We start from the raw sequence: 576,716 nt of genomic DNA, 5'->3' as shown, positions 1-576,716 counted from the left end.
TCACGTCCCACTGTCGCCCAAAGAACTCATATTTTAATTGAACTCTTATTAGGTCCACCGCCGAAACGCCGCGAAAATGAGTGTCTCCTCCCAGATGTGCTGTCAGCTGCCACCAGCCGATCAACTCGAGTCAACCCCCCCTCCCCCAAAGACAGCACAGAAACGGGGACTCGCTCTGGAACGGGAAAGCTGGGCCCCCGTGATTGGGCGTAATCGTGCGTTTTTACCTCTTCATAGACGTTGCCAGAGGAAGACGAGCTCCTTTATCTTTCCTGCCTGTCTTTGTTTTCACGGCGCGCGTTTGATTCTGCGCTTCTTTAATTATCGGCGAAACAGCCTGGATGGGGAAGATGAGGGGGAATCCTTGCTTCTTTGTAATAACTAACAGCCTCAGCCCTAACAATTGCACCTAACAAGCAGAACAATTACAGCGGCATTAAGTTAGCTTTGTGCCTCAGTCTGGAGAGAGGAAACCAGAGAAACCAGAGAGTGCAGAGAGAGAGTTTTTTTTTAGGGGTGGGGGAGTGGGAGGAAGAAAAGATCAAATGAAAGGGAATTTATTAGAATAGATATAAATAAGATTTCAGGCCCAAAAGTTCCTGAAATATGAGCTAATTAGAAGGGCGTTAAAATCACAAAGGAGACGGAAAAGGGATATCTTGAACAATTAATGAGCTGAAAGATAGAGATCTCATATAATCTCTCGTTGGCTATCGCGTTTCATCCCCTCATTGTTCCCTTTGCATGCATTCCCTTTTGCATGCATTTTCGTTGCATGCATTCCCTTTGCTCTCCTTCTATCTGTCTCTCTCTTTTTCTGTCTATCTCTCTTTCTCTCTCTCTCTCTCTCTCTCTCTCTTTTGCTTCCTCTTGTTGATGCCAGGTTTCCATTAAGTGTTTTTTTATGCTGGCTGGCTGGCTTCAGTCTCCACCTGGCATTATGCCAAACTGACAGTGCGTGCATGTGTGTGTGTGTGTGTGTGTGTGTGTGTGTGTGTGTGTGTGTGTCCCTCTGTGATGGCCACGGGGCCATCAGACCTCAAACACTTTCATGAGTGATGCTGCCAGGGCCAATTAGCTGTCCGTAATTAAACAGGGACCTGGGCTAGAGGCCTGTATGTGTGACAGTATGCGCCTTTGTGTGTGTGTGTGTGTCTCTCTGTGTCTGTGTGTGTGTGTGTGTGTGTGTGTGTGTGTGTGTCTGTGTGATTGGGGGGTGGGTAGGTGCTTCTGTGAGTGACACACACTCCTCTTCCTCCTCATCAAAACATCAAGGTTTTTTGTTTGGGAGCTAAATAGAATAAAGGCCTGGCCCCGGTAGTTGTCAGTGTGACCGGGGTGTAGCGCAGAGGCAGCGTGAGATGCTACATAACCTCTGCTGTCACTATGAATTAGACAGCAGACGCAGCAGAAGGACAGATAGAAAGAGAAAGACGGAGAGGAAGAGATCGTGTTGCAGTAGCTGGAGTCTGGGCGTACAGAAGCTGTAGCTGTGGGGGTGGGATATATATGATGATATGTTATAGCTGTTGTGATGAATTACTTCACGATATGCTTTTTTTTGAGTGCTCTGTAACAACATGACAATTACAATACAGCAGAGGTGAAAAAAGTACTGAAAAATTGTATTTTAACCCTTGTGTGGTGTTCGTGTCTGTGGGACCCGTTTTCATTTTTCATCAAATGATTCTAAAAAAATATTTTTTCTAACTCAAACTCATTGGCATTGGCTCATTTTTTGTGAAAAACATATATCAAAACACATTTTCGATAAACACACACTGTACACCCCCCCCCCCCCCCAACCATTTATATTACATACAGTATGTTTGGCCAAGGGCTAATAAACATTGCTTCATTTGTAAATTTGAAACTAAACAAATTTTCTACTCATATCTTGAGTTTAATTCATTTTCTTTTACATTTTATTAAAAAACTAATAAAAAAAGAGTAGCACTTTTTGAAAGAAATGTAACATAAGAAAGGTAAAGGGCAAATATTAACCATGTAAGCTGTTTATATTGCTTGCAATTTAGGTGAAGCGAGCATGTGTAAAGCATTTTAATGTAAAATTGCTTAATTTTGCTGAATTAAATACAAGTAACAAAATAAATGAGTAACAAAAATATGAACACCACACAAGGGTTAAGTAAAAGTACCTTTACTCTGCTAAATTTCTACTCAAGTAAAAGTAAAAGTACCCATCTAAAAATCTCCTTGAGTAAAAGTAAAAAGTACTCAATTTAAATGTACTTTGAGTAAAATTTACATAGTTACTTTTAATTATTTAATGTAAAAAAGTAAAAACAAATCATAAATTAAATTGTTTTTAATGAACTATTATTTCACATAATAATTTGGACCTTTCAGGCAGTGTTTGTTCAGACCAGCCCATAAAACAAGTGGCATAGATTTCTATGATCCATTTTTTTCTTTGCTGTTAAAAGGTTATGGTCATATATGTGACCAAAAACTGTAGTATGTTTATAGTTTTACAATTCATTATTATTTTTTAACTTACCATTTTTTTTTTTATTCAGACAATTGTTTTTTACCCCAGCATTTTTTTACTCAGTAATGCAGAGTTTTCCAATGTAGCGAAGTAAATTACTTGTGTCAAAATGTACTTAAGTAAAAGTAAAAGTACCTATTTAAAAAACTACTTTAAAAATTACAAATTTCTCATAGAATCTTCTCAATTACAGTAACTTGAGTAAATGTAATTCATTACTTTCCACCTCTGCAATACAGTTTATTGTATCACAGTTAATATCATGTTGTATTGTATTGTACTACTCTATCTAGCAGTGACTAGTATGTACTAGTTTTATTTAACATCATTGTTTTCGATAAACCCCTGTGTCACTTTGAGGGTCCTATTATCCTATTATACACCCTGAGCAAGGCACCCTGTCACAATGCTCATTCCTATCTTACACCCCATCAACATCATTAAACACACACACACACAAACGCACTGCAGAGAATATTATAGTATAATAAAAACGTAAAAAAAAAAATGTATTACATACATGTGTTGAGACAGAGAGAATTGGTCTGTTTACAATATTGTAGAAATAAAGTAATTGTAATTGAGTAATATTGTATGCAGAAATTAAGTAAAGTTTTGGAACCGAGTTGAAGTTACTTAAATGTGTCTGAAATGAAATTTACTTCCCCTCCTTCACTCCTCTATCCCATTATTTCCCTTTGACCTCCTTTAGACCCTGTCTAAAGATGTTTTTACCTTTAACTTCTATTACTTTTGTACTTCACTATTGTAAGTCTCTTTGGAAAAAAGCGTCTGCCAAATGTAATGTAATGTAAAAAAGCAAAAAAAAGCAAATGCAGAAAGTTGCAAAACTTTTTTAGAGTAAATTTTACTCATCACTTTTTTTTTCAGTGTGGGTGCGGTCCTGAGCCAAGGTGGGTGAGGCCATGAAGTCACTGGTTGACGTAGACACCCTAACATCTCTCTTATCTACTCATATTTCTAAGGCTTTTCTTTTACTAGCTACAGCAGACAAGGGAGGTTGAGGAAAAGTTTCATGTGCAGCATCATAAACAACTCAGAGGGAGCTTCTGTATTTCACAAAGAACAAGAAAAAGTAGATTTTAGCGGAGGGAGACCTTTAAAATAAAGGCTGTGATCTGTGCTCCAGTTACCAGAAGAATTCAGCTCATCCCTGATGGAGCTATGCGACTGCATGAGACTGCAGAGAGAGCAGAGAAGAGCAGAGAAGAGCGGAAGGGGAAGGAAGCTGACTGGGTTTGGTGGTGGAAGATCCTGGAGATCCTTGGAGAGAAGGCAGAGAGAGGTAGAGAGGAAGGACAGCACTCAGTTCATCGCGTCCAAAATCGTTCAAAATCGTCCAGGATTTAGTTTGATTGCCCACAGTACAGTGCATTGTGATTAGAATTGCCACGCCGTTCCATTCTACTCCATTCCAGGTTTCTCTGTATCGCAAATTAATCACGTCTTTCTCCACAAATCTATCTATTTTGCATTTTGTGTGTGTGTGTGAAGAAGAAAGTGTGGGCTTGCCAGTGTATACCCAAATGTTTACAAGCGAAAGCCCGGACGCTCAGCTTCTGCATGATGATTGGATGATCTGTCTGAGGCGGAGTCCCTTTTTGATTGACAGCGAAATGAGCGAATCAGCGATCTTTTAGTTTCTGTCGCGCCAGTGCAAGCTGCACATAATGTCAGACAGTTTTAATGTTGTGGACGGATTTTGGAGAAGCCATTTGATAGTCTTCCTTACGAAGAAAAACTTAAGAGTTAAACAGCAGGGCAGATCAACTGCTCAGATTAATTTGGTGTAAAAAGGTGGGAAAAGTAACAGGTATTTTCAGCTGTTCTGGTGTGATAATGTGAGCTGGCTGACTGGAAGTGCTGTAACAAATAAAATGTACTGATGGCCATTCCTCTTGATGAAACTATCTCAGGACATAAATGAACAGGGGCCAGTAGTAAGTATTGTGTTATTATAATCATTTAAATAATTTAAATTAATAAAGGGATTATTTAAGGAAATTAAATCTGTCCAAAAAGGAAATAAATTAACCTGCATTTTTTTTTTACTGATCATTTTATGTTTATTCATGTCATAGCGTCTTTTTTATGCAATTGTTCAATGTAAAGAATTGGTACCTTTTTGTTGTGTAGTGAAAACTTGAAAACAATGCCTTTTGTTTACAAAAAAAAATCTCAGGGAGAGTAGAATTTACGTATAAATAAAACTACATATGTTAAGATGTAGGCCGAAATTGAGCTTCCCCTCCTTGAAAGACCAGCATCCGCCACTGGTAGTAACGTTAGTAAAGTTAGGATTACACAGGGACTTTGAGGTGATGGAGGTAAAGTTAGCTCTATTACATGAGAATGATGAGCAATGGCTGATAAAACAGCAAACGGTTAAGAATGAGAAGTGTTGGATGAGCAGCAAGTGTATATGTTAGGCTACATCATTTTATTTTAGATATTTTGGTTAAAGGTGTGTTGAAAGGCTGCATAGTTTGAGTTTTGTATTTTGTCATTTTAAAACTGATTAATGATCAGTTAACTTAAAAATATAAAAGTAATATTAGCAAAAGGTTCGCCTACACTGAATAAGAGTAAAACAGTGTGAAATGCTTTTTAGACAGAGTTGCGTTGCATGAATCCATTAAGCATCCCTGTTTGTAGCCTGATACAAATACATGTTATAGCTGTTTAAAGGAGGAAGAAGCACCTTTAACCTAAAGAATTAGAATTGAGCTGTTATAAAGGTGTCCTCCTTTTCAGAAACCCAAATCTGGTCACCCTAGCCCAGCTCTAGGTGGTGTGGAGAGGCTGGAGTCTCTTCAATGGAAGAGCGCAGTTGTGATAGAATATTGATAAGTGGATCTGGTGTGAACGGGAAGCATCTGTGACAAAGTACTTCATCACTTGTATGTGCATTGTGTGTGTGTGTGTGTGTTTGTGTGTGTGTGTGTGTGTGTATGTGTGTGTGTTAGTGTTAGTGCGCGTGTGAGTGCGGCGTTAACACATCAGTCATTAGCCCAAGCAGCTGTTCACAGAGACACACCACTGCTCCTCTGTAACAACCTACCACATCAAAAAAGGTGCTGTCACACAAAGGGCTGCGTCTGCAGTGTTTGCAGTGTTTCAGTGTTTGTGCAGAGAAAAAAGAACCGCTAAAAGAAAAGAAGTCGTACGTGAGTCTGAATGGCTGTGTGTCTGCGGCTGTATTGCAGATGAGCTGGTGCCAGCAAAAAGTAATAAAAGCGAATGAAGAGAAAGTAGCGAGGGATTTGACGAGTGAGAAAATAAAGGGGAGACATACATATAGATTTACATATGCCAAAAGTAGAAGAGTCCAAAAGAGGAGAACAGAGAAAGTGGGAGAGAAAAAAAAGCAGGAGAAAAAAGCTGGAGAGCTTCTCAGAGGAGCTAATTTGCGATCTGATTTAATTCAATAAATTCCTCAATTTCATTATGAGGAAAAACAAAACAACCTACTTAATTTCTGGAATGTATGCAAAGCAAATACGCAGGACGAGTTCTTTTAAACCTCCTGTGCTTTGTAGCTTCCTCAGACTGACACAGATAAACAAAATCGAAACACTGTCGAAAATTGTGACTGTCGACTCAAGTCATGCAGGAAAGATCCTCAAATGAGAACGCAATTTCAGGAAAATGCTTTGTCAAATGGTTTGTGCTTCTACACAGCATTTACAGAGCCTTCACTCTGTCTTGTATTATTATTATTATTATTATTATAAACTTGTTCACTTCAGTTTCTGAATCAGTTCCTCTGATTTTGCTATTTATAGGTTTATGTTTGAGTAAAATGAACATTGTTGTTTTATTCTACAGACAACATTTCTCCCAAAATTCCTAATAAAATATTGTCATTTAGAGCATTTATTTGCAGAAAATGAGAAATGGCTGAAATAACAAAAAAGATGCAGAGCTTTCAGACCTCAAATAATGCAAAGAAAACAAGTTCATATTGATATATTTAAGTTTTAAGAGTTAAAAAATCAATATTTGGTGGAATAACCCTGGATTTCAATCACAGTTTTCATGCATCTTGGCATCATGTTCTCCCCCACCAGTCTTACACACTGCTTTTGGATAACTTTAAGCAGTTCAGCTCGATTTAATGGCTTGTGATCATCCATCTTACTCTTGATTATATTCCAGAGGTTTTTAATTTGGTAAAATCATAGAAACTCATCATTTTAGGTGGTCTCTTATTTCTTCCAGACACATAGTTTGAGATTAAGAGGTTAAAAAGTTATTTAGGTCTAAAATTGCTTTTTGTTTAGGCCCTAATTCTCAAGGTTTTAATGTCTGTGCGGTTACAAAAAAAATAATTGTATATAAAAAGTTTCTGTTTTCTGGAGGGCTGTGTTGCTTTCTAGTTTTAAACAGGTGGAACATGAAGTGGAAAAGGTTGAGAAACCCTGACTTAGTAGATACTTTAGTGTTGTAACCTGATATGGATAAACTGTACAGCACAGCAGGGGCAATAATAAGATAATTATAAGATGTGTGTTTTCTTGTGGAGGTGAAAATTACTGTGTAATTTTATGTTCATTCGACTGAACCACCACAGTATAAATCCCTTGTTACTGCAGATTGTTATTTACTGTAATTCTGTTATATTGATATACCTGAGGGTATTAACTTGCTTGATTAACTGAGTTATATGGTGATGTTTGTATGTGTCTCTATATAATGAGATGTTTACTTGTATGGAATATAATCAAGAGGAAGATGGATGATCACAAGCCATCAAACCAAACTGAACTGCTTGAATTTTTGCACCAGGAGTAAAGCAGCACAAAGTTATCCAAAAGCAGTGTGTAAGACTGGTGGAGGAGAACATGATGCCAAGATGCACAAAATAACTGTGATTAAAAACCAGGATTATTCCACCAAGTATTGATTTCTCTTTGACTCTTTGATTGAACTCTTATAACTTTATAAATATGAAATTGTTTTCTTTGCATTATTTGAGGTCTGAAAGCTCTGCATCTTTTTTTGTTATTTCAGCCATTTCTTATTTTCTGCAAATAAATGCTCTGAATGACAATATTTTTATTTGGAATTTGGGAGAAATGTTGTCTGTAGTTTATAGAATAAAACAATAATGTTTATTTTACTCAAACATAAACCTATAAAAAGCAAAATCAGAGAATCTGATTCAAAAACTGAAGTGGTCTCTTAATTTTTTCCAGAGCTGTGCATTCATTTACAGTTGAATCATGTAGCTTCATTAATGAATGCTCCCATTTATACCTTTATAAAAACACAGTAATTATTGTTAAACTTATTTAGAAGTTCTCTAGAAATGCTTGGATTGTACGTAATCAACTAAAATGTCATTAGCACTTTTTTAACGTTGTAAGATGTGTGTGGTGCTAATGGTTGGCCTGTGGGAAAGATTAGTGATGTTAAGATTATACGGTCATACTGCTCAGTCATCAGTAATTAAAAAGTAATCAGTAAGGGTGTAACGGTATGCGTATTCCTGTGCCAAACAGTCAGGGTAGGGGTTCACAGTTCAGTTCACACAGTCATACAGAGAATACACAGAACGTGCTATTAGAGTAAAGAAAAAAAGTTATTTCAGAAATGTGGATGCCACCTAAAAACCGTAAACTGTAAGATATTGTATTTGTTTTGGAATTGTGGGAACTGTAGCAGGTTTACAGCATTTGCTAGGGTTAGTCCTCCCCACACTTTTCCACTAATTCAGTTGAAATTGTGTAACTCATATATTATATACAGGGGTTGGACAATGAAACTGAAACACCTGTCATCATTTTAGTGTGGGAGGTTTCATGGCTAAATTGGAGCAGCCTGGTGGCCAATCTTCATTAATTGCACATTATTGCACCAGTAAGAGCATAAAGAGTGTGAAGGTTCAACTAGCAGGGTAAGAGCACAGTTCTGCTTAAAATATTGCAATGCACACAACATTATGGGTGACAACATTATGAGTTCAAAAGAGGACAAATTGTTGGTGCACGTCTTGCTGGAGCATCTGTGACCAAGACAGCAAGTCTTTGTGATGTATCAAGAGCCACGGTATCCAGGGTAATGTCAGCATACCACCAAGAAGGACCAACCACATCCAACAGGATTAACTGTGGACGCTGTAAGAGGAAGCTGTCTGAAAGGGATGTTCGGGTGCTAACCCGGATTGTATCTAAAAAAAACATAATACCACGGCTGATCAAATCTGCCGTGAATTCAATGTGCACCTCAACTCTCCTGTTTCCACCAGAACTGTCCGTCACCACAATAAATTATTGTGGTCTAAAACCAGGTGTTTCAGTTTCATTGTCCAACCCCTGTGTGTAGAGACCTATGTATGGATGTCTCTGTTGAGCTGATATAAACTGATATAAAAAAGCCAGATGAGAAGAAACTAGAATCATATCCCAGTGCCCCAGTGTAAAGAAGAAGAAAAAAACACATGCAAAAATAACCTTGCTAACAATTAGCCTGTATCTTTTTTCGCTTTTCTTTTTGCTGCAACGTCTCAGCTACGTTTGTGCCGATGTAGGTTAATGACTGAATTGCGGGATTGAGTTATTATCACTCCCTGCGAGCCCTGGGAGCAAGGTTGCCAACATAAGGTTTCCTATTAAGACTTTACCGGGCCCAGCCGGGGCCTAGCAATCGGGTCCCAGTGCAATTGCCCCGTTTACACTGCTGATAGTGAGCTAGCTTACCTGCCTGATTAGAAAGAGCCTGTTTAAAGTTCAAGTGTAATTCCACGGGAACTTAACAGGGGAATATTATGTGTAATATGTGTTGTCAGTTACGGTGAGGTCACTCTTGGGACGTGGAGGCTTCTAACCTTGACGCACAGCGTGCAGTAAGTAAACCGTGATTCCTTACACACGTGTATACAGACAGGTACACACACAGACACACACACTTACACACACACTTACACACTTACACACCTATTTTAGTCATGCATAATCAAAGCACAGTCTCCTATGGAGTGCCCTACATCCTGAAAGGCACTAATCCATTGTGGCTAGTCCCCTAAGAGTCAGACAGAGTGGGTCTTATAATAGAGCGCATAGCTTTTCATTAGCACATAGCTTGTGTGTGTACGCTGCTAATGGCAGAGTCTGGGCTTTTAACACTAGCGCATTCACAGAGGACTCGGGCAGATGGCTGTTCTGGCACTGACTGAGTCCTCTCCTCCATTCAGTAATGCGCCCGCACTGACAAGACAATGCATTAACTCATATTTTACTGTTGTACCTGCAGTCAAAGTGCCTCTGCCTTCAGACGCTCTCTCTCTCTCTCTCTCTCTTTCCGTCTCTCTCTCTTTCTATCTCTCTATTTTCCCCCTCTGCCTTCCCCTCTCTCTCTTCCGCTAGCCCCTGCAATTATTTGCATAAGCGTTCCTTTCACGTGCACTGCAACCGCTTGCCTTTTAAATAATTGATCAGTCAAAAAAAAAGAGAGGGAAAGAAAAAAGACAGTGAAGCACTCAGCCCTCAATCTTCTGTTTGAGAGTGCAGAACAGATGAGACGTAAAGAAAAAAAAGAGAAAAAAAAACAAGTTACAAAAAAAAAAGATGCCACCGGCACCTCACTCCCAGAAGCACAAAGAGACTGGAATAAGAGACATCAAAATGTCAGAAGAATAGCAGCTGTTTGTGTGAGAACACGGGGCCTCGCCTGTAAAGTAAACTTTTCCCCAACTCCCCCAGTCCGTCCGCACGTCTGCGCGGAGGCAGGGCTGAGATTGCGGAGGACATCACTACGGAGAGACAGACTGAGGCGAGCAGTCAAACTGTCAGATGGAGGCAGCCAGACGGAACAAAGACGAACAGAAAGACAATTACGACCGTGCAGCAGAGTGGCAGAGAAATCATACACACAGGCACGGGCTCACACACACACACACACATAAACGTACACGCTCACACGAGGCCTGACACGCAGGAGAGCTCTCCACGCCCCACTCAGCAGGACGCTCACACTCACACAGGACAACTCATAGTAATAGTAATAGTAATAGTACAGATCAGAGCAGTTTTAAGCAATTTTAAATACAAAAAAATAAAAGTGCATCATGTATTGTGGAATGTGCATCATGCATCATGCATTATGGAGTGTGCATGGTGCAGAACAATGCAGCACAATCATGCATATAGAAACAGATGTAAATACATATGTTGCACGCTGTCTGTAAGTGCAGCATGCACTTTCCTGACAATATAAAAAAAATATACTGTAGCCTAACCACAGTCATGGTGGATTTCGTAAAGTGCACTGCACACTTTAGTAACACAGTAATCACACTTGCACTACGGGAAGTGCAGGGTGAATATACTGTATTTATTTTTTTTATCCATCACCTTTGACAAACTATACAAATTAGTTTAATTAGTAAATATTTAATGTTGAATAAAATTTAAACAGAACAAACCAAAAAAAGCATTTTATAAAGAGGTTATAGCAACTTTCTGTCCTAGAAAAAGTATTCGGTCTTGAGACAGCTGGACTCTGGGCACAGAGGTGGGGAGAATGAGCCGTCAGCGTCTGAAAGGCAGCAGAGGTACTGAATAAGTGTTTTTGTTGTTATTTAAAGATTTATACGTTTTTGAAGAGATGCAAAGCAATTTTTTTTTTTTTTTGCTTGTTTTTTTAAATGTACAGACATTGCATTGCTTTATTATTTATTGCTCATTATAACTCAAACCTTAAGCATATGTGAAATATGTGAAAGGGCCTCAAAAAAGATCTAGACCTGCTGTTTGTGATCATTTCCAACTTGAAGACAAAGAAGTAGCTAAAGCGTCTAATTTTATGATTTTTCTTCAGTATATTTTGGCCCAGTACCCTTGCTTTCAAGTGTAACCCTTGTGATATCTTCCCTCTAAGAATTGGGAAACCCTTCATGAACTCGACACAGTTATAGCACTATAGCAGTGGAGTGCCAAAGTTTAGCAACCTAACTGCTGCAGGTTAACCAGTTAACATTAGGGCTTTATCGTATATCTTCAGAAAGGGGGCAGTTAATCCAGCAAATAATTATTATAGCCCATTTAACTTAATTCCTCTGTGATGAGTAGCTTTCGCTAGCTTTCATTACCTTTTTTTTAGTTATTTGTTTGTAGGTGTGACGCAGTGGATAACACCCTCACCTGCCAGTGAGCTACCATATCATGTGGGAGACTGGGGTTCAATTCAATACAGTCTGGGTGACTGAATGCTGAGCTACACCAGTAAGAGTCTTTGGGCAAGACTTCAAATACTTGTCGCTCTGGATAAGAGCGTCAGCTAAATGCGGTAAATGTAAATGTAAGATGTACAGTAATTTATTTTTCTGTTCCACTTAAATGCTGCAGCCTCTTCCATCTATTGCACCGTTTAAGGTGGAATGGGAAAATTATTTAGCTACTTAGATGAACTGCTAGTGATTTTTTAATGATTGTTATGAAGTAAATAGGCATAAAACATTAAAACTACATATTAAACTATGGTAATATAGAAGTTATCATGCTATCTGTTGCACCATTTAAGGTGGAATGGGGAAATTAGATAGCTACTAAGATGAACTGCTAGCGGATTTTTAATTATTATGAAGTAAATGGGCATAAAACATTAAAACTACATATTAAACTATGGTAATATAGAGGTTATCATAATTTTTACCAAGGAAAAATCTTATGTTGAAGGGTCATGTAGCCCCAACACTTCCCCTAACCTACCCCTCCAACCTAACAAGTATCAGGACACTCTATCCCTAGTCATGGGATGTAGCATGGGCTGTAGTCTTAACTAAAGGCCTATCTATGCCTGATACTCACAGCTCATCACATAAATAAGCTGCTATAGCTAAAAGATGTACGCAGCACTGGTGTGCTCTCCAGAAAGGAGGATAGATATGGGCCTATGGAAAAGCTTTCTGAATCAGAATCACATTCCACAGGGGAAAAAATCCTGGAATGACTATTTTGCATCCCACACATCCACATCCGTCAGTCAGTCTGCAGCGGCCCGGCGGGAACACTGAGAGACTCTGAGTGAAATTACAAAGCAGTCCTGCTGCAGCATGGAAATGAAATGAGCGAGAGCCATGGGAAGGGAATACCTTTCAAACTCATTGCAGAAAGTGTGTGAGTGTGTGTGTGTGTGTGTGTGTGGAGTTTGAGTATGGGCTGGAGTTTTGTTTAACCCTGGCACGTTCGCCTCCCAGCACTGGGGTCTTGGGTTCAAGTCCCTATCTGGGTGGAGTTTCCATGTTCTCCCCGTGTCTGCATGGGTTTACTACCACAGTCCAAAAACAAGGAGATGAGATAAAATTGCCCAAAAACAATTAAATACTCTAAATTGATTTGGTATGCTGGGTAAATGATGTAGTGCCCGATGCAGTCCTCCAGTAGAGCTTTTCCACCGACCTGGAACTGGCACACTTCTGGTTCACGAACCTAATTTTTAACCGGTTCGCCGTGTTTTCACCAACAAAAGTAGGTTCCGAAACCAAGAACGTTTGTTCGGAGTGGGAACCAAAGAATACAACTGTGATGACATCTTGAAGATACATATATATTTTTTATTGTATTTATATGCATCATTATATCTTATCTTTTTGTAACTTTGTGTACAATGCATATCTATCTATGGGCTACATCACAGTGGGTCACAGTATTTACTCTGCATTTGATGTTTCTCTGAAGTTTCAGGATGAACCTGAAGGGAGAATTGAGAGGGAGAAACTCTATGGTGAACTAAAAGAGGATTTATCTCGGGCAGGATATGTTCGCATGAAAGAGCAAGTGATAAACGAGCTGAAAAAGCTTAAACATGGAATGGAAATGGCATTTTATGATGTGATGGACAGCATGCCGGGCAGTAGGTCAGCTAACCAGATGACTGGGGCGCTGATTTTGGCCACAGAAGCGGACCAGTGCAAAACTGGCTCTCTGACTCTGCCCACATCAGCCAATAATGGCGATATGTTTACTGATGTGACGTTTTGACGGTTTAACTAACACTAATGGACCAGAGTTCTTTTGGTGGAAAGCACTACAGGTTGACGGTGGTTTCCGGTTGAGAGTAAGCTGTGGGCTATTGGCTGCTGCTTCTCACTGGAATGTGGATGAGTGCTGAGTATAAATGGTTGTGTGTACAAAAATGTGAAAATTTTAAAGCGTCCTTGGGTTTCTAGAAAAGCGCTATATAAGTTAAACTTCATTCATTAATTAATTTATTCATTATAGTTCGGTATGAAAAGAATAAAATACACAGATCAGATCAAAGATGCCATGTATAGTGATTTCAGTGATGTGTCATCATTCAGTGTGTCATTACCCGTGTTGCCCTTCACCTTATGAATTATGACCAGAAATTATAGCTGTCCAGGGAGAAGAAGTGAGAACGACAGATCCATAAAAATGCTCATCATATTTTTTTTTATTTTAGCTTAAACTCTACTGCCCTCTAGTGAAGCAAAGAGAAACTTGAGCACATTAGAAACAGGATAACTGTGCATTTGACTGATTCTAAGTGAAAGTGACTTAAGTAGAAGGTAAAGTGTGCTTTAAGCTCCACACTAAGTGGAAGTATTCTACATTTTTGGTTCTAAAGTATTGCAGCAGTAGTTTATACTAAAATGTAGTAGTGAAGTACTGAAAGTAAAGCACAGTACTGTACTGTTATTAGTGTAGTTATTACAGAAAGCAGTGGAAAGTTCGGCTTGGTGAGATAGTACAGATCATCTACCGCTCTGATTTTAGTGATAATGTGGATTTTTTGGATAATGTGTTTCTCTGAAAAATCTCAGTTTGAAGGGTCATGTAGCCCAAATACTTCACCTAACCTCCCCCTCCAGCCTAACAAGAGTCGGGATACCCTACCCCTGGAAGTAAAAATGGAGATACTTGTTTTTCATTGGACAGCGATGATATATTCTTTGACCACTTTAGTAGGTGAGATACTTATTATAGGTTACAGTATTTTTTTTTTACTTTTACTTATATCTTATAAGGTATAGTTAATTTTCCAAGCCTCTTAAAACAATGAGTTTCTTTGATTTTGCCAAGTTGAAAACCTCTACAATATAATCAAGAGGAAGATGGATGATCACAAGCCATCAAACCACCAAACTGAACTGCCTGAATTTTTGCTCCAGGAGTAAAGCAGCATAAAGTTATCCAAAAGCAGTGTGTAAGACTGGTGGAGGAGAACATGATGCCAAGATGCATGAAAACTGTGATGAAAAAACTAGGGTTATTCCATCAAATATTGATTTCTGAACTCTTAAAACTTTATGAATATGAACCGAAAAGCTCTGCACCTTTTTTGTTATTTTCAGCCATTTCTCATTTTCTGCAAATAAATGCTCTAAATGACAATATTTTATTTGGAATTTGGGAGAAATGTTGTTCGTAGTTTATAGAATAATACAGCAATTTCCTATAAATAGCCAAATCAGAGAAACTGATTCAGAAACCGAAGTGGTCTACTAAAACTACATCACTTTTAATACTAGAAACAGGCTGCACTGTGTTTCAATCTGATTTACTGATGTTTTAATTGCCTGTTTAACGGCACTGTGGTGCACTGAAGTGCATAAACACAGACAACCAGAGCCACAAGGCCTGAAGACATGACTTTATTAATAAACCAACAAGCAAGCGTGAAAAGAACAGTGCGATACAGTGCCCCCCACCCAGAGTCTGAAAGGCAACCCAGCGGCACTAGGGAGTGTAGCTACTGGAGGGAATGTGTCAGCCAGAGAGAGAAAGAGAGAAAAAGAGAAAGAGAAAGAGAGAGCAGATAGCTGAAGTAGTAGTGGCATTAATATATTCCAGTGGAACAGTGGAATAGTGGATCTGAAGGGAACTCTGTAGGTGTAGTACATCCACAATGTTAAAAACATTCAAAAGAGCCAGAAGCTGTGCCAAGTTTGAGCCTGGGAGGGTTGTGACTGTGCATGTGGGCATATATATAAATGGTTTATGATGAAGATGTGAGGTCTGGCATCTACTAACGGAACATATTTAGAGTCTGCACAAGTATGAGAACTCTAGTGGCTCAGTTGAGGAGGGCACTGATACGACTGGTGATGCCAGAGCCTAGTTTCTGTCAAAATTCTGTGAAAGGAATTGAAGTCTAATATTGCAAAGTTTGAATATTGGCATGTGTAAAGGTTCCTCAAAGGTCCTAAAATGGTTGTAAAATGGTCAACGCAAGTGCTGTGGTGGAATGAGTGCTGGTTTTGTTGTTTAAGTAAAGCTGGCAAAACTTTACCATGGGAATGATTTGGTGCATTATTATTGGTTCATTATTATTATCTTGAAATAATATAGGTAAATGAGTGATTACAACACCAGACCAAAGCACTCCTCATGCATCAATTCTTCTCTGATATTTGGTCATACATCTCCTTATATTAATAATTACATTAATACAGTCGCCAGTCCTGTCAAGGAAATGATTCAACCAATTACTTTAGAGCATTATTGTATTTTTTAGAGCATGCTTTATGGCTACATTCACATTACAAGCCACATGGCTCAAATCCGATTTTTTTTGCTCAGATCAGATTGGCTATCTTGACTGTTCACATTCACAAATGTAAGTGATCTGAATCTGTGTGTAATGTGAACAAATTTGTCCCTGAAACGCCTCCTTCTTCACCAACAACCAAAAAAAATATTTGACAGACAAGAGACTTTAGCTTTATAAAGGGAAATATATATAAAGGGAAGGTCAAGGAGGTGAAAAAGACCAGGTGGTTTGCTTTTGCTGTTTTTTTGCAGCTATAGCTGCACCAAGAGATGTGTTGTGGGTACAAGAGAGAAGCACGTAGCGCTAATGCTAATGCTAATGCGTAAATGTTTAAAAAAAAAGACGCATGAATTCCGATATGACCGTTCACATTCATGTCACATATCCATGGATCGGATCTGATTTAGGACCACATATGAACACAGCCATGAAAAAAATCAGATCTGAGCCACACTGAGCAAAAAATCCGATTTAACTCACTTCAGCCTGCTAACGTGAATGTAGCTTTTGTGAGAATTGGTATTGCCCTCTTGGGCTCCCCCTACAGTTGGAGAGTGTAATAAACTCCACTGAAATTTTACTTCACTGCCATTAATACAAATCTCGCTTCTAATTTCCCTCTTAAAGATAGTTGTACACATGCATTTGTTGACAATTTGATAAAAACAGCTCAGTGCAGCTTAATTTAAGGCAAGCCCATGTGTACGGTGGCCCAAAAAGGCACATCACAACAACATTCACAAAGACATTTACCACTCCAGAAATGCTCCCGGACTCTAGAGGGCGCTGTTTAGCTGTTGACGTTGTACCAAAACGTCTGTTTCTATAATTTTTACAGATTGAGGACATGAATAATCGGCAGAAATAATCGTTGATTAATCGACTAATCGAAAAAATAAGCATCAGATTAGTTGACTACCAAAATAATCATTAGTTGCAGCCCTACAGCACAGCAAAGGAAGCCTGTTGTGCATGCTTTTGGTACAACGTCAACAGCTAAACAGCACCATCTAGCGTCCAGGAGCATTTCGGGTGTGGCAAATATATTTGCTTTTCCTTAAAGCCCCACTAGGTAGGATTTCCTTGATTTTTGATTTTTTTTTTTTTGAGTAAAATTACAGCTTGAAAGCGCTGCATTGAGGTGTAATAGGAGGAATAGCGGTGCTCTCGTGTCTGTGCCGGAGCTCCTCTGAGCTCAAACCAGACTCTGTAAGTTTCCCAAGGCGCGAGAACTGCGACCTGCTTTTTCGACCTTTAGTCCTAATGAAACATTTATTACACACTGCATCTGTAGGGGGAGCCCAGGAGCACAAAATCTCAAAAGCTTTAATACAGCTTTTCTGAAATGTTGCGTTTTTGTGATGTAGTTGCGTTGTCATATTTTTCTTTGCTTTGTAAATGTTGTTGTGATGTGACCAAGACCTTTCTGGGCCACCGTACACATGTGACCAAGTATCAGACATTAAGTGACCCATTATTGTTTTTTAGATGCTATGTATGTATGACCCACTGCAGTGTATCTTTATGTAAAATGTTACCAGGAGAAGATCACTCTGCTCTGGCTTATAAATTTCTAGTTAAACGGAAGGACTGGAGTGGGGGTGCTGAGCTGAGAGCTGAAAGCAGAAGGCTTTATGCTGACCACATCAACACCGAGCGTACACTAATGCCAGGCTGCTCGTAAAAGATGAGATATTGCTTATCAGTAAAATTGAGATGAGACACCCACACATAGACATACACTCACACACACACATACACATATATGCACACACACTCACACATACTGTACACTGACAAGTATCCATGCACAAGTGCACAAACATAATTGAAAATACTGTTCACTGCAGCAGATAAAACAATGTGTACGAGAACATCGGTCAATTTTCTCAGGATGGATCTAAAAGCATATCATAGAAAGAAAGGCGATGAGTCACACACTGCACGAGTACAAGTATTCAAACCTGTCATCTCTAAACCAATCATCTCTCAGCATGGGGACGAGTATGCAAATGTACTTTCAGTGATTGGACAGCTGCGTATATACAATATAGCAACTAGCCAATCGTTTCTGTAAAAGACCCAAACATCAACCAAGCAATCATCTCAGAATTCCTCTCAGACTTTGGAATGAGGTTTTGGCGTCGAGAATATAAATAATTTTTTTCCCATATTCAGATAAATACACATTTTATGAATGTATACTGTATGAATAGCTCTATACAATGTGCAATGCACCAAGCATTAGACTCACACTTTTCACCAGGCTAAAGCACTGCTTTTATGCACTGTTTACACACAAACACGCCGCAAATCACGCAAAGATGAAGCTCTGTACTGAAAAAAACAAACAAACAAAAAAAAAAAACGCCCCTACGCACTGATCTTGAATCAGTATAAATATGTACATATATATCTTTCTGGCATTACCCGTGCTGATTCAAGACCTGTGCCCAGGAGCATCTTCTTACAGCACAGCTTAAAGCCAAGTCAAGCCAGAGACGGAACGAACGAAAGAAATGAGAAATGGAGGAATGTGACATGGAGATTGAGTTTAGCAGATGGCGCCATTCTAGGAGACTCTAGCGAATTGTGTCAAGCAGAACAGGTGGTCTGATTGGTCGATCAGCTGATTGGCCGGTCCAGTCCAGTGGCCGTTGGGCTCTTCCTTCACAGACCAAAGTCAAAGGTCAGGTCAGACTTGCCCATCTTCTGTCGGTACACAGCATCGAACTTGTCGTTCATGGACACAGTGAAGATGTCCTTCCACAAGCCCACGCGACCTGAAGCAACACACAGACACACAATCAACAACAGAGCCTTTAAACTCATACACACACCAATACAGAAGACCTATTAACTATTAAAGGCTAAAAGCATGGAGCTGATAAGCAGATTCTAAACTTTTGATTAAGTTTAAAATCAGAAGAGGAGATTTTGTTATAACTTGTTCTTGTTTTTCATGTTTTGCATCAATCTTTCTATTTCTATTTACAGTCTTAAATACTGTATATTAATGCAGAATGAAAGACAATTCTGGTAATTCATTACATAGAGATACATAGCGTATTTTAAGTACTATAGGGTGCACTTAAAATCCTTTAATTTTCCCCAAAATCGAGTTTCAGTTTATATATCCAATATCCGATGCTGGAACAGTTTAGGATTAGCTGCTAACCGCACTAACCATGCTAAGTGCTAGCTTTTTCGCCGTTCAGAGGTAAGTATTATCGGCCTGTAGCCGTTTGCTAACCCCAGCTAGCACTGCTGGAGCAGCATTAGCATTAGCCACTAACCACGCTAAGCGATAGATCTTTCACCGTTCAGATGTGACCATTATCGGCCTGTAGCCTGCTGCTAACCCCGGCTGGCACTCCTGAAGCAGCATTAGCATTAGCTGCTTAGCACAGTTAATGCTAGCTCTTTTGCCATTCAGAGGTGAGTATTATTGGCCTGTAGCCTGCGTGTTTACTGCATGTTAAAACAAGCTATGTGGGACACCGTGGCTTACCGAAACATTCAGGGTTCTACAGTGTAGCGCTGTCGGGTGGCAGTTAGCCACTAATGCTAATGCTGCTGCAGCCAGCCTTACTGTAAATAAACAGAAGCGCTTTACTCACCCAAATAAAGAGTTTTCAGGAGTTTTGTTTACTTAGCTTTGCTCAATTAAAAGAAAAAAAAATGGCGACACCCCTGTTCCTTACTAGTGTCTTATTATCTGATACGCCTTATGTATGAAAATAGACCAGAAAATAGGTGTTTATTAATAGAGCACTTTATAATCCAGTGCACCTTATAGTTCAAAAAATACGGTAATACATTACTTTCACTTTAATTAGTACATTAAAAGGACAAAACACACACACAACCTACAGCCTTCTACAGGTTAACATGTTCCTTCAAACACAAAGATTCTCTTCATCACGACAAGCAGTTTCCTCCTCCTCCGCACTCACCTTTTCTCTACCACTGCCTTTTGTTTATCTAAGACCCTACAGCATGCTCATCACTTCTCACCATCAAGTCAAGCAAAGAATCCATGCACTAAAGAAAAACAAAATAATGAGACACAAGAATCATGAAAGCACCAGAAAAAAGAGAAAATGATAAATCAATGCAATAAACAATGCAAACAATACAGTAAACAATGCAAACAATACAGTAAACAATGCAATTAAAACAAAATAAATTCACATCCAACATGATTTTTCTTATAAACAAAACAGAAACGTAAAAATTGTAGAAAATTAAATAACATAAAATCGTTTAAAATGATTAAAACCTCAGTCTGGATTCACTGTCTATGTACAGTAAAATATATGTAAAAGTTTTGATGAAGACAATTTTGTTCCAAAAGATTACACAAAAATTTAAAATATGCAATCAAAAATGCATATTAAATACATATAGAAACACAAAAATGGGTCAAATCAAAATGCAAAAAATACAAAATAATAAATAATTCCGCAAACTGCAAATATAACAAATTTCCTTTAGTTTCTTAAACTTTTGATTGCAGATTTTATTTTTTTGTACAACTTTTGTCACAAAATTTGCTCCATAGATTTTACTGTGTACGCGTTTTTTTATATATATTGTGACACCATGCCTAATTACATGCCACACTGAGAATATAATATGTTTTCAAAAGCACAAAAATAAAGGGTGAGTCATTTCCACCAAGCAGTACACTTCTCCACCACCTGACGGCAGTAAAGGACCAGAGGTGCTCATTTATACAGCTCTGGATAAAATTAAGAGACCACATTGTCATTTAGAGCATTTATTTGCAGAAAATGAGAAATGGCTAAAATATTAAAAAAAAAAGATGCAGAGCTTTCAGACCTCAAATAATGCAAAGAAAACAAGTTGCTATTGTTAAAGTTTTAAGAGTTCAGAAATCAATATTTGGTGGAATAACTCTGGTTTTTAACCACAGTTTTTTTTCATGCATCTTGGCATCACGTTCTCCTCCACCAGTCTTACACAATGCTTTTGGATAAGTTTATGCCACTTCTGGTGCAAAAATTGATTGATTCCTCTTGATTATATTCTAGAGGTTTTCAATTTGGTAAAATCAAAGAAACTCATAATTTTTAAGTGGTCTCTTATTTTTTGCCAGAGCTGTATATACCAAAACACTCTCAATCACATACACAAACATACATATACTGTACATACTGCAGTGTAGAGACTGCAGTAACTCCTCCCCTTACTCAGCTTATATAATCACCCTCTACACTGAGTCATACAGTGAATTTATAGCACATGCACACGACATCAACCTGCCTATACAGAGAGCTGCACATTCAGCTCGTTCAGCCAAAGGCCAAGCTGCTTTCTTTAATATGAAAAGAGTACAAATTAGCGCTGGGTGCTATACCAGTTCATATGGTATATATGGTATGCATTTTCCCATACCGCCATACCACTAGAGGCACTGTGGAGCGCTCCTGTCAAGCGTCACCAAAGAAGCACACAGAGCTCTAGATAACGCTAGCCAACAAGCTAACATACTGAAGTTTATTTATTTAATCAGCACATAAGATTAAACTCTATAAACCTTTATATATGAGGAAGTAACTATAGCCATTTTAAATGTAAATGTAAATGTAAATACTGTAGCTTGAAGGATCATTTTAATGCACACTGAACTGAATGTATTTATTAACTGTAGGAAGAAGAGAATTGTGGCTGATTTTAATACTGTAATGCCTTTAATGTCTTCAGAAAAAACATTATAAATTGATATTAAACTTGTGTCTAACTTGTGTGATAGAGCTTTTAAAATGTTTGAATATTTAAACATAAAAAAGCTCTATTTTAGTTCCATTTATAGTAATTATATTTTGGAAAAGAAGCCATGTTAAAGTTGTTGGCGTATCTTTTTTTTGTTTTAAAGGTCTCTTACTTACATTCTTTAGCTGTTTTTCTGCTAATAAAGTCTGATTTCTTGATATATTATGTAATTTTGTGGGACAAATTAAACCCAATAGTAATTAATGCCTTAATTTAAACTTAGACTTAGTCTTTGATATTATATGTACTCCTAACAGAACAGTAAATCTATATTAAACCTATATTAAAGCCCATTCATGCAAAAAAAAAAATATATATATAAAATAAAATAAAATAAAATAAAATTACCGTGATATATCGTGCAAGTACAAATGTGTGCAACCTCTGCTCTGAAAGCCTGAATTCTACTCAGACATGCACAGCAGGATGAATTGAGGCTAAGGTTCCAGACAGACTCTAATCATTGGGAAATGGTACGAACTGCAGACATGCACCTCTGTCCCCTGCCACTACTCCTTCCCACAATGTATATGACGTGAACAAGCAGCGGAAAGAATGTGGCGTGAGAGCCTCAGGGTCACGTCAGTTCACGTAGCACTGAGCCAGGGTCACAGTGTTCATGAAAACATTGCAGCAGAGCAAACCCTGTGCCTTCTGTTACAACAACCTGCCAAATCTACACGCTTCTCAATCAGTACAGTTTATTATACACTATTTCATTCACTATTGAGCCATTCCACCGAACCGGTGCCATTGGCTTGTTGTAATTCTTCCAAATTAAACTTATTTTTTTGTATCTGAATCTAATAACACATCTATTTAACCATTCAAAACATGTACTGGTCAATCTCAGTCAGCTTTACTTAATTTTTTACAAGGTTTCTAATCTGAAAATGGTTACAAAACTCATGTGGCATTTAAAAGGCTGTTTAAAAGCACGTCCACTAATTCCTAGGATTTTCTCCCAAGGAAGTCCAAAGAAATTTAAAGAAGTTGTGACTGCATATTGAAATAATTAATATATTTATGACAGAAATGTACTCCTGTTAATGTCACTCATTCCTGTTACTGGAACTCACTCACTCCTGTTAATGTCATTCACTCCTATTCCCTTTTTTATGTTTTAAGTAATAGGAATGAAAGTTACAGAAATTAGTTATTCGCATAGAATTAGCAAAACCATGAAATACAGCTAAATGGCATAGTACAGCTTCTCAGTCATAGTTAGAATAAGATCAAATATACATATACAAATGAGCGAACTTAATCTTGGTCTTTCCAAAAGTAGTTAAGTAGTTTTTAGTTAAGTAGTTTTTTAAGTAGTTTTGAATCTAGTACTTTTTTTGTACCCTTTTACTTAAAGAGTTAAAAGCTAGAGTTGATACTTCAACATTCACAAAAGTATTTTATTAAACCCTAGTATCTATACTTCTACCTGAGTGTGCTCAGCACAAGTATGTGGTGTATATCATCGCTGTGCAATGAAAAACACTTATCTCCAAAACAGCAACTTTACAGGAAAAAGAAAAAACCTTGTAAATTTTTAATGGAAGTCAATGTAAAAAGAGCTTATTTTAGGTCATCTTGAAGTATTTCTATTGGTCCATTCATCAAAAAATTGGCACAGTGTTAAGGACAGCTTATCTGTTAAAATTATGTAGTAAACTAAAAATCGACAAAAATGGAGGTTTTCATAGGACAGCGACAATATGGTTTCAGCTCAGTAAGTATTCATAATTAAACTGAGATGCAGAACTAAAAACTTGTAGGATGTAGAAATGTTGACTAAACTCTGCTGATTTAGCTCAAACGATGTTATGTAAGATGTTACTTAATTAATTAAGCTTTGGCCTGTTTTCGGGTTCTTTATGGTGTGCTGTGATTTGCCAAGCGAGGAATCGAACCCCTGTCTGGCAGCTACATTACCAATTACTTTAATCTGTCTTTTTTTTTTCTTTATCTATCTTTCTGTTTATGTCTCTCACCCCTGCAGATGGACAGAGCCTCTGAGTTGCAGCACTGCTCAATCAGCTGATTACAGCTCTCCACCATGCTCTCCAGTTGGGCCTTATCACAGGAGACGCCAAGAAACCGCGCCAGCTGCTCCACCAGCGTACCCAGGTCCTATAGAGATAGAGAGATAGAGAGAGAGAGAGAGAGAGAGAGAGAGAGTATGAGAAGAGAGAGAAGGAGAAAGAGAATGAAAGAAAATGAGAGAGAGAGCGAGAGAGAGAGAGCGAGAGAGAGAGAGAGAAAGAGAGAATAAAAGAATGAGAGGGAGAGAGATGCAGAATAAAAAAGGAAGAAAGAGGGAAAGAGATAGGGGAGAGAGAGATCAAAAGAAATAATGAGATAGAGAAAGAGAGAGAGAGAGAGAGAGAGAGAGAGAGAAAGAGAGAAAGGGGGGGAGAAAGAGTGTGAGAGAGAATGAAAGAAAAGGGGAGAGAGAGAGAAAGAAGGAGAGAAAGAATGTGAGAGAATGAAAGAGAGAGGAGAGAGAGAATGAAAGAAAGGAGAGAGAGAATGTGTGAGAGAGAGAATGAAAGAAAGAGAAGGAGAGAGAATGAAAGAGAAAAGAGAGAGAATGAAAGAAAAGGAGAGAGGAGAGAGGAAGAGAGAGAGGGAGAGAGGGAGGTAGCGATAGAGAACAAGAGAGAGAAAGAGAGAGAGAGAGAAGGAGAGAGAGAATGTGAGAGAGAGAATGAAAGAGAGAGAAGGAGAGAGAGAATGAAAGAAAAGGAGAGAGAGAGAGAGAGAGAGAGAGAAGGAAAGAGAGAATGTGAGAGAGAGAATGAAAGAAAAGGAGAGAGAGAGAGAGAGAGAGAGAGAGAGAGATAATTTAATAATTATGACTCACATATGGATTATTTATGCACAGACACTGAGATATAAGCAGCTTGCATAATTAAAGGGCTTCATTCCAAAAAATGGAATAAAAATGTGGGCCCACTGGTCAGATTTTTTGCAACTCTGAAGAGCTAATTTAATTAAATCAGGCATGTATTCTTTTTAACATTTTATGCAATTTTTTTTTTTATATTTTATTTTATTTTTTTTAATTGTATGCCAATTTTCTCCCCAATTTAGCTATGCCAGTTACTTCATACATGATACTGACGGGCATCCCCTTGGGAGTGACGTGGGAAGAGAGCGCCATCTACCCACCCAGAGACAGCAAGGCCAATTATGCTCTCTCAGACTCCAGCTGCTGATGGCGAGCAGCATGAATGGGATTCGAAACTGCAGTCTCCTGATAATAGTGGCAGCACTTTAGTCCACTGAACCACTCCAAGCCCACCAATTTAATTGTTATTTATACAATATTTTTGTCTTTTTTTGGGTTAAAAAAAACGGAACAGAGCACCATGCAAAATTGCCTGAAAAATGTGTGGATAGGCCATAAAATAAGCTGCTTACTTCTGATGACATGTATAATCTAAATAAATGGATCAAAAATGCATTGGAACTAAATCAATGTACAGAAAGGGAATGGAATACCTAAAAGAGAATGTTTTTGGTATGTACTCTTTTTGTTTAAATGTCAAATTTTAATGGAAATTATATATTATACACAGTTATATACAGTTTCTTTGATTTTACCAAACTAAAAAATCTCTAGAATATAATCAAGAGGAAGATGGATGATCACAAGCCATCAAACCAAACTGAACTGCTTGAATTTTTGCACCAGGAGTAAAGGCATAAAGTTATCCAAAAGCAGTGTGTAAGACTGGTGGAGGAAAACATGCCAAGATGCATGAAAAAACTGTGATTAAAAACCAGGGTTAACTTTATGAATATGAAATAGTTTTCTTTGCATTATTTGAGATCTGAAAGATCTTAATCTTTTTTGAGAGTTTGGTATGGAAGATGACATTTAACAAGCCTTCTATAGACAGAAGATCAGCATCGGCAGTTTCATTCTGAGGCAAAATAACAGGGTTTTTCACCCAAGCAAAGTCAGATAGTTACTTATTTCAACATCAAACAACAACATAAACTACTGAATTGGCTCCTTTACTGACAGCATGCACTTGAGCTGACATGGACAAGTTTGTGCAATGTATGGATTCAGGGATCCGGGGTGGTCAGACAGGCGCAAAAGTCCAACACAGTTATCTGCTTTCCCAGACCTACTAAACCTTGCACACATCAGGTGAGCTAAATCAGGTGTGCTTAAACAGGATGAGCGCAAAACTGTGCAGAAACAAAAATATCCAATGTTAGTTAACAAATGATGCATTAGAGCCTGCTGCTTACAGGAACTAACCCTTCACCTAACTTTATTAAATAACATTAAGCTTATTTAACTATTTAAATTAAATATATCTGTGTTGGCAACTACTCTGCACTACTGCATGTGCTTAGTTTAACTAAGAACGGGGTCTACTGAGAAAGTCTGCAGGGGTTTTAACCTGATGTTGGTCATGTTATTTACATATTGGGTGTTTCCTTCCACTTATCACTCACCATCAGTGTGTAGTCATTCCCCACAGGCTGCTTTATATACTGTGTGTGTTATATAATACATAATATTTGCTTGGATTTATTGTTATAGGCTATAAGAGCAAGTTACTATGTTTTGTGTTGCTGAGTGTATATAGACAATATGCTGACTGGGTCCAGCTGGTCACATATGTGTTACTGCCAGCTTACATGACTGACAATAAGACAGATATTTTAAATGAACAAAAATGCCCACTAAATGAATTTGACTACTGTCTTTGACACAACTTAATATTTTAAAGGAGAACTCTGGTGTAAAATTAACTTTGGGTGTGGTAAAACATGATAAAAAGTACTAATCTTTGTTGAATAGCCCACCTCTGCTCTCCTACAGCATTCGGAGATCCAGTAATTTTGTACTTTTTACCCATCACTTTGTACAACAGTCCTCCTTACTAGAATCTGGAGAGCCCTGACATTTAAAATGAGGCATTATTAACTTAAAAAGAGCACAAGAAGTTTATTTAAAAACACTGTGTACATCCCATAGCGCTTCTTTGTAGCTCTGGGCGCCGCCATCACTGTACTAATAATGACAGACATATATATATATATATATATATATATATATATACATATACACATAGACTCTGCATAGCCAAGCTCCTGTCATAGCAGGTGTCTGTCATTATCAGTACAATGATGGCGGCACACAGAGCTGAAATCTAGCAGCACAGGATGTAAACAGTGTTTTTAATAAGCTTCTTGTGCACTTTTTAAACTTATTAATGCCTCGTTTTAAATGTCAGAGCTCTTTATTAGGGGCAAAATATGCCCCGATACGGCCGTTGTATAGAGTGTGTGGAAGATTATAAAATAATAAGCTTAGCTTTTAAAATAATCATGCTAGCCAAAGCCTTAATCTATAATTAAAACACATATTACACAAATATATCTATGTAAGCTATAAATCTGTATTGTACTAATCATTAATCATTGAATCACGTAGTTACTAAAACCACACGTACACACATGTATTATTTTGATTCATATTAGCAGCAGTGACCTTTCCATGGGCCGACTGAGAAAACCGGCTTCCTCTTTTTACTGGTAAACATCTTGAGGTTACAGAGGTAAGCAGACTAAAAGAGTTCCTCTTTTACTCCTAGGCTCTAGGAAGAGTTCCTCTTTTACTCCTACGCTCTAGGAAAAGGTCAACATAGGAGAGCTAGATTAAAAGCCACTAAATAACATACATTTTCTAACCTTGCATTTAAAGATTGCGTCTACAAAATTATACATGCAGCTTCAAGCCTTGTTAAAGATATACTAACTAATTAATCTTACTGTAGGTGTAGTAGAACTAATTAATCCTACTGTAGATGTAGTACAATTATTATCAATAAAAGAGAGTATGAATTAAGAGGAACCGTGCCTTGTTGACCTTAAGACATGTCGCAAAGGGGAAAAATGATTCTCCCTTGTCACCTTGGCAAGGGAAGTTGACCACCTACGATCTCTCAGAAGCAAAGGTCAAGACAGCTTTCGGGTTCCTAAAGAAAGTCTGGAAAACTGAAGTATACCATATTTGGAAAGATAAGCATAAAAATGAGAAGCCACCTAGCAACCAGGTACGTCACAAAAGGGTATACGTCACAAAAGGGTATAAGAGATGGAGTCAGAAATGCCGAGGTTCAGAAGAACTCGGGGCGACATGCCTGTAATGTTCTTCCCAGATCTGAAATGTTCTTCCCAGATATCTGAAATAAATCATACTTGTTCACTCTCAATCTCCGTGTCGTCTGAATCCTTGGATCAACGAACATGCAACACAAAAGCTAAGACAGCTTATTCTACAAGTGCTGGGCAAAAAGCACAAAATTACTGTATCTCAGAAAGCTGTAGGAAAGCGGAGGTGGGCTATTTAACTAAAGGAAGTACTTTTTATCATGTTTTACTACAACAAAAGTCAATTTTACATCGGAGTTCTCCTTTAATTTGATCCTAAAGGACAGTTAGCAGAACTTATAATACACATTTCATAGAACTACCATAAGGCCAGCTAAAAATATGAAGCGAACTTTTAAGTTTGGTGAGGATTAATATTAGATTTTTCTATACACATGAATAATGAATGATCTGAACTAAAGATTTAGATTTGGCACAACTAATGGTGGGTTTCTTAAAAAATCTAAAGTTTGAGTTTGAGCCCCAAAGTTTATTTAGAGTTTTCTCAACTTTTTCTCTTTTCTACCATTTCTACTATTTTTCCAGTTAAGATTGCTGCTTAAGTTGCACTCTGTCTCCTGGTTCTATGTGTCCTGCTTTCTTTTAATACATTACTAAATGAATGAAAGTCATATAAATACTTTTCGTCAATATATTTTTCCACTTGTAAGGCTATGAAACAATGCACTATTTTTAACATTTTTTAAATAAAATGTAATTTACATAAGTAGACCATTTTAACCTTTTAGACAGTTCCATATATAATGCATATTGTCACAACAGCAAAACAGACAACAGAGGAACAGCCTGTTCTTTTTCAGCTGTTTATACTGACCTATAGGAACTGTCCATTAGAGTCTGTCATTTGAGCTGGGCTACCACATGTGAGTTGAGTATCTGTGTGTGTGTATATGTGAGGGGGGGGGGGGTGTCTGTACTGAACTTTGTACCTTTTTTGCTATAGATACATCTCAATAGATAGAGTATATATCTCAATAGATAGAAACTCCAACTTAACAGATATCATAATTACACATTGAACAATTTCACACCAAACCCCAGCTTTTAGCAACCCACTGTACTTAAGATTGCTATAATATTAATCTAGAATTTAAATTGCATTTTTGCATTTACTGCATTTATCTGACGCTCTTATCCAGAGCGACTTACAAAGTTTTTATTTATTTATTTATTATTTTTTCTTATATTACAGGAGGTGGGCCAATGTAGTGTTAGGACTCTTGCCCAATGACTCTAATGTGTACTGGAATCGAACCACAGTCTCCCACACAATGTGGTGGTTAGCTCACTGGAAATTAGTGGTGTTATCCACTCCGCCACACCAACCACCAAGCTCACAACATACTTATGTCCTTCTGAACGCATTTTTGGTTGCGTTCAGAAGGATATAAGTATGTTGTGAGCTTGTGGAGGTCATACATTTGGCCTGTAAGTGTCTGGAAGGGATTTACAGCCTTAATACAGTATATAGAGTTTGAGCTCTGGTCTTTGTGAAGTCTGAGCAGATATGGGTTATTATACATTCTAAAGAAGAAGCTGCAGGAAGAAAAAAAAGGTATCAGTACCTTGTACATATCTTCATGTTTCAGAAAGAGAACGTTGGAGTCCATGCGATGCTCCCAGAACTCCTGAACATGCTCAAACCAGGAGCCGTATCCTACTGCAGACACAAAAGAGACAAAGAGAGAATAGGAGATAAAAGGTCTTGGTCAGTACTGTCTTCATTTTGGTACTTAGGCAATTGTTTTAAGTTAAAGTAGCAGCATTATGAAACATTTTGCAAAATATTTACCTTAAAATAACATAATATTAATATTTTTCTGCATTTAAAATGTAAAAGCAGATCAGAACTCCTCATATGAATTACCCAAATAAGTCATATTTTGTTTTATTACTCTTTTTATTACTCATTTTTTAGTGACGATTAAGTATCTCTCAGCTTGTCCAAGAATGCATGTGTAAAATGTGTCCTTAGTGCAAATTACACTTCCCAACTGCAGGGAGAGCCCACACTGTAAACCCCCAATTAATTTGAACTTAAACAAATTAAGTCGGTTTATGTAAAATTGGATATATCCAAACATTACTCAACTATTATAAATTAAGTAAACATTTGTGGGCATGTATACATTCAAGTGGAGACCTTTGAGTTGAGTCAACTTTTCAAGTTTAGTCTGTTGGGACAACTATTTACATTCTGACACTCACTATCAGTGTGTAGTCATTTCCCCCTGAAGCCACAAGTGTGAATATTTATAAAATAAATATTTAAGTAAAATGGACTTTTTTTTACAAAGTAGAAAGAAAGCAAAAATCAATTATTTATTTGGAACACAAGATACTAAGTAGAATTTGTATAATAATGAATTGGTATAGCAAAAATAAAAAAGTACCATTTAGTTGTAATAACTTGATTTTAGTTTGAGGTTTTATTTATACAAACTCAAGTTTTCATTTGCCATTACTTTGGCAATAAATTGAGCCTTAAAAAGTTAATTACTCAGTAAAAGTGAAGTTTCCTTTCCCTCTGCATATATTATATTTAAATGCATACTGTCTACTCACACTTCTCATTCATAAAGCGCCGACAGAACTCCTGGAAGGTCCCGCGGTAGCTCATGGTTCTTAAAGAACGGTGAAACTGGTAGTAGGACACTACCAGGTCTTTAGGATTCCTGGCCATGTAGATTACCTGCAGAACAAAAGAAAAAAGTCACTAGTACCGTAGTATCTTACTGGTAAAACACTAAGGGTCCTATCCTATCCCCTGCACACGGCATGTCGCAATGCTCTTGGCCAACTTAGACCCCGTCAACAGTCTATTTTCACGCCTTTTGCCTAGGGTGATGTCGATTAGCATAAGGCATCTGTGAGCTGATGTATCGGAACCGAGTCGCTGCGCTTTCCTCCGAGTGTTGTGATGCTACTCTGCAATGCTGCATCAGCAGCAGTTGGAAAAGAGTCTGACTTCACATGAGTCGGAGGAGGTGTGTGCTAGTCTTCACCCTCCTGGTGTTGGGGCATCACTACTAATGGGAGATATGCAGCTGACTAACTGCTGAATGGGTGGGACAATTGGCTAATTGGCTAATCTAAATTGGGAGAAAATGGAAAAAATATATTATTTATTATTAATAAATTATAATTTATTTAATATACAGTGGTATTACCCAATATAAATATTATATATGACCATTTAAAGAACAAATCATATAAACAGATTAACAGTTAATAGATAGATAAATAAATAATTAAATACATTAGTTAAGAGAAAAAGGTAATTGTTTCATTTATATACATTTCCTAGATTTAAAAAAATGGTTTGAAATGAAATTTAAAATGGGTGTCTTTTTTTCTGAAAGGTGAAAACTCTTCAACTTCAATTATTCTTTGATGTTCAATCTTGCTGTGACAAGATGTTACAGAATATCTATATTATTCATTAAGATTATACATATTTAATATCTAATGTAAAATGAAAGCAGATCAGACTGTCAATAATAACTACAGTAGATTATAGTTTATGGGTTAATCTCCAGGCTTCAGTGCTCACCTTGCCCTCTCCGTTGTGCATGGCCGTGGGGAGGAAGCGGTAGGGTAAGTGACTTTTGATCAGGCGAGGGGATGTCAGCTCCTGCAGCGTCAAACAAAAATAAAAACCGCAATATTAGTTCAGCTCAGTTTGTTATTAGTTCACCCTCAGTTTGCATAAGCTCAAGGTTGAGCTCTCTGACCTGCTGTTACTCAGTCTCTGGTGTTGTGAGTAGAGTGTTTGCTCTTCTGTATCAATAAGAATGCGTGTCTGTATGTGTATATAAGCAAATATTGATATACATACCTGGATAATTTCTAAACCTGGCTGAGGATACTCCAACACTGGAAGCTGCTCATCAATATTCATGAGTCCGATCTCATCTGGGTCCGCCCCCTGGCTCACTAGATACACTACCTCCTGCAGCAAACTTGTGCCTTTGTAAACATGAAAGAGAAAAAGACAAAAGTATGCAGTAAAATGGGTTAAATTGCATAAACTCAGGAGGACTTCGGTGAAAAATATTTCACACTTCTACTCAGTGATAAAACTCATTAGTTAAAAAAAACAGGAGGACCAGTGAGTTTTTTTGGCTTTCACGGTCACATGACATTGTGTTCAGTAGCTCCTCCGTTTCCACTCGCTGAGGTGTTTACATGGATCTCCGTAGAAATGCGTGCCCAAAGTGTAACTATGGTGCGCAGCAGTGGACAAAAAGCTATTTTATTAAATGTGAGGTGATTTAACTCAGAGATGTGGATCCGACTGGACTAAAATTACCAGAGGACCACCACAAATTTTAGCGGAACATAATTCTTCAGATAATTTTCTCAGAGGACGTCTGAGGAAAAACACACACATGGTCGTTCCGGACGGAAGTAAAATTACAGAGAATCCCCATAAAAGAGAAAATTAACCCAGAACCCCCTGATAACGGCGTTACACCATTACTTTTTTTTAGTAACGATTAATCTAACTAATTACTCTGACTGTCACTATAGCGCCGTTACCATTTCCGACAGCCCATTACTGCGCATTACTTTAGCCGCTCAATTACCTTTTTTTTTTACTTCGTGCATACAGACAAAGGTGCAAGTGTGTGTGTGTGCGTTGTGTGTGTGAGTCACAAGGGAGAGGTGCTGAGAGGATGCTGTCGTGCACTCTATTTATCTGGCTTATCAGAGAAGGTGTGTTACAGGGGTGATTAGCACAAAAGTAAAGCAATAGTTACTTTTACTGGTAACTAGTTACTTTTATAGTGTAGTAACTCAGTTACTTTTTTGGAGAAGTAACTAGTAACTATAACTAATGACTTTTTCAAAGTAACGTGCCCAACACTGTTCATAGAGGACTCACTTATTGGCTGTAGAATTTAACAGTCATTCTCGGACTGACGTTGAAGACAGAATGAGTCAATAATAATAAGAGTTTTAGCGTCATGCAGCGTTATATCTTCACACATTTAGACACAAAGTCAAGCACCCAACATACCCAGCACAAACAAACCCACACAAGCAGAAGAAAGTGGACGGTACAGGCTGGAACAGACAGTTTGGAAAAAGAGCTTGCGTGCTGAGGCCTTCCTAGAACGCTTCATTCCTGGATGTCCCTACTCAATGACGCTCTTTCATGAAATGAAGCAGAAACCTGTTACTAAATCGTTACTGAGAAACAGTTCAGGCATTCTTGGAAAAAGCTGAAAGAAATACAATTGGAAGTTCACTGACACAAAGACCCTGCAACTAATTGTGCTACAGTGCTTTAATAAACATATGAGACAGTTTTAAGTGTTTAAATGTTCAGATATTTACTTTAAAAAGCTTTAAGAATAGCGTAATAGTAAATACTTACAGATAAGAACACTGTGAAGAATTGAATCCCTAGAATTAAATTACTGGAATCTGGTCTACCCTCCAGACACTCGTAAAACAATGGTTTACAAGATTAAGCCTTGTCCCATGATAATAATGCTCTGTTTTTACGATTAAACTAATAAACAATTTAACCTATTTTCCCCTGCATGTTGGTATCAGGTGACAAAAACAAATAAATAATGTTTTATAAGCCACCGACAGTCATTATATTTGGATGGAAGATAAAAAAAGAAAAACAAACATTTTCTCATTTCCATAGCCCACATTTTTTTGGCTTATAATGTGCACTTAAAAAAACTTTAATTTTCCAAAAAATCATCGTCAGTGAGCCTTATAATTTGTTGCCTTATGTTTGAATTCTATCAGTCAGGTTAAGATTAAGAAGCAGTAAAGCTACTTTGCTAAAGTACAGTCTTATAAAGGTGAGTTTTTAGCTAAGTTTCTCCAGCACTTAGGCTGGGTGCAGCAGCATTAGCGTTAGCCGCTAACCACAGAGCTAGCTCTTTCTCTATTTAGAGGTTAATGCTAATGCTGCTGCACCCAGCCCTAGTGCTGGAGAAACTTCACTGAAAACTCTCCCTTAGACAAAATATTGGAAATCTGAGCTTACTGTAAATAAACTAAAGCATTTTTCTCAAACAAAAAAACAGTTTTTTAGGAAAAAAAATATGTGTAGAGTAACATCCAGCGCTTGTTTTTCGAGAATTACAGTAAAACATGGCGACACACTTGCTCACTTTGATGAAGGCTACTTACTAGTGTTGCTTAATGCGCTGTATAATCAAGGGCACTTTATGTATGAAAACAGACCAGAAAATAGACATTCATTTATTGTCTATAAAATACAGCACATAGTATGATATGGGTCATGTTTAATAGGCACATAAAACAGGCACATAAAATGGAAAAAAAAGGTTGATTTACTAAAGACTTGAGTATAAAGAAAAAAATTATTTGCTATATGTAAACTGCATTGTTGTCTACAACGACTTTATTTGCCCTCTGTTCTTCTCCCTGCCCTCTCTGCCCTGCACTTTCTGTCTTATCTGTCTGCCTTTGTCTCTGACTCTTCTGGTTCATTTATAAACTCTGCTGTGTCTATTCACTCAGGCTGTGGTTGGACTGGACTGTGTGGAGAGCAGACTCGGGGGAGTCGGGCTATTTTCCTTCCTCTACTCTACTCATATTAAATGTGCAGGTGATGGAAGAAATGCTGAGAGCACACGTTAATGTATCTGCAGTTTTTGCTCGGCCTATAAATCTAATCACACGTTTTCAGCCGTGTCAGCTGTGCCTTTACTGCACGGCTTTGCACCAACACTCTGTGATGTAAGAGGACATGGAAAAAAGGATGTTGTTGTTGCTGTGTGTAAACAAAACAAAGACAAGTGTATGATAAACAGCAGGTTCTTTTAAAAAGAAATTATCTATGCGACATTCAGACCTCTAAAGTCTAGTGTTATTCTCTATTTTCCCAATTTTTTCCTCTATTACACTGTGTTGGGTGGAGACCTTCTGTTTTGTATTATGTCCACTGGTCGCCACAGTGACACCAGAACACTTAATTAACCACCTTGACAAAAATGCATCTTTGTTTTAAGGTATTTTGACAACATTTACAATAGTATAATGTCAGTTGAACCAGCTGGGACACAACCAACCTTTAACGTTGAAACGTGGTTAAAATATGACCAAAGAAATTTAACATTTAATGTTCAATGGTTGTGCTAACGTTGAAATTTTTATGCTGAATCAACGTTATGTCCTCAACCTCCTGCCTTTTGAATAAACATTTTACATTTCATCACCATATAATTTCTAAAAACAGTTGGATGGAGGAATGAAACAGTGTTTTACTTCTATTTGAAGTAATTGCTTTTTAATTTAACATAATTTTCATGTTCTGTTAGTTTTACTGTTTGAGTGTTTTTGAGATCAGATGTTGAATCAGATTGGTAGTGGCGGGTAACTTTCGTTATACTCAGCTTTACTACAGTGATGTAATTTTATTGTTAACACTTTGTTAACCATAGGATTTCCTAATTTTAGTGAGCTATGGTTTATTAAAGGTTAAACATATGACGTTGAAACAATGTTGCTATATCAACGTTCATTCACTTTTCTCAATCAACAGTTGATTCATTTATTCAACGTTGAAATGCCAGCTAGGGATGTTAATAAGGAGCTAGATGTACTATCACGGCTAGTTTCCATATTTTTCATCACGAGTTTTATCATTTTTACATGTCTATTTGCACCCCTCCTTTGCGAAGTATTGCCAACCTTTCTGTTGCATACTAAGTTGCATTCTCCTGTGGATTCTCATTTGGATTGATTGGTGATCACAAGCCATCAAACCAAGCTGAACTGCTTGAATTTCTGCACCAAGGGTAAAGGCATAAAGTTATCCAAAAGCAGTGTGTAAGACTGGTGGAGGAGAACATGATGCCAAGATGCATGAAAACTGTGATTAAAAAACAGGGTTATTCTACCAAATATTGATTTCCGAACTCTTAAAACTTTATGAATATGAACTTGTTTTCTTTGCATTATTTGAGGTATAGTTTATAGAATAAAACAACAGAAACTGATTCAGAAACTGAAGTAGTCTCTTCATTTTTTCCAGAGCTGCATGTATGATAAAAAGGGCAAAAACAAAATACATCTGTAGGGGGAGCAAATACTTTTCACAACACTGTATTTTCATAAGGCACTGTAACATTCACATTCAGTATATGTAACTGGATTTAAATCATGATATGGACATTGAATTCAAGCGATAATAATAATAATTTCTCCAATTTAAAATATGAATTTGTTCTATAAGCAAAAAGTTTTTTTATATATAAACATGAAGGTGATGTCAAAATAAAGCAAATCTTTAGAGGTCTTTTAGATCACTAATCACTAATATCTCAATCTTAGCTCCAGGTCTGGGTGTTATGAAGTGTTAGCGCAGAGGGCGGGGTTTGGCGGAAAACGGGTGTGAAACAAAATCAGAATTACGCCTCATTTCGCCGTTTGTCAACACTGCCTCTCTGCAGCAGGCCTTCACCATTCTTTCCATTTTTTCATATAGTTTCCATGTTAAAGCTTACAATAATGCACATATAAATTATTGTCTGACCTCAGAATTAAATAATAAACTTATTTCTATTCTCCAGCTTTAAAAACGCATTATTATTGTTAATATCTGTTCGTTTCCAGTCACACTGTACCCATAGGCCTGGATCCAGGAGACTCAATCACCCAAAATAATCCACTGATTAATGAATTAATGTGCGTTTTTCAGACATATATTTGTGTGCGTTGCGTGTGTGTGTTTTAAGGAGTTTATATTCCACCAACAGAGAAATAAATATGAATGAATAAAGATATTATTTTTTCACCATATAGCTTAAAAGCACTGCGTCAGAACCAAACCAAAACAAAACAAAATTCTGCATTAAATTATCCAATTCAATTCAACAGGGATGATCAAATGAATAATAATACATCTAGGAAGCTGATGTTTTCTGACAGGTGATGGGTTTAGTTTGAATTATGGAGTTATATTATGGTTCTATAGATATAAATACGTATTTTAACAGCACGAAGCAAAAGAGTGGCGCCGATATGAATGCATACATAAAGTACGAGTGCGTTTTATAATGATATAAAGGAAAACAGAGCAGAGTTTTACCTGATTTGGGGTAAGTAACGATCCATATGTCGCTACTTCGCAGGGAGAAGTTGGCGATCTCGTCCATCTTCCCTCTGCAGAAAGGAGGCAGGCGAACTCCATGATGCTCGAAGTATTTGCTCTCGTACTCTATCGGCGTGCTCGGTGTGTCCACCTCGCTCTCTGCCATCTTCAGAGCCGCAGAGATCGAACAACACAATTTTTAGGGTTTTTTGCCGCGTTTAAAGAAAAATAGGCATTTAATTTCGGCTGGTCTCGACGCGTTGGCGCAGACGTGCAGCTCTGAGAAGCGCCTGGACCTTCAGCCAATCAGGTTGGCCCGTGGTGATGTAATTCGGTGGGGTTTCCACCAGCAGCAGCATCAGCATCAGCATCAGCAGCATCAGAGGGCGGATCCTCTCACTAATAGTGTTTCTGCACGGTTAGATAACACGAGAGCACCACCAGACCTTCAGCTGGTATCTGTTTACTGTATATCACACATACAGTACTGTGCAAAAAAAATTAGGCACTAAAGAAATTTCAACTAATCGATGGAAGCCCATTTTCGCTGTTCTGTCGAGTTATGCTACCCTGTCAAATCGTGCTACCCTAGTCTATATTTAAACGAAAAAATGCCAGAAAAAGACCCATATATAAAAATGCTTTCGGTAGGATATTTGAAAAGCCTGAATCCATATATCAGCAGACAGTTTAGAGTTATAAAGGGTGATCATAACCCATATTTTTTTCATTGCTCACTTATTATTACTTTTATTATTATCAACTGTCATTTACGCATTTGTAATACTCAGGCAGATGATGGCAATGGGTTTCCATTTGTTTAATGCACCCAAGAAGAACAGAATTACCATAAAAAAATAAAATAAAAAATGTTTCCGCGCATGTGCACTGGTGTTGAGAAGCACATTTCGATGGGTAGCACAACTCGACAGAACACCGCCACCTAAAAAAAATAAATATTAAAATAATCCAGCACATATTTTTTATTATTAGGTAAACTGCTATTTCAATATTTTGACATAATAATCATTATTCTGACATAGTAAGTCATTATTCTGACATAGCAAGTGAGATAGCATGTGATCCAAGCTGAAGAACAAAGTGTAGTTCCAGATTTCTCCTGGATGCTTTCAGCCAGCATGTGTATAACAATATGTTCAGTTCCAGCAGCAGCTCACCTGATTTACCGAATTTACCAACTTACCAAACAAGTTGTTGATATGATAAGAACTATAAATAATTCCTGCAGGTCTTTATAAAGTCTTAAAATGTCTTAAATTAAAATTCGGTCTTTTATTATATGTATTATCTTAAATTATATGTATTTTGATCTAAAAAAGGTCTTAAAAAGCATTAACTTTGACTTTTAAAATGGTTCAAGAACCCTGTAATAAACCCAGATAAGGGGAGATTAGAAGATGCTTTAAGAAAAACAGTGCTGTAAAAGTACTGCTTTTTGTAAAATTGCTGTTTGCATTTATTGCAATGCAACTGTTTTACTGTGCAGTACTGTATGGCCCTGCTTTTTCATTATCTCATCTTAACACTGACTTTATTACTAAATTTCACATATCAGACCTCTAGTTCTCTTCCCTACTGAAACTGAGACTGAAACTGAGGGTTATTACACCAAATGTTGATTTCTGAACTTTATAATTATAAACTTGTTTTCATTATTTGCATTATTTAGGGTATGAAAGCTTTGCATTTTTGTGTTTTTTTTTTCAGCCATTTCCCATTTTCTGCAAATAAATACTCTAAATGACAGTATGGAATTTGGGAGAAATGTTGTCTGTAGTTTATAGAATAAAACAACAATGTTCATTTTACTCAAACATATATCTATAAATAACAAAATCAGAGAAACTGGTTTAGAAACTGAAGTGGTCTCTGAATTTCTGCCAGAGCTGTATATAGGTGTGTGTGTTTTGAAAAACAATTCAGGATTGTTGAGGCTTTTCTATATGAAATATTTGAAGTATTTCTGCTCTGCTTATCTGTCAGTGTTCAGATAAGATTTGCACATGATGGGCGGGGCTTAAGCTGTGAGTTTCTAAAGGGGGCGTGGCTTGTGTAAGAGGAGATCTCTGCTCCGTGTTTCCAATTGGCTGCGCGGTCTCAGCCGCGATAGGCAGCAGGAAGAAAAACACAGCCAAGCGGTTTGTCTGCCCAACCGGCGGAGAAACAGCCGGACTGTAGCGGTTAACCTGCTCCATTACCCAGGTCCTGTCTGCTCCATTCCCCAGGTCCTGTCTGCTCCATTCCCCAGGTCCTGTCTGCTCCATTCCCCAGGTCCTGTCTGCTCCATTCCCCAGCTCCTACCTGTTCCATTCCCCAGCTACTGACTGCCTTTCTGCGGGAGATGTTTGACCTAAAGGGCGGCTGGAACATCTCGTTCGCCGGTTGCGGTTTTTTAGGGGTTTATCACATCGGGGTGGCGAGCTGTCTGCTGGAGCAGGCACCCTACCTCATCAAAGGAGCCAACAAGATCTTCGGAGCTTCTGCAGGAGCCCTGACTGCCTCTGTCCTCACCACCCAGGCCTGCTTAGGTACTTTCTGAACTCTATATACACTGTATTTTACTGTATCTCTACTGCTTAGGTACCTACTGAACTCCATATACACTGCATTACACTGTATCTACTATAGACCAACCATGTGGACTGCTTATGTACCTACTTAACTCTATATACACATTGCATTACACTGTATCTACTATAGACCAAACATATGGACTGCTTAGGTACCTACTGAACTCTATATACACTGTGTTTCACTGTATATTTACTGCTTAGATACCCATTGAACTCTATATACACTGCATTACACTGTATCTACTATAGACCAAACATATGGACTGCTTAGATACCCACTGAACTCTATATACACATTGCATTACACTGCATCTACTGCTTAGATACCTACTGAACTCTATATACACTGCATTTTACTGTATCTACTGCTTAGATACCTACTGAACTCTATATACACTGCATTACAGTGTATCTCTACTGCGTAGGTACCTACTGAACTCTATATACACTGCATTACACTGTATCTACTGCTTAGGTACCTACTGAACTCTATATACACTGCATTACACTGTATCTGTACTGCTTAGATACCCACTAAACTCTATATGAATTACACTATACCTACTACAGACCAAACATATGGACTGCTTAGGTACCTACTGAACTCTATATACACTGCATTACACTGTATCTACACTGCTTAGATACCCACTAAACTCTATATACACTGCATTACACTGTATCTACTATAGACCAAACATATGGACTGCTTAGGTACCTACTGAACTCCATATACACTGCATTACACTGTATCTACTATAGACCAACCATGTGGACTGCTTATGTACCTACTTAACTCTATATACACATTGCATTACACTGTATCTACTATAGACCAAACATATGGACTGCTTAGGTATCTACTGGACTCTATATACACTGCAGTTCACTGTATCTCTACTGCTTAGATACCCACTGAACTATATATACACTGCATTACACTGTATCCATACAAACTAAACACAGGAACTGCTTAAGATACATACTGAACTCTATATAGACTGCATTACACTGTATTTATACAGACTAAACATAGGGACTGTTTAGGTACCTACTGAACTCTATATAGACTGCATTACACTGTATCCTTACAGACTAAACATAGGGCCTGTTTAAGATACATACTGAACTCTATATACACTACATTACACTGTGTCTACTACAGACTAAACTTAGGGACTGCTTAGGTACCTGCTGAACTCTGTGTACACTGCATTACACTGTATCTACTGCTTAGGTACCTATTGAACTCCATATACACTGCATTACACTGTATCTACTGCTTAGGTACCTACTAAACTCTATATACACTGCATTACACTGCCTGTCAGAATACAAGATTTTTGTGCATGATATATCGTCCCAGAAATTATTGTGATAAATAAGACATATGATTATTGTCGTTTTTAGAACATCAAATGCCATGAAAATAATGACCATTGGGATAGCATGACGAAGCAATCAGCGCAAGAAAGCAAAGTCTGTTGTCTGCCTGGGGTCTCTAATCTTAATGTGGGCCAATAATAGGCTTGCCAAAAGATAAAGAGCAGAGAGTTGGCAAACTTGCATGTGTTTAATTTCCTTTTCTATTGTGAAATCAATTATTAGAAACCAGTAATGGCTTTCTAAGAAGTAGCAACATCCCAAATCAGTTATTTTACATCCCTGATCTGATAGTGATTCTTTAATACTTCAATTAAGTTCTGTACTGTTTTTTTGAGGGACTCTCTCTAAAATAATAAAATAGGTCAACTTAAATTATTTTACATGTGATGTGTTAACTAAATTGTTGCTTTGCTGGCCTGCATACGATTGTCAATGGCATTTAAACAACAGGGAGTTTGGGACCAAAATATAATATATGCTCTTTGTTTTAAAAAGGAACTTCGGCAAAAAAATGGTAGGCTGTCTGGAAAAAGACCCAAAGCCCACAATTTTGCGACTTTCCAATATTTGAGCAATTTTAACTTATCAGCACATTACAAAGCCCTTTCAGAGTAGAGGTGGGTGTGTTAAATCAATTAAACCTCTAAAAAGTGTACATACTTACTATTTTTTGGGTATAAAGAACTCCTCATTAACATGGCTTGTGACTAACACTGGGGTAGTGATAGTACTAAGCGAGGTGATGAGCTACAGCTGGTACAGTAATGATTCTCTTAGTGCAGTGGAGATGTTAACAGCATTGTAATGTTGATAAAGGAGGGGTAGCCAGTATGCTAAAAACCCTGAAAGCAATGCTGGGTGAGGCTTACACTAATAGAATAGGATTTATTGATCCCTACTTTAGTGAAACAATTAAACTAGGTGGTTTTGGCAGTGAGGATAAAGACTGCATTGTATCCTCTATAACTCTGCAGAACTACCAATGATCACCTCAATGGTACCATTAAGGAATATCTCAGTAATGTTGCATGAAAAGGTTACTGAAAATTAGAGCACAGGAACACATATACCATGTAAAAAAAAAACGTCACTGTAAAACCAATCCACTTTGAAGACTCTAAACTGCTTTGTTTAATTCTGAGAATGTTCCTCACGGCTGTGGACTGTGAATAATGTCCATTAATAAAGCCTAGATTAAATTAAATGAGGCACAGAGTAATAAAAATCAAAGGATCATTAAAAAGACCAATGCCTGATTCAATAAATAAAATAGTCCTGGATTGGCTTTGTGCTTGATTCACTGGCTCTGATCAGGACATCCCTGTTACAAAAAGCTGCTGAGGAAATCCATCCTTAGTTTATTCTCGTCTCCAGGCTTTTTTGAATGCATTTTTTGTTTTAAACTGTGTCGTAACTAATGTGAAACGAATGTGTATTTTATGTAGAAAGTGAGGAAATAAAGTCTCTGCCCACATAGGAACCGTTATATCTTAAGGGTAATATTTTCTTTGAACTTGTTTGAGCAATACAAGATGGAACACTTAGATTCCCCCTCTGGACCGTGAGCAACTGGAGCAAGAATTATTTGTCCTGTAACAGAAATATCACACTTGATTCACAGCCCAGTACACTGTGTCTAATATGTACATAGTTTGCAGTTTTGATAGCAGATTTTAAATTTGTGTAAAACTTACTTAAAATCTCCTTACCAATTTTACATGCATTTTTACTGCACCTAGTTTTTCTGCTGAGCTCAGGAGTTTCTCTTTCTCTGTATTTAGTTGTTTTTGTCTTGGTAAAGTGTGTAAGTGCTTCTTGTTGCTGTTTTGTAGAAAAGTGCTGTGAGGATGTGATCGATGTGGCTAAAGAGGCTCGGAAGCGCAACCTGGGTCCATTACACCCCACCTTCAACCTGGTGAAGGTGGTGCGCTCGGGCCTGCAGCGTGACCTACCTGAAGACGCACACATTCGTGCCTCCGGTAAACTGTTCATCTCTCTCACGCGCGTCAGTGACGGAGCGAATGTGCTGGTATCAGACTTCTCTTCTAAAGATGAGCTCATCCAGGTGAGGTTATTCAGGTCTCATCACTGTAGAAACATACTGATTGTTAGTCTCTAATAATACAGCTCTGAATAAAATTAAGAGACCACTTCAGTTTCTGAATTAGTTTCTCTGATTTTGCTTTTTATAGGTTTATGTTTGAGTAAAACGTAAAATGAACATTGTTGTTCTATTCTATAAAGTAATTCAAAATAAAAATATTGTCATTTAGAACATTTATTTACAGAAAATGAGAAATGGCTGAAATAACAAAAAAGTAGATTTATATATTTTGTCTATTTTGCTTGATTTAAAATAAATCCAAAGAATTCCACTCTTCCAATAATTTTAAGAAAATGGTTATTATGTATTCAATTAGGTTGATTTTAGAGCATTTTTCTTTCTTTCCTATTAAATCCTGACTATTTAAACCTACTCGATAACTTTGTAGTTAGCTAATCTGACTGATTAAAGAAAAATAAAGAGATCCAGGAGTAAAGGCGTAAAGTTATCCAAAAGCAGTGTGTAAGACTGGTGGAGGAGAACATGATGCCAAGATGCATGAAAACTGTGATTAAAAACCAGGGTTATTCCACCAAATATTGATTTCTGAAATCTTACAACTTTCTGAACATGAACTTAGTTTTCTTTGCATTATTTGAGGTCTGAAAGCTCTGCATCTTTTTTCTTTCATACATTTTTTATTTTCTGTAAATAAATGCTCTAAATTACAATATGGAATTTGGGAGAAATTTTGTCTGTAGTTTATAGAATAAAACCTATAAATAGAAAATAAATAGATTGCTCAGACATGACGTAATGCCATGCTGGCTGTTTTATACCCGTTTATAATATGAGTGCCACATAATGAACAGGTGATTTATCACACTCTCTTTCACTTCTGTCTTGTCTAGGCACTTATCTGTAGCTGTTTTATCCCTGTGTATTGTGGGCTGATCCCTCCTGCCTTCCGCGGAGTTGTAAGTGTCAATGTTCACTTTTTTAGAGTGAGGTCATTTCAGAGCTGAGGTCATTTAACACGCTGCATATTCTTCTTCATATCCTACTCGTCTACGTGATTCTTTAGGACGTTGATAGCAGAGTCCACGGTGCTGCTGTCTTCTGGAGAATTGAGTCACTGGGGACCACTGGACAAACGTGAACCCTAAATCAGACCATATTAACATGCCACTATGTTTTCACTGGCAGATTAGAAGGAGCTTTAGCTGCTAATCAGGATTTACGGGGTTTGTTTGTGGGTTGTTCTTCAGATTACAAGTGTAATAAATGCAGCGTAAAATGGACTAGTCAGTTTTTTGCTGACTATAACAAACTATCTCTCAGCAATACCCTAGTATTGTAGCCTTTTCTTTAGTTTGTCTGTTTCTGTACATTGTGTAATACACTCTTAGAAAGTCCTGGGACACATCCAAGCTAAAGTCTATGTCTTGGGGGAGGAGGAGTTTTTTTTTTTATTTCTTTCCTTCTTTCTTTCTTTAGCAAAAGTCATAAAACATCTGTCATCTGGCACAGATGCCAAAGAGCATTACACAATCTCCTTATTAATCAGCTACTGTAAAGGAGAATAAGATGTATCAGTTGTGTCTGGACTTTGTTTATGGCTCTTGAACTTGATGGCACTGGCATACTGACATCCCGCCAGCAGAAAGACTGATATGCCCTAATTACAATTTGCATCGATGAAATAAAAAAGAGATTTATTATTCTCTCTGCCAGAACTTAAAAGCACATTACATGATCAGGAGGGGCCCACTGAAAGAAATTAAATTAAGTTAAATGTCTTGAAGTGCCGTAGCCTTGCAGAATAAGCATGAATGAGACCCGATGGTGCGATTATGTAAGGCTGAGGGAGGGATTTTCTCATTCATATTAGTGTCAGCCAGCCCGGGCATTCACACAGCTGACCTAGATTGGAGATTGGATATTTGCACCTGGCCGCTGGGCTATCAAATGTTTTGCCCTGAGAAACGCTGCTCTGTGGCAGGATGACATGTCAGATAATCAGATTTTAGCGTAAACACATGTGGGCAGAGTGGAAAATAGCTGTTTTTACCCTTTTTATTTAGTGTAGTATATAGGGCAACTAATAACTACTAGTTTTTTCTGATAGATTAACATATCTATAGTTAGAAAAAAGTATGTTTTTTTTAACTTATTCAAAGGAGATACCTCCCTCAATTTATTGTTTGTCCAAGAAAATAGTTTTTTTTTTTAAATTAAAGTTTGTAGTTATTATAACTCATAAAACAATTGTAAGGAGGAAGACAAAGATATGAAATCAGTTTTGACTTGATGTATGTAAAACAGACAATATACACGTGTGATAAACTAATGACTCCAGCAGATCTAAATAAAACAGCCTAACTAAAGGGAGAGAGCCAGAAGGTAACATAGACACGGAGGCACCCTGAAATACCAGCATCCACCCACTCCACCCTCCACAAACCAGTGACTGGCGAACAACAGCACCAACATCTCAGTTTTCCACCATTTTAGTATTCTAGGGGCCCTATTTTAGCGACCTATAGGCAAACCATCAACCGTGCACCACACACCATGGGAACATTACACCTTGTGGGCTCGAAAAGCACAAAGATATTTACTAATTCTCTTAATAAACATGGGTGTTTTTTTTTTTTTTTTTTGGGCGTAATGTTCAATAAACCAAACAGTGTGTCTCTTGCCATTCCCTTTAAGAGCCAGGTGTGCTCTGACTTTGGAGGATTGGTTTTGAAATCACTCACAAACCTGCACGAGTGATCACATATAGGGGGTTGTAGTGGACAATAGCAACAGCATCTCATTTTTACCATAAATTCCTATGTCCACAAACTCCTTAATCTGCAGTTTTATCTAAGGGAAAGCATTAATTACCAAAAGCTAAACAAAACAAATCAGTCTTTAGTCCTTTTAGACCTAAAATAGTACTATAGAACATCTGTCTGATTTTCTTCAAGACCAATATCATTACTTTCATAACAAAGTGGTGTGTTGAAAAATGTATGATGTTTTAAGTGAAACTATTAGCTACTTCTTAAACATAATTTACCCTTTAACCCCTTAACAGGCAAGGATTGTTGTCAATTGTCTGCCAGACATTACACCACTAAATCTTGAGTATTTCTATTCAAGCATTATATAAAAAACTTCCATGTTTGATAAGAAACATTACTGACAATTATTTTACTGCAGAAAAAAAGGGTTTTGTATCACCTACACTTGTAGCCTGTATACGGCACAAGACTAATTAGGGGGTTTTAACAGAATTTCTCTCTCTCTCTCTCTGCAGAGGTATGTGGACGGTGGGATGAGTGATAATATGCCCCAGTCAGAGTTTAAGAACACCATCACCATTTCTCCTTTCTCTGGAGAGAACGACATCTGTCCCAAAGATAACTCCAGCAGCTTCCATGAGCTGCGGGTCACCAACACCAGCATTCAGGTCAACTGGGGAAACGTGTACAGGCTCAGCAAGGCCCTCTTCCCTCCAGAGCCCAAGGTAAGAGCACTGGAGGAGCTGCCCTGCTGTTGTCGTGCCTCCTTTTCCTTCGCCCATCACGTGCACGTGTGAGCAGCGCAGTTCTGACAGCATTCCAATTACATAAATCTGATCAGAGTACACACGCGTAGGGTCCTGACCTAAAGTAGCTCAGAACACTGGTGGTTCTATGGGCGGGGCCACCAGGGCATTGGGCCCAGCTGAAATCTGATTGGTCCTCTGAATTCCCTCTGTTCTGTCACATTTTGCCATTGTACACTAAAATGCAGGTAAAATTGGTAAGGAGATTTTTATGTTAAGTTAACTTTGTGAATTTACACTAAGTATAAAATCTGCTGTCAAAATCTGCAGATTAAATACATATAGAAGCAAATGAGAGATTCTATAAACAAAAGACAAATGCAAAAAAATAGCTTTTCCTTTTGGTATTTAAAATTTTTTATTAAAATTTGATTTTATTTTTAGTGTAAAACTCTAGATACAAAATTGACTCCTTAATAAAAAAAAAATCTCTTTAATAATTTTGCATGCTTTTTTTGTACTGTACATGGACAATAGCTTTTACTGTGTAAGATTCTTAAGGTAACTTTTTTGGGTTTGGACTAGGGCTGTCGTATCGTATCATATGCAATAATATTGCCATAATTTTGAATATTGTGAATACCCCTAATTATCACATCAGCACACAAAAGAGACAAAAGAGAGCAAAAAAATATAGAAAACAGAACAATAAAAATATATAATAAATGTAGGGGTAGGCAATATGGCCCTAATGTAATATCCAGATATTTCATAGTATAAAACACTGAATTAAAAAAAGATTATTATTGCATATATGATATGATATGGCACACCCCTAACTGAGATATTAAAAATTATAAGAATTTTATCAGATTTGGAACAGAAGTCAATGATCCAGAATGTTATAATACTAATAATACTAATAATGCACTTCAAATGTTTCAATAAATCCAGGATTAAAGTAAAATAAATGATACTGGACAGATATAATCTGTCTGTAGTAGATATATAATGGGAAATGAGAACAGTGTGAAACAGCAAAAAAATAGTACCCTGATGTGTGGTATAATATAGTTTATGAAATTAAATAACGTTGGTGATATTATTAAGTATGATACGATATGGCACACCCCTAAATTAAAGAATATAATAAATTGTCACCTCATCTCCTAGCTCTTTCCTGCTCATCTTAACTGTTCAGGTCTCAGCTGATCTTTAGTATTAGTTAGGTAGTGTCTTTTTACACACTGTTGCTAAGCACCTTATCATGAACACTTTACATATACTCCTTCATGTTTTTATCTTATCAGCCAGCAGTTCAATGCATAAATCCTGCAGATATGGAACAGCAGCTCCGGCCAATGTTCACATCAATAATCTTAATGGAGAAAAAAAAACCTGATCAGTGATTTTGAGCCAGAGAGACAGGTCTGAGTATTTGCATCTGTTGATGTCCTGGGATTTTTCACACAACAGTTTCTTAGAGAAAATTGTGAAATAAAGAACAATAGATAGTGTCTGCATGGTGTCAGCAGTCTAGGCTGGTGGAGGTGGTGTAATGGAGGAAGAATTTTATTTTCTTAGCACAGAGAGTTCAGTGTTCTTCAGTGGCATTCCCTGTCACCAGATCTGAACCCAAAATAAGACCTTTGGGATTTGGTAGAACAGAAGATTCCCAGCATAAAAGTTCTTCGGAGAAATTACGTCAGCATGTACCAGAAGCTCATAGTTTCCAACATCAGAAAACACCACCCTCTACAGTATTAATATAGTCTTTTTAATAAAGTGCTGTGTGAGTCACCAGCACATTGGAATAAAGAATACTTTACAAAAAATAAAAATAAATAACTAAATAACATGCTTTTTATTAGTTTATTAGCTAATATTAGTTAAGTTATTAATTATTTTCACAGTGTTTATGTGTAGCTCCACCCCCTCATTATCTGTTCCCAGATGTTTCCTCTTTCCTGTTCCCTTCATGTGTATTTAAGCCCCTGTGTTTTCAGTTTTAGGTTGTCTAGTCTTGTGCTATTTCTTTGTTTTCTGTTTTGTTAGTTTACTCTTTTTTACTTTGTTAGTTTTGGGTTTAGGTTGATTTGTTGTTTGTTTTCTTGTAAATAAATTACCCTGTGTTTACATCTGTCCCACTTCCTCCCTGCTGCAAGTCCTGAAAACTTCCCATTTTTTTACTTAATTTTTTTCCCCAATTTACAAGGCCAATTACCCAACCCCAGGGTTGCCAGGTCCAATAAAAATACCCAGCCCAATGTCAGTCTAAAACCTGCCTTTCAGAAGCTTAAACTAGCCCAAAATATATGTCTTGTCACAAGTTTGAAGCAAATGTCACTTATTTTGTTTATAAGGGATTTATTATCAGTATTGCCATTTAGCTTAAAGTAATTAACAATAAACAATATTGTAAAATTAGAGTTTTATTACTTTTATAACAGTTTTTATCCATTTATATTTATATTTTGTTTTAAAACGTACCCCTAATTTTTTACCAGCGATATTTTTTTTTTTACCAAACTCCCCCTTTCACTAGTGATGCTCCAACACCAGGATGGTGAAGACTAGCACATACCTCCTCAGATACATGTAAAGTCAGACGCCGCCTCTTTTCCAACTGCTGCTGATGCAGCATTACCGAGTAGCATCACAGCACAGTCGGAAGAAAAGCACAGCGATTTAGTTTCAATATATCAGCTAACAGATGCCTTGTGCTGATCGACATCACCCTAGGAATGATGAGAGGAAAGAGCGCCATCCAATGTACCCACCCAGAAAAAGCAAGATCAATTGTGCTCTCTCAGGGCTCCGGCAGTTGATGGTAAGCTGCATGACTGGGATTCGAACCAGTGATCTTCTGATCGTGGTGGCAGCGCTAAGCTCCCTGGACTCACAATAAGCTTGATGAGTTATATTTAAGGAAGCATAGGTGGTTCCAGAGGTCCATTAATTTCAAAGAAAGGTTTACTGCAAAGCAAGAGATTATCAGTGGCAAAGGACTTTAATATAAAATACACAATATTAGTCTTTAAATAATGTGTTTAAACCCTTTTACATGTACTAGCTTACTTATTCCTTGTGTGAACAATCTGGTCAATTTCCTTCTTGTGTAGTTGATAATAATGTGTGTTCTTATATTCAGTAAATGTGTATATGTGATTGTATGTAATGGTGAAGTGTTTTCTGTTGTACGTGTGACAGGTATTGGCTGAGATGTGTCAGAGCGGGTACAGAGATGCCTTCAGGTTCCTCAAAACCAACAGTGAGTTCTCTTTTGTTTTCTTAAAAAGGAAACTTTTTATATATTGTAAACAGCAATGTGGGTTATTAAAATGTATACTTAAAGTTGTTAAGGCTGATTTTAGTTTAGTTTATATACAGAGTTTCTTTGATTTTCCCAAATTGAAAACCTCTACAATATAACCAAGAGAAAGATGGATGATCACAAGCCATCAAACCAAACTGAAATGCTTGAATGTTTGCTTCAGGAGTAAAGGCATACAGTTATCCAAAAGCAGTGTGTAAAACTGGTGGAGGAGAACATGACAAGATTCATTTTTAAAATCTGTGATTAAAAACCAGGGTTATTCAACCAAATATTGATTTCTGAACTCTTAAAACTTGAACTATGAATATGAACGTGTTTTCTTCCCATTATTTTCGGTCTTAAAGCTCTGCATCTTTTTTATTATTTCAGCCATTTCTCATTTTCTGCAAATAAATGCTCTAAATGACAATATTTTTATTTGGAATTTGGAAGAAATGTTGTCTGTAGTTTATAAAAAAAATCAACACTGTTCATTTTACTCAAACACAAACCTATAAATAGCAAAATCAGATAAACTTATTCAAAAACTAAAGTGGTCTCTTAACTTTTGTTAAGAGTTGTATAATTGCACTAATGTCAGCACTACTTTTTTCTGTTCCTATTCATTAAAGGAAATGTAATAAAACTAATCTGCCGCAATCAAAGCTAAAGGCGGTCCAACCAAATATTGCAGTGTATAAATCATATTAAACACATCTTATCACCTCAATGATTTCTAATTTGTGACCCTCAGATCTGCTGGGAACTGCGTGCCCAACCACAGACCTGGTCCTGATGCAGGACACGCCCACCTGCTGCTGCACCAGTATAAAAAACACTGACGTCTCAGAATCCACAAAGAACTGGCTACTGCGGAGACTCCGCCTCCTGAGAACACACCACTGGTGGCTGGATGAGCAGCTTGTTAATAACCTTCCCACACCCATTAAAAAAGGTAGATTTATGGTTTCCAAGGTAGATTATTTTGTAATTGATTACTTTAGATTTCACATAAAGCAGTGAATTAGTAAAATGTAAAATATTTATTAAGGTAATTAAGAATAACAAGAAGCTTAGTGTAGGAATCATGTAGTAACTTAAAAGTGTTAAACAAACCAAAATACTCTTCTTACTAACTTATGCTGTACAACAGAGCTAACTCTCGCTCTTCCTTTCCTGGAGCGGTCCTGATGAGTGCCAGTTCCATCAGCATAACATTTTTGATGGTCTTTACGATGACTGCACTTGAGGACGCTTTTAAAGTTCTTGAAACATTTCTGATTGGCCAACCAAGTCATTTTTTCTTTACTTAGTTGAGTATTTTTTGCCATAATCAGGATTAGATAAATACTCAAATAGCACTATTCATTGTATACCTGTAACTCTACCTCTTCACTACTTTACTTTAACTGATGCTCTCAAACACTTTATTAAGAGACAAGAAATTCAAGTAATTAACTCTTGACGAGTTCAGCACAGCTGTTAACTGAAAGTCTGGATTCCAGGTGGCTCTACAAAGATCTTTGAGTTGAATCAACTTATAAATACTGAGTTTAGTCTGTTGCCATTGGCAGCTTCTTTTTCATTGGCTTCTGGCACAATCTGTTCGCATACTGGGTGTGTCCAACAGTTTCTGACTAACACTCACCATCAGTGTATAGTGATTCCCCCGGGCTACCTTAAGTAAACTTGTATATCATATATTGTGATTAACTGCTTGGCCTTTGTGTTGTAGGCTGTAAGAACAAGCATCATTTTCTGAGATGCAGTAACTACAGTAACTGTGTTGGCTGTGCTCTCAGTACTGTTCACTCTATAGAATTTTCTTTTTTTATCTATTTTTATATGAATACTTACAAAAAAAAGACAAATGAAATCCAAGAGAAGACTAAATACAAATCTAAAAATTCTATTTACCAGATTAATCAGTTTCAAAGTGATAATATAACCAAAAATAATATACTATCATATGTTTTGTGTTTTGGTTAAGGTGGTGAAAATATATTAATTATCTAATTCTTACTAAAATCAGTGTAGTATATAGTACTTTAGATGATACGTTTTGTACATAAAATATATAATTTAATATATATTTTGTACATAAAAAATATAATTTAAATCCTATAAGGATTTTACAGTGCAGAGATGTGCAAATCTGTCATCCAAGCAAGAGGTTCTACTTTGTAGAATCGTATTCTGGTTCATTTGATACTTTTTTGTTTAGATCGAAATAAATCCAGATGTTTTTCTTCATACTTTTGATGACTTTAGTATTAATCTACAATGCAGACATTTTTTTACTAATAAAAAAAAACAAGCTTTTAAGTGTTACTGTCCATGCTGTGGTGTAATCTGTGTTATCTGTGTGTGTTTGTAGTGTTCTGTGAAGCATGTAGAGAGAAGCAGGGCCTGTTTTCTCAGATCACTGATCTGTTGCCAGTACGCGTGGCCTCGTACCTGCTAATGCCCTGCACTCTTCCAGTGGAGTCTGCGTACTCTGTGGTTCAGAGGTATCTGCTCCTTCTTTCTCTCTTATATTCACCTCAACATATTTACTCACTGATATATTACACTGAACCCTCACACGTTCCTCCTCACTAATCCACCTGCTGTTTTGTACAGTGTCGCCACCTGGTGACGACGTATCTCTCTATTCATACACATTATTAGCATTACAGTGCAGCATTACATACATAGCACTACACAGCAATCCATCTGTTTGATGTTTAGTCAAAATAGCTATTACAATTATTTTTTATTTGTTTTTCTGTAATGTTTTATTGGCTTTAATGAAATTGCAATGCTATTTTTATGTTTGAGTGAAATAAACAATGTTGTTTTATTCTATAAACTACAAACTACATTTCTCCCAAATTCCAAATAAAAATATTATCATGCATGCAAATGAGAAATGTCTGAAATAACAAAAAGATATAGAGCCTTCAGACCTCAAATAATGCAAAGAAAAAAGGTTCATATTCATAAAGTTTTAAGAGTTCAGAAATCAGTATTTGGTGGAATAACCCTGTTTTTTAATCACAGTTTTTATGCATCTTTGCATCATGTTCTCCTCCACCAGTCTTACACACTGCTTTTGAGTAACTTTATGCTGCTTTACTCCTGGTGCAAGAATTCAATTCCTCTTGATTACATTACAGATGTTTTTGATTTGGTTAAATCAAAGAAACTCATACTTTTTTAAGGTTTAGCCATTTTTGGATTTACACAAGTCATTCTTTGCAGGTTTATGGAGTGGATTCCAGAAATGCCGACAGACGCACGCTGTCTTTACAAGGTGGTAGGAAGTGTTTACCGACACTCGTGGAAAAATGCTCCAAAATCGGGAAGGTAAGAATTAAAACTTGTCCTGAGAACTATCATTAACACAAACAATGAAATATTAAATAAAATCATTCCTAAAATCCCCATCCAGATAAATCTCTCCATACAGATAGAGTGAATCTGATTGTGATTGATGGATGTAGAGAAGTATAAACATATACCATTCCGACTCCCTATTGGTTTATACTGTGATTCATCACACCTGCACGCCTGCTTTAAAGTTTAATGTATTTACATTGTAGCTACTAAAATACATTCATTTTTATATATGGGAACATATATACAGCTGAAACAGACAGAGAGCCTAATGCATCCCTAATTTAACCTTATAGTCATTATGGCTTTTAGAAAAATGTGTTTTAGGGAGGGGATAGGGTAGTGCACTATAAGACTCTGTGGGCGTGGCCTAAGCTTTTGTCCTTAATGGCTTTATTTTTTCCTCTTACATTACTTTTATTTTTATACTTCAGTAGTAGTTTTGAAACCAGTACTTTTTTTTAACACTTTTACTTCATACTTCAACTTCTATATAAGTATTTTAAACCCTAGTATCTATACTTCTACCTACAGAGTAATGAATGAATACTTTTAACACCTTTGTTTTTTTATGGTACAGTGGAATTCCTGTGAGACGGTGTGTGAGTGGGCCGCCTGCATTATCCATGAAGCCACCTACATTGGAGCATGAAGGATTCCTGCCATTTTCAGCCATTGATCTCCATCGTTTAAACTGGGATTTACCAAACACCCCTGAGGAGCCTCTGACTCCTGACACATCCAGCCCCACCCATAAAGAGATCTGCTTTTTTGTTGACTCAGAGGACGACTCTGAATGAACTCTGAACTCTGTGCAGGGACATGAATGGACAATCTTTACCAAAGTACCAAAGACACATGTTTTCTATTTCTTTATGTACTGTAAGTAACATAAGCTAACATAGGGCTACCTTCACATTAGAAGTCTGAAAAAAAAAAAACAGTATTGGTTCTCCATTAGGGGTGGGCAAACATTATTTCAAGAATACACTACTGCAACAAAATGAAAATTAAATTGTATTATTGCATACAATATGATATGGCACACCCCTAACTGAGATTTAAAAAAAATACACAAATTTGATCAGATATGTAACAGAAGTCAATGATCCAGAATGTCATGATACTAATAATAATAATGCACTCCAAATATCTCCATATATCCAGGATTAAAGTAAAATAAATGATACTGGACAGATATAATCTGTCTCTAGTAGATATATAATGGGAAATGAGAACAGTGTGAATTTTTCTTTTGCTAAAAACAGCAAAAAAGTAGTACCCTGATGTGATAATTAGGGTTGGGTGATATGGCACCATATTTCAGAGTATAATATTGTTCACAATTCAGAAATTTTGGTGATATTATTGCGTACGATACGATATGGCACACCCCTATACACCATCATAAATCTAAGGGCCATGTCCACACAGCCCTGGAAATGTCAGATCTGGGTCACATTAAGGCAAAAAAATCAGATTTACATAAATTATTTCAGCCTGGTAATGTGAACGTAGCCTATGTTCCCAAGTGTCCTTAAAAAAAACAATAAATAAAACTTGATATTGATATTAAAGCTTTAAAAAGCAATAAAGGTGCCATAGAATGGATGTTTTATTTGTTAATCGTTCAGTGATGTCTACATAGAATATGCAGCTCTGGAAAAAATTAAGAGGCGACTTCAGTTTCTGAATCAGTTTCTCTGATTATGCTATTTATAGTTTTATGTTTGAGTAAAATGAACATTGTTGTTTTATTTTATAAACTACAGACAACATTTCTCCCAAATTCCAAATAAAAATATTGTCATTTAGAGCATTTATTTGCAGAAAATGAGAAATGGCTGAAACAACAAAAAATTTGGTGGAATAATTCTGGTTTTTAATCAGTTTTGATGCATCTTGGAATCATGTTCTCCTCCACCAGTCTTACACACTGCTTTTGGATAACTTTATGCTGCTTTACTCCCAGTGCAAAAAATCAAGCAGTTCAGTTTGGTTTGATGGCTTGTGATCATCCATCTTCCTCTTGATTATATTCCAGAGGTTTTCAATTTGGTAAAATCAAAGAAACTCATCGTTTTTAAATGATCTCTTATTTTTTTCCAGAACTGTATGTATTTTCAGATGTGCTTTTACCTGCCCATTTACCACACTATGAGTTGTGAGGTCTTGTATAATTTAATGAACTCTGCTCTGATTAACTGGTTTACAGCAAGATGCTAAAATGGTTCACAGAATCAACATTTCAAAATAAACCTTTTTTGTGATTATTGTTTAAATAATAATACTAATCAGAACAATTCCTATAGAGCTCCACAGCACTGCTTTAACAGGGGCAATATTTATGCTCACCAATGTTACTGACTCACATCCTGACCATTATTGAAATGTGACTACAAAATAATGGCTAAAAGTATCAGCAAAGAATATTTTGTGCATAAATGTCATATTGTGTACTTTTATGCAAAAAATCTGCTTTTTTTTGGTGTTCGTTTTCGATTTTGTTGCTCTGATGTTTTGTTCTTCAATAGCAATATTGAACTATGTACATTTTAGAGATGTAAATGTTAATGATGTTCTGCAATAGTTTTTTTCCAAAAAGATTTTGGAATTGCCTTGTTTTTACCATCGTGTTTTGGTTTACAAAATATGCTTTAAAAAAAAATCATTGTCTATGGTTCTTAGTATTTTAATTCCACATACACATTTAGTTCCAGTTTTCCATTCTATGGCACTTTAAAAGTACATAATGTATGTTATATGTATGAAATGTTACATCATGTTACTAACTACAACATACTGTATATTAGAACACATTTATTTAATAACCCATACATTCTTCCTCATTATCTGAATAGTCTTAATTGTCATTTTTAAATTAGGATCTTAAAGGTACTACTAAGTTATTAACTATTGAAAATGCTCATGTGCAGGGAGAATATTGCAATATTTTGACAATCTACTTCTGGTTGTGCGTTTATTTCAGTGATGCCTGAAGTTGTGAATTATTTGGTTTTAAATTAAAACTAATTTTTAAAAAAAGTGCATTAAAACAATTTTTACAATACAATATAGATTTCTGTGTTTTTTTTACTTTCTGCTGATTCTGTGGTTTTAATATTGGTCATAACCCCAATTAAGCTTATTAATATATTTACATTGTACTAAAATACATTAGCTTAGTGCATCCCAACATTAGCATTTTTATATAACATTATGGTTTTAAGGAAAGAATGTATGTTCACAGATTTTTACACCTTTTTTCTGAATTATTATTCTCATTAGCAGAGGATCATTAAAGTATTTAAACAGGTAAAAACTCTATCAGTATGGTGATGTTAAACAGTGTAACCTCTGTGTTAGAGCTTTTAAACAATAGATAAGAGAAAGTGAGCTTTAGCTGCTCAGGGGTTTTAATTATGGTCATTAGTTTGTAATAATTGCAGCACACCTGATCCAAATAAACAACTAAATAATCAACTGTCTGCTCTGGCTGAGGCGAGTAATACAGCAGGAAAACTAGCAGGACAGAGCTAACCAAAGAGCCATAGTCTAAAACACTTAATGTAAAAATACTTAATGTGGGTTTTTTTCTCATAAAACCTATTTTAAGGACAAATCTTAATGTGGTTTAATGAACTAAAACAACGAGCCAGAAAAAATGGCGTCTAATTAACGTAATAAACCACCAAACATCTCTAATTTTTTTCACTGTGTAATAAAGATTGTAAATGGTAAAACGTGTTACAGCATTAAAAGCTGGTTCTGGTGTAACTGATTTTGCTTAATTGCTCCATATGAACGCATTTATTTTGGACTCAGGCCCCGTCCACACGAAGCCGGGTATTTTTAAAAACGGAGGGTTTTTGTCTCAGTTTTTAAAAATATTTGTCCACACGAAAGCGCTGAAATAAACAGGGATTCTCTAGACATTTTTGGACGTTTTATCGTCACTCCTCAGCAACAACTACTTAATTTTCAAAATTGTCCCACCAATTATTTTTACTGTTCGTGGCAAGGTGTGTACCTCCGGTCAGGAGGATCAAATTTTAGTAACGTTACGTCCATCAAATTAAGCTATGAACATGTAATTAATCCACACATTGCAGAGAGAACAGAAGCAATGATCCACACCTGATCCAACTAATCAACTAACAACTAACTATCTGCCCTTGCTCAGGCGAGATGAGTGATACAGCAGGACAAAGTTACTCCAAAACCACAGAGCTCACCAAAAGAGCCATAGTCTAAAATACTGTAGAAAAGCTGTCTCTTAGCCTTTCTGTTGCATGTTTGTTGATCCAAGGAGTTCAGACGACACAGAGATTGAGAGTGAACAAGTAAGATTTATTTTCAGAATTCTGGGAAGAACATTTACAGGCATGCATCCAAGTGTAAGCTAGAAATCGCCCCAAGTTCTTCTGACCCTCGTGCTTCTTCTGACTCCAATTATATACCCCTTTCTGACGTATCTCGGTTGCTGGGCAAGAATGAATAATGAAGATTTATTTTATGCTTATTCTTCCAAATATGGTATCGTTATGCATATGTTTTTAGTTTTAATTAGCCCTTCTCGGAACCCATGAAATGTATTCATTGACCTTTGTCCAGTAAGCCTTCTGGGGAATCGTGGGTTGCTAAAAACACTGCTCGGGAAGTTTCACTTCCCCTTCAGTAGCGGGACAAGGTTCTATTATTGATTATTGATTTTCCCCTGCTCGGTAGCCAGGGAAGACTCACTTCCCCTTTTAGACAGGCTTCGGCTAATTAACATTCACATTCTCTCTTGATCATGCTTTTTACATTTCTAGTAGCCAAGTTCGTACTCTCTGTTGATAATGGTTTTGCTACATCTACCGTAAGATTAGTTAGTTAATATATCTTAAACAAAGCTTGAAGCAGTATGTATAATCTTTGCAGAGCAATCTTTTTAATGTAAGGTTACAAAATGTACTTTATTCAATCCAACTGTCCCATGCTTGACCACAGGAGCAAAAGAGGAACCCTGTAGTCTGCTAACCTTTGTACCCCCAAGACGTCTACCATTAAAAAGAGGAAGTATGCTTTCTGCAGTTGATGAGAGATCCATTTAAGCAAGTTTATAATGTGTCTAGTGCGGATTATTGACTAACTCTTAATTCAGTGATTAATGATTACTGGAATATAGATGATAGCTTACGATTACTGGAATATAGATGATAGCTTACATAGATATATTTGTGTAATATGTATTTTAATCATAAGTTAAGGCTTTGGCAAGCATGATTATTTTAAGCTAAGCTTGTTATCTTAAGGCCAATCTACCAGAATACTTAATGTAAAAAGGCTTAATGTGGGTTTTTTCTTAACGTGGCCTAAAGAACTAAAAAAACGAGCCAGAAGTATGGCGTCAAATAAGCACCAAACATCTCTAATTTATTTGACGGTAATTGGTAAAACATGTTACACCATTTAAAGCTTGTTCTGGGGTCACTGATTTAGCTTTATTGCTCCATATGAACCCATTTATTTTTTACTCTCAGGCCCCGTCCACACGAAGCCGGGTATTTTTAAAAACTGAGGTTTTTGTCTCCGTTTTTAAACATATCTTTGTCCACAGGAGCAACGTTTTCAGAAATCCATTTCAGAAGTCCACACGAAAACGCTAAAATAAACAGGGATTCTCTAGACATTTTTGGACGTTTTATCGTCACTCCTCAGCAACAACTACCAAATTTTCACAATTGTCCCACCAATTCTTTTTACTGTTCGTAAAAAACGTTCCTTTAAAATTTCAGTAACGTTACGTCCATTAAATTAAGCTATGTACATGTTATTAATCCACACATTGCAGAGAGAACAGAAGCAATGATTCACACCTGATCCAACTAATCAACTAACAACTAAATATCTGCCCTCGCTGAGGCGAGATGAGTGATACAGCAGGAAAACATTACATTACATTACAGTGTTCCACCAAAACCACAGAGCTAACTTTCCACTGAAGCCTGTACTAAAACAACGAGCCACAAACACCAACATTTTTACTTTTTTCTATAAACAATCACTATAATCCACATTACTGACCCACTGTAAAATCCAGAGAGGCTGTGGAGAAACAGGCTGGATGAGGAGCCCCAGTAACAGTAAATGATGTATCTTGAGTTTGCTGGTGTAGCTGGTTTGTCAGTATATCCAGGGTGGTTGTTTTACCAGTATAGTTAAAGCTCATACCGACAGAGCAGCGTGTAGAACAGGCCACTATCTCGGCTGGAGTTCGCTGTTGTTGCGACATCTAAGCTAATGCTAATCAAAAAGCAGGCATGCGCAGACTCGCTGTGTGACGTCAGCGTTTACAGAAAACTCCGTTTTTCCGTCCACACGGCTCCGCTGGAGCGGAGTTTTCAAAAACCTTAGAAGCTTAGAAAGCTCATTTTCTTTAGTGACCGAAAACGCCGTTTTCGTGTGGACGGAAGGCGAAAACGGAAACCAAAAGCTCCGTTTTTAAAAATACCCGGCTTCGTGTAGTCGGGGCCTCAGACTAGTGCGCTCTGGCGGTGGGTGGTCTCCACTGCAGTGATTGGGTGAATGCAGGATTGTATCTTTCATTCAATGTGGAGGAAGGTATATATGGATATTTTGTAATGTGAATATTGTTTGCAGAAAAAAAACTATTGTAAATATTTAATAAAAAATTATTTAAAAATCATTAATTCCAAAAGTATATAGCTGCAGCCCCGGAGAGCAGTTTCAGGACCGCAGTTCTAGAACCCTATGTTTTCGAAACACTGCCACCTAGCGAAATGAATGACTACTATTCCTTAATATAATATCAAAACTTTAGCTAACTACTTACAGATTTAAAGGCTTATTTCACCCAAATATTACCAATTCAGCTAACTACTTACACTTACTAATATGTATTTCACCCAAATATTACTTTCTGTCGTACTTACTGTCTTAGAACTCCCAACAACATATATCATATATATATATATATATATATATATATATATATATATATATATATATATATATATATATATATATATATATAGACACAAGGAAGACTATAATTGGGGCTATAATATGTATTTGATATCTGAAATGAATTTGAACTACTTTTTTGAACTACTAAGATTGAAATATTTTTGGAACTTTAAACTAAATATATGAGCAATTTTCAATTATGATTACGATTTATGATTTTCAGTTCTTATATTTTTACAATTTTTAAACAGACAGCACCATTTAAAATGAGACATAACTATTGTTCCCTTGAAATCTAATTAGAAACTTTGTTTTTATTTTTACGAATAGTATGCAGCCCCCTTCAAACTTATATGCAGCTTTTATATTAAAGATGGTACAAATATAACCTAAATCCAGGGATACAATCAGACTCTACCCATTCATTCAGACTCAGACGGGTGCGCCCCCTGACGGTGGCTGTTCTCCTCTGCTGCAGTGATTTGGTGAATGCAGTGCTTCAGAGAGTGTTACCGTCCCTTTAACGCGAGTTCCCATGATGCACCGGATCCCCGGGCTGTGCACGTGTGTAATATGGAGATGCAGAGCGGCTATATGAATGGAGAGGAAGATCAGGAATACAGAGCTTTTCTGGATTTACTCTCTCCTGTTCTTAAAGCGGCCGGAATCCCTCCGCTCTACTGGAGGAGCCTCCACTATAAACTCAGCCATGAGGTACAGCGAGCATGCGCAGTACACACGCTCTGATCCTCAGCTCAGACTGATCTGACAGCAGCGTAAATAATACACATTATCTTCATCAGCTTTAACATACAGTTTATATTAACATCTTATTTAACCTGTCTGTATCATCATCACATCAGCTGACCTGTGTGTGAAACATACGGAAGCGTACTGCTGCCACGTATAATAATAATAATAATATATATATATATATATATATATATTTTTTTGTAGCATGTCACTATAACAAGAAACAAGCTCGTTTTTATGAGTTATGTCTTTAAAACAACATACTATGTCGTAATTATGAAAAAGTATCTTGTTTTGTGAGTTATGTCGTTAAAACAACATACTATGTATTAATTAGATAGATAGACAGACAGACAGACAGACAGTTTTGTTGATCCTAGAGGGCAATTCTGGAAATAAACATTTCGTAATTATCAGAAAGTATCTAATTTTTGAGTTTTTATGTCGTCACAACCACAAAGCATAATTATGAAAGCGTAAAAGCATAACTAGGAAATAAACGTTTCATAGTTATGATAAAGTATCTCTTTTTTAATGAGTTATTATGTCGTTAAAACGACATAGTATGTCGTAATTCTGAAATAAACATTTCGTAGTTATGAGAAATTGTCTCGTTTTTATAAGTTAGGTCATTAAAATGACATAATATTTTGTAATTATTAAATAAACATTTTATAGTTATGTGAAAGTATCTCCTTTCATGAGTGATTATCATTAAAATGACATAATATGTCGTAATTCTGAAATAAACATTTCATAGTTATAAGAAAGTACCTCGTTGTTTCGTTAGTTGTCGTTAAAACACCATACTATGTAGTAATTAGACAGACAGACAGACAGACAGACAGACAGACAGATAGATATATACTTTATTGGTCCCAGAGGGAAATTCTGGAAATAAACATTTCGTAATTATCAGAAAGTATCTAATTTTTGAGTTATTATGTCGTTAAAACAAAATAGTATGTCATTATTATGAAATAAACATTTTCTAAATATAAAAAAAAATCTCTTTTTAATTTAGTTGTCATTAAAACGTCATAGTATGGCATTATTATGAAATAAACATTTTGTAATTATGAGAAAGAATCGCGTTTTTAATTAGTTATGTTGTTAAAATGACATAGTATGTCGTAATTAAGAAATAAATATTTCGTAAATATGAGAAAGTATCTCGTTTTTGTGAGTTAGTATGTTGTTAAAGCGACAAAGTGTTTAGTAATTGTTAAATAAACATTTCATAGTTATGGTAAAGTGTCTCGTTTTTATAAAAAAGTATGTCGTAATTATGAAATAAACATGTCGTAAATATAAGAAAGTATTTAGTTTTTATAAGTTATGTCGTTAAAACGCTATAGCATGCCGTAATTATTAAATAAACATCTCGTAATTATGAGAAAGCTCTGCTCTTTCCTATCTTAAACCCCATCAACAGTCTATTTTCACATTTGCGCACGCGCCATAAAAAAAGCGTCAGAGTTTAGGAATAAATCTACATTTATTGTTGTGGTGTAGAAGTAATGCGTGTTCAGATACATTTCTGGCGTGTTTCTATCTTGACGATGGGAAATACATGATCTTCACTGACTGATTAAAACCCTGACAACAGTCAACAGTCAGCCGCTTAATTAGCCATGCATGATAAAAAAGCACCTTGCCCAGATCCTACAAGGAACCAACTATAAAGTAAAATATACTTTAAAAATGTGCGATTTCTGACATTTGTAAGCATTTAAATGACTTAATAATAAGTGCTTAATATAAGCAGATATACGCATTCTGCTGTTTGAGAATTGGATCCATGATATATCATTTCAGCAGCTTCATCACAATGAGTTCATATAAGTGTCTTTCCTAATTGAAGAAATAATCCATACGCTGTAGGAACATAAAGCCACCCAATCGCATATATGTATGTGTGTTTTTTTAGGTTTTTGATGCAGGGGAAGTGTTTGGGATCATGCGGGTGGAACAAGATGGCGATGATGGAGAAGAGGGTGAGGAAGATGCTGATGTAAACAGCAGGACCAATCCAGGAGCTGAAGTTTCCCACAAGGTGATCGTGACCAGGGAGAGCGGCCTGCAGGCCTGTGATGCATCCAGGTGAGGGCAGCAGAAGTCTGTCTGCTAACAGTGCAGTGCGGTGTAGTGTGTGTGTGTGTGTGTGTGTGTGTGTGTGTGTGTGTGAGTTTGAGTGAGTGAGTAGAGTATAGAGTTTAGATCAGGCCCAATAAATCCAGTGTAAAAAAAGTAAAAAAAATACATACAAGTATCCTAAACTCTCCTGAAGATAACATCCAGCCTGTTTAAATGTTTCCTACAATATACTTTTTATTTTCAGTCATTTTTAGTTTAATATAGATATTTTAAAGCTATTAAAATGTCTTGCAAGTCTGGTCTTGGGGCCTATATGTTTAGCTTTCCTCACCAATAAGAAGTACAAATGGAGAGCATGACAAAAAATAATCGCAACTTATCAACTAATCGAACAAATAATCAACAGATTTGTCGACTACTAAAATAGTCACTTGTTGCAGCCCTAGGTGGGATATTTAACTTTTATGTTATTTTATTAGATATATTAACGCTCACTGACCCTTGTAACAGAACAGTGCATTTAAAAGTATTCTTCATAAAGTATAGTTAACATGGAAATGTACATACTTTCAACATTAAAAATAATATGTACTTAAATACATACTAAATGAACTATTTTGGAACAACTTATGGCAAGTATATTTTAAATACAACACGAAAGCATTAGATTGTGCTTTTGAGAGTTTTTTTTCACACAACTTCTGCAAACTTAAGTAGATTTAAGTATGTTTTTTTTTAAACATAATTTTCAGTACACTTGAAGTATATTGTAAATGTACTACTTTATGTATTGACGCACATATTGTGTACACCTTAATGCTACTGGAAAAAACTATATAATAAAGTGCACTTTACACAGTATTTAATAAAACTGTGTATATTTTCTATCATCGATCAAAAAATTGTCAAAACCAGCAGCACTTGTTGACTGGAGAATTTCAGATTTATTGACAATACAAGAATAACCAACGCGTTTCGGCGCTCAGGCCTTCATCAGGGTTAAAAGACAAAAGTTAATAGCATTCCTGCTTTTAAAACACATAAGATTACAAAACAACCAATGAGAACACTCCAAATACTAAAGGTCACATGATCAGCCAATGAGAGCTCAAAGAGGAACCACTTCCACCCAAAACTTCTTAAAAGTCCTTCTGAAATTCATAAACACAGTTAATCATCCATTTTAGGGAAAAATACTTTTGCTCAAGAACACACATACAGAGGTAAAAAGGTAAAAACAACCAAACTGACGATACAGGCACATTTCCCCAAATTACCTAAAGAAACTCTTTTATTGTAAAATCCTCATTCATACCTTCAGGAAATAGACTTTTAAGATAAAAAAAGTCCAGAAGGCTTCCCTCTTTATATTTTCTATCATCATAATATATATATTATTTAAAGCATATTGCTTAAAAAATAATATAAATTATAGTAATACAGACAACATGTATTTAATGTGTATTTTCATATTGTATGTTAAATAGAAAATTAACTTTTAGTTTCCTTTACTTAATTTGAACATACTTTTAATGCTCTAAAGTATACTTCCTTTTCACAAAGGTGATGGAAAAGATAAAATCATATACACATCCAAAAAGATCTGAGGTTTGTACAAATCATTGTACAAATGAATGCAAAGAATGTAGAATATGTTTTTGTGAGTATTTGAGTATTAGTGTATTTTAACTGCTTGTTAATGGTATTAGTATGGTATTAGTATTTGAAACCTAATTAATCATTAGCATATTTTTCCTCTACAGTGCATAATATTATAAAAGATTTGAGCAATTATGAGAAACTCACAATTTTTTTCTTTTTTTTATTAAGGTTGGTAAAAGGTTGATAAAGATGAGAAAAAAAAGAAATAACACAAATCACAAATGTGTGTGTGTGTGTGGCTGTGTGTGTGTGTGTGGCTGTGTGTGTGTGTGTTGTGGGGCCCTAAATTAGGATATTGAAGATCAATATGTGTAAATCTTCATATATTAAGTACATTCGGCCTACATGAACAAGTTCATTGAGTTTGTTCATCCTCTATCTGCTCTCTCTCAAACAGGCCCTAACCTGGGGGGAGACAGCATATAGATAATAGCCGACAGTAATTTGGACAGCGCCCAGGAAAACGCTCCATAATGGCTAGGAAATGTTATCTGTAACTTTATTAGTCAGACCAGATGTCCACAATTAAATCCAATTATGGGCATGTGGCATGACGCCCAAAAGATGTGACCGGAAGAACCTCCCTAAAGTTGACCATGTTTGGTAACAATTATGTTCAATTGACGTATGGTTATATAACAATAAAAGGTGGAGCCTAAATCCCCCACCTTTGTTCACCCAAATACTGTATACAAGTGTGTGTAATCCTTTGTGATGTTAGAAGACTGAATCCTTCTGACTGAACCTGGCTGACTTCAAGACAATAAAAGATTAACTTAGAACTTCGAAGAGCTTCGTCTTCTCCTTTCTTTAAACTCGAGGCACTCGTCTGTTGTTTTTATCTTCTTTCTTTTTAACTTAAAGCTTTTTGTAGTGATGCATGACTAGATAAGTTTTAAGAGCTCATTTTTAGCTAGCCCAGGCTTCCCTTTAAGGGAGGCCTAAGAGTCGTCAAATAACGAACGACAGTGTGTGTGTGTGGCTGTGTGTGTGTGTGGTAAGAAGGTAAGAAAGTAATTCTCTGAAAAGATCACATCTATAGTGTAAATGAGATCATAGGTGCTCAGTAAGTTTTCACACCTAGCACACACACACACTGTAAGAGTTTTCACTGAACATAAAAACATGTTTAAAACATATTTTAAACATAAAATAGACAAATAATAATAATAAAAATATTATATCTGCTCTAGCTTCATGGCATCAGGGAGCAAAACAGCTCAAGCAGTTGTCCTTGATTATAATAAGCACTTTGTGATGTCTACCATATATCTCTGAACTTGATAGTGGCTACTCCTCTTAATTTATTTTGAGTATTTTATCTCTTTATTTCAACTAAGCAAGGTCATTGTTGGATTTGGTCCAATCAAAACCTTCCACACACCCTGATTTCTCTGTGCTTGGAGGAAAGAATCAGTTGTTTTTCTTTCAAATGAAACGTTTTGTGCTTAAATGTGCATAAAAGTCTTAAATAATTATTATGTTTAGTCTTAAATCATCTATATAGAGTCAGTTAATGGAAATTAACTGAGCCCTGTCTGTGTCTGCTGACCTTTGTGTGTTTGACTAGAGCAATCCCTGTGCTGTGTGTGTGTGTGTGTGTGTGTGTGTGTGTGTGTGTGTGTGTGTGTGTGTGTGTGTGTGTGTGTGTGTGTTATAATGTGTGTCTGTGTGTGTGTGTGTGTGTGTGTGTGTGTGTGTGTGTGTGTGTGTGTGTGGTAAAAAGGTGAGAAAGTAATTCTCTGAAAAGATCACATCTATAGTGTAAATGAGATCATAGGCGCTCAGTAAGTTTTTACACCTAGCACACACACACACAAAAACACACACTGTCTAAGATTTTTCACTGATAGGGAAATCAAAAGAACAATCTTCATATTTTTTAAAGCATAATATACCCATACTACTTTTCTGCCACCACACAAATCAGTCTAATTAATCAAACAATCTATTTAATAAAGGAAAGTGAGATGAAAAGTATAATTTTGCACAGATTAAATCTTACAAGAGGCCTAATTATTTTTTACAAATCAGATCCAGATAAAGATATGAAGATAAGAAGATAAGATGTTGTAAGAGTAAAATAAGGATTATCATGCTGTATTTCTTTTTCTGTTTCTGTAACATTCATGTGACACAAGTCAAGTCAAGAGTCAAGTCAAGAGGCTTTTATTGTCTATAGTACAGGTAGACAGTGTAGTGAAATTACGTTCCTCAGGAACCATGGTGCAACATAGAACAACAAGCAATAGACAACATAAAGTGCAGGAGTGACGACAGTGCAACATAAAACTATAACACTAAATAAAAATAAATACAATAAATACAAAAGACGAGACAGGACAGTGCAGTACCGATACGGTATAATAATGTGTATAGTGAGGATAAGGTGCAGAGATGTGTAACATACTGTAACATATAGAACATATATAATCACAGTTACTGAGGTAGAGAGTTTATAGTTTTTTAGAGTGGCAGCAAATATTGCTGATAGGAATAAAGACATGTCAGCCTCTGTGTGCGGAGTGGGTGAAGTTCAGTCTTGTGTGTGTAAGGGGGGGTTCAGTTCAGTTTTGTGTGAGTGTGTTGGGTGTGTGTTGGGTGGGGTGGGGTGGGGTTCAGCTCTGTCTCTGTGCGTTGAGGAGTCTGACTGCCTGGTGGATGAAGCTGTTGCAGAGTCTAGTAGTGGAGACAATTAAGACATCCCATGAAAACCTTCTTCTTTTGAGCTTATCATTAGAACAGTATTAAGATGTGGCTTATACTTATAACTATAACTTATAACTTGTACTTTTAAACAAACAAATTAAGAGACATAAGTTTAATAAGTGTGTAATGGACAAAAATGTTATTTCTTCTAACGCATGAATGTGACACCCTCACATTTATTGCCACATTAAAATGCTTAAAAAACAACCAGGTTTGCTCTCAATCATAGAATCCACTATGACCTCTTCACTTTTTTAGAGGGTGCTTGATGAACAAGTGAGACCTTCTGTCCAAAATCAGTAGCTGAACTTGAGGTGGACCATGCAACATGACAATGACCCAAAATATTCCAGTAAATCAGCTAAGGAGTGGCTCAAATAAAATGGAGAATTCTGGAGTGGCCGAATTAAAGCCTAGAATAGATCTTAATCGTATTGAGATGCTGTGAGATGGTTCAAAATAGGCACAGCTGAAAGAATTCTGCATGGAGGAGTGGGGTTGAGATGTCTAATTTAATTAAGGCATAGTGTTTCCTAACTTTTTACCATGTTACGTTGCAGTGTGTACTTGGTGGACCATGCATGGACGTATCGGGTGGAAAACGCCAGGCAGCAGCTGATGGAAATTCCAGGGCTTTTGGGACGCATGGCGAGCTTAATGGGCCTGTCTTTCCATGGCGAAGCCCCTGACCCAGACATTGTGGATCTTGTGCTGGAGAACATGTGGAAATTTAATCAGACCTATCAGCTGGCCCAGGGGGTAATGAAATCCACTTTTTCTTGTTCTTCGTGAAATACTATAGGTCTCTCTATATGAGTTGTATATGCATAGTGTTCTTTAACTCTCTTGTCTGCAGTAGCTAGTAAAAGAAAATCCTCAGAAATATGAGTTGATCAGAGAGACGTTCTGGTGTCTACATCAACCAGTGAGTTCATGGCCTCGCCCACCTCGGCTCAGGACTGCCCACAGGCAGCGCTAAACCCGGGCTACAGCATTAGGAGCTATAGTTAAGGAGGAGCTGACATTAAGTGTTTAAGTTTAAGGGTTAAATTTACCTATCATTCAGTGCTATATCTTTATAACTAAGGCTGCATCTCTGAAAACATTTTGTCCTTTGAGTTTTAGAGCTGTAAAATTGACTCTGGGGGGGGAAGGCAGCTAGATATTCTCTGCTGCAGTGCTGTTAGCCAATCAGAGATGATATATTTGCATGTATAAATATTCATGAGCAAGAGCCAAAACCTGTCTTTCTTCAGAGAGCACTAATTCAGTGATCTAAAGCAGGGCTAAATAGAAATATGGCTCACATGGCATTCATTCATACTAGAGACTATAACTAGACTATTTAAAAATGAATGGAAAAACAATGGAATAAGACATTTAGGAGTAAAAAAAATCATACTGTTTTTAAAAACCCATTAACCCTTGTGTGGTGTTCGGGTCTGTGGGACCCGTTTTCATTTTTCATCAAATGATACTAAAAATATATTTTTTCTAACTCAAGCTCATTGGCATTGCCCCCCCTACACATTTATTTTACATACAGTATGTTTGGCCAAGGGCTAATAAACATTGCTTCATTTGTAAATTTGAATCTAAACAAATTTTCTACTCATATCTTGAGTTAAATTCATTTTCTTTTACATTTTATTAAAAAACTAATAAAAAAAGAGTAGCACTTTTTGAAAGAAATGTAACATAAGAAAGGTAAAGGGTAAATATTAACCATGTAAGCTGTTTATATTGCTTGCAATTTAGGTGAAGCAAGCATGTGTAAAGCATTTTAATGTAAAATTGCTTAATTTTGCTGAATTAAATACAAGTAACAAAGTAAACGAGTAACAAAAATATGAACACCACACAAGGGTTAATGATTGTGATTTGAGTTGATGTGTGATTGTGATTGTATGGCTCCAGTGGTCAGTTCTGAGTAATGGTGGATGTGTGTGTTGTTTGTTGCAGTCTGCGGAGGAGAAAGTGCCTGTCTGGTACATAATGGATGAATTTGGCTCTCAGGTGCAGCACTCCTCTCAGCCAACCTGCTGTATGGCTCCTTTGTTCTACGCTCCTCAGCAGATAGCATATACCGTGCTCTGGCCTCTTCAGGACCTGGAGAATGGAGGTACAGTATTTACACTTCTGGTTCAGATGGTTGTGAAGTTTTTTTTGGGGTTTTTTTTGCACCATTAGTTCATGCAGTTTACTTTTTTTAGTTTAGTTTATTTCGGTTCATCAAAGTTAAACACTTTTGTGAAGAGTGACAATAATAACAGTAATGAAAAATATTAAGTGCACACATACTTTCACACACAAAAAAAAGAAAAGAAAGAAGAAAAAAACAATGATAATAATAATGAGTTTTAAAACTGATAATGACTGTGTGGTGTCTTCTCTTGAAGGATGATTCTTGAAGAAATGAGACTTAACACACTGTCTTCTATTTTTATCAATCAGGTTAGGTTTTATTATAACAGGTTTTCCAGAAATTACAGTGGAGAGAGAAAAAATTTCCCTATTCAAGGTGTCCAAAAATCTCTCTCTCTCTCTCTCTCTTTGTGCTCCAGGGTTTTATACATCAGACCAAGGCATATCACATATCTCTTTACCATAAAAGGACATATGTGTTCCAGGCATAAGTCCAGAAGTTTAAAGTACAAACAGATGAGGGGTGTTTTTTGGCCCTTGGCCCACATTCCAACATCTACCCCAGGACTCCAACAAACCGAATGACCCAGTATTCTTCTTGTACAGACAGACTCCTTATAGATAGATTTTCATATGGAATACAGTGTTTTACCATTTTAATACACCACAACTGAAAAGGTGTAGCTAATGCCTATTTTGACTACCCTTTTTAAATCATATATATATAGCCATCTTATATAGTCATATCATACACGTAAATAATACAGAAGTATGTTAATCAACATTTCAGAGCCTCCCATCATTAATAGTTGTTTATTCCTCATACATCTATTTGTCTGTAGATTTTATTTTTTTTTATCGTGAATACATGTACAAAAAAGTTTTCATTTCAAACTTTGCACTTGTGGTGGAAGTCTTTTACTTCCCTGATAGAAACAAAGATATAAAAATATAAATATTTCTAGTATCATGGCTAGCATCTGCGCTCGGAGGAAAGCGCAGCGACTCGGTTCTGATACATCAGCTCACAGATGCAGCCTTGTGCTGATCGACATCACTCTTTGGAATGATGAGGGGATAAAGGGAAAGTGCGCCGTCTACCCACCCAGAGAGAGCAAGGACAATTGTGCTCTCTCAGGGCTCTGGCAGTTGATCGCAAGCTACATAAACGGGATTCAAACCAGCGATCTCCTGATCATAGTGGCAGCGCTTTATTCTGCTGGACCACTCAGGGCCCCACATGTTCAATTTTAAAGAAGGTTTGATTAGAAGTGTTTCATGCTCTCTCTTGATCTCCTCCAGATGAAGTAACGAGGGATTACACCTACGGGGAGGCGGACTCGTTGATAAGGACGTGTAGACTTGTGCCATGGATACCAGCTGACCTGGAATCAGTAAGCGATGATACTGCGGAGCCTGCTGACCTTTATTATGAGGTTTGTTTCTTTAGTGTGTTTTTGTTGTTTTTAAACAAATCTTATAAAGCATATTAGTAAACTTTTTTTATTATTTCTAATTTTTTTATTATTTTTTTCTCCAATTTACAAGGCCAGTGTTTCAGTCTGAAACTGTGGTATGTGTACCACTGGTGGTACATTAAGCACACCAAGGTGGTACGCCACCATATAAATGTTTTTAATGTATGAAAAACAAAAGATTTTGTCAATGCATGTGAGTACCAGGTTTAACTGGAGATAATGACATATTGTCACAGATAAAAAACATAATTTTCTCTCATGTCAATAGTATTAATTGATTATTACATATTGCATATATATTTCTGTATTTCTGTGGATGACTTTTAGGAGGGACTGTTACTTTTTAGTTTGATTGTGGGTGGTTCATGGTCTAAAATGTTTAAGAACCACTGTACAAGCCAATTACCCAACCTACTCATTAGGACTCCCCTTGTTACTAGTGATGCCCCAACACCAGGAGGGTGAAAACTAGCACATGCCTCCTCCGATACATGTGAAGCCAGACTGTGCCTCTTTTCAAACTGCTACTAATGCAGCATTAACGAGTAGGATCACAGTGCACTCATCTGCGTGGTTAAATAGGTGAAGTAAACAAAACTGTAATTTCCATGTATTCTACATGGATTTCTCTCCTGAAAAATATTTTTTTGGGGTGAATAAAGTGCTTCCGTTTACTTAGAGTAAGCTTAGATTTCTCGATTTTTAGCATGCGTTTAGCAGCAGCACTAGCCACGGTTAGCAGTGCTTAGCGCTAGTAAACACCGCCCGACAGCGCTAGAGTAAGCAACCCAGGGCTTTATCAGCTAGAGGTTCATCCCACGTAGCTTGACATGAAGATTACAGTCTGATATAGTCATCTCTGAACGGCGAAAGAGCTAGCACTTAGCACGGTTAGCAGCTAATGCTAATATTGCTCCAGCCTCTGTGCTAAAGAGAACCTTTACTGAAACTGAAACTCCTGTATAACGCTGTACTTCAGCGGAGTGGCTTCACTGCTCTTTAATACCTTACTGAATAAATTCATACATAAGGAGCACCGGATTATAAGGCGCACTCTCTATTTTTGGGAAAATAAAGGATTTTATAGTGAGAAAAATACAATACTGATTACTGAACACCACTGTGAGGCAGGCAGCCAGGCACAGTGTTGGAGAAAAACTAGTATCATGTTATAATCAAGATATAAATGCGTATGATTGAACTTTTGCTCTGCTGAGGTAAGGATGACTTGCTTTGCCAAACACATAAAAGGGAAGTAAAAAAAAAACCCAGACTGTAAATGAGTAAAATTTAGCAATCGAGAATTGGAAATCAGTAGATTCATGCTTACACTGCAACTAATCTTTCGGGAGAGTCTGCAACAAGGCCATGAACTGAAAGAACTTCTCCTTTTTGTATCTGTAACTTCTTCATTTTGATGTATAAAGAACTGTTGAAATCTTTGTGCAGTCAGAGCAATTATCGGGTTGATTGTTCTCCACATAGAATGTATCTTCAATTATCAGAACGGCGAGCCGATCTGATTTCTGTGGCTCATTGAGAAGAATTCTTCTAACACACAAGGGGGCGGAGCGAAGCTGGGGGAGGGGCTTCTGATCATTATAGTTAGGTTTAGTGTTGATGTGTGTTTTTAATATTTGGACGTTTTTAAAACACTGAACACACACTGTGTCTTGTATTTTTTCAATACAGGGCACAGCAGTTAAAGCTCTATTAGGTAGGATTGAAATTTTGTGTTTGCAGGCTCCCCCTACAGTTGTAGAGTGTAATAAATGTTTCAGGCGGATTTTAGTTTCTCTTTCTCATTTTCTGGCTTTCACAGACATATTCGGTCTCTTTCCAGTTTTTGCCACAGTGTCTGTATGTTAGTTTGTAAAGAATGAACCAGTAGTCCTTGTAGAACTGTTGGAACTAAAGGTCGGAAAGCAGGTCGCAGTTCTCAGGTCGCGAGCGCCTCGGAAAACTTACAGAGTCTGGTTTGAGCTCAGAGGACCTCCGGCACAGACACAAGAGCACCGCTATTCCTCCTATTACACCTCAATGCAGCGCTGCAGTGAGTTTCAAGCTGTAATTTAACTTTTTAAAAAGATCAAAAAGCAAGGAAATCCTACCTAGTGCTGCTTTAACTGGCAAAGAAAGGAAGATTGAAAACCCCAGTGCTAACAAACAGGCAGTGTTATTTATGACTTGTGTACTTTAAAGTCCATTAGCAACTGACTTTAAAAAAGGGGGTTAAGTAAGAGTGTCTGGTGGAGTTTTGGAGGAAGAGCCATTAGCGTCTGCATTCCTTTGAATCCAATGACCCTCCTCCAGTGAATGGAGGTGGAAGTGAAATGCAGTTTTTAGAAAACATTTAATCCACTTTGTCCACAACAGTTCAGCTGCTTTAAGCTGCACCCATTACTGATGTATGCAAATGCACACACAGATTGTCTAGCCAGAAAAACACTGCCAATACAATAGGACTCTCCATAGCAAATAAACAAATGTGAACCAGCTGTGATCCTACACACCTAATGACAGGCGTGAAGCTGCTTACTGAAGGTCTTGTGTTGCCAGATATTTAGATGTTATTTAGACAATGGCTTTCTATTGGTGTATTGAGGCTGTAAACTAGCTACCCTAAATTATAACCAAGTTTTATTTCTAGTTTTATTTCTATACTGTTGTCACATGAAAAGTCATATACAGCTCTGAAAAAAAATTAAGAGACCACTTCAGTTTCTGAATCAGTTTCTCTGATTTTGCTATTTATAGGTTTATGTTTGAGTAAAATGAACATTGTTGTTTTATTCTATAAACTGCAGTAAACATTTCTCCCTAAAGTGGTACAAAAAAGATGCAGAGTAAAGAAAACAAGTTCATATTCATAAAGTTTTAAGTAGAGTTCGGAAATCATCATTTAGTGGAATAACCCTGGATTTTAATCACAGTTTTTTTTCATGCATCTTGGCATCATGTTCTCCTCCACCAGTCTTACACACTGCTTTTGGATAACTTTATGATTTTACTCCTGCTGCTAAAATTCAAGCAGTTCAGCTTGGTTTGATGATGATGATCCATCTTCCTCTTGATTATATTCCAGAGGTTTGCGTTTTTTTTTCCCCCAGAGTGTGTGTGTGTGTGTGTGTGTGTCTGTGTGTCTGTCTGTGTGTAAGGGGAAGTTACTTCATATTAATATCACAAGCTCACACCCTGCCCACAGCCAACAGTCTTGCAGGACATGGTTAAAGGAAGGCTTAAGACTTCATAATATTCAAGCATAAAATCCTTAACCTGCTTTTGTTCCACCACAACGTTTAATAAAAGTATGCATCTTTTTTGTTATTTCAGTCATGTCTCATTTTCTGCAAAAAAATGCTCTAAATTACAATATTTTATTTGGAATTTGGGAGAAAAGTTGTCTGTAGTTTATAGAATAAACCAAAAATGTTCATTTTACTTAAACATAAACCTATAAATAGCAAAATCAGAAAAAGAATTATAAACTAAAATGTTCTATAATTTTTTTTCTAAAGCTTAGAATTTATCAAATTTAAAATAAAGAAAAAATAATAATAGTAAAAGTAAATGATAAAATAAAATATACCACTTTAAAATAAGACTACCTTTATAAAGGGTTAATAAATGGTTTACAATTAGTTAATTAATGGTTGCTAATTAGGTTGTAAATGCCTTATGTGTTATGTAAATGTGTTATAACTGATTATTAATGATTTTTAAAGCAAGCAAATTATTAACCACTAATAAACTAATTGTAAACCATTCATAAACCCTTTATAAAGGTAGTCTTATTTTAAAGTGGTACCAAATAAAATGATGAGTGATAAGAAATGGTAAAATGATTAATAATTAACTAAGATCAAAAAATAAAATTAATTAAAAAAATAAACAAATATAAAAAGTAAAAACAATTAAAATGATAAAATAATGAAAAAATATAAACTAATTTAAAGCAGAAAACATGTTTTCTAATGATGATTAAAAACGAAAAGTTTAAAATGGTTCAGTGATCCCAGTGATTGTCTCCGTATTTAGTTGCCATTCATTTCTTATTTTTCTGTAGACTATTCTACAGGAGAACAAGGAGAAGCTCCCACTGGAGATCCCAGCCCACAGCGTGCCAGAGGGGAAGGTTCTGAAGTGAGTATAAATGTATTGAGACATCTGCTTATTTGATGTTTCTTCAGAAATCAATTGTGTATTAAGAGTTTATCCATCTTTTATTTATATACTGTCCAACAATGACATTACACCACTTGGCACGGATATCTCTGACTGAGTTGTTCTTCAGTTTTAATTATAAATTTCCATTTACAGCAGAGGTGTACAAACTTTTTTTGCTGGGGGCCAGAAGGAGAAATATATTTGAAGTCACGGGCCACAGACTCTATAATAAAATAAATAATGAAATATTCCACTTTAAATAATACATTTTCCTGATTATTTTCATTTACACACCATTTTACCTGACTGACTATCTTTACTGTCTTTGACAGTGTTGTGTAAACTAAGATTTTTCAAATTGATGTTTCATTTCATGATGTCTCTTAATATTAAACTCCTTAATTTTGGCAACGTTTAGACTCTTTAACCCGGTTTTAAGAGCTACAACTGCGCACCCTCTCCGTTTTTAGACTCTTTGGCCCGTTTTTCTGCACTTCAACTTCACTCTCGCCCCTTTTAGACTCTTTGGCCCGTTTTTCTGCGCTACAACTGAGCACTCTCTCCGCTTTTAGACTCTTTGACCCGTTTTTCTGCGCTAGAACTGCGCACTCTCTCCGCTTTTAGACTCTTTGGCTTGTTTTTTGCGCTACAACTGCACACTCTCTTCGCTTTTAGACTCGTTGGCCCGTTTTTTGCGCTACAAGTGAGTACCCTCTCCGCTTTTAGACTCTTTGACCCGTTTTTCTGCGCTTCAACTTCACTCTCGCCCCTTTTAGACTCTTTGGCCCGTTTTTTGCGCTACAACTGAACACCCTCTCCGCTTTTAGACTCTTTGACCCGTTTTTCTGCGCTAGAACTGCACACTCTCTTCGCTTTTAGACTCGTTGGCCCGTTTTTTGCGCTACAAGTGAGTACCCTCTCCGCTTTTAGACTCTTTGACCCGTTTTTCTGCGCTTCAACTTCACTCTCGCCCCTTTTAGACTCTTTGGCCCGTTTTTTGCGCTACAAGTGAGTACCCTCTCCGCTTTTAGACTCTTTGGCCCGTTTCTGACACCTAGCGTTCAAACTTTGAATCTCACATTATAAAAAAATGCTTTCTAAAATACCTTGTGGGCCGTAGTTTGGACACCCCTGCTTTACAGTCACTGAAACCAGTGTGGTTTCAGTGTTGGATTGCAGCGCAACTGAAAGACGGTGATTTAGTGAACACAAACAAATTACATCTCCGCAATACTCTAGTCTGGATATGGTGAAATAATGACAGCTCTGCTCACTGCACAGTTTAATCACTGACTTCTATTTTACTTGTGGTGGTTAAACTACTGCAGAAAGCTTGATAAGGCTTAGGTTTAAACAGGATTAACTCCTTCATTAACATTACTAACGCTAGATAGAGTAGCCATTGGGGAGTGTTAAGTGTTAGGGAAATACTGTATTCTGTAGACTATATATTAAAATTGTTATAGTAACTATATAATATACAGCTCTTGAAAAAAATAAGAGACCGTGATTAGTTTCTTTGATTGGTTCTTTGAATATCTCTGGAATATCCTCTTGAGACCCTGTGTCCTCAAATAGGGACATTACAGTTCTGCCTCTCTGCATCATGATACCTAATTTTTTTCAACTTTGACACTTTGGCTTCATATGGAGGACACTGCCTATACCAACAATACTAGTGATCACATGACAACCCTTGATTCAATTGATTAAGATTAAGAAAGATGGTGGGAATCCCAGGCGAACGTTTCTACAGCCAGCCCAAAAATAAACATTGGCCAGGTAAAATTTCTCATTGAATTTTATGTTTTATCTTCATTTAGAATGTCTTTTGGACACACTTTAGCAAATAATAGAAAGCTACAAAAATACTGTCTCCATATGAGGACATGTTTGTTAAGTCCTACTAATGACAAGTAGCTAGGAGAAATTAAAAACAGATATAACATTTAAAAGTCCGGGTTTTAGGAGGATATAGTCAAGAGGAAGATGGATGATCACAAGCCATTAAATCAAGGTGAACTGTTCAAAATTTTGCACCAGGAGTAAAGGCATAAAGTTATCCAAAATTTACTGCACAAATGTGAATGTGCAGTAAAATATGCATTGAATGGAAAGGAGCCTTACCACTAGAAAGTGCAAATAGAGGGCATGGCAAAAAATAATCGTGACTAATCGACTAATTGAAAAAATTATTGGCTGATTAGTCGACTACTAAAATAGTGGTTAGATGCAGCTCTATTAGTTTCATCTTTGAGGTATCTGTACTGTACTGTACTATATTAGATGCTAATGTAAGTCTATTTACATCACTATCTGTGCTGTGTAGGGTTTACTCAGAGATGAAGCAAGTTCTGGACCATTTAAAACATCCACGTTTCCAGTTCACTGAAGATGAAGACGAGGCTGATGTGCTCTGGAAGTATTCTCACATTCGAGACTATAGGCAAGTATATGTTAAACTATTTATCTTTTCCAGTGGAGGTGGGCGATATGGCACTAAAATAATATCTCAATATATTTTAGGATATTGGCGATATGACAAAACACTGAATACCTAAAAATATTTCAATTTCAATACACTACTGCAACAAAATTAAAATTCCATTTCTTTTATTGCATACAATATGATATGGCACACCCCTAAATGAGATATTAGCCTGAGCTAACCCCGGATAGCACTGCTGGAGCAGCATTAGCATAAGATGCTACTGCTTGCTAATATTGCCCTGACGTCCCAGAACATTCAAGGTTTCTCAGTGTATTGCTGTCCAGCGGCATTTGCTAGCGGTTAGCCCCTTATGCTAATGCTGCTGCACCCAGCCTTAGTGGAAATCTGGAAACCTTTAAAGCTTACTGTAAATAAACAGAAATGCTTTACTCACCCAAATAAACAGCCACCATGGCAACACCCTTGTTTCTTACTAGTGTCACATAATGTACCTTATAATCCAGTGGTACAAATGTTCACTGAAAATGCGCCTTATTGTCCGCTGCACCTTATAGTGCGAAAAATATGATTACATCATTCAAAACAGATTTCACTATGTTTCATTCTGAAAATATTTTTTAAAAGTTTAAAGCTCTACTTACTAAAAATGTGGGGTTTAAATCAGGCTCGGACTCGTAATGACAGTTTATGGGGCGGATCAGGTTGGGTCGTGCTCTACTTTGATTAAAATTTCACCACTGCATTATGGGTAAATAATTCATAATGAATCATGAGACATTATTCATGGTTTACAATAGACTTGGTCCATTCATTCAGAAAGACCAATGAAAATCCTTCCTTCATCCGAGGAGGTCAGGAATTAATAAATTATACACTATATATATATTTTTTTTTTCAAATTTTCACCTTGTAACTGTAGGTTAATTGACATGGTAACTTACAAAAAATATGTTTACTCTAGCTGTAGAAAATTGAAGTTGTCAAAAAAAAAAGTGGAGTTGGAATTTTTTAAAGTAGAGATCAGCAATAATGCATATATTTCACCATGTGTTATTAGTATCCATTTTTTTTATTTTGTATCTATAGACCATAAGGGTATCATGGTAACACTTTCTATGAATGTCATCTTTATAAGTCTCTATAAACATATTCATAACACATTATAATGCATTTATAAGGCATTATAAACATGGCTATTGTGGGGCCTAAATTAGGATATTGAAGATCGTATGTGTAAATCTTCATATACTGAAGCACACTCGGCCTTATATGAGCAAGTTCATTAAGTTCGCTCATCCTCTGTTTGCCCTCTCCCGTAACAAGTTTAAACCTGTACCTAGCATATCTCAAAGGGAGACAGCTGTTACAGATAACAGGTCATAATTGGCCAACTTCCTGGAAAATGCTACATAATGACTGAGGAGCGTATCTTTAAATTCATTAGACAGAGACCAGATGTTGTGGGGCCTAAATTAGGATATTGAAGATCATATGTGTACTTCTTTATACACTGAAGCACACTCGGCCTTATATGAGCAAGTTTATTAAGTTCGCTTATCCTCTGTTTGCCCTGTACCTAACATATCTCAAAGGGAGACAGCTGCTATAAGATAACAGGGCATAATTGGCTAGCTTCCCGGGAAAAGCTATATGATGACTGAGGAGCGTATCTCTAAACTCATTAGATAGAGGCCAGATGGCCACATAGACTCCAGCTCCATGGGAACATCAAACAAAGTGAAGGTCAACATTAAAAAAAAAAACCATACCATGTTGATTTGATCACAATTAAATCCAATTATGGGACTAATGGCATAATGCCCATAGCCTTGACCGGAAAAACCTCCCTAAAGATGATCATGTTTGGGAACAATTATGTTCAACCAACATATGGTTATATAACGGTAAAAGGTGGAGCCTAAAGCCCCCACCTTTGTTCACCCAAAGACTGTATAAAAATGTGTGTAAACCATTGTCTCATCAGAAGACTGGATCCTTCTGACTGAATCTGGCTGACTTCAAGACAATAAAGAACATCTTAAGAACTTCGAAGAACTCCGTCTTCTCCTTTCTTTAACTTAAGGCACTCGTCTGTTGATTATCTTCTTTCCTTTGAATTTAACGCTGTGTAGTGGTGCATGACTAGATAACTTTTAAAGAGTCTATTTTAAGCTAGCCCAAGGCTTCCCTTTAAGGGAGGCCTAAGAGTCGTCAGATTACGAACGACATTATACATATTTATAAAACTCTATAATTCATCATAGCCATGTTTATTATGCATCATGAACTGTGATTATAATGCATTAATAGCTGTGTTTATAACATGTTATACATCAATACCTAGAAACTCAGTCCCAGCTTGTAGACTTGAATTATGACTAAAACAGCTTCCAACTTATAAACACACCCTAAATAATTCTATAAATATATTTTAACCACTCATAAATTGTACTTGTCTTGAATATAATATTAGTTATAGTCAATTATAATGTATTATAACAGGTCTTTGTGCGCTCTAAGTAAAGTGACATACTATTTCATTGCAGGACTGGATTATCAACGATAGATATAAACTATTTTAACATGTATATCATAAGCATAGCTTATAATGTATTATAATCACAAGCCATAATGCTTAATAAACATGGCTATAGTGGGTTATACATTTTTATAAATATTTATAGCCATGTTTATAATGCATTATGAATGCATTATAATATATTATGAATGTAGTTATAGAGTCTAATAAAGATGACATTCATAGAAAGAGTTACCGGTATCATTAGCAAAACTTAAATGCTAGTAGTAAATTATTAAAAACGTTTCAGTGCATGATGCATGCATTTGAATACATACACTGGCTTGCAAAAGTATTCATACCCCTTGAACCCTTGAATTTTGTCACCTTACAACTACAAACTTGTAAAAATGTGTTTTATATTGTTCATACAGACGCTCGCCATCCAACCTGGCTGACCTGGCTTGAGCTGTTTTGTAAAGAAGAATGAGCAAAAATCTCAGTCTCTAAATGGGGCTGAATACTTTTACACATCACAATTTTCAGATTTTTTTTTTTTTAATTAAATTTCTTAAATCTATGTATCATTTTCGTTCTACTTCACAATGATCTGCTATTTTGTGTTGTAAGTTTGTGGTTGTAAAATGACAAAATAGGAAAAAGTTTAAGGGATATGAATATGTTTGGAAGCCACTGTATGTTTCAGTTGACTTCATTTGGTATGGGAGTGTTCCTTCTTCTAGGAAGAATGTGTTCATAATTGTGAAAGTTGAGCCTGAGAGAGTTTCTTGTTCATGTGGTTACTCGAGCAGGTCAAAAATCAATGTCACCGGGACCAAGCAGGAAGTATGTTACAGAAAAAACAAAGCCAAAAGCTTAATGGCTGAATGCCAGTGAGTTAAGACGAGTTGAAATGTTGTAGGACCTGAACTGAGAAGACCAAGCCTCAGAAAGTTTTGGACCAAAGAAAACGTTAACGGTCCTTCTGCAGCACCGAGCTTGGCTAAACTAAGTTGTTCCTTTTTAATAGTTTATATTTTCTTGCACCAAAACTGTTTTTTTTTTCTGAATCTGGTGTGTAATTCAGGCCAGGGTACAAAATTAGATTTTCTTGTATTTTTTTCCACTATAATTCAGTATAGAATATGACCTATATCATAAGATACAAGGACAGGGCATGTGCCTCCAACTGTATACATGCTTTTTTTTGTCAGAAATAAATGGGGCAAATATTTCTCCACATTGGTCTCTCCCAAACAGAAATGTATAGTAACGAATACTATACTACTGTACTTAAGTACTAAAATGCTGTATCTGTATCTACTGGAGTTTTTTTTTCCTTCACTACCGTACTACTTAATTACTATAATGCTGTATCTTTATCTACTGGAGTATTATTTTTTATTTCGCTACTGTACTTAAGTACTAAAATACTGTATCTGTATCTACTAGAGTATTATTTTTATTCCACTACTGTACTATTTTCCATAAGTTTAATTATTTTACTCCAATACATTTTTTACTTGTGACAATTATACAAATCTTAGGAATCATTCTAAACCCACATTATCACTATAGTCAGGGGATCAATCTAATCTTATAAGAAGATCTCGCTGCTCCCGTTCTACCTCTAGCTCTGCTAACTTTCCACTGCTTTCTGTAATAAATACACTAATAACACAGTACTGTACTTTAATCTAAGTACTTCACCACTACATTTAATATAAGTACAAAATTGTTGAATACTTCAGTACTTCTATTTAGGTATGGAGTCACAGGGGTCTGATTGTCTTGTTGTGGAGTAACAAGACAATGACTCTATTTCATTTAGCAGTTAATACACTTTCCATTTGCCACTTTTAAAGGAGAACTCTGGTGTAAAATTGACTTTTGGGTGTAATAAAACATGATAAAGAGTACTTACCTTTGTAGAATGGCACACCTCCGCTCTCCCACAGCTTTAAGAGATCCTGTCATTTTTTTTGCAGTTTCTCCAAACATGCTTTAGAATGGGTGATATGGGGCATATTTTTTCCCCTGCAGTTAAATTGTTTTTACACCGTTATTCAGGCTCAAACGAGCTCCACAATTTATTGTTAGAATCTGAAGAGCTCTGCCTATTAAAAAACACTTTTTACAACCCATAGCGTAGCTTAATATCCGGGCACCGCTATCTTTACCTTTATCTTAAGATGGAGGGATCTCTGGATTATACCAATGAGCTACTTTGAAACTGGATAAAAATACTGAATCTTAGAAAGCTGCGAGAGAACAGAGCTGTGCTATTCAACAAAGGTTAGTACTTTATCATGTTTAGTACTCTTTATCATGTTTTATCATGTTTTATTACACTCAAAGTCAGTTTTACACTGGAGTTCTCCTTTAATCCCGTTTTAATATGTTGGCCAGCCTGTCATTAACCAACTTTTTCATCTGCCAGCAGAAAGCTGAGTGAGGAGCGACCTCATGTCCTGCTGAACCAATTCCCCTGTGAGACGGTTTTGACTACAAAGGACTGTTTATCAGCGGTGGCGTGGAGAGCCGGTCAAGGACAGGGAGCAGCGTGGCTCCCCAGAACATTTAACCTCCAGACTGAGCTGCCTCAGTTCATCAGACACTACAAACAGCGGCAGGAGAGGTGAGCTGTCTGCGTTTATTACTGATACAAACACTGACACTGATAGGAAATAGCTGAGCGTTTAAGTGCCCAGAAGAAGGGCGGTATAAAAGCTATACAAAGCTTTTTTTACAGCGTTGCGCAGGACTTAACTGGGAAATAAATTCAACATTGGACTTTTTCCTAGACCGACCCACTACAGTCACAGCTTAAAACATCTACAGTACCTCCCCATCAACCCCATGTTTACAGCTCTGGAAAAAAAATAAGAGAGCTCTTCAGTTTCGAAATCAGTTTCTCTGATTTCGCTATTTATAGGTTTATGTTTGAGTAAAATAAACATTGTTGTTTTATTCTATAAACTACAGACAACATTTCTCCCAAATTCCAACTGAAAATATTGTCATTAAACTAAAATTAAAATTAAAATTAAAATACCCTATATAAACTGGAGAATATATATATATATATATATATATATATATATATATATATATATATATATGTTGTGAGGGAAAATCAACATTTACTTCATGTATTACACTATATTCTTGTATTTTATCATTGAGTGTTATGTGAATTTATATTCTCTGCTTCTGTGATAAGGCTAAAAGAGAACCCAGGTTTTGCCTGGAGATAAGCGGGTCATAGCAAATGGAGTTTTCTGATTTATGAATTATTCTTGACTTTTGCTTATACGTGCGTTTTCGGTTCCTCTTTTCAAGAGAACATCTGTTCAGCATCCTTCCTCCTCTGTGTCCCAATCTTTTGTTCCAAAACAAGTCACGGGGAAGATTACCTCATGCAATGCACGGGGATTGTATAAAAACGCCCGCCGAGACAGATCGGGGGCTCTCCGATTTTTCTGACTACCTCATCTGCTATTGCTTGCTTGCTGTATTTTTCCTTTTGCAACTTTAAAATAAAAAACTTCTCTTTTGGCATCCCGGGTCTTTGACTGTCATTCGTCGATTTCCACGACAATGTATATAAATATACATATATATATATATATACAGTTAAGGACGATATTATTAGCCCCCCTATGAAATTTTAAGTCTCCTCAAGATTCTGGCAAGATCCTTTTTAGCAGAGCAAGGCAGTTCTAACAGAGCATTTCTGAACATACAATTTTTCATTAGAAGGACCAAAATATTTATATTTGTGCACCAAAATATTATTATGTAAGAATAAGCTAAAATGACCAGGGACGTTATTATTAGCCCCCTTTAAGAAATTAACATTTATTAAGTCATCACACAAGCCACTTTTGTGCAGTGATGTGCTTTACCTTCTCAGGTGATGTGCATAAAGGTGATCAGGTGAAACAGATGATTGCACTCAATTAATTTAAGTTAATTAACTCATTTAAGTTAAAACATGGTATAAAAGCCTCATTATGGAGCTGGCAGTTGAGGAAGCAACATGCCAAAAACAAAGGAAATCAGTTTGGACCTGAGAAAAAGAATTACTGATGCACACAAAGCAGGAGAGGCATATACAAAGATATCAAAGCGTTTCCAAGTGTCAAGAACTGGAGTGAGAGGCATCATTCAGAGATTCAAAGACAGCAACACAGTGCAGAACAAGCCTGGCAGAGGTAGAAAGAGAAAGATTTCAGAGAGACTGGAAAGAATACTAGTGAGAAATGTGTCTAGAGACCCCAGATTAACTTCCAAGGCACTGGCAAATGACTTGGCCACATCAGGAATCATAGTCTCTAAGAAGACCATCACTAGAGCTCTGTACAGGAATGACCTGCGAGCGTGCAGACCAAGAAAAACTCCACTTTTGAGGAAGAGGCACCTTCAAGCAAGACTTAAGTATGCTCGGGACAACCTGGAGAAAAATTATTCATACTGGAAGCGTGTCTTATGGTCTGATGAGACTAAACTAGAGCTCTTTGGCCACAGGGACACTGCTTATGTTTGGAGAAAAAAAGGACAGGCATTCAACCCAAAGAACACCATCCCCACAGTGAAGCATGGTGGTGGGAGTATTATGCTATGGGGATGCTTCAGTGCATCTGGAACTGGAAATCTTGTCAAGGTGGATGGAATCATGAATAAAGAAAAATATGTGACTATTTTGAAAGAGAACCTTAAGCAGTCAGCTGTGAAACTGGGTCTGAGACGTCACTTCATTTTCCAACGTGACAATGATCCTAAACACACATCCCTCCTGGTGAAGAACTATCTCCAGATGACCAAAGTGAATGTCATTGAATGGCCTGCACAAAGCCCTGACTTAAATCCAATAGAAAATCTGTGGGGTGACCTAAAGAAAAATGTCCATGCAAGACAACCATCGAATCTAGAGGAACTTGAGAGATTTGCTAAAGAACAATGGGCCAGGATTCCTCAAATGAAGTGTGAGAGAAACGTCTACAGGCAGTAATCCAGCAAAAAGGATACACAATTAACTATTAGGATGTGGGGGGCTAATAATTTTGACCCTGATAGTTTTTCTGTTTTGTGTAATATCTTCATTTCTGAGTGGAATATAATATAGTGTAAGCATCCAAAATAAAACTACGATGTCTAAAAAAGCTGTGTTTAGTTTATTTTGCTCTGGTTAATATCACTTGGAAAATCCTTAGAAAACAAGGACTATTTTGTAAGGGGGCTAATAATATCGTCCTCAACTGTATATATATATATATATATATATATATATATATATATACTTAAGCTTTTATAATGGTGGCTGATAATGTGTGTGATAATGCATATTTTTTTATGAATCGCTGGGCTTATTTATTTATTTGTGGGACCGCGTCTTTGCCTGCGCTGCCTATTGGAGACATGGCTTAGCGTTTCTGCACTGTGCCTTTATGGGATCCAGCGCCTTCCAGTGGTATTTAATGATATCGCATTTGATTTGTATTTGGTTTGTAAGTGCTGCATCGTTGCTAGGTTGTCTGTATGTGGCGGAGTAATACATGGAGAGCTTCAGTTACAGTGCATTACCGGCTGATAATGCCACTCATAAAACGCCTCCCAGCCAATCACATTGCAGGGTCGGAGGTACTGTGGTATAATATTGTATATAGAATATATTTATTAAGTACTGTCGCACAATCATAAATATGTCTTATTTATTCACAAATACCCCCATGTATCAGTGTTTCCTGTAGATATATTCACTTTGTACTCAGCTTGTTTGTTAGTCTCTGTTCTCAGACAGGAAATTGTAAATGTCAGAAAATGTCGGTTTGCAGAGGAGAAGATAACCACTGGATCTGTAAGCCCTGGAACCTGGCCAGGGGGTTGGACACACACATCACAGACAACCTGGACTACATTATTCGACAAAGAGAGAGCACTCCGAAGGTACATACACATTTATACACACTGTTGTAGAAATGAGAATGAACCGTGGGTCCGCACCCACCTCTCGCCTGGGGTACAACTCCCCTACGTGTTCGTTAAATGGAGAGTCAAGACAGGTGGAGTGAAGTTGAAAAGCAAGCCAAGTATTTATTACAAAGGACTGGATCCAGGAGAACATACAAAGTACGGTCATCAACCGTCCCAGCATACGCTCTGACCCCCCTGTTGATCTGACTCCATGTATATACCCAAAATGACGTGAAATCGGCCGATGAGGCGTTGCTAAAATCATCTCATGTCAGCATGCATGGTGTTACGTGTTAGTGCTCAAGATTTCACTGTCTGACTGGACCGCTGGTATTTGGCCTTGGCTGTGTTCAGCCAGACAGTAGATATTGTTTCAGTAATTAGACAGTGTTGCACTCCCATGCGCGCATGTCCTCCTTAATTTGACAGGTGAAGGACTTTACGTGCACAGAGAGAGAAAGACCGTATTGTTTGTCCAAAAGTCTCCTTTGTATTAAGTCAGGTCATGCAGAATGCACTATCTGATGATTTGTAGCTGTTAGTTAGAAAACATGCAATCACATAATGAGTTTCAGTGAGGTGTTAGTGGCGCGTGATCCGTCCGCCATACAATAGGTCTATACGTTAGTAAACCCCTTATGTATCATGTGGGTTAGTTTGTCAGACTAAGGTCTGTGTTAGTCACATGCTCGTACAAAACAATGTTTCACTATGTACGTGAGGAATATATGGTGGTTAATGGTTAGTCTTCTATATAAATGTGTGTAAGATATACTGTGAGTAATAAAATGATCAAATATGGTGTGAGTATTGGTTAACGCATATAAAATACAAGGTTTCACAGATGATTATGTAATTTTAGATACCAAGATAAGTAATCATGATTGTGAGATACTTGTCAATATACTCAAGGTAAAACAAGGTTTCTTCGTAAGTTTTCCCACAACACTTATAAACATTATTGTAGAAGATTCTTTTTTTATCTTTTAAAACACAAGGATGCTAAGACCATTTAAGAAGCATGTGGATGCTATCTATCTCCAGTTCTGAAAAATCTAAGTCACAACTTCCCTCTCCAAAGAGACACATGTTGAAAATAAATTTGAAATTATTATGCAGCCAGGAGCATCTCCTTGAAAAGCTTCCCGATGTAAGGTATTCGTGGGTGCACTGTAATCATGGGTGTGTTTTGTTTGTTACACAAAATAAACCAAAACCCAAAAAAAAGCCAGGCTTTCTTTTACTTTGGCGGTTTGCTATTTTTACAGTGCAGTGCTTCTGCACTTCTCAGCAGAATTTTTAAAACATTTTACGTTTTAAATGTCAGGGCCTTCAGAATGCTTCCAATGAAATGTGAAGCTACTTTGAGCTTGTTGTTAATGATGTAAAAATAGAGATTTTTTTGCATGGGCAACACACACACACATGCCCCTATTTACTATCATTGTAATGATGCCTGTCAGGAGCATCGGCTAAAATTGATGTTATTTAAAGTCAAGTCAAGTCAAATTTATGTCTAAAGCACATTTAAAAACCACAAGGGCCAACCAAAGTGCTGTACAATACAGACAGAAATATGAACAATAACATGTATAAGACTAAACAACAATAAGATAAAAGATAAGTAAATAAAAGCAGCATCCGCAAACAAGATTTAGATTAACCCCGGACATACAGATAAATCATTTGAACTTACTAAAAACATTGAAAGGCCTGAGAATACAAGTAGGTTTTTAGATTAGACTTAAAAACCGTAATGGTGGGAGATGCTTTAATAAAAAAAGGCAGACTATTCCAAAGTTTGGGTGCTGCAACGGAAAAAGCTGGGAGTGAACAGAGGTGAGCTATATGATAATATTTTGTACTCATTATCAAGTTTTACTATACCCTAAGTCTATTTCACACAGGAGTTCTCCTTTAAGGAATGGTAAAATCCCATTATAAAGATCTGATGTAATTTGCCTGGTATGTGTCCTCTATTTTCTGCTTGAATTTTCTTGCATGTTATTATTGATGCTCACAGTTATGCTCCCTCTTTTCCTGTGTGTGTGTTATAGGTGGTCTGTAAATATCTGGAGGACCCCGTGTTGTTTGATCGAGAGGAGGTCGGGCTGGTGAAATTCGATATCCGCTATATGGTGATGCTGAGGTCCGTGCAGCCTCTGCAGCTCTACGCTTATAATGTCTTCTGGCTCCGCTTTGCAAATAGGTTAGTCATGCTATCTCTCCCTCCTTCTCTCTCACACTCACACACACACAGACTTGTCTTTTTTGAGTGGAAACACTTGTTGACCAGTAAATCAAAAGTGGCAGGAAGTATTACTGCAGGGTTATTCAGTTCCTCCCATTTTAAGGCCTGAAATCCAGCACAGCTCCTTTTACAGGAGTTGCGTCCTTGAAATTAGTTTTTTTGCAGGGTTGGATGTCTGCTACGTCTCAAGTAAGCCCAGTTATTAAAGGAGAACTACGGTGTAAAATTGACTTTTGGTGTAGTAAAACATAATAAAGAAAATTTTAGTTTTCAGTTTAGAATGGGTTTTAATGGGGCATATTTTGCCTCTGCAGATAAATCACTTTTTACACCATTACACTAATTGATAGAATCCAGAGAGCCCTGACATTTAAAAAGCACCTACTCTCACTGGAACCAATCCAAATAGTAAATATGTATTTGTGTATGTTCTTGTAATTATGTTTATTGAGTAACTACATATTAATATTATTATTATTATTATTATTTGTTTATTTAATTTAATTTTTTTATTTATTTATTTTTCTCAATTTTTTTTCTGTGTTTCTCTTATGATTTCCTTGGAGGGAAAGTACTTTGACCAAGCCCCTTTTAGGCTATTTTTTACTTTCCCTGCACATTCATCTTGTTTGTTTGTTTGTTCATTTGATTACTTGATGTTACATTCTATTTGTGCAAATAAAAAAATAAAAATAAAATAAAATGTAAAAGAATGGGAGACACTATATGTACAATACACAAATACTGTAGACATACGTGAGACAGAAGACATTAGTGCAATAGTTCAATAGTGATGGGGGGGTTAAGATGGAATGACAGTACAAGTATAAACAGAACCCGAATAAAACAGTAGTGCAAATATGATACAATAATAGCTTAAAGCTGGCAAATGGAATGAGTGCGTAAAGTTCTTAAAGTTCACAGTTTTATGGGGAGTTAAGGTGAGTAATGCAGTGCGAGTGTAGCAGTAGTGCAGGTATGGGGTGTGTACTGCATGTCCGTTTTGAAAAGTTCCAGTACTGTGTGTAAAAATATGCGCCTTATAATCCAGTTCGCCTTATGTATGAAAATAGACCAGAAAATAGATGTTTTCTGATAGTTGCCCCTTATAATTCAGTGTGTCTTACTGTGCGAAAAATACTAAATAATACTGTAAATGCTGTGTGCAATAAGAAGTGCAGTTTTAATTAGCAGAATTAGCGTGTTTAGTGTCTTTCTTGTGCCACTTCGCCCCACTCTGACTCATCAAGTCTGTCTGTGCCGTGCTTCAGGCCTTTCTCGCTGGATCATTTTGATGATTACCAAAAGCACTACACTGTGATGAACTACGCTGAAGGTGTTCAGCTGAAACAGGTGAGTGTGTTAATCCACAGTTTAGTAGTTTTTTCTAAATGATTATGAAATGTGTGGATGCTCAAGATCTCAAGTTCTGAAAAGGACAAAGTCACAACTTCACAATACAGAAAAAAAAATCATATGTACAGCTTTGGAAAAAATGTAAACCACTCCAGTTTCTGAATCAGTTTTTCTGATTTTGCTATTTATAGGTTTATGTTTGAGTAAAATGAACATTGTTGTTTTATTCTATAAACTACAGACAACATTTCTCCCAAATTTCCCAAAAAAGTATTGTCATTTAGAGCTGTGGGGGAAAATCAACATTTACTTCATGTATTCATATTCAATTACACTGATTATTCCTGTTAATCATTCAATCAGTATTATTACTCCCTGTAACAGAGTTACACTATATTCTTGTATTTTATCATTGAGTGTTATGTGAACTTATATTCTCTGCTCCTGTGACAAGGCTATTCATTCAGACTTCAGGGCAAAGAAAAGAAAACCGAGGTCTGCCTGGAGACGAGCTTGTCATAGCAAATGGAGTTTTCTGATTTGTGAATTATTCTTGACTTTTGCTCTCCTAAAAGCTCATCATCTTTTATACGTGCATTTTCTGTTCCTCTTTTTAAGAGAACAAGACATCCAGTGTTGTTCAGCATCCTTCCTCCTCTGTGTCCCAATCTTTTATTCCATGTATGTTAGTGACTGGTTCCAAAACAAGTCACGGTGAGATTACTATAGAGTCAAATTGGGGTCTTTAATGCTGACGAGAAAATAAAACTGTCACGAAAAAAATCTCCACGAATTGCAAAAAAAATCTAATTTTGCAAACAAAGAAGAGAACATAAGTTACCTTTTTTCAATTGTAATATTTTTTTTAGAATTAATCTTTTGCAAAAACACTTTTTCTTTGCGTTTTGCACTTTGCGTTCCTTTTTTCTCTTTGCAATACTTTCCCTCCTTTGCGTTCCTCCGTTTTGTTTGCGAGTCTGTTTTGACCCCTTTTTGACGTGGGGGCGTGGGGAGAGGAGAGGGGCGTGGCTATGGAGGAACGCGTCATCAGCTGGAGCCTCTGCTCAGCCTAGACGCTAACCAGGCTGAACAACAGCTATTTAACAGTTATAATTCATAAGTTAATTCTAATCATTTATTTTACATATACCTAACTACTGAATTGTATAATATTGTTGTTTTCAGTTAAATTAAGCAAAACGCTGAATTTTAGCTTCTTTTTTATCCAGCGTTCTTGCTGCAGTTACACGCGGCCGCCTGTAGATGGTGGATTTTAACAGTGAAAAACGCCATTAAAACACAACGCTGCAAAAACTAAATCTAAATAAAAAGAAAACACAGAACGTTTAATTTGGACTTCAAAATAATATAGATAAAATAAGATAATAAAACCGAACATAGCATAAAAAATAATGTATTAATCTCCCTGTGGAAATTAGTCTGTTCCAGGAACTTTTATACAGATACACACAAACACATGACAGAAAAATAAAAAAGAGGAGACTGTGAGATAAGGTTAGACACACATGTGCAGTGTGCCCATATGAAGTTATCCTAAAAGCAAAAATATATTAATTATTAAAATAATAATAGAAAACAGGAAAACATTTAAATGTCAGATGTAAGATACAGTACCTCACACTAAAGAGCAAATATTACTTTTGATATTTTGTATAATCACACTGTAAATTGAACATTAATATTCTTTTTTGTTATGTTCTGTTTTATTATTTTATTTTATCTATATTACATTGAAGTTTAAATAAACTTGGAGGTCTTTCTGTGTTTTACTCTGTTTACAGAGTATATGGTTCCATCAAGAAAATAGTAAGTTTCCCGGCCGTGGTACAAATTAAACGTTCTGGGTTTTTCCTTTTTATTTAGTTTTTGCAGCGTTGTGTTTTAATGGCGTTTTTCACTGTTAAAATCCACCATCTACAGGCGGCCGCGTGTAACTGCAGCAAGAACGCTGGATAAAAAAGAAGCTAAAATTCAGCGTTTTGCTTAATTTAACTGAAAACAACAATATTATATAATTCAGTAGTTAGGTATATGTAAAATAAATGATTAGAATTAACTTATGAATTATAACTGTTAAATAGCTGTTGTTCAGCCTGGTTAGCGTCTAGGCTGAGCAGAGGCTCCAGCTGATGATGCGTTCCTCCATAGCCACGCCCCTCTCCTCTCCCCACGCCCCCACGTCAAAAAGGGGTCAAAATAGACTCGCAAACAAAACGGAGGAACGCAAGGGAGGGAAAGTATTGCAAAGAGAAAAAAGGAACGCAAAGTGCAAAACGCAAAGAAAAAGTGTTTTTGCAAAAGATTAATTCTAAAAAAAATATTACAATTGAAAAAAGGTAACTTATGTTCTCTTCTTTGTTTGCAAAATTAGATTTTTTTTGCAATTCGTGGAGATTTTTTTTGTGACAGTTTTATTTTCTCGTCAGCATTAAAGACCCCAATTTGACTCCATAGATTACCTCATGCATGCACGGGTGACATGTATAAAAACGCCCGGCCGAGACAGATTGGGGGGCTCCAATTTTTCTGACTACTTCATCTTTATTGCCTGCTTGCTGTTTTTTTTCTTTTGCAACTTTTAAATAAAGAACTTCTCTTTTTGGCATCTCTGGGTCTTTGACTGTCATTTGTCGATTTCCACGACAGAGCATTTATTTGCAGAAAATGAGAAATGGCTGAAATAGCAAAAAAAGATGCAGAGCTTTCAGACCTCAAATAATGCAAAGAAAACAAGTTCATATTCATAAAATTTTAAGAGTTCAGAAATCAATATTTGGTGGTATAACCCTGTTTTTTAATCACAGTTTTTATGAATCTTGGCATCATGTTCTCCTCCACCAGTCTTACACACTGCTTTTGGATAACTTTATGCTGCTTTACTCCTGATGCAAAAATTTTTAAACAGTTCAGTTTGGTGGTTTGATGGCTTGTGATCATCCATCTTCCTCTTGATTATATTCCAGAGGTTTTCAAATTCGGTAAAATCAAAGAAACTCATCATTTTTAAGTGATCTCTTATTTTTTTCCAGAGCAAAATGTCCAATTATATATTTCAGTTAATAAGAATTCTTAACTTTTATCTCACCCTGTCATGTTAAAATATCATAGTTAATAAAACAATTTTACAAATACAAAATGTATCTTTAAATCAGTACAGACATTGTAATCATGAACCTTTCAGCATGTCTACAAATCAGCATGTCTCTGCATGTATTGTGTGGCACTACTTTTCCGCAGGTCTAATAGATGTATTTCTGTCTTATTTCTGTTAAAGGTTCACTATGATGAGTTTATACCCATGTTTGAAAAGCAGTATCCACAGTATCCCTGGAAACAAGTAGAGGTAAGACTTTCAGTGTTTTTATTGGTCTAACATTATCACCGTAATGATCCTGATTATTTTAACCCTCCTGTTACGGTCAAATTGACCCATTTTAAAGTTTGAAGATCTAGGAAAAATAGTTCAAAGTATTTTTTCAGTATGAAACTTCTTCTGCTTGCCTTAATTACTGTAATATAAAATATAAAAATGGTTTATCTCACATATTTGCAACCAGATCCTGCAAAAACGAAACTAAAAACTAAACAGTATTGTGTATGTAGTGGTATGTAAAACTATTGTGTTTTATATGTTGGCTCTTTAAAAGTAATAAAGTAGTGAAACATTAAAACAATGAAAAACGAGTGAATTATCCTAATTGAACGATTACCTGTTAGAAGTGAGGAACACTATTGCACTAAATATCGATAGAATAATTAAAGATGGAGTTAGTAATAAAATATTTACTCTGCTTGTTAGGATTTTTTTGGTTTCAGACATAAGACAGATTTAATCATGCACCGTGCCAAACTGACCCTAGAACACCATTGCTGTTCCTGACAAATGAACAGAACAGGAGGGTTAGGCTTAATTATTTACATTTTGTTCTAGTGAAGCTTGTAAAACTCTTTTCAAAATTTTCTTATTGTTTAAGACTGTTTAAAAAAATGTGCTCTATGTCTAGAATAACAGAAAGAACAGGAAATATTTTGTATTTACAAAACAAAATGTATAAATATACAGCACTGGAACAAAATAAGAGACCACTTAAGTTTCTGAATCATTTTTGTTTCTATTCAGTTTCTATTCAGTTTTGCAATTTATAGGTTTATGTTTGAGTAAAATGAACATTGTTGTTTTATTCTATAAACTACAGACAACATTTCTCCCAAATTCAAAATAAACATATTGTCATTTAGTGCATTTATTTGCAGAGAAATGCAAGAGAAATGGCTGGAAAAAAAAATGTTTTAAGAGTTCAGAAATCAATATTTGGTGGAATAACCCTGGTTTTTATTTACAGTTTTCATGCATCATGTTCTCCTCCACCAGTCTTACACACTGCTTTTGGATAACTTTATGCTGCTTTACTCCTGGTGCAAAAATTCAAGCAGTTCAGCTTGGCTCTAATGTCTGTGCCTCTTTTTTCTCCAGGGAGAAATCTTTAAGGCCTTTGCGGAGCTTTTTCAGGCGGCTTCATCCCGCCCTGCACCATATGGAATCTGCGCGTATCCCTCCTCAAGAGCGATATACGCCATCGACCTCATGCTGAAATGGGAGCAGACAGAAGGAGGTAAAGTGCTGCCGGTGTAGACTTAAATATACTGTAGCTTAACCTATACAAAAAACTGAGACTGGAACAGTAACTGTTCTGTAATCTGAATATACTGTGGTTGCTGAAGCTGTGATTATTCTGTGATTAACTGCGATTAATCGCACTTGTTCTTCTTAAAACGTTTTTTTCTTAAAAAGTTTTTATAGTGGATATTTAAATGAAAATTAAAGAATAAATGTAAGAAATGTAAAATTCATTTATTTATATTTATATTAGTGGTGTTAATTAAGTTACTAGTATGTACTTATATGTTTGAGGGAAGATAAAACCAATGTGGGGAACTGGAATAAAGAAAGCATGATAAATTGGATTGGAGTTTTTAAACTTTATTATAAACATTTCAGCTTGGTTTTAAGGATTTCTGAATTAGAATTTAATTATCTGAGTATAAAAGAGCGTTTTCACACCTGTAGTTGTGAAAGTTTCTATGGTCTGGATCAGTTGATGAGTTTGTTTATTTAAAGCATTTTCTCCTTCTGTTTGGTTTGGTTTGGTTTCACACATGCATATAAACCTAAACGCACCAAAATAAACACCAATAAACCATCCAAGCACCATCGTCTCCTCTGATTGGTCATATATATATATATATATATATATATATATATATATATATATATATATATATATATATATATATATATATATATCTGCAGTGTGAAGCTGCTGTTGTAGAAAAGAAAATGAAAGGTGGGTCAACAACCACCTCTCGTCCGGGGTACAACTCCGCTGCGTGTTTGTTTGATAGAGAGAGTCAGACAGGTGGAGTGAAGTTGAAAGCAAACCAAGTATTTATTACTGAATTCAGGAGAACCAATACATACAAGACAGTTAACAGCCGTCCCAGTAGAAGTTCCGACCCCCCTCTGATCTGACTCCATGTTTATACCCCAAATGACGTGAAACCTGCTGATGAGGCGTTGCTAAAATCATCTCATGTTAGCATGCGTAATTTCATGTGTTAGTGCTCAAGTTTCACAGGTCTGACCGGACCACTAGTGTTTGTCCTTGATTGTGTCCAGCCGGACAGTGTGGTATTGTTTTAAGAATTGACTGGGTCCAGTCAGACAGTGTGACATTGTTTCAGTAATTAGACAGTGCCGCCCTCCCTATGTGCGCGTGTCCTCCTCCCGCTTTGGTAGGTGAAGAACTTTGCACGCACAGAGAGAAAGGCCGCACTGTTCGTCCCGAAGTCTCCTTTGTATCAATTCAGTTCGTACAGAGTGCACTAGCTGATGATTGATGGCCGTTAGTCAGAGACATGCAGTGAACGAAATGCTTCAAGCATGAGCTATATCAGTCTCACAATAGATCTCATATGTTATATGTTAATGTGTTAGTGGCGCGTGGTTAGACCGCCATACAATAGACTCTATGTGTTAGTAAACGCCTTATGTATCGTGTGGGTTAGTTTGCCATAATAAAGTCTGTGTTAGTCACATGCCTGATCAAACAATGTTTTACTATATATGTAAAGAATATATTGTGATTATTGGTTAATCTTCTATATAAATGCGTGTAAAATACACTGTGAGTAAAAATGATCAAATGTAAGGTGAGTATTGGTTAATGCATATAAAAAACCAGGTTTCACACAATGATTATGTAATTATAGATACTAAGATAAGTAATCATAACTGAAAGATATTTGTCAATACACCCAAAGTATAATAAACAGTTACTCTTCACTGCTTTAATACAGAATGCTGAATATGTGAACAGTGAACGCTGCACACACTGCATGTGTAAACAGCATGGAGCAGCAGAGACAGTGTTTGTTCATAGCAGTATATTAGTTAGCAGCTATTATATTAGATTAAACTGCACCTAATCAGCAGTTAAACTCAATTAGAAAGGAGTGCTATAGCACACTTGCACTCTGAACTCTGAAGGGGTATTTATCTTTATCTTTATCTATTTATCTTTATCTATTTTGTATATATAAATATTCTATTTTTACCGTATTATTTATTTGATCTATATATCTATTTTAATAACAACTCTTGGGTGTAAACTGGATCGTGAGATCACAATTTCGTTCCACCTCATGTACCACATGTGATGCGAATGACAATAAAATCTCCTTGAATCCTTGAATCTTTGAATATTTGATAGCTGGGTCTGATCGAGACCAGATCACGTTCTCACCACAAGCAAACCGCTCCAGATCTAAATCTGGATGCTAAATCTTATAAAACAAGGCATATCCTATTTGAATAGGCAATCTTGAACTCTAGGGGTAGTTAAATTTGTACATGATATCTCGACTATAGAGAAAACGGAAGATGGTATTGGAATACATGATAATAGTGCTTAAAAAAAGCAAAAATATTTAAAATACTTATTTTTTATATTACTTGGCAGATAACAGACGCTAAAAGTTGGTAGGACCATGCAGCTTTCTTGCACCTTTGCAGAATATGCACAACCCACTTTTGCAAACTAGTCCTAGGGTTTTTGCTCCACATTTGTTTTTCAAGCACAAATTTAAAACAAACTTGTTTTTTGTAATTATGATGTTTGTGCATGTTAGTGAATGTTTTTCTTCTGCTTTTTTATTATTTCTCTCAGGAGAGCGTGTGATGCAGCCTCAGCTCCTGGAGGTGAACTTCAGTCCGGACTGCCACAGAGCCTGCCTCTACCACCCCAGCTTCTATGACCACATGTTCCAGACACTGTTTCTGGATCAGGCAGACCAGTGTCCGGTGACCAAAATTGTATGATTGCTCAGCATTTTAGCATGGGCTGGATTTTAGCTCTGGGCTGTTGCTTTAAAGTCTAATAAATGTGCAGTTTATAAGTGAATGCCTCTGATTCAGCTTTTTTTGGAGGGCTTAATAACAATTTCTATCTAAATTCTCGAGAGAAATACAACGGAAAATGCTAAAAAGTTACAAATGCAGAAATTCGTATATATTTCTTGACTTACAAATAGTACAAATGCAAGATATTTTATGTTTATTATGTAGTTATACCATCTCACAATGGAAAATGCTGTAGATGCATAGGGCTGCAACGATTAGTTGATATAATCGACAATGTCGATTATTAAATTCAACTCAGGTTGTGTCTCCAAAAGTGCCCAAACACAACAGATTATATTTTTACTTACTAAATATCAGTACTTTCCACATTTAAACAACCTTTTAAATCTCAAGTTCCGCTGTTTTTATTGTTTTTAGAGATGGCGAACATGGCAGAAATAATCGTTGAATAATCTAAAAAATAATCGTCAGATTATTCGACTACCAAAATAATCATTAGTTGCAGCCTTAATAGATGCAGTCTCGTTTATTTAAATGAGACAACTTTAAGATCACAACTTCCTTTGTCTTTATTCTCCTCAGAGAGCTTTCTAAATGAGGGTAAACTGCAGTTTATACAGCCTCAATATATAATGCTGACATTGTACAGAGAAGAACAAAGAGAGGTCATTGATGGAGAGGTCCAAAGGGCTCTTAAAGGGGGGGGGGGGGGGTGGGGGGGGGTAATACACAGACGTTTTAGGAAGGATACACCATGGTCCTGTCAAACCATCGAGAGGAGCATCCATCATGTGATAATAACCCCTTCATACAGCTACATTAACTGCAGTGTTTCTCCATGCAAAATTAGTAGGAGTTAATTTACTCCTTATATGGTAAATGGGTATTCACTTATACAGTCATCCATTAGTCAATTTAGAGAGATAAAGGTAAAAGAAAGGTAAAATTAGTCATTTAATTCATTAATTGTTAGTCATAAGGAGGAAAGAGAAGACCAAAAAATATGGATATAACAGTATAACAGAATTTTACAGCGAGAACAACAGTGGCTTGCAAAAGTAATGAAACCTGTGGGGCCCTAAATTAGGATATTAGAGATCAATATGTGCTATAAATTTATATATTAGAATATCGGGCCATAAAGGAGTAGGAAGCCCAGGCTTCCCTTTAAGGGAGGCCTAAGAGTCGTCGAATAACGAACGACAAACCCCCTGAATTTTTCCAAATTTTGTCACTTTATAACCACAAACTTGGAAAAAAAAATGTATTTTATTGAGATTTAAAGTGATAGACAAACATTAAGTATACATAGTTTTCATTTTTTTTATCAGATAAATGACTTACAAAAGTATTCAGCCAATAAGTATATTATTACTTAGTAGAGACACCATTCGCTGCAATTACAGCTGTAGGTATTTTGAGGTTTGTCTGAGATTTTTGCTCATTCTTCTTTACAAAACAGCTCAAGTTCAGCCAGGTTAGATGGGACCAGCAGTTTTCATGTCTCTCCACAGATCATTCTAGCACATGAATATTCTTTGATCTAAACCTTAAACCATTCCACTGTAGCTCCGGCTGTATGTTTAGGGTCATTGTCTTGCTGGAAGGTGAATCTCCGTCCCAGCCTCAAGTCTTTTGCAGCCTCCAACAGGTTTTCTTCAAGGATTGTAGAAATCTATATTTACTGTATCTCCATTGATCTTTCATCCATCAACTCTGACCAGCTTCCCAACTCTGTCCCTGCTGAAGAAAAGCATCCACACAGCATGATGCTGCCACCACCATGTTTCACAGTGGGGTGTGATGTAGGGGTGGGCGATATGGCTCTAAAATAATATCACGATATTTCAGGGTATTTTTGCGATAACAATAAACTTGACGATATAGGAAAACAGAAAAATAATTCATTAATTTCAGGAATATAGTGTAATAGTATAACAGTATAATCATAATGTGGCAAAATAAATAATATAGCATAAAATAATATAATGCAGCAAATAATATTGCAGAATATTTTCATGCATATAAACTGCAAACAAAAACAATAAACTAAAACAATTATACAATAAATACACTTATGGCTTCACAGTAAATAATGGACTGCTTTTAAGAAAAACCATCCCTATTATCACAGTATAGATTTTTGAAATCATGATATTTCTGTGTCACGATATATTGTATACGATATAATATTGTCCACCCCTAGTGTGATGGTGTGTTCAGGGTGATGAGCAGTGTTACTTTTATAGTCCCCATTGTGGAAGATTGGCTTTAAGATAACAAGCTTAGCTTAAAATAATCATGCTAGCCAAAGCCTTAACCTATAATTAAAACACATAGTACACAAATATATCTATGAAAGCTATAAATCTATATTCTACTAATCATTAATCACTGAATCACGTATTCACTAATCCACACGTACACATTCTATACTTGATTAAATGAATCAAGTATGCCTCTCATATTAAGCAGCAATGACCTGTGTCCCAACCGACCCAAGAGATCTTTGAATGGGTCAACTGAGAAAACACACTTCCACTTGTTATGCTACAGATCCTGAGGTTACAGAGGTTAGCAGACTAAAGAGTTCCTCTTTTACTCCTACGCTCTAGGGACAGGTTAAGCAGGGGACGGCTGGATTGAGGCCAATGAATGAAGTACATTTTGTAACCTTGCATTAAAAGATTGCGTCTACAAAATTATACATACAGCTTCAAGCTTTGTTAGAGATATACTAACTAACTAATCTTACTGTAGATGTAGCAGAACTATTATCAATAAGAGAGTATGAACTGAACTGCTGTAAGAGTATGAACTGAACTGCTGTAAATGTAGGAAAATATGATCAGAGAGGAAGTGTGCCTTGTTGAACTCAAGACCTGTCACAAAAGGGAAATGAATCTTCCCCTTGTCACCGTTGGCAGGGGAAGTTAGCAACCCACGATTTCTCAGAGGACCTACTGGACAAAGGTCAAATCAATACATCTTCGAAGAAGGTCTAAAAACTGAAGTGTTATGCATAACTATACCATATTTGGAAGAATAAGCATAAAAACGAGAACTATTACTCATTCATGCCTAGCAACCACCTAGCAACCTAGATACGTCAGAGAAGGGTATAAAGGATGGAGTCAGAAAATGCCGAGGTAGAAGAACTTGGGGCGACGATGCGTGCCTGTAATGTTCTTCCCAGATCTGAAATAAATCATACTTGTTCACTCTCAATCTCCGTGTCGACTGAATTCCTTGGATCAACAAACATGCAACACAAAAGCTAACATAGCTTTTCTACACCATATAGCGCTTTGTATTTAGCCCAAAAAGTTCAACTGCAAAAAGCACTTCATACGTCTTTCTTTTAACAATGAATTTCTTCTTGACCCTTTATTATGTTATTAATATTATGATGGTTGTCCTGTATACAAAGTGGTAGTTTTTATTCTTATAAAGTTTCCAGTCCTTTGGAGAAAGAAAAGACCATTACTAGTTCAAATCACAATAATATTTAACCAGTGAAACGCAGCAGTTTATAATTTTATATGATGATTGTAAACACATTATAGCAAAATATAGAGCTGCCAAAACCCTTGTTCCATATAAATAGTTCATTTTATGTGTCTAAAAATAAATAAATAAAATAGAAAATCTGAAAAGCGCCTAAAAAATTTCCTGGTTTTTACCATATTTTGGCCATTACATGTTCAATTGAATTGTGAAAGTGTCTTAAATGAATTGTGTAAAGGCTTCTAAGTAATATTAATTCATAGAATTGACTCTGAATTATTTAATATTAGAGTGATAAGCCTTCAAATTTGAGGATGTAATTTTAGGCGGAAAATGGTAAAAATAGGCTTGGAGCTTAAGAGGTTAAAGAAAATTTATTACAGAAAAGACTAATTAGTACAAAAAAACAGCATTGTGGGAGAGCGTTGTCGCTGATCTGATCCTGAGCTCACTGACTTGAATTTTGAAAGTCTCGCCTTATATACTCAAAAACATCTCACATCTGGAAATACTTAACATGAGCTCATATGGCGCACTTACATAGAATACACACAGGTCGTCTGTCTCTATGTGTGTGAGGGGGAAAAAGAGGAAAGGGTGAAAATGGGAAAAACAGAAGGAGTCCCTAGAAAATACACAAGCTGTTCTGTGTGGAATGTATATACAGAAAGGATTAAAGAATCTCCTAAAGACCTACATGGTATAGACACTGATATGGGAAATGTAACCAATTAACCTATCACCATTATAATCATTCTATTATGAGAAATGTAATCACTTCATGCATATTCATCATTTCACTAAATGTAATCATTTCCGGGACATTCCAGGATTTTGGTACATTTCCTGTCCCACCACTTAAATTTCAAATGTACATATCCAAAATATCTAAATGACTATTTTTTTGTAAAAAATGTACTTGTTATAAGACAAACTGTAAAATTTGGTGAAAAAATAAACTCCTTAGATATTATTCAAAAGACCGAATACCTTTGGACCACACATTGGGTGACCAACTCCTTTGGCAAATTTAACAATTAAAATAAGCTCTAAATAAATGACTTCCTCTTGTATATTGTTGATCTGCATCTCCTTTACTTATGAAAACAACTTCTTTGGTCTACATTGTTTTGCATGTTACAGTTTTTATGCTATTAAGTTATTTAGTCCCACAACATGCGCGCAACCCTGTTACCATAAGGAATTTTACCTGCAGAGAAAGAGTTAAAAATATTTAAATATTTGTCTACTGGCACAAAGGAAGTGACATCACAAGGACATTTTCTGCCCACATTGCAAGACCAAGAATAAGTGCTCCAAATATTTTCCAAATATGTTTTTGTCCAGGTTGTGTGTGTCACTCAGTGAACTCAACCCTGTTACTCATATTGTAAGACTAATAATGAGTAGAGTCAAAATTTACTTTATATACTTATACAAACATATTTGTCCTTGATCTTGTATACATAGTGAAGAGTTAACCGTTTATTATACCTTGGGTGTGTTGACAAATATCCTTCAATAATGATTACTTAACTTTAGCATCTACAATCACATAATCATTGTGTGAAACCTTGTATTTTATATGCATTTATATAGAAGATTAACTAATACTCACAATATATATTCTTTACACATATAGTTAAACATTGCTTGATCAGGCATGTAACTAACACAGACTCTATTATATGACAAACTAACCCACATGATACATAAGGCACACATTAACTAACACATAGGATCTATTGTATGGCGTACTAACCACGTGTTACTGACATATTAGCATATAACAAATGAAATCTATTGTGTGACTTGTTTAGCTCACGCTAAAGGCATTTTGGTCACTGCATGATCCTAACTAACGGCCATCAATCATCGACTGGTGCACTCTGTGCGAACTAAATTGATACAAAGGAGACTTCGGGATGAACAGGGCGGCCTTTCTCTCTGTGCGTGCAAAGTCCTTCACCTATCACAGCGGGAGGAGGACACGCGCACATGGGGAGGGCGGCACCGTCCAATTCCTGAAACAATGCCACACTGTCTGGCTGGACACAGTCACTAGTGGTCCGGCCAGACATGTGAAACTTGAGTACCAACACGTGAAATTATGCATATTAACATGAGCTAATCATTAGCAACGCATCATCAGCAGGTTTCACGTCCTTTGGGGTATAAACATGGAGTCAGATCAGAGGGGGGTCAGAACTTTTACTGGGACGGCTGTTAACTGTCTTGTATGTATTGGTTCTCCTGAATTCAGTATTTTGTAATAAATACTTGATTTGCTTTCAACTTCACTCCACCTGTCTGCGACTCTCTCCATCAAAACGAACACGTAGGGGAGTTGTACCCCGGATGAGGGGTGGGGGGAAACCCATCTTTCATTTTCTTTTTACAACAATTGCTAAATTTTACAGTTAACATCTGTTCCTGGGGTAAACCACAACTTAGCCTAGATTTGCTGCCCTGTTACTCGCAACCCTGTTACTGTAAATTACCAAATATATTGCATAATCTAATTTAAAAAACTGCTTTGATACCTGAGCTTGAAGAATCAAACTTTTTTATAGTCTATTACCTGTATTTAATAAATATATGACTAAAAATGATCAAATTGAAGATTACATTTTCAGAAGTGACCACCCCTGAAATGTACCAAAATCCTGGAATGTCCCTTCCACTCATTATTCATAGTGGTAACCAGTGATGTCAGTAACGCATTACTCTAATCTGACCCTTTTTTTCAGTAAAGAGTAATCTAACGCGTTACTATTTCCAATCCAGTAATCAGATTAAAGTTACTTATTTAAGTCACTGTGCGTTACTCTCTCTCTCTCTCTCCACCTCATCTCCTCCACACACACACACACACACACACACACACACACACACACACACACACCGCTCCCTTACCCATTCCCCCTCCGCTCTTCCCCAATCACACGCGTCTCGCTTTCTCCCCTGTCTCTCTCTCTCGCGCTCGGCGTGTCTTTAGTTTCCGCCCGTTTTCGTTTTCCGCCAGTTCTCGGCGCCCTATCTCTTTATTAAAGCGTTTTTTTTTTGCGGCCGCGTCCCAATTCACTAGCCAGGGCAGAGGAGAGCATTTAAAGATTTTACACCTCACGTGATTGACTGCGGTCAAGCCAGCCCCCACTTCAAAACGCTTGGTCAAACTAGCCCCCACGCTGTTTCTTAGAGCGCGCATACACTGAACATTGCGGCAAGCGTGAGAAGGAACACATTTCAAAATAAAAGTCCCCCCATTAATATCACGACATTATGCTGTGGAGTGGTATTAAAAGGAATCCACATGATATCACATGTTATGTCTGATATCACATGTCAATTTCATGCAGTCCTGGTAGTACACAAAATAAAAGCCCTGTAAATTATAACAATTATGTTAATTAAATGATAATAAGACTAATAATAATAATACTAACAATACTACTACTACTAATAATAATACTTGTATGTGTCACTCACTTAATAGCAGGGCATTATAATGTGTCATTTCAAAATAAAGGCCCTTTAAATTGAAACATTTATGTAATTTTACACAATGTTTAGACTGTTATTAAAAGAAATCTGTCTGATATCACAGTTCAATTTCAGATAGTCCTGATAGTACACTACTTGTATGTTTCACTCACTTAATATCAGAAGATTTTGATGTGTCATTTCAAAATAAAGGCCCTTTAAATTATAACATTTATGTAATTTTACACAATGTTTAGACTGTTATTAAAAGGAATCTGTCTGATATCACAGGTCAATTTCATATAGCCCTGATAGTACACTACTTGTATGTTTCACTCACTTAAAATCAGAACATTTTGATGTGTCATTTTAAAATAAAAGCCCTTTAAATTGTAACATTTATGTAATTTTACATAATGTTTAGACTGTTATTAAAAGGAATCTGTCTGATATCACAGCTCAATTTTATATAGCCCTGATAGTACACCACTTGTATGTTTCACTCACTTAAAATCAGAACATTTTGATGTGTCATTTCAAAATAAGGGCCATTTAAATTGTAACATTTATGTAATTTTACACAATATTTAGACTGTTCTTAAAATAAATCTGTCTGATATCACAGCTCAATTTTATATAGCCCTGATAGTACACCACTTGTATGTTTCACTCACTTAAAATCAGAACATTTTGATGTGTCATTTCAAAATAAGGGCCATTTAAATTGTAACATTTATGTAATTTTACACAATATTTAGACTGTTCTTAAAATAAATCTGTCTGATATCACAGTTCAATTTCATATAGTCCTGATAGTACACTACTTGTATGTGTCACTCACTTAATAACAGGACATTTTGATGTGTCATTTCAAAATAAAGGCCCTTTAAATTGTAACATTTATGTAATTTTACACAATATTTAGAATGTTATTAAAAGAAATCTGTCTGATATCACAGTTCAATTTCATATAGTCCTGATAGTACACTACTTGTATGTTTCACTCAATTACTATCAGAACATTTTGATGTGTCATTTTAAAATAAATGCCCTTTAAATTATAACATTTATGTAATTTTACACAATATTTAGACAGTTTTTAAAAGAAATCTGTCTGATATCACAGGTCAATTTCAGATAGTCCTGATAGTACACTACTTGTATGTTTCACTCAATTACTATCAGAACATTTTGATGTGTCATTTCAAAATAAGGGCCATTTAAATTGTAACATTTATGTAATTTTACACAATGTTTAGACTGTTATTAAAAGAAATCTGTCTGATATCACAGTTCAATTTCAGATAGTCCTGATAGTACACTACTTGTATGTGTCACTCACTTAAAATCAGAACATTTTGATGTGTCATTTCAAAATAAAGGCCCTTTAAATTATAACAATATTTTATTTCAACAATATTTAGACAGTTCTTAAAAGAAATCTGTCTGATATCACAGGTCAATTTCAGATAGCCCTGATAGTACACCACTTGTATGTTTCACTCACTTAAAATCAGAACATTTTGATGTGTCATTTCAAAATAAGGGCCATTTAAATTGTAACATTTATGTAATTTTACACAATGTTTAGACTGTTATTAAAAGAAATCTGTCTGATATCACAATTCAATTTCATATAGTCCTGATAGTACACTACTTGTATGTGTCACTCACTTAAAATCAGAACATTTTGATGCGTCATTTCAAAATAAAGGCCCTTTAAATTATAACAATATTTTATTTCAACAATGTTTAGACTGTTATTAAAAGGAATCTGTCTGATATCACAGCTCAATTTTATATAGCCCTGATAGTACACCACTTGTATGTTTCACTCACTTAAAATCAGAACATTTTGATGTGTCATTTCAAAATAAGGGCCATTTAAATTGTAACATTTATGTAATTTTACACAATGTTTAGACTGTTATTAAAAGAAATCTGTCTGATATCACAGGTCAATTTCATATAGTCCTGATAGTACACCAATTGTATGTTTCACTCAATTACTATCAGAACATTTTGATGTGTCATTTTAAAATAAAAGCCCTTTAAATTGTAACATTTATGTAATTTTACATAATGTTTAGACTGTTATTAAAAGAAATCTGTCTGATATCACAGCTCAATTTTATATAGCCCTGATAGTACACCACTTGTATGTTTCACTCACTTAAAATCAGAACATTTTGATGTGTCATTTCAAAATAAGGGCCATTTAAATTGTAACATTTATGTAATTTTACACAATGTTTAGACTGTTATTAAAAGAAATCTGTCTGATATCACAGTTCAATTTCATATAGTCCTGATAGTACACCAATTGTATGTTTCACTCAATTACTATCAGAACATTTTGATGTGTCATTTTAAAATAAAAGCCCTTTAAATTATAAAAATATTTTATTTCAACACAATGTTTAGACTGTTATTAAAAAAACCTGTCTGATATCACAGCTCAATTTTATATAGGCCTGATAGTACACCACTTGTATGTTTCACTCACTTAAAATCAGAACATTTTGATGTGTCATTTCAAAATAAAGGCCCTTTAAATTGTAACATTTATGTAATTTTACACAATGTTTAGACTGTTATTAAAAGAAATCTGTCTGATATCACAGTTCAATTTCAGATAGTCCTGATAGTACACTGCTTGTATGTGTCACTCACTTAAAATCAGAACATTTTGATGTGTCATTTCAAAATAAAGGCCCTTTAAATTATAACAATATTTTATTTCAACACAATGTTTAGACTGTTATTAAAAGGAATCTGTCTGATATCACAGGTCAATTTCATATAGTCCTGATAGTACACTACTTGTATGTTTCACTCACTTAAAATCAGAACATTTTGATGTGTCATTTCAAAATAAAGGCCATTTAAATTATAACATTTATGTAATTTTACACAATGTTTAGACTGTTATTAAAAGAAATCTGTCTGATATCACAGTTCAATTTCATATAGTCCTGATAGTACACTACTTGTATGTGTCACTCACTTAAAATCAGAACATTTTGATGTGTCATTTCAAAATAAAGGCCCTTTAAATTATAACAATATTTTATTTCAACACAATGTTTAGACTGTTATTAAAAGGAATCTGTCTGATATCACAGGTCAATTTCAGATAGCCCTGATAGTACACTACTTGTATGTTTCACTCACTTAAAATCAGAACATTTTGATGTGTCATTTCAAAATAAAGGCCCTTTAAATTATAACATTTATTTAATTTTACACAATGTTTAGACTGTTATTAAAAGAAATCTGTCTGATATCACAGTTCAATTTCAGATAGTCCTGATAGTACACTACTTGTATGTGTCACTCACTTAATATCAGAACATTTTGATGTGTCATTTCAAAATAAAGGCCCTTCAAATTATAAAAATATTTTATTTCAACACAATGTTTAGACTGTTATTAAAAAAAATCTGTCTGATATCACAGGTCAATTTTATATAGCCCTGATAGTACACCACTTGTATGTTTCACTCACTTAAAATCAGAACATTTTGATGTGTCATTTCAAAATAAAGGCCCTTTAAATTATAACAATATTTTATTTCAACACAATGTTTAGACTGTTATTAAAAGGAATCTGTCTGATATAGCAGTTCAATTTCATATAGTCCTGATAGTACACTACTTGTATGTTTCACTCAATTACTATCAGAACATTTTGATGTGTCATTTCAAAATAAAGGCCCTTTAAATTGTAACATTTATGTAATTTGACACAATGTTTAGACTGTTCTTAAAAGAAATCTGTCTGATATCACAGGTCAATTTCAGATAGTCCTGATAGTACACCACTTGTATGTTTCACTCACTTAATATCAGAACATTTTGATGTGTCATTTCAAAATAAAGGCCCTTTAAATCATGAAATGAAATATGAAATTGACCTGTGATATCACACAGATTCATTTTAATAACAGTCAAAACTTGTGTTAAAATAAAAATATTGTTATAATTGAAAAGGCCTTTATTTTGAAATGACACATCAAAATGTTCTGTTATTAAGTGAGTGACACATACAAGTAGTGTACTATCAGGACTATATGATATTGACCTGTGATATCAGACAGATTCCTTTTAATAACAGTCTAAACATTGTGTAAAATTACATAAACGTTACAATTTAAAGAGCCTTTATTTTGAAATGACACATCAAAATGTTCTGATATTAAGTGAGTGACACATACAAGTAGTGTACTATCAGGACTATAGGAAATTGAACTGTGATATCACACAGATTTTTTTTAATAACTGTCTAAACCTAGTGGTAAAATAAAAGATTGTTATAATTTAAAGGGCCCTTATTTTGAAATGACACATCAAAATGTTCTGATATTAAGTGAGTGACACATACAAGTGGTGTACTATCAGGACTATCTGAAATTGACCTGTGATATCAGACAGATTTATTTTAATAACAGTCTAAACATTGTGTTGAAATAAAATATTGTTATGATTTAAAGGGCCTTTATTTTGAAATGACACATCAAATTGCTCTGATTTTAAGTGAGTGACACATACAAGTAGTGTACTATCAGGACTATATGAAATTGAACTGTGATATCAGACAGATTTCTTTTAATAACAGTCTAAACATTGTGTTGAAATAAAATATTGTTATAATTTAAAGGGCCTTTATTTTGAAATGACACATCAAAATGTTCTGATTTTAAGTGAGTGACACATACAAGTAGTGTACTATCAGGACTATCTGAAATTGAACTGTGATATCAGACAGATTTCTTTTAATAACAGTCTAAACATTGTGTAAAATTACATAAATGTTACAATTTAAATGGCCCTTATTTTGAAATGACACATCAAAATGTTCTGATATTAGTTGAGTGAAACATACAAGTTGTGTACTATCAGAACTATATGAAATTGACCTGTGATATCAGACAGATTTATTTTAATAACAGTCTAAACATTGTGTTGAAATAAAATATTTTTATAATTTAAAGGGCCTTTATTTTGAAATGACACATCAAAATGTTCTGATTTTAAGTGAGTGACACATACAAGTAGTGTACTATCAGGACTATCTGAAATTGAACTGTGATATCAGACAGATTTCTTTTAATAACAGTCTAAACATTGTGTAAAATTACATAAATGTTACAATTTAAAGGGCTTTTATTTTGAAATGACACATTATAATGCCCTGCTATTAAGTGAGTGACACATACAAGTATTATTATTAGTAGTAGTATTATTAGTATTATTATTATTTAATTAACATAATTGTTATAATTTACAGGGCTTTTATTTTGTGTACTACCAGGACTACATGAAATTGACATGTGATATCAGACATAACATGTGATATCATGTGGATTCCTTTTAATACCACTCCATAGCATAATGTCGTGATATTAAGGGGGGGACTTTTATTTTGAAATGTGTTCTTTCTCACGCTTGCCGAAATGTTCAGTGTATGCGCGCTCTAAGAAACAGCGTGGGGGCTAGTTTGACCAAGCGTTTTGAAGTGGGGGCTGGCTTGACCGCAGTCGTGATTGGAAGTTCACTGTGGCGCAGAGTAAAGATAAGAAAAGTTCCGGTGCTTTAAATGAACACTGTCAGAATTAAATCCTTCTCAGTAGTTGGGTCCGGTATGGGTCCTTATTGGACAACGTCCGGACCCGGACCGCAGTGTGCAAATATGTGATTCCTGGCCTCGACCATATACACGGTTCTGTTTTATAAAACCACTCCTTGCTGCCCTGCAGAGAACAACAGGTTCAATGTTCAGTTTAACAGTGTTAAATATGTCAGGTCAAGAAAGACTTTCTATATTTTATAAGTATTTATGTTTAGTAAAATCAAGAAAGACCCTATTTTATTTTTTATAAAAAAAATTATGTTAAGTGTTATGTTATTTTTATAAAAATATATATATATATATATTTAGGAAATAGTTCAACTTAATAGAGATAAATTATTGCTGTTAAAATGCATTTGTGAGGTGGTGTCTGCAGCTGCTGAAAGTAACTAATAAAGTAACTTGTAAAGTAACTTAGTTAGTTTTAAAATCAAGTAATCCATAAAGTAACTAACTTACTTTTTAAAGGAGTAATCAGTAATCTGTAATCGGATTACTTTTTCAAAGTAACTATACCATCACTGCACGTAGGGGAGTTGTACCCCGGATGAGGGGTGGGGGGAAACCCATCTTTCATTTTCTTTTTACAACAATTGCTAAATTTTACAGTTAACATCTGTTCCTGGGGTAAACCACAACTTAGATTTGCTGCCCTGTTACTCACAACCCTGTTACTGTAAGTTACCAAATATATTGAATAATCTAATTTAAAAAACTGCTTTGATACCTGAGCTTTGTGGTAGATTGGCCTTAAGATAACAAGCTTAGCTTAAAATAATCATGCTTGCTAAAGCCTTAACTTATGATTAAAATACATATTACACAAATATATCTATGTAAGCTATCATCTATATTCCAGTAATCATTAATCACTGAATTAAGAGTTAGTCAATAATCCGCACTAAACACATTATATACTTGCTTAAATGAATCTCTCATTAACTGCAGAAAGCATACTTCCTCTTTTTAATGGTAGACGTCTTGGGGGTACAATGGTTAGCAGACTACAGGGTTCCTCTTTTGCTCCTGTATTCAATCCAACTGTCCCATGCTTGACCAAAGTACATTTTGTAACCTTACATTAAAAAGATTGCTCTGCAAAGATTATACATACTGCTTCAAGCTTTGTTTAAGATATATTAACTAACTAATCTTACGGTAGATGTAGCAAAACCATTATCAACAGAGAGTACGAACTTGGCTACTAGAAATGTAAAAAGCATGATCAAGAGAGAATGTGAATGTTAATTAGCCGAAGCCTGTCTAAAAGGGGAAGTGAGTCTTCCCTGGCTACCGAGCAGGGGAAAATCAATAATCAATAATAGAACCTTGTGCCGCTACTGAAGGGGAAGTGAAACTTCCCGAGCAGTGTTTTTAGCGACCCACGATTCCCCAGAAGGCTTACTGGACAAAGGTCAATGAATACATTTCATGGGTTCCGAGAAGGGCTAATTAAAACTAAAAACATATGCATAACGATACCATATTTGGAAGAATAAGCATAAAATAAATCTTCATTATTCATTCTTGCCCAGCAACCGAGATACGTCAGAAAGGGGTATATAATTGGAGTCAGAAGAAGCACGAGGGTCAGAAGAACTTGGGGCGATTTCTAGCTTACACTAGGATGCATGCCTGTAACTGTTCTTCCCAGAATTCTGAAAATAAATCTTACTTGTTCACTCTCAATCTCTGTGTCGTCTGAACTCCTTGGATCAACAAACATGCAACAGAAAGGCTAAGAGACAGCTTTTCTACAGCTTGAAGAATCAAACTTTTTGATAGTCTATTACCTGTATTTAATAAATATATGACTAAAAATGATCAAATTGAAGATTACATTTTCAGAAGTGACCACCCCTGAAATGTACCAAAATCCTGGAATGTCCCTTCCACTCATTATTCATAGTGGTAACTCACTCATATTGCTCCGTTTGCAAAGTTACTCTTAGGTTATGCTGTGAAAGAGTGATTCTAAAATGCTAACAGTGTGTACGTGCTGACTAGCAGGAAAATAGTTTTTATCTGAGAACGCTTTTGTGTAAACTACAGGACATGGATGTGAAGGGAAAGAGGTTATTCTGACATTTGGACGAAAAAAGCAACTCAGTCTGGGAATAGAAGGGAGTTTCAGAAGGATGCAGCTGTATGAGGGAGTCCTATGCCCATGTGTGGTCAGTGTTTAGATTAAGGCTGAGCGAAGGATAAATAACGCTCTGGGAAGCTGTTAGAGTCCCAGAGCACCTTCAGAGCGAACTGATTATGCTCTCACTACTTTCTTCAATAAAAACTCATTTTTCTTACTCATTTGATATGACTCAGAACTTAATGTTTGTTTTATTAATTGTCACAGGTATTTCCACCACAACACTTTCTTGCGCTTTCTTGCTGAATAGGCACAACCTACTTTTGCAAACTAGTCTTAGGGTTTTAACTCTAGAATTTTTTTTTAAGTAAAAATGTATAATAAAAAAACAAACTTGTGTTTGTAATGTCTGTCTGCCTAGTTAACCAAAAAAATGATGTTTGTGCATGTTAGTGAATGTTTTTCCTTTGCTTTTTTCTCTAGAGAGCATGTGATGCAGCCTCAGCTCCTGGAGGTGACAGAAAGTTAAATAGGAAAATATATTTTTCTATTTTAAGCATGACGTATATTTTCGGCATATGTATTTTCTTTTGAGGTATATTTTGTACTATGGATGTCTGTCCCTTCTTGTTTGTGAAGAACAATGACCTTTAGCCTAGATGGGTTCATGTGTCCAGGTGAACTATTCTGAGAGGTCCATGTTCATATATTATTGGAATGTCACATGAGGGGTCAATTCCACTTCTTAAAAAGGTCATGTCTCCATATATGGTGAAGCTATACATGGGGTGGTTGGAACATAGGGTGGTTTTGGTATGAGAGCTATGGGAGTGACTCTGGGAAAGCTATATATACTGTTTAGACCACAAGACTAGAGAGAGAGGAGGGACAATCAGATCGGGAAACATCTCTCTCCAAGGCTGGCCTAGGAAGCCTTGAAGATACTGTCTTAGTCTTTGTAATAAATAATTGTATTACACTTAAGGCAATGTCTGCGCTGTCTTCTTCCTCATCTTCAAGCATCTTCACAGCAAAAAGACAGCGGTAAACGACAAGCACAAATACATATTTTAATTTTTATATTTTACATAAAAAAACATTTTAACTCTTGTGTGGTGTTCATATTTTTGTTACTCGTTTACTTTGTTACTTGTATTTAATTCAGCAAAATTAAGCAATTTTACATTAAAATGCTTTACACATGCTTGCTTCACCTAAATTGCAAGCAATATAAACAGCTTACATGGTTAATATTTGCCCTTTACCTTCTTATGTTACATTTCTTTCAAAAAGTGCTACACTTTTTTTTATTAGTTTTGTAATAAAATGTAAAAGAAAATGAATTAAACTCAAGATATGAGTAGAAAATTTGTTTAGTTTCAAATTTACAAATGAAGCAATGTTTATTAGCCCTTGGCCAAACATAATATAAATGTATGTGTACAAAAAATGAGCCAATGCCAATGAGTTTGAGTTAGAAAAAATATTTTTTTAGTATCATTTGATGAAAAATGAAAACGGGTGCCACAGACCCGAACACCACACAAGGGTTAAACAAAACATGGTTAGTATCAAGTAGCATTCCCTTTGGCAAGTGTCTCAGCTAAACTCTTTGTGTAGCCAAACAAGAGTCTTTCAATTCTTGACTAAAGGATTTTCATCCAGAAAAAAACAGCTTTTGATTTTTTGATTTTGTGGTAGTATATTGTGAATTTGAGGTGTGTTTAGGATCATTATCTATTTATAGAAACCATCATCTTTTCAATATGTTTGCTTTCAAAATTAGCTGGAATTTAATATAACTTAATCTTATTCTCTCTATGGTAAATCAAGAGATCAGAGTCTGGAGGAAGAGTGGAGAGACACATAGTCCAAACTGCTCGAGGTCTAGTGTGAAGTTTCCACCAATCAGTGCTGGTTTGGAGAGACATGTCATCTGCTGGTGTTGATCCACTGTGTTTTATTATCAAGTCTAAAGTCAGTGCAGTTTTGTTTTTCCACAAAATCTTACAGCACTTCATGCTTCCCTCTGCTACTGACAACTTTTATGGAGATGCAGATTTCATTTTTCAGCAGGACTTGGCACACTGCCCACTCTAACAAAAGTACAAATTGGTCTTATATATTATTCAAATTTTCTGAGACACTGATTTTTGGGTTTTGTGGGGCCTAATTTAGGATATTGAAGATCATATGTGTACATTTCATATACTGAAGCACACTTGGCCTCATATGAGCAAGTTTATTAAGTTTGCTCATCCTCTGTTTGCCCTTTCCCGTAACAAATTTAGACCTGTACCTAACATATCTCAAAGGGAGACAGCTGTTATAAGATAACAGGACATAATTGGCTAGCTCCCCGGGAAATGCTATATGATGACTGAGGAGCATATCTCTAAACTCATTAGATAGAGGCCAGATGGCCACATAGACTCCAGCTCCATGGGAACATCAAACAAAGTGAAGGTCAACATTTAAAAAAAAAACCATACCATGTTGATTTGATCACAATTAAATCCAATTATGGGACTAATGGCATAATGCCCATAGCCTTGACCGGAAAAAACCTCCCTAAAGATGATCATGTTTGGGAACAATTATGTTCAACCAACATATGGTTATATAACAGTAAAAGGTGGAGCCTAAAGCCCCCACCTTTTGTTCACCCAACTACTGTATAAAAGAGTGTGTAATTCTTTGTCTCATCCGAAGACTGGATCTTTCTGACTGAACCTGGCTGATTTTCAAGACAATAAAAGAGCATCTTAGAACTTCGAAGAACTCCGTCTTCTCCTTTTTTTAACTCAAGGCACTCGTCTGTTTTTCCCTTCTTTCTGTTGAATTTAAAGCTTTGTAGTGGTGCATGACTAGATAACTTTTAAAGAGTCTATTTTAAGCTAGCCCAAGGCTTCCCTTTAAGGGAGGCCTTAAGAGTCGTCAGTTTTTGCACGACAGTTTTCATTGACTATTAACCATAATTTGAATTGAATACAAATGCATGCCAGATTTTTTATTTTATAAAATCCCAATAAAATACATTTTAGTTTGCGGGGCTAAATTAAGGAGTGTGAATACTTTTTGTAAGACCCTGTATACTGGATTGTAGGAGTTTATACAATAGACCACGTGTGCCAGGATAACCAGCACTAAGTGCTGGCACTTCTTACATGTCTTTGATATGCAAGATATCACTTATTTACACTGTTAAAGTGTGAAAACGCTGTCTGCACCCCTAGATAGTGCAATTAAAGTGGAGAGACAAAGAGGATCAGTTATCAGTGATCAGCATTCTTTAGAATGCTTTAGTTAATGGCCCTTAAATCTGTCCACCCTGTTTGTAACTAGCCTGTAAGGCCTTTAACCTTTAAAGGAAAATTGGAAGCACACTTGTAGTATACTACAGAAAAGACAGATTCTAGAGGGCTGGAAGTTTTTTTTTTTTTATAAAGCACTTTATTTATAGTATTTCCAGCAAAAGCAACACATTTTATAACTTAACATAACTTTTATTGAGTTCTTCCATTGTTCTCTACTACTCTACACATTCTTCTATTTTTGACACAAAGTCTGAATTAAAAAATAAGACATGTCACATTCTTATTGTAGACACATGGTGCAACAGTGGAAAATTGTGGAGTCATTGTTGCACTTTTGGTTTCAAAAGAAGAGACCAGTTTCTGAATCAGTTTCTCTGATTTTGCTATTTATAGGTATACAAAATAAAAGACCACTTAAAAATGTTGAGTTTCTTTTAATTTTACCAAATTGAAAACCTCTGGAATATAATCAAGAGGAAGATGAATGGTCACAAGCCATCGAACCATCAAGCTGAACTGCTAGATTTTTTTTGCACCAGAAGTAAAGCAGCATAAAGTTATCCAAAAGCAGTGTGTAAGACTGGTGGAGGAGAAGAGAACATGTCAAGATGCATGAAAACTGTGATTAAAAACCAGGGTTATTCCACCAAATATTGATTTCTGAACTCTTAAAACTTACTTGAATGAATATGAACTTGTTTTCTTTGCATTCGTTTGTTATTTCAGCCATTTCTCATGATGAGGTGGTCCGTTCATTTTTTTTTCCAGAGATGTATTTGCTGGAGCTGTGATTGGCTGGGCTGAAAACGAGGAAAGGAGGAGGAGCAGTAAGAAAGGAGGAGGGGCAAAGAAAAGGAGGAGGGGCAAAAGTTTCTAGGCTCAGCCTCTGTGTGTTTTAGAGAGAAGCTTCAGAAAGGCGTGGGAAACGAGAGAGGAGGCTGTATTGTGTGGAGGAGAGACAGGACTGCGTGGAAATGAAGCGTTTATGGATTAAATAAAGAGCCGCACTGCGTCTTTAAGCTGGTAAGTTGCAGCTCTGTGTAATTTTTTTAAACGGAAATGGTCGTTATTTGCGTTTTTTGTAGGATTGTGCTACTGTTTGATACTGTAGCCCAGGGTCGGCAGTTAGTTTTGGCCGCGGGCCAGTTGTTTTCCAAGCCATTACTTGGCGGGCCACAAAAAAATGAACCCAGGAAAGCAAAAAATAAATAAACAAACACACTGCTCCTCACGCGGTGCATTTATAGTATCGCTGCTCCGGCTACTGCAGGGAAAAAACGCCTTTTAAGGAGATAGGAGCCTGAGAACGGGTGGAAACGCCCAGCGCGAGAGAGAGACGGGAAGGAGTAAAAAACTAAAGTTCGCCAGAGAAGCGGTTTTTTTGTCATTTTAGTTCAAACAACCTCACGGGCCAGATGTTTCACTCTTGCGGGCCACATCTAGCCCGCGGGCCGCCTATTGCCGACCTCTGCTGTAGCCTAACGTTAGCTTACCTGTTTATCTGGTTTTATTGATGTACAATAATTTTAAATCACCTTTACCGGATGCAGTTTGTAGTTTGTTGGCTTTTTTAACGATTTAAAGGTTGTGGCAACTAGTTTTTGATGTTTTTAAAGAGTTTAAGTAGTTATAGCTAAGCCATGTGTGCCCCCTCCCCCAAAAACAACACACAAACTGAAACAAATCTAGGGATAAAACCGCAGGCTGAAGAGAAACTGCCAGAATCATTTTTACTAGGTTTTCCTGAGGAAAAAAATAGAATAAATAAAAAAAAAACATTATTATTTTTTGTTGTTCTTGTTTTTATTATTAATATTGTCATTATTGTTGTTCCAGGGTCTGTCGTAATTTATATTTAATTTTATATATTAATTCATTTATATACGCCACCAAATGCTACAACCCTTGTAAAAAAAAAAAAAAGGTAGTATACTTAAGAGCATTAAAATTATGTTTAAATTAGGTAAAAAATAATACTAAAAATAAGTTTTCGATGTAATACCTTTTTAAAATTTAAAATACACATTAAATATACTTTCTCTGTATTTTCTTAAAATGTATATTTAAGCCATGCTTTAATTTAAACGCCGTGTTAAAAGAAAAAAAAAATATATATATATATATATATATATATGTAGGGATATTAAATACTGCTTAAAGTGTACTTTAGTGTAGATATTTTTTTCCCCAGTGTCATTAAGGTGTACACTATGTGCAGCGATACGCAAAGTAGTACATTTACAAAACACTTCAAGTGTATTAAAAATATGTTTAAAAAACACATACTTAAATCTACTTAAATTATAATAATCTACAGAAATTATACGGAAAAGCACTCAAAAGCGCAACATAATGATTTTATGTTGTGTTAAATTGTAACTTAATTACATTTGAAATATACTTAAGGTGCTATAAGTTGTTCCAAAATAGTATTTTTAGTATGTATTCAAGTAAGTATTTAAAATTTTGTATAGTTTTTCAAGGGCATGAAGAACTGAGATAACAGCATTCCAAGGGGGTGAAGTCATATAAATTGTATGAAAGAAAGAGGAGCATACAGAGCCCTGCAGACTCTCTCTAGACACTGCCTTAATTTAACCCTTGTGAAAAGAAAGTATACTTAAGAGCATTAAAAGTATGTTTAAATAAGTGAAAAAAAAATACTAAAAGTACATTTTCAATTTAATATACTTTTTTTAAAATACACATTAAATATACTCTCTCTGTTTCTCCTTAAGATTTTTTTTAAAGCAATATGCTTTAAAAAAAACGTGTTGATGATAAACAAACATATATATATATATATATATATATATATACAGTACGTCTTGGCATTAAATACTGCTTAAATACACAAAGTACTAAATTTACAATACACTTTAAATGTATTAAAAAAGGTGTTTAAATAAAAATATACTAAATCTACTTAAGTTTGAAGTTTGAAGCATTCAAAAGCACAACCTAATGATTTTATGTTGTATTTATATATAGCTTAATTACAATTGTATACTTAAAAAATATTAAATATATTTAAGTTGCCATAATTTTTTTTTAAGTATGTATCAAGTCTAATGTTAAAAGTATATACTTTTCAATATTAAGTATACTTTTAAAATATATACTTAAATGCACTTTTCTTTTACAAGGGGTGGTGCACTGAAATAATGAAATAATGATTCCGAAGAGATTAAGTCATTTTCTCAACTTAACAACATTTTCTCAAGAACTCATCTGACGATGGCTCCAGAGTTATCTGGAGATCATGATTGCTTTAAAGATTGAAACTTAGATACAGTAACTGAATCAACCTATTGTCCTTAAAAACTGTCTGTCCTTAAACACTGCCTCAGGTTAATGCTTAATACCTTAGTTTTAAATAAAGAGCTGGGCCAACATTTCATTAAATTTTTACTCAACCACAGGGTGGCCACGGGTCCTTAAAAAGTCTTCGAGAGAGAGATACTGAGAGAGATACTGAGAGTGAGAGTGAGAGTGAGAGTGAGAGTGAGAGTGAGTTAAAAAAAATATTTGGAAAAGGGTATTAAAAAGTCTTAAAATGTCTTAATTTTCACTTGGTCAAACCTGTAGACACCCTGAACCAAGCATTTGGATCTTTTATTTAATTTAAAACAGAGTTTTATGTTAAAGAATCCAGAGCCGAAAAAGATTTGGACCCAGCAATTACTTAAAGTGACACAAATGCTCTTCTGCTGGCAGAATAAACAGTTTCAGATGAATCATTACCTCCTCTGTGGGAGTGCGAGGGATGCCATCATAAATAGATGGGCTGTAAAAATTGCTGCAGTCCTCTTAGAGCTCTTAAAAATGATGAGTTTCTTTGATTTTACCAAATTGAAAACCTCTGGAATATAATCAAGAGGAAGATGGATGATCACAAGCCATCAAACCACCAAACTGAACTGCTTAAATTTTTGCACCAGGAGTAAAGCAGCATAAAGTTATCCAAAAGCAGTGTGTAAGACTGGTGGAGGAGAACATGATGCCAAGATGCATGAAAACTGTGATTAAAAACCAGAGTTATTCCACCAAATATTGATTTCTGAACTCTTAAAAACTCTTTATGAATATGAACTTGTTTTCTTTCTATTATTTGAGGTCTGAAAGCTCTGCATATTTTTTGTTATTTCAGCCATTTCTCATTTTCTGCAAATAAATGCTCTAAATGACAATATTTTTATTTGGAATTTGGGAGAAATGTTGTCTGTAGTTTATAGAACAAAACAACAATGTAAGTTTTTTTACTCAAACATAAATCTATATGTTGCATGTTTTGGTAGCTATAGGATAATTAGTTTTTAACTTTTTGTGTTGATCCTTCTCCCCAGCTTGTGTTCACAGCAAAACAATGAGGGGAAGAAGAACGTCAGGCCTTTCTCCAACCAGCCCATAAAAAGTAAGAATTACACTGTTATATACCTTTTTTAATGTACCATTAAATATGTTAATAATGTTGATGCAGCAGATTTAAAAATACACCAGTTTAATATAATTTTGGTTTATATTTTACAGCCTTCTTACTTTCTGTCGTAACTGTAGGTCATATTAGGTGGTCATATTAGTTTTCAGTATTCGTGGTTAGCTTTTAGAAAATTATTAATAACCCTCTATAAGCACTTGAGATGGTGAAGTTGCTATGCAAACAACCTGCTTAGGAATTAGGCTACGTTCACATTACTAGCCACATTGCTCAAATCCGATTTTTTGCTCAGATCGGATTTGGATCTTGACGGTTCACATTCGCAAATGTAAGTGATCTGTATCTGTGTGTAATGTGAACGAATCTTTCCCTGAAACTCCTCACATGCTGCACATTGATACCTGTATAAACGTCTCTTTCTTCACCAACAAAAAAAAAAACTCAGATTAGAGAGGCGAGAGGCTTTATAAAGAGAAATGGATGCGTTTTTAGCAGCTCATATGTGGAGCATCTTTTGCTGGAGTGGAGAAACAGTAAACAGCTGCTCTGAAGTACTGAAGCTCAGGTCGAGGAGGTTTAAAAAAAGGCTGTTTGCTTTTCCTGTTTCTGCAGCTATAGCTGCACAGCTGCACCAAGAGATGCAGTTTGATGTGTACGAGAGAGAAGCACGTAGCGCATGCAAAAAAAGCGTAAAAAAGACGCATGACTTCTGCATAATTTGACCGTGCGCATTCATGTCGTATGTCCATGGATCGGATACGTATCCGATTTAGGACCATATGTGAAAGTGACTTTAAATCTGATTTGAAAAAATCTGATTTGGCACATTCACACAGCCATGAAAAAAAATCAGATCTGAGCCACATTGAGCAAAAAAATCTGATTTGAGTCACTTCAGCCTGGTAATGTGAACATAGCCTAAATGATGTAATGATGAAAAGAAATGTTGCAATTTCTTTTAGTGTCTCTACTTACACAGTAAACCCAATAGGGCTTTCTTTTGGCTAGAGACCTAATCAGCAATCTCTTAAACTAGGGGCCGAAGTAGCTTTATGTTTCTATTCTATTTTTTTCATTGATTAGTCAGTCTTCAAACTGCTGATATGTTTCTGCTTAATTGCAATGAAAACCTGAATCCACATCGACTCACTGAGTTATTTTTGTAAAAGTAACAATAAGAGATTTTGTCATGCTGATACCATATTGAGTTTCTCGAGACCTTTGTGAAGAGCTATCACTCATAAACGCCATCATATATGAATTTCATATGATTCTCTCATGCATCTGATTTTTCTTCATGGTCTCCAGTTATTTTCTGAGCTGTTTGGATGGCCCCCTTACACTTAGCGTGGCCAACTTTAGCTTATTTGCAAAAGAGTGACAGAGCCCTTCAATGGCTCCTTTTAAAAAGGGACTGTAATTGGCAAGTATAGAGCTGGTGAGATATCTTGGAAGATTAATAAGTGATAATATTGCATAGACCTTTTTTTAACTTGTTTAAAAGGGTATTATAAAGTATAATATGTCCAATTTAACATTTGTCTCTTCAGAAATGCAAAGAATGTGATCCCTTTGTCTCCTGAGTGGTGTGAGGCGATTCAATTGGGCTTCTCACCTTGGACATTAGCATTTGTTAACAGACAGGAATCAACCTGAAATTGATTTGATTTGATTGTTGATTTGATTGATTTGATATTTCATGGTATTTTCGCGATAACGATACTCTTGCCAATATGACTGAACACTGAATTTAAATATTTCAAGAATACACACACTACTGTAACAAAATAAAAATTAAATTTTATTTGGCACCACCCCATCCTAACTAAGATATTAAAAAATACAAGAATTTTATCAGATTTGTAACAGAAGTCAATTATCCAGAATATCAAGATACTAATAATAATGCACTCCAAATATCTCCATATATCCAGGATTAAAGTAAAATAAATGATACTGGACAGAGACGATCTGTTTCTAGTAGGTATATAATGGGAAATGAGAACAGTGTGAATTTTTCTTTTGCTAAAAACAGCAAAAAAGTATATTGTAGTACCCTGATGTGATCATTAGGGGTGGGTGATATGGCACCATATTTCAGGGTATAATATCATTCAAAATATTCAACTTTTTTGGCTATACTATTGCGTACGGTACGATATGGCACACCCCTAGCTGATTGTATCATTTGTTGATTAAATTAAGTCTAAATCCTGGCCAAAGGGCAGTTGATACCTCTTGCTTGGAGAGGATCTGAAATCTGAGTTTCTTGTTCATATGAAATGTGAACGTGTTCATGTTTTGTATCATTTTAATGGTCTCAGTGAAGAAGTGCTAAAGATAACCTAAATATAATATTTCTGAAGATATTCCATTCTGGAGAGACTCTCCCCTTCCTACTCCTGATGTGTTTAGGATTGCACGTGATGATCAATGGTCATGATGATCAAAGGGTATCTTATTGTAAATATTGTGGCAAATTCTTAATTGTCTTTGCACACCCCCGCTTCTCATCTTGGACATTATCATTTCTTAACAGACACAAATCAGCCTGACCTGTGATTGTTGGGGGTTTATTTAATGAAAATTAAATATTATTTTTGCATACAATGTGATACAGCACACCCCTAACTGAGATATAAAAAAAATACAAAAGAATTTGATCAGATTTGTAACAGAAGTCAGTGATCCAGAATATCATGATACTAATAATAATGCACTTCAAATATCTCTATATATCCAGGATTAAAGTAAAATTAATGATACTGGACTGATAAAATCTGTCTCTAGTAGATATATAATGGGAAATGAGAACAGTTTGATTTTTTTTTCTGTTGCTAAAAAACCCCAGAAAAAATTAGTACTTTGATGTGATAATTAGGGGTGGGTGATATGGCACAATATTTTAAGATATATTATCGTTCACTTAAGGCAGTTAAATCAAACACGTCATGTTGCAATGTTTTAATTCTTGACACGAGAAATAGATACACAGCTCTGTCTCTGTGTCTGTGTGAGTGACAGGCTACTGCTGCCTGAGAAGCACAAGGGGGGGGAGGGTGCAGGAGTAAACACGAGGTAACCACACGCATGACCTCCATCCACATGGTTGGGCACGTGCTTGTAAAGGTGCACGTGTGGAAATCTGTCCAGCGCAGTTTTGCAGTGCAGATATTTTCAGTTACAGCTGAATTCATGCTTTTAATCTCAGAAAAACATACGCTCTTATTTACCTTATAAAAAGCCATTTAAATGTCTGATTAAAGGGCTGATTACTGTTGTTTTGCTGTTTTCCTTTGGTTTTAAGTGCTCAGCGCTGACTCACCTCTTGATTGGTCGGGACGCAAAACAGCGCGCAGGTGGGGGCGGGGCTAGTGACGTCATGGGCCCTGTATTGTTTAATATTGCGATATATATCGTCGAAAAAAAAGAACATTTGCAATGTAAGATTTCTCCAATATCATGCAGCCCTAGTCAGAGATCACATGTGGTTTTGCTTAGTGACCAAATCTTACCACAGGTCCCACGGCTCTAAGTTTAGAGGTCACAAGTAGTATTGTTTAGACACCAAATCTTTCCATTTGTCCTATGGGTCTAAGGTCAGAGGTCACAGGTGGTAATGATAAGGTAATTACAGGATGTACGAACACTCTTTATTCAATGATTGTCATCTGTTTTAACCTTTTCCTTGAAGAGGGGGGTTGAAACTTGTATTTAAAACTCAAAGTCCTGAGTCTCCATTTGATCATATTAAATAAAGAAGCTTCCTCTGCACTCTGCACAAGAAAGAAACTCTACAATATATCGTTAACTGTTAATCTGTAGTAATTGCTTTGTTAAGTATTTTTTAAAGGAGGCTTTTTTCTGTGGGTTTCTTGACCTTCATAGTTCTATAGTGAGTTTCACTGGGCGCTATATCTCACTCTTAGGCCCAATCCCATCTCACTCCTTACCTTTTCCTTGTTAGGTTGGCGGGGTAGGTTAGGGGAAGGGATGGGGCTTGTTGGCCCTTCATATGGAGATTTTTCAGAGGCACACTTCAAACCGTGGGTAGGCTGTCGTAACAAACGACCATAAAAAAATCCACAAATGTTAATATTTTTCTTGTTAAAAGTGGTGATTAGCTCTATATTATCATAGTTTAATGTGTAGTCTCAATGTTGTATGGCAGAATGTTTCATAACAAGCATACAAAGATCGCTAGTAGTTTGTTAGCTAGCTAACTTTCCCATTCAACCAAAGACATATTGGCTACCCCTTTTTTTTATTTTTTTTTATGTGTTTTTCCTTTTTTTTTAATGCTGTGACCTCTGACCTAGACTAGAATACAACCCTGGGGCAATGCTTAATCCATGTAATCCTTAAAGACCACCAGGTGTGACCTTTGACCTGAAACTGGTGGGAAAGGAATGTGGTCAGTGCCACTCTGGCAGCCAATCGTGCACAGCCTACTCTCAACCAGAAACACTTGACCACCTAGAGGAATGCTTCAGGCATTGAGGAGGTAACCGAAGGAGCTGAGTGCCAATCCATCAATCCATACCTGGGAATACTATCGTACACACGTTCTCAGACACACACACTCATACTTACGCCCACACACACACACGAGCACACCAGCTTCCAGTTTACCTCTGACCTACATGTTTTTAGACTGTGGGAGGAAACCGGGATTCAGAAGGAAACCCCCTGCAGACACGAGAAGATCAAAGAAACTCCGCCCAGATAGGGAATTGAACCAGAGACCCTAGAGCTAAGGAGTAAGGGGTTAGTTTATTGGACATCAGTACAGTGTGGGAAGTATTCTTAATAAAAGAAATAGAAAGTTCTAATGTGAGACACCTAGCCATATTGTTAGAGGCCATTTTCCATAAACAGACACACAAACACACACAAGAGGGCCTTTCCTATTTTTGTCCAAACAAAGCCAGCTGAAATGAGCGGACGCATGCAGAAGACCTGAGCACTAAGCAAATCAGACACATATTCAGAAAGTTTATACACGATGCAAATTAAAACTAGAGTTACAACTCAACTTAATAAGGAAGAAAGCACAAACTGCAGACACTCAATTTAGAAACGGACAGGCCGATGATAAACTGGGGTACATGGAATGCAAAAGTATATATGATATAGGGACAAACTGACGTGGCACTTGACCCTAGTAGAATAAATCTCCAGGCACCCGGCCACAGCTGACAGCTCCATGCGTGGGAGAGGCAACAGGTGAAGAGGGTACCGGGGTCTTAAAAAAAAAAAAAAAAAAAAAGCACGAAACGTACCTTGTTGGATACGATTGTGTTTCATTTTTCATGCTTCTTTGTCATTGCTGTATTACACAGAGCTCTGCAGCGCCTCTAGTGGTATGGAGGTATGTGAAAATTGCATACCGGTTCTAATTTCCCCTCTGGTATAGATGCTCTCAGGAATAACACCTGTCCTCTCATAACAATGAGCCTTGTTTATGCAGTTTGTTCATTTGCTGTTTCTTTTTCTTTTAGAACCATCACTATCTGAAAGAAGGTAGCCGACTAAGATCAACCATCAAAATGCAAGCTTTCACTCGGACCCCGATGCAAGTGAGGGGGAGTGATCGGATTAGTCCACAGCAGATTAGTCCATCCAGTCTGCAACCTGCCTCGACATCACAGAGTGGATATTACGTTGGACAGCATGCGCCATTTAATGCGTATAATACTGCGCATCCTAATGGAAACTCCTTCATGTCATCCTCCCATCCTAATTCAACTTCATCTAATTTTCAGTCAAGTGCTTGCAGTAGGAATAACTTGCCAGGCCCACAACAGATGTTCAGCAGCCAGAGGCCTGGTCCTTCATCACAGCCTGCAGCCTACCACAGTTTGCAACAACAGCAACAGATGCAGTTCAGTAATCAGGTGGCTCCTGGATTGCATAATGGATGGTATTCCTGCTCTTCATCTCAGCCCAATTCAGACATTGCAAATTCACAGCCAAGCCACGGACAGTTCCCTGTGCAGAATCAGGTGCATTACAGACCTTCAGGTTCTTCCCAAGCTCCTTGTCCAAATGTTACTGCTCATGTTCAACAAGTACCAATTAATCATCAGAATGTCCCCTCTGCAAACGTAAACTATTACTCCCAGTCGTCGCATATGCCCCACGGTCAAAATGGCCAAGTCATGTATACTTCTACCTCATTCCCATCTGCTCCGAACAATGGCGTCCCTGTGTTGAAGACCAATCAGACGCATGTTTTGGTTCCATTAAGGTATCAGAATCATAGCAGAATGCAAACCATGCACCAACCTGCACCTCAGCCTCAGCCACAACAACAAATGGCAACAAATGCCAATCAGGCAGTTCCGACAATCAACATTAATCAAGGTCAAATGGCCGCAGTACGAAATGCTGCTTCGTATGGCTCTACTGCACAGCAGCAGCAGCATTCTGTAACACAAGTTCCCACGGTGCCTTCCATGCCCCCACCCTACACAGGTCAACATGTTTTGGTTAATCAAGACCAGTTGCCAAATAGTGTAAATCCAGTTCAGAACAGCACAACAGAGACTATAAACCAAAGTCTCTTGCTTGAAAGCGTGCTGCAATGGTATGCTCAGAACAGTGCAAAGCAGAACGCAAGTCAAAGCTCATCAGCAGGCTCTCCTGTGCACAACCCCCATCCACAGGGTTTTAACAATGTATCTCAAGGAGTGCAAACAAGGCAAGCCACACAGCACTGCAATTCTGTCCCTTTTTCTGACCGTTCCAACAAGATAAGCCTGCCTTCGTTTCCTGCCAATCAGTACAACACAGAGCCTCAAGGCCTTCAACCTCAAGCAAACAGAACAATGGGTGTATTGTCTACACACTCCCAGAACACAAGGTCTAGCACATCTCCCTCTGGGGAAGCATCACATTCTCCCCAGTCTGGAAACTATACTAAAGTCACACTCTTGGGTTTACTGCTAGACCAGAATGGTCAAGTTGGTCAAGTTGGACAAGTTGTCAGGCACGATGGACATCCTGTATCTACCTCAGTTAGGGGACAGCAGCGAACAATAGCAAACAGAACAATGGGTGTATTGTCTACACACTCCCAGAACACAAGGTCTAGCACATCTCCCTCTGGGGAAGCATCACATTCTCCCCAGTCTGGAAACTATACTAAAGTCACACTCTTGGGTTTACTGCTAGACCAGAATGGTCAAGTTGGACAAGTTGTCAGGCACAATGGACATCCTGTATCTACCTCAGTTAGTGGACAGCAGCGAACAATAGCAGGTCACCCTGCAGCTGTGGCAGAATGCACTCAGGCACAAGCACCTCCCACTGCAGCGTTACACTGTGCTGTTCCACCTAATGCAAATGAAAGGGAAGTCCTGAAGGTCAATCCATCGACCACCAAGGATCAAAGCAGTCCAGTCAATGCCGGTGAACATGGAAGTCAATCGAACGCGGCGAGATTAGAAGGTGCAGAGTTCAACAGATCGCAGCTGAACTCCAACATGAGGAGAAGTGAACGGAAGATGAGCAGGAAGAGGCAAAGGGAGGTGGAGCTCTGCACAAACCCGGCTGACTGTGTAGAGCTAGTAGTAGCACTGCAGAAAGCAGCTCGTCAAGTCCAGAGAGCAGTAGCTGTTGTTCCACCCATTTCTCAGCAGGCCAACTCTGGGAAAACAACGGATTATTCTGAGGAAATTGAGAGCAAGCAGTCTGAAACAATTGCACCCAGCTTACCCAAAGAGACCAGCGAGGAGTTGCTTCAGACACAGAACAGTATTAAACCTGTAAATGAATCTACAGTCAGCATCAGAAACATTGAAGAACCACTACCTGAAAACCCTACAGCAACTGACGTTCAAAATGTTGACGGTGCTCAAACTGCTGAAAATGGACCTATAGCCAAGTCCCAAAGCCCTAACCAGGTTCAAGCTCATATCTCTTCAACTGACTTGACGGCCAAGAGTCCGGAACAACCAAATGACAATCAGAGCAATGTCAGTCCTTGTTCAGATGATGCTATGTATGATTTTTCCACTGTTCCAGTACATGATTGTACACTCACACTATTACGCTACTATATAGAGTGGCTGTCTAGCACGCAACCTGTAGATACAGAGAAAGAAAAGGACCTGGCGACAGATGTTAGTAAGCGTATTGTCGATCTCTATTGGAATGGGAATATAAACAACATGGGGAAGCAAGTAAGAGAAGCAACGTGGGCAAAGAGTTTACCAATATTTGCCTTAAGAAACAATGAGGATGTGGTATTTCTACATGTTGAACCTCAAAACTTAAAAAGACTGGCATGCCATCACATCATGGAAGAACATGAACTTGTCTTGCCAGCTGAGAAGTTCAGGTCCTCATGGTTGAATGTTGAAGAAGTTCCACCTGATATAGGTAAGGTCCTTGCAGAACCAATGTCAGACTACGACTTCACATGGTGCACCGATTCTTCAGTGTCCATGTCTGATGGTACTGAGCTTCCTGTGAACAGTCATGTCCAGGATAATGCTGCTCAAGGCCTGGTGGTGTCCACCCAAGACATTTCAGATGTGTTGAACAGTGCCGTGAATCCTCAACAAGGTGTAGTCCAGGTTGCGTCCCCCGAAGAAGGAATATCTAAGATTACATCCTCGGATGGCACTGGTTTGAGTCCACCAGACAGTCTTTTCCAAGATGGCCGAAATGATGTTGCAGACCAGGTTAAGTCCATTAAAAAGGAATTATCTGAGACTCCATCAATGGACATTACTGAGAGTCCTGTATCTGAAACTGAATCATCTAAGACAACCTTAGAGATTTTTGAGCAGAAGGTTTTATCAGATCTGTTCTCCTCATTCCACATCCCAGTATTAGAATTAGAATCAAATGAAGAAATTGAACCAAAAATGCGAATTGAAAACAAGCAAACCCCTACAGAAGTGCCTACCTTTGCATCACATTTAAGCAATACTGATCAACCAGTTAAAAGTGATGATGCCAATTATGAGAAAGAAGATCTTTCAAGTGCAGATTCCACCAATGACGACCTATCAATGGATGTCGTACTTCTTTCAACTGACGATGCAACAGCAATCTTCAACGTGCATGAAGAACCCCCAGAGTTGTTCCCAGAGGAAACTATCATCTCTATCAGTCATGTAGACAACTTGACACATGACACGACAGAGATTCGGCCCTCTAGACCACCCAAATTCGCTTGTCCGCATGTGACCGACACAATACATGATGGTGACCATTTCTGCTCCAAGTGTTTGGAGGAAACACCACTGCTCGATATAGACCTTGATGAGTCTCTCTCTGATGGACCCAATGTCTCAAATAGCCCTCTTAAACCAGGCAATGGGAGCTGTAGTCCAAATTCTGTGCAGCAAACTGAAGAAATAATAAATCTATCAAGTCCAGATTCTAATGGGTTGATAAGCCCAATGTCTGATTCGTCAGAAGACCCTTTTACAACAGATGATCAGACCCAAATCTCCAGCCCAGAATCTTGTGAACCACTACTTCTAGAACCATTCCAGTCTGTATCCCTAGAAAGTACCAAGCCAGTTTTAGAGGAAATCAATGAAATTGAGAGTTCAGCTGTACTGAAGGTGCACAAAAGTCTTGGACAAACCAAAAAGGCTGAGAAGGTAAAACCTTCTCAGGCCAATTTTGTTCCTTTACTAAAATATAAACAGTTAAAAAAGAACAATCTTTCCAGAACTAAGCCAATGCCTACACAAGATCACCTTTTCACTCCAGATATTGTGATTAAAAAGCATAGCTCCCATAAAAAGCATTCAGACATTCACAGACCTGCTTCTAGTGGTGAAGACAAGAGTTCCAGAGAGAAAAGCAATAAAGGAAAAAGAGAAGAAAAGTCTATTAAACAATCTGCTCAAACTGATGCAACAACATCTTCTGCAAAACCTGAAACGTCAAGTGACCTTAAAGCAGTTCAGAATAAAAACCTAATGTCTCAAAAAACAAAGGGGCCAGAATCGTTTAAAAGGTCAAATTCTTATGCAGGTCAAGATCAGCAGAACAGACAGACCAAACAAACTGTACGAAGACTTTCACTGTATGGTGCTCGCGATCGGAGCAGTGGTTTTGTTCACCAGTGCCACGACAGAGAGAGGTCTTCTTCAGCCCCCGTTTACGTCAAAGTATCTTCTGAAAAGAAGGAGACTGAAATTAGCAAGAATTACACTGATGTGCCTTCAGCAAAGCAAAAGGTCTATACGCAGTGGTCTAGCTCGTTTGTGCAAAAACAGAAAACCTCTTCACACAAACGCAAAAGGCAGAGCAAAAACGAGCTCAAGAAGGTCATTGAAATCCAGAAGATTGTTATGAGGGAAAGATTTATGTCCAAATCTGACAATGAGAAGTCACCAGAAGCCAAGAAGTTGAAATCCACAGTAATAGAAGATTACTTTGGCTGCTGATTTACTTCCTGGACAGTATATGGTTCTGATACAAAGTGAGAAGCCTATACTTATCAATGCTTATATTGTGTATATATATATATATATATATATATATATATATATATATATATATATATATATATATATATATATATATATATATATATATATATATATATATAGTGACTTCAGTGTCATTCTAAGTACTGTAATTTACTAGATATTTTCGTTGGTCATATGTTCAAAAAGTCAATGTTAAATCTATATTTTACTTTGTGTTTTCTGAATCCAGCTGGATTGGTTTTATTCAGTATTAAAGTTCTTCTCTTACTCTATTTTTCTCTACTGTACTTCAGAAGGCAGCTGTTTGTTTGTTGGTTGTTTTTTTTTTCTTTTTTTCATGTAATATATTGTATTTTGCATGTGAATTAGCATTAAATACATGTTTTTTTTTTTGTTGTTTTTAAAGCTATGGGAGAATCGGGACGGGTTGCCGAGTTTCCTCTGTCTCCTTTTTGCTGCCATGTTGTTAATAGTGTTATTGATCTCTGTATGTGAATCACTTTTGTTTTTGTATTGTTTTTGTCAGATTTGTAACAATATATTTTATACTTTTTTATAAAATCATACTGTTGTGCTGTGTTGTTTGTTTAGGCCTTTTTATGAGCCCTTTCTCACCTCTCAGCAGGTTGAATGTGCTGTAGTGGCTTCATTAATACAAATAAGTACAAAATATGTATTTTTTTTTTTCCGTAGCATTTTTGTACTTTATATTAAAGGAGAACTCTGGTGTAAAATGGACTTTTGTTGTAGTAAAACATGATAAAAAGTACTTACACTTGATGAGTAGTACACCTCCGTTCTCCCACAGCGTTCTGAGATCCAGACATTTTAACAGTTTCTCCAAACACCCTTCAGACTGGGTGACACGGGGCATAATTTACCCTGATAAATCACTTTTTATACCGTTATCCAGCTCAAAGTAGCTCCACACCTCCTTGCTAGAATCTGGAGAGCCCTGTCATTTAAAACAAGGCATTAATAACTTAAAAAGTGCACAAGAAGCTTATTAAAAAAACTCTGTTTACATCCTATAATGCTAGCTTTAGCCAAGCACCGCCATCACTAAACTGAAAATAACATAGACATATATAGATATATATATATATATATACATAGACTCGGCATAGCCTGCCTCCTGGCCCCGGCTGCTAAGCGGCGTCTATGTATAAATATGTCTATATTATTATCAGTTCAGTAATGGCGGCGCTCGGAGCTGAAGCTAGCGCTAAAGGATGTAAACATAGCTTTTTAATAAGCTTCTTGTGCACTTTTTAAGTTCTTAATGCCTCGTTTTTAATGCCTGGGCTCTCCAGATTCTGACAAGGATGTGTTTTAGCTACTTTGAGCTGGATAACTGGTGTAAAAAGCGATTTATCAGGGCACATTATGCCCCGTGTCACCCAGTCTGAAGGGTGTTTGGACAAACCTGTTAAAATTTCTGGATCTCAGAACGCTGTGGGAGAACGGAGGTGTGCTATTCATCAGGTAAGAGCTCTTTTTATCATGTTTTACTACAAATGTCTATTTTACACTCCTTTAAGCACCAACACATTACAGTCATAGCCAGTCATAGTCATTATTTCTGCTGAACCAAATTGCTGGTCCAGATGTATATATATTTGGAGCCTTTGGTCCAGAGGAATATATTTTCTGGGGGCCTTTCCCCCAGATGTTTTGATTGGGGCCTCTGGTCCAGATGAATATATTTTTGGGGCCTTTCTCCCAGATGTTTTGAATTAACTGGGGCCTCTGAAATGCCATGTAAGAATGTATGGATACAACGGCAAAAGTCTGTAACTGGTTCCACTATTCTCTACAAACCCGCACAGAAATGCAATATTCATACTAATTAGAAACTATATATTAAGAAAAAAATCATGGGTTTATAATTCATATACGTCAATACATATATGTTATACACTGCCCCGCCACCTGGATTTAAGTAAGTAAATGATGTGGGGTTGATGCTGCAGTTGGTCTGCAGGTTTAGGTTCAGCAACAGTATGTGCTGAAAGAATGAGGTCAGCTGACTACCTGAATATACTGAATATAGACCAGATTATTCCATCAATGGATTTATTCTTACTTGATGAACACGACCATATTCCAAGAATATGACGAGACCAGGATTCATGGTGCTGGAATTGTGAAAGAGAGCATGGAGGTTCAGGGAGCATGAGATCATTATTTATCATTTTCACACATGGATTGAGATTAAGAGAGTTCACCACAGAATCCAGATCTTAACCTCATTGAGAATCTTTGGGATGTGCTGGATGGAGAAGAGCTGCTTTGTGCAGTGGTCAGACTCTACCATCATCAATGCAACACTGGATTGAAATACAGTAAATCTTGTGACGTTGCAGACGATTATTGAAACAATGCCACAGTGAATGTGTGCCACAATTAAAGCTAAAGGCAGTCCAACCAAATATTAGAGTATGTGACTCTTTACTTTTTTGGTGGCTTTGTGATTATATGGGATAAATAGCCTAAAAACCTTAATATTAATAAAAAACATTACACATAGTCTAACATTGAAAGGTCAGAAAGTTTAAGGCCTGGCTCTGCAGACTTGCAGTATGGAGAAGCCAGAACACCTGACACAAGCATATCAACCTAAGCCCCACCCACCTAAAACTGACCCACCTGTCCTGAGCTGAGTTAAAGATAAAGATAGATACTGATGGTATGAGGAATACACTGAGAACGTTCTCTACTAAAGATAAAACGAAGACCGTTGGACATGGTATCTCAAAAGCATATCTCTAAACTTGTGACCTGTGTGGGAGTACCCACCAGGAACTGACTGGTAGCTTTTAAAAAAAGACAAGCAATGTAAATTGGATACAATTATGTTCTGATAAAATTAAAAGTTATATAATAAAAAAACAGGGCGCTGAGTGGTCCAGCGCTCTAAAGCGCTGCCACTATGAGCAGGAGGTCACAGGGTCGAACCCCCCACTCATGCAGCTTTGCCATAAGCTGCCGGCGCTCAGAGGGAGCACAATTGGCCCTGCTCCCTCCGGATGGGTAGATGGCGCTCTCTCCCCAAATCACTCCTAGGGTGATGTCCACAGTACAGGGCATCTGTGAGCTGATGTACCAGCGCTTTCCTCCGAGCGTTAGCGCTGTAATGCTGCATCAGCAGCAGCTTGAAAAGAAGCGGTGGCTGACTTCACATGTATCGGAGGAGGCATGTGCTAGTGAGGTGTACTATGTATGTTTGTCCCTTCTTGGAGATGAGAACAATAGCCTTTAGCCCATATGGTTTCATGTGTCCAGCTGAACTATTTCTGAGTAGTCCATTTCTATACATGATTGGAATGTCACCTATGGTGTCAGGTTAAAAATGTACCGCTTCTCAAGAGGTCATTTCTACATATATGGGGAAGCTGTAAATAGGGTGGTTGGAATTCTTTAGGTATGCAGAGCACCATATAAGTATAAGTATAAGCTGTTCCAAAACAAAATACTGGGAGAGAGAGGACTGGGACACCGAGAATTGACAAGCTCTCTCCCACACTGTGCTTCTGATTGAAATAAAATATTTTGTTCAGATTGAGAAGGCAGTGTGTACTGAGTATTATTTCAAGAACGACGACCTCCCAAGAACACCCAAAGAGAAGTCCTTTAAAGACAAGAAGACACCACACTAGTCCTCCCCCTCCTGGTGTGTTGGGGCGTTACTAGTGATAGGGGGAGTCTTACTGAGTGGGTTGGATAATTGGCCTTGTAAATTGGGGAGAAAATGGGAAAAAATTTGAAATAAAATTATTAAGAAAAAAGACAGGGCTAGAAAGCCCCCTCCCAAAATTGCCTTGTACTTTATGTATTGTAGAAAAGTGCTGTCTTTAGCTTCTCTGTTGAATGTTCGTTGATCCAGGAATTCAGTCGACACGGAGATTGAGAGTGAACAAGTATGATTTATTTCAGATATCTGGGAAGAACAAATACAGGCAAAGCATCCTAGCCTAAGCTAGTAAGTCGCCCCCAAGTTCTTCTGAACCTCGGCATTTCTGACTCCATCTTTTATACCCTTTTGTGACGTACCTCGGTTGCTAGGTGGTTGCTAGGCATGAATGAGTAATACTTCTGTTTTTCTAATTATTAGTCCATTTTTAGTTTTATTCAGTCTTTCTCAGAACTCGTTTTATTTAGACCTTCTCGGAACTTCTGTTTGACCTTTGCCCAGTAGGCTTTCTGGGGAATCGTGAGTTGCCAAAAACACTGCTCGGGAAGTTTCAATTCCCCTAAGTGGCGGGCCTTTGGTTAAACGAGGTTCTATTATGGGTTATTGATTCCCCTGCTCAATGAAGAAGGGAAGATTCAGTTCCCCTTTGTGGCAGGCCCTATGGGTTATTAATTCCCCTGCTCAATGAACTTCCCCTATTTGTGGCGGGCCATGGTTAATTAACATTCACATTGTCTCACTGTGTATCTGCAGTAAGTTTTAGTTCATACTCTCCGTTTTATAATGGTATCGTTATATCTACCGTAAGATTAGTTAGTTAGTATATCTTAAACAAAGCTTGAAGTTGTATGTATAACTTTTCAGAGTAATCTTTTAATGTAAGGTTACAAAATGTACTTTATTCACTAGTTTCAATCCAGCTAAAAAGAGGAACCCTGTAGTCTGTACTTTATTCATTAGTTTCAATCTAGCTAAAAAGAGGAACCCTGTAGTCTGTGTTTTATTCATTAGTTTCAATCTAGCTGAAAAGAGGAACCCTGCAGTCTGCCACGCTCTGGGACCGCAAGATGTTTTTACCATTAAAAAGAGGAAGCATGTTTTCTACAGTTGACCCGGTCAAGGGTCTCTTGGGTCAGTGCTGCTGAGATGAGAGATTCTTTTAAGCAAGTATATGATGTGTCTACGTGTGGAATACGATGTGTCTACGTGTGGATTAGTAACTAAGTATTAATGTTTACGAGAAGATGACGAGAATATAGAGTATAGCTTACATAGATATATTTGTGTAATATGTGCTTTAATTATCTAAGCTAAGGCTTTAGCAAGCATGATTATTGTAAGGTAAGCTCTAGCATGATTATTATAAGGTAAGCTTGTTATTTTAAGGCCAATCTTCCACAGTATATAAACAAGAATGTATTGTCTGTATTAGTTGGGAGATCTTTAGGAAGACGTAATTAATTCAGTTACTTTTTGTTTGTTTTATACTGCACACAAATTTGAAAACTTAGCTAGTGTTACACTTTGCCCAACTTCCTTCTTGGGAGTTTGCATGTTTAGCCCTATCCTCAGGGGGACGTCTGTGAAAAATATTTTACACTTCTACTCAGTGATAAAACTCTTGAAATAAAAAAAAACAGGAGGACTAGTGAGTTTTTAGGCTTTCTCGGTCACATGACATCACGTTCAGTAGCTCCTCCAGTTCCACTCGCTGTTGTGTTTAAATGGATCTCCGTGGAAGTGTAACTACGGTGCTCGGCAGTGGACAAATAGCTATTTTATTAAACACGAGGAGACGAAACTAAGATATGAGTCTTACTGTGATCGCTTTGACTCGTCTCTTCTTTGCACAAGAAACTCTAAAACACAAGTGAGGACTGCAGTTCTTTGAATCTTTTTGTGAGGTCTTTTTTGACCTCTTGGATGAGTCATCGCTGCACTCTTGGGGCAACCAGTCACTCCTGGGAAGCACTATCTAAGCACTGTTTCACACAGGGCCATGCAGGTTTGGATTTTTTACTTTATTAATAATAAAAACCTTCATTTAAAACTGCATGCTGTGTTTACTTGTGTTTTCTTTGACTAATATTTAAATTAGTTTGATGATCTGCAATGTTTAAAAGTGATATATATATATATATACACCACTATCTATGCACAGTATGTATGTATGTATAAATTTATGAGCCCATCACTCTCTAAAAATCTATAACCATTACCAAAGAAAACAAGACTCTGACTTCTAGTAATGTACAAATTGGTCAAATTTATTGCAGGTTCATGGCACAGCCAACTTGACATGTACAGAGTCTTTAAATAGTTACTACAATGCATCACATGACTCTTCTCATTGTCTATTTTACCAGAGGAAGTGTGTTTAAGCTTAAAGATCCTAAAGATCCTGTTTTTCAATTTAACTTTGGTTTGAAGATAGAGGTCAAGCCATAGTTCAACTGCCATCTGGTCACCCACATAAGTGCCGCATGAGGTAATGCTTACCTTACCTTTTTTTAACCAAAGAGCTGGATATGGTTCCCCTTTTGAAAATTCTTGCAAAATAGTGACCCTGTAAGATCCCCAGTCTTTGCAAAATCTTAGTCTGTGACTAAAAAGTCTGCTACTTGTCTTCAGATAGATGAGAAGGTGTCAGCCTTTAGTCTTTTTTCAGAGTCATTTCAAAGTCGTCTAGTGTATGATGAGCGTAAGTGAAATTCCAATCACGGTAGTTAATTCCGCTTTATGTTGCTGACATATTTCATGCAGCTGTGAAAAGCAAAGGTAAAGACACTGGGGCATAATATATCACAGGAGGGGAAGTCCTTAGATGAAGACAGGAAACTGTTTTTTTTGCATGCACAGAAGCCTTTATTAAAGCAACATATGATGGTATTTATTGGCACAATACATTTTTGCAGAAGCTGCATTTTCAGTTACGCTAAACGCCCTCCAGCACTGACTAATATGACCTATGATAAACCTTCAGCTGTGTGCAAGAATAAAACATAAGAAAGCACCTAAAATGATAAGTTTTGTTGATTTTACCTAAATAAAAACCTCTAAAATATAATCAAGAGGAAGATGGATGATCACAAGCCATCAAACCAAACTGAACTGCTTGAATTTTTGCACTAGGAGTAAAGCAGCATAAAGTTATCCAAAAGCAGTGTGTAAAACTGGTGGAGGAGAACATGATGCCAAGATGCTTGAAAACTGTAATTAAAAACCAGGGTTATTCCACCAAATATTAATTTCTTTTTTTGGTGCATTATTTGAGGTCTGAAAGCTCTGCATCTTTTTTGTTATTTCAGTCATTTCTCATTTTCTGCAATTAAATGCTCTAAATGACAATATTTTTATATGGAATTTGGGAGAAATGTTCATAGTTTATAGAAAACTTTGGACTTGGACTAAAAGCCCAAGGTTGTTTTTCTGCAAAATCATGGTGTTTTTCAAAATATACAAACATATACTGCCGTTCGTAATCTGACGACTCTTGGCCTCCCTTAGAGGGAAGCCTTGGGCTAGCGTAAAATAGACTCTTAAAAACTATCTAGTCATACATCACTACAAAACTTTTAGATTCTACAGAAAGAAGAGAAAAACAGACGAGTGCCTTGAGTTAAAAAAAGGAGAAGACGGAGTTCTTCAAAGTTCTAAAATGCTCTTTTATTGTCTTAAAAAATCAGCCAAGTTCAGTCGGAAGGATCCAATCTTCTGATGAGACAAAGAATTACATGCTCTTTTATACAGTATTTGGGTGAACCAAAGGTGGGGGCTTTAGGCTCCACCTTTTACCGTTATATAACCATATATCGGTTGAACATAATTGTTCCCAAACACGATCACCTTTAGGGGGGTTTTTTCCGGTCAAGGTTATGGGCATTATGCCATCAGTCCCATAATTGAATTTAATTGTGACCAAATCAACATGGTATAGTTTTTTTTAAAAATGCTGACCTTCACTTTGTTTGATGTTCCCATGGAGTGGGAGTCTATGTGGCCATCTGGTCTATCTAATGAATTTAGAGATATGCTGGCCTCTACCTAATGAGTTTAGAGATAAGCTCCTCAGTCATCATATAGCATTTCCCGGGGAGCTAGCCAATTATGTCCTGTTATCTTATAACAGCTGTCTCTCTTTGAGATATATTAGGTACAGGCCTAAACCTGTTACGGGAGAGAGCAAACAGAGGATGAGCGAACTTAATGAACTTGCTCATATGGGGCCAAGTGTGCTTCAGTATATGAAATGTACACATTTGTTCTTCAATATCCTAAATTAGGCCCCACATTCCCCCCTTCCGTGGGATTTAGTCCCACGGAACAATGATGGGATAATTTGGTATCTCAGGCTATTTTCCAGAGCATAAAGATTTTTAGTGTAATTAAAGTTATTTTATTATATATGTGAGTTTCGTGCTCGTAAATAGTTTAAGTCCCAAGTCCATTTTTAAACCACATTGGTTTAGCACAATCTTATGCATATAGGTGAGTAAACATGACAGAATAGTAAGAAATACATGGTTATATGTTCTGCTACATGACACCAAAACAAATGAGTAAAGGTGGTGTAACTACTACAAAAGGTATGAAAATGCACACTTTCAAATGGATTACATAATAGATAACATGATTGGATTAATATGATAGATATGTTGAACACATGGTTAAGTTCCATATTAATATATTGTCCACAAGGAGGGTCAAACAGGTCCGAATTACGCATCTCAAGTATTGAAATGCTTTTGTCAAAAGTGACATAAGTATCTGATTAAAGAACCCCACATTCCCCTTTAGCTCCTCGCTGGTAAATGGCGACTTATGAGCATAGAAAGGCACGTCAAACATGGCACCTGGCAAAGCAACCCGACAAGGCCCCACATACAGTCGCATACCTCAAGAACCAAGGGTTAAGGCATACCACCCCAGCACAAAGAGTTCTGTTAACTTTTTTGAGATAAGTGAGGTGGTGTGAGAGGCGAGATGGCCTTGGAAGACCCTCTCTCTCACAGGATTGGATAGCAGGGTGGGCCGGGGTCTGATAAGACACATTTGATTTAGGTATAATTGCTGGCCCAACACCAGCAAGAGAGTTAGGTCAGAAGGGTGAGTCAGAAGTCGTCTGGCAACCCTGGAGGGGAGACGAGGGGTCTCCGAAATTGGCTCAGAGGTTCGGGGACAGTTGCAATATGCACAGCCAGAACTCTGGAAACTCTGTATTATATTAAATGTTCTATATATTTAATACATTATGATCAGGAGATCGCCGATTCGAATCCTTTTCATGCAGCTTGCCATCAGCTGCCGGAGACCTGAGAGAGCACAAGTGGCCTTGCTCTCTTTGGGTGGGAACAGTAGGTGGAGCTCTTTCCCCTCATCACTCCCAGGGTGATGTTGATCAGCACAAGACTGCATCTGTGAGCTGTTGTATCAGAACCGAGTCACTGCGCTTTCCTCCGAGTGTTAGCGCTGTGATGCTACTTGTGCTATTTTTGCTAATTCATAGCCACTTGTACTATTTTCTTGAATAATGTTTGTTTGATTAGTCATACTATGCTAGATGTGACAGGCTCGTAAAAGCAGTCCTGTGACACCTAATATAAAACAGGCACTTGAAATGTATTTATACCGCTTTCTGTTTCTATATGAGACCTATATGCATCTTTTATTTCCCTATGAGGTCATTTACCAGCAGTAATATTTTTGTGATCTATTAAAGAGACTGCCCCTTTTGCTGCTGACAAATATATAAACCCTGCTTGTATTCAATAAACCAATGAACCTCAGGTTCACCCTCCTGTTGTCGGGGCATTACTAATGAATGGGTTGGGTAATTGGCCTTGTAAATTGGGGAGAAAATGGGATAAATAAATAAAAAAAAACAATGGAAAAACTGGAGTAAGGTCAACTCCAGTGGGAAACCTATAAATCATAAGCACTTACTAGATGCCATAGTCACTTGCCTAATCGAAATGTGCAGCACACACACAACCAGAACTGACTCAGACTCAGTGTGGTAAACAGGAAAACAGACAAAGCTGCAAAGACCGCTGCACAAAAACCACATGGCAAACCTGAAATATTAGTTTTGCATGAGTGAAAAAAAAACAGAAAAACATGCAGTCGGTTTCACCAAACCACCAAACCACAGAAAAGAGTCATGGAAAAATAACAGACTTCCCAAGTGTTCCGGAAGTTGCGGAAGTCTACCTCATATCAATGTAGAATGTAGAACGAGTGGCCCAAGAGTCTGCACATTCATGAAGCGCATGCAAAACAGAGAGGGTTCTGATTGGCCTGTTCTCTTCATAGAGTCTGTGAGTCAGCCAATCAGTTTTAATGTGGGCGAGCAGTGTTTTTTTTTCCCTCCTGGATGGAATGCATTCAAGAGCATCATGGCTCCCATCAAAACTCATTTCACCTCATTTCACTACTCTAAAGTATATCCACTCTGGTAAAAAATAAAAAACAACGAAAGTCTTGCTGTACAGAAAGCTGCTGTACAGTTTGTAATAGTGGTTTTAGCATTGTCAATGGGGGACTAAACGAATGAAAAAAAGCATGTTTTTTTTTGGCAGGGGATGGGGGTCCAAGTCCACGTACAAGGGGACCTCCCTGAAATTAATTTTTGCAACTTGGGATATCTGTTTTTATAGACACAAGAGCACATGTAGTCATGCTAACAACGACTCACAGAACCAAGAACCTTCTGGCTTAATCTGCCCATGCAATAAGTTAATGACTTCTGCATAAACGAGATTAGAAAAGATTAAATGATAATTTAGAAAAACAAGAACACCAGGGCAACTGAAGTTTAGTCGTGCATCTGGAGTGAGGTGTTAGTTTCACTTCAGCTTTAAACGCTGAAACAGGAAGTGGTCTGGGTCTCTCTATCCCCGCTATGGGTTTATATGCACAGGCAGAAAGCCAATGTTACTTTTGAGTGTTTTTTATGGTTATAATTTAATGTGCAACCATATTGTTCTATTTTTATAATTCTCCTTTTTCTGCTGTTTATTATGTAGTGTAACAAGTAACTATCAGTTTTCAAGAAATCTGCACTTTCGAACTTGTGTGCTTGTGTATGTATTTTTGATCACATGCACGTTTTTTTATATAAACTTGGTAAATGTTTGATTTTCTCCTCATTAAAAATAAAAGAAGAGCAAAAGTTTACTGTATCTCTTCTGCTCAATTGTTTCTCACTTCAATTCAGATACACTATCTCAGGGCAGGCTTCAAAATTCACAAATTCACTGTTGTTCTGACCCGCACTCATTTATTTGTCTTTTTATCTTCATCCCTCATTCCTCCCATTGACTCCCTTTCATTTTCTCCCTTTCATCTCTCATACCAAATACCAGTTTTCCTTTTGCCAGACAGCAACCAAACTATAATGATAACTACGCTATGATCCACAGCCATACTGACCTGCACTCGTTTATTTATTATATTTTTCTATTTGTCTATTTTTTTATCCCTCGTTCCCCTATCCACCCCTACTCATTTTAAACATCTTCTAGCATCCTGTTTTTGGAACACTTCAGGTAACACCTGGTACACAATGGCAACCTTCTAGCAACACCATAGCAACACACCCTTTCAAAAGAAACATCTTGTAAACTAACAAGACAAGTATACCATAGCAACACTCTAGCAACAAAATAGAAACACATTAACAACCACCTTACAACCAATTAGCAACACTAAACCAACCTCCACAGATACCCTAACAACACCTTAGCAACCACACCTTTTCTCAGTATTCTCATTTGTTGGTATTTGAATGTAAAGGATAACACATGTGTGAACATTGACATGTTAAGCAAAAACTGCATGTTTTTTTTTTTGACTAATTTTTTATTAGTTTTGATACCGTTATTAGTTTTACAATGAGTCAGCAACACAAAAAAAAAACAGACAGCAAACAAAAAACTGCATGTTTTTATATATTTTTAAAGGTTTAAATATATTTTTGCTCAGTAAATGTGTGTGCCATCCACAGATTGTATATATTTTTTAGATTGCACGATCTCAGTTAGGTCAATTTAGTCAGTTACAAGCATTGTATAGATGTCTGCACACAGCAAGTGTGTGTGTGTGTTTATGTAAGCCATACTCCTGGGGAATGGCTAGCCTCTGACCTCATACTAATGCAGTCATTGCAGTGGTTTGTTTTGGTTTCATAATAAATCTCTGGCTCCGCCTGATTGCAGACGTCAGGAGGTCTCAGGTTTCCCAGATGAAGTAAGTGTATCCACATGTTTTCAGTTTCTGGCTGGGGCTTTGCTTACCCCTTTTTAGGTGGGCTTAAACACCCCTAAAAAGTGTTGTCTGACTGTTTAAACTGGATTATGTCGCTAAAAAACTAAACTATGTAAATCTAAGAAGGTACATCATTAGCAGAATTTAGCTTTTAGCTATTTAAATTAGACCATATGATGATAAAAAAAATACATTTATTTGAAGAATTTGTATTTGTATTTGAGTGTAATTTGAATTGCTACGGCGCCTCCTGCTGGGCTTCATCAATTGCCTTTCATTTATTAATGACTTAAAATGCTGCTAGAACTACTAGGCTACTCTAATATAAATTATATGTAACTGAATGATAAAAGAAAGTGCCTGTGTAAAATTTGTAACATGTTTTATTTTCTCAGAAGTGTATTTTTGTTATTACCTTATGGAATTTTGAGTATAAAAAATGTTAAGATATATATATTGTATTTTGCCATTCATAAGGTATGGATTTTGATTAATTAGTGGCAACGAGTATTATTTTTTAAAAAATAAATATTTTAAATAATAAGAAAACAGGAATTCCAGTCTAACATCGCATTACACATACAAACTCATCATACAGCTTACACACATCATATTACACATAGGGTTTTGGGGGGCAGGTGCTCCCTGCTCCTCAATTTTATTTCGCATTTTAGACATTGAGGGCCTTTGGGGGGGCAGTGTGGTTGGGTGCTGTTATTCAGTTCTCATATTACAGCTGTCCCTCCAATTTTAATAGCACTGTAGCTTTCATTCATTCTTCTCATTATACACATTCATATCACTGCAACATGCTGGGTGGGGGGAGGAGGGGGGTCAGGTCTTCTCACACCCTGGTTTCGTGCACCCTGCCTGGGGCGTGGGTCGGGTGGTTGTTCGGGGCCGGGTTGGCTGCTTCCCTAGGTTGCCGCTGGCTCGGTACTGGTGCCCGCATGCCCGCATTAGGTGTTTATGTATGTTCTGTGTGTGTGACTGGTCTGTGAGTGAATGTGCACGTGTGCGACGGGTGTATGTGTGACGGATGTGTGTGTGACGGGTGTGTGAATGTGCAAGTGTGCGTGAACAGTTGGTCCTGGGTTTGGGGCTGACTGAGCATGGACACCTGTGGGACATGGTTGCGGAGGGCGGGTTTTTGCCCTCCCTACCGCTCCACGCTGCTCTCCGCCGATCGTCACTGGCGTTCCTGGGGGGGTGGGCGTCCGTGGGTCCCTGGGTGCGTGGCCGGATGCCCTAATGTGGTCTCTGGCCCGCCCCCTTGGTGGCCGTGGCCTGGGGGTGGCTTGGGCCCCCTTGGCGTGGGGGGTGGGGGTGGGGGTGGTTGCCGGGTGTCGGGCTGTTCCCGGGTGCTGGGAATCTCGGGGGCCGCATGCTCGGCTCGTGCAGGGGGTGCTGGCCTGCCGGGGGGGGGGGGGGGGGGGGTGGGGGGGGCTCTCCTTTGGCTCTCTGGACTCTTGCTCTTTGCCATGGGGGCTTCGTCTGGAGTCTCCCCCGTCCTCATCTGGGGTGTGCGCATGGTTACCATCGGGATGTGTGGCCGCGGGTCTTCTGGGCTCCTAATGGGCTGTGGATGGTCTGGGTCCACTGGGTTCTTCCCTATCTGCCTCTGGATCGCAGGGGCATGGTGGCGGTTTCTTGCCTCCATTGTGGTAGGCATTTCATGACATAATCCGTAACACATGACATATTTTTGACATAATCCGTAACACATGACATATTTTATATATATATAAAAAAAATATATAATAAAATATATATATATATAAAAAAAAATTAATAATAATAAAATAAAATAAATAAATAAATAAAAATAAAGTATTAATTGTCCTCCGAAGAGGAAAACAGGAATTCCAAACTGGGGAGAAAATGGGAGAAATTTTTAAACAATTATTTAATAAAAGTAAGAAAAGGAAGGAAATCTGTTAAAGTAAAGGCCCGACCTGCATTCTTAAAAATAATAATAAAGATAGTTTATTTTAAAGACGTATTAGTTGTTATTACATCCTCATACACTAGATGGAGACATCGCCTGCATTTTCTGTAAATGGATACAGCACCAGTCAATAGTTTGGACACATCCCTTTTCATTTAATACATTTTTCTTTATTTTTATCATTTTTAACATTGTGGATTAATATCAAAGGTATTAAAACTATTGCATTATATACAATTATGATGTAAACAAAAAAGTGTTAGGTTTGAGTTGTGAAGGTGAAGGCCAAACACTTTTTTATAAATATATAATAATATAATATTATATGTATATTTAAAAACTATTAGTTTGTCTACTACCTAATATGTGATTGCAATATAGCCTGTAGATTAGTGTATGATCTTAGTTAAACTTTCACACTTTGCTGTTAACATCATAGCAACCAACCATGGACATATCACAGCATTAGCAACTACCTAGCACCACTTTAGGAACCACTTAGCAACCAACACTGATACCACATCAGCACCTTACCAATCATCAATACATAACAACACCTTAGCATCCATATGAGAACACCATAGCAACTATCTTAGATACATTAGAAACCATTTAGCAACACCTGGCAGAAGCTATACCATATCAACAAATAGCAAACACCTAGCAAAACCTTAGTAACCACCTAACAACACCTTAGCAACTGCCTAGCAACCACTTGGACACAATAACCAACTGCTTTGCATTACTATAGCAATGACTAACAACATCTGAGTGACCAGCAGCAATACTATAGCAACACCTTTGCACCCACCTAGCAACCACTTAGCAACATCTTAGCATCTAACAGTTATACTTAGTTATTTTGCTCCTGCACCTAATGGTGCTCCACCAAAAAAAAAGGTCACACACTCTAATATTTGGTTGGATCGCCTTTAGCATTGATTGCTGCACACATTCACTGTGGTATTGTTTCCATAATCATCTGCAATGTCACAAGATTTATATCAATCCAGTGTGCTGGATTAATTTTTCACAAAGCTCTTGCAGCAGCATTGATGATGGTAGAGTCTGACCACTGCACAAAGCAGCTCTTCTCCATCCAGCACATCCCAAAGATTCTCAATGAGGTTAAGATCTGGAATTTGTGGGGAACTCTCTCAATCCATGTGTGAAAATGATGATCTCATGCTCCCTGAACCCTGAACTCTTTCTCAATTCCAGCACCATGAATCCGGACATTTTCACCTTGGAATATGGTTGTGTTCATCAGGGAAGAATAAATAAATCCATTGATGGAATAACCTGGTCTATATTCAGTATATTCAGGTAGTTAGCTGACCTCATTCTTTCAGCACATACTGTTGCTGAACCTAAACCTGCAGACCAACTGCAGCATCAACCAACCCCACATAATGTACCTGTACTTGTGTGTCTCTGTGATCTGGAAGGAGAGAAAGAGAAATACAGAGAGTTCAGTCACACATGAAAACCATCGTGAAGAGGTGGGGGTGGGGTGTAGTGGCATGTGGAGGTGACATGCTCTCTCAAATCAAAGAGGCTGGATTTGCTGACTCAGCTGGCAGAGAGAGAGAGAGAGAGAGAGGAAGGAGCAATAGATTTTCCTGAGCTGAGAAACTGCAGTAGGTTGCAGCCAGAATACTCATGAGCACAGTAGACTACAGCAGTGGTGCACTCTCACACACTTTCTTGCTCTCTCTTACACACACACACCCTCTCTCTCTTTCTCTTTCTCTCTCTCTCTTTCTCATACACACACAAACACATTCTGACACTGGCTGGCTGGTCTGATCAAGGAGCATTCTATAGCATGTGACAGCAACTGCAGGCATGCAGGTGGCAGCAATGCAATTTAAGCTGCGCAAGCTTAAATAGTTATTTACATGCAACGCCATACATTTTTAACATTTTTAGTTTCATTAAGGACTAGGATTGTAATAAATGATGTGTAAGTGTGTAAAGAAGCTTTAATGTTGCATTAAACCAGCAGAATCTTAGACCAAAACAAATGCGCCAGAGAGAATTAAGAAGAAGCAATAGTTTTTTTTTTTTTCTAAGAAACCGATAAACTGCAGTAGGTTCATCCAGTTCGTCTGCTCTAACCATGTGGATGGAGGATGGCTGCTGTGTCTGTTAGCATCTCATCTCTAATCCTGCTGAGGCTGGCTGTTAGCATTGTGGCCAGTGGCGGCTTCTTCGTTATTGGGGCAATCAGGGAAAAAAATGTCATCAAAAATCACATTCAACCAGTGTTAAACTAGCTGTGACTGTTCTGGACAGCCAGTCCTACCTCTGAATATCTTAGACCAATCAGTGGCGAATTGGCTTTCCCCAGAGTACTGCCTTTTTTGGGCCTCAGGATTGCTCTAATTGCACTTTTACACCAAAAAAACCTCTGGATCTTACACCAATTCCATTTAGGCATATGAGAACCGTGGTGCTTTTCAACAAACTAGCCTGCATTTCCATCAGTTTTAGTGGAATTGTCAAAACCTCACATCAAAGTTCATCAACAGAGGGCGTTGCACAGCGGCATTGCTCTTGATACAGACGTATCAAGCTGAATAACCTATTATTCTTCTGTTCCTGCTGCGAACGAACAAATGTTCCTGGTTCTGCAACCTACTTTTGTTGGTGAAAACACTGAGAATTGCTTCGAAATTAGGTTTGTTCTATGTCGGTGGACAAGCACTATATTTGACTTCCATGTTAACAGTGTTTTTTTGCATTAAATTCAGCTAACCCACTCCAAATTTGCTCAGCCTAGCTGCTGTGTCTGTTAGCATCACAGTGCTAACTATGCCAAATTTCAATGTCTCTAATAGCAACACAGCTATCCTGCTCCAAACGTCTAACTTGTGAATGAATGATGTATTGTTTCAACATACTGGTGCAAATTATTGATTTTCTTTCTTTTTTTTGTGAAGGATTATTTGCTAGCTAGTAAACAAGCTAGCCAAAACATACCCTAAAATATAGGGTGTGTTTTTGTTTTTAGCTGGATCTTTAGCGTGGATCCTACTGCTATAACAGTGCTGACACCAGCTGTTAGCATTGCGGCTAAACAGGCCCAAACCTGCTGAATTTGGCATTATCGTTAAAGCTACTTTTCTGAGCCTGGGTTGATGTGTCTCTTAGTATCGCAACTCTAACTCTGTTAACGTTTTTAGCATTGCAGCTAAACCACCCCAACCCTTTTGATTCCAACTTTTAGGATTGTAGCTAAATCTTCCCAACCCTGCTAAGTCTGGTTGTTAGCATCCCAGCTAACCTACTCCAACTTTGTGTCTAAGCATTATGGCTCTAATCCTTTACTCCACTAAATCTTTACACACAAATAAGATGCTTTTCACTTTCAAAACGATTGTTTAAAATGTTGATGTGCACCTGACAAGATACAGAAGTGCTTGTTTTATGGAAACACTCAAAAAAACATTTGAAATTTATTCATTTTTACTTTGGCCTATTGATAGGCGCAACCCATCCCATCGCTTCTCAGATAGGTGGACTACTCCAACACTCCACCAGATGTAGCCAAACTCTTCTATTCAGCCTTCATTAAAAATGTGCTTCAAAACGTGCTGTGGCTCATTTCCTCTTGTCCTTGGATTCAAAGTTAGTCCTACTTTTCAAGCTTGCTCTTTAATAAATCAATTAATAAAAACTAAGTGCTATCATTATTATTCCCATAAATTTTATTAAGTGTTTCAGATTTTGGGAGACTTCTCTGCTTTTTCTGCAGAGTAAGTGAGTGAATTGGTGGATGTGTATGAAGCCACTTATGTGACATCTAATATAAAAAATAACAATGCATGGCCTTATGCATAACTTATTAAGGCATGGGAATTAGATAATTTAGGACCATTTAGATTATATTTTCTGTAGTAATTCATAACATGATCAGAATGTATTATCAGATGGCAGCTCTTGTCAGAAGCTTTAGACAGTATTTTCTTATTTGAACTGTGTTATGTCACGAAAATCTGTATATGATGTCGCCTCCAAATCTGACCATGCACCGCTATTATCTAGTCCCATTTCCACACTCAGAGTTGTCAGGTATAGAACGTAACAGCATGCAAACATGTTTGAGCTGGCTGTTTTGTGCTGAACTGGTAATGACTGAGCTTCAGTATGGTTGCTAACCATAGCTAGGTATTTTTTATAACCACCACTAGAGCATTTTGGACACTGAAACGTATATATTCACTGATCAGCTACAGAGTTATGTCATCGCTGGCCTCTGTGTGTCCATCTGGCAATCTGCGTAAGCAGGGAACTCTATCCAGTGTTTGGAAATTGGACTCCTGTTCAGCATTCATAACGAATTGTTGCTTTACATCGTGGGGACGACTTATTAAGGCGTGGGAATGAGATAATTAAGTCGTGGCCATGCATTATTTATTTTTTTTACATGATGTCACCTTAAGGGCTCCGTAGATGTGTGATGGTTGGGAAGCTTTGTATTGATTAAATCCGAGAGAGTGCACGCTTTCATTGGTGTGTCCGTTTGGCGCAGTGCGCGCCGTTCACTCGCACGTGCTCTCTTCTTTCTCCTCTCCTCCACTCTCGCAAGTAGGCGCAGTGAGCATCTTCTCTCTCTCTCTCTCTCTCTCTCTCTCTCTCTCCTCCACACACTCTCTCTACCTTTACCTATCTATCTATCTCTATTACCGCACACATTCTCTCTCTCTCAATTTCTCTATCTCTCTCTCTCTCGCATACACATTCTCTCTCTCTTACACATTCTCCTTCTCTCACACTCTCTACCCCTCTCTCTATTTCTCTCTCTCTCTCTTTACCTCTCTCTGTATCTCTCTCTCTCTGTATCCCCCTCCCTCCTCCCCTCCCTCTCTATCTCTCTCTCTCTTTCACTCGGTGCCACAACAACAACAACAACAGGCGATGGCCGGGATCACGAGCGCGGTTCGGTGATCGAACGGTGCTCGAGCCGCCCTCCGTTTCCGTTCGCTCAATCGCTCGCTCTCTCAGTCGTGCGCGCGGTCTGTGCGCGTGCGCTCCTCCCGCGGACAGACAAAAGCGGCGCGTGCGCCCGCACCCCCACCTCGGGTAGGAGTTTACGTCAAAGCGTTTAAAGCCTCTGCAGGTGCGCGGCGGCGGAGAGGAGCGCGCGCCTCTCTCTCTATCTCTCTCTCTCTCTCTCTGGCTATCCCTCCCTCTTTATAGCTATCTATCCCCCTCTCCCCCGTTCCCTCTCTCTCTCTCTCTCTCTCTCTGTATGTTTAAGAGGAAAGCCCTTCTCCAGGTCGAGCAAATGAAAGACTGAAAGGAGGACGAGGAGGAGGAGAAAGAGAAGAGAGGGAATAGAAAGATAAGAAGGAGGAGGAGGAGGAGGAGAAGAAGGGAGGCGGTGGAGGTTTTCAGAGGTCGCTCCAGTTGGTCCGGTTTGTACTGCGCGCGCTCGGTTTCTCTCCGGCTGAAGGAAGTGTTGTTGAAGCTCTGTAATCTGGAGCGTGGGAAAGCGGCGTTTTCTCCCGGGAGTCCAGAAGAGCTGCAGCCTCCTCCGCGCTCCGTCCGCGGTCCTCCCGGTTCCGCCATGGCTCGGGAGAACGGAGAGTCGGGCAGAGACTCGTGGAAGAAGCAAGTTGACGACGTCAAGAAGATCTTTGAGTTCAAGGAGATCCTCGGGACGTGAGTGACTGTTTTTTTGTAGTGTCTTGTTGTTTCAACGTTGAAACAGCATTTAATGTTAAATGGTTGTGCAAACTTTGAAATTTTAACGTTGAATCAACATAATGTCCTTAACATTCTGCCTTTTGAATGAGCATTTTACATTTCATCACCATATAATTTCAAAAAATGATAGCATGGAGCGATGAAAAAGTAGTTTTATTCCATTTGCAGTAATTGCTCTATTTAAAATTTGCCACCAGTTCCTCACCATACCTGTGGGAATGATCATGAGATCATCAGATGTTCAGTAATCAGATTGGAAGTGGTGATAGGTAACTTTCTCTATACTCTGTAGCTTTACTACAATGATGTAAGTTTATTGTTAACACTCAACAACATACAGCGTTGAAACAAACATAGCGTAAAGGTTGATTCAGTGTTGATTTAACACTGAAATGCCAGCTGGGTTGTCTCTTCGGTGAGGTCAGATAATGGCTAGGATTAATGTTTAACGCAACACAGGGGTGATTCTTCCCCGTCCTGGAGCTCTATTTACCACCTTATAGATTTCAGAAATCCAGCTCAATACCCGCTATGCTGTTGTGCTGAATAGCCCATTCTCCTCTATTTACCCCTATTGATTTAGCCGATGCTCCCAAATGGCTGACATTGCTAGAGATAGGGTCATAGAGCTGCCCATACAAAGAAATCTTTTTTTCACCATTTAACAATCCATACCTGTCAAGTCATGTCAAGCCAGGTCAAAAGGCTTTTATTGTCATTACATCTGAGTACAGGTACACAGTGTAACGAAATTACGTTCCTCCGGAACCATGGTGCAACATGGAACAACAATACAATAGACAAACATAAAGTGCAAGGTGCAACATAAAAATATAACACCACAATAAATACAATAAATACAAAAGACAATTTAACAAACAGGACAGTGCAGTACCGATACTGTATAATGAAATGATATAGTGAGCAAAAGGTGCTGAGAATATTGCAGCAAATACTGCTGATAAGGATAGAGACATTTCAGTCTCTGTGTATCGAGGAGTCTGACTGCCTAGTGGAAGAAGCTGTTGTAGAGTCTGGTAGTGGAGGCTCTGTGTGTTGAGGTGTCTGACTGCCTGGTGGAAGAAGCTGTTGCAGAGTCTGATAGTGGAGGCTCTATTTAAAACGAAGTACTGAGAAGTGCAGTCTTGCAAATTAAGTCAAGATAAGCCTACTGACATGTGCAAATGAATAGGTAGGATAGAAACAAATATCTTTATAAAATTCCTGCATTTCAATTACTCTATCCTACCTATTCGCTGGTGCTCGTCAGTCAATTTATCGTAACTTAACTTAATTATTAACCGTCCCTCATAGAGGGTTTATAAACCCTTTATAAAGGTGCCTTATTTTAAAGTGGTACCAAACTGCATCTAGTAAACAGGCCACATCCATCAGTGCTATCTGCTCTGGTTATGTTGTCCCCCTCCTCAGCACATGCCCACCATCCACTGCTATCTAGAATAAACCACAACATGCTTATACTTACCGAACTAGGAGTTTTACCTAGGCTATGCTTAGGCTGGTGGTGAACTTGCTGCAGTTCACTTTGACTGGAGCATCCAGTAGAGGTGTGCCAAAAAATCGATTCACATAAGAATCTTGATTCTCATTTACTACGATTCAGAATCGATTTAAAATGTCCCAAAATCGATTCTGAGGGGCGGGTTTTAGACTGATTTTGGGCTGGGTATTTTTGTTGGACCTGGCAACCCTGGGGATAGCGCTTGTCCTTTCAAACGGAGATCTTCCAGACACACACAGAGCGTAGGTGTTTGAGAATCACCGGTAAGATGGCAGAACAAGCACTATATTACATTAGATTAACGTGTAGTTTCAATGTTTTATGGCAGAATGCTTCATAACAAGCATAAAAAAGATCGCTAGTAGTTAGTTTCAGTAACTGTTAGCTAGCTAACTAGCTAACTTTCCAGTTCCACCTTAAATAACGCTACAGGTGGCAGCGGGCTGCAGCATTTAAGGCGGAACGGAAAAATAACAATAAGCTAATCAGAGCTAATTTCAGCTCCTCATCACAGAGGAATTAAGGAATGGACCATATGAATTAATTTCTCCACCTCCTGCCCCCTTTCTGAAGAAATACAACGACCTTAAATTAACTAGTTAATCAGCAGCTGCTCCTGAACTTTAGCGCTCCACTGCTATCATCACATCAGCCCAGCAGCGTCACCTACACACCACCGCTAGTAGCCTGGTAATAAAGCAGTGTTATTTATTATTTATTTATTGTTCATTAACGTCATTGTGATATCCCAGTGATTCCTCTGTCACTGAGGACCCACATTCCTGCACATTTTATTGTTTTTGTAACACATTACCTGCTCCAGGACCAGTGTATATTATGGAGGGTTTTTTTTCAATAAGATTCATAAGCCAGAAGCAGAAATTTTTATAATTCAAATCGTTTTGAATCAAAAATCGATTTTGAATCGAATCGTGGCCCCCAAAATCGGAATCGAATCGAATCGTGAGATAGTAAACGATTCCCACCCCTAGCATCCAGTATCGCTCCCTTTATCCAATTTCGCTGCTTTTCTGCCACGTGTCTCTCTCTCTCTCTCACTGTTCATTGTTAGTGTCCCCACCACATGTCTACAGGCTGCAGAGGGGAGGCACCCTGCACCGCCACCCTATAAATACAAAGACCACCACCAGTGTGTCCGCAGGGGTCCGGTGCCTGTGTTTAATCCCTGCGTGCTCGAGGACAGTTGTACCGAGGCCTGGATTAACTAGGTCGGATTATGGAGCGAGAAGTCCTTGAACAGACAGCTCTCAGCCCAGGCAGCATTGCATAACGGCCAGCACCAGGGTTTATTATTAAACTATTAAGTGATGTGTGAGGTGTGAGCTTCCTCTTGATCTCCTCACTGCAGCAAGGTAGGCCAGTGCAGCAAAGGTGTGAAAAAAGTCTTCACGTTCATTACTCTGTAGGTAGAAGTATAGATACTTGCACTATATATCGTTTAGGCATCGTCAGAGCGATGTGCGCATGCGCAATAGTCAAATCGCAGGATGTACAGTGTCACTTAAATGGCAATGGCAATTAAATCAAACATGTGATGTTGCAATGTTTTGATTCTTGATGCAAGAAGTAGATACACAGCGCTGTCTCTGTGTCTGTGTGAGTGACAGGCTGATGCTGCCTAAGAAGCATGAGGAGGAGGGCAGGAGTAAACAGGAAGTAACCACATGGCCTTCATACACATGGTTGGGCACATGCTTGTAAACATGGGCACGTGTTGAAAGCTGTGCACGTCAGTCCAGCACAGTTATTTCTAGTTACAGCTGAATTCACGCTTTTAATCCCAGAAAAACGCTCTTTTTTACCTTTTAGAAAGCCATTTAAATGCCTGATTAAAGGGCCGATTACTGTTGTTTTGCTGTTTTCCTTGCTTTTTGAGAGCTTGGCGCTGACTCAGCTCTTGATTGGTCCGGACGCGAGCCAAAAATGTACAAAGTAAAATTTTCCAATATTGTGCAGCCGTAATCTGCATAGGATTTATTTTTATGAACTATGAGAAGCTGGAATGAAATATCAGTAGCAAGGCTATTTTTATTTTAATTTAATTTAAAATGTAAGGAGTAGAAAGGTCAGATTATTGAGTGAAAATGTAAGAAGTAGTACTTGACACTACTTTCAGAGTAGTTACAGTGAACGAGGTGTGTATAGTTAATATGCCATAGCAGGCAGTCCCTTAAAATGTGCTGGTCATGGGAGCACGAGGACCAAGATAGAAATACGCTGCCTTCACTTGAGTAACTGGCTACACTTTACTTATGACCACACATGGAAATCTCCTCCACTACTCTGAGGATGGTGAGGTGGATCTGAGCTTGGTGCTAGGACACTGCCGTCATGGCAACCTAACAGCCAGGAGTCATGGCAACTCGGACAGGCCTTCCCAAGCGATGTTTTTTTTTCCTCTTCTTAGAAATGTACTGTCCATCCTTCTTGGAGATACCATTACTCACACATACACATATACACACACATACAGTACACACAATCACTTACTTACTGTGCTGAGCTGTTCACACTGCAATGAAAGGTTCGTTTAGTATCTGAGGGGATATATATTGAGTTTTGGGGAAGAAATGAACTCTACTGAGGAGAGTGAGGAAGTGTTCACTATTTAATCTACTTCTACTCACTTCTACTTTCACACTTCAGTGATAAAACTCCTGCATCCGGACTGCAATTGAAAAAATAGGAGGACCAGTGAGTTTTTAGGCTTTCTTGGTCACATGACAGTAGCGTTCATGGCGTTCAGTAGCTCCTCCATTTCCACTCGCTGTTGTGTTTACATGGATATCCCTGGAAACCCAAAATGTAATTACAGGGCACAGCAGTGCACAAATAGTTATTTTTTTTAAACGTGAGGAGACGAAACTCAGAGATGTGCGTCCAGACGGGGTTAAAATTACCGAAGGACCACGTAAAAGAGTTCAGAGAAAAACAGTAGATAAGTAGGACCCCCTATAAAGGAGAAAATTACCTCACAACCCCCTGAGAAACTATAACATTATATACAATATCTACTAGAGACAGATTAAATCTGTCCAGTATCATTAATTGAGATATTAATCCTGGATATATGGAGATATTTGGAGTGCATTATTAGTATCATGACATTCTGGATCATTGACTTCTGTTACGAATCTGATAAAATGCTTGTATTTTTTAATATCTCATTTAGGGCTGTGCCACATCATATTGTATGCAATAATAAAATGTAATTTTCAATTTGTTGCAGTAGTGTTCAATAATTCTTTAAATTATTTTTTTTAATTCAGTGTTTTGTCCTATTACCAATAGTATCATTATCGTGAACATAAAATCCATAAACCTTGGTGTGAAAGCACCCATAATAGTCATTACTTCATTACTTCTTAAACTTTCTCACTTTACTCAAAGCCAAAGAGCCACAGCTCTCACCTTTTGCTCCTGACAGATCTTCTCTCACATGGAGGAGCAGCAGTGCTCTCTCAGCCCTGACCTCTGCTCCTTACGTTTGACCCATTTGATTTCAGGGCTCTGCCATTCGTTTGCTTTCCCGCATTGAGCCTCTCAACAGCCAAGCAGCCATCTGGACCTCCAGGCATACACACACACACACACACACACACTGACTACTTACCTGATTAACAAGCGGTTTGGCTTGCTTCCTTTTCTCCGGGCAGTCTCTGTCAGAGCTGTCTCTTCGAGATTTCTGGATCGGTCTGCAGATTCACTGTGCTGTCAGTTCTCTGTGTTACAGGTTTATGGTTCTGCACCAGGGCAATGCTGTGCCTGTTTCTTTTCACCATTTTTATTTTTACCATTGTTGTTTTAAAAGAATGAATCATTCTAAATTATCCTTGGTTTCGAATGCATGTTAAATCAGCTGCCCTTAAGGCTACGTTCACATTACAGATTTTTTGCATAGTGTGTCTCAGATCTGATTTTTTTCATGGCTGTGTGAATGTGCCAAATCCATTTTATTCAAATCAGATTTAAGTAATTTTCATATTTGGTCCTAAATTGAATACATATCCGATCCATGAACATGGATCCATGGCCAAATCAGAATTCATGCGTTGGGTTGGGTTTGTGCACTTGTGTGTATAAAAGCGGGGGGTCCTTGTGAGCATGTGTGTGATGCACCTCTGTTTCCAAGATAAAAATTGACTTCTGATGGTTGACTTGGCTTTTTTCAGACTGTGGCGCACCTGTGTTTTCCATTGCCAAGATAGCAATATGCCAGAAATATACCTGAACACACCTCACTTTAAGACTGCCACGCACTTCGGCATAGATATTTACGCAAGCTCTGTCGCTATTTAAATGATGGAGGCGGACAGTGCGAAAATAGACTTGGTGTGGTGTAAGATGGCAATGGACAGAAGCTGCAGCATTTAAAGCTGATGTCCATAAGTTTTACTAAATTTAGGTCCCTCTCTGGTGAGAATGGGTAATTGCACTGAGCATGCGGAAGAATCATTTTAAACTGGGTGGGTGTGATGCGGTCTCCTTTCAGAGTGGATGAATCCGATTCCAGGTTATGTTCAATCAGTGAGAGAGAGAGAGAGAGAGAGAGCTTAGTCAGAAACTTCACTTCTTCGTTTCTTTGGTTTTACTTTGAGTGAATGGAGGAGCTACTGAGCTCTGAGTTTCCTCTTCTGAAGTCCCCATTGCTCCACCAGCTGCTCACGTTCAGTAAAACTGAGCCGGATCCTCTTTTAGAGGCTGTACGTGTGACGTAAGTATGTAAAGATGCGTGACGTGGCCAGAAAAACTCCAGTATTTAGAATAAATATATTAGGTTTAGCAGGGATGGTCATAACAATATCAGTATCAGGTTCTTGAAGGGTTGTCCCAATTCTTATGAGGAGTATTACACTTTAAAACAAGTGGTAGTGTACAAAAGAGAAATGAGATTAGGCCCTAGTCTACAACTTGGCTTAATTCTTGTCTGGGAAACTTCACTTTCAGTTCTCCCCAAATATTTGTACAAATGTCGATCCATATCTGAGTTTAACTTGCCTGTGTGTGTGTGTGTGTGTGTGTGTGTTGATAAAAAGCTGAGCTTGGTTCTGAATTATTCAGCACACAGAGCAGCCACAAGCCAAACGAAGATCATGTGATCAGTCAACAGGTGTAGTCTGTCTGCTGGGTACGGACTGTCACTGCTAAAGAAAAACATCCTGAGACATTAACCATGCACACACACACACACACGGAAAGAAAAGACACCAGGAGAGACTATAGGAGACATACAGAGGCGAGCAGGCATCGGGGGCATGGAGCCCTTAATTGCCTGCTCTACTTTCACTTGTGCTCCTGGCCTTGTCCTCTTTTTCAGGATCTCTCTCTCTCACTCTCTCTCTCTCTCTCTTTCTCTTTTGTCACTGGTCACATGCACATTCTCTTCCGATTTCCAAACTGCTGCGCTACAGACTGTTTAATATGTATTTTGCAGAGTCAGCAGTAGTGTGTGTAATCTTTAGCAACGGCTCAGACTGCGATCAAGCACTCTGTGGAATACGCTTCTCATTTCTTAAGAAAAAATAGAAGGGTCAGAGTCAGTCAAGGAGAAACACACACACACACAAAACACACACACACACACACACACACACACATAGTGCTAATTTTACTCTGATAAAAAAAACAGGGAACTTGTGTAACCTAGATATTTTTATTTACTTACCTAGAAAACAGGCAGGAAATGACCTCAAGTTTCAGTGCTTCAGTGCTTAATGTGGAATTTGACCATTCAGATATTTTTGGCAGTCTGGGTAATTCCCTCTGATCTCTTACTTCTGTGTAGTTTGTGTTCAATGGCTTTTAATAGGTGCATCATCTAAAGGCTTTCTGTAACATTTACTGTAATATCTGTAATTTAATAACTGATCTGCAAGCTTTTTATTTATTTTCGTATTTGGCTTTAGCAGTAGTATATTTAGATGTACTCACATCAGTAAAGCTTGTTAGTGGAACAAATGAATAAAGAAAAATAAAATAAATTTAAGTAATTCAGTTTGAATATGCTTTAATATGGACTGTGCCTTCCGCCAAAAAGTAGCTCCACCACAACTGTAACAGAACTGAAACTTAACTACATACAGTGTATGGTTCATACAGACTAACACCATGAAAGTTAGCTTGAAATCAAAACTGGGAATAAGTGAAGATGGTAACGTTAGGAGCGTGAAATAACGCTAATACTCTCCTCTCCTGCTCCGTGGAGTCGTCTTCAGGTGAACGCTGCGCATTTTTTGAGCATTTCTGCTTGTTTTGCTGGGTGGTGTTGGTTTTAGCTAGCCGGCTGGACTGTGGTTAGGTTAGCGTAGCTAACTAATATAACATTGTAATAATGCCAGAACCGCTGATAATTTGTCAAATAGAAATTAAAGAAACTGGCAAGTAAACTTTTAGTAAAATGTTAATTGCTAACATGTTTAATTTTCTTTAATTATAATAATTTTCTGTATGTGTAAATTGCTGGAATCATATTAACGAAGAGAATAAAGGGTATTACTAAATTTGAGGATAGCAGGAACGTTAAAACAGCAATCTGGTTCTTAAAAGGAAATGGCAAGTGACATGCTGATTGGTTTGTTGCTTGTTATGCCCAAAAACACACCCATGATTTATTAACAGAGTTACTACATGATTTTTACATGGTTAAGAGGCACACAAGGTGTACTTTTCCAGTCGTTACGATAGCAAAGACACACTGACACGCCCTAAATCAAGCTGCATGGTGTACTTTTCCCGTTGTTACTATAGCAAAGACACACTGATATGCCCTAAATCAAGCTCAGCTGTGCAGTATTAATGGTTTACCTATAGTTTGCTCAAAATAAAGCCCCTAGAGTAGTTCCTTAGGCTGGCTATATCTGCAAAACAGCTTTTGTGGTGCTTTGTATGAATAGAGATTCATCATAAACTCTTTTCTCTTTGTTGGGGTTGTTTTGTGTATGGAGTCTTCATGTTACTGCATGTCAGTATGCACACGGTGGTGTTGTTTGTTGTCTGCACACCTTGTTCCAATAACAAGAGCAGGCAGCACCTTAATGAGATTATGACCCTAATCCCATCTGTTGCTGGAAACTCGGACCTTCATCTTTGGAATTTACTACATCCACGGGTACATTAACACATGCTCTCTCTCTCTCTCTCTCTCTCTCTCTCACTTTCTCTCACTCATTGTTGGGGATACACATTAACGCGGAGAAGCTTGCTGAAAAACGTCTCTGACTTGTTACGCTGGAACAGATGTCCTCTGTCAGCGTGTTTGCAGATATTTTTCAGCTCTTTTTAAAGGTGTTCTGACTGCGAGGAGCAGAGCCGTGTGAGCCGCAGTGAGACGTACAGTGCTGGATCACATTCGTTTGTTTATTACTAGTATTATTTATTACTAGGGGTGTAACAATACGCTCTGATTATGATTCGATTTGATTTGATTCAGGATACTGAGATCACAATTAAAATTTCTTACGATATTTTGAAAAAAATGGAAATACATTTTTGAAGTGTAAACATTTTAAAACAATTAATTTGTTTATTACTATTATTATTTATTGCTAGGGGTGTAACGATACACTCAGCTCACGATTTGATTCGATGCACAATATTATCACAATATTTAAAAAAAATGGAAATTAATTTAATTTATTTTTTCTGAAGTGTAAACAACATAAAACAATGCACATTTTCTTATAAAAAGAGTTTAGTCCCCTGCAGTTAAAGGTATTTACCAACAATAGGTTTAATATTGTAAACAAAATGCTCTATTTTGGGTTCAGCATCTTAAATAACCAACTGAAAACATTTTTCTTTTTTTTTTTAACAAATAAAACTACTTAGTTATCGGCTGTTGTTGCTTCTGCAAAAAAATATGCTACTGTAACAGATAATGTACAGAAATAATGTAATGTACATGGCTGGTTTACATCAATACAGTAGCCTACCAGAATAAGTCATGTGGGTAAAGTCGTAATATTACGAGAATAATATCGTAATATTAAAAGGGACAATTAGATTAATTACTTATATATATATAATCAGTTATCTACTGTATTAACCTGCTCATTAATACTCTATTGTTACAGTTAAATGATACAGTGTCCAGATTTTGCAAGGCGTCTCTACCGGTAGCCTAGCGTATATTGCGCTTCAGGATCAGCATCCCCGCCACGAGTGGCATAAAGTTATCCAAAAGCAGTGTGTAAGACTGGTGGAGGAGAACATAATGCCAAGATGCATGAAAAAAAACTGTGATTAAACCTGTGACCTGTGACTCTTAAAACTTTATGAATATGAACTTGTTTTCTTTGCATTATTTGGGGTCTGAAAGCTCTGAATCTTTTTTGTTATTTCAGCCATTTCTCATTTTCTGTAAATAAATGCTCTAAATGACGATATTTTTATTTGGAATTTGGGAGAAATGTTGTCTGTAGTTTATAGAATGAAACAACAATGTTCATTTTACTCAAACATAAACCTATCAAATATAAAACCTATAAAATCAGAAATCTGAACGCAATTGCAATTGTCAATCTCAACAATGCACCCATATTTATTACAGTTTCTCTCTGCGACAGCAAATCATCTGATTAATATTATTATTATTATTATTAGGTTCAATGCATTCATTTTATCTGATGTGCAAAATTGCTATTGCAATCTAATCTATCCCTTGCTGACACACACACACACACACACACACACTAATGAGTGTGAAGGGGTCTCTGACTGACAGTTTTCACTCATCACAAGTTTGCATCCATGACTAGTCAGACATAGTGGAGCAATAAAGGCCTTATGAGGGAAAACCAGTAATTGCTGGCAAAATGAATGTCACACTGGTGCGCTATCAGAAACTGAAGATGAAACAACATATTAAATTGTTCTCCTCTCCAGAGATTATTCTTCCTGCTATCATTTAATGGGGAACTGAGAGAATGACATGGCCGATTGCTGCGTATTTCTCCGGCGAGGAAGACTGGACGAGATTTATGCATATTATTCATGAATACAACAGCAATATGCATTAGCTGCTTGATTTATGGAGCTGTAAAGAATTTATTTCTGCCTGATTTTTGTGTGTATAAGAGTGTGTGTCTGTGTTTGCTGTAGGACTCTGAGATATATGTCCTGCTGCCTTTGTTGTGTTTAATGATTTTATTTTATAGCTGCTTTGTGATTCACAACCTCTCACTTAACAGTGTGAGACAGGAGGAAGAATAGAGCGTCTATCTCTTTTGCTATTCTCTCTTTCTCACGTTGGAGCAGAGGAGGAGTATCGGGTTTCGCTGTTTAATTGTATAAAGCTAGTTACAAACAGCAGCTGTGGTTTTAGGAGTTCCAGATGACTGCCATGGTGAACACATAGTGGAGACTGGACACTTCTTATGTGTTTAGGTTCGTTTTTATACACTGAAAGGAAAGTGGTTTAAAGGAAAGTTTAAGGTTAAGATTTTTATACCAAAGGGGATGTTTTTAGACTATGTATCTGTATTTGACATTGGCTGAACCTGTTTTTCCTTTTATTACACCATTATTACAGTATTATTGTTTTGTGTTGATACAAAATTTGAGTTTTTACAGATACAAAAGTTGAGTTTTTACAAAAAATGCATCATAAGAGCTGTGATAACATTGTGAATAACAGCAAACTCAAATCGCATGACTGTGTTAACCCTGCTGAAAGAAATATATACATAATTGTACTTAAGATATATTAAAAATGTCATCAAATGTTTGAACTTTGATCAAATTTGATTATACTTTAATTAAAAAAAATATATATGAATTACACTTTTAGTTTTAATGTAGTTCAATATACTGTACTTCTAAAATACTTATGTATTCCAAATATGCTTTTGTATATTTTTAGGAAAGTGTGTTAAAAACAACTTTTTAGAAAGTTAAGACACCTACAGGGTTTCCACTGCAAATATATCAGGATCACAGTGTTTCCAGAGAAAGAAGACTTTCTAGTGATTGTCTCTTTAATGGATGATTAACCCTTGTGTGGTGTTTTTATTTTTCATCAAATGATACTAAAAAATATTTTTTCTAACTCAAACTCATTGGCATTGGCTCATTTTTTTGTGATAAACATATATCAAAACACATTTTCGATAAACACACACTGTACACCTCCCCCCCCACACACACATTTATATTACATACAGTATGTTTGGTCAAGGGCTAATAAACATTGCTTCATTTGTACATTTGAAACTAAACAAATTTTCTACTCATATCTTGAGTTTAATTCATTTTCTTTTACATTTTATTAAAAAACTAATAAAAAAAGAGTAGCACTTTTTGAAAGAAATGTAACATAAGAAAGGTAAAGGGTAAATATTAACCATGTAAGCTGTTTATATTGCTTGCAATTTAGGTGAAGCAAGCATGTGTAAAGCATTTTAATGTAAAATTGCTTAATTTTGCTGAATTAAATACAAGTAACAAAGTAAACGAGTAACAAAAATATGAACACCACACAAGGGTTAATGGTAAATGATGCTAAATGTGGATGGAGAGGATCCACTGTAGTCACTGTAGTGTTATCAGAAGCTGCAGTACTACAGGTACTGAACACTTCTCCAGGCTATAGAGATAATCTGTGCATCAGAAAAAAAATTCTTCCACTGACCGACATACTGTACATGGAGAGCATCAGCACGGCTCTCACATACTGGATAGGCTCTAAGAATAATCTGGGAGTGAATCATACATTATAAGCTGTGACACTGGGCCTCCAGATACAGCATAACTGGGTAAGGGTGAAGCGTTTGACCCTTCAGCTGGAACCAGATGCCCGTCCTGAGTGGTAACTGCTGCTTTCTGACAGGCTGGAATGAGGTCACCAGTAGGACATGATGGTTATACTTATGAGATATATATATATATATATATATATATATATATATATATATATATATATATATATATATATATATATATATATATTTATAGGTTTATGTTTGAGTAAAATTAACATTTTTGCTTTTTTCTATAAACTACAGACAACATTTCTCCCAAATTCCAAATATTGTCATTTAGAGCATTTATTTGCAGAAAATGAGAAATAAATAAAAAATATTATATTAAATGTTGTAATAAAAAGATAAAAAAATATGCAGAGAAAACAAGTTCATATTCATAAAGTTTTAAGAGTCCAGAAATCAATATTTGGTAGAATAACCCTGGTTTTTAATCACAGTTTGTAATCATGCATCTTGGCGTCATGTTCTCCTCCACCAGTCTTACACACTGCTTTTGGATAATTTTATACCTTTACTCCTGGGGCAAAAATTCAAGCAGTTCAGTTTGGTGGCTTGTGATCATCCATCTTCCTCTTGATTATATTCCAGATTACTTTTCAATTTGGTAAAATCAAAGAAACTAATTTTTTAACAATTTTTAAGATAATTTTTATAAGATAATTTTTAAAACATTAATTAATCTGAAAGATAGTTAAGAATTTAGGTTAAGAGCTTTTTTTTAAAATGGTATTTAATTCCCAGATACAGTACATTAGTTAGTTAGGCTACTGTATCTGCGATAGATTCAGTCATACATGAAAATATAGAGAAAATATATGGTACACCACTTGTACACTGCATGCCCACAGGAGCTGGTAATTGTTCATAATCATAGGTGTGTAGTTGCTACTGTAAAGCTCCAACTACCCAGATACCCAGCATATGTGAGAATGACAATAATTGCAATAGCAGTGCCATTAATGTAATACTAGGCTTAGTTCTATAGTAAGAGCTGAGCATTTGATCTTTTATTACAGTGTGAAAGGTTCATATTGCATTACTATATCAATGTTCATATAGATTTGATTCAGAGTGATGCAGAACAAGGAGGATATGGATAATACCATAAAAGGGCTAAAATAAGATACAGCCTATAAGAATTTGATGAATGTTAGCTAACATTAATTAAGCTACTTTAGCCTATGTAGATATCTGTTGATTTAATCATATATAATAAGACAAATCAAGCGAAAAACTGATTTTGTAAAAGAAACAGAAAACTGAAGAATTAAACACATTTTCCATCTATGTGTCTAAAGGCACCACAACTGTAACATCTGCACTATGTTGTTTTATTGCGTGGCAGAAAGTTATCCAAAAGCAGTGTGTAAGACCGGTGGAGGAGAACATGATGCCAAGATGCATGAAAACTGCATGCATTAAAAACCAGGGTTATTCCACCAAATGTTGATTTTTGAACTCTTAAAACTCTTAAAACTTTATGAATATGAACTAAATTGTTTTCTTAGAATTATTTGAGGTCTGAAAGCCCTGCATCTTTTTTTTTGTAATTTCAGCCATTTCTCATTTTCTGCAAATAAATGCTCTAAATGACAATATTTTTATTTGGAATTTGAGAGAATGTTGTCTGTAGTTCATAGAATAAAACTAAATAAATAAATAAAATAAATTAGCATAAATATATAAATATAAAAAGGGCACACAACACATACAGTTACTCGGCTAGATACTTAAATCCATGTAAAATCCATGTAAAATCCATGTAAAATCTGTGGCTAATTTTTTTAAGAAGGTAAACAACTCATTTGTTTACTGCAGATCTGTGACTTTCCAGAAAATCATATTAAGTAAATCTGTATTACTGTAAATCACTAATGCAGTTAAGCTGTTTGTCTCCTGCATCAGCTGCATTAATCTACACTGAAGTCTGTCCATCTGCCTCCAGTGTCTCAGTTTACAGGTTTGATCAGTATCTCTGCCGCTAAGCGAGGCTGGTGTACTCTCTGCAGTTCATGCTGCATTGTGACCGACGGGGTGACATTTGGAGTGATGCCACCGGTAAGGAGGTCTCGAGGCTTTCATCAGAAGGCTCGACTTACGGCCGCCTTAATTCACCTCCGCTTGTTATTTCAGAAAGGCAGAGAGAAAGCCTGTTTGATTTTGAAAGAGATGAAAGGTGAGTCGGAAGGAAATTCTGTTACTATGCAGAATTGAATAACTGTAAGTCATTGCCTGGGATAACCTGAGTAGAGCTGTGCATTAGCCTGCCTGTTCCCTGCAGCAGCTGACTGTACGTTTCAAAGCACCAGAAGAAGAATAGAGCACCTTCTTTGTTGTGATCCAGCACATCAAAAAGGGGTTTCAAGGCTTCGTGCTCTCCTGGTGTTTCAGAACTTTAAAACATTCAAGCATGATTTTTATTTTTGGTACCACTTTAAAGGCTTTTTACAAAGGCTTCTTCATAAAGGGTTTATAAATAGTTTATAAAGGAGTTTATTAATGTTATTAATTAGGCTGTAAATACTTTAAATAAACCATTTATACGCAGTTACAACACATACATAGAAGGGAAACCGTGGCCTGTTGTTTGCCAAATAGTGATTCCACATTTATTTATAAACTGTTAAAGCTCAGATCTTTATGGATATTTGTCTGTTCTTTTAGTCAGAAGTCATTAACATATCGGTTAATAACATTTGATTGGCTGCTGATGCAGCATTGCCGAGTAGCATCACAGCACTTTTGAAGGAAAGCGCAGCACCTCGGTTCTGATACATCAGCTCACAGACGCAACCCTGTGCTGATCAACATCACCCTTTGGAGTGATGACGGGAAATAGCGCCATCTACTGTACCCACCCAGAGAGAGCAAGGCCAATTGTGCTCTCTCAGGGCTCCGGCAGCGATCTCCCAAACATAGTGGCAGCGCTTTAGCCTGCTGGACCACTCAGAGCTCAACATGGTGTATATGTGGGGGGGGGGGGGGGGGGGGGGGGTGAGAGTGAGATGCGTTTAAAATCGTCCGGGGGGTGGGCGTGGATACGTTTTAAAATCATCAGCGTCCTTTCATTACTTTCCCACCACGTCGCAAATTTATTTGGGGCTTTGATTTGGTGCCCCCTCTAGTGCAGCGCCCCTATGCGACGCATAGGCTGCATACCCCCTTTTTGCGCCTGTGAGGTTATTTGAACTATAATGAACGATAATGAAAAAAAATATATATATGACTTTAGTTTCCGTCTGTCCTAGTTTTTCCGCCTGTGTGCTTCCTATCTCCTTATAAGGGTGTTTTTTCCCAACCGTGTCTCAATTCACTAGCTGGGGCAGTGGTAGTGTATTGGGCCGCGACCCTGACGTCACAGGTTCGATCCTGCATGAGGAGCGCTGTGTTTTATTGATTTATTTATTTTTCCTTTCTTCTTGGATTTATCTGCTTTGAGATCAACTGTTCTGCAATTGGGTTCAACAACCCTCTGGGCTGGAGAGCTACTAGTCTGTAATGTTAGCACTCTACCTCATTACACTTCATTCTCTAAAACAGAATTTATTTTTGCTTGGAAAATATCTGGCCCACAAACCAAATTTAATTGCTGACCCCTGACCTACAGATCACTAAAATAGGGCTGTAGGTCTTGAATTGGCCCGATAAGCTTTATCGGGTAAAATCCTCGTGTGCAGGCATTGCGGTAGACAGAGGAGCAGAGGATGTGACTGGAATAGAGAGAGGTGGCCGGGCGGATGGGAGAAAATGTAGAAAAAGATTGAAGAGGGAGGAAAATAAATAAGGAATGTCAGAGAACTGATAAGTGCTGGCAGCCAGTGTGGACCTGCGATGTTCTACTCTTTCCTCAGCCCCATTGCTATTGCTCTCTGCCATTTTTCTTTCTCTCCCATTCTTTCTTCCCTTCTTCTCCTCTCTCACTTGGTCTCTCTGTCTTTCTCTCTCTCTCTCTATCTCTCTCACGCGGTATATTGCTGTCTTTCTCCACCTCTGTGTCATATTTAATCCCAGGTCCCTGTGTTCTGTGCTCTGATAGATCTCCAGCAGTGAGTATTTCGTTTAATCTGCGTCCCCAGCTCCAGAATCCCACTGTGAGCCCGTCTCATTCGCCTATGAAGCTCCGTGAACAAGCCAAACACCCATTACCTTTTCATATTACAGCCTCTTACATCACCACACAAATGTGCTTAATCCAGCGTGGAGCCAGTATACAGTATGCTCCTTTAATGTGACTCAGAAATGTATCTTTATTAGTTTTCTTAAAATTATATTTTTAGGCCCCACCTTAAAATGATTTTTGTTCGATTTATTGTTATTGTTCGTCCGTTGTTTTTTTGACCGATTGGATTTGTGTATAAGCTAATTACTAAAATAGCTCAAGGTGATCTAATAAAGGTTTTATTTTCCTTTTATTTTGCCATTTCATCACCATCATCCCTATCTCCATCAGCTCAGGGCTGGATTAATCTGTTTCATTTGTAGAAAGCAATTCTGGATTTGTGCAAACAGTTTATCAGTTTTATTGGTTTGTTATCTTCTTATCTGGTGTTTTATGAAAAGAGGTTGATCATCTGTTTGTTTGTTTATTTATTTATTTATTCACATGCTATCCTTATCTAGAGAATAGCTTCTGTGATGGCTGGAAAGCCTGATTTAATACTTTTACTTTTACAATTTCCTAGTCCTGATCAACACTAATTGACACCTACTGACCTTTGCATTTTATACACTGATGTGCCACATTTTGGGACAAGAAGTAGTTCTGCATCCCATGACTTTTGCCATGTCCAATGGAAGCTAAAGAATGCAACACTGTTGAATCTATTAGATCTTTGTACAATTCTAGCCAGATACCACTAGTTAATGATATATATTTTCCTGATTTATTTCCTTTTTTTCCTCCCATTTTCTCCCAATTTTGCTAAACCAATTGTCCCACCCATTCAGCTGCTACACAGCTGTTTGTCCCCTATCACTAGTGACGCTACAACACCAGGAGGGTGAAGACAAGCACATGCCTCCTCCGACAGATGTGAAATCTGCTGATGCAGCATTATCGAGTAGCATCACAGCGCTAACGCTCGGAGGAAAGCACAGCGACACAATTCTGATACATCAGCTCACAGACGCAGCCTAATGCTGATCAACATCACCCTAGGAGTGATGAGGGGAAAGAGCACCATCTACTGTACCCACCCAGAGAGAGAAAGGCCAATTGTGCTCTCTCAGAACTCCGGTTGCTGATGGCAAGCTGCAAAAACTGGGATTCGAGCAATCTCCTGGTCATAGTGGCAGTGCTTTAGATCTCTGGACTACTTGGTGTCCCACCCCTAATTATTACATCAGGGTACTACTTTTTTGCTGTTTTTTTCTCATTTCCCTTTATATATCTACTAGAGACAGATTATATCTGTCCAGTATCATTTATTTTACTTTAATCCTGGATATATGGAGATATTTGGAGTGCATTATTATTAGTATCATGACATTCTGGATCATTGACTTCTGTTACAAATTTGATGAAATTCTTTTATTGTTTAATATCTCATTTACAGTTTAAAGTTGCAGTAGAGTATGCTTGAAATATTTTTTTTGTCATATTGCCAAGAGTATCGTTATCACAAAAAATACCATGAAATATTGTGATATTATTTTTATTACATATCGCCCACCCCTAGTGCTAATGTTATGGCTGATTGATTGAGTTTACAATCAGTGTAATCGTGAAGTTTTACCACTTTATTTGGACTTTTTAAAATTTCATAACAGTTTCCTTCAGGTTTAAGTTTTTTGTCTTTTGTAATCTGTCATTTGTGAATACCCTTTCTTCTCCCTTCTACCCGATAACATCTCTTCCTGGCACTCGCCTTGTTTTCACACCTGTTGGACTAGAAAGCCTGCTGACTTCTCATTGTGCAACGGCAGAAATGGTGCAATTTCTTGCCTGAGGCTTCCTTCCTCAGAAATAGGTTGTGAGTAATAGTCGTGCCGTTGAAACTTTTAGTTAACGATTATCCTAATGATAGAAAAGCCTGCTGAGCTTGACTTACTTCGTTAAATCGACCGCTCTGTACCGATACTGTACTTCCTGTATGAGCAAATATTAGCTTAGAGCAGCATGATTTGCCTACACTCTAAAAAACAGAGGTACGATATGAGTACTTTTTTGTACTCAAAGGTACATTCTTTATAATTGTACCCTAAAAGGTACAATACTGGTCTTTACAGGGTCAGATTTGTTCCCTCTGAAGTACAAAGTGTTTTCTAACAGCTATAAGTACAAATTTGTACCATTTAACCAGCCAAAAGGTACATTCAGTATTCTGTACCACTGTACTTATAAACAATATATACTTTAATTGCACATTGTTTTTTATTTGAAAGCCAGACAATTTTGGATCATCAAGTTTTGACACATATTTAGTTGATGATAATGTTTATAATCTTTATAATCTTTACTGGCACAAAAACCATGGGTACAAAAAAGGACTTTCACTAAAAGGTACTTTTTTGTTCCTCAATATAAGGTACAGCCCCAGCGACAAGCTTTGTACCCTTTTAGGTACAAATCTGTACTTACTTTTCTTAGTGTGTATAGTGTTGCGTTGTACATTTGATTTGTGATAGTTTTCTCCATTTTCATAGATAACAAAAAAAAAAGTAAACTCTTTCAAACTCTTGATTAGAGAACATGCGTTTTTAGGATGGTGTTATTTTCTAAATGCATTTTTGTGAGATAAAATTCTTTTCAGGTTAGAGCTTAGATTCTCTGCCAGAAAACGACCCGACCCAAGGCCCGACCCGATCCTGAGATTTCCCACCACTTTCCTCAGGCCGGGTTGTGTTGGGCTCAAGAAATGGTCTGTGATGTAGGTGTCTGTTTTTAATGCTATTTTAATTTTATATAAAACTATGGTGTGATAATCAAAATATAATAAAGTAACAAATCAAACTGTGTTTCAGTAAAAGTTGTTCAAGTTCCTCCATTTGTCTGCATTACGCACTTGATTGCAGCGCTGTATATATTCTTAAATTATGGGTCTATGCTTCTTTAGTGTTGCAATGTTAATTCATTAACATAATTCTGAACAGATTTCGCTCATTCAAATAGCTGAAAAAAGTTTTTAAAATCTACTAGGGGTGGGCGATATGGCTCTAAAATAATATCACGATATTTCATGGTATTTTCACGATAACAATATTTTGGCGATATGACAAAATACTGAATTCGAAAAATGATTTAGAATTTTATTATTGCATGCAATATGATATGGCTAACTGAGATATTAAAAAAAGGTTTCATGATACTAATAATACATTTCAAATATATATATATATATATATATATATCCAGGATTAAAGTAAAATAAGTGATACTGAACAGATATAATCTCTCTCTAGCAGATAAATAATGGCAAATGAAATGGGAAATTATCCTCATGTGATAATTAGGGGTGAATGATATGGCACGATATTCTAAGGTATAATATCGTTCAGGATATGAAAATTTTTTGGCGATATTATCACTTACGATACAGATTTTTTGGGCCCGATCTAAGCTCTATTCCAGGTATCATCAGCTGTACTTACAATGCCCAAAACTTTTTTGAGTTTGTCGTATTTTTTGTAAGCCGTCACTTTCTTTGTCTCCCCTAATCTCTCTCACTCTGCTTCCCCACTCTTTCATGTTGATCCTTTGGAGACCTACTTTGAGAAAGTTCTCCTGCATAACTTTCTCTCAGAAGGGAGCTCTAAAGTGACTTTTAGTGTACCTGTCCTGTGCTTGAGTGTCCCAGTTGATGGGAAGTGTGTGCAGTGAGTTGTCCTTGAGTTGTGGAGGACTCACAGCAAGAGCCTCTAGAGAGATCAGGGGTCACAATTAAAGACACAGATGTGTGATCTCCTGTCCTGCTTGGTTGCTGGCCTTGTTCTTTCTTGTGTAATCTTATTATGATGTTTTATCTTTGTGAAAAAGTCCTGTCTGTGGGCATTTATGCTTTTAAAGTAACAAAACATGGATGAGGTTCAGGTAGATAGTATTTCTGTTTGAACATTAATAACATAAAATATATTTAATTCAATATATGCATATTTATCACATTATAAGGTGCACTATCAATAACTTTATCTATTTTCTGGTCTATTTTCATATATAACGCGCACTGGATTATAAGTCGCATTATGTGACACTAGTAAGGAACAGGGGTGTCGCCATGTTTTCCTTCTAATTCAGAATTAAAGCTAAGTTAACTTAAGTAAAAAACATTCACACTTAAAGTCAAATAAGCACTGGATGTTAATCTACACAGATTTTTCTCCTAAAACTGTTTATTCGGGTGAGTAAAGCGCTTCCGTTTATTTACAGTAAGCTTAGATTTTCAGATTTCCACTATTGCTGGGTGCAGCAACATTAGCATTAGCAGCTAACTCTTCCTGCTAGCCTTAGTAAGCAGCTAATGCCGCCCGACAGCACTACAGTGAGGAACCCTGAGTGTTCCGGTAAGCCAAGGCAATATTAGCTAGCGGTTTGTCCCAACGTAGCTTGTTTTAACGCTTAGCGTGGTTAGTGGATAATGCTAATGCTGCTCCAGCAGTGCTAGCCAAGGTTAGCAGCAGACTACAAGCTGATAATACTCACCCTTTGTACAGCAAAAGAGCTAGAGCTTAGCTTAGTACAGTTAGCAGCTAATGCTAATGCTGCTCCAGGCTCGAGTTTCGGTGATGGAGAACTAAACTAAAACTCCTGTATAACGCTGTACTTCTGCAGTGTGGCTTCACTGCTGCTTACAAAAAGACTGGTATAATTCATAAATGAGGTGCACCAGATTATATTGTGCACTGTTGATTTTTGGGAAAATAAAGGATTTTAAGTATGCATTATAGTGAGAAAAGTATGGTAGGTCGAAAAAGTATTTGCAAATCATCATATTCTGTTTTTATTTATATTATGGGAAAGGACAGGGGGCTGGACAGGGGACAGGAGAACCTGAGGGTCCAACATACCTTGGTATTGGGTCAGACAGGTGGGCATTCAGTAACTCAGAAGAAGACAGAAAGATGGAATAAGTTTGGACTGCATTTGGCACCCTGAATAAAAGTGAAAGTTATAAAGTGCAGGATGCATACAGTCTCTGAGCTGGTGGAACTCACTGTGTATGTAGTTCAGCCTCCATGCTTTCCACAGTGAATCTGTAGAAGTTGCAGAAGACCAGTTGTGGTTGGTTGACTTTTTCCAGCCGTTGGAGGAAGTGGAGGCGTTGTTGGGCTTATCATATGACTAACGACACAGTTCTGTGTGTGTTTTTTAATGTTGATCTAAGATATAATCTCCACACAAGATATAAAGCACACACAATGGCTATGTTCATGTTCATCTTGTATCATTTTTGACTATCTCAATTGTTCTCATTTATAAATGTACCATATTGTTCGCACTATAAGGTGCACCAGATTATAAGACCTGTAAAGCTAAGCCAAGTAAATAAAAATGTAATTCTTTAAAAAAATTCAGACAAGTGACAGACCAGTGCTGGATATGAATTTACACAGATTTCTGCCCTAAAAAAATGCTGATTTGGGTGAGTAAAGCACTTCCGTTTATTTACAGTAAGCTTAGATGGCTAGCATGGTTAGCGGGAAATGCTAATGCTGCTCCAGCAGTGCTAGCCGGGGTTAGAAGCAGGCTACAGGCCATTAATACTGACCTCTGAACAGGGAAAAAGCTAGCGCTTAGTGGACAGTGCTAATGCTGCTCCAGCAGTGCTAGCCAGGGTTAGAAGCAGGCTACAGGCCTATCTGTCTGTTATGGTGTTAGTTTACTGATACTGTGCTGCCCTTCAACTAAATAAGCCAATCAGTCCCTCACTAGCAAGTGTTATGGATTTCAAATGCAGATAAAAGATTTTGGAGCAGATAAAAGTCTTTGAATTCTTGTTTAGATGGATTTTTGCTGATTCTTCTTTGCAAAAATCTTCTAATTTAGTGAGATTATTGTGTACCATATCATATGGCACTCCCCTTAGTGATGAATGTGCATGCATGTGTAGTGTGTGCGCATGGTTGAATGGGGTGCTAGAGGCTTTTTTTTTGCATGGTATGTTCAGATCTATGCTCTTCCACCATGTTATCTGTGTGATCAAATGCATGCACGCAAATGTGACTTGCACAAGCACTCGCCCACAGTGATTCACGCTCAGCCCGGCTGGTCCTATCAGTTACATCTGGCTTCACCACTTTTGTTCTTGTCCATCAGATAAAGCTCTCATCTCACTCTCTCCCCATGAAATATGAGATATCCGACCAGGTCAGACTAAAATCTAGCATATATATCAGACACACACACACACACACCATGCACTTAAGTCACACTGAGAACATGTCTGCATGTATCTGCATATCCTCAGAGAGAGAAGGATGGAGCGTGAGTCAGTGTTCTGCTACTGTATGCCTTGCCTTCTCCCTTTAATGGTCTCTGTAATTGCAGCATTTGCATAATTGCCTGCAGTTGTTGTGTAGGCGCAGTGGTGTGGGTTTAATTGAAAGCTGTTTGTTGTAGTTTGTGGAGTAGAATGTTGGTGCCTTGCTTCTGCTTTTATGAAAATTCCCCGGTGGGATCACTTTACTTTCAAATCAAGAGAGTTGTCGGACTGAACCGAGGCTGTCGTGATTTAGTCTCGATAAATCATTAATAAATGAACGAATGCTCCTTACACGTAATGTTTGCACATTGAGGAAGCACAATGTTCACACAGGGTTGGAAAATATGACTTAAAAACTCATATCTCAGGGGCGCTGAATGGTCCAGTGTGGCTAAAGCACTCCCATTGTGATTGAGAGATCACTGGTTCCAATCCTGGTCATGCAGCTTGCCATCAGCTGCCGGAGCCCTGAGAGAGCACAGTTGGCCTTGCTCTCTCTAATCATTTAATGGTCTTAAAATGCCAATAGTATAGTTTGTTGCCATAATTTCTGTGCTAATATATAATAATTAAAAAATATATCTTATAATCACAGGCCTGTATACTGATAATAGAGATGTTGGAATGATTCACTGATTTTAGAGTTTTCATGTTGTCCATGTTATGTTAAAATCTCACCCCTGTGTGAACAGTGGGGTGCAGGGGGTGGACGTTGCTTGAGAATTAAAAATCTCTTTTCTCCGGGAGATCGCTGGTTCGAATCCCAGTCATGCAGCTTGCCATCAGCTTCCGGAGCCCTGAGAGAGCACAATTGGTCTTGCTCTCTCTGGGTGGGTACAGTAGATGGCGCTCTTTCCCCTCATCACTCCAAAGGGTGATGTGGATCAGCACAAGCCTGCGTCTGTGAGCTGATGTATCAGAACCAAATCTTGGTGTTAGCGCTTTGATGCTACCCGGCAGTGCTGCATCAGCAGCAGTTCGACTTCACATGTATTGGGGGAGGCATGTGCTAGTCTTCACCCTCCTAGTGTTGTGTCATTGCAGGTAATGTGGGAATTGGAAGAAAAATGGGAATAAAGGATGTACCAAAATGTTTAACTGAAACCATAAAATGAAAAAATTGAAACATTGAGGGCTGAATATATTGAGCACGTTTTTATTGGCTTTAAATATATTTTACATTTCATAGCCTGATTTAGCCTTTTATTTTTAAGTGCCTTCAACACTTAATCTTTTTTAACACTTAACCTTTAACCCCCTACTTTTTGGGAGGTTGTGCATCTCTGGTTCTTTTAACAGTCAAAACATTTGAGCGTACTTGCCTTGTCTTCTAATGGCATATTGTTGAGGAAACAAATAAAAAAATCACTGTTTTAGTAAATAAATGAAAGAATAGACACATATATGAAAAAGAATAATAAAATTAAAGAACATTATAAAAATCCAAAAAGTGATTTGTTGCCTGAGGGCAACACCAGGGTATAGAAGGTTAATATCTAAGCATATAAACCAAAAAAAAGCACAAAACTTTTCACTTACCTGTACACTTGTACAGGTGATTTGATTTGATTTTGATTTAATGCTGAAGAAAATCAATTTGTTTAAACAGCCACAGAAAATCAGGGCGCCACCAGACACATTCTAGGGGGTAAAAAATGATCTATTTGGAGAAAAATCTGTTTCTTTTCCTACTCTTTGATGATTTTGGCAGTGGCTTCTGTTAATTATATTAGAGCACCCCCACATCAGCGTAATGCTGTCCCTGTATATTCTAGAGTTATTTGAACAGACAGATCACTTTGCTTTATGAGTTGCGGTGTTTGTAGAGCCAGAGCAAGTTTTGCATGCGTGAATGTTCCCTCTGTTCTCATTTATCACGAGCACCATCTAGCTGTTCCGCTGCCGCAGCCTTACTTGGTGCTTTTCCTGCTTCCATAAGGGCATCTCGTGGATTTGCTTGTTGTATAATAGTGTCGTGCTTGTCTTGGCCTTATTCTAGCACAGTGGGCACTCGCCACATGAGTGCTGATGTGATTACTTTAGTCACATGTGCACTTAACATGGGATTGCACCATTTCGCCTGGTGTTATAGAAAGGCCATCAGCTTACCTTGACAGGAGGAGAGATTGGGCAGCCGCTGGTTTTGTGTCTCGCCTGTCAGCTTAAACTATGGAGGGAGACACAATTAGGATCAAACAGCATGGCTTCTTCTAGGGAAATGGATCTGATCAAACCCTAGGCAGTGAGAACCATCACAAACTCACTTACATTAAAAGATATAGGCTTCTACATTAATGAAGCTGGTCTCAATTTATATCTGCTTTATTTCTATTCTTACCCTCAACAGGTAGAGGTGTGTGTATGTGTATGTACTGCAATATAAGGGCAAACCAAAGACTTTAAGACTAGATCATGACATTGCAAAGACTGTTATTAGTGTAAAAATCTCTTTATTTTAAAACGTTTTTAACTGTTGTCCATCTCACCGTCTCACTGCCTTCTAGTGTCGGAGTGCTGTTAGCCAATCAGAGGTGCAATGTTTGCATGTATAAATATTCATGAGCAACAGCCAAAATCCTATCATTTCCCCACTCCACTCCTCAACCGGACTAAAGCACTGTTATACCGGATCACCGGAGCCCTTTTTTTCACATTCGTTCATATCAGAGACTAGACATTTTAAAATGAATGAAAAATGATAGAATGACACCTTTAAAATTAAAATAGTCTGCTTAAGCTGCTCATGTTCCCATATATGTAAATGAATGTATTTTAGTAGAATGTAAATATATTAAAGAATCTTAGTTGGAGATTTGTCTGGAGTTCTCTTGAGTCGGATCATCTTCATACTAGGCTACATACGTCTGCTATGTTCTTGCTGGAGTGATGAGTAAACTGTGTATAAACCAATAGGGTGTCGGAATGGTATATGTTTATACTTCTCTACATCAAATCACAATCAGATTCACTCTATCTGGATGAAGAGATTATTTTTTGGATACAGGTTTTATTTTTGAGAAGCTGTAATATAAACAAGCTGAAAAGAAATAGGAGTGACGAGACTGTTTTTAAAATGCAAGGAGTAGAAATAAAAGTATAGATGTGTATTTGTACTTCATAACTCAACACCCCTGTGCAGGATAGTCGTGATTTCCCTATTCAGTTAGAAGTCACTCTGCTGTATGTAAATCATGGCCTTTAACAATATAAATCAGCCAGACTGATAACATCATTGTTGCTGCTTGTGCAAAGTCATTGGATTTTTCTGTGCAGCCCTGAACAAACAACACCCGTTTTTTTATTCAGTTTTTGCAAAAATAATACTATTATACTATTTACCAACTGCCTCTGAACTTCTGAGACATCTGTATCAGCTTAAGTTTAATCAATCAATCAATGGATAAAAAAAACTGGTGTTGTGCCAAAATCTGACTTACCTTGGCGTACAGGTGCGTCATGCAGCAGAATAAATACAAACATATAGACTGGAAATTAATTTATTTACTGTAACAGTGAATTAACCCTTATTTATAAACATAAATATTCCGCCCACATAGCTGATGATAACAGGATTTAGTTTTAAAAAGTAAATTTTTTTAGTCCACTCACTAAACTAAACTGCAGTGTGAAACCAAAATTGAACGGGATTAAATACAGTTTATATACAATGCAATGAAGACACGAAACTTAATGTGGACTTTACAATAAGGATCGGATTGCAGTTAGGTTTAGTATGGTCAAGTGTAATGTAAGGGGTAGGTGGTGTGTGTGTGTGTGTGTGTGTGTGTGTGTGTGTGTGTGTGTGTGTGTCTTTGTGCGCGTGTGATGCTCAAAGCAGCAGGAACACTCAGGTCCGACTGTGGTGTTGATTTGATCAGATGTTAATAGAGTTACCATGGAGCTTCATCCTCTGTGTTCCCCCATGGCACCCCTGCACGCTCTCTCTCTCTCTCTCTCTCTCTCTCTCTCTCTCTGTCTCTCTACCTCTCTCTTTCTCTCTCTCTCTCTCTACCTATCTCTGTCTCTCTCTCTCTACCTCTCTCTGCCTTTCTCTCTCTCTCTGCCTCTCTCTGCCTTTCTCTCTCTCTCTGCCTCTCTCTACCCCTCTCTCTTTCTCTTCCCCTCTCTCTCCGTTTTCTCTCTACCTCTCTCTCTTTCTCTCACACTTTTTCTGCCTCCTTCTCTCTCTGCCTCTCTTTCTCTGCCTCTCTCTCTATTTCTCTTTTTCTCTTTCTCTGTCTCTCTGTCTCTCTCTCTCCGCCTCTCTTTCTCTGCCTCTCTCTCTTTCTTTCTCTCTCTCTCTGCCTCTGTCTCTCTGTTTTCTATCCACCTCTCTCTTTTTCTTTTACATTACATTACATTTCATTTGGCAGACACTTTTGTCCAAAGCAACTTACAATAATGAAGTACAAAAGTGATAGGAATGTAGATAACCCATTTTTAGATAGGACTTAAAGGAGGTCGAAGGGAAATAAAGGGATAGAGAAGTGAAGGAGGGGAAGAAGGAAATGAGGTTAGAAGTAGTTAGTGTGTTAGAGGTGTTAAGAGAGTAAGTGCTCTTTGAAGAGCTCTGTCTTCAGGAGTTTATTAAAGATAGTGAGAGATTCTCCTGATCTGGTAGTAGAAGGTAGTTTGTTCCACCATTGGGGAACTCTGTATGAGAACAGTCTGGATTGCTTTGTGTGAATGTTTGGCAAAGCGAGGCGACGTTCATTGGAGGAGCGCAGCGGCCGGGAGGTAGCGTAAGCCTTCAGGAGTGAGTGCAGGTAGGAAGGAGCCTGTTCTGTCATCACCTTGTAGGCGATTGTAAGAGTTTTGAATTTGATGCGAGCATCAACTGGTAGCCAGTGGAGCTCAATGAGCAGCGGGGTGACATGTGCCCGTTTTGGCTGGTTGAAGACCAGACGTGCTGCTGCGTTCTGGATCATCTGTAGTGGTTTTACTACACAGGCCGGGAGGCCAGTTAGCAGGGCATTGCAGTAGTCGGGGCTGAGATGACGACCGCTTGCACCAGGAGTTGGGTGGCCTGTTGCGTCAGAAACTGTCTAATTTTCCTGATGTTATAAAGCACGAAGCGGCATGATCGAGCAACTGAGGCCACATGGTGCGTGAAGGAGAGCTGGTCATCAACCAGAACACCCAGGTTCCTAGCAACTTTTGACGTTGAGAGAGAGAGAGAGTCGATGCTTATAGAGAATTTGTGTTGAAAAGATGGTTTTGCTGGTATAACCAGAAGTTCAGTCTTTGAGAGATTTAATTGAAGGTGATGCTCCTTCATCCAAGAGGATATGTCAGAGAGACACGACGATATCCGTGCAGAGATTGAGTTATCTTCAGGTGAGAATGACAGGTATAGCTGGGTGTCATCAGCAAAGCAATGGTAGGAAAAGCCTACACATTTTCTGCCTCCTTCTCTCTCTGCCTCTCTTTCTCTGCCTCTCTCTCTATCTCCCTCTCTCTCTCTCTTTCTTGATCAATTGCCTCCTCTCCAACCCTCTTGCTCTCTCTTTGCTGCAGGTGCAGTGTGTGTTGAGCAGACTTCCTGTGGTTTAACAGTGTGTGTGCTGTAACTGTATTGTGTGTGTGTGCTGTAACTGTATTGTTATTCAAGTGTGTCAATTTGTTAGAGGGTAGTAGATATGGCAGAATCTGCAGAATCTGTGTGAACTGGGGATTTTATTTACCATGAAAATGCTCCACTGACTGATTAACCCGAAAGATCCCATAGTGATAAATGTGAGTCACAGAGCCTTTAAAAGCTGTGTGAAGTTCCTCACAGCACCCTGTCTGTCCTTCACTTTAACTCATAAAGTTCTTAAAGTGACATACTGCTACTGAACATCCTGAAATCATCATCATGATGTCTTTGCTATCGTAACGATGGGAAAAGTATGCCATGCGCAGCTTTTGAAACACGCAAAAGGCATGTACTAATTCTCTTAATTAATCATGGGTGTGTTTGGGGTGTAACGTGCAATAAACCAATAAATCAGTGAGTCACTTACCATTTCCTTTAAGAGCCAGGTGCACTCTGACTTTGGCGGATTGGTATTTTAGTGGCGTATCACTTCTGCGCTTCTCAGCAGAGGAACCAGACATGCTTGTTTATGCTTTATTCATTTTCTGCAAATAAATGCTGTAAATTACAATATAGTTTATAGAATAAAACAACAATGTTCATTTTACTTAAACATAAACCTATAAATAGCAAAATCAGAGAAACTGATTCAGAAACTGAAGTGGTTTCTTAATTTATTCCATTGCTGTATATGTGGTTTCGCTCCTGCATTGCCTGGATTGATTAAACTCCAGCTCCCGCCAATAACAATTAAATTCTGTCTCGCTCAGCAAGATATTTTGACAGGTCCCCTGAGTCTTGCAGACCTCTAGTGAATTGCACTCTTCACCTGCAGTGGAGCCCCTGAGCAAAAAAGCAATTCTAACAATTTTCCCAATAACGCTGCTTTACAGCAACATATTTCAGAGTGAAGTCAGGTCTCAGCACAACAGCAGACAGAGCTCTGCGTGTGTGTGTGTGTGTGTGTGTGACTAAGTGTTTAGACCAGTGTCCTCATCTGCATATTTCAGTGTGAGCGAGCGCTGTGTGTGAGTTTGAGGAGCAGAGAGCTGAGTCACTGTAGATTCACCGGCTGCTGCTGCTGCTGCTGCTGCTCTGTGTTCACTCAGAACCAGCGACTCTAACACGCACTAATCTAACCACACACGTCCACGCTGGCTAATGCATTACTCACACCCAATCAGACACCGCTTTTCTGAGACTTGAGTTTTGCATTTCGCATATGTTGATTATGAATCATCAACAGCATCTGTAAATTTGTTTGGAAATGATTGTACTCTTCTTTAAATCAGAATGTCCAGTGCTGTACATGCACAATGTAAGAAATAAGCATTATTAGGCTCCATCCCATTTTTTCACGTAGCCCTACTCCTCCGTTCTGCTCAGTCTACAAAACTAAAACTTCAAATCCAAACACTCACTGTATAGCCGTAGAAAACCTTGCAGCCGGGTGTGATGCACATAAACTGCAGATTAACACAGGTAAGGCCGTAGAAATGTTGGTGGACCCTCTGTCAGTCGGTTATCTTCTAAAGGGAAGAAAACCTCCTGCATATAATCAAGAGGAAGATGGATGATCACAAGCCATCAAACCAAACTGAACTGCTTGAATTTTGCACCAGGAGTAAAGCAGCATAAAGTTATCCAAAAGCAGTGTGTAAGACTGGTGGAGGAGAACATGCCAAGATATTCCACCAAATATTGATTTCTGAACTCTTTCTGAAAATGTATTTATGAAAATGAACTTGTTTTCTTTGCATTTTTGAGGTCTGAAAGCTCTGCATCTTTTTTGTTATTTCAGACATTTCTTATTTTCTGCAAATAAATACTTTAAATGACAAAACAAATCCTGTTACAGGTCTAAATCTATGCTAGTCTAGACTTATTATTGTCTGTGTGTCATGTGACAAAAACAAGCCAATTAGAGCAGAGTTTATGATTTTTTACATGAGCCCGTTACTAAAGGATAAATGGGTTTTCTAGAGAGGCAAAAATGAGAAGTTTGTAAAAAATCAACTGATAAACATTCAATTTCACAAGCTTACATGAATACATCAAAGGAAATTTGGCCTCCAAACAATCAATATATTCTAAGTACGACTTTATTGACAATATGCAAAGCGTAATTCATCTAATAAGAAATGATTTGCTGCCTTTTTTAAAATGACAAAAATAAGAGCCTCACAGTGGCCATGAGCAAGCGTGGTGTGTGTGTGTGTGTGTGTGTGTGTGCACATTAGTCCATTTGTGCTGCCTGTATGTGTGCTTAATGGGTAATGAAGTACTTAACTGAGCTGCAGTCTGGTTTTGGCTGCCCTCCTCCTGCTCTAGCACCACTTCCATTATACCACTGGATTCAGCATAGCACCCAAACCCTTTCTAAAATATAATAAAACTATAGATGTAGGCAATAAGATTTATTGTTATAGTGATAATGTAGGATTATTAATTTATTTGCCCTGTGAGGATGGGATGCACACACTCACTACGGATACACAACGCTGTAAGAAATTAAGAGACCACTTCAGTTTCTGAATCAGTTTCTCTGATTTTGCTATTTATAGGTTTATGTTTGAGAAAAACATTGTTGTTTTATTCAATAAACTATAGACAACATTTCTCCCAAATCCCAAATAAAAATGTTGTCATTTAGAGCATTTATTTGCAGAAAATGAGAAATTACTGAAATAACAAAAAAAAAAATTAAGAGTTCAGAAATCAATATTTGGTGGAATTATCTTTTGATCTGTTTAATCACAGTTTTCATGCATCTTGGCATCATGTTCTCCTCCACCAGTCTTACGCACTGCTTTTAGGTAACCATATGCCGATTCTGGTATAAATATAACAGTATAAAAAAGCTGGTCCTTATTTTGTATAACATGATAACAGTGTGCCAAAACAAATGTAATAAATAATGAATAATGTAATATAACAACAAAAACCTACCATATAAAATTTGCAAACAATACATTTTTTAAACATAATTACTGGTTAATAAAATACTATTTTCAGGAATATTGTAATATCAGGATATGGAGTTTTTTTCATAGTGTCAGATTTTTGGCAATATTATTGTGTACGATATTACTGCGTACAATATCATTACGATATGGCACACCCCTAACGTTTTGTAATTGGTTAAAAAAAAGTGAAAATTTCTTCACATTGCCCACCCACTGATGGAAACGGCACCAATTTGGAGAGCGGAGGGATTGAGGCTGTGAAGCTGAGAGTAGGGAGATGGGGTTTAGTGGAGGTTGGTGGGGTTTAGTGGAGAGCGTGGAGCTTTTTGGGCTCGTCCCGGATTTTTATCTCGCGGGCGGGAAGAGGATGGACCGTCTCCCCCCCCGTTGCTCCTTGTCTGTCTGCGTATCTGTGGGCCTACGCGTGATCCTTGTCCCCTCACAAGCTTATTGGGTCCTTAATCTGTACCTCCTTGCCTCCTGGCGTTACCATGGTAACAATGAATGAGCGATGCTAAGGCCAGTAATCGGGGAGCGATGTTACGAGACCCAGCGGAATGACACCACAGCAGTAGTAATTACCCATGATCCTCTTTTGTCTCTGAAAGCCTTGTGCTACTTTTGACACCCAGTCCAATTAGCGCACGCACACACACACACACAGACACACACAGACCCAGACACACACACACACAGAAAGACACACATGGAGGAAGCTGTAACAGTGACAGTGTATCAGTGTGTGTTGTTGAGCATCTTCATGCCAAATATTTCCTAGAAGCCTGGGATCTTGTCAGAAAGCCACTTCTTTGACTGATTAGTGGCGACATGAAACACTGTAATGTTGCTGTGTGTGTGTGTGTGTGTGTGTGTGTGTGTGTTTAGAGGGGTCTGTGGGTCTATGACTCAGGGCTTTATTCCGGAATTACATGTTTGGGAAGCCTGCTGCTTGTCAACTCAGTCACGACCTTGGAGTGATGTGGACACACACACACACACACGTCTCTGAACACACGCCTCCTTAAAAGTGCACCCACACAGCTACCCATGCTAGCGGACAGCAGTGGGTGTTGATATGAATCACGCCATTATAAACTAGCGCTAAGTGTGCGCTCTCTCACTTCTGGGCAGTAAAATTGTTGTTATCCAGTGATGAATGAAGGGCACACACAAATATATACACACAAACACACACACACACACGTACACACACTCACACATATTGATTTGAAAGCCTGAGATGACACGCACTGCTCTCATTGTTCTAGGGAAAGCACTGTAATCACTCTGACTGAGATGTGACAGATGCTGGCGGGTGATCCGGACGCAGAGTGGCGGGAGTTTTGTGGGTTTGGTCATTACTAAAAGCAACGCAACACATTATTTCCACAGTCGGATCAATAAGCCAACTAAGAGCTACCGCTGCCAGGTTCCCTAGCAACAGCCATACATGGATGCTTTGATCAGATGGGGGTATGCAGGAGAAGGTAGTAATGTTTCCAGCTAAAAAAACAACAACACAGAAAGAGGAAGTGTGAGGTCATGTGTTGTGTGTGTTTTAATTAGAGGGCGCCATATTGTATCGTACTCAATAATATCGCCAACATTTCTGAATATCGTGAACTAGGGGTGTGCCATATAATATCGTACGTGATAATATCGCCAAAAATGTTGAATATCGTGAACGATATTATACCCCAAAATATGGTGCCATATCACCCACCCCTAATTATCACATCAGGGTACTACTTTTTTGCTGTTTTTAGCTAAAGAAAAATTCACACTGTTCTTATTTCCCATGATATATATACTAGAGACAGATTATATCTGTTCAGTATCATTTATTTTACTTTAATCCTGGATATATGGAGACATTTGGAGTGCATTATTATTATTAGTATCATGACATTCTGGATCATTGACTTCTGTTACAAATCTGATAGAATCCTTTTTTTAATATCTCAGTTAGCCATATCATATTGCATGCAACAATAAAATTCTAAATAATTTTTCGAATTTAGTGTTTTGTCATATCGTCAAAAGTATCGTTATCGTGAAAATACCATGAAATATCGTGATATTATTTTAGAGCCATATAGCCCACCCCTATCGTGAACAATATTATACCCTGAAATATGGCGCCATATCACCCAACCTTAATTATCACATCAGGGTACTTATTTTTGTTGTTTTTAGCAAAAGAAAAAATCACAACATTTCTCCCAAATTCCAAATAGAAATATTGTCATTTAGAGCATTTATGTGCAGACTAGATTAGGTTAGAAATGGCTGACAAAAATGCAGAGAAAAAAAGTTCATATTCAAAAAAGAGTTCAGAAATCAATATTTGGTGGAATAACCCTGTTTTTTTATGTATTCTTGATTATTTTATATTCAGTGTTTTGTCACATCCCCATGTGTATCATTATCGTAAAGAAAAAATCACATCATTTCTCCCAAATTCCAAATAGAAATATTGTCATTTAGAGCATTTATTTGCAGACTAGATTAGGTTAAAAATGGCTGAAATAAAAAAAAAATGCAGAGAAAAAAAGTTCATATTCAAAAAAGAGTTCAGAAATCAATATTTGGTGGAATAACCCTGTTTTTTTTATGTATTCTTGATTTTTTTTTATTCAGTGTTTTGTCACATCACCGAGTGTATCATTATCGTAAAAAAAAAAAACAACATGAAATATTGTGATATTATTTTAGGGCCATATCACCCACACCTAGTTTAAATACTAGATATGTATTTACACACACATGTAGATAAAGTAATATTCAGGTTCATCAATTTTACTGACACTTAAATGGATCTTATGACTTGTGCAGTTCAGACATTCATTCTTTCCTTACCAACCTTCTAATTAGGGCGTCAGGAGTATTTAGGGAGGGTGGGGTCACTTTTTGTCCTTTTTTAATATTTTTTCTTAATAAACTTTTTTTTATAGGCAATGCACAAGAGTGCATTTCCTGCACTCTTGTGCATTTCTAACATGTTGTTAAACACCACCTCATAGCAGTTGCTTGAGTCAGTAAAGAATAGGGGTGTCACGATTCTCTAAATCCTCGATTCGATTTCATTTTCGATTTGAGGGTCACGATTCGATTCGATTCTCGATTTTCTTGTTTTTTTTTTTCTTGTTATTATTTTATGCCTCATAAAATTTAAATAATATATTTATTATTATTATTATTATAAATATTATAAATATTATTATTATTATTTATTAAGATATATATGGTAATGCCATCTAGTGACTTTTTTTGGTAGCAACAGTGTGCACTATTAAAACAAGCAGTTTATCAGAGCTGTGTGTGGATGGCTGGTGAAACTGCTCATTACATGAAGCTGCAGTTCTTCATCCAACCACTAGCAGCAGCAGCACCCCGCTCTCTTCACTCAGTCACTACTTCAGTACAGCCCAGCCACGGGCTACAGAGCTCAGCCAGTCCGTTTTTACTGTTTCTGTAAACAAATAAAGGTTTTAACCCCACTAACCGGATAATACAGCTCACTACAGTTCATCTTTCAGCCCAAGCAGCTAACAGCAGCAGGTTAGAACAGCCGACACGGAGGCACTGCTCGGATTACATTATAAACAGGTCAGTTAGCGCGCTGCTAACCTCAGGATGTTTATAACTACGGAGTTTAGTGGACACACCACGGCCGCCAGGTAAGTCTTTTAAAGGCTACTGAAGACTATTAAAGGCTATTAGAGTGTAACCCCTGGCTCCCAGGGGTTACAAGAGGTTATTGAAAGCATTATTGGGGGGCAGAAATCAGTACAGGCTGGTTAGATAAGTGATGTGGGTATTGTCTTATAAATATTTACACATAACTTATATCTCTCCTGAAAAGCTTTTATTTTAGTCAGAAACACGCTTGTGTTTACTTTATCTGAGAGAAAGATGTTTTTTTAATTCAATGGAAAGCAACAGGTGTAGTCAATTATAAGTTTAAGATTTTTAATCCACCTCACTGTGATCTATAGTCAGTGTTCTCAAGTCACACTGACACACGCATTTCAGCGAGTTCACACGCTCTCACCTGCGCGCACCCACCCCTCCGTTAGATACAGATACAAAACCTGCGCGCCCAACCCCCGCCCCCCCTCCCCCGTTGGACAGATAAAAACCGTGATCACACTCCCGCCGACTGCGCTCATGCAGTGGCTATCTCTATTTAAATGAATAGGATGCGCTGTGTTGGTGCCGCGCCATTTGCGTAGCGCGCTGCGCTATTTGCGTAGCGCGCGCGGGAGGGATCGTCGATCCTCTTTTTGACTTCGATACTCGAGATCGTGACCTCATTTCGATTCGATTTCGATAAAATATCGAGATCGTGACACCCCTAGTAAAGAATATATGTATATTAGAATATTTGCATTTAGTTTTACGTTTTTAAAAAGGGTCCACTCTTTAAAGATGGTCCCTTGCTGCAGCGCTTTTGGCTATTTTGTTTAAATTCAGCATAATGTTAAATGGAAAAGTGAGCTATAACAATCATAATGATTGAATTTTTTAGTTTTGTAATGTTAGAGATTTTTGGATGTTGTTTGCAAACAAACAAAGAGTAAAAATTCCAATATTCATTTATAAGAATTCAGTGTGGTATGGCTGGTCTGATATTACTATGTGAACTGTTAGTATTTGCTTGAAGTATTTGCTGGAGATGTAAATGAATGAAAAATTATTCGCTAAACTCTCAGTTTATCTTAAAGATGTGTGACTTAATTAAAGAATAACAAACAAGTTATCTGATACAGCAGAGTAAATACAAACCCTTGAGCCTTTTAAACCTGGTTAATATTGGCAGTCGGGTTGATACATTGGCCCATTTACCTGGAAATTATTCAGTTAATTATTCAGCTTTATTGATTAACCAGAAAGATCGCTCCAGTCTGTAAGAAAAGGTTGCCAGGTTTAAACACTGGGGGTGTAATGAACGGTGAATGAAAGTAGGCTTTAAGTGTTGAGAGGATTTATTAAAGGCTTTCTAGGAAACTGGCCGGCAGGTACAACACAAGCAGCAAAGCAACAGGTTACTTAATCACAGGAAGGCAAACACCAAAACAAGACTTTAATTACTGTTTACACCTGGTCACTTCACCTGGTCTTGAGGGACATGATTATATCTTAATTATAATTATAAAATGTCACATAAAATGTGACTAAAAGTAAACGTACTTAAGATGCATTTAAAACGATACAAATCAGCTCTGAAATTCTTTTTATACACTGCCTAGCCCAAAAAAACTGGCCACCTGGATTTAACTAAGTAAAAAAACTCAAAAAGAAAATAGTGTGGGGTTGGTTGATGCTGCAGTTGGTCTGCAGGTTTAGGTTCGGCAACAGTATGTGCTGAAAGAATGAGGTCAGCTGACTACCTGAATATACTGAATATAGACCAGGTTATTCCATCAATGCATTTTTTCTTCATATTCCAAGATGAACAATATTAGGATTCATGAGGCTGGAATTGTGAAAGAGAGCATGGAGGTTCAGGGAGCATGAGATCATCATTTATCATTTTCACACATGGATTGAGATTGAGAGAGAGTTCACCACAGAGTCCAGATCTTAACCTCATTGAGAATCTTTGGGATGTGCTGGATGGAGAAGAGCTGCTTTGTGCAGTGGTCAGACTCTACCACCATCAATGCAAATATTGGTGAAAAGTAATGCAATAATGGCGGTCCAACCTAATATTAGAGTGTGTGACCTTTTTTTTGGCCAGGCAGTGTATTATTAATTAATTATAAGAATTAAATATAAGCATGTTGCTTATATGTTAACATTTGTCTGTGACAAACTACATTTTTGAGTTCTGTGCACCTAAGTATGTATGTGTGTGTGTGTGTGATGGAGAGAGAGAGAGAGAGAGACAGAGAGAGAGAGAGAGGGAGTACGGATTGTGTTAATGGAAGAAATATAAATAGGCTTTCTCCAATAGATAATACTCAGTCAGTCATTTTTTCACTTGTATCCAATTCCACAGGGGAGAAAAGAGTTTGAATGATGTAAATGTGCTTAAAGGATAGATATTTCTGGTTTGTGTGTGTGAGTGTGTGAGATAGAGAGAGAGAGAGAAAGAGAGAGAGAGAGTAAAGGAGAGAGTTTATATAGTAGCTGATGTTTTAAATGGAGCTGATGGACTGTAGATTTCATGTTCGGTTTCAGCTTCATCACTCCCAGACTTTAACTGGTATCTAATTGCTGCCGTGGCAACAGAGCTATTAAGGAGCTATTAAGACTAAATCGTGTTGCATGTACTCTCTCTGTAAGTGTGTGTGTGTGTGTGTGTGTGTGTGTGTAATTAAGTATTCATCGTCTACGTGCTGGTGCATTTGTATTTATTAACACACGACTTTAAATCTGGTCACGCATTTCAGGAAGTGTGTTCTCTATAGGCTCTCCTCTTAAGCATTTTCCTCTTTTTTCACATATGCTCTTAAAAATAAAGGTCATACAAAACATTTCTAAGATGATGTACCGTATTTTTCGGACTATAAGGCGCACCGTATTATAAGACGCACTATCAAAGAACGCCTATTTTCTGCTATTTTTCCATACATAGGGCGCATCGCATTATAAGGCGCGTTAAGTGACACTAGAAAGGGTGCCTATATCAAAGTGAACAGGGGTGGCGCCATGTTTCCCTTCCCCCACCGGGGGTGGTCGCTTGCCGGTGGAGCGTCTCAGTATACAAATCTAGCTCTTTCAAAGTCAAACGAGTGCTGGATATTAATCTACACAGATTCCTCTCCTGAAAACTGTTTATTTGGGTGAGTAACGTGCTTCAGTTTATTTACAGTAAGCTTAGATTTCCAGATGTCCACTAAGGCTTGCTGCACCAGCGTTAGCATAGCTATCCGCTAGCACGCTAGCTAGTCACCTAAACTAGTAAAGTTAACCCAAACTTAAACGACAGCGTTACACTGAGTAATCCTGCGTGTTCTGGTAAGACAGTGAGATATTAGCTAGCGATTCGTCCCCCGTAGCTTGTTTTAACACGGTAAACAAGCAGATTACAGGCTGATAAAACTCACCTCTGAGAGAGTTAGCGCTTAGCATCTAGCTAATGCTAGCCAGGCAAAGCAGCACAGACTTACAGGCCGATAACTCACCTCTGAACGGTGAACGCTTAGCGATTAGCATCTAACTCTAATAATACTGCTCCAGCAGTATTAAAAGTGCTAAATTTAGAAAATACTGATCTCTGAACAGTGAAAAAGCTAGCTAGCTAAGCAGTTAGCATCTAGCTAATGCTATTGCTGCTCCAGCCTCGGAGCGGCACGGCTCTGCACGGAGTGTGTGTTTACTGCTCCTTACACCTGACGGGTAAAATTTAGATAATACTGATCTCTGAACAGTGAATAAGCTAGCTAATGCTATTTGCTGCTCCAGCCTCGGAGCTGCACGGCTCTGGACTCTGTATAGCACTGAAACTCTGTATAACGCTGCACGGAGTGTGTGTTTACTGCTCCTTACAACCTGACGAGTAAAATTTAGATAGTACTGATCTCAGTGAATAAGCTAGCTAGCTTAGCGGTTAGCATCTAGCTAATGCTATTGCTGCTCAGCCTCGGAGCTGCACGGCTCTGGACTCTGTATAGCACTGAAACTCTCTATAACGCTGCACGGAGTGTGTGTTTACTGCTCCTTACAACCTGACGAGTAAAATCCATACAAAAGACGCACCGTATTATAAGACGCACTGTCAATTTTTGTGAAAATTAAAAGTTTTTAAGTGCGCCTTATAGTCCGAAAAATACGGTAATAAAAGAACGATTTGATATTTTTTATAAAGAATCGTTTTGGTAAAGGTTCTTCCTGTTTACATCTATTTTATAAAAATTACATTTCTTATCACTCAGCATAATTCCAAAAGAAGAGAAAAAACAGTATGGCAATTAAGTGGTTTTTTAATGCTAATCATACATTTTTGCATAATAATACACATTAAAGCAAGAGTCCCTAAGTATTCCTGAGTTGGGAGCGGACAAAATATTTAAATTAATGGTATCAGTGCCCTGGAATTAGCATCACTGCAACCTTGAATAAATTTATTCTAAAAAAACAGAGTGGTCTGGTAGTGTAAACAAAAAGAACTGTAGTAAGGGGGAGCTGTTATGTAAAGACAGCTAAATCTGCCCCATGCTGTACTGCAATACAGATGAAACTTTAGAACACTTTCTAATAGATTGCTACAGATCAAAGGAAACTTGGAAAAAAATTACAAAATATAAATATAAACATAAATTTTGATATGGGAACTATTGCTTATGAATTATTTAATGACTCCTTTTCAAAACAGGAAAAATATATATTATAGTTGATCATATCGTCGCTGTCCAATGAAAGACATGCATCTCCAAAACAGCAACTTTACAGGAGAGAGAAAAAAACTTGTAAACTTTGAATGGAAGTCCATGTAAAAAGAGTTTATTTCAGGTCATTTTGAAAAGTTTTTATTGGTCCGTTCATCAAGACGTTTTGGCACAGTGTAAGGGACAGTTTGTCTGTTCAAATTATGTAGTAAACTAAAAATCGACAAAAATTTAGATTTTTTTTTTATAGGACAGTGACGACATATATTGTAAAATGTCAATTATGGAAAACCAGAACTAGGATGACAATGGATCAAGTTTTTTCAGTTTTTAGTGACATTGTTGAGTCAATGAGATGAATCAAAAAGGACAAAAACGTTTTTAAATATATATATTTTGTGTGATATTATGTATATGTTTTTGGTCTGTATTGTGAATTATGTAGTGTAATATTAAAATTTCTTTTCTCAATAAAACTTCTTCTTAAAAAAAAAATGGCATGTCAGTTGACTTAAGGCAGCATATGTACACATGGTAAAGACTTCCATAATGCAGATGGTTTAAATACCATCCAACAAATAACAAATCTAATAATACTATAGATAATGCAGTAGGAGTAAAGTAGGAGAAAACTTGCCAGTGGGTCGGGATTCATTGGATTATTTTTTTTATGTATTTATTTATTTATTTATTTATCTTCAAACAGATGTGAAGCACATAATAGGCTTTTACTACGTTTACCTCCTGCACTCACAAAAGCTTTTAGTGCTTCACATCAGTGACACTGCGTGTGTGTCCTTGTAGCACAGAGCAGCTCAGCTAAAATGAACCGTGCAGGAATGCAGGAGCAATTTGGGTCTAATTTTTGTGGCCTGTATGAGCTGAGTTACGTTATCTTTATTCAGAGTTTCCAGAGAAAGCTGAAGCGAGCGGCCTGAACTTGCTAAAACTGTTACTGCTGATTTTATCTGAGAATATTCCTCTGCATTGACAGTCAGTTTGCAGTCAGGAATGTATTGTGTGTGTGTGTGTGTGTGTGTGTGAATAATAAGAGAGGGTATTCATTGGAAGGCTATTCATTACCGTGCTGCTTGACCAGGCAGACTCGTTTGGTTTGTTGTGATAACACATGTAACTTACCAAGTGCACAAAAATAGCAATCTGATTTTTTTAGGTTTTTAGTGTCTTGACCCTGATTTCTGCAGAAATGTTTGCTTTATTGATTTAGTACGAGATTTTACGCTTAACTACTAGAAGCACAAACTTAATTGAAATTGGCTTTTAAATTGCCTTGCATTCAGGCATGTAGGCATGTTGCAATGCTCTTACACCCTGTCAACAAACCTTATTTTCACACATTAACTGTTTTCGTATCTTTAATATGAATCTACAATGTAGAAAATAAATTACCGTATGTTTGGTACTATAAGGCACACTTAAAACCCTTTCATTTTCCCCAAAATCATCAGTGCTCCTTTTAATCCGGTGCTTCTTATGTATAAATTTTATCAGTCAGGTATTAAGGAGCAGTAAAGCCACTCCACTGAAGTACAGCGTTATACTGGAGTTTCAGTTTAGTTCTCCAGCAGTATTAGCATTAGTGCTAGCTCTTTCTCAATTCAAAGGTGAGTACATCGGACTGTAGCCTACATGTTTACCATGTTAAAACAAGCTACGTTGAATAAACCGCTAGCAAATATAGCCGTGGTTTACTTAAATCTAAGTTTACTGTAAATAGTGTTTTCAAGAGAGAAATCTGTGTAGATTAACATCCAATGCTCGTTTGATTTTAAAAGAAATTATTATTTTTTTAATTACAGTTTTGTTTATTTAACTTAGCTTAGCTTAGCTTTACAGGTCTGAAGTGCTAAATAAGAAGGAAAACATGGTGACATCCCTGTTCTTTACTGTTCTTTAGTGTTGCTCAATGCACTTTATTATCCAGTCTATAATCCAGTCTATGAAAATAGACTGGAAGATATATGTTCTTTGATAGTGCACATTACAATACGGTGCGCCTTATAATGCAAAACATACGATAAATGAAACTTTTGACTGGTACTGTATGTAAAATAAAATGCACCAAAATTACTTTAAATAAAATCTGTTTTTTTTGTCTTTTTGGAGCGTTTCTTTTCTTTTATTGTAAAGAAGAACTGTCAGATATATGTTACAATATTTTTGTGTGACTGCCATGGTAGGTTATATCGAGAACAAATGCTAATCTATGAGGAATCCCTGTTTATTTTTTATTTTTTGTGTGTTAAGAATAATTTATAATTGTAAAGAGGCTGGTTTTGTTGATATACAGACCTTATCTATCTTTCCCGAGAACTGTTTATCTACAGTGTGGTCGACTCACGGACTCACGCTCTTACAAGCTTTCACAGCTTCTTAACTCTTTAACATCCTGCTTAATGCTCTTATGTCTACTTGGAAATAGAAAGTTCAGTAAATTGTTTGTGTCACCTCTTGCCACTGGTGATCTGTTTGTTTGAGCAGAGGCCAAGCGGAGAATAAAGCCACGCTTTCGAATTCGGGGTCAGAGCAGCTTTTGAGACTCTGCTAATCTTCATCGGGATTTAATCTTTATTTTTAACCTGTAATGCAGAGCAAGTCCCTGCCGGTATTAGAGCATCTGATGTTCTGTGTGTGTGTGTGTGTGTGTCCGTGTGTGTCCGTGTGTGTCTGAGGTGGCTGAATTAATGTGCTTTTGAGGCTAATGGGTGCGCATCTCTGGTCAACAGTGTAGGCTTAGTTCACTCTCTCACAAAAATACTCGGGTTTTGTGCAAATCTGTTCACAGTTTGACTTGAAATATCAGACATTTACTGTGTCTCTCTAATATACTCCCATGTTTTTTATTATTTATCTATCATTACAGTGTCTTGATATAAAGTATGATATTACAGATCAACCAGAACATTACCACATTATACTGATATAAAGAGAATTCAATATTATTATTGGAAATTGTTTGGTTACAGTTGCATGTGTCATGGGATGGGATATACTGTACTTTACTGTATTATTTTACACTATACTGTATTTTTCACACCTAAAATCCTTTCATTTTCCCGAAAAAATAGCACTGCTGGAGCAACATTAGCATTAGCCACTAACCATGCTAATCGCTATCTCTTTCGCCTACCAGAGGTGAGTTTTATTGGCCTGTAGCCTGCTGCTAACCCCGGCTAGCACTGCTTTAAGCAGTATTAGCATTAGCCGCTAACCTTGCTAATCGCTAGCTCTTTCACTGTTCAGAGGAGTAACATGAAAAATGAAATGAAATGTTAGACAGTAAGGCTGTGTCCCAAACAGCACTCTCTGGAACATTACACAGTGCACTACTAACCCAAACCATCCTATTCTGTTAGCAGAACAAGAAATTATCCAGAAGCTGTTTTTAGTGTATTGTCATTGTTACGATTCACTGACACTGTGTGTAAAACTGTCGCAAACTGCCCGACGCCCAATGAGGCGAATGCTCAGTTCAGTGAAGCTCCTGACTGCAGGACATTTCTGCACAGGCATCTGAACTCAAGCCTAAGCAGTCATAGACAACATTACAACAACAAACTACAGCTGAAAACAACAAAAAGAGCATGTAAATGGCAATGGCTGCCAAACATGCTTTTTTAATAAAAGTTTATTTTAAAACAATTTCTGCTTTTTCGGCAGTATCAAATTTACCTATTTCTAATATTGGGTAACCCTACACCAATGTTTGTAGGTATCAGAAATGTATTTTTTTCATTCTATACATGGCTTGACATGTCCTCTAGTATTACATACTAGTACTGGTTCTTGTAAGTTGTTCTTCCCTACGTTAATGAATTGAATCCTCTTCCCCAGCATACTTTACCATAACAGACTGAGTCAGAGTGCAGCTGGTGTGTCATATAGAAACAGCTTTCTCTCTGTACTACTTGGCGTTAAGGTCGTCTTGGCTAATAATTATGTGTTTATTATTTCACTGGGGAAGTATAGGAGGTGTCTCTCATGTGATTTCATATTCAGATTTCTCACTTTGCTGAACTTCTACTGTGGCTTCCAAAGTTTATTCAGTACAAAAGATAACCTGCTGTGTTATACAGGCTGCCATGTTTGTTTTAAATTAAGTTTTTAGTTTGTTAAATTTGTTCTGATGAATGCATTCAGCTGCTTTTAAGTTGTCATCATTGGTGTATTAATGTATGCATAAATGTATTACACTTTTTTATTTATTTATTACTTTGTACTTCTACTGGGAATTCATTTGATTAATTGAATAAAATAAAATAATTGAATAAAATTGATTAATTAATGTTATACTATTTTATTTACTATAGTACTTATTTACTATACTATTTTTTAATATGGCATAATCAAGATTGTACATCTCTACATATACAGTATAACTAAGAAATCTGAGTAGATGCACTTATGCTTCTGTCAAGAAACCTGCAAATGACTCTTTTATGAGGAAGTGATTTTCATATTTTGGAATATCACTCAGCCCTAGGTCATATTAAAGATTAAAGCTAAAAGAAACACATTGACACTACTGGACAGAGCTTTTGGTCCAGTCAATAACTATAAATGATACAGAATCCAGTGTACAAAATTTAACAGTTAACTGCCAGAGCCTTTAAGGAAAACAAGTGAACTTAAAACTGAAAAAGTAATTTTAGTATTGTAAAAAAATATTTCCTACACCTTCAAAAGACAGGAAACATATAAAACAAATAAATACAAACAGCAACAGGAAACAGTTAAAAGAAGGGGCAAAAGAAGGCCTGGCTGACCCACATGGTAAAAGCGCCTTTAGTGCAGCCTTACATTGGACTGGGTCTCAGTTTTAGCAGTGAAGAGAATCATTTTTTGTTTATTTTTCCCCCTACTGTAGCAAAAAACACACCGACCCTTGAGGTTTGAGGTTGACTCAGTTTTGTGAAACTTTAATTGTGCATTGTGCAGCTTGATTTAGGGCGTGTAAGTGTGTCTTTGCTATCGTAACAACAGGAAAAGTACACCTTGCTCAGCTCGCAACACGTAAAAGGCATGTACTAATTTTCCTAATTGACTATGGGTGTGTTTTGGGCGTGTCACTTGCCATTTCCTTTAGGAATGACTTTGTCAGAATGACTCTGACTTTGGTGGATTGCTATTATTGCGGCGCAGGGCTTCTGCGCTTCTCAGCAGAGGAAACTGACCTGTCTGTTGTCAGGGTTTTATCAGTCAGTGGCACACTGTGTTGTCAGCTGCCAAGATAGCAACTTACCAGAAATGTACCTGAAATTCACTTCAACTTGCTATTCTAACTATTTACCTACTGCTAACTATTAGCTAGCTATTCACCTACCGCTAACTATTAGCTAGCTATTTACCTACCGACTGTTGTTGGGGTGTAAGATAGCAATGAGCATGACAGCATGCCTTGCGCAGTGTGTAATATAGGACCCGACCAGTGTAATGGGTGATGGAATTGTATTACACCGACACAGTTCTGCATTCTGCTGTGGAAATGTATTAGATATTAAATAGAACTGTTCATTTCTTCTTTCTTCAGATAGAGGACTCTATCTAGAGGTTTCACAGAGTCAGGGCTGGCCTTCAGAATACCTGCAAAAGCGTATTGGAGGTGCAGACTCTTCCCCTCGCTGTCTGGCAGTCTGGCTCTGGCTCTTTGCTGCAGTGGTTATCCTTGATTAAGTGCTGGGCCTAAATGTAGCAGCAGATTGGCTTGAGTTCAGTTCTGAATGAACTGCAAAACTGTTTAGACTTTCCCTCAGAAGCTCAACCACAGAAAAACTAAAATGTCATAAGTGCCCTCGAGTGCTCCCTACACACACTTCATTAACACTTCATCCAGGATCTCCCACAGAGGTCTGACGGCCCTGACGTACTGTTTCAAAGAGATCTTGGAACTGTGGGACCTTTAACACTCCCTTTGATAGAATATTAAATAAAAATAGATATATTTTAAAGTCAAAAGAGCACTGGATGGTAATCTACACAGGTTTCTCTCCTGAAAACAGTTTATTTGGGTGAGTAAAGTGCTTCTGTTTATTTACAGTAAGCTTAGATTCACAAAGGTGTTAGCATTAGCTGCTGAGTGCTAGCGCTAGCGGTTAGCAGCTAATGCCATTGGACAGGGCTACACTGAGAAACCCTGAGTTTTCTGGAAACCCAGAGCATTATTAGCTTGCGGTTTGTCCCATGTAGCATGTTTTACACAATAAACGCGCAGACTACAGTCCAATATACTCACCTTTGAACAGTGAAAGAGCTAACTCTGCGGTTAGCGGCTAATGCTAACACTAATGCTGCTCCAGCAGTGCTAGCCGAGGTTAGCAGCAGGCTACAGGCCGAAAATACTCACCTCTGAATGGTTTGATTAAGAGCTAGGCCTAAATGTAGCAGCAGATTGGCTTGAGTTCAGTTCTGAATGAACAACAAAACTGTTTAGACTTTCCCTCAGAAGCTCAACCATAGGAAAATAAAATGTCATAGATGCCCTCGAGTGCCCCCTTTTGATAGAAAATAAAATTTTAAATAATATATTTTAAAATCAAACGAGTGCTGGATGGTAATCTACACAGAAAACTGTTTATTTGGGTGAATAAAGTGCTTTTGTTTATTTACAGTAAGCTTAGATTACCAAATTTCTTCATCACTAAGGCTGGGGCGTTAGCATTAGCTGCTAAGTGCTAGCGCTAGCAGTTAGCAGCTAATGCCGTTGTAAGGAACCCTGAGTGTTTCAGAAACCCAGGATGCTATCAGCTAGTGGTTTGTCTCACGTAGCTTGTTTAAACACTGTAAACGTGCAGAATACAGTCGAATATACTCTCACGTCTGAACAAGGAAAGAGCTAGCTCTGCGGTTAGTGGCTAGTGCTAATGCTAATGCTGCTCCAGTAGTGCTAGTCAAGGTTAGCAGCAGGCTACAGGCCGATAATACTCACCTCTGAATGGCCTTGATTAAGTGCTGGGCCTAAATGTAGCAGCAGATTGGCTTGAGTTCAGTTCTGAATTAACTGCAAAACTGTTTAGACTTTCCCTCAGAAGCTCAACCACAGAAAAACTAAAAAGTCATAAGTGCCCTTGAGTTTTCGCCCTCAAGGCTGGGGCATAAGGATTAGCATTAGCCGCTAAGTGCTAGCACTAGCAGTTAGCGACTAATGCCGTTACACAGCGCTACACTGAGGAACCCTGAGTGTTTTGGAAACCCAGAGTTCTATCAGCTAGCGGTTTGTCTCACGTAGCTTGTTTTAACACGGTAAACACGCAGACTACAGTCCAATATACTTTCCTCTGAACGGTGAAAAAGCTAGATCTGCGGTTAGCGGCTAATGCTAATGCTAAAGCTGCTCGAGCAGTGCTTGATTAAGTGCTGGGCCTAAATGCAGCAGCAGATTGGCTTGAGTTCAGTCCTGAATGAATTGCAAAACTGTTTAGACTTTCCCTCAGAAGCTCAACCACAGAAAAACTAAAATGTCATAGGTGCCCTCGAGTGCTCCCTACACACACTTCATTAACACTTCATCCAGAATCTCCCACTGAGGTCTGACGGCCCTGACATACTGTTTCAAAGAGATCTTGGAACTGTGGGACCGCGGGCCTTTGACACTCCCTTTGATAGAATATTAAATCGACTGTATTATTTTAAAAGACTGCTGGATTTCCAACCGTGCACAATATGCCTGCACCAAGTATCACGTCCACGCACACACATGCCGCGCATTCGCACTTTGAAAATGCACGGTCTGTTCATTTAAACCTCACTCTGTTCTCCCCTGCAGCACAATCTCACAGCGCTCTGTCTATCTCTCTCTCTCTCTCTCTCTCTCTCTCTCTGTCTGTCTGTTGTGTCACATTATGTTGATAGTGTTGGTAAAAGCTCAGTCACTGCAGTGAACACTCCGTTAACTTTCCAGCGCTCGTCCCCAGTGTCCTTAAAGCCCCTCATCTCACTGACCTTTTCATCACAACCAGCTTCTGATGGCTTCAGTTCTGTGCATTAAATCAGCTCATTTAACAGACTGCACTTGTGCACACACATGCATTTTATACACACATTAGTAAAATATTCCCTTTAAAAGAAATTACAGAATTAAACATACATCAATTACTTTATGGTTAACGTCAAACATAATATAATATATATTAATTATAGATCAATCACTTTAAAGTTAATATAAAATGTTATACACTATTTAACATTTTTCTCGAGTTCCGGAGGCTGACTGATTTGGACTTTTTTCTTCATTTTATTTTAATCTTTAGTGTGTTTGAACTTACAGATTTTGCTAAGAAGCTTAAACAACATTGTAAAAAAATAAGCATTGAATTGAGATGATTTATTAAGTGAAACATGTTTCTGAGAGTGGCTGTTTAAAATTCACTGAATTGTATATGGCTTGTATATGGTACAGTGGCGTGCAATAATGTAAGATGTGATGGGAGAACAGGGCACTAAGTAAAGTGAAGTAAAACAAAACCGAGTTAAATTTTGGAATTAAATGTGCTTGAACACAATTAAACAACTGGCCTGTCTTCAATTTTATTAAATTTAACCTCACTTGTGAGGTAAATTATAAGAAGTGCTTAAATTTAATTTCTGATGATATAATTCGTAGACTTGTCTAGTTTAGTGCTGGATTAAAAGTTACATTCTCGTAATGTATTAGTGTGTAACATGCTCTAGTGTATAATACAGTAACTTGTAGTAACTTGTAACATGTTGCAGTAATGTTATGAACTATAATGAATGATAATGAAAAAATTAAGAATAAAATGCTTCTCTGGTAAACTTTTGTTTACATTCCTTCCCTGTCTCTCTGCACGCTTGGCACTTTAGTTTCCGCCCATTCTTGTTTTTCTGCCCATTTCTGGGCTCCCTATCTCCTTATAAGGCCGTTTTTTCCAGCTGTGTCCCAATTCAGTAGCTGGGGCAGCGATAGTGTATTGGACCGCAACCCTGACGACGAGTTTGATCCCGCGTGAGGAGCGCTGTGTTTATTCATTTATTTATTTATTTATTTATTTATTCTTGGTTTAATCTGCTTTGGGATCAGCTGTTCTGCAATTGGGTTCAACAACCCTCTGGGCTGGAGAGCTAATAGCCTGTAGCACTCCATCCCATTACACATAATGGCTTGAAAAATATCTGGCCCGCAGCCACACTTAATTGCCGACTCCTAGTCTAAACCATCCAGAAAATGGTTTCACACTACAGACGAAGCAGTCCATGGTTCAGTCACCCCAGACTGAGAACTCCTTTTTTGATTGGACTAAACTCTGGTGCTTTGGTTCGGATTGTGGTTTACACATGCTATTTTGGTTCAGACCCAAACAAGGTATGTGTGAATGCCCCCACTAAAAAAGTGAGTGTCCCTCTCTCCTATAGATTATACACTAACTTTAACTTTTGCAATGTAATGATTCTGTCTATCAGTTTGATCAGCTTTTGGCAACGGGCAAAAAAACATGCAACAAAAACGAAGCATCTGTTTTTTTTTAAACTGCTGGTCCTAAAATGACCTTAAACTGTGTTTGTATAAAGGGGCATGTGAAAACATATTTTGGATGTTTCAGATTGTGCCGGGATCCAGTCTGAGGCTGTTCTCATGCAGATAGGGTTTATTAACCTCCTCCGGTTTCCCCCTTTCTCCCTCACTTTCTCCTGTGAGGCGGTGTTAAGTGGAAGCCGATTGGGTAATTTGTCATTTGTTCCCAAGAGAGCAGATCAGGGTTACAGAGGAACACTTCCACTTCCCTTTCTGTAAAGTGTGTGTGTGTGTGTGTGCATGTATGCGATCATATGTGAGCGAGTGAGAAGGTGATTGAGTGTGACTCACCGAATGGCTCCCACTTCAGCTCCATTCAGCTTCATTCTCAAATTGAGTGTTAATAAAACGTACCTGTCAGTGTGTTTGCTGCTGTTTGAGAGCAGTTGTTTTGTGACTGTACCGTATTTTTCGCACTATAAAGTGCACTGTATTATAGGCGCATTATGTGATACTAGTAAGGAACAGGGGTGTTGCAACGTTTTCCTTCTAATTCAGCAGAGTGCTGGTGCTAAGCTATGTAAACAAAACTGTCATTCTTAATATTTTTAATATTATTTTAAAGTCAATCGAGTGCTGGATGTTAATCTTCACAAATTTCTCTCCTGAAAACTGTTTATTTGGGTGAGTAAAGCTCTTTCATTTATTTACAGGAAGCTTAGATTCCCAAATTTAGCATTAGCATTAGCCATTAGTGCCTAATGCTGCTGGACAGCTCTACAGTAAGAAATCCTTAGTGTTCTAGAAAACCAGGGCGATATTAGCTAGCGGTTAGTTCCATGTAGCTTGTTTTAACAAAGTAAACACACAGAATACAGTCTGATATACTCACCTCTGAATGTCAAAAGAGCTAGGACTTAGCATGGTTAGCGGGTAATGCTAATGCTGCTCCAGCAGTGCTCCAGCAGTGCTAGCTAAGGATAGCAGCAGGCTACTCTACGATATACGCACCTCTGAACGGTGAAAGAACTAGCACTTAGCATGGTTAGCGGGTAATGCTAATACTGCTCCAGCCTTAGTGCTGGAGAAACTTTACTGAAACTCGGAGTGGCTTTACATAAGGTGCATCGGATTATAAGGCAAACTAACAATTTTGAGGAAATGAAAGGATTTTAAGTGCTCCTTATAGTGGGAAAAAATATGGTATGTGTGTGTGTGTGTCTGGCACGCTCACTTTCAGAGTTTCCGGAGGCTACTAAGTGTTTCAGTACGAGCACACGTACAGCGTGGAGCGTGCTGCTAATATAACAGGCTTCCTGTCTTCTTGCACGAGGGAGAAAAATGTTTTGCACAGGGGAGGAAAATCCAGCAGCGACTTGCATGCTGCTGCATACACCTCTTCATACACCGTACACACACGTTACTACACTCACACACACACACACACACTCACACACACATACTGTTACACACTGTTGTCCTCCACCACCCCCTGTTGTGTGAATGACATGGATATTACATCAGCAGTGCAGCTGAGACCCATATCAGATCAGCAGCTGTGGTTCTAGAGAACTGAAATTATACGTATGACTGGAGTGTGTGTGTGTGTTTGTGTGTGTGTGTGTGTGTGTGTGTGTGTGTGTGTAGCTGTAGCCTCACTGGTCTACCCACGATCCGGTCTACGATTCGTTCTACCATGGCTTTGATATGGCTGTGAAATGTGAAAGTAGGTATGTCTGTCAGGTATAATGATCTACATACACAGGAGAACACTGAAACAGGTTTCGCTTCACAAATACAATACAGTGTCTTGCAAAAGTATTCATACCCCTGGAACTTTTCCACATTTTGTCATCTTACATCCAAAAGCTTAAATGTATTTTCTTGAGATTTTAACGGATATACAAACACAACGTTTTGCATAAGTGTGAAGTGGAAGAGAAATGATACATGGTTTTCAAAAAAAAAAAAAAAAAATCAAATAAAATGGGATTGAGCTTCAGTGACGAGACATGAAAATTGCTGTTAATGCAGACAGACACTCTCCTCCAACCTGACTGAGCTTGAGCTTGTTTTGTAAAGAAGAATGGGCAAAAATCTCAGTATGTCTCTAGATGCGCAAAGCTGGTAGAGACAAACCCCAAAGCACTTACAATTAAAATTGCAGCGAATGGTGGCTCTACTAAGTATTGATATAGGGGGGCTGAATACATTTGCACGTCACACTTTTTTTTAGATTTTTATTTGAGCATTTATGTTCCACTTAACACATATGCAATAGTTTGTGTTGTCTATCACTTAAAAAAATGGGGTAATATCTCATATGTCTCATATGTAGTAGTTATGCATGACAATAGGCTATTGTTGTACAGAGTAGCATGACATGTTACAATAATTTCTTTTTTGCCTGTAATGTAGTAGCATTAGTCATTACAATAGTGTAATGCTGAACAAGTTATTACATATGAAACAGAAATGTAATTTACCAGTAATCTAATGTCAATTACAAATAAACATTGCTGAACAAAGTAACTTGTTGTAACATGTTACAATATTTACCTTTTCTAGTAAAGTTGGAATGTAAGGCATTAGTAATAAAGTAGTGTAACCCGTTACTATCTATCTATCTATCTATCTATCTATCTATCTATCTATCTATCTATCTATCTATCTATCTATCTATCTATCTATCTATCTATCTATCTATCTATCTATCAGATTCTTAATTGTTTAGTCAAATAGGCTGAAGTGTGACTTTATTAGCTTTATTAAGCTGTATTAGCTTTATTTATCACTTAAATGGACCAAACATGCATTTTTTAAATTATTAAATGGAAAACATTTGTTTAAGTAAGCACTGCATTGAGGCAATTAGCTATACAGCACAATGGGAACGCTTAATTATGCAATGAGTGCACTTCATAAAATTGCTGTGTAGATCGGCCAAAATAAAAGTGATAAATTGGTTGATTGCCATTCAGCTTTGGAACAGAAATCTGCCTGTTCTGATCTCGGCCTGTATTCCAACTACATGATAAAAAATAGCTTTAGGGAGCTGCAGGATAAAGGCAGGATAATTTAAATACAGTTTTAGATACAGTTTCAGTTTTTTAGTTGTTTAACCAGGAGAGATCTGCTCGAACAGCAGCATCCTTGTAAATGTCACTCTCTCACTTATGACCTAAAACAGTGGGTGTTTTTTTTTAAGTGGTTGGAGGGGGTTCAGCTGTTTATCTACAGCATACAGTGTCTCATTCCTTCATACAGTATACTTCATTAATATACTCTCACTTCTCCTCTAGCTTTCTGTCTCTTTCTCTCTGAGTAATATGTATCCCACCCTGTCAGCCCCTTCTTAATTTGTGTTGGAATATTTGTTTGCTTCATATGCTAGATACAGTATGTTGGCAAGAACCTGAAGATATGATACTTTATGATTTAATAAATTGCAATGTATTGTAATAGTGTAAGCGTTGAAGTAAACTGACATGCCACAAGTCATGTCAAGGAGATTGCTGGTTCGAATCCCGGTCATGCAGCTTGCCATCAGCTGCTAGGGCCCTGAGACAGCACAATTGGCCTTGCTCTCTCTGGGTGGATACAGTAGATGGAGCTCTTTCCCCTTATCACTCCTAGGGTGATAAGCACAAGGCTGCATCTGTGAGCTGATGTATCAGAACCAAGTCGCTGCGCTTTCCTCCGAGCGTTAGCGCTGTGATGCTACTCAGCAATGCTGCATCAGCAGCAGTTCAAATATATAAGAGACAACTGAAAAATAATGAGTTTCTTTGATTTTATTAAATTGAAAACCTCTGGAATAAAATCAAGCTGAACTGTTTGAATTTTTGCACCAGGAGTGGCATAACGTTATCCAAAAGCAGTGTGTAAGACTGGTGGAGGAGATATATATGTATATATGTATAATTTAGTAAAAAAAAAAACGTGTGTTAAACAAACCGGAACATTTTGTATTATATTAGAATTCAGGCTTTCAGTTAACAGCTGTGCTGAACTCGTCAAGAGTTAATAACTTGAATTTCTTGCTTCTTAATTAAAGTTAAAGTTTGAGAGCATCAGTTGTAAAGTTGTGAAGAGGTAGAGTTGATATACAGTGAATAGCCCTATATTGGAGTAATTTTCTAATCCATATTATGGCAATCTGTGTCCAAATTTTGTGATAAATGAATAATGGATGAAAAGGAAAGTAAAAAAAATATACTTTTTATATTGACTATATTGAGTTTGTATCAAGTAACACATCTAGCTATCTAGCTGCTTGTGTTTAATCACAGCACAAAGAACAACAATAATATATCACAATACTTTGATATATTTATGAATAATTTCTTACACCCCAGGCCTTTTTGGCCTTGTTGAGTTGATTGTGAACAGATGTGCATATTTTTGTTTTATTTTATCACACATGCTATTGAATACAAACCTAAGATGTTTTGAGTTTGTGAGTGTGTGTGTGTGTGTGTGTGTGTGTATATGTGTGTGTGTGGAGATGTTGTTCACATGTTGTTATGATCTGGTGCACGGATGCTACAGGCTGCAGTGCAGACAGAGGGCAGACGGTCTTAATGAGGGTCAGTGTGTGTGAGCATGCTGTGTTTATCTCTGCAGACCTTTCAGATCCTGCGTCTGCTGCTGCTGCTGCTTTTTTGTTTTCTACTGAGGAACCAGTTTCAAAGCTGTGCCCACGCATGTGTGTGTATACACACACACACACACACACACATGCAGTGTAAGTCGTATGTGCATAAGATAGAGAAGAAACAGCGGAGACAGTTTTGAATTTCAGGGAAGGATTTGTCACTTGTCCAACAGTGTGTCTTTATATGACTCGTGTGTGTTTCTATGTGTGTGTGTTGCGTACAAATCTGTTTGAAGGAGCATTTATGCACCCAGCCGTGTTGGTGTGCTCTGTGTGTGTGGTGGTTTGTGTAGCGTAGCAACAAGCAGAGATTGCCTAGACAAATATACCCTTTAATTCCTGACTGAATGTTTTAAGGCTTTTACGTGTCGTGGCAGATGGTGGATGAGGCCGTGCCTTTTTTCCTTTTTTCTCTTTTTTTTTTCTCCGGAACTTCATCAGCAAATGAGTGTTTTCAAATGTCAGGCCAGCACAGCCTCAAACCAGCGCAATCTCAATCTGGCATCTTATCCCTGTCGTCTAGGTTCTGCCATCGCCAGAACAGGGAGGGTAGAGTGGAAAGAAGAAGCCCTGTGACGCAAAGAACAGCTGAGCAGCACAGCCTCACCATAGCACAGCCTTAAATATAATTTAAAAGAGTATTTCGGTGTAAAATTGACTTTTGTTGTAGTAAAACATGATAAAAAGTACTTACCCTTGATGAATAGTACACCTCCGCTTTCTTACAGCTTTCTGAGATACAGGCATTTTGTTCTTTTTTTTCCCAGTACCCTAAACAACTGTATTGGGGCATATTTTGCCCAGATAAATCGCCTTTTCCACCGTTATCCAGCTCAAAGTAGCTCCACACCTCCTTGCTAGAATCTGTAGATCTCTGACATTTAAAACAAGGCACTTTTAAGAACTTTAAAAGTGCACAAGAAGCTTATTAAAAACCACTGTTTACATCCCATAATGCTAGCTTTCAGCTCAGAGCGCCGCCATTACTACACCCAAAGTCAATTTTACACCTGAGTTCTCCTTTAAGTTAAATATAATTTTCTTTACCCATGCAGCAGACATGCTCTACTGTTCTACAGTTTTAGCCACCTTTCAAATTTAAATAAATAAATAAATAACTTTATTAGAATAAATATTAGCAACATTCAGGTTTACATTCAGTTTACGTTGCTGAGAAGTAGAAATAGAAGTGCTGCGCCGTTAAAATAGCAATGCACCAAAGTCAGAGCACACCTGGCTATTAAAAGGAATGGCATGTGACACGCGGATTGGCTCATTTTATGTTATGCCCTATACACACCTATAGTTAATTAGGAGAATTAGTACACTCCTTTTGTGCGTTTCGCAAGGAAAAATACTTTTCTTGTCGTTACGATAGCAAAGACACACTGGCATCACAGCAACCACATTGGACGCTATAACAAGCACCTAGAATACCATATCAACCACAGAGCAACACCATAGCAACTACTTGGGACGCCATAGCAATCAGCTGTCAACCACCTAGATACCATAGCAACCCAATAGCAACACCATAGAGACCAACAAACTAGTAATATCATAGAAAAAGCATAGCATATGTTGCATTTGGAACAAGAGATCAACTATTAGTTTACTTTTTATAATGTGATAAATTCTTGTTACTATGTATTGTATTTATTTATTTGCTTGTATTTGTTCTTAAATGATCTAGAGATGTTTTTTTTACAAACTTTTATTTACTAGTAATACATTGTTTTTAAAGATGTGCTCAGATCTCTAAAGTCTCCACACAGTATCATGTACAGTATCAGATACAGTTCTGTTCAGAGTCATGTGACTAAGATAGTTATGAGTTAGTGTATGAGTGTAATGTATTGAGGCCAAAAGTTCTCCTTTATATTAATTGAGTGCTGAAATTACCCTCTCTCTGCTGCGTTATGATGATCTTAGCACTCTCGTGCTTTCGGGCTAGCCGGCCCTGAGGAGTAATCCGGTAATGAGCTCCATCTGAGCTCCATTATGGCGGGGTGGAGCCGCGATTTGCACTCATGGGCATGATTAATCAGTCCCAATTCCCTTTGAGACTCATCAGCTCCAGGTAGGGATAGGCAATATTTCAGAAGTAAAGAATAATCTCATAATGTTTTCTCTCTCAATACTGATTTTGATATTGGGATAGCAATATTGAGTGGCATTCTAATAGAAGCCACTAATAACTCGTGCTTGTAAAATGTGTAAAACTAACATGCCTTAAAGATGAAGCAGAGTAAAGACTTTTTTAATGATAGTAACCAGATATCTCCCTCAAGAGTACATCATGCATCCTAGTCCACTGAGTATTGAACACAGCAGAGCGAGCAAAATTAGCTAACGAGCTCCACCATGCAGTTCTGTATGGGAAGTGATAGACTTTTTTAGCTAGTGCTCACAGTAGTCAGAGTTGAACAGCATTTTTCATGTGGTTGATTCCAAAATGTAAAGTAAAGAGAGCACACAAAAAATAAGTGTGTCAGCTTCTAAAGCACTGATTGGTCTATCTCTAATATGGCTATATGCTATATAGCATGATAAAAAGGCTCTATCAGGTGAATCATACCATTGTGAGAATCATTTCTTCCTGGCTAGATGACAGTATGGACCACACTCACTGTTTCAGAACCCATTAAAGGTAGTTTTGAAATCCCTGTACTGATTTTGATATTGGGATAGCAATATTAAGTGGCATTCAAATAGAAGCACACTTTCGTTATCAGACGATCTTTAGTCCAAATTTGCAGATAATGTAGTTGACTTTGACTCTACCTCGTGCTTGTAAAATGTGTAAAACTAACATGCCTTATCAATGAAGCAGAGTACAGACTTTCTTTTAATGATACTAACCAGATATCCCTCTCAAAAGTACATCACTCAACCTATAGTCCACTGAGTCTCGGACACATCAGAGCGGGCAAAATTAACTAACGAGTTCCACCATGCAGTTCTGTATGGGAATTGATAGATTTTCTCAGTTAATGCTCAGAGTAGTCAAAGTTTGACAGCATTTCTTTTTTATGTGATTGATTACTACTTAAAAGAATGAGTTTCTTTGAATTTACCGAATTGAAAACCTTTTGGAATATAATCAAGAGGAAGATGGATGATCACAAACCATCAAACCAAACTGAACTGCTTGAATTTTTGCACCAGGAGTATAAAGCATAAAGTTATCCAAAAGCAGTGTGTAAGGCTGGTGGAGGAGAACATGATGCCAAGATGCATGATTACAAACTGTGATTAAAAACCAGGGTTATTCCACCAAATATTGATTTCTGAACTCTTAAAACTTTGTGAATATGACCTTTTATTTGCATTATTTGCATTTATATGCATTTATTTGCATTTATTTCAGACATTTCTCATTTTATATTTGAAATTAAGGAAACATGTTGTCTGTAGTTTATAGAATAAAACAACAATGTTTATTTTATTTAAACATAAACCTATAAATAGCAAAATCAGAGAAACTGATGAAAAGATTTGTAAGACACAGTCGGTACAGCACAGTGCAGCACAAAGAGCAAAATCACAATGCTGTTTTTTTTCTGTATATCTGTGTAGTTCTGAGTGCTTCAGAATCATCCATTCGGGACACTGGCCTGCCAAAGACCCTGCCTCAGGGATCTCACCAAGAGAGTGTGTGTGTCTAAGCAAAAAAGGGAGAAGGCTGTGGTTTAAAGTGTGTGTGTGTGTTGTTGTGTACTTTCATGCATTTTCATGACAGAAATGTCCTAAAAAAACTTTGTAGGTAGGGATCTGGAAACTGTCCTATATTTTTGATGTATTTAATTGTTTCCCTTGAGTTCTGAGGTTGTGGCCTGTGTTATATGTTACTTTTACACTTTTTACTTTAAAATCTCTCTTTATTTCTACTAATAACATTTCTAAAGCAGATGTAAACTCAATAGGTGTAAGTGTGTAAAATTTTGCTATTTGCTATTTAGCATTTTTATATGAACTATATGGACTGGGAACATAATGACACACTCTAAAAAACAGAGGTACGATATGAGTACTTTTTTGTACTCAAAGGTACACTCTTCATAATTGTACCCTCAAAGGTACAATATTGGTCTTTACAGGGTCAGATTTGTTCCCTCTGAAGTACAAAGTAATTTCTAACAGAAATAAGTACAGATTTCTACCATTTAACCAGCCAAAAGGAACATTCAGTATTCTGTACCAATGTACCAATAAACAATATATATTTAAATTGCACATTTTTTATTTGAAAGCCAGACAATTTTGAATCATCAAGTTTTTGAGCCATATTCAGTTGATGATAATGTTTATAATCTTTATAATCTTTACTGGCACAAAAACCATGGGTATAAAAAAGGACTTTCACTGAAAGGTACTTTTTTGTACCTCAATATAAGGTACAGCCCCAGAGACAAGCTTTGTACCATTTTAAGTACAAATCTGTACCTATATTTCTTAGAGTGCACTATTGGAAACCAAGCTAAAATCATATTTTAAAAAGTAAAAATTTCCATGATTTTCCAAAACCTAGGTGAAGGTGAAAAGCTTACATTTATTTATGTCTAAATATGTGCTTATTGTTATTACCATCTTTTACAAAATACCATATACAAAAATACATTTACAAGTATTAACAAGAAAGGGGAATTATCTGAAACAACATATGGGCACAGTGTGTGATTTGCACTAGTCAGCAAAGAGTCGAAGGATGTTTTCACACCAGCACTATTTTGTCAATTTAAAACAGGCTCCGATTCATTTGTACCTTTAGTGAGTTTCGATTAAGCAGGTGTGAAAACAGTAATTGCACTCAATGTGGATCAGAACAACTGGAGCGGTTCGCTTGTGGTGAGAACGTGATCTGGTCTCAATCCGACCCAGCTATCAAATATACTCCTTTTATTAGAGCTAAACTGCTGATAAGGCACAGTTTAATCTGATTTTAAAATTAGCCAGATAACACCAATTATGACAGCTATGAACAAAAGCTGTCTCTGCTGCTGCTCCATGCTGTTTACACATGCGGTCTGTGCAGCGTCACTGTTCGCAGCCATGCGACAGCACAGCTTTCTGTGCTAAAGCAGCTTTAAATTGCACAGATATATGCACTGTAACACAGAAGCTTCTTGCTATATTTACTAGCTCTGACCAATCAGAGGAGACGATTTGCTCACGTGGTTTATTGGTTTTGCGTTTGGTGCGTTTAGGTTTAAGCCTGTGTGAAACCAAACCAAACAGAGGGAGAAACTCTCCAAGTAAACAGCTGTAAAAACGCCTGTAAAAGAGATTTTTCACCCATTATTTCTAGTAAAAGTCTTGTATTTTTGTAAGATTCTTGGGCTGTCTTGCAAGCATTTTTCAAAGGTATAAGCACTCATCTTGTGGTAGTCTGTTGTGGTTTATTATACTATTGCTTTTGATAGTAGAATTTGCCAGTGAAATGTTCCAATTGACACAGGCTGCAGCGCAAACCCTAAGCCTAAACAGTTGGCGAGTGATTCTTTACATTAAACTCTGCACTGTTATTTATGGTTATAATCCTTTAAAGCAGAGGTCGCTAATAGGCGGGCCGCGGTCCGGGTCTGGACCTAAACATTGTCCAATGTGGACCCAAACCGATAAACTACAGAGAAGTATTTAACTTTATATGCGCTTTTCTGCGTACTGTGCGCAGTAAACTCACAGACCAATCACGTGTGGAGTAAGATTACCAAACGCTCTTCTCTGCCAATCAGATCTGTGCAGACGCGGTAAGCAAAAAATATATAATAAACACACCGCTCCTCATGCGGGATCGAACCCGTGTTGTTAGGGTCGCGGGTCCCGCTGCTCCGGCTGTTGAATTGGGACGCAGCCGTGAAAAAACGCCTTTATAAGGAGATAGGGAGCCCGAGAACGGGCGGAAAAAAAGAGAACAGGTGAGGAATGTAAACAAAATTTGGCCAAAGAGGCATTTATTATTATTATTATTATAATTTTTTTTCGTTATAGTTAAAACAACCTTACAGGATATAGCACTGAATCATAACACATGTTAAAAATCTGTCCGGACCTTGGCCTGTTGAAATTTTCTCTAACTGGACCATACTGAATTCTAATTAAATACCCCTGCTTTAAAGGCATGAGGCTTGTTTGTGTGTGTGTGTGTGTGTCTATTTGAGTTAAGCAGGATGGGGCAGTTAAAGGATTTGGTGGGATTGGTGGAGACCAGAGGGCAGTGATATGGGCAATGACTTTTCTGTAAACAGCTCCATCTTGCTCATGTCTGTAGAGAGCGGTGTTGTGTTCATTAATCCTGTTGTCAGAGTGTGTGTGTGTGTGTGTGTGGTTAAGGGAAAAAGGGAATCTGTGTGTCGTCCATTCATCTTCTAGTAATGATTGCATTAGAACTACTCCATCACAACATGTGCTACTGCTTGACATTTCTGATATTTCATATACACTCACTTGCATACATAATTCAAACATGCACCCCGGAGAAATATGAAAGAAAATGGAAATAAATATCATATTTTTCACTCAGCATGTGTAATAAAGTAAGTATAACTATATAACTATATGTATTTTTTGCTCTTTCTCCTAGGGGTGCGTTTTCAGAGGTGGTTTTGGCTCAGGAGAGAGCTACAGGCAAGATGTTTGCCGTGAAGTGCATCCCGAAAAAGGCCCTGAAGGGGAAAGAGAGCAGCATTGAAAATGAGATTGCTGTGCTCCGCAAGTGAGTCTCTCCCTTAAACACACACACTCACACACACACACACACACTCGCAGACACGAGCACGTTGCATGTCACACTGTGTACCTCCGCTACATGGATTGGAGATTGCTTATCTGCTGTTTAACCCCCGTTGCTGTGGTTACTCTAGCATCCGTGTCCAGTTCAGCAAAGGAAACTGGAGCAAGGTGTGGGGCATGTCAGCAAACAGCAGAGCTTCCAGAGAGGAATCATTCATTTTATTTAATGCACAAGCCAAAATCCATTCTGATTTTGTGTTGTCATATATTAATGCATCTCAAATAATTAAAATATCATTTAAAAGTTACTTTATTCCAGTAATTTATTTAATGAAACATTTTAAACTCAAATTTTGAATATATAATATACAGTTCTGGAAAAACAAGAAAGCAAGAAAGAAAGAATTTCTATGACTTTACCAAATTAAAAACCTGGAGTGGCATAAAGTTATCCAAAAGCAGTGTGTAAGACTGGTGGAGGAGAACATGATACCAAGATGCATGAAAACTGTGATTAAAAACCAGGGTTATTCCACCAAATATTGATTTCTGAACTCTTAAAAGGTTATGAATATGAACTTGTTTTCTTTGCATTATTTGAAGTCTGAAAACTCTTTAAATATCTAAACATATTTTTATTTAGAATTTGGGAGAAATGTTTTACTTAGAGTAGAGTAAACAACAATGTTCATTTTACTCAAAAATATACTTATAAATAGCAAAACTGATTCAAAAACTGAAGTGGTCTTTTATTTTTTTTCAGAGCTGTAGATTTTATAAATAGATATTAAACACAGAGTGATCTATTTTCATCGTTTATTTATTTTATTGTGGATTATTGTGGCTTACAGCCAATAAAAACCCTAAACATCAGTCTCTAAGGAAATTTGAATATTATATAAGACCAATTGGTACTTTTGGCTATTTGGGCAGTGTATCAAGTCCTGCTGGAAAATGAAATCCGCATCTCCATAAAAGTCAAGATAAACGCTTTGTATTGATGGTTGTAACCAAATCTAATACTCAGCCAGGAGTGGGTGAAGTGCAAAGATGTATAAAATTTGGGTAACAGGTGAAATTAATACTCAGGTGATAGTACATGATGGGAGGCATCATGTGATCAGTCAGGTGTGTGCTGATGCACCAGTACTTTTGTGAATATAGTGTACTTTACACTCTCATCTTTTTCCCCTCTTTCCCAGGTCTTCTTTTTTTCTTAACCCTCTTTCTCCCTCCTCTTCTTCTTCTACTTCTTTAACCTCATTCTACTTTTCCTCGTATTTATCCTCTTCTTCTTCTTCTTCTTCTTCTTCTACTACTACTAAATATTTGTTTAGTGTATTTGTGTATGGTAATGATGGCACTCCAGCTCTGCACTGCTTGTGAAGGTGAACTTCTGCTACTGCCTCTCTGGAATACATATTATGGGCTTTTTGGGGGGAGGGGGGCACGTGTTTTCACCCCTCCATAAAGGCTCATCAGACATGGCTTCATGTTGTGTTTGATGTGAAATCACTGTTGTCACGGCGATCGTGCCCTGGAGACTGATGCTCCGCTTTGTCCTTCACTCTCTGTCTCCTGATCCTCATATCATAACAGCCGGATGGATGATGGACAGCTTGATGGACGTCTCCCGGGCAACGCTGTAGGCCTGTAATTAGACAGAGGGAGAGCATATAAACAGCGGACAGCGTGGACATATATATATGATTCATGGCTAGTTGATATGGTGTTGCTATGGTGTCCGTGGTGGTTACTGAGATGTCCAAACTTTTGACCTAATACTGCTTTATTTAATACTGACCTAGTACTGGAGCTTTGGGCACACACTGATCATCAGTAATTTTTACATTTCATTTGTAAATCAAGGGATCAGAGTCTGGAGGAAAAGTGGAGAGACACACAGTTTCCACCAATCAGTGAAGGTTTGGAGAGACATGTCTGTCATCTGCTGGTGTTGATCCACTGTGTTTTATTATCAAGACTAAAGAAAATCTTAGAGTGCTTCATGCTTCCCTCTGCTACTGACAACTTTTATGGAGATGGGAATTTTATTTTTCAGCAGGATTTGGCACACTGCCCACACTACCAAAAGTACCAATTGCTCTTATATAATTACCACATTTTCTGAGGCAGAGATTTTTGGGTTTTTATTGGCTGTAAGGCATAATCTTTAACAATAAAAGAAATAAACACATCTATATAAAACATCTATATAATATGAGTTTCACATTTTGAACTGAATTACTGAAGTCACTTTTCAATTAAATGTATATATTTTTTAGATGGACTAGTACAATCTGTGCAGTATATGTGCTTAAAAAAATACAGATAATCATGTGATGAATAGTGCTGCAGGCCCACTATCTAGCAATCAGTTTTCTGTACTGTTTCTGAGTAGATTACTCAATTTTTGTAGACTATTATGTTCCTATTGCACGTTTCCAAAACCCATTCACTGGTTTTCCTATCCTGAGTGTTTTGGCTGGTTGTTCCCCAACATTGTGTTAAAAAAGTCACCTCCCAGATCCACTTTCAACCACTGATTCATTTATTCATACATGCTTGATTTAAGACTGTGAAACAATATGACTGGAGCTGTGATTGTTGCGGTTTATTGATGCGCTATTGTGCCATAACTTCTTTCATAAGCTTTTTTTCTTCTTTCATAAGTTTTAATATGAATAAAGGGGTTTTTCTTTCTCTCTCTCTCTCTCTCTCTCTTTCTCTTTTCTCGGCTTCTCTCCCTGCAATTAACGGAGATGCTTTCAGAAGCAATGGATGAGTCATGCCACAGTTTTCTGCCCACTCATTGTTAAGGACTGGAAGAGACACTGTGAGAAAGAAAGAGAGAAAGCAGCTTAATGAAAGTGAGATATGCTTGTGATAATTAGGGTTGTGCCTAATCTTTTAACAGACAGAGTTTCTACCATTGCAAAAGATAAAAAGAGTGAATGACCATTGACGATGCTGCTGTTTGCTCTCTGTGTAAAGATGCTATAGGAGAATTTTTATGCTAATTTAAACAATTCGAAGAATTGGTGGAAGCAGAACATAAAGCTCCAGAAAAAAAAAATTAGACAACTTAAAAGTGATGAGTTGTAAATCAAAAATTTGATTTTACCAAATTGAAAACCTCTGGAATATAATCAAGAGGAAGATGGACAATCACAAGCCATCAAACCAAACTGAACTGCTTGAATTTTAACACCAGGATTAAAGCAGCATAAAGTTATCCAAAAGCAGTGTGTAAGACTGGTGGAGGAGAACATGATGCCAAGATGCATGAAAACTGTGATTTAAAAACTCTTATTTCACCAAATATTGATTCCTGTTTATTTAAATTAAGGGGTGTGCTATATCGTAGTTTATGTAATGATATCGCCAACATTTTTGTATATCGTGAACATCATAATATATATATATATATATATATATATATATATATATATATATATATATATATATATATATTATACCTGTAAATATTGTGCCATATCACCCACCCCTAAATATCACATCAGGGTACTAAATTTTTTGCTGTTTTTAGTAAAAGAAAAAAAATCACACTGTTCTCATTTTCCATTATATATCTACTACTAGAGACAGTTTATATCTGTCCAGTATCATTTATTTTACTTTAATGCTGGATATCGTCGCTGTCCAATGAAAAACATTTATCTCCATTTTTGTCGATTTTTAGTTTACTACATAATTTGAACAGACAAACTGTCCCTTATACTGTGCCAACATTTCTTGATGAACAGACCAATAAAAAAACCCTTCAAAATGAACTGAAAAAAACTCTTTTTACATTGACTTTTATTGAAAGTTTTTTTGAAGGTTTTTTCTCTCTCCTGTAAAGTTGCTGTTTTGGAGATAAGTGTTTTTTTTATTGGACAGTGACGATATATGGAGATATTTGAAATGCCTTATTCGTATCTTGACTGGTATCATTCTGGACCATTGACTTCTGTTACAAATCTGATAAAATTCTTGTATTTTTTTAATATCTCAGTTAGGGATGTCTCATATCATATTAAATGCAATAATAAAATGAAATTTTCATTTTTTGCAGTAGTGTATTCTTGAATTTTTTTTTTTTTAAATCAGTGTTTTGTCTTATCACCAAGAGTATCGTTATGGTGAATAAAATACCATGTAATATTGTAATATTATTTTAGGACCATATTGCTCACCCCTAATTCAAATAGAAGTAGATCTTCTATGATAATGATTATGATTATATTTAATAGTTTTAGGCTATGATCTGCCTTTGTGATTTGAGTCATTCTGATTCTCTTAAGACACAGATAGTATTGAACACAGATGAAAAGGCTGTGCATGCTTTTATAGGCTTCCAGTGCGCCGGCACCACAGGCCTCCAGCTGCAGCTCAATAACTCCATTGAGAGAGAGAGAAAAAGAGAGAAAGAGAGAGAGAGAGAGAGAGAGAGAGAAAGAGTTAATAGCCGGGTGGAGGAAAATGCAATATCTCCCTCTCTGCGTTCCACCTGTTGATGTTCTGCCCTGGTCCATTATCTGCATGAGCGTACGCCTGTCCCCTCGCGCCTGCGTCACCGGCCAACCTGTTATTCCATGCCGGTTGGACACTGATCAGAAATCACTTGAAATGCAGAGCTTATGTGTACACACACATCCACCATGAAACCGTTACCATGACGAGCTGCGAGAGAGCGCGAGAGAGATAGCAAGAGAGCGAGATAGCGAGTGGTGTTAACTGCAGGCTGTAGGAGAGAGAGAGAGACAGATAGAGATAGAGAGAGAGAAAGATAGAGAGAGAGTGTATGTGTGTTGATACAGATCTAGAAAGGCCACATTCTGAGATGTGGCTAGCAAACCACCTGAGCAATGTTGTGAGGCTAATAGCCAGCCAACCTTGCAGTGGGGTGCAGGGGGTGGACGTTGCTTGAGAATGAAAAAAAATCCAATCCCGGTCATGCAGCTTGCCATCAGCTGCCAGAGCCCTGAGAGAGCACAATTGGCCTTGCTCTCTCTCTGGGTGGGTACAGTAGATGGCACTCTTTCCCCTCATTACTCCTAGGGTGATGTGGATCAGCACAAGGCTGCGTCTGTGAGCTGACGTATCGTAACTGAGTCGTTGTGCTTTCCTCAGAGAACGTTGTGATACTACTCAGCAATGCTGCGTCAGCAGCAGTTCGAAAAAAGAGGTCGGAGGAGGCGTGTGCTAGTTTTCAACCTTTTTTTGAGTAACAGCTGATTGTGTGGGACAATTGGCCTTGCTAAATTGGCTTAAAAATGGGAGGAAACGAAAATTTAATTAAAAAGAAAAAATTAAATGATTGCGCACACAATATACTCATTTCAGAAATATTATCCAGAGCTGTATGTGACTGAGGAGAATTAAAATGTATTAAATTAAAACAGCAGCTCAAAGCTTGAGTCAGCAGGTTATTTAGTTTAAATAGTTAGCAAATAGTTAGGGATGCTCGATATAAACAATAATTGGGGACACAATGAGTAATATTTGCCTGAAAATGTTCTTTCAAAAAAGGAAGGGCATTTGTGTTTATACTGTTGGAAAGCCTGTTAATTCCAAACTAAAGCCAAATGGATATTAGTGTTAGCCACAAACAATCAGGGTGGCTCACTATAGTCACATGACAGTGGGCCTGTCATCAACCCAGTGAATAATCCAGCTTGAAAAAACAGTAAACCACTTGCTTTGTCATGCTAATATATTATCATTTTGTCTGTGTCATTTAATGGTCTTAAAATGACAATAATGTTGTTTATTGCAATCATTTTTGGGACGATATATCAGCTGCAAAAAATTTATTATTGTTACAGGCCTAGTCACTTTTGTAACAGAGCTGTTTGTGGTTCATGTAATCCATTTTAGAGTTTTCATGTTATCCATGTTATGTTGCAGGGGGTGGACGTTGCTGTGTTTTCCTCTCAGTGTGAAAAGACTACAAATCTTTATTAATTTATGTAAATGTGTGTTTTGTTGGATTTATAATGGTTCTGCTCAGCATGGTGTGTGATTTGCCATTTAGCCTCTTCATTTTCCTCCTACTTTGTCTCTATTGTTTTTTTTTTGTGATAAAATGCCAGTACACGCCTCAAGGCTTTTAAATGTCTTTAGTCTTATGGCAAAATGAACAAACCTTTCTTGTTACCCAGAAAATGTCATGGATTGTGTGTGTGTGTGTGTGTGTTTAACCATGTGATTAAACACGCATGAATACATTAAGTCTATGGTAATCATGTATGTAGTCTAATTATCCTGTTTTTCTCTGCTTTTTGTTTTTGCAGAATAAAACATGAGAACATTGTTGCTCTGGAAGATATCTACGAAAGCTCAGATCACCTTTACCTTATAATGCAACTGTAAGTATAGAAAAATGAATTACTGCATGTGTCCTGCTATTATCATCGACACACCTTCTCTTTTTCAATGCGTTTTCTTTATTTTCATGACTATTTACATTGTAGATTCTCACTGAAGCATCAAAACTATGAATGAACACATGTGGAGTTTTATGTACTTAACAAAAGAGGTGAAATAACTGAAAACATGTTTTATATTCTAGTTTCTTCAAAATAGCCACCCTTTGCTCTGATTACTGCTTTGCACACTCTTAGCATCATTCTCTCAATGAGCTTCAAGAGGTGGCCACCTGAAATGAAAAGTTTTCCAACAGTCTTGAAGGAAAGAAGGAGTTTCCAGAGGTGTTTATTAGCACTTGTTGCTCCTTTGCCTTCTTCACTCTGTGCTCCAGCTCACCCCAAACCATCTAGATTGGGTTCAGGTCCGGTGACTGTGGAGGTTCAGCTCATTTTTTGTTAAGTACATAAAACTCCACATGTGTTCATTCATAGTTTTGATGCTTCAGTGAGAATCTACAATGTAAATATTCATGAAAATAAAGAAAACGCATTGAATAAGAAGGTGTGTCCAAACTGTAATTGGGCTGCATGTGTGTGTGTTAAAGGACAGCTAACACTCCCACGCTCAGACAGGCCATTACATTAATTAGACCTTATTAACGACTCAGAATCACCAGCATTGGTCTGATGTTCTGCTAACATTGAGGATGTAATAACAGGCTAATGTTTCATAATGAGAGCAATCACAATCTCATTGCAGTTCGTGTATTCTCAAGAGAGTGGCCTAATTTCAGAAGCAAAACTTCATCTGCAAGCGAGAATCTGAAACATTAAAAATTAAGACAGCTGATTTCTGCACTTCCTTTGTTCTTGGAGGAGAAAAATCCCCAGTCAGGCCATGAAAATCCAGAATATTGCATCCAAGATGAGGCTAAATGATGTCGTTGAAAAAAAAAAAACAGTTTCTGGAGGTGCATTGTTAAATAAAATGTTTCATATCTTACTTGAGATTCAGTAAATCTGGCAAGATGTATTTAGTATCAGATATATTTTTCTTTTTGATCCAGAATTATTAACATACTGTGGCATTTGTTAAACATTTGCCATGCTAACATTTTTAGACTATCATTTTTTATTTTATTTCATCCAAATATAACCTGAGTAAATATAACAAAAAATATATATATTTTTTATATACATTTTAAATATGTAAAAAAGCCCCTCCCCCTTCATAAATTAACTGTAAATAATCACACTTTTTGGAAAAAAAACCCAAAAACAACCAGGCCTGATTACTGCCAGACCTGTAGAATCAAGAAATCACTTAAATAGAACCAGTTAAACTGGTTAAAACTGTATGTATTTTAAAAACATTTTCAGGTTTGTTTGAATGAGCGAAATCAGTTCAGAATAATGTTAATTAACAATGCAACACTGAAGAAGCACAGACCTATTATTTAAAAATGTATGTTCACAGATCAAGAACAGATCTCACTGATATCTGAGGCACACTGCTCAGCCCAATCAGCTTTCCCTTATGCCCTGCCCCTAAACCCATACATCACCCAGTGCCACTCCCAAACTACTCCCAAATCAAGGGGTTTAGTTACCCTTTAACAGTAATAGAGCTAAGATAGAAATAGAGATAAGAAATCTAGTATGTGATGAACTGTATGTGTATGTTTCCTCATACATATATGAATACAGTGCTTCTGATGGCTCATGTTAGATAACAGTCACAAAGAGCTGAGATTGTCACCGCAGGGAAGTGTGTGCATGTGTTTGTGGGAACAGTGCAACGTGTGCGATCTGTGATTTTGCTCTGCAAACAACACAGGATGCTTTCAGCTGCTGGTGTGAAGCTCGGCTCAAAGGCAGCGCTGCACTGAAGCTCTGTGGTGCAGCACCTTACAGACATTGCTTTGCTTTGGTTTAAATGCAATGGTTTATGGGTTACCATATTTTTCACACTATAAGGCGCACTATCATTACACGTCTATTTTCAGGTCCATTTTCATATATAAGGGACATTGGGTTATAAGGCGCATTTTAAGAGACACTATAAGGAACTTCTATAAGGAAATTCAGCAGGTAGGTTAACTAAATTAAGTAAAACTAAGCTAAGTAAACAAAACTGTAATAAAAAAGACTTTCTTTTAAAGTCAAACAAGTGCTGGATGTTAATCTACACAGATGTTTCTCCTGAAAACTGTTCATTTGGATGAGCAAAGTGCTTCTGTTTGTTTACAGTAAGCTTAGATTCCCAAATTTCTCTAGCACTAGAGCTGGAGCATTAGCATTAGCGGCTAACCGCTAGCAGCAGCTACAAGCCAGGGCAAAATTAACTAGCTGTTAATCCTATGTATCTTGTTTTAAGACAGTAAATGCGTAGACTACAGTCCAACCAATATACTTACCTCTGAATGACTAAAGAGCTAGCGCTCTGCACAGTTAGCGGCTAATGCTAATGCTGCTCTAGCAGTGCTAGGCTGGGTTAGCTGCTGGCAACAAGCCGATAAAATTCACCTCTGAACGAGGAAATAGCGGTTAGCAGCTAATGATAATGCTATCATTAGACCCTCTAGATCCAGACCTTTTAGCAGCTTTACTGCTCCTTAATAGCGGGTAAAATTCATACATAAGGGGTTCTGGATTAAAAGGTGGAATGTCGATTTTGGGGAAAATTAAAGGATTTTAAGTGCGCCTTATATTGCAAAAAATACGGTCATATAGAATAGTGAAAGTTACGAGAAAAATGAAAGGCCTTTAACCAGTCCATGAACCATTGAAAACCCTTATGTAAATGTGTCTTATTGCCATATTTAAGGATATTCAATATATTTATCTTGAACATTCAAGCTGTGTGACATGATTAGTAAACAGGTCATGTTAAGAGCTGTGTGACATTTATTTGAATTTCCTGTTAAATTGGCTTTTGACCCAGCTCTCATTCAGATTTAGCTTGTTTTATTTTTAAGTCATTCACTGCTTTAGTGACAGCCCTCTTCCTTTCTCTGGAGGCTGTGTGGTGATGACAACACTTCCACAGAATGTTCTTATTAACAGTAAATGAAAAAATAAAAAAATAAGTTTGCTGTTTTTATATATCTTTACCCTCCTCTAGTTATGATACTGTGTTTTTTCTAGTTGGTATACTAAATGCTCATTTATACTCCCTTCTTATTGGCTGATCAATCCTTCCATATCATTTATGTTGGCATGGATGTTAAGGAATATATCCACTAGAGGGCAGTTTAAAATCAAAGGTTTCAAAGGTGTGGAAAACATGAGACTCCAAACACAATCACATTTATCACATGTTTGTCTGCTTTATTCTTTGTTTGCAGAGAAACTCCCCATGGGTAACAGAAACAAATTGATGAGAAAAGGCAATAAACAAACGAAATATGTTGTAGAAGAACTAGATAAGTAGATTCAGTACTCAGCAGGGAACAGAGCAAACTGAGTGGTTTTTATACTAGACAGGACAGGTGGAAACAATCAGTAACTTGGGGAGTCGGAACGCTGTAGTGTCGCGTGATCAGGGAAGTCCGTGTCAGTGTGGTATTGGAGTCGTGAGTAGTTTTCACAATCCAGAGTAGGCAGACTGACAGCGTCAGGACTATAGAATAAAAGGGTAACACTTTCTATGAATGTCATCTTTATTAGACTCTATAACTACATTCATAATATATGATAATGCATTCATAAGGCATTATAAACATGGCTATAAATATTTATAAAAATGCATAACCCACTATAGCCATGTTTATTAAGCATTATTACTTGTGATCATAATACATTATAAGCTGTGCTTATGATATGCTTGTTAAAATAGTATATATCTATCTTTAAAAATCTAGTCCCACAATAAAACTCTGTCACTTTACTTAGAGCGCACAAAGACCTGTTATAATACATTATAATTGACTATAACTAACGTTATATTCAAGACAAGTATAATTCATGAGTGGTTAAATATATAAAATATATATTTATATGATTACTGAGGATGTGTTTATAAGTCAGAAGCTGTTTTAGTCATGATACAAGTCTACAAGCTGGGACTGAGTTCCTTGGTATTAGCGTATAACATGTTATAAACAGCAATAATGCATTATAATCACAGTTCATGATGCATAATAAACATGGCTATGATAAAATATAGAGTTTAATAAATATGTATAGCCATGTTTATAATGCCTTATGAATGCATTATAATGTGTTATGAATATGTTTATAGAGTCTTATAGAGATGACATTCATAGAAAGTGTTACCAATAAAAGTTTAATTGAAATTAATTGATCCATACTGACGGATTTGTGTTTATACAGTGCAGCAAATCTGTTTTTTTAACAGTTTTTATTGATGGTGACCCAAATCAGAAGGTTTTCTCTGTGTAGGCTGTTGATGACATTGGGAATGACCTGTAGGCGCTTCCTCTGGAACAGTGTCTGAGTGAAAGCACGGCCTACTAAAAGAGAGAGAGACGCGAGAGAGAGGCGCGAGAGAGCGGGTTTTCTGATTTAACAGAGACAAATACTATCTGACACACTCCCACATAAAAGGGCAGAAATGTGCTGATTGTAAATCAGATTCAGAGCAGAAAGAAAAATAAAAGTGATTGAGATCTTGGCCTTGAGCTTGATGGTGGTGCTTTGAGAGAGTGGGAATGGAAAGTAAGAGGTCAAGGGAAGGAGAATGAATGAGAGCGAGAGCGAGAGCAAAAGCGCGAGAGAGAGGATGATCACTGCTATATGCTTACGCAGGAGAATTGCATAACCTTGGTGATGGGTGGTAGATTGTCCCTGTCATTACTGCACTCTAATCATTAGTGTGTGTCTGTGTGCACAGGGACACACACACACATGTGTGCGTGTGATCTTTCTCACACACACACACACACAGATACAGGCCAGCAGGGACGTGTCAGTTCTTAAAGGAAGACTCCAGCAGTTTCTGTACCTTGTTTCGTTGCTGAAGCAGGCACCCATTGACATTCAGTGTTTGTTTTTTAATTTTTTAATAGTACATTTTTTAAGTTAAGTTTAGGTATACTTTCAGCTGTTAAAGCTGTTAAAGCTGACAATTATCCAACTCACTTATTAGGACTCCTTCTATCACTAGTGATGCCGCAACGCCAGAAGGGTGAAGACTAGCACACGCCTCCTTCAATACATGTGAAGTCAGACTCCGCCTCTTTTATTGCCGAGTAGCATCAGAGGAAAGTGCAGTGACTTGGTTCTGATACATCAGTTCACAGACGCAGCCTTGTGCTGATCGACATCACCCTAGGAGTAATAAGAGGAAAGAGCGCCATCTACTGTACCCACCCAGAGAGAGAGAGAGCAAGACCAATTGTGCTCTCTCAGGGCTCCGGCAGCTGATGGCAAGCAGCATTAACAGGATTTGAACCCACGGTCTTCTGATCATAGTGGGTTAGTCTGAACCGGAAATGACTATCCACCAAACTTGTCTTGACTCTGATTCTACATTTAAAAAGTCGTAGTTTTTTCTCAGATTCTACCTTTGTAAAGTCTAGGTTTTGTTTCAGATTCTACCTCTATAAACTCTATAAAAGTTTTGTCTAAAATTCTACATTTATAAAATCGTAGTCTTGACTCGAATTCTACGTCTTTATATTTTTGTTTTTGACTTTTTTACATCTGTAAAATCTAGGTATTGGCTCAGACTCTACCTCTATGAAGTCTTAGTCTTGACACAGATTCTACCTCTGTAAAGTCCTGATTTTGACTCAGAATCTACCTCTGTAAAGTTCAGGTTTGTCTCAGTTTATATATCTATACAGTCTTAGTCTTGCCACAGATTCCACATCTATAAAGTCTTAGTATTGTCTCAGTTTCCATATGTAAAAAGTCTTAGTCTTGTCTCAGATTAAACCTCTGTAAAGTCTATGTTTTATCTTAGATTCTACCTCTGTAAATTCTTAGTCGTGACTCAGATTTGAATACTTGTAAAGTCTAGGTCTTGACTCAGATTCTGCCTTTGTAAAGACTTGGTTTGAACCCAGATTCTACCTTTATCAAGTCTTGGTCTTGACTTAAACATAACCTTTCTAGTCTTTGCTTTGGCTCAGATTCGGTCTAGGTCTTGTCTCATCTTTGACTCCAGTGCTAAATTTAGATTTGCTGGTTTAAACACTGCAGTGGTCTTGTAAATGTAAATGGATTGTTCTGCTTGTGGGCATTATATTCAACATCAGTGCAGATTCACTGCTGTATTTCACTGAGGGTATTTTATTATATGTGATATAATACACTGTCTGCAGTTTTTGGAAGATGTACACAAATTCAGATTGAAGTTGTAGCTGCATGGCTGTCAGTGGTTGGCGGATGTTTAAGCTGAGGCAGCTGTTTTAGTCTGAGGAGAGTGTGAAAGAAGAGGGAGCCACTGGGTGAGATAAAACCCAATTCATTTCCTGTCCACCCCGTATCCCTCCACCCTCCCTCAGAAAACTCATTAGAACTTGAATTCCGGGGTGTTAATTTGATAGCTGGCTGTGAGCCTGCTCATCTTTTTGCTGTTAATGGTCTTTGGATGTGAGTGTGTGTGTGTGTGTGTGTGTGTGTGTGTGTGTGTGTGTGTGTGTGTGTGGTTGTGTGTGTTTGAGAGAGAGAGATTACTGAGAGGAATGGGGTCTGTCCTCAATGGGGGGGCTGAAGGTTTGACCCACCCCCTCAGGCTCGTACTGTACCATCTGTATAACAGAATAGATTTAGTACAGGCTCTCTCTCACACACACACACACACACACACACACACACACACACAAACCATGTAAATGCAGTATAAGCAAGTGTCAAGCAATAAAGTGTAAATATTCTACTTCTTACATTTTTATACAATTACATTTCTAGTTGTTCAATAAAACCCCTATACAGATAAATCTCTCCATCCAGATAGAGTGAATCTGATTGTGATTGGATGTAGAGAAGTACAAACATATACCATTCCGACTCCCTATTGGTTTATACTGTGATCCATCACACCTGCACATCATGCCACGCCCCCGCACACTCCAGCAAGAACATAGCAGACGTATGTAGTCTAGTATGAAGATGATCCGTGCAGAGACTCAAGAGAACTCCAGACAAACTCCAGTCTAACTAAACTTTAACTTTAATATATTTACATTGTAGCTACTAAAATACATTCATTTTTTCATATATAGAGAAACATATATGCAGCCAAAACAGACAGGGAGCAGCCTAGTGCATCCCAAATTATATGAACAACATTTTAATTTTAATATTTTAACATTATAGTCATTAAGGCTTTTAGAAAAATGTGTTTTGGGGGGGTGGATGGTAGTGCACTATAGGACTCTGTGGGCGTGGCCTAAGCTTTTGTTCTTAATGGCTTTATTTTTTTTCCCCCTTATATTACTCTTACTTTTATACTTTAAGTAGTTTTGAAAGCAGTGTTTTTTAAAACACTTTTACTTAAAGAGTAAAAAGCTTGAGTTAATACTTATTCAACTTCTACAGAAGTATTTTATTAAACCCTAGTATCTATACTTCTACCAACAGAGTAATAAATACAATGAGATATTTTGGTACCACTTTAAAATAAGACTACATTTATGATAATGATAATCATATTGTTATCATATTGTATGTTATAACACATACGTAGAAAGGGCAACAATATAGATGGCTGTACGTTCACTATTTGGCAAACAACAGGTCATTGTTGCCCTTTCTACGTATGTGTTATAACTGATTATTAATGATTTTTAAGACATTTACAATCTAATTAGTAACCATTAATAAACTAATTTTAAACCATTTATAAACCTGTTATAAAGGTAGTCTTATTTTAAAGTGGTACTGATATTTTTAACAAAAAATACTTAAATTACTGAGAGATAAAACTTGTAGGGCTCTTGAATTGAGCTAATGTTTAATTTTTTCAGGTATGTTTTATAACACTTAATATCTAATGTTCGTTGATTTGATAAAGAAAAAGAAAACCTGCGCTGGAATTATTCAGAGATCTAGTATTACATTAAATTACACATTATGGGGTTTTAATATTTAAGTGGACGTGTTTTAAGTGTTGCAGTTTAATGATTCTTCTTTAGATCAATTATGTTGTTATTATGAAGTGGGCTGTGAGCTTATAGGGCTGAATTGTGCTTTATTTAAGCTTTCTTAAACTCTGTACACCCCCTGCTGGTGGATTATTATAAAGGACTATTAAATACTTTTAAATGCCACACGCTGGTGAAAAAATATATATACTTAATTGTACTTAAAACATATTGAAAAATGTCTACATATGCTGTAAATATAGTAACAGATTTAAGTACCTACTTAAAATATATTAAAAGTACATTAATATTGTGCTTTCATCAAATGTTTGAAAGTAAACTTTGATCATACTTTTTTAAAAAGTACAAAATAGTGTATTTAAAAAAATAGATTACTATGAAGTACACCTTTAGTTTAATGTAATCCAATATACTTCTAAAATACTCCAAATTTCCAAATATACTTTTATACATTTTTAGCAAAGTGTATTAAAAACAACTGTTACAGTACTTCACTTAAAGTAAAACGTATCATGTAACTTTTTAGAAAATGTTAAAATGTTTTAAAAATATATTTAGGTCTTACATTAATATAACAATTAAAGTGTATTTCAATGCTCTGTAATTACAATTAGGAAAATATAAATATAAGTAAGTTATAGGATAGAGTGTTAAGTAACATTTAAGTAAATTTGTAACACGCTGAAAAAGTACAGTATATGTAAATATATTTTTTTACCCAGTAAAGTATACTAGAAGTGTACTACTTACAAAAGACAACAAGAAGCATATTTGTACTCTATTGTAAATAGATCACATATATTTAACATCTATTCTTAGTATATTCCTAACATACCTGGTGTATAATAATAGTGATACAGTTGTAATATTTATTAAATATATTATAATTTCACTGTAGGCATACTTAAAATATGGGGTTAAATACATGAAGTAGTTTATATATGTTTAAATGTTACTTAAGTATATTTAAAATAGTTCTATTTTAGTACAGTTAAGTACATTTATCACAATTTAAGTAAGATTTTTTTTACTATTTTTATACAAATAAAGTATAATAAGTACAAGTACAATATCAGCTTACAGACACATCAAACTACCCTAGTGAAAAAGTATATTTAAAGAGTTCTAAAATGGAACATCTTTTTTTGTACTTATTATACTTTAATTACAGTATAAAAAATATTACAAAAGTCTTACTTAAATTGTGCTACTAAAATGGAACTATTTTAAATATACTTAACATTTAAACATTTAAACTGCTTCATGTATGTAACACCATATTATAAGTATGTTTACAGTAAAATTATAATATATTTAATGATTATTACAACTGTACCACTATTATACACCGGGTTTATATTGACATTAAAATTTGTTATGTAACACTATATCCTATAATTTACTTATATTTATATTTTTCTAATTATAATTACAGAGCTATACATTGTTATATTATTCTAATACCTAAATATATATTTTAAACATTTTACCAATGTAGTAATTTAATTTACTTTCTAAAACGTTACAGGATACATTGTACTTTAAGTGAACTACTGTAACAGATGTTTTTAAAACACTTTGCTAAAAATGTGCAAAAGTATATTTGGAAATATAAAGTAGTCTTTTTTTTTTAAATACACTATATCGTACTTTTTTAAAAGTATGATCAAAGTTTGCTTCTGAACGTTTGATGAAAGCATAATATTAATGTACTTTTAATATATTTTAAGTAAGTACATAAATCTGTTACTATATTTACAGCATACTTAGACATTTCTCAATATGTTTTAAGTAGAATGAATTATATATTTTTTACCAGGGTATATCAGTGTATCAGTGGAACAGAGTGTGGACTATGCCTAAGCGTAATTAGGTTCTGTGTGGTGTGTGGTGTCTGTGTTGTGCCAGTGGTTAAAAAAAAAGGTCGGAAATGGGTGAGATGTATGGTGTGTCTGAATTCCCCCTCAGTCTCTCTCTGTTTCTTTCTCCAGGGTCTCGGGTGGGGAGCTGTTTGACCGGATTGTGGAGAAAGGTTTCTACACAGAGAAAGATGCCAGCACGCTCATCAGACAAGTCCTGGATGCAGTGAACTACCTACACAGCATGGGAATCGTACATAGAGACCTGAAGGTAGGACAGAAAACACACAATGTGTCACACTTCTACTCAGTGATTAAACTCTTGCATTCAGACTGCAACTGAAAAAAAACAGGAGGACCAGTGAGTTTTTTTTTTTTTTACTTTCTCGGTCACATGACATCGCGTTCAGTAGCTCCTCCATTTCCACTAGCTGTTGTGTTTACGTGGATCTCCATGGAAACACACACCCAAAGTGTACAGTAATCACGGTGTGCGGCAGTGGATAAATAGCTATTTTGTTTTATTTAGCGCGAGTAGACGAAACTCAGAGATGTGGATCCGGACGGGAATAAAATTACCGGAGGACCACGGAGTTCAGAGAAAAACAGTAGATAATTCAGCCTGTAATTTTCCCAGAGGACGTCTGGAAAAAACACACACAAGGACCCCCATAAAAGAAAAAATTATCCCAGAACCCCCTGAGAAACGAATCCCGTCTGGATAATGCTAATGTTCTATTATTTCTACGCTGATGTGCATGATTGATCTTCTGGAAGTGAGGTGTGTTCAGGTAAATGTCTGGCATATTGCTATCTTGGCAACGGAAAACACATACAGTCAGACGTTCTCAACAATAAACAGACTTCAAAATAAAATAGCATTGCTGTTCTCGTAAATTAGTCCAGTTTCTTCTGCTGAGAAGCGCAGAAGCGCTGCGCCATTTAAATAGAAATTCGCCAAAGTCAAAAAGTACACCTGACCTTTAAATGGAATGGCAAGTGACTTGCTGATTGATTTTATTGCACAATATGCCCAAAGCACACCCATGATTATTCCAGAGAATTAGTACATGCCTTTTGTTTGTTGAAAGCCGCACAAGGATTACTTTTCCCGTCGTTATGATAGCAAAGACACACTGACACGACCTAAATCAGACTTGCATACAGATCGCTAAAATAGGGCCCTTAGAGTCACAAGCACAAAAAGTCATATTTCTTTTTATGCAGACTAATTTGCTTGATTCTGATGTTGGTGTGCTTTTGTTTGTGTGTGGTTTCTTCCTCTTCAGCCAGAGAATCTTCTTTATTTTAACCCTCAAGACGGCTCAAAGATCATGATCAGTGACTTTGGTCTTTCGAAGATGGAGGGCACGGGTGATGTCATGTCCACTGCCTGTGGCACGCCTGGATATGTGGGTAAGGTCATATTATGTAATGTCATATAATATAGTGTAGTATAGTACAATACAATATAATAGAACACGGTACAGTATAATGTAAGCTATCATTTTATTTGGATGGTTTATTGTAGAAACTTCAAAGACGCTTAACTAACATTACCGAACACTACCAAATTTTTCGCACTATATTGTGCACTTAAAATCCTTTAATTTTCCCAAAAATCTTCATTTGCACTTTATAATCTAGTGCACCTTATATATTAATTCTACCAGTCAGGTATTAAGGAGCAGTAAAGCCACTCTTAACGCTGAAGTACAGAGTTACACAGGAGTTTCAGTTTAGTTCTCCAGCAGTATTAGCATTAGCTGTAAACCGCATGACCGCATGACCTCTTTGGCCATCCAGAGGTCAGTATTATCAGCCTGTAGCCTGCTGCTAACCCTGGCTAGCACTGCTGGAGCCGCATTAGCATTAACCGCTACCCACAGTAAGCGCTAGCTATTTGGCCATGCAGAGGCGAGTATATCCTGCTGTAGTCTGGGCGTTTACCACGTTAAAACAAGCTATGTGGGATAAACTGCTAGCTAATATCACCCTGGCTTACTGGAACACTTAGGGTTCCTCAGTGTAGCGCTGTCGGGTGGCCTTGCCACTAACCGCTAGTGGTTAGCCGCTAATGAAAATGCTCCAGCTTTAGTGGAAATCTGGAAATTTGAGCTTACTGTAAACAAACAGAAACAGACCTTACCTAAATAAACAGTTTTCAGGAGAGAATTCGGTGTAGATTAACATCCAGCACTCATTGAGTCTCGAAACTGGGTGCTGAATTTAGAAGGAAAACATGGCGACACCCCTGTTTCTACTATTTATACTAGTTACTAGTGTCGCATAAAATGCGCCTTATAATCCAGTGCACCTTATGTATGGAAGTAGACCAGAATATAGACATTTATTGATAGTGCTCCTTAAAATCTGGTGCACCTTATAGCGCGAAAAATACACTATTACTAATTTTAATCCTAACCATTAATCAGCCTTAAAATCAAACCCTACTGTTAGACTAAAACTTAAATTTAATCCTTGACTCATTCATGTTAACAGGCTCTTCTTGATAAATCAAATATATATGTATAAGGTACAATATTAATGATAGGAAAATGAATGAGGTTATGATTATCTCTTTATATTGGATGATAAGTCAATAATATAATTATTGTAACAGGACTTATAGATTATAGATCTGTAATGATCCCTGAAAATATAATAAAAGAAAAAGACAGCACTATTAATCCCATCAGGTTTTTTTTTTTTACTGTTTATATAAATTATACACTTTTAAACACATCTACCTGGATAGATACTCAACAAAATTTCCCACACCTGATGATCCATTCTGCTCACTGTTTAGTGCTGTGGTGCTGACACACATGCAGATGTGCACAGCTCTCTGTGTGAGTGTGTGTAGCAGCTGAGTAAAACAGCTCATCTGTGTGCATCCTGTATCCGACCCTGTAGCTCTTCCTTATCACACACTGACAGAGCCACCCTGCGGTCGTCTGCTTTACCCTTCAGATTAAAGACACCGGGTGACTCTGGCCCAGCATGGTCAGACATGGCATGACATGCCAAAGCCATGCTATTCTCTCTCTCATACACACACACACACACACATGACTGATCATAGCTTTTTCTTTCAGTGCTTGTGAATTTTTATATAAAAACACAACCTTTGCTTTCTTATCATGGAATTACGCAGAAAAAAAACACTGGGGCACAAAATGGCAATTTATGTAAATGCAAACAGAGTTTCTTGCCTGATTTGCTGCAGTTAATCGCGCTTTCATGCTTAATTTAACCATAATAGTTGCAGTTAATAGGCAATGGAAAAGGGTTGTATCATGTATTTTAATTAGAATTTTCATGGCAGTGTTTTAGAGAGGATTCTCTATACAAAATTATTACTGAAATTCTTTAATCACAGTGATGTTTTTCTTTGGCCAGCAGTGGTCAGTTATGTCAAAACAGATTTAAACATATACTAGTGCATCTAAAAAATATTAGAATATTATTGAAAAGTTACTTTATTTCAGTAATTCAGTTGAAAATGTGAAACTCAAATATTATATAGATGTATTAAACACAGAGAGTGATCTATTATAAGCGTTTATTTCTTTTATTGTTGATTATGATTGTGGATTACAGCCAATGAAAACCCAAAAATGTCCCAGAAAATTTAAATATTATATAAGACCAATTGGTACTTTTGGTATCAGTGTGGGCAGTGTGTCAAATCCTGCTGGAAAATGAAATCCGCATCTCCATAAAAGTAGTCAGCAGAGGTTCAGCATGAAGTGCTGTAAGATTTTGTGGGAAAACAAAACTGCACTGACTTTAGACTTAATATATGATACAACACAGTGGACCAACACCAGCAGATGACATGTCTCTCCATTAAACCATCACTGATTGGTGGAAACTTCACACTAGACCTCGAGCAGTTTGGACTGTGTGTCTCTCCACTCTTCCTCCAGACTCTGATCCCTTGATTTACAAATTAAACGTAAAATTTACTGATGATCAGTGATGTCATTTGTTGATGACACTTGAGCCAATTTAGGGCTGGGATTTATGGGTAAAAATAGTATTCTTATGTAACAGTATTTATTTAGAGTTTCATATTCATACTTAATAGCTTAATAGCATACTTAATTACCTTTAAGTAGATTCATCTTTGTGTGTGTGTGTGTGTGTGTGTGTGTCGGTATGCCATTGTGATTTATGGCATAATAGTTGATGACATTGTTCTCGGGTTTCCTTAAGGACAGTCTTTTTAGTGGCTGCAGTTAAATCCATAAACCAGCAGACAGTCAAGGACTCTGTGTGTATGTGTGTGTGTGTGTGTGTGTGTGTGTATCAGAGTCACTAAATGGTGCAAAGCTTGATGTTTTATTGAGTGCTATTAGCAAGCTTGTCCTGTTAGTTACTGTCTCGTTAGTTAGATAATTGTGTGTGTGTTTGTCTGTGTGTGTGTGTGTGTCTGTGTGTGTTTGAGGGGGACAGAGAGAAAGTGATGCATAGGGGGCAGTGTTTGGTGTTCATTTGTTGGAATGCAATGCTGCATAAGAATGCATAAAAATTAAAGCACTAGGTAGGCAGACATGCTCTGTGTGTGTGTGTGTGTGTGTGTATACGTGTGTGTGTGTGTGTGTGTGTGTGTGTGTGCGCGTGCATGTGTGTCTTCTAAATTGTCTGGCCTGTCTTCTCTTTGTCTTTAAATGGTAACAGGCTCATGCTCTCTCACTCCCTGCTCTGTATTATGAATTTGATTTGACTGCTGTCAACATCTGTTACTATCTGAACTCTGTCCTTGAAAAGATATAAAGACACCCCTCCTTCCCTTTTCCTCTCTCTCTCTGTCTCTCCCTCTCTGTCTCTCTCTGTCTCTCTCTCTCTGTCTCTCTCTCTCTCTGTCTCGTCCACTGGCACACCTCTTAGTAAACGTGATGTTAAATTGCTGCAGTCTATAAATAGGCCGTCTGGGAATAGACCCTCGTTCAGCATTCCTCGCTCAGTCTGAAAATATAAGCAGTTTATGATCATTAGAGAGAAAATAGATGTGTAGTGTATCTGGTGCCATGCGCAACGTACAGTGCTAACACAGACTTTAAGAAATCTTCTGTTTTAATCATAATAATCATAATAATACAGGAAAACTGAATCACACAACCATGCATGTAGTAATTAAGCTCACACATACAGTTTTTAGACAGAAATTAACCAAACTTGAAGGTACTTTTGGAGCAGTGCGGGCAGTGTGCCAAGTCCTGCTGGAAAATGAAATCCGCATCTTCATAAAAGTTGTCAGTAGCAGAGGGAAGCTGTAAGATATGAAGTGCTGTAAGATTTTGCGGGAAAACAAAACTGCACTGACTTTAGACTTGATAATAAAACACAGTGGATCAACACCAGCAGATGACATTTCTCTCCAAACCATCACTGATTGGTGGAAAATTTACTGATGATCAGTGATGGTTTAATGGAGAGACATGTCATCTGCTGGTGTTGATCCACTGTGTCTTATCATCAAGTCCAAAGTCTTACAGCACTTCATGCTTCCTTCTGCTGACAACTTATATTAAGATGTGGATTTCATTTTCCTGCAGGATTTGGCACACTGCCCACACTACCAAAAGTACCAGTTGGTCTTACATAATATTCTAATTTTCTGAGACACTGGTTTTCCATCTATATAATATATAAGTTTCACATTTTGATCTGAATTACTGAAATAAAGTAGCTTTTCAACGATATCCCAATTTTCTGAGATGCACCTGTATTTTTTAATGATAAGAATAGCACATATAGCTAGATTTTGGAGTGTTTCTGTGGAAGAATCTGAGCCCATTCAATCCAAACATTGCATTGTAGCTTTTGTAAGCTCTGGAACTGATGATGTTGGTTGAGAAAGCCTGGCCTGCAGTTGAAAATTCAGTTTATCCCAAAGGTGTTCTTCAGATCATGCCATTTTGGACCATGCTTTGTGTGCCCATGGGCCACTGACTGGCATACTGGAACATTTTCATAGCTGTTGCCACAAAGCTGGAAGCATATAATGGTGTAAACTGACTCATTTTGTATAGCGTAGCTTTAACAGTATCCTCAGTAAAAACTCAGTAAAACAGCTCCAGACTGCCATCCCTCCGCTACCAAATGATACTGTTGGAACCATACAGTCCAGTAGGCAGCGTTCACCTGGCATTCACCAAAGCCAGATTGGTCCTGCCAGTCAGTGAGGAATGATTCATCCATCAAGAGAACACGTTCCTCCAGCGCCCCTCAGAGTCCAGTGCCTGTACACTTGCACCACTTAAGCCAGGGGTGTCCAAACTTTTTTTGTTTGGGGGCCAGAAAGAAAAAATATATTTGAAGTCACGGGCCACAGACTCTACAATAAAACAAATAATGAAATATACCACTTTAAATAATACATTTTCCTGATTACTTTCATTTACACACCATTTTACTTGACTTACTATCTTTATCTGTCTTTGACAGTGTTGTGTAAACTAAGATTTTTCAAATTGATGTTTCATTTCATGATGTCTCTTAATATTAAACTCCTTAATTACGGCAACTTTTAGACTCTTTGGCTGTTTTTCTGCGCTAGAACTGCGCACTCTCTCCGCTTTTAGACTCTTTGGCCCGTTTTTCTGTGCTACAACTGCGCACTCTCTCCGCTTTTAGACTCTTTGGCCCGTTTTCTGCACTAAAACTGCGCACCCTCTCCCTTTTTTAGACTCTTTGGCCCGTTTTTTCTGTGCTAAAACTGCGCACCCTCTCTGCTTTTAGACTCTTTGGCCATTTTCCTGTGCTTCAACTTCACCCTCTCCGCTTTTAGACTCTTTGGCCCGTTTTTTCTGTGCTAAAACTGCGCACACTCTCCGCTTTTAGACTCTTTGGCCATTTTCCTGTGCTTCAACTTCACCCTCTCCGCTTTTAGACTCTTTGGCCATTTTCCTGTGCTTCAACTTCACCCTCTCCGCTTTTAGACTCTTTGGCCCGTTTCTGTCACCTAGTGTTCAAACTTTGAATCTCACATTATAAAAAACAGCTTAACAGCGGGCCAACTTTCATTCTATTTCTAAAATACCTCGCTCCAAAAAAGGAAACGGGCCGCAAATGGCCCGCGGGCCGTAGTTTGGGCACCCCTGACTTAAGCCAACACTCACAATTATACTAGTGACCTTAGGCTTGTGTGCAGCTGCTCAGCCATGGAATCTTATTTTGTGATCAGAGAAATTGTTAAAATGCAGATATTCGTTAGTCATAAAATTGTATATTTTGATTTTTAGTCCCCGTTATTTGATAGGAAAAGCAATAATGTGGAAAAACAGCATGGAGAGAACGTCTGTACCTGAACCAGGCTTCTCCCTCCTAGTTACCTCATAGTATATTTATATAAATATGGGTCATAGATGTGACCCCATGTCCTGATTTTTTAAAAAGACGAGTGTGTTCGCTGCTTAGCTCACCTTAGGAAGTTTCTTTTCTCCTCTGGGTTCTGATGACAGCATGCCTTTCATTTGGAGAGCCTGTTTCAGAACGGCTTTCATAAGCAGCAGTGTGCTCAAGCACACAATCACTCTCCCTCCTTCAAACACAATGGCCCAGCCTGGGATTAGATGGGTCTTTTTGAAGCATAGAATAAAGAGCTTTGTGGAGTGAGTGAAAGCTTGTTTCCTGATGGGAGGAAGAGAAAGGAGGAGAGGGGAGCAGAAAATAGAGAGAACTGTCAGAGATGACTTCAGAATGCCTTGAGAGTCCAGTCAGCTCTCCACCGCCTGCGGAGAAGCTGCGTGATTGACATTCGCACGGGTGTGGGTGGCTGACAGAGCCTGGGCGTTTTCATAAGTGTTTATGCATATCTGCCTCCTGAGCACAATGTATGGATGTGGGAATTAACCTCGGTCCAGATTTCTCAGCATCTTTAAACCTCAGCCATCATTGTGGCACAAATTGAGCGAGCAGGGCATGCAAACATTTGCACACTTCTGAAAAACATAAAGCAGCAATATTTAAACAATATTTGGCTTAACAATCATCAGAACAAACCAGAATATGTCTTATAATTTAGATTCTTATAAGTAGCATATTTACCTTTAAGGACAGATCTGCACAGTCTTGGTATTTAACCCTTTCAGACCCTTCAAGAAAGATGTGTCCAGACTTTTGAGTTTAAGTATTTATGTTATGGGTAGAAGATTCTTAAAACCATTTTAGATTACATATAATACACATGATGATCACTGTAATTATTCTAAATGCACTTCTGGTTGGTGAAATATATGAATATATATATATATATATATATATATATATATATATATATATATATATATATATATATATATATATATATATATATATATATATATATATATATATACATTAATTTTACTCCTCCCTCTTCTCTTTAGCTCCCGAGGTTCTGGCTCAGAAACCATACAGTAAAGCTGTTGACTGCTGGTCGATTGGAGTAATTGCCTACATACTGTGAGTACTGACTGCATCTGACTCCTCTGCTTCCTTTACATTTCATTATATAAAGTGCCATTAGTCCTGTTTAATTTAATGGAGTGCAGCAGATTTTTATTATATATCATTTTACTCAGAATGGGAGAGTGTCTAAATGGCAGATTTTAAGATACTGCTGGTATTGAAGTATTTTTATTCTTATTTTTATTATAAGATTGCAATAAATATTGTGTTAAGAAAGTGCATGTAATTTAACCAGCTGTCGATTTACAGGCCATTTTTTTCTTCTTAATATCGGGGATTTCTATTGATGCACTACATAAAAATGGGAATCCTAATTGTAAATGTAATAGAAAATATTAAAAAATTAAAGTAAATCTGCAACTGTCAAAATATGGGACTAATATAGGCCTATTTTTTTAAACTTCATTTTAAAATCAATATTTTCCTAAATACAAATTAAACACTTTATTTCATTTTGTTACAGTCTAGTTGTCTAGTTTTTATGTCTGTTTTCAACGATGCAAAATTTGGGTTTGATTCCTGTTACTAATCCGAAATTTTTAACGTGGAGTAGAGAGTGATCGGGCAGCTTCTCCTGTCGGTGTCCTTTAGGAGTCTCAGAATGAAAATAACTTATTTTACTGCAAAGAAAAAGAGTTTTGATGCATCATCTACACTTGTGGCCCGTATACAAGTCAAGATCTGTTAAGGGGTTAAATGTTGTGATACAATGCCCCCAGCATTACCTCATATTCATAATTTGTGTCCATTACATGAAACAGGAAAACCAAGTTTCAGTCCTGATATTGAAATTTCACCTATATATTACAATAAACTGAATAACTGAAAAGTTATTTTATTTTTGTAATTCCAGTGAAAATGTGAAACTCATATATTATATAGCTGTATTACACTTTTATTGTTGATTATGATTGACTTACAGCCAATGAAAACCCAAAAATCAGTGTCTCATAAAATAAGACCTATTGGTACTTTTGGCAGTGTGCCTGAAAAACGAAGTCCTGCTGGAAAATGAAATCCACATCTCCATAAAAGTTGTCAGCAGCAGAGGGAAGCATGAAGATTTTGTGGAAAAACAAAACTGCACTGACTTTAGTCTTGATAATAAAACACAGTGGATCAACACCAGCAGATGACATGTCTCTCCATCAAACCATCACTGATTGGTGGAAACTTCACACTAGACCTCATCAGTTTGGACTGTGTGTCTCTCCACTCTTCCTCCAGACTCTGATCCCTTGATTTACAAATGAAATGATGAAAATAAAATTTAGTGATGATCAGTGATGGTTTGCAGAGACCATAAAATAAATCACTCTGTGTTTAATACATCCATATAATATACGATTTTCACATTTTAAACTGAATTACTGGAGGTCTGTCTTCAACCATTTGGCGATCCAGGTTGGTATAAGTTTAAGACTAAGCATTTAAGGTTTGGTGGATTTCCAGGAGTGAGCACTGGGTCCTCCTGAATATTTCTATTCTTAGAAACCCTCACATATCTCTCCAGATCAGCTACAGATGTTGTTCTCCGTGTGGCCAAAATTCCGTATTTGGTTATTTGTGTTTTTATTCTGTTTCAGTGTGTCTGACTCATTAAAGAGGGATTTACTGTCCTCTGTCAGAGAGTTAGTGTGCGTATTTCACAGCTGTCTGAAGATGACAGCAGGATAAGGAATTATTTCATGTCAGTTCTCCTGCTACTTTTTTCCTGCTACTGCTTTAGTCTCAGTTCTTGCTGTCTTTAAGAAAGCATTGTGCAGATTTAATATTCATCTGTCGGATATTTCATGTAAAATGTGACCAAAGCAATCAAGCAGCAAAAAAATAAGCAATCTTTTAATCTTTTTTAATTTGCTTTAAATCCTGTTCTGTCTTCTTTTACAGTAAAGGCCAACAGTTTGGACACACTTTCTCTTTTTTACTGCGTTTTCTTTATTTTCATGACTATTTACATATATTGTAGATTCTCACTGAAGCATCAAAACTATGAATGAACACATGTGGAGTTTTATGTACTTAACAAAAAAGGTGAAATAAATAAAAAAAAAAAAATATATATATATATATATATATATTCTAGTTTCTTTAAAATAGCCCCCCTTTGCTCTGATTACTGCTTTGCACACTCTTGGTATCATTCTCTCAATGAGCTTCAAGAGGTGGCCACCTGAAATGAAAAGTTTTCCAACAGTCTTGATGGAAGGAGTTCCCAGAGGTGTTTATTAGCACTTGTTGCTCCTTTGCCTTCTTCACTCTGTGCTCCAGCTCACCCCAAACCATCTGGATTGGGTTCAGGTCCGGTGACTGTGGAGGTTCAGCTCATTTTTTGTTAAGTACATAAAACTCCACATGTGTTCATTCATAATTTTGATGCCTTCAGTGAGAATCTACAATGTAAATAGTCATGAAAATAATAAAGGAAACGAAATGTCAGTTCATCAATAGTATAGATATACAGCTCTATAAAAAAATAAAAGTTATATGTTTGAGTAAAATTAACATTGATGTTTTATTCTATAAACTACAGACAACATTTCTCCCAAATTTTAAATAAAAATATTGTCATTTAGAGCATTTATTTGCAGAAAATGAGAAATGGCTGAAGTTACAAAAAATACACAGAGCTTTCAGACCTCAAATAATGCAAATAAAACAAGTTCATACTAATAGTTCAAGTTTTAAGAGTTCAGAAATCAATATTTGGTGGAAAAACCCTGCTTTTTAATCACATAATGTTTTCATACATCTTGGCATCATGTTCTCCTCCACCAGTCTTACGCACTGCTTTTGGATAACTGTATGCTTTAATGCACTTCTGGTGCAAAAATTCAAGCAGTTCATCTTGGTTTGATGGCTTGTGATCATCTGTCTTCCTCTTGATTATATTCCAGAGGTTTTTAATTTGGTAAAATTAAAGAAACTCATCATTTTTAAGTGCTCTCTTATTTATTTCCAAAGCTGTATATATATATATATATATATAAAAAAAAGAAAGAATGACTAAGTAACTCGTCAGCCCCCTTAAGGAGGGTAGCTGTGTGTGTGTGTGTGTGGGTATGTGTGTGTGAGTTCCTGCTCATTGTTATCCCCAGAAACTTTCTGGGATAAATCATTCTACATGAGCCTCTTTTATCCAGTGTTTGTGCAGCTTCTGCAGCATGTTCTCAGCTCACTGGTGAATCAGCTGTCACTGGGTTAAGAGTGTTAGAGACAGGCCTGTTCTGACTCAGACATCTTTATGAGCTCAGTCTTCTCACTGCACTGCTTTCTTTTCCCTCTCCTTTAGTTTAGACTGATTATTTTTAAAGCTTTCACAAGTTAGAGATAAACATATTAACCCTAGAACCCATTTGCTGCTGCTGTCTGAGTTGTATAAGACTTTGGGGAGCTTTAGGGTGATGATAATTAATGTTATTAATGTTATGGTTACTTTCTTCCTCCAATCTATGTTTTTTTCAAGAAGTGTAAAGTTCAGGTAATTTTCATCTGACATTAGTTATAGAGAGTAATATATTTTATGGGTGTAATTTACCTGATGTATGTTAGTGTTTGTGTGTTTAAATCAGGTGCTCACATGCACTGAATGTGAAATGATGAGTAAAATTTACTTTAAAAAAAGTTTCGCAACTTTCTGCATTTGCTTTTTTTAAGTAATTTTTATTTCAGATCAATTTAAGTAACTTTTTTTTTATTTTAACTTTTAATTTAATTTTTAGATTTAACATCAACTCGGTTTCAAGACTTAAATGTTACATAGAGTAAATAAGTGAACTGAACTTCAGTCAATCCTTTCTTTTAGTAAACTTTACTTCATTTTTTTTACTGAATCAATCCTTTCTTTTAGTAAACTTTACTTCATTTATTTTTGCTGAATCAATCCTTTCTTTTAGTAAACTTTACTTTACATTTCTGATAAACACACGCTGTACACCCCCCACCCCCCAACCATTTATATTACATACAGTCTGTTTGGCCAAGGGCTAATAAACATTGCTTCATTTGTAAATTTGAAACTAAACAAATTTTCTACTCATATCTTGAGTTAAATTCATTTCCTTTTACATTTTATTAAAAAACTAATAAAAAAAGAGTAGCACTTTTTGAAAGAAATGTAACATAAGAAAGGTAAAGGGCAAATATTAACCATGTAAGCTGTTTATATTGCTCACAATTTAGGTGAAGCAAGCATGTGTAAAGCATTTTAATGTAAAATTACTTAATTTTGCTGAATTAAATACAAGTAACAAAGTAAACGAGTAACAAAAATATGAACACCACACAATCCTTTCTTTTAGTAAACTTTACTTCATTTATTTTTGCTGAATCAATCCTTTTTTTAGTAAACTTTACTTTATTTATTTTTGTTGAATCAATCCTTTTTTTAGTAAACTTTACTTTATTTATTTTTGCTGAATCAATCATTTCTTTTAGTAAACTTTACTTAAATTCTGCATACAATATTACATAATTACAATTACTTAATTTATACAATATTACTCAAATAATGTATGATACATAATCTATTATAATTCCTGAAATTTAAATATTTTTTGTTAAAACACACATATTACACTGTCTCAACTAGTGCTGGGCGATATGGGAAAAAATCATATATCAAAATATGGATTTTTTTATATCACCATAACGATATCATGATATACCACATTTGAGTATGTTTTCAGTTATTCTTTGAAAAATATGACAAAATAATATCATTGCTTACTTTTTTCCAACTTTATTTCAAAGTGACATTAAACCAAACTTTCACAAATGAGAATTACTACCTTTTAGTGCAGCAATATATATGTAATCAAATGAAAATAGATGAGGTAGATGCAGTAGCTAATTTTTTTTTTTAATTATACATAACATTTAAATTATGAAAGAGTTATGAAAATAAGTAACATTTTTAAAGTTTACGTCAAATAATGCAAAGCGGCGTCACGTCGCAAAACCACATTATGAAGATTTTTTGTGAAGTTTACTTTATTATCACTTATATAAACCGAGTTTATGCAAAGTGACAGCGCCAATACATTTCATCATAGCCAACTTTATATATTTGCATGAATAATTGATGAAATTACTGTAGAAACGATATTTAATGTCATATCACAAAGCACTAGTCTCAACACATGGATGGCATGTAATACATTCTAGAATGTATTACATAGAAAGGTAATGTATATAAAGTATATATAGATTCAAGCTCTGCTCTGTGTTTGTGTCTGTGTGTTTATGGGTCTGGTTCAGCACTCTAATTATATGTAGCTCAGTTAAACTGCATGGTGCCAGTGTTTCTCCCATTTACCACCGTCTCAGAATCGAGCCCCAGCCAGTCTGGCTCGCCCCGACCCCCGATCACACGGCTGATTGGCCTCCTCTCAGGTGTAAAGATTGCATTGGCACCCGGGCACAACCAGCGCTAATTCTCTTAGCGTCTGTGTGGCTAACCTGACGTTAAGAACGGAAAACACAAAGCTAATCGGACCCAAATCATGCAGAAAATTAGCAGCTCTCTCCTCCCCTACACCAGCGTTAGCATGCGTACCCATGGGGAAAGGCATTTTAATGACTTTGATGATTAGGAAGGGCAGCAAGAAACACATTCCACAAAATGTAATTCTGAAATGTGTTCAGGCACTTTACTCGCGCTTAATCAGTTTAATCAGCTGTCTTCTCTCCCAGCAGGCCGAGGCCTCCGCCGCTACTTAGACTTAGACACTGTTTATTTTAGATTATTTCTATGGGGCCCTATCGTACACCCTGTGCAAGGCGTGACCAAAGGTGGAAAGTAACTAATTACATTTACTCACATTACTGTAATTGAGTAGATTTTATGAGTAATTTGTCATTTTTAAAGTAGTTTTTAAAATAGGTAATTTTACTTTTACTCAAGTACATTTTGACACAAGTAATTAACTTCGCTACATTGGAAAACTCCCTGTTACTGAGAAAAAAATAAAACGCTGGAAAAAAAAACAATTAAATTTGAATTAAAAAATTAATAAAAATTGGCGCGAATGCACCGGCGCACAGATGTCAGCTCTCAAAACCTGAGAAAGCATGTGGTGGTAAGTTATATGTATATTCTAAATTCACTGGTTAGCAGTGGATTTCCTTTACAAAGACCAGTAAATTCTGGTGTTCCGGTGTTCTGTCGAGTTATGCTACCCATCAATATGTGCTTCTTTACGTTTTTTTTGAATGATTTCATGTTTTTAATGATAATTCCTCAAGTTTTTATAGGGAAAATTAAACAATCTACTTGAATGATAAAAAAAAAACTGTTTATAAAAAATGGTTTATAGTCACCTATATGACCATAACTTTTTAACAGTAAAGAAAAAAGGGATCATAGTAATAATAGTTAATTAAAAACGTTTTAATTTATGATTTGTTTTACTTTTTTACATTAAATAATTAAAAGTAACTATGCAACTTTTACTCAAAGTACATTTTAAATTGAGTACTTTTTTACTTTTACTCAAGTAGATTTTTAGATGGGTACTTTTACTTTTACTTGAGTAGAATTTTAGCAAATAAAGTTACTTTTATTTAATTAAAATTTTTTCAGTACTTTCCACCAAACCTTTTTCTCCTACACTGTTAAGTTAGCCACAGAGTTTAGGATTAAACCTACTCTGATGTGAAGTGCGTGGTGGTCTGGAAGTGATCAGGTACATTTTTGGCATGTTTCTATTTTGGTGGTGGGAAACACAGGAGCACCACTGACTGTTTAAAACCATGACAACAGTCAATCATCATTGATTGAGTTCATTCCTATAGGTGCAGAAGATGCACTGCAGAGCACAAACCCAACTTTTACATGAACAATAAACAGAATAAAGAATAAAATAACATTGCTGTTCTCTTAAATGAGTCGCTGGTGTATCTTCACAGTGTGAACGCTCAGGTCAGTATCTGTCTCTGCTGTGGTGCACAAAAGCACCGCACTGTTAAGATACAAACGTGCCAAAGTCAGAGCTCACTTGCCTTTTAAAAGGAATGGCAACTGGCACACTGATTGATTTATTTTGGTGTTGATGTGCTGCTGTCTAGTATCAACAACATGATATTCATCTGTTATTTGTCACACAGCAGATTGGACTATGGCTTTCAACTGCAGCCAGAATTTAACCCTTGTGTGGTGTTCGGGTCTGTGGGACCCATTTTCATTTTTCATCAAATGATACTAAAAAAATTAAAAAAAAAAATTTTCTAACTCAAACTCATTGGCATTGGCTCATTTTTTGTGAAAAACATAAATCAAAACACATTTCTGATAAACACACGCTGTACACCCCCCACCCCCCAACCATTTATATTACATACAGTATGTTTGGCCAAGGGCTAATAAACATTGCTTCATTTGTGAATTTGAAACTAAACTAATTTTCTACTCATATCTTGAGTTAAATTCATTTTCTTTTACATTTTATTAAAAAACTAATAAAAAAAAGTAGCACTTTTTGAAAGAAATGTAACATAAGAAAGGTAAAGGGCAAATATTAACCATGTAAGCTGTTTATATTGCTCACAATTTAGGTGAAGCGAGCATGTGTAAAGCATTTTAATGTAAAATTGCTTAATTTTGCTGAATTAAATACAAGTAACAAAGTAAATGAGTAACAAAAATGTGAACACCACACAAGGGTTAAGAATATTTTAAGGATGTACATATAATATGTCAAGATTGTTACATTGAATGTTTTGCAGCTCTGTTTTGGTTATACAGGATTATATTTTCTTGAGTATAGACTCAACAGTGTTTGGTGTTCCATGTTTTGACCTATCATTATTAAAATATGCCAAGGACAATACAGTTTCTGTTGATTTCTATGCAATTTTTGAAAAGATTGCTCTGGTATCATTCAGATATAATGCAGTTATTGTATTTTGTTTGAGCTTTAAAGATATGCAGCATTTTTCTTCACCGCTCTTATCGTTTGTACAGTATCCTCCCACTGTGGCAGATGTCTAGAGCTCTTGACTGAAGTATGTGAATATTCTGTAACCTTGTTCTGCATTGCTGTGATGCTGTGCATTGCTGAGAGCCTTCTCACAGACAAAACGAGATGCTTTCGAGGCATTCATATATAGGTAATAAGTATAAGTATGTGAAGAAATATGAGAATGTGAGAATCTGTGTGTGCTGTTGGTTTGTTTGTGAAGTGAGCTGGTGCAACACGCTGAAACGCACTGGCCGGGGACTTTGTTCAGCGCTCCCTCTTGATAAATGTCACCAATATAAACTCATTTAAATGCATGAAAGCAAAGCAAATTGCCGGCCATAAGAGATCATAAATGAGAGAAGTATTACTTAATTATATCATTTGTCTATTTGTTCCAGCCTCCACCACGTTTAGCAGTAAGAAAACTGATCTCTTCACTCGTTCTCTGTTTCAGGTTGTGTGGCTATCCCCCGTTCTATGATGAAAACGACTCCAAGCTGTTTGAGCAGATCCTAAAAGCTGACTATGAATTTGATGCACCTTACTGGGATGATATCTCTGATTCAGGTAATTTGTGCATGTGGTGTCCAAACTACGACCCACGGGCCATTTCATCCCGTTTCCTTTTGGAGTTATTTTAGAAATAGAATGAAAGTTGGCCCGCTGTTTAGCCAGACAGTCTAAAAGCGGAGAGAGTGCGCATTTCTAGCGCAAAAAATCGGGGCAAAGAGTCTAAAAGTTGCCATAATTAAGGAGTTTAATATTAAGAGACATCATTAAAAAAAAAAATCTTATTTTAGTTAGATAAAGATAGTAAGTCAAGTTAAATGGTGTGTAAATGAAAGTAATCAGGAAAATGTTTTATTTAAAGTGGTATATTTCATTGTTTGTTTTATTACAGAGTCTTTGGCCCGTGACTTCAAATATATTTCTCCTTCTGGCCCCCAACAAAAAAAGTTTGGACACCCCTGGGCTAGATTGATTCGGATAGTTTTTTTTCCCTTAATAAATGAAATCATCATTTAAAAACATCTTTTTATATTTATTAATTAATTAACTTAGGTTAATAGGTAAATAATAGAAATCTGTACGGGGCAAACACTTTTTCACGCTACTGTAGTTCACACTTCTTCACACTAGAGCGTAAACAGGTCTCCTAGACAAACTTTTCTCCCTAAACAAGTTCAGCTCTGATTGGCTAGACTGATTTTAGTGTATCAACATCTTAACAGGCTCTGATTTACTCAGATTTAATACTTTGCTCAGTTTGAAAGACACGTTTAATATAATCTGACCATGTAAATTTGACTTGTGGGAAAGGGCCTTAACTGTGTCAAAATTAGAGTTGTCCTCTGATGTTTTATACCAGTCTGTATCCAGTCACTCCACTGGAAACTATAGAGATCTGGAGACTGGGTTATAATGGTATCGATTTAATCTATAAATAGCTGGTAAATCTGCAGCTCAGGCAGACTTGTACGCACACACACACACACACACACACACACATACACACGTTCACAAACAAGCACTCTGAGTTATACGTGAGTAACCATGTGGTCTGCCAGTAAGTGTGGAAAAATGTAAGCAGGGTTTTTACAGGAAAGTGTCTGACCACTCATCCCGGCATTTAACGAATTTTAGCTCCAGGCTCTGGAGTTTCTCTGCTCTCACACCTGTTTTAAATTGTGGTTCTCAGTGTGTTTTAGTAAGTGAGTTTTTATTTTTCATTTATATTATCTTTCAACATTTAAAACAAAGTTGATTTTTTAAACTGTGGTGAAAAGGCCATGATCAAAAACAGATTTTTAAAAAATGCTACAGTCAAAACTAATACTAGACAAAGTCTTAAAAAGTTAAGTAATGAGTAATAAAAACTTAAGTTAGCATAACTTAAAACCTCAAGTTATTACAAATAAAGGGGAAGTTAATTTAACTTCTTGTTATACTGTACCGGATAAGTTTACTTAAATTTTTTAATTGATTTAAGGAAGAACAGTAAGAAAACTTGAGTTAGCATAAATTAAAACATAAAGTTATTACAACTGAAAGGGAAGTTGATTAACCTTTTTTATTTTTGTTATACCAAATAATTTGCCCAAAAAATCCAAATAAATTGTGGAATTGTGTTACAAATAAATAAATATGTTGATTTCTTCTTACTTTTCTTTTGGATTTCATTGTATTTAAATATTTACTTCAATATTTATTTCATAAATAAGCCTGGAAAAGTTGAATTTAGAGACCAGAAAGTTAATCATAATATATGATCAACAAGTTTACCAAAGGAAGCCCTGGAGGGAATGACTACACACTGACGGTGAGAGTCAGAAACTAGACGACACATTCAAAATGCAGATAGTTTGTCCCAACAGACTAAACTCAGTTATTATAAGTTAACTAAAATCTTCACCTAATCTAAAATAAAAATATCAGGTTTTACGTAAAACAGACTTAAATTGTTTGAGTTCAAACTAATTGTGGGTTTACAGTGTAGAAGTTAAAGTATCATCTCAAGCTTTTTACTCTTTAACCCTTGTGTGGTGTTCATATTTTTGTTACTCGTTTACTTTGTTACTTGTATTTAATTCAGCAAAATTAAGCAATTTTACATTAAAATGCTTTACACATGCTTGCTTCACCTAAATTGCAAGCAATATAAACAGCTTACATGGTTAATATTTGCCCTTTACCTTTCTTATGTTACATTTCTTTCAAAAAGTGCTACTCTTTTTTATTAGTTTCTTAATAAAATGTAAAAGAAAATGAATTAAACTCAAGATATGAGTAGAAAATTTGTTTAGTTTCAAATTTACAAATGAAGCAATGTTTATTAGCCCTTGGCCAAACAGACTGTATGTAATATAAATGGTTAGGGGGTGGGGGGTGTACAGTGTGTGTTTATCAGAAATGTGTTTTGATATATGTTTTTCACAAAAAATGAGCCAATGCCAATGAGTTTGAGTTAGAAAAAATATGTTTTAGTATCATTTGATGAAAACGGGTCCCACAGACCCGAACACCACACAAGGGTTAAGTAAAAGTGTGAAAAAGTACTGGTTTCAAAACTACTTAAAGTATAAAAGTAAAAGTAATTTAATGGGGGAAAATAAAGGAAAAAAACTACAGAATCCAAACCACAGAATCCTATAGTGCACTACTTTTTTTATTTTTAATTAAATGTAAGAAGTAAAAAGTTGTCTTACAAATAAAATAATTACTCCAGTAAAGTATAGATCACCAGAAGTACCACTTAAGTAAGGAAACTAAGTATTTGTACTTTGTATTCTGTATGAATGCACGCCTGCACTCACTTTCTCTCATTGCAGAAATATTAATCAGTGCTACTGTATTGATAAACGAGCCCTTCCGCTTGGTTTATTTAACTAAGGAGCTTACGAAGGGCTCTCAGGAGTCTCTCTGTAGTGTCTGAGCTGTGAAATAAAGTGTCACGCTCTCACAATCACGAGTTGTGGCTTGTTTTTGTTTGTTCTCTCCAGCTAAGCACTTCATCGGCTGTTTGATGGAGAAGGACTCCTCTAAACGCTACACCTGTGAGCAGGCCCTTCGTCATCCATGGTGAGTCTGATCATCAAATCATTCTTTCAACTCTAAATCCAATAGCACATACAGGGGTTGGACAATGAAACTGAAACACCTGGTTTTAGAGCACAGTAACTGATTGTGGTGACGGACAGTTCTGGTGGAAACAGGAGAGTTGAGGTGCACATTGAATTCTGACGAATTCTGACGTTAGCACCCGAACATCCCTTTCAGACAGCTTCCTCTTACAGCGTCCACAGTTAATCCTGTTGGATGTGGTTGGTCCTGCTTGGTGGTATGCTGACATTACCCTGGATCTTGATACATCACAAAGACTTGCTGTCTTGGTCACAGATGCGGCAGCAAGACGTGCACCAACAATTTGTCCTCTTTTGAACTCTGGTATTTCACCCATAATGTTGTGTGCATTGCAATATTTAGAGCAGAACTGTGCTCTTACCCTGCTAATTGAACCTTCACACTCTGCTCTTACTGGTGCAATGTGCAATTAATGAAGATTGACCACCAGGCTGCTCCAATTTAGCCATGAAACCTCCCACATTAAAATGATGACTGGTGTTTCAGTTTCATTGTCCAACCTCTCGGTCAATCTCAATGAGGCATCTCATTTTTAAATATTTGGAGTCACTTTAATAGGCACTTTAATAATGTAGTAGTTTTCTTTATTAGATTTACTTTATTTTGTTATTATTGTTTATACAAAATAAGAGTCTTGATAAGTTACTTTTGTATATAAAATAGGTCAAATGTTTGTTAAAATTTTGTTTCTACTGAATGTTAGAAGCTGTTTTGTTTTTACTAAATGAATCTTAAACATGTTCTTATACATTTTGTTGCACAAGTATATTCCTATAATTAACACAATATTTTTCAGCATTTTTCTTTTTTTGTTACAAATATCGGTACCACTTTAAAATAAGACTACCTTTATGAAGGGTTTATGAATGGTTTATTAATGAGTTTATTAATGGTTTTTAGTTAGGTTGCAAATACGTAAAAAACAGCAATAAGCAGTTAATAAATATATAACCATGCATAAATAAAAATGTCAACAACGGGCTAGAAATTTGCATTTACACTGTCAAACCTCAGATCTTCCTAAATACTGACCTTACTTTGTGTTTTCCATAAACATGTCATATTAATATATTTGTAAGTATGTTTAACTATTTGCTATAAATTAAATGACTAAGTTGAATTAAACAACAAATCACTGTTGCCTTTTCAATTGATATGTTGTAACTGTCTATCAATGGTTTTTAAAGCATTTAAATCATTTATAAACCCTTATAAAGGGTAGTCTTATTTTAAAGTGGTACCCAAATATCTTGATATTATTTTAGTCAGAAGAAATCTAAAGATTTTTTTTTGGAGTGAGAAATTTGTTAAAACTCTCTCTGTCTTCAAATCCTTAACATTCTTGCCAAACTCATCAGTTCATTCTCTTCTCGTATAAACTACATATAAAAAGCATTAGCCCTGTGCTAACAAGTCAGTCAGCACTTCATTCAGCTTGTTAGCGTAGCTCCTGTCACATTACAGCAGTGTTGTGTTTCTGTTGTAATTGTTAAGCAGTTATATAAGATGGAAGAAGCTAATTGAGGGCTGGCTGTTTGTTTCTACACTGATTTTCTTTTTTCCCCACGGCTAACCCATCTGAACACGCTGTGTCTGATTTTCCATTAGCTATTCTGAACCGTAATTGTCGATTAGCATGTTCTCTAGAGACTCACTTAAAGTGAGGGACTTAAAGGAGCCTGAAGGAGAGGAGAGGGTATTGTGCAGGTTCTCACAGTCCTGGAAAAATGTAAGAACCTAGAAGATTTTACCTGTTAAGGTTGAATATGAGAACAGGCAATTGCCAAAAGACAAAAACATGTAAAAGATTTGAGTAAAGAATAAAGTAAAATTTTGGAGAAAATGTGAATCGAGCAGCATCAATCATATTGTAACACAATTTATTAAAGGGGCTTTGAAAAATGGTGAAGAGTAGTGAAAGGCAGGCAGGGTCAGTAACCAAAAGGAAACTTAAACAAACAATACACCAGAAAAGTAGACAGACAATCCAGGGTCACACATGAAATAAACAATTAATGAGAAACAAAATAAGAGAACACACTTTAGACTAGCTAGATAACTAGATTCAATACTCGGTGACAACAGAAAGGAAGTGGGTGGTATATATACCCGGAGAGCAGGAACGCCATAGCGTCATGTGATCAGTAGTGTTAGAGTGTTCCAGGGAGAGTGCATGCTGGGAAGTGAGGGAAGTCTTGAGTGATGTTAATATTTTATGACAAATAGAACAACAAAAAAAAGATCCAAAATGACCTAGAATAAAATATTTAAAAATGTGTAATAAAAAGTAAGCTTTTTCTTTCTAGTTTAAAGTCAACATATTGGCTGTCTTTTTTTGTGCAAGAGCAGTGATGTATATAATTAATGTGTACATTAATAGTACACAACTTAGCATGTGGTCAACCCTTTTTTGTTTTTAGCAAGACTTGATTGTTTTGTATGTTATCTTATAAAAAGTCCTAGAAAATATGTTTTCTAAGGCCGTTTTCACACCTAAAAGTCAGAGTTTGGCTAATTGCTTTGTTTTTTCAGGTGTTTCCGTACATGCTTTCGCCACACAGTCGAATGAGTGTAAAAGATTCTTCTCAGATTCCTTTTATTTCTGTTTATAAATAAGGGTTAATCTAAGCATTTGTGTTCAAGCCTAACCTTAATAAAGACTTACTCAACTTCCTATAATTGGTTTGAAAGTCCGAATCATCTATAAAAGTGTTTCACACTGCAGAACCGTATGTGCTCCTCACACATTGTTCTTGTTCTCATTTGATGGACGTGTTTTTCAGGATTGCTGGAGACACCGCCCTCTGCAAGAACATCCACGAGTCTGTCAGTCGGCAAATGCGTAAAAACTTTGCGAAGAGCAAATGGAGGGTGAGTTTTGATGTAATTTGTAAATTTAATGTTTTATTAAACCGTTTTTTTTTTTTGTCTATTGTGCCTCCCATGCCAGTACTTACCAGTGTCCTTTTTTCCTTGTTTCTTGTTTCCTCGTGTGAAACAGCAAGCCTTCAACGCCACGGCGGTGGTGAGGCACATGCGGAGGCTGCAGCTGGGCAGCAGTATGGGGAACAGTATGGATGCAGGTCATGCGGGCGGCGCTCAGAGCCGAGGGCAGGCGGCGAAGCTGACGGCAACTCCATCACCAAACCAACCCCAACCCCAAAGCCCCGCCCCAACCGCAGCATCCGCCGTCAGCCAATCACAGAAACCTGCTCAGAGCCAGAACCAGTATCACATCAACAATATGTCTACAGAGTCTCCTCCTATACCGCGCAAAGACTGTGAGTGAGAGCTTTATTGCACTTTACTGAAGTAAAAATAAATCATTCTCAAAACGGCTCAAATTATGTATAAGCTTCTGTAAAATTGAGTCACATTTACAAGTGTAATGAAAACATAATTCATAAAAATAAAATATTCTTTACATGCCTCACTTACTTACTTACTTGACTTAATAATAATTCCAGATCAGTAACAGGAATTAAACCCAAATGGGTTTTGGTTTGGAGGACATGAACTGTTTGATTTGTGTTCTGGAAAATATTGATTTTAAAATGAAGTTCACGAAATTTATGATTTTATTCTTTATATTTTGACATTATAGCAGATTTGCTTAAATCTTTACATTATATTTATCTATCTATCTATCTATCTATCTATCTAGCTATCTATCTAGCTATCTAGCTATCCATGCGTCTATCTATCTATCTATCTATCTATCTATCTATCTATCTATCTATCTATCTATCTATCTATCTATCCAGCCATCCATCCATCCATCTAGCCATCCATCCATCCAGCCATCTAGACATCCATCTAGCCATCCAGCTGTCCATCCATCCAGCCATCCATCCAGCCATCCATCCATCCATCCATCCATCCAGCCATCCATCTAGCCATCCATCCAGCCATCTAGTCATCCATCTAGCCATCCATCCATCCATCTATCCAGCCATCCATCCAGTCATCCATCCAGCCATCTAGCCATCCATGCAGCCATCTAGCCATCCATCTAGCCATCCATCCATCCATCCAGCCATCCATCTAGCCATCCAGCCATCCATCCATCCATCCATCCATCCATACAGCCAGCCATCCATGCAGCCATTCATCCAGCCATCTAGCTATCCATCCATCCATCCTTTCATTTATCTAGCTTGCTAGCTAGCTATCCATCCATCCATGCTGGTTTGAAAACGCCCTTAATCATGCTCTAGGAACAAAGACATTCATAGGATGGGTCTTTCATAAGTGAGGACAAATATAATTAGAAAAAAATTATCTCACTACACCTTGTTCTGTTTTGCAGGTGCAGCTCCTCCCCTCGCTTCCTGCTCCCTGGCGTCCGCAGCTTCCGCTCAGGCTCCGGGGGTGGAGCCCTGCAGGCCACACCCCTCCTCCGTTGCCTCGGTGAGCACTGTGCTAACGGGGACTAAGTGACGCCAGGTCCTGCGGGGAGAGAGCTGGGAGGCCACTGCCCTGTAAGCCCCGCCCCTCAGCCCACTCCCCGCCCTGCCGCCAGAGGACCGGCAGAGGACTCGCCCACCCACCAAATCGCCATAAATAACCACCGAGAGACTCGACGCTGCTCGCCGCTCGCAGCACACCACAACACGTCCTGCCATTCGCCCTCCGGCGCCCCCTGGAGGAAGGAGGAGGAAGTGGAGGAGGAAGAGGAAGAGGAGGAGACGAAATGCATGTGGAGGCAGGACGAGTGGACACAGCTGGAGATGGAGACGTGGACAGTGCTGAGGACGGAGTGTGTTATGAATGTGCTACGAATCACAGCAGCCATTTTACCCTTCAGACAGAACTCAGAGAAAAAGGACTTCAGAGGAATGTTTGAGCTTGAGTGCATCTGCCTTTAGCACCAGACAGAACCAATGTCTAACTGATTCTTCTTCTTATTCTACTTCTATAGCTCTTCCCGCTTGTTTCCATTCCATCCTCACGATCTTTTCTTCTCACTCGGCACTTCCTGTTGGCTGTTGTGTGAATTGCTATAGAGAGGGTCTTTTTTTGTTTTTTTGTTTGTAGTTTTGTTTTAATTATTTCTAGAGGGGTTTTTTTTAGTCTTTCTTGGGTTCTCGTTGATTCAATGATTCAACGATTCGTCGTTCAATGATTGCTGACCTGCAGAAGTGCTTTATAAAACACATTAGACTGTTCAGAGCCGTTATCTGGGTCTGAGTTTAATCTGTTTGCACGTGGCGCGAGAGCTCCTCAGCCATTGGCTGAATAACTGTTGTCCTGGAGAGAAGATGGTAGAGAAGTCAGCTCATCTCTGTTTAGAGAATGCGCAATACTTAAAAAAACTAAAAGAGCATGACCATACAGTGCTGTATCTGTAATAAAAGATACTGTATTAGTCACATCCTGACGTATGAGGTACGCCTCAAATATGTCGCGTACATTTGTCATTACATATTTTTAAAATTTCACCCACAAGCAGTGATTAGTGAAAATGGTGGAACTGTTACAAACACTCTCTCTCTCTCTTTCTCTCTCTCACACACTTATACACAGATATACACTTATATACACTTACACAAGCACACATACAGTACAGGCCAAAAGTTTGGACACACCTTCTTCTCTTTTTCAATGAGTTTTCTTTAATTTCATGACTATTTACATTGTAGATTCTCACTGAAGGCATCAAAACTATGAACCCAATCCAGATGGTTTGGGGTGAGCTGGAGCACAGAGTGAAGAAGGCAAAGGGGCAACAAGTGCTAATAAACACCTCTGGGAACTCCTTCCTTCCTTCCAAGACTGTTGGAAAACTTTTCATTTCAGGTGGCCACCTCTTGAAGCTCATTGAGAGAATAATGCCAAGAGTGTGCAAAGCAGTAATCAGAGCAAAGGGTGGCTATTTTGAAGAAACTAGAATATATATATATATATATATATATATATATATATATATATTTTAGTTATTTCACCTCCATGTGTTCATTCGTAGTTTTGATGCCTTCAGTGAGAAACTACAATGTAAATAGTCCAGAAAATAAAGGAAACGCATTGAAAAAGAGAAGGTGTGTCCAAACTTTTGGCCTTTTTTACACACAAACACACAGATTCTTTGAAAAAGCCATTGCAGCATCTCTTCAAGCCCAGTGTACGAGTTCTCAGGGAATTCCACAGCTGCACTGGGCTTGGGATGCGACAGTCTCATCCATCCCTATTGGCTACAGGACAGCCAGTCCTGAGCTATCCTTGATAGATAATAGAATAGGGACTACAGTGTACTCTGTACATACTCTGCTCTCCAATCAAAGGTCTTAGAGTCAGGCCAATGAAATGATGATTATTCTTATATAATGATTGTATTGCAACACGTTGCTCTGGCCAGGCACATACATGTGAACATGTGGGCACATATCATGTAAATAAGTCCAAAAAAAGCTTTGGACTATAATTAAAAAGCTAAGGGCTAAGTAATGGCTTAAGCACTTCCTTAGAGAAGGTTTTAAAGAGACCAGGGACTCTTTCTGCTCTGGACAGATACTATTTGTTAAAGCTGTAGCAACCGGGACTCGATACACTTGATTCGGTACACTGAAAAAAATTATGCATAAAATTTACTTAAGTTTCTGCATTTGCTTTTTTTAAGTAAATTTAATTTAAGATAAATTTAAGTAAATTTAACTCGGTTTCAAGACTTAAATGTTACACAGAGTAAATAAGTGAACTGAACTTCAGTCAATCCTTTCTTTTAGTAAACTTTACATCATTTATTTTTACTGAATCAATCCTTTCTTTTGGTAGCATTTACTTAAGTTCTGCATACAATATTACAATGTTTTACAATGACTTAATTTATACAATATTATAATATATACATAATTTTAGTTAAAACACACATTAAAATACTAAAAAGAATGCATGTCATGCCATTCATGTGTTGATACAGTGTAATATGTGTGTTTTAACTAAAATATAAAAATTTCAGGAATTACATATATAATATATTATGTATCATAAATTATTTGAGTAATATTGTATAAATTAAGTAATTGTAATTAGGTAATATTGTGCAGAAATTAAATAACGTTTACTAAAAGAAAGGATTGATTCAGCAAAATAAATTAAGTAAAGTTTAATTAAAAAAGGATTGATTTAGTAAAAATAAATTAAGTAAAGTTTACTAAAAGAAAGGATTGATTCAGTAAAAATAAATTAAGTAAAGTTTACTAAAAGAAACAATTGATTCAGCAAAACACAATTAAGTAAAGTTTATTACAAAAAAGGATTGACTGAAGTTCAGTTCTCTTATTTACTCTATGTAACATTTAAGTCTTGAAACTGAGTTAAAGTTACTTAAATTTATCTGAAATTAAATTGACTTAAAAAAGCAATTGAAGAAAGTTGTGAAACTTTTTAAAAGTAAATTTTATGCATTATTTTTTTCATTGTAGCCTAGCCTGGCTTAACCTAGCCTGGCTTAGCCTAGCCTAGCCTGGCTTAGCCTAGCCTAGCCTGGCTTAGCCTAGCCTAGCCTGGCTTAACCTAGCCTAGCCTGGCTTAACCTAGCCTAGCCTGGCTTAGCCTAGTCAAGCCTAGCCTAGTGTTTTGAGTCTCCTGCAGCCTTTAAGCCGTGTTGCTGTGGCAGGAGGTGGTATTACGTGCAGAGAAAGACTGAAGGGTGCGTCACGTTCTCCTAAGTGCCATCGGAATCTTCATGCAATTTCCATCCATGTGTTTTTTTTGTTTTTTTGTGTGAACGTATTGTCTTTTGTTTTTGTTTTTTTGCGTGAGCTGTTTCCATGCATAAAGTCTAATCTGTAAAGTCTAATCTTTTCCAGGATATCACTGTCAGCAACCAACCACCATGCACCAATGTTCAATGAGTTGTTCTCCTCATTCAGTGTGTGTCATTTAAAAAGGTTTTTGGAGCTTCTTTGTGGTTCCTGTCGTCGCTACGGTACATCTGCGCATTGTCAAACATGGGAAATGTTTTTTTCTTATTTGGTAGGACGTTATAATGCTTCAATGTGCGTTTTTCTGTGCATTACTGTTGCTGAATGTTTTTTTTTTTGTGTGTTTTTAATTTAATGTACTGTTGAAGATTAGCCAGAGACATGCTGTACATGGAACTCTTCATGTCTCAGTCTGTAACGTTTTTCTTGCTGTATTCGTGTATAGGTGTGAATGCCTCTAAATGTCTTTAAATGTGTATGTCTAAATGATTGATGGGGTGATTGATGTGTAATTAACACCTATCAGAAAGTGCAACTCCTAAAGACTATGGATAAAATACATACATGGATCCGAAATAAAATTAAATAAGGTGTTCGGCCAGATTTTTTTTAGCAGTCGCCCACATGAACACCCCTGTTTTAATTCAGAATTAATCATTATGATCTAACTCCACCACCACAACACCGCTCAGCGTGGATGATGAGATGAGTGTGATGTAGAGAAGTTAATGCCTGTATTATCTGTATTATTTCTGGTGTTTTTCTGCTTTTTTTCGTGCTCTTTTTGTGTGTTAAAATCCAGAGTTCTCACTCTGTTGGTCCAAAGGCTTTGTATATAGATTTATGTGTATAGTATAGGCTAATCATTTTGTTGTTTGTTGGGAGAACACACACATACACACACACACAGACACACACATTGACATCTGATGCTAATATACATTTTTTTGTCGATTACCCAAATCTGTATGTTTTATTGTTTATTAACTGTCTAGTATTTGTCTATTTATGTCTCTCTTTCTCTTCCTCGCTTCCTCACATATTTTTTAAAATTCAATTCAGTTTCACAGTTTCACATGTGCTCAAAATGCACATTCTCAGATTTTAATAAAGGGTGTTTTTGTAGATTCACTGAACAATTTATTAGGAACACTCATAAAAAAGGCTTATTTAGGCTTTTTTTATTTAGGCTTATTTTTTTGTAAAATGCTGATTTCTATGCCGTATCTCATTGTATCACATCCTAAATGTGTTCTGCTGGATTTAGATCCATTGGCAAAACAAAAACCCTTAAAAACCATTGGTTTTGTTAGTGGTTTTGTGCAATGTCTTACTGAAAGAAGCCATCTGAAGATGAGTAAATTGTTAGGCATAAAGGGAGGCACCTCCTATAGCCTCCTATAGCCTCTACAGTTTCGTTAAAAGCTTATATTAAAGGAAAACCAATCTAGTGTGAGAGAAAGAATAAAAAAAGTCAATATAGAATGACAAAACAGGTTGGAGTTGACAGAAAGGTTACAGTAGCTCAACAACATCTCAGAATGTACATTTTATCCAGCGTGTTTTGGACAGGCTACAACAGAACACCATGTCAGTTTCATGTCAGCCACTTCTTTCAGCCAAGAACAGAAAGCTGAGGCTGCAGTAGAGAATAAGCTTAGACTAGGTTCACATTACAAACCAGATTTTTTTTTGCTCAGATCAGATTTGGCTATCTTGATGGTTCACATTCACAAGTGTAAGTGATCTGTATCTGTCTGTAATGTGAACGAATCTGTCCCTGAAACACCTCACATGCTGCACATTGATAAGTGTGTAGCCTTATAAGGGATTTCAGTGGCAGAAAAATTAAGTATTTTGATATTTTACATTACATTACATTACATTACATTTGGCAGACGCTTTTGTCCAAAGTGACTTACAATAGTGAAGTACAAAAGTAATAGAAGTAAAAGGTAAAAACATCTTTAGATAGGGCCTAAAGGGGGTCAAAGGGAAATAAAGGGATAGAGGAGTGAAGGAGGGGAAGAAGGAAATGAGGTTAGAAGTAGTTAGTGTGTTAGAGGTGTTAACCATATTTCTGATTCAATAATATTGCAAGACTCATATTGCAGCCGTGTAATGTTCCTAATGATTTGTCTGAAGGCGGCTATAGCGTCAAGAAAAAAAAAAACTGAGTGGGCAAATAAATGCTTAATAATCCTTTTTATAACAAAAGCTGTAGCACATTCTTGATAATAAGCTCAGCTAAAGCCTGAAGTTATTCATTGCTCTGGAGATTCTGGCTGGGATTAAAGTGAAACTTAACGTGAAGCGCTAACCTTTCATACAGATATTAGATATCTGATGCCATATTAAAAAAAATGTTTGTCTAAACAGCCTGAACTGTATCAGATTTGGACACAAAATGTGATTTTATTCACTTTTACCTACAGTGTGAATGAAGATTTTGGTGCTTTTGGTTGTGTGAGCTACTGTAGCCTTTTTGTCAGCTCCAACCTGTCCTGTCTATTAACATCTCCTATCAGATTTATTTTCTTTTTTACATCCTTCTAAGTGAATCTTTAGAAATATTTAGACCAGCCCATCTGACATCAACCAATCATGTCATATGGATCATTGATATCATGGCTTTTGAGATCGCATTTATTTCTATTTTGCTGGATGCTGAATAAATGACTTGAATAAAATTATTTTTTTTTTACCACATGATTGAAATGGACGAATTGAAGACTGCATTGAAGAGGAAGAGTAGGGGTGCTTGTGTTCCTAATAAAGTGCTCTGTGAGTTTATATATATATAAGACACATAAACAGACATATGCCAAAGTTTGGGTACCCTACAAAGAACATACTCCTGAATATTTTGAAATATAATTACTGTTCATAAGTATATAACTTTTATGGCATTTTAATGCAATTTGGATAGGGGTTCCTAAACATTTGCATATAAAAAAAAATAATCATGCTATTATTGGCCAAAACCAAACCATGTGCATTCCACAGTCAACATCCATATAAAAAGTCCATATAAATTAAAAACAGAGGGCGTTTTATATCTAGGACTTAAAATGCCCTTGTATGGAATTTGCATCCCACCTCATCATCTTCTCGTGTTTCTACCTACTCAGGCGTCGCGTTTGCCTCTTTAAATGAAAAGCTGTGATTGACAAGTGTCTGTGCCACCCTCAAAACTGTGCAGGTTACTTTTTATTAAATTTTTTTTTTCAGACTTGTCCCTATGAATGCTGACAATTCTACAAAATTACAGCATGGTATCCCTATACACAGGCAAGCAGCATCTCCGATATTAACAACACGTGTATGAAATTCTTCTTATTCTTCTTATTACTACGAAGGAAGCATGTTTGAAGCGCTTATTAATTCAACCTCAGAAGTGTTAGCATATTTTGGAAAGCCCTCACATGCCCTTACTATGTAACACTCTCTACTCTACTCTATGTATGATGAAATAAACACATGCTTTGACAATGCAGGTCTTGTGATCACCGCATCTCCATGGCAACCCTCTCCAAACGAAAGTCGCCCAGTGTAATGTGAACTATATTACTCTATATGCATGTGAGAAAAAAAGACGTTCCATATTTTGGAGTGGCATATGAATACTAACGTTACTGTGATGTGATGAAACTTAATTCTGTTAATATGGGGCTTGTATATCCAATGCCTTTGACAATCATCTGCACATATCAGAGTTTATATAATACCATGCTGTAAAGAAATGGGGAATGAATGTTTTTTTTTCTCCTCTAATAAATCCTGAATGACCATAAATAATGTCTCCATGGTTCAGATGAGATATATTGGTAGGCTATGTACTGTGTGTGCAGATACAGATGAGTACTGAAGTCTTAAGTCATAGTAGTGTTACTTAGAAATTCCCTTAAGCTGGATTGCAAAAATATATATGAAAAAAAATCATTAAAAAATCAGAAAATGTTAGAACAGTATTGCTTACACTGACTTAGAATATTTTATCTTATTGCAAAAATTATAAATCCAGAATATGTCATGTTTTTCTGTTTGTCATTTGTTAAAATACATATATTTCGGTCAAAAAGATATTTTTGATAATCGGTCTATATATATTTTTTTATCTGATTAAATGGAAATATACAGCTCTGAATCAATTTCTATTAGGTTGCTATTTATAGGTTTATGTTTGAGTAAAATTAACATTGTTGTTTTATTCTATAAACTTCGGACAACATTTCTCCCAAATTTCAAATAGACATATTGTCATTTAGAGCATTTATTTGCAGAAAATGAGAAATGGCTGAAATAACAAGAAAAAAGATGCAGAGCTTTCAGACCTCAAATAATGCAAAAAAACCCCAAAAGTTCACATTCATAAAGTTTTAAGAGTTCAGAAATCAATATTTGGTGGAATAACCCTGGTTTTTAATCACTTTAATCATAGTTTTCATGCATCTTCTTGGCATCATGTTCTCCTCCACCAGACTTACACACTGCTTTTGGATAACTTTATGCCACAGGAATTGTAATATATTATGTATCATATGTATCATGTAATTAGGTAATATTGTATGCAGACATTAATTGATTTAGCAAAAATAAATTAAGTAAAGTTTATCTGAAATTTATCTGAAATAAGATTTTAATTAAAAAAAAAAGCAAATGCAAAAAGTTGCAAAACTTTTTTTAAAGTAAATTTTACTCATCATTTTTTTCAGTGTAGGCATAAGCTTCTATTTTATTGTTACTGTGCAGTAGCTGTGCTGGGATATACTGGGACTGTGATAGACACAGTTAGTAATCCTCTTTGCCGTCAGGCCCAGTTGACCACTGTGTCCAGCTCTAGGCTGTGTCTCATTAACATGTGTCTCATGGTCAGTTTGCCGTTCTGCCCCTTCTGCTGGCTACTCTTCCCAATTCATTTTCACAGCTGGCTGCCTGAGGACAGGGACCATGTGAACACTGCAAGGTATGTGATGAACAGGGATGACACACAGCCCTTCACACACTCATACTGTATTTACAACACAGAAAAATGTGCATACTGTGTGTGTAAGATGCTCATATATGGCGAAATGTAAAGACCAGTCAGAAATTCAGTGTTATTCATTTTCAGCATTAACTGTTTACATTTACATGTACAGCATTTAGCTGACGCTCTAATCCAGAGTGACTTATAAGGTTATTCCTGTTTCAGAGGATAGCCAGTGTTGTGTTAAGGGTGGGTGATATGGCCCTAAATTGACAAAACACTGAATTAAAAAAAAATCAAGAATACACTACCGCAACAAAAGGAAAATTACATTTTATTATCACAACCAATATGATATGGCACACCCCTAACTAAGATATTAAAAAATACAATAATTTTATCAGATTTGTTACAGAAGTCAATGATCCACAATGTCATGATACTAATAATAATGCACTTCAAATATTTATCTATATATATGTGCTTTAATTTTTGCAAAAGGAGTGGCATAAAGTTATCCAAAAGCAGTGTGTAAGACTGGTGGAGGAGAACATAATGCCAAGATGCATAAAACTGTGATTAAAAATAATTTTATATTTATTTCTGAATTCTTAAAACTTTATGAATATGAACTTGTTTTCTTTGCATTATTTGAGGTCTGAATCTTTGAGTTCTGCATCTTTTTTGTTATTTCAGCCATTTCTCATTTCTCTTAATAAATGCTCTAAATTACAATATTTTTATTTGAAATTTGTGAGAAATGTTGTCTGTAGTTTATAGAATAAAACAACAATGTTCATTTTACTCAAACATATACCTATAAATAGCCAAATCAGAGAAACTAATTCAGAAACTGAAGTGGTCTCTTCATTTTTTTTTTCAGAGCTGTGTATCCAGCCAGCATCTTCAGGTAATGATCTTATAGCTCTGCCGAGCATCTCTGCAGTCTGAGGGCAGCTCTGAGGCTCACACAGGTGATTCACATGACTGGAGATGCTCATTTGGATGGTATGTTGCATAGCAACAGTGGAGAATAGCCGTCCTTTTCTTTGCCATGTTTTTATGGCCAGTTGTCAGGAGCAGACAGCCCAGCTGAGCGCTGTTTTCACTGGGTGAGGCCTCTCAGCTTATTAAATCAATAAATCTGCAGCCCTGCAGAACTCGGGCCTTCCTAAAACATGCCTGTGTCAGTGTTAAAAAGTTATATTAAACTTTATAAAGAACATGTTTATTAAAACATTATGTCATGTCTGTTGCACTGTTGGTGTTCCAGCTGTAGTTGTGTAGTAACACACACACACACACACAGGTGAAGTGAAACACATTGATTATATTTGTCTACAGTGGCATCTGTCCTCCAGTGGGATATATTTGGCACAGCCGCACATGTTGATGTGTTGGAAGCAGAAAAAAAAGGGCAACCAGAGGAATCTGAGATATTTTGATAAAGATCCAATTTGTGATGGGTGTACAACTAGATCATTACATCCCCGAAACATCAGGCAGGGTTTTGGAGTCTGCAGTGGTCAGAACCTATAACCAATAAACTTAAAACTGGGCAACTATGGGCCCTATATTTTAGTGATCTATAGTGCACAGGTCAATTGCGGATCACGCAGCTAAATTTAGTGCGTGTCGGTATGTCTTTGGTATTGTGAGGGCGCATAAAATATACCTTACATGGCTCACAGGTGCGCCACTGTCTTATTTAAACCCTGACTATAGTTAACAGTGAAACGCTGTTTGCTATATTTGCAACACAGGTATTAGGCACATAAAAAGAGAATTAGAACATGCATTTTGCATATTTTTTGCAATTGTTTGCAAATTTGTAGCTCTGCCCACTCTTTACCTGTTTTTAGGTGTTTCCTTTTTCCTGTCCTCTTCTGTGTGTATAAATAGTTACCTTCGTTCCTGTCTCACTCGTCCGTGGCTGTATGTCCTAGCGACAGTCAGGTCCCATGTTATTTAATATTTTCTATGTTTCTTTTGTCTCAGTTTTTGTTTATTTGTTTCTTTATAATTTATTTAGTTTTAAATAAATATTTGCACTTGCGTCCGCGTTCCACATCTCGTTCCTGGATGCGTGAAACATGAACAAAGGGAACTATTTATACTCACAGAAGGGGGCAAGAACTGAGCTTTTCTTATATAAAATAGTGTATAATGTTTCAGCAGATTACAAGAAACTACGTTATTTGCAGTTCTACTTAATATAATCAGCCTTTAAAAGTAATGGGCCAGTCAGCAGGAATAGCCTGAGCCAAGAGTGACCTATCTCATACAGTATGTGCCTCAGGTCTCTGCATTCTTAAATACGAAAGCTGGCCAAGAGCTAACGGTGGGTAATCCTTAGTAAATGTTGCAGTTTGTTTGTTTGCTGTTTCACCCATGAGTGTGTTTGTGAGTGTGTGTGCTGTAGACGTAACTGGACTGGGTACAGTTTTACCAGTGTTTTTCCATCTGCATTATGAGGATCTTCTTAAATTCTAATTACTGTGCAAGTACTGTGCATGCATAACCCACAGAATGCTTTGTTTTTTATTAGTTTTCTTGTTTGTTTGTTTTACAACATACATCACCACATAGCTTTACCTCATGTCACAATGCTCATTGCTATCTTACATGCAGAATACAGCCTATTATCATGCCTTCTGTCTGCTCCTTTTTAATAGCAAGGGGGATTGTGGATAAATCTACAGTGATGGGTGTGGTGGTCTGGAAGTAAACTGTGTTTAGGTAACTTTTTGGCTTATTGCTTTTTTATTGCAGAAAACACAGGTGCGCCACTGTCTTGTTTGAGCCCTGACTACAGTTAACAGTTAAACGTTCATTGCGATCTTTGCAACACAGGTGTGCCGCACATACGCATGCACAGAATTAGCTCCAGTCCAGATAGGGCTTAATTTATTCCAGTTGATTTTCTGCACATTCTAAAGAAAAACTTTATGATGTGCAACATAAGTGCAACATAAGTGCTCTCTTTCTCTCTCGTCCAGCCTCCCTCACAACTTTGTTCATCATCCTTTCATCAGAATAAAGCTTGATTGCAAATTTACTCCTGATCATCATCAGTATGTGTGTGTGTGTGTGAGTGAGAGAGAGTGAGTGTGTGAAGCTGTTTAATAATTCACACACAGAATTATTATTAATTCAAGAAGGCTTTAGGCACTAAGCAAAAAGCATATGCTTTTGTACATTTTTTAAGCAGAGAACACCCGTTTGCAGCATGGATTGAAAGAAACCTGTTTATCCAATGTTTCCTAAAAAGTGAAAGGACAGTCAGGAAAAGTCAGAGTAAGCAATGTGTCAGAAAAAAAATTTGAATGATGGTGATTAGTGATCACTTAAATATTTGGTGAAATCAAATTATTTCAAATGAAGGTCACCACAGAGTCCAGATCTTAACCTCATTGAGAATCTTTGGGATGTGCTGGATGGAGAAGAGCTGCTTTGTGCAGAGGTCAGACTCTACCATCATCAATGCTGCTGCAAGATCTTGGTCAAAAATTAATCCAGCAGCACTGGATTGAAATAAATCTTGTGTTGTTGCAGAAGCTTATTGAAACAATGCCACAGAGAGAATAGACTAAAGAATAAGCTAAAGTCGGTCTGTCCACATTTTAGAGTGTCTGACCCTTTTTGTCCAGGCAGTTTATGTAGGCATGGATGCTAATTTAGAGCATTTATGTGATGGTTACAGATAATGGATGATATCAGATTATCAGTATGTACTGGATCAGCATACCCTTAGTAACTATTTTCCATAAAGCTTTACATTATGTTCAGCATTTTACAGTTAAAACATTTCTTTCCCTAATGCAGTTAAATTCACTAATAAAAAGTATATATAGTATAATATTATATACAGTGCCATTAAATGACCCAGGGCATTTCCTACATTCCATTCAGCTGCATGACGCTGGCTGAGCCACACTTTCGGAAGAGCTGGGGGCATACTCAAATGAAGATTCCTGGTGTGAATTGCTTTTAAACTTTTCTCCAAGGCATACTTCACTTGTAAAGGATGCTACCAACTCAACAGCATGAGACATTTACATTCATGGCATTTAGCTGATGCTCTTATCCAGTAGTGTGACAGAGGTGTGTCGATGTAGTTTAGGAGTCTGGCCCAAGGATATTGGGTGTAGCGCCCTAATTGAACTTTAGTCTCCCACATGCACTGCAAAAAATCCATTAATTAATACTATTAAGTTAAATTACGTAAAATAAGGTGAAAATTTAAAGTAAGACTGAATAAAACCATTATTCCTAATATAAGTAAAACAATATTATACTTACAATGCTTAGGAAGACAAAAAATAGGAATTATTGCTTTGAAATTACTGGCAGGGGTGTGGTGTTATCCACTGTGCCACACCAACCACCAACCAGTCAGAATGGAAAGCACACCCACCAAGATTCATTTCTGCCTAACGATTCCTTCTGCAACTATTTGTTTTTTTAAGCAGTGTATTTTCGTGTGTGTTTATACACATATTCAAGTACCAAACAAACACCATCTCTCCACTTTTCAAACCCCCGTCCTTTTTTACACTTGTTCTCTTTTTCACCAGCAAAAAAATTAAAGGACAGAAGTCAACCAAGCAAGGCTTCAGCTGTTCAAACACTTTATATAATCCCTGAAAAAAAAGTGTGTGTGTGTGTGTGTGTGTGTGTGTGTGCATTCGGGCTGAAGTCCCTGTTGTACCTCTTTGTTTCTTGTTTCAGGAACACTGTCTGATTTAATGAAGATCATCCAGCTCCTCTTCTTTCTCATCCATCTAAACCCACTGTCCACCACTCCACCAGCATCCTCCTACAAACTCAGCAGCATGCCCATGCTTTCTGCTTTTCAGTGCTCCCGAAAGGGCATAAAGTTAACTTTAGTAAGCTAAAACACTTTTTTAAACATTTTCAAAAAGTTTTGGACACTTTTAGAATGATTAAAAAGAGAAATTGCAGCAGGCAAATGTTTGGCACCCCAATAAATTAGAATACTTTTATCAAAGTATCATTAATTATAGCTATGGCTTCATAAATAAGCTTTATACTGTAAATACTATAAGAAGATCGCTGTTTTCAAGTGCCTGTTACCTCAGGCCATAATGTAAATATTTAATTACCATATTTTCCGCACTATAAAGCGCACTGGATTCTAAGGCGCACTATCATTAAACATTTATTTTCTGGTCTATTTTCATACATAAGGCGCACTGGATTATAAAGCTCATTTTAAATGACACTATAGTCCAATATACTTACCTCTGAACAACAAAAGAGCTAGCGCTTAGCCCGGTTAGCGGGTAATGCTAATGCTGCTCCAGCAGTGCTAGCCAGGGTTAGCAGCAGGCTACAGGCTGATAATACTCACCTCTGAATGGCTAAAGAGGTAGCACTTAGTGTGGTTAGCGGATAATGCTAATGCTGCTATAGCAGTGCTAGCCAATATTATCAACAGACTATAATAATACTCACTTTTGAATGGGGAAATAGCGGTTAGCAGCTAATGCTAATGCTACTTTACCCCCAGTGCTGGAGAACTAATCTGAAACTCCTGTAAAATGCTGTACTTCAGCAGAGTGGCTTTACTGCTCCTTAATACCTGACTGGTAAAAATAATATATAAGGTGCACTGGATTAAAAGGCACTCTGGCCATTGTTGGGAAAATTAAAGGATTTTAAATGTGCCTCATATTATGAAAAATACTGTATGCACTATCCTTAACTTTCAGTGGCAACATACCCAAAGAAGTAGCCAAGACTGTTCAAGAAAGTATAGTAAACCTAATGTAGGTGTCCCTAAGGTATTATACTTATAATGCTAAATAATTTTAATCTTATTTATTCAATATTTTTTTAAATAATCCTACAGCAAAACATTTTCACTGTTTCTCTAAAAAATTGTAAGCATCCAATACTGCCTGTAGTTACAAAAACACCCACCAGCACTGAGGTCCTCAGTGGAGTTTTGTCAAACTTGGTAGAATGTGGAGGTCTTTGGCCTTCCAGCCTTTGTTAGAAGTATGCTTCTACTTCTATATTGCAACACACAGAGACCCACACACACACACTCCCTCACACACACTGTCCTCCCACACAGCTTTAAATGGGTGTAAAGTATCTGAGCCAATCTCCGTCCAAACCTGTGTCCAAGCAATCCTACCAAGCAGATTTAGTATAATTGAGTGGATACTTGTATAAAACTCACCATTGGCTATCTGGCTAATCACTTCTATATCAGACTTACCAATTATTTATCCTCCAATTAAAATATTATAAAAGAAAATGGAGGATTTTTAAAATATCTTTTTCAGCTCTGAATCTAATAACTGAATCTATATTTAACTATTCAAAACATGTACTGGTCAAACTAAGGCAGCTTTATTTAATTTTTTACAAGGTTTCTAATCTGAAGATGGTTACAAAACTAAAATGTGACATTTTAAAAGCAGGTCCACTAATTACTTTGATTTTCTCTCAAGAAAGTCTTTATTTTAAAGAACTGTTTGACTCCATGTTCAAATAATTGTTATTTATGACAAAAAAATTCACTTCTGTTACTGGAACACACTCCTGTTACTGGCACTCATTCCTGTTACATTTATGTTTTGAGTAACAGAAATAAGGTTTTAGCACAGAATTAGAAAAACATGAAAAATAGCTGAACGACAGCTATTCAGTTAACATGATTTCAGATGATTTTCCGGGCAGATAAGGCAGGGGGCTCGAGACACTTTGCAACAGCCAAAACTCTGAATCTTCACTTTAAAACTTTGAGTTTTTGACCATTTTTAACTTTTATTTATTTTTTCTTTTCTTATCCATTGCTTAACAAAAACTCAAAAGTTACTTTGAATAAACTGACAAAGCTATTTTTTGACTGGCACTCGAGCCAAAATACTCATAAATTGATCAGAGCAGACAATGATGACAAAATTATCTGATGTGCATTATAGATATTTATTTGAAAAATACAAGGATAAAAAATGCATATAGTCATTTATTTACATTCTCCAGAACATGTTTAGGTAGTACTGCCCTCAGTGTGTTTATCTATCTATAATCTATAAATGTGTCTATTATAAACACATTATTACGAATACTATTAAAAGACTGGTTTAATTAAACTACACAGCTTCAGCTTTGAGATGTTGTATGAAGTATTTACATAATGTACATTAAGAATATGTACATTGACAAATGGACATACTGCTATCCCTTGACCTTAAGCATACACCAGGTCAGTGTATGCTCCTTACAATCAAGCAGGCAATCTTATGACTCACCACATGTCTGCTATGAACTTTGCATAGCATGGATATGGATATACAGGGGTTGGACAATAAAAACTGAAACACCTGGTTTTAGACCACAATAATTTATTGTGGTGACGGACAGTTCTGGTGGAAACAGGAGAGTTTTGGTGCACATTGAATTCTGCTGTGATTTGATCAGCCGTGGTTTTATGTTTTTTGGATACAATCCGGGTTAGCACCCGAACATCCCTTTCAGACAGCTTCCTCTTACAGCGTCCACAGTTAATCCCGTTGGATGTGGTTGGTCCTTCTTGGTGGTATGCTGACATTACTCTGGATACTGTGGCTCTTGATGCATCACAAAGACTTGCTGTCTTGGTCACAGATGCTCCAGCAAGACGTGCACCAACAATTTGTCCTTATTTGAACTCTGGTATGTCACCCATAATGTTATAGTGTGCATTGCAATATTTTGAGCAGTAAAACTGTGCTTTTACCCTGCTAATTGAACCTTCACACTCTTCACGCTCTTACTGGTGCAATAATGTGCAATTAATGAAGATTGGCCACCAGGCTGCTCCAATTTAGCCATGAAACCTCCCACACTAAAATGATGACAGGTGTTTCAGTTTCATTGTCCAACCCCTGTAGATATGAATATGACTGATTTTCGGTCTTCCATCAGTTAAAGCATCACGTGTACATCAGTATAAGAGACTGCCCAGCAGTCTGCAGGAGTCTGAGTCTTGTCCGTACATGTGTGTGGATGTTCTCACAGCCCGTGTGAGTGGTGTGAGGGTTTGTGTGGGGGGGCGATGTGGTTGAAGTGATGAGCTGAGGGTGTGTGTGTGGAGCTGTGGTGCTGCTGGAGCTCGAGGCGCTCATGCCGCTGCTGCTGCTTCTGCTGCTGTTTTCGGCGGCCGCTCCGGCGCGCTCTCCTCAGCGCACGCTTCAGCTTCCCCACGCGAGCCTTCAGCTGCTCGTTCTTCTGCTGCAGAGCCGCAACGTGTTCCTGCAGCCGGCCCACACGCTCCTCCTCCTCAAACAGCACCTGCTGCACAGACGAGCACAGCAACTGGAGGGACAGAAAAATAGAGAGAGAGAGATGAGGGGAATGCAGGTCAGATGATATGGTGGAGCATCATCATCCCTTAAGCTTCTATCAGCCCCATTACTTCCTCTTCACTACTGCTTTTCTTCTGTGGGCCTCTACACAGCTTCAGAATGAGGTGGTCATGAGAACAATAAACACTTTAAAAAGTGTTGGTTCATACAGCTTCCCTATAGGCTCCTTGCACCATATATTTGCATATTGGGTGTGGCCTCTCCGTTACCTACCATCTTTGTGTTGTCTTTAACCCAAAGCTACCTTATCCTAAGCATGCATTAGTGTAGAATGTTTTGGAGACTTGCCAGGACTCTCATAATATTACAACTTTATTCTCATAATATTACAACTTTATTCTCGTAATATTACAACTTTATTCTCATAATATTACAACTTTACTCTTGAATTATTACAACGTTCTTGAAATATTGCAACTTTCTCATGATATACACACTTGGTTCATGTGATATTCTGACTTCCATTCTCTAAATATTATGACTTTATTCTCTAAATATTATGACTTTATTCTGGTTATAATACAACAATATTCTCATAATATACCAACTTTATTCTTGTAATATTACAACTTTGTTCTTGAAATATTACAACTGTATTATTGTAATATACAAACTTGATTTTTGTAATGATACGACTTTCTTTTTTAAAAATGTTACAACTCTTAATAATTTTATTTCTAATTTTTCCGCCAATTTTTACAAGGCCAATTACCCAACCCCCTCATTTGGACCACTCAGAGCTCACAACTTTATCCTTAAAATATTACAACTTTATTCTTGTAATATTACTTTTTGTTTTTGAAATATCACAACTTTATTCTTGTAATATTACAACTTTATTCTTGTAACACTACAATTTTATCCTTGTAATATTTTAACTTTATTCTCTTAATACTACAACTTTATTCTCGTATTATTATAACTTTATTCTCATAATATTCCAACTTTACTTTCGTCTCTTTAGTCTCGTAATGTCACGATTTTGTTTTTGAAATATTACCGCTTTTTTCTTAAAATATTACAACTTTATTCTCGTAATATTCCAATTTCACCTCGTAATATTACAGCTTTATTCTGCCAATATTACTACTTTTTTCTCGAAATACTACAACTTTATTTTCAAAATTTTACAAATTTATTCTTGTAATATAATGAGTTTTTTCTTGAAATATTACAACTTTATTCACGTTATATTTAAACTTTATTCTCGTAATATTACGACTTTTCCTATTACAACTTTATCCTTGTAATATTACAACTTTATCCTTGTAATATTACAACTTTATCCTTGTAATATTACAACTTTATCCTTGTAATATTACAACTTTATCCTTGTAATACTACAACTTTATCCTTGTAATATTACAACTTTATCCTTGTAATATTACAACTTTATCCTTGTAATATTACAACTTTATCCTTGTAATATTACAACTTTATTCTCGTATTATTATAACTTTATTCTCATAATATTACAACTTTACTCTTGAAATATTACAACTTTAGTCTCGTAATGTCACGATTTTGTTCTTGAAATATTACAACTTTTTTCTCACAATATTATAACTTTATTTTCAAAATATTATGATAATATTCTCTGAATGCCATACCGTACATCTTTTTTCTCTAAACAAAATGAGTTTATTCTAGAAGTCAGCTGTTTTTTTTTCTTTCATTTTTTAAGAGTGGCCCTAAAACGCTGTTGTACAATAACCGTCAATAAGAGATATGTTTCACAGAAGTGAATCAAACACGGCAACAAAACTAAACACACAGAAAATCTTCGGCTGAATGAAACACAGAAGCAGGAGAGGTGAGAGGAGCGAGAACGAGGGAGAAAAAGAGGACAGGACTGAAAAGACCACCTGCTGGACTGATCTCCTACCACAGCCTAAACATAACAACCACAACCACTGCTGTAAAAACACCCGAAAAAAACACCCCCCTCTGCTAGAGTGTGCAGTTCAGTAACACACGCAGGTGCCTTATGTGAACAACACTCAGATAGACGTCACAGACTGACAACATAAATAAATATACACACACACACAGTCCGGACAGATGGTCCAGATACCTGCGTGTGTTCCCTCACCAACTGCCCCTGCTTTTAATACAGGGACACTCAATCAGTGTTAAATCAGTTCTATTCTCTTTGCGTAATAAAACAGTGTGTGTGTGTGTGTGTGTGTGTGTGTGTGTGTGGTTTTTTGGCGACCCACTATTTGCCGGTCCACTTCAAAAGCCAAACGCAGCCTGTTATGCTCAGTGGTCCAGGCTGTGATAAAAACATGGCTGACTCATCCTCGGCCGCAGTACAGGACCAGACCGGTGGACAGACGGAGAGGAAGAGCTGCAGATTACAACACAGGAAACAACGCAAATCCAGCCAGACCCACAAGGTGAGACACAGAAGGGACACACACCAGTATACTGTGCTGTGGAAGCTGTTAAATAATCTCTAGAGATGCACCTTACATTTGGCAATCAAAATATTTTAGGCGAAAATGTTAAAAAAGTCACTTTCGGTAAAATAATCTAATAATTTGTAACAATGACAGTTTCGTTTTTTAATTATACTGCATTGTTTTCACTAAAGTTAGAATTTTTTAAAAACACCTGTCATTTTAGTGTGGGAGGTTTCATGGCAAAATTGGAGCAGCCTGGTGGCCAATCTTTATTAATTGCACATTGCACCAGTAAGAGCGTGAAGAGTGTGAAGGTTCAATTAGCAGGGTAAGAGTACAGTTCTGCTCAAAAATATTGCAATGCACACTATAACATTATGGGTGACATACCAGAGTTCAAAAGAGGACAAATTGTTGGTGCACGTCTTGCTGGAGCATCTGTGACAAAGACAGCAAGTCTTGGTGAATCATTGTGTATAAAGAGCCACGGTATCCAGGGTAATGTCAGCATACTACCAAGAAGGACCAACCACATCCAACAGGATTAACTGTGGATGCTGTAAGAAGAAGCTGTCTGAAAGAGATGTTCGGGTGCTGACCCGGATTGTATTCAAAAAACGTAAAACCACAGCTGATTTCACGACAGAATTCAATGTGCACCTCAACAAAATAAATTATTGTGGTCTATTGTGGTCTACAACCCCTGTACATTTTTCTTAGACTAACACTGCTGAAGTAAATGCATCTTTAAAGTGGCACTGCTGAAATATACACATGTTTAAAATAAAATGGCACTGCTGAGGTAAATTCATGTTTTAAAATTGCACTGCTGAGGTAAAGTTATGTTTAAAATGGCACTGCTGAGGTAAATTCATGTTTAAAATAGCACTGCTGAGGTAAATTCATGTTAAAAATGGCACTGCTGAGGTAAATTAATGTTTAAAACGGCGCTGCTGAAGTAAATTCATGTTTAAAATAACTGCTGAATTAAATTAATGTTTAAAATGGAACGATTTATGTCTGTTTCAACAATTTTAACAATTTAAATGCTTTAATAAAATGTTTTACATTTCATATAACTAGTTCATACACAATTCCTATAAACAACATTTTAAAATACAAGTTATAAAACTGTTGTAGTATTTATGCTACATCTGGATTTTAACCCTAAAATAATGACGATTATGTGCCATCTTAAAGATAAAAAAGAAGAGCTGTTTAATTCATTAAACACATTTAATTGTATATATATATTTTTTTTATCAATATCAGGTCTGGACTTTATGAGTTAACTGAACTTTAGGGTTTTTACAAACAGGTTGCAGATAGAAAGACTGGAAACTGAAACTGAAATATATAAACACACAAAAATATAATCAAAGTGAATTTCTGGTAAATAAAGGAAAATATGAAATCCATGTGGTTAAAATGAAGAACTAAGGGCTGAGGCTATTCTGGGCAAAAAGATAAACAGAATTGTCCTCAAAAAATTCCTGCATCATTCAGCTGTTGATTACTGTTTATAAACACTTTAACGTGGTAAAATGGGGAAATACTGTGATCTGTCTCAGTTCAGGTAAAACAGAATAAGAATGTGCAGCTGTGTTTAGTGGATATGAAATTTATGCGTCCAATCTAACCTGTATTTGTGTGCATATTAAATTATAGTCTTTTTTCAGCACCGCAAACTCAAGAACATTCTGAGCTCCAGGCTACCAGTTACAAACGTCTTCATTTCCCTCTTATAATATTCCTACATGGGGAGAATTACTTTTTCATGTGATTTAATCTCAGGCTAATGCACATGAGATTTAACCAAACGGTACAAGGCTCAGCCCTTCATTTCAAATCCTATTAGGCATTTATTGCTCTGTAACTCTTCTGCTGGAAATGATGTTCAGGGTACTCAAATGTAGAGGAAGCTCTTACTGATCAAAACTGTAGCTTTAAAAATGTTTTTTTAAGCTATTTAAAAGTACTGCCTAAGATGTGTCACAATGCTCATTGCTATCTTACACCCTGCCAACTATTTCTACGTTGATGGGCATGGTGTTCTTGTCACGCCCTCGCTCTGTTTCCCTGTGTTTCTGCGTTTCCCAGTGTGTTTCCCCTGTAATTTTCCGTCACGTGTCTGTAATTTGTAGCTCTGCCCCTCGTTACCTGTCTCCCCACGTGTTCATTGTTACCTGTTAGTATAAATAGTACCCTTTAGTCTATGTTTGCTGTCGGTCTTGCCACGTTAACTTTAGTTTATTCACCCTGTTTATTTCTTGTTTATTTCTATTTCCTTGTATATATCCCTTTTCCTGTTTAGTTATTTCTCTGTCTAGTTTAGTTCCTTGTTGTTTTCCGTTTGTTTATGTTTATACATTTTCTCGTTATTTCCTTATTTGTTTGTTGATTTATTTGTTATTTATTCAAGTCTGTCTTACCCGCATATACGTCTGCCTCGTTACAGTTCTGGAAATTAGGTGTATTCAGGTAGGTAAATTTCTGGTGTATTGCTATCTTGACAATGGAAAATACAAGTGCACCACTGACTGATTTAAACCTAGACAACAGTCAGCAGTCAAATGTTCATTGCTATCTTGGCAACACAAGTGCGCCACACATGCTCAACACATGTACACCCCTGTGCTTTACATACACAAGGACAGTCAGCAGTGCACAAACCCAACTTTTAGATCAACAACAGATAGGATACAAAATAAAATTACATTGCTGTTCCCGTAAATTACCTGCTCACAAACCTTCACAGCATAAATGAGCAAGTCAGTTTCCTCTGCTGAGAAGCGCAGAAGTTCTGCGCTGTTAAAAAAGCAATCCGCCAAAGTCAGAGCACATCTGGGTCTTAAAGGAAATTGCAAGTGACTCGCTGATTGGTTTATTTCACATTACGCCCAAAATAAGAGACGCCTTTTGCGTGTTTCGAGCTATGTAAGGCATACTTTTCCAGTCGTTACGATAGCAAAGATGCACTGACATGCCCAAACTCAAGCTGCTCTATACACGTGGTTGATGGCTCGCCTATAGATCACTAAAATAGGGCTCATAATAATCAATAAAGGCTGTGAAATTAAAATTAAACCTTTTTTTTAAGACCTGCAGTCCTGTTTTTTTTTCAGGTATTCCAGATTTCCACTACATGCTAATTGTTATCTTATCAGTGCAGACTGCTGAAGCTCTTGTCCTCCCATGTCTATAAAGTCAGACATCTTTATTACAACACAGGAAGAGGCAGAACAGATAAATAATTGATTGTTAAGTATCAGTCAACCAGATTTCTCAATGTCTTTACCAGACACTGACTACAAAGTGTAAAAGGGTGTAGTTAAAATCTTCTGATGCAATCCAGATACTAGTCATATAAAAAGACCAGGTATAAACAGGGTCTTAAATGCCCCTGAATTGCCCCTTGACTGTGCTAAATTGCCCTTAGAATATGCTAAATTGCTCCTAAAAATGGACTGGTTTCTGCTGTTTGCAGTTCCAGACCAACCTTAACTATGACCAGGATAAGATGATGAAATCAAGATCTACTGCCCTTTCAGAAATGCACATGCTCTGCATTGTAGAGTAATACTAACGCCATCCAAACTATAAAGAAAAACAAAGTGAACAAAAAGTGTTAAACAAGAATATTTTTTTTTACATTTTAAGTTCTTCAAAGTAGCTCCTCTCGCTTACATAATCAGTTTTGCACATTTCTGCAATTCTCAGTCAGCTTTATGAGGAAGATTCACCTGAAATGTCAGGCTTTCAGTTAACAGCTGTGCTGAACTCGTCAAGAGTTAATTACTTGAATTTTTTGCCTTTTAATGTGTTTGAGAGCATCAACTAAGTAAAGGTCTATTTTGGTAACTTTGAAAGTATTCTCAGGTGCACTCACACAAAAAAAGACCATCAAAAGCATTATGATGATGAAACTGGCACTCATCAGGACTGCCCCAGGAAATGAAGAGCAATAGTTATCTCTGTTGTACAGGATAATCATCAGAGTTATCAGCCTCAGAAACCACAAGCTGACAGCTTATGTGTTTCTTCATGATACGTTTCCTTAATTTTACCAAACAGAAAACCTCTAGAATATAATTAAGAGGAAGATGGATGATCACAAGCCATCAAACCAAACTGAACTGCTTGAAGTTTTGCACTAGGAGTAAAGCAGCATAAAGTTATCCAAAAGCAGTGTGTAAGACTGGTGGAGGAAAACATGATGCCAAGATGCATGAAAAAAACTGTGATTAAAAACCAGGGTTTTTCCACCAAATATTGGCTTCTGAACTCTTAAAACTTTATATGAATATGAATATGAACTTGTTTTCTTTGCATTATTTGAGGTCTAAAAGCTCTGTATCTTTTTTTGTTGTTGTTGTAATTGCAGACATTTCTCATTTTCTGCAAATAAATGCTCTAAATGACAATATCTTTAATTGGAATTTGGTAGAAATTTTGTCCGTAGTTTATAGAATAAAACAACAATTTTCATTTTACTTTAAACATATACTAAACATTTTATACTAAGTGGATCAATAAAAAGGATTGCAAAATAATTAATATTTCATCCATCTTCTTGTTTACTGCTTTCTGGTCAGGGTTGTGGTTAATTTAGAGCCTACTGGGAATCACTGGGCACAAGGCAGGAACATCCCCTGTACAAAGATGGCTCCAGTCCATCCCAGGATACCACACACACCCCTTTACTCACACACACACTCAGACCTGCGGGTGATTTAGCACAGCAATTTACCCTACACGTCTATTTTAGTGAGGTGTGAGGAAGCAGCACAGAGGACCCAGAGAAGACAGAAACTCCTCACAGGTGTGAAGCTGAGGACGGGATTCTGCTCTGGTCCGTTTCTCAGGGACGGGGTTGGAGGGTTGAGGGTGTGAGAGCAGGATTGTTTAGAACCAATAGGTTTTCTGCACCGTGCAGATGGAGAGTCTCCCTCAGGCTGCGTCACACAGGACTTTTCCCACAGGAACTCTCATCTGCACAACAACTCTCATTATCTCTGTTTCCCCCAGCACTGCTAATCACCCCCACCTGTCCCTGACACACACACACACACACACACACACACACACACACACACACACACTCACACTGTTATACTCACTCTCACGCACACACTTACAGCTCTGTAAAAAAAAATAAGAGACCACTTAAAAATTATGAGTTTCTTTGATTTTACCAAATTGAAAACCTCTAGAATATAATCAAGAGGAAGATGGATGATCACAAGCCATCAAACCAAACTGAACTGCTTAAATTTTTGCACCAGGAGTAAAGCAGCATCAAGTTATCCAAAAGCAGTGTGTAAGACTGGTGGATGATAACAATATTGATTTCTGAATTACTTAAGTACAGTAGTGAAGTGAAAATACTACTTCAGTAGATACAGGTACAGTATTTTAGTACTTAAGTACTTAAGTAGTGAAGTAAAAATAATACTCCAGTAGATACAGATACAGTATTTTAGTACTTAAGTACATAAGTAGTGAAGTAAAAATAATACTCCAGTAGATACAGATACAGTATTTTAGTACTTAAGTACATAAGTAGTGAAGTAAAAATAATACTTCAGTAGATACAGCTTTCTATGACAGTGGGAGATAAGGCTACGTTCACATTACCAGGCTAAAGTGATTCAAATCTGATTTTTTGCTCAATGTGTCTCAGATCTGATTTTTTCATGACTATGTGAACGTGCCAAATCCAATTTTTCTAATCAGATAATCAGAGTCACTATTATATTCTACGTATCCGATCCACGGAAATGCGTCATAAAGGTGAACGGTCAATTTATGCGTCAGAATTCATGCATCTTTTTTACGCTTTAACGCATTAGCATTAGCGCTACGTGCTTCTCTCTCGTACCCACAACACAAACAGCAAAAGCAAACCACCTGTCCTTTTTTTCACCTCCTCGACCTGAGCTTCAGTACTTCAGACCAGCTGTTTACTGTTTCTCCACTCCAGCAAAAGATGCTCCACATATGAGCTGCTACCTCATCCATTTCCCTTTATAAAGCTAAGAGTCTCTCATCTCTCTAATATGAGGTTTTTTGTTGTTGGTGAAGGAGACGTTTATACAGGTATCAATGTGCAGCATGTGAGGAGGCGTTTCAGGAACAGATTTGTTCACATTACCCACAGATACAGATCACTTACATTTGTGAATGTGAACCGTCAAGATAGACAAATCAGATCTGAGCAAAAAATCGGATTTAAGAAATGTGGGTTGTAATGTGAATGTAGCACATTATACAGCAACTGTGTTGTAGTTGCTGTGTTTGCAACACTGAGGATCGGGTTCCTGCCTGTCCAACAGCAGTGCTGAACCCTCACACACACACACACACACACACACACTCAGACATCTGTTTAGAGAGGTGAACAGCTGTAAACACGACCTCATATCTCCTCAGGTCAGCGCCTCTGACCCTCACATGCCTGCACACATAAACACACACTTAAAGCCGTGGAGCTCTGCAGACTGCAGGGAAATCATCTATTGCTCAATGCTCTTATTGATCAGATCCTCTGTTTGCAAATAACCTTCCAGAAGACACTGCAGTGTTTTTTTGGAAATGTAAACTGAGGAGGATTAGAGCCGGGAGACGTTAGGATGCTCAGTTCTGTCATATAACATCCTCCTTTAACACCTCTCAGCACAGAGTATTATAATCCAGCTCTAAACCAGCTGTGTGTGATGGATTTGAATATACAGAGGCCTAATCTCATCAGAGCCACAGTCAGTCACCTGCATTTGATATTCTGGGTTTTTGATCTTGTGAGAGTGTGCAATCTAAAGCCAGATTTAACCCTTTCAGAGATCACTTCAGTTTCTGAATCAGTTTCTCTGATTTTGCTATTTATAGGTTTATGTTTGAGTAAAATGAACATTGTTGTTTTATTCTATAAACTACAGACAACATTTCTCTCAAATTAAAAATAAAAATATTGTCATTTAGAGCATTTATTTGCAGAAAATTAGAAATGGCTGAAATAACAAAAAAGATGCAGAGCTTTCAGACCTTAAATAATGCAAAAAAAAAACAAGTTTATATTCATAAAGTTTTAAGAGTTCAGAAATCAATATTTGGTGGAATAACCCTGTTTTTTAATCACAGTTTTCATGCATCTTGCCATCATGTTCTCCGTCACCAGATTTTTTTTTTACTGTTTAGGGATGGTTTATGAAATATAAAGGTCAATATAAAATAAAAAAGTATTACACACATGCTTGCCCAATGCAATGGAAATAATAAATACAATGGAAATAAAAAAATAAAATTTTATATTTTAGTTAATTAGATTAATTTCTTTATTTCCTTCTTGAGTATAAACCATATTCTGGTTTGTTTAACATTTTTTGTTTACAAAATAATTCAGCCTTTTTTTCTGTATAGCTTTAACATAGTCTTCAAAATTAAATGTGTAATATACAAAATCATAAAAAAATGTATAACACATTAAATGAGAAGAGGTGTGTCCAAACTTTAGACTGGTACTGCATACAGTTACTGTGTATTGTTGATCATTGTTGACTCGTAATAACGAGTGTAATTTACAGAATTACAAAGAATTAAGAGACTAATTCAGTTTCTGAATCAGTTTCTCTGATTTTGCTTTTTATAGGTATATATTTGAGTAAAATGAACATTGTTGTTTTATTCTATAAACTACAGACAACATTTCTCCCAAATTCCAAATAAAAATATTGTCATTTAGAGCATTTATTTGCAGAAAATTAGAAATGGCTGAAATAACAAAAAATATGCAGAACTTTCAGACCTCAAATAATGCAAAGAAAACAAGTTCATGTTCAAAAAAGTTTTAAGAGTTCAGAAATCAATATTTGGTGGAATAACCCTGGTTTTTAATCACAGTTTTTTTCATGCATCTTAGCATCATGTTCTCTCCTCCACCAGTCTTACACACTGCTTTTGGATACATTTATGCCACGATCTTCTTCTTGGTTTTCTCCAGAACTGTATATATATAATGATCCAAATTTATAATTATGACAACTGACTTCGATCATAAACTACGTGGTGTGTGTGTGTGTGTGTGTGTGTGTGTGTGCACTGTGCACATAGTCCAGGCCTGTACAGCAGTGTACACGTTTGCGCTGTGGCCCCTGCAGACCCCAGACATTCCAGCTGCTCAGCCCTGAGCCGTCCACATCAAACGCTTCATTTACTGCCCTCACCTCCTGCCGTCCAGACAGCCAGCTGATCTCTCACTTTCTCTCTGTCTTTCATCTTTCCTTCTCTGCTTCTGTCTCTCTCTCTCCTTCACTACTCTTTCTCCGTCATCCCTTCCTCACACTCTTATAGACTGTAGACTGTTACAGGCTGCTACAGATGCAGCACTGAGAGATCAGACTGCAAAATGCAGATGTATTTCTTATTAAACATAAAAGACTCTCTCTTTTTCTCTCTCTATCTGTCTGTGTGTGTGTGTGAGTGTGTGTGTAAGGTGGACCTCTAGGTGGGAGGTCTTTAATCTGGACTGTGGTGAGTCCAGTGAACCCTACAAGCGCCCCAATCTCCTGCAGTGATGTACAGACCGCTCTATACAAAGCACACAAAAGAAGTGAGTGCTGTGTGTATTTGGAGAGTGTGTGTTCGCAGCATGTCAGTGTGGGAAAATACAGAGGTTCTTATCAGCCTTGTGACTCTATTCTTCGTCCGTGAAGCAGTATGACCTGCTAGAATTTTCAATTAGTGCTGCAAAGTGAGTTAATAAACATGGTAAAAACACCATATTGCATGTATGCTACATGTACATTTGCAGTCTAAACATTTGATTTTACCTAATTGAAAACCTCTGGGATATAATCAAGAGGAAGTAAGAGGGAGTATAGGAATAAAGTTATCCAAAAGCAGTGTGTAAGACTGGTGGAGGAGAACATGATGCCAAGATGCATGAAAACTGTGATTAAAAACCAGGGTTATTCCACCAAATACTGATTTCTGAACTCTTAAAACTTGAATGACCTGAATATGAACTTGTTTTGTTTTGCATTATTAGAGGTCTAAAAGTGCTGCATCATTTTTGATATTTCAGTTTCTCTTTTTCTGCAAATAAAGGCTCTTAATGACAATATTTTTATTTGGAATTTGGAAGAAATGTTGTTCATAGTTTATAGAAAAAAAAACAATGTTCATTTTACTCAAACATAAACCTATAAATAGCAAAATCAGAGAAACTGATTCAGAAACTGAAGTGTTGTCTTAATATTTTCCAAAGCTGTATATTCTAAGACTCAGAGCTCTATCTTACACCCCGTCAACAGTCTATTTTCATGCTTAAATAGAGATTGTGTTCATTAATATATATTTTGCTGATGGGCGTGGTGGTCTCAAAACGAGGTGTGTTGAGGTACATTTCTGTTAGATTGTTCATTACTCTTGCCAACGGAAAACGCAGGTGCGCCACTGACTGAATACAACCTAGACAGATGTCAACAGCCAGACGTTCATTGCTATCTTGGCAGTGAACTGTCAGCTATGCATACACATGTTGTGTTTGAGGAGTCTGTCCTACCCTGCTGTCCTCCTGGTATTCCCACTCTGGGCTGAAGCTGTGAAAGGTGTTTCCGCTGGAGCAGTTGGAGAACTGGAAGAGGCTGGAGAAGATGCGACGGTTCTCCTGCGTGTCGGGGAAGATGGCATCCTGGTAGTTAATGGCATGAGGGAGGAAGTTATAGTCGTCATCCATCCTGCATGTGAAACACACACACACACACATACAGAGAGAGAGAGAGAGAGAGAGAAAAATAGCAGTATTTTAGATCAGAGGTCATTTAAACACCAGTGGAACACCCAAACATCAAAAAAGTCAGACTTCAAAGCATAAGAACTGTTTGAAAGGTAAGTATGATAAATATTAAATGTTGTAACTTACTCTCGGGTGTATTCTTTGAACCTGTGTGTGTGTGTGTGTGTGTGTGTGTGTGTGTGTGTGTGTGTGTGAGAAACATCAGTAGCATATCTAAGTCTGGACTGATCTCATTCTTCATGTCCCTTGACTCTCTTTCTATCCGTTCTATCCATCTACAGTTTATATGACCCTGTGACCCCAAAACTAGTGCTCTATTCTCTCTCATCTTGAATTTAAGTTTTTTCATATTTCTCTTCCACATGTTCCTCTTTGTTTTTTATGGCCAATTTGGTTCTCTCTATTTCTTTTTGCAAATAAGTGACCTGAATCAGATTTAGGATATGTAGAGATACTCTATTATGTTTTCACTTTCTTTCTCTCCCTTTTTCTTGCTGTTTTTCCCATATTTTGTCTGACTAACCCACCCTTCCTTTGTATTGTTCCTCACCTGCCTTTGTAGGTCTCTTATATTCTGCTTTCTATCTCTCTCTCCCTCTTTCTGTTACTTCCTCTCTCTTCTGAAGAAGTACATATTGTATATGTTGTAGTTCTTCATTTCACTCTCTCCCTCCTCTGAGGAAGAATATGTAAGACTAGTTCTCTCTCTCTCTCTCTCTCTCTCTCACCTGAGGAAGAATATGTAAGAGTAGTTCTATATTATTCTCTCTCTCTAACCCTCTCTTTCTCATCTGAGGAAGAATATGTAGGATTAGTTCTCCATCTCTCTCTCTCTCTTTCTATCCCTCTCTTTCTCACCAGAGGAAGCTGTAGGAGTAGTTCTCTCTTTCTTTCTCTCCCTCTCTCTCTCTGTCTCTCACCTGAGGGAGAAAGTGCAAGAGTAGTTCTGCATCTCTCTCTCTTTCTATCTCTCTCTCTTACTCACCAGAGGAAGCTGTAGGAGTAGTTCTCTATTACTCTCTCTCTCTCTTTCTCTCACCTGAGGAAGAATGTGTAAGACTAGCGCTCTCTCTCTCTCTCTCTCTCTTTCTCTCACCGGAGGAAGAATGTGTAAGAGAAGTTCTATATTACTCTCTCTCTCTCTCTCGGCCATATATAAAATACAGTATAGAGGTGTAAAAAGGGGGTTAACCTCTTAACACGCCCTGGCCTGCCGGCGGGCCAGAAAAATATCATATTTAATATCTGGCTGTGTTTATGAATACTTATAGGTTCAATATAGACACCCAATATGCAATTTTAAAGCTTTTCAGTTATCTAGCCTATTTAGCTGTATCTCCTTTCAGAAAATAAACATTTAGGGCGAAATATGCCTAGTTTATGAAAGTTATGAAATATTATTTTCATATTTGCGTTTTTCGTACGTCCATATTTGATCGAATGCGGGCAACGAAGTCCCAGCACAGTTGTAGGAAGATTTGAATAAGACAGAACACTTCAATTCATATTATTATTAATTCATGTTTAAGTTTTAATGACAATACCGATAGTGTACCTCATGAAGTAATTCTTATCTATTTATGTCAATAGTAGAGAGATAGACAATAAAGGACAGCAACATCAGAGACAGACAATGGAGGGCAGCAACAGAGACAATGGAACAAAGCAACAGACAACTGAGGTGAGCAACAGAGACAGACAATGAAGTCACATCACAGATGTAGGAAGTTTAAATAACACTTACATTTATATCAAATTTATGTTAACAGTGGGGAGCAACAGACGAACAAATAAGGACAGCAACAACAGATTCACAACAAACTTATAATAAATAAAATATGTCTAAATTAAAAGGTTTGAAGTGTGCTGGTGTATTTAGGGGGCATTGGAGTAGAGAGCCAAATGAAGTCCACTTTTGGGGGAAAAAGATCCCCCCCATCACAATGCTGGCTACGGGCCTGAATGTGTAAGACTAGAGCTCTCTCTCTCTCTCTCTCTCTCTCTCTCACCTGATCAAGAAGATGTAAGAGTAGTTCTCTATTACTCTCTCTCTCTCTTTCTCTCACCTGAGGAAGAATGTCTAAGACTAGCGCTCTCTCTCTCTCTTTCTCTCACCTGAGGAAGAATGTGTAAAACTAGTTCTCTCTTTCTCTCACTCTCTCACCTGAGGTAGAATGTGTAAGAATAGTTCTCAATCTCTCTCTCTCTCTCTTTCTCTCACCTGAGGAAGAAGATGTATGAGTAGTTCTCCATCACGGTGTGGGACTGGCAGTGGAGGTAGCCGAGGCCGGACACGTTGAGTCGGGACCCCGCGGGCACCTCCAGCATGCTGCCCCACGCCTGGTCGCACAGCACCTCCACCTCCGCCGCGTACAGAAGGCCGTGCTGCGCGTGCGGCTCCGCGTGCAGCGCGAGCACTCTGGCGTACAGGATGATGTGCGCGAGCTCGGCCCGGCAGCCCTCACTCAGCGGCCTCCACTCCGCGGGCAGCAGACAGCCCCACACACACACCACCGAGCACGAGAGCAGCGCGAGCACAGCGCCTACTGACATCTCTAACACACACACACACACACACACACACACACTAAAACACACAAACTAACTAACAAACTTACACAGTCACACACACTTACACACTCTCTCACACACAGACATACCAACACACTCTCTCACACACTAACAAACACACACTAACACCAATACACAAACATATAGTAACACACACACACACACACACTCACTCAAACACACACATTCTTACACTCTCGCAGAGACATACACTAACACACACACACACACACACACACACACACACACTTACATATACTTACACACACTAACACACACTCACAAACACTCACACAACACACACTTATATATTCTTACACACACACTCACACACAAGCATACACACTAGTTATCTCTCCCTTTCCTTATATTTCTCTTTGTTACTCCCTCTGTCTCAGTCTCTCTCTCTCTCTCTCTCTCTCTCTCTCTCTCACACACACACACACACACTTATAAACTAATAAATAACTGTCTAGTATTTTACTCTCTCTCTTTTTTCTCTCTCTTTTACTGTGTCTCTTTCTGTTACTCCCTCTCTCTTTCTCTCTATTTTACTCCCTCTCTCTTTCCGGCTCCCAGATCTCTGCTGCTGCTGCAGTTGAGCTGTTTTCTCTCAGTTCATCCATATCAGTCAGTCAGTCAGTCAGTGAGTCAGTGATGATCATCTCCAGCAGGTTCCAGCAGTGAGGTCTTCAGTCTGCTCTCCTCTAATGATCTACAGCAATCTCCCCCACAGCCCCTTCTGCCCATCTGTCCCACAGAACGACCTCAACCAATCAGAGCGCTCAAAAGTTTCACCAGCCAATCACTGCACGGCTCCCCCTGTAGCAGATCTGAGAAGTTCTGAATGTAGAAAAGTCCTCAAGTTTCCCATTCATTACATTGCCATTGATGAAGTCCCAGCAGCCCCCTTAACCTTTATTTAGGCTGCTATAAACATCTGTCTGTTAAATAAAAAAATAACCCCTTAAACCATTATAAACGTTGTGCTTTGTTAAGGTTTAAATAAATTAATAATAATAAAAGGAAAATATTTGTAATAAAGTTTGAAGGACGAAACATTGACTTAATCTTAGCTGGGCTTATTTAGTAATAAACTTGTACATGTAAACAGAAAATAATTAACTTATTGTGACTTTAAAAACTGATTTAGAGTTATCATATGTTAGTCATTATCTGTGAGGGGTGAGAATTTTTATTAGAACATTTTTGTTCAATATATAGTAAATATTCAACGATAATAATGAGATACAACATGTATATATAACATATAATAAGATTTTTTCCAGTTCCTGCAACCAGGACAAAACATGTTAATTTAAACCAAAGTATTATTAATTAAATTAAAAAAACTATATTTAAAGTTAGATGTAAATTAAAATAAGTTTTCTTTATTTCTTTATAATTTTTATTATTGTTAATGGAAGAATGGCCTATGATCTACTGCAGCAACAAAATAGAGATCAAACCTAAACAGCACCATCTAGTGCACTTATAAGAGCACTGCATGGATAAAACTGTAGCATGAAAATATGCATTGAAATATATAATATACATCAAGACATATATGTACAACGGGCGATAATGTATAGACCAATAGAAATGCTCTTAAATGACTTAATAAAATAAAATAAAATATTGTTACATTTACTTCCGCAATAAATGTTCTTTTTCTCCACCTGGAAAGATGCCTTTTGTGGAAATATGAGGTTTTTTTAATAACAGTACAATATGCTATATATGAGTGGTTTAGTATGATATAATTATATAATAAGTAATTAATAATTTATAATGAGAGGTTTAATATAATATAATTAATAATGAGTTTAATATAATATAAGGCTATAAATTCAACCATTTTTCCAAAACTGAAACTTAGTCTAATCATGTTAATCTGAGCAAAAGGCTAAATCTGTTTCCATGTGGGTCAGCCAGACGTGACTCTTCCTGTAGCAGTTTTCTCCAGTATCCAACAAAAACTGAACAAAACTCACACTCTCTGTCTTCATCTGGAATTTCTCTAAAGAAAAGACTTCTACTTTTAATAGTTAAAGAGTTCTCTGTGTTTCTGTGTCTTTTTCTAGTTATTATGTGAAAGGCTTTGGAAATTTAGATTTTTTAAATTTATTTATTATTCAGTTTTTTTTGTACAATGCTAATTTAAAATACTAATACTAATTTATTTGGCTTTTTACAATAATTTTCAGTATATAGTTAATTTGTTTCAGTCGTGTTGCCGGTATGTTTGTAGATGGGGGTGTTTTATATCTCCATGAATGTAGTGATGTTGGGAAAGCGCGCAGCTCGGCGGTGCGTCAGCGCGGCGCGTGACTCCGGTAGAGGTGACTGTGCGGAAAGCCGCGCTGATGGCGGAGGGAAATCCCGAGCCGGGACAAACTGGGGAGGAGCTCCAGCAGCCATGCCCGCAGTCCAGCGCATGCGTATAAGGAAAGTAGATCTATAACACATGCGGACTGCCGCTCCGCAAACTCCTCACCAGTATGGGCTGCACTGAACATGGAAATTATTTTTATGAAGGAATGTATGGAGAATATAAACAATGCCTAAGATAAAAATAAATAAATAAAATGCACATATGTATAAATAAAAACTATACTAACTAACTAAACCCTTGATTTATTATGTTTTATTATTTTAATAGATTTATTTATAGATTATTCATTAGAATTTTTTGAAGTTTCTTTCAATAATAGTCTACAAACTTTTTCATTGTCATTACTTTATATACTGACTGTTATGTTATGGGCTGTCCATGTAAAAAAAAAAATCATTTGTGGATCCTGGACCAAAAGAAACAGCTTTTGGCTTTTCTGGATGTGGAAAAACATTTGGGGTTTCTGGAGGCAAAAAAAAAAAAAAGGTAGTTAATCATTTATCAAAAAAAAAAATCTCTTTTTATATGAAGTGTGAATAAATATTGATGTTAATTGATGTTTGTGAATATGTTATATCATTAATTTCCTAAATAAAAACACAAAAAATTAGGGTTTCTGGACGCAAAAACAAAAAAATCTTTTGGGTATCTGGATGCACAATATAAAATGCATTCATTCTTCATAAAAACTCTTTTTATATGAGGTGTGAAAAAATATCTAATGTTAATTGTAATATAATGCTGATTGCGTTGTTGAATATATGTATATAAACACTGTTTTCTAAAAAAAATCTATTTTTATATGAGGTGTAAAAACATATCTAATGTTAATTGTATTATAATGCTGATTGCGTTGTTGTAAACACTCATTTCTAAGAAGAAATTAAGAAATACTGAACTAATGTTAATTACATTACAGAGCAGAGTTATATATGTTTGCTATTGTATATATAATCAATAATGTCTCAAAATACATTTCTGGACGAAAACAAAAAAAAAAAGTCCATTTAGTCCAGTCCGGGTGATGTGCAGATCTGCGCCTGCGCGGATCTCTCTTAGCGAGAGCCAGGCAACGAAACCTGAGAGAAACGTCAGAACCAGGAAACTGCTTTTCCCAAACAAGTGCGCAGAAAAAGAGAAAAGAGAAGAATAGAAGGAGAGAGAGACGCTGAATTAGAGAAGTGAAGGTTGGTGAGTAATCCTGAAGCACTACAACTGTTAGTTAGCGGGCTGTCTGTGTGCTGTATTCAGTAAAGCGAGTGTTTAACCCGGGTTTCTGATGGGGAGTTGAGGAGCGCAGCGATAATAATCTGCTGATACTGAAGAAACTGAAGATACTGAAAAAAGGGGCTGTGTGTTTAAAAGTTGTGTTATGTTGGGACCTGTGCTGCTTAATATTTAATTTATTACTGTTCTGGTTTAGACTGGGCACTCAGTGTGTTTTTACAGACACAAAACCTAACCTAACCTAACCTAACTTAGCTAGCTAACTAGCTAAGAGAACCGAAAGCAAAAGTAACCTAAAGTGTAAAAACAGGAGTATACCCATAATTAAATGTTTTCTTTAAACTGTAGAAAGGTATGGTAGTTGTTTTGTTGTCACTGAAACGAATAAAAGTTCTCATACAGTCCATAATCATGTTCAGGCCATCAGGATCATCAACCTCAGACCTCAGACAGCATTAACTGCACTGTTTAAAGGGTTACAGACAGTATGGCTGCTTGTCTAGTAGTAGTTAGCAAATCAATCTTCAGGTACAGTGGTGCTTAAAAATATGTGGATCTTTTAAAATGTTCTATATTTCTGCATAAATAGGACTTAAAACATTACCAGATTTTCCTAAAGTCCTAAAAGTAGAAAAAAGAACCCACATGGAGCTTAATCTCAATATATATATATATATATATATATATATATATATATATATATTATATATTGTATATAAAATACGATATATAAATGTAATATTGTATTTTTTTTCTCTGAATGACGATATTTATATATATTTATATATCAATAGTTTTGGTGAATGATGATATACAATATATATCTTAATATTTGTCATTCAGAGAAAAAAAATTGATATTATTTTTGTATATCGCCATTCATAAAAAAATATACTAAGATATATATCTTGTTTTTTGCATGATATCTCTCTCTATATATATACATATATATATGTATATATATATTTATATATATATATATATATATATATATATATATATATATATATATCGTTATTCACAAAAATTGTATATCTTCAGAGAATAAAAATGTTCAAATATATATTGTATATTGCCATTCAGCAAAAAATATTGTTTATATTTATGGCGATATATGAATATATATCTCAATATTTTTTCTGATGGCGATATACTACATAAATATATCAAAAATATTTAGCTGGAGCTATATGAGATGATATATGTGTATCTTAAAAGTTTTTCTCTGAATGGCGATATACAATATAATTATATATGTTTTTTTTTTAGCTGAATGGTGCTATACGATATGTATAGCAATATTTTTTTTCTGAATGGTGATAAACTACATATATACAGCTAGTGTGTGGGCCTCTGTTCCTCCTTAAAAACTCCTTATCCTGAAATATTGTCTCTTCTTCATTTAGAAACGCAAGCTGTAGTAAAATGGCATCGGGTTCGCCCATGGTGAATGGGGACCTCAGTTCACCCCGAGGGTCCCACAGTGCAGCCACGTCCCATGTGGAGGAGACTCTTCAACAAATGAACATCCTCATCAAGGAGAACAGGGAGCTGAAAGGTGAGCCTGTTGCTATGCTGTTCCGAACATCACAGCACCAATCAGAGGCTGCTAAAGTTTTTACAGCCAATAGCTGCTCACTTCTTTCTGACTGAGGCTGGATGTGGAAGGATGCTTTTTTTTCCCTTTATTATTATTTTAAAAACTCACATCTCTAAATGACTATCTTAAAGATAAAATAGAAGAACATTCAACTTTCAGTTTTTGGAGCATTTCTATTTTTTTTTTTATCAGCTATTTTATCATTTTTCAAGTTCCCATATATGGTCTGAACAGACTGGGGGACAATGTTAAACAATATGGATTTTTCTTGTCTTTTTCCTCACAGAGGCGCTTAAACAGACTAACCTGTCAATGAAGGAGAGGTTTGAGGGTCTGACTGTGTGGAAGGAAAAGCAGAAAGAGGAGAGAAGCTTCCTGGAGAGTCGCCTTGAGGAGGCCAGGCAAAGAGTGCATGCTCTAGACTCTGAAAATGAGCTACTGAAGAAACGAGTGCAGGAGCTGGAGAGCCATACTGGTGCAGGGGAGGTGAGACACTTCACATGCTTCTTTTGGGTTGTTTAGTATTAGATTATATATATATATATATAATAGTATATAGAGCTCTGGAAAGAATTAAGAGACCACTTCAGTTTCTGAATCAGTTTCTCTGATTTTGCTATTTATAGGTTTATGTTTGAGTAAAATCAACATTGTTGTTTTATTCTATAAACTACAGACAACATTTCTCCCAAATTCCAAATTAAAAATTGTAATTTAGAGCAATTATTTGCGAAAAATGGATAATAGAAATAGAAATGGCTGAAATAATAAAAAAGATGCAGAGCTTTCAGACCTTAAATAATGTAAAGAAAACAAGTTCATATTCATAAAGTTTGAATAGTTTTTGAGGGAATCAACCTGTTTTTTAATCACAGTTTTCATGTATCTTGACATCATGTTCTCCTCCACCAGTTTTACACACTGCTTTTGGATAACTTTATGCTTTAGACTCCTGGTGCAAAACAATCAAGCAGTTCAGTTTGGTTTGATGGCTTGTGATAAGCCATCTTCCTCTTGATTATATTCCAGAGGTATTCAATTTGGTAAAATCAAAGAAACTCATAATTTTTTATGGTCTCTTATTTTTTCCCCCCAGAACTGTATTTTAATATGTTCTAGAAAGCATGCAATGTCTAAAATATCAAGTTTATCAGCTGGAAAACTTAGATAGAGACTGTTAGCCTTCACGTTCTGTGTGGAATTTGATGAATGAAGATAAACATGTTGTGCTTCAGGGAGAAGGTGATATGCAGGCCCAGCTGGAGCTGCTGAAGGGTCAGATTGTGCGTCTGCAGGCGGAGAAGTGTGATTTGGTGGCTATGAACTCTGAACTCCAGCTGAAAATGGGTCAAGGATCACCAGAAGACTCCTTCATTGAGATTCGCATTGCGGTAATTACATGCCATTAAATTATTTAGCAAAATATCGCTGGATATTTTGCACAAATATATATATGTATATATATGTATACTGGATGTGATAACAAAAGCTATATTTGATTGGGAACTAAGGGGCCAAAGTCCAACACAGCTTAATGATAAACCTGGTAATTGCTGCATTATATCCATGTATTTATCAGGGAAATTGACAAAATTTGTAGGACACTGGTCCGGGTTTATTAACATTACAAACATTAGTCAACGTTTTGGACACACCTCTTGTCATTCAATGTGTTTTCTTTCTTTTTTTAGATTTTTACATTGTAAGTTTAATATTGGAGACATTAAAGCTATATAGGAACACATGCTAAATTATTAATTATTTAGTGTTAAACAAACCAGAATATGTTTTGTAGTTTTGATGCTTCTAAGTAACTTTGAATAAATTAGACATTATATATATTAACATATATAAAAAAATACATATATATATATATATATATATATATGCATGCATGTATGTATGTATGTATATATGTGCTGATTTCATTTTCCAGCAGGATTTGGCACACTGCCAAAAGTACCAATTGATCTTATTATATAATATTCTAATTTTCTGAGACACTGATTTCTGGGTTTTCATTGGCTGTGAGCCATAATCATTAATAATAAAAGAAATAAACCCTTAAAATAGATCACTCTGTGTGTTTAATAACTTTTCAGGTTTCAATATTTTTTTAACCTTATATATTTCTGCAGGAGGGTGAGATGAATGTAACCAAAGACTTGCCTGTTGCAGAGAAAGATCCCTTTTCTTCCAGCACGTATGTTAAGTTTATCTGTTAAAACATTGGTTCTCTCTCTAACTCTGTATAATTTGTTGTATTTATAGCTCTAATATGCTTGATTTGATTCATTTGATATGTAGAAATCTCTCCAGGTACTTAATCAGGGTTGTGACAGCAATAGGCACCTAAGGCTGGGATTAAAAAAAAATATTTGATAGCTGTTTTTCTTATATTAGATTGACAATATTAGCATTTTACACCATTTTATTATAATGATAACTCAACTAGATGGATGTACTGAACAGTGCTTGTAATATTATGCTATGCAGGGCTAAGAGTGATATGGCTGCATCTCGGCTGGATTCGGAGGAGCAGACAGTGAGCCAGCTCCTGCAGTCTCTGAGACAGGAGACCCAGCAGAAGGAGCAACTGCAGATCCAGCTTCAGGCTGCTATGAAGAGGTAGATACACACACTCTTAAAACAGGCTTCTTATGGTCATAAAAACCTGGAAAAGTCATGGAATTTAAAAAAATGGCAATTTCCAGGCCTGGATAAGTTTTGAAAAAATAAAAAAGTTCAAGTCATGGAAATTTGTTCTAAAATCTTAGTGTTTCAGTTTATCGATGGAAAAAAAATCTATTTTAAGTAGGGGTGTGACGAGATCTCGTGGCACGAGATATCGCGAGATTAAAACGTGACTATTTTTCTCGTCAGGCTTAACCCGGTCTCGCAGGAAAAAAACAGTTAATTGTGGACTTTTTAAGAGGGATCTGGCAACCCAGTAGCGATAGCGATAGAGTGTGGTGGCTGAGCAGTGAGAGCAGCTATCAGCAGAAGAGGAAAATTCAGGTATTTGTAGAGAAGAGGCTTCTGCTACTTTTAAGTTGTATGTCTGGCTGCATTTTGGCTCCAGTGGAAACAATAAACGATAACAGAGTGACCAACAAGACACAAACCATATATAAATACTGTAAGTAAATCCTACATGTGACTGTTTCATAGGCAGTTGTACTAATCCCTTAACTCTGTACTGTATTAAAAAAAATGTTCTGTCTCTGTTTGCACTTCAAGCATAGTCTTAATATGACTGGTTATGGTTCTGCATAGTTAAATTACAAGAGATGTAGGAGAAAAAAAAACACAAACCCTAGTCTTAATATGACTGGATGTGGTTTGCACTTATTGTTTGCACTATATAAGACCTAGAAAAGTTTTTTTTTTTTTTTTATTCTTATTTCTATTTCTTATAGAATCAATGTGTGAGAGAAAAAGTCTGTTAAGTGTGCGTTATATGATTTTTTCAAATAAAACTAGTTAAAAAATAGTATTAGTATTTTATATAGTAGTAAAATAGTATTTTTTATTTTTGACGTTTTCTTTAAAATTTTATTTTTAAATCTCGTCTCGTCTCGTTCTCGTGAAACCAGTATCGTGTCTCGTCTCGTCTCGTGATATTAGTGTCTTGTCACACCCCTAATTTTAAAGCGTATATGAACCCTATTTAAAAAAACACACCTTTTAGGTCGAGAAAACTTTAAAGAAACACTCTACACTTAAAAAAAAAGAAAGAAAAATGAAAGTGAAAGGGAAGCAGCGTGTCAAAGTTATTTAAGGGTACAGGAACAGGCTGTGGTTTGAGAATATGTGCTGTTGTTCTTACAGGTTATACATGGTTCACCTTTATGAATTTATGAAATGCTTAAAACACCATTAACTCATTCATGTTTAACAGGTTGAAAAATCCTCAAGAGGGTGCTGTTAGCTCTGAAACAACTTTTGGTGCTTTAAAAAAAAATAGTGCTTTACATCATCGACACTGCGTGTTCATGTTTTTTTTACATACAAGGATTACAAGGTTGAAATCAAGGATGACTTTAAATTTTATCTGTCTGATAAAGCAGGGTTAAGTGACAGGATTGCTTTGACTATTGCTCAGTGGATAAATCAACAACAGGCACTTGCAACACTAAAATGAAAAAAGAAGAGCAAGAGATTCTATTGTTTCCTCATTTTTTAATCTTTGAAGCTTGTTTGAAAGTGTGAGAATCCACCAGTGATTTATAACTGTTGAATTGCAACATCTATATCCAGTCTCTTCATGTTTGTAGTTTGATATAACTTCATAAAATCTGTTCTTTACATTGTTTTAAAATTCAGTGTAGTTTGATATAACTTCATAAAATCTGTTCTTTACATTGTTTTAAAATTCAGTGATGATTGAACAAGTAGAAATGCATCAAAATGACGTGGAATAAAATAATGTTTTTACATAAGCTCCGATTTAGAGTTAAAATTTATAGGTGTAATTTTTTTTACTGCATTATTTTACTGTAAAGTTGTTATTTTAGAGCATTCAGTGGATTTCAAACAGAATTTAACACTGGGCTACAGGTGTAGGTGATACAAAAACCTTTTTCACTGCAGTAAAATAATTTATTTACATCCTGAAAACTTTAAGGGCTTTGGAGACTCACTGTCTACTCCACTTAATAATTTCAGATCAGTAACAACCCAAAATCAACCCAAATTAATCCAAAATTCTGCATGTTTGGAAATGTACATAAAAAATAGAGAACTATAATAAAACAAAAGGTTTGGAGCACACAGACTGTTTGATTTGTATTTTGAAAGTTTAGGAAAGAGACAATTTCATGATTTTAATCATAATACTTTGAGAGTTGCAGATTTACTTAAATTTTTTTTTATAATTTCTATTACAATTACATTTAGCATTTTTAGTATCGTTTTTTATCAAGCATTACATTTTTGTATGTAATGCTTGAATAGACGTCCTAAATATATGGGTGTGAAATATTAGGCAGAAAATTGACAAAAATGCCTGCCTGAAAAAATATACTATATATATATATATATATATATATATATATATATATATATATATAGTTGGTGCAGTGAAACACTTCATGCTTCCCTGTGCTGACAACTTTTATGGAGATGTGGATTTCATTTTCCAGCAGGACTTGGCACACTGCCCACACTGCCAAAAGTACCAATTGGTCTTTATATAATATTCTAATTTTCTGAGATACTGATTTTTGGGTTTTTTCATTGTCTGTAATCCATAAACATGAACAATAAAATAAATAAACACTTAAAATAGATCACTCTGTGTGCAATACATCTATGTAATATATGAGTTTCACATTTTGAACTAAATTATTGAAAAAAGTAACTTTTCAAGATTCAAGAATTGACAAAAATGCCTGCCTGAAAGAACAGCTGATAAAGAATCAGATTTAAAGACACAAGGATTTTGTATGTAATAGTGCAATAGTCCTCGAATACACTTTAAGGGCTTTGATATATTTCCAACATTAATGTAAATGCCTATAATAAGCATGTTTATCTGTCATTAAGGATTGCAGAATTGGAGCTAAAGCTGCCCATCACTGAGAGCGAGACACAGACATCCCTGCCCTGCAGCACTGCAGCAGCTGCAGACGCTCAGAGCAAGAACCTTCAGGAGGACAAGGACAAGGTGAGGACACAGCTGAAATCAGGTTTTGAGGTAGTGTTTGAAGTGTTGCATCATTTATAAATACCCGTATCTGTATAACTGTGTGTGTGTGTGTGTTTCAGTCTGCCTCTGAGGTGGAGAATATGAAGACTCAGATGATGAACTTGTTTAAGGAGCTGCAGCAGGCTCAGAGTAAACTGGATGAGGCAGAGAACATGAAGAGGAACCTTCAGGACAGGTTCGCCATTTATAAGCACATCGAATCTGTTTTTATTACCATTAAATCACTAATCACTGAATCATTCATTCAGCAGATTATGTATTAATATTAATCAATGGTGTCAAGTAACAAATACTTTGTTACCTTACTTGAGTAGATATATTTGTTATGTATACTTTACTGGAATAATTATTTTATTTTCAGACGACTTTTTCCTTTACTTCTTACATTTTCACACTGAAAATGAACTTTGTACACTGAACTTTCTACTCATTACATTTTAAAAGTAGCCATATAAAATATATGCAGCTGAAACAGAGAGCCTGAAGCATCCCAAATTTATCAACATTAGCATTTTCCTTACATTACATTTACTTTTAGACATTTCTTTCTTTACATTTCTCCCAATTGTCTCACCTATTCAGCTGCTATTCAGCTGTATATCCCCCATCACTAGTGGTGCCACAACACAAGGATGTTTAAGACTATCACATACCTCCTCCGACACATGTTAAGCCAGACTCCTCCTCTTTTTGAACTGCTGCTGATGCAGTATTACCAAGTAGCATCACAGCGCTAACGCTCTGAGGAAAGCGCTGTGACTCAGTTCTGATACATGAGCTCACAGACGCAGCCTTGTGCTGATCAACATCACCCTAGGAGTGATGAAGGGAAAGAGCACCATCTACTGTACCCACTCAGAGAGAGAGAGCAAGGCCAATTGTGCTCTCTCAGGCTCTCTCTGGCAGCTGATGGCAAGCTGCATGACCAGGATTCGAATAATTAATCTCTCGATCATAGTGGCAGTGCTTTAGACCGCTGGAACTCTAGGTACACTACTTTTTTAGTTTGTCAAAAGCTTGAGTTAATCCTTCAACTTCTGTTTGCAGGTGTAAGGATCAGGAGCAGGACCTGGGCACACTGAGAACTCAGCTGGGCGAGAGACAGCAGATGCAAGCTGAGAATGACAGGCTGAAGGTACAGCTGGAGAGCATGCAGTCCGCCAACAAACTGGAACAAAGGAAAGCTCAGGATGAGAGGTCAGATCACTGCACTGGGCTTATTTTTTGCATTTTAAATCAGGATACAGGATGATATTGTCCAGCTTTGCTCTAAACCAGGGGTGTCCAAACTTTTTTTGTTGGGGGCCAGAAGGAGAAATATATTTGAAGTCACGGGCCACAGACTCTGTAATAAAATAAATAATGAAATATACCACTTTAAATAATACATTTTCCTGATTATTTTTTTTGTAAACACCATTTTACTTGACTCACTGTCTTTATTTATCTTTGACAGTGTTGTGTAAACTAAGATTTTTTAAATTGATGTTTCGTTTAATGATGTCTCTTAATATTAAACTCCTTAATTACGGCAACTTTTAAACTCTTTGGCCCAGTTTTCTGCGCTAGAAATGCGCACTCTCTCCGACTCTTTGGCCCGTTTCTGACACCTAGCGTTCATAAATTTGAATCTCACACTATAAAAACCTGCTTAAAAGCGGGCCAACTTTCATTCTATTTCTAAAATACCTTGCGGGCCGCTCCAAAAAGGAAACGGGCCGCAAATGACCCACGGGCCGTAGTTTGGACACCCCTGCTCTAAACTGCCCTGCTGCCCATTGAGATGTAGTCCTGCTTTATCAAACTCCATAGCTGAACATACAGAAGCTTAAACAGCCTGGAATTTAACATTAACACTGAGCATGTGTTCAGTACCTACTCACACTCGACCGCAGGAGGATGGGCTCCTTCTAAAGTTTTTTTTCTCTAATGAACGACATTCAACGAAAAGACTAGGATGTTAGAACTTTTTGTATTTTATCGCCTAGTTTGACACGCTGCTCCGCGACGCGCTCCCGGACTCTGACCAATAGGAAGACGGAAAACATGGAAAAAGAAAGCGGCACAGTGCTTCTGCAGTTCTCTGGACCAGCAAAACAGAAAAATAATCTAATAATCATCTAATAATCTACTTCATCCATGAAATATTCTGTTAACAGGCACTGAAACCTAAGTAGCTACATCTTTACCATACCTTAAGTTCTCTCTTGAGTACACAAAGCATGTAATGTCCATAATGTCCTGGCCACCCAGGAATGAGCCCACAGTCGCTTTTCCCTTCTTTTTTTTGTTTTTCTGAGCACAAAAGCACTTCCATCACTCAAAGGGCTTCTGTAGCCGTGATTCTCAGATTCTATGCTTCTTCCCCGCGATGACCTACGAACTCACGCGAGGACGTGGACGAGGATTGGTTGGTGACTAACGTGTAGTGTTGCCAGTCCCCCGAAAATGACACAAAACGAAAATATCTGCGTAATCTGACATAGTGAACATCGTGAGGGAAAAAAATTTTGTGTAGTCTGAGCTTGGCATTAGTGAAAGGGAGTTTTTGCCACTGTTTTCACCATCAACATGGTGCTTACTCATAAGATACTCTTAACCCCTATATATGTAAAGTTGTTCTGTGACGACATTTGTTGTAAAAAGCTCTATAAAAATAAATTTTAATCAAATTTAATATTGTATTTATCAGTATAGTCAGGTAACGGCATTGATATGTAGATTTCATATTATTGTCTTTTGGAACAGGTGTCAGTTGAGGTGCCAAGTTGTACATTATAGTAAATATTTTAACCATAAAATGATTTCTAGGCAAAATGTTAATCAGTTTCATTGGATGTCTGAATATTTAGCAAACAGGATTGGGTTAATATACCAACTAATGAGACAAGCAGTGAATTTTAATACTGAATGTAAAAAACAATAAATCTGACTTTTACTGCAGAGAAGTTTCACGTGTCTAGAATGAAAAATAACTATGACTCATCTTTCTCTGTTTATTTTCTCTTTACCCAACAGGAATAATCTGGCACAGCTGAAAGACGCTTACACCAAACTGTTTGAGGATTATAACGAACTCAAGGAAGATAATAAGAAAAAGGAGGTAATTGCTCACACTTCACTTATCATAAAACATCATAAAATGGTAATTTTGCAGTATTGTTCTTTGTTATTACCATGTCAAATTTGGTCTAGTTGTGGTTAGTGTTTTAGGGAGAGTTTTATATGTCTAATTTACGTTCAGTAGGCATGTACTAGTGCATCTCAAAAAATGAATGAATGAATATTATTGAAAAATTACTTTTTCAGTAATTCAGTTCAAAATGTGAAACTCATATATCATATAGCTTTTTTTCTTTATTAGCCAATAAAAACCTAAAAGTCAGTATCTCAGAAAATTAAAATATCATAAAAGACAAATTGGCAGTGTGTCAAATCCTGCTGGAAAATGAAATCCACATCTCCATAAAGTTGTTGTCAGCAGAGGGAAGCATGAAGTGCTGTAAGATTTTGAGGGAAAACAAAACTGCACTGACTTTAGACTTGATAATAAAACACAGTGGATCAACACCAGCAGGTGACATGTCTCTCCATTAAACCATCACTGATTGGTGGAAACTTCACACTAGACCTCGAGCAGTTTGGACTGTGTGTCTCTCCACTCTTCCTCCAGACTCTGATCCCTTGATTTACAAATGAAATGTAAAATTTACTGATGATCAGAGATGGTTTGGATAAAGAGACATGTCATCTGCTGGTGTTGATCCACTGTGTTTTATTATTAAGTCTAAAGTCAGCACAATGTTTTCCCAAATTTCATTTTCCAGCAGGACTTGACACACTGCCCACGCTGCCAAAAGTACCAATTGGTCTTATATTATATTCTAATTTTCATTGGTTTTAAGCCATAATCATCAACAATAAAAAAAACTATATAATATATTAGTTTCACATGTTCCTGTTTCTTTATTTATACTTACAGATATTGCTATATTTACCAACTGTAAAAAAGCAGATTTAAAATGTATTAAAACTTCTGACAGCCAAGTAATAGTAACTGATTGAGAGGCTTATAATGAAACTAAGCACAGGATTTAACAACAAATAGCTAATTTATTTTTGTATTCAGGCCAACATGATAATGTGTGTGTGTGTGTGCTGTTCAGGGCTGTGTATCCCGGGATGAGTATGCTGATCTTCAGGCCAGGCTGGCTGCAGCAGAGCAGGCTCTTGCAGATAAACAGGAGAGGATTGATGTGATGAAGCAGGAGATCTTCCAGAAGGAGAAAGAGCTGGAGACGATATCTGTGTTCCAGGCTCAGGTGTGAACTGTGGGAGGTTGTGATGTATTATTAGATGATGTATTTAGTGAGATATGGTGCTTTATTTGTATGTATGTATGATTGTGTGCTTTGCAGGCGGAAGTGTATTCCTCAGACTTCTATGCAGAGCGTGCAGCGCGGGAGAAGATCCATGAGGAGAAGGAGCGTCTGGCTGCACAGCTGGAGTTTGTGAAGAAACAGAACACCCAGCTACAGGAAGAGATGGACTCACTGGGCAGGTCAGTTTTTACATGAGTGACTGATCTACAGTACCAGTCTTCTCATTCATTGTTTTACTTTATTTCATTTATTTTATAAGATTAATATTGAAATTTAAAGATTTATATTAAAGACATTAAAATAATTAATGGACAGATACTGAATTACACTGCCTGGCTAAAAAAAATGTCTTGGACGAATTATGGTCCCGCTAATTTACATTGAACAAAAATATAAACACAACATTTCTGTTTTTGCTCCTATTTTTTATGAGCTAAACTCAAAGATCTAAGACTTTTTCTATGTACAGAAAAGCTAAATGTTTAAAGCCTTAAATTAAAACTGAAATTCTACTGTTCAGTTAGATCTTACTTGTTTCATTTTAAAACCACTTAACAAAAAACTTAAGGCCAAGTATTTATGGACCTAAATCTATAAAACATTTTTTTCTGCCTACTTAGAAACTTGTGTTTGCTAATCGTTTTTATTAAACACAGAACTGTTGTATTTTCCATCCAGGCAGTCCATGAGTGAGATGCAGAGGAGACATGTGTCTCGTGGAGCGAGTCCAGGAGGTTCCTCACCTCACCAGCTGCAGAGTGGCAGAGGTACCCTGTTACTGCTTCTCTCTGTTTTTTTACATCCACACATCCAGCGGTCTAAAGCGCTGCCACTATGATTGGGAGATCTCATGATCTCAGTCATGTAGCTTGCCATCAGCTGTCAGAGCCCTGAGAGAGCACAATTGAGAGTCTTGATCTCTCTGGTTGGGTACAGTACAGTAGATGGCGCTGTTTCCTCTCATCACTCCTAGGGTGATGTGGATCAGCACAAGGCTGCGTCTGTGAGCTGTTGTATCAGAAGCGGGTCGCTGCGTTTTCCTAAACTATTCCTAAGCTGTTTACAGCAGAATCCATATTGTTCCTTATATGGCTAAAACAACAAAACGATTATTTTAATAATCGATTGATCTGTTGTTCATTTTTATATATTATCTATAAAATACATAAATAAAAATATACTTATTAATATCATCTATTTAATGTATATTTAATATTTGACCAGATATTGTTTAGATATAAAAGATTTCAGAGAGCTAATGTTGTAACACACAGGAACACACAATAATTACCACTACCATTATTAAAATTATTAGTGTTTACAAGAAAAAATAACCTGAGATTTACTTTAATTTTATTATCATTATTTAATAATACAACAACAGGAGTGTATGTAATGTAAATATACACTTAGCTGTGATTCTCAAACACATTTTTACATAAATTTGGAGTCAGAAAACACCTTAAAAAAAGCTTTAAATTTATATTTAAAAAACATTTGGGTTGATTTTCTTTTAACTTTTCTTTACTTACACTGTGGAAGCTAAATTATAGGTGTTCATACTGATGCCACTGATATTTTAATAAGAATATTCTCAAATTTTTATGTTATATTCAGTGTTTAAATATATAAATGTTTTAACAGCTCTTATATGAAGGTTTTCTGTAGCTGCACAATGACGTCTGAATCTCTTCTCTTCAGTTGATTGGCAGCAGCAGGTGAACATCCCGGAGCATGCCTGTCCAAAGTGTCAGGAAGTCCTGCCGGATCTGGACTCTCTGCAGATCCACATCATGGACTGCATCATCTAAACCTGTTGCCTGGCAACCGCACCATCCGCCCAATCAGGATTATTCCTTCTGTGTGCTTCATTCAGCAGGACACGCTGGGTATAGGACGTGACGATGCTCCAAACCTCAAATTAGATGCTGAAATCTGATGTAATCTCCTTATAGAGGCTTCTTTCTCTATTATTTATTCTAACCATGTTCTGCAGGTCTAATCCGTGGCATTGGCATTAAAGCAGATGGTTTAAGGGTATAAGGAAACTGAAGAGGGCAGAGAACTGATCTATATTGTGTGGTGAAATAATAATAAAAAAATAGATATTATAGCTTTAAAACATGTCTTTTAATGACAGGATGAATGAAGGCTAATCTATTGTCTAAGCTTTGGGAGGCTGTTAGTGATTTCAGACTGTTTAATACATAAAATAAATATAATTAGAGGGGAAAATGAGTGATATAGCCCTGTATATGTCTGTATCTCAGGAGGAAGATGGTTTTGTTTTTGATCTATACTCAGATTGCCTTTACCGAAAAATGTTCTGAATAAGGTGTAGTTTATACCTAATGGGAAGGAAATCTAGTGGTAGCATATTTATGTTAACATTTATTAACCTGTTTATTTTATACTGGAGTGAATATACAGGCGCTTCAGTATAAACGGGTGGATTAAGCTTTAAAAAACTATTTTTTTTTGTAAACAAAGCACTTTAACAAGTTGTGTTTTCATACTGTTTTAGGCAGGGTAGTGTCTCCTCTTCGCTAACTGACTACTGCTGCAGAGAAGTAGAGGAAATATATATATAAGTATGGATGGACAGAACTGTGGCTGTACACATTCAGCTGTGATTATAAATCTGTACAAGCAAATAAAATAAATCTGAATCAGAATCATCAGTGAGTGCAATGTTTTTTTCAGCATTTCATTTGTAAATCAAGGGATCAGAGTCTGGAGGAAGAGTGGAGAGACACACAGTCCAAACTGCTCGAGGTCTAGTGTGAAGTTTCCACCAATCAGTGATGGTTTGGTGAGACGTGTCATCTGCTGGTGTTGATCCACTGTGTTTTATTATCAAGTCTAAAGTCAGTGCAGTTTTGTTTTCCCTCAAAATCTTACAGCACTTCACGCTTCCCTCTGCTGACAACTTTTATGGAGATGCAGATTTTATTTTCCAGCAGGACTTGGCACACTGCCCACACTGCCAACAGTACCAACTGGTCTTATAATATAATATTCTAATTTTCTAAAACACTGATTTTAGGGTTTTCATTGGCTGTAAACCATAATCATCAACAATAAAAGAAATAAACGCTTTTCAACTGAATTACTGAAATAAAGAAACTTTTCAATGATATTCTGTTTTTTTTAGATGCATTTGAGATGTATTTATCTGAATGAGGCCAGACAGAAGTAATCAGCATTTTTTTTTCTCTATCACTGGAGTTTTAGCTTCAACTATAACTAAATTCGCTCAGATTATTACCCAAACATTAAAAATATATATTTTAAAACCAACCAACCACCTTTTTCTCAGTCAATAAAAGGAAACATTAAGAATAATAAAGCAAATTTCCATACATTTTTCCAAGTCGTTTTGGGTATTTTTCTTTTTCCAAATTTCCATTTTTTTTATTTTATGACTTTTACAGTTTTTCCATGACCATACAAACCCTGCACCCAGTATCGTGCTGTTCCAACACATGGGGGCGCTAGTATCCACATGCACCTGAATGCTTTCTTGACTTATGCTTTCATCACTTATATCAGGTTGGTGTACCTTCAACACCCTCCTCAGCACACCCAACATACTCGCACTTATAAAGCCAAACATGATTTATTTAAAGGACTTTCGTTTATTAAGTTTACAAATACGGTAACAAATCTTGTTTTAATTGGAGCGCAAAGCGCAGTTTTATACCAAGCTTGAACATCCTATACTTAGTGCAAAACATACAGTTAAATGCTGCCAAAGATTCCCTACATGTTTTTTGATGGGTTTTCATTTTATTCAACTTTTTTTAAATTATTTTATTTGAACGTTTTGTACAATGTTAAATAGTATACGGAAAAAAAAACACTGAATTGAAAGTCACTAGATGACCTAGAGACACAACATGGCAAAAAAACAAAACAAAAAAAACAAACAGAAATTCAGATAGTAGTACAAAACAAAAATAACTTAATGACAGGTCAGTAGCATTAAGTAAACATATTGTTCTGTTGTATTTCTTTCCGCAGGAGATCAGATGGAAAATAAACCACATAACTGTTTCGTTCAGATTTATGCATGTGTGTGTCTGTGTGTGTGTGTGTGTGTGTGTGTGTCTGTGTGTGTTAAAAGTACTCTGTGGCAATATAACTTGAGACCTAAGTAGCATGCAAGGTCTTCTTCTGCAGAAAGACGAGCATGTTCACTATCTGAATTGTGTGGTCAGGTGGTGCATTGAATGGCATTTCCACATATCGGCACTTTTGCTACTATAAGCGTCTTTAATAGGAAGGCGAAAGGAGTAAACAGATGATGAAGAACTTATGATGATGAGGAGGAGGAGGAGGATGATATTAACAACAATAACGAACAATAATAAACAAAATAAAACAACACTGAACAACAGTAGAAGTATCTAAGTGTCTCCATTCCAAAAAAAAAAAAACAAAGGTGGTGCTGGAGAGTATTTGTGATGCATTTGCACTGAATTCAGTAACTTTTCTAACTCCCTACTGTTTGTTTGAGTAAACCAGGGACAAGGTCTCGAACAATCTCGAAACCATTAAACCCCTTTTATCAAATATTTATATATATGTATATATTTATATTCATTTAAATGTATATATGTTATATTTTATATGTATATGCTATAGATATAGCATGTTCTCTGCACTGCAGCTACTAAATCACTCCCTGTGGTAAACAACAAAAAGCTCGGTTTTACGGAATGAGAGCAAACGGACAAATTATTAGACGACTCTTAATCTGAAACGGGAGGAGAATGGCACTCGTTCGTCTGGGATGTACGTTTTTAGAATGGAAATCTTGAGAACTAAGAAGGAGGTGTTTTAAAGGAGAACTCCGGTGTAAAATGGACTTTTGTTTTAGTAAAACGTGTTAAAAAAAAAAAATAATAATAAGTACTTACCTTTGTTAAATATCCCACATTCACTCTCCTACAGCTTCCTGAGATTCAGTAATTTTGTGTGTTTTTTGCCTAGAACTCTGTACAACTGCAGTATTGGGGCATATTTTGCTTCTAATAAATCACTTTGTATTCTTTTTACACTTTTTACGTTATTGTTATCGAGGCTCAAAGTAGCTCCAGACCTCCTTGGTAGAATCCAGAGCTGAATCTGAATCTGCAGGCTATGCAGAGTCTATGTCTATGTATATATGTCTATGTCATTATCAGTACAGTGATGGCGGCGCCGAGAGCTACAAAGAAGCGCTATGGGATGTAAAGCGCAGTGTTTAAGAAGCTTCTTGTGCACTTTTTAAGCTATTAATGCCTTGTTTTAAATGTTTGGGCTTTCCCGATTCTACCAATGAGGTGTGGAGCTACTTTGAGCTGGGTAACGATGTAAAAAGTGATTTATCTGGGCAAAATATGCCCCAAAGAGGCCGTTGCCATTGCTGGTCAAAAAACACACAAAATGACTGGATCTCTGAAAGCTGCAGGAGAACAGAGGTGTGCTATATTTAACAAAAGGTAAGTATTTTCTTTTTTATCATGTTTTACTACACCCAAAGTCTGGCAATTTTACACCGAAGTTCTCCTTTAAGGTTTGTTAAGGTTTGATCTTGAGCTGATTAACAGAACTACGTAACTGAAACCGATTTCATTTCTCTAGTTTACCTAGTTCACAGGTTTAAAGCACTGAGCACACGGCGAATGAAACGGTATCTAAAAAAAAAAACTGTTATTATTGAACACTGAAAGTATGATATAGCCACCCACAGACAGTAAACAGTTGATAATCTATTCTGTAGAGAACTGGCGTAACGTGGACTTGTTTCTTGTACCAGACGTCGTTGCTTCGTTTGCTTAAACGGCGCTAAGTGCTAAGTAAAAAGGCTTGTAATCTAGCAGTCCTTATCAGCGCTAGGATCAGTAGTTAGGATGACCGGTGTGACTCCGTTAGTTTTTCACTGCTCTACGGTTTGAACTTTGAACTTTGAAGACGCTGACCTTTTCTTTGCCACACTGACCTTTCTATCTGCTCTGGATTTATATATATATGCTTCTTCTGATTCATCATAATCATCATTATCACAGGATCCTCTGCTCTACATGATGTATCTGACTGGTTGGTACTTGGCGACACGTCCAGCGGAGCACACAAGACATGAAGACACTGATAAAGCAGGTCTACTGCTGAGAGTCTAATACAGTAGTTTTCCAGGACTCACTCAGACTAACCTACATGCACATATTTATTATTATTATTATTATTTTTTTTTTAATCTTTACAGAGAATACAAAAAACTAAAACTAAAATAAAAAAAGAAATGTGGAGATTTACCAACTCCTTACTCCCTACGCTTTCTGTACATAGTGAGTGGCATCATGTTGTGCATCGTGAATGCTACTTTAAAAAAAAAAAAAATAGAGCTACTGATCTGCATGAAACGACGTAAAAATGCAACAAAAAAAAAGAAGAAAAAAAAAGAAAAAGGCAGTTATCTGTACAGCTAAATGAGAACTGGAAAAAGGGATGCAGGATGCAAGGTAAATAAAGAAAATGAAGAAAATAAAGAAAGAAAGAGGAAAGAGAAGCAAAAGGATGAGCCTGTAGAAGATCTGAAAAGACCTGGAGACCTTTTAAAACCACCAATGGTGAGTCCGTCTTGTGTTGGTCTAATGAAGAGCCTTCTTAAGAGGATACCTGCCCTAATCACGCCCTGATCATACAATGGACCACTAACTAACTGACTCACGGTCTTACTTACTTACCTTCTTTTGCACTGTTTTATCAATGGTGTCGCTCTACTGCAGTCTACTGGCCTCACTGGTTCAACGGTTCAGCACTCATTCATACACTACACCACATACACACACACACACTTAGGAGAAACAGAGCAAACCTTAACCCAAACCCAAACCCTGCACTGCACGTACCTTAAATAACTCGCCACTAAAGCCAGTTACAACCAGTGGGGCTTGCTTTCCTGGTTTGCTCTTTCCAAAAAAATCAGCTGGTTAACCATTTTTCTTTTACGTCACTTTTTCAGAACAGACAACCTGCTGTCTCACACACTTACAGCTTTCTTTCACTTTTCTCATCCTCGCAGCTCCATCTGACTGAGAACTTCTGAGAAGATCTACTGCTGGCTGAATGACCTCCTCTCATGAAACCAAGGGGCACTGTGGTTTTTCAACATCTAGATCAAGATCGAGATTGAATTATGATCTAATCTAAGCCAAATAGAGAGGAAAGCCTTGGTTATAGGCATGCCTATCAACTTGTTTTAACGTTTTAATACAGTCACCTTCAAACACAACCTTAACTCACTAATCCACGGTTATAACAACGGTTATAACCAGCTACGCTCGCTTATCTCCAGCTTTATCCACTGTCTGTTACCATCCCTGGACCAAGCCAATCCTGTAAAGTATGACTGCTGACCTAGAACTAATTTAGAACGCAGTCAGTCTGAGAAAACTAAACTGGCAAACATGGGGAAGGTAGCACTGCAGAATTTCTACATTTCGACTAATCTGACCTCAACGATTTTGCGATTTTGGTGCCAAAGCTGATTTCCTCGGCAGTTATGCTATGCTATGCTAACAGCCAACAGCTTAGGTTTGTGCACCTCATGTACAAAGCGTTTAAGCTCTTCCCTTAAAAGTTGCGCAACCCAATCAATTCAGCCTCCAACAACAGCTTCCAATATAAACAGCACGGAAACTACAATCTCCTCTCCTCTGCTTTTCCTCACAGTATCCTGTAACCAGTTTTGTCAACAGTTTAGTCAGTAATCCAACCAGGCAACAGACTTCAGGCATCCCTGCAGCCTCAACAACCAATCGCAAGGTCAAAAAAAAAGGAGGAAAGAAAGAATAAAATAGAATAGAATAAACAGAAAAAAATGAGCAAAAAAAATAAAAAAGAATGAATGCAAGGCACTAGAAACTCCAGCATGCTTTCTGGGCACTGGGTACTGGGTACAGGTGGGTAGGGGATGTTTAAGGGAGGAAAAAAAAAAAACAGACCGGTTATTCAAGTATGTTAATTGAAACCATTTTACATTCACATTTATCTAATACAAAGAAAGTACAAAGGGAAAAAAAAACAAACAAAAAAAAGTTTAAAGTGTCTCCAATAAGTTCTGTATAGAAGGTAATAGCTAGCCTTTCTTCTTCACCTTTACACTATAATATAGAGCAAGAACCCTCCGATTTCCACCCTTTTTCTGCCTTTGTTTTAAACTAATGTTGTCCAACAACATTTATAATAATAATAATAATAATCACAGTGTTTCAACATCAAAAACTGATGGGTAAATACAGGTCCGTACAGGACGCACTTACTTCTCTCATTTTCTCTTTTAAACAAACAACCTGTCCTAAGAGAGCCCTAATAACCTGGTCATGCCTGTTATTTATATATATATATATATATATATATATATATATATATATATATATATATATATATATATATATATATATATATAAAAGCTGTTTACATTAGTGATAGTAGATTGAAAGCTTCACAGGTCATGAGGCTGTATGTAGACAGATGTGAAGAAGAGTCTGACTGGCACCCCCGATTTAATCCAACCTCCCCCGTCAATACCGATTGAGAATACTACATAAAAACGTACAGGTAAACAGGAGTCAGAGACTTACAGAACATCCCAGAAAATCCCAGAACGTCCAGAACATCGTCTCGCTTAGCTTTTAAATTAACAGTAGCAAGACTGGGACTCATCTAACTCATCTGCCAGAATCGACATCGCAAAAATATTCACGCTTCAACCTATTCCTCCTACAGCCCTGATTTATAAAAACATACTCCAGGATTGATGATCATAAATTTCAGGGCCTTTATATTTTTTTAATAACATAGAGACAGGCAGGCGAATACAGTATGACAGCATGACGCCGCACCACAATGCAAGCTGGGATCTGACGCAGCTTTTTTTGGTTGGACATCTATCTGCACACGTGGAAATCCTTACTAAAACGTAACCAAATCTTTAAAATCATAACCTAATGAATAAAAAAGAGAAGCTGTACATGGATATTTTTTTAAGGTTTCTCTATTGTGAAGGCCACTTTCTGTTTTTCATTTTAAAACGGGCTTTGTCTTTCTATTACTAGAATTATTGCATTACTACATGGCATTAGAGGAGATACTGGGGTGGCAGCAGGGTTGCAATGGAGAGATGAATAGGGCATGTCCTCTCTCTCTCTCTCTCTATCGCTCTCTCCTTCTTCTCTCATCTTTTCTCATCTTTGACCAATAGTACTCACTCTCTAGTCTTTAGAGACAGACCTAAGCTGATTTAACAGCAGAAAAGCTTAAAGCTTGTAAATCAATCAGAGTCAATCAGAGAGGATGAATCCAGGGACTAGTTCTTAAAAATCTACACAGTTCAACCCAACACAGTTCAACACCCTAATTTGCCCTTCTACTCTCTACTCTGGAGCAAACACTTCTGCAAAGGCTGGTCTGCAAAGGAAGCCATCACTACACGCAGTAAAGAGATTTGGAAAAAGTGAAAAGAAAAAAAATATATATCACAACCCTCTTTGGCCACTTAACATTGCACTCATTGTGTTCTCGTGTTCACCGTTGTGTTTTCTTTCTTTCGTTTCCTTTTTTTTTCCCCTCTTTCTCTCTCTTTCTTTCTTTTCCTCCTCACGTTGTGCTGTGCGTTTGCCCCGCAGCATGTCCACGAGAGTGCAGGAGTGACGAGAACGAGAGACGAGACGTCCCCAGGCTGTGGGAGAGTATGGGATTGGATTGAGAGGTGTGATATTGTGTGTATGTGTTGCACAAACCCTGGCCTCTCTCTCCACACACACACACACTACTCCCCCTGCTGGACTCTCCTCTCTTTCTTTCCTGCCTCTCTACATCTACATCAGTCTCCTCCCAATTTTAAAAAATACTTTTGAAGGCAAACAGGCCAGAGGGCTCTCCCGCTAGCCCCCCTTTGGACAAGTCAAGAGTCTGCAAAGCTGCGATGCAACCCAATTCATGTACCCAAGTCCACGCAGACAGACAGACAGACAGAAAGACAGAAAGACACCACCACCGGTCCATGTTTCTCTGCCCCCACTGTTTTTCACTCTCTTCTCTTCTCTTCTTTTCTAGGCACCAGCCCTATGTGGTCCTCAGGTTGGGGCCTCCTGGATTGCTGACTGACTTTTGCAAAGTGCTAATGTGAAAGGCCTGCAGGGCGCCAGGGGCCTGGGAGAACTGGCCCAGGGGTTGGGAGCTGGCCAGCAGGCCCGCCGCCTGGGTGTGCGCGGCCGAGCCGCCGGCCCACGGGCCGCTGTAAGGTGCAGAGGGATAGCCGTACTGTGGTGTAGGGCAGAGGGAGCCCTTACGGGCCCCCATAGAGGTAGCAGGAGGGTTGGGCATGGGCGTGGTGTGGCCACTCAGAGATGAAGCAATGTTGGGGCACAACTGACCCGGAGCGGAGTACTTGCGTCCCATGTTGGCAGGAGGAATCGACTGAGGAGACAAAAAAAAAAAAAAAAAAAAATCACAAACTGTACGATTTTTAATGTTCTTTTTTGTTCTCCTCCAGCATACCTGATAGACCTAATCAACAAATTATCAAGCTTTTGAAGTAAAACTTGATTTAACTGCATAAATGAAGTAAAAGAGCCAAATTACATACACAGAAATATTGTACAACACAGATTAAGGCTCAATCCCATTTTTCTTTGGTTTACCTAGCCCTTGTTTTCGAGTGCAAACTTTTTACATAGAACAGAGTTACAAGAGGAAGGGTTGGTCATCAAGCTGAACTGCTTGAATTTTTGCAGCAGAAGTAAAAGCATAAAGTTAACCAAAAGCAGTGTGTAAGACTGGTGGAGGAGAACATGATGCCAAGATGCATGAAAACTGTGATTAAAAACCAGGATTATTTCACCAAATATTGATTTCTGTACTTTGCATTATTTGAGGTCTGAAAGCTCTGCAGCTTTTGTGTTTTTTCAGCCATTTCTCATTTTCTGCAAATATTTTTTTTCTTTTCCTATTCCACCTTAAATGCTACAGCATCTGCCATCTGTTGCACCATTTAAGGTGGAATGGGAAAGTTAGCTTGGCAGTTAGCTTACTAAGACAGACTACTACTAGCATTTTGCTTGTGCTTGTTATAAAGAAAGTGTCTATAAAACACTTAAACTACTTTGAAAAAAACTTATTTGTGGGTTTCTTTGGTTGCTTGTGCCAGTGCCATCTTGCCAGTGATTCTCATAGCCCTCTGTTTTGAGTGTGCTTCTAAAAAAACTCTGTTTAAGCTTAAATGTAGCCCTCTCACCATAACCCACCCCTTCAGTCTAACAAGAATTGGGACACCCTACCCCTAGACAAGCGGGTTTCAAGAGGGTCAGGGCTAAACGGGTGAGCCAAGGAGTGAATTGGGATTGGGCCTCCTCCACCTACAGTAGTAAGCAAAGCTTGATGTTGTGAAACTAAGGACAAGGTCTTACATCATAGCTGTGGCCCTGAGAAGGGGCCTGTGATTGGTGCTTTGAGCCCCTCTTGCCCTGGGACAGGTTCATGGCGTCCCTGGCCCAGTTGTCCACCAGTTTGTGCAGGTCGTCGGTGAACGTGCCCTTGCGGCTCTGGGGCACAGTGGTGGGCGGCTGAGTTTGATTCTGCCCGGGCCCACCCACTGTGTTGGTACTGCTCGTCCCTGTAAAAAAAAAAAAAAAAAAAAGGGGGAAAAAAAGGAAGAAAAGAAGAAGAAAAAATAAAGTTATTTATTAAAATTCCACTGCAAACATTCAGAAAAAATAACACAATCTATCCACAAAGATCTATCCACATGTCAATGTGTTCATGTATATTTGCATATACATAGTCAGTTTGTATGTGTATGGCAATTGTCATGGCAGTGAGAGACCCTATATAGAGCACCTGGGCGTCCGCTCTGAGGCTAAAGGGGCATTTTTATCTCTCTGACTCCAGCCTGAAAAACAGGGCATGGTGAAAGAGTTAGGACACCACTCACTGTCTGGGTTCACAATCAAGCTCTGTTAGGCTTCCAGCTCACGTTTTCCATGGCAGGGTGGTCGCAGTGAGCTTCAGCAGTATTTTAAGGACATTAGAGGGAGCCAAAGAGCAACAGATGGGATGGAATTGATCTCTGAGCTTCACTGCATTAACCGTAGATGAGCTAGGATGACTCAAATTCAAAAGGGAGGGTGCCATTAATGTGGAGGCTTCTTTTGTTTCAGCAAACAAGGTTTTCCTCCGACAAGTCTGTTTAATCACAAGCATTTAAGAAAGCAAGAAAGGTACTTTAAGAAATTACCTCTTGAGCAGAGTTTAAGAGCTGAATGTATTAAAGTGTAGATGGATACAATGTTTAAAAACAACATGGCAGAAAAAAGGAAATTTGTGTTTGGTAGATTTGATATTTCTTTATTGGCAATAAATCTCATATAGTTGGAAAGACCCACATCCACATTATTAACAAGCTGAGTATGTGCATGGTTCTACACTAACTTTTTTTTATTAGGTGCACAAGCACAAATGTTAGGTGCACCCAAATTTTCAACCGCATTGCCTTTAACACCACAGTTTTACAGGTTTACTTTTTTAATGCTGTCAATCTAGGCAATATTGACTTGTAAAACAATCTGGTCAGCATAAAGTTCTTTATTTGAAGCACAATTCTAGAAGAAAGGTAATATACAGAAAACGTGACCTTAAATTTAAGCTTAAATCTCTCAAGATTAAATAAAAATAAAAACGAACATCTAATAGCTCTATCTAATATCTTATGGATTATCCTCCATAACCAAAGACCAATTTTATATATTTTGATGCACCTTTATTCACTTAAATGACAAAGAATTTGTAGGAAAAAGTCACACATGCCTGTGGTTACTCAAATACATCTTAAAGAGTAACTACACTCCAAGACATTTTTACATTAATAGCTGAAATGTGTTGCACTGTAGTAAGAATCTAAACCAGCCCTGCTTAAAACGTTTAATTTATTTTGACCAGAAGTGTACTTAATAAAGTCAAAATAAAATAGATTTTCTTTATTGTTCTTGGTTTACACGTGTAGGTGTACAAGCAGATCTGATGACTTTTATTATGACACGTAGCGAATAGAGGATTAGCTGCAATGGCTAACGGCTATCTGTATTTCCGAGCTGAATTAATCACTGTTTTTAAATAACAGATTGATTTCTTAGTGCTGGTTAAAGTAAGTAGGATCTGTTGTTTGATATTTGATGTGGATTATGTGTTTATCTGTAGTTTACTTGACTTAGTTATCTTTTATCTTCACAACACCAAATTGCAGCTGACGACTCAATGCTAGCTAGGCTAACAGACTGCAGATTTTACTGAAGATGGCTAACGGCTAACTAGCGATGCTAACTGTATTTCCAAGCGACATTAATCACTGTTTTTTGATAACAGATGGGTGTGTTTGTGCTGGTTAGTGTTTGTAGATACTGTGGATTTATAGAATATGCAGATTATGACTATAGTTTACTCCAGTCTGTAGTTATAATACCTTTACAACAACGTAATGCTGCTGTCGCTCCAGTGCTAGCTAGGCTAACAGACTGCTGGTGTGAATGGGGATGGCTAATGGCTAACTAGCCATGCTAACTGTATTTCCGAGCTAAATTAATCAGTGTTTTCCTAATTAATTGAGTTGAAAACAGCCTCAGTCAGATTGTGAGTGATGTTGAAGTACAGTATAATTATATCACAGTGGGGTTCTGCCTTTCACTCTCTCTGACTGGTTTAGACAGGGATATGAGCCTTGAAAACAATAAAGTTCGCACTATTGAGAAACTAGGTTGCACTCTAGAGCTCTGATGTGGGCTTTGTCCATGAAAAATTTGCCAAATATTCACAGCTAATGTAAATTACAACAAAGAAATAATCTACTAAACACAATTCCTTACTTCCTGTGCTAGGATAAAGTCCATAAAATGGCTCTAAGATTTGTATTATTGCACTCACACTCCTAAACTCATATCTTTGTATGAAGAAGAGGCAATGCTTGTGAATTTAGTGTATTTTTTTTTGTTACATCATTAATCTTTAGAAGGAGTACCTTTAAAAGGAGGCTCCTTTAGACATGTCTGAGGATAACTATTAATTTAAACATGCAAGTCGACTGCCCGGATTAACTGTTCATGTTTATGATTGCATGAGGAGCCAATGTATTTGTGGAATATGGAAGAAGGGGAGGATGCGGAAGACTGAAGCTGAAAACAACAAAATGAAAGCCACTGGATTTTCAAAACACTGAACAAAACAGGTTGCATAGTTTCATAGATAAAAAAAAAAAATCACAGTTTATCATTAAATCATTTAATCATTTAAAATAAGAATGTGCACCAATGGCTCAGTTGTAAAAAGCCTCTGTGGCAGTAGAGCAGTAGCAGTAGAGTGCAGAGACATAAAAGCGCATACACAGCACCAAGCCTGAAGAAGAAGCACCAGTGGAATTCTGGGGGATGGAGTCCAGAGCAAAGCCATGCTTAGAGGGAATGCGGGAGGAAAGCTGGAAAGCTGAACGCACGCATTTGAAGCTCGACTTTAGCATTTTACTGGATGACGTCCATTCATTCGCTTCGCATTCACTTTCTTTTCACACTGCGCCGACGTTCCGACGTCTGGCCTTTGCACTTTACACGGGAACAACTGTTGTGAACGGTGAACATGGTGATTTGAGGGGTTTAATGGAAAGCACTTACCCAAATGTTAGTTGCTTGATTTAATGCTAGACTTGGTTGAAAGATTAAGCACAGAGCAACATGCCAGGAATCGTTAGATCAATTAAGATCATTATAGCTGTAATGAATGAGAGTTTACCGGAGGATGACAAATATATACGACAGATATACCTTTCATAAATGCTGGATGTCTAAGAAAATTCCCTCAAGTTTAGCCAAGACAAAACTGACGTTATTATCTTGGGAAATCCTGACTCAGTATGCATTATAATCAATGATCTACTGCAGGGGTCGGCAATAGTAGCCCCTGAAACATGAACATATCTGGCCTGTGAGATTGTTTGAACGATAATGAAAGAAATTCACTAGTCGGGGAAGCGGTAGTGTATTGGACTGCAACCCTGACAAAACTTTTTATAAAGGAATTATATTTTATATCTAACTTAAAGCTTAATCTATTCTCCCAGGCATTTAACTCCTGAGCGGATTAGGCTGTTAGTTGTGTTCTGTTTTTAGTTTTGCCTTGGTTTACTTTTTCAGATTTCTTTCACATGATTGTTTCAAGACTTTTAAGTCTAGCTTTTTGTGTTATTTTAAATTAGGTTTGTCTTATATCGGGGTCGGCAAAAGGCAGCCCGCGGGCCAGATGTGGTCCGCAAGCATGAAACATCTGGCCTGTGAGATATAATGATGTTTTTTCTTAAATAAATTAATCAAATGTTTTTTTGCTGAGCTTTTGTTTACATTCCTCCCCGGTCTCTCTGTCGCACACAATTTAAGTTTTCACCCATTCACCCATTGATTCTATTGTACAGCACTTTTTTGAGCACTTGTCTTTTAAAAATGATATATAAATAAAGGTGGCTTGACTTGACATCAAGTTTGTGTCTTATGGATGGTAATAACATAAATGTTGTTTAGTTGGAGAGAGATGGTGGAGTCAGGGGCAAAGTTTGCTATTGGCTAGGGTGTAATAGGATGAGGGTTCAGTAGTGCATCAGCCACACGACTCTGGCAAACAATGCTATGAACGGAGTGGCCTTGATAGCCTTCAAGTGATTCAAGAGGGGGGCAAAAGAAAAGAAAAGATGAAAACAAAAACTCAAACTCTGATCCAAATTTCTGGTGGGAAATCGTTATCAACTCACCCAAACAGTCCATCAAGGACAACATGTCTCACAACATACACTGCCTGGTCAAAAAAAAAAGGTCACACACTCGTAATATTTGATTGGTCCACCTTTAGCTTTGATTGCAGCACACATTGTTTCAAAAAGCTTCTGCAACGTCACAAGATTTACTGTATTTCAATCCAGTGTTTCTGGATTAATTTTTCACCAAGATCTTGCAGCAGCATTGATGATGGTAGAGTCTGACCACTGCACAAAGCAGCTCTTCTCCATCCAGCACATCCCAAAGATTCTCAATGAGGTTAAGGTCTGGACTCTGTGGTGAACTCTCTCTCAATCTCAATCCATGTGTGAAAATGATGATCTCATGCTCCCTGAACCCTGAACTCTTTCACAATTCCAGACCCATGAATCCTGACATTTTCTTATTTTGGAATATCAAAAAAATCCATTGATGGAATAACCTGGTCTATAATATTCAGTATATTCAGGTAGTCAGCTGATCTCATTCTTTCAGCACATACTGTTGCTGAACCTAAACCTGCAGACCAACTGCAGCATCAACCAACCCCACATCATTTACTTACTTAAATCCAGGTGGACTCTTTTTTTTTTTTTTTTTTTGACCAGGCAGTGTATTAATATTATTATCAATATTATGAATGTTTTTTGAGTAAAGGTCGGTTCAACTTGAGAACACTCTTCCTGCACATGAATGGGTCATCAGGACAGAGAAATGCTCAAGTCAGCCTGAAAGCTTAGCAGGACCCGGCGGTTCGAGCTTTAACAGGCCACAACGTGCACCAACGTTCACACTCACACTCTTGCACACACACTCATTCATTCATTCATTCATTCATTCACTTATTCATACATACATTCATTCACTCACTCACTTACACATACACATATAGAGCAAGAGAAGACGAGAATTATGGGAAGTGCGGGAGTGAAGGAAGAGAAGGAGGAGTAGGAATAGGAACAGTAGGAGAGGAGAAGAAAGGAGGAGGAGGAGGAGGAGAAGGAGGAGTTGGGGATTGAAAAAAGAGAGATAATTACTACAGAGTTGGTTGCAGGGGCACACTTTTTTCACCATCTTCCCTGAAGCATGGAGAGAAGCATGAGATTGAAGAGAGTCAGTGTTAAAGTCACTAAACCGCCAACACAGTACATAACAGGGAGCGCATCATTACATGCCACCCTAGAGCTAAAAACTATAAACTAAAAACTCCAGAAGTCCAGACTGCTGCTATAGCTCCACTGTGCTTTAAAAAGGAATAGTACAGGGTTTATACACTTTTCAACCAATTTTAATGACATTGCAGCCAATTTTAATAACCATATGATCTTTAAAACATCAAATACATTGGAACAAACATAAAACTAAAAATTAATCTCAAAACTGGTTGTAGTAGGCCTATGTAGTAGGCCTCACCTAAAATCAATTGAAACAAATTGAAATGTCTTGTTTTACTACTATTACTATAAATTTAGACATGCTAGACAACATTAAATCAGCATTTTTCTCTCACTGTTTGAATTTATAGTTAGAGTTGAAGCTGAAATTCTGAGCTAGCTAATGTGAAGAGATATGACAGATTTACCCAAAAATTAACTTCTTTTTTTTAACCAAAACAGACAGAAAACAGAAATATATATTTTTTCAAATTTCCATGACGTTTCCAAAACTTTCTGGGTATTTTTATTTTTCCAAAACGGATTCATGCCTGGAAAATGCTAATTTCAAACTATTTTCATGACTTTCCCAGGTTTTTCATGACCGTACAAACCCCGGGAGTAAAAACGCAAGGTGAAAAATCAAGGACAGAGGGGCTAAGCTGCAGCTGAACGTCCTCTCATCTCCTAAAACACTAAAAATAAACGTACACATTTCATAAGGAAGACAAGCCAGTGAGAAAAGGTACACAGAATGTGGTTCAATCCTTTTTCTTTGCTTCAGTCCTTCCTGCTTCTGTGTGATTGGTATAGTGTGTATAGTGTGTAAAGTGTGTATAGTGTGTATAGTGTAGTGGGCAACAACACAATGCTCTCTTTATGTGCCAGACTGAGGTGCAGTTTTCAATTTAACCAACTTAAAAGCACACTATGCAACATTTTTGGTTAATTATAGCATTTTATACTGTTTTAGATTATTAAATGGGTCGTCACTTACTCTCCTAACACCTCTAACTAACTAACTACTTCTAACTTCATTTCCTTCTTCCCCTCCTTTCTTCCTCTATCCCACTATTTCCATTTGACTTCCTTTGGGCTCTGCCTAATAATCTTTTTGCCTTGAACTTAAGTGTCTAGCATTAGCCGCTAACCGCGCTAAGCGCTTGCTTTTTGGCCGTTCAGAGGTGAGTGTTATTGGCCTGTACTCTGCTGCTAACCCTGGCTGACACTGCTGGAGCAGCATTAGCATTAGCCACTAACCACAGCGCTAGCACTTTTGCGTAAATCAGAAACCAGTAGCTGAAAGATCAAGACGTGTTTGATGACTCTAGAATGGTTAGATTTGTTTTATGATTGTATATTACTTTAAACCATGAACTGCACAAACAAAAATTCGTTGCATACACTAGTCTGCTGTACTAAAAAAACATATCGCAAGGCTAGCGAGAGGAACTTTTAACAACAGTGAATATTTATTCCTGGCCTGTAGGGGGAGCCTTGTAAGAAAACCTAGTGTGCCTTTAATATTTGCTCTACCACGCTATACCAATATGAGTGAACTGGTAAAATTCTCAACACTACATTTGCCTGCCTCTGGAAAATGATTACAATCAACAATTTTAACAGAAAAAACAGAGAACCTCCTGGAATCTCCTGTTTTATTAATTTTATAATAAGCACCAAATAGAGCTACTGAACTAAGAGCTACTAAACTAAGCTACTAAACACAATGTGATGATGGCAAAATGTCAAATCATCATCAATATTATGAAAAAATGATAAGATCAATGAAAGGCAAAAAGTCATTCAGACTCACTCAGAAAGATTTTTTGTGTTTGATGTGTGAAGAGATGTTCCTGAAGGATTTTTTAACATAGAGCATTAATGTTAAATGTTGCAGGGCAGGGGTCTCCAATCTGATCTGCAAAAGGCTGCTGTAGTTGCATATTTGCATATTTTCTTATTGTAATTTAATCAATTTCTAAAAGACTATAGATGCATTCCTATCAGTTACTACACATTAATAATCCTATCAAGCACAAATCCTCAAATCTGGACCTTAAATCCACATATTGTCCAGGATAAAAGGATAAAAGTCAAATTTAATGCTTTTTAAGACCTCAATAAATATAATTCAAGGCCCAAAAATATAGTCATAACATCTTAAATAGAAAATAGTTCATTGTATTGAAACTAAAACTTAACGTTTGCCATTTATCATCAATTTTCTTTACCAATTTTGTTCCATTGTGATGTTGAACAAGGTGCATGTTAGCAAGATCACCGCGGATGTCAGCTAGCTCTCTGCTAATCCAGGTTTTCTTCCCGGTAATGTAGCTAACTTGCCGCTAACATTAGTTTGCTAGCTAGCTTGCCGCTAATAGTAAATCCGCTAACCTTAGATCCCTTCAGTTATAGTTAGCTAGCTCTCCGCTAATGTTAGCTAGCTCTATGCTAACCTTAGTTCTCTCCCCAGTAAAGTTAGCTAGCTTACCATAGATGTTAGCTAGCTCCATGCTAACCTTAGTTCTCTCAACAGTAACGTTAGCTAGCTCACCGCTAATGTTAGCAAGCTCTTTGTTAACCTTAGTTCTCTCCCCAGTAACGTTAGCTAGCTCACCACTAATGTTAGATAGCTCTATGCTAACCTTAGTTCTCTCCCCAGTAAAGTTAGCTAGCTCACCATAGATGTTAGCTAGCTCTATGCTAACCTTAGTTCTCTCCCCAGTAATGTTAGCCAGCTGACCGCTAATTTTAGCTAGCTCTATGCTAACCTTAGTTCTCTCCCCAGTAATGTTCGCTAGCTCTACACTAACCTTAGTTCTCTCCCCAGTAATGTTAGCTAGCTCTCCGCTAATGTTAGCTAGCTCTACGCTAACCTGAGTTCTCTCCCCAGTAATGTTAGCTAGCTCTACGTTAATCTTAGTTCTCTCCCCAGTTACGTTAGCTAGCTCGCAGCTAATTTTAGTATGTGCTTTTTGGCTGGCATGAAATGCTTTATCTAAAAAATGTATACTTACAGCAAATTTACAGTTAATTTAAGACCTTAATTATCAAGAATGTAAGACTTTTTAAGTCTGTTTTAAAAATAGCCTCGTTACTCGTATTTCATTTTAGCTTGTTTTTCATTCTGGCTTCTCCTCGATTAATAAAACCCCAGTCCAAATAAATCTCTTCATCCAGATAGAGTGAATCTAATTAGATGTAGAGAAGTGTACTTAAAGAGTTGATACTTCAACTTCTACAGATGTATTTTAAACTCTAGCATCTATAATTCTACCTACAGAGTAATAAATGGAAACACTATTGACAACTTTCAGCCAGACAAGCCTTTTGATGAAAAGACGAGTGACCCCTGTTTTAATACATGTTAAAAGCTGTAGAGTTAAATAACTGTAATGCAGTAATGAATGTAGTGTGGCTGTAGTGTTTGAATGAGGTTCCCTGCACTGAAAGATGGTCGAGGGGGTAAATAAATATAATGGGTTTGGTGTTGGATTTAGGGGGCAGCCATTTTCGGAGCAGCAGTGGAAGGGAGTGTAGGGACATGTGTAGGGAAGATGCAGGGATGGAAAGGGCCAAAACTAGGTGAAGCAGTTTTTTTTTTGGAACATAAGCATGGAGATGCCGTGTTTAAAACAGTTTAGCTGTAAACTATATATATATATATATATATATATATATATCTCCATGATAAAGTAATCTAAAAACACATAGCAGGGAAAATAAATATAGTATTTACTATAGTAATCTTTTTTTAGATACTGGAGGTCAAAAAGCATGAGTACTATTATATACAGCTCTGGAAAAAATTAAGAAAGCACTTTAGTTTCTGAATCAGTTTCTCTGATTTTGCTATTTATAGATATATGAGTAAAATGAACATTTTTGTTTTATTCTATAAACTACGGACAATATTTCTTCTAAATTACAAATAAAATATTGTCATTTAGTGCATTTATTTGCTAAAATAATGAAAAAGATGCAGAGCTTTCAGACCTCAAATGATGCATAGACGTTTTAAGAGTTCAGAAATCAATATTTGGTGGAATAACCCTGGTTCTTAATCACAGTTTTCAAGCATCTTGGCATCATGTTCTCCTCCATCAGTCTTACGCACTGCTTTTGGATAACTTTAAGCAGTTCAGCTTGGTTTGATGGCTTGATTTCAAAGAAACATCACATTTTTAAGTGGTCTCTTATTTTTTTTCCAGAGCTGTATTATTTGTTATGTTTTTGTTAATCAGAATGAGCATTAAATCTGAACGTGACGCTGATTTTAGTCATGGATTTTGGAGATCACTCGGAGATCACTTTTGGAGATCACCTTGCGCCAGTCAGAATGGCTCCCAAACACAAGATCAGATCACAACCAGTCAGAGTATAGGAATAAGACAAAAGGAAAAGCGTTACACACAAAGAGCCAAGCAGGGCGTACTCAGAAAACGGGTCCTTCTGCCACCTGGTTTGAAGGTCACTCTCTCCGACCCACAGCTGAACTTTACACAGCCTGTGGCACAAAAAGAGAGGGAAGAGAGAAAAAGAGGTGTAGAGACAGAGAGGTGCAGAAGAGAAGTAGGGAGAAACAGAGGGAGACGTACACAAATACACAGTAAGAATGGAAACAGAGGTCAGTACGCCATGAGAGAAAGAACTCCAGAGAAAGAACGAAAGATAGAGATAGAGAGAGAAAGAGTGAGAAAAAGAGAGATAAAGATAGATAAAGAGAGATAGTGGAGGTTGTGGCATAAAAGAGAGGTGAGCATAGAGCTGTACTGCACAGTAGAGCGGAGGCAAGCGACATCACCTCCTGCAGAGAGTGGCATCTGCACTGCAGCTACGCCCACATCACGACGACATGCACTGATGAGTTTTAGAAAAGAGCAACAGGCTCACGCTAAACACAGAGCAGAGCTTTACAGAGCAGCCCTGTGCCAACTTTACCAAACTTTACCAAATATCAGACTGCAGGCAAATGTTACAGGCTTGCTATGCATTCATTTATGCGTCTCATTTATTACGCAGTTATAGGTGTACAGCTGGCAAAACGGACCAAAAACCCCTGAATATCAAAATATCAGGCAGGAATCAGTACATATACACACATGCTGTAAATATATTTTTCAGTTAACCTCCTCGGACCCGGCGTCCACATATGTGGACATCACATTTTGGGTTGTCTAGACCAAAACACTAAATTTTACTTTACAAGGACCTGCCGTCCACATGTGTGGACATCACATTTTGGGTTGTCTAGACCAAAACACTAAATTTTACTTTACAAGGACCTGCCGTCCACATGTGTGGACATCACATTTTGGGTTGTCTAGACCACAAACACTAAATTTTGCTTTACAAGGACCTGCCGTCCACATGTGTGGACATCACATTTTGGGTTGTCTAGACCACAACACTAAATTTTACTTTACAAGGGCCTGGTGTCCTCTTATGACAGGGTTCTTGCAGCATTTTAAAACTCAACTTTTGCTTTACAAGGACCTGGCATCCACATGTGTGGATATCACATTTTGGGTTGCTAGACCACAACACTACATTTTTACCTTACAAGGACCTGGCGTCCACATGTGTGGACATCACATTTGAGGTTGTCTAGACCACAGCACAAAATTTTGCTTTCTTTATTATATAATCATTAATAATTTTGTTTCATTGTGATGCTGATAACCCTGGTATGTTAGCTAGCTTGTCGCTAAGCTCAGTTTTCTCTCTGGTAAAGTTAGCTAGTTCGCTGCTAAAGTTCGCTAGCTCTCAGCTAACCTTATTTCTCTCCCCGGTAATGTTACCTTACTCAGCGCTAATGTTAGTATGTGGCATTAAAGACACCATCTAAAAAACATAATACCTACAGCATTTTTACAATTTACAGTAAATTGAAGAAAATTTAAGGCCTTAATTATCCACATTTTAATGTAAGATATTTTAAGACATTAATATAATTTTAAGAACCCACAGGAACCCTGTATAAGGCCAGTATACTGTCACCAAATATATGTTTTGCTCATCATTTTTAATTGCGACTTCATTGTATTTTGTTCTATCGAAATATAAAACTAACGTCCTCATATGTGGAAATAATTTTTTCTCAGAAACATCATCATGTAAAAAGATTTTTTTTTTAATCATCACTAATCAGGTGCCAATTAGCCCAAATAGCAAAGAGAAATAAAAAAATGCATGGCATGCAAGAGATCAGAAGGTCTTAGGAGGTTAAAAGATCAATAAATGTGGTAAATAAATGTGGTTATATACTGATATGTCTCTGTCCTCCGGGAAAACCTTGTCACGCTACTATATAAGAAAGGTGGGGTTACCTTGCGTGGCTATACACAGGCTGGGGGCAGACAGCGTGGCGTCGCTGGTGAAGGCGGAGTACATGTTCTCACTGGAGGGTGAAGGTTTATAAGGTTGGAGAAGGGGGCTGCTCCCAATATCGACCAAACCTCCAGGGGTCAGGAAGGTCTGCTGTTGTGGGAACACTGTGGGTGCGCTCTGCGCTGATAAAGTGCTGCTCGCTGAAACACAAACAAACATAAATCAATAATTAGTTGAGAAAAAATATTATTATTTGCTGGTGAAGAATACGGAAGTAATAAAGCTTATTTAAAAAAAAACGATGCAGCGCTTACAATCCAAATACAAATCAATCAAATGGAATGTCATTAAACAACACTGGGAGGTGCTGGATCCACAGTGAAGCACAGTGAAGAAACGCCATGTGTCCAATAGTAATTTTGAGTTTCTGAGTTTAACAGAGCTTTAATAGAGAAAATAAATGCTAGCGTATGTGAGCGAGTGTGTGTGACAGAGAGAGAAAGTAGAGAGAGAGGGAGAGAGAGAGAGAGAGAGAAAGGAGAAGGAGAGAGAGAGGAGAGAGAGAGAGAGAGAGCACCTTAGAGCCTTAAATATGAAGGAAAATAAAGTAGTGGATGGATCCAGGTAGCTTAATATATTAGCATTTTGTGCTAACCATACACATAATAAAAAGCACAACAGCGTTTTTAACAAACAAAATCATAATTCTCTTTATTAATAAGGTCTCTGACTGAAGTGTGAAGCTAGAGGCTTAGATAATTTTACATAAAATTACATAAAAATCACATCATACTGCAAAACCAGCAGTAGGACCTACCAGGTTGAAGTGGGCTCTTGCTGCCCTGTGAGCTTCCGCGGCTGGATTTGCTGCTTTTGCTCTTGGTGGGTCGCCGTCTACGACCAGCCAGGGTCACTGCGGGCGGGTTCACCGTGGCGGGAGGGACTTTACCCATTCTGGCAAAAAGGGAATCAATCTCCTCTTTCTGCCGGCTGTAGAGAGCCTGGCTCTCTATCATGTGCCTTCAGAACAATGATGAGAGATTAGAAACAATGAGAAAACTATATATTCATATATTACATATGAAGATAAGCATTTTATCAATTTCACATGGAATCCTTGCTCATAGGCCGGCCACATCATCTTACAATAAATCGACACAACCTCACTAATATTTGATGATGATGGTGATATGGTCTATTGTTTATATTTGGATATTTGTTCCCATATACTCTGGAAAAAAAGAGACCACTTCAGTTTCTCTGATTTTGCTATTTACAGGTATATGTTTGAGTTAAATGAACATTGATGTTTTATTCTATAATCTACAGACAACATTTCTCCCAAATTCCAAATAAAAATAGTAATTTTTAAAGCATTTATTTGAAGAAAATGAGAAATTGCTTTCAGACCTCAAATAATGCAAAGAAAACAAGTTCAAATTCATAAAGTTTAAATAGTTCAGAAATTAATCTTTGGTGGAATAACTCAGATCACAGTTAAAATCATGCATACTGGCATCATGTTCTCCCCCACCAGTCTTTCACACTGCTTTTGGATAACTTTATGCTGCTTTACTCCTGGTTCAAAAATTCAAGCAGTTCAGTTTGGTGGTTTGATGGCTTGTGATCATCAATCTTCCTCTTGATTATATTCCAGAGGTTTTCAATTAAAATCAATGGTAAAATCAAAGAAACTTATCATTTTTAAGGGGTCTCTTATTTTTTCACAGAGCTGTACCTTAAAATCATGTTACATTGGACTCATTTATAGATTCTCAAATGGTTTAAAACCCAAAAACCTACTTTTCTCTCAGCTTGCTGACTTCCCGCTTGAAGTCCTCGTCCTCGAACTCAGAGTCGTTGTCGCTACTGAAGTAGGAGTTGAAGGAGTTGTTCAGGCTGGCCAGGCTCTTGCCCTCAGGGCTGAGGGCTGGGCCGTTTCCCACCGCAGGATGAGCCTGAGGCTGAGGCTCTGGAGACAAAGGAGCTTCTGAAACTGAAGCAGGAGGATCATCCGCTGCCGGTCCCACAGAGAAACGGCCCACCTTGGTGTCGGCCCTGGTGGTGACCTGAAAGCGGCCGATGGTGGTGGGTTGCAGGGAGGGGGCCTTATGCCCAGGTAATGCTGTAGGAAGGCCATCCACAACATCGTCCCCTAGCTGATGGAGTGGAGACGAGGCCCTGTGCAGCGTGTTCTCAGGGCTGGAGAGAGAGGAGGGTGAGGATGAGGAAGAGGTGGAAGATGAAGTGGTAGAAGAGGATGAGTCACTGGAGGTGGTGGGAGCTTGCAGAGAAGACTCGTCAGCTGCCAGGGAGACCTGGAGGAGGAGAGGGAGTAAACAAAAATGAAGCTTATTAGTGATTACATGTCACAAATCAATCACAAATCAATGTATTCAATTATATTGGAGCATATTGCAGCATGGTATTTATATAATAAGTGAATAAAATATCAGTAATATCCACATTTTGAAATACGAAAGCAAAGTTTGTTATTTTACTTTTGTTATTAGGCTGCATAAGAACAGAATACACACACTATTTTACTGTTAGAACTGGTACTGAGTTTAAAAATGCTGGCTTAATAACAAAATATAGAAAAAACAGTTCTAGAAAAAAAAGAGACAACTCCAGTTTCTGAATCAGGTATAAGGTATATATTTGAGTAAAATAAACAATGCTCTTTTATTCTATAAACTATAGACAACATTTCTCCCAAATTCCAATTAAAAATATTGTCATTTAGAGCTTTTATTAGCAGAAAATGTGAAATTTAAGAGTTCAGAAATCAATATTTGGTGGAATAACCCTGGTTTTAATCACATTTTTCATGCATCTTGGCATCATGTTCTCCTCCACCAGTCTTACACACTGCTTTTGGATAACTTTATGCCACTCTTGGTACAAAAAATCAAGCAGTTCAGTTTGGGTTGATGGTTTGAGATCATCCATCTTCCTCTTGATTATATTCCAGAGGTTTTCAATTAGGTAAAATCAAAGAAACTCATAATTTTTAAGTGCTCTCCCTTTAAGTGGTCTTTTTTCCAGAGCTGTATGTTCTATTAGTATAAAATGTCACATTGGTTAGACACTTCTTTAAAATAATTATAATATGGCTTTATTATTTATAACAAAGTAAAGAACAAATATCCAGTCAGAACACTTTGTTTAAACTAAATAAAACATTGGTTGATAAATACCTGGAATCGGCCCAGTTTGAAGCCTCCACCTGGAGATGTGGGTGCTGCTTCATCATCCAAAGAGAATGGAACTAAAAGAGTAATAATTAAAATAAGCATGATGGGAACATTAATGGAATGCCTCTTAAAAAAGATTAGACAGTTGTCCTATGAAATATTTAAAATTTAACCAGTTTTATGTGGGTTTTTCTGTTTAAGAATATTAAGATAAAAGTGGCAGCACTCACCTGGCTGCCCTCCAACAGGCATTCCTGTAATGGAGGACTGCAGACGGAAGAGAGGTAAAGAAGAAGAAGAATTATATCACATTATATATCACTTTACATGTAGACAAGGTATAGACAGGCCCTGATAAAATGTTGTGTTGTGACTCTACAATCCGTCTCAATTTGCCCATTATAAACTATAGCGAGAATGTGTATCTACACTATGTCTTGGTGCATCTAAAAAAAACTTATGTATTATATAGATTATATAGATGCATTACACACAGAGTGATCTATTTTAAGCCAATAAAAACCCAAAAATCAGTGTCTCCGAAAATTTGAATATTATATAAGACCAATTGGTACTTTTGGCAGTGTTGGCAGTGTGCCAAGTCCTGCTGGAAAATGAAATCTGCATCTCTATAAAAGTTGGTAAACACTTCACTGACTTTGGACTTGATAATAAAACACAGTGGATTAACACCAGCAGATGACATGTCTCTCCATCAAACCATCATTGATTGGTGGAAACTTCACAGTAGACCTCAAGCAGTTTGGACTGTGTGTCTCTCCACTCTTCCTCCAGACTCTGCTCCCTTAATTTACAAATGAAATGTAAAATTTACTGATGATCAGTGATGGTTTGGAGAGACATGTCTGTCATCTGCTGGTGTTGATCCACTGTGTTTTATTAAGTCTATTAAGTCTAGTCAGTGCAGTTTTGTTTTCCCACAAAATCTTACAGCACTGCATGCAGATTTCATTTTCCAGCAGGACTTGGCACACTGCCCACACTGCCAAAAGTACTGATTGTTCTTATATAATATTCACATTTTCTGAGACAATGATTTTTGGGTTTTCATTGGCTGTAAGCCATAATCATAATCAACAATAAAATAAATAAACGCTTATAAATAGATCACTCTGTGTGTAATACATATATATAATATAAGTTCCAGGTGGTCCCCATGGTGCTGCTAGCTGGCAGCTATGGTGTTGATAATTGATTGCTATTAAGTTCCATAAGCATCTGAGCTACTTGCTATTGTGTTGCTAACTGGTCACTATGGCATGGTATCAAGTGATTGCTGATAGGAAGCTATGGTATCCGAGGTGGTTGCAATGGTGTCGCTAGCTGTTTGCTCTGGTATTCTTGTGTGGAAAGGTGGCTGGTGCAGCATTTCAATGCAGCTGCCATGAAGTTGCTGAGTAGTAGCTATTGTTGGTCGATGTTGGTCGGTGGTTTCTAAGGTGGTTGCTAAGGTATCCTAAGTATGGCATCTATAATAAAGAAGCAAACAATCTGGCGTGTGTACCTGGTGCGTGACACTGCTGACAGACAAGGTCTCTGGACTCAAAGCCCGTCTCAGCTGGGCGTCCAGATCTTCTAGAGGCTGCTGGGACTGAGGAACAATTTAGTTCACAATTTAGTCAAGTTCACTTAACCACAAAGCCACAGCTCACACACAAACACGAGCGCACACAAACGACTCACGACAGTGCACACAAACACAGCAGGAGGAACGGCTGTCCAATTAGCTTTTGCTTTTCTCTCTTTTTTTTTTTTGCTTTTAAACTGTGAGCTAAACTTTAGAATGGATCAAAGGGTTGAATTCTCTTTCCTTTCCTACCTTATAAATTGAATTAAATGACAGACTGCAAATTCGCTAATTGTCTAGCTGGGTAAACTTTACATAGAATCGGAGACAACTTGACTTTATTATCTAAAGAAAATTACTAGGAAAAAAGGTTAAAGTAATTGTGTGTAAAACATTAATGCATCCGGAAATAGAATAAAATCATGGTTAATATGGTAGCACGGTTCATCAAACCATTATAAAAGGAAAACACAGTTCTAAAACAGAACAAAATCCAAGCAATATATCCAATATTCTACATATTGCTGCTCTGGGCCCCTGACTTTCCTTTGCTCTTTAGGAAAAAAGAGAGAGAAAAAGAGAGAGAACCAGCAAGTAGCCAGTCAGAGTTAATGAGAATCACAGGTCATGCTCCTAATGGTATTCAGAGAAATATGATGCCATGCACTGATTTGATAATGATCGGATTAGAAATCGCTCCTCATGCCTCGCTAGTTTCCAGAAAGCAGGAAAATAAAGCAAATACAGAGAAAAGGGGGCTGTTTAGGGCAGGTTTTTAAAGGAGAACTCTGGTGTAAAATGGACTTTTGGTGTAGTAAAACATAATAAAAATTACTTACCTTTGATGAATAGCGCACCTCCGTTCTCCCACAGTGTTCCGAAATCCAGAAATTTTTACAATTTGTCCAAAAACACCCTTCAGACTGGGTGACACGGGGCATAATTTGCCCCGATAAATCACTTTTTACACCAGTTATCCAGCTCAAAGTAGCTAAAACACTTTCCTTGCTAGAATCTGGAGAGCCCTGACATTTAAAACGAGGCATTAATAACTTAAAAAGTGCACAAGAAGCTTATTAAAAACTACTGTTTACATCCCATAACACTACTAGCTTCAGCTCCGAGCGCCGCCATCACTGAACTGATAATAATATAGACGTATATATACATAGACTCCACATAGCGTAGCAGTCGGCACCAGGAGGCAGGCTATGTGGAATCTATGTATATATATGTCTGTCATTATCAGTTCAGTAATGGCGGCGCTCGGAGCTAAAGCTAGCATTATGGGATGTAAATAGTGTTTTTAATAAGGTTATTGTGCAAGTTATTAATGCCTCGTTTTAAATGTCAGGGCTCTCCGGATTCTAGCAAGGAGGTGTGGGGCTACTTTGAGCTGGATAACCGTGGAAAAAGTGATTTATCGGGGAAAATTATGCCCTGTGTCGCCCAGTCTGAAGGGTTTTTGGACAAACTGTTAAAATTTCTGGATCTCTGAACGCTGTGGGAGAATGCAGGTGTGCTATTCATCAAAGGTAAGTATTTTTCATCATGTTTTACTACAACAAAAGTCCATTTTACACCAGAGTTCTCCTTTAACAGAGCGAGATAGAGAGGACGTAAAAAAGACGAACAACAGAAGAAAGCAATGATGGACAGAAGCATTCCGAAAGAGAAGGGAAGAAAAATGCACCTGAGTTAGACAAGGTCCTGGGAAGGGTGGCGGGTGTTCGGTGGGTGGCGTGCCGGCTTGCTCTGAGCCGACAGGCAACACCTGATGAAACGAAGATGAAGATCAACCAACAGCACTACGGTGCCACCTACAGGCCACATGCAGCTGCTACTTAGCTACTTCCGTATATTATAGCATTGTGATTAAAGGAGAAATACACTGTGAAATGGACTATATACGATATGGTAAGTATGAATTTTGTCCTTTCTCCCTCAGCATTCTGAAATACAGCGCTTTTAACTCTTTGGCCATTCAGAATTCAGTATTATCGGCCTGTAATCTGCTGCTAACCCCAGCTAGCACTGCTGGAGCAGCATTAGCATTAGCTGCTAACCACACTAAGTGCTAGCTTTTTGGCCTATTCAGAGGTGACTATATTGGCCTAAAGTCTGCCGCTAACCCCTGCAAGCACTGCTGGAGCAGCATTGACATTAGCTGCTAACCACACTAAGCGCTAGCTTTTTGGCCTATTTAGAGATTACTATATTGGCCTAAAGCCTGCTGGTAACCCTGGCTAGCACTGCTGGTGCAGCATTAGCATTAGCTGCTAACTACACTAAGCGCTAGCTTTTTGGCCTATTTAGAGATGACTATATTGGCCTAAAGCCTGCTGCTAACCCCTGCAATCTGGAAATCTAAGCTAAGCTAAGTAACTCATCATTTTTAAGTGGTTTCATTTTTTTTCCAGGGCTGTATATATATTCATATATGGCTACGAATAATGACAGTAGATGATATCAACATTATCAAATTATATTTTTGAGGTCATGTCAATGTACCGTATGATAATTCGCTTATGCAATTATCGTGACAGGCCTAGATCACTGCATAATATTATCATAACACGTATTAATATTCATATACATATACACAGTGTGTACAGGCAAAAGTCTGTATGTTAAATTAGTTAAATGTATTAAAGCTGTTAAACATAGCAGAGATCTCAGTTCTCATTCCATAGGAATTAGTGTGTAGGTTAGTGTTAGTATATATATATTTTTTTTATGAATGTGGTTAGAAAAGAATAAAAGGTTAGAAAGAATAAAAAAAGATGTTCACTGTTCACTGCACTGTAACACTGAAAGTTACTGTAACACTATTATTATTATTATTATTTTTAGTTATATCTCAACACAGAACAACTGACTGAAAACCCATGGCAACCCCAAAACACTTCTTCACACTCATCCACGATCGATCACACTCACCGGTAGTCTTGATAAAGGTGTTTTAGAAGGTGTGGCAGCAGTGCCTGGCGTGGTCATGGGAGAGCCGGCTGTGGGCTGGCCTGAGAACGCTAAAGGCAGGCTGGATGGAGGGAGAGGAGGGCCGCCAGAGATGGTGGTGGAGCTGGTTGGGGAGGAGGTTCCAGGGATGCTGGGCTCCAGGGCTCCAGAGTCTGCCTGCGTCGAGGGAGGACCAGAGCCGAGGTCCATGAAGAGGGAGCGTAGTTTCTTGTCCAGGGCGTGAATGTCGTCGATTCCTGGGGTCTTGCTTTGGGCGTCTCCTTCACACTCAACACAGTGAGTGTGGCTCTGGTTGGGAAGGGTGGAGGGCTGAGGCTGGCTGTGGACTGGTGTAGGTTGGACTACAGGGATGCTAGAGGTGACCGGTTGAAGGCTTGGTACTTGAGAAAGAGGGACTTGAGGGCCAGAGGTGTTTGGGACGTTGGAAGGGGTGAGCTGGAGCGTTTGGATGGCTGTAGTTGGGACTACGGTTGGAGTAAGTTGAGCAACAACAGTGGAAGGGATGGGAAGCTGCTCGGCACTTCCTCCACCAAGAGAATTCACATTGCTGATGATAGCAGCTGGTTGAGGAGGTGGTGGAACTGCAGTACTGGGCACTGATGTGTTTATAATGGCATGGAGGGGGACTGTAGATGGAGGGTACGTGACTGACGGAGCCATAGAAGCGGTGCTCACCATCATCGGCGAGGAAACCGAGCAAGGAGGAACCATCATGCTGCTGCCAACCGTGGAGATTATTGGAGGCTGGCTGACGGGTGGAGGAGGAAGGGCTTGAGAAGGTAAGGCAGCAGATAAAGGAGGGAGTGAGGAGGAAGGGAGAGATGGTTCAGAGAGTTGGGAGGGAGGAGAAAGCACAGCAGCAGCAGCAGCAGCAGTGGAGGAGGAAGCAGCCAGTGGATTGGCTACTGGTAGAAGAGGAGGCATGGAGGTGTGGAGGGTAGGGGGCGCTGTGCTCGGTCCGGGGTCGTACTGGCCCTGGCGAAGTTCAGCGAAGGCTTGCTGAAGGCTCACTGCAGACGCAGACTGAGACAAACCCAGATTAGGTCCTCCTACTGATGCCACTGATGCAACTGATGCTGCTGATGCTGAGAAAAAGATAATAAAAAAAATAAATAAATAAAATAAATGAATAAATAAAAAACACCCAACTGAACTGGTCTGGTTATATTTGATTACATAAAATGCTTACAAAAGGGCAGACCCAGATTATTCATATTATTCACTATGGCATACATCACACAAAGTCGTAAACCATTACACATCAATAGGAGGTGGATTATAATGAGACAATGGCTGGTTTTATATTGTGTTATCAGTATATTATCATAAAAGAAAAAAAGTCATGAGTCCTCTTATTCTGCGAATATTACTTTGAATAAAATCCTGTATTTGATATTTGACCTCATGATTAAAGACGGCCTTTTAAAGGAAAAAAAAATTCTACAGCTTATGCTGGGAATATTCTCTGACAGTGAAATTTGTGGAAAAGATGGGAAAAAAGTGGAAAACACACACATACACACACACACACACACACACACACACACACACACACACACAAATGTGTCTGCTTACCTGGCATAGACTGTTCCAGGTGTTGAGCTGCAGGTTGGGCTGCATTAAAGAACTGGTCTTTCAGTCTGGACTCAGGTACAGGACTAACGATGAATCTGCGACCTGTTGAGTGCACCACTTGAGTAGTGGCACTCACGCCAACTCCTGTAAAATCAAAATCGTTTAACCAAAAGCGTTTAAACTTCAAAATCCTTTTAATAAAGGAGAGAAAAACAGAGAAAGGTACTGGGGCTCTACCTGGCTGAAGAGGTGCGCAGGTACTGGGTATCTGCTGTTCAGGTTTGCTCGCAGTCTGTGTGAAAGCAAGAAGGAAGAAGGCAGTGCGTGATTGGTTTAAGCACAATTAAGTTTGCTAAATGATAGCATGGGTTAAATTAATTATACTTTATAGCAGCTCCTGACTTTGGGCTTTCAACATTATAGGAGATCGACGATGTGAAAAAGACAAATGCATACAAATGTTTGTTGAATAGCCCACCTTCTTTCTTCCCCAATATTATGAAATAAAACGTTTTTAGCCGATGCTCTCAATGCCCATGCAAAGAAATTGCTACGTTTACACCATAAACAAGCCCAAAGTAGCTTGTTTGTTTGGGTTTTGTGCCATATCAGCAACATATTGGCTATTTTATGGCATCAACAGTGTTCATAACTTGAGCATCAGAGACTTAAATCAGTGTCTTCAAATGAAGGACTTCCAGAAAATTAAGGATTTTAGCTGGTGGAATTTTTTCAAAAAGTTCTTTCACATTTGTAACCCTACAAAATGTAGTTCTAGTGGTTAAAAGTGCAGGACAGTCTACAAAGATGTGTTTAATAGCAGGCTAGAGTCTGTTCACCAACCAGGAGGTGACGGTGGGTAAGAGCAGTATGTCCAATTCAGCACCTAGTCATGATTGTCTGATCTTGTCTATTAAGGAAGTCCATATTGCATTTAATATTAATGATTGGGGATATTTCATACAGTTTATTTTGTGGATTGCTGGACCATTCATCTTGCCATTTTCTTCTACAGTGAACTAGTAGGCATCCGTAATTGGGACACAGTTCCAAGTGAGTTCCTGGTGTCTTGCTTCAAATTAGCTTGTTAGTCTTAAAAACAGTCATACAGATTGCAAAATTAAGTCCGTTGAATGCATGAATTTGAGCTGTTGCTGAAAATATCTTTTAAAGTCTAATATTCAGGCATTTCCCTGAATTAAACCCTACCTGGACGGGATTAGTTTCTCAGGGGGATGTCCGTGAAAAATATTTTACACAGGAGGACCCCATCACTAGCATTGTAAGCCATTTGGGAGCATCAGCTAAAAGCTCTATATTTCAGAATGCTAGGGGTGAATAGAGGTGGGCTATTCAAGAAACGTTTGTACACGTTATCATGTTTTACTACAGCACAAGTCCATTTCACACCAGATTTCTCCTTTAACATAAGAAGGCAGAGACCAGAGACTACGTAAACTGTGATGATACTGTTACAAATAATATATTCCACATGTTCAGGGGAAATACCTGGATGCCTTCCCTCTCGAGACCTCTGCTTTCATCTGCTGTTTCAATGACCTCCCGAACCTGCTCGATAAAAGACTCGCGCTCACTTTCCAAAATGAACTCACTCTCAACCTGAGAACAAAAACAAAAGCATGTGTTAGAAAGACACACATATACACACACTTTATTATATATATATATATATATATATATATATATATATATATATATATATATATATATATATATATATATATATATGAATTATTATAAATTATTAAATACAGGAAATGCAAATTAATTTTTGAATTAGGTCTAAACAGTAGGAGTGGACAATATGACCTTAAAATAAAATAATATCAATATATATTTTAGGGTATTTTTGCGCTAATGATATACTTGGGGATATGATATTAAAACATGAAATAAAATCAAATAAAAAAATCAAGAATATATTACTGCAATAAAAAAAATAATGCTTTTTATTTGGTGATTTGATATGGCACGCCACTAATTGAAATATATTTTTTTTCCCAGATTGTAAAAGTCAAAGCCAATGATCCAACATGTTATGTTACTAATCATGCACTCCATATATCCAGGATTAAACTAAAATAAATAAAATAAGTAAAGTTAATATGGCCTTAAAATAATATCACCCAATTTTTAGGGTATTTTTGCGATAATCATCACTTTGCATGCATTTGTCTGTTTAAATGTAATTTTTTTAAAGCTATTATTAGCAATATTTGGTGGAAATAACCCTGGTTTTTAATCACAGTTTTCATGTATCTTGGCATCATGTTCTCCTCCACCAGTCTTACACACTGCTTTTGGATAACTTTATGCTGCTTTACTCCTGGTGCAAAAATTCAAGCAGTTCAGCTTGATGGTTTGATGGCTTGTGATCATCCATCTTTTCAATATGGTAAAATTAAAGAAACTCATCATTTTTAAGCGCCGTCTTATTTTTTTTGTCTCTGAAGAAAATGAAATTAGATCAATTTAAATTAACAAAGATTTTTTCTTTTTTTTTTTTACCATGATCTGAGCGATTTCCTCTGGATTATCTCCATCCAGATCAAACTTGAAAGTCACCATTTTCCTGTTGTGTGTTTCTAGCTGGCACTCGGCAACTCGGTCACCCATGCTGGAAATCTGTACAGCAAAAAAACATTCCCTACATTTCCATCAACCATAACTTTTCTATATAATGGCTAAATCTAAGGACATTGGCAAAATCACATACATTGAGCACGTTGAGCTTTGCTTTGGTGATCTTCTCGTGGCGGGAGCGGCTGCGCACCGATCGACGCTGGTGCCTTTTGGTTGCACGGCCCTCGTGCCTGCCGCCCGTCACACCCTCGTTTCCATCACTGAGGCCAGACGCCACATCAGAATGGCTGCTGAGGATAAAAGAGTGATGAGATGATGAAATGATGAGGGGATGATGATGTTCCACTTGTCATTGTAAGTTTTGTCACACAGCTAACGCTCAGTTAGATTAGCTAAATAGTTCCTGAAGAAAATGACAGGACTCTCTGTTACTCTAGACTCACCTTTCTATTGTGCAGGGCACAGTCGGAGCCTGCAGTTGTGACATATCCACCGTCTGGGATCCGGTTGATGTCTGGAACGGCAAACGACAAACTTTAAGAACGGCACAGGCTTCAAGAAGAACAGGACAGAAGCAATTAGCCTGACTGAGCGCAGGGACAGGGTGGAAAAACAGAGGCCTGAATAATGGGGTGAAACTGTGCCGCAGGTAGAGAATGAGCCTAAACACTTCTGACTTGTTTTTAGTCTCTACTAAACCCGAGTCTGCTTGGCTCATCACAATGACAAACACCTAAACACTTTTGATACTTCTGTTTACTTTAAGTGTCTAGAAGTCTATTCAGCTCACTGCAATGTCAACACATATTGCTTAAGCACGTACCTCACAGACACAAATATATACTATAAGGCGCACTGGATTATAAGGCACATTATGCAACACTAGTAAGGAACAAGGGTGTAGCCATGTTTCCCTTATAATTCAACAGTCCTCATCGCTGAGGGCGCTGGATGTTAATCTACACAGATTTCTCTCCTAAAAAAACATTTATTTGGGTGAGTAAAGGGATTTAGTTTATTTACATCAAGCTTAGAATTCCATTTTTTTGTCCAAGGGTTAGCAAATGTTTAGCCAGCCGTGGTTAGTGCTAATAAATGCCTCGAGGAACCCTGAGAGTTCCAGTAAGACAGGGGCGCTATCAGCTCTCAGCTTCTTCATTTAACCCCGGCAAACATGCAGATTACAGTCAAATATACTCACCTCTAAATAAAAGTGAAAGAGCTAGTGCTGCAGTTAGCAGCTAATGCTAATGCTGCTGCGCCTAGCCTTAGTGTTGGAGAAGCTTACTTCACTAAGACTCACCTTTTATATAACGCTGTACTCCAGCAAAGTGGCTTTACTGCTCCTTAATACCGGACTGGTCGATTTTGGGGAAATTTAAAGGATTTTAAGTGCGCCTTATAGTCCGAAAAATACGGTAAACTCAAAAGACATTGAAATGACTCGTTATAAAAGACAACACTCTTCAACAACTTCTCAAACAATCTTCACCGGATTTCTGCAAACACATCCCACTCAAAAAACGTAAAAGAAATTGATCGGATTAGTTTACTTATTAGGGATTTCCTGGTGGAATACAAAAAAATACATTCCAAAAAGTACCTGGGCTGGACTTTCTGAAGCTAGGCCCGACTGCTCAGTAGGGGTAGGAGGAGCAGCGGCCACAAGGATTGTCGGTACAGTGGCGGCTAGCGGCAGAGGAGAAGGAGGAGGAGGAGAAGGCTTCGCTTTGGGCTGCGATGGTGTGGAAGGTGATGTGGCTAAGGTGGCAGGCAGCACTGCAGGAGAGACAGCTGGCATAGTTCCTACTGCTGCCGCCGCCACCGCCACTGCCGCAGGAGGGGGGCTCAGCGCGGCCTTGGCTGCCACAGGGGCTGGCTGGTGCCCCTGGGCCTTGGTGACTGGGGGAATTGCCACTGGAGCCATGATGCTCAGGCCAGGCGAAGAGGGCTGGGGGAAATAGGAGAGGGGCAGCGAAGTCAGGCTGATGGCTGGAAGGATGGAGGGTGACTGAGGGAATGGGTCTGTCAGGACAGGCTGTGTCAGCGTGGACAATGGAGACTGGAAGGTCAAATTCAGTAAGGGGAGAACAACAGAACATCCCATTAACGCATTACCAAAATCAAAAGAAAAATTTAAAACGTGCGGCAAAGACCATAAAATGAAAACCATGCGGGACACCATGCCTTATAGAGAGTAGGGCCAGGCTCCACTGAGCTCCACTGTGAGGCTTGCTGCAGTCTCAGAGACTCACCTGCACTGTGTGGACGGAAATAATGCACACAATATATGAGCTCTTTTTTTTTAATAAAAATTTTATTTCTATATTTTTCCCATTTTCTCCCCAATTTCCAAGGCCAATTACCCAACCCACTCATTAGGACTCTTTTTGAACTGCTGCTGATGCATCACAGCGCTAACGCTCGGAGGAAAGCGCAGCGACTCAGTTCTGATACATCAGCTCACAGACGCAGCCTTGTGCTGATCCACATCACCACAGGAGTGATTAGGGGAAAGAACGCCATCTACTGTCCCCAACCTGTAAAAGCAAGGTTAATTATGCTCTCTCAGGGCTCTGGTAGCCGATGCTTTTTTAAAGCATTAGCAGATGCAAGGAAGTTGTTGGTGTTTACTGATTTGTTATTATATGATATTTTGAATAAGATTTCTAGGAAATAGTTTAACAGCTAATTACAAACAGTTTGGATAAAACCTAAACCATATTTTTTTTTCAGTAAGAGCTAAAATGTGTTGCTCTGAAGTAATAAAACATACCAGCCCTGCTAAAAAATGTATAAACATTTCCTAATCTTTAAAAATCGCTTTTATTGTGGTAATGTCTATATTGTGGTATAGGTGTGAATAAAGTTTTTTTTTTTTTTTTACTGGTTCTGTCCAGGTGCACTTCTGAGCATATTGGCAGTCAATCATGCTAATTCTAATTGATAGCGCCACAAAACTATACTCTATTAATTTACAACACTCTAGATTTATAATCGCAAGTTACAGCACAAGCCCACCAGTCATTTCTGTTCACACAGTGAAGTTAGGTTCCCGGCTGCTGCTAGCCACACAGTGGAGCTCTGAATCCAGACTCTACTGGGGGGCCTTGGGTGCAAGTTCCACCTCAAAATACACGCAAATAAAACCAACGTAGTCCTAATCGATGGATTAGATACTATAAGAAAAACGTGTCTCACAGAGTGCCAAGACAGGCCAACTAGTGCATCTCAAAAATTTTGAATATCATTGAAAAGTTTCAGTAATTTCAGTAATTCAGTTTAAAATGTGAAAATCATATATTATATAGATGTATTACAAACAGAGTGATCTATTTAGGGTGTTTATTTTATAGTTGAGTATGATTGTGGCTTACAGCCAATGAAAACCCAAAAATCAGTGTCTCTGAAAATTATATATTATATAAGACCAATTCGTACGTTTAGCAGTGTGGGCAGTGTGCCAAGTCCTGCTGGAAAATGAAATCTGCATAACTGATTGGTGGAAACTTCACACTAGACCTCAAGCAGTTTGGACTGTGTGTCTCTCCACTCTTCCTCCAGACTCTGATCCCTTGATTTACTATAAATGAAATGTAAAATTTACTGATGATCAGTGATGGTTTAATGGAGAGACATGTCTGTCATCTGCTGGTGTTGATCCACTGTGTTTTATTATCAAGTCTAAAGTCAGTGCAGCACTTCATGCTTCCCTCTGCTAATAACTTTTATGGAGATGCAGATTTCATTTTCCAGCAGGAATTGGCACACTGCCAAAATTGGTCTTATATAATATTCTATTTTGTTGAGACACTACTTTTTGGGTTTTCATTGGCTGTAAGCCATAATCATTAACAATAAAATAAATAAACGCTTAAAATAGATCACTCTGTGTGTAATAAATGTATTTAACATATAAATTTCACATTCTAAATGATATTCCAATTTTTTGAGATGCACTAGTATATATAGGCATACAGTAGGTTCACACACCAGTACTAGCATTGTGACCAGTTCAAAACTCCACAAAACCACACCAAACACATCACACACCAAGGTTGCAGGAACTGCTACACAAAGAGTTCAATCAAAAAAGCCCCATTGGCTTCAAGTCAAGTCCAGTGGCTGCGTGGGGGTGCGACACAGGCGTGGTGGGGTTAATATAACACATGGGCACACAGTGCTACAGGAGGAAGGGGAGGGCTGGGGGGAGAAGCACCTCCCCCCGGTACTGCTGCTCTGTACCTGCACCAGAGCGAGCTGGGCGGCCTGGTAGAGGAAGAAGAGGCGCTCGGCACAGGGCGTCGGGGACTGAACCGGAGGACTCAGCTCACTAGCACACTGCTGACAGCCATGCAAAACACACAGGCAGCATGCCAACGGGACGCATCGCACCAGACAGTGTGAGAGCGAGACAGAGAGAGAGAGACAGAGAGCCAGAACCCAAGATGCAGTTCCATTAAGACAACAGTAGTACATAAAGTGTACATGAAGTGGAGAGAAAAAAACCTACAGAAGAACCTGCTAAAGAGGATCACAGTCCTCCGAACAAGAAAGGTGCAAACTATGCCTAAAAAGCTGTGCTTTTAATCATTATACTCACTTAAACACTGACAAATGTAGTGATGAAGTACAGAAAAATAAAGCTTAAGCACACACATTCAGAAAAGCAACTAGTAATGGATTAATGCACAAAGCAATGAACACTGATTATTTTATACTATTCTTAAAAGAAATGCAGAAAAACAAAGTTTATGTAAAAAAAAAAAATAAGGTAACACTTTCTATGAATGCCATCTTTATTAGACGCTATAACCACATTCATAACATATTATAATGCATTCATTAGGCATTATAAACATGGCTATTAATGTTTATAACAATGCATAACCCATTATAGCCATGTTTGTTAAGCATTATGACCTGTGATCATAATACATTATAAGCTGTGCTTTTAATATATATATGTTAAAATAGAATATAGCCATCGTTAATAATCTAGTCCTACAATCAAAGTCTGGCACTTTACTTAGAGCGCAAAAAGACCTGTTATAATACATTATAATTGACTATAATTAATATTATATTCAAGACAAGAATAATTTATGAGTATATAAAATATATTTATAGGATTATTGAGGGTGTGTTTATAAGTTGGAAGCTTTTTTTAGTCATGATACTGCACTCTGCAAGCAGGGACTGAGTTTCTTGGTATTGATGTATAACGTTATAAACACAGCTATTAATGCATTATAATCACAGTTCATGACGCATAATAGACATGGCTATAATGAATTATACATTTTTATAAATATGTATAGCCATGTTTATAATGCCTTATGAATGCATTATTAGGCTATGTGTTATGAGTATGTTTATAGAGTCTTATAGAGATGACATTCAAAGAAAGTGTTACCAAAAAGAAATAAAGAATAAGGAATCTTATTGTGTGATTAGCTATTAAATAATCATTGAAAACAAATTAAACAACAAGAAAATGGGGATCTCGCAATGTTAGCACTAAATCTGAGCTTGTATAAAAGATACAGCTTCCCTAATTAATACGAGCTACTGGAATATAAACAACAATGACAGCAACAATGTGTATTGTGATGTTTACAGTGACTTATGTTCTTGTTTCTCATTTCTTACAATCAATAATGCTCAAATTATCAATTTACTGTATTTTTTTTTTACATTTTTTTGTATTATACAGTGCACTAACAATGAACACCTATTTTCTGGTCTATTTTCATACATAAGGCGCACTGGATTATAAGGCAAATTTTAAGCAAAAATAGTAAGGATCAAGTGTGTCGCCATGTTTTCCTTCTAAAAAAGACGCTAAATGTTATTCTACACAGTTTTCTCTTCTGAAAACCCTTTATTTGGGTGAGTAAAGCACCTCTGTTTATTTACAGTAAGCTTAGATTTCCAATATTTGCAACAGTGCGGTTAGCAGCACTTAGTGCTAGTAAATGCCGCCCAATAGCGCTACACTGAAGAACCCTAAGTGTTCCTGTAAGCCAGGGCGATATCAGCTAGGCCAATTTAAAGCAAAAATAGTAAGGATCAAGTGTGTCACCATGTTTTCCATCTAAAAAAGACACTAAATGTTATTCTACACAGATTTCTCTTCAAAAAAAGTGTGAGTAAAGCGCTTCCGTTTATTATCAGTAAGCTTAGATTTCCAATATTTTTATTAGTGCGCTTAGCAGCACTTAGCTCTAGTAAATGCTGCCTGACAGTGCTACACAGGAACCCTGAGTGTTCTTGTAAGCCAGAGCGATATCAGCTAGCGATTCATCCCACGTAGCTTTAGCTTGTTTTATTACAGTAAATATGCAGAGTACAGTCTGATATACTCGCCTCTGAACGGTGAGCGAAAGAGCTAGTGCTGCAGTTAGCGGCTAATGCTAATGCTGCTGCACCCAGCCTTAGTGCTGGAGAAACTTCACTGAAAACTCACCCTTATAACTCTGTGCTTCAGCGTTAGAGAGGCTTTACTGCTCCTTAATACCTGACTGGTATAATTTATACATAAGATGCACCAGATTATAAGGCTAACTGTCGATTTTTGGGAGAATTAAAGGATTTTAAGTGAGCCTTATAGTGCGAAAAATACTGTATCTATTTATCTATGTATGTATTAGTTGTGATAGAGAGACTGGAATGATCAGAGCATACTTCAGCCTCTTGGATGTGTCTACATTTGTGTGTGTGTGTATGTGTGTGTTTTACCTGTGTAGCCGGAGGCCCTGTCTGGATGTGAGTCTGGGCTATGCTCTGAAGGCCAGAGTTGGCAGGTTGCAGTGGAAGCTGCTGCTGCTGGGGCAGGGAAACACTGGGCTGAGAGGCAGGACCCAGAGAAACATGCTGTGGAACCGCCTGCTGGACAAAAACAAAGAGATTAACTTTAATATATAATAAATATAATAAACCATTGAGCTTTACAGTCAGTAGAGACAGCATTTGTGCATGCAGCAACCTTACCCAACTCATACTCTGTGAGCTCATCCACGATAAAAAAGCTAAAATAATTAAATAAATACACATACCAACATACAGCTCTGGAAAAAAAGAGACCACTTGCACTTGCAGGAATAAAGGCATAAACTTATCCAAAAGCAGTGTGTAAGACTGGTGGAGGAGAACATGATGCCAAGATTACTGTGATTAAAAAAAACAAGGTTATTCCACCAAATATTGATTTCTGAACTCCTAAAACTCTTTATGAATATGAACTTGGAGACCATACACACAATTTTTTGGGATTGCCCAAAGATTAAAACATTCTAGGAAGGAATCAGAGAGGATATTTTTATTGAATGGAACCTCATTGTCTTTCTCCTGGGAGTGCTCCCAAGCGAGCTGTTACGAGCAAATAATTATTGTATCTGCTTATAATTATGGTTTTGGTAGCAAAAAAAAAAAAAAAAAAAAAAAAATATATATATATATATATATATATATATATATATATATAAAGAGAGAGTGGTAAAGGGGTATATTATGGAGAAAAAACAGCAAAGCTAAACATAACCACTGATTTATTTAAGAAAAGGTGGATATAATTGATAAAATACCTGGAACTGACAATCTGACAGCTTGTTAAATTGTTTCAGTTTATAGAATAAAACAACAATGTTAATTTTACTTAAAGATATTTACCTATAAATAGGTAACTAAAGTGGTCTCTTTATTTATTTATTTATTTTTCCAGAGCTGTATATGCCTTAAATGACTTACCTTTACAGCACAGCATACATTGATATATCTATTTTCTTTCTTTTTTTTTATAATGAATAGTGCAAACATTTCACAAATTGAACACATTTTTTCACATATCTGGCCAAGCCAAACCATTCACAGTGCATTATGAGATGGACTGAAAACTGGAGAGGGCACGGCCAAAAGGGCATTAATAAGACAGAAAGAGAGAAAGAGAGAGAATAGAAAGAAAGAGTGTGTTTGGAAGGAATGGGGGAGTTTCTCTACCTGCGAAGGGAGCGCTGGGACGTAGTAACCTCCATACTATAAGAAACAAATACAGCACAGGGTGAGAGAGAGATGAGACACCTCTAGAGTCCACAGCTTTCACACGCAGGAGAGAATTTAGAGAGACCAAAATAATAAATATAATGTGGACAAATAAATAAATATATAAATAAAACTCAGAATGTGATACAAGGACAACACTGAGGGTATTTGGGTTGCCAGTTCCCAAACTTACAGCCCGTTTTCTGCCTGAATAAGAGAACGTAAGAACAGGAAGTTCGTAAAGTAAGTAAAGTGAGATGGTGTACCTGTGGGTTGACTGGGTTGTCGGTCCACTGGGTGGACTGGGCGGGGCCGGGGACCAGGGAAACTGCAGCACTGCTGGACTGTGGAGCAGATACCTGCTAAAGTATGGGTAGAAAGATGAAGAGAGAGATAGAGAGAGAGAGATACAGAGACAGAGATAGAATGATGGTAGCAATGATAGAAACAGATGCAAACAAACAAAAAAGAGACAAAAAAATTAATTAGAACAAGTCATCAAGTAAAACACACAAAAAAAACAAACGCATAAATATTAAATCTGACTCTGGATTGATTAATTGACGCATACACAAAGTGTGACCCCTCTGAGGAACTACAGTAGGCATATTCCTACGCCGAATCTGTGCCATTTCTGTCCACAGGAAATTACATGTAATAATAATAATAGCTTTTACTAATAAAATACATTTTATTATTAAGCATAGTGTCTTGCACATTGACCGAATTGGCAAAAGTAAGATATCTACTTATACTATATAACTTTATAACTAAACTATAAACTTTACCATGAAATATAATTAATTAAATCCTTCAGAGATTTTAGGAGGAATTTTTATCCATTTTTAAATCCATAATATTTAAGTTTAAATATTTTAATTCACACTTTAGTTGTGTCCCTAGGTTATTACTCAGTCCTGTTACCTCAGCACATTACCCCATCTAAAAGATCTGGAACATTCTACAAGTCACATCTACAACAGGAAGTGACATCAGCTGGTTCCTCTGAAGAAAAAAAATCCCAAAGTTCCTTCATTTGTTTTTTTGTATATTTGATCTTTTTGTAACTGTAATGACTGAGGAGCTCAATCTCAACACTCAGTCCTGTTACCTAAATTAATTCTTACATCTTATTTGTTTATTATTAAAATACAGTTATTTTGGAAAATCACTAGAATGTGCTCAGTTTCCTCATGCTATTTTTGCTAATTCTATGTAAAAACTCATTCCTGTTACTCAAAACATAACAATTAACAGGAATGAGTTCCAGTAACAGAAGTGAGTTCTGGTAAAAGGAGTGAGTTCCAAATCATTCTTTTGTCATCAATATCAATTATTTGAACATGCTCTCAACCATTACTTTAAAATAAAGGCTTTCTTGCTATCAGCATATCCACCATTAAGCTATTTGTTCGTGTTTTTGCTAATTCTATGCTAAAAACTCATTCCTGTTACTTTTATTCCTGTTAATCAAAACCTAAAGAGTAACAGGAGTGAGTGCCAGTAACAGGAGTAAGTTAAAAATGATGAGTTTTTTTTTTATTTGACCAAATTGAAAACCTCTAGAATATAATCAAAAGGAAGATGGATGATCACAAGCCATCAAAGCAGAAAAAACTTATCTAGAAACTAAAGTTGTCTCCTAATTTGTATAGCCGCCATTTAGCTATTTTTTGATGTTTTTGCTAATTCTATGCTAAAAACTCATTCCTGTTACTTTCAGTCCTGTTAATCAAAACCTAAAAAGTAACAGGAGTGAGTGCCAGTAACAGGAGTGATTTTTTTTGGTCATAAATATCAACTATTTGAACATGCAGTTAACCATTTCTTTAAAATAATGACTTTTCTTGAAAGAAAATCAAAGGAAATAGTGGACTTGCTTTTATAAACATTTTTAATGTCTTTTTAAATGTCACACAAGTTTTATAACCATCTTTGGCTTAGAAAACTTGTAAAAAAAACTTTAAATACATGTGTTAACATTAAAATAAGTTTAATTTGGGGTTTGAGTTACAACACGCAAATGGCACCTATTCGGTGGAATAGCCCAAATATACAGTATTGCTCAGATTAACCTTCACTCTTTGTGTATGGCTCAGGTTCACACACACGCACGAACATCCAAAACACAGTGTCATTCTGTTAGTCGGGGAGTGAATAGGCTGCATGCATATGGAACTCTATAGATGATTACGCAGCTTAGGTGGCTTGTTATCACTGAAAGTGCACAGGGAAGCGGGTTGCGTCTGGTGCTGCTGTGGATTTCGACATATATTTCTATATAAAATGCACCCGGGAAACACATTCGGATTGAACCTTCCTAGATTACACCCTTTTCCACCATGGACAATCATGACAGAAATCAACCCTTAGAAAGCTGCAGGCAAATATACTTGTCCTCCTGCCTCCCCTGTTGGAGCGAGCTATGCACAAGTATAGTTGCACCAGGCAGATCGCCACCTTACCTTATCCCTCAGCATCATATCAATAGAGGCATTCATTAGAAGCAAGAAACAGCAAGCAAAGAGGAGGATAGCTCAGCAGGTAAAATGAAAAAAAAAAAAATAATAAATGTAAAAATAAGTATGAATGGGAAGATAATGAAATAAAACAATGAAATAATGCAAAAGGATGAAGAAGAAGAAGACAGCTCAGAGCAGGAAATGGGATTGCAGGATAATGATGGTGTTCTCAGATTTCTAAGGGTTTACAAAAGGGTTAACTCTCACCCTGAAGTCAAACCCAAAACCATTTGGGCTTATATTATACTGGTATACTTTTAAAAATAAAAAAATAATAATTCAAAATTAAAAGGAGAATAAAATAGAGTAGTCATGATAGGTAAGGTCTTTGAGCAACACAGTAGGAATCACAGCAGGATCAAAATCATAATATAATACCGTTTTAACCATTTCCAGCCAACTATAATGTAGCTATGATACCAGCTCTATAAAAGCAGCAGTTATTTAAAAAAATAAGGGAACAAAAATAACAAAAATCATAAATAAAGTGAGTAAACCTGTTCAAATCCCCTATTTGTGTTGTATGTTTCTGTGTGTTTGAATATACACATCCTCAGTCTCGTTTGGACCCATTTCTTGAAAGTAAAAAAACTTCAAATATTCAGAAACCTTATCAGAAATCTTCACCAAATTAAATTGATATCAAAAATTATTAATATTAATAATTTTGTACACAGAGATTTTTATGTTTTTTTTTTGTAGTTCCTCGTCCACAGGGTCCATGTTCAACTTTGGATTTGTAGGTTAATGATGTCACAGATCAGATATACAGCAGCCTGAACCTGCGCCATATATCTCTATTCAAACACACAGGCACCAGATACATATATATATTTTTTTTCTCTATATATGAACATACACACAAAATACTACTTAGGTACTTACTTATTACTTACTTACAAAAAACTTCAGCAAAACAAAACCAAAAAAAAAAAAACACAAAAAGAAAAATACAACTCACAATTGTTGTAAGACAAAATAATAATTATAACAATAATAAAAAATATATATAAATAAAAAAACAATAATCAGTGTCTCAGTCAGGAGACAAGGGGATTGAATGGGCAGGTCTACACACGTGCTTTTCTATTAGCTATAAGCTATATGCTATGTGCTAAAAGCCCCTTCATAAGATGTATTTATTTAGATCTATCCTGAATTCATCTACAAGCTCTAAGCACAATAATAATAATAATACTAATAAAAAGGCTGGAGAGGGTTAAAACCACAACCACGGGACGACGAAAAAATCATGAAATCATGAAATCATGAAATCAGGTAACACAGAGAGAGGGCAGGAGTGTGTTTTTTCTTTCTTTTTTTTTCTTTTTTAAAAAAGGGGAGGGTAAGAAGAAGAGAAGAGCGGGTTTGTTTTGTAATTTGGATTTTGTAATCACCAAAGCAGAGCCCTGAAGAGCCAGGGCAGACTCGTGGTACGAGAGGTCCTGCTGGAGGGGCATTTGCCTGGCCCAGGCGCCGTGCAGCATGCTGATGCCGATGTGGGAGCTGCTGGCCGTCGCGGGAAGCTCTGAAGGTGGGACGAAGAGGAACGTCTGCTGGCTGGGTGGGTGACCCTCGCAGGTGCCGCTTCCTGCCTCCGGTCCGTAGTAAGACGTCTGTGGGATGGACTGAGCGGCCGAGGCGTCTGGATGGTGTGGGTGTCCAGCGTGAGGAGGTGGAGAGTTGAACTCTCCGGCGTCTGAAGACGCCAATGAGTCGCTAGACGGTTCTGGACTACGGTCTTTATGTCCATGGAGGAGCAGGCTGCCGGGAGGTAGGGGCAGCTCTGGGCTCACGTAGTTACTGTACTCCTCTGTGACGGGTTGAAGACGGGTGATCAGCCCAGAATTGGCGGCTGCTTCCTCAAGGTTGAGGTCCATTGAGCCACGGCGAGTTCGGTACAGTCTTGCGGCCAAAGTGTTCGGGTCCGCCTGAAGGCCGTGAACGTGGAACTCGAAGGCACTGGCAGGCTCGGCGGCATGGGCTAAGACTGGTGGAGCAGAGTGAGGGAATGAAGAGTGAGGCTGGTCATAAGTAGGCTGGGCTACAGAGGTAACCGGCTGGGCTATACTTATAGGAGTGAGCTGTGGTACAGGGCTGTGGGTGAGGCGCATGTGTGGAGGAATGTGTGGGTGTAAGTAGGCCGGACTTGGCGGTGGAGCCTCGAAAGCTAGGCTAGCAGCAGCGGCAGCTTGCATGTGCTGGTGGAAGCTAAGCTGGTTTAGCTGATGATGCGCCGCCAATGGGTAGCCGTGGCCATACGCGGCCATGCTTTCAAAATGGTCCAGTAAGGTGGCTTGGTTGAGACTCAGTCTGCGTACAGCTTCCTCCTGCTGCTCTTTATAGCCGTATAAGGGCTTGGGCGGGGCCTGCATGTGCAAGGGATCGGCCAGTCTTTGGGCAGCCATGCTGGGCAGCAAGTAGAGGGACGGATCCAGGCCCTCCACTCCAGAGAATGGGTGAAGGCTGCTGCCGTAGCTGCGGTAAGCCGGCTGGAAATGGCGGGTGTGGGCCTCCAGGATGGATGTGCTCTTGCGGCGCTGCACGTTGAAGCCTTTGGGCGGGCAGGAAGGCGGAGGCGAGAAGGAGACAGGTCGCTCGGGGATGGCAGCGAAAAAGAACGGGGGCTCAGGGGCCAGAGCTGAACCCCCTCCACCACCACCACTGCCGCCACCACCATACTGCTGACTCACTGACTGCGGCTGCAGTGACAATAACATACAGGCATCTTTGTGAGGGAGCAGAAAGAGGCAGCAGCATCATACAGTCACAAAAAATGCGAGAGAGAAAAAGAGAATAAGAGAGAGAGAGAGAGAGAGAGAGAGAGAGAGAGATATAGAGATAAAAACTGCAGCTTTTCATCATTTATCACAAAGCAGATAAAGAAGAACAAAAAAGTAATAATAATCAGCTCTGATCATCTCAACGTAGCTGAAAGCAACTAAACGGTTTCACAAAAAATATAAAACAAAAGAAAAGTGCAAATGAAAAGAGTGTAATGAGAGAGTGTACAGAAGCATGAAGGTTTGGGATTAAATACAGATTCGGTCAAGGCTGTGCAGCTCGAGCTCGACCGACTGCTGTAGCACCTGTGATACATTAGCAAAATACACCAGGTGAGCAGCAGTGAGTCAGGTCTAGTAATAGGAAGGCGAAGCACCTTGATTCTGTATTTAATGTGAAAACAGAGCTCCTGCTGAGTAGACCCAGTGAACACAATAAAGCGAACAAGCACCTGAAAAATACCAACATTATCTACTATATTACAGATAGACCATCAAAACCTAGCATTCTGCACAACTGTCTATTGGCTCTTGGGTACATTAAAGATTTCTAAGCTACGAGTGTACAAGTCTTTCTTGGACAAATGCGAACGTCTGGCTACTCAACTTTCTCAAAAGTTGTATTATAATAGAGGTTCTCAGGCAAAATGGGTCCAAACTACTAATACGACTTTTTTGCACAGAGATAATATTGTATAGAACTAAGAGAACTAAAAGGAAAAGACATCTTTAAGCAAATTACAGCTTAAATTTGAATTTAAGAGAGATATATTATGTAAAGCTTTTGTATTTTCATTTTCTGTGAGTCAGTTAAAAGATTTTGGTGTCAGGAATCATATACATCTATTCTGATGTCGGAATAAGACAATTTGCATAGAACCACCCTGGCGCTACGGCTACAGGCAAAGGAAAGTCAGTATACAGCAGGATAAGCCAGCAGACTTCGTCTGAGGGAGGGATCTGTACCTACTATCCATGGCAAATCAGCAGATGAGAGTTTTATGCTTCTATCGTAGTCAAGCATCAACTAGTGGTAAATGCTTAGCGTATACATGGGATTGATGTGGAATTGCCAACAACTGCTTGCTTATTTGCATAAAAGTCTCATTCTGAAAGAGACGGAAACTGTTTTATTTTTTATTTTTCAGGTACCAGTGGCCTTCTGTCTCACTGAGGGCTCTATCAGCAGGAGACCCTGTTTCACCCTGAGTTACTAACATACAGGGCTGGCAAAGAGTGCCGGGAGGCTGGCACGGCGGCGGGGCAGCACGCACTCCAGTGCTTTGGAGAGGCGGCCCGCAAACGTCTCGCCGTCTGGCTTCCCCGGCCGGGGTGAGAGCGGAGCCGACAGCACCGGAGGAGGAGTGGAGGGCGGCTTGGGAGGGCATGACTGAGGAGGAGCGGAGGAAAAGTAGGGCACGCAAACGGACATGCTACGACCGCGACGGGTGAGGGGAGGTGGAGGAGGCTGCAGGCGAAGGAGGGGGAACAGAAGTGTAAAAATACAGTGGAGCACAACTACGGTAATAACACAAGGGGCTAAAAAAAAAAAACAAACAAAAAAAAAATCATACATACATCATAAACATAATAAACATACAAACAAATGGAAAAAAGATATATTTATATATATATATATATACACAAAACAAAAAATCGGATTATTTGATTAAATACTGATAAATAATATCAAATAATAACAGAGGAACAGAAGAAACCTAAGAAATGAATGCTAATGTCTAAAAGATCAAGAAAGAACGAGAGAGTTAGAGTGAAGAGAGAGAGAGAAATGAACAAAGCATGACATCGCATTCACAGATCATTAACATCAACATCTAAAAAGGACTTGATAATATTTTATCAAGTTTCTATCATTTAATAATTTAATCCATTTCAAAGTTACATCAATTATTACTTAATGATTAAATAAAATAATTAAATTTACTGAAAGTACTAAGGTAATTACTTATTTACCGATATACTTATGATGAATACTTAGGGGTGGGCGATATGGCTCTAAAATAATATCACGATATTTCGCAATGGCGATACTTTTGCCGATATGACAAAACAATGAATTAAAAAAAACATATATATTTTAAGAATCTACTACTGCAACAAAAACGAAAATTACATTTTATTATTGCATATATTATATCAGATTTGTAACAGAAGTCAATGATCCAGAATGTCATAATATTAATAATGCACTCCATATAATCTGCATATATCTCCAGTAGATTTATAATGGGAAATGAAAACAAAGCAATTTTTTTTTTTTTGCTAAAACAGCAAAAAAGTAGTATCCTGATGTGATGATTAGGGGTGGGTGATCTGGCACCATATTTCAGGGTATAATATCGTTCATGATGTTCAAAAATGTTGGCGATATTGGTGCGTACGATACGTTATGGGACATCCCTAATGAATACCATAATACTATGCTTTTATTTGAGGACTACATATGAAAAAAAAGAGTCCACACAGTTGTGAAACAATCTGTCACATTAAAAAAAATCAGATTTGAGTCACTTTAGATTGGGAATATGAATGTAGCCTCACAGTGCATTAACAAAAAAATTAAGTAGTGATAGACAGTAGCAGGAAAGTAGTGTAGTAGGGCTAAAATATGGGCTAACATATTAGCTTATAGACTGGGCGATTGGCTGAGATGCTCTTAAGCCCAGCCTTTGTTTCAAATATTGCATTTTCATAACATATCCTGACATTAATATAAGCCTTTTTTTTGCTGTATTTAAATGCACTGATCTAGGATACTACTATATTAAAAACCGTGTCACAACTATAAGCAGTGTAGCACAAAGCAAAATATAATAATTAAAAAAAAAAAAAAAAAACTACAATTAATAAACAAGAAAGGGATTTTTTACAACAAATAACATTAGGAAAAACAATAGATAAAAGTGACAAATTGATCAAAATTGAAAAATCTAAATGCATCAGTGCTGTGTGGACTCCAGTCCTCTCATCAGTTCCTCCATACAGAAGTTAGCATCAGTACTGAGTCAAACAACGAACCTCTTCACAGCTAATGAATAAATTACTATAATAAATTATAATTAAGTAATAATAAATTAATAATTAAATATAAATAATGTTCTTGCATTCACATCACCACCTTAAAATAGTATAAATGAGTGAATAAATAAATAAAAAGCAAAACATTATAATCACCACAAGCAAAATTAAGTAAAGGAATATAAAAACGCACATTTATTTTACCAGTACCTGTGACTCATTTTGTATAAAAAAAATCAAGCAAACACTATTTTAAAGTAAATGCACATGAAAAACTCCCACAGACTGTTTAGACTGCTTTAATTCCAGAAATGAATATTAGATGATATGGGTGGTTTTACTGTGTTTAAGAGGAAAAGAAAAGTGATGGAACTGATGGGAGCCTAGCAGGCAGCACAGCACTCCTGCATAGAGAACATTTTATCGTGAAATATAAAACAAAAAAAGGTGTACAGTGTAAAAATAACCAAAATAAAACGTACGACTTAAAATAACATGTAATATGAGTGTGGAGGAGAAAGCCCAGTCATTGAAGGAGAGAGAGAAAGAAAAAAGAGGAAGAGAGAGAGAGAGAAAGAGAGAGAGAGAAAGAGAGAGAGAGAGATACAGAGAGAGAAAAAAATGGGTTCTTTGAAAAGACTCAAACCCCATTAGAGTTTTATGGTTTTGCGTCAATGGCTTTCCTTCACATGCATCATTCCTGCACGGCCTCAAACAAATGTTTCCACACCATAAAAAGAAAACAGGTTAAGACATGCAACCACAAACACTCATAAAAATCCACAAAGTGAATGAGTCAGCACGGTTTTAAAGCCAGATCTCAGCAGTGACATCATTTAAAGTAAGAGTTTGCTAAGATATCTTGTCTAATCTCACAATAAACTCTTAGAACTGGCAGGCTTCGTCTTCTGCTGTTTTCCTTACCTTCAAATATTTAGATCTAACAGTGACATGTTCCAGGATCAGAGGCAGAAATGTTGGTTATCTATTCTTTACTGGAGTAATTAATTTTTTTAACTTCTACTCCTTACAGTTAAAAAATAGCCTTGTTATTCCTTTTGCATTTCAGCTTGCTTTTAATTCAGCTTTTCATCATTCAAAAAATAAAACCCCTATCCAGATAAATCTCTCCATCCAGATAGAGTGATGTGATCTGATTGTGATTGGATGTAGAGAAGTATAAACATATTAGGGGTGTCACGATTTCGATATTTTATTGAAATCGAACAAAATTATGGCATGGTCTCGAGCCTCGAAGTCAAAAAGAGGATAGACGATTCCTCCCGCAAGGTCCCGCAAACTGTGATACTTACTCTTATGTGTATATTTAAAGGTAAAAAGAAAAAAGAAGCACAATATTAGAGCATGTTTCCAGTAAGTTCATGTACTATATTTGTAAAGCCTAAATCACAGTTTCAGGGTAAAGTTATGGTAGCAAGAGTTTATTATACTCTGTTTTTATACACTATATTTATTATATATATGTATATATATATATATATATATATATATATATATATATATATAAAAGTAAAAAAAAAATAAAGAAAATCGAGAATCGAATCGTGACCCTAAAATCGGAAATAAAATCGAATCGAGGATTTAGAGAATCGTGACACCCCTAAAACATATATCATTCTGACTCCCTATTGGTTTGTACTGTGATCCATCACACCTGCACACATCCATACTTACTTAAAGAGTAAAAAGCTTGAGTTGATTTTTCAACTTCTACAGAAGAATTTTATTAAACCCTAGTATACCTAATATACCCTAGTTTACAAGGATGCAGTTTTGATGACTATAACCAAGAATTCTTTCTATATGATGCCTAAAAATGGAATTGTGCCATCCCTACTATATGATGAGATTCAATTATGGCTAAGTATCATAAACATATTAACAAATATCCACTATTGCTACTAAGCTAATGCTAAGTGAGTGATTGGCTCTGTAATTAGCGCTAAGCTGACTGTCTTTTTATTCACACAGTCAGCCTGGAGTTCCTGTAGCAGTGAGACTCACCATGGGCTGCTGAGGGAAGGCAGGATGCTGCTGGGCAGCAGGCTGGGAGGCGGGGGTGTAGGAGGGCTGCTGCTGCTGGGAGGCCTGCTGAGACGCTGCGGGGGAACTGTAGGACATGGCAAGCTGGGTGAGGGGAGTCTCAGAGTATAAAGATGATCCCTGCCCACTGTCCATGGTGCTTTCCGCTGCACAGAGAAACAACGATAATGATATTAATTAAAAACAAATTACATATCGTGCAACAGAGGCAGACCGGCCAACATTGACCTAATTATATATATAATCACTTAAATAATAAATAATATATTTATAACATATTACATAACATATTTAAAATCATTATTATTGCTGGTTTTTTCCTGTATTTTAGGGAGCATTAGCATAAATGCTAATGTAGCTGAGAGGGTTAGAGAGAAACAGAGAGAGAGAGAGAGAGAGAGAGAGAGAGAGGGTGAGGGAGAGAGAGGGTGAAGATATAGAGAGAATGGGAGAAAAAGAGAAAGAAAAAAAGAAAGAAAGAAAGAAAGAAAGAGAGTTGGTGAGAGGAAAATAGAGAGGGAGAGCGGATGAGAGAGTAAAAAGTGTGTTTGAGAAAGTGTGTGAGAGAGCAAGAGGGTGAGAGAAAGAGAAAGAGAGAAAGGATGAGGGTGATGGAGGGTGAGAGAGAGAGACAGAGTCGTGAACGAGGGTGAGAAAGAGAGCGGGAGAGAAAGAAAGGGGGTGAGAAAGATGTGGGTGAGAGGGAGCGAAAAAGAGAGAGAGGGAAAGAGAGAGTGGGTGAGAGGGAGAGAGAGTGGTTGGGTGAAAGCGAGAGAGAGAAAGAGAGAGGATGAGGGAGAGAGTGAGAATGAGAGACTGGCTGGGTGAGAGGTGGAGAGAGGGAGTCAGAAAGAGAGAGCATGGGTAGAGTTAGAGAGAGAGAGAGAGAGAGAGAGAGAGCATGAGGAAGAAAGAAAAAGAGAAAAAGTCCCTGAGAGGCTTCAGTACAGTGACTGTTTGTTGACGACTCATTTTAAGCGTGAATTGATGTAGCAGATAGCCCAATAGATTTCTTGCTAAATTAGCATTTTTGCTAACAGGTGAGCGTAAACGGCCACAATACACTCACAACAGAGTTCCTGCTGCTCATACATACATGTAACAGAGATTCCACTTTGGTGGTACTGTAGGTGTTGGTGCTGCTCTGCTTCAGGATCCTCTGCTTCAGTCTGGCCAGGTCCAGGTGTCTGAGGCTGACCACCACACTGACTCTGAGGAGCTCCTTGGGTTGCTAAATGTCCGAGCTGCAAAGCCTTCTGGGATTCGCTCAGCTGCTGCTGTTCGGCTTCCTGTTTGCGCTTCTTCTCCTGCTCCTCTCGCACGAGCTGACGCTGCTCTCGCTTGCGGAGGATCAGTGACACGCGGTCTTTAATGGCCTTGGCCATCGTCTTGTGGTCGCCTTCACACACATAGCCAGAGTCAACCTGTAATTTAATGAGGACAGAATTTTTAGAATGCTTTAATATCTTCATTTTTGGAAAATATTAAATTTACACATCTTCTCCATTATGCCAAATTACATGTATAATTCTTTGGTAACGAAAGTAAGCAAACTTAGCCAAGCAAGATTAGCAATTGATGCTGAGAGTCTGATGTTAAGCGAATTTTATGGATTAAAGGAGAACTCTGGTGTAAAATGTAAAAGACTTTTGTTGTGGGAAAACATGCTAAAAAGTACTTACCTTTGATGAATAGCACACCTCCATTCTCCCACAGCTTTCCGAGATTTAGAAATTTTAACAGTTTGTTTAAACACCCTTCAGACTGAGTGACATGGGGCATAATTTGCCCCAAAAATATGAATAGACCCCGAATAGCGTAGCAGCCGGCACCAGGAGTAATGGCGGGGCTCAGAGCTGAAGCTCACATTATAGGATGTAAACAGTGTTTTTAATAAGCTTCTTGTGCACTTTTAAAGTTATTAATGCCTTGTTTTAAATGTCAGGGCTCTCCAGACTCTAGCAAAGAGGTGTGGAGCTACTTTAAGCTGGATAACAGTGGAAAAAGTGATTTATCAGCACAAATTATGCCGTGTGTCACCAAAACTCAAGGGTGTTCTCAGAACGCTGTGGGAGAACGGAGGTGTGCTATTCATTAAAGGTAAGTATTTTTTATTATGTTTTACTACAACAAAAGCCCATTTTACACCAGAGTTCTCCTTTAACTTTACCTAGAACTCAGTGCTATATCTTTATAACCAAGGCTGTATCTCTGAAAACATTTTGCCCTTTGAGTTTTAGAGCTGTAAAATTGTCTGTGGGGGGAGGCAGCAGCTTGGCGTTCTCTGCTGGAGTGCTGTTAACCAATCCGAGGTGAAATATTTGCATGTATGAATATTCATTAGCAAGAGCCAAAACTAAAAGTCTTTTCTCCGAGACCACTAATCCAGTGATCTAAAGCAGGGCTAAATAGAAACACCGGAGCACTTTTTTTTCCACAAAAAATCCAACACCGGCTCACACGGCATTCATTCATACTAAAAACCATAAATTAGACTTTTTAAAATTAATAATGATAAAAAAGAAAAACGATGGAATGAGACCTTTAAAAACCTACCATTTCCTGGGCCACATCTTCAGGGACATCCTTACTAAGATCAAAGGAGAATTCGATGGCTTCGTTGTCTTTGTATTTGCCCTTTAACTTCTTAGCATCTTCAATACGCAGCCAGAGCTTGATGCCGATCATCTCGCCATCATCCTCCTCAGCCAGTTCCACTCGCACCCCCGTCTCCTCCTGGAAGAAGGCATGGTTCAGCAGGACTTTAATAGCGTATCTGTGATGGAGAGAAAGGGAAGCGAGATACTCAGAAGAGAGAGAGGACGAACCACAACACCGAAATTCAATCAGCAGCGTCAAATCATATTGTGCCCACATGACTGGAGGGAAGAAATGGCTCGGCTCAGCTGATACATGGCACTGTACCAACGCGCCGAACCAAAAATTGACGACCTGCTGCATCCAATTTGACTTCCTCATGATCATACTGACATTTAACAAGCTTCAGAACTCTCAGACATCTCTCACCAAATAGCAACAGCAGGTGGAGTTAATATAAACTCTGGTGAACAACAAATTCACCAAACCTGGGTGCTGTAATTTCAATTATCACAGCACACGAACTGTATATAAAACCAAACATTCAACCATTAAAGATGCCTGTACATCATAGGCCACCAAGCCAGCTCTGGGAGCCTCAAAAATACTCAAAAACTAAGGCCTTATTTAAGAAAAAAATGTGAGCGTATACACCTGGTTACCTTTTTGTACATTTATAGAAAGACAAATATATATATATATATATATATATATATATATATATATATATATATATATATATACATAATATATTTAATACGAAAAATCTAAAAACAATACTAAAAAAATACTAAAAGAAAGCATTTTTCATGCATCTTTGCATGTTCTCCTCCACCAGTCTTACACACTGCTTTTGGACAACTTTATGTCACCCTAGCTTGGTTTGATGGCTATACTTATCCATCTTCCTCTTGATCACATTTCAGAGTTTTTTTTAATTTGGTAAAATAATAATAAAAAAAATAATAATAATAATAATTTTCAATTTTTTTCCCCAGAGCTTTATATAGTGCCATTAAATTCTGCTTAAAGCGCACTTTACTTTAGTTTTTTTTTTCCCAGTAGCATTACACAATATGTGCATTAATACACAAAGCAGTACATTTACAATATACTTCAAGTGAAAAAAAATTGTTTAAAAAACACATATTTAAATCTACTTAAGTTTGCAGAAGTTATATGAAAAAAGCATTCAAAAGCACAATCAAATGATTTTCTGTTGTATTTAAAAATATAGCTTAATTACTATTGAAATATACTTAAGTTGCCCTAAGTTGTTCCAAAATATTACACTTAGTATGTATTTAAGTACTGCAACCCTGCAACCTCAAATCAGCGAATTTTACAACATGAGGGTGAAACATGAGGGAGGCTAAATTATTAGTGTTGTCTCAATGTTTAGTGCAAGATTAGGTGCAGTCGAGAGAAAGAAAGAAAAGAACTGCTTACCTCTCATCTTTGTTCTGGCGGATACACCCCTCGATGATCTCCTTCACCTCCGGTATGGCGACCTTATCAAAGCTGCCAGGCTTCACTCCCTGCAGAGCAAAACAAGAAGAAAACAACACTGATATATTATTTCATTATCTAAAGAAAAGATTCCAGGATGAATGTAGCATTAACTAGGGTGAGCAATATAACTAAGTATGATGATCAATATGCTTTTAAAAGAGTATATTATATATATATATATATATATATATATTGATATAGTGTCAGACGTACCAATTTCTTTACAGTAAATATATTGTATTTAGTGCATTACATTTTACACTGCATGCATTGAGTTCATATTTGAACAGTCTTCTGCTACTGGTGCATTATGTCTGCATGCCAACATATGTACAAAATGTAACGCTAACACTTTCTATGAATTTCATGTCTGTAAAACAGATTAAAACATAGCACATAACACATAACACATAAAGAATATGTTGCATTACAATTTGCTCAGACAGTTCGTTTTTGTCCCAGTTTGTCAATATCGATATCGATCAATTTCTAGAGTAAAGTCTCAGCTGTTAGCTACAACTAAATGTTAATAAAAAGTGTCTGTACAAAATTTGGAACATGTAGTTTTAGTTTTGTCTCAGAAGTGTCTTTTTGATATTATCTTAAAGTAGAACTCCAGTGTAAAATGTCCAAAATAGAACACTTTCTATGAATGTCATGTCTGTAAGACGCTAAGACCACAGTCGTAACACATTAAAATGCGTTCATAATGCATTGGCGGCACGGTGGCTTAGTGGTTAGCACATTCGCCTCCCAGCACTGGGGTCTTGGGTTCAAGTCCCTATCTGGGTGGAGTTTCCATGTTCTCCCCGTGTCTGTGTGGGTTTCCTCAGGGGACTCCGGTTTCCTCCCACAGTCCAAAAACATGGAGATCAGGTAAATTGGATACTCTAAATTGCCCAGAAAAATCGAATACTCTAAAATTGATCTGGTGTGTATGTGTAAAGTGTGTGGTGTGTATGTAAGTGTGTGTATAAATGTATGTATGACTGTGCCCAGATATGGATTGGCACTCTGTCCTGGGTAATTGCTGTAGTGCCCGATGCAGTCCTCCAGGTGGACGGTCGTTTCCGGTTGAGAGTACGCTGTGCACTATTGGCTGCCGCTTCTCACTGGTGTGTGGATGAGTGTTTGTGTGTAAAACGTGTTAATTGTAAAGCGTCCTTGGCTATATAAGTTGAACTTCATAATAGTGTCTTGTAGACATGACAGTCATAGAAATAGTGTCACCTAAAAACATGATAAAAATCGAGATTTTTACCATATCTCTTAGCCCTACTTATATGTATGATCCACAAACACGTCTACCTGAAACATTTCTACGTCTGCTTAGTTAGCTTTTTATCAGATTGGACATCTTGGAAAAAAGTTGTTTTACCTAAAAAGCAGTTCCTGCAGAACCTGCGAGTGTAACTGCAATGCCAACACATTTGCTCAAAAGCTAGGAGGTTACTAGTGCGTGGTGGTTGCTAGGTTGGGTATGGCATTGCTAGAAGGTTGTTAAGGTGTTTTTAGGCGGTTGCTAAGGTGTTGCTATGGTATCTGTGGTTCTTGCTATGGTGTTGCTAAGTGGTTGCTATGGTGTTATGTTTTAATTAGCCACAGAAGTTGGGTATTCAAGTTGGGTAAACAGGGGAAAATATGGCTGCAATGACACAGCTTGTGTCTTGTTTTGCACTATGGCTGTTTAATGTAATCTATCTTCTCTTCGCACTGAAAATCTAGCCTAACAGTGTTTCATTCTATTGCACAGCCCAGTATCAGTATAATAACAATAACGTTGAATTAAAATTGAATTGAAAATACTCCAATTAACGTGATACCTACGCAACAACAGTATCTAGATGTACTTTTATGACAGGTACATTTAATTACTGTATTTGTAGCATCAGAAAATACATGATTAACCACCAGTCAACTCAGTCAAACAAGCTTAAATATTAAAGATCAAGATTAATGAACCTACCACACCTGTATGAAACCTGTGTCTTTTTGTTTCAGGAGAAGTCTAACACTCCTTACCTCCTACTACTACTGAACCTTCAGTCATGAGATACAAATGCAAAGTAATTTAACTAATTAAAAAGTGCCTTTTTTCGACAGACACTTCATTAAACTCTGGACACCAAGAGCTTCTCAGCTACACAACAGATGATGTCTGTTCTTAATTACATGTTAAATAGCACCTCATCATAACCAACACCACAAACACAGGCGTGTCGTCTTTGTTCTGGTGACAGAAATGAATGAGAAGTCCCAAAGACAAACTGGACAATGCCTGGGTCTATACATTACATCCCATTAAATTATCTAATGACAACAAGAAAAGCTCACAAAACTCCAATTTTTTTATTCAATTATCAATATACAGCTCTGGAACAAAATAAGAGACAGTTTCTCTGATTTTGCTATTTATAGGTTTATGTTTGAGTAAAATAAACATTGTTGTTTTATTCTATAAACTACAGACAACATTTCTCCCAAATTCCAAATAAAAATATTGTAATTTAGAGCATTTATTTGCAGAAAATGAGAAATGGCTGAAATAACAAAAAAAGATTCCAAGCTTTCGGATCTCAAATAATGCAAAGAAAACATGTTCATATTCATAAAGTTTCAGAAAGTTCAGAAATCAATATTTGGTGGAATAACCCTGTTTTTTTTAATGCACCACAATTTTTATACATCTTCAGGCATGTTCTCCTCCACCAGTCTTACACACTGCTTTTGGATAACTTTATGCTGCTTTACTCCTGGTGCAAAAATTCAAGCAGTTCAGTTTGGTTTGATGGCTTGTGATCATCCATCTTCCTCTTGATTATATTCATATATAGTCATTTAGCTAGACAAATATCAAGACAATAATGGGAAAACATCCCATACAATCAACTAATGACAGCAGGAAAAAGCTCACAGAACACCAACTGCCCAAAAAATGGTCATCTAAAACATCAATTCATAAAAAAAAATCATTTAAAATCTTAACAAAGACCTCAAATCAAACAAAAACTTTTCTCTCAGTACACGCAGCAAGTACAACTCAGAACCTGTTCACATCACAGGGGCTACGCAAAGCCTGGCTGTCAAAACAGCTGTCTAAACCAGGGGGGAAGAAAAACGTTTGAGGGACTTACCCAAGATAACCAGGTACACAGAGTGCTGAGGGCTATGAGCTGCCTTAAAACACTGAACCAGCTCTGCCCCACTATTTAGCAATGCCCCCCCCCCCCCCCCCATCTAAACTCCCCCCTCCGACAAGCCTCAGCATCTACTCCTTATATAAGCCTGTCCCCTCCGTCAGATTCCAGTGCCAAACAAAGTTAAGCATGACGGAAGGCCTAATAGAATTAAGTCAGAAAGGCGAAGTATTGCAATAACAAGGCGATTAAAAAAGCTCATTACGGACGCTCCTAGTGAATGGGCTCCTTTAAGCCGGATGCACGCTGCCTCCCACTCCTTCTCCGGCCAACAAAAGGAGGAAAATTAGAGGTAATCATTTTTGCACCTCTTCTGAAAGTGGAGGGAGGAGAGAGAGTCTCGGGTGGAGGTGGACTGGAAGAGGTGGAGGTGGAGAAAAGAACAAAAGTAATTATGAACTTCTAAAAGGTCTACAGATCTTATAAAGACTTATGCTGCCCATCTGAACGTTGTATTTTCTGCTCAACTTCTTTCAGCAGCACATGGGGTAATTGCTTTTAAGGGTCTGCTGGGTTAAGCTGTCTCCAGAAGAACAGTGAGAGCCTAAAATAACTGGGACATTATCTTCAAATGACTGAGCCTGAGCCCAAGACCGAGCCCAAATGTCCAAGCTATAAACCAATCATCAGCACTCATCATCATACACATCATACACACATCATACAGAACTTGCTTCATTAACAATTAACAATATGCACAAGTGTATTCATCCACAAAGGATGCTGAAATGAGAATACTATTGATTATAAATCAAAATCTAAAGCGCTACAACTATTATCGGGAGATTGCTGATTAAAATCAGCTTGTAATGTAGCTTGCCATCAGCAGCCGGAGCCCTGAGAGAGCACAGTTGGCCTTGCTGTATCTCTGGGTGGGTATGGCGCTCTTTCCCCTCATCACTCCTAGGGTGATGCCGATCAGCACGAGGCTGCGTGCATCTGTGAGATGCTGTATCAGAACCGAGTCGCTGCGTTTTCCTCGGAGAGGAGGAATGCTACATCAGTAGCAGTTCAAAAAGAGGCGGAGTCTGACTTCACATGTATCAGAGGAGGCATGTGCTAGTCTTCATACTCCTTTTGTTTTGGCATCACTAGTGATGGGGGGATATATAGCTGAGTAGCAGCTGAATGGGTGGAACAATTGGTCCCAGGTAAATTGATAAATTAATAAATTATAAAATTATAAAATTAACTGTATAATGAATTCCACATCAACCTTTCACCTTTCAGTATTGAGGTCGTTTGAGGTCCTGTGACCGCATCTCTATTGGGTAAATTCATTTAGTTGCATTCAGTCATTCATCCAATTGATTATTACATCAATAACATCAACAAGTTGTTCAAGCCCTGAGTAAGAAAACATCAAACTCCATGCAACACAATGGAAAACTGGCATTTCTTGCTCCTGGACCAATTAACATGTTATAATAATAATAATAATAATAATAATAGTAATAATGCACACAGAGTATCCACAGTGTTAACAAGTAAAATAAATGATTCTTCCAGATGATCTACTTCTGGTAAATAGATGTAGATATGTAAATTTGAAAAGCTCTTTTTTTGATCAAGCTTTTACCTCATGTGACATTGCAAGGCCTGACGCACATGCCTACACTGCAGTGATGAATCTGAATAAATATTTTGTTTACAGACCTAATTATGTGTGACTTTTCCATTCAATAAGGACTCACTGTGCTCAAGCTTGACTGTGTCCAATCATTCAAATCTCATTATCAAATTAAATGTAGCTCATGTCTTGCTTGAGAAACTTGTGTTGAAATTTAATTTTGCTCCTAGTAAAAAGATCTAAAAGTGAAATAAATAATAGATAAATAGATAAGTAGGACAGGTAGTTAGGACGACAGATAGGCAGTCAGACAGACAGACAGACAGTTAGATAGATAGGTAGATAGATAAATAGATAGGTAGGTAGATAGATAAATAGATAGGTAGGTAGATAGATAAATAGATAGATAGGTAGATAGATAGGTATATAAATAAATAGATAGATAGGTAGATAGATAGATAGATAGATAGATAGATAGATAGATAGATAGATAGATAGACAGACAGACAGACAGACAGACAGACAGGCAGACAGGCAGACAGGCAGACAGACAGGCAGACAGGTGCATAGATAGACTGCCGCAAATTTGAAAATATTAAAAATAATGCCTTTCTGCTTATTTTTAATAGGTATCTCCATTAATTTCTCTATAGTTAGATAGGTAGATAGGTAGGTAGGGTAGGTAGATGGATAGATAAGTAGGACAGGTAGTTAGGAAGACAGACAGACAGACAGACAGACAGACAGACAGATAGATAGATCTCCTCTGTCCTCCTCTCTGCAAGGAAATAAGGAGTCTAATGGCTCTCGAGACAAAGGATCTCCTGAGTCTGTCTGTAAAGCATCTCAGTGATAGGATCCTGCCACTGAGACTACTGCTATGGTCCATGAATATGTTGTGCAGGGGGTGACAATCATCCAGCTCTCTATTCACTGATTCACTGATCTGGATGCAGAGATTTATCTGGATAGTTATTTTCTGATAGGTAGTTAAAATTATATTTTTTAAATGTAAGGAGTAGAAAGTTCAGATAATTGCATGAAAATGTAAGGAGTAGAAGTAAAAAGTTGTCTGAAAACTAAAATAATTATTCCAGTAAAGTATAGATAACCAACATTTCTACTTCTACTATTTAATTACTTGACACCTCTGTCTAAAATTCACTTCATTTAAACAAATACTCAACACACCACAGCTCAGCTCACTTTGAGCTGCTTTAGATGAAAGGCAGCAGTTCTTGACCCTGACTAAAAAAACACTAGAACACTTAATAACGTGAAATTCAATTACATAATAAAGAAGTTGAAGGCTGTGTAGGAGACTGAACTGACGGCATCACATTAAAACCGGTTCACTCTGCGGTCTGTTAGATTGCTGTCTGTGCTGTTGGATTGTGGGAGATTAAAATGCCATATGGCCGTGTGTTTGGCAGCTTTTCATAAAGAATCCAGGACTTCCAGGATACGCCACGTCCCCGGACTTCCCTTGCTGCCAACAGGTGCAGACGGATAAATGAAAACTGCCACCTGTCCGTCTGCTTTCCCCTCGCAGAGTGCTGACAAACACAAACAGGCAGGCTGCACCCGTCTTGGCTGCGTTCTGCCTTTTCTGGAGCCGTCTGTTGTCTCGCACTGTCTGTCTGGCTGTTGGAGGCTGTGAGCCAAGCTGATTCAGGAGCTGTCTGGATCCTCTTTAGCAACACAGCTGGATCTGAGAGTGAGAACTTCCTTCCTGTGCATTTTCATTCATACACAGACCAGAGTGAGAGATCAAACCACCAAACTGAACTGCTTGTTATCCATAAAGTTATCCAAAAGCAGTGTGTAAGACTGGTGGAGGAGAACATGCCAACCAGGGTTATTCCACCAAATATTGATTTCTGAACTCTTAAAACATTATGAATATGAACTTGTTTTCTTTGCATTATTTGAGGCCTAGAAGCTCTGCATCTTTTTTGTTATTCCAGCCATTTCTCATTTTCTGTAAATAAATGCTCTAAATGACAATCTTTTTATTTGGAATTTGGGAGAAATGTTGTCTGTAGTTTATAGAATAAAACAACAATGTTCATTTTATTCAAACATAAACCTATAAATAGCAAAATCAGAGAAACTGATTCAGAAACTGAAGTGATCTCTTAATTTTTTCTAGAGCTGTAAATATTTGCTTCAAATAGTAAGCAGTTTACACTACAGCACTGCCCTCAACTGGTCGTACAGAAAATGAGAAATGGCTGAAATAACAAACAAAAAAGATGCAGAGCTTTCAGACCTCAAATAATGCAAAGAAAACAAGTTCATATTCATAAAGTTTTAAGAGTTCAGAAATCTCAATATTTGGTGGAATAACCCTGTTTTTTATCACAGTTTTTTATGCATCTTGGCATCATGTTCTACTCCACCAGTCTTACACACTGCTTTTGGATAACTTTATGCCTGCATCCTGGTGCAAAAATTCAAGCAGATCAGCTTGGTTTGATGGCTTGTGATCATCCATCTTCCTCTTGATTATATTCCAGAGGTTTTAAATCAATAAATCAATTTCACATGACCTTTAACATTGAAAACGTGGTATTGCATGTGCATTACTTCTAATAATAAATCAATATGACATCGAAGGAACTGAAACAAAATAGGCAGATATTACCAACTGCCAAAGGCCCATCAGATAATGATATAATAAATCAATATGAAATCGAAAAAACAAGGAACAAAAAAAAGGATATTACTAAAGGCCCATCAAATTTACAGCATGTACACATGATGCAATAAGGCATGTGCATTACTTGTATTAAATCAATCTGAAATTGAAGGAACTGAAACCAAAAAAAGGCACAAATTGTACAAATTAGAAATCGGCGCTAAAAAATAAACACAATTTCCTTCATGAAAATTGTTTTCCAGACATCACAAGACCACTGACGTGACGGACGCGATCCGAACCCTACAACCCCTCATGAATCCGCCTTATTTTCTCCCAAAAGTCTGCAAAAGCAAAACAAGCAATTCGTGGAAGGAAATGAAAGGCCAGCCATTAAGGACTGGATTTAGATTGGATTTGTACAGAACAGCAGAGGGACTGAAGTTTCACAACTGCTAACAATGGCCTGAGCGAGCAGGGAAACACACACACACACACACACACACACCTACACACACTTACACTCATACATACACACACCCAGCTTTATTCAGGGTCAATGACCCTGCCTGGGCAGGAATAAACACTGTCCAAGGAAAACTACATTACAATGGCTTCAAAGCTACGGCTTCATTTGTTTCTACCAATGAAAAGACTGACAATTACCATACATCTACTGGTCTATAGCATAAACACAGATGTCTGCAGAAGCCAAGCTGCTGCAGCATGTTGAAGATGAAGACACTGTTGCAGCAAAGACGATTAAATAAAACCATGTTATGTTATGATGGATAATGTCATGATGGAAAGCACATGCTTGTTTCAATGACAGCTGTGTGCTCGCAAGTCTAAATCCAATTCAAAGCTACATTTTATTGCCTCTGTGCTGCTTTATATTTATTTATAGCCCACATAAAAGGCGTAGAGCAGGGATGGGCAACTGGCGGCCCGGGGGCCGCACACGGCCCTCATCATCACTCAGTGCGGCCCGCGAATAGATCAAAAATAATTTCATAATTTCATAATTAAAAAAAAACGTAATTCTACTTTTGCCAAACAACCACGAAAATTGACATTGACATCCAGTCCATTGTGAGCCAGCAGGCCAAACCACAGCTCTCTCATTAGCTTCAATAAATGTTGGGCCTCTGTGGTCTAGTTTTCTGCTATTATTGAATGAGCTATTTGCAATCAGTTTTTAAATCTTTTTTGTTCTTTGTTATAAATGAGTTCAAATGCCTTTTGCACTTTTATAAGCAAATGTTTTGTCTATGTTGCTTATGAAGGACTTGTTATAATGAACTTATTTTACACAGAGGAACTACTGTATTTGCAAACAGTTTTTTAAGCAAACTTTTTGTTCTTTGATATGAAGGACTTCCTTTTTGCACTTTTTTTAAGCAAACGGTTTGTCTTTTGCCGTATTAAAATGCATTAATATGCAGAAAATAGTTGTTGATAAATGTTGGTACTGTAAACATACAGATATAAATTCATATAAAATTTGTTCTTATTGAAAATAATTTGTAGCGTTTTTCATATTCAATTATTTGAAGTGCGAGGTCATGTGGCCCTCCAATGGTCATGCTGAAAAAAATGTGGCCCTCTCCATCATGGAAGTTGCCCATCCCTGGCGTAGAGAGAGAGAGAGAGAGAGAGAGAGAGAGAGAGAGAATGCCAAGAGACAAGACTGAAGAGCATATACTGAATATCAGAAACAAAACAATACAGAATAAGAGTTTGGTTTGTGTGTTTTTCGAGTTTTGTGTGGGTTTTTTTCTGAAGAATATAGCTGATGAGTATGTGGGTGTAATGACAGCAAAGAGTGGTTGCAAGAGGTGGTTGTAGGAGGAGGAGAAAGAGATAAAACAAGACATAAGAGAGATCCGAGGGGTGCTGAGTGTTCCAGGGGTCTAAACCACTACAATCGGGACATCGCTGGTTCGAATCCCGGTCATGCAGCTTGCCATCAGCTGCCGGAGCCCCGAGAGAGAGAGAGAGAGAGAGAGAGAGAGAGAGAGAGAGCACAATTGGCCTTGCTCTGTCTCTGGATGGGTACAGTAGATGGCGCTCTTTTTCCTAATCACTCCTAGGGTGATGTCGATCAGCACAAGGCTGCGTCTGTCAGCTGATGTATCAGAATAGTCACTTTGCTTTCCTCCAAATAAAATAAGACCTAGTTCACTTTCCAGCCACCTACATACTGATCCCTAGAAACAAGGCAGCTAAACGTTTTTCAAAGTATAGAAAACTAAAGACTATACAAGCAAATGTATGCGGGAACCAAGGAGATGCCCAAATCCTTGTTATATAAGAAATTTCCATGGTTTTATTAGACGAAACGATGACATCAGTGTCAGATAAAAACATAATTTAATTAATGAAAGTCATTTTGCAGCATTTCTATTGGAAATTGAAGTATAAGTGACTTATTATTAGCATTAATAAGTTGTGTTTCACACAACAGCATTATTACACATTACTTTCTTCTGTCCATATCATTCAACCCTAGTCTGCTTGCATATATTATCCTGTGGATGACTTTCAGTTGGTACTAGGGTGATGTGGATCAGCACAAGGCTGCATCTGTGAGCTGATGTATCAGAACCGAGTCACTTCGCTTTCTTCCAAATACTTCAAGATTTTAGTTTATAGAAAACTAAAAGACTTTACAATCAAATTAATGTGGGAACTAAGATAATGCCCAAAATCTTTGTTATTTAAGAAATTTTCATGGTTTTATAAGAGACAATGACGTTATCTTTTGTTTCCAAATGTCATTAACTTGAAAGTTAATGAAATAAAAGTCATTTTGCAGCATTCCTATTGGAAATTGGAGTATAAATTACATTTTAATAGCATTAATACGTTTCCGATATCCAACAGCATTGTTACACATTGCTTTTTTTTCTGTCCAAGTCATCCTGTGGATGACTTTCGGGTGGTACTAGGGTGATGTGGATCAGCACAAGGCTGCACCTGTGAGCTGATGTATCAGAACCTCCAATCGCAAATGCTGTGATGCTTCTCAACAATGTAGTTTAAAAGGAGGCAGTGGCTGGCTTCACATGTGTCGGAGGAGGCATGTGCTAGTCTTTACCCTCCTTGTGTTAGGGGGTATACAGCTGAGTAGCAGCTGAATGGGTGGTGCAATTGACCTATAGCTAAATGGGGGGAAAATGGCAGAAAACAGAGCTCAGAAGGACAGATATGGTCTGGGGAGAATGAAAGTGAGAGAAAGAGCCAAAGAAAAGCCAAAAAAGACAGTTTGGTGTTGCAGTGTTTAGCTAGCTACTGTGTTAGCTTGTGTGTATTCTTGTGTGATCTGGAGGTGGGATACTCACGCTGGTGACCCGGCGGTAGATCTGAGCAGGGTTCTGACACTCGGAGTACGGGTACTCAGAGGTCGCCATCTCCAACATGCACATCCCAAAGGCATACACATCCACCGACTCGTCATACTTCTCCTCATACATCTCAGGCGCCATGAACTCAGGGGTACCTTAAATCAAAAGAACCATTCAGATCTCTGAAGCTCAGACCCGTACTCACCCAGCAGGGCCAGCGAGGAGAGAGGGAAGGGAGAAAGACAGGAGAGGGGGGTGTGCTGATGATGCTGCTGCTGCTGCTGATGATGATGATGATGCTGAGTTCCACCCTGGGAGGAAAGAAAGAAATAGAGAAATAGAGATAGAAATAGGGAGGTAAAGAGAAAGAGAGAAAAAGAGAGAGATTGGGGAGCAGAGAGAGGGTGGAAAGGAGCAAAAAAAGAAAAAAAAAAGGGGAATAATAAAACAAAAACCAAAACAAAAAAGGAAGAAGGAGGAAAAACTGCCCTCAGTTATTCAGTATAGATAATATTCAGGGTTTTTTCTCTGCAAGGCCTTTTGCTATGTTTGGCTTAAAGCTGCTACTGGTGCACAGAAAAGGCCCAAACCAAATAATACATCCCCTCTTTAAAAAAAAGAAATCTTGGTTAGCAAGCACTAACTAAAAAGCATTATTACTGCATATTAAGCTATGCTAAGCTATGGTTTAATTTCAGCTTCAAAAGAGATGGGCTTTTCAAATCTGGTTATTTTTTATCATCAGCACAGAAAAAAAGGACAACATTCACTCACCTTTCAGTCAGTCAACCTGTCTGTCTGTCTGTCTGTGATAAGGTTATTCGATTAAACAGTGACGAGATAGAAAAGCACATCTCAAAGGAAGAGACTATTAAACTCCTCATAAATCTTTTTTTTTTTGTGCACTAAATTAGTACTGATTAAAGGAAAGGCCTTGCACAGAAAAATGTACATATTTTTCTTATTTAATAACCACTTTTTTTTTAATTGTGTACCAAATTGTGGCACGTTAACTTACCAGGGAAACTATTCAGTTTCAATACTTACTGTCTCCGTCTCAACTGCAGTACATTAAATAATCCATTAATCCATACAGCACAGTGAGGGACACTTGAGCTTATAGCCCTACAATTTAGGGGAAGAACAAATACTGAAGAGAGGAGGGGAAATTAAATAAAAGAAAATAAAAAAGGGAGAAAAGAGGCAATTTGGGGAAAACACAGGAACAAAGGCCGTGTGACCATAAAGAAAGACAGGAATCACAGAATCGCAGCATCTTAAACTCCTGAGAGGGAAGGAAAAAACAAAATGTGATGACGTAAGCCTATGGAGACAAATATTGTCAACATTTTTGGCAACATGAGCATCGATTAATCATTAAAGTCCACAGTTCTCCACACCATAGTGTCCCTGCCAACAAACCTTAAGAAAATCCCATGTGGCTCAACCACCAACAACGTCTCATGAACTAGCATTCCAGAAACTTGCCGCCGTTTATGGAAATTTTAAGTGGCATCGCCGGAATCATTTACAGGCCAATTAGCTGTTTGTTGTGCTCGTTATTGGTTTCAGCTGTGAAACAGAGGGATTAAAAGGTGTTTCCCCTCATTAAAACAAACTGACGCAGACAGAATTCATCTGTAGTTTCCTATCCTGAACTATTCCACGCCCAAAAACGGACACTTATGCTGCAAGGAAAACTGTGGTCTTCACGCAACAGGGCTGCCTCCAAACGGAGATCTCAAAAAAAAAAAACACAAAAAAAACCCGCAAGACAAAATGCATTCACTATTAAACCCCTTCCCAGTTTCACACAGGACTCACTGGGAGGTCTGTCTGACCTAGAAAACGAAGAAAACGAGGAAAACGAAGAAAACGAGGAAAGCTAAAAAGCGAGGTCATACCTATAACACTCTTGGCGAAAGAAGAGCGCTTTAGAGTAGCCAGGCCCAGGTCACCGATCTTAACCGAGCCGGTGGGGCCGGTTATGAAGATGTTATCACACTTCAGGTCCCTGTGAATGATAGGAGGAGTCCTAGTGTGGAGGAAATGAAGGCCCTTCAGGATCTGACGACACCAGCTCCTCAGAACCTTGATCTTCATCACCTTGAACCTCTTCAGATACCTGCACACAGATCCAGAACACACAAACAGAGCGGTGGGTTGGATATTTGCTTGGTTAGTTTGGTTGGCTGTGTTAATAAGCATAGTTTGGTTAATATTCTGTATTTATTTCCTAACAATCAAGTGGGAAAAAAAGGATAAAAATACTATTTTCCTGCACTAGAACTTTATCTGAAGCTTAGTCCTCTATAGCTGCTGTTAATAATGTATGACACTTAAGCTACGTTTACATTACCAGGCTGAAGTGACTTTCTAATCAGATTTGTTATTTCCATATGTAATCCTAAATCGGACACGTATTCCATCCGTGGACATGTGACATGAATGTGAACGGTCATTCATGTAAACGGAATTTATGCATCTTTTCACGCTTTTATGCATTAGCATTAGCACTAGTGCTACGTGCTTCTCTTTCGTACCCGCATACACATCTCTTGGTGCAGCTGTACAGCTATGGCTGCAAAAAACAGCAAAAGCAAACCACCTGGCCTTTTTTCGCCTCCTCCTTATTTATGATAAAAAGAAAAATTGGGGAATATTAAGAATATTAAGAGTATTAAAACAGATAAACAAAAACTGACATGGGCAATGGTTACAAAATGTCTGTTCCAATTACTGTCTGGCCCTACATACATCTATATTTCAACAATTGCAACAATATCAGGTTAAAAAATCTTTTTTTTTTTCAACTATACATTAATATAAATCACATTTCATGATCTAATACTTTTTAGTTTAATCTTTGATCTTCTTTTAAGATCTTTGAACAAAATGTTAAAATAACCTCATATTTATTTATCTTTACTGTCCAATGAAAAGCATGCAAATCTCCAAAACAGCAACCTTACAATAGAGAGGAAAAACGCTCAAAATTTTAATGGAAGTCAATGTAAAAGTAGTTTATTTCATATAGTTTGGAAAATTTCTATTGGTCCATTTATTATAAAGTTTTTGACACAGGTTAAGGGACAGTTTGTGTATTCAAATTATGTAGTAAACTTTTTCTAGAAATTTTATTTCTATACTTGTTTTCCATTGGACAGTGATGATATACTGTAAAAGCCTGTATCCATTACTAATCACCCAGTAAAGACAATTATTAAACCATCACAAAAAAAATCTCATCAGAGTCAAAACACATGGGATAAGAGACAGACGTCTGGAGAGCAGCTCTGATATTATTTAACCTGTAGGGGCGGGGTCAGTCCGTACACTGCAGGATAAGGATTAATTAAAACGTGATCCGGAGGTGCTCATGCTTTTCACCGTTAGCTAAAGGTGCGTTCACCAGTATGAGGAGATCAGACTCACACTCAGACACATTAATTGGATAGTGTCACCTCGGCCCTCTTCAGGGAGAGATTTAAATGATTACCGAGTGGAGACAGATGGGACTGAACCAAATACTATACCATATTTCCTCTCTGCTGAGGCATTATGGGATTTGTATTTTCATCAGACGATCTTGTAGTTCGTGCACTTGCAGGCAGAGAGGAGGTTCAGGTATGGGAGAGGAAAGCAGCATGTGATGCCTGCGCCCCCCTCAAACCCCCCCACCCTTAACCACCCCCCCACCACTTTCATTAGATTAGCCTGCACTAAACAAATCTACTGGAGCTGAGCCACAGCCAGGATTTAGCCCAGTAATCCTCATTACAACCATCTACTCAGTAAAGAGCACAGAGACACAGCGAAACGCGCACCATCACTACCGTACAAGATAGATGACTCTCACTCACACTCTCGCGCTCACATAAGTGCTTTCTCACATGCACTCTCGCTTGCACACTCTTTCTCCCTCTAGCACTCTCACTCTCACGCTTTCCTCCTTCTCACACACACTCCCTCTCAGTCTCACACTCTCACATAGTGTCTCTCACTCACACTCTCAACCACACTCTCTCGTGCACACTCTCTTACACACAAGCTCTCTCAACGCACACTCTCACACATAAGTGTTTTCTCACATGCACTCTCGCATACTCTTTCTCCCACTCGCACTCTCTCTCGCACACTTTCTCTCTTTCGCTTGCACACATGCTCCCACACACGCGCTCTCGCGCTTTCTATCCCTCTCACACACACACTCTTACATAGTATCTCTCTCACTCACACACTCTCTCTCTCAGACACACTCATACTCTTTCACTCTCTCTCGCACGCTCACCCACACTCTCTCTCACGCAGGCTCTCTTACACACAAGCTTTCTCACATGCACTCTCGCACACTCTTTCTCCCTCTCTCGCACACTTTCTCTCTCTTGCTTACACATGTGCTCTCACACACACACACACACTTTTGCACTTTCTCTCCCTCTCACACACACACACTCTCTCTCACAGTCTCACATAGTGTCTCTCACTCACACATACTCATACTCTTTCTCTCTCTCGCACTCTCACCCACACTCTCTTGAGCACGCTTTCTTACACCCAAGCTTTCTCAATGCGCACTCTCGCACATAAGCGCTTTCTCACATGCACTCTCGCACACTCTCTCTCCCTTGCTCACTCTTTTTCCTTCTCGCACACTTTCTCGCACACTTGCGCTTACTCACGTACTCACACATGCCCTCACGCTTTCTCTCTTACACTCTTTTTCCTCTCTCGCACTCACACACACACACACTCACTCACACTCACTCACACTCACTCACACTCACTCACACTCACTCACACTCACTCACACTCACTCACACTCACACACACACACTCACACACACTCACACACACTCACACACACTCACACACACTCACACACACTCACACACACTCACACACACTCTTACTCTTGCATACACTCTTACTCTCACACACAAAAACATGAAAACATTAATATAGGCACTCACTAAACTCTCTCTCTCTCCTCTCTCTCTCTCTCTCTTTCTTTCTATCAGGAAGAGGAAAAGCTAAACACAACAATTAAAGGATCTGGAGCTGATTTAGATTTTGTAAACATCAGAAACTGAATAAATGAATAAATGAATGAGTGGAAAATGTTTCATTTACAACAAATAAATCTTTTCCGTGGTCTACTAATCCCCTTATATGAACTCATTAAGACAGTGGCGATGGAGGACAGGATGTCTGCAGGACTTGTTTTAAAAGATTTTTCAATTCCCCCTCTTCTGTATTTCCTCTTTCTTCTGTTATTAGTAGGAAAAGTGTTGTTAGTACTCGTTTGTTTTTCCTACAGAACCAGACCAACAGGCTAGGCATGCAGGAGGCCCTGCGAAATCCATCTTTAACAAAACAAAAAGCAAATAAATAGCACACAAACTCAGCAAATAAAACCCTTAGACTGATTCAGATCTGTGGTAACGAATTCAATAGCACCTGTCAGGTGCTCTCTGTGGCTCAGCAGGTTTACAGTGCTAGCTTACTCAAACGCTAAAGCTCTTTACAGGGATGCTTTGTGTTCCGTGGAGCATAAATGTGTCAGGTATGCATTCAGAAGCCAAGCATGCAGAGTGGCTCATCTATCATCCGCTTCTGCTAGCCTCAGGTGACTTTAACTTCGTTAACGGGGCAGTAAAATAAACATCGCTGACATTACGGAAGTACTGGAGGTGAATTTGTGGCCTCAGCTTTGTTCTGCTCGGGACGCAGTGATGTGCATATTATAAACTGACGCATGTGTGATATTTTTATGTGCATCTACAGGTGCCAGTATATATATAAAACATGCAGCAAGAAACAATGCAGCAATATATGCCTAATATAGTGTATGTAGCGCCACAGTACCAGACTGCTGTGGCTCATATTGGTTTCTTTTTGTCTCTGAATGTGACAAAGATCTGATTTTTTCATGTCAAAATTGTTTTTAATAACAAAACAGATTCAAGTCAGATATGTTCAGACTGTGACACAAAATCCATTTTCTGGCATATGTGTGATGGAACTAAGGCTGGGTATCATTTAAAAACTATATTTTCCACCCAATTTGAAAGGTCAATTACCCAACCCACTCATTAACACTCCCCCTATCACTAGTGATGCCGCAACACCAGCAGGGTGAAGACTAGCAAACTAGCACACACCTCCTCCAACACATATGAATTCAGACTCTGCCTCTTTTTAAACTGATGCTGCTGATGCTGTAGCATTGCCGAGTAGCATCACAGCGCTAACGCTCCGAAAAAAGCGCAGCGACCTGGTTCTGATACATCAGCTCACAGATGCAGCCTTGTGCTGATCCACATCACCCTAGGAGTGAAAAGGAGAAAGAGCACCAACTACTGTACCCACCCAGAGAGAGAGAGCAAGGCCAATTGTGCTCTCTCAGAGCTCCGACAGCTGATGGCAAGCTGCATGACCGGGATTCGAACCGGCGATACCTTTTTCTAAATTGCAACCAAAAAATACAGAAAGTGATAAGCATTCACAATGGTGTAAAAATAGCTATTTCTTTGCACGGGTAACACTATGCCCCTGTCACCAGCGTTATAAAAGTGCTGTAGTTCAGAATACTAGGGGTGAATGGAGGTGGTCTATTTGACAAAAGTTTGTACTCGTTATCATGTTTCACTACATGACAAGTCCATTTTACACTTGATTTCTCCTTTAAAGTGTCTTCACACTCACTTTCACTCTTACTTATCATATTTACTTAAAAGGTTATTTATAAAAACAAAATTGACTCTTCTGTGAAATCATTCAATTAAAAAAACCCTCTGTCACACCTTTGTATTTAAGACAGTATAGAAGGTTAAAAAAGGGGGAACAGCTGCTTTGGAGTATGAGCGACATGTGGGCCTGCAGCCAAAGGTGAGCTCAGGAGTGAAAACAGGGGTGTAACAAAGCTTGAAGCAAAACTGTCTCATCTTTCATCAACCCCCCCCCCCCCCCCCACAGAGCCCTACTGCTCACCATCTGCACAAAAGTCCCTATCTCCTCTATACATCTCCACCAGCTCATTCCACAGAATGAGAAATGCTAAACACAACGCAAGCTTTACCAACACAACAGCCAACAGCCCAGCAGAGTTTCTGTTTGCTCGACTCCGGCCGAGCGAATACAGGACGAGACCTACTGCTTCTCTAAAGGTGTTTACCAGCTCTTCAGGGGGCCAGACTGGTAAATCTTCATTGCTGAGCGCGGGAAGGTGAGCAAATAAGTTTACATAAGCTAAAACAAACAGGACAAAAGCCTCTCGGTGTGGTCTTCACTGTCCCACAATCACAGAGAGTGATCAGGTATCCTGGTATGCAGCTGGGACACTCCCACTTTTTGACCTCTTACCCCAGATCCCACAGAGGGGGAAAAAAAAAAAGAAAAAGAAAAGCTTCCTGGAAGCTTCTACAGTTAAACGAAAGTGAATTTACAGAAATAAAAGAAAAACACACACAATAAACACAACCTGCAGCTATTAAAAAGACAGCTATGACAATGAAACTTTATCCAGTAGGCAACAGGTACTGTCTCCCATGACTTTTGGCATGCCAAATAATAAATAGTAAATATTATTTCTGCTTAAATGCCATTAGATGCTGCTAATCATGATCACTACCACCCACTGTATTCCTAGTACTAGTTGTAATAGCTGCAATAATATTGCCAATAATTTTGAACATTTTGAGCATGGCCAGTTGTGCTCTCTCAGACTCCGGCCGCTGATGACAAGCAGCATGACTGGGATTCGAACCAACTGATAATACTAGAAAATTTGGAGCCTCTAATTGTATTGAATGCAAAAATATCACTAAGATTTTTGAAGATTTTTTGAAAACATTAATATACCCTGAGACATCATGCCTTATCACTCACCCCTAATTATCACATCAGGATACTACTTTTTTTTTTTTTTTTTACTGTTTTTAGCAAAAGAAAACAAAAATCACACTGTTCTCATTTCCCATTATATATATCTATACTAGAGATCTGTCCAATATCATTTATTTTACTTTAATCCTGGATGTATGTAGATATTTGGAGTGCATTATTCTTAGCATCATGTCATTCTGGATCATTGACTTTGGTTACAAATCTGATATTCTTTTTTTTATATTTTTTAATTGTAGTTAGGGATGTGTCATATCATATTATATGCAGTAATAAAATGTATTTTTTATTTTATTGCAGTAGTGTTTTGTTATATATTGCGAAGAGTATCGTTACTGCAAAAAATACCAGGAAATATTGTGATATTATTTTAGGGCCATATCGCCCCACCACTAATTGAGATGCTCCTAAACATATGCTCCTTCATTAATGGGATCATCAGGTGAGTTGAATAAGGGCTAGGAGTGGTAATTTAGCAAGACCAGGACTGGACCAGATTTAGCTTTTAGTATTAGTTTAGTTTTTTCACAGTCTGCTGCTTTCTTCATTCTTCATCTCATTTTGATGGTTTCTCCTTCACACTCGGCCCCTCACTCTGCTTGTGGTCATGGTGGTGCTGTGCTGTTGTGAGGCGTGTGATTAGTGCTCAGACAGGCCAGACACAGACACTTAACTGTGCATGACTGGGACTGGGAGGAGGGGGATCCCCTTGCAGGCTCATCCGCTCACCATGAACTCAGCACGCCCTGTGCAGCACCAGCATGACCAGCCGACACGACAAACATAAGCACAAGCACAAGGTAGGATTAAAAACGTGGTAAGAGCATCCTGTGTCAGAGCGCAAGTCTTCATGTTTGATAAAGAATCTTATATAAGTATATTTGTATATCTTGTATACCATTTCTTATCAATCATCATCATCACTTTATTGTATCATTTACTTTTACTATGATCCTTTTTTCTATATTTTAAATTTGAGAAATTCTTTACTTTTTATGTTTTAATTTCTATGTTAATTTATTTAGATTTTCTTTTTTATACATACATTTTATTAATCTACAATAAACTTATTTATTTAAAATGTTTATTTGTTTTCCTATTTCTAATTTCTTATCCAATGTTTTTAACCCCTTTTATACTGTAAATGCTTGGCCGCATTGTAAATGAGGGTCACCCTTAATGTACTGCCGATTTCAAATAAAGCTTGATTGATTGATTGATTAATTCATTGATTGACAAAGACTGAGTGGTTAATTTACATTAATATTTTAGATTCCTACTGTTCAAATTTAAAAAAGCCAAAAAGAAAAATTGGAGGCTTACATGCACACACAACACAGTAGGGGGACTGGGTGATGTATGGGTTTAGAGGCAGGGCAGGAGGGAGAGCTGATTGGCTGAGCTTCATCCTCACCTATAGCACAGTTAAACCTGTGAGGGGGCGCTGCAGAGGCAGAAATTAGCAAAATAAAAGTATTTTTTCAAAGCTTATTTGAACACATTTCAGCTATTAATGAAAATAATATATGGTTTAGGGTTTAGTGGCTCTTAAATAATATTTTTTTTTTTTGACAAATTGCATGAGTTCTTTCTTTTTGGGATGATTCAAGTGGGAAAAAATGTGATCAGGACATCCCTAGTCAATAAACAGTTAATGGAAAAACCCCAATAAATGCAGTGAGAGAGTGTGTGTGTGTGTGTGTGTGTGTGTGTGTGTGTGTGTGTGTGTGTGTGTGTGTGTGTGTGTGTGTGTGTGTGTGTGTCAGAATCCACACGTCCACATGAGGGAGCTGCTGACCCTGAGTCTGGGCTCTGTTTGGTCAGGTCTACAGTAGTGCCTCTTCCACTCTTCACAGATCAGGAATGTGTGGAATCTGCTGCAGCAGCAGCTGGCGAGGGGGCAGCGACCCACAGTGCACCTCTCACATGGAGGTGGCACGCCGCTCTCCTCCTGCACCACCGGCGGGGACTTTCGTAAATCCACTCTATTGTGAATCTGTGTTTTATAACAGTCGAACAGACAATAACCGGCCTTTTTAGTCTGCTGTTTCTGATCAGCGGCGGACTCACACGGCTCGCGAGCTCCAGTTAGGTGAAAAGAAGCTGTTCTGTCTGCTGTAAATGAGTTCTCACACTCTGCAGGGCATGAACAATATTCCTGACGCCCTCGGGGTAAACAACATGAACATGTACAAAACCAACAAAGCTAAAGTTACGCAAGTAACCTCAGAGTTACCTCAGTACAAAAGGAGAAACTGTTAAAAATGCTTTATATGAACATGACATAGCAGTAGAGCTGTGTAATCAATAAAAGAACCTGATAACACAACAATACGCATCATGATATAGGGGTTATGATTTAATGTATTGCCATACTGTAACCAAGACAATATAATGCGTCATTTTTTATCTTTTTTGGGGAAAAACTGTTGGTATACTTTTTAGCTCATGAAAGAGTATAACCCTGCTATCTAGCAATTGTGAAAATTAACCTGCCCCATGTTTTCCATATAAACAATTAAAAGACAATATACCATGCAAAACTCACTTTTTGGATGCCTCTATATAAACCCATTTTCTGTGAATCAGCTAAAATAATTTGGTGTTAGAAATAATTTGCTTCTATGAACCATCTGAATGGCTTCCTTATTGTGACGTCATGATAAGGCAACCTGGCAACCTGCATAGAACCACCCTGGCTCCAACCCTCATCTGAGCCCCACCCACTTGATCAGTTGACGAAACAACATTTCAGCAATTTTGGTTGAGAACGTCAGTACAGTACACAGTAAGATTAGCGATTAGACTTCTTCTGAGGGAGGGATCTATACCTACTACCTGTGGAAAATAAGATCATGTTTTCCCATTTAGCACAAGCTAACACTAATGTGTGGTAAACGCCCAGCGTAAACATGTGGCGTAGCCACCGACAGCTTATTTGCATAAAAGTGACAGAGCCCTTAAACGGCTTATTCTGAACAAGGGTCTAAAAACTGGTGAGAATAGATCTGGTGAAATCTTTATCTTTATGTGAAAGTGATTTTGTGCAAAGAACTTCATGAAAATGTTTTGTGTAGCCCATGGATCTATTCTAACTTGTGTAAAAAGAGGTATAAACTGTCCCCTTTACATTAAAACCAATGCTGTGCTTTTGAGAATGAATAACTGATTGGAAAACCTTTCACAATACTTCTGAAACAAACCTGGGTACAAAATTATGTATGATTTACAGTCAGATTAATGAGGCTGAGTGTGATTCAGCATGCTTGTTAAAGGCACTGATGTTCTACTCACGTTTTTAGGGTGCCTGAAGTCATCAGCTCCGTCACCAGCACGATACACTTGCGTCCTTTGGAGGGAGACTCCCAGGAGTCGTAGAAACGAACGATGTTTGGGTGCTGCAGACCTTTCAGCATACCTGCCTCTTCTTTAAAGCGCTGCCGCTCTGACCTGGAGAGCTTACGGTCCTGGAGGAACACAAACAGCAGAGACGAGGCATTAATATGGTTAAAAACATTAAAAATATCTGTAACTAGGGGTGGGCGATATGGCCCTAAAATAATATTTCAATATTTCAAGGTATTTTTGCCATAACAATACTCTTGGCGATATGACAAAACACAGAATTAATATATATATATATATATATATATATATATATATATATATATATATATATATATATATATATATATATATTTTTTTTTTTTTTTTTTTTTTTTTTCAAGAATACACTACTGCAACAAAATGAAAATTTTATTTTATTATTGCATGCAATATGATATGGCACACCCCTAACTGAGATATTAAAAAATACAAGAATCTGATCAGATTTGTAACAGAAGTCAATGATCCAGAATTTTATGATAGTAATAATAATGCACAACATATATCTCCATATAACCATGATTAAAGTAAAATAAATGATACTGGACAGTTTTGCTAAAAACAGCAATATATATACTATATCACATATATACTGTATGCATTAGTGTGTATTAAACCATAATACAAGCAATTAAACATTGCATGTTGATATTTTTTTAATTGACACTGAAATAAATTACAAAAAAGGTCTAATATAAGCAGAAATTTACAACAAATAACCACAATTCTATGCATCTCTGTGAATCTAAAGTGTAATATGTTTTAGTGTTTTAATTCTGAGGGTCTGTCTGTGTTATCTGCATTATAAAAATCGAAAAATAAAACTCTTCCCAATCAATACAACTTACTTCCTATACTTAATATGGGGAATTCCCACATTATTTCACTACATTAGTGTTTACTGTAATGTCAGATGAGTGGTTCTATATGGAAATAGAAAATTCAGGCCTTCTTTAAAAAGCTTTTGTGCTGCTGAGCGAGTCTCTGTCTCTGTCTCTCTCTTTCTGCGCAGTGAGAGCACTCTCTGGTTTAGACACTGTAATCCAACACCACATTCCTGCCAGAGCTCACCCATCAGTCAGAAGTGCCCACATGGACAGATCCAGCAGTGCCAGGATGGACAGAAGCCCAGCACACATTTACTATGCGGAGTAAAGCATGTCTGTAAACATCACACACAAACACAGACTAGCGGGCTGAATTCACAGTCATATGACTGAGCCAAGGAAACAACATGACCAGGCCAGTTATGGATATTACCTCAATAATATGTGATAATTGTGATATTAAATAATCTATTGTGTTTATTTGTATATTTGTTTGTTCAAATATACTAGTGGATAATAAATAATTAAATATGATTGAAAAGTTACTTTGTTTCACAAATGTGAGACACACAGATTGATCTATCTTAAGTGTTTATTTATTTTTTAGACAGACAGACAGACAGACAGACAGACAGATAGATAGATAGATAGATTAAAATATTATATAAGACCAATTGGTACTTTTGGCAGTGTGGGCAGTGTGCCAAGTCCTGCTGAAAAATGAAATCCTCATCTCCATAAAACTTGTCAGCAGAGGAAAGCATGCAGATTTAATTTTCCAGCAGGATTTGGCACACTGCCCACACTGCCAAAAGTACCAATTTGTCTTATACAATATTAAACATTTCTAATTAGACATTGTTTTTTGGGGTTTTTATTGGCTGTAAGCCATAATCATCAACAATACAAATAATTATTAATTTATATATATTACACAAACTCTTAAAATAGATCACTCTGTGTGTAATACACCCATATAATGTGTGAGTTTCACATTTTGAACTGAATTACTGAAATAAAAATAACTTTTCACAGATATTCAATTGATTTGAGATGCACTAGTATAATGGTGAACAGTATTTTAGACAGTCATGCTAAATGCTTATACCAATACGTATATATACCAATAACTGCGACTACAGCCTATAAACACATTATGGACTGCAGTAGTTGAAGAACAAAGTATTTATTTTCCCAATCTTGATTACGATTGCTTTTATTATGCTGTTCTATTATTATTATATCAGTTGCAATTAATGGTCTTAAAATTACAATAATTACGTTTAGCGTAATGTTTATTGGGAAGATTTTATCCACAAAAAATGGAAAATTATGAAAGGAGCACAAGGTCATGCACTTTTCTTCTTCCAGACCTTCACACTTCAAAAACACTCATCCACACAAAGCCTACGGCTCACATCCAACATCACAGGTCTCTTATTTAGTGCATTTCTCAGTTCTAAGAAGAAGCAAATGCTAAGTCAAGTCTGAGTGTCTGCATTAGTCCGTCTCTGTCTGGTCAGCTGGCTCGCTGCCAGCTACATAATGCTGAGACCAGAGCTCAATCCTCACATTAATGCAGACACGGCCTTTCATTTTCCAACAGCACTTCTGTACCAGCACTGAGCATCTGCAAGCCATTAAGAACCACTAATCCCCATAGGAGCAGGGGTGTCCACAGGGGCAGAGAGAGAGAGAGAGAGAGTGCCTGATTGAGGCGAGGAGGGGGGCAATGCAATTATCACTATTAACACAATTACAACTATCCCACGTTTTATGCAAGCCTGCCTGAAACTATTTCATTTAAATATAGAAACAACTGCACAAGAAAATTAAGGGCATGAAAATAAAATAACAATAAAAAAAAACGATTCCTAAAGACGTCCAGCCAAGTTTTTTTGTTTCCAGGTCCGTAATCAAACCATAAATCATATCAATCCAATCATAGCAGAACTGCACAGTAAATCCCTCCATAATATTCATAACCACTACTGTGATTTTACATCCATGGTGATTCACTGATAGTAGGATATACTGTATTATAAGGCGCATTAAGTGACACTAGTAAGAATGCCTACTTTATAGTGAGCAAGGATGTCGCCATGTTTCCCTTCTTCTAACAGGGAAGCTGGAAGAAGTGCCTAAGTAAACAAAATGTACATTTTCTTATAAAGTCAAACGAGTGCTGGATGTTACTCTAAACAGATTTCTCTTCTGAAAACTGTTTATTTGGGTGAGTAAAGCACTTCCGTTTATTTACAAGTAAGCAAGTAGGCTTAGATTTTCAATATTTTATCTAAGGGTGAGTTTTCAGTGAAGCTTCTCCAGCACTAAGGCTGGATGCAGCAGCATTAGCATTAGCCGCTTACCACAGCGCTAGTGGGATGTAAATGCCGCCATGTAAATAAACCACTTTGTGCCACAGGTACATAATCAATTATATAATCAAATTACTTCATAATTCACTTCAACTTGTTTTCAATATACTGGAAGTTTTTTTTTTTGTTTGTTTCACAACGTGATTCGTCATTGCAGTATACAGGCCTGTCATGAAAATAATCTTTTGTGGATGATATATCATTGCAGAAATGATTGTGATAAACGATATTTAAGTCATTTTAAGACCATTAAATGCCATAAAACTGACATAATGTTAATATTGTGTAAATCTATGCAATAAATCTTATACTTTTCTCTGATAATAATTTTTGACTTAATAAGCATTGTTTTATGTAAGATTGCTATACTAATTTTAGGAATAATAATCTAATTCAGTCTTATTTAGAATTTTCACCTCGTTTTAAGTAATTTAAACTCAAAATAAAACAAGTTAAGAGTCAAGTTATTCTGATTTTTCTGTATAAATTTAACCCACAAAATAAGGAACTTTGGCTTGATTTAAGTCTTACTTTAATCATTTTGAGACTTTGAGATTGGTTGTTTAAAGAAATCTTCATAGGAAAAATCTGCTCATGCCATTGGCAGATTTTTTTGCTTCATTTAGGCATTTGCATCTCAATTTTTTTCATATATTTTATGCAGTGTACCACTTTAAATCCTCCTGTAAACACATCTCCTATAGTTATATTGATACTGGAGGAGCATCTGGAAATTATTAAGATTTAAATCCAACCCCTTACAACACATAACCATAATATAGACCGTTTCATTGAGGAAAACAATAACAAAGCTACTGCGCATGTCTGTTCCTTCGACGCTTCCGGTGGCGCTATTTTCAAGTATAGAGCGGTCAAAATGAGAGCACATATTTCGCAGGTCTCCCAAAAACAGAGCGAACATATGGTCAGAAATTAGTAAAAAGTGATCAAACCTCTTTTCCTGATCCTTTTGATAAGGATTTAAGAGAGAAGTTTTTTTCCTCTGATTTAAAATGCTTCCCAGAGGTGACCTACCCAGATGTGAATCACTATTAATTAATTTATTTACCTATACAATTATTTGTGCATGTATTTATTTATTTATATATTTATTTATTTATTCATTTATATGTGCCTTTATTTATATATTTATTCATTTCAACATTAATTTATTTATTCATTTATTTATTTATATATTTATACATTTATATGTGTATTTATTTATACTTATGTCATTTTTGGTCCTCCATAGTTTACTTGTTTAAAGAACAATTTGACCTGATTTTCAATGTTTGTGACTCTCAGATTAGGTGAAGTTTGCATTCATATTAAATTAAAAAGCTACCTCCACTGTTTTGAACACTGTTTACCGCTAAACGGAAGTGTCCTAGGAACAGCTACGTCACTTTCTACGCTCATGAATATTCCTCTGAAACGGTCTATAACATAACATAATCACAACCTCTATAACATTTGCTGTAAGAACATCATACTCATCATACACAGTGACTCCCTCACCCCCCTGAATACTCAAGTTCAGCTCGATTCCACAAACTTAAAGGTTTCTAAATCCAAACATGACACTGATGACTTTGAGAGGAGCGAATTGGGAAGGCAAATGGAAAAGGGGGGAATCTTATCTGCTATCTCTTAGTGTCTGGGAGAAAATCCAATCAATGCCTGACTAGGGCAAAGGAAAAGGTCTCCTTTAAAATGTCCCGAGGCGGTAGAGCAGGCCGCCATGCTGAGTTGGGGATGGGGGGGTAGCCATTGATTGCTTCTTAATCTTAAAACCAAAAAAAAAGAATCACAATGCTAAGACGTCCTTTTCTACGTTTTTTATTTATTTCTTTCTTTTTTGCCTGCAGACACACGAAGCAGGAAGTGTGAACGAGTGTCGGTGAGTCAGAGAGTGTTTTAGAGGGCAGTGCGCGTGTTAATCTCCAGCGCCTGGTGCACTGCTTGCTTTTCTTAGCCAGCCCCAAGTGTCACTTTTAACACCTCACTGCATAAAATACAAACACAACAGGTGGGCTCATGATCTTTACGCTCTAAAAACGATTAAAGAGGTTGGCGAGTGGCTGCGAAACACTACTACTATTTTCTCCCATACCTGTTTTGGCTCTACAGTAAGAGTCTGTTTACGTTAACCAGCATTAATTGCAATAAAATGAGTTGGGTTTTGAGGCCCAGCCAGCTGGCCAGGAGCTGCTTATAGAGTAATTAGTGCGGACTGTCTTGACTGACATCATAAACATAAACAAGCTCACATGGGCAATATAAGCAGCGCTGGGCCCAAGTGCTTGGCTTCAGCACCATCCAGCAATCTCCATCAAATTACACACGACTGGGCTTTATATACTGCATATAAAAAGAATAAAAAGAAAATGGAAATATTTCATGCAGGAATTAAAATTTTGTATTTAACTTTTGAATGATGTGCATGGTCAGTACTCAAAAAATAGAATATCATCGAAAAGTCACTTTATTTCAGTAATTCAGTTCAAAATGTGAAACTCATATATTATATAGATGTATTAAACACAGAGAGATCTATTTTAAGCATTGATTTCTTTTATTGTTGATTATGATTATGGCTTACAACCAATGAAAACCCAAAAATCAGTGTCTCAGAAAAGTAGAATATTATATAAAACCAACTGGTACTTTCAGCAGTGTGTGTCAAATCCTGCTGGAAAATGAAATCCGCATCTCAGTAAAAGTTAGTAGAGATTTTGTGGGAAAACAAAACTGCACTGACTTTAGACTTGGTAAAACACTGTGGATCAACACCAGCAGATGACAGACATGACTCTCCAAACCATCACTGATTGGTGGAAACTTCACACTAGACCTCGAGCAGTTTGGACTGTGTGTCTCTCCACTCTTCCTCCAGACTCTGATCCCTTGATTTTCAAATGAAATGTAAATTTTACTGATGATCATTGATGGTTTGGAGAGAGGAGAATTTTATTTTTCAGCAGGATTTGGCACACTGTCCACTCTGCCAAAAGCACCAGTTGGTCTTAATTAATATAGTATTAAACTTTTCGGAGACAATGATTTTTTGGGGGGGTTTTATTGTCTGTAAGCCAAAAATATAATCATTAATAAAAACATACACACTTAAAATAGATCACTTTGTGTGTACTAGCGATTTTTTATGCATGTTATACAAAACTACACATTAAACCATGGTGATATAGTGGTTATTATAATTTTTATTATAAATTAACAGGGAAATACTCAAATTGATGGGTTCCTTTGGTGGCTTGTGCCTCCATACTGCCAGCGATTCTCTGCCATCTATTTGTTTGGCCTTAAATAGCATAATGAGGATGCAAAAAAGGATTTCTTCTGTTGATAGTTAATTGATTAATTGATTGAAGGCAATTTTGTGCATTTGTTGCCGCCTAGTTAGATTTTTTTTGCTGGACGATATCAGAGTATGGTTACAAAAAAAAAATAGGAAAAAAACAGTAGGAAGTAGATTTATTAAGGAAATACACTCATTTACTGACCATGAGTTTTAAAAGTGGTTTAAAGGAACACAACATGTCCTGGTTTGGGCATATTTGTCTCCATATCTGAAAGCCTTTTTATATGGTACCTCAATTCTGCCTCACATAAATAATAGGGTCCTTGCAGAACAGTTCAAAAACCACCACTCCAGCATTTACTAAAAGCTTTTTTTAAGCTTTTCTTATACAGTCGCCTATGTTCTTGTTAACTTTTATTTCTAAATTAAATCACCAACTATGGAACCCTCTCTCTGAAACACTTCTGAAACACCGTCATCTTCTTATAGTCTTCTTATTCCGCTTCGTGGGCATAATTTATTTGGATTTAGATGAGCTCATGGCTGCTGATTAGATCTTATATTTTTTGTCAGTGGATGCACAAACGCAGGTCAACTTTTATCTTTGTCCTTCGTTGCAAATAACATGACCTTCAACACAGACAATCAAATGTTTATTCTTATCGGCCTCGCACTACCTCGCACTACCTTGTGCATTCTGCCAGTAAACAACCGCACTACTCTGAGGCAGCCAGATACAACAGCGGGCCTGTGCTTTAGTGTGGTTACATTTCTGGAAAATTCTCTCCTGAGCTTTAGAGAGAAAATTACACAAAGTCTCACACAAGGCATAAAATTATACTACTGGATGCTAGACCAGTTCTAAAAGTCCTAAAATCAAATTAACAACACTAGGCTACTTTGTTTCCACTCTGGCTCTACTAAAAGCCAGTTTGGCAGAAAAGTTAATTCTAAAGTAGAAGGAAAACATGGGAAAACCAAGCTTAGACTTCTGTCTTATGTGATTTTTTTTAAGAACGATATGTTGTCCCAGAAATTATTGCGATAAACAATATTGTTGACATTTTAAAAACCATTAAATGGCACTGGCCCCGGTCTGTCCCAGCTGACCCGCGTTGGACCGGCATAAAGAACCTTACTGAGGCAACACAAACCTAAGAGACACTAAAGTTAAGCAACTAGAGCTTCACTGGGCCGTTACTATGTTTCTTTGAGTTAGTTTTGGGTGTTGATGGAAAGCATTTTTCCTAATTAAGGTACGTTTTAAGTCACTTCCTGTGTCTGTGTCTCTCTGTGCTTCTGCACTACAGGGTCATGGTGGCCACCCTCACAGTGACAATATATGTAAGTGCATTTTGTAAGTGCAAACACAACGGAAATATTATTAAAATGATTAAGGTCATGTCCATTTATTGAATGATAAGTCGATAATGTAATTATTGTGACAGGCCTAGTCTTATGCAAGAATTTTGCTACGCGCCAGCTCATTTTCACAGAGATGCACAGGATGCATTAAAGCTGATGTCTGCAAGTTCTTTTTAAGGATTTGGGCGATATAGCAACTTCTCTGGTGAGAATGCACCATTGGTAACTGCACAGAGCATGCGTAAGTATCTTTATTTTAAACTTGGCGGGTGTGATGCGGTCTCCATTCAGAGCGGATGATTCCGATTCCAGGTTATGATCAGTCAGAGAGAGAGATTTCATTGTTTTTACTATGAGTGAATGAGCTACTGAGCTCTGAGTTTCACCTTCTGAAGTCTCCAATGCTCCACCAGCCGCTTGCGTTCAGTAAAACTGAGTCGGATCCTCGTTTAGAGGCTGTAAATGTGACATAAGTACATAAAGACGCGTGACTCGGACAGAAGAACTTGTATTAGGCTTAGCAGGGATGGTCCTTCCATCAAACTGGTACCATTAAACACTATTTTGTCCCTTAATCTTCACTCAGAAATGCTTCTGCTTTCAGTTTAGAAACAAAATGATAATACGAACTGCCGCTTTAACATCTGTTTAATTGACCATCACACACACACATGCACACACCCACCCACCCATTCATCCAACGAACCAACCGCTGGCTGCAGTAATCAGGGTTTGATCAGGCTGTTTACAACACACATGCTGGTTGGAAAGAGAAGGAGGAGGAGGTGTAGAAAGAAGAATAGGAGGAGGAGGTGTTGGATGAGAAGAAAGAGAAGGAGCAGCCCAATCACTGGATAAGATCTGCAAATCCTCTACAGGGTCTGGAAGACGAGCTACCACAGTGTCTCAGCGAGACTACCCCAAATAACTGCGCACTTGAATAACCCCGGGATTTGCATTTGTAATGAAAGAGAAATGACTCACGCCAGCAGCCTTTTTTTAATTTTTTTGCTCCAGTAGAAAGTGCCAGTGGGGAAGGGAGCATGAGGCAGATCAAAGGGCTTTAAGCACCGTAGAGCAGCTTCCAGTAAGTGTGCATAACCTCTCTAAATAGAGATAAACCCTGCGGCTCTGCCCCCGGCTTTACTCAGGTGGGAAGGGATGTCAGCTATTCTGACACAGGCTGTAGGCTATTCAAACGCAAAACAACCCACAGTGTTTCTTAGTTTTGGATGAAAATGGATGTCTAACTCTAAAATGGGTCGCAGGGGTTGACTATTTCAAGCACTGAAGGAACCCTGTGTCAGTCTGTGTGTGATAGGGGTGGGCGATATGGCCCTAAAATAATATCACAAAATGTTATGTTATTTTAATGCTAACGATACTATATGACGAAACACTGAATTACAGAAAATATATATATTTCGATATATATATATATATATATATACACTACAGCAACAAAATGAAAATTAAATATTAAATTATATTATTGCATACAATATGATATGGCACAGCCCTAAATGAGATTAAAAAAAATATATACAAGAATTTTATCAGATTTATAACAGAAGTCCATGATTCAGAATGATCCCAGCCATGATACTAATAATAATGCACTCCAAAAACCACCATATATCCAGGATTGAAGTAAAATAAATGATACTGGATACAGATAGTATATGTCTCTAGTAGATATAGAATCGAAAATGAGACCAATGTGAATTTTATTAGCTAAAAACAGCAAAAAAACTAGTAGGGGTGGGTAATGTGGCACAATATTTCATGATATAATAAATTGGGGAGGAAAAAGAATAAAAATAAAAGATAAAAAAAAAACGAATTACTATATTTTTTGCACTATAAGGCGCACTATCAATGAACGTCTATTTTTTTTTTTGGTCTATATTTATACATAAGGCGCACTGGATTATAAGACACTATATGTAAAGAGACACTATAAGGGTGATGGGGGAGCTAACTATCTTAAGTAAAACTAAGCTAAGTAAAAAAAAATAAAATAAAAAAATGTAATAAGAAAAAAATAATATATTTTTTTTAAAGTCAAACGAGCGATGGGTGTTAATCTACACAGATTTCTCTCCTGAAAACTGGTTATTTTTTGGGTGAGTAAAGAGCTTGCGTTCATTTACAGTAAGATTAGATTTAAAAAAAAAAATCTCCTGCACTAAGGCTGGAGCATTAGCATTAGCAGCTAACCACTCCAGCAGTGCTAGCTGAGGCTAGAAGCAGGCTACAGGCTGATGATACTGACCTCTGAATAGGGAAAAGGCTAGCGTTGCGGTTAGCAGCTAATGCTAATAGTGCTCCAGTCGTATTGCTGGAGAAATTTCACTGAAACTTCTGTATAACGCTCTACTTTACTGCTCCTTGATTTATATAAAAGAAGAACCGGATTATATATAAATATATATATTTAGGGAAAATTAAAGGATTTTAAATGCACCCTATAGTGTGAAAAAAGGCAGTTCAGAAGTTCACAGCACTTTACATGTCTGAAATTTCACTGTCCAGTCTGTGAAACAGGCAAATTTGTCAAGACCAGAGTCAGAGTCGGAGCTAAATGAAACAGAGGCCGCATTTTTTTCTGTTCTGCTTGAACTGTAATGCCACATCTGTTCAGAGCTGCGTAGCTGCAGCCAGCAGCTAAAAGACCAGGGGGAGAAATAGTTGGCAGTCAGCCCTGGTTTCTAGGAACAGTATTCTGTAACTGTGACAGTACTTTTCCACAATATTGGAAGGCAGATAGGAAAAACTTGTTTGGCCTACTTGAATCTAATACACATGCGCATGGGTGAGTACTTGGGGCCGGGAGGTTGGGAGGTTGGGAGGCTGGCATCTGGGTGGGGGGCCTCATTATCTGTCAGCGCTGAATCTCCTGCAAAGCGCTCGTCCATGGCATGCTGAGCACTTAGAGTTAATGGATAAACACAGAGTGTTTCCTAAGGGAACGGTGGGTGGTGTTGGGGTGGGTGGGGGGTTGGGGTGTCGCTCCAGCTCCAGTGTTCCAGGCCTTTGAGGGATTCATATTCCACAAATACTGATACGGGCCTGCTAAAAATAACCAGTAAGAACTGGGACCCACAGTGCGCCAGACACCTAGCGGGCAGGGGGCTCGGTCCTGCTCGCTGATAAGCAGCAGATAGAGCGTGAAAAAGTCATGCTAAGCAAGCTGGGTTTACATACACCTGTTCCACATGACCTGAGAGAACTCTGTACTGTGTGTCCTTTAATAATTAAATAATTTAATATTGTAAAAAAATCTCTATAAATATTTGTATATAGTAAAAAGTATTGTAAAAAAAAACTTTTAAAATCATACATCCCGGCTAGCACTGCTGGAGCAGCATTAGCCGCTATGTGTGCTAGGCGCTAGGTCCTGGCTTACTGGAACACTCAAGGTTCCTCAGTGTAGTGCCATCAGCTAGCGCTAGCAGTTAGCTGCTAATGCTAATGCTGCTGCACCCAGCCTTAGTGGAAATCTGGAAATCTAATCTTACTGTAAGTAAGCGGAAGTGCTTTACCCACCCAATTAAACAGTTTTCAGGAGAGAAATTTAAATTAGAAGGAAATCATGGCGATACCCCTTTTCCTTCCTAGTTTCGCATAATGCACTTTATAATCTGGTGCGCCATATGTTAGAAAATAGATAAAAAAATAGACATTTATTGATAGTGCACCTTAAAATGCGTAAAATACGGTACTGTAGGGGTGGGCAATATTTTATCGTATACAATATATCGTGACAGAAATATCATGATATTAAAAATCCATATGGTTATAATAGGGCTGTTCTGTCTTAAAAATAGTCGATTATTTACTGTGAAGCTTTAGGTGTATTTACTGTATATTTGTTTTAGTTTGCAGTTTATATGCATGAACTAAATATTCTGCAATATTATTTTCTGCATTATATGATTTTATGCTATATTATTTATTTTGCCACATTATGATTATACTGTTATACTATTATACTGTATTCCTATTATATTATATATTATTATATATTCCTCATATTTTAGTTTTCCTATATCGCCAAGTATATCGTTATCGCAAAAATACCCTGAAATATTGTGATATTATTTTAGAGCCATATCGCCCACCCCTACGGTACTGTTTAACAAAGGGGGGTGATTATTAACAAACAATTCATTTGATATTTGAATTTAATGCTGGAACAGATGGTGTTACTGCTGTTACTCTCTACTGCAGCATTTACACACATTCACACATCATAATAACTAGAAAAAAAGGTAAAGAAACACAGATAACTCTGTTAAACTATTAAAAGTAGAAGTCTTTTCATTCTTTAGAGAAATTACAGATGAAGCCAGAGAGCGGTGAGTACTGTTTTCTACACCTTTAAACTCAGACTCTTGGAAACTGGAGAAAACTGCTACAGGAAGAGTCACGTCTGGCTGACCCACATGGAAACAGCAGCTTTAGCCTTTAGCTCAGTTTCAGCAGTGGAGAGAAGAGTTAGAGGAGGTCTGACAGGTCATGAGGGAAAAATAAAAAATTAAAATCAGCTTTCTGGATTTTAGTGTATATATGAAAGAGTATTTTTTATAAACTGTCAGAACACAGGAGAGCTGGAGAGCTGCCTGAACCCAACATGGTGCTGATGTTCCTGTAAACGAGAGTGCAATAACGGCAGAAGGAGGAGCGCAGGAATAATCAGCTTACCCGCCGCAGCCTGCTGATGAAACCTAACCCTGGCAGTCTGGCCTTATGGACAGGCCGCTCGTCACATGACTAACAGAAAAACTGCTCTGCATTTTCCAGCAGCACTTTAGTAATAGCCATGATGAGGGCTTAATACATCAAAACAAGCATGCACTGCACCCTCTGGGTAAAAATAATTAAGCTCTGGAAAAAAAAATTAAAAGAGATCACTTCAGTTTCTGAATCAGTTTCTCTGATTTTGCTATTTATAGGTTTATGTTTGAGTAAAATGAACATTGTTGTGTTATTCTATAAACTATGGACACCAAAAATATTGTCATTTAGAGCATTTATTTGCAGAAAGTGAGAATGAGAGAATGAGTTTTCAGAGTTCAGAGATCAATATTTGGTTTTCATGAATCTTGGCATCATGTTCTCCTCCACCAGTCTTACACACTGCTTTTGGATAACTTTATGCTGCTTTACTCCTGGTGCAAAAATTCAAGCAGTTCAGTTTGGTTTGAAGGCTTGTGATCATCCATCTTCCTCTTAATTATATTTTTAATTTGGTAAAATCAAATAAACGCATCATTTTAAGTGCTGTATGTTTAAATTTGAATTGCATGGTGCTGTGTCATAGCTTAAAAAAATAAAAAAATAAATAACAGGAGTCCAGTTCAAGCGGAAGCAGGCTAAAAGTCTGCCGGCTGTTTGCAGAAGCCAAAAAAAAAAAAACACTACAGGCTGATCATGAGTTTAAAAATCCTCCCCTATTACAGTCTGAGCCAGTGCTTCCTCTCATGACTGCTCTCTCTCTCTCTCTCTCTCCTCTTTGTATTACTAAACTACTGCAAACATCATAAGACCTCCATATGACAGCTTCAAAACAGCCTCTGTAACTCGACGGCGAATGTTTTCTCATCGTCTCCGTCGCCAGCTCAAAGACGCTAAAACTCTGCCGCAGCAGAAATGACAGCTCTAAGTCTGTGTGGGTTTATTTAAGGAAAGAACAGTAATAGAAGTGGTGAAGGGAGTGAAATAAAGGTACAGAAGAACTGCACAGTTAGTGGGTTATTGCTGACGGTGCTGTGCTGCTGTCGGTTCTGCTGATGCACGTCTACTGATGCATACATTATATATTCACTGTACATCTATACCTGCATAACCAATGGTGGCTCCAGATATGTTCTCAGAATCACTTAGTTACACAGTGAATTAGTTACATTAGTTTCACCCTGTTCTTCAATGAACAAGACCCAATACAGGACCACCAAAGAGATACAGCTATTGTTATTTGGGTGATTGCATTCAATATGGTATTCTCAGTATTGTAGAGACACTGATTGGCATGGTAGTGGTGTGTTTTTGTGAATTGTGATGGTACAAGTGGATCAGATGCAGCAGTGCTGCTGGAGTTCTTAAACATTATGTGTCTACCCCATCAAACAAACTTACTGTATATTACGGATTATAAGGCACACTATCAATGGACATCTATTTTTTTGGCCTATTTATATTCATAAGATGCACTGGATTATTAGGTGTATTTTATGCGACACTAGTAAAGAACAAGGGTGTCTCAAACAAGTCTTGCCGCTGGAGGCGCCTAAAAAAAACAGAACTGTACTTTTTAAAAACAACATGCTCTTTCAAAGTCAAATAAGCACTTTAAAGGTAATCCACAAAGACTTCTCTCCTGAATACTGTTTACTCGGGTGAGTAAAGAGCATCTGTTTACTAACAGTAAGTAAGCTTGTTAGCAGCAGCGCTAGCCGCGGTTAGCAGAGCTTAGTGCTAGTAAATACCGCAAGACAGCACTACACTTAGACGTCCAATATACTCACCTCTAAACAACTGACAGAGCAAGCACTGCGATTAGCAGCTAATGCTAATACTGCTCCAGCCTTGGTGCTGGAGAAACTTTACTAAAAACTCCTGTATAACTCTGTACTTCAGTGGAGTGGCTTTACTTCTCCTTAATCTTAACCTGACTGGTAGAATTCATACATAAGGAACACTAGATTAGAAGACGCACTGACGATTTTTGGGAAAATTAAAGGATTTTTAGTGCCGTATAGTGCGAAAAATACAGTATATAGTTGGTCCACCTTGCAAAACAAGTAAATGTGAAGAAAGAAATTAAAGAAGAAGGTTAATGTTGCATAAGAAATATACACTTACAGAACTGTAAGTGCCCCATGTGCTCAGCAGAGCTGATAAAATTGGTCAATAAAAGTGTAGAAATAAGGCAGAGATGTTGATCAGTTGTATATATTTCAGTTCTTTCACTGCTGAAACAGGATTTGGTAAAGTGGATTTGGTACAAAATGATATATTGCTTTAATTTAAAGTGCCATTTAATTTCTAACGTTTCAGACCTTATGGAATATCCATGTTTCTTTGCTACAGAGCAAAGATGTCCAACACCATGCCCAGTCTAAGAATCAGCCACAGGGCGAACACGCATTAGGCAGCTGAAGTGTGAGCATGTGCTACCCGTCTCTCTCTCCCTGCCGGCGAGCTGATGATGCCATGTTTACCAGGAAAAACTGTTTACCGGCTCTCTTTCGCTCTGGTCACATGAAGTCCGGGTCATCAGTTCACATTTCCAACCTTAAATAAACTAGATTTCATCTTTCTGAAAGAAAACTGGGTCACGCTGGGTCATGTCAGGATCTAAAACAACCCAAATTTCTATTGCAATATACCTGGAAAAAAATAAGAGAGCACCTAAAAATGACGAGTTTCTTTGACTTTACCAAATTGAAAACCTCTGGAATACAATCAAGAGGAAAATGGATGATCACAAGCCATCAAACCACCAAACTGGACTGCTTGTATTTTTGCTTCAGGTGTAAAGGCAAAGTTATCCAAAAGCAGCGTGTAAGACTGGTGGAGGAGAACATGCTAAGATGAACAAAAACTGTGATTAAAAACCAGGATTTTTCCACCAAATATTGCTTTCTGACCTCTTAAAACTTATTACCTCTGGAACATCAGTGGCACAAAAACATGAGGACTGGTTTGACAAGTAGCAGCAGTGACGAGATTCAGGGCAATGAGAGAGGAAATATATTGTCACATAGAGCAACTTTCTTCAGAACACGACTTCCAAAGATGCTTCCACAGAAGTCTATACCCTGCACTAGTATGGACTCTGTGTGTGTGGGTGGTATCCTCTCTCTCAGAGTGCTGCACTACTGGTAATTTCCCACAGTAAGTCTTTGCCGTGGCCCTAACGCAGCATTTACACTGCTTGGTTGCGTCAATGCACAGCAGTGTATTCCATTCATTTTCAATGGGAAGTGTCGGGGCATCATGATGAAAATTTGAGGTAAAAACGTAATGCAAATTAATCCATCCAACGTAATGTGTCTATCCAATCAGAGAGCAGGTGTTTGTCTGATACGTGTCCTCAGCGTATTGTAAAAACATTTTAGTTCTGCTTTAAAGAGCTTTAGAGAAGCATAGAAGAAAGGCCAATCACTGTGGTTTCAGACTTCCCTGTCCTTTATGATCAATCCCTGCTGATTTACAGGGACTCTGATCAGCGTAATAAAGTATAGAGAAAGGTTGCTGAGATTGTTGGGGTCTCTGGTGCTGGTTTAGTTTGCTTTTGTTAGCCTACAGCTCTTGAAAAAAAATAAAAATAAGAGACTACTTAAAAAACATGAGTTTCTTTGATTTTAGCAAATTAAAAACCTCTGGAATATAATCAAGAGGAAGATGGATGATCACAAGCCATCAAACCACCAAACTGAACTGCTTGAACTTGAATTGCACCAGGAGTAAAGCAGCATAAAAGTATACAAAAGCAGTGTGTAAGACTGGTGGAGGAGAACATGATGCCAAGATGCATGAAAACTGTGATTAAAAATCAGGGTTATTCCACCAAATATTGATTTCTGAACTCTTAAAACTTGTTTTCTTTGCATTATTTGAGGTCTAAAAGCTCCATCTATCTTTTTTTTTTTTTAACCTTTAAATAGCAAAATTAGACAAACTGATTCAGAAACTGAAGTGGTCTCTTAATTGTTTCCAGAGCTGTATATGCTGCTCACTACACAGTATTATGAAGCTCAATTAAACATTTCTAATAATAAAAATATATTAAGATTTATAAAATTATAGTAAAGTAAATAATAAAGCTTGTATAAAACCATTTCCTAATCCATTTATATCCAAACAATTTATTTGGACGATCCAGGGATTGCCTTTGAAACGTCCACATGCCACCAGTTGTAGGGGACAGTGCATTGATATGTGTGTAATATATATATATATATATATATATATATATATATATATATATATATATATATATATATATATATATATATATATATATATATGCAGCGTAAAAGACAGGGCATCACACAGCAGAGGATTGGAGAGGGGAAAAACAGAAAGAAATAGAGAGAAAGAGAGAGCGAGAAAAATGATGGAGGAAATGAAAAAGGAGAAGCACAACAGCAAGTCATCTGCTTTGAATAAGGCAGAACTACCATTTCTTGCACTGAGCAAACAGAGAACTTACTGTAACACCAGAACAGCTCCTTCTAAGCTTACAAAGCAGGCAGTGAAATGTTACATGTGTATTTGTCTCTCGCCGCTCCGCCGGCTTCACATAGGTGTTCAATTGCCCCTCAGTTTAGCTCAGCGGGATCCATGTTTGCTGTAATGTAAGCTGGGGGCTGAGGTACAGGCCTCTGTGGAAGTGCAGCTGTTCAGGCACTGACCGAAGCCCCACCACACGCCATTAATCTCAATCCTATAGAGCTAGGGGTGCGCGATATGACGAGAACAGATCATTGGGTATTATAATGTCTTTACGATAAGCCATGAATCGTTAAGCATATTACACTGCAGCTAGCAGAGGCTAACGCTACAGCCGGGCTAAAACAAACAAACAACGCTAACACGGTCGTTTGAGAGAGCCACTCTCTACGAGAAGCCAAGTAATTGATGTAGGGGTGAAACGATTACTCGAGTAATTTGAGTTATTTGATATAAAAAATGTATTCATTCATTTTCTGTGCCTCGAGGAATCGCTGAACTAATGTTAAAACACAGAGCACGGAATTTAGCACAGACTTTTAATGTGAAATAGCGCTTAGCATTAAGTCACCCAGAATTTACTGACCTGGCGGGAAAAAAGCAGTGCTTTTATCCAGCACTGACAGAGCTGGCAAAGTCTCTGCTGTTGAGAAGCTGTTTTATGTTTATGCATTTATTATTGATTAATGCCCTATATTTAATACTTACAAGAAATCATAAGTTGAAATAATTTAATTAATTTATTAAATTATTAATTATTAAATTATTATTTCTTGTGGTATGCTTGTCTATTTTGTGTTTTATCTATTGCTATTTGTGCAATATGAAAATGTATGTTATGGATTAAAAAATTAAACCAATTGGTTATTCATTATTAAGTGAAATTTCTTGTTTTCTCTTGTATATTTTTTAATTGCTTTTTAGGCAAGAAAATACGTTTTATCTGATTACTCGATTAATCGAATCGATTTTTCAGTAGAGTACTCGATTAATAAAATAATCGATAGCTGCAGCGGTAACAGAAGCAATTATTTTTACCTAGCAATGGACACGGTTCCTTTCAAAACAGTCGAAAAATAGGACTTCCAAAGTCTTATCAAAGTTGTTGAGTCGTGCTACGAGTTACCCAGACGTAAATACTTTTCCAACAACTCTCGAGCCAAAAAAAGGTTGATAACTGTTTTTCCTGGCAAAAAAAATCTGTGACTGTTCTGTCATTACTGCTTTTATTCAATTGTTACAGTCTTTGTCTTGCCTTATTATTTTTGTGATATGCTAAAGTGCACTTGTTTTTGTTTACCATTAGTTTTTAAAGCAGTGTTAACACATTAAAATCTGTTAAAAAATAAGGCCTGGACAAAATGTTTTTTTGTTTTTTTTTTATGCTGTATTTTTTAAAAATGGTTAGATTGTTTGGTTGCACTCAATCAACATGAAAAGACTCGTGATCCTGAAGAAAAATAATTGTGATATGATAATTTTGCCATATCGCCCACCCCTATATACAGGGGTTGGACTATAAAACTGAAACACCTGTCATTTTAGTGTGGGAGGTTTCATGGCTAAATGTGAGCAGCCTGGTGGTCAATCTTCATTAATTGCACATTACACCAGTAAGAGCAGAGTGTGAAGGTTCAATTAGCAGGGTAAGAGCATCGTTTTGTATAAATATTGCAATGCACACAACATTATGGGTGACATACCAGAGTTCAAAAGAGGACAAATTGTTGGTGCACGTCTTGCTGGAGCATCTGTGACCAAGACAGCAAATTGTTGTGATGTATCAAGAGCCATGGTATCCAGGGTAACGTCAGCAAACCACCAAGAAGGACCAACCACATCCAACAGGATTAACTGTGGACGCTGTAATACATAAAACCACGGCTGATCAAATCACTGCAAAATTTAGTGTGCACCTCAACTCTCCTGTTTCCACCAGAACTGTCCGTCACCACAATAAATTATTGTGGTCTAAAACCAGGTGTTTCAGTTTCATTGTCCAACCCCTGTATAGCTTTAAATTTAAGCTGGACCTACAGCAGACCACATCAAATAATCACTGCCCCGACTAAAGACTCATTGAGCACTATATAACTACAGAGCCCTAACTACCTCTGAGAGCCTTTTCTCAATGGGTCATTAAACCGGACAAAATTCCAGGCTCAGTAGCCACCAAGTAATGACAACTGCACCACGTAAGCCCCTCACAGATATGACGCTGTTTACATATTTTAAGTGCTTCCATCAACCAGGGCCATTTAGACCAATTACGGCTTGAGAGCTTTCCATCTCAGCCTCATCTCAACCGGCTGAGTCAATAATGAGCCGCTGCCATAATGAGGCTCGAGTACTGGCACTGAGACATGAACATGAACATTGCTCTGCTGTCCAGATCTCACATTTTATTTTATGATTTTGTGTAAGCAGAAGCCTTGTGTGAGATAAGATATACTGATGTGCCACATGTTATGGGACAGTAACAACAGAGAATATAGAGTTCTTACTGGAATATTGAAGTTGCAATATTCCTCCCCCAAAAAGGAGAGAAAATGTGTGGACAAGCTTTGCAATACTGGCTTAATCTGACTCAAAAATAAAAATATTACTACAACTAAAGCAGTGCATTGAGGCTGAGGCTATTAATAAACTTAGATAAACAATAGGGAGGAAAAAAAAAATGAAGGACTACAAGAAGGACTACGAGAGAGAGAGAGAGAGAGAGAGAGAGAGAGAGAGAGAGAGAGAGAGACTAAACCCCCTAATTTTAGCTGAGTCCTCAGCAAATCAATTGAAAAAAGGCTAAAAAAAATGGGAGGGTAGTATGGGAGGATCACTGGATGATGTATGGGTTTAGGAGCGGGGCAGAAGAGAGAGCTGATTGGCTGAGCTGCAGCATCAGCATTGTGCGTCTGATAGCAGTGAGACACAGAAGATTGGACGTCAGCAGGAGGGGGCGGTATTATTGATTTACTCATCTGCATATTGGGATGTGTCTTCATACACGGGAACATCATCCACGCCTATAGCACAGTTGAACCAGAGAGGGCGCTATATTTTATTACTTCAAAAAAACGCACTTCAGCTATTAATGAAAAAATATATGGTTTAGGGCATTGGTCTGCAATGTAGTGTAATAGGAAGGGATGCTACAGACTAGTAACTCCCCAGCCCAATGGCAGAACAGTTCATCTCAAAGTAGGTAAACGAAGAAAAAGAAAGGAAAAAAAAGTTAATTGGGACACGGCCGGGAAAAAACACCTTTATAAGGAAATAGGGAGCCTATAGAGAACGAGTGAAAAAAAAGGGCGGAAACTAAAGTCACGTCAAACGCGTCAGAGAGAGACAGGGGAGGAATATAAACAAAAGCTCACCAGAGCAGCATTTTATTATAGTTCAAACAACCTCACAGGTTAGATGTTTCATGCTTGCGGCCCACATCTGGCCGGCGGGCCGCCTATTGCAGACCCCTGGTTTAGGGTTTAGTAGCTCTTTAAGGCTTGAGAGACTCAAAGAGAGAGAGAGGGAGAGAAAAAGATGGACATGAGCTAAAATAAGGCTCTTTCAGACTGATGCTCTGAACCAGATCCAAGCGTCTGAGTGCTGGAGGCAGCTAACTAGGTCAGGGTGACAAGGCATCCTCAGTACTGCTTCCCTTTCCGTCATGGGTCTCGGACTGCGAGGGTCAGGAGGTCTGACGAGCTCACCACCATCAGAGCCCAGCACACAGCAGGCCAGTGTCACCCAGAGACAGGCTGCATTGTCCTGGGGCCGAGAGTGATGGTGGACCTGTATCCAGCAACCACAACAAACACCATCTCCTTCATTTTCACCCTGTCTGAGCTGTCCTTCCCCACCAAAAATACTCTGTAAAGTGAAAACAGGCTCTGGGTTGCCTGGGTATGTAATAATAGGGGTGTCACGATTCTCTAAATCCTCGATTCGATTTTATTTCCGATTTATTTTACGATTTATTTTGCTTTTTTTTTACAGCAGAGAGGCCTATGCCAGTTTTAGATTAGTTAGTCTATGGTCAGTCATTGGTTTGATTGATCAAATTTACAATATCTTATTCAAAAGGCGGGTTTAATATAAGTGATGCAAAGTGATACAAGTGATCTGTGATACATCACATTAGGCACTAATGGTCAAATTTAAATAGTTTAATTAAGATATATATGTAATGCCATCTAGTGGCTTTTTTTTTGGTAGCAGCAGTGTGCACTATTAAAACAGCAATGTGCAACATAACAAAATAAATAATAAAAAACATACAGGAACAGTCATGTACAAAATAATAGAACAATTAGAGCCTTAACAAACTCAACTCTATCCTACTATAACAGTTAAACATGAAAACTTTATCTGAGAGAAAGATACTCCTTAAGGTACTAAAACTATTAACATATTTGATGCTAGACAAAACAACTGTTATTTTTATATTTTCATGTTTTTTAAAGAAACTCATTTAAACTAAGTATAGTACTAAATTCTGGCTATCCACAACATCCAGCTTCTAGCTAACTGCTTAGCTAAATAATATTTTTGTTAATTATAGCTTCCAGTAAGTCCTGCAATCCTAAATTAATAAAAAACTATTTGAAAATTAAAGTTATTGGCTGATCAGGTACATCAGGGCAAGTTAAACATTATATATGTATATATAGTTTTTTTTTTCTCAAACCTTGACTATATATCTAAGCAGGCTAATTCTAAAGTTAAGCTAACTGACTGTCACAGAGACAAGTCTTTTTAACATAAATCTAATCACAGTTTACATGGTTAGCTCAGTTACCTTTCTTTTAGAAAAATCGGCGTATATCCAGATATGTTTTAACATTAGCGCTGAACACCGCTAGCCCAATGCGCTTCGCAAAACCAGCAAGTTGATTGGCTGTTTCTCCTAAAAGGCGGAACTTCATCCATAGAAATCCATAGAATTTTCCATTCGCACACGGCCAGCGGCCTGTCTCCTCAATAATAATAATAATACAGCTGAGCTGAGCAAAACGTTTCGGGGCTACTGGAAAATTATTTGGGGCTAAAGCCCCAGAAGCCCCGGAAGCCCCGGAAGCCCAGGCCAGGCGACGCCCCTGGTTAAGAGATAAGAAAGCAGGGGAGAATTCTCTCCAGAAGAACGACCGAGAATTCATTCTAACAAGATTCAGTGATGCTGCCATGACAAAAACAAAAACATCTACTTCAAAAAAAGAGACAGGACATGACTACTCAGTGGCAGCGTTACCAGGAAACAGAGCACAAAAAGATACAGTACTTGCTATCAGTATCAGTTTAGATTATCAGTATCAGTATCAGTTTAGTATCAGATTAGTCCTAAACCAGCATTACTGACACAAAAACTACCTCATTGCGCAAAAGACAGAAAGATGGAAAGATTTTTTTTTTTTTTGCTGGCTGTTGGTATTTTGACCGCATAAAAGAGCTGCAATGCTCAAAAAAACCCTTTAAGCTATAACTTACCTCAGTACTTAAGAACAGTTAAGCCAGTTAAACACCACAAATGATAGATTTCCGGAACCATAGCTGGGTCTTTTCTAATCTCATAATCCCATGAGCACCAGGGGAATGTGGCGGCTAATCTGCACACCAAACTCCAGCCGTCCCCTCTAATCGAAAACAAATCTCTTTTTCATCAATATAATGTCTCTTATTCGCCACAAAAGGAGGAGCAGGAGCCCAGAAATCCTCTCACGAATGTTTTCCTAATGCGTAAAATCACGGAAAATTCAAGATTTAAGGATTTAAGAACGCCAAGAATGGCAGTTATGTTAAAAATAAAAACTAATCCACTTAGAAAAGGGGGAAAAGAACATTATTATGTAGTGATTTCATCATCAGGTACAGGGTACAACAGTTACTCGCTATCAGTGCTAAATACCAGCTATACTCATTTACACATTCAGGTACATTGTATTATTGTGCCAATGATGATCTCTACCACAAATAACCATGTTTAAATTGGTTTTTATTTCATTTTTATTATTTAGAAATTAAAAATACGTTTTTATTTGACTAAAATTAGTTTGTGAGAGATCTAGTTTAGTTAGGAAAGGCCAGAAAATACAGATACTCTGATTTCTTAAATTTCAGCTAACCAACAGTCTTAAAAAATAAAATTAGAAAATAACGGTTAACTGTACCACAAGTAACTATGCCAAATAAAAATAGACTTTTAAGAAGGTTGTGGTGGTGTGCTGCTCTACTGTGCAGCAATATCAATACCAGATAATAGAAAGAATGGAAAATAATAGGCTTTACTGTGATGGGGCCAAAGAATCAATACTAGCCCTGTTCCCTGTGGAAATAAAATTACTTTAGCTTTAGCTTTAGCTTCTCTCTTTAGTTAATCTGAATGATGCTAGCAGCTTGCTAAGCTTGATGTACAGCATTTAAAGCCCTATCTGGATGGGGTTCATTTCTCAGGGAATTGTTTCACTTTATGGGGGGTCCTCTGTGATTTTATTCCCGTCTGAAACAACCATGTATGTTTTTTTCTGAGACGTCCACAGGCTGAATTATCTACTGTTTTTCTCTTAACTCTGTAGTCCTCCGGTACTTTTAGTCCTGTCCAGACGCACATCTCTGAGTTTCATAACCTTGAATTTAATAAAATAGCTATTTGTTCACTGCTACACAGCATAATTACACTTTGGGGATACGTTTCCAAGGAGATCCACATAAAAACACAACAGCGAGTGGAAATGGAGGAGCTACTGAACGGGATGTCATGTGACTGAGAAAGCCAAAACACTAGTTTTATCACTAAATAGAAGAGTAGAAATGTGAAGAAACTAATCCCATCCAAGAAAGGTCTTTAGAAGGTCTTGGTTAACAATGTAGAATGTAAGAAGTATACTGTAACAAAATGTTATATTTCAAAGCAGACGATTTGTTAATAAGTACAATTATCTCAAAATGTACTTGGTTTATTACCTCAAATGAAAGATTCATTGTCTGCTCAAGGGTTATAAATACGCTTACTATGCTGATCTTTCAAAAAGGCATTCAGGCCCATCAACAAGAGTTGAAATACTTCAAGCCCACAACAGATGACAGTTCTCTTGTGTCAGGGCTTGGGGCCCTTTCATAAATCACCAAACAAGAGTACAGTCACATGAACACAGTCAAGTGGCAGCAGTCCAGCGAACCCAAAACGGCCCCACCAGTTGCTCCCAAAAGCCACAAAAATGCCGTTGGACAAAAGTCATGAAGGGAATCGCTTGCGTTAGAGGCTTTAATAAAGCTTGAAGTGAATTAAGATGATTCTGCCATGAAGAGATCGGGCCTTGTTCTACTAAATCAGCTCAGAGAAGCACCTGGACTGCTAAAAAAATATATATGTGCTGCATGGGGGAGGGGCAGCACATTCTTGGGATTGAGAAGTTTCAGTGAAGTAGTTTGGATGACTTGGAGATCAGATAGCAGGAGGACATGCTTTGTTTGCTCCATCTCCTCTAAAGATCTGGGGACTTATTGCCCCTTGGCCAGCACCCGCATGGGGCCAAATGGTGAGATTAACACTGAGCCCACATGTATTCAAAGCTCACTGTGCCTCAGTCGGTCCACAGAGACGTCTGTAATCTTCTGCAGTTCTTGAGCGAGATAAAGAGCAGGAACTCAGGCCTGGTCTTTATATTCTTACACATTTACATCACATAAAAAAAGGCTCTCATTGACACGTCACACCGTCACACTGCGCCCACTCACTCACTCGTACACAGGATTAGCTTTAAAAATAAAAAATACAAAAAATGCATCCTGCCTCTTCGAGTTTAGCCATTTAAAATCAACCAGAGAAAGAAGAAAAAAAAAGCAGAGCTCCCACAAAGATAGATGAGCTAAGCAAAGACATCCAACTGGAATAGTGACAATGCTCTGTCTTTCTGTGGTTCTCAAGCCCCCACCCTCATCCCCCACCCCCGTACTGGCCTACATTACTGCTAAGGGTTTGTTATTCGAGAATATTCACAGAATAAAAGCCCCGAACCCACTATAAGCTTTGGTGGAGGAAAACGATACGATATTTAAACACTTGCGCTGACTGGGTTAGTACACGGCTTGTCAGAGGCTTGGCCCCGACCCAACAGGCAACAGCAGGCCCAAATCTTAAAGAGCTTTCACAGAAGATCTGGTTTGGACCTCAGCGAGGCCCTACTGTTACATGCCGGCTGTGGTTAAACTATTCCATATGAGCCTCAGGTCTCTGCCAAGTGGCAGTTCATGAAGCACATTAACCCAGTTTCCCTGGCAGATCCAGGACCTCATGGCAGAAGGGATCCGGCAGCCACGAGCAACAATGGACGGAGCAGACCAGGTCATGACAAACGTTTGAGAAACTGAGCGAATAAAGAGTAGAGCATTGCTTTTGTAGAGAGCATTGTATGTCTAGAGCATTGCGTGTGTAAAGAATTGAGTGTTTGAAGAGCATTGCACGTTTGTAGAGCATTGCATGTGTTTGTAGAGCATTGCATGTGTGTGTAGAGAGCATTGCGTGTGTTTGTAGAGTGTTGCATGTGTAGAGCTCTGCATGTGTAAAGCAAGGGTTTGTAGAGCATTGCATGCGTAGAACATTGCATGAGTTTGTAGAGCATTGCATGTGTGTGTAGAGCATTGCATGTGTTTGTAGAGCGTTGCATGCATTTGTAGAGCATTGCATGCATTTGTAGAGCATTGTGTGTTTGTAGAGCATTGCATGTGTAGAGAGCATTGTATGTTTGTAGAGTGTTGCATGTGTAGAGCCCTGCATGTGTAAAGCATTGCATATGTAGGGTTTGTAGAGCATTGTGTTTGTAGGACATTGCATGTGTTTGTAGAGCATTGCATGTGTAGAGCAAAGTGCATTTGTAGAGTATCGCATGTGTTTATAGAGCACTGCATGTGTGTGTAGAGCATTGCATGTGTTTGTAGAGTATTGCATGTGTGCTCCTTTACCACAGTTGCTTAGGTCAGTGTGTCTTAGCAATTGCACACAAGTTGATGCACATAAAAGTCTTTAATTGAGCTCAATTTAAAATCTGGACCACCACTCTAATAATGCAAACCTAATTTGACTAATTGAACTGTTTACTGCATTTACGCCAACAAAAGTAGTTTCCAGAACCAGGAATACTAGGTTCTTCAGCGTGAACCGTTCCCTGCTACTGTGCAACGCACTCTGTTGATAACGTATGATGTGAGGTTTTGAAGGTTCCACTAAAACTGTTGGAAACATGGGCTGGTTAGCAGAAAAAGAGTTATTTTGGTGAAAAAAAGCACTGTAACCCAGCTTATGCCCTCATTCTGTCCACATCATCTTCTTCTGACGAAGGCAGGAGCTGCTGAGTCAAGGAGTCAATATACTGCATCTCCATCAGATGCTAATTAAGCTGTAACAGAGTAACGATCGTCTGCGTTCGCTTCAAGCCAACAAACGAGGCGTTTAGATAACGATGCAATAAATGTTTCACATTTTTTGCTATACAACCCTCTGGCGCTGAGCAGTGAGCACTCTGATACAACACTAGGTTTCAGTTTACAAACCAAACGTTTGGAATATGCATTAAAAAAAGCTTTAAGGATGAGCGAATCAGTTTCAAATCACAAAATCTTAAAAAAAAAAAAACATGGGTAAACTGCAAGTAAATTACATACAAAATGCAGCAGATTTATAAAGCTTCACTTTCTTAATGGAAAATGCTTATTTTAATGAATACACATAGTTCGAAATTAGGTGCACTTTCATGCTCCTTTATAATACCATTATAAAAACCCATGCCCAACAACTGACACAAAAGTTTAATCACTTAATGAAACCCCAAGTTAAACATCTCAACAAAAAAAGCTATGCTTACCTAAAAAAAAAAATCAAGGTTTAAATGTTCTCTCATTGTTCTCGGACTTTAGTTCCTGCTCACCGTGCTTCTGAAGATTGCTCACACCTGGACTCATTAGTATATATAGCCCTTGTTTTTCCTCATTCTATATCTTTCTAATATAGCTCTTCTACCTCGCGTTTTCTTTGTGTTTTGACCATTTGTTTTCCAACCTCTTTTTTTTTTTGCTTCCTCAACCACTCTTTTGCGTAGCCTTTTTAAAAATATTTTGTAAGCTGTTTTGGTATCAACCTATTTCTGTATTTTGACAACACTTTTGCCTGGTTGTGGATTTCCGATGTATGACCTCATTGCCTGCTCAATCTGGTATGAGTCTGGTATTGTTTGCTTATGCTGCCATTTGGTTATTGACACTGCCTGTCCCTGACTATTCTTATAAGCCTGATCACTTATTTATTAAATTGTGTGTCTAGTGTTTGGCCATGAAAAGCTGTACAAACATTTTTCTCACAAACATCTTGAGACTACAAACACTCATGAATCTTATCAAAGTATTTAAAGAGTATTTAAAGAAGAAAAAAAAGTGTTTTACGAACGATTTATGTGCAAATCCGTTCTGCTCCTGTTTTTAACTACAAGGCCCACTTTGAAGCATTTCCTGTCATTTACACAGAGCACAGTAATGACACTACTAACCGTAATACAGGACACGTTGTATAATAATCCCGACCTGAGAACGCTTTTATCCCAAATACCTTTGCAGCAGCATTAATTTCAGCATTAACGCTGGCCTAAATCAATCTCTTTACCACCACTGCAGAAACGCACAGTGCCAGAGCCTGAGTCGGCTTATCTGACCAGTATCCACTTCTGTCACATAAGTGTGGTTCAGTGAAATTGGCTACCTTTGAGATTCTCTGAACGTTTAAATTCTGACACTGAAATCATGAAACCCTCCACTCTCCCGCGAAAGTCCCCAAATCTTTCTCCTTCTCCACACCAGCTGGAAATTTTATTTGGGTGTTACCTCTCAAGTTTTATGAAAATGTAGGTCAAGGGGGGGCGGAACGCAGTCACCAGAGTTTCTTTCTGTGCTTTCTGTTCAGACTGGAAGCACTGGCCCATGTTTCAGGCTTAGAAAGATACAGTGATGCTGCTGGAAATTAAGATATAGAAGATATGGCTGAAGCAACTGCTCATACTAAACCTTACAGACAGTAGAGCTGCAAATAATGACTTTTTTTTTATCTTATCATTTTTCATTTTTGTTTCCTATAGGCGGGGCTTCAGATCTAATGCATGTTTTATTATTTTATCTTTACAGATAGACTTTTAGGGCTCTAAACAGATTTTTTGCAGGACATTTTGATATTGGTTGTACCTATATAAAATTATAGTAGACATTATATTATAGGAGACATAGGAGACTTCATTTATTTAACTTCTACAGTCTACAGCTAAACTTTTCGTATTTATGTTTTTAACATGTACAGATATAAGAAGAACACATTTATTAAACACACTCATGAGCTCAATATACCCCAAACATCTTTGTTTAGTAGAGTAATCTTGGTGCTTTAGTAGAGTAAGTAGTAGGCAAAATGGTCTGAAATCAATACAAATTAAATAATCAATAACAATAAAAAGATAACTTTTGCTTCACTTAATTATATTGTGAATGTAATTCACACATAAACCTTACAGACAGTAGTGCTGTAACTAATGACTATTTTAGTAGTCGAATAATCTGACTATACTTTTTTTGATTAGTCGAGATTATCATTTTTTTTTTTTTTTAATCATTTGTGTTCCTATTGGTAAGGCTCCCAATCCAATGCACATTTTACCATTTTATCTTGACAGCTAAACTTTCAGGGCCCTAAACAGATTTTGCAGGTTTTTATAGCTGGTTTATGGAGATGCGGATTTCATGTTCCAGCAGGATTTTTCTAAAACACAGATTTTTGGGTTTTCATTGGTTGTAAGCCATTATATATAAAATAATATCACGATATTTCATGGTATTTTCACAATAACGATACTCTTGGCAATATGACAAAACACTGAGAAAAAAAAAAAAAAAAAACAAGAATACACTACTGAAACAAAATAAAAAGTAAATGTTATTATTGCATAAGATATGATATGGCACAACAATAACTGAGATATTAAAAAATACAAAAGTTTAATCTGAGTTGTCACAGAAGTCAATCATCCAGAATGTCATGATACTAATAATGCACTCCAAATATCTCCATATATCCAGGATTAAGGAAAAATCTACTTTATTTAGTAGATATATAATGGGAAATGAGAACAGTGTGATTTTTTGTTGCTAAAAACAGCAAAAAAAGTAGTACCCTTATGTGATAATTAGGGGTGGGTGATATGGCACCATATTTCAGGGTACAATATCGTTTACGATGTTCAAAAATGCTGGCGACATTATCGTGTACGATATGATATGGCACACCTCTCGTGCTCTCACACACTCATACCACACGCTGTGTCTTCTACAAGTTGAAATAATGCATAAGGCATGATGGAGGCAGGGAGCAAGCACGTTCTAAACAAGGCCAATACAGGGTTTAATGTTAAATTAAAGCAAGCCACTTCTAATAAACACACAAGCAGGTTGTTCAACTTGAAAAGCCTGCCGCCTTTCAGATTCACGCAATTAAACCACTTGATGATGGTTAGAGAATGCCCCGGCCATAAAGGCTGGGTGTGAATGAGTGTAGATAGGGGGAAGGTTGCACAAGTCAGGGCCATTCATTCACTATCCTCCTGACTCAAAGGATTGTCCCACAGCCTTTGACTCATTCACAATATTGCACACATTGCACAACCTACCGGGTTATGAGTAAACCTTTCACTGCAGGTGTGACGTAAATGAAACAAAAAAAAAAACGTCTTACGCTACCATGCAGGAAGCTAGTCCTCGCAGAAAAGCTGAGATAAAAAGAGGAAATATCACTTTTAAGAAAGATTTAGCTTTTAGCCATTTAACTACTACTTCTATTTAACTTCTACAAACCACTGCTACAGCTTTACATTTACATTTATGGCAATTTTTAACTGACATTTATATCCAGAGCAATTTACAAGGTTAATCCTAATATAGATTTTAGCCATTGTAGAGTTAGGAGTCTTGCCCAAGGACTCTTATCATTGGTGTAGCACAGTATATTTACCCAGATATCACCTGGAATTGAACCCCAGCTAATTCCAACATGGAAGCTCCCTGGCAGAGGGTGGTGTTATCCACTGCACCACACCAACCACCTTCCATCCACCAACCAGCATCTAGCTAAACTTTGAGAATTTAGATTTTATTATGTACCAACATTTTTTTTAAAAAGGTGATTTAATTTGGATGAGCTGGAGCTGCACAGCATGAAGGAAAAGCAGAAACTATTGTTCAGCACCTCAGGGAACTCCTTCTTTCAAGACGCTGAGAAAACTATTCCAGGTCACTCTCCCTCATGAAGATACTGAGATTAAAATCTCACCAAGAGTGTGCAGATCTGTCCTCAAAGATACATGTGATACTTAAAAGAATCTAAAGTATAAAACACATACTTTCTCCCTTATAAAATAATTTAACATTTGTTCCTATATAGCTTTAATATAGTCTTTAATATTAAACTTACAATGCAAAAAATCATAAAATGAGAAAAGAAAACACACTGAACAAGAAGAGGTAGGTCTAAACACCACTTTTCACTGGTCCTGATTCTCGGCTATTTTAGAGCATTGGAAATGTATCCCGCAAATAACAGACAGGTAAATTCTCTCACAATGTAATTAAGTGTTGCTGCTACACCTACACCAAAATGCCAAAGCATAATTATGCCTGAGTCACTGCACTAAACAGCCAGGTGCATCTTACTTTCAACACAGCAGTTTACTCAAGTCTTAGTTTTTAAATAAGCACATGATCGCTCTTTAAAGAGCGCATAATGTTATTTATTCTTCCACTTCAAAAAAACAGGAAGTCAACTATGACAGAAGTGTATTAGAACCCGTGTGGCAAGTTTATTTATTCCACATCTCACAGCTACTGAACACAGAATTATAACTAATACCAGATCCAATGCTAAATGCTAAATTTGTCTGTTATATATGTTATATCAAGTCCAAAGTCAGTGCAGCATCTATCCAGGACATTTAGAGCATTTTTGGAGATGTGGATTTCATTTTCCAGCAGGATTTGGCACACTGGCCACACTGTCAAAAGTAGCAAATTGGTCTTATATAATATTCTAACTTCCTGAGATACTGATTTTTGGGCTTCCATTAACATAAAAAGAAATAAACGCTTAAAAAAGATTACTCTGTAATAATTGCTATACATGACTGTCAATTGTATTGTATCTACTGGAGTATTATTTTTACTTTACTACTGTACTAAGTACTAAAATGCTGTATCTGTATCTACTGGAGTATTATTTTTACTTTTTCTACTGTAATTAAGTACTAAAATGCTGTATCTGTATGTACTGGAGTATTATTTTTACTTCACTACTTAAGTACTTAAGTACTAAAATGCTGTATCTGTATCTACTGGAGTATTATTTTTACTTCACTACTTAAGTACTTAAGTACTAAAATGCTGTATCTGTATCTACTGGAGTATTATTTTTACTTCACTAAAGTACTTAAGTACTAAAATACTGTATCTGTATCTACTGGAGTATTATATTTACTTCACTACTTAAGTACTTAAGTACTAAAATACTGTATCTACTGAAGTAGTATTTTTACTTCACTACTTAAGTACTTAAGTACTAAAATGCTGTATCTGTATCTACTGGAGTATTATTTTTACTTCACTACTTACATACTTAAGTACTAAAATGCTGTATCTGTATCTACTGGAGTATTATTTTTACTTCACTAAAGTACTTAAGTACTAAAATACTGTATCTGTATCTACTGGAGTATTATATTTACTTCACTACTTAAGTACTTAAGTACTAAAATACTGTATCTACTGAAGTAGTATTTTTACTTCACTACTTAAGTACTTAAGTACTAAAATGCTGTATCTGTATCTACTGGAGTATTATTTTTACTTCACTACTGTACTTAAGTACTAAAATGCTGTATCTGTATCTACTGGAGTATTATTTTTACTTCACTAAAGTACTTAAGTACTAAAATACTGTATCTGTATCTACTGGAGTATTAGTTTTACTTTTTCTACTGTAATTAAGTACTAAAATGCTGTATCTGTATGTACTGGAGTATTATTTTTACTTCACTACTTAAGTACTTAAGTACTAAAATGCTGTATCTGTATCTACTGGAGTATTATTTTTACTTCACTAAAGTACTTAAGTACTAAAATACTGTATCTGTATCTACTGGAGTATTAGTTTTACTTTTTCTACTGTAATTAAGTACTAAAATGCTGTATCTGTATGTACTGGAGTATTATTTTTACTTCACTACTTAAGTACTTAAGTACTAAAATGCTGTATCTATAATCTTATGGATGAGTTTAATACTTTTACTTTGATATATTGTTTATGTGCTGCATCCTTATTAGTTAAAATTATGATTTATCTTATGAGAAGATCTCGCTGCTCCCGTTCTACCTTTAGCACTGCTAACTTTCCACTGCTTTCTGTAGTAAATACACTAATAACACAGTAATGTACTTTTAATTTCAGTACTTCACTACTACATTTTGCTATAAACTAGTTACAATACTCATATAGCACTTCCATTTTTTAATTTTTAAGTCACATTTTTTTTTTGGTAGAGCACTTTAAATACTTTTAAACGTACGTTTGGGTCTCTAGTACTTAGCTTTACATAAACTCTATGCAACAGAACTGGTCTGAACCAAGCTCAACTTAAATTTAAAGCTTAGAGCAGAAAGTCTCACCTCAGTTTAACCACAGAACAAAGTGATACTGTATTAAATAATAATAGAGCTGCTGTATAGGTGGCTTTGTGAGGATCAGCCTATTATATATGTATAGAAGGAAGGGCACAGGTGTAATTCTAGAGCTGCCAGCTTAACAGACACTAATATACACCTCCTCTCTGTAAATATGTCACTAAAACTGACTGCTTAACTTTCATAAAAGCACTTAGCCTACAATTATAACACAGCTGTAACTGGAGCAATTACGTTTATGACAGTGCACACTTAAGAGCGCAGAGATTTCAAGACGTGGAAAATACAGATTTCTTATTAAAGCTCCTTCAATAACGGCTTTCGTTTTTTCATGCTGATATTTAACATAATGCATGGTTGAAGATATTTATATAATCTTTTGTCTTCAAGGGGTATAACTGATTAAAGCTCTGGTGGTTGGCGTGGTGCAGTGGATAACACCACCAGTCCTTGGGCAAGATTCCAAACTCTACATTTTTGGTCGAAGTCTTTAGGAATATAGAAATAACCTTGTAAGTCATTTTGGATCATTAATTTATTGATCTTATATATATTCATAGTTTATTAATATTCATTTTTACATTTATCCTTATTCTTATCATACTTTTACTACTATTATCTGTCTCTTCATTTTATATTTTATAAATATTTGAAATATATTTTGTGTACATTTTTTATGATCTTTTTAGAATGGCACTTTTCTTTCTTTTTACACATTTATTATATTCATCTACGTTAAATGTAGGCTTCAAATATGTATTTCTTTTATTTATTTATTTGTTTACTATTTTGTTCCATATTATTTTACATTTTTTATTAAATAGTTTCAATCCCTTTTAAACTGTAAATTAGAGCTGGACAATATTGGAAAAAAATTACATTGCAAATGTTCTTTTTTTTTTTTTTTGGCAATATATATCGCAATATTAAACAATGCAGGGTCAATGACGTCACCAGCCCCGCCCCCACCTGCCTGCTGTCTCGCGTCTGGAACGATCAAGATCTAAGTAAGCGCAGAGCTCTCAAAACCTGAGGAAAACAGCAAAACAACAGTAATCGGCCCTTTCATAAGACATTTAAATGGCGTTTTAAACAGTAAATAAGAGCGTTAGTTTTTTCTGGGATTAAAAGCGTGAATTCAGCTGTAACTGGAAATATCTGCGCTGCAAAACTGTGCTGGACTGAGGTGCACAGCTTTCCACACGCGCTCATGTTTACAAGCAGGTGCCCAACCATGTGGATGGAGCCCATGCATGTGGTTACCTCCTGTTTAATCCTGCATCCCCCCTCCCCTCATGCTTCTCAGGCAGCAGCAGCCTATCACTCACACAGACACAGAGACAGTGCTGTGTATCTACTTACTTATTTGTATCAAGAAGAAAATCATTGCAACATGTAAATGTAAACGGCTGAGCAGAGGTGATTACAGTTTTATCTCTCAGCTATGGAGCTATGGTATGTCCTGCATGATCTGAAGATCCATCAGACTCATCACTGGCCGGTTTTATTCCCCTGCTGCAAATTTATGAAGCAGTATCGGGTGTCTCGGCCTGCAGTGATTGAGTAATCGAGATCTCAGCTGTTTTCCTGGAGTATCTGGACACGTTTGGTACAGTTGGGACCAGAAAACTGGTGCTGAGAACCAGATCCTCATGGTTGAAGCCAAAGCGCCTCTCGTAGCGACTCAGCAAGTGACTCTGAAACCATCAGTAAGCAGCTGCCTACAGCCTGAGCTTCCATAAATCTGATCTACAGAAGATAAGCGATTACATTTACGAGATCTGGCACTGCTGAGGCGGAGTGGGAATTTAGCCACCTCTTCGCATTGTAAAGAAAAGTTGTGTAGGCTGCAAGTGTCAGCGTGCGATGATGGATAGGGCCGTTCAGGAATTTTCTGAGCGAGCCGTTGTTGCAAGAGCTGGCGAGAGAGAGACACCAACAGTGATAAAGGGGCGGAACCCAAATAACCGAGCCCAGTCTCCTCCAGGGTTCCATAACATAAGGATTACATCACGTTCACAGGTTTACGAGGGTTCAGAAAAACACAGCAAACCAAACCGAACTGAACTGAACGGCAGAAAAGCTGAAAAAGAGAAACAGAGCAAAAGAGAAAGGGAGGGAGCAGTCTCTCATTTCAGCTGTAGGACTGTGAAAAACAGCAGATCACATGCTTCAGGTATTCTGAGAGATGAACTAAGCCAGGAAAAACAAAATCATATTTATAGCCCCTCCTCATGGCTAAAGCCCTAAATAAGTTGAGGCAACTTAGAGGGAGATTGCAAGCTTCTGCCGAATCCAAAAGAAATTGTATTTGTTTTCTCATAAACAGCAAGATCCAACCGGAATCCAGAGAGATCTTTATCAAAGTCTATAAACTGACAGCTTTCGGGAATAAAACTGTTATTGTTTTGAGCTAATTCTATGAGATCATGGTGTGGGTTAACATGTTTGAGCATAAGCTGGTGCCGGCATTATGATAAATCATGAGAAATCATGATAAATTACAAAATAGGGCCACAAATACGCATTCATTACAATTCATTGCAAAGATTAAGTGCCTGTGCATTTAATGCAAAATAAAAAAAATTAAAAATGCTAATTTGCACTTTAATTTAGCTTTATTGTTATTTATACGAATCTTGTGCAATTAATTAGCGCTCATGAATCTTAAATTTTTATTTGTTGACTACAAATTTCATTGGCGCCCAATGGTAGATGAGTAAATTTAGACTTAAGTTTACGCTTAACTTAATCTGTCTCTTCAAAACTGCCCAAGTTTAGTCTTACAGTAGATTAAACATTTACTCATTAAATATCAGTACTTTCCACATTTAAACAACATCTAAACATTTAATGCCTTTTAAATCTTATGTTCAGATGCTGTTTCTATCGTTTCCATCAGAGATGAAAGACATGGCAGAAATAATTGTTGACTAATCGACTAATAGAAAAAAATAATAAATCATCAGATTAGTTAACTACCGAAATAATCATTGATTGCAGCCCTACTCAAACTCTGCTTAACATGACTATGTGCATCACACAGAGCATACAGTAAATGTAACACCACAGCAGAGCTAACAAACACCACTAACCACACAAGAAAACTGCTCACAATGCAGACCACATTCAACCACAACCACAAGAACAGCAGCAACAAAGTTACACAGCTAAAGAAATTAGGCTCAAAAAGTGGATAGAGTACATAGAGTGGTTAGCTCTAAATAATACAGCCCTTCTATCTGCCATGTGTTGTTTCCACTTTGAGCTCAACAGTACAGTTCTAAAACGTTTAGCAAATTTCACAGACTCTCTCAGTTGACGCTCCGTTGGTAAGTTAAGTAAAATTCATCTTAAGCAACATTGCAGAACATTACAAAAGGCCTGTATGATGATTCATTGCATTACCAACCAATTTTGCCTGGAAAAGTTGATGTGGCATCCAGCCCCACCCTCCCCACCATTGGTAGTGGCAATTAGCACTGGCCCAAAAATTGTATCAAAGGGTCATATCTTTAGTGTTGTTCCCTAAGAGGGTATAATAATGGGCTATGCTGCTGCCAATATGATCGGGAGATTACCGGTTTGAATCCCGGTTATGCAGGTTGCCATCAGCAGCAGGGGCCCTGAGAGAGCACAACTACCCTTGCTCTCTCTGGGAGGGTAGATGGCGCCTTTTCCCCTCATCACTCCTAAGGTGATGTGGATCAGCACAAGGCTGCGTCTGTGAGCTGTTGTATCAGAACCGAGCTGCTGCGCTTCCCTCAGAGTGCGCTGTGATGCTACTCGGCGACGCTGCATTAACAGCAGTTCAAAAAGAGCCGGTGAATGGATTCACACATGTCTTTAACCACTGGTGTTGTGGCATTACTATTGATAGAAGATATGTGGCCTAGCTACAAAGAAGGAAATTTACTAAATGTACAAAAAATGTGAGGTTTACTCACTTTTGAGGGACATTGTATATTAAATATTTAAATATAGTTATGAAATATAGGTAAGAGGAAGTGGAAAAAAAAAAAACTCCACTTGCACTCCTTCAGTTGCTGCAATACTATGGTATTCAAAGCATTCCACATAACCTCGTTTGATTAATGCTGAAGGAAATATTTCATCTCTATGAAATAGCCCAAGGCGTTATGACTCAAGTGGTGATTTATTGAGTTACCTAAGCCAACCTTTCAACCAACCAATCCTGTTAACACATGCATTGCCTCTAGCAATACTGATGTTACCTTTACTCTGAATCTGGCTAATTTGGATATAACTGTTTATTATAGATAGCTCTGTAACTTAGAGAACTGGTCAAAAAAAAATTTAAACTCATAAAAAGCTTGAAAAGGTAGAAAAAGTATATCTTAAATTCAAAGGCACTGTGATACTGCTGTAAAACAATACGCTAAATTAATATTTTGTGCGTTTTAGGACATGTAGATCACCTGAAACATGTGTACATGTACATGTGCCACAATGTCCTCACTGTGTCCCAGCTGTACACAGAGTCACCTTCTGACCTCTGTGGAAAGGAGGTGTCAACAGCTGTAGACTGACTCAATCCTGGCACCGGCAGTCACAAGGAGGCTAGTCACATGGCTAATCTAATAGCAGGAGAAACCTGTGCTCAAGGCACACTTGCTAAAAGATATGATTCATGACATCGATGATCATGAGACTGCCTCAGATTCACATCCGGCAGTTTGAGCAAATGACCGTCCTTGCTCAAAACCAGGCAGATAGAAAACAGAAACACTAAGGATAAGACACTCATTTGCTCGACTGACTGAGATAGCCTGAGATAATCGTGATTTTTGCATAGTTAAGTAATTAAGTTGAAGCGAATTATGTTCACTTTTATAAAGAAGACGTGAACACTCGTGAGAGACGGTGCTTTTCATGGCTGGGGTGTTAAATTCAGCACAACACCAGCAAGCCCACTAAGTATTGAGTGAAGTAAGTGTGCTCGGGCACGGATTGTTTAAACGTAGTGTGAGTGCAGGCCAGCAGGGGAGTGGGGAGGAGCCAGAACCGTACTTTAGCACGATTCAACCAAACAGTGCCTAGTGTGAGCACACATTTCAAGGCATTGCACTGAAACTAGGGGTGGGCGATATGGCTCTAAAATAATATCACGATATTTAATGGTATTTTCATGATAACCATACTTTTGGCGATATGACAAAACACTGAACTCGAAAAAATATTTAGAATTTTATTGTTGCATGCAATATGATATGGCTAACTGAGATATTAAATTTTTTTTTATCAGATTTGTGACAGATGTCAATGATCCAGAATGCCATGAAACTAATAATGCACTCCTATCTATTTATATCCAGGATTAAAGTAAATTAAATTATATTGGACAGATAAAATCTGTCTCTAGTAGATATATAATGGGAAACAAGAACAGTGTAAAATTTTCTTTTGCTAAAAACAGCAAAAAAGTAGTACCCTGATGTGATAATTAGGAGGGGGTGATATGGCACCATATTTTAGAGTATAATATCGTTCACGATATTCAAAATCTTTGGCGATATTATCACGTACGATATTATATGGCATACCCCTAATTGAAACTGTACATAATAAGATATCTTTCCCATCCATTGGTTTACTGAAATAATCAATCATTCATTACCATGTATTCACTTAGCCTAGATTATATATTAATATGTGTAAAATGTTGCAATAATTGATATATATGTTGCTGATGGCAACGTTGGCATTACTGGAAGATATTGCCATTGATTGAAATTGTTGAAATTGCATTTTCTGTGACCATGATTATTTTTTCTGGCCCAAGATGATGACTGGCATTCAGCCCTTTTGCGTTTAATGTTTATCCCATGGCTAGAACAGAGAACCAAATAAACATTTTTTGGCCTCTACCTCCAGCCAAACAACAAAACCTCCAATTCGTAATTGCAATCTTAGTATCAGAACCACTGAATCTGCCCCTCAGTCCAATCGCTCACAGCTGAGCGAGAGGATGAGCCGAGATTTGCTCTGGCTGAAATTCTGATGCCTAAAAGCCAGTGATAAACACTCATCTGTGGGAGTGATGATCTGGTGGAGACTGACACCAGATGGGTTGACTTATGGCGGAGATTTCTGCACAACTGTGCGTTCTGTCAGGAATAAAATTGAAACAAAGGCATTGGATCTGTATGAAATACATATACCATAAATAAACAGCTATTTTCTGGTCTGTTTTCAGGCGCACCAGATTATAAGGCGCATTATGCAACACTAGTAAGGAACATGGGGTGTTGCCATGTTTTCCTTCTAATACTACAGGTGCAGAGTTAAGTAAATAAAACTGTAATTCTTAAAAATAAATAAATAAATAAATAATTATTTTGAAGTCAAATGAGTGCTGGATGTTAATCTACACAGATTTCTCTCCTTAGATTTCCAGATTTCCACTAAGGCTCGGTGCAGCAGCATTAGCACTTGGCGTGTTTAGCGAATAATGCTAATACTGCTCCAGTCTCAGTGCTGGAAAAACTTCACTGAAACTCCTGTATAATGCTGTACTTTAGCAGAGTGGCTTTACTGTCCTTTATAACTGACTGGTAAAGTTCATACATAAAGCGCACTGGATTATAAGGCGCACTGATGCTTTTTGGGGAAAATTAAAGATTTGAAGAGCACCTTACAGTGCGAAAAAATACAGTATATACAGTAAATTCCTCACAGACTCCATACAAGCAGAAGTGGTTTAGTCTTGAATGCTGGAGACTAATCACACCAAGTCCATCAATCATCCTAACATAACTATAATCCTACATAACTATATATATGTGTGACATAAAATTATACACCTAGCATAAGCCTGCCAACTTTTTCAACTAAAGGATTACGCAAGCGTGCACTTTACTGGGGAGGGCTTCACTGCAGCATTCCTCAGATGTGAGCTACGTATACTATAGTAACATGTACTGGATCTTCTTACAGCATGACTTAACCAATCGTTGGGCTTACATAAGGTCAAACTGTAGCAAACAGAGTACTCAATCCAGTATGTATACACAGTATACAGATAGTGTATAGGATAAAAATACATATACAGGATTAATTAAATGGAAGGGTTAATGAAAGGAAAGGGAAAATTCTGGATTCCAGACAATCAACAAAGAAGGCGAAAGCGAAGGCCTTCTGGCTGAAGCAGGCAGGGGTGAAAGCTCACGGGAGCGGCTGGCTGGTCCGGCTCTCGCGCTGAGATGTGCTGGACTGAGTCAGGGCTGACTCCAGCAGCAATTTGATAGGCCTGCTGCCTCCCCCTTCCCTCTGCTAACACACACATCCACTCAATCAGCCCAGGAACTGTGCCAAGCAGGCACACATGGTATCGGTTAGTGTGAGGTCTTCACCATGGAGGCCACCCCCAGCAGAGAAAGAGGGAGAGAGATTGAGGGGACTGGTGCAACACGTTTACAGCCATAATCTAGAAATGTCTACTATTAATTTGCATTAGAGCTGCAATGATTAGTCGATATAATCGACAATGTCAATTTTAAAAATGTGTCGACTCCAAATGCTTATTGTCAACTAATCGCTAATTTGCAGCACTACACAAAGTACTGGGGACACTCACATAGTTTACACTCTACTTGGTAACACTAAATATCAGCACTTTGTGCATTTAAATGGCATTAAAATCCCTTGTTCAGCTGTTTCTATGGATATGAAAAGCAAAGACAGAGAAAGCTAGAAACAGCAGCCATACCCACAGCAAACAGAGATGGAGGGCATGGCAGAAATAATCGTTGACTAATCGACTAATCAGAAAAATAATCGCCAGATTAATTGACTACCAATTTCTCCAGCATACCAATTTCTCCAGCAATTTCTTTGCAGCCCTAAAAAGCATTTTTTTCACTGATTTTGCTATTTATAGGTATATATATATATATTAGTAACATTTAATAAACATTGTTGTTTTATTCTATAAACTACAGACAATATTTCTCCCAAATTCCAAATAGAAATACTGTCATTTAGAGCATTTATTTGCAGAAAATGAGAAATGGCTGAAATAACAAAAAGGATGCAGAGCTTTTAGACCTCAAATAATGCAAAGAAAACAAGTTCATATTCATAAAGTTTTAAGAGTTCAGAAATCAATATTTGGTGGAATAACCCTGATTTTTAATCACAGTTTTTTCATGCATCTTGGCATCATGTTCTCCTCCACCAGTCTTACACACTGCTTTTGGATAACTTTATGCTGCTTTACTCCTGATGCAAAAATTTAAGCAGTTCAGTTTGCTGGTTTGATGGCTTGTGATCATCCATCTTCCTCTTGGTTATATTCCAGAGGTTTTAAATTTGATAAAATCAAAGAAACTCATCATTGGTCATGATTGGACGTTTGTCTCAAGTTCTCTTGGAGAGACTTATCTGGATAGGGGGTTTTATCGAAAACCTAATTGAAAGAAATATAAATATATATATATATATATATATATATATGTATATATATATATATATATATATATATATATATATATATATATATATATATATATACATATATATATATATACATATATATATATATACATATATATATATAGAGAGAGAGAGAGAGAGAGCACTATGTGGTTTTAAAGAAAACAAACATTCCTCTAAAACAGCTTCCAGAGACCATCTATCAGCAGCAGTGGCTTATAGAGTCTGCAGAACATGCTGGACATGCAGAACATGTGAGCCTCCAACCCCCTTCCTTCAAATGTGACAAGCTTCTTTGGGTTGTCTGCCCTTTCTTGAGGGATTACCAATAGCAGTGATCTAATGGGGTGCCCTACTGAGCTCAATACCAAGGGGTTCCAGAGTTTGGGGGGGGAAAAGAGTTTCAGAGAGCCAATCCTCACAGAGGGATTTTAAGGTTAAGGCCTGAGAGCTTGGCACTAAAAGAGGACTTTTTGTGGTTAAGGTGAGCTTGTGCCCTCAGTGAGGAGCTCTGCTGGGGGAGATCTGGGTCAGTCTTTCAGTCAAAGAGATCAAGGTTCAATCCCACGTTGAACAAAAAGAACAAATGCACTGAAAGAGGACAAGAAGAACAAAGAACGGGGAAGAAAAAGGTTGATTTTGACAAATTAGGATGCTAAAACGATCAATGCAATGCAACCGTTACATGTTTTCCTAAAGAACTGACCTGTCGATGATTCACTCAAGTATATATTTTAATATTAACGCTGAGATTAAAGAGGCTTTTTACAGAATGTTGGCAAAAACACATCAAACCTAATGAGAAAACACAGTGAACAGCTTAGCTTAAGGATGTATTATTCATTTCAAATGATGTTTACTCTGCATCACTTGAGTTTCAAAAGTTCAAAACAGGGATAAATCAATCATTTAGTGTGTAATCGATCTACTTTTGATTAGATGCAATAGTACAATCCAGTTTGGAATCTCAACGTGAATTTATGACTCAACATAAATAACTTTAATTTGTTCCACAAAGTTTTTAAAAGTATAAGTATTCCAGAAATGGCAAAAAAAAATAATATATATATGACACTTGCGGAAAGTTTTAAACTAAAATAAACCCAAACCATGTTTTAGATCCGTCTTAAATATCATTACGATATCTGGATCAGGTCACACCACGTAAAAATGCAAGTTTAAATGCACCAAATACACATTTAAAGAGGCACTAAACCCTAAAATATATATATATATATATATATATATTTCCATTAATAGCTGAAATGTGTTCATTTGAAGTAATAAAACATACCAGTCCTGCTTATAATATTTAGAAACAGTTCCTAACCTTTAAAAAACTCTTCTTGTGGGAATTTCTGCCTCTGCAGCGGCCTCTCAGGTTCCACTGTGCTATAGGCGAGAATGATGTTTCACAATAAGCAGTTCAGCCAATCCGCAATCCCTCCTGCCCCGCCTCTAAACCCATACATTACCCATGCCCCTCCCAAACTACCCCTCCCATTTTTTTTATCTCTTTTCAAATTTAAGTTGGGGATGGAGTCAGCCAAAATCATGGGATTTAGTGCCCCTTAACAACAAATACTAATCTGATCATTCAATCCACTTCAGCGTTCACACACCGGCTTACCTTTCTGATATGCTGGAGAAATACATGCATATTAGACTCCTATTTTTCCCTAAGCATACTCCTGTATGCATTTCAGTTTTTAAGTTATTTTTTTTAGAAATATCAGCATTAGTTTCTGTGCATTAGGTCACAGTTGCGGTTGTTTTTACCTCGCTGTGTGCGTATTTCATGCAAAATATAAAAAAAAAAAAAAAAAAAAAGGGACATTTTTTTTGGCTTTTCGGTACTTTTTTTTTTTTTTTTTTCAGTCGCTGCCTTTTTGATATCAAATTATAAATAAAAATACAAAACCCTAACGTTTGATCTTTTTCCTAATGTAGTAAATCAAAAGTAGATTTTTACAATCTCCTCAATTATCAGCATGCTTTGTTGGTGTCCAAAACCTTTGAACTGTCTAAACGCTAGTGGATTTCTTGCTCACCATTCACGCCAATGTAAAGAACATTCAGACATATGTGGGCAGGGATTGTTATATAGCTTAAACTAATTACTTAGTTTTTGTACGTGAGTGTAATTGAATTTAGCCTCAAATATGCTCTTTTTGTAATAAAGCAAGTTATTATGACAATTTACTGAAAGGGTCAGAATAGTAAAGTGTGATTATAGTAAATTCTGACCAACTTTGTAGCAAATTCGCTACAAAACACACATGTTAAGAGAGCATGGATTTAACACTTGTGATAAAATGATGAGACGATAGTGAGTCTCGCCCACAGTGAGGCACCTACTGTAAAACAGACCTGCCTGTACGTGAGAGGCTGGGTGAGGATCTGTCAGCCATCTGCGGAGAATGTTTTCCAAGTGCGTCACAACCGTTTTGCGGTGTCATCGGCTGCCTTTAAATGCGCCTTCTGAGGGTTTCAGCAGTGAACGAACTGCACCTGAGGGTACGATCTACACGAGCAAGAGAAATTACCCCACCCAAACTAGTATTTCTCTTCTTTTGTACGTTCTCGCAGTAGAGGAGTTCTCTCTTTGAGCAAGAACAATGAGAGGTTTGTGATTCTCATGACCATAGCCAGATTTCTGACACATTTATATGACTGAGCACAAGGGCAGCACATGTCAGTCAGCAGAGGAGTAATTTACACAGAGGAATGACCCCCAAGGCAACCCGATACACATCAGGAGCGCGCATGCAAATCCTTCTACTGCAAGGCATCTCCAGTGGCAAACTTCCTCCATCACAAAAGGCCATCTGATGCTTATGAGGTAGAAGTGAAGCCGTGTGGGTGGTGTGGTCATGGAAGGAGTGGGGGTGAGGGGAGGGGCAGGATGCTGAGGTCTTCTTCATAGACTCGGAGCAACACAATGTCCAGCTGACTTTAATAATGACTGACAAAAAAACAAACCCGCCAAAAAAAAGACAATAAACTTTAACCTACATTTCTTATAATTATTAGCAGCAAGAGACAACTGTATCTGAAATAATATAAATAAATGCAGACTGCGATTTTGGAAAGAAAAGTGTAATTAATTACATTAGGACTGCACGATATAAAAAAAAGAAATTACATTGCAAATGTAATCTGCACGCCAATAAAAATCCCCACAGGTCAAGATATAGTAACTCAAATGTTTGCATATATGTTATGATTTGAGCATCATATCAAGCTCTAATTTGTGGCCAAACACCCAAAAAAAGAGTGAGGTAAAGAAGAAAAAGTGCCTCTAATTCCAGTGCATACCCAAATTAAGGCAAAATATTTAATGCAGCTTGGCATCATGTTCTCCTCCACCAGTCTTACACACTGCTTTTGGATAACTTTATGCTGCTTTACTCCTGGTGCAAAAAAAATCAAGCAGTTCAGTTTGGTGGTTTGATGGCTTGTGATCCATCTTCCTCTTGATTGTATTCCAGATGTTTTCAATTTAGTAAAATCAAAGAAACTCATTATTTTTAAGTGGGCTTTATGCTTTATTGGCACCTTTATGATTGCTGATCATAAACTGATTCTGTTGTACACTGACTGTGCAATGACAATAAAAGGTATCTTATCTTGTCTTATTTTATCTTACAGCCCAACATTTGACCCAAACTAAAACAAAATAAAATCACAAATTGAAAGAGACGTACAACCCGGGATCCCATGCAATCCATTTAATTTAATCCCATCTGAACAGAGCTTACAGTATATGTGCAACCCTAATGGACTGAGGTAAAAAGTTCAAATTACGACTTCCTCTGCTCTCGCAGACCGGCCTCAATAAAAGTTCCTGACATCTTGTTCAAATAAAGACAACATTTCAGGCAGTAAAAGGCCAGCGGTATGCCAGGACACTAACCTCAAAGCTACAGAGGAAACCTAACAACTGTGCACAACCACCCTCTGCAGAAACACAGGCAAAGCCATTTGGCTCATACTGAGCGCGAACGAGTCCAAATAGCACCTCAGTTTGTGTGAGAGAAAGAGAGAATGAAAAAGATGCTCGGATCCAATTATAGCCTGTTTCAAAGACTGAGGTGTCAGACAATGTCTCGGCAAAACAAATCCCAAACTAACGGGTGTTTATTGCTGCTTAGATCTGTACTATACTGTAATCATGAGAGAAACTAAAGCAGCACTGCTCAGGCTTTCATACATTAATCATTATTAGATTCCTGATCATTGCAATACGATATATACACACACACACACACGCAATGATTACGACTTTATTCCCACAAGCAAAAAAAAAACAAACTGAAATAGAAGCTTCTATGCTTGGTGTCGGTAACAAGCATACTGTGATTGTAATGAGCCCCAGGCATTCTTAAATGAAATTACTGTGTGCATATAGACAGACTGTCAACATAAATCACGCTGCCAATGACCGAATTGAAAAGGGCTGCCTGCAAAAACAAGCAGTGAAAATGAGAGAGAGGAGACACTGCTTTTCTGATCAGACTCTGAATCTTCCCCCTCCTTGTGTTTTGGCATCACTAGTAATGGGGGATATATAGCTGAGTAGCATCTATATAGCAATTGTTCTAGCTAAATTGGAAGAAAATTGGAAGAAAATTAGAAATTAACTATCTGAAATAAGTATGTAAGTATGATAAAATATATATATATATATATCTGTAGGGGTGCAAATACAATTTCACAGCACTGTAAATACAATAGTTGTAGACTAGTCATCTTAATAAATGTCCGTAACGCCCATCAAAAGTTAGAAATGGAATACATTTTTAGAAACAAGCAGCAAAAATGAGAGAGAGTAGACACTGCTTTTCTGATCAGACTCTGAATCTGCCTGGTGCCCTGTCTATTAATCTATCTATTATTTTTCATCCCCACTTCATTATTTATTGGAAGTGCTTTATCCTCCTTCTGTTGTTGCATTACTAGTGGGAGGGAAAATTGGCTAAGCTAAATTGAAAGAATACTGGACGAAAGTAGGATTAAATAAAAAAATATATGTATTTGTCTGATACTAAAAGTGTAAATTAATTTGAAAAAATCTAAGTATGCTAAAAAAAAAAGCAAAAACAAACAATTCGATTCACGATTTGGTACAGAAGCAATTTTCAATTCTGGAACAATTTTTCAATTCAAATAGTCTATATAAATTTTGTTTAAATTATGTGATTGAGACGATTAAATGACAATTGAAACAAATAGAAAATTTATTTAAAACAATAATTTTAGGCTGCTTACTGTATGAAACCTTTTTGTAACATTACATATTTCATCTTTGTAAATCTTTAAAATAAAACACGGACATCACAGTCTTTTTAATCATATTGCATCGTGACTACATTTTCAAAACTTAACCATAAATATTAAAAATACAGAACTCTAAATATTAAACATGTGACCTTGGACTCAAACATGAGTCCAAAAGTCACACGTAAGTCTAAGTGGCATTAATCAGAGCTTCTCCAACTTTATTTGTTTCACTGTAGAGTTGTGGCACTGCTTTATTGCAAAAAAAAGCTATGTGAAGGTAAAAACGTACCTTGGGTCCAGCGTATTAACCATAAACTTAAACCCCTCGCCTTGAGCTGTATAGTCGTAAATCCTTTGCACTTTGACCGATGTCGTTTAGAATTGTGCTACCTTGTCAAACCGTGCTCCCCTAGTGTATATTTAAGGTCACGGTAAAACGCAGAATCAACCGGAGATCCGATTTAAACCTGCAGTTACTTACACAGGATAGCTTACGTTACCTAGCTCTGTAAACAAAAAAGCTGCCCTGAGCCGAGGTGGGCAAGGCCATGAAGTCAGTGGTTGATATCAACACCCTAACGTCTCCCTGATCAACTCGTATTTCTGAGGATTTTCTTTTACTAGCTACTGCAGACAATGGAGGCTAATGAACAGTTTCATATGCAGCATGCATGCATATACAACTCAGAGAGACCTATAGTATTGCACAAAGAACAAGAACCTAATAAATTTCCAAGACACCCATTAAAAGAAAGTGTTAGAAATGGAACTCATTTTTATGAACAAGCAGCAAACATGAGAGTTTTTCCAACACTGCTTTTCTAATCAGACTCTCAGAATCAGAATCTGCCCGCTGTCCTCCCTGTCTGTGTCCTTCATCATTTATTGGAAGTGCTCAGCAAAAGAGATCAAAGAGTTCAGCGGAGGTAAATAAGCAGCACAGCTCCAAATATAAAAGCATCATGGGTTACAAACACCTTTGTCCCACATGGGCTCTATTTATAGAAACCCACAGAGACCAACAGAGACCCGCAGAGGGGGTGGGAGATGGGAGAAAGGGACTTTTGAAAAGAGAGAGAGAATGAGAATGAAAGAGAGAGAGAGAGAAATGGAAAGCAGAAACAAAGACAAGAAATGAAAACAGTTTTCACTCTGAGAAGAAATTTTGATTACGGGTGGCCCTGCCAGAGAAAACAGGCTTTGTACGACGTTTTATAGACAAAAGCAGAGAAACAGAGAGATGAGAGGAGAGGGAAACGGCTAAATCTGTCAGTAAACCTGGGAATACAGAGGCCTAAATCTGGCCCACAAGCCCAGAACAGCACTGGACGCAGTGGACAGTCCAAGGAGACTGACCTCTTTCTCCTAGCCTCTTTAGTAACAAAAGCAGCGAGGTGGGAGAGGCCTAGTGAAAAGCAGTCTCACCAGTGATTCATGCAGCTGGAAAGCTTCCTGCTGTGAGAGAAGCACTTTAATGGTCTATTTACTTGATGTGGGCCAGGCTGGCATGAGGTATGGCACACAATGGCAGGGCAGACCTCAATCTGCCACGAATGTGTGTGTGTGTGTTTGTGTGTTTGGAGGGGGTTATTTTATGTAAGGAGAAATCCAGTGTAAAATGAGTGAGTATGAACTAGGGCTGCACGATACTGGAATACTGGAAAATTAACATTGCAAATTCTCTTATTTCAGCCATATATATCGCGATTTTAAACAATGCAGAGCGTCCATGACGCCACCAGCCCCGCCCCCACCCCACTCACTGTCTGGCGTCTAGACCTATCAAGAGCTGAGTCAGCGCTAAGAACTCAAAACCCGAGGAAAACAGCGAAACATCAGTAATCAGCCCTTTAATCAGGCATTTAAATGTCTTTTTTAAAGGTAAATAAGAGCATTTATAAGAGCAGTTTTTCTTGGATTAAAAGCGTGAATTCAGCTGTAACTGGAAATATCTGCGCTGCAAAACTCTGCTGGACTGAGATAGATGCACGGCTTTCAACAAGTGCCCACGTTTACAAGCACGTGCCCAACCATGTGGATGGAGGCCATGCTGTTACCTCACAACAGGTTTACAACTTTTAGAATAAATTGCTATTTTAACACCATTAAAAAGCTTTAAATTTCATTGGTATAATTATTAATGCCCTGACATTTAAAACGAGGCACTGAGAAAAATGTCAGGGTCCTCAGAAGTCTAGCAATGATGTTTGAAGCTACTTTGAGTTTGTAAATGGTGTAAAATAGCCATTTCTTTGCATGGGCATCGATATGCCCCTATCACTAGCATTGTAAGCCTCTTGGGAGCATCGGTTTAAAAGCGCTATATTTTAGAAAGCTAAGGGATAACAAAGGTGGGCTATTCAACAAAAGTTCGTACTCATTATCATGTTTCACTATAACCCAACTCCATTACACACCAGATTTCTCCTTTAAAGCTCCACTAGGTAGAATTGAGATTTTGTGCTCGTGGGCTCCCCCTACAGTTGCAGAGTGTAGTAAATGTTTCAGGCGGATTAATTTTTCTTTCTGGTTTTCTGGCTTTCACAGACATATTCGGTCTCTTTCCAGCTTCTGCCAGAGTGTCTGTAGGTTAATTTGTAAGGAATGAACCAGTAGTCCTTGTAGAACTGTTAGAACTAAAGGTCGGAAAGCAGGTCGCAGTTCTCGCAAGCGTTGGTTGCGGCCGCCTCTGGTTTGAGCTCAGAGGAGCTCCGGCACAGACACGAGAGCACCGCTATTCCTCCTATTACACCTCAATGCAGCGCTGCAGTGAGTTTCAAGCTGTAATTTCACTTCTTTAAAAAGATAAAAAATCAAGGAAATCCTACCTAGTGGGGCTTTAAGCTTATCTTCCCTTCACTTCTTCAATACCCATGTTTTTCCAAGGGTCATCCCCTGCGACACACACACCATGTGAGGCCCACCAGCTGCTAACAAGCCGAGGAAGCTAATCAAACTCAACTTAATCTCCAAGGCAGACTATTCCAGTCCATCCAAACCTGCGAAAGCAAGCCGCAACATGACAAAGCGTAGGCAGGGAGTCATGGGAACCTTTAAGGATATACCAGCATGACACACTGTGATACATTCTGTTCCATCTTCTCCTTACGTACACACCACACATACACACACACCTGTCTGATGGGCCATGAGTCACCCTTTTATTCACACTGTAAGGTTCTCACCAACTGTTAAAGCACAAGGGTGCTTTTCACAGGCCAGCCACATCCTCCCTCCAGGGGGGGTTAGCTAGCTGATTAGCTCAGCACTTGCATAGTCATCATTAAAACAGCCACTGTTCCAGTTAACTTCAGGTTAACCCTTTAAAGCTGAAGCCAAGATTGAACAATCACTGATTGGTGGAAACTTCACACTAGACCTTAAGCAGTTTGGACTGTGTGTCTCTCCACTCTTTCTCCAGACTCTGGTCTCTTGATTCACAAATGAAATGTAAAATTTACTGATGATCAGTGATGGTTTGATGGAGAGACATGTCTGTCATCTGCTGGTGTTGATCCACTGTGTTTAGTCTAAAGTCAGTGCAGTTTTGTTTTCCTGGAAAATCTTACAGCACTTCATGCTTTTCTTTGCTACTGACAACTTTTATGGAGATGTGGATTTCATTTTCCAGCAGGATTTGGCAAATTTCCCACACACTTCCAAAAATACCAATTGGTCTTATACTACATATATATTTAATATTCTAATTTTCTGAGACACAGATTTTTGGGTTTCTTATTGGTTGTAAGCCATAATCATATCAAATCAACAATAAAAGAAATAAATGCTTAAAATAGATCACTCTGTGTGTAACACATCTATATATATTATATATGAGTTTCACATGAGTTGAACTGAATTAATGAAATAAAGTAACTTTTTAAATGAAGGCTTTCAGTGAAGTGATAGTATGCAAGCTTGAATGCTCCCATAACTCACCAGGAATGCAGAAGAGTACTTTTAAAACATGCACTGTGGTGTGGTTTCCTATACAAATGGTTGAATCTTGATCGAATGATTGCGAACATTATAATAAACATAAAAAATAAATAGCTAAATTATAAATATACCAGAGATGAAACATACCTGTTACCACAAATGCTTTGTTATATTATACAATTATAGTTATACATAATATTAGTGGCATGTAAATTGTCTTAAAATCACAATAATCTCATCGTTTATCGCAATAATTTCTGGAACGATATATCGTGACAGGCCCAAGGACGAAGCATTTTTTTTGAAGGGTTAAAGAGTATATTGTGCACCACGTAAAGAAGAAAGAGACACACTGTGACTGAGGTTAAGCAAATCCTGCTTTGAAACGCAGCGGTGATGATTCTGAGTGCTAATAGGACACTGTTTACACGGGAGAAAGGGCATTTTGAGAAAGGCTAAAGTGGCAAAGTCTGGCTCTGACACAGCAGTTTTTTCCTGAGAACACTAAATCTTCTTTAAATCCCACAAAATGGCTCTTTGTCCTTTATTTTAGAGAAGGTAAGCTCTGCGAAATAGAGCAAACCGACGTTATGCAAGATGGCAGGCTTTGCCACCACAGACAGCTCAGCTCTGGTGCAAGACCGCAGGGAGGAAGTCATGTAGACACAGGCCTAACCCGCTTTTTTTATTTACCCCCGATACCACACGCGCCATACCTGAGATTGCAGGGTACAGGTCTGAAAAACTGGACTCATTCTTTATCAGACTTCAAAGTCAAACATCCAGCGTGACCTATAAACCTTCACGGATGTCAGAGCGTGTCATTACACTTCAGTCAGAAGTGACTCATTCAGTTGAGTGAAGAGTGGAGCACAATCAGCGCAGTTAGCAGCCGCTTCGCTTCTGATGAGCGGCGTGTAGAGCAACGTGGAAAAAAAAAGGAAGGCAGCAGCTAGGGCCCCATACTAGGGCAAAAGTCACAGTGTCACCACTACCACACACACTCACACACATCTACACACACATACGCAAATATACATGCGCACTGACTGCTTCCTCATGAGCTCTCTCTCTTTAACAGCGGGGCGCATCTCAGGAAGCTATACAGTTCCCTTTCCACTGATGAGTAGATGTGCAAAGAGCGTGAGAGAGCGAGGGGGAAGCAACCGTGTCAAAACAAGTTCACCTCGGTCAGATACAGAGTGAGCAAGTGAACGACAGAGCGAGGAGGAAAGATGAGGAGGAGGAGGAGAAAAAAAAGTGATAGTGTGATCGACAGACAGATGAGAAGCTCAGAGCCCGAATCCTGTGCAGTGAGATGTACATTTTAGGCTGTACGGTTCTACAGTTCTATTAATAGACGTCGCGCTCCCCGGCGTTCTGGATTTCATACCCTGCTGTCTGACTAGAGAAACAATCTGCAGAGTGGTGCATCAGCTGGAGGGAAGCAGAAAAAGGGAAAAATGAGAATGAAGAATGAGAAACAGAAGGTATAGAAATACGAATACAGAGAGAAACAATAAAGAGACAGAGCGAGCAACAGAGAGAGTGCCAGAGAGAACAAGCAAGAGTGAAAAGTGAAGAGAAACAGCGCTCAACAAAGTGAGCAAAAGAGAAAAAAAAACAAGACAAAGTGAGCGATAGAGAGAGTGTGAGCAACAGTGAGCAACAGATTGAGTGCCACAGAGACAAAAAAGTGTAAGAAACAGAGGGACAATGAGCAAGCGATAGAGAGACAAGACTATGTTGCAGAGAAAGGAAAAGCAAGAATCAGAGAGACAAACTGAGTGACAGAGAGAAATAAAGAGATAGTGTGAGAAACAGAGACACAGAGCAAGCGACAAAGAGAAACGGAGACAAAGCAATTAAGAGACACAAGACTATGCATCAGAGACAACTAAGAGCAATAGACCGTGTGAGAAACAGAGGGACAATGAGCAAGCGATAGAGAGACAAGACTATGTTGCAGAGAAAGGAAAAGCAAGCATCAGAGAGACAGTGTGAGAAACAGAGGGACAATGAGCAAACAATTAAGAGACACAAGACTATGCTGCAGAGAAAAAAAGAGCGAGCAACAGAAAGACAAAGTAATTGACAGAGAGAAATAAAGAGACAGAGAGAGCAATAGACAGTGCGAGAAACATAGGGAAAAAGGGCAACAAAGTGAGCGATCGAGAGATTGTGAGCAACAGAGTGAACACCACAAAGACAGCAAGCAACACAGAGCAACTGACAGAGAGAAAAATAGAACAAGTGATTGAGGAATAGAAAGACACAGAGTAACCACTACAGAGACAGCGAGCAAAAAGCAGACAAAGAGAGAGCAATAGCAAGTCAAGCTTGAGCTGCAAAAGGAAATATACAAATATGTGTGAAAGAAGGACATGAATAGATTGAGTGAAAGTGAGAGATGCAGTGCAAGAGATGGAGAGCTTGAATGGGGAGTGAGTGTAGCTTGCATTGTCTCTTTTACTCATTCTGTCTTTCTATCAAAGAGAGAGACAGAGACGGGAAGCCAGCGACAGAGAGGGACACAGCACTTGCAAGATAGAGAGAGAGAGAGAGAGACAGAGCTTGAAAGATAGAGAGAGAGAGAGAGAGAGAGACAGAGTAAGCATTACAAAGACTGAGGCACTACAATTAATAAAGCAAGTAATAATGAGAAACAGGGTGAGCAATAGAGAGTTTCAGAGAGTTTCAGAGAGAGAGAGAGAGAGAAAGAGAGACAGAACGACAGACAGACAGAGAGAGAGAGAGAGAGAGAGAGAGAGAGTAAGCATAAGAAAGACTGAGGCACTACAATTAATAGAGGCAGTGCAAGTATTAATGAGAAACAGGGTGAGCAATAGAGAGTTTTAGAAAGTTTGCGAGAGAGAGAGAGAGAGAGAGAGAGAGAGAGCGAGGAAGAGAGACAGACAGACAGACAGAGTAAGCATTAGAAAGACTGAGGCACTACAATTAATAGAGACAGTGCAAGTAATAATGAGAAACAGGGTGAGCAATAGAGAGTTTAAGAGAGTTTCAGAGAGAGAGAGAGAGAGAGAGAAAGAGAGACAGACAGACAGACAGACAGAAAGAGAGAGAGAGAGAGAGAGAGAGAGTGAGTAAGCATAAGAAAGACTGAGGCACTACAATTAATAGAGGCAGTGCAAGTATTAATGAGAAACAGGGTGAGCAATAGAGAATTTTAGAAAGTTTGCGAGAGAGAGAGAGAGAGAGAGAGAGAGAGAGAGAGGAAGAGAGACAGACAGACAGACAGACAGAGTAAGCATTAGAAAGACTGAGGCACTACAATTAATAGAGACAGTGCAAGTAATAATGAGAAACAGGGTGAGCAATAGAGAGTTTAAGAGAGTTTCAGAGAGAGAGAGAGAGAGAGAGAAAGAGAGACAGACAGACAGACAGAAAGAGAGAGAGAGAGAGAGTGAGTAAGCATAAGAAAGACTGAGGCACTACAATTAATAGAGGCAGTGCAAGTATTAATGAGAAACAGGGTGAGCAATAGAGAATTTTAGAAAGTTTGCGAGAGAGAGAGAGAGAGAGAGAGAGAGAGAGAGGAAGAGAGACAGACAGACAGACAGAGTAAGCATTAGAAAGACTGAGGCACTACAATTAATAGAGACAGTGCAAGTAATAATGAGAAACAGGGTGAGCAATAGAGAGTTTAAGAGAGTTTCAGAGAGAGAGAGAGAGAAAGAGAGACAGACAGACAGAAAGAGAGAGAGAGAGAGAGAGAGAGAGAGAGTGAGTAAGCATAAGAAAGACTGAGGCACTACAATTAATAGAGGCAGTGCAAGTATTAATGAGAAACAGGGTGAGCAATAGAGAATTTTAGAAAGTTTGCGAGAGAGAGAGAGAGAGAGAGAGAGAGAGAGAGAGGAAGAGAGACAGACAGACAGACAGACAGAGTAAGCATTAGAAAGACTGAGGCACTACAATTAATAGAGACAGTGCAAGTAATAATGAGAAACAGGGTGAGCAATAGAGAGTTTAAGAGAGTTTCAGAGAGAGAGAGAGAGAAAGAGAGACAGACAGACAGAAAGAGAGAGAGAGAGAGAGAGTGAGTAAGCATAAGAAAGACTGAGGCACTACAATTAATAGAGGCAGTGCAAGTATTAATGAGAAACAGGGTGAGCAATAGAGAATTTTAGAAAGTTTGCGAGAGAGAGAGAGAGAGAGAGAGAGAGAGAGAGAGAGGAAGAGAGGAAGAGAGAAAAAGAAAGAGAGAGACTGTGTGTGTTAGTTAGTTCACAATTATGACAGGAAATGAAAGCTCTGGTGGAGGGCTTTGCAGCATGTTGATGTAACAAGCTTTACGGTGCTCATGTTCACTGATCATCTAGTTGCAGCTGGCCTGAATCGCATCCGCTAAGCCTGAAATGTGCAGCGAATAAGTTTTCTCTCGTGTTCACAGCTCACAGCTTGAGAGCAAAGCAGCCCAGATTAGGGCATCCGGGACGGATCCCTGCAGCTCAGGCTGGAATCACATGGAGAGCGTCGTGCTGCCTCTCTGATCTCCTCCATCTGGGCTTAGACAACCCTCAGCGACCAAGAACACTGCAGGAACACCAGCCTGGATCAGAGTGGCCTACAAGGCTCAGCGTTAACAACTCGAACCCTGTTACCCACCCTCCTCTTCACGTAATGTGCACAGACTGGTCTCTGACAGCCCGAGTGCCCAGGCTGATTACTCAAGTAGAGCTCATCAGATCGATGAAGGTCAGAAAGAGGCTCCCCCACCAACCAAACAGCCCAAACAGCAAGAGCGCGTCAAAGATCAAATATTCATGAGCCTGGAATGAGAGAAATGTGTGCCAGACTTCATTCGTTTTGCTCGTCTCGCAGCGAATGAGAGCAGGAGCAAGACTTTAGTCTGTAGTTTTCCAGATCAGCTTCCCAAAGGAGCATCTATTACAGAATTACAGTATTAGTATAATGAGTGGGGTCAAAAGGTTATGTTATGATATGTTAATTGAATAGTTTAAGGAGAATTTTTTTTTTCTTTTTAAGGATGGCCGATACTGGAAACTGGTTAACAAACTAAATTATGATGTTTTTCCTTGATTTTACCAAATTAAAAACCTCTGGAATATAATCAAGAGGAAGATGGATTGTCACAAGCCTTCAAAACCAAACCAAGCTAAAATGCTTGAATTTTTGCACCAGGAGTAAAGCAGCATAAAGTTATACAAAAGTAGTGTGTAAGACTGGTGGAGGAGGAGAACATGCCAAGATGCATTAAAAAACTGTGATTAAAAACCAGGGTTATTCCACCAAATATTGATTTCTGAACTCTTAAAACTTGAATATAAATATGAAAACTTTTTCTTTGCATTATTTGAGGTCTAAAAGCTCTGTGTCGTTTTTGTTATTTCAGCCATTTTTCATTTTCTGCAAATAAATGCTCTAAATGACAATATATTTATTTGAAATTTGGGAGAAATGTTGTCTGTGGTTTATAGAATAAAACAACAATGTTCATTTTACTCACATATAAATCTATAAATAGCAAAATCAGAGAAACTTCAGAAAATTCAGAAACTGAAGTGGTCTCTTAATTTTTTCCAGAGCTGTTCGATATGATGGGTCCAAAAAGCCCTGCTAAATTGGCTACACTTTTCAAATGGGATTAGACAAGCTACATATGTGCATGTAGCCCGTGCATCATAAAAAAAAAATAATATTATTGAAAAGTTACTTTATTTCAGTAATTCAGTTAAAAATGTGAAAATATTATACAGATGTATTACAAAGCGTTTATTTCTTTTTTGTTGATGGTACTTTTGCCAATATGGGCAGTGTGCCAAATCCTGCTGGAAAATGAAATCCGCTTCAGGTCTAGTGTAAAATTTCCACAATCAGTAATGCAGATTTTGGAAAGCCATGTCATCTGCCAGAGCTTAAAGTAGACTGATAAATGCATTCTTCAGAAGAGGTGTTCACAAACATTTGTACATATAGTATATTACTGTAAACGACAACATTTAAAGACCTAAATACTTTCAGATTTGATCTAGCTTGTATAAAAACAGATTACCGGTTCATTTAAACCCTCTTCAGCAGCAGAGATAAACAAGCATTTAAGCAGAGAACTCACTTGCAGAGTTAAATAACGTTCAGGTGTTTACCCGGCCCTACGCACATCCATAATAGCTGGCCTTTCAAAAGATGTGCCATTATGTCAGCTCACAATGTAGGACAACGGCCACAGAACACACATCCTACACACTGGACCCATGCACAGGTCAGGAGAGCAGCTTCTGCTGTCTGTTGCACATGAAAAACATTAAAAATGTCCTAAAACTAGGGTTTCTAAGCTTCTTCTGGAGATTCACCTTCCTGTTTTCATGTTGCATGTATGGGCACTTGATAGTCACAGCAAAGTTAGCACAGTTAGTTGCATACATTGTGCTTGGAAAGAGGATGCCATGCAAGTTTTTGTTTCTTTGCATGCAACATTAAGCCTGTATCAATCAAACTGTAATAATTAAATACATGATGTACAAGTTTAAAATTGATTTAAAAGTCAAATTAATTTTCAAAATTAACCTTTTTAAGATCTTAATAAATATAATTTAAGGCCCAAAAATGTAGTCATAACTTCTTAAGTAGAAAACAATTTATTGTATTGAAAAATAAAACTTAACATTTCCCATTTATTATCAATTTTCTTTACCAATTTTGTTTCTCTGTAATGCAGAACATGTTAGCATGTTAGCTAGCTTGCCGCCAATGTCAGCTAGCTCTTAGTTTTCTCCCTGGTAACATAGCAAGCTTGCTGCTAAAGTTAACTCTGCTAAACTTAGTTCTCTCCTGTTAACGTTAGCTAGCTCTACGCTAATGTCAGATAGCTCTACAATAACCTTAGCTTTCTTCCCAGTAACGTTAGCTAATTCACAGCTAACAATAGCTAGCTCTATTCTAACCATAGTTCTCTCCCAAAGCACGTTAGCTAGCTCTACGCTAATGTTAGCTAGCTGTTTACGCTAACATTAGTTCTCTCCCAAAGAACGTTAGCTAGCTCTATTTCAACCTTAGTTCTCTCTTGTTAACGTTAGCTAGCGCTACGCTAATGTTAGATAGCTCTACGATAACCTTAGTTCTCTCCCAAAGAACGCTAGCTAGCTCTGCGCTAAGGTTAGCTAGCTCTATTTCAACCTTAGTTCTCTCCCGTTAACGTTAGCTAGCTCTACACTAATGTTAGATAGCTCTATGATAACCTTAGTTCTCTCCCCAGTAACATAAGCTAGCTCTATTTTAACCTTGGTTCTCTCCCATTAGCGTTAGCTAGCTCTACGCTATGGTGAGCTAGCTCTGCGATAACCTTAGTTTTCTCCCCAGTAACGTTAGCTAACTCACAGCAAACGTTAGCTAGCTTTATTTTAACCTTAAGCTGTTGCAGTAAACTACCAAGCATTTAAAGAAAAACAAATAAACTAAAAACAGAAAAAAAAAGGTTATTTCAGTATTGTTATACATAAAGAAAAAATAGCAATTGAAATAAACTGAGCTTTGGAAATGTCAATTTATTGCTTTACTGCACTCTCTCTACTGCAGCATTTACACACTTGCACACAGCACACACACACTTTCATCATCATAATAACTAGAAAAAGACTAAAACAGAAACACAGAGAACTCTGTAACTATTAAAAGTAGACAGAAGACAGAAAGCAGTGAGTACTGTTTCCTACACCTTCAAAAGAAACTGGAGAACAAAACTGCTACAGGAAGATGTCTGGCTGACCCACATGGTAAAAGCTTTAGCCTTTAGCTCAGCTTAACATGATTGGACTAAGTGTCAGTTTGTTCTAAAACCTTTGACTGGTAGTGTCTTTTTTCCACCAGTAAACATTAAAAAATATCTTAATATCCTGATACTAAGGGTTTACTTATTACATAGAATAACACTAAAATTTAAAACTGCAAAACTTTCCTGTCACAATGCTTCTCATTATGATTCACAAAGCTTTTTTTTTTATGAGCACACTCCCACTCCTATGGCAGTAATGCATAATAATTTACATAATAATATCATTAAAGTTCAATACCATGCAAACCAATAGCCCCAAAGGCTAAAAGTGTTGCACGGGTACAATAAATTAGAGTCTTAATTATTTGTGGCTTTGGACGCAGAGGTTAATAGTGTTTAACGCTTAAGTGCATTCAGCTACTGTAACTCCGTTAACCAAGATCAAGTACAGACCTACTCTGTAGCTCTCTGTAAAATGCATGAGGAAGAGGAGACATCTAACTCTACAGAGACCAGAGAACACGAGTGGTGAAGCATAACGAGCCTAAATATTTCACAGCATCCATAATTATTCCATAGTGAACCCACTGCAGTGCAGCTAGAGTGGAATAAAACAGGCCTCTGCAAATCTAGGTCTTCTTCACGGTGCTGCTGCATGTAAGATAGGAGCACAATCTTTCCAAAGAATGAGTATATATATATATATATATATATATATATATATATATATATATATATATATATATATATATATATATATATATATATTTATTTATTTATTTATTTATTTATAAAGTGTATAGTGACACAATTCACGTTCACACTTCTCTTTCTCTGGAATCTAACAAAAAACACATTTTATTAAAGTACAGTATTTATAAATTTTCACATTTTTTAAGTAGTACTGGAGCATTTTTCTGGAACACATACATGCCACATGACATTGAACAGGAAGTGGTACTGTCTGCCATGACCTTTTTCAGGTCCTATTGTCCCATTAAGGCTAAAAAATGGCCAAATGCGGCTGCTCACAATCATTACTTCTCAATTTACTTTTCACTGTGGGTGGTAATCAAAGGTGTTAAACATATCTCCATTCATTACTCTGTAGGTAGAAGTATAGATACTAGGGTTCAATAAAATACTTCTGTAGAAGTTGAAGTATCAACTCAAGCTTTTTACTATTTAAGTAAAAGTGTAAAAGTCCTGGTTTTAAAACTACTATAAAAGTATAAAAGTAAAAGTAATGTAAGGGGGAAAAAAATAAATCTATTAAGGACAAAAGCTTAGGCCATGCCACAGCTACTGATGTATTTTACTTTTTAATTTCTGAATCAGTTTATCTGATTTTGCTATTTATAGATATATGTTTGAGTAAAATGAGCTGTTTTATTCTACGACCTGCAGACAACTTTTCTCCCAAATTTTAAATAAAAATATTGTCATTTAGAGCATTTATTTGCAGAACATGGCTGAAAATGAGAAATGGCTGAAATACCAAAAAAAGATGCAGAGCTTACAGATTTCAGCTTTCAAATAATGCAAAGAAAACGTTCATAAGTTCATATTCATAGAGTTTTAAGAGTTCAGAAATCAATATTTGGTGGAATAACCCTGTTTTTTAATCACAGTTTTCATGTACTGTATCTTGGCATGTTCTCCTCCACCAGTCTTACACACTGCTTTTGGATAACTTTATGCTTTAATGCACTCCTGGTGCAACAATTCAAGCAGTTCAGTTTGGTTTGATGGCTTGTGATCATTTATCTTCCTCTTGATTGTATTCTAGAGGTTTTTAATTTGGTAAGATCAAAGAATCTCATCGTTTTTAATTGGTCTCATTATTTTTTTCAGTAGCTTCTTGCTTTGAAGTACATGATGCCTTTATGTCTGTCTAGTGTTAGTCACAGTGACACACCAACCATGAGAGCATTTCCAACTGTAAGGGGGTCATTAACATTCTTGCATCTCTTATCATAACGAAGAACAATGTAGTGCCCAATGTGCATTGTTCTGGAATGCTCCTCTTGCTCTAAACATCCAATCACAGCCAAGCTAGAGGTGACAATACCCAAAAGACAAAGTGCCAACAATACACCAGAGAGAAGGGTCACAGATAATGATGAAACCAGATATGCCCCGGCTTTAAAAGGCTGCGACCTGAAAGGTAAATAGATCTAGGTGCCATGCATTCAATTTTATCTAGGACAAGCTAACTTCTCACACTCACATTCAGCAGAAGCAGAGAATAGCAGCAGGAGAAGCAGGAGAAGCAGGAGAAGCAGTTGCGACAGCAAAAGCGAGGTGGGAATGTTGGCAAACTTCACAAGGCACTATCTGGCCAGTGCCCTTGACCTTGTGCAGCATTTGTGAGGAATATGCTGACACAGTGGGTTACCATGATCAGCAGGCATGTGTGTAGTCATGGCTGTGCAGATGGGTGCAGCTGCTAGAGATCGTAGCACCGAGCTGGGTTTCCATTCCTGGAGCTCGTCCGAGAATCATCACATTCTCCCAGGCCTCTCCGTCCGGCCCACGTCACTATGCAGCGCAACGTGCTCCAGTTCTGACTACAGCAGATGAGACGCTGCTATTTTGGGCGTATAAAGGCAAAAAGGGGTGAATTGAGAGTAAAGAGGGAGGAAAAAGCTATAAAAATTATATCGCACTGCTCCATTTACAGATAGATCTTTACCTTGTAGTTTCTATTATTCTGTGTTTTAATTTATGTTTAAATATGTTTCTTACTGCATTGTGTTGTTGCTGCTGAATGCCTAAATTTCCTTCGGGATAAATAAAGTATGTATCTATCCATCTATCTGAAAAAAAAAAAATAAAATAAAAAAAAGCCAAGTGCACTACATACAGTTCTTTCATTATATTTTTTTCTTGGGGAGCATATTTTTTAGTAGGGTCAAAGAAAAAGATTGGACAAGATCATCATCATCATCATAATCATCATCATAAGAGGGTTTCACACCTTTAGTTCATTTCTAAGGTCTGGATTAGTTGATAAAGTCATTTACTTGAAGCATTTTCTCCCTCGGTTTGGTTTGGTTTCACACAGGAATATAAACCTAAACGCACCAAAAAACAGTAAGGCAAGCACATCGTCTCCTCTGATTGGTCAGAGCTGTCTGTCGTGGGAAAAAGTAAATATAGCGAGAAGCTGCTTTAACACAGAATGTTGAAAAGCTGTGCTTTCAAACACAGTATTATTTTCAATGGGACATGCAGCGCAGCTGTAAGAGCAGTGAACGCTGAACATACCATGCATGTAAACAGCATGGAGCAGCAGAGACAGCATTTGTTTATAGTTGTGGTAATTAGCGATATCTGGCTAATATATCAGATAAAACTGTGCCTTATCAGCCGAGCAGTTAAGGTCAAACAAAAGGAGTTTATTTAGTAGCCGGATCACGTTCTGACCACAAGTGAACCGCTTCAGAGTTTGTTGGGACCATTTGGGTTTGACTGTTTTGATCCACACCTGATTGCAGTTACTGTTTACACACCTGCTCATTTAAACTGCACTAAGGGTACAAACAAACCGTAGTCTGTTTTAACCAGACCAAATAATGCTGGTTTAAACAATGCCCTAACTAAATAAAATGACCCAAGCAAACCAAGAGAATGAGAGTAAGGAGGATAATTGTTTTATTTCAGTTTACTGGAGAAGAGCAGGGGCATTAGTTCATCCCTGGAGGAGATTGGGACAAGTGAAACAGTTGTTTGTATCGCTTTAATTGTCCCAGCCTCTTTTCAGAACATTCTGCCCGCGCGCCTCTTAAAACCAGCACAGGCTAAAAGTTCCTTGATGGAGGAGAGTGGCTGGCCTACTTTTCCCTCGTGGCTGGAGGTAAAACATAGAGCGCAGTGTGACGCAACATCCTCCGACAGGACGCCAAAAAGTAAAGCCCTGCCTTCTCACAACAGTTGATGCAAGTTTCAGGCTAGACCTTGGCTGTAGTGTTTATGAAAGTGTGACATTACTAAAATAGACTTGACATTTAGTATAAAAGGCCTGCTGACGATCCAATTAGACAAGACACATTCCTTCACACTGAGCGGGGTGCCTTTGTGGCGCAGATATGTGGATGAAGACTGAGTAGAATATGAAAAAAAAAAAGAGATGAGGTGTTGGGAAATCTTCTAATTCAGAAATATGTGCATGCTTTCCATTCAAAATACAAATCTGTCTGATCACAGCAGCAAGTTGAAGTTAAGCAATTGGTTCCCAGCTCCATAGAAAGTTCTACTGCTCATCAAGCTAGAAACATTTTGGTACTTTTGGCAGTGTGGGCTCTCCAAACCATCACTGATTGTGGAGGCTTCACTCTAGACCTCAAGCAGTTTGGACTGTGTGTCTCTCTACTCTTCGTAAAATTTACTGATGATCAGTGATGGTTTGTAGAGACATGTCTGATATCTGCTGGTGTTCCACTGTGTTCTATCAATTAAGTAAAGGAAGAATCAAGTGAAGGAAGTAAGATTAAGCTTGGGACAGGACAGGGTTTGAGTAAATGCTAAAGGCCACGGAAGCACAAAAAAGAAAAAGCAGTTCAGAGAAATACTCATGAAGAGAGAATTGAAACCACCGATTAAAAAAGAAACAAGTAAAAGTAGGGTCAATGTCAGAAATTCCTGGAAGAACATCTTAATTTAGGGGCAGAAAACAGATCTGCCGTTCTCAGCTCAGCGTTGCAAGCTGTTCCGTTCTAATTTCTAAACTAAGCCTCACGCCATCAGCTTTAGCAAAGCCCAATTCTAACCCCATTATTCTCTATTGAGACCTAGAAGACAGAAGAGACAGAGGAGAGGGTGGTAGCAGCCTAGATCTTGTATCCTGCATCAAGGGCTGTGGGCTAAATCCCCCTGATTGAGCTTTCTGCTTGGTTTGGGTTTGTCTAGGGTAGACAAAAGCATAGAACTGGAAGAAAAAAAAATAAAAAAGCTGTGTTTGGTGAGAAAGAACCCCCCCCCCCCCCCCCCATCCCCACCCACCCCTGCTCTTTTTGTCTTCCTAGAGTGCACGGCCACTTACAAATGACTGACGTCCTTCCACAAGAATCCTGAGAATGCGCAAGCAACACAAAACAGTATCCAAACCCTAGTAGCAGGGGACCGAAACCAGTCTGTCCTATTCAGTGGCACCGCTAGCTCAGCCTACTGCGGCCCATTCACTGCATCCGCAGACGCGCATCTCAAATAGCCTCGGATCGTCCAAATTTAGAACCTCAATGGGTCCTTCTACAAATGACAGAGCTTCTCTGTGCGAATCCCGGCCAGACGGACTAAATCCAGACTGGGGATGAGACACTGGGAGGTTCAGAAAAAGCCAGAAGCAATCAGGCACTGACAAACACACTGACCCCCAAACCCTGTCTCCATCAAGAAGGATGAGTCAGACAGAGCATTGAGCTTATCAGCAGCAGCGGCTGATAGAAACTACAGTCATAAGAAAGGAAACAATGAGGAAATGAGTATAGTACAGATGGTAATACTCAGTTATTTGTCTTGTCTTGTTGACTAAGGTCCTCTCAAACAGAAGGAATCCACCAGTCATAGTCATGATCACAGCTAAACAGTATTATATACAGGTGCATCTAAAAAAATTAGAATATAATCTAAAAGTTACTTTATTTCAGTAATTATAAGCATGTATTTCTTTGTTGATGAATTGTTGATGATTGATGAGTATGGCTTACAGTCAATGAAAACCCACAAATCAGTATCTCAGAAAATTTAAGGCCAATTGGAACTACTGGCCGTGTGGGCAGTGTGCAAAGTCCTGCTGGAAAATGAAATCCACATCTCCATAAAAGTTGTCAGCAGAGGCAAGCATGAATGTCTCTCCAAACCATCACTAATTGTAGAAACGTCACACTAGAACTCAAGCAGTTTGGTCTGTGTGTCTCTCCACTCTTCCTCCAGACTCTGCTCCCTTGATTTCCTTTAAATGAAATGTAAAATTTACTGATGATCAGTGATGGTTTGGAGAGACATGTCATCTGCTGGTGTTGATCCACTGTGTTTTATTTATTTAAGTCTAAGGTCAGTGCAGTTTTCTTTTTCTACAAAATCTTACAGCACTTCATATCTTACAGCTTCCCTCTGCTACTGACAACTTTTATAGAGAAGTGGATTTCATTTTCCAGCAGAATTTGGCACACTGCCCAAAATTTACCGAAAGTACCAATTGGTCTTATATAAAATATTCACATTTTCTAAGACACTGATTTTTGGGTTTTCACTGGTTTTAAGCCATAATTTTCAACATATAATAAATGTGTTTCACAACTGAATTGAATTGAACTGAATTACTAAAAAAAGTAACTTTTTTTTCAATGCTATTAAATGATTTTTAAATCCATCAAAAAAGTAGCAGTACAATGGAAAAGCATTATTACATACAATAAAAGGGCATATAAATGACATATAAATATATGTTCATCATTGTGTTTCTTAATAAATAAGAACTTCCTCTACAGGTTTATTAGGTCAGCTGGGTCAACGGGGGGGGGGGGGGCTTGGGTGAGCAGTAAACTTTGAGGAATTTACAGCCCTCCCATAATGACCCTTAACACACTTAATCTACCTGTGCAGGACAGCAGAAAAAGCACGAGAGAACGACTGAAAGATTACAGCTTTTCCCTCATAGGCCGGAGTCCTGACCCCGAGGAAATCTGCAGAATTACAGAGCACTTCATCATCACATGCTATAGGCTAGATCTGTGGGAGGGGGAAAGAGAGGGGGGGGGCAAGTCTTGGCAAGCCAGCAAAGTTCATGTTTCATAGAGAGACACGGAAAGCTACTAAAGATTACACATTCTTTCTGAGGGAGTAGGACCTGCTTTACGTTAGACGAGAAGTATTTAGACTAGCGCTGGGTTTTTAAAACGAGGCCCGTCCCAGCGGACACAGAAAGAAAAGCCCTTGGTCACATGCCCAAACAGTCACTTCATCAGTCTCAGAGGTGAGCTTCAAAAGAGAGCTGTGGGCTCCTATCACTGCAATTACAGCATGCCACACTACCCATCTCTCTGCTACTAGCAAAATAGAAACTGTTACACAAACATTTTATTGAACAGTAACTTCTCTGTACATTTACCTAAGCTTTCCTTCCACTGAAGACTTATCCTGAAGTACATTTCAGTTTTATGGCGTGCCTGAGAAACTTATAAAACTGAGACTTAAGTACAGTGTTGTGCAATGAAATAATGTTCCTCTTAAATTTTATTTTCCTCGTAATTACTTTTTTCAACTACAGTTTTTAGGATAAATATAAAAAAATCTACTCTGACTAGGGCTGAGCATTATTGTTTTAAATATATATACGTACAGCTCTGGAAAAAAATAAGAGAGCATTAAAAAGTATGCATTTCTTTGATTTTACCAAATTGAAAAGCTCTGGAATATAATCAAGAGGACGATGGGTGATCAAATAAAACCAAGCTGAACTTCTTGAATGTTTACACCAGGAGTAAAGCAGCATAAAGTTATCCAAAAGCAGTGTGTAAGACTGGTGGAGGAGAACATGATGCCAAGATGCATGAAAACTGTGATTAAAAACCAGACTTATACCACCAAATATTGATTTCTGAATTCCATGAAAAACTTTATGAATATGAAATTGTTTTCTTTGCATTATTTGAGGTCTGAAAGCTCTGCATCTTTTTGTTATTTCACAGATTTCTAATTTTCTGCAAATAAATGCTCTAAATGACAATATTTTTATTTAGAATTTGGGAGAAATGTTGACTGTAGTTTATAGAATAAAACAACAATGTTCATTTTACTCAACCATAAACCAATAAATTGCAAAATCAGAGAAACTGATTCAGAAACTGAAGTGATCTCTTCATTCTTTTCTGTATATGTATATAATTTAGATTTTCTTACGCAACAACTTACACATACAGCTTTTATATTAAACTGCGCTAAGCGCTTGTTAGCTCTTTCACTGTTTAGAGGCAAGTATATTGGACTGTAGCTAGCTAGTAACCCTGGCTAACACTGCTGGAGCAGCATTAGCATTAACCCGCTAACCACACTAAGTGCTAAGCTTCCATGGGACATGGCAAAAGTCATGGGACACGACATTAGTTTTTTTCTCATGCCATGTGCAAAGTCAATGTATGTTTAGCCTCTATACAAACACACTATATATTTTTATCATACACTGGGTATTTCTGAGAAACTCAACTAGCTTGTAATAAAGCATCATTTTCCAGCAGCAAATGACTTTTCATTCATATTTAATCAGAGTTTTCCACACTATTCTTTTTATCTTAAATGAAAAAAAAAAAACAGCTGTTATTACTTCTATCAATCATTAGCCGAATAAAATTCATTGGACAAGCGACCGAGCCACCGTGTGTATTGACACTACAGTGCACTGATGTTCGACTAAAAGGTTTACACCCCTGAAGACAAGGTTTTTTATGGTCATTACACAGAGCCTCACACATCTGTCCTCTGCACACGCCTGTCCTCAGATCACCCAGAGCACTGTCCCAGACTGCTACCTCACCTCTTCTAACCTGCTGAGGTCACTCCAAACACTGACAAACAAGATACAAATCCCCAAAACCCAATATTTTAAGAGATTACTGTGATATGCTATGTTCGCTGAAAGCGGTGACGAAACACAGAGTCAGCTTCCAGCCGGCTTTAGTAGATTTCCAATCCGGACAGTGACTTTTTTTTTTTTTTTTTTTCCTTCCAACCTTGCTTAGGCTCGCTCGCACATACCTTCTGCAAACACACTGTAAAAGGAAGGACAACACAGCTTGTGAATGAAGGAAGTGCTGCTGCCCCTCTCTTTGTCTTCCTCAGTCCTCAAAAAATGAATTTTAACAATCAGAAGGGAAATGGCCAGGGCCGGGATCCATGGGATCGAGTTTCTTCCTCACCCGTTTGGGTCACATCCTCTACATTATTCACAGATGACGACACCCTCCACCACACTCCACACTTCATACTCCATGCTCTCTTTCCCCCTGTGAGAGGCTAGGAGAGGCTACAGCGACAGCCTCACACATTCCTACTGGCATATCTATATCACACATCTGTACGACTTACGGTGGAGCAGCGACAAGGTTTACACAGTTGATATGAACAAAACGTGGGCAAAAAATAAATAAATAAATAAATAAATGATATGCTGCTACCGGAGTGACTGATAATGCCTTCTTTAATAAGTACTGTTTCTGTGTGCGTTAAACTTAAAGGACTAAGAAAGAGAGTAAAAAATAAAAAAATAGAATACAGCTCTGGAAAAAAACTAAGAGACCACTTAAAAATTATGTTTTTTTTTTATTATTTTACCAAACTGAAAGCCTCTGTAAAATAATCAATGGGAAGATGGATAATCACAAGCCATCAAAACAAGCTGAACTGCTTGAATTTTTGCACCAGGAGTAAAGCAGCATAAAGTTATCCAAAAGCAGTGTGTAAGACTGGTGGAGGAGGAGAACATGATGACAAGATGCATAAAAACTGTGATTAAAAACCAGAGTGAACTTGTTATGAACTTGTTTTCTTTGCATTATTTAAGGTCCGAAAGCTCTGCATCTTTTTTGTTCTTTCAGCCATTTTTCATTTTCTGCAAATAAATGCTCTAAACGACTATATTTTTTTATTTGGAATTTGGGAGAAATGTTGTCTGTAGTTTATAGAATAAAACAACAATCTTCATTTTACTCAAACATAAACCTATAAATAGCAAAATCAGAGAAAATGATTCAGAAACTGAAAAGGTATCTTAATTATTTCCAGAGCTGTGTTTTGTGATGAGAGAGCCAAAGAAAGATTTTCACGGTTGTACAGCTATTTGACGGCAGAGCTCCAGAGAAAAAATGGAAGTTGGGGAGGGATGAGCCAAAGTATGAGTGAAGAGGCAGAATGATAGCTAACTCATGCACCATTAGAGCCCACTTTACAGCCCACAAGGTCGAAAAGCCCCGGCAGCCAGCTACAGCACTCAAAGTGCAAAAAGACAGACAGGGGAAAATACAGTAGAAAGAAATGTGTGTGTGTATATGTAAGTGTGCGTGAGAGAGTTGGAAAACCGTGGCCTGCTTTCAGCTTTCCCTTTAGGTCCTTTTTGGAATAGGATTACAATGCGCCGCTTTGTTTTATTTGCCATTAAGATGAAGAAACTAGAGAAATCTGAATTGCATTATTATTTGCAGCACATGAGCACATATTGCTCATTTTTTTCTGCATCCGCATTACTACAAAAACATACACACATACAAACAAAAAGCCAGGGATGTTTTTGGTCCCTTGGAGAGGGCCTAAAGCCACAAGTAGTGAATGTGGGGGATTGTGGGGGAATGTGGGGGTATGGGCAATCATTGTGTTTCTACACAACCATTATTATCAGCTTCTTTGTGATTAGACATTTGAAAAGAGAGTCTCCACAGGGCTGCTTTTAGTAATAGACCCTCAAGGCTTAGGCCTACGGTCTGTCCAAGAGCTACGATCTAACTTGGTGTCAAGAAAAAAAAAAACACAAATACTTCGTTAAGCTTACTTAAGTAGAAATGTTGGTTATCTATACTGCACCGAAAAATAAAAATAGCTTTGTTACTTGTTACTATTTTATTTCAGATTTTAATTCAGTTTTTATTCCGGCTTCTCGTCGTTCAATAAAACCCTTATCCAGATAAATCTCCTCATCCAGATAGAGAGTGAATCTGATTGTGATTGGATGTAGAGAAGTATAAACATGTACCATTCTGACTCCCTATTGGTTTATACTGTGATACATCACACCTGCACATATCGTCACGCCCCCCCCTCCACATACACACTCCAGCAAGAGCATAGCAGACGTATGTAATCTAGTATGAAGATGATCTGAGCAGAGACTCAAGAGAAATCCAGACAAATGGGTCTATATGCAGCTGAAAAGTGAGGGAGCTTAGTGCATCCCAAATTATATTTATCAACATTAACATTTTAATGTTTTAACATTATAGTCATTATGGCTTTAAAAAAAATGTGTTTTGGGGAGGGGAATAGTGCACTACAGGACTATAGGACTCTAAATAGTTTTAAAACCAGAACTTTAACACTTTTACTTAAAGAGTAAAAAGCTTGAGTTGATGCTTCAACTTCTACACCAGTATTTTGAACCCTAGTTTCTGTACTTCTACCTACAGAGTAATGAATGTGAATACTTTTTTTTTGACACTTTAGCAAAATCACTTGAAAAGCACTTTGCTAAATCGATCAAAGCTGAAAATACATAATGTGGATCAATTCAATGGAAAGTCATCAAAAAAATCCCAAGCAAGCTAAATGACAGTTGACGACAGACCAGCATGGAAACTACCTTACCTACCAAAAAAAAAGAGAAACAGGAGCGGAAAAAGGTTTTCCTACAAACAATGCTGACCAGACAATCCCCTGTACCTTCCTTAAAAAAGAAAAAAAAAATCTTCCACCAATTAAGAAGAGGTATACTCTGGGGCTTTCTTCCAGCCAACATTAAACAAAGCAGCTCAAGGATAGAGTGGAGTCTTTCTCAGTGTGTGTGTGTGTGTGTGTGTGTATGAAGTTGGGGGTTGGTGGGGGGGGGGGGGGGGGGTAGGGTGGTAAGTCGGACACAAGACAGGCCTCCCTGCAATCCTCCAGCTCTGCCTCCACCGGCTCGCTCCTCCTCCCTCACTTCCCTCTCTCTCTCTGGTGCTCTTTGTGGGACTGGTCGTTGGCTCACAAGGGCCAGACCCCTCTCTGAATCCCGCTTGCCCTTTGACCCCGAATCACTTAGGACCTCCCCTACAAACAGAACTGATCTATTAAGAATGCACCCCCACCGTCACCCCCAAGTAGCGTGAGCGTGCCCACTCACACGTACACACAGACAGGCTCCAGATACCACTGCCTCCTAGCCACCACGCCCACTCCAACACACTACAGGGTCAAAGACAGTGACGTCAGCACCAGCATGCCAGCCGCCACTTTAGGATTACCAGCAGGCCTTAGGGAGGACCATCTTAAAAGCTCTCATCTCATCTGTGTATTAGATAAGATTACGTAACCTTTGCAAAGCTTTAGGGGTTTTATCATTATTATTATTATTATTATTAATATTATTAATGCATGCATCATGAGTTGTTTTTTAGTGCTGCGGTTTTATCAGGGTTTCCCCATCTTCACTGTTTTTTTAACCAAGCCAACTGACATACTCTATAGTACCCAATTTTCGCACTAAGGAGCATGTTAAATCTTTTTAATTTTCCCAAAAATTGACATAGCACCTTATAATACATATATACTACTGAAGTGCAGCGTTATAAAGGAGTTTCAGTTAAGGTCTCTAGCACTGAGGCTGGAGCAGTATTAGCATTTGCCGCTAACCACGCTAAACAGTAGCTCTTTTGCCAGTCAGAGGTGAGTATAATGGGCCTGTTGCCTGCTGCTAACCCCGGCTAGCACTGCTGGAGTAGCATTAGCATTACACACTAACCACGCTAAGCGTTAGTTCTTATGCTGTTCAGAGGTGAGTATATCAGACACTCAGGAACACTCAGGGTTCCTCAGTGTAGCGCTGTCGGGCAGCATTAGTGGAAATCTAGGCCTAATTTTTGCTGTGTTGTTCGTTTTCCCCTTTGCATTGCAAGTGCACAAAGAATTAGGGGTAATCCAGGACCTGTGTCCTCAAAATTACTTAATTTCTCAGATTCCTTCATTTTGAAAACAACCTAAAAGCATCAAAAAACACGGCCTACCTACATGGGACGCAGCTATTTCGAACACAAGGCGCATATTCAGGCCCTGTCTCTTTCTGCTGTATATAAACATGCTTCATCATTACACCCCTAACGTCCAGAAAAGTAATTACATGAGTAATGCTTTCTAACAGACAAGGTGCTCACAAACAAACATGCTTTCCACAAAATAAAAATGAAAAGAAATGGGTTATATTGAGTTAAAGCCAGACTGAGAGATGCCTAGAGAGAGAGAGACAGAGGGAGAGCTTTGTGATGCTTGGGGAAAACACTCGTCCGTTGGGTCACTGGTTAATGAGATCCAACTGAGCATAATTTGCTTCAACTCCCAGAGTCAGATCTGCATTTATTTGCTCAAGACGGTATTTATAAGATTGCTTTGGCCTGATATAACCTTACCCAGGCATCAAAGTGAAAGCAAAAATATCTTGCGGCTGAAATAATTTGGTATTACTTTTTTCTTTAAACAGTTGGTCATATGACCAAAGAGCTTGCAACTGAACTTCTCTCCTCCCCACCACCACTGCTACAGCTCTTCATTGACCTTCATTTGGCACTGTGAGAAACGTAACCACAGAATGGCAAAAAAAAACATGTCGGGTGAGAAGACTTCCTGCTGTAACCTTGGTACCCACTTCTGTACTACTGTTCTGACACTGACTGCCAACTTATCTCGTCTTAATCAGCAGTTTTAAACACTGCACACCTATTTTGAATGCCTGCAGCATGTGCATCATCACAGCACGCTGAGAAGAGGAGGTCATATTACTGAGGCCAAACGTTCAATTAGATTACCTTTGCTGTAACTACTGGGGATAAAGACCAACTAAGACTCTAACTGAAGAGTTTAGGGATGAGAGGATTGATTCTTCCTTACCTGGAGTTCACACCACGCTACTTCCACAGTTGTCTCAGTGTCCAAGCCCTTGTAGACGGTTTTGAAAGAGCCGCGTCCAATCTCGATGTCAAACTTAAGAAAGCGCCCATCTGGCGAAGTGCCCACGGCTTTCGTCTCCACTTCCTCATCCTCTCGCTCCTTCTTCTCAGCCTCCCTCTGTTCTGCTTCAGCGCGGGCCTTTGCTGCCCCTTTCTCCTCCTCCTCGCGTTTTTCAGCCTCTCCAACATCTTGCTCCTGGTTATCCACTACGATGGGCACCAAAACTGGGGTTCCAGAAGCTTCACTTTTCTCAGGGCTTAAAGTCTGGATTTGCTTCTCATCCCCGTCAAGCCCAGACAGCCGCCCTCCTTCACTGGTATCTTCTGCCTGTTCTTCTACAACAATCTCCACCACAGCCAAGCAGGCCTCAGCAGCTACATCAGGAGCAGAACCAAGGCTCAAGGGCGCCGCAGATGATTCGCGATCCGGAGGCGAAGTGGGGATGCAAGCTTTGCTAGGAAGGTCTAGAGCAGTAGCGTTGGAATCGCAGATGACACTGCGCCTAAAGAACCGGTGCTCAGCAGTCTTCAGGTCTTTATCCATAGTGTGGCGCCGGTGCCGGACCTCCGCACCCAGCTTTTCGCCGAGCAGCGAGTCGGAGCCCGAACCATTCACATTCTTTGGTGGCGGAGGGGCCAGGAACTCTGTGCCATTGTTCTTGGACATCTTCACACCAGGCAAAAACAAAATAAAGCTAACTATCAAAAAGAATAAATAAATTACTGTGTATAAATCCAAATGTAAACGTTCACTTTATAGTGAAGAACTTCTCTCCACAAACAGAGTGAAGGGTATGATCACAAATTAAAAGCTTTAAAGAGCCTCAGAGAGTTTCTGGGAGAACCCCCTCCTTGGGTGTTCCTTATAAACAGTTACTGTTACAGTATTTATGGTACGAGTCCAGGAGAGGGGGTGTTCTTTTATAAATGTAAAAGAACAAGACGCAGTCACAGAGAAGCAAGCGCTGATGGTGACAGACAAGAACCGTCAAATCCACACCATCCATCCTGCAGCAACCCGGGAAGAGTCTTCATGGAGCATAAGGAACCACAAGACGGGCGGGGCTAAAGCCTTTTCACGCTTTCCTTCGGGAAACAGGGAACGGTCAACCCGGCTGCGTAACCCAACCCCAGGTCCAGACTCACTGCAAGACAACACAAGCAGAGAACAGGTTTAATTGCATGCCCAAATTTAGACTTTAGTCTTTGTCAGCTTGACCTTAAAGCTATAACCACCAACAAGCATGTCAGTGGTTTGGCATGGCTCTACACAAAAGGAAGAGAAAAGGGGAAATTAGTTTTATTTCCCTGGAATTGTTTGCCAGTTACATGCAAGTCTGACCCATTTTCACACACTTTAACCTACAAACCTGAACACAGATGGTTCTATCCTGAGCAGCTAAATGTGCAGAGACCAAATCAGCCATAAGATATTCTTCTGCCAGAGATATTCTTTCTTATATCATTATTTTTAAATCAACATTAAAAATGGTCTCCTAAGGAAGCCAATCCTCACAGAAATAAAGCCTATTTCCATGTGGCAGCCATGGGGGTGAAGGAAATTTGGGGGCGTGGCAGCAAGGGCTGATGGAAACAGCGTTGATCTTAGGGGGTTTAACAATCCAATTTACTGCTTATGGACAGCTTTAATAAGACTGGCTGCATGAGGCTGATTTACTGGTTAAACTAACTAGAAAACCACTTTGTATGTGATGACTGTGTACATTCACATATAGACATGTAGCTAGACACTATATTCGCCAGAGTTTCTTAGGAAAGTCTCCAGCAAGCCTAATATATACAAAATATATCTTCTTATCAAATCATTCTTTCTTATCAAGATACTAGGCGGACACCAGTAATGCAGTAGCTTGGTCCCATCCACTGCACTGGAAATACAGTTTAATATGATTTAGAACACTTTTAATCATGTTTTATTTTTTACTGTTCTGGGATTTATGGGGGTTTATAAAAATAAACAGGTAAATATGAAATATAAAATATTACAGGTTTTCAATGCAATGGGAAAAAAATATTTTTTAAATATTTTATTTAATTGGATTTATGTGCTATATAGATTTTATAGTAGAATATTATAGTCTTCTTTTCTGTGCATTATGGACATAAAACAGCATCCTTTTATCCCATCACTGGAGAGAACTCAGGTCTGAAAGGGTTAATTAGCTCATTCACGCAGCTTAATTTTCTTATTTAAACGCCTTAATATGTCGTGGCCACGCATTAACATGATGTCAGTTCCAGAAAACTTTCTGGAGCTGGACAATTCACCACAACTATCTAGCTCATAGTAAATAAATGCATGAAAAACTTCTGAAACTTTAAGTATTTGATTAAATAGTTCGTGTCAGGTAACTACTTAAAGACAGGCAACGTTTTAACAGAGAATAATACAGTTTATACACTTATTTAGCTTGTTTAAACGTTTTGAAACGATACTAGTCCACCTCAGAGACTGACATTAGCTGGGCAGTTAGCTACCCTGTGTTCTGTAGTGTTGGGAGAAGAGCTTCAGAGCTCTGTGTCGGATAGCGAGTTAGCTAAGCTAAGCTAACCAGCCATTTGTCCGCAGGTTTTGGATATCAACTGTGATTTTAACGTTTTAACACTTTAAAACTATGGCCAAAGTGACAAAGCGACCAATATCTCAGTGGGAGATCTTTCCAGAAGCTGTTAGCATGCAAACGTGAGGAGAAAAAGAGGGAGAACATGAGCTCAGCTAAATAACTAGCTTTAACAGCTAGCTAAACATACCGGTAGATTAACTAAGGCTAGCTTAAATAGCGTTAATTAACTAGTTAACTCTACCCGGTTTGTTGGCTAAGACGTTGTTTGTGTTGAAGCTAAAATTAGCTGGAAAAAGTAGGTTAATAAATCAGGCAGGGCTAGCAAGCTATCTGGAGTAGTTAGTGTATTATTAATAATAACACTAATAATAAAAAATACGTTTAGCTAATGTAGCCAGCTAAAAACAACGTTTAAATATTTTGTATAGGCACTTACTATCTCATTAGTTTGCTCAAATCTAACAACTAACCTGAATAAATCGCTTTTAAAACAGAGTTTCTGAAGGTTTCAAATGAAAGAAACGTTCACATTAAACTCCAAATCACAGTAGCAGCTCAAACACTGTGTTGATATGGTGTTGAATAGGCAGCTACAACGTTGAATCTGCTAGAAATTGGGAAGATAACCTCAATAAATCGACTTAAACAGGGTTTCTAAATGTTTCTGGAGGTTTAACATTAAAGCAACGTTCCCATTAAACTCCACAACAGCACAGCAGCTCCAACAGCCAGTGTGTTCATCGTTTATATATGCTTTTACAATGTTGAGTTTGCTAGAATTTGGAAGTTAACCTCAATAAATCGATTAAAACAGGGTTTCTGAAGGTTTAAACTTCTAAAAGCAACGTTCACATCCAAAACACATCAGCAGCTCCAAACAGTCAGTGTGCCACCACCAGCTGCTCTCTCTCTTTATCTCTCTCCATCTGATTTAAAACCTACTACTAACACACCATTTACTAGGACTGCCCACTAATGATTATTTTAGTAACTAGTCGACTAATCTGACGTTTTTTTTTTTCGATCGATTAACCGATTTCTGCCATCCCCTCACCCGCTCAAGCTTGCACACCTGTAAGTGTTAATAACTAGCTACCCCAAACACCACATATACTCTTTATTTACTAGCTGCCACTAATGATAATTTTGGTAGCTAGTCGACTAATCTAACGATGTTTAGAGTCGAATAGTTGAAAAAATGCTTATTAGTTGACTCTACTATCATTAGTGGCAGTCCTAGTCAACCCGTAAACACACTCCATAGGACTGCTCACTAATTGTTATGTTTTTTTTTTTCGATTAGTCTATAATCGACTAATCGATTTCTCCAATCCCCCCTCACCTGCCCAAGCTTGCACACCTGTAAGTCTCTTCACCCTGTTGTTCAGTCACTGCCTTAATGTATAATATCGCAAATAATAATAATAAGCTATTTAAGCAAATTGCGTGTAAAAAGTGGCTGATAAAGAGTTAAATATGTCTTAACATGGCGAACTAGGTTAATAAGACTTAATAGCTTTTAAGCTTAAATCAAATGTAACCTAGCTATGTATTAGGTATGTGAACTGGGTGAGTGAACAACTTAGGAAACTTAACCCCTGCCTCATTAGCTAAGCTACGTTTTCAAGTGTAGTTTAGTGCACAGTGCAGTTAAAACGATTTTGTGGATTATGTCAACGAATCGTTGCAGCCCTACGGATCTGTCTCACCACGTTGCTGAATCACAACACAGCAAGCCAGCAGGTAACTAGGTATGTAGGTAGACCTAATGCTAGAGATATAACGTTAGATAGAAAGATCCAATAGGTAGGTAGGTCAGATAGGGAAAAAGATAAGACAAGACATTCAAGTTTACCTTTCGTATCGTGTTATCCATCCTTTGGTGTCATCCTCCTCCAATGAAACAGACAAGACGAAAGACAATCACACAGTCAGACAGACAGACAGCAACAGCAGTAGTCTGTAGTGTGAGGAAGAAGGAAAAACCCAACCAAGCTAACCTAAAGACTGCAGACTGTGAGCTTGCTGCGTTGGGCTAGGTTAGGTTAAGTTAGGTTAGATAGCTAGCCATAACAGTACCAACAAGTCATAGCTAGCTAAATAACCGAATACATATTATTACTTGGTACTAATACTATCTAATTTAGGAGAAATCCTTCCTGCAGGACATGCCGTTCAACACATACACACAGGCACTACAGCTACTGCCTACTGCCACAGCAGCTCTGCAAACGACTGGGTTAATGTTGTTAATGCTGGGTTGAAAATGTTGCTTATATTCCCACAGGCCAATGATATACTGCTGCAGCTGTTAAACCCAGTCCTGCAGATCTTCAGGTTGGCTGGTTTCTCTCAAGTTCGCTCTCGCAGTCTCTCCGTATCGCCTTTCCCATGAACAATGCAGCGAAAAAACAAACATCCACTGCAGCTCGTCTCCTCTGTTCAGTCTGGCCGGTGAAACTGTGTGTAATTCCTGGACGGTGGACACAGTCAGAGAGCCTATCCTACCGAGAACCAGCAAGCAGCAGATCAAATCTCAGCATTTCCCCGCACTGTATAACGTTTAGAGTCCAAACGTACGCTTTGTGTTGTTGAGCAGCTGGTCTCTCTTTCTCTCTTTCTCTCCTTCTCTCTCTCTCTATCGCTTCTGATGCTTATTCCAGTGTGTCACGTTGGAGGCTGCGCCGACACGAGCTGCTCCAGCTCCCCGCCCACAAGAGCCTCAGCCGGGCTTTTATCAAACACACCGAGGGGGGTCGCCTTTCCCTCCGCACACACAGCAGCGGCGGACTTCTATCACACCGCGTGCAACACTGTAGCAAACCTTAAAGAAACACACGGTGAGAAGAGGGGGGGGCTTCATTCATGATTATCAGCCGCAGCAGAGGTGGGTAGAGTTGTGAGGATAAACAATACATCAAGTCATTATTCTGAGATAACAGTGCGTTGATTGTATGGATGAGCCTGAGAAAGAAAACAATGACACATTGAGACAGTATCTCAAAATAATGACTTAATATTGTTTAATATTTTTTTTTAAATAGTATGTATTTTCTTGATTTTCTTATCATTGTGTTAATTGCTATCTCAGTATTTAGAGGTAGTAGTAGGTTTCACAGCTGAGCCAGATAAATAAAATAATTATACAATAAAAAAAATGGTGAGATAGTGTCTCAAAATAATACCTTATTGTCTCAGAAGTAACTCAAAATAATGTCTTGGTATTTCAGAGGTAACTCAAAATAATGAGTTAATATCTCAAAATAATGTCTTAGTATCTCAGGGGTATCTCAAGATAATGTCTTGTTATTTCACAAGTAACTCAATATAATGTCTTAGTATCTCAAAATAATGACTTAATATCTCAGAAGTATTTTTAAAAATAGTATGTATTTTCTTGATTTTCTTATCATAATTGCTATCTCAGTATTTAGAGGTAGCAGTAGGTTGCACAGCTGAGCCAGAGAAATAAAATTATTATAAAATAAAAAAAATGGTGAGATAGTGTCTCAAAATAATACCTTAGTGTCTCAGAAGTATCTCAAAATAATGTCTTGGTTTTTCAGAGGTAACTCAAAATAATGCGATAATATCTCAAAATAATGTCTTAGTATCTCAAAATAATGTCTTTGTATCTCAGAGGTATCTCACAATAATATCTTAGTATCTCTGAAGTAACTCAAAATAATATCTTAGTATCTCAGAAGTATCTAAAAATAATATCTTTGTATTTCAGAAGTATGAGCTTGTGTAAATAATGATATAGTTAAATAGTATCTCAAAATAATATATTAGTTTCTCAGAAGTATCTCAAAATAATGTCTTAGTATCTTAAATGTATGAGCTTGTATCCCAAAATAACGACTTAGTATCTCAGAAGTATTTTTAAAAATAGCCTGTATTTCTTTTCTTATCATTGAGTTAATTGCTATCTCAGTATTTAGTAGATTGCAAAGCTGTAGATTGCAAAGCTTCAACTTATTTCAAAATAATGTCTCGGTATCTCAGAAGAATCTCAAAATAATGACTTAGTATCTCAAAAGGAGGATTTTTTTTAATATTAAAAATAGCATGTTTTTTTTTCTTATTAAGTAAATTGCTATCTCATTATTTTTAGGTAATGTGGACTGGACTGGAAAATTCTCCTGAAACCTTTTCCCACATCTGTTAGAAACTGGTGTTTGTTCTCTATTCTTCTAATTTGTTGTTTTTCTTAAATACTTTTAGAAGTTCGGAGTGAGCAACTACATTATATGCACCAAGTGCTGTATGAACAGTGCATGCAAATGTCATGAAAGGTCAGGTTATGGGATGGAGCAGGAAGAAATCACTCAGGATGTTAAAGCCCATTTATCAAACAGTAATATAGAATTTGCAAATGACCCACTTCCAGAGCGTATCTTTTACCTTAATCCTCTTTACACTGTTAATGGTTGTATAAATATACACACACAAAGCTTACGCAAATGGCAAAAGCTTGAAATCACACTGTGTAATCTTTACCTCGTGCTAATATGTGATACACTGTTTAAAAAAGTCACATTATGCTTTCATATTATGCACTATATTATGTTGCATGTATTAGTACAGTCAAAATGTTTGTAATTTTGCTGGATATTAGGTACACAGCAGTGCTGCTGGAGTTTTTAAACACGGTGTCGGCTGACTGTCCACCTAATTGGACACTCCTACCTAATTTGTCCACCTTGTGGATAAAAGTCAGAGATAGAAGTTCTGTTATCTTTTGCTGTTATCTTTTGTTTCCCCTTTGTTATGACACTTACTTAGTTCTCTCCCTGGTAACGTAGCTAACTAGCCGCAAATGTTAGCATGTTAGCTAGCTAGCTACTAATGTTAGCTAGCTTTCCTCTTACTTTAGTTCTCTCCCCGGTAACGTAGCTAACTCACCGCTAAAGTTAATATTTTAGCATGTAAGCTAGCTCACAACTGATGTTACTGTGTTGGCTAGCTCTTTGCTAACCATAGTTCTCTCCCCGGTAACATAGCTAACACACCGCTAATGTTAGCTAGCTCTCTACTAACCTTAGTTATCTTCCCAGTAACGTTAGCTAACTCACCGCTAAAGTTTGTGCTTTCCCGCCGGCATTAAATGTCTGAAAATGTCTTACCTACAGCAAATTTACAGTAAATTTAAGACAATTTAAGACTGTAATTACTTGAATTTTAATGTAAGATATTTTAAGAATTTTTAAGGAAATGCAGGCACCCTGACAGTCATTTTTTTTATTTTAGGGGCGGTATGGTTGGGTTTTGTGGTAGTCCACGTCCAGGTCCTGGGGTGGTGGGGGCTGGGGGTTTGGTCCATGTCCAGGGGTCCCTCCCTGAAATTAATTTTTGCAACTTGGGATGTCTGTTTCTGGTTGATAGTCTTAATGGTTCATGATTTTAGGTCCAGCAGTAACGATGAGGTGTTTAAAAACTCCAGCAGCACTACTGTGTCTGATCAATAAAACATGCAGTCCTGTGGGGTCCTTATAAGGGAGCGTCAAAACAAGAAGGTTAAGTTAAATCTCTCTATTTGAATTTCTCTAGTTTTCTGTTTTCAGCTTCTACTCAGCTGTATATCCCTAATCACTAGTGATGCCACAACATAAGGAGGGTAAAGACTAGCACATGCTTCCTCCAACACATGTGAAGTCAGACTCCGCCTCTTTTTGATGCATCATTGCCAAGGTGCATCACAGCGCTCCGATACATCAGCTCACAGACGCCTTGCACTGATTGACATCACCCTGGAAGGGATGTGGAGGAAAAGAGCAGCATCTACACACCGCTATGCCAATTGTGCTCTTTCAGGACTTCGGCAGCTGATGGAGAGCTGTATGACCACGATTCAAAACAGAAATCTCCCGATCATAGTGGCAACGCTTTAGACCGCTGGACCACTCTGTGCCCCACATGTCCATTTCTACATGCTAAAATTACTGGTCGTTTCCATTTTCTCATTTCCTCATGCACCAGCCTCGGTCCCTCATATGGCCCACATGTGTAGGTTCTTATAGGATCATATATTACCCCTCTGGTTTGCAGAAGAGGCCCCACAGCTACTTCTCAGCAGGCCTGGGGGCTGTTGGAGGTGGCACAGGGACAGAGGTTAATTATGTACGGTAAGACTGCAAAGTACTGGTTCACTTGCTGCGCTCTTCAGCAAAGATCTGCATCTCAGAATGTGTACGTGTTTGAGACGTATGTGCCTGTGGTATGTGTACACTTTGTTCCCCGCCTGGACGAGGCAGTAATTGGCCTTCCTGTTTTCAGCACACATCGACGAAGAGAATGTAAAGTGTGGACTATGTCTTTACGTAACTGCCGTGCTAGCATTCTGTAGCATTTATGTAACGTGATCATAATTGAAATCATATGCATTTTTCCATACTTTAACACATACCCAAATTAATGTGTAGAAGGATTTTGAGCTAGCTGATATATATACATAAATTCCGCATAGCCTGCCTCCTGGCACCAGCTGCTACGCTATGCGGAGTCATATATATATATATATATATATATATATATATACTGCTCAAAAAAATAAAGGGAACACTCAAATAACACATCCTAGATCTGAATGAATGAAATATTCTCATTGAATACTTTGTTCTGTACAAAGTTGAATGTGCTGACAACAAAATCACACAAAAATCATCAATGGAAATCAAATTTATTAACCAATGGAGGCCTGGATTTGGAGCCACACACAAAATTAAAGTGAAAAAACACACTACAGGCTGATCCAACTTTAATGTAATGTCCTTAAAACAAGTCAAAATGAGGCTCAGTATTGTGTGTGGCCTACACGTGCCTGTATGACCTCCCTACAACGCCTGGGCATGCTCCTGATGAGGTGGCGGATGGTCTCCTGAGGGATCTCCTCCCAGACCTGGACTAAAGCATCCGCCAACTCCTGGACAGTCTGTGGTGCAACGTGACGTTGGTGGATGGAGCGAGACATGATGTCCCAGATGTGCTCAATCGGATTCAGGTCTGGGGAACGGGCGGGCCAGTCCATAGCTTCAATGCCTTCATCTTGCAGGAACTGCTGACACACTCCAGCCACATGAGGTCTAGCAGTGTCCTGCATTAGGAGGAACCCAGGGCCAACCACACCAGCATATGGTCTTACAAGGGGTCTGAGGATCTCATCTCGGTACCTAATGGCAGTCAGGCTACCTCTGGTGAGCACATGGAGGGCTGTGCGGCCCTCCAAAGAAATGCCACCCCACACCATTACTGACCCACTGCCAAACCGGTCATGCTGAAGGATGTTGCAGGCAGCAGACCGCTCTCCGCGGCGTCTCCAGACTCTGTCACGTCTGTCATGTGCTCAGTGTGAACCTGCTTTCATCTGTGAAGAGCACAAGGCGCCAGTAGCGAATTTGCCAATCCTGGTGTTCTCTGGCAAATGCCAAGCGTCCTGCACGGTGTTGGGCTGTGAGCACAACCCCATCTGTGGACGTCGGGCCCTCATACCATCCTCATGGAGTCGGTTTCTAACCGTTTGTGCAGACACATGCACATTTGTGGCCTGCTGGAGGTCATTTTGCAGGGCTCTGGCAGTGCTCCTCCTGTTCCTTCTTGCACAAAGGCGGAGGTAGCGGTCCTGCTGCTGGGTTGTTGCCCTCCTACGGCCTCCTCCACGTCTCCTGGTGTACTGGCCTGTCTCCTGGTAGCGCCTCCAGCCTCTGGACACTACGCTGACAGACACAGCAAACCTTCTTGCCACAGCTCGCATTGATGTGCCATCCTGGATGAGCTGCACTACCTGAGCCACTTGTGTGGGTTGTAGAGTCCGTCTCATGCTACCACGAGTGTGAAAGCACCACCAACATTCAAAACTGACCAAAACATCAGCCAGACAGCATAGGTTCTGAGAAGTGGTCTGTGGTCCCCACCTGCAGAACCACTCCTTTATTGAGTGTGTCTTGCTAATTGCCAATAATTTCCACCTGTTGTCTATTCCATTTGCACAACAGCAGGTGAAATTGATTGTCAATCAGTGTTGCTTCCTAAGTGGACAGTTTAATTTAACAGAAGTTTGATTTACTTGGAGTTATATTGTGTTATTTGAGTGTTCCCTTTATTTTTTTGAGCAGTGTATATATATATATATATATATATATATATATATATATATATATATATATATATATATATATATATATATATATATATATATGTCTGTTATTATCAGTTCAGTGATGGCGGCGCTTGGAGCTGAAGCTAGCATGATTGCATGTAAACAGTGTTTTTTAATAAGCTTCTTGTGCACTTTTTAAGTTATTAATGCCTCGTTTTAAATGTCAGGGCTCTCCAGATTCTAGCAAGGAGGTGTGGAGCTACTTTGAGCTGGATAACGGTATAAAAAGCTATTTATCGGGGCAAATTATGCCCAGTGTTACCCAGTCTGAAGGGTGTTTAGGCAAACTGTTAAAATTCCTGGATCTCAGAACACTGTAGGAGGTGTGCTATTCATCAAAGGTAAGTACATTTTATCATGTTTTACTGCATCAAAAGCCCATTTTACACCAGAATTCTCCTTTAAAGACTATGCAGTATTAGGGTTTAATTCCCCAGCTAGGCAAGTTCACCACTTTTCACCAATCAGAGAGATTGGCTCCCGAAGCTACATTCACCTACCTGTGTAACCTGATTCAAATGTAAATTGCTTTGGAAAAGAGCACCCGCCAAATGCCATTATAGGGGAATTCCACCATCGTATGTGATTTCAGTGGCAATTGTAAGCTAGGAGCACTCTTAGGAATTAAGGGTAATATGATTCATAACTCTCACAGCACTTTCTAAGCAATTTCTAAGGCTACAGAAACAAGGGTTCTCTAAGGGTTTTCTAGAGTCACCAAGTTTTTCCTTGTATTAAAAATGTTGAAAGAAGGCACAGGGCCATTTAAAAATTTAAATGGAGTTTTAGTGGATGAGATGTCATATGATGTGATTGACCATTAATCAGTGGAACATGTCACAGGCTTAAAAGGTATTGATGTATATTAATAAGTGAATTGAAGTTGACCCAATAAAACAAGATATATTGGGTTCAGAATGTCTGGATGTCTGGAAAAAATAGGAGACCACTTCAGTTTCTGAATCAGTTTCTCTGATTTTGCTATTTATAGGTTTATGTTTGAGTAAAATGAACATTGTCGTTTTATTCTATAAACTACAGACAACATTTCTCCCAGATTCCAAATAAAAAAAGTCAATTAGAGCATTTATTTGCAGAAAATGAGAAATGGCTGAAATAACAAAAAATATGCAGAGCTTTCAGACCTTAATTAATGCAAAGAAAACAAGTTCACATTCATAATATCAATATTTAGTGCAATAACCCTGTTTTTTAATTACAGTTTTCATGCATCTTGGCATCCTGTTCTCCTCCACCAGTCTTACACACTGCTTTTGGATAACTTTATGCTGCTTTACTCATGGTGCAAAAAATTCAAGCAGTTCAGTTTGGTGGTTTGATGGCTTGTGATCATCCATCTTTCTCTTGATTATATTCCAGAGGTTTTTAATTTGGTGAAAACAAAGAAAATCATAATTTTAAGTGGTCCCTTATTTTTTTCCAGAGCTGTATATTTGCATTTTCCATACTTCTTACATGTTTTTTAATTGTGTACTTTGTTGAGTACTTAAAAAACATCAATGAATAAAGTTATGCATAATGTTGATAATAAAGCAATCACAGTGTCTGTCATATTTCGAGAAATAGCTTTCTTTAATTCTTTCATTTAAACTGATTAAATGCAGAAAACCAGGAATTTAAAGTTCTTTCCCTTTAAATGACTTGAGGTGTAAAACAAAACTGAGGACTGAGGTATTTTATACACCTTTTAATTGCTTGCAAAATATTCACTGTTCCTGCCTATCATATATAAAGCTTATATCACCTTATATAAAGGGCAGCCTGTATTTTTGAGAGGTTTTCGCTTGAAAAAGGCTGTGCTGGTATGCAAAGCAGCTTTAACAACATGTTAAAGTGAGAGAGAAAAGGGCCTACACTCCCACACCCCCTCCCTTAAACACTGCAGTTAGCCCAAATTCATGCAGCTGTAGCTTTCTAGAACCACTGGAGGGAGTGTAGAGTAGGTGTGCTGAGATGCAGCTCTTAAGAATAGATCTGTCATTACTAAATCCTGATCAAATAAGTCTCGTTTAAGACTCGTAGACGAGAAGTGCATTCTCCTTAATGAACTAAATAACTGCATTTAAATCAGTTATCACAAACTAACTGCAGAGAGCCGGGAGGAGGGGGACTAATCCAAATGAGTTTGTGCTGTTATCTGTAGCTCAGCATATCTTCCACCCTGAGCATGCAAAGCGACACATGCCACAGGCTACATGCATGTACACAAAGAAATGTAGCCTGCATGACCAGTTTCCGTTTTTGCAAGGCTTTTAAAGGCTTTAAAAAAGAACGTAACACGTTATGTAACATTTCGTAGGTGGACTGACTAAAGCTAAAAATATGTTCCTGTAAAAAAAATATTCTATGAATTTTGTTTACATTATATATACCAGTTACCAGTGGTGTTCTTGGTCAAACGTATTGGAGAAATTATGATACATAGTTATGGTGGAGCACAACTGATTAAAATATAAAAAGTATTTAGCCAATCAAAGACAACTGAATGCATTAGTTAGTGCATCCAGATGTCAGTCTGCTCAGTATCAACCAAATACTGCAAAACCAATGGCAGATGATGACATTGATGAAGTCCTGCTGGAAAATGAAATCTGCATCTCCATAAAAGTTGTCAGCAGCAGGAAGCATGAAGTGCTGTAAGATTTTGTGGGAAAACAAAACTGCACTGACTTTAGACTTGATAATAAAACACAGTGGATCAACACCAGCAGATGACATGTCTCTCCAAACCATCACTGATTGGTGGAAACTTCACACTAGACCTCAAGCAGCTTGGACTGTGTGACTCTGGTCCTTTGATTTCCAACTGAAATGCAAAATCTTACAGCACTTCAAGCTTCCCTCTGCTGACAACTAGATAGATAGATAGATAGATAGATAGATAGATAGATAGATAGATAGATAGATAGATAGATAGATAGATAGATAGATAGATAGATAGATAGATAGATAGATAGATAGATAGATAGATAGATAGATAGATAGATAGATAGATGAGTTAATAAAGAGTCTGATGCTCTTGGGATGAAGGACCTTCTGAGTCTGTCTGTTGTGCAGCTATTTTATGGAGACGTGGATTTCATTTTCACACTTCCAAAAGTACCAATTGGTCTTATATGGTATTCTAATTTTCTGAGACACTGATACTTGGGTTTTCATTGGTTGTAAGCCATAATCATCAACAACAAAAGAAATAAACGCTTAAAATAGATCACTTTGTAGGTAATACATCTATATAATGTATGAGTTTCACATTTTGAACTTTCCAATGATATTTAATTTTTCTTTAATGTATTATTACATCCAATATTTCTGTTAAACCACTTCAGTTAAAGCTCAAGGTTAACATTTCCATCACCTCTTGTGTCAGTGTCCAAATATGTATTAACCTCTCTTTATGAACAAGGTCTTGTTTTCTAAGGGTATTCACCACATCACAGTGAGATGGTGCAATCTTCGTGATGTCCGCTTCAAAGCATTCTTCAGGTGAGGACAGACATTTGGGCAGATGTCTGGGTTTTTGTTCTTCCTCACAGTGTGTGCATGTGTACAGTCTGCATGAACATGAACAGGCTACGTGTTGTTCTGTGTTGGAGATCACATGTCCTATAGGAGCCCACTGGAGGTTATTGTTTTTACGCATGGAAGAACTGGAAAGAGCCGGCTATAAATAAAGCACTTTGTTGATTGTATAGTGGGAGACCACTTCTAATTCCTCTGATTCTCTGTACTGTAATTGACCTTTCAAGACCAGACTGTCCATCTCTAATGCAATTTATGCAATCCAACCCCATTCAGTCTACTTCCCTCTATGGGCATTCGTTCTGTGTTAGTAATAATGGCAGCACTCAAGCAATATGCTTACAGCAATAGCTGTGTGAAAAGAAGCCAAGCATGTTTGGTGTCTAAAGTGGTCTTGGCGCTTTGAGGCTAACATACATAGCTAGCAGCTAGTATCACATATGTCACATATGTGTCTAGTTATGCCTGTATTTTATTTATATTTATTTTATGTACAGTTGAGTCTTAGACAATATTATGACCACATATTTCTTCTATGTGAACTGTGCATCTTTTTAGCACTTTGTATATATTGTACTACAGACTGTAGTATTTGGGTGGGGGTTCATTCACTGTACTGCAATGACACCGATTGGCATGGTGGTGGTGGTGGTGGTGGTGGTGTATGTGCTCGTGCACCCTCAGCAGTGCTGCTGGAGTTCTTAAACACTGTGTCCACGCACTGTCCTCTCTATTACACACTACTACCTACAGTAGCTGCTCCACCTTGTATAGTAGACCTTGTATTGTAGACTGTTTACTATGTAAAGTCAGAGACACAAGTTCATCTGTTGCTACACAGTCCTTCTTCTCTGGTCACAGGACACTGTCCACAGGACATTTTTGACTGGATAATTGTGGTTGGTGGGAAAGACTCTCAACAGATGCAGGTGCATTTAAAAAAAATTGAATATCATCGAAAAACTACTTTATTTTAATAATTCAGTCCAAGATCAGTGTCAGTGCATTGTCTACCAGGAGAATTTACAGCACTTCATGCTTCCCTCAGCTGACAATGTCACGGAAGGGTTCAGGGAAGACAGGGAGGCAGACCTAAACGCAGGTAAGAAATAAATAATTTATTAAATAAATAACAAATGAACAAAGAAACAAGGAACGAGTAACACGAAACAAAGATAAACAAATAACCAATAACCAAAACAAATGAGAGCAACCAGAGAACATAAACTAAACCAACTAGAGATAATGAATATAAATAAACAGGGAATATATACAAGGGAATAAACTAGAAATAAACAAGGAAATAGACTCACTATATATATATATATATATATATATATATATACAAGGCAAAAACAGAGAAAAACACAGAGCAAGGAACTAGGGAAGGAGGAGAATAAACTAGAGTAACGAGAAGCGACAAAACAACAGAGGAAGGTGCAAAGACTGACAAAGGACAAGTGACAGAGGAGGGCTATTTATACTAACATGAAACACACTAGAAGTGGGAACACCTGGGGAAGGGCGGAGCTACAAATGAGACATGTGGTGGAAAACTACTGAGACAGGGGACACAGGAGCCCAGGTCACGTGGGGAAAACACACAAATACATGAGACAAGGCCAGGACATGACAGACAACTTTTATGGAGATGCGGATTTCATTTTCCAGCAGGACTTGGCACACTGCCCACACTGCTAAAAGTGCCAAATGGTCTTATGTAATATTCTAATTTTCTGAGACTTCCTGGTATTCATTATCTGTAAGCCAAAATGATTTAAATTGCTTAAATAAAGTAACTTTTCAATGATATTCAATTATTTTTTTGAGATGCACCTCTAGCGGATTTTGCTCATTTTTATCAGCTGTTTTTACAAACAGTGATTTCTGTACTGTGTAACTCTATCGCAAAAAGTAACCTTGTCTTCTCTATATAACAAGCTAAGAAAGAAAAAAAACACTGAAAACTTGAACAGAGAACAGAGAATATAAAGACAAATCAGTTTTAATTATTAAAAAATTAAGCGTGCAGATCTAGTCCTTGATGTTACTGCTGCATGTTGGTAGAGCTGCTTTGCTAAGGATATGGAGTTATTGTGATCTGTGGTGGACGTTTGTAGACACTTTGGTATTCACTGTTCATTTTACAGCTCCAGACTCTCTCACACATGCTTATGTGTCACTGACCACAGCTTGCTCTGCTCAAATTAAAAGTATGTCAAGTACGTCACATATGCATCGTGGCAGTATGCGCATGTTTGTGTACAGAGCAGGAAGGAATTCGCAGCAGGAAGAGGGTATGAGGAGGCATGTGACTGTAAATAGTGGAATGTGTATATTTTCAGAAAATGATTAAAAACGATATTAAACACAGTAAAAATGAATGAATAAATAAGCAATTAGCAATTAAAAATTGATCTATCCATCCATTCATCTGTACACAACCCCTCTTGTAAATGTATTCAGCAATTTTGCAGTATAAACTCCTTTTTAATATTCCCGACTGTAATAGAGACAGTGATTAAGCATATGTCCCAATACTTTTGTACTATCCATCCATCCATCCAAAACAGAGCCCCTACTCAGGTCGCATAGTTACATACTGTGCCACTCATATATAATAATGAATCATTTTCCTCAATGAATAAATGACCAAGTATAATAATTTATACGTTTGTTTAACTAGGTTCTCGTTATCTACTTTTAGTGAAAAGTAGGATGTTTTAGGTCATATTAATGCAAAAACATAGAAAATTCTAAAGGGTTTACGAGCTTTCAAGCACACAATAGATAACAGTATCAATACTATATTCTATAACTTTAAGAAAACTGAAATTAATGATGTTAATGGTAATTATGTAATAATTTAGCTGTTAAATTAATGTCTCCAAGGACACTCATATCTGATAATAAGGGCCCTATCGTACACATTGTGCAAGGTGCGTTGCGATGCTCTTTGGTGCCTTACCCCCTGCCAACTGTCTTTTTTCACGCCAAGAACTGAGGTGTGTTCGGTTACATTTCTGTTATGTTTCATGTATCTTTTTCTATTTCATCGGCAGAAAACACAGGTGCTCCACTGACTGATTAAAACCCTGAAAACAGTCAATCATCAGAGTCCATTCCTTTAGGTGCGCCAACTTCAGAGCGGAAACCCGACTTTTACCTCAACAATAAACAGAATAAAGAATAAAATAACATTGCTGTTCCCTTAAATAAGCGTGAACCGTTAATGCACAGGTCAGTATTGTGTGCTGAGCTGTGCAAAAGCACCGCCCTGTTAAGATACGAACGTGCCACAGTCAGAGCTCACCTTGCTCTTAAAAGCACTGATGAGCAAATTACACACTGATTGGTTTACTTCACGTTACATCCAAAATTAACCACACCCATGATTAATTAAGAGAATTAGTACATGCGTTTTGCCCGTTTTGAGATGTGTAAAGCATATTTTTTTTGGGCCCTCACAATACAAAGACACACCGACACGCCCCAAATCCAGCTGTGTGATACGCAATTAAACGGTGCGCTACAGATAGCTAAAATAAGCTGAGCTAAAATGAGCTATCTGTGCAGTTGTTGTGGTACTGAGCTTTTGGCCTGTCAATCACTGAGGCAGCAGATAAAGGCTCTTTATAAAGAGTAGGGATGCACTGAATGAGTGACTAGCACAGGCTGTCACACTGAAAACACATGGACTTTTCCAGCAAGGCTGGCAAGTGACATGCTCCAGGCAGCCATGCTAAAGACTGGTGCTCTCAGGTGATTCCAGTGTGCATCCAGTGTTTCTCCAAAGATACGTACATATCTTTATAAAACGTCTCCTCTTTTTCTCCTTTAGACCTGTCCAAATTACGGCTTTTTTGGAGTGGTCCCGAGGTATTCTAAAATGCTTCTCATTCCCTTTCCTGCCTTCATTATGCCTACATTCAGAGTTGCCAGGTTTGCGTTTTTTCCGGCTTGGGTTTGTTTGAAAATCCAGTGGCGGGTGAAAATTCTGGGGTGGCAGGGTGCGATTTTTTGGGATACTTTTAAAAATTACCGTGGCTGCAGTTCGTAAAAAAAAAAAGAAAAATCACAATGAAATCACCAGAAGATAAGATGCAGAGAAAATGTTTAAAGAGGAGAGAAACAGTGTATGGCCATGGAAAAAATTACATTTGCAGTTAAAAAGAAACCAAGTCTTTTTTGGAAGGAGTTTTATGGAAGAGGATTTATTAAAAAAAATATTTGTTGAATGATGTATGATGTCAAAGTGTTTGATAGTGATGCCGACAAGAGCACCAGGAATGTTTTTTTGTGTTCCATTGAAACTGTTATTATATGTTATCTTAACTCACTTTATTATTATTTTTATTTTTTTGTTGTCTTGTTATCATGGTGCTCTTTAAATGTGGTAATCTCATATGTAAGTCTAATAAATTGCTAATTATGTTACTATAATTTTTTTTTGACTGGGATAAAAAACTGTTATAAAAAAACTAATAAAACACTAATGTTACAATATTATTAATGACTTTAAGATAATATATATGAATAGCAACATTGATGATAAATAAATACTAAGTCGTACAGTTATAGCTAGTTTGCCATTTGCTTCAAACAAGTGACAGACATATATTTTGGGCTAGTTTTAGACTGACTTTGGGCTGGATATTTTTGTTGGATCTGGCAACCCTGCCTACATTAATGTTCCTGAGCTTTTAGGGAAACATTATTTCAGTTTGAAAAATCTTAGTTTACACAACACTGTCAAAGATAGATAAATGAGAGTAACTCAAAAAATGTATTATAAGTAGTATATTTAATTATTTTTGTTTTATTATAGAGTCTGTGGCTCGTGACTGCACATATATTTCTCCTTCTGGCCCCCAACAAGAAAAGTTTGGACACCCCTGTCCTAAGTACATATTTATTCCTCTTAAACTGTGTACCCGGGGTATTTTCAACCTGCAGGACAGCCTGAACCTTTCTGGCTTTCTGCTAAAACTGCGGTTTCTGGTTTCCAGTGAATCTCCCAACCTGCACAAACAGTGGTTTGTTTTAAATACCTGCATGGGGACGCTGCCACTGAATGGCCCCTCTGTTAGACTACACCCTTTAAGCTCATTTAAGGGCCTCTCAGTTCCCGGCCTTCACCTCGGAAAATCTGTGGCGTTTGATCCTTTGTATCAGAGGCTTCCCTTAAAAGCATATAATTACTACATGAGGATTATTTTCATCTGGGAGTTTTAGTGTGTGATCGGCAGGGTTGTAGTTGAATAGAGTGCTAAGCTTTTTCATGTAAACAAGCAGGTTTATTGTGCGGATATCAGTTTCACAATGTCAAATGCTATAGGTGCTTCTTAAAAGCAGGGCTATAAAGCATAAGAGACAGTCAGAAATACAAAACAAGGTCAATACCGGTAAACAGCAGCAACATGGAAATAACATCCCAGGGCTGATAAATAGTCCAGAGGTCAAAACACAGCAGGGCAAAAAAAAATCAAGGGTTGGTAATACAAAGCTAGGTCAAAATGAGAAAGAGTAACACAGGAAGTGGAAAAGCGTGTTGTATGACGATAAATCGTCAAAACTCAGCACTGACTGAAAGCAAATGATCCCCTTTTATAGGGCTAAACCATGTGGCTAATACTCAGGTGATCTACTTCCTGGAAGTGTCATATGCTGTGCCATGTGACCAGGGTTGGTTGTAATGTCGATGTGTGGTGCATCCTGTACAATGTAGTTATGTTTAAAATTAGTGAGTGTAACAAAAAACATTTATTACACATATTCTGTTTAATAAACAACTAAAGTCATGTTGTTATGCCCTTCTCTAGCCTCAGTTTACACTGCAAAAAAAATAAATTCTAGCAAGTCAAATTATCTAATTTTAAGGAAATAAATTGTATTTTTTCTCTGATAAGTAGTTTTTTCTTACTAAACATTTTGTAAGCGTAAGATTTCGAATTCAAAATAAGCATAAAAAGTCGAGTCAAGTCAAGTGTTTCTGGTTCTTGTGTACAAATTTTAAGGCACAAAATAAGAGATTTGTTTTGTTTGATTTAAGTCTTACTTCACAAGTTTTGAGACTTTTTGATTCTAGCTTATTTACAAAATTTTACTAAGAACAATTTGCTAACCTCATTGGCAGATTTTTTTGCTTATCTTAGGTTCTGACAATTAAAATTTACTAGTTTCTTCCAATTGGATTTTTTGCAGTGTACAATGGCAGAAATTCATGTGTTTTTCACCTGGGAATTTTTTTTTTTAGAGATTATTTAAGTAACCTGTTTGTTTTTAAAGGCCAAATTGATTGCCTTTTGAAATGTTCAATTTTAATTAAAACCCTTAGGTCCAAGACAGACCTCATTCTCTATCTGGGTATGAAGCCGGATGAGCCTCCTTCTCCCCCCAGTTCTCATCCCTCAGAGATCTGCTGTCCAGTGAGATTGTGTTAATGACAGTTTAAAAACATGTGGGGGGACTCCACGTGATTCAGAGGAAGCACATACTAGCCTTAACCTTCCCAGCACTGCTAACATCCTGTGTGGATAGAACTGGGTATGTCTGCACTGAGAACAATTTTGCCTTACAAAGTTTTCACTCTTTTATTCCTTTAAAAAAAAACATTTTTCACAAGAATTTACCCCCAAATGATTTAATGTCAAAGTGAAAATAGACTTCTACAATGTAATGTTCATTAAATTAAAACATATCATGTAAAATAAGTGATTTAATAAATATGTACCTCTAATATGTCTAATAGTAGACAAAACTCAAAGTGGTGGGGGTTCTTGGTGAACAGTCTAGAAACAAATTCTTCTCTGGACTGAGATAAAACTATTTCTATGCAGTTTTCACCATATATATATGTAGACCACTTAGAAATTATGAGTTTCTTTGATTTTACCTAATTTAAAACCTCTGGAATATAATCAAGATTAAGATGGATGATCACAAGCCATCAAACCAGCAAGCTGAACTGCTTGAATTTTTGCACCAGGAGTAAAGCAGCATAAAGTTATCCAAAAGCAGTGTGTAAGACTGGTGGAGGAGAACATGATGCCAAGATGCATGAAAACTGTGATTAAAACCAATGTTATCCCACCAAATATTGATTTCTGAACTCTTAAAACTTTATGAATATGAACTAGTTTTATTTGCATTATTTGAGTTCTGGATGCTCTACATATTTATATTTTTATCTGGAATCCTATTTCACCCCTTGTTCCTACGAATTGGCCATACCTCTCTCTTTTCCAAGTGCGCTAGGGTGAAATTTTTCAAACTTATATTTTTCAGAGGCACACTGACAAGATGGCGGCACAGCACAGTTGACCAAAGAAACACACAAACAGTGGCATGCACATTTCGCTCCTGCACACCTAAAGCGTGGTAATTACTGAGTGAGTTGAATCAGGTGGGAAACACTACACTCCTCAGTGGGCCCCACCTTCGCAAATGAATAACATCCTCATAAATATTCATTGCCTTTAAACAGATCAGTTTCCCTCAGTTTCGTAAAACAGTGTAGATATTGTCATCTTAGGCAATGCTCATAATTGGTCACATGGGGCGTGTTTACCATCCAAGCAGCCCAAACTTCCAAATGCCACAGAAACTTCTGGAGCTCTGGCGTCAGCGGGGCCTGCCGCTTTTATCGAGTTACTCCGCTCCCTGTTAAACATCACTGCGTACACTGTTACAGGTGGACTTTTCTCAAAACAGCCACCTCCTGTCCACCACACATGCCATGAATTCATAAACCCTGCCGGATTATCTTTAGACGATTAAATGCATTTTTTCTCCTGAGGTTACTCATCCGAGAAGAATTCATCATCTGCCTCTATGTGCTTAGAGTGCAGCTTGCCCACCGTATTCGTCACTGTTGACTCAATTATGCAGAAATAGCCCAAACGTTAATACGACAACTATGTTAGCATAAAAAAACGAGCGTGTTCCATTTGAGGACGTGGTATGAGGATAGCCACTGAATATGGCCTTTGATAAGATGGTACACTGAAGACTAATTATACTGGCTGGAGCCGTGGCTCCAGAATGTCACTATTATCCTCCGCAAAGTCCCTCAAAAGACTACACTGGGTTTGTTTGACTGGGTTTCATATTTGGAAGAAGAGTGCTTGTTTTTGGCCTACCCAGTCTAGTGCACTCTCATGAGCGAGGCCTGCTGAAAGAAAAAAAAAATGAATAGCACGTTTGTCTGTCCGCCTGCTGGCTTTCGCTGGTGCCTCGAATTTATTCAAAGGCGTCAATCTTTCCTGCTATTTCTTTCTGAGAGACTCTCGCTCACTTCCCTGCGAATCCTCCTCAGACAGGACCAAAAAGGTTTGAAGAAGAAAAGGACGGAGGAAGCCTGACTTTTCCTGCTCAACATGTCAGCAGCACGGGGACGAGCAGAACTGCAGGTAGGCCCCAGCCTCCTTTTCTTCACTCACCAGAACAGAAGAGCCTTCCACCCACCCCACCTTTCTCTCTATCTTTCTTTCTGTCTCCTGCTGCAATCCCTCTCTCTGTCTGCAGCTAAGAGATCACTTAAACATTATGAATTTCTGTGATTTTTTGATAATATAATCAAGAGGATTATGGATGACCACAAGCCTTCAAAGCATTCAAGCTAAACTGCTTGAATTTTGGCAGCAGGAGTAAAGGCATAACATTATCCAAAAGCAGTGTGTAAGACTGGTGGAGGAGAACATGATGCCAAGATGCATTAAAACTGTGATTTAAAAAAACAGGGTTATTCCACCGAATATTGATTTCTGAACTTTATGAAACTTTATGAATATGAACTTGTTTTCTTTGCATTATTTGAGGTCCGAAAGCTCTGCATCTTTTTTGTTATTTCAGACATTTCTCATTTTCTGCAAATAAATGCTCTAAATGACAATATTTTTATGTGGAATTTGGGAGAAATGTTGCCTGTAGTTTATAGAATAAAACAACAATGTTCATTTTACTCAAACATAAACCTATAAATATCAAAATTAGAGAAACTGATTCAGAAACATTACAACATTACAAGCCACATTGCTCAATTATGATTTTTTGCTCAGATAAGATTTCACTATCTTGACTGTTCACATTCACTGTAAATGTAAGTGATCTGTATCTGTGTGTAATGTGAACGAATCTGTCCCTGAAACGCCGTCTCACATGCTCACATTGATACCTGTATAAACGTCTCCTTCTTCACCCCCAACAAAAACCCTCATATTAGAGAGACGAGAGACTCGTAGCTTTATAAAGGGAAATGGATGAGTTAGCAGCTCATATGTGGAGCATCTTTTGCTGGAGTGGAGAAACAGCAAACAGCTGGTCTGAAGTTCATGTTCAGGTCAAGGAGGTGAAAAAACGCCAGGTGGTTTGCTTTTGCTGTTTTTTTTGCAGCTATAGCTGAACAGCTGCACCAAGAGATACAGTGTGGGAACGAGAGAGAAGCGCATAACGTAGCGCTAATGCTAATGCATAAAAGCATAAAAAAGACGCATGTTTTCCGACGCATAAATTTGATCATTCACATTTATTGTATGTCGCATGTCCATGGATTGGATATGTATCCGGTTTAGGACCACGTATGAAAGTGACTCAGATCTGTTTTTTAAAAAAATGATTTGGTACGTTCACACATTGAGCAAAAAATCAGTTTTGAGTCACTTCAGTCTGGTAATGTGATAAATGTAGCCTATCTGTCTGTCTCTTGCTCTCTCTCTGTCTCTCTCTCTCTCTTTGTTTTAACAGTCTGGTGCAGTATGTTCTATGTGTTTGGGAGGAGCTGATCAGAGAATACTTTGGACTTCTTTTCAAGTCACTTTTTCTTCTCCTGTCATGTACATCCATCAAACATTAATTAGAGACACTCTGTAAAGTGGGGTGAGGACCCTAAAGTGTTCCTCAAAACCAACAAAGCAAGTGTTTACCCCAAAAGGTTAATGAGATCAGGAATACAGTCACAGCAGCCTGACAGCAAGATCTTCCCAGGGAGCCAGAAAGGTGCAACGAAGGGTTTGTTTGAGCAGTGTGGATATACAGTATAGAACAGGGGTATCCAGTTAGAGAACATTTCGTCAGGCCAAGGTTCGGACCATCGTCATTTATAACCTGTGTTATGATTCAGTGTTATATTTTGTATACTGAAGAAGCCTAGTAGTTCTATTAGTGTTTTATTAATGTCATCAACAACTGAAAGACAAAACAAATTACAAATACTCTTCAGTATATTTCAACAATATTTATTGTTTTAAATAGACCTGTCACAATAATTACATTATCGACTTATCATACAATAAAAGGAATAACCCTCAATCTGTATTTCAACTTTGTTTCAAAATGCTATATTTATTCTATTTGATTTTATTTATATTAGATTTAGGTCTGCCTGTCATAATGATAACATGAATGATTTTACAAATCGTAAAATATATATTGAAATGTTTGCTGAACTTGGTCAGAATATCAGCTTTATTTAAAAACAGCAGTTTTATTTTATTTAATATTATAACTGTTAGTATGTTTTATAATTAAATGTGTTGCAGTGCTGTTACCCAATCAGAGGCGATATGTTGGCATGTATGAATATTCATGAGCAAGAGCTGAAATTCTGTCTTTCTTCAGAGACCTCTAATTCAGTGAACTAAAGCAGGGCTAAATAGAAACACAGGAGCATTTTTTTCCCCACAAAAAAATGGCTCACATGGCAATCATTCATACTAGAGACCACAACTAGACATTTTAAAATGAATGAAAAAACGATGAAATAAGACTTTTAAGATTATTAATTAGGGTTAACATTGGTTCCACCTTATTGGAACCACCTTATTTAACTTATTTAATGGTAAAAAATCGACAAACTATAAAAAGGTAGAAGTAAATTAGCAGAGGCCCAAACCTGGCTATTCATTCCCTGAGGAGCATCAATAGGAAGGGTTTTGGAGGAATACACATGAATTGCATAATTCTTTTAACACGATAAGTTATTTTACCTTCCTGTAATTAAAAACAAGGATATTAGAACAGCATCCCTCCATTTCCTGGATTCCTGAAATACCATTTCCATTATTACTGTTGGTCTGGCTCTTCAAACTGCAGATAGTCAAGCAGTTGAAAAGAAGAATCTGTTATAGAATGTAAAAAACTTTATCCCGGCCTGGGAAAAACCTAAAAAACTTAGGTTGGACAATCTAACATATATTTATCTAACATATATCTAACACATATTTATCTAACATATATCTAACATATATTTATCTAACATATATCTAACATATATTTATCTAACATATATCTAACATATATCTAAAATCTATCTAACATATATCTAACATCTATCTAACATCCATCCAACATATATCTAACATCTATCTAACATCTATCTAACATCCATCCAACATATATCTAACATCTATCTAACATCTATCTAACATCTATCTTACATCTAGCTAACATATATCTAACATCTATCTAACATATATCTAATATATATCTAACGTCTATCTAACATATATCTTACATCTAGCTAACATATATCTAACATCTATCTAACATATATCTAATATATATCTAACGTCTATCTAACATATATCTAACATATATCTAACATATCTAACATATATCTAACATCTATCTAACATCTATATAACATCTATCTTACATATATATATATAACATCTATCTAACATCTATCTAACATATATCTAACATCTATCTAACATCTATCTAACATATATCTAACATCTATCTAACATATATCTAACATATATCTAACATCTGTCTAACATATATCTAACATCTATCTAACATATATCTAACATCTAACATATCTAACATATATCTAACATCTAACTAACATCTAACATATATCTAACATATCTAACATATATCTAACATATATCTAACATATCTAACATATATCTAACATCTATCTAACATATATCTAACATCTATCTAACATATCTAACATATATCTAACATCTATCTAACATATCTAACATATATCTAACATCTAACTAACATCTAACATATATCTAACATCTAACTAACATCTAACATCTATCTAACATATATCTAACATCTATCTAACATATATCTAACATATATCTAACATCTATCTAACATATATCTTACATCTATCTTACATCTATCTAACATATATCTAACATCTATCTAACATCTATCTAACATATATCTTACATCTATCTAACATATATCTGACATCTATCTAACATCTATCTAACATATATCTGACATATATATAAAATGAATGGTTTGTCAGAGGCTCGTGATAAAAAAAAATGTGTACCAGTTGTCAGTGCAGTGCAGATTATTGCCATTATAGTCATACTCCAAGGATTTCCCCAGGAATCCCAGCTGTTCACATCACATCTAAAATAGATCTATATTAAATACCTCACATACTCAAATATCAAATATACACAAATGTACATAGTACAAAAGTATTTGAACATATGCTCGATGATACCCCTCTAATTCAGTGATCTAAAGCAGGGCTAAATAGAAACACCACGTTCACAAAAAAACAGCTTACATGGCATTTTTTCATAATAGAAACAAAACTAGACATTTTAAAATGAATTTAAAAACTGTAATGTACAGTAGATGAATGCACTCATTAAAAGATGTGCCCACAAACATTTGGACCCTTAAACACATCTTCAATTAGTAGCATTACTCCACACGCATTTGCCACGGGTGATGATCTGCTGATGTTCCTCACGTGCCGCGACGATACTGTAACACTGCAACAACTGTGACAGCTGAGAGATTAGAAGTGAGATGGTGTGGATGAGGCCGCTGACAGAGCGAGGTCATGCTGGTCTTAGGGAAGCTATCCACACGGTGGAGATGGATACGGGAAGGATGAAGCTTTATGTGTTTATGATTCATGAGTCAGCACTAAAGTCTTTTTTTCTGCTAATCCCTGTCTAACCTCCAATACTGACACCCCCACCTCACCCCCTTACTGATACTCACATGCACACGATCCCCCCTTTTTGCTGTATTAACCCACAACAGGCCGAGATGAGGGCAGTTAGTTTGAATAAAATGCTTTAATTTGCTGTAAAGTAGTTTATAATTATCTTTACTTTTATAGCATTTAGCTGATGCTCTTTTGCAGAGCCATTTAAAAGGTAATTCATATCACACAGGTGGCTAATGTAGTGTAAGGAGTTTTGCAAAAGGACTCTTTATGGTGTAGCGCAGCATCCAGTCACCCAGGTCGGGAATTGAACCCTAGTGTTGCACATAAAGTGGTAGCTCACAGGCAGGTAGTGGTGTTATCCGCTATTGTACCCTAAAATAAATGCCACCCAGTAGCTTGATTTGATTCTACTAGATTTCGAAAGCAAAGCTAAAGTAGTTAGACTACATTTGGTTCTTTAGTTTTGTTTAAGAGCTACAATGCTAATGTAGCTAACTTGTAATAAAATTGCATATGTATATACAGCTCTGAAAAAAAATAAGAAGAGAAAAAATAATCAGTTTCTCTGATTTTGCTTTTTATAGGTTTATGTTTGAATAAAATAAACACTGTTGTTTTATTCTATAAACTACGGACAACATTTCAACCAAATTCCACATTTAAAAAAATATATATAGTCATTTAGAGCATTTATTTGCAGAAAATTAAAAATGGCTGAAATAAAAAAAAAAAAGGATGCAGAGCTTTTAGACTTCAAATAATGCAGAAAGAAAACAAGTTCATATTCATAAAGAGTTTTAAGAGTTTGGTGGAATAACCCTGGTTTTTAATCACAGTTTGTAATCATGCATCTTGGCATCATGTTCTCCTCCACCAGTCTTACACACTGCTTTTGGATAACTTTATGCTGCTTTACTCCTGGTGCAAAAATGGCTTGTGATCATCCATCTTCCTCTTGATTATATTCCAGAGTTTTTCAATTTGGTAAAATAAATAAAAAAATCATCATTTTTAAGTGTTTTTTTTTTTTTTTTTTTTTTTGAGCCCGACGCAACAGTACCCAAGAAATGTGATTCTCAGACCCGGAATCTAAACTCTACACAGTTGTCTACACTGACGTTTTCCTTAAATCCTCTCCAGCATTGCAGCAGGTCTCTCACTTCTGTCCCGAATTCCCTGCAGCCTTTCCCTGTCTCCTGCAGGCCTGCTGAAACATTCTGAGCGTCTCTGTGAAGTACAGGGTCAGGATAGCGTTAGCTGCTTCTGGGAACTGCCAGATAAGCACGGGCCCCCACTGGCACCTCAGTGCCACTTTAGCCCATTTCTGTTGTGGGTAAAACAGCCTGACCTGTCATTTCTCATACTGGTGTTGCCTTCTTCAGCTGCTTTTTAGCCACTTTGCTAATTTCCTCGTCTCTGCTTCTCTTCTGTGCTTCTTACTTTAGCTGGCTGCTGTTGCTTTTATTTTTTTATTTTTACTTATTTACACCTGGATCTGATACACAGTTCAAAAGAAACCACCCATTTTTCTTACAAGCAAAAGTATTGGAACATGTCAGCGTAAGGTGTGTTTTGTTGCCCAGGTATGTCCTGATACATTAATAATTCGAACAATAATTAGCATTAAATGTCTACATTCAGTTTCAGATTTGTTTTTTTTTCTTTTAAAGACTGAGCATTTATAGTTAGAGGATTAACCAATCAGTCAGTGCCATTGCACATGTATTGTTCTTAGCCAGTACAACTATTAGGATTGTCCAGAAGAAGAAAGTCATCACTGGTGTACTAAGTGAAAAACAGCAGTTGCTGACAGAAACATTGTGAGAAGACTTCATGAAATGTTCAGTTTGTATTCAGTAAAATATTGATTTAGGAAAGTGATTTTTATCATCAAACATGAAACATTTTTATGTTTCCATACTTCCGTAGTTTGCACTTTCAAACAATTCAAAATATATATATATATATATTTTTAAATGTTTTATTTTATTCCACACCTCTTTAGACCTGTAACATTTAAATAAAAAAAATGATTGAGAGTTTCTATTTGTAAATAATTTGGAATGACACAAGCAAGGCTATCAACATTGAAATTCCAATTAATAAGATTCTTTACTGATTCTGATTCTGATTTTGCAACACTTTTAAATGACCTATATTGCCATACAGAACATTGCTTATCTTTTTGTATATTTCTTTATTATAATACTGTACATAACCTGACTGTTCTTGCTGTTTTAGGCGCCTGAAACTATGCCTAGATAAGAATACAGTTGGGTATCTAACGCTCTGTGATGAGCTCGGGGGACAAACATCTAATGAATAATGTATCAGTGTTCACCAGGGTGGCGATTGGTAATTAGCATCATTAGCACTGATAATAACAAAGAGGGCAATGTGTAATCCCGCTGCTCTAATAACAGTATTCCTCCGGCACCAAGATGTTTTGTCACTATGGAGACAACGAGACACAAGACTTCTGCTCAGACTCTTTTAACTGTATCGTCTGACCTTAACCGAGCAAATCTGATTCCCTCTGATTTAACCCTTTCAGGTATGCACAGAGTATTTCTTCCAAACTGACAAATTTAATTGTTATAGGTGCATGGTCATGGTCAAAGGTAATTTATAAGAAACCACTGTGCTCTAAACATGGGGGTTCTCAACTGGTCTCAGCCCTGGACCCATTTTTTCTCAAGGTCATGAAGTTGCAACTCACTTTTATAGAATACGAACAATTTTTTTTTAAATATCTTTTTAAAAAAACATTTTAAACATACCACATGTATGTATGCATGCAAAGTGAATTTAAGAGCAATTTTATTAAAAGTTTCATTCTATAATTTTTTTTATTCATTTTAAAATGTCTAGTTGTTGTTTCTAGTATGAACGAATGCCATGTGAGCTGGCTTTTGTAAAAAAAAAAAAAAAGGGGGGGAGGGGGGGGGGGCTCCGGTGATCCGGTATAACACTGCTTTAGTCCAGTGGAGGAGTGGGCACGGAGAAACGATAGGATTTCGGCTCTTGCTTATGAATATTCATACATGCAAACTAATCGCCTCTGATTGGCTAACAGCACTGCAACTCAGTGAGACGAGCAACGGTTAGAAACGTTTTAAAATAAAGACATTCTTACATTCTTACTAATAACAGTCTTTGCAATGTCAATGTACAACATGTGTAATAATGCCCTGCTAAGTGCAGTTCAGACACTGACCTAGTCTTAGGGTCTCAGTAAAACACCAAATCCACCGGAGATCCGATGTAAACCTATGTAAACAAAGGTGAGTAGTCCAGGTCCAGAAAGTAAAAATCCACGTAAAAATCATGAATTTCTTTGATTTCACCAAATTAAAAACCTCTAGAATATAATCAAGAAGAAGATGGATGATCACAAACCATCAAACCACCAAACTGAACTGCTTATATTTTTGCACCAGGAGTAAAGCAGCATAAAGTTATCCAAAAGCAGTGTGTAAGACTGGTGGAGGAGAACGTGATGCCAAGATGCATGAAAACTGTGATTAAAAAACAGGATTATTCCACCAAATATTGATTTCTCAACTCTTAAAATGTTATGAATATGAAGTTCCCCAGCACAAAAATCCCTGGTGAGAAATTTTAGTGGAAGCGTTTCCCATTCAGTCCGGAATTCTCTTGGTTCTTAATCCATGTTTTAAATTAAAGTAATCAGCTTGGATGGTAAAGTGTGGTTACTCCCAGTCTGCATACCGAGCCTCGCCTCCTGTAATTTACAGCTCGTATTCTTTGACCTATTTCTGCACGCTAGCCAAGCCCTAACACTGTGTTCTACAGCACAACGTGACGCTAAACCACAGTTTTCAGAGCTGCTTTTCTCTGAGAGCAGTGTAAGCATTGCTCAGGGCCTCTGAGGATTTAGTTTAGTGTCACTCAGTTTAGGAGAACAATGTCTTATGAAGACATCACTGATGGCTTTCTACCAAAACATCATAAAAACTTAATCCATGTGCCGTATAAAGACATATTTATTTTGCAGAACCAAATCCTATTTGTTTCAGTTCTGCTGAACACACATGGTGGCTGCCGGCTGCCTCACTGCAACATGTATATCACAGATATTCCAGATGTATAGTTTATACAGGTTGATCAGGCCCTATACGGCCCTATTTTTTATCTAAAGGCAAGATATTAACTGCACATGGTGCAGTTTGATTTAGAGCACGTCACAGTGTGTCTTTGCTATCGTAACGACGGGAAAAGTAAGTATTGTGCGGCACGAAACGAGCAAAAGGCATGTACTAATTATCTTAATCAATCGTGGGTGTGTTTTGGACGTAATGTGAAATAAACCAATCAGCATTTCACTGGCCATTACCTTTAAGACAAGACAGGTGCGCTCTGACTTTGGAAGATTGCTATTTTAATGACGCAGCGCTTCTGTGCTTCTCAGCAGAGGAAGCTGACCTGCATGTTCACACTGTGAAGGTGCGTAACTCATTTACGAGAACAGCATTGTTGATGTTGGGTGTGTGCAATGACTTTTGACTGCTGTCTAGGCTTTTCAGTCAGTGGTGCATCTGTGTTTTCTGTTGCCAAGATAGCAATACGCCAGAAATTTAACCAGAACAAACCTCATTTCCAGACCACCACGCACATCAGCGTGAAAATAATCTGTTGGGTGGTGTAAGATAGCAATGAGTATCACGTTGTGCCTTGTACGGATTGTAAGATAAGACTCAAAGTTTGCCAATGGAAGAATTTTTCCACTGGGAGTAAAGGCATAAAGTCATCCAAAAGCAGTGTGTAAGACTGGTGGAGTAGAACATGATGCCATGATGCATGAAAACTGTTACAAAAACCAGGGTTATTCCACCAAATATTGATTTTTGAACTTTTAAAACATTATTTGAGGTCTGAAAGCTCTGAATCTTTTTTGTTATTTCAGCCATTTCTCATTTTCTGCAAATAAATGCTCTAAATTACAATATGTTTCTATTTGGAATTTGGGAGAAATGTTCTCTGTGGTTTATAGAATAAAACAGCAAAGTTCATTTTACTCAAACAAAAACCTATAAAAAGCAATTCTTTACCTGATTTGAACATACTTTTAATGCTCTTAAGTATACTACATTTCCACAAGGGTATAATAACTGAGCAAGAACAAACTTTGAACTATGTGCAACTCTGAAATGACTGTGAGAATCTTCAAATGATGTGAGACGAGGGGGGTGCATGTCTCAAAGACATTTTCCATGCGTTCAGGAAGAGAGCGTTTTTCTAAATGAACTGAAAAAGCATGTTTTCTTTGACCTATTTGCTAAAACAAGCCAAATGCTAGTACTGACCCTACAGCACACCAGACAAAAACACTAAACCGTTCCAGCAAAGGAACAACGCTTAGCAAGAACAGTGTGTAGCTGTGAAATGAATGGGAGCGGTTTCAGATGTTCAGGTGTTAAATGAGCAGTGAAGTATGTCTGAAATGCTTCTTTTCCATATGGTCAGGCAGACAGAGTTTTTAAAACTGACTCCAATGGCCTAAAACTCTGAGAGCGAGTCTTAGATCATTTCTTTAGGGCTGGAGAATGCAGGGGCAGGCTCCTCGCAGCTGTTACCAATCCTCCTCCGCATGCACCCATCTGGCTTAATGAAATTAAACGGCTTCTCTTTTTCATTCTTGGGCTGTTATTCCAGATTTACGTACTTGAGCTCGAGACCATTTGACTTAAAAAAAGAAAAAAAAACATCAAATCACGAGTGAGAACACTCTGCTATGCTCTATAATTTACCTCAGCGCTGGAAAACATGCAGTATGGGACTTCCAGTGGCAGAGGAAATGTGAAGTTCTGTGAAATATAAAACGTGAACTGAGGCCGAGTTTCACTGAACTGGAATGAAAAGTTCAGTGTGTCAGTGTGATTTTTATGGACCTGTGACGAGAATGTGAGGCTCTATTTTCTAATTTACTGCAGGGTGAGCTAGCAAGCCCTGTCAGAGCAACGTCAAAAATGTCAAAAGTATTTACAGTCATTACTCTGTAGGTAGAAGTAGAGATACTAGGGTTTAATAAAATTGATCTGTAGAAGTTAAAGTATCAACTCAAACTTTTTACTCTTTAAGTAAAAGTGTTTAAAAAGTACCCCCCTCCCCAAAACACATTTTTCTAAAAGCAAAGCATAATGACTATAATCTTAAAATATAAAACATTTAATATAGATAACTATAATTCGGGATGCACTAGGCTCCTTGTCTGTTTCAGCTGTGTATATGTTCCCATATATGAAAATGAATGTATTTCAGTAGGCTACATACGTCTGCTATGTTCTTGCTGGATTGTGGGGGCGGGATCACAGTATAAACCAATAGGGAGTCGGAATGGTATATGTTTATACTTCTCTACATCCAATCACAATCAGATTCACTCTATCTGGATGGAGAGATTTATCTGGATAGAGGTTTTATTGAATGATGAGAAGCCGGAATGAAAACGAGCTGAAATGCTGAAATAGGAGTAACGAGGCTATTTTTTATAAAATGTAAGGAGTAGAAAGTTCAGATAATTGTGTGAAAATTTGAAGAATAGAAGTAAAAAGTTGCCTGAAAAAAAATAACTCCAGTAAAGTATAGATAACCAAAATTGCAGTATTTCTACTTAAGTAAAGTGACAGCGCATATTATTTCGTTTCTAAACTAAAAGCAGAAGCATTTCTGAGTGGAGAAGAATATGGATAAAATATTGTGTTTATTGGTTATTATCCCTGCTAAACCTAATATATTCATTTTAAAAACTGGGTTGTCGGATCTCTTTTTGCGAGAGTCCTTCTTCTGGCCACGTTACGCATCTTTATGTACGTATGTCACACGTACAGCCTCTAAAAGAGGATACGGCTCAGTTTTACTGAACACGAGCGGCTGGTGGAGCAATGGAGACTTCAGAAGAGGAACCTCAGAGCTCAGTAGCTCCTCCATTCACTCATAGTAAAACCAAAGAAACGAAGGAGTGAAGTTTCCGACTGAGCTCTCTCTCTCTCTCTCTCTCTCTCTCTCTCTCTCTCTCTTTCTGACTGAACATAATGTGGAATCGGATTAATCTGCTCTGAAAGGAGACCACATCACACCCATCCAGTTTAAAAATGATTCTTTTGCATGCTCGGTGTAATTACCCATTCTCACCAGAGAGGGTTGAGCTTCAGCCATTTGACATGTTTACCACTATGACATCTTTAAACTTTAGTTAACTGGCAGCTTGATGACCTCTATTGTTTTTTTTCTCTGCAGTGCTAAGCTATGGGAATGTTTCAGTTGAAGGCTAAAAGATAGCAAGCACTACATATATGCAGGGACTGACCCTAGAGACTACGGTCCAATGGGGACGTCCATTTTTGGATCTGTCAGGAGGTCGACTTCAGAGGTCAGAGTGGGACAGGGTGAGATATATTAAGGTCCAGTCCTATTTCACCCTCTAAGCCCTACCGCTCTGTTTTGCACGTTCACGTCTAGAGGTAGGATGTCCCAATTCTTGTTAGGCTGGAGGGGGAGGTTAGGGTAAGCGTTTGGTGCTATATGACCCTTCAAACGAAGATCTTTCAGAGGCACATTCAATACAGAGGGCTATGAGAATCACTGGCAAGATGGCACTGGCACAAGCGACCAAAGAAACCCACAAATTTGAGTATTTTTTTGGTTAAAAATAATGAGAGCCACTATACGGCTCTGGAAAAAATAAAAGACTGCTTAAAAACTACACGTTTCTTTGATTTTACCATTGATTTAAATTGAAAACCCCTGGAATATGATCAAGAGAAAGATGGATGATCACAAGCCATCAAACCAAGCTGAACTGCTTGAATTTTTGCACCAGGAATAAACCAGCATAAAGTTATCCAAAAGCAGTGTGTAAGACTGGTGGAGGAGAACATGATGCCAAGATGCATGAAAAAAACTGAGATTAAAAACCAGGGTTATTCCACCAAATATTGATTTCTGAACTCCTAAAACTTTATTAATATGAATTTGTTTGTTTTTTTTGCATTATTTGAGGTATGAAAGCTCAGCCATTTTTTTATTAAGTTTAGTTATTTCAGCCAGTTCTCTTTTTCTGCAAATAAATGCTTAAATTCATAGTTTTAGATTAAAACCACAATGTTCATTTTATTCAAACATATACCTATAAATAGCAAAATTAAAGAAACTGATTCAGAAACTGAAGTGGTCTGCAATTTCGTGGTACAATTTTTTCCAGAGTTGTATTATCATAGATTAACTTTCCTGTTCCACCTTAAATGTTGCAACATACAGCAGAGGCTGGGGCATTTAAGGTGGAATTAAAAAGTAAAAGAAAGTGCAAGCAAATAAAAGCTAATTTTAGTTTCCCATCACAGAAGAATAATTAGTTACTGCATCACCTCCCCCTTTTCTGAATACATACGATACAATACGCCATTTAAAATACGCTATTTAACAAGCAGCAGTTAGGTTGCTGAACTTCAGCGCTCCACTGCTATAGTTATCTATATCTGTATCAGATGCTTGAAGGGTTGTCACCTTTCTTAAGGGAAGAATTTCACCCCTATCCCAGAGTACCTCTGTTCTAAAACAAGGTGTAGAGCCAAGGTCATATCTCTTTCATATCTCTTTCATATCTCTTTCTCACCTTCAAATGAAAATTTTACCCATTTTGGCCCAGAAGCACCTCAGTGAGAGAGTGTGCCGCGTGTACGTATGACAGTCTGCAATCTCACGCAACATGTTGCACGCGGCTGAGAATGCAGCAGCCAGCGCTCCCCCGGCCATGATAAGCCCTCAGATAGAGCAGTAAAAAGTAACAGCTGAAAGGAAACTGAAACTTTGAGCCGCCGACATGTGTGACTGCTCTGTTCACGACTGGCTGCAGAATGTTTGTCTAAGGTTATCTGCTGACACTGAAACATCTCCAGCTGAACGGAGCTGAACTTCGGGTCATGGTACCTAATGGTAACTTCGAGGCCTGGTGACACTCGGGAGAAAAGCTCAAGCCTCGCCTCTAATTGATGTGCCACTGGAATGTAAGTGTGATTAGGGCTATTTTAGTGTGGCTGAAAGTTCAAATGTGAGTATTAGCGATCGTTAGCTTAGTTATGCTTCATTCTGCACAAATGCAGCCAACAGAATGGACAGTAGGGTTGTAAGTAGGGTTCTTAAGATCTATCTGGATGGTATTAGCTTCTCAGGGGGACGTCTATTCAGTGATAAAACTCCTGCATTCGGACTGCAATTGAAAAAACAGGAGAATCAGTGAGTTTTAGGCTTTCTCAGTCATGTGACATCGAGTTCAGTAGCTCCTCCATTTCCACTCGCTGTTGTGTTTCTCTGATCTCTGTGGAAACACGTGTCCAAAGTGTAATTATGAATTATGGTGTGCAGCAATGGACAAATAGCTATTTTATTTAATGCGAGAAGACGAAAATCAGAGATGTGCCTTCCGGACGGGACTAAAATTTAGTGGGAAAAAAAACAGTAGATGATTCAGCCTGTAATTTTCTCAAAAGACATCTGAGAAAAACACACACATGGTTGTTTTGAACGGGAATAAAATCACAGAGGACTCCCCCATAAAAGAGAAAATTACCCCAGGACCACCTGAGAAACTAATCCCATCCAGATAGGGTGTTCAAAATGTTACCACTGTTGCACACAATTCAGAGTGCATCAGAGTTACTAGCCCCAGAACCATAAGTTAACAGTGTATGTTGTATGTTGGTTTTGGTTTCACAATTTTAAGTATTCATTTATAACGTAGAAATAAAAGAAAAAACATTGATAGAGAAGGTGTGTCCAACCTTTTGACTGGTACTGTATGTACAGGTGCATCTCAACAAATGTGAATATCATTGAAAAGTTACTTTATTTCAGTAATCCAGTTCAAAATGTGGAAGTCATATATTATATAGATGTATAACATAACATTTTTTTTTTTCAATTTTGATGATTATGGCTTAAAGCCAATGAAAATTCGAATATTATGTATGACCGATTGATACTTTTAGCAGTGTTGGCAGTGTGCCAAATCCTGCTGGAAAATGAAATCCGCATCTCCATAAAAGTTGTCAGTAGCAGAGGATTTGTGGAAAAACAAAACTGCGCTGACTTTAGACTTGATAATAAAACACAGTGGATCAACACCAGCAGATGACATGTCTCTCCACCAAACCATCACTGATCATCAGTAAATTTTACATTTCATTTGTAAATCAAGGGAGCAGAGTCTGGAGGAAGAGTGGAGAGACACACAGTCCAAACTGCTCGAGGTCTAGTGTGAAGTTTCCACCAATCAGTGATGGGAAGATCTTTTTGTTTTAAACTACTGAACAATATTTCAATCTTAACTTGAAGCCATGGGTTCTGCTCACTCTCTGCTGTACTTTAAAAGTGCTGAATTTGGGGCGTGTTGGAGCATGACCTCTTACTGACAGCGTGATTGATCACTTACAGCTCTGCTATTCTTTTCAGTTATATTATTTCTATATATATACATGCTGCCCTGTATCCTGTATTGCACCGAGCACACTAATACACACCCCCACGCTCGTGACGGCTGCCCAGTGGTGGTATGAGTTTCCTGGAGTAAAGTGAACACAGTGGTTGGAACGCGTTGGGCTCTGGGGATCCCGTCTCTCTCTCTCTCTCAGCCTCTCTAAGAGAGAGAGAGAGGGAAGGAAGGAAAGGCAGTGTGCGCTCTGAAACCAGAGGGGGCTTTGCCATGAAAGACAGGAAAGCCCTGAAGCGATATCCCATGCTGAGATGTCTCATACAGAAGCAAACCCTGGTGGGTTGCTGGAGGTCAGCCCGTTAGCTTTCAAATCGTGGACAGATGTTCAAGGATGATAATTTGAGAGGTCACCTCCGTACATGTCTGGATCAGAGGTAGTCTCTCTTGTCATTCGTCTTTGCTTTAAGGCCTTGCTTTACTAGCTAGTATCTTTTTCCTTTTCGAAAAATACTTTCATGCACATGCAGTACTGTGCAAAAGTTTTAGGCACCAAGCAAATTACACTAATCCATTTATCTCAACAATATGAGTGTTTTTACCTGAAAAAAGCACCATGTAAGTTCCAGATTTCTCCTGGATGCTCCTCAGCCAGCATGTGTATACAAGGGTTGAACAATGAAACTGAAACCCCTGGTTTTAGACCACAATCATTTATTGTCCTGATGGACAGTTCTGGTGGAAACAGGAGAATTGAGGTGCACATTGAATTTCACCGTGGTTTTATGTATTTTGGATGCAATCCGGGTTAGCACCCGAACATCCCTTTCAGACAGCTTCCTCTTACAGCGTCCACAGTTAATCCTGTTGGATGTGGTTGGTCCTTCTTGGTGGTATGCTGAAGTTACCCTGGATACCATGACTCTTGATGCATCACAAAGACTTGCTTTCTTGGTTACAGATGCTCCAGCAAGACGTACACCAACCATTTGTCCTCTTTTGAACTCTGGTATGTCTCACATAATGTTGTGTTCATTGCAATATTTTGAGCAGAACTTAGCTACTGTACTTCACCTTATGTTCACACATATATTAAGCCAGTTGGTTGATCAGTGTATGATACATTAAATTTTGGTTATAATTGGTCCACCTGACCAAGCAAAAACACTAAGTACTGTATGACAGAGTGTTTTTGATTTGGCTCACCAGCATGACCAAACTAGTGGACCAGAAAGACAATGCTTGGCGTCCTGCATGACCAGCATGACCACGCTGGCTGACCAGCATGACCTGAGAGGCCTTTCTTCTTATGCTGGTCTTTCTGGTCCATCAGCTTTTTTGGTTTTCGCTGAAGCTACAATTTTTTAATGCTGCTAACAGATAATAGAAGCTTATCCTACACCCATCAACACTGTATAACCATATATACGTATAATGTAAATCTTCATTAACTGCAGCACACTGTTATATAACCTCAAATAGACTTGCTGATGTGGTTTCTGTCACTGTTTGACATATTATTATACAGTGCAGGCTAATCAAAATATAAAATGGGAGGGCTAAAGATAACACTCATTAGTAACTCTCACACTGTAGCATCACATACGAAAGCCCATTCTCAGCTACAGCAATAAAACACAAATGTTAGCTGTTTATCTAGCCACTGGACACACTTAAATGTTGAAATGTTGATGTGTACCATTGCTCAATGGCTAATAATACAGGCTAACAAAGCAATCACATCATGATTTACAGCAATAGCAAGATTCCCTGCTGTAAAAAGTTAAAAGATTGGACCCACCTCTTCTCATTCAATGTGTTTTCTTTCTTTTTATGACTCTCTACATTGTTAATTTAATACTGAAGACTATATTAAAAATGCTCAGCAGAAACACATGCAGAATTATTCTATAAACAAACCAGAATATGTTTTATACTTTAGATTTGTCTAAAAGTATCAGATTTCTCATTGAGTTCAGATCTGCACACTCTTGGTATTTTAATCTCAGTATCTTCATGAGGGAGAGTCACCTGAAATAGTTTTCTCAGCGTCTTGAAGAAAGGAGTTCCTGGAGGTGCTGAACAATAGTTGAAGCTCCAGCTCATCCCAATTAAATCACCTCAAATCACCATCTCAGTTCATCAGCTTTAAGTCAGGGGATTAATGTGAAGGAAAAACACTTTTTTACTGTTTACTATGTAATTCTGTAATGTGTCCCTTAATTGCTTGCGTGTCTTTAATATAAGTAAATCTACAATGTACAACAAATAAATTAAATATTGAAGTAATAAAGAAAAACACTAAATGAGAAGGTGTATCCAAACCTTTGACTGGTACTGTAGATTAAGTTTTACTAGGATAAGATTGGATTAGAAACGTATTGTCTTTGGATCCATAGAAATCCAAAATAATAAGCTTCTACTAATTTATAGACTGTAATTAAATGGATACAAATAAGAAGATATACAGCTTTGGGAACAAAATAAGAAACCACTTAAAAACGATGAGTTTCTTTGAATTTACCAAATTGAAAACATCTGGAATATAATCAAGAGGAAGATGGATGATCAAAAACCATCAAACCAATCCAAAAGCAGTATATAAGACTGGTGGAGGAGAACATTCCAAAACGCAGAAAAACTGTGATTAAAAAACAGGGTTTTTCCACCACATATTTATAAACTTTATGAATATTAACTTGTTTTTTTAGGTCTGACAGCTCTGCATATTTTTTGTTATTTTAGCCATTTCTCATTTTCTGCAAATAAATGCTCTAAATGACCATTTTTTATTTATAAAATATATTTATAGAATAAAAGAACATTGTTCATTTTACTCAAACATAAACCTATAAATAGCAAAATCAGAGAAACTGATTCAGAAACTTCCAATGCAATAAAAAAAAGATTTAATATTTTAGTTAAGTAGATTTATTAGCTATATAGATTTTTATAGTAGAATATTAGAGTCTTCTTTTCTGTGCATTAATGTCAAAAACAGAATTCTTAATTTTTTTTCCATCACTGGAGATAAATCAGATCTGAAAGGGGTTAAAGAAAAAACAAAGAGCTTAACCCTAATAGCATCTCCCACCCAAGTTGCAAACAGTAACAGCAGCCAAATTATAGTCATACTTGTATTTGTTTTTAATAAGAAGCAATCCTTGGATGCTGACCATGACTCCACTGACCTAGGTTAAGAAGAACATGGTGTAATTTAGATTTTTGGTTGAACAATTCCTTTAAATCTTGACATAAAAGCATGAATAACATCAGTGAACCTGGTCACCTGCCTGCAGAGCCAGTGGATGAGAACAGAAAAGAGCAGTCCTTAGTGTGGTCATCTACACAGTGTGTGGACAGCAGTAGTGCTCTGAAACCTTGGGTTGGCCTTCGTACTTGTCGGGAGTGAGTGACATGTCTCATAATACAGGCCAAAGGGGATCAGCTGTTCTGCTTTAGGTGATGACACACCTAAAGCAGAGACAAAGGCATACAGCCATCAGTAGAGCTTCAGTAGCCTTGAGTGAGCTAGTTGTGGTGTTTTCAGTTTTGCATAATTTAGATTTTGAAGTCTTATAAAACACATATATTAAAAATGTAATCAAATAACACTATTATATTCTTGAAGAAGGCTTTCTATACTATTAATGACATAAGTATCAAGTTATACTACTGTAGCATTTTGGAGTAATAGGAGGTCAAACATTGGAAAATGCCCATTCTGTTTTGCATAATCTAGATTTTGGAGTCCTATAAATCCAGAAAATCAAACTGTAATCATATGACACCATTACATTTTTGAAGTAGCCTTTCTATACTTTTAAAAACATAAGTATGAAGTTATATTACTGTAGCATTTTTAAGTAATGGGAAGTCATACTTTGGAAAAATGCCCATTTGGTTTTGCATAAACCATATTTTGGAGTCCTATAAGACCAGCATTCAAACTGTAATCAAACAATACTTTTATTTTCATGAAGAAGCTTTTCTATACTACTAAGTACATAAATGTCAAGTTATACTACTGTAGCATTTTGAAAGAATGGGAGGTCAAATTTACAAAACATGCCCTTTCGGTCTTGCATAATCTAGATTTTGGAGTCCTATTAAACCACCGAATAAAACTCTTATCAAAAAATGACTTTCTATACTATTAACAGTGTAACTATCACATTATACTACTGTAGCATTTTGGAGTAATAGGAGGTCAAACATTGGAAAAATGCCCATTCGGTTTTGCATAATCTAGATTTTGGAGTCTTATAAAACCAGCAAATCAAAATGTAATCAAATGATACCCTTACATTTTTGAAGAAACCTTTCTGTTCTATTAATGGCATCAGTTTTAAGTGATATTATTGCAGCATTTTGGAGTAATAGGAGGTCAAAGTTAGGAAAAATGCCTACTGTACGCCTGGTTGTGCTGCTGCAGAGAGGGGTTGTGTGTAGTGGGTTTAAGTTGAGCACAGTATGGATCCGTTCTGCAGTGGTGTGGATTTATCACCCTGAGCTTAGTGGGGCCCCGTGGCTATTGCCACATTACTGGAGCCTGTAAGGCCAAACCTGTCTGAGTGGTGTGAGTTTATGGCACACTGATTGAAACCAGTCTTGTGTGTCTGAGTGCAGGAGAGAAAGTGTGTGTGTAAGTGTGTGTGAGAGTGCACGGGCAGTGAAGCGAGCTCTTTAGTGGGCTTTAAAACTAGAAAGCAGCATTAAAACGAGTCAGATGTGCTCACAGTGAGCATGTTGCGGTCTGCCCGCTCTCTAATCATGTGCTTCTCCACTGAACAGCTACATTATATCCCAGTAAGACCAGTATCTGCTACTCTCACCACTGCTGCACTTTTATTGACCAGCCACTGGATGCATGTTTTACACTTCCCTGTCTTTCTAGTGGAAAGTGAAAGGCTGGAAAATTGGCCCTGTCAGTCAGTCGCACAAACGGAAGGTCACGACTGCGTTTCCGTGCAGTTTACCCTACTGGCATTAATTTTTCATAGCGTTTGAGTGGCGTGCGTAACGCAGCTCCGGTTCTGTTGTAACGTGAGCTTCCCATTGCAATCAAGTGTAGAGAAGATTAGAAGAGTATTCTGCGCTTAGTGCTGGGTTGTATGACCAAATATGTACAGTACAGGCCAAAATGTGGACACACCTTAACTTTTTCAATGCATTTTTTCTTTATTTTCATGACTATTTACATTGTAGATTCTCACTGAAGGCATCAAAACTATGAGTGAACACATGTGGAGTTTTATGTACTTAACAAAAAAAGCTTTGCACACTCTTGGCATCATTCTCTCAATGAGCTTCAAGTGGTGTTCACCTGAAATGAAAGGTTTTCCAAAAGTCTTGAAGGAGGAAGGAGTTCCCAGAGGTGTTTATTAGCACTTGTTGCTCTTTTGCCTTCTTCACTCTGTGCTCCAGCTCACCCCAAACCTTAAATCTGGATTGGGTTCAGGTCCGGTGACTGTGGAGGCCAGCTCATTTATTTTTTTGTTAAGTACATAAAACTACACAAGTGTTCATTCAGCCTGGTGGCCAATCCTAATTAATTGCACATTGCACCAGTAAGAGCAGAGTGCAAAGGTTCCAAGTCTTTGTGATGCATCAAGAGCCACGGTATACAGGATAATGTCAGCATACCACCAATAAGGACCAACCACATCCAACAGGATTAACTGTGGACGCTGTAAGAGGAAGCTGTCTGAAACGGATGTTCGGGTGCTAACCCGGATTGTATCCAAAAAACATAAAACCACGGCTGATCAAATCACGGCAGAATTCAATGTGCGCCTCAACTCTCCTGTTTCCACCAGATCTGTCCGTCACCACAATCAAATATTGTGGTCTAAAAATAGGTGTTTCATTTTCCAACCCCTGTATATGTATATATATATATATATATATATATATATATATATATATATATATATATAACATAATAATGCTTAGTATTATTTTATCTACTTTTTTTCAGTTGGGACTGCAGATACATACAGCACAGAAACCAGTGAGGAACATGCAGGATATCAAACATTAAACTGTCTCCTCCCACAGGACAGCAGTGGTATTGCACGGTTGTGTAGAAAATTCCAGTGTGTAAATGTGTCAGATACCACACTGATGTTCTAACTGTATTAATGCTAGACTGCTGTCTCTCTGAGCTCAGTGTTAAGAGACTTTATCTGGCATGTTTTCCATCACACAAATAAGCCTTTTCTGCTTTTCTCTTATTAAAGTGATTTACTGACTGTCTGGCAGTAATATGACACCATTTTTTGCACTCCCTAGTGACAAAAGTAGATAAAAAAAGGATACAAAAGTATACTAAGCATTATTATGCTATAGTGCACTAAAGTGTTCTTGTAGCCACATTATTATTCAGTATACTTAAAGAGGGCTAAAATGGAACAACTTTTTTTTTGTACTTATTTGTAAAAATAGAACCAAAGTCTTACAGTAATTGTGCATAACTAGTACATAACTGTACTAAAATGGAACTATTTTAAATATACTTGGGTAACATTTAACATACTACTTCATGTACTGTATAATGTGTAATGTGACCCCATATTAAAAAAAAAAATCTTACAGTAAAATTATAATAAATTTAATGAGTATTACAACTGTATCACTATTATACACTGAGTATATTAGAAATGCACTAAGAATTTATGTTAAATATATATATATATATATATATATATATATATATACATATACAGTACCTACATTAGCATACAAATATGCTTCTTGTCCCTGTCTTTTGTAAGTAGCACAATCTCTAGTGTAATATACTTTAGTGTGTATAAAAATATTTACTTTGAATGCTTTAAATTAGTAGTAGTCATTTTATTTACTTTCTAAAAAGTTACATGATACATTGCACTTTAAGTGAACTCCTGTAACAACAGTTGTTTTTAACACACTTTGCTAAAAATGCATAAAAGTATATTTGGAATTACATTAAACTAAAAGTGTACTTCATAGTAGTCTATTTTTTTAAATACACTATATTGTACTTTTTAAAAATGTATAATCAAAGTTTACTTTCAAACATTTGATGAAAGCTTAATGTTAATGTACTTTTAATATATTTTAAGTACATAAATCTGTTAGTATATTAACAGCATACTTAGACATTTCTCAATATGTTTTAACCCCCCTGTTATGTTAATTTGTCAGGAACAGCAGAGGTGTTCCAAAATGCTTACAAGCAGTGTACATATTTCATTACTAACTCCTAACTAATGGTTTAATTAGTATAATTCACTTGTTTTGAATAAAAATTTTTTTTTTTTCATTGTTTTACTACTTTATTGCTTTACAACATATAAAACACAGTAGTTTTACACAATATTGAAAAATAACATTGCAGTTTTGTTTTAGTTTTTGTTTTTGCAGGGGGTTATTGCACATATAATAAATATGTGAGATTAACCATTTTTTATATTATATGTTGATTACACTAATTAAGGCAAGCAGAAGAAATTTCATACAAAAAAATACTTTTAACTATTTTTTCTAGATCTTCTAACTTTAAAACAGATCAATTTGACCCAGAACATAACAGGAGGATTAAGGACAGTTAACTATATATATTTTTTTTTTCTCCAGTGCGCACACACACACACACACACACACTGCTGAAGGCTATGGAGCATCCACCCCCCCCCCATGGCCGTTCAGCGGTTGGCCAGAGCAGTAGGAATGTGCTCTCGTATTTCTGGTTTTAATTGTATCCAGACTGAAAGGCATTCCTGCCCACTGGGCCACAGGAGCCATGACTCAACCAGCTGAGTATTCCGGTGCTTTCCAGTACCTCCAGTACTACTACTCCCCCCCAAACCAGTGCATTACAGCCAGCTGAGCCCTGCCCTTAGCACCCAACCAACCACCATCCCACCAACCACCCAACCACACCCTGGCATTCATGCCATGTAGGAGACTTCACACACTGACACACATCTACACCCTAACGTATCTTCAGAGCGTAATTACATTGTGCAGAAACATGCCTCAAATCTGGCCCAATGGCCTCAAGCATATAATCACATCTCATCTTGTGTGCACTCGAAAACTCAACTCAAAAAGTCCTGCGTTACTGTGTTGACTTCCTTCTTGATTATGGGTCAATGAGACCATAAACCATAAACGCGATGACGTGATAAAGCTGGCAAACATTACTGTGTGTGAATTCATCTGTGCTGTAACATGTCTTATCGTGATAGTGTTGGCAGGGATGGCATGCATAGAGATAACAGTAATAATAATAATAGAAGTGATAGTAGTGATAGGCTTTGAAGGAACTGAAGGTGGAAGGGGATGTTATTATAAATTACACGCATAAGAACCCTTGTTAAAAGGAAGTATACTATATACTAAGAGCATTAAAAGTATGTTCAAATTATGTGAAGAATACTAAAAGTGCATTTTTTTTAACTTAATATATATTATAAAAAAAAATACACATTAAATATACCATCTCTGTATTTCCATAACATGAATTTTTAAGCAATATGCTTTAAATAATACAAATTTATATATACATCAGCTCACAGATGCAGCCTTTTGCTGATCGACATCACTCTAGGAGTGATGAGGGGAAAGATCGCCATCTACTGTACCCACCCAGAGAGAGAGCAAGGCCAATTGTGCTCTCTTAATGCTCCGTCAGCTGATGGCAAGCTGCATGAATAGGATTCGAACCAACGATCTCTCGACCATAGTGACAACGCTTTAGACTTTTGACAAATGACCCTGGCATTAAAATCAGAAAGACCCAATTAGTCCAATAATAAAATTTTCAGCGTTTTCAAAGTTTCAAACATGTTTCTATCTGAACTGGCTGTAAAAACTTCTGACTGGGATTCTTGCCATCTTGTTGTTCTGCACATTTCTCCACAGTTAGTGAGTAAAGTTATCTTCTGTTAACTTTTTCATGGAGATCATGATTCTGGATGTTTGTAGTGTGTGTGCACCAGTTTGTCTGAGGTCATGTTATTGCAGGGTAGGAAAACAGAGGGAGCTCGGGGAGATATAGAATGAGAGAGGGAGGGAAGTACGAGTTGGAGAAAGAGGAAAAGGTTGCGAGTGATAGGGGCAGAGGCATAGTGTTAGGATAGGAAGCTGGCAAACACTGAGGGGAGGAACTCTCCGCTCCATCCTCCGACACTGAATCCATTCCTTCCGCCTTATTCCTCCTGTTCTGTTATTGTTTCCAATAGAAGATTTAGAAAAGAGAGCTAATAGGACCTGAGCCAATGAGACACTTCAGCATCGGCCATCAGGAGGAAGCAGAGGGGCCAGTATATGTGTTTTAATACAGTATGGAACAAAAGTGTACTGTTTATAGACTGATTTTGTAAGGTGTTTTTGTACAAAAGCTACAAGTTTATAACGGGATGTCAAAAACTAACGATAATAATGATAAAACTTGTTTAAACCTGTTTCACACCAACCACAAAACTACTATAAGTTATTATTGGATTATGGGCAAATGATGAATATGAGACATTCAATTTTGTTGTATGGACTCATGGCCCAAGATTAATCTGCTGGATTGAGGAAAGGCTGAGTATTGAGAAATAAAGGGTCTGTTCATTATCTACAGCAAAGAAGCTCATCAGTGAAGCATGGTGGAGGTAGTGTTATGATTGGGCCTGCATTGCTGCTTCAGGAACAGACTCATTGTGTCACTCAGGTCAAACCCATTTTGTACAGTATATGAAGTGAGCAAAATAATTTAACAGTTATTTACTTAACTTACTATAAGATTAATTTGAATACACACCTAAAAAAAAGGATAGCCAACAAGGACAACCAAAGGCACCGTGTTCCGAGTTTTTAGCACAACGAAATGTAAATTTTTGGTCTTTTGGTTTTACTGTCTCGGCTCTACAGTTTTATTTTGCTATTCTTTGCTGTTATGTTTTGTGTACAAAAATAAATGAGCCATGTTTGACATGATTGAGTTTCACTGATTCCAATAACAAAAAACACATATGACATATAATCTTTTCAATCAAATCCACCAATGTTATAAGCTGGATCATTTCCACGTAATTCCATGTAAGTTCTGGCTGTGAAATGCATTGTGAAAGAATCCATTCACAAAGCATCCACTCTGGGTTTTTATGCATGCGATTGAAACTGTAGGAGGCCACGTCAGCCCCATTTCCATTCCACAACATCTAGCTTTGCTAAAGTCTTATTATATAACATCTTGTAATATACCATCAAAATTAAGCCATGTTCAATGAATGTTAAACTATACAATGAAATATGAGGAGTGAGCTTTGCCTTATTTACTGTAAGTAATAGTAGGGTATTCTTAACCCTAGAACACTAACACCGGCCACACAATTATTTAATGTGATATTCATTGTGTTCATTCTGGGTTGTTTGGGGCTTTGGGGAGATTCAGGGCTCATTGATGTCATTAATGTTATGGTTGATTTCCTCCTCCCATCTATGTTTTTTTCAAGAGGTATGCGTTCATGTGATTTTATCCGATGTTAGCGATACAAAGTAACATATTTTGTGTGTGTAATTTACCTGATGTACAGTATGTTAGTGTTTGTGTGTTTAATTCAGGCGCTCACATGTCCCAGGAATGGGTGGACCAAAGACCAAGTTCCCAGCAGCATTATTTTTTTGGTTAGGGGATTCCCTGTTAAGGATTACCTGTTTTTAATTTATTTTTCTGCTTTTTTATTGGGTCATCCATGGTACTTTTTTGTATTTTTTTATTTTATGTGATGTGATTTGTATGTTGTAAAATTAAAAAAGGGTTCCAAAACTTGTCATACAGTGTAAACCCAACATTAGTAATGGTGTTACTAATTTTAACAATAGTGTTCTAGGGTTAAAATAACAGGGTATTCATACAATTAAAAATAAAATGCTTCCATAAAGTCATTGCTGGTGATAAATTGTGCCAGATTAATATCAGTCAATCTCAGGCATAGCAGAAGTGGGTGTTTAGAAACAGGCTGATGGATAGCCTATATAGACTAGTTGAGTTGTCGAATGATTCTCTATAATGGTGATTGAATTAAGTCATTTTTGTAGGTACAATATTCCGGAATGTAGCGAATAGAATCTTAGAATGTATTACAAAAATATATATGGATCTAGAGTATTTTTATATAGAGTTGAAACAGTAAAAAAAATCTGTATTGTTTAGTAAAAAAACGAATTATGCTAGCTGTAGAATGTGTGTATACATTTTCTTCAGTACAAATTGGACATAATTATGATGCAACAGATACACAAAGCAATTTGTCTGTGTGTGTGTGTGTGTGTGTGTGTGTTACTCTTGGGATCACAGCTGGACAGTCCCACTGGAGGGGTGTTGGACATGATGTCCCTCTGTAAGGGAAATGACAGCTCTGTTTGCCCGCACTGGAGGAACGTGACCCTTTAACCTGCTGCAGCCCAGCACAACACCCACAAACCAAACACACCAAACACACTGATGTCACCCGGTTCTACTGATCTGCACTTTTCCAGCAGTGGCATCAGAGTCATAACAGTTTATATAAGCATGTAAAAACCAACAGACCTATGAAGGGGGTCTGAACAGCACGCTCAGATCCCTGAGAATCCCATCCTGAAGCTCCGCATATCAAATAAACATTTCCGGTTCTGTAATTCCCCTAAACACACAAACACTCCACTACACACACACACACACACACATATATACAGTTTTACTATGCATTGGCCTCTTAGTGGTATTTTTATATTGTTGGACCATGGCTGTGTATGTATACAGCTCTGGAAAAAATAAGAGACCAGCTAAAAATGATGATTTCTTTGATTTTACCAAATTGAAAACCTCTGAAATATAATCAAAAGGAGCTACTTGAATTTTCGCACCAGGAGTAAAGGCATGAAGTCATCCAAAAGCAGTGTGTAAGACTGGTGGAGGAGAACATTAACTTGTTTTCTTTGCATTATTTGAGGTCTGAAAGCTCTGCATCTTTTTTGAAGTTCAGCTATTTCTCATTTTCTGCAAATAAATGCTCTAAATTACAATTTATATAATTTTATTTGGAATTTGATCTGATTCAGAAACTGAAGTGATCTCCTAATTTTTTTTAAAGCTGTATGTGAATATAACATATTTTCTGGACCATAAGGTGCACCGGACTAGTTAAATGAGGACTTGTTGAATTGTTGAATCTGTCTGTAAAATAATCTTTAAATTAAGCGACTTTTGTAGGTAGATTAGGTGTTTAACAACCTGTTAAAAACACTAGAATGTAGGAAAAATGGAAAATACTTATTGTTCATTGGAAAAAAATTTTTTTTCCATTATTTAAATAAAAATACAGTACCTAAATCTTAAGTCCACTATCCAAAATGTAGTAGTGTGTATTTTTTAATTTGTTTAAAAACACAGAATTTTGGTTCATGGGCAACAACCGAATGTCCTCATAAACATTTTCATGCTTCCATATCATCATCCGCTGCATATTATGGAGAAGAGCTAAATATGTACACACACACACACACACACTGATCCTTTCCTGAGAGGATTGGGTTTTAGACTTGCATCATCCTCTAAATCCTCTCTGGAGCTTCCTCTTTCTGATCCATCACAGCGGTATCTCTGGCATTTACCACATCCCAACCGTCGCTCCCTCATTCTGACCGTCAGCACAGTTCAGAAGCACTGAATTGTGGGAAACAGACGTGACGTTAAACCGTCTGTTTTATGAATTAAAGCTCATCTGCTTTGCTATTCTCACTGTTACAAACTCCATTAAAATTTCTGTACTTGTGTTGGGTGGGTGTCCCAATACTTTTGTCCATTAAGTGTAATTTAAAGGAGAAATCTGGTGTAAAATAGACTTGGGTTGTAGTGAAACATAATGACAAGAACAAACTTTTGTCAAATAGCCCACTTCTGTTCTCCAACTGCTTTCCCAAGTAAAGAGCTTTTAGCCGATGCTCCCAACAGGCTTACAATGCTTGCAATAGGGGCATATTACTGCCCATGCAAAGAAATGGCCAATTTTACACCATTAATAAGCTCAAAGTAGCTCCACACTTTATTGGTATAATTCTGAGAGCCCTGGTATTTATAAATAAGGCACTGAGAACTTTTAAAGTGCACAATTAGTAGACTTATTTTGACGTAATTTTTTTTTTTTATAAAACTGCCTGAACCATAGGCCCAAGAAAGTCCAAATTCCAAACCTTTTGTGACTGATTTATGTGGTTTTAAACAGTGTGAATCTAACATTTATTCTACTTTTGGGTCCAAAGAGATACAGTAATGCAAACCTTAAATTAAACCTTAGTATGGCCATTGCTGCTAATTAGCAATGCTATTACTAGTAAAACAGTACTTACGACAATAGTACATAGTTACGGTACTTAACTTGTCTCAACTATAAGGCATAGGCAATGAGTTTACATTGTTGATCAGCTTCTTCTCATCCATCACCTATGGGAGTTTAAGCAAGGTGTGATGCCAATAAGCCATAATAAGCTGTAATAAGCTGTAATAAGCTGTAATATTGGAATTATTGTATTAAAAGTCATAAAAATTATCAATATTTTTGGTATTCATTTTTATTTATTGTTTAATTTGCTGTATTTTGTGCACTATGAGCTGCAGGGTGATATTAGCTAACGGTTCGTACCACGTAGCTTGTTTTAACATGGTAAAGACGCAGAATACAGTCTGATATACTCACCTCAGCAAAAGAGCTAACGCTAAGCTTTGGTAATGCTTATGCTGCTCTAGCAGCGCTAGCCAGGGTTAGCATCAGGCTACAGGGTAATGCTTGCCTCTGAACGGTAAAAAAGCTAGCACTGTAGTTAGTGGCTAATGCTAATACTGCTCCAGTCTCAGTGCTGGAGAAACTTCACTAAAACTCCTTTACAATGCTGTACTTCAGCAGAGTGGCTTTACTGCTCATTAATACCTGACTGGAATTTTTATACGCACCAGGTTTTAAGGCGCACTGTCGACTTTTGGGAAAATTAAAGGATTTTAAGTGCATAAATATAGTGTGTAAAATGTGGTAATTATTAGCTAGTTAACTATGCAGTAGTTAAGATTATAATTAAGCATTACAGTTTTTTACAGTATGTCTCAATTAATTGTTATTTACATTAACCTTAAGCATTAACATTTAGTAATGTTTAACAATGTTTTAGCTAGTATCACTTATAAACAATAAACAATGTTTATTACTGGAATATGTGACCCCTATTGTAAAGCATTACATCATTACCTTTATTTCTTCCTCTTTGTTGTGTGAGTGTGTGTGTGTGTGTGTGTGTGCGCGTGTGTGTTTAAGAGGGTGGCGTATGTAGATGTTTGAAATGCTCCTGTTTTATCAGGGTGTTTTTGGTGGTATGATAAGCGTGAGTAGTTCTGGTGAAGCGGTGGCCCACATCCTCCAGAGAATAGTGCAAACACACACACACACACACACACACACACATACAAACACACACACACACACACACACTTCCTCATATTCCAGAGCATCTGCAGATAGAGCCACATCCACATGACTCATTCAAATGAAGCCGACCATGCTCCATGCTGTAACCACACACTCCTGCCTCCACCTCACAGTAACCAACAAGCAGCAGGAAGGAGCATCATACATGCATACACCCACACATAACATTGTTTTGACTTTTATTCTTTTGTAACTTTATTTCTAAAAAAAATTGAATCCAGAACAAAAAATAATGAATGGAAAAATGTAATTGATTTTACATTAACAACCACTAAAATAAGTTTTTCTTCTCCTGTGCTTCACTATTAACTCTTGTGTGGTGTTCATATTTTTGTTACTCGTTTACTTTGTTACTTGTATTTAATTCAGCAAAATTAAGCAATTCTACATTAAAATGCTTTACACATGCTTGCTTCACCTAAATTGCAAGCAATATAAACAGCTTACATGGTTAATATTTGCCCTTTACCTTTCTTATGTTACATTTCTTTCAAAAAGTGCTACTCTTTTTTTTATTAGTTTTTTTAATAAAATGTAAAAGAAAATGAATTTAACTCAAGATATGAGTAGAAAATTTGTTTAGTTTCAAATTTACAAATGAAGCAATGTTTATTAGCCCTTGGCCAAACATACTGTATGTAATATAAATGTGTAGGAGGGGGGGGGGGGGGGGGGTTACAGTGTGTGTTTATTGAAAATGTGTTTTGATATATGTTTTTCAAAAAAATGAGCCAATGCCAATGAGTTTGAGTTAGAAAAAATATTTTTTTAATATAATTTGTTGAAAAATGAAAACGGGTCCCACAGACCCAAACACCACACAAGGGTTAAGTATGATAGAGCAGAAAGTGGCGTTACGCTTATGAATGAAGTGATTGGCAGCCTTGGCTGAGACCATATGCTCTACCTAAGTTGTAGTTGAGCCGCTAGGCTAAAAGTAAGTTCATGGTATTTTTGATCATGTGATATTGTTCTTTATTGTTTTCCGGTAAAATGGAAATTGTAACTTAACCAGCTGTTATCCAGCCAGCTAACGTTAGTGTAACATAATTAGACATGCCAGCCAGCGCCCCTGTCACATTTATTTTCTGGTATGGACCAAAATAATGTAATTGTCACCAGTGCATGCTAACTCTCTCGCAGCATCTTGAGGGTTAACTTGTAATAGTTGTAGTATCTTTAGTGCAGCAAACAAAGTGAAATAACAAAAATGCACTTATTATTATGCAGTTATTATAAGTTGATTCAACTTAGAGATCTATGTTTGAATGTATATGTACCCACATATATTCACTTAACTAAAATAGTTGAGTTATGTTTGGAAATATCCAATTTTACATAAAACAGACCTAATTTGTTTGAGTTTAAACTAATTGTGGGTTTACAGTGTATAAGGCTACCATAAATGTTCAGCTAAGAGAAAGAGAGAAAAAGCAACCATTTGATGCATCAGAATGTTATTTAGCACTGTACAAAACACAAATACACACACACACTTACGCCCACAAACACCCACACACACATTCATAAACACACGGTGCCAGAAAGTCTGAGCAGGTGACACAAAGTCCAGGAGTGATTTTCTGCAAGTATGTGTGAGTTTTAACGTGTGAAAGAGAACAAAATGCAAAATATATATATTTTTAGTATTAAACGTAAAAAAAATGTTACAGTGCAGTTTTTTTTTTGCTTACTTTTCATTTTATGACCATAAAACATAAAAATGTGGAAATATGTAGAAAAACCTTCTTCACATTCTAATTACAATTATTTTGGCCTCATTTAGCCTATAGCTTCCTATTAAAGTTATATATTTAACCCTCTATATCATAGTGTTGCCAATCCAGTTAAGACAAATGAAGAGAGCACTTCAGTTTCTGAGTCAGTTTCTCTGATTTTTGCTATTTATAGGTTTATGTTTGAGTAAAATGAACATTGTTGTTTTATTCTATAAACTACAGACAACATTTCTCCCAAATTCCAAATAAAATATCGTCATTTAGAGCATTTATTTACAGAAAATGAGAAATCGCTAAAATAACAAACAAGTTCATATTCATAAAATTTTAGGAGTTCAGAAATCAATATTTGGTGGAATAACCCTGTTTAATGCATCTTGTCATGTTCTCCTCCTCCACCAGTCTTACACACTGCTTTTGGATAACTTTATGCTGCTTTACTCCTGGTGCAAAAATTCAAGCAGTTCAGTTTGGTGGTTTGATGGCTTGTGATCATCCATCTTCCTCTTGATTATATTCCAGAGGGTTTTCAATTTGGTAAAATTAAAGAATTAAAGAAAGAACATAAATTTAAAGTGGTCTCGTGAAGTCCCAGAGAGAAAGTGAAGTAAAGTAAAAGGGTGTGTCTGGTGGCCCTTTTCTCCTCCTCTCCTCCTCTCCTCCTCTGTTTCCCTCTCCTGTTTGGTACCAAGCGAAAACATTCCCGTGTTTATAGCAACTGTCATCACAAATAGCGCCTGACCTGTTCCTGTCCAAACACACTGCCCAGCGCAGCGCTATTCTTCATCCTCAGCACAGCAACAGCTCAGCTATTGCAGCAATGCATCCCTCAGCTTCTGCAGATAAAAGGTCTGCTTTTACGACCCCTAACAGGCACAAACTGTCTCTGCCTGTCTTGTAAAACATGCTGGCCATAATAAAGCTAATGGCTGATTTTCTAAATAACCTCGAACAACAGTTAGAGGCATGCTTTCCCTATTCAAACGTCTAAACCTGCAGGCTTTCCCTTCCATCTCGAAGATATAGAGCTGAAGTGTGTGTGAAGGGGGAAGAGGGGGGGTGTAGGTGGGCATGAATACTGCCAGCAGCACAGGCGGGGAGCTTTTAGCATGGAGACATGGAGTTTCTGATAACCAGGATTCCGTAAAGCAACGATATGCGGAATTCAGATTTTGAGTCATGTTTAAAGGAGAACTCTGGTGTAAAATTGACTTTTGTTGTAGTAAAACATGATTAAAAGTACTTACCTTTGTCGAATAGCCCATCTCTCCTCTCCCACAGCTTCCTGAGATACAGTAATTTTGTGCTTTTTGCTCAGCACTCTGTATAACCGCCATATTGTGCATATTTTGCTCCGATAAAGCTACTTTGAGTCTGGATAATGGTGTAAAAAACGATTTATCGGGGCAAAATAAGTACTGGGCAAAAAACACAACATTTCTGGAAAGCTAAAGTAGAGCGGAGATGGTCTATTCATCAAACCTAAGTACTTTTTATCATGTTTTACCACAACAAAAGTCAATTCTTTTCATCGGAGTTCTCCTTTAATAGACACATTTTTACACATGCATTTCTGGACAAGCTGAGAGTTACAGAACTGAAGTGAGGCAAGCGTGTGGACTGAAGGCAGCACACACTGGTGGACGCACAGTGCCGTGCCAAACAGCACCACATTAAGCAGTTAATTATTAAATAATCAATTGAGGCCATATTAACGGCTGATTTGTTTATGAATCAGAAAGATTAAGGCGAAACAAGCTGACAACCTTTCATAAATACTAGATCATTAATGTGTGTAATGTCAATAAGCTGTAATAAGCTGTAATAAGCTATAATAAGCTGTAATATCTGAATTACTGTATTAAAAGTAAAATATTATCAATATTTTTGGTATTTCTATTGGTATTTCTATTTCTGTTATTTTTATTGTTTTAAATTACTGTATTATTCGCATTATATACTATATTTTCTGGTCTGTACGCTAACTGTACCGATTATAAGGCGTATTATGTGATACTAGTAAGGAACAGATATGTCGCCTTGTTTGACTTCTAATTCAGCAGGTTTTGCCGCTGGGTGGTGGTGCGGGGGTAGCTAAGTTCAGTAAAGCTAAGCTAAGCTAAGTAAACAAAACTTTAATTCATTAAAAAAAAGACATTTTCTTTTGAAGTCACACAATCTACACACATGAATCTACACATTTTTCTCAATAAATGAAAACTGTTTATTTGGGTGAGTAAAAGGCTTCTGTTTATTAACAGTAAGTGTAGATTTCCAGATTTTCACTAAGGCTGGGTGCAGCAGCATTAGCATTAGTGGCTAAGCGGTAGGGCTAGCCATAGACTGTTCACAGGGTGTAAGATAGCAATGAGCATCTTGACATGCATTGCCCAGGCTGTAAAATAGGGCCCTAAGTGTTTTCATATTGCATTCAGAAGGCCTTCTGTGCTGGCTGCCAGAGTGACCTTAAATCTAATTTCTGAGGTCTTTCAGGACAGTGACTGGAGTAACTCTACAGTGATGAGCCAGTTAAGGACTTAATGCCACACAGTTCAGCCTGCTGGGGAAGTGAGTGTGTGTGTGTGTGTTTGTGTATGTATCAGTTTGTGTAGTTTAGTGTCTAGTGCAGGGGTGTCCAAACTTTTTTTGTTGGGGGCCAGAAGGAGAAATATATTTTAAGTCACGGGCCACAGACTCTATAATAAAACAAATAATGAAATATACCACTTTAAATAAAACATTTTCCTGATTACTTTCATTTACACGCCATTTTACTTGACTTACTATCTTTATCTTTGACAGTGTTGTGTAAACTAAGATTTTTCTAATTGATGTTTCATTTCATGATGTCTCTTAATATTAAACTGTTTAATTACGGCAACTTTCAGACTCATTTGCCCTTTTTCAGCGCTAGAAATGCGCACTTTCTGCGCTTTTAGACTCTTTGGCCCGTTTTTTTGCGCTAGAAATGCGCACTCTCTTCGCTTTTAGACTCTTTGGTCCGTTTTTTTTGCGCTAGAAATGCGCACTCTCTCCGCTTTTAAACCATTTGGCCCGTTTTTTTGCGCTAGAACTGCGCACCCTCTCCGCTTTTAGACACTTCGGCCAGTTTTTTGCGCTAGAAATGCGCACTCTCTCTGCTTTTAGACTCTTTGGTCCGTTTTTTGCGCTAGAAATGCACACCCTCTCTGCTTTTAGACTCTTTGGCCCGTTTCTGACACCTAGCGTTCAAACTTTGAATCTCACATTATAAAAACCTGCTTAAAAACGGCCAACTTTCATTCTATTTCTAAAATACCTCGCGGGCCACTCCAAAAAAGGAAACGGGCCACAAATGGCCCACGGGCCGTAGTTGGACACCCCTGGTCTAGTGTTTTGTCGAATCTATTGACTGTATTTATTGTTTTTAATAACTGATTTCTGCTGTTTTATGTTAAAATTAAGTCAACATTTCTGTAATTAGAAAAAATGACAATAAAGATGACTTGGACTTCTTTGATGTTGCACATCAAATGCTTCAAACATCTGTTCCTATTATCTTCACTGTCAACAAACTCAGTGAATTTCCTAGAAAAGCACATTCAACATCAACCTCTGCAGAAAGTTTAAAAATCAGTGGAATGCATCTTTATAACTAGTTTAAGAATGACTGACAGCAAGATAATAAAAATACAAAGTCATTGATGATATTTCTATTCTAGGATTTCCAGTTACACCACTGTGTGCAGGCTTTCTTGTAAAAGCCCAGAGGAAATGAGCACACAGGTGAAAGAGGGAGGTTTAGTTTCCTCAGGCCCTGCGCTCAGGATCCAGGACTGTGGTGTTGTTGAAATTTGCATACAAGCAACACATGCCATTCTCTCTGAATTCGGAGAATCCGTTGTTGACCTCCTTTTTGACATTGTCTTACTAAGCATTGTGTAAGTGTTAGATTATTTTGCTTATTTTAGGGATAATTATCGTAATCATTCTTACTTAGAATTTGTACCTTATTTTAAGTAATTTGAACTCAAAATAAGCTAAATCAAGCAGCAATCAAGTTATTCTGATACTTGTGTCCAAAAACAGTGACTTTTCTGCTTGATTTAGGTGTTACTTCACTCATTTTGAGACTTTGTGAGTATGTATGTGTTTATGCACAGCCTGAAACAGCAACCGACTTCATGAAAAAAATGTTTTCCTTGAAAACGAACGTTGAACTGAGCACTTTATATCTTTGTAAAGTCTGTTTTTATTACGCAACCCCAACACTTCTTTCACCCATGAAATATTCTCCCCAGATGGATTTATCAAAATAGCCTTAAGTCATACAAGCCGCTGAAGCTCAAAAGCATGTTGTAAGTGTATAAAAGCCTGCTGGTATGTGCTCATGTGTTAGCGTAAGAACACGGAGAGTTTCTGTTTATCTACACCAGACGACCATTACAGTTATTGAATCAGACTGTAGTTAAACTAATCTAATCCACCGTGTTTATGTATGACTGCGTTTGTATGTTTTTATGTTTGTATGTATGAATGCAGGCCTCCCGCTGACCTTTCCTCTTATCTCCACCGCCACATTTCACCCAGTAATTGACAGGGACGTGACATTGGACCGACTTGCTCCTGATTTGGTTGCTGTGTACACGTGTGTGTGTGTTGCCATGACAGGCTCAGATAGTTTCACACAGGAATGTGCTTTAGTATTTCTACAGTTATGACAGCAGCTTATTTAACAGCGAACATGCTGAGTGATTTCTGACGCTCGTTATATAACTCTTAGATCTCTTCACTTTCCCACAGTATTCCAAGAATTGCTAATACAATAATAATACTTGTGCGGTTTTAACATTCCTGCTCATATTATGTGTTTTTTGTTTAACCCTTAACTTAAAATATATTGTATGGAGCTAAATTAGTGCCAAAACTACGCAAATAAAGAAAACGTATTCTGTAAATATGATACTACTTGCAAACAAACACAAGGCGTTTTACAAATACAAAACTCGACTCTCTAACACACACGGTGTGTTTTACAAACACAAAACCTGATGGTTGTAAATATATATGTAAACTTCAAATAAATACACAGCTGTTTTCTAATACATTGCTCTTTACAAACAAATATAACACGTTTTACAAATGCAAAAAGTAATAAATAAAACAAGTAAAACATTATTTTCAAACATTACCGTGTATTTGTAAATCACGTGACTTTTGGCACAGTTTTAGCAGAGTCACAAACTCGTGTTGAGATTTTCTCACAAATACACCCAACCCTCGTACAAATGCATCGCCCCAGAACAGCAGGTGGCGCTGTGGGACACTTTACGAGAGGTGGCTGCACAGCAAAGCAAGCTCTCCTATCCAGCGCTCCCCAGAGCATTAATTTACACTGATTAAGGTGTTTAATACACCTTTAATAATCACAACTCTACCATTTTATACCCGATTTACACACGGTTGTTACAAACAGCAGAGATGTAATTATGATATAGGACGCTGTTACACATCACAAATATGAGCTTTCATGCTGAAATACTTTGTATTATGCTCTTTAAAAAAGAAAGAAAAAAATATTAATTGATGTTTAAATTGTAATATAGATAGATAGATAGATAGATAGATAGATAGATAGATAGATAGATAGATAGATAGATAGATAGATAGATATGGACAAAAGGAAAGACCACCTAAAAATGGTAAAAAAAAAAAAAAAATCTATCTATATAATTTAAACACCAATTAATATTTTTTTCTTTCTTTTTTAAAGAGCATAATACAAAGTATTTCAGCATGAAAGCTCATATTTGTGATGTGTAACAGCGTCCTATATCATAATTACATCTCTGCTGTTTGTAACAACCGTGTGTAAATCGGGTATAAAATGGTAGAGTTGTGATTATTAAAGGTGTATTAAACACCTTAATCAGTGTAAATTAATGCTCTGGGGAGCGCTGGATAGGAGAGCTTGCTTTGCTGTGCAGCCACCTCTCGTAAAGTGTCCCACAGCGCCACCTGCTGTTCTGGGGCGATGCATTTGTACGAGGGTTGGGTGTATTTGTGAGAAAATCTCAACACGAGTTTGTGACTCTGCTAAAACTGTGCCAAAAGTCACGTGATTTACAAATGGGCTGTGCGTGTTCGTGAGTCATGACACGGTAATGTTTGAAAATAATGTTTTACTTGTTTTATTTATTGCTTTTTGCATTTGTAAAACGTGTTATATTTGTTTGTAAAGAGCAATGTATTAGAAAACAGCTGTGTATTTATTTGAAGTTTACATATATATTTACAACCATCAGGTTTTGTGTTTGTAAAACACACCGTGTGTGTTAGAGAGTCGAGTTTTGTATTTGTAAAACGCGTTGTGTTTGTTTGCAAGTAGTATCATATTTACAGAATACGTTTTCTTTATTTGCGTAGTTTTGGCACTAATTTAGCTCCATAATATTGTCCCATATACGGGCTACAGGTGTAGGTGATACAAAACCCTTATTCACTGCAGTAAAATAAGTTATTTACACTCTACTGGACACTTTAAGGAGAAGCTGCCTGTTTTCTCTCTACTCCATTTTCGATAAACACACACTGTACACCCCCCCCCCCCCCCCGCCCCCCCTACACATTTATATTACATACAGTATGTTTGGCCAAGGGCTAATAAACATTGCTTCATTTGTAAATTTGAAACTAAACAAATTTTCTACTCATATCTTGAGTTTAATTCATTTTCTTTTACATTTTATTAATAAAACTAATAAAAAAAGAGTAGCACTTTTTGAAAGAAATGTAAAATAAGAAAGGTAAAGGGCAAATATTAACCATGTAAGCTGTTTATATTGCTTGTAATTTAGGTGAAGCAAGCATGTGTAAAGCATTTTAATGTAGAATTGCTTAATTTTGCTGAATTAAATACAAGTAACAAAGTAAACGAGTAACAAAAATATGAACACCACACAAGGGTTAAATATTTTATTTTATTTTCAATTACAATTATGATTTACAGTAACATTCCTTAGCAAACATGAAAGCTTTTTATGTAATGCTTGAATAGAAATCCTCAAGATTTAGTGGTGTAATGTCAGGTAGACAATTGGCAACAATCCTGGCCTGTTAAGGGGTTAATTTAACCCTTATAATGTCTTTGTTTTATGTTACACTGAAAGTCCGGCTGGGTCTGGTGGACCCATTGTTTTTTTGGAGCTTTTAATTCAAAGTAATTAAACTTTCTATGTTAAAACACTGATCAGATGTTTATTCATCCAAATTGCAAGTAATACAAACAGCACATATGTTAAATGTGTTCCTCTTACCTTTGTTAAATCACATTTATGAATTGAAAACCTCTGGAATATAATGAAGAGGAAGATGGATGATCACAAGCCATCAAACCACCAAGCTGAACTGCTTGAATTTTTTGCACCAGGAGTAAAGCAGCATAAAGTTATCCAAAAGCAGTGTGTAAGACTGATGGAGGAGAACATGCTAAGATGCATGAAAACTGTGATTAAAAACCAGGGTTATTTCACCAAATATTGATTTCTGAACTCTTAAAACTTTATGAATATGAACTTGTTTTCTTTGCATTATTTGAGGTCTGAAAGCTCTGCATCTTTTTTGCTATTTTAGTCATTTATGCAAATAAATGCTCTAAATGACAATATTTTTATTTGGAATTTGGGAGAAATGTTGTCTGTAGTTTATAGAATAAAACAATAATGTTCATTTTACTGAAACATGAACCTATAAATATCAAAATTAGAGCAACTGATACATTATGTAAAGGACATTGATTCTTGATATTTAATGAATTAATGCTTTTGGCTTTGTGGATGCAGAGTTTGTGGATTAGGAGCACATTAACATTAAAACCACCTGTCTAATATTGAGCTGGTTACCACAGCAGTTCTGACAGTTTGAGGCCTGGACTCCACGAGACCTCTGAAGTCCTGTAAGTTGTAAGTTGGGTTGTGCATCACTGTGCTCTCGGTACCACTGACCTAAAAGGACCTGCCTGATGTTTTGGAGATGTCCTGACCCGGGCGGGTAGCCATCAGAGCCTGGCCCGTGTTTTGCATTGAGAATCAGAGCTAATTAAATTGCTGAGAGTGGTGTGATCCTGTTATATCACCACGAATGTGAAAGCTCTGTTTAACACCCTGAGAGCTGCATCCTACCCCGGGGAATTTGGATGAAGGCACAGCTGGGTTAGATGCCATCTGAGGTTGTAGCTCCAGAAGACAGAACTGATTATTCTCTCACTGGAGAGACATGAAGAAATGGACATGGGGTAATTTGTTACCCAGTGATAACAGACTGGTGCATTTTATTCTTGTTTTATAGCACAGTATGGGACCTGTCTTACATATCGTCACTGTCCAATGAAAAACAAGCATCTCAAAAACAGCAACTTTACAGGAAAGAGAAAAACCTTGTAAATTTTAATGGAAGTCAATGTAAAAAGAGTTTATTTCAGGTCATTTTGACTCAAGTGATTACCAAGGAATCCATAGAATCCATAGAATTAATTAGGAAAAAGTATATCGGTGACACTTCCTATGAACCCTGTGTTCATAATGCAATATGAGTGCATTCATAATTATGCATTAACTATATGACATGCATGATACCTTATAATGACTATAATAAGCCTGTATATTAGCTCATAAGTACTTACAGAAACATTCATAACACATTCATACCCAATGAAAAACACTTATCTCCAAAACAGCAACTTTACAGGAGAGAGGAAAAACCTTGTAAACTTTCAATGGAAGTCAATGTAAAAAGAGTTTATTTCAGGTTATTTTGAAGTGTTTCTATTTATCCGTTCATTAAGAAATTTTGGCACAGTGTAAGGGACAATTTGTCTGTTTAAATTATGTAGTAAACTAAAAATCAACAAAAATGGACATTCTGGAAAAAAGTAAAATACCACCTAAAAATTATGAATTTCTTTGGTTTTACCAAATTAAAAACCTGGAATATAATAAAGAGGAAGATGGATGATCATGAATGAAAAATATGAGTTAATGTCACGAGCTTCTTTTAAAAGGCCTTGGAGCAAAGCTAACTGCATTTCTGTCATTTTCTGACGGGTAAACCACCTGCCCAGTGGCAGCAGTGGATCGTGCTTCATCTCGAGTAGCAGACAAGAAGCAGCAGGAACTTCTTTAGCAGAAGAAAACAGAGACTGAGGTAATAGAGCGAGGATCGCTCTGAGCTCTGGCCCTGCTGTACACCTGATTCCACTTTACACCTCATTAAGAACAGTTGTTAGACAGCTTTTTTAAGCCTCAGGCTCAAAGATCTTGGTGCCACATGGTCACATTAATGTGAGGCCTCAAATTTAAAGCTTATTCTAAAGCTAAAGCAAGAGTTATCTGTGCAATGATCGACTCACGTAATTACCAAGGAATCCATCCATAGAATTACCTGGAAAAAGGTATATCGGTAACACTTCCTATGAACCCTGTATTCATAATGCATTATGAGTGCATTCATAATGCACTATATGACATGCATGATACCTTATAATGACTGTAATAAGCCTGTATATTAGCTCATAAGTACTTACAGCAACATTCATAACACATTATAAACTACAAGTAAAATAGTTTATAAAGAAAAGGCTTATAATGTCTTATAATAGCTGTTCATAAGAACATTACACAATGTAGGGTTGTACTGCACTATAACACATACAGTATTTGGTATACTTTGGTATAATGCATTATAATATGCAGCTATGATTTCTCAAATTAAGCTTTTTTTAAAAGTAAGTAACACATTATAAAGCCTATAAAGCATTATGAGTGCTCTTTAGTGGCTTTAAATGAAATGAGTTTTCATATGCTTTTTAAACATGAAGTAAATGTTATTATGCCTTACTGTAGGCATTTGAAAACGAACTTCACTCAAATCCACTAAAGAGCACTCATAATGCTCTAAAAGACATTACAATGAGGCATAATAACATTTACTTCATGTTTAAAAAGCATATGAAAACACACTTCACTTAAAGTCAGTAATGACTGTATATAAGGCTTTATAATGTGTTATGTAAGAACATAAAGGCTTTTTTAAAGCTTATTTAAAGACATAATGCAGCTAATTTACCTATTATCTAGAAAAAATATTTGTGATAAGCAACTTTATCTAGAAGATATTTTATTAATACTATAAAAAATGACTTTGTTCCCAAACGTCATCAATGCCCCTTTTAATCCGGTGTGTGTGTGAATTTTACCAGTCAGGTATTAAGGAACAGTAAAGCCACTCTGCTGAAGTACAGCTTAATAAAGGAGTTTTAGTTTAGTTCTCCATCAGTATTAGCATTAGCTGCTAACCACATAAAGCGTTAGCTCTTTAGCCATCCAGAGGTGAGTATTATTGGTTTGTACCCTACTGCTTACCCTGGATAGCACTGCTGGAGCAGCAATAGCATTAATAGCTTTGATAATAGCTTCACAGCAGAGTAAACTTAACTGCTCATTTACGCTGTGAAGAAACAAGAACATCAATGTTGTTGCATTGCCAAGATAGCAATGAACGTCTATCGATTGACTGTTGTCAGGGTTTTAATCAGTCAGTGGCACAACTCTGTTTGTTAAAAATAAATAAATACAGAGTGAACCCAGAGCTCAACTGCAGAGTCCTATTCTAACACTTCTAATGCAGCACTAATGTAAACTATATCCAGTATAACTCCTGCACTGGCCGGATCTGTGGAACTGTTTCCAGAATCCCGCTCCTTCCCTAAAGAGATCATGTGTGTTTGTTTGCCAGTGTGTAACTCTCTGTCTTTGTAAAATAGTGAATAAAGAGAGGAAGCAGAGAACTGAATGAAAGCTCTAATGATCAGACTGTTTCCTGTCTTCACATAAATGCTCAATCACTGCTCTAGGCTGAAAAAGAAATATGGTAGTGCTGGGTTTCCCACAATGCATTTCATTGGCCTCCTCAAAGCTTTGGCAGGCTTTCTCTAGAGGGGGTCACTGACCTTTGCATTTTCAGTCTTAAAATAGATATTTCAAAACGCGTTTGAATTGTGATGACAGCTTTGTTTTTTTTTGTTTGCAGCTGCATTATGTTTTAAAGTAGACAACAGCTTTCTGAGTACTGTGCAAACTAAGAAATTATTAATGGATACTTAGTGATTTATTAACAGCATCATTTAATCATTACAAACAAACAACAGGTGCATCTAAAAATTAGAATATCATTGAAAAGTTACTTTATTTCAGTGATTTAGTGCAAAAGGTGAAGCTCATTTATTATATAGATGTATTATAGGCATGTACTATTTCTCTGTTTTGGCATAGTTTTAAATAAACCAATCAGCATGTCACTTGCCATTTCCTTTAGGAGCCAGGTGTGCTCTGACTCTCCACTTTGGTGGATTGCTGTTTCTCATTTATGCTGTAAAGGAACAAGAACATCAATGTTCCTGCATTGCCAAGATAGCAATAAGCCTCTAACGATTGACTATTGTCTTGGTTGTATTCAGTCACTGACGCAGCTGTGTTTTCTATTGCCAAGATAGCCATACGCCAGGGATTTAGTTGAACACACCTCACTTCCAGACCACCACAGACTGTTCGTGGGGTGTAAGATAGCAATGAGAATCACAACTTGTGTCTTGTGGTGCGTGTAAGATAGGGCCTAATGTTTCTTTAACTGTATAAGGCCCAATCCCATAGTAGTTTGTTTTAGTAGCTAGCCAGGTAGCTAACTTTTCCGTTCCATCTTAAATGGTGCAACAGAGAGCAGGGGATGAAGCATTTAAGGTGGAATGAAAAAATAAAATGAAAGCTAATCAAAGCTCATTTTCGCTTCCCATTACAGAGGAATTAAAGAATGAGCAATAATAATACATTTTTGCACTGTCTTCCTCCTTTCTGAAGACATACAAAAAAATACTCACTAAAGTTAACTAGTTAAACAGCAGCAGCTAGGTTGCTGAACTTTAGTGCTTTAGCTCCTGATGGTGTATCGGGTATGTAAAGGCTTTCTTAATTCTTAGGTGGAGGGTGTCACAGAGACAGATTTTACTACCACGCAAACCACGCAATTGCTTGGGGCCCCCAGAATCAGGGGGCCCCCTGCTGGTCAACAGGTTGGCAAAAAAAAAAAAACAGGAAAAAAAACCTGCATTATTTATTTTTTGCTTGACACCAAAAGACACCGTACATGCAAGTTTAGCTAGGCGAGGTAGACTAAGGTAGCTTTGGTACAACCATGAAATGGTCTTATCTCAGCAGTGCCCGAAAAAGAAAGAAAATTAAGGAAAGGAAGTCCAGCACAGAAAGATTTAAAAAGCACACCAATTTTTTCGCAGCAGCAAGTGCCGATCTCGGGGGCTGTTTGCAATGCGTAGTTTCAGTTTCATTATTGACCCAATCAAGTTGGATACTCTACAGACAGGCGATACATTAAGAATCATGAAACTTATTTTGCTTTAATTTAATTTTCTTCTGCTATTACCAAACACAATTCTGGTTGTGTTTACATAAACATAATACCATCTCCTGCAGTGTGACAAAAAGCAAATCAATAATTTTGAGTGTATGTATAAATGCTCTCCACTCACCCCCTAATTTGACATATTACAGTAACTGCTCAATCAAATGTATAGGTTAACATGTGGTGAAGAACATTGGTATATACATTGTGTGAAACTGACACCAATAAATCCATAATTCCTGCTATTTACTTACTTAGAAGTATTTTTTTCTCAGTAGTATAGTCACTGTGAAGTGTGGAGAATAGTTTTGCGGTATATTGAATTTCGCTGAATCGCAGTTTTGAGATATCACCATTATCATTAATTTACCACAGCTGAAAGGTGCTGGAAAAAAAAATTAAATAGGCCTTGAAAGCGTTCGAAAACATTCCTTAGGGCCCCAGAACTTCCAAATCTGCCCCTGGGATTTCACCCCTTCCCCTTGAAACAGAAATACAAAAAGAAGGGGTAGGGGTAAGTGGTAGGGCCAAAGGGTGAAATGAGATTGGGAATAAGTCTCTCTCTTTAGCCCCTGGTTCTCTCTTTCTCTCTTTTTCTCTCTGGTTATTTTGTTGTGTTGCCAAGTATCAAAACAAATCTCTCACACTCTATCCCCCACCTCCACTTCCACTCATCCAGATTCACTGCAGCTCCTGTTCTCTGCTCTTAGGTCACACTCCCAGGACCGGAGTGTTTACAGATACCCTCCTCCCGGGCACGTGTTCAGAGACGTGGAAAGAGGGAGAAAAAAGGAAAAGAATAGAGCAGATCTGTGTCTGGTTTGAGCGAACCCTCCTCAGCTGCTGCCATTCGCCATTGGCCAGCCCAGCGACCAATAAGTGGGTGGGGAGGTGGACTTCCTGTGGGCCTGCTGTATGGGGCCTCTTTGTACAATCCTCCTGACCTCTCCCATGGTGTTTATTTTATGGGGAAAAAAGGGAAAACCAGCTCAGCGGTTGAGGAAAACAGCGAGGTGGCGCGTGTGGTATTTGGAAGTGTGCCTGGGCCTTGTTTCACCAGAGCGTGCGTGATTCGTGGAAGGCTTTCAGGTTCTGTGAGCCCTGCCAAGACACGCCCCCTGGTCCTACTCATACTGTACTCAATATAGCATGCGTAGAAGGAGCTGCAGGAGCTGCATAGTAAAATATGCAGTAGAGAAAGTATAGGCATAAAGGCTCTAGTAAAATAAAAATAGATTAGAAAAGCATACTATGCATTATTATGCGATAGTGCACTATGATATAAATAGTATATTTAAAGCGTGCTAAAATAAAATGGAACAACTTTTTTTTTTACTTATTATTATACTTTAATTGTATATAAAAAAAGTACAAAATCTTACTTAAATTGTGCTAAGTGCCTTTAAACTGTACTAAAATTGAACTATTTAAAATATACTTTTTTTAAACATTTAAACATACTACTTCATTTACTGTATGTAACCCCATATTTGAAATATTCTTACAGTAAACTTATAATTTTACATTTAATGAGTATTACAACTGTATCACTATTATTATACACCAGGTATATTAGAAATGTACTAAGATTTGATGTTAAATATATGTAGCACACTTCTAGTATACTTTATTGGGTATAAAAATATATTTTAATACACTGTACTACAATTTTTAGCGTGTTACAAATTTACTAAGTTTTATAAATGTAGTAATTTCATTTAATTAAAACACTTTGCTAAAAATGTACTTTGCAAAAAGTATATTTTGAAATACATATTTTAGAAGTCTATTAAATTTCATTAAACCAAATGTCATAGTAGTCTATTTTGTAAAAATACACTATATTGTACTTTTTAAAAAGTATGATCAAAGTTTACTTTCAAACATTTGATGAAAGCATAATATTAATCTACTTTTAATATAATTTAAGTAAGTACATAAATCTGTCAGTATATTTACAGCATCTTTAGACATTTCTCAATATGTTTTAGGTACAATTAAGTACATATATAAGTATACATATTTTTACCAGGAGGGTCACTAAACTTCTTGATTTTAGCTGATTTCACCCTCAGTTCAAATTTGAAAAATGCTAAAAAAATAAATAAATAAACATGGGGGCACTGGGTGATGTATGGGTTTAGAGGTAGGGCAGGAGGCAGAGCCAACTGACTTAGCTGCAGCACTTAGCCTCTGGTAGCAGCGAGATGATGATGGTTGGACGTCAGCAGGGAGGGCGGGTATTATGATTGATTGACTGATTTGCATATTGTGAGGATCCACGTACCAAAGTACATGGAAAAAACATCATCCACACCTATAGCACAGTTCAACCAGAGAGGGCGCTGCAGAGGCAAAAATAACTGCAATAAAAGCGTTTTTTAAAAGTTAAAAATATGTTTATAAACATTTTAAGCAGGAATATTATGTTTTATTACTTCTAAGACACACATTTCAGCGTCTAATGGAAATAAAATATGGTTTAGGGTTTAGTAGATTTTCAAGATTAATTCGATTCAAATCTAATTCATTCTTACCAAGTAATTCCTCTTTAAAGTGCATCACACACCTAAGAGTCACATGTCTAAGAGACAGGACAGGCTGGTATGGATGTTATCAGTAAAACCATCTACATGTGTCTGACACCTGATGATAGAGATTAAAATCAGCTGAAAGGTGCAGTTTTAAAAAGATCACAGAGCAACAGGAGTAGTAGGTAGTTATGTTTATATGTAAGAAATACAAAAAAAAAAAGATTAAAAAAGCATAATTTTAGTCAGTTATGCAGAAATGTAAATCAAATAACACAATTCACTAAATACAGGAAAATAAAATTCACATTTTTCTTATTTTTCATTTATTATAGCCTTAAATTGTTAGCTTAAGTCATTTTGCTTTGTTTGGCACTCTCTCACTCATTATTATCAGATAAGCGCCTAAGAAAAGTTGCTTTCTGGCGTCCTCTTGTGATTAAAACACGACAAAACTACGATCCAGTGAATAAGAAACAACAGAGCTGAGAAAACCACACTGTGTTGCCCTCTGCTGGTGCGGGCGTGAAGAAGAACACGTGAAAACTTCACGGAGACAGACAACACTTACTATTCACAGTGATTATTACTACTGATTACAAACTGATTATTCATTATTAGAGATGTATAGTAACAATTAAAGTAGAGCGACTCCACTACTTAAGTACAAAAATACTAAATCTGTATCTACTGAAGTATTATTTACATAATAATTATTATTTATTATTTGAGTACAAGTACTTTTACTTGTATCGTATGCAATAATATCGCCGAATATTTTAACGCTAAAAAAAATCCATATTGTGAAATTCATGAAGAAAGAACTAATAGAAAAATCTGCAGGATAAAAGTGCAGGATATTTATTGCATGCATATAAACTATAGACAAACAAAAGTAAATATAGTAAACAGCAAAATAAATACAAAATATACTACTTTCACGAATTTCACAATATGGATCTTTTTTAGCATTAAAATATTTGGCGATATTATTGCATACGATACAACCTAGTGTGGTTTAGTTTAAAACACATGTATTAAAAAAAGGGCACTTTAAAATGATGAGTTTCTTTGATTTTACCAAATTGAAAACCTCTGGAATATAATCAAGAGGAAGATGGATGATCACAAGCCATCAAACCACCAAACTGAACTGCTTGAATTGTTGCATCAGGAGTAAAGCAGCATAAAGTTATCCAAAAGCAGTGTGTAAGACTGGTGGAGGAGAACATGATGCCAAGATGCATCAAAACTGTGGTAAAAACCTAGTAAAATCTGCAGGGGTATTCCACAAAATAACCCTATATTATTCCACAAAAACACGTTTATAATACATATGTATGTGTTTTAAACTAAACCACACTAGGTGGCAGCAAACCTCCAACAATCTATAAAAACACACACATATGAACATAGATTTGAAGGAATTAGTTGAAGTGTTATAAGAAAAATAAGAAATAAGAAAGCAGAAGGTGTTTCAGGAATAGCTAACAGATAGGATTACTTTGACAAACCACTGAAAAGCACTATAATTCAAAGTCACATTCATAATTATCACAATTAAAACACAAATATTTTACATATTTTTCAGTCCTGTCCTGTCCGCAGTAGAGAATGTGTGAAGATTTTAAGATTTTTTTTCAATAAAAAAAATTATCAATAGAAACTTGATCTCAAGAGATGTTTGCAGGAAGCATGGGGAAAACACTTCTTCAGTTGTTAGTTTTGGTTTAGAAACATACTTAAAGAATTGGAAGAAGAAGAAGCAAACATTTATCGAAAAGTAATAAATACTTTTCTGTCACTGTAACTTTTCTTTTATTTAAAGTGATAGTTTTTAAACAGATAATCCCTTGATACTTTGAAAACAGCTAACAATTTTTGGTTAATAAAACATTTCCTAATTTTTACATTTAACATTCTTACAACAATCAATCTGTCAACTTTGCTGTCAAGTTTTTAAAAGTTTTTAAACATTCTGGTAACATCACTACAAAGTCACTTTTTTAATTTTTAGTTTTGGGAATGCTAATTTTAGTATTTCCGTAATGTTAGTATTCATCTAGCTGCGAACATTATCTAGAAATGTTATGTAAATAGGCTCCAAGTGCTGCCACTATGATCGGGAGATTGCTAGTTTAAATCCCAGTCATGCAGCTTGCCATCAGCTGCCGGAGCCCTGAGAGAGCACAAAGCTGCGTCTGTGAGCTGTTGTATCAGAACCGAGTGATGCTACTCGGCAATGCTGCATCAGCAGCAGTTCAAAAAGAGGCGGAGTCTGACTTTACATGTATCAGAGGAGGCATGTGCTAGTCTTCACCCTCCTGGTGTTGGGGCATCACTAGTGATAGGCCTTTTAAATTGGGGAGAATGTTCCTGGAATGTAATTTCTAAAACGTTACAGGCTAATCTTCCTGAGCGTTCTCTGTTAGCTGGGAAAACTTAGCTGGAAATTTGATCTCCATTGTTCTCTGTTGTTTATGATTTGCATGCTTGTGTTAGAGATACAGTCTTGTCAAAAAAATTCTTAACGTTCTGTCCATCTCTCTTTCTCTTTCTCCCTCAGCCTGCAGCTCCTCTCAACATGAACCATTACGCCACTAAGAAGACGGTGGCGGAGAGCATGCTGGACGTGGCTCTGCTGATGGCTAACGCTTCTCAGCTGAAAGCAGTGGTGGAACAAGGGCCCGACTTTAAATATTACATCACTGTGATCGTGCTCATCTCCGTCTCGCTCTTCTTCCAAGTGATTGTTGGGGCTCTCTTTGTCGTTATGGGTGAGATTTTACATATAAGATTTAAATTAAAGTGTGGTAGCTCTTTCAAGCCTTGGACAATGTGAGCTTCTGCACAATCATTTCCCAGATCATTTAAAAAAATATCACTCCTTATGACTTAAGCATGAATGGGAAAAGCTAAAATGACATTGCCTAAACGTGCAGATACTAGGCCGTATTTTTGCAATATTTCAGCGAACCGTCAACCATGTACATGCGCAGCTTGATTTAGGGTGTGTCAGTGTGCCTTTGCTATCTTAACGACAGGAAAAGTATGCCTTGCATAGCTCAAAACACGCAAAAGGCCTGTCATCTACTAATTCTTTTAATTAATCATGGGTGTGTTTTGGGTGTAACATGCAATAAACCAATCAGCATGTCACTTTCCTTTAGGAGCTAAGTGCACTCTGACTTTGGTGGATTGCTATTTTAATGGTTTCTCCAGCATTAAGGCTGGGTGCAGTAGCATAAGCATTAGCTGCTAACTGCAGTGCTAGCTCTATTGCCCGAGGTGAGTATATTGGACTGCAGTTTGTGTGTTTGCCATGTTAAAACAAGCTAGCTAGCGACTAGCGGTTAGCGACTAATGCTAATGCTGCTGCACCCAGCCTTAGTGCTGGAGAAACTTCACTGAAAACTCACCCTTAGACAAAATATTGGAAATCTAAGCTTACTGTAAACGGAAGTGCTTTACTCACTCAAATAAACAGTTTTCAGAAAAGAAATCTGTGGAGATTAACATCCAGTGCTCACTTGACTTTAAAAGGAAATGTTTTATTTTTTATTTTTAAGACTTACAATTTTGTTTACTCAGGTGCTTCCCCATTTAAAAGGGAAACATGTTCACACCCTTACTCACTTTAAAGTAGTCATCCTAACTAGTGTCGCTTACTAATTCGCCTTATAATATACTTTTATTCATAGTGCACCTTATAATCCGGTGCTCCTTGCCACTCACACAGTGGGTGGTAATGATTGTGACTGGTGGTGTCTGGCTAGAACTGTCCATGTGAACAGACAAGTAACTTAGATCCACATAAATCATAAATCAGATAATAAATCAGATAATTAATCCACATACAATGCAGGGGACCACAAATGCATATCCAATTGGTCAGTGCAGCGTTATTTAGCTCATATGGGACATGGCTAAAGTCATGGGACATGATACTTTGTCAGTAAATTAAACATCAAACAATTTGTATTATTATATGTTTGCACACATACTTCAGAAATAATGGAAAGTTCAATAAAATCAGTGAACTTAAACCCTCTCTGTCCTTTTTCTCTCATCAGCGCGTAAAGATCTTAATAACGTCGCCAATCAGAGGAAGCTGGACATCATCAATAACGTGGCTACAGTGCTGGTTTTCCTCACAGTCATCATCAACATCTTCATCACTGCTTTCGGTGTGCAGAAGACAGGCCTCTACCCCCAGCAGTGAGCTCACCACCGGCTGAAATCACGTCATCTTGTGGGTGAAGGCCTTGCAGTAGTTATTACCATCATGAATATGTAAATGAGCTGTGCATTGTGGCAATAAATCTGAGAGTGCATTTATCATGTATGTTAATTGTGCTTGTGTATGTTAACAGGACCTCCATTCCAACAGAGAACTCTGGAGCCCAACCTTCAACCCAGCCAGAAGAAAAGAAACTTTAATGCATAAATGCTCCTCTTTATTATACTTAGAACAAAAATATAATAGCTTCTAGTAAATGCATGATTTTAATATTTTGCTACATGACAGCTCAAACTCATTATCACAAGCTTTATTTATTTTATCTATTTTTAAGTTACGATGCTTGAATTTCCTTTGCTCTGTTTGTTGCCAGTATTGTTTGTCTGTTGTTTTAATCACAATTTATTCTTAACATTAATTCAGACAAGATTTTATATTTAACAACATTGTAAAGATTTTTTTTATTTTCTTCCTGAAAATAATAAAGACATTTTATAAACTTTCAATGCTAATGAATGAGAATCAGCATTATACCCCACCTAGAATTCAGATTTATTTGTTTATTCTCACATTTAAATTATTAAAATAAATAAAATATAATATGTTATGTATAATGAAGTGTCTTGAGTCTTAAACATTTGGTGACAAATTGATTAAACATTATTTATCAGTGTGATCATGTACAGTTTCCATTATATTTTCTTGCACTGTAATTTATTCACTATGAAATTGTTATTTTTTTGTGAAGAATCAACAACAAGTGGGACACAATCGTGAAGTGGAACGAAATTTATTGGATATTATATATTTTTTTTAGAAATAAAAAACTGAAAAGTGGGGCGTGCAATATTATTCAGCCCCCTTTACTTTCAACGCAGCAAACTCACTTCAGACGTTCAGTGAGGATCTCTGAATGATCCAATGTTGACCTAAATGACTGATAGTGATAAATAGAATCCACCTGTGTGTAATCAAGTCTCCATATAAATTGTAGACAATTAATGTTAGAAAATAAAAAAATAAGAAAAGCTAGAAGCTTTTGTTTTGTTGAAAAGAATAGATTCAGACGAAAGACTTGTTTATTAATATGTAATATTAGCAGTTTTTTATTAAAGATAGAAAGCTTATATTTTAAAATTGCATTGCAGATAATTAATGTTAAAAATAAAAAATAAAAGTTGAACTCTTGACTCCTTTAACCTGTTCCGTTGAAAATAACCAGTTCAGACGAAAGACTCGAAAGTTCATTATTGTTTAATACTAAGAGTGTTATGATTTTTTTTATTAAACATGGAGAGCTTATATTTTGGAATTGCATTGCAGATAATAAAAGAAAAGAAAATTTAGAATTTTGACTCCTTGATCCTGTTGTATTGAAAAGAACCGATTCAGGCGAAAGACTCGGAGGTTCATTAATGTTAATATTCAGTGTTTTAATTTATTATTAATTATTTAAATTGAACATGAAAAGCATATATTCTGTAATTGCATTGCATATAAATAAAGTTTAATATTTTTAAAAAGAAAAGAAAATTTGTACTCTTGACTCCTCTTGATCCTGTTCTATTGTAAAGAATCGACTCAGATGAACTGAATCACTCAGGAGTCGGCCGCCTTTAATGAGCAGCGGGAGCGCGCATCCCGAGTCCTTACGTCACTGAAGCGCCCAGGCTCGGGGAGCTGCTGGTAGTGCTGGCGAGAGAGGGAGGAAAGAAACAAGTAGTGGAAAAGAAGATTTTTCTCCGTTTAACGGATTTATAACTTATAACGGCGCGTGCGGGAGGAGAGGAACGGGTTTGGGCTGCTGTGTGAACCGGATGAACCGGATCTGTGAGAAGGTAAAAGCGCTTTTTAAAGTGTTTTTAATGGGGATGGCTAGGTTAGGTTAGTAGCTGTATACAGACAGCTATAGTGAGGTTGATTAGTCCTGTAGCTACTCAGATATAGAGCTATAGTCGTTTGGAGGCTACTGTCGCGCGTTTTTAACAGAGGAAACGCCTTTGTTGGCGTTTAAACAGCTGTAGAAAGTGTATTTCTCGTGAACGGGGCTCAGTTCGTTCAGCTACAGTGCGAGACTGGTTGTGAAATGCTCTGTTGCTCGAGTAATGGAGGAACGGGAGGATCGGGAGGAGGGAAAAGCGGAGAAAAAAGATCTCCAGCAGGGCATAGGTGTCTCCTTTAATTGCTCCCTTTCGTGTATCTTCTGCTAGGTAGCTTTTAAGCTAAAGCTGGGGTCGTGTCATGAACTGGGGGGCTGTTTTGTGGACGATTCCGTGTCTTGTAGCCTGTAGCTTTTAGTTGTTAAATCTGGAGTAACGTTAGCTCAAAGGAAGCAGCAGCAGCCTTTTCAAAGGGTGCTCGGTTCAGTTTCAGGGGCTTTTAGCTGCTTTCTGCTTATCTTTTTTCTATTTTCTCCCTTTTCTTCACTAAATTAAGGATATCTAAGCGTAATTTAGGCTTTAAACACTTCATAACAAGGATATTTATGGTGTAAAGTAGTTGTTTTCTTGCTTACTCAGCATCTTTTAGCTCTAGTAGTTTGCTTAGTTAACGTTAGTTAGTTACTCAGCAGTGTTGACACGTTGAAGTTGAACAGTTGAGTAGTTTAGGTTTTAATCTAGCTAAAACTACAGTTATCTCAGCTTTATATTGTATTAAACAAGTAAGTTGTATTATATAATCTATTTTCTTTTAGTCGAGATGCATCCTGACTCAAAAAAAAAGACTTTTATCCTGCTTAGTAATGGTTTCAAGAACCCCTCCCATTAGCATTTTAGTATAGTAGTAGCCTTGTGTGCTACTCTCCACTCTTGTCCACTGATTTCGGACGATTCAACAGGTTATATATTGGAACAGACATTTGCTATAAGCTATATTTCTGAATTTTGTATTCATTTAACAGCTCTTTTGACTAGCATAATGTGTTTTTCCCTTTGAGTTTGATGGTAAAGCTGGTCTACAAGTGTGTGTTCATTCAATCTAAGCAAGCTAATCAACCAGCATAGCCAAGTGTGATTAAATATAAATAAAATATATTAACCTACGTTGGTTAACAGCAAGTTTATCAGTATATAATGTATGTCTTTCACTGAATTTGCAGCTTTTCAACCACTTTGGCCATCAAAGACCAGTTAAGACCACCTAAAACCCAGCTAAAACCTGGCTTCACAGGTTAACACTTTCCTTTTCTTCTGTTCTTCACTAAAGAGCAGGATTATCTGAGTTTTATTATGGCTTTAAACACTTCATAACTAGAATATATTTGGTATAAAGTAGTTGTTTTCTTGCTTATTCAGCATCTTTTAGCTCTAGTAGTTTGCTTAGTTAACGTTAGTTAGCTACTCAGCAGTGTTGACATGTTGAAGTTGAACAGTTGAGTAGTTTAGGTTTTAATCTAGCTAAAACTACAGTTATCTCAGCTTTATATTGTATTAAACAAGTAAGTTGTATTATATCCTTTATTTTCTTGAGTTATGACTCTAAAAAATACTTTTTATTCTGCTTAGTAATGGTTTCAAGAACCCCTCCCATTAGCATTTCAGTATAGTAGTAGCCTTGTGTGCTACTGTTCACTCTTGTCCACTGATTTCATACTAATCAACAGGTTATATATTGGAACAGGCTTTTGCTATAAGCTATATTTCTGAATTTTGTATTAATTTAACAGCTATTTTGACTAGCATAAGATGTTTTTCCCTTTGAGTTTGATGGTTTAGCTGGTCTACAAGTATGTGTTCATTCAATCTAAGCAAGCTAATCAACCAATATGACCAAGTATGATTAAATATAAATTAATTATGCTAACCTACGTTGGTCAACAGCAAGTTTATCAGTATATAATGTATGTTTTTCACAGAATTTGCAGCTTTTCAACCACTTTGGCCATCAAAGACCAGTTTAGACCACCTAAAACCCAGCCAAAACTAGGCTTCCCAGGTCAACACTTGCCTTTTCTTCTGTTTTCTACTAAAAAGCAGGGCTATCTGAGTTTTATTAAGGCTTTAAACACTTAATAACTAGAAGATATTTGGTGTAAAGTAGTTGTTTACTTGCTTATTCAGCATCTTTTAGCTCTAGTAGTTTGCTTAGTTAACGTTAGTTAGCTACTCAGCAGTGTTGACATGTTGAAGTTGAACAGTTGAGTTGTTTAGGTTTTAATCTAGCTAAAAGTACAGTTATCTCAGGTTTATGTTGTTTAAAACAAGCCAGTTGTATTATATAATCTATTTTCTTTGAGTCCTGATTCATTCTGACTCTAAAAAAGACTTTTTATTCTGCTTAGTAATGGTTTCAAGAACCCCTCCCATTAGCATTTCAGTATAGTAGTAGCCTTGTTTGCTACTGTCCACTCTTTGGACTTCTCAGCCCACTCTGTACTGCAGTCTGCCAAATGTAAACACACTGACCTATCTATATCTACTATCTACTGCTTCAAACAAACACCCAGAAGCCATGTGAGGCAATCTTCACATTATTTTAGTTAAAGATCATCAGTGAACTCCTCAAGTGTTCATTTTTGTTCAGAGTGTAGTTTAGAAGAGGCAGTGGATTTTACACGAATCAACAGGTTCTATTGGAACAGGCGCTTGCTGTAGCTCTATTTCTGAATATTTGTGTTTATTTCACAGCTTTGGGATCTGGCACACTGATGCAGTATTACTCAGATTTATTAGTGTATCAGATGCTTGATTTCTGCAGGTTTCACACAACCTGATAAATGTGTTCGTTTGCTAGGTTATCTCTATGAACTGAGAGTGTGTGTGTAGGTAAAGTGAGGACACAGGGGTGATTGGGTACAATGTGGAAGTTTGTAAATGTGTGATTTTTACGTGCATGTATTTTAGCTAAGTGTAAAATCTGAAAATATGATCACTGCCACAGTAGTATGTTTTTTTATGTTGGTTTGTTTTAACTTAGTCTTTTTACATTTCTTTTATAATGTCTTGTATTGATTTATTATTAATTTATTTATTATGTGACGACTCGGATACATTGTAAATGAGGGCCACCCTTAATGTACTCAGAGTTTAAATAAAGGTTAATTGATAGTACAGGGTGTGCCATATCGTATCGTACACAATAAAATCACCAACATTTATGAATATCGTGAATGATATTATACCCTGAAATATCGTGCCATATCGCCCACCCCTAATTATCACATCAGGATATTACTTTTTTTTTTTTTTGCTGTTTTTAACAAAAGAAAAATTCACACTGTTCTCATTTCCCATTATACATCTACTAGAGACAGATTATATCTGTCCAGTATCATTTGTTTTACTGTAATCCTGGATATATGGAGATACTTGGAGGAGCATTATTATAAGGATTATGATATTCTGGATCATTGACTTCTGTTACAAATCTGATAAAATTCTTGTATTGTTTAATATCTCAGTTAGTGGGGTGCCATATGAGATCATATGCAGTAAAAAAATCATCTTCATTTTGTTGCAGTAGTGTATTTTTAAATCATTTTTTTTGTTATATCGCCAAGAGTTTAGTTATACCAGAAAATACCAGAAAATGAGAGAAACAGCATAATAAATAGAGAAGATGAGATGATGTGCTAAAATCTGTTTGCGCATTGTGGAATAAAGTAGTGCATTCTGATGAGATGTTTTAACAGTATGATATTGTTCAGATGATTGAATATGAGATGATCACTGTGATTGACCAACTAAATAGATTCTGGCTTGATACTATTTATATAAATTGATGACTTCTGCTTTGTGTGAGACCTTCAGGTTCAAGCTGCTTTCACTGAGGTGAGGTGAGTGTGTTGTTCGTGTGTTTGAAGAGCATCGGGAAAGTGGTCTAGGTGTCATGGAGGAGATTAATGTCATGCTGCCCCGTAGTGTAAACACACCGTGTCCTTGTATTGTACACATTACAGGAAAGGATTAACTTTCTTCTCTCTGTCAGCCTGTGTTTCTTTTGGTTGTGTGGAAAATGCACTCATATATGTAGATGGTATCTTGTTTTTAAAGGGCCTGTATTAGAGGTGGGCGACCGATTATTCTAGTAATCCAGTATTCTACTGAAAAATCGATTTGATTAATCGATTAATCGGATAAAACATAAAATAAGAGATTTCATAAACTAAGAAATATTACTTAATAATAAATGACCAGTTGGTTTAATTTTTAAATTCACAACATACATTTCTGAATTGCACAAACAAATAGAAATAAATAAAACACAATATAGACATAAATGGCACAGGTCATAATTTAATAACTAATAAATTAATAAATTAAGTTAAATTATTTCAACTTAGGATTTCTTGTAAGTATTAAATATGGGGCATTAATTAATACTAAATCCAGAAACACTGGCTTTATGCTGTGCATCTTAGCTAAATGACAACACAGTAAGTTCATGGCCTGCTAACTTTAACATGTATTTATACATGTATGTATTTATAAATTCCGTGCTCTGCGTTTTTAAAATGAATTAAATGATTACTCGAGGCACAGAACATTAATCGATCAATTTTTAAATCTAATTAATATAAGTAGTATATTAGTAATATATATTTTAATGCAATTTTAAACTCGAATTACTCGAGTAATCGTTTCACCCCTATAATCAACAATGTGGATTAGGGGTGAGTAAAATCACTCTAAAATAATATTACGATATAATGGTATTTTCCCAATATGACAAAACACTGAATTAAAACGAAATATAATGTAATTTAATTATTGCATACAATGTATAACATGATAACTCTAACTGAGATATAAAAAAATACAAGAATCAAAAGTCAATGATCCAGAATGTCATCATACTAATAATATTAATAATGCACTCCATATATCTCCATATATCCAGGATTAAAGCTCACCTTCCGTCGTTTTTTCTTTCATTTTAAAATGTCTAGTTGTGGTCTCTAGTATGAATGAATGACATGTGAGCCGTTTTTGTAAACAAAAAGTGCTCAGGTGTCTCTGTATAGCCCTTTTTTAATGGACTGTTTTAGGGGTGTGTCCAAAATGATTCCAGCTTTGCTCATGAATATTCATACATGCAAACAGCATGCAAATATCTTTCCTCTGATTGGCTAGGAGCACTGCGACGCCCCTCCACCGCTCTGCCGCTCACTGCCTCCCACCTCCTAACTGATGAGCGGTGATGTTGCGTCGCTTCAGCTCCGCCTCTGGGAGTTTCTCGAGCCAAGGTGGGCTGGTCTGCGAGTTTCTGCCTACGTAGGCAGAAAGATAATTCAAAATTCACCCGTTTTTCGGAGGGGGGGAGGGGGGGAGGGGGGATTTCTTTGCTTAGCTCCTGCAGACAATGGGGGCTGCAAAACAGTTTAATGTGCAGGTGTACACATTCAACTTGGAGAGACCTACTGTATTCCACAAAAAACAAGAAAAATCAGATTTTCGCGGAAGGTGAGCTTTAAAGTAAAATAAATGATACCAGACAGATAGTCTGTTTCTAGTAGATATATAAAGGTGTGAATTTTTCTTTAGCTAAAAACAGCAAAGAAATGTGGAACCCTAATGTAATAATTAGGGGTGGGTGATATGGCACCATATTTCAGGGTATAATATCCAAATAATATACAAATATTTTTGACATTTTTCAGTTTGATATATCAGTTGCATCCTCTAAATCGTCCTGAACATTGAACATTGTTCTTGCCAACATTTCTAAACTGTAGATGAAAGCTCTTTTACTTTTTCTTATGTTGCAACTGAGAAATGCACTCTATCGCTGCTGGAGCCTAGGCTTTGGAATGCAGCCTACAAATGCATGTTTACAACAGTACACAAACGGGGAGCTCATACAGTAGTGCAGTTTGTATTCACTGCAGTGGTGTAAAAGTTAATGATACTCATCACCTTTAGAGAGCCCAGGAACACAAACACTAAAGCTATGTTCATATTACCAGGCTGAAGTGACTCAATGGGCTCAATGTGGCTCAGATCTGATTTTTTTTCATGGCTGTGTGAATGTGTAAAATCAGTTTTTTTTTTTCAAATCAGATTTGAGTCACTTTCATATGTGGTCTTAAATCGGATATGTAGCCGATCCACGGACATGCGTCATGAATGTGAACGGTCTGAATCTGAATTCATGCATCTTTTTCACGCTTTTACACATTAGCATTAGCACTGCGTGCTTCTCTCTCTTACCCTCACTGCATCTCTTGGTGCAGCTGTGCAGCTATAGCTGCAAAAAAACTGCAAAAGCAAACCGCCTGTCCTTTTTTCACCTCCTTTGACCTGAGCAAGAACTTCAGACCAGCTGTTTGCTGTTTCTCCACTCCAGCAAAAGATGCTCCACATATGAGCTGCTAACAAACTCATCCATTTCCCTTTATAAAGCTACGAGTCTCTCGTCTCTCTAATATGAGGATTTTTTGTTGTTGGTGAAGAAGGAGACGTTTATACAGGTATCAATGTGCAGCATGTGAGGCGTTTCAGGGACAGATTCGTTCACATTACACACAGATACAGATCACTTACATTTGTTAGGGACTAGATAGCCAAATAGATCTGATTTGAGCAATGTGGCTTATAATGTGAACGCAGCCTAATTCTAGCATAATGCTGTTTAAGAGCGAGCTTTTAAAGAAAATGGTTGTGAAAATTTAATTGTAACTTCTTAAACTTCTAGTGTAACTTTTTAGAAATAAAATATAACCAAAAATAATGTGTGTATTTAGAACATTGCCCTTCACAAGTCTTAAAAAAAGTACAAAAACTACAAGTATAAGTGAAATATGGGCACTTTATAAATTAGTGTATGCTGTGTAGAACTTGAGGGCAGTTGTTTCTAGGTGGGGTTCTGTGTTTAGTAACACCCTTCTCTTAAAATAGCAGACACTGATATTGTGGTTGCACAGTTGCACAAGTTTTAGATCAGGCGTTGCATAATTATCTACAAATAGCCCTCCCTGACTGAACACAGATTTGATTGGCTCTCTGGATCTTTAAATCAGCACATGTAGTTTAATAGCTTAAAATCAGGTTAAAAGCCCAGTTTATCAAACATGCCCTCTTTCCAGAGACACTGTAGGACATCTGGTTTGGACCCTTCCTTCTGACTGATTGCTTTACAACCAAGGGATGCATCATTGACCTGCTAAGCTTTTCTTCTTATCTCTTGGGGGGGTGGAGGGAAGAACTGTATGCGTGTGAAAGCACTGAAACAGAGGGATGAACTAATAAGATCAATATTTAAGAACAACTCTTCCTTTTCTGTTATACAGCTCCGAAGAAAAAAAAGAGCACTTAAAAACACTGATTTTCTTTGATTTTACCAAGTTAAAAACCTCTGGAATATAATCAAGAGGAAGATGGATGATCAAAAGCCATCAAACCAAACTGAACTGCTTGAATTTTTGCACCAGTATTCATCTAAAAGCAGTGTGTAAGACTGGTGGAGGAGAACATGATGCCAAGATGCATGAAAACTGTGATTAAAAACCAGGGTTACTCCACAAAATATTGTTTTCTGAACTCTTAAACCTTTATGAATATGAACTTGTTTTCTTTGCATAATTTGAGTTCTGAAAGCTCTGCATCTTTTTTGTTATTTCAGCAATTTCTGCATTTTCTGACAATATATTTATTTGGAATTTCGGTGAAATGTCTGTAGTTTGTAGAATAAAACAATAATGTCCATTTTATTTAAACATATACCTATAAATAGCAAAATCAGAGAAACTGATTCAGAAACTTAAGTGGTCTCTTAATTTTTTCCAGAGCTGTATTTTTATCTTCGCAGGTTAGTGAATAGGTGTTTCAACATGTAGCAACACATGCTCAATTTCTGAAGAAACCATTAAGCAGCGTTTTCTACTTTTCTGGCCTGTCAGATGCAGTAATTATACTATCTATTTTCTGGTCTACTTTAATACATAAGGTGCACCGGATCATAAGACACAGTTTAAGCAACACTAGTAAGGAACAAGGGTGTCTCCATGTGTAGTAAAAAAAAAAATCAGACTGTACTATTTCTTCAGTACAGTCAAGTTTAATCTAGAGATATTCCTGTTGATTGGCCGTACGATTGCACAGAGAGCCGGGTGCATCTTGAATTCAGCTCTTCATATACTTCCCTATGTGCTCTGTATGCTACTGGAGGTTTTCTCTAGAGCAGGACTAGGAAATTCCAGGCCTGGAGGCTCAGATTCCTGCACATTTTTGTGCTTTTCCTGCTGGAAATCTCTGAGCAGGACTTCAGTAGAGCTTCAATGATTTGTCGGCGTAATCGACAAAGTCGAAATTGTATAATTATATGCATGTATATGTAATATATATACTTTGTAATTTTTAGTTTAACTAAACTTACTACAAAATTAGTCATTGGGCCTAAATGTTTAGCTGTCCTCACCAGTAGGAAGTTCCAAAGGAGTGCATGACAAAAAATAATCGCCTCTAATTGAACAAATAATGGACAGATTAGTCGACTACTAAAATAGTCATTAATTGCAGCCCTAGACTTTGGTCGAGTAGAGTTTGGAATCAGTGTGTTAGCTTACGCTAGAAATATACTTGATGTTCGGCCATGTCTTCCATAGACAGCCAGGTGCTTCATTAACTTCACTGTTCAGATACACCTGAGTATTTGCTATGTGTGTTCCTGGAGGCTTTAACTACAGCAGGGGTGGGTCATTTTAGACCTGGGGGGCTGGATTCCTGCACAATTCTGTGATTTTTCTGCCCAACACACATTTTGCTGAGTCAACTCACTTGTTAATAGCCTGGTTTAGTAGGGTTTAGTAGTCTGGCACTCATTTCCCAACCCCTGCAGTTATCACAATGTTTAAATAACATTACATTACATTTAGCAGATGCGTTTAGTAATAGAGGACATAAAGTGGCTTGCGAAAATATTCATACCCCTTGAACTTTTTCCTCATTTTGTCCCTTACAACCACAAACTTAAAGTATTTAAAATTATTTTATTGAGATTTTAAGTGATAGACAAACACTAAAGTATTGTTTAAGTTTGAAGTGGAACAAAAATGATACATTGTTTTAAAAAATGTTGTCAAATAAAAATACGAAAAGTATGATGTGCAAAAGTATTCAAAGGAGCTCATCAGACAGGTCAGACATTAAGTTGTGGGGAAATGTTTTAAAGCAGGGTTAGGTTATAAAAACATATCCCAAGCTTTAAGCATGCCAAAGAGCACTGTTTAATCAATATATTCTATAACTGCAAACTTACAAAGTAGTGGCCATTCATCCAAACTGACAGATCCATCAAGGAGAGCACTGGTCAGAGGCGCAGCCATATGAGGCCCATGGTCACTCTGGAGGAGCTGCAGAAATCGACAACTCACCCACTGGCCTTTATGGAAGAGTATCTTTTTCCAAATTGCCCTATTTTCTCTTTAATTGAAGTTGCTTTTAATAAAATCAGTCATTAAATTCCAGTTCCCAGTTTGAATCAATGATGGCTAAAGCCATTACTACACTACATTTGCACATTTTATACTTTTTCACATTTATAGTGTCAAAAATTTAACCTGTTACGGTATTCAATGTGTTTTCTATGATCGGGGAAGTTCAGGGAAACAGTCACAGTTTTGTTTTTGATGGCAATAAGCTGCTGAGGTCCAGTTAAAGCAATAAATACCCCAAACTCTGTACGCCCTCGCCGGCTGGGCCCGGACTGCAAGCCTGTATTGACCTCCCTGCTCCTTCCTGATCTCAGTGCTCTCTGAGAGTGGCCTGAGCACACAGCCCATTACTGATATTGTGACCTAATTAGAGCCCACACACAGTCAGGGAGCAGGACCTCCTGCTTCCACAGGAAAGAGCAGCCTCCTTGCAGGTATAGATTGATTATGAATATTGATTGGTTGACCCAGGCTCCCTCTGGGCTAAATGTCCAGAGAAAGTGCTGGTTTAAGATGATTGATTGAAGTTAAAGCACAAACAGTCTCACTATGTGTTGGGTTGCCTGTTATTTCCTTAGTATTCCTGATTTTAGGCAGCAAGTCATGCTTAAAGTTTGGAATAGCTGTGGGCGTGTGGACTGTGTTAAAAATGTGTGTTGATCATCCATAATATTAGCACCACTCACGGGTATGATTATCTTTGTATACAGCAACTTATGTGAAATATATTACACATTATGTCAAAGATATTAATGCTAGTATTGGTGGTGTGATATAATAACAGTTTGTTAAGGCTTGAGAAGTTTTATAGGGCTCAAAACTCTGGTCTAACTAAATAGACACATTTTCTACATTTGCTATCCCATTAATTCCTGCATAATTAATACTTTTACCATATTTTTTGCACTGTATTATAAGGCGCACTATCAATGAACTTCTCTTTTCTGGTCTATTTCCAAACAATAGATTATAAGGCACTATAATAAACTTTTAATTCAGCAGGTCTTGCTGCTGGGGGAGTTGGTGGGGGGTAACTAACTAAGTTAAGTAAAGCTAAACTAAGTAAACAAAACTGTAATAAAAAAAGACTTTATTTTAGAGTCAAACAAGCAGTAGAAATGAATCTACACATATTTCTCTCCTGAGTAAGTTTATTTACAGTAAGCTTAGATTTCCAAATTTTTCCAGTGTTTAGGCTGGAAAAGTCCCACATAGCTTGGATTAACATGGTAAATATGTAGCCTATAGTCCGATATACTCACCTCCGGAACAGCGAAAAGAGCTAGGGCTGTTAGTGGGTAATGCTAATGCTGCTCCAGCAGTGCTAGCCAGGGTTAGGAGCAGGCTACAGGTCGATAATACTCAACTCTAAACAGACAATTAGCAGTTAGCGATTAATGCTAATGCTACTCTAGACCCAGTGCTGGAGAACTAAACTGAAACTCCTGTATAACTCTGTACTTTAGAGGAGTGGCTTTACTGCTCCTTAATACCTGACTGGTAAAATTCGTACATAAGGAGCACTGGATTAAAAGGTGCATTGACTATTTTTGGGAAAATGAAAGGATTTTTGAGTGTGGCTAATAGTGCGGTGGGTGTTTTGGGTGTAATGTGAAATAAACCAATTAGTGTGCCACTTGCCAAGAGAAAGGTTTGCTCTGTCTTTGGCGGATTGGTATTTTAACTGTTATTGTGTATTCTGTGTATTGTTAACATAAAAGTTGGGTTTGTGCACTGCTGTATGTCCACGTGTATGTAACAAATATGGTTATACGCTCGTTGAGCACTCCGCGTCTGCATTGCAAAAATAGCAACAAATGTCTGATGATTGACTGTTGTCTAGGTTTATTTCAGTCAGTGGTGCACCTGTGTTTTCTGTTGCCAAGATAGCAATACGCCAGACCATCATGCCCACTAACCTCGACATATTCAAATGCTCTGTTGCTATTTAACCGCCAAAGGTGCAAGGTGTGAAAATGGGTAGACTGTTGGCGGGGTGCAAGGTAGCAATGAGCATCGCATTGTGCATTGAGCGGGGTGTAAGATAGGGCCTTATGTGTGTTATTCTGGCTTGTAAATGTAGAGATATTCAGCTAAACAAATCAGCATTGGGGCAAACTGCTCAATTTTGGTGAGGTTAAAAAAAACTGCTTTATCAGTAAAAACTAGTTTACAAATATGAAAGATATGAAATCAGTTCAGATGTCTGTGGTCTCATATGAGGTGTCACATGGTATGCCATGCAGAGTCAGTCTTGCTCAGAAGCAGAGATGTGCAACAGAAGAGACAAAGAGAGTCTTCAGCAGGAACGAACACATGAAACAAAAGGCTGCTGGCTGGAACAAATGACCCCCTCATAGCAGAATGCAAACAACTGCCTCTTTGATCTGGATATAATTATTCTCGTGCTTTGCCATCAGCAGCGTCTCAATATATCTGGATCTTTTTAATCTACCATATTTTTTGGACTATAAGGCGCACTTAAAATCCTGTGATTTTCTCAAAAATTGTCAGAAGGGCCTTATAATCTGGTGCACATTGTTTGAATTTTACCAGTCAGGTGTTATGAAGCAGTAAAGCCACTACAACAAGCACTGCTGGAGCAGCATTAGCATTAGCCGCTAACTGTGCTAAGCGCTGTCTCTTTCGCCGTTCAGAGGTAAATATCGTCGGACTGTAGTCTGAATGTTTTTACCGTGTTAAAACAAACTACATGGGATGAAATGCTACATGATATTGCCCTGGCTTACCAGAACATCCAGGGTTAGCGGTTAGCTGCTAATGATAATATTGCTGCACCCAGCCTTAGTGCAAATATGGAAATCTAAGCTTACTGTAAATAAACAGAAGCGCTTTACTCATTTCTTGCTTAATTAGAAGGAAAACATGACAGCACCCATGTGCCTTACTAGTGTTGCACAATGCTTTATTAATAGTGCAAAAAATATGGTACTATGATGAGATGTCTCAAAATGTGCAGTATTTTAATATACTGTTAATACTATAAATAATATTATAATATTTATACCAGGCAGTGAAGCAATGTTGAGTCCTGTGTTCCTGTTACTACAACAAAGTAAAAAAATTATTAGATATCAGCCCAAAAATCAGTACTCATCAGAAAAGTCTGTATATCTTGAGTCTTGTATACTAATATTTGTACTGAAGAGATGTGATGACCAGATGCCAGACTGGGCTATAGTGTACCCTAACCATCTGGACAGCTCAACAATATAACTGACTCCATACAGATGTTAAGTAGAGGGCATTGCCTGAATAGAGCAATGGTCTTCACTGAAATTCACTAGTGGCTTTGTGATAAAAGTAATCATTATTGATTTTTGTTGGGGCATGTGGACAAAAGAAAGTGTCTCTGGTTTTATGGGCTTTTTCACGGCAATAGTGAAAGCTTTACAAAAGTGATGAACTGTAACAAAATTTTAACACTGTAATTTACTATAAGGTTTCTGTCCTCTTGTTGTGTCTACTGAGCTTAGCTGTTAGCCTTTTGGTATTCACATAAGGTAAGGTACGGTCTTTAGTAAACCAAGCTAGGCGATATTGTAAAAACAAATTCTCAATATTCTGCAAATATATGAGCAATTCTTGATTAATATTTCATTTTTTGTAGTTTTTTTGTGCTATATAACAACTGATAGTTGACTGTTTTATTCAGTTTTTGTATTTTAGATAGTATTTTGTATTTTTAGCCAAAATAGCAAAAACAGCAGCAATTAGAGCTTTATATCAACTATGCAAACATTTATGTTAAAGGGAGTCAAAACTGTGCAAGCACAATTGAAAACTTGAATAAAGCCAACATAAGAACAAAAGTATAATTTGTAGCTTGTTTTAAGACCGTAAATGCCCAGATTACAGTCTGATATATACTCACCTCTGACTGGCGAAAGAGCTAACGCTTAGTGCGATTAGCGGGTAATGTTAATGCTGCTCCAGCAGTGCTACAAGCAGTTAGTACTCACCTCGGTGATTGAGAACTAAACTGATCTTTCTCTCAGATAAAGTTAATAATATATCTTTATTATAGTAGGATAGAGTTCAGTTTGTTAAGGCTCTAATTGTTCTATTATTTTGTACATGACTGTTCCTGTATTTTTTTATTATTTATTTTGTTATGTTGCACATTGCTGTTTTAAAAGTGCACATTGCGGCTACCAAGCCACTAGATGGCATTACATATATATCTTAATTAAATTATTTAAACTTGACCATTAGTGCCTAATGTGGTGTATTACAGATCACTTGTATCACTTTGCATCACTTATATCAAGCCCACCTTTTGAAATAAGATATTGTAAATTTGATGAATCAAACCAATGAATGACCATAGACTAATCTAAAACTGGCATAGACCTCTCTGCTGTAAAAAAAAAGAGAAAATCGAGAATTGAATCGAATCGTGACCCTAAAATCGAAAATAAAATCGAATCGAGGATTTAGAGAATTGATTGTAAAGCATCTTATAGTGCCAAAAATATGGTGATTGCTAAAAAATGTCCCACTCTATATGATTTTCATGACTTTCAGTTTTTTTTTTTTACAATATACTTTTATAGTAGTTTAATGACTAATTGCTAATAATATTGTACACTGGGGTTTCTACCATTTCTGGCTATTAACTGTTCTTAAAGAGCTTAAATGGCAAAAATAAAGGTGAGAAATAGGAGGTTTTTAAATGTTTGACAGGTAGTGTATTTAACCAGTGCTGGCTTTTGTTTCTGACTTAGCAAAAAAATCAATTTCAGTGCTTCACTATTAGAAGGGAGACGTGGGAATGCTCTGTGTAGGTGAAGATGGATAAAGATTGGGACAGGAGATCAGCTGCGTGAGGCTGAGGAGGTTTGTTGAGAGAGCAGCGTGTAGGTATTGGAAGCGAGCTGTCGGACTGAAGCAGACACAATGTGGCATGCGAGTGACCTACATACAGCCCGGTGAAGGAGGTTAAAAGGCTGATTATGCTGGAGTTGTTCATTAGGTCTTTATTTCCTCTCTGGGAGAAAGTGCCAGGCAGGCAGACTGCAGTCAGGGGAAAAGCTCTACGAGGCCAGTAGTAAACCCACAGCTTGAATGAGGAGTGTGTTTGTATTTGTGTAACTTGGAGGGAAAACTGTGCAAAGGTCTTTTTGTGCTCTATTTTTAGACTAATGTACTGTACATTTTTTTTGGCATGTCATCGTTTGTTGGGTGTTGCTTATTGGATCACCAAAAACCCCACAAAAATACCCTGAAATATAGTGATATTTTGGGCCATATGGGGTATCAGGGTGCAACTTCTTTGCTGTTTGGAACAAAAGGAAATTTCGCATTTTCTCATCTCCCATTAAATATCTACTAGAGACTGATTATGGCTCAGTCTCACAGACTGAGGGAAAAGTGATGAAATCAATTCAATTCAATTCCCTGCTGGACTGATGTGAGAACAGTGGAGCGCTAAAGTTCAGTAACCTAACTGCTGGATAACTAGTTAACATTAGGGCATTGTATGTCTTCAGAAAGGTGCAGACATTATTATTATTATTTTTTTTCCGGTCCACCTTAAATGCTGCAGCCTCTGCAAACTGTTGCACCATTTAAGGTGGAACGGTAAAGTTAGCTAGCTAGCTAGCGACTGAGACAAACTACCAGTGATCTTTTTTTTAGCCTGTTATAAAATAATTTGCCCATGAAACATTGAAACTAGACGTTAAACCATGGTAATATAGTGCTGATCATCACTTTTTTTCATCTTACCAGTCATTCTCATTTCCCTTCGTTTGAAGTGTGTCTTTGAAAAATCTCTGTATGAAGAGCTAACAACCCCTATCCCTTCTCCTTAACCTAACCCTCCAGCCTAACAAGAATCGGGACAAGTGTAAGTGGTAGGGCCAATGGGTGAAATGTGATTAGGCCTATATCTATCAAGAATCATTTAGGCCCAATCCCATTTAACCCCTTGGCTCTAACACTTATCCCTACCCCTCTGTTTTTGCACTTTCATCTCTAGGGGTAGGGTGTGCCGATTCTTGTTAGACTGGAGGGGAGGGGTGAGTTAGGGCTATATGACCCTTTAAACAGAGATTTTTCACTAATATTAGAGGCACTAATAAAACATTTTATTTGTTTCAAGTTATGACAAGCACTATATCACCATAGTGTAATGTGTAGTTTTACTGTTTTCTAGTTAGCTAACTCCGGTTCTACCTTAAATGGTGCAACAGAGATGGCAGTAGCTGCAGCATTTAAGGTGGAGCAGAAAAATAAAATGCAATAAGTGCTAATAAAAGCTAGTTTCAGCTCTCTATCACAGAGGAATTAAAGAAAGAACAATAATAATGAATTGCTTTACCACCCGCCCCCCCTTTCTGAAGATAAACGATTAAGATAGTTAAGTAGTTGAACTTCAGCGCTATAGTGCTTTATATAGTTCTATATATCGGGTATCAGGTGCTTGAATGATTGTCACAATTATTAGGGGGAGGACTTCACCCCTTCCTCTTGTTACACTTGAAAAGAAGGAGTAAGAGTACAATAGAGAAATGATATTGGACCTAATTTTACCTCAGTTCTGGATATATGGAATGCACCATTAGTATTATGACCTGTTGGATCATTGACTTTGACTGTTAAAATCTGGTGAAAATCTAAAGGGGTGTGCCATATCTGATTGTATACAATAACATTATAAAATAAAATGTAATATCCACTTTTTTTCCTCAATGTTTCAGTGTTTTTCGTATTGCCAGGAATATTATCGCAAAAATACTACGAAATATTGTGATGTTTGGTTAGGTTATGTTTTTTTCTGACTGTTTTTTTTTCATCTCTTTGTCTCCAGGTCAACTTCTAACTGGATGAAGCCAGACTTAATGGATTACTCTTGATGATATGACCCTGACTGACCCCTATGCAGAGCACAGCCTAGTCATCGTGTTTACTCTTTCAGACCAGAAGTTTCGACCATGAGACATTTATTCCTGTCATTCAGTTAAACCATTCAGAGTCACCAGCAGACAACACCCTTCAGGACTGAGGATTACTTAAACCATCCTTAGTCATATTTACCCAGAATTCATCAGCCCGAATCACACCAACCAAAAAGCCACCATGTACGGCAGCGCCCGCTCAGTGGGCAAAGTGGAGGGCAACCACAGTGGAGGAAGCAACCAAAGCCCTGGGCGCTCGCCCCGCCTGCCCCGCTCACCACAGCTAGGCCATCGCCGCACTAGCAGCACAGGGGGCAGCGGGGGTCCCGGCGGGAAAACCCTCTCTATGGAAAACATTCAGTCACTGAACGCTGCCTACGCCACATCCGGCCCCATGTATCTGAGCGACAACGAAGTGGTGTCCTCTGGGCCGGACCTGCCCAAGAGCACCATGACGCTCGGCCGCTCGGGGGGCCGGCTGCCCTACGGCGTCCGCACCACTGTGATGGGCAGCAGCCCCAACATCGCCACCGGTTCCCCCGGCTCTATGGCCAGCGACTCCATCGCTTTCGGGGACCACCACATGCCGTCGAGCATGGCGTCCACTGTGCCTCACTCGCTGCGGCAGGCCCGCGACAACACCATCATGGACCTGCAGGCGCAGCTGAAGGAGGTGCTGCGGGAGAACGAGCTCCTGCGCAAGGAGGTAGATGTTAAGGAGAGCAAGCTCAGCTCCTCCATGAACTCAATCAAGACCTTCTGGAGCCCTGAGTTAAAGAAGGAGCGTGCACTTCGCAAGGATGAGGTCTCCAAGATTGCTGTGTGGAAGGAGCAGTACCGAGTGGTGCAGGATGAGATGCAGGTAAGCGCATCTGATTTATATATGTCATGTTCTGTCTGGGGATGCGCTGTGGTGTGGGAATTATTCTCAGTATTGGCAGATTATTACTTTTATTTTACATTTGACTGGTATTTTAGCTTATGTTGCACTGGGTCCTGCTCTAAAACATATTTTTTAATACTTTTTCTGTATTTGTAACACTTCTTAAGTAAATAGATAGATTGATTTATAAGTAGAAACATACTTTATTGATTCCAGAGGGAAATTCTTAAAAATATTACACTTGATGCCTTGCTGCCCAAGGCAGTGGAGTCTTAAATGTCTTCCTAACAGAATCTCAAAGGCAGCGATATGTCTCAGCATTGCCACAATCTCAGCACTTCACTGCTAGATATGGGAGTTTAGCTGTGTTGCATTATTCATTATCATTTTTTATTCTAACAGAATAATCAAAATCAAATTAAATTTATTTCTTTAGCACTTTATACTATTGCTTATGTTGTGGCAAAGCAGCTTTACAGAAATGTGTTAGCAACACAGAGAATCAGACAAAACGTAGAACACTATACAGAACCACTAATTATCAATAAGAAGAAATTTTGCGCCATCGCGGGAGCCATCGCGGGAGCCATCGCGGGCGCCATCGCGGGAGCCATCGCGGGCGACATCGCGGGCGCCATCACATGCACCATCATGGCTTATATATTGTTGGGGGACCCATCCTCCTTTGGTCAGACAACTGAAAAATATTAACCCCTAAAAAAGTCATTATCCATCCAGATAGATTTAATATACAGCTCTGGAAAAAAATAAGAGATTACTAATAAAATGATGAGTTTCTTTGATTTCACCAAATTAAAAACCTCTGGAATATAATCAAGAGGAAGATGAATGATCACAAGCCATCAAACCACCAAACTGAACTGCCTGAATTTTTGCACCAGGAGTAAAGCAGCATAAAGTTATCCAAAAGCAGTGTGTAAGACTGGTGGAGGAGAACATGATGCCAAGATGCATGAACGCTGTGATTTGAAAAACCATGGTCTCTAAATGACTATATTTGTATTTGAAATTTGTTAGAAATGTTTTTTGTAGTTTATAGAATAAAACAACAATGTTCATTTTACGCAAACATAAACCTATAAATCAGAGAAACTGATTCAGAAACTTCAGTGATCTCCAGAGCTGTATATTCAGGTAAATTGCCACAACAGCAGTGGAAGCAGTTAGAAAATTCCTAGTTTGAGTTCATATGAACTTTGATATAATCAGTAGTGAAAAATGAGCGACTAATTCGAGGCAGGTGGTTGAAGGGGAAGCTTGTCTTCCCGAGGCTTCAATCAGGAGAACCGGATTGAGGACCATCTATTGGTATCAGGCCGGACAGGTGGACAGTCAATAGAATAGAGTAGAAACTTTTATTCTGACATGACATGACTGGCTGCCTCCCTGCATTTTCTTACTCCTGCAGACAGATAAGCTTTTTTTTTTTTTTCCTTTTCTGAGCTTCTGACCTTACTAACAAGTGTTGCAGCACCTTAAACGTAACTGTGTTCTCAGTGCTCTCAGTGTTCACGCCGTCTGAAAGTAATTGTTCTATTAATAAGGGGGCTGAGGTGTGAAAAAGGCTGGTTAGGTTTTTCTCTGCTTTAGCACACAATAGGCCTAATCTATTGGCGTGTAATCTCATCGTGACATTTCATTTAGCTCCTGGCACAGAGAGAGACAGTGCTCCGTCAATTGCAGATGGGGTGTGATTACTGAAGCGCTCTGTGCTGCTGAAAGCCTTTCTGAGGCTGGCTTTTCTCCCCTTGTTACACATACAGCTCTGGAAAAAATTAAGAGACCACTTCAGTTTATGAATCAGTTTCTCTGATTTAGCTATTTATAGGTTAGGGGTGGGCGATATGGCTCTAAATTAATATCACAATATTTCAGGGTATTTTTGCGATAACGATATACTTGGTGATAAAGGAAAAAAGAAAAATAATTCATTAATTAGAAGAAGAATATAGTATAATTGTATAACAGTATAATCATAATGTGGCAAAATAAATAATAAAGCATAAAATATAAATAATGCAGCAAAACATATTGCAGAATATTTTCATGCATAAAAACTGCAAACAAAAACAATTATATAATAAATACACTTAAAACTTTACAGTAAATAATAGACTACTTTTAAGACAGAACATCTCTATTACACAATATGGATTTTTAATATCATTATATTTCTGTGTCACGATATATTGTATATGATAGAATATTGCCCACCCCTATTATATAGGTTTATGTTTGAGTAAAATGAACATTGTTGTTTTATTCTGTAAACTACAGACAACATTTCTCCCAAATTCTAACTTAAAAGATTGTCCTTTAGAGCATTTATTTGCAGAAAAATGAGAAATTCTGGCTAAAATAACAAAAAAGACAAAAAAGCTTTCAGACCTCAAATAATGCGAAGAAAACCAGTTCATATTCATAAAGTTTTAAGAGTTCAGAAATCAATATTTGGTAGAGTAACCCTGGTTTTTAATCACAGTTTTCATGCATCTTGGCATCATGTTCCCCTCCACCAGTCTTACACACTGCTTTTGGATAACTTTATGCTGCTTTACTCCTGGTGCAAACAATTGAAGCAGTTCAGCTTTGCTTGATGGCTTGTGATCATCCATGTTTCTCTTGATTATATTCCAGAGGTTTTTAAATTTGGTAAAATCAAAGAAATAATTTTTAAGTTGTCACTTATTTTGTCTTATTTTATTTTACATAAAATAAGTATATGTGTCTGTGCAGGAAAACAGCAGCGGCATTCAGTGTGTTTGGTCTCAAATCCTAAAGAGAGCAGCCTACTATCTTTTTATTTTCATACATAAAACCACTGTACAGAATCTTTCATCTGCTGAATCTCCGTCTGAAGTGACTTTTGTCTGGAATTCTCTAGAATGTAAATGGTTTATACCGTATTCTGTCTGCTGCGCAACTGTTCCAGTAGCAGTTTTAACATAAGCAATGCCTTTTCATCATATCTGATATAAGCAGAGGAAGCAGAGCAAGCGTGTAACGGAAAATATGTTAATGGTGGCGGTGAACTGAGTGTGTTATTATTGGACCAGAATCTAGCCTCTCTGGATTTGGTTCTTAAGAGCTGATGGCAGGAGCTGTTTTTGCACTTTATCAGTCCCGAAAGGCAGCTGGTACCACTAACTGTTAAAATCAGGGTTTTTCATGTTTTCTGATGTTCTTCTGTTCTGTGTTGGTGGTAGGTGGATCGAGTTGCATTAGAAATGATTTTTTAGCTGGCTCCACCTTCAGTCAAATTAGAAAAAAAATGCTTAAACAATTGGAGGGGTAGTTTGGGAGGGGCACTGGGTGATGTATGGGTTTAGGGGCAGGGCAGGAGGGACAGTTGATTAGGCAGTGTGCCTCTGATGGCAGTGAAATGCAGATGGATTGAGGTCCCCAGGTGGGTGCCATTTTTGATTGACTGATTTGTATATTCTGAGTGTCCTTGTGCCAAAGTCCTTGTCCTTTGAAACGTCTAGATTACCGGGTTTAATATTTCCCAAATTAAAATTCCTTTTTGTTTGCTTTCATTTGCCCAGCAGTGATTATTTCAGCAGTGAGTCTGAAATAGTGGATAGAATTTTGATATGACTAAAAAATTAAAAAATAAGAATTCACATATGAAAGCTTCAGATCTTTCAGAGTGCCTATTATGGCTTGAATTTTGGTTATAGTTAGAGCCAGGATTTTTTTTTTCGCTTTTGTTGCATCGCTAGAACATTTAATTCTTGCAGCCCTGTTTTTTCTCTGATAGTGCAAAGGGCATAGCACTCTTTAAATCCAGTGTATGTGTTTGCACCTGTGTGTGAGTGAGTGAGTGTGTGTGTGTGTGTGTTTGCACCTGTGTGTGTGTGTGTGTGTGTGTGATCAATTTTGAGCTGTGTTTCAGTACCAGGGGCCATGTCCTCAGTGACTGGACTGTCTGTTGTTTCCTTGGAGTGATGCCAGTTGAACACACAGCCCCTAGAGAGACAGGAGCTCTCATGATGGTAATTTAATCTTGAGAGTACACACACACACACACACACACACTTTCCTTCTCCCTCTCTGTGGTGCTCAGTTACTTCTTGTTACCGGTGATTGTTGGTTGGTGCTGTTTTAGTGAGTTCAGGATGGCATGTCTAAAATATTAATACACACTCAGTCATGACATCTACCTGAAGAAATATCCTCTGCACATCTCTCCATATACTATATTTTTTGCACTATAAGGTGCATCGGGAGCATTTTAAAGCAAGTTAAATAAACAAAACTGTAATTCTTAAAAAAAAAAGAAAAACATTTTACATGAGTCGGACAAGTAAAACGAGAGCTGGATGTTAATCTACACAGATTTCTCTCCTGAAAACTGTTTATTTAAGTGAGTAAAGCGCTTCCATTTCCTTACAGTAAGCTTAGATTTTTTTCTAGATTACCACTAAAAATGGAGCATTAGCATTAGCGGCTAACTGATAGGTAATACCGCCCGACAGCACTACTCTGAGGAACCCTGAGTGTTCTTTCAAACCACTATTAGCTAGCCGTTTGTCCCACGTGGCTTGTTTTAACATGGTAAACGACATGGTAAAACTAAATCTGATATAGTCGCCTTTGAACGGCTGAAGAACTAGCGCGTAGCAGTTAGTGGGTAATGTTAATGCTGCTCCAGCAGTGCTAGCCAGGGTTAGCAGCAGGCTACAGGCTGATATACTCACCTCTGAACAGCCAAAGACCTAGAGCATAGAAACTGAAATGAAAGTCCTATATAATACTCCTGTATAAAACGCAACGAATTACAAGGCACCCTGATGATTTTTGGAAAAATTGAAGGATTGAAGTGTGCGCTATAGTGCGAAAAATACGATATACCTTGGTCCATGTGTGGTTGGTTAAGGAAATGAATGGAAATTAACTAGTTTGAAACCATACTAACATTTATTATTGTGTTGAGGCCTGTGTAAGCCTGTTACAGAAATAGTATTTTTCCACTTATTGTACAATATATGGACAAAATCTTAATGCATTTTTGGTCTGTAATTGATATTTAGGGCCCGAGCACCGAAGGCGCAGGCGAAGCCTGCACCGGAGGTGCAAAGCCCTATTGTTTTTGGTCCGTTTATTATTATTAGGGCCCGAGCACCGAAGGCGCAGGCGAAGCCTGCACCGGAGGTGCAAAGCCCTATTGTTTTTGGTCCGTTTATTATTAGGGCCCGAGCACCGAAGGCGCAGGCGAAGCCTGCACCGGAGGTGCAAAGCCCTATTGTTTTTGGTCCGTTTATTATTATTAGGGCCCGAGCACCGAAGGCGCAGGCGAAGCCTGCACCGGAGGTGCAAAGCCCTATTGTTTTTGGTCCGTTTATTATTATTATTATTAGGGCCCGAGCACCGAAGGCGCAGGCGAAGCCTGCACCGGAGGTGCAAAGCCCTATTGTTTTTGGTCCGTTTATTAGGGCCCGAGCACCGAAGGCGCAGGCGAAGCCTGCACCGGAGGTGCAAAGCCCTATTGTTTTTGGTCCGTTTATTATTATTTTTATTTACAAACTTCGCGCCCATTTTTGAGGCCTTTCCGATACTCGAAAACTCTTGCATTTTGGCACAGACGTCAAAGCCCGTGAAAAATTTAAAATTACATTGTTCACAGGTTTGGGCGTGGATCAGGAGCTCTATAGCGCCCCCAAACGTTGCCAGTGGCCGGGATAAAGTTTGTCCAATGTGCACCAACTTTGGTACGCTCATTGACCTCATTATACCGATCAAGAATCACTTGGATTTATTTGACTCCGCCTAACAGGAAGTCGGCCATTTTGGCAGGAATTCGCAAAATAAAAAGTTTCCCGTGGTGTTTTGGGTGGGTTACGATGTTCGAAAACTCATAAAATTTCACAGGCCTATTGGGCATAGGCTGTACTTTGATGTATAATTGGAATTTTTCATATTCATAATTTATCAGCTCTCTAGCGCCACCTATTTTATATGACATTTATAGAAAGCTCTTAGCCTCTTCTAAATTAGCAGACCCAATAATGCCTTTAAATGATTTCGAGAAATGTAATCATTTTTCTAATGTGGTGCTAAATGACCCTACAGCGCCCCCTATTTGGTTTAGGCTAATAATTAGCGGTAGCTGTCTCAAATTTTCCCCAATGTTCAAAATTTTTGGTAGAAACATAGATATTACGATGCCACACATAATACCCATTGGCATGTATTAGCTCCGCCCAACAGGAAGTCGGCCATTTTGAAAAATGTTAAATTTTTAAACATTTTTCACATACTCATTCGAACTCCTCCTAGAGTCTTTGTCAGATTACAACTAAATGGTCTGTGGATAGTCTCCAGACATACGTGGTGCTAAATTGCGAAGAAATAGTCGATAGCTGAAACGATGTCGTAATGGCGGGCAATTGATTTAATGGAGACACAACACTAAACCAAATAGAAACATTAGCATTGTCAGAATACAGCTGCTTGGAAATTCATGAAACTTGGCAAAAACATAAAAGACATCATTACACACATTTTCAGTGTTGATATGATTGACTCCGCCCAACAGGAAGTCGGCCATTTTGAAAAACGTGCATTTTACACACATTTTTTGCATACTTTGTCGAACTCCTCCTAGGGAATTTGTTGAATACTCTTGATATTTGTCAGCAATAAACTACTACCATCCGTGATGATAAATTGCGAAGGAATAGTCGATATCTAAAACGAGGACGAAATGGCGGACAGTTAAATTGCTGGAGATACCCCATTAAAATAGGAAGTAAATACATTCTGGTGTTGGTAGGTGTTTGAGGAGGTTAAACAGGTTGAAAACTCTCGAAACTTTACAAGCCTGCTTTATTTAAGCGGTCCTTTGATTAAAAATTGAAATTTCATATATACATATTTCATTGGCTCTATAGCGCCACCTAGGTTTCAATGCATATTTGACATTACGGAAATGCTCAAAAACTCTTGAAAATTGTCAGATTCCATAAGGTCTAAAAACACTTTACAAAAATTGTGATAATTTTTTCATGTGTAGCTAGCGGACTCTATAGCGCCCCCTAATTCATTCGTTTAATAAATTAGCTGTGGATGTGTCACAATTTGTCTAATCTTCTCAAATTTTGGTAGGAGCGTAGATACTATGACTCTGCACATATTTGCATTTGGTTTGTATTAGCTCCGCCCAACAGGAAGTCGGCCATATTGGATTTTGTAATTTTTTTACACTTTTTTTCACAAACTCATTTAAACTGCTCCTAAAGTCTTTGTCAGATTACCTCTAAATTAGCTGAGAATGAACATCAGACACAGTTGATAAAAATTGCCAAAGGAATAGTTGATCGCTAAAACGGTGACGTAATGGCGAGCAATTGATTGAATAGAGACGCAACACTAAACCAAAGTGAAACCATGACACAGTCAGAACACAGATGATTAAAAATTCATGAAACTTGGCAAAAACACAAGAGACATCATTAGACACGTTTTCAGTATTGGTAGGACTGACTCTGCCCAACAGGAAGTCGGCCATTTTGAAATATCTGAATTTTGCATACATTTTTTGCGTATGTTGTCAAACTACTCCTAGAAATTTTGTTGAACTCTCTTGGTATTTGGTAAATATAAACATTGAACATATCTGATGATAAATTGTGAAGAAATAGTCGATATCTTAAACGAGGAGGGAATGGCGGACGGTTGAATGTTTGAGATGCCACATCAAAACTGGAGGTTGACACATAGGTAATGCTAGGAGTTTTGAGGACGTTATAAGAGAGAAAAGCTCACAAACTTTGACCGGCCTGCTTATCTAAGGCTGTTGTTTGATGTAGAATTAGAATTTCAAATACATGTATTTTAACAGCGCCATAGCGCCACCTGTATTTTAAATGGATATTTCACATGTTTAACAGGATAGAAAACTCTTGAAAATTGGCACACTCAATAAGACCTCAAAATTACTTTTACCGGTTTCTCGGTTTGGCCCGGTACGATTTGCGCTGTTGTGCGAGGGCCCTACGTCCCCCTGTGACAGGGGGACAACTCGTTATTATTATTATTATTCTGCCTCTTTGCGTCCATTTTTGAGGCATTTCCGATACTCGAAAACTCATGAATTTTTGCACAGGCCTCAAGCTCGGCGAAAATTTTAAAGTTCCAAAGAGGCTGGACTTTGGCGTTGTTCAGGAGCTCTATAGCGCCCCCAAACGTCGGCAGTGGCCGGGATGAAGTTTGTCCAACGTGCACCAACTTTGGTACGCTCATTGACCTCCTCATAAACAACAAGAATCAATAGGTTTTATTTGACTCCGCCCAACAGGAAGTCGGCCATTTTGACAGGAAGTTGCAAAATAAAACGTTTCCCGCTGGGTTTCGGAGTGGTTAGGATGTTTGAAAACTCCTAAAATTTTACAGAGCTATTTGGCTTAGGCCATACTTTGACCGTAAGTTGGAATTTCGTAAATTCGTCTTTCATCAGCTCTCTAGCGCCACCTATTTTATATCATATTTATGAAAAGCTCTCAGCCTCTTGATGATTGGCAGATTCAATAAGTCTTTGAAATGATTTAGGAATATTTTGTCGTTTTTCTCATGTGTAGCTAGAGGACTCTACAGCGCCCCCTATTTTGTTTAGGCCATTAAATTAGCTGTAGCTGTCTCAAAATTTCTCCAATATTCTCGATTTTTGGCAACAACATAGAAACTATCATCCCGCACATATTACCCATTGGCTTGTACTAGCTCCGCCCAACAGGAAGTCGGCCATTTTGAAATTTGTGGAATTTTTACACATTTTTCACGAACTCATTCAAACTCCTCCTAGAGTCTTTGTCATATTACCTCTAAATTTGGTGTGGACAGGCTCCAGACATACATGGTGATAAATTGCGAAGGAATAGTCGATAGCTGAAACAATGACGTAATGGCGGACAATTAATTTAATGGAGACGCAACACTAGACCAAAGTGAAACCATGACACAGTCATAAAACAGATTATTGAAAAATCATGAAACTTGGTAAAAACACAAGAGACATCATAAGACACGTTTTTAGTATTGGAATGATTGACTCCGCTCAACAGGAAGTCGGCCATTTTGAAATATGTGCATTTTACACACATTTTTTGCATACTTTGTCGAACTCCTCCTAGGGAATTTGTTGAATACTCTTGATATTTGTCAGTAATAAACTAGTAACACACCTGATGATAAATTGCGAAGGAATAGTCGATATCTTAAACGAGGACGAAATGGCGGACAGTTGAACTGCTTGAGATGCCCCGTTAAAACAGGAAGTGAATACATTCTGGTGTTAGTAGGTGTTTGAGGAGGTTAAAAAGGTTGAAAACTCTTGAAAATTTACAGGCCTGCTTGAATTAAGCAGTACTTTCATCTGAAATTAAAATTTCTTGTATACGTATTTCATTGGCTCTATAGCGCCACCTAGGTTTCAATGCATATTTGACATTACGGGAATGCTCAAAACCTCTTGAAAATTGACAGATTGCATACGACCTAAAAACACTTTACAAATATTTTGACAATTTTTTCATGTATAGCTAGCAGACTCTACAGCGCCCCCTAATTCGTTTGTTTAATAAATTATCTGTGGATGTGTCAAAATTTATCTAATCTTCTCAAATTTTGCTAGGATCGTAGATAGTATGACCCTGCACATATTTGCAATTGGCTTGTATTAGCTCTGCCCAACAGGAAGTCGGCCATATTGGAATTTGTAATATTTTTACAAATTTTTCACAAACTAATTTAAACTGCTCCTAAAGTCTTTGTCAGATTACCTCTTATTTCGCTGTAAATGAACAACAGACATATTTGATGATAATTGCCAAAGGATTAGTTGATCGGTAAAACGGTGACCCAATGGCGAGCAATTGAGTCACTAGAGACGCAACACTAAACCAAAGTGAAACCATGACACGGTCAGAAAACGGATTATTGAAAATTCATGAAACTTGGCCAAAACACAAAAGACATCATTACACACATTTTCAGCATTGGTAGGACTGACTCCACCCAACAGGAAGTCGGCCATTTTGAAATATCTGCATTTTACACACATTTTTTGTGTACATTGTCAAACTACTCCTAGCAAATTTGATGAATTCTCTTGGTATTTGGTAAAAATAAACATTGAACATATCTGATGATAAATTGTGAAGGAATAGTCGATATCTCAAACGAGGACGAAATGGCAGATGGTTGAATTTTTGAGATGCCACATCAAAACAGGAGGTGCAAACCTAGGTAATGCCAGGTGTTTTGAGGAGGTTATAACGGAGAAAAACTCACAAAACTTGACCAGCCTGCTTATCTAAGGCTGTTGTTTGATGTAGAATTAGAATTTCAAATACATGTATTTTAACAGCACCATAGCGCCACCTGTATTTTAAATGGATATTTCACATGTTTAACAGGATAGAAAACTCTAGAAAATTGGCACACTCAATAAGACCTTAAAATTACTTTTACCGGTTTCTTGGTTTGGCCCGGTACGATTTGCGCTGTTGTGCGAGGGCCCTACGTCCCCCTGTGACAGGGGGACAACTCGTTATTATTATTATTATTAGGGCCCGAGCACCGAAGGCGCAGGCGAAGCCTGCACCGGAGGTGCAAAGCCCTATTGTTTTTGGTCCGTTTATTATTAGGGCCCGAGCACCGAAGGCGCAGGCGAAGCCTGCACCGGAGGTGCAAAGCCCTATTGTTTTTGGAATGTTTATTATTATTATTATTATTATTTTTATTTACAAACTTCGCGCCCATTTTTGAGGCCTTTCCGATACTCGAAAACTCATGCATTTTTTCACAGACATCAATACCCGTGAAAAATTTGAAATTCCATGGTTCATGGGTTTGGGCGTGGTTCAGGAGCTCTATAGCGCCCCCAAACGTTGCCAGTGGCCGGGATGAAGTTTGTCCAATATGCACCAACTTTGGTACACTCATTGACCTCCTCATGCAGAACAATAATCACTCGGTTTTATCAGACTCCGCTCAACAGGAAGTCTGCCATTTTGACAGGAAGTCGCAAAATAAAAAGTTTCCCGTGCTGGTTTGGAGGGGTTATGATGTTCGAAAACTCATAAAACTTGACAGGCCTATCTGGCTTAGGCCGTACTTTGAGACTTAGTTCTAATTTTGTAAATTCATCTTTAACCAGCTCTCTAGCGCCACCTTTTTTACATCACATTTATGGAAAGCACTCAGCCTCTTGATAATTGGCAGATTCAATAAGGCCTCAAAATTATTTAGAAACGTTTTGTCATTTTTTTTGTGTGTAGCTAAATGACTCTACAGCGCCCCCTATTTATTTTAGCTAATTAATTAACTGTGGCCTTCTCAAAAATTCTCCAATATTCATGATATTTGGTAGAAACATAGACAACATGATCCCGCACATATTACCAATAGGCATGCATTTGCTCCGCCCAACAGGAAGTCGGCCATATTGGAATTTGTGACATTTTTACACATTTTTCACATACTCATTCGAACTCCTCCTAGAGTCTTTGTCAGATTACCTCAAAATTGGGCGTGGATAGGCTCCAGACATAAGTGGAGATAAATTGCGAAGGAATAGTCAATAGCTGAAACGGTGTCGTAATGGCGGGCAATTGATTAACTAGAGACGCAACACTAAACCAAAGTGAAACCATGACACGGTCAGAACACAGATGATTGGAAATTCCTGAAATTTGGCGAAAACACAAGAGACATCATTAGACACGTTTGCCGTATTGGTAGGACTGACTCCACCCAACAGGAAGTCGGCCATTTTGAAATATGTGCATTTTACACACATTTTTTGCATACTTTGTCGAACTCCTCCTAGGGAATTTGTCGAATACTCTTGATATTTGTCAACAATTAACTACTTACACACCTGATGATAAATTAAGAAGGAATAGTCGATATCTTAAACGGGGACGAAATGGCAGACAGTTGAATTGCTTGAGATACCCCATTAAAACAGGAAGTGAATACATTCTTGTGTTGGTAGGTGTTTGAGGAGGTTAAAATGGATGAAAACTCACAAAACTTTACAGGGCTGCTTGTTTTACGTGGTCCTTTGGTCTGAAATTGAAATTTCATATATACGCATTTCATTTGCTCTATAGCCCCACCTAGGTTTCAATGAATATTTGACATTACGGGAATAATCAAAAACTCTTGAAAATTGTCAGATTGCATAGGACCTAAAAACACATTACAAATATTGTGATAATTTTTTCATGTGTAGCTAGCTGACTCTACAGCGCCCCCTAATTTGTTCAGTTAATAAATTAGCTCTGGATGTGTCAAAATTGGTCTAATGTTCTCCAATTTTGGTAGGAATGTAGATACTGTGACCCTGCACATATTTGCAATTGGCTTGTATTAGCTCCGCCCAACAGGAAGTCGGCCATATTGGAATTTGTAAGATTTTTACACTTTTTTCACAAACTCATTTAAACTGCTCCTAAAGTCTTTGTCAGATTACCTCTTATTTCACTGTAAATGAACAACAGACATATTTGATGAAAACTGCCAAAGGATTAGTTGATCGCTAAAACAGTGACGTAATGGCGGGCAACTGATTGACTAGAGACGCAACACTAAACCAAAGTGAAACCATGACATGGTCAGAACACAGATGATTGAAAATTCATGAAACTTGGCAAAAACACAAGAGACATCATTAGACACGTTTTCAGTATTGGTAGGACTGACTCCGCCCAACAGGAAGTCGGCCATTTTGAAATATCTGAATTTTACATACATTTTTTGCGTATGTTGTCAAACTACTCCTAGAAATTTTGTTGAATTCTCTTGGTATTTGGTATATATAAACATTGAACATATCTGATGATAAATTGTGAAGAAATTGTCGGTATCTTAAACGAGGAGGGAATGGCGGACGGTTGAATGTTTGAGATGCCACATCAAAACTGGAGGTTGACACATAGGTAATGCTAGGAGTTTTGAGGACGTTATAAGAGAGAAAAGCTCACAAACTTTGACCGGCCTGCTTATCTGAGGCTGTTGTTTGATCTAGAATTAGAATTTCAAATATATGTGTTTTAACAGCTCTATAGCGCCACCTGTATTTTAAATGGGTATTTCACATTTTTGGCAGGATAGAAAACTCTTGAAAATGACCACACTTAATAAGACCTCAAAATTACTTTCACCGGTTTCTCGGTTTGGCCCGGTACGATTTGCGCTGTTGTGCGAGGGCCCTACGTCCCCCTGTGACAGGGGGACAACTCGTTATTATTATTTTTATTTACAAACTTCGCGCCCATTTTTGAGGCCTTTCCGATACTCGAAAACTCTTGCATTTTGGCACAGACGTCAAAGCCGGTGAAAAATTTTAAATTACATTGTTCACAGGTTTGGGCGTGGATCAGGAGCTCTATAGCGCCCCCAAACGTTGCCAGTGGCCGGGATAAAGTTTGTCCAATGTGCACCAACTTTGGTACGTTCATTGACCTCATTATACCGATCAAGAATCACTTGGATTTATTTGACTCCGCCTAACAGGAAGTCGGCCATTTTGGCAGGAAGTCGCAAAATAAAAAGTTTCCCGTGGTGTTCTGGGTGGGTTACGATGTTCGAAAACTCATAAAATTTCACAGGCCTATTGGGCATAGGATGTACTTTGATGTAAAATTGGAATTTTTCATATTCATAATTTATCAGCTCTCTAGCGCCACCTATTTTATATGACATTTATAGAAAGCTCTTAGCCTCTTCTAAATTAGCAGACCCAATAATGCCTTTAAATGATTTCGAGAAATGTAATCATTTTTCTAATGTGGTGCTAAATGACTCTACAGCGCCCCCTATTTGGTTTAGGCTAATAAATTAGCGGTAGCTGTCTCAAATTTTCCCCAATGTTCAAAATTTTTGGTAGAAACATAGATATTACGATGCCACACATAATACCCATTGGCATGTATTAGCTCCGCCCAACAGGAAGTCGGCCATTTTGAAAAATGTTACATTTTTAAACATTTTTCACATACTCATTCGAACTCCTCCTAGAGTCTTTGTCAGATTACAACTAAATGGTCTGTGGATAGTCTCCAGACATACATGGTGCTAAATTGCGAAGGAATAGTCGATAGCTGAAACGATGACGCAATGGCGGGCAATTGATTTAATGGAGACACAACACTAAACCAAATAGAAACATTAGCATGGTCAGAATACAGCTGCTTGGAAATTCATGAAACTTGGCAAAAACATAAAAGACATCATTACACACATTTTCAGTGTTGATATGATTGACTCCGCCCAACAGGAAGTCGGCCATTTTGAAAAACTTGCATTTTACACACATTTTTTGCATACTTTGTCGAACTCCTCCTAGGGAATTTGTTGAATACTCTTGATATTTGTCAGCAATAAACTACTACCATCCCTGATGATAAATTGCGAAGGAATAGTCGATATCTTAAACGAGGACGAAATGGCGGACAGTTGAATTGCTGGAGATACCCCATTAAAATAGGAAGTAAATACATTCTGGTGTTGGTAGGTGTTTGAGGAGGTTAAACAGGTTGAAAACTCTCGAAACTTTACAGGCCTGCTTGATTTAAGCGGTCCTTTGATTAAAAATTGAAATTTCATATATACATATTTCATTGGCTCTATAGCGCCACCTAGGTTTCAATGCATATTTGACATTACGGAAATGCTCAAAAACTCTTGAAAATTGTCAGATTCCATAAGATCTAAAAACACTTTACAAATATTGTGATAATTTTTTCATGTGTAGCTAGCGGACTCTATAGCGCCCCCTAATTCATTCGTTTAATAAATTAGCTGTGGATGTGTCACAATTTGTCTAATCTTCTCAAATTTTGGTAGGAGCGTAGATACTATGACTCTGCACATATTTGCAATTGGTTTGTATTAGCTCCGCCCAACAGGAAGTCGGCCATATTGGATTTTGTAATTTTTTTACACTTTTTTTCACAAACTCATTTAAACTGCTCCTAAAGTCTTTGTCAGATTACCTCTAAATTAGCTGAGAATGAACATCAGGCACAGTTGATGAAAATTGCCAAAGGAATAGTTGATCGCTAAAACGGTGACGTAATGGCGAGCAATTGATTGAATAGAGACGCAACACTAAACCAAAGTGAAACCATGACACAGTCAGAACACAGATGATTAAAAATTCATGAAACTTGGCAAAAACGCAAGAGACATCATTAGACACGTTTTCAGTATTGGTAGGACTGACTCCACCCAACAGGAAGTCGGCCATTTTGAAATATCTGAATTTTGCATACATTTTTTGCGTATGTTGTCAAACTACTCCTAGAAATTTTGTTGAATTCTCTTGGTATTTGGTAAAAAATAAACATTGAACATATCTGATGATAAATTGTGAAGAAATAGTCGATATCTTAAACGAGGAGGAAATGGCGGACGGTTGAATGTTTGAGATGCCACATCAAAACTGGAGGTTGACACATAGGTAATGCTAGGAGTTTTGAGGACGTTATAAGAGAGAAAAGCTCACAAACTTTGACCGGCCTGCTTATCTGAGGCTGTTGTTTGATCTAGAATTAGAATTTCAAATATATGTGTTTTAACAGCTCTATAGTGCCACCTGTATTTTAAATGGGTATTTCACATTTTTGGCAGGATAGAAAACTCTTGAAAATTACCACACTAATAATAACGAGACCTCAAAATTACTTTCACCGGTTTCTCGGTTTGGCCCGGTACGATTTGCGCTGTTGTGCGAGGGCCCTACGTCCCCCTGTGACAGGGGGACAACTCGTTATTATTAGGGCCCGAGCACCGAAGGCGCAGGCGAAGCCTGCACCGGAGGTGCAAAGCCCTATTGTTTTTGGTCCGTTTATTATTAGGGCCCGAGCACCGAAGGCGCAGGCGAAGCCTGCACCGGAGGTGCAAAGCCCTATTGTTTTTGGTCCGTTTATTATTATTATTATTATTATTATTATTCTGCCTCTTTGCGTCCATTTTTGAGGCATTTCCGATACTCGAAAACTCACGCATTTTGGCACAGACCTCAAGCTCGGCGAAAATTTTAAAGTTCCATAGAGGCTGGACTTTGGCGTTGTTCAGGAGCTCTATAGCGCCCCCAAATGTCGGCAGTGGCCGGGATGAAGTTTGTCCAACGTGCACCAACTTTGGTACGCTCATTGACCTCCTCATAAACAACAAGAATCACTAGGTTTTATTTGACTCCGCCCAACAGGAAGTCGGCCATTTTGACAGGAAGTTGCAAAATAAAAAGTTTCCCGCTGGGTTTCGGAGGGGTTAGGATGTTTGAAAACTCCTAAAATTTTACAGAGCTATTTGGCTTAGGCCATACTTTGACCGTAAGTTGGAATTTCGTAAATTCGTCTTTCATCAGCTCTCTAGCGCCACCTATTTTATATCATATTTATGAAAAGCTCTCAGCCTCTTGATGATTGGCAGATTCAATAAGTCTTTGAAATGATTTAGGAATATTTTGTCGTTTTTCTCATGTGTAGCTAGAGGACTCTACAGCGCCCCCTATTTTGTTTAGGCCATTAAATTAGCTGTAGCTGTCTCAAAATTTCTCCAATATTCTCGATTTTTGGCAACAACATAGAAACTATCATCCCGAACATATTACCCTTTGGCTTGTACTAGCTCCGCCCAACAGGAAGTCGGCCATTTTGAAATTTGTGGAATTTTTACACATTTTTCACGAACTCATTCAAACTCCTCCTAGAGTCTTTGTCATATTACGTCTAAATTTGGTGTGGATAGGCTCCAGACATACATGGTGATAAATTGCGAAGGAATAGTCGATAGCTGAAACGATGACGTAATGGCGGACAATTAATTTAATGGAGACGCAACACTAGACCAAAGTGAAACCATGACACGGTCATAAAACAGATTATTGAAAAATCATGAAACTTGGTAAAAACACAAGAGACATCATAAGACACGTTTTTAGTATTGGAATGATTGACTCCGCCCAACAGGAAGTCGGCCATTTTGAAATATGTGCATTTTACACACATTTTTTGCATACTTTGTCGAACTCCTCCTAGGGAATTTGTTGAACACTCTTGATATTTGTCAGTAAAAAACTACTAACACACCTGATGATAAATTGCGAAGGAATAGTCGATATCTTAAACGAGGACGAAATGGCGGACAGTTGAATTGCTTGAGATGCCCCGTTAAAACAGGAAGTGAATACATTCTGGTGTTAGTAGGTGTTTGAGGAGGTTAAAAAGGTTAAAAACTCTCAAAAATTTACAGGCCTGCTTGATTTAAGCAGTACTTTGATCTGACATTAAAATTACATATATACGTATTTCATTGGCTCTATAGCGCCACCTAGGTTTCAATGCATATTTGACATTACGGGAATGCTCAAAACCTCTTGAAAATTGACAGATTGCATAAGACCTAAAAACACTTTACAAATATTTTGACAATTTTTTCATGTATAGCTAGCGGACTCTACAGCGCCCCCTAATTGGTTCATTTAATAAATTAGCTGTGGATGTGTCAAAATTTGTCTAATCTTCTCAAATTTTGGTAGGAGTGTAGATAGTATGACCCTGCACATATTTGCAATTGGCTTGTATTAGCTCCGCCCAACAGGAAGTCGGCCATATTGGAATTTGTAATATTTTTACACATTTTTCACAAACTCATTTAAACTGCTCCTAAAGTCTTAGTCAGATTACCTCTTATTTCGCTGTAAATGAACAACAGACATATTTGATAATAACTGCCAAAGGATTAGTTGATCGGTAAAACGGTGACCCAATGGCGAGCAATTGATTCACTAGAGACGCAACACTAAACCAAAGTGAAACCATGACACGGTCAGAAAACAGATTTTTGAAAATTCATGAAACTTGGCAAAAACACAAAAGACATCATTACACACATTTTCAGCATTGGTAGGACTGAATCCGCCCAACAGGAAGTCGGCCATTTTGAAATATCTGCATTTTACACACATTTTTTGTGTACATTGTCAAACTACTCCTAGCAAATTTGTTGAATTCTCTTGGTATTTGGTAAAAATAAACATTGAACATATCTGATGATAAATTGTGAAGGAATAGTCGATATCTCAAACGAGGACGAAATGGCAGATGGTTGAATTTGTGAGATGCCATATCAAAACAGGAGGTCAAAACCTAGGTAATGCCAGGTGTTTTGAGGAGGTTATAATGGAGAAAAACTCACAAAATTTGACCGGCCTGCTTATCTAAGGCTGTTCTTTGATGTACAATTAGAATTTCAAATACATGTATTTTAACAGCGCTAAAGCGCCACCTGTATTTTAAATGGATATTTCACGTGTTTAACAGGATAGAAAACTCTTGAAAATTGGCACACTCAATAAGACCTTAAAATTACTTTTACCGGTTTCTCGGTTTGGCCCGGTACGATTTGCGCTGTTGTGCGAGGGCCCTACGTCCCCCTGTGACAGGGGGACAACTCGTTATTAGGGCCCGAGCACCGAAGGCGCAGGCGAAGCCTGCACCGGAGGTGCAAAGCCCTATTGTTTTTGGAATGTTTATTATTATTATTATTATTTTTATTTACAAACTTCGCGCCCATGTTTGAGGCCTTTGCGATACTCGAAAACTCATGCATTTTGGCACAGACATCAAAACCCGTGAAAAATTTGAAATTCCATGGTTCATGGGTTTGGGCGTGGTTCAGGAGCTCTATAGCGCCCCCAAACGTTGCCAGTGGCCGGGATAAAGTTTGTCCAATGTGCACCAACTTTGGTACGCTCATTGACCTCATTATACCGATCAAGAATCACTTGGATTTATTTGACTCCGCCTAACAGGAAGTCGGCCATTTTGGCAGGAAGTCGCAAAATAAAAAGTTTCCCGTGGTGTTTTGGGTGGGTTACTATGTTCGAAAACTCATAAAATTTCACAGGCCTATTGCGCATAGGCTGTACTTTGATGTAAAATTGGAATTTTTCATATTCATAATTTATCAGCTCTCTAGCGCCACCTATTTTATATGACACTTATAGAAAGCTCTTAGCCTCTTCTAAATTAGCAGACCCAATAATGCCTTTAAATGATTTCGAGAAATGTAATCATTTTTCTAATGTGGTGCTAAATGACTCTACAGCGCCCCCTATTTGGTTTAGGCTAATAAATTAGCGGTAGCTGTCTCAAATTTTCCCCAATGTTAAAAATTTTTGGTAGAAACATAGATATTACGATGCCACACATAATACCCATTGGCATGTATTAGCTCCGCCCAACAGGAAGTCGGCCATTTTGAAAAATGTTAAATTTTTAAACATTTTTCACATACTCATTCGAACTCCTCCTAGAGTCTTTGTCAGATTAGAACTAAATGGTCTGTGGATAGTCTCCAGACATACGTGGTGCTAAATTGCGAAGGAATAGTCGATAGCTGAAACGATGACGTAATGGCGGGCAATTGATTTAATGGAGACACAACACTAAACCAAATAGAAACATTAGCATGGTCAGAATACAGCTGCTTGGAATTTCATGAAACTTGGCAAAAACATAAAAGACATCATTACACACATTTTCAGTGTTGATATGATTGACTCCGCCCAACAGGAAGTCGGCCATTTTGAAAAACGTGCATTTTACACACATTTTTTGCATACTTTGTCGAACTCCTCCTAGGGAATTTGTTGAATACTCTTGATATTTGTCAGCAATAAACTACTACCATCCATGATGATAAATTGCGAAGGAATAGTCGATATCTTAAACGAGGACGAAATGGCGGACAGTTGAATTGCTGGAGATAACCCATTAAAATAGGAAGTAAATACATTCTGGTGTTGGTAGGTGTTTGAGGAGGTTAAACAGGTTGAAAACTCACGAAACTTTACAGGCCTGCTTGATTTAAGCGGTCCTTTGATTAAAAATTGAAATTTCATATATACATATTTCATTGGCTCTATAGCGCCACCTAGGTTTCAATGCATATTTGACATTACGGAAATGCTCAAAAACTCTTGAAAATTGTCAGATTCCATAAGATCTAAAAACACTTTACAAATATTGTGATAATTTTTTCATGTGTAGCTAGCGGACTCTATAGCGCCCCCTAATTCATTCGTTTAATAAATTAGCTGTGGATGTGTCACAATTTGTCTAATCTTCTCAAATTTTGGTAGAATCGTAGATAGTATGACCCTGCACATATATGCAATTGGTTTGTATTAGCTCCGCCCAACAGGAAGTCGGCCATATTGGAATTTGTAATATTTTTACAAATTTTTCACAAACTAATTTAAACTGCTCCTAAAGTTTTTGTCAGATTACCTCTTATTTCGCTGTAAATGAACAGCAGACATATTTGATGATAACTGCCAAAGGATTAGTTGATCGGTAAAACGGTGACCCAATGGCGAGCAATTGAGTCACTAGAGACGCAACACTAAACCAAAGTGAAACCATGACATGGTCAGAAAACAGATTATTGAAAATTCATGAAACTTGGCAAAAACACAAAAGACATCATTACACACATTTTCAGCATTGGTAGGACTGACTCCGCCCAACAGGAAGTCGGCCATTTTGAAATATCTGCATTTTACACACATTTTTTGTGTACATTGTCAAACTACTCCTAGCAAATTTGATGAATTCTCTTGGTATTTGGTAAAAATAAACATTGAACATATCTGATGATAAATTGTGAAGGAATAGTCGATATCTCAAACGAGGACGAAATGGCAGATGGTTGAATTTTTGAGATCCCACATCAAAACAGGAGGTGAAAACCTAGGTAATGTCAGGTGTTTTGAGGAGGTTATAACGGAGAAAAACTCACAAAATTTGACCAGCCTGCTTATCTAAGGCTGTTGTTTGATGTAGAATTAGAATTTAAAATACATTTATTTTAACAGTGCTATAGCGCCACCTGTATTTTAAATGGATATTTCACATGTTTAACAGGATAGAAAACTCTTGAAAATTGGCACACTCAATAAGACCTCAAAATTACTTTTACCAGTTTCTCGGTTTGGCCCGGTACGATTTGCGCTGTTATGCGAGGGCCCTACGTCCCCCTGTGACAGGGGGACAACTCGTGCTTTTTGTCTTTTCTTGTGTGCTTGTTTACATAAGAATGAACATCATCAATATTTTATCCAGTCGTGCCGTTCTGTCGTCTGCTGTCTGTTGGAGGCGGGGCACGAAGCTGTGAGCTGACAGTGACATTTATTATGTAGGAAAAGAATGCAGTGCATGCAATGACCTATCCATCAGTAACAGTGTGTCTATACACACAGTGGATTAATAGAGGCTCATAGATATATAATAGAATTTAACAGACAACAAAAAACAACCAAAAAAGCAGCACAAATTCCCAAAATGCAGTTATAAGTAATTAAATGGTCACTGCTCTTTAAAGGCATGTAGTCGCATTAATATTACAGGTTTAACAGTACATGGAATATATGGTTTGGTTCAAATTAAGGTTTTGAAAAAAAAAAACACTACGCTGACCCAGTTAATTTGAAAAGTCAGTTGTGCAAGATACAGTTTATTACATTTAGTGTCTGTAAACTCTTGCTTTTCTTTTCCTGGGGCGGTCCTGATGAGAACCAGTTTCATCATAACGTTTTAGATGGTTCAGTTGTTTTGTCTAGCCTCTTTATGTTAATAGTTTTGGTACCTTAAGGAGCATCTTTCTCTCAGATAAAGTTAATAATTTATCTTTGTTGAAGAAAAAAATGGTCATTCTCAGGGACCAAAAAAGTCTTAAAGTCTTATTTTTCATGTTTAACTGTTATAGTAGGATAGAGTTCAGTTTGTTAAGGCTCTAATTGTTTTATTATTTGGTACATGACTGTTCCTCTATTTTCTTATTATTTATTTTATGTTGCACATTGCTGTTTTAATAGTGCACACTGCTGCTACCAAAAAAGCCACTGGATGGCATTACATATATATCTTAATTAAATTATTTAAATTTGACCATTAGTGCCTAATGTGGTGTATTACAGATCACTTGTATCACTTTGCATCACTTATATCAAGCACACCTTTTGAAATAAGATATTGTAAATTTGATGAATCAAACCAATGACTGACCATAGACTAATCTAAAACTGGCATAGGCCTCTCTGCTGTAAAAAAAAAAAAGAAAAAAGAAAATCGAGAATCGAATCGTGACCCTAAAATAGGAAATAAAATCAAATCGATGATTTAGAGAATCGTGACACCCCTACTATTCACTGTATACCAACTCTACCTCTTCACAACTTTACAACTGATGCTCTCAAACACATTCAAGTAATTAACTCTTGATGAGTTCAGCACAGCTGTTAACTGAAAGCCTGAATTCATACAGCTGACTGAGAAAATCCAGCCAAGGGGTGCAAAACTTAATTGTTTGGATTACTTTAGTATAAATCTACAATGCATAACTTTTTAAATAATGAAAAAAACCCCACTGAATTTAAGGTGTGTCCAAACCTTTGACTGGCACTGTAATACTTGTAATACTTGTGATATTTCAATCTTTCGTACATAGAGAGGATAGTAAAATAGCGTAATATTATCACGGCATATTCACAGGTAAGATGTAGAATGGGAATTCCTCAGGCTCAGCAGCTCTCTGTTTGTGTTCTCCAGTGCAGAGGAATGTGATATGTTAATACAGACATCTCTTTGAACTCAGCAGGCTGAAGGAAAGCCCTGATTAGCTGAGCCACTCCTCTCACAGGACTGAACTGGGATGATTAGTCAAAACACACACACACACACACACACACACATGCCTAGCCTTGTAGTAGGATGGGCTGTAATTGGGGTCACAAAGTTTAAATCAGTGTTTTTTTATCTTGTGCCTTGTTTCATTAAGGATTTTTGTTTGACACATGCAAAAATAGCATGTTCAGGGGTTCTGTATAGAACCGAAAACAGGGTTCTACAAAATGTAGAATATTACCTAAAGAAGGGGTGTGCTATATTGTATTGTACGCAATGATTTTGCAAGCATTTTTGAATATTTTGACTGATATTATACCCTGAAATTTCGTGCCATATTATATTATAAAAAAATCATACTTTCTTTTTTTTTTTTTTACTGTTTTAAGCAAAAGAAAAGTTCACACTGTCCTCATTTTCCATTATATATCTACTAGAGGCAGATTATTTCTGTCCAGTATCATTTATTTTACTTTAATCCTGGATATATGGAGATATTTGGAGTGCATTATTATTAGTATCATGATATTCTGGATCTTTGACTTCTGTTACAAATCTGATAAAATTCTTGTATTTTTTTTAAATATCTCAGTTAGGGGTGTGCCATATAATATTGTATGCAATAATATAATTTAATTTTCATTTTGTTGCAGTTGTGTATTCTTAAAATATATATATTTTAATTTTATGTTTTGTCATATTGCCAAAAGTATCGTTTTAGTGCCATATCGCCCACCCCTAACCTGAAGAACCCTTTATACTTAAAATATTGTTTAAAAATGGAAAGGGATCAATCTATTGGTGCAAAAGGTGAGGAAAGTGAAGGAGGCTAAAGGAAGCAGAAGAAATCTCAGGAATGATCTGAACAGCAGAAGAAGGCTTCTCAGGGACCTGTGAGCTCATGATGAGATATGACACAGCAAACTGCTGAAAACACACTCTCAGCATTTGTGTGTGTGTGTGTGTGTGTCTCTCTCTCTCCGTTAGTTCTGCTGGCTTCCTTTTCTAGGAGCTACACTTGCAGCTCGCTAATTTTAACCCACATATACACACACACACTCACCATTAATTTAATGTACTATATTTTCCAATGCCTTGTTTAGCTTTTAATATATAGTATTGGTTATAGGGGTTTAAACTGCAGAGCAATGCTAGATTGCGCACACATGTGTAGGCAGTGCAGTGGGATTCAGTCATAGGTTGCAGATTCTGTATAGAACCCTTAGGGAGGTTTGCCAGGTGAACACAGAACTCTCCCTTTGGAGAGTCTGATAATAGTAAGTTCTGAAGAGACTTATTGAAGATCATATAGGAGAGAAGATGTTGTTGGGTTTATGGTAAAACCAGCTGTATTACTTATATACATGATGTTATTCATGATCGTGTGTGTATGTATAGTAAGATACGCTCTAATCTCCAGATTAGCTGAATGCTTGATACTCTTGACTGCATAATTTTATACATTGTATGCATTCAGGGTTTGTACAGTCATGAAAAACCTGGAAAAGTCATGAAATTTAAAAGGGGCAAATTCCAGGCCTGGATAAGTTTTGGAAAAATAGACATACCCAGAAAGTTTTGGAAAAATCATGGAAATTTGGTACACAAATATTTGTGTTTCAGTTTTTCAATGGAGAAAATCTATTTTAAACGAACTAATACTGCATAATTCAGTAATTTAGCCAATGGAGCTTTATTATTACAGATTGTGTGTCAACAGTCTGATTTTTAGACCTAGTGTAATCAATTTTGACTTTTGGTTTTATTGTCAACGTCTACACTGATGATTTAAAAATCGTATGGTCATTGAAATTTGCCATGAAGGCATAAATAAGCATAAAGTATTAGTTAAAACGTGTATGAACCCTGTGCATTTGATATAGCTTGTGTTGTAAATTAAAAAGTCTTGCTCTGTTGGGAACACCATCTGTGGGGCTGTTAACCTCTGAAAACAGCAGAGTCCTGGATGCCTGTCCAGATGATGGACAGGAACATGTCAGTCAGCAGTTGAATTAGAAGCTGGCAGTTCTCCATAGTGCAGTTTACTGAATAATTCAGCCCGTCCTCTTTTAGCTTTCGGAGTTTGTCTTTTTGAGTGTCGTCTAAATCTTATTTTTTAACCAGTTTTCAAGTGAAGACATTCATATCTTGCAATTATGCTGGAAGTTTCTGGGATAAGGGAATTGCAGAGTGAGGATGTAATATTATGCATATCAGTAAAACAGTCTGAGAAGCTCACAAACGCTGCTGATGTGCTGATGTAAGCTGGCCACTGACTCAACTGCTGTTTATTTTCTCTTTGTTTATACGAGACATTTCAGATGAGTGTGTTGAGCTATATTTCAATAATACTAGTTATGTAATTTTTTTTTTTTTTTTGAAAGTTTTGGAATTGGCCTGTTGTACAGTTTCAGTTTACTTCCTTGTTTTTAGTTTTGACTAAAGAGAACTGGGTTTAAGGTCCATAATTAATCTCATCTGTGTAATAAAGTCGCATTATTGAAACATACCAAAGATATGGAATACAGTCTTCTGCTTCATGGCATCTTTAAGTGTTCTTTTCCCATTTTGAGTGGCATCTCTTGAGTGCCTAATATGTATTTATATGCCATATAGTGCTATTTATTCTTGTTATTCATGTCCTTTAAATGAAATTGGATTTCATAGAAAAAGCATGCCATGTATTAACATGTGGTAATCTTGATTCTTGAGGTGACTGGTTTAGAATATCGCTATAATTATTTAATTCTGTTTTAGTTATTTAATTGTTGGCGGCCATGTTTTTAAAGATCAGGTAAATTGGATTCTCTAAATTGCTCAGAAAATCTGAATACTCTAAATTGATCTGGTGTGTTTGTGTGTGTAAGTTTGTGTGTTTGTAAATATATGTATGACTGTGCCCAGATATGGATTGGCACTCTGTCCTGAGTACATGCTGTAGTGCCCGATGCAGTCCTCCATGTGGACGGTTGTTTCCGGTTGAAAGTATGCTGTAAGCTATTGGCTGCTGCTTCTCACCTGTGTATAGATGAGTGCTGAGTATAAATAGTTGTGTGTAATACGTGTTAATTGTAAAGCGTCCTTGGGTTTCATTCAATTGAGTGGTCCAGCTGCCACTTTGATCGGGTGATCGCTGTTTCGAATCTGGGTCATACAGCTTGCCATCAGCTGCCGGAGCCCTGAGAGAGCACAATTTGCCTTCCTCTCTCTTTCTGGGTGGGTACAGTAGATGGTGCCCTTTTCCCTCATCACTCCTAGGGTGATGTCGATCAGCAGAAGGCTGCATCTGTGAGCTAATGTATCGGAACCGAGACGCTGCTCTTTCCTCCAAGCTGACTGCTAGCTAAATTGGGAGAAAATGGGAAAATTCTAAGTAAAAAAAAAAATAGAATTTTGCGATTTAGATTAGATTAGATTTTGCAATGCAATTTTTCTTCAGGTATTGCAGCATATCATAGCCATAGTGTACCATTGGAAAACTCTTGTTGATTGTTTTTTGAACTTGACCGACTAGCATCCCTTTGTTTGTTTTAGCAGTGAATAAAGAACTCTCCCAGAGAAAGTATGCTCAGTTTTACCATCCTGGATCCACAGATGTTTGTGGAATTACTGGCATGGAATTACTGATCCCAGTGGTGCAGCCAGTTTCAGTACTGTAGCCTTTAGCTTTAGCATTTTCTAAATCTGTCTTCTCTTTTCTAAATCTTACACTCTTTGTCCTTTTTGTTTTAAAAAATGTGTTTGTTAACGTGGGAGAATACCACACACTGTGCCTGTGCTTGATTACACAGCCAATAAGGTGTGTGTGTGTATATATATGTGTGTGTGTGTGTCTGTGTGTGTGTGTGTGTGTGTGTGTGTGTGTGTGTGTGTGTGTGTGTGTGTGTGTGTGTGTCTGTGTGTGTGTGTGTGTTTGTGTGTGTGTGTGTGTGTGTTTATGTGCCATCTCAGAGTACCAGATGGCAAATGTAGCCCCTGATGAGCTTATTGAAACAACATTGTCAAGGTTCCAGTGAAACAACCCAAAGCAAAGGAAGCAAGCCAAATATCATATCAGTTTATTATATACGTCATCTCTGCGCTCTCTTTTCACTGCAGCCAAGAAACATGTTATTTTATCCTTTTTTTCCTTCTCTCTTCTCTTTTGTCTGTCTCGTTTTGGCTCTCCCTCTCTCAGTACCTGTAGCTTTATTGTTTAACAGTGGGATGAGTGAGTGGGCTTTATTGAGAAAGGTCAGTTAAAGTAATTTAGAGGCAGCAGATGGTGAGGGGTGGAGCTGAAAGCCGGAGCACCTTCAGCAGGTGACCATGGCAAACATGTCGTTAATGCAGGTAGTCCAGGTCACGCACAATATCTAAACATTGGACAACACAGTGGAAACAGAGAGTCCTGACCATGAGCATGAGTTTACCAAGCCAAAACTGTACCAACAATACAGAGACGGTGTAAGAACTTTGATGTAGGCCCACTGTTACAGTACATACAACAATCAGACTGCTAATACTTAAAACGATCTGAAAAATACTCCTTAATTTATGTTAAAATGAATGGTGTTGACTAATAATAACAATATTCTGTGATTAACTTCTATTAATCTTACTTCTTTTTCTTAAGACGCAAGTTTTTATAGCGTATATTTAAATGTAAAAAAAAAAAGAATGTAGGAATATAAAATGCAATTATATTTATAGGCCTATTAGTGGTGTTAATTAAATTCATAGTATATACTTGTATGTTTTTTTATTTATTTATTTATTTTATTTCAATTTCTTTCCCCATTTTCTCCACAATTTACATAACCAATTACCAACAACAACCCACTCATTAGGACTCCCCCTATCGCTAGTGATGCCCCAACACACCAGGAGGGTGAAGACTAACACATGCTTCCTCCGATACATGTGAAGTCAGCCACCGCTTCTTTTCAAGCTAGCATTCTTTTCGATGTAGCATTGCCGAGCAGCATCACAGCGCACTTAGAGGAAAGCGCAGCGACTCAGTTCTGATACATCAGCTCATAGACGCCCTGAGCTGTGGACATCACCCGTTGGTGATGTGGGGAGAGAGCGCCATCTACCCACCCGGAGGGAGCAGAGCCAATTGTGCTCCCTCTGACGCCGGCATCTTGATGGCAAAGCTGCATGAGCGGGGGTTCGAACCTGCGACCTCCCGCTCATAGTGGCAGCGCTTCAGAACACTGGACCACTCAGCACCTCTATATACTTGCGCTGGAATAAAGAATGCATGATAAATTTGATAGAGGAAACTTTTTTTTTTTTACTTTATTGTAAACTTCTCAGCTTGGTTGTAATGATTTCTGAATCAGAATACTGTTAGTTTTTTACTGTTAGATTTCTGAATACTATACTGTTAGTGTTATTTACTATTTTTACTGTCATTCCATTTCAATCACCATCAATATTGCACTATTGTCTTACGTATGTTTATTGTGTCTTGCTGTATTGAACATATAGTGTCTCCCACTCTTTTATATTATAATTATATATCTATTTTTTACTTATTTACTTATATTTATATATCTATTCCTCCCCCACACCACTGCACCTCGTTTTTGTCTCATGTCTGTCTATTTGTGTCCCTGCTGTATTGTACACATAGTGTCTACCATTCTCCTTTATTATATCTATTATCTGTACTTGCTGTAAAATTGGGAAGGAGAGTAACGTAATTTCAATTCTCTGTATGTCCTGTACATATGCAGTATTGACAATACAACTACTTGACTTGAAAAAATATATATATATAATATGAAACACTAAGGCATTAAATTGAGGCTTTGATTACTATTGGGTTTACTTTGTCCCACAAAATTACACAATATATAAAAAAAAATTAGACTGCATTAGCAGAAAAACAGCTAAAACGTTTAAACAATATACCTTACAAAGAGATACGCCAACAACTTTAACACAACTTTCTTTACAAAATATTAAAATTATTTTTATTGGTCCATAAACATTATGAATGGGCATAAAATACTTAATGTTTAAGTATACAAATTGATATTTCTCAAAAGCTTTATTGCACAAGCAAGACATAAGTTTATGATAAATTTGCTATATGTTATTCCTGAAGCTATTAGAGGCATTACAGTATTAAAATGAGCCAAAACTTCCCTTTCTCCAGTCAAAAAATACATTCAAATTATCCTTCAAGCTACAGTATCAATATATGTAAAAGGGCTGTAGTTTCTGCTCTATTTTACTGGGATAAAAAACACTCATACAGTGAGAAACAGCAGCAGGAGCTGTTCTGTTCCAACAGTATGCTAATCATAATAGTATATTGTACTTTAACCCTTGTGTGGGGTTCGGGTCTGTGGGACCCGTTTTCATTTTTCATCAAATGATACTAAAAAAATATTTTTTCTAACTCAAACTCATTGGCATTGGCTCATTTTTGGTGAAAAACATATATCAAAACACATTTTCGATAAACACACACAGTACACACACACATTTATATTACATACAGTATGTTTGGCCGCGGGCTAATAAACATTGCTTTATTTGTAAATTTGAAACTAAACAAATGTTCTACTCATATCTTGAGTTTAATTCATTTTCTTTTACATTTTATTTAAAAAACTAATAAAAAAAAGAGTAGCACTTTTTGAAAGAAATGTAACATAAGAAAGGTAAAGGGCAAATATTAACCATGTAAGCTGTTTATATTGCTTACAATTTAGGTGAAGCGAGCATGTGTAAAGCATTTTAATGTAAAATTGCTTAATTTTGCTGAATTAAATACAAGTAACAAAGTAAACGAGTAACAAAAATATGAACACCACACAAGGGTTAAGAAAGGTGGTTTGAATTGGGATATATGATGTAACTCCACTGTATCTATAGTTGTATTGCTGTTTAATTAATGTATAGTATTTACACTTGATGTAATTGCTGTAACTGCAGTGGTTAAAAGAGCTAATTAATCTTTGCTTGCCCTGTAAATCCCTGTAAAGCAGCAGCAGCAGCAGCAGCAGCAGCTCCCCTGCTATTGAGAGTCTGCCCAGCTGCATAAAACATCTTAAATATAATTCACTCTTAAGAAAACAGCTCTTGTCTTTTCCTCAGGGGAAAGTTAATCTAATGGAAAGTCTTGAACCAGCCGTGTGTAAGTTTTAATTACGCTGCATTTTTTTGCCAATGGAAATTTGCAAACATGCCTTAAATTGGTTTTGATTTATTTCCTGTGCCTCCAGTGCCCTGCTGGAAAAACTCGCCAGCCAAACAGAACCTGAGCCAAAATGGAAAGCATGCTTAAGTGGATTAAATGGGAACACATCACATCAGCTGAATACAGTGACATGCAGAAGATTGGGTTTACGATATATATATAAGAATGTGCATTATGACCTGATTCCCAAAGAGCATACGTTGCAAAATTACATATATTTAATATTTTAGCTGAGATTTTCATCACAAATTAAAGGTGTGTAACAAATGTTCTGTTTCCCTTTATGGTCAGTAATTAGTAAAGCCCCTTTTGACCAACACTAGATCTTCTATTCTTCTTATAATTGTTTTTTTACCATGCAACTCTGAAAAAAAAGAAACCATTTAAAATGGTGAGTTTCTTTGATTTCACCAAATTGAAAACTTCTGAAATATCTAATCAAGAGGAAGATGGATGATCACAAGCCATTAAACCACCAAGCTGAAATGCTCGAGTTTTTGTACCAGGAGTGAGTAGCATGAAGTTATCTAAAAGCAGTGTGTAAGACTGGTGGAGGAGAACATGATGCCAAGATGCATGAAAACTGTGATTAAAAACCAGGGTTATTCCACCAAATATACACCAAATTTCTCATTTTCTGTAAATAAATGCTCTAAATGACAATATTTTTATTTGTACTTTGGGAGAAATGTTGTTCATAGTTTATAGAATAAAACAACAATGTGCATTTTACTCAAACATAAACCTATAAATAGCAAAATCAGAGAAACTGATTCAGAAACCTGAAGTGCTCTCTTTTTTTTTTCCTCTTTTTTTTTTTAAGTTAATCTATCTAGGTCAAACTTTTAAAATGTAATGCTCAATTGTAATGTAGGGCCCTAAAAGATTACCAGTAAATGTGCATTAAGATATGCACTGGATTGGAAGCCTCACCAGTAGGAAGTACCAATAGAGGATCGGCAGAAAAACTACTAAAATAGTCATTAGTTGCAGCTCTAGAGTACAGACTAAGATCACTAGATCATGCTCCTGATAGTAGAAATCCAGTTATTGCCTGACTCGTGTGAACCTGAACTTTTCCCATTATCTTATTACCCCCAGTGTATGTAAATGTGTTGACTGGATTACTGACAAAATCTCATTTTCTGCCCTTATTGGATTATTGAGTGCGTGTAAAGACTGGAAGTCACTGCTGCTGAGTTGTAAAATCGTTCTTGTGTTGTCAGTCTGGGACTCTGAGGAGCAGAACTCTACGTATCTCTCTCTGGAGCATATTTTTATCCTTGGTAGCTGTAGCTCTTGGGCAGACACACCCTTATATGGCGTGTGGTCATGGAGCATAGGTGTGGAATGAACAGAATCTCTGCATATGGGTAGAAGGCATGACTCCCCCTTCACTCCTCTCTCTCTCTCTCTCATTTCTGTCTCTCGTTTCTGTCTGTCTGACTCACATGTAGGAAAGAGAGTGAGAGAGAGAGAGAGAGTGAATGAAGGTAAGAGTGAGTGGCAGGCAGGAAAACAGATGGAGAGAGAAAGAGAGAGAGAGAGAGAGAGAGAGAGTAAGGAACTGAGGGCGTTTTCACACCTGTAGTTCGTTTCTCTGGTCCGAATCAGTTGATGAGTTCGTTTACTTGGAGCGTTTTCTCCCTCTGTTTAGTCTGGTTTCACACAGGCATAAATGTAAACGCACCAAAATGCGCACCAATAAACATGCAAGCAGGCTGTGTCCTGTGATTGGTCAGAGCGTGGTCTGGCGTGGAAGTAAATATACACATACAAAAAAAGTAAATATAGCAAGAAGATTCTGTGTTTCAGCGCATATATGTGTTTTTACACTGAACGCTAAAACGTTACGCTTTTAAACACAGTGTTTCTACGTGCAGCGCAGATTTATACATAATTAACAGAGTCACGCGGCTGTGAGCAGTGAATGCAGCGCAGACGGCGCGTGCATGGACACAGCGTTTGTTCTTAGCTGTGGTAATTAGCGTTATCTGGCTAATATATCAGTTTAGACTGCGTCTTATCAGCCTTTTAGCTCAAATAAATGGCTTATATTTAATAGCTGGGTTGGATCGAGACCGGATCACGTTCTCACCACAAGCGAACCGCTCCAGAGTTCATTTGGTACCTTACCGAGACCACCTCCTCTAGCTGCTCTCGGTCCGGTTCTTTTGATCCGCACCCAAGTGCGATTACTGTTTTCACACCTACTCAATCGAACCGCACTAAAGTTACAAACGGACCAGAGTTCGTTTTAACTGGACCAAATAGTGCTGGTGTGAAAACGCCCTGAGAGTCAGCTGCACAGTTTTTTGTGGAGAGTTATTGCACAGTACGCTGATTTTCTGTCACTTTCCTGCCTCTGTGTAGATGTTCATACAAGATCTCGATCATCAGTCATTGTTGATGTGACCAGAGAAAGCGCTGAGTTTCACATTTGTAACTGAATTACTGAAATAAAGCAATGTTTTAATGATATTCTAATTTTGTGAGATGCACCTGTATAATACAGAGATCAGGTCGAAACTTTTGGAAATATTTATTTAAGGTTTGTACAGTTTAAAAATTAAACTAAATAGAGAATCATTTATATTGTGTTCCTAGACTATCTTTCTTCTAAAAACGAATGAATGGCCACATTTTGAGCCCTGGTATAGGGGTGGGCGATATGGCCCTAAAATAATATCACAATATTTCATGGTATTTTCGCGATAACGATACTCTTGGCGATATGACAAAAATATATATATATATGTATTAAAATATATTTTAAGAATACACTACTGCAACAAAATAACAATTAAATGTTTTATTGCATACAATATTAATAGTATAAGCACACCTCTAACTGAGATATTAAAAAATAAATACAAGAATTTTATCAGATTTGTAATAATGCACTCCAAATATCTCCATATATCCAGGATTAAAGTAAAATAAATGATACTGGACAGATAGAATCTGTCTCTAGTAGATATATAATGGGAAATGAGAACAGTGTGAATTTTTCTTTTGCTTAAAAACAGCAAAAAAATTTAAGTAGTACCCTGATGTGATAATTAGGGGTGGGTGATATGACACGATTTTTCATAGTATAATATCGTTCACGATATTAAAAAATGTTGGCGGTATTATTGCGTATTTATACGATATGACGCACCTCTACCCTGGTACCTAAGGGACTGTGTGAAGTTGCTACACGGAGCGAGAACTTGTGATCGTCACATGCGTCTGAGCTCACAGCCCCAAAACGTGCAAGAAGAGACAACGTTTCACAAGAACGTCTGTGTCAGATGTTCACCCCAAGCTTCACCCTCCCCGAGCTCCTCAGCTAGAGACGTCACCTTTCACCCAGACCTTCTTCCAGCTTTAGGAGGTTTCAGCTCCCTCTCTTTTCCGTTCAGTGATAAGCAGCTTCATCTGCCCACCCGAGAGAGGCACTCTGCTGCAGCTGAAACGCCAGCGCTCCACATGTAATGAGCAGAGTGACAGTAAGAATGCTGCATGCTTGTGGAGCAACACTGTGATTAGAGGCTTCTCTGTGCTGCATGGAACTGCCTCTCTCTCTGCCTCTCGCTCTCTGAGTGACTCTGTAAAGGCACAGTTTGAAAAGCTGGCAATACGGGATAGGGCTGCAGATATCGATTATTTTAGTAATCGAGTACTCTACTGAAAAATCGATTCGATTAATCGAGTAATCGGATAAAAGATGTGACTCTGTAAAGGCCCAGTTCGAAAAGCTGGTGATACGGGATAGGGCTGCAGCTATTGATTATTTTAGTAATCGAGTACTCTACTGAAAAATCAATTCGATTAATCGAGTAATCGGATAAAAGATGTGACTCTGTAAAGGCACAGTTCAAAAAGCTGGTGATACGGGATAGGGCTGCAGATATTGATTATTTTAGTAATCGAGTACTCTACTGAAAAATCAATTCGATTAATCAAGTAATCGGATAAAAGATGTGACTCTGTAAAGGCACAGTTCAAAAAGCTGGTGATACGGGATAGGGCTGCAGATATTGATTATTTTAGTAATCAAGTACTCTACTGAAAAATCGATTCGATTAATCGAGTAATCGGATAAAAGATGTGACTCTGTAAAGGCACAGTTCGAAAAGCTGGTGATACGGGATGAGGCTGCAGATATCGATTATTTTCGTAATCGAGTATTCTACTGAAAAACGATTCGATTAATCGAGTAATCGGATAAAAGATATTTGTTTGCTTAAAGAGTAATTAATAATACACAAGAGAAAACAAGACATTTCACTTAATAATGAACAACCAATTGATTTTCCTTTTTTAGATACGTTTTTTAAATATTTTTAAATTCACAACATACATTTCCAAACTGCAAACCAGTGTTGGGCACGTTACTTTGAAAAAATCTTTCGGTACCACTTTAAAATAATACTACTTTTATAAATGGTTTATAAATGATTTACAATTAGTTTATTAATGGTTGCTAATTTGGTTGTAAGTGCTTTAAAATTCCATAATAATAATTCATAACACAGAATGAATATGTAGAAATGTTCTCTTGTTTGCCAAATAGTGAACCCACAGCCATCTATATTGTTGGCCTTTCCATGTATGTGTTATAACTAATTATTAAAGATTTTTAAGGAATTTACAACCTAATTAGTAACCATTAATAAACTAATTATAAACCATTTATAAACCCTTTATAAAGGTAGTCTTATTTTAAAGTGGTAACGTAGTTACTAGTTACT

The 576,716-nt window shown here is 37.6% G+C and overlaps 10 protein-coding genes across 35 annotated transcripts in view; 7 read left to right on the top strand and 3 right to left on the bottom strand.

Moving 5' to 3' along the window:
* sult4a1 (sulfotransferase family 4A, member 1) overlaps positions 1 to 37,456 on the bottom strand; it is a 282,375-nt gene extending 244,919 nt beyond the window's left edge. The window contains exons 1-8 of one of the 3 annotated variants that reach the window (XR_007429994.1): positions 37,131 to 37,456; positions 31,881 to 32,011; positions 31,596 to 31,676; positions 30,608 to 30,734; positions 29,608 to 29,702; positions 23,833 to 23,971; positions 20,005 to 20,092; positions 18,743 to 18,831 (exon numbers count right to left, since the gene is read on the bottom strand). Coding sequence is in view for 1 of the 3 variants with exons in the window: in XM_022671818.2 (XP_022527539.1) it covers positions 18,719 to 18,831; positions 23,833 to 23,971; positions 29,608 to 29,702; positions 30,608 to 30,734; positions 31,596 to 31,676; positions 31,881 to 32,011; positions 37,131 to 37,299 (855 nt within the window). In the remaining 2 variants the exon portion in view is untranslated. Of the gene's footprint in view, positions 1 to 15,133; positions 18,832 to 20,004; positions 20,093 to 23,832; positions 23,972 to 29,607; positions 29,703 to 30,607; positions 30,735 to 31,595; positions 31,677 to 31,880; positions 32,012 to 37,130 lie in introns of those variants that run through there. The other 2 variants (XR_007429993.1, XM_022671818.2) reach the window with 2 other exon arrangements.
* Positions 37,457 to 39,269: 1,813 nt separating this feature from the next.
* On the top strand, positions 39,270 to 56,462 carry pnpla3 (patatin-like phospholipase domain containing 3). Of its 2 annotated transcripts, XM_049473136.1 has the most exons (10): positions 39,270 to 39,402; positions 39,449 to 39,682; positions 42,946 to 43,178; positions 44,069 to 44,134; positions 46,465 to 46,674; positions 49,906 to 49,966; positions 50,766 to 50,966; positions 52,389 to 52,521; positions 53,255 to 53,359; positions 53,970 to 56,462. In XM_049473136.1, the coding sequence occupies exons 2-10, from the start codon at positions 39,496 to 39,498 to the stop codon at positions 54,187 to 54,189; spliced, it is 1,416 nt and encodes a 471-aa protein (XP_049329093.1). In that variant the 5' UTR covers positions 39,270 to 39,402; positions 39,449 to 39,495; the 3' UTR covers positions 54,190 to 56,462. The 2 variants fall into 2 exon arrangements, with proteins under 2 accessions (XP_049329093.1, XP_022527538.2); XM_022671817.2 differs by having other exon boundaries at positions 39,270 to 39,682.
* Positions 56,463 to 60,843: 4,381 nt separating this feature from the next.
* Positions 60,844 to 97,406, top strand: ttll12 (tubulin tyrosine ligase-like family, member 12). 2 transcript variants are annotated; one of them, XM_049473135.1, is made up of 14 exons: positions 60,844 to 61,075; positions 63,045 to 63,217; positions 68,143 to 68,341; positions 69,545 to 69,704; positions 71,030 to 71,163; positions 75,272 to 75,348; positions 77,702 to 77,818; positions 82,786 to 82,980; positions 86,180 to 86,291; positions 88,376 to 88,527; positions 89,841 to 89,922; positions 93,221 to 93,289; positions 94,421 to 94,559; positions 97,173 to 97,406. In XM_049473135.1, exons 1-14 carry the CDS (start codon positions 60,851 to 60,853, stop codon positions 97,322 to 97,324), a joined length of 1,986 nt encoding a protein of 661 aa, XP_049329092.1. In that variant the 5' UTR covers positions 60,844 to 60,850; the 3' UTR covers positions 97,325 to 97,406. The 2 variants fall into 2 exon arrangements, with proteins under 2 accessions (XP_049329092.1, XP_049329085.1); XM_049473128.1 differs by having other exon boundaries at positions 86,129 to 86,291.
* Positions 97,407 to 116,243: 18,837 nt separating this feature from the next.
* LOC111196476 (uncharacterized) lies at positions 116,244 to 130,856 on the top strand. Of its 3 annotated transcripts, XM_049473100.1 has the most exons (4): positions 116,244 to 116,414; positions 119,738 to 119,805; positions 125,331 to 126,844; positions 127,061 to 130,856. In XM_049473100.1, the coding sequence occupies exons 3-4, from the start codon at positions 125,379 to 125,381 to the stop codon at positions 130,245 to 130,247; spliced, it is 4,653 nt and encodes a 1,550-aa protein (XP_049329057.1). In that variant the 5' UTR covers positions 116,244 to 116,414; positions 119,738 to 119,805; positions 125,331 to 125,378; the 3' UTR covers positions 130,248 to 130,856. The 3 variants fall into 3 exon arrangements, with proteins under 3 accessions (XP_049329057.1, XP_049329055.1, XP_049329056.1); XM_049473098.1 differs by having other exon boundaries at positions 116,247 to 116,414; positions 125,331 to 130,856; XM_049473099.1 differs by lacking the exon at positions 119,738 to 119,805 and having other exon boundaries at positions 116,247 to 116,414; positions 125,331 to 130,856.
* Positions 130,857 to 148,903: 18,047 nt separating this feature from the next.
* On the top strand, positions 148,904 to 253,396 carry camk1da (calcium/calmodulin-dependent protein kinase 1Da). Of its 2 annotated transcripts, none has more exons than XM_049475052.1 (11): positions 148,904 to 149,869; positions 210,246 to 210,377; positions 216,694 to 216,768; positions 226,835 to 226,973; positions 227,992 to 228,118; positions 235,081 to 235,156; positions 243,578 to 243,690; positions 246,624 to 246,702; positions 249,549 to 249,636; positions 249,767 to 250,046; positions 250,430 to 251,066. In XM_049475052.1, the coding sequence occupies exons 1-11, from the start codon at positions 149,775 to 149,777 to the stop codon at positions 250,447 to 250,449; spliced, it is 1,224 nt and encodes a 407-aa protein (XP_049331009.1). In that variant the 5' UTR covers positions 148,904 to 149,774; the 3' UTR covers positions 250,450 to 251,066. The 2 variants fall into 2 exon arrangements, with proteins under 2 accessions (XP_049331009.1, XP_022527535.2); XM_022671814.2 differs by lacking the exon at positions 250,430 to 251,066 and adding an exon at positions 251,075 to 253,396 and having other exon boundaries at positions 148,905 to 149,869.
* A 12,991-nt stretch (positions 253,397 to 266,387) lies between these two features.
* On the bottom strand, positions 266,388 to 283,867 carry ccdc3a (coiled-coil domain containing 3a). Its single transcript, XM_022671813.2, has 3 exons — positions 282,241 to 283,867; positions 279,786 to 279,960; positions 266,388 to 267,771 (listed from the first exon to the last, which is right to left on the bottom strand). Exons 1-3 carry the CDS (start codon positions 282,570 to 282,572, stop codon positions 267,469 to 267,471), a joined length of 810 nt encoding a protein of 269 aa, XP_022527534.1. The 5' UTR covers positions 282,573 to 283,867; the 3' UTR covers positions 266,388 to 267,468.
* A 2,157-nt stretch (positions 283,868 to 286,024) lies between these two features.
* optn (optineurin) lies at positions 286,025 to 300,579 on the top strand. Of its 2 annotated transcripts, none has more exons than XM_022671810.2 (14): positions 286,025 to 286,176; positions 287,619 to 287,770; positions 288,099 to 288,298; positions 289,048 to 289,203; positions 289,951 to 290,015; positions 290,309 to 290,440; positions 293,360 to 293,480; positions 293,582 to 293,697; positions 294,570 to 294,719; positions 296,541 to 296,625; positions 297,689 to 297,844; positions 297,941 to 298,083; positions 298,583 to 298,671; positions 299,606 to 300,579. In XM_022671810.2, exons 2-14 carry the CDS (start codon positions 287,638 to 287,640, stop codon positions 299,713 to 299,715), a joined length of 1,656 nt encoding a protein of 551 aa, XP_022527531.2. In that variant the 5' UTR covers positions 286,025 to 286,176; positions 287,619 to 287,637; the 3' UTR covers positions 299,716 to 300,579. The 2 variants fall into 2 exon arrangements, with proteins under 2 accessions (XP_022527531.2, XP_022527532.2); XM_022671811.2 differs by having other exon boundaries at positions 286,029 to 286,172.
* Positions 300,580 to 301,522: 943 nt separating this feature from the next.
* On the bottom strand, positions 301,523 to 455,135 carry wnk1b (WNK lysine deficient protein kinase 1b). Of its 7 annotated transcripts, none has more exons than XM_049475036.1 (33): positions 454,194 to 455,135; positions 449,695 to 450,898; positions 377,680 to 377,852; positions 368,385 to 368,605; positions 366,478 to 366,635; positions 355,663 to 355,751; positions 354,172 to 354,391; positions 352,712 to 353,039; positions 351,577 to 351,761; positions 345,127 to 346,431; positions 341,474 to 341,566; positions 341,166 to 341,201; positions 339,909 to 340,058; positions 337,413 to 337,508; positions 334,771 to 335,229; positions 333,611 to 333,681; positions 333,301 to 333,457; positions 333,093 to 333,209; positions 332,073 to 332,183; positions 330,801 to 330,855; positions 330,564 to 330,707; positions 328,950 to 330,073; positions 327,703 to 327,783; positions 325,947 to 326,033; positions 324,652 to 324,688; positions 324,425 to 324,495; positions 323,028 to 323,542; positions 322,042 to 322,244; positions 321,224 to 321,424; positions 319,309 to 319,401; positions 314,775 to 314,816; positions 309,361 to 309,566; positions 301,523 to 308,371 (listed from the first exon to the last, which is right to left on the bottom strand). In XM_049475036.1, the coding sequence occupies exons 2-33, from the start codon at positions 450,418 to 450,420 to the stop codon at positions 308,018 to 308,020; spliced, it is 7,908 nt and encodes a 2,635-aa protein (XP_049330993.1). In that variant the 5' UTR covers positions 450,421 to 450,898; positions 454,194 to 455,135; the 3' UTR covers positions 301,523 to 308,017. The 7 variants fall into 7 exon arrangements, with proteins under 7 accessions (XP_049330993.1, XP_049330994.1, XP_049330995.1 ...); XM_049475037.1 differs by having other exon boundaries at positions 319,330 to 319,401; positions 341,474 to 341,569; positions 454,194 to 455,134; XM_049475038.1 differs by lacking the exon at positions 337,413 to 337,508 and having other exon boundaries at positions 334,771 to 335,118; positions 341,474 to 341,569; positions 454,194 to 455,134.
* Positions 455,136 to 472,282: 17,147 nt separating this feature from the next.
* ninj2 (ninjurin 2) lies at positions 472,283 to 523,557 on the top strand. The gene is made up of 4 exons (XM_007233871.3): positions 472,283 to 472,450; positions 521,208 to 521,418; positions 522,715 to 522,893; positions 523,015 to 523,557. Exons 1-3 carry the CDS (start codon positions 472,418 to 472,420, stop codon positions 522,861 to 522,863), a joined length of 393 nt encoding a protein of 130 aa, XP_007233933.1. The 5' UTR covers positions 472,283 to 472,417; the 3' UTR covers positions 522,864 to 522,893; positions 523,015 to 523,557.
* A 964-nt stretch (positions 523,558 to 524,521) lies between these two features.
* Positions 524,522 to 576,716, top strand: part of erc1b (ELKS/RAB6-interacting/CAST family member 1b) — a 385,708-nt gene continuing 333,513 nt past the window's right edge. For 7 of the 12 annotated variants that reach the window (XM_022671805.2, XM_022671801.2, XM_049475049.1 and 4 more), the window contains exons 1-2: positions 524,524 to 524,719; positions 541,088 to 542,037. In XM_022671805.2, coding sequence (XP_022527526.1) covers positions 541,357 to 542,037 — 681 coding nt within the window. In that variant the 5' untranslated portion in view covers positions 524,524 to 524,719; positions 541,088 to 541,356. Of the gene's footprint in view, positions 524,720 to 541,087; positions 542,038 to 576,716 lie in introns of all 12 variants that reach the window. The other 5 variants (XM_049475045.1, XM_049475043.1, XM_049475050.1 and 2 more) reach the window with 3 other exon arrangements.

This window comes from Astyanax mexicanus, chromosome 2 (assembly GCF_023375975.1).
Source record: "Astyanax mexicanus isolate ESR-SI-001 chromosome 2, AstMex3_surface, whole genome shotgun sequence".
NCBI classification, from domain to species: domain Eukaryota; kingdom Metazoa; phylum Chordata; class Actinopteri; order Characiformes; family Acestrorhamphidae; genus Astyanax; species Astyanax mexicanus.
The sequence above is the reverse complement of the archived record's forward strand: the minus strand, read 5'-3'. Positions and strand labels throughout refer to the sequence as shown.

Bases quoted from the DNA above. Each gene is read 5' to 3' on its own strand.
- wnk1b (XM_049475036.1), bottom strand. From the start codon at position 450,420: ATGTCCAAGAACAATGGCACAGAGTTCCTGGCCCCTCCGCCACCAAAG. The intron at 330,856-332,072 runs GTATTTCCCCTG...GCTTTCACACAG, and splicing joins TCGAGAGGGAAGGCATCCAG to ACTGCGAGCAAACCTGAACA. The intron at 330,708-330,800 runs GTAGAGCCCCAG...TTGATTTTACAG, and splicing joins CTGCGCACCTCTTCAGCCAG to GAGTTGGCGTGAGTGCCACT.
- ccdc3a (XM_022671813.2), bottom strand. From the start codon at position 282,572: ATGTCAGTAGGCGCTGTGCTCGCGCTGCTCTCGTGCTCGGTGGTGTGT. The intron at 279,961-282,240 runs GTGAGAGAAAGA...TTTCACATGCAG, and splicing joins TCATACATCTTCTTCCTCAG to GATGGATGACGACTATAACT. The intron at 267,772-279,785 runs GTAGGACAGACT...CTGTCCCTCCAG, and splicing joins AATACCAGGAGGACAGCAGG to TTGCTGTGCTCGTCTGTGCA.
- ttll12 (XM_049473128.1), top strand. From the start codon at position 60,851: ATGCAGTGCTTCAGAGAGTGTTACCGTCCCTTTAACGCGAGTTCCCAT. The intron at 68,342-69,544 runs GTAATGAAATCC...TGTTTGTTGCAG, and splicing joins CCTATCAGCTGGCCCAGGGG to TCTGCGGAGGAGAAAGTGCC. The intron at 94,560-97,172 runs GTAAAGTGCTGC...TATTTCTCTCAG, and splicing joins ATGGGAGCAGACAGAAGGAG to GAGAGCGTGTGATGCAGCCT.
- LOC111196476 (XM_049473099.1), top strand. From the start codon at position 125,379: ATGCAAGCTTTCACTCGGACCCCGATGCAAGTGAGGGGGAGTGATCGG.
- camk1da (XM_022671814.2), top strand. From the start codon at position 149,775: ATGGCTCGGGAGAACGGAGAGTCGGGCAGAGACTCGTGGAAGAAGCAA. The intron at 228,119-235,080 runs GTAAGGTCATAT...TCTTCTCTTTAG, and splicing joins TGGCACGCCTGGATATGTGG to CTCCCGAGGTTCTGGCTCAG. The intron at 249,637-249,766 runs GTGAGTTTTGAT...CGTGTGAAACAG, and splicing joins TTGCGAAGAGCAAATGGAGG to CAAGCCTTCAACGCCACGGC.
- optn (XM_022671810.2), top strand. From the start codon at position 287,638: ATGGCATCGGGTTCGCCCATGGTGAATGGGGACCTCAGTTCACCCCGA. The intron at 287,771-288,098 runs GTGAGCCTGTTG...TTTTCCTCACAG, and splicing joins GGAGAACAGGGAGCTGAAAG to AGGCGCTTAAACAGACTAAC. The intron at 289,204-289,950 runs GTAATTACATGC...ATATTTCTGCAG, and splicing joins TCATTGAGATTCGCATTGCG to GAGGGTGAGATGAATGTAAC.
- pnpla3 (XM_049473136.1), top strand. From the start codon at position 39,496: ATGTTTGACCTAAAGGGCGGCTGGAACATCTCGTTCGCCGGTTGCGGT. The intron at 39,683-42,945 runs GTACTTTCTGAA...GCTGTTTTGTAG, and splicing joins CACCACCCAGGCCTGCTTAG to AAAAGTGCTGTGAGGATGTG. The intron at 49,967-50,765 runs GTGAGTTCTCTT...TGTGACCCTCAG, and splicing joins CAGGTTCCTCAAAACCAACA to ATCTGCTGGGAACTGCGTGC.
- ninj2 (XM_007233871.3), top strand. From the start codon at position 472,418: ATGTCAGCAGCACGGGGACGAGCAGAACTGCAG. The intron at 472,451-521,207 runs GTAGGCCCCAGC...TTTCTCCCTCAG, and splicing joins GGGGACGAGCAGAACTGCAG to CCTGCAGCTCCTCTCAACAT. The intron at 521,419-522,714 runs GTGAGATTTTAC...TTCTCTCATCAG, and splicing joins GGCTCTCTTTGTCGTTATGG to CGCGTAAAGATCTTAATAAC.